Genomic DNA, 488,110 nt, shown 5'->3' on the forward strand with positions numbered 1-488,110 from the left:
TTGTATGAACATAAAAAGATTTAACAACTAAGTTTCACAGACATATGACTGAAATGGAATAATGTGTCCCTGAACAAAGGGGGGTCAAAATCAAAAGTAACAGTCAATATCTGGTGTGGCCACCAGCTGCATTAAGATTTGCCAGTTTTTGGCAAATCTTACCAGATTTGCCAGTTTTTGCTGTGTGATATTTCCCCACTCTTCCACCAAGACACTTGCAAGTTCCCGGACATTTCTGGGGGGAATGGCCCTAGCCCTCACCCTCTGATCCAGCAGGTCCCAGATGTGCTACATGGGATTGAGATCCCTTAAGATCTTCGCTGGCCATGGCAGAACACTGACATTCCTCTCTTGCAGAAAATCACTCACAGAACGACTAGTATGGCTGGTGGCATTTTCATGCTGGAGGGTCATGTCAGGAAGAGCCTACAGGAAGGGTACCACATGAGGGAGGAGGATGTCTTCCCTGTAACGCACAGTGATGAGATTGCCAGCAATGAAAAAAAAAAGCTCAGTCTGATGATGCTGTGACACACCGCCCCAGACCATGACGGACACTCCACCTCCAAAATCGATCCCGCTCCAGAGTACAAGCCTCTGTGTAATGCTCATTCCTTCGATGATAAACATCCGACCATCACCCCTGGTTAGACAAAACCGCAACTCGTCAGTGAAGAGCACTGTTTGCCAGTCCTGTCTGGTCCAGCGAAGGTGGGTTTGTGCCCATAGGTGACTTTGTAGCTGGTGATGTCTGGAAAGGACCTGCTTTACAACAGGCCTACAAGCTCTCAGTCCAGCTTCTCTCAGCCTATTGCGGACAGTCTGAACACTGATGGAGGGATTGCGTATTCCTGGTGTAACTCGGTTGGCAGTTTTTGTTGCCATCCTGTACCTGTCCCACAGGTGTGATATTTGGATGTTCCGATACTGTGCAGGTGTTGTCACACGTGGTCTGCCACTGCGAGGACGATCAGCTGTCCTTCCTGTCTCCCTGTATTGCTGTCTTAGGCGTCTCACAGTATGGATATTGCGATTTATTGCCCTGTCAACATCTGCAGTCCTCATGCCTCCATGCTGCACATTCACGCAGATGAGCAGGGACCCTGGGCATCTTTCTTTTGGTGTTTTTCAGAGTCAGTAGAAACGTCTCTTTAGTGTCCTAAATTTTTATAACTGTGACCTTAATTGCCTACCGTCTGTAAGCTGTTAGTGTCTTAACGACCGTTCCACAGTTCCGATAGAAGAACGAGATGTTGTGTCGATTGCAGTGACACAAGGGGTCTCTTCTGAGAGCCTTGTGTACCTCAGAACTTAAGAAATGGGCAATGTCAAGTTGACAGACAGAATTTGCATGCCCCATCCCCAGACAAACGGGTATAATGGGGAGCTGGCATGCGACTGTCAGACAGGTTTTCACTGAAGAGCAATACAGTGCAAGGTTACGGCGCATTACAGTGGTAGGGATAGTGGCATGGCAAGGGGAACACAACGTCTTTCCATCAGTGAACAGAGGTTATATCAGTAACCATGATGTTCCCCTTCTGTCACTCACTCAAAGTTGTGTTGATTGTAGTGATACAAGGGGTCCCACTTCAAAACGCCATGCACTACCTGTGTTACGTGACTGCCAAGCCAGGTGCAAGCAGGCTGTTGCGTGCTAGAAGCAGCTGGGTCGGCTGCACGTAACCCTCCCCAATGCCCCCACTAAAAGGTGTCATATACCGCTCTTAGGTTCCCAGTACCCGTACGGGAACAGGCGACATGATTTGTACGGGAGACAGCCAGCCAGCTGCGGCCTTTTCTCACTCTATCTTTCTCGTCATAGAGTTAAAAAGCGGCTGGGGCTACCTTAAGGCGTCTTTTCCCGTTCCTATTCTTTCTTCTTGGGGGGAGGTAACTTGTGGCTAATACACATGGGGGGCGGGGACTGCCCAAGGAAGACGTGGGTCCTGCCAGAAGGGGGACCGTACAGCGGAAAATACATCACAGGGAGTTGCCTGAAGCGGGAACTATGCCTGTGGAGCCCAAGCCCAACACGGAGCACCCGACTCGTGGTGGGTCTGGCGGCGAATTCCTCCGCTGAATCTGCGGCCAGAGGGCTAGGGAGGAAGAGCATCCAGGAAGTGAGAGCTTACTGGTTAACCTGGGAGAGAAGGCACACTGGATCAGCTTGGTGAGGAGCGCAAGGTGTAAGCAGAACACCCGGTTGGCTGTTCCGTATTAACGAGTTCTACCAGCTCGGACCTGAAAAAACATGGGACAAGACTGACTCAACCCTGAGGTTGTTGGACCTAGCAAAGTTGTTTAGTGTTGCCCAGCCCATCACTCTGCAGATGTCTGCTATGGTTGGGAGCGGTGCCTGGAGCCGAGGTACTAATCATCAAGCTGCAAGGGTTGGGGGGAGGACAGAGGGTTACAGTGCAACCCAACCCAACGCTCATCCCAAGCGCAGATGGAAGCAAACAAGCATGCTGGGCAGCGGGTGGTTCGTGGGGCTGTGCCTGGCGAAACTGAGCCCGCTGCCATCCCCTGGAGAGAGCTTCCACTCTGGTAGCCATTTTTGCACACCGTTCTCCTGTTGATGGGTCGTCTCTCGGCTCTCATGGTCTAGTATTTTCCAGATTCTTGAAGGGTGTAAAACATCTTAATCCTGCAGGAACTCCCCTTTCCCCTTTGTGGGACTTACCTCTGATATCGAAGTTTATTTATCTACCTTCTTTTGAGCCATTAAAAGAGGCAAACCTTAAGTGAATGTCTTTAAAAGTGACTTTACTCCTGTCCATTGCTTCTGCCAAGAGGGTTAGTGAGCTTAATGGATTTTCCTTGAGTCAGTTCTGCATGAGATGGAAGCTGGTGGGCACGGTGTGTGCTCTTGAACCAGTTTATTAATCAGTCCATTGAGGGTTTTTTTCAGACCACCAGCAGTTGAGTCCGATGATGAAGGCTTGTTTCTTTCCTTGTGTCCTGTGCGAGCTTTGAGGTGTTATGCAGAGGCTAATGGGTAGTGAAGACAATCTTCTCAGTTGCTTGTCTTTTATGGTGGTGTTAAATAAAAAGTTGTCATGGTGGGTTGTGGAGGTCATTGCCATGGCATAAAAGAAGGCTCAGCAACCCTTGTTTGTGACAGTTACTTGCCATTCCACCAAGGCTGTTTCCTCTGTGGGCTGCCTTCAGGGGTGTTTTCTTCATTGACACCTGTGCTGTGGCCACTTGGTCTAATCCTTGTATTTTTGTAAGATTTTACAACATGAGAGTTTGGCTGTTCTCCAGCAATAAACCCTACTTTTTCAGTTGTGTTTACTCCTTGTGAATTTGTTGGTATTGGTTATCCACTAATGTAACACTGTCTCTAGCATTTAGGAGGAATGAAACCAAATGCTGGTTATATATGTAACCGTGGTTCTGTGAATTCCAGATGACCACCAGAGTTCCCTGCCTCTTGGAGTGTGTGAGAAGACGTTCCAAGACTGGGTGCCGAGCAGCAGTGGCTTATATTTCCCTCTGCTCGGCTAACGTCACTGTCAAAGACCTGTCTGGCTGGTGCTGCAATTATCACAGAACTCACAGAACCATGGTCCCATATGTTACCAGTTATTACTTTTGTGTGTTTAAATGTAGAAAGAGCATTCAAATACACAGTTTATACAGCAAACAAGCAAGAACTGATTATGTGTATCATATTTCCTTGAGGAATTCCTAACAATTCAATAACATGATTCTCTTTCAGATTTTTTTTAAGAATACATTTAAAATACAATTCATACAGACACTTGAATGCACCTCTTATATGATACAATTGTTTTCAGTTTCTAAATGACAATTTGTTTAGAAATTTCTGTAGGCCATAAGATTAAAAAAGACTTGTAAAAAAAGTCAGTTAGCCTAATCCTTTTTTTTTTTAAATAGTGGTTAATTAGTTTTAAAATATTATAATTTTACATTTGTCTGCTAAATCAGAGTCACTTTGCGCTAACCAACACACCCAATACATTCTTTTATATTGAGATACCTACCTCTGCCGCTCTACCATAGGAGAGAATAACAGTCAACTCACGTGTTATGACAGTAATTCACTGTTTGCAGATACCATACAAATGAACAGGGAGAACTACATGTCGCAAAATTGTCTGTGACTTGCCTGGAATATGAGTGGCCTGCGGCAACTTCAGCCGCTGTTGACTCAGGAGAGAGATGACGGGCGAGTTGCGACATGCGACGAGTGAGAACGCCGCTCTGGCGATTTATATATGCTACTGTAACTACGACGCGTCTGAACACCTGCTGTAGGGGGACTCCTGCCTGTAGAAAACAAGCCAGTGCTGAAGCGGTCTCATATGCATCAACCCAAATGGCGCGACCGTCACTGAGGATGCCATATAACCCAGGAGCTTCTAAAATTGTTTCAGTGGGACCGCTGTGCCCGGTCTGAACGCAGGCAGTTCAGCACCGACTGCGCACGCCCGCTTGTGAGGCGCGCTGTCATTGAGACTTAATCTAACTTACGAGAGCTTGCTCTTTTCCCAGTTGTGGTTCCCACAGGTCCCTGTGTGCACAGAGCAACTGTTGAGCTGCCTCTGCGACTTTCATGAAGATGTGAAGGGACAGGGACAGACCGAAGCAGGAGGATCTTGCACTGATACACCTGGCCGTCAAAAGCAAATCGTAGAAAGGGTCTGTGATGGGGTAATATTGAGATGTGAAAGAATGCATCCTTCAGGTCTATCGCCATGAACCAATCTTGAGAAGGGTTACGATCTCCACAAGCAGGGTGGACTGCAACGAGGTGAAGCAGATGCCGCTGAAGCTGGGCGAGCACCTGGCAAACTGAATCGCAGAGCCGAGTCAGATGGTCCTTGACAGCAACTTCGGGCAAGGGACAAGGGAATCTAAGGGGACGATCATGTGTGACGTACCTGGAGGTGAGGTCTCGCAGTGGGGGAGCAGGCATCGTCACATCGGGGAGCGTTGCTTAACCTGAGGTGGTTGTGCTGAGGAGAAGCTCGAATCACTTACCTTGCTCCGCATACCCGGCCTGGGGTGGGTAGGCGACTGAGGAGGAGGTTCTGTAGAGATGACCTCTAGACTCATCACCACCTGCTGGCCTGAGGTACGAGTGTGGTGCAGTTGGTCACGTGAAGGCGGAAGGTTCGCGTTCATGGGGGCCTCACTGCAAGTGCTCGGTGTCTGATCACCATGAGAACGGCAGTTGTGGGCACTGGCTAAGTGACCCAGGGAGTGAGGAAACTGCATCCTTTGTGACAACGTGGTTACCACAGCCCGTTGGGGGTGTGGCAAACAAAGTAAATGAAACAAAAGATTCTCCACCCAGCCCTCTACCGGGGGATGAATTGGTCTGGATACCAGCTCCGTGGCAGACGTCTCTCTCCCTGGTTGCCCGTCTCAGGAGCGCATGGGAGCCTTCTGGGTCCGGGAAGTGGTTTGTGAGACGGGGGGCATCTACTTCCTGTGGGGAGCTCTACGCTGGGGCTGAGAGCTGGGCTCGGGCTGGGGCGGAGCTGCCTGGGGATTCAGGGGAATGCCCTCGGCGAGCAGACGGAACGCGGGATCTTGAGCCGCGGTGGGCAAGATGTGTTGAATGGCCTCCATCTGTTTCTTCACTGCTGAGAACTGCTGGGCAAAGTTCTCAACGGTGTCACCTAATAGGCCGATCTGGGAGTGGTGGTGTTGAGAAATAGAGCCTTGTCAAAGTCCCGCATCTCGTCAAAATTCAGCCACAGGTTGCGTTCCTGGACCTATAGGGTGGCCATCGCCTGTCCGAGTGCACATAAAGTGACCTTTGTGGCCTGGAGGCGAGGTTGGTCACTGAGCTCATTTCTTGCAGCATATCAGGATCAGGACTACCCAGATGCAGATCTTTTGATGCCTTGGCCTGGTGTACTTGCGGGGCGGAAGCAGCCTGTCCAGCGGCGTTGTAGGCCTTGGAGGGGAGTGACAGTCGATCCTGCCAGGTGGCTGCGTTTTGTGGGCACAGGTGCCCCGCAACTGCCTTATACACCTATAGGAGTTCCGTGTACCTTTGGACCGCCCCGCCATCAAGGGTAGTGAGAGTGGACGAGCGAGGAAGTCGGTATAGGGCAGTGAAAGGTGCCCTCCATGACTTCGTCAGCTCATCATGCACCTCTGGGAAGAAAGGCTGTGAGCAGCGCCCCAAACCCAGGAACCAATCGTCTAGCCACGATATCTGAGGGGAGGATGGAGGGTTCCAGTCCAGCATGACACTCGCAGCAGCCCGGGTAAGCATAGTGGACAGCTCGGCATTGGCCTCAGACTGGGCCGGCACACCCGAAGGCGCTAGCCCAGTCGAGTCCTCAGCGTCGGAGTCCACCAAGATGCTCTCCGATGCAGCGGCGAAACTCTCATCCAGCTCGGGGGCTCCGATAGAGACATCAGACTGGCCGGTCTCATCTCGGAACCGGATGGGGGCAAACGTGCGTGCTGGGGAACGGGTGGTCCGCAGGGATCATTTAAATTCCCAAAATCACCTCCAGAGCCAGCCGAGCCAGCCCTATACCCGTGGGTAGAAGGTACAATGCGGGGGGCGGCTAGAGTGGCTTTCCCCCGGAAGAAGGAAAGCCGCAACTGCAACGTTGCCATGGTCATGTACTCGCAATGACAGAAGGGGAACATATTTTTCATATAGTAAAATGTGTGGGTTGTTTTTTTATTTTTTATAATGATTAAGATGTATAGCCTACACTCATTGGCATTCAAAGTGTATGAATCAATCAATAAATAAAAAATTATGTAAAGTCTTTTCAAAAACATAAAACCAACATATGGAAATGCAAAGATTACCTTTCTAAGAACTTTGCACACGTGTTTTAAATGTATGCATTTTCTGCACCACTATAGCTTCACCAAACAGAATTGCAAAAATAATGAGTGTTTTCAAACAGGTTTCCCGAACACTACCTTTGTACCTTTGTACTAGCATAGGTCAAAAAACTAGATTTTAAGATTTATTCTTTTTAGCATCTCTGATATTCTTATTTGTTAAATCATGTTGATATACACACAACAGCCTCTCAACAGTCATTAATAAGTTGAATCACTTAATCCTCTGAAGTCTTGCTACATCCTCATGCTTTAAACTGATGGAAAGAAATATTGTCTGTTTACTGTATGTCTGCTATTTCCCAATAGGCTGTAATTATGTGACTTCCGAGATTAATATCTAATGATCTTCTCAGAGTCATATGTCTTGAGCGCCTGCAGCGTCCTCTCATCAGTCAGTTGATCAAGCTTCATATACAGTAACCATATTACTTACACTGACTTCAACACAACTTTTAGGATTACACTGGGCAGGTGAGTACATATTGTGCAAAGGGAATCATGTCAGCACTTATGAGAAGCTATTTTTAAGACACTGAACAACAAGTTGCTCCCAATGGCAGGCTAGTGCATTGCATGGCAGCTCTCCTGTCATTGGTGTGTGTGAGTGTGTGTGAATGGGTGAATGAGACGCAGTGTAAAGTGCTATGCAGAACCGCTAAGGTCAAAAGGTGTTATATAAGTGCAGACCATTTACCATTTAAGCTCAGTATTAGCCATGTGCATTCTGAAAATATTAGCATAGCTGATTCCCAGCATGGGAGGCTGGTGTGCTGGTGTCCCCAACAGGCTGCTTAACTGCCTTAAAGGAATAGTTCATTCAAAAATGTAAAGTTGGTCATAATTTACAACACTTGATGTTGTTCCAAACATGTATTCTGTTATTTTTCCACACGAAAGTAGATATAGCTCAAAAAAGGAATACAAAATAATAATAATTATTTAAAAACCTTTAAAGTGGTCTTTACAACTTGTGAGTCTTCTGCTCAAAATCTCCTCAACTGAAGCTCTGAAATCTCATTAATTAAACATCACCAGGTTTAACTTAATTGACGATAAAAGGATTGGTGCTCCATTTGTCATAACGAAATGCAGCATGTCAGTTCAAATATTTGGGATAGAGAATTACTTTTCAGAGCTGCAGTACGAATTATATTACGTGTTTTTTGTTATTAATCAATAAGAACAGACACTGTATGGAAAACATGTTTGAAGATTCTTAAAAAAAACTCTCTATTCTCTATCTCTGTTCTATTCCACACAAAAACATAACAGCATACATGTTCGTAATTGAGCCACCACCATGCTGTCTGAAGCATGGTGCCACATGAAATTAGCTATGTCTGGAGATCAGAAGATGCTTAAAAATCAATTAAAGAGTTTAGTCCTCACCTAAACCATCGAAGAACCACCAACTCACCTAATATGAAAGACTTTCAAGGACCCCTGCAGCATTATGTGGTAGAGAAGGCACCAAAACCTAACCAGTGTTTAACCGTATGCCCTCTACACTGTGATTTGCTCAATCACAAGGGACAGGACCACCGAAGTGAAATAACCCCACTCCTGTTTAAATGCACGTACTCCTGTTTATTCTTGAACAGTTTGGGCTGAGACTTCCTGAAACTTAAATGCCTTGTTTCTAGTGTGCCCACTGTAAAGTTGCTTTGAGAAAAGAGAGCTTCATGATGGTCCTAGGGTCTCTGAGATGTTCCTCTCTGATTTCTTTTTTTTTAATGTCAAATAAGGACAATAGGAAACCAAATTGGGGCAGAGCACACCAAGTCTTTGTTAATCAAAAAAAGTGATGTTGATTCCACAGTGTCCATTGGTCCATTGTAGTTAGGTAGAGTCTGTGGTTACTTCTCTTGTCTCTGCATTTTGTCTCTCCATGTTGCTACTCACCCTCATGTTGATATGACCCTGTATTAGTATGTTCTGTAAAACGCAAATGGAGAAATATTAAGAACGTACCAGCCACTCTTTTTAATGTAATGAACGTGAATGGGGACTCGGGCTGCCAAGCTCTGAAATGTAAAAAAAAAAGTCATAACCGTAATGGATACAACTTGTGCACTATATTCCAATTCTGAAACCATATGTTGTATTTATATGTGGAACAGACCAAAATTTGAGCCATTATTTACAGATAATCTGTGTTAAATTAATAAGATATCATGAATGCCAAACCACGTTGGTTCTTGGCGTCAAATGACTGATCACGACACGGACACAAGTTTCAATATATGTGGCTGCAAATAAGATTTGAGTGCAGCACATCATTAGTGAATAACGGCTTGAAATTCAGTCTGTTCCTCACACAAAGCTATCGAATGGCTTCAGAAGAAATGGAATTTGGCGAACATGTCACATGGACTACTATTTAGGTAATTTTTGGAGCTCGGCAGTATAGATTACATACACTTTCCTTGTAAAGGAAAAGCCGATTTAACATTCTGCCCAACATCTACTTTTGTGTTTCACGGAAGAAAGAAAACAATACAGGGTTGGGGCGACATGAGGGTGAGGAAATTATGACAGAATTTTCATTTTTGCGTGAACTGGATAGTTTACCCAAAAATGAAAATGATTTCATCATTTACTCACCCTCATGCCATCTGCAGAACACAAATGAAGATGCCTGAAAGAAAAATATCTCAGCTCTGTAGGTCCATACTATACAAGTGAATGGTGGCCAGAACTTTGAAGGTCCAAAATGCACATAATAGCAGGATAAAAGTTATCCATATGACTCCAGTGGTTAAATCCATATCTTCAGAAGTGATATGAAAGATGTGTGTGAGAAACAGATCAATATTTAAGTTATTTTTTACTATGAATTTTCCTCCCTGCCCAGAAGGTGTCGATATGCACAAAGAATTAAAACTGCCAAAAACAAAAGATGAAGAAAGTGAAAGTGGAGATGTATAGTTAAGAAGGACTTAACGGTGTTGTAAGTGATTTTTTTCATGGAAAAGTATGCAAAATATTTACAGATTTTAATTAAATAAGTGTCCTGAGATGAATGAATGAACATTACATTTATATAGCGCTTTTCTGACACTACACTCAAAGCTCTTTACACAGTGAACAGAGACTCTCCTCAACCACCACCAGTGTGCAGCATCCACCTGGATGATGCGATGGCAGCCAAAGTGTGCCAGTATGCTCACAACGCACCAGCTATTGGTGGAGAGGAGTGAGTAGAGTGATACAGCCAATTAATGGATGGGGATTATTAGGAAGCTATGATTGATAAGGGCCAATGGGGCAAATTTGGGCAGGACACCGGGGTTACACTCCTACTCATTTCGAGAAGTGTCCTGGGATTTTTTTTAATGACCACAGAGTCAGGACCACGGTTTAACATCTCATCCGAAGGACAGCTATTTGATATCTTGCCTGTGTCTGTGATAGCTGTAGACTTTGTAAACAGCAAACAAAAATGTGTCTGCAAACCACAAACATTGACACTTTTCACCTGTCATCATTTTGCTTGTTCTAATAGTGTTGTATTTGAAGCGGATCATAGAGGCTATGATTCATAATCTTTTTCGGTTGAGGGCGCTATTTTGCCACTGTTGAAATTGACAGCCACTTGAACAAACAATGCTGCTTTTTTTTTATCAGGTTGGTCTAAAAATTATCTTTGGAGGGTGTGGCTAATCCAAAAACTCAGTCACGTGAAAGCTTCAGAAAACTAAAATTGCTTACAGCACCTTTAAATATTGATCTGTTTCTCATCCACACCTCTCATATAGCTTCAGAAGACCTGGATTTAAGCACTGGAGTCTTATGTTTTACTTGTATGATGCCTTTATGTGCTTTTTGGACCTTCAAAGTTTTGGTACACATGTACTTGCATTGTATGGCCCTACAGAGCAGAGATATTCTTCTATATATTGGTGTGTTCAGCAGAAGAACAAATGTCATACACTTTTGGGATGCCATGAGGTTGAATAAATAATGAGCGAATTTACATTTTAAGAACTATAACTTTAATAGTCACCATTATGATATAGTGAGAGCTGTTTGAGGAAAGACCCTGGTCATCTTTCAGTGTACATTTTGTACAGACTCAATTTTGTGGCAACCTGATTAAAACTTTGTACATTTGTACTGTATAAACGTTGTTTATCAACAGAATTGCTGTAGAGATGCAGTGTGTACAATTAATGTTTTTAACAGTCTTTTTGGTGAGTGAAATCCTGTTTTAATACACATATGGTCTTGTAAAATATCAAGTTAATCCCTAGGGAAATGATAGAATTATATCCACATTCAATGGTCAAAAAGACTAATTCCTGCCCTGGAGTTCCATAATAAACAGGGTGCTGGGAGGAGAACAGCATTCATTACATGCGCAGATGTTTTACTTTAATTCATAAAACATTCATTATTCATTCACATTATTCATCTGTCGTGAAGAAAGTGCTGTCTGGTATTTAGATGTCTGGTTAATGACAGTGTAACATGGCCATAAACAGTTCCATAACATCTGAATTGCAGCAATCTATCACTCATGTTGAATTATAGGCAGAGGAGCATCCAGTAAACCTGAAAGTAAAGCGAGCCAATCACTCCCACAGTGGAAAGAATGACGGGTCGGGCTGAAAGACACATGGCCAAATGACTACCTCCTTCAGCACAGCCCTTTTCAAGTGTGTGTGTGTGTGTGTGTGTGTGTGTTGGTGAATGTGGGAGGGGGTTTGATAGGTGAAATACAGAACGTTCCCATGACCTGAGCATTCAGAGCATCCTGAAGCGTTTGCTCTTGGATTTCAAGGGCTGTGCTGTGGTCTGTGTGTGTAAAATTGCTGAGGAAACTTGGCAGCCTTTATATAATGTTTTGGATTTGGCTACTTCCTTTATTTGATGTTAAATGAGGAATGGCTAATTACCTGTTTATAAAGATTGTGCATTCGTGATACCTGCTGATGCAAGACCGTGAGTTTTTGCATTTATGTGGCCACTGACACGTTTCATTCCAGTCTCTGTTTACAGAAGTTCTCGCCATGTTTTTAAGAACTAAATTTGACTAGAAAACATTACAATCAATTTGAAATTTCTTCCTTTTCCATCAGTTTTTTTTCTTCATACTAAATGTCCCATTTGAAATTGAAGTCCATTTGATGCTGCTAGTGCTTTTAGTTTTCATGCAGTCTGCTTTAACTATTTATATTTGATTCTGATTGGTCAGATGTGCCATTCTGGGGTCAAACTTGTTGTTTTAAGACTGCTGTCCCAAGCAAACTATTTCCTACATAGCTGTGCTATTTCATGTCTCTTGTATCACTTTGTGGTCTCGTTCTCACAAAACAAAATAATTTAATCTCATACCAACATTTCATGTCCATTTTTTTAACTTTTTTGGTAAGTAGCCTTGTGTGACAAGGAGGAGGGCGTGACCAGGCAGTGATGGACTACAGATGGACTACAGCTAATTCAGCTGATCAGCAGAAGAGAGAGATAAGAAGCAGCTGGAGATGCCGGTTCGAGAGAGAGAAACACATGACTGCGTTGCATGTGTGTGTCTGTGTCCTTATGTTTTATGTTGTTTTAAATTCATTTATGCATTAAAAGTTGATGTTGATTTTTCAGCCGATTCTGACCTCCTCCTTGCCCAACCTTTTACAGTTACAGTGGTGCCGAAACCTGGGAAGGAGGAGGGATGAGCTACTGCGGAGTCCTCGCCGCTGCCATCCGCCAGAGGAGCACCCGCGGCAGTTTGCCTGGGGAAACAGGGTTCGCTGCCGGCCTTCGAGAGTCGGGGGAATAGCGGCCGTTTGCCGAGAAGGGGAGGATCGGTTTTGTCGGCCAGGGGCCGGAGGAATCACTGTCGTCCGCCGGGGGAGGAGCAAGCTGGTGTCCACCAGAGGGCAGAGGAGCGGTTGAGGACTGGGCAACAGCCCGTCCGTGAGCCGGCAAGCAAGTTCTTCTCTCTCTTCTCTCTCTCTCTCCATTTGTGTGTCTCCGCTCACCCTTTCCATTTCCCCACGCCTCCCCTTGTCTCTCCCCCCAGGTTCACATGAGGCAGGGTGGGCCACTGGCTAACAGAACGGCCAGAAGGGCAGCGTCTCCCCCCCAGAGATGGGGTGGTTAGTCAAACCGGTGGCGCCCCGGCATCAGGCAGGGGAGGAGTGTGACAAGGAGGAGGATGTGGACAGGCCGTAATGGTGCATGACAGGCGCTGAATCAGCTGTTCAGCGGGAGAGCGAGATAAGGGGAAGCTGGAGACACTGGTTCAAGTGAGAGAGAGAGACGCACACAGCCACATTGCATGTGTGTCTGTGTCCTTATGTTTGATGTTGATTTAAGTTCATTTATGCATTAAAAGTTTTTGTTGATTGTTCAGCCGCTTCCCGCCTCTTCCTTGCCCGACCTTTTATAGTTACACCTTGTAATAAGCAGGAAAATGTACAGTCAGCTGGTCATAATCACTAAATAAACCCCTTCAGGGTGATACAAGACCGCTGTAACACTTAGGACATTTCCTTCTTGTGTCTCTGTTCCTGGTTGCTTCCTTGATTGCCATTCCAGCTGTGTCTTGTTACCCTTGTTAGTTCTTGTGCATATATTGCCCTGGTGTTCTCTCTGTCTTTGTCAGTTGTTAACCTTTCATGGATTTAACGGTTTGTTCTGTTGTCGAGTTTTTTATGTTTTCATTAAATAGCCTACACATAGATCCTACTCATGCCTTGTTCCTTCAAACGTTACAACCAATCTCTGTCAGGGATTCTTTTATTGATTTATTTATTTTTGTTAATGACTGGCTAAATGTCCATTATCCCTTACATGGTCTCCTCAAAACTGCCAGCATGTATAATGTAATTTTGAATGACTATAAATATGAGATGGTTTCTCCATTAGATTACACAACATTGTCAACACAACATTTAATAAAAGTGTGCCAGACCATTTAGATGAAAAACAAAACATCTGAGAAAATATCAAATTTGTTTTTGGCCGGGGAAACTGATCAGCTATAAGGATGATCGTCATGCCAAGTATTACTCCTTGCAGTGTATTTTTGACCAGAAGACAATCTCACAAGTTCTCTAAAACGATAACCTTCCTGTGACATCACTATTTCATCGTAATCAAACCCAAATCTAAACTCAGAAAAAAAGAAACATCCCTTTTTCAGGACACTGTATTTTAAAGATAATTTTGTAAAAATCCAAATAACTTTACAGATCTTTATTGTAAAGGGTTTAAACAATGTTTCCCATGCTTGTTCAATGAACCATAAACAATTAATGAACATGCACCTATAGAACGGTCGTTAAGACACTAACAGCTTACAGACGGTAGGAAATTAAGGTCACAGTTATAAAAATTTAGGACACTAAAGAGAGCTGTCTACTGACTCTGAAAAACACCAAAAGAAAGATGCCCAGGGTCCCTGCTCTTCTGCGTGAATGTGCCTTATGCATGCTGCATGGAGGCATGAGGACTGTAGATGTGGCCAGGGCAACAAATTGCAATGTCCGTACTGTGAGACACCTAAGACAGCACTACAGGGAGACAGTATGGACAGCTGATCATCCTCAAAGTGGCAGACCATGTGTAACAACATCTGCACAGTATCGGTACATCTGAATATCACACCTGCAGAACAGGTACAGGATGGCAACAACAACTCCCACCGAGGCCTGTACTCTGGAGCGGGATCGATTTGGAGGTGGAGAGTCCGTCATGGTCTGGGGCGGTGTGTCACAGCATCATCGGACTGAGTTTGTTGTTATTGCAGGCAATCTCAATGCTGTGCATTACAGGGAAGACATCCTCCTCCCTCAAGTGGTAACCTTCCTGCAGACTCATCCTGACATGACCCTCCAGTTATTCCATTTCTGTTTGTCACAAGTCTGTGAAACTTGTTCAGTTTATTTCTTAGTTGTTGAATCTTTTTATGTTCCTACAAATATTTACACATGTTAAGTTTGCTGAAAATAAAAGTTGAAAGTGAGAGGACGTTAATTTGCTGAGTTTCATATTCAATCCTTCCCACTAATTTAACTCCCTAGTTCCATTTTCATTGACATATAAATTTAGATTCATGCTGGCATGAATTGTTAAAACACTGCAAATTTAGCAAATTAAGTGAGTTGGACAGCCCAAGTGTTTGCATGCTTGGATCTTGCATGAGCACTGCTCCTGTCATGGAGTTCATTACCCAGCCTGTGTAATGACAAACAGATGCCTCTGTTTGCTTCTTTGTAGCATGCACAGTAATGATACCAAATCGATATTACTCCAGTTAACCACAGAGGCCCATTGTGAGATTCCTTTTGGAGACATGGATTCTCTTTCCAATGTCTGCAAACAAATTGGTCTTGTTCTTATAAACATGAGTGGAGGAGTTTATTTTGAAATCTTAGATAGCATGTGAAATCTGGATTCATAAAAAGATTAGTCACCAGGCCTTAATGAGGATTCTTGTAACTGATTTTTCCAAAATATTAATTTGCCAGAAATGTTGTCAGGGCTGTACATTTTTACATTTTAATTTAATTAATGACATGATATGCCGATTAATGAACCGAATATATTGCATAAAAATTTGCTGAAATAGGCCCCCCAAAAAGATAATTTAATATATAATAATCTGAATAATTACCAACAGTAAACAGCAATCCATTTTGCAGTTCATCAGTCTCTCCAAAGTAGACTTGGGATGTTCTCAAATAATGCGTTCTGATGCATGTGTACAAATGCTTTTTGTGTTTTTTCCCTATTTTCAGCATTTCAAGCCATAAACGCTGCATTTTAGGACTATGTTTAAAACTTTGAAAAAGACTCTTGGATAGGATTGCCTAATATGAAACATTACAATTTCTATCCATCTTCACTTTCAATAAACACTTTTTGCCAAAAGAACAAAGCTGCAATCAATGGAGAAAGACAATATTTTTCTGTCAAGCTTTTTTTTCCCAATACTTAGGCTTAATTAAGCCTTATCCAGTTTTAAAGCTACTTGAACCGGCTTTCCGTTAACAATTCAGATCATCAGTTTGTAGACGTATATGACTGTTAAAAATGTTTTATGAATCAATTTAAAAAAAAAACTTCTAGTGCCACTGTTAGTACAAGTTTTTTGACTGTTTTAAGCAACCATGCATTATAATGGGTTTTTAATGGAGAGAAAATGCTTAACATGAAATGTTGTATATCTCCTTAGATGCAGTGTCCATCACAAGGGAAATGTAAGAAAATCACATTAACCATTTTAACTAAACCTTTACTGTATTGTACTTTTGTACTTAAGGGCTGTTGTTTTTCTCATTGTCATTTAGCTGAGTCTATATGTTTAATGCTATATGTTAGTACATACATGCCATACATTTTTTTTTTTTTAAAGAAAAGATGTTTTGGAAATTAAACCAGTATGATGTAGGAATATTTTTAGGGGAAGTTGTGATTTGACCTTTTAGAACAGTTTACCAAAATTACAATTTAATTTTACAGCCAAGTGTCTATAAATAAACCAGATTTTGATGAAGACAAATTTGGAGCATCATTTTTGATTGATTATATTTTACAGGTAATTTCCTCAGATCATTTAACTTTATAAATGCAAACTTTGTTAAAACTTCAGGATTGTCATGTAAAGGGTCACTTGGTTATGTGTCAAAAACTACTCTTCAGTATACACTTGGAATTATTTGCACTAATTGGGGGTCCACTAGTTGGCAACACTTTATTTTAGGCTTTAAGCGCTACATGCGTAACCAGCATTATGAATTGGCCAGTGCTGTAACAATGCGCTATGTAGCGCAAACATTTTTCTAAATATCAGAAAATTAATACTTATCTAGCATGAAGAATTGACAACAAAGCAACTAAGGGTATAATACTTCAATATACTCATTATACATATTATTTCATAAATGTATTTCATGTGTTTGCAAGGTCTTAGGCCCTATAAGTTGATACATTTATCATGCACATCACCCCTGGTGGCACTCCTGGTTATTATGGTGATCCTGGCAGCCCTACTCTTGAGGCATTGAGGAAAACATTGGCTTCCTTTACTGGAGCAAATAACTATTTCATTGTTTGGGACATATTGAAATAATCTTTTTTTTCTTTGAGGCAGATGACTCATACATCATTAGGTTTCTCCCAACTTTTTTCTTGTTGTGGTTGGTTAAAAAGCTTTCGTTTTAGGTGTGTATCTCATCAGGGACCGCATCATTGAAGGATACTTGAATGTTTTTGTTCGAAAGTTCACCTAAAAATGGCAATTATATCATCATTGACTCACCCTCACCCAGGTCAAAGTCCCTTTCAAGTTAAGTCAGTCTAATCAGCAGTCATCTTTGAAATGCTCCTGGGCAGCTATTTTCTATGGATACAAGCAGTATGAAAGTACAGCTCCTATCTACTTGAATGGGGAAAGATCGAAATCTCTAAAAAGGTTGGTCAAAATTACGATCAAAGAACATATTTCAATTCCGCAGTTAAATCTGACAACAATGGTATAATAAGTACTGCTTCTTTAGCTCAGATCACGTGAAAAAAAACACAACTTTTCAAGCCATGGGTTCCCTCTGGATTTTCCTATGGGTTTTTATAATGGCAGTTTTGGAATATAAAGTCTGTAGTAAACATTACTTGAAGATACGTGGATGTTTTGTTCTACAACATAAAGGGTTAGTTCACCCAAAAATTAAAATAATCTCATGATTTTCTCACCTTTAAGCCATCCCAGATATGTATGATTTCTTCATCCTTCTTCATCAGAACCTAAGTGAAGATTTTTATAAGCACATTTCATCTCTTTTCGCCCATACAATGCAAATAATGAGGTGCCATTTTTGGACGGTCCAAAAGGCATATTTCTGCAGCATAAAAGTTATGCATGCGACTCCAGTCGATCAATGAATGTGTTCTGAAGCACATGGTTGGTGTAAGAAACAAATCGATCTTTAAAACCTTTTTAACTTTAAATCATTGCTTCTGCCCAGCGCTGTATTGCTGTTTGAAATGACCTAACTCTTGTGTGAGTTCCTCTGTTGTACATAAAGCGCACTCTTCCAACTTCTCGCGTGAACGCACCATTGTGCTTACATTACTGATGCATCGACTGCTGGCAATAGGTGATTTTTTTAAAGGTTCAGTTTTAATTATAAATACATTTTTTACACAAACCTATCAATTTGCTTCTGAATATATTAATTGATCGACTGGAGTCATGTGGATTACTTTTATGCTGCCTAACTTAGCTCAGGTGTAAGTGTCCTTACCGCTTCCCTCTCTCCGGATGGGCATTTGACCCCCCAGCCACACTGCCTTTTTACTTTTATTAAAGATTGTGAGATGACGTCAGACTTAGTTGATATGCAAAGTCCCATGTCCTCAGTATTTGCAGGGAACCCCTTTTCAATATTTTGCACAAAAATTTGACCGACTAACTCATTGCTCCTCTCTACAGCCTCTTAAATGTTTGTATCCCCAGGATACAAAAATCTTTTTCATGTTAATTTTACACAGTCATACCTCAAACGTGAAATTTAAAGCTGCATTGAGGCAACATTCTTTAATAAAAAGTCTCGTTTACCCCAGACTTTATAATACTAATAAACCCAAAACTGACATTATAAAAACACATTCCAGAGTGAACCCATGGCAAATAAGCCTTACGGATTTGCCTACAAATTGACGTCATGGCTGAATAGCTTTATTTAGTGTTCCAAGTGCTCCATCTCTGAATAAATAGTCTCTGCCTAGGTCCATATGACTTTCTTTCTCCTGTGAAACACAAATGGAGGAATTTTTCACAGTGTCGGTGATTCTGTTTTCCATATGTATCTAAAACCATGCATTAGCTTTGTGTGAGGAAAAGACCAAAAGTTAAGCCATTATTTGAGGAAAATCTCACCCTTCACTGTGGCTTTAAAATTTTATTAACATACTCAAATATGGTGTTGTGACATGCAAAAACAATGGGTTTGGTAATGTCTCATTGACATCAAACCTGGCAAAATGTGTCTTCAGGCAGCACATTTGAATATTCATATTCGTGAATGAGATTTGAGAGCTATGTCAGAGATTTTCAGCAAATAACGACTAAAATATCTCACAAAGTTATCATATGGCTTCAGAAAATATAGAACATAGCGGTTGATTTGTGTGGACAACTTTTATGATTTTTTTTTTTTAACAGCCCCTTTTCACTATTCACTTAATTGTATAAATAGAGCATCATTAACATTCTGCATAACAAGATCCACAGAAGAAAGAATGCCATATGAATTTGGAACAACATAAGGGTGAGTAAATCATTGCAAACATTAAATTTTTTAGTGAATTGTTCAGAGCAGGACATCAGTTTGCACATCAGTTGAAACTATCTAGTTCTCATACAGATGTTGTTCCTTTAAGACTTTTCAAGGAAGTTATTAGGACCTTCAGGAGTTAAAAACTACGATTGTTCAACCACTTACGAAGAAACCTCCATTAGACCCTTCGATTACAAATAACTACAGACTAATCTCAAAATTACCTTTTGTCTCTAAAATAACAGAGAAAGCAGTATAGCTAAACAATTGTTGGATGTAGTGAAGAATAACAATATTTTTGAGAAATTTCAGTCAGGTTTTAGAGAAAATCACAGTGCAGAAACTGCCCTTCTAAAGGCTGTCCAATGACTAATTGATGGCGGAGGACACTGGAGAGTGCTCCGTTTTAGTGTTGCTTGATTTAACTGCAGCGTTTGATACAGCGGATCATTCAGTTTTAATTGATACATTAAAAAGATGGGTGGGAATATCTGGGGTGGCTTTAGACTGGTTTGTTTCCTACTTGACAAATAGGACATTTGTAGTGTCTGCTGGAGATGAGATGTGGTGTTCCGCAAGGATCCCTGTTTAAGCCAATATTGTTTTCACTATATATGCTACTGCTTGGTTCTGTGATTTGAAAATACAACATTAATTAGTTATGCAGATGACCTGCAATTTTATTTGTCATTGAATCCCAATGATGAATCCCAATGACTAATCTTAATGTTCTTTAAGCGTGTAAAGTAGATGTAAAAATTGTATGGTCAGTAATTTCCTTCTGTTAAATACTGATAAAACAGAGATTGTTATAATCAGCCATGATTCTAAAAAAAAAGTCAGATTGAGTCAGCACTTAATCAGGTGGTCCCAAATATTCAGTAGGTGGTGAGAAATTTGGGAGTCTATTTTGATACAAATTTACGTACATTTTGAATACCATGTCAGGAAGTAAGTTCAGTCTTGTTTTTATCAGTTAAGTAACATTTTCAAGGTGAGAAATGTCTTGAGTTTCAAGGATACAGAGAAGCACATATGCTTTTATTTCGTCTCACTTTGATTATTGTAAAGCCCTTTTATCAGTGTTAAATCAACACACTTTAGCATGGCTACAATCAGTGCAAAATGCTGCAGCTAGACCTTTAACACGAACAAGGTGTTTTAATCATTTTATTCCAGATTTAGCTTCTTTGCATCGGTTACCAATTCATTTTAGGGTTGATTTTAAGATTTTATTAATTACATATAAGGCACATGGGTTGGCACCTGAATATTTAGCAGAACTTTTACGACCTTATGAAACAGATAGATATTTATTCTTAGATATTTTTGTCATGAACTGTTGGATGTTCCAAGATCCAGATGCAAAACTAAAGGTGATAGAGTATTTGTAGGGAAAGCTACACGATTATGGAACAGCCTGCCCAGGGATATCTGCAGATCTGCAGAATCTGACTGTTTTTAGGTCTTGTTTTAAAACTCATTTGTATAGACTTGCTTTTATTACTATGTGAATGTGTTGTTTTAAAGCATATGTTGCTTTTTACTGGGTTTTACTGTGTGTGCTTTTGATTTTATGTTTTGTGAAGCACCTTGTGCTTAATCGCTAAAAGGTGCTATACAAATAAAATTATTATTTGTATTAACTATTTCTTTAAAGTTTTAACCGCAGTTGTTTATAACTTTCAACAAATGTAAATCAAACAGAGCCAGCAAAACACTGCAATTAACCTGCAAGTCTATTATGTTCTAACTAGAATATGTGCACCTTTTCCCCTGTATAATGCTTGTGCAATGCATCACATCTAATATTACCTGGTACATGCAGTTTTTGCCTTGACTTTTCAAACAATTCTTACAGTTATTCTCTTACGGGTTCTTTGATGGAGGCCAGATCTTACACAATAGTAAGTAATACTGTAAGAACGAAACTTAGAAGTGTGCCACGCTGTATACAAAGATGCACCTTATCATACACAGGTTTCCAAATGTTGGTCTGACATTTAAAAGAGATAACATCAAACCTGACATGCAACTTGCACTGAGTCAAAAAGTTTATTCTGCCCTAGTTAATTTAAAGAAGAGAAAAGGTCAAAACTAAAAATATGGTAACAGTTTAAAATAGTATTGTATATATTAATATTAGTTTATGCTTTATTAACATGAACAAAAAATGATCAATTTCCTTTTCAACATTTATTTATCTTGGCTAATGTTAATTTATGCACACTAATATATTTCTAACATTAAAAGTTATGTATGTTAACTTAACACATTAGTGAACCAATCTAACAATAAACAATACTTATTTTTTTTAGAACATTTATTAATCTTACAGTCTGATGTACTGTAGTCAGATGTATATAGTCACATTAAATAATATTTTTGACTTGAATAAAACCAGTTTGTTTTAGATTACAGTGATTGTTGTCAGTTGACAATCTTTATGATGTGTGTCCATGTGAGTGGGTGTGAATGTTTCTGGGAATGTTTGTCTGCATGTGTGTGGTCAGTCATAATACAGTTTTATATTTGCATGTATCTTTACTAATTTTGCAGAGATCTGGTGGAATGGGAAGATTCAGAAAATCTTTTACCAGTGCATAACCCAAGTTTGTGGTCAGTTTCTATGTAAGCAAGTTTTCAAATGGGTTTGTGCAACTGGCATGTTTTGCAGCTGCGCACTCCATCCTTTCTCCTGTCCTCTTCTCATGGCAGTGGGGAGAGAAATCAGGACCATATGAATGGTATTCCACCTTGTCTTCAGTCTGGGTGTATTGCCGGTGATTTGGGAAGTCTGGAGGCTTTACTGATTTAAGTCTTTATTTCACATTTCCTGGCTTAACCCAGCCTGAGTCATATAGTTTAAAAAGAGACAAGGACTTGATGAATTGGAAATGGCATTGCGCAAATACAGCCAACACTAAAATAAACAATGTGAGCTCAATGTGATGTTAATGAATTAACATGATCATGTGGCGTGTATGGTGGAGGAAATCTGTCAACCTGTCATACCTGCGAGTATGTGATGGAGGGTGCTTGAATCCTTTACCATGTGCTTCTCTGCAGTACTGTGTTACACGCATGAGGGTGAGAAATATTAATTTCACTGCGCAGAGGAGGCCCAGGCCTTCCTAAGTTTATTGTGGAATCTGACAGAAATGGGTGTCGACTCATTTAACAAAGATTGTCTTCCTGCCACTCTAAACATGGTATATATATCCCTGATAAGGAAAAAAAAAAAAAAACACCTGATGAATGTGGCTCTTACAGGCCTGTGAGTCTTATAAATGTGGACTGTAAGATACTGTCTAAGCTGTTAGTAAAGAGACTGGAATCGTACCTGCCTCAGCTAATAAATTCTGATCAGACAGGCTATATTCAACATAGATTGTCATACTCCAATGTCAGAAGACTGCTTAATGAAGTACAGTTTGCCTAAATATCCAAAACACAGGTCCTTGCCATTTCTTTAGATGCTGAAAAGGCATTTGACCATGTCGAGAGGGGATACATGTTTGAAGTTTTGGACAAATTTACATTTGGAGAAGAATTTGTGAAATGGATAAAAACTATTTACTGCTATCTAGCTGCTTGTGTCATAACTAATGGCCTCCGTTCTCCACCTTTTTCATTGGGACGAGACACGAGACAGGGGTGTACTCTATCCCCACTCCTAATTGCTTTAATACTTGAACGATATACACAACATCAGCTTAGGTCAGTCAGTTCATAAGATCACACTATATGCTGATGCTCTTTTAATTCTTGCAAATTCCCAGCAGTTCTAAACAGTATTAACTAATTTAGCGCAATATCATGGTATAAAGTAAATTACAATAAATCTGAAGCAATGCCACTTGTAGACACTGACAGTATTGGCTCTCTTTCTAATTGTATTTTAGATGGGTCTACACAGGTCTTACATATCTTGGAATTTGGGTTTCACCAGATACAGTGCATCTGGAAAGTAAATTCAATATTTTTCTCAAAATTCTACAAACAATACCTCATAATGACTACATGAAAGAAGTTTGTTTGAAATCTTTGCAAATTTATTAAAAATAAAAAATTTTGGAGTCCACCTGTGGTAAATTCAGTTGATTGGACATGATTTGGAAAGGCACACACCTGTCTATATAAGGTCCCACAGTTAACAGTGCATGTCAGAGCACAAACCAAGCCATGAAGTCCAAGGAAATGTCTGTACCTCCGAGACAGAATTTTATCGAGGCACATATGTGGGGAAGGGTACAGAAACATTTCTGCAGCATTGAAGGTCCCAATGAGCACAGTGGCCTGAAGTTTGGAACCTCCAGGACTCTTCGTAGAGCTGGCCGCCCGGCCAAACTGAGCGATCGGGGGAGAAGGGCCTTAGTCATGGAGGTGACCAAGAACCCGATGGTCACTCTGACTGAGCTCCAGCGTTTCTCTGTGGAGAGAGGAGAACCTTCCAGAAGAGCAACCATCTCTGCAGCACTGCACCAATCAGGCCTGTATGGTAGAGTGGCCAGATGGAAGCCACTCCTCAGTAAAAGCCGCCTGGAATTTGCCAAAAGGCACCTGAAGGACTCTTAGACCATGAGAAACAAAATTCTCTGGTCTGATGAAACAAATATTGAACTCTTTGGCCTGAATAGCAAGCGTCGCATCCAATACAATGTACAATACTGTTCGAGTTTGGAAAGAGATGATGAAGTTTGCAGGGAGAAGGGGCTTACCCTCCGATCTGATACCATTAACTCAAAATAAAGACTTCCTCCCAGGGGCTCAAAAATCAATATTTCATCCATGGCATGAAAAGGGGGCTAAAGTGATTGGCGACCTATACTAGGACAATATATTGATGTTAATTATTCAGCTCAAGGAGCAATTTCAGCTTGAAAGTGCTCAATTCTGGGGATATCTCCAGATTCAGCATTTTATTAACTCCATATCTACAAAGATCCACTCAGTTATTCCTGTTTATAGCGACATAAACCTCTTTCTTCTTAAACTGAAGGATACACAGCACCTTATTTCAAATGTGTACTCTCTTTTATACTCATAGGAATCTGGTGGTATTGATCATATTATCCGTACATGGGAAAAGGATCTTAATGATGAGTACATCGAGGATGATTGAGAAGCAGTAGTTAAATCTGTTAGAATTTTTTTACTTGTAATAGATTGGCAGAGACTCAATTCTTAGCAAAATGGATAAGGATCTTTCTCCTATATGTATTTAATGCCAAAGTGAAATCGGCACTTATATGCATTGTTTTTTACTCTGTCCTGCCATTGCAAAGTTCTGGGATAATGTGGCATGAAAAATGGGGAAAAAAATGTAAAACTCCATTTGTCAAAGATCTGGAGATCTTCTTACTCAGTATTCCCCCAAAACAGATCACTGTCACAGCTAGACAGTTTTTACTCTGTGACAAGCTACTGCTTCTTACAAGAAAATGTATCATAAACCAATGGATTCAAGTTAGGCTCCCATCGCTTAGTCTCTGGTATCAAAAGATATTTAAAGTGTTGCCTCTGGAAAAGTTAACGGCCATTATAAGAGGAGATGTCACCATTTTTTAGCAGACATGGCTGCCAGTATTGGAAAATTTAGTCTGTGGGATATAGTATTTAAGGGAATGTACATGTTTGAATGAGCACACTTTTTCATTAGCCCCCAGGCTATAATTTCTGTTTCACAAGAGGTGACTCTAACTTTCAGACTTGTTGGATATTTAAAAGTTCTATATGGTATATTACACTTTGTATGTTGATGCTTTTTGTGAGGTATTTTTTTTTTATTATTATTTTGCTTTTTGTTATTACATGTATTTGTGTATGTACAGGTGAAACTCGAAAAATTAGAATATCGTGCAAAAGTTCATTAATTTCAGTAATTCAACTTAAAAGGTGAAACTAATATATTATATAGACTCATTACAAGCAAAGTAAGATATTTCAAGCCTTTAGTTGATATAATTTTTATGATTATGGCTTACAGCTTATGAAAACCCCAAATTCAGAATCTCAGAAAATTAGAATATTGTGAAAAGGTTCAGTATTGTAGGCTCAAAGTGTCACACTCTAATCAGATAATTAATCCAAAACACCTGCAAAGGGTTCCTGAGCCTTTAAATGGTCTCTCAGTCTGGTTCAGTTGAATTCACAATCATGGGGAAGACTGCTGACCTGACAGTTGTGCAGAAAACCATCATTGACACCCTCCACAAGGAGGGAAAGCCTCAAAAGGTAATTGCAAAAGAAGTTGGATGTTCTCAAAGTGCTGTATCAAAGCACATTAATAGAAAGTTAAGTGGAAGGGAAAAGTGTGGAAGAAAAAGGTGCACAAGCAGCAGGGATGACCGTAGCCTGGAGAGGATTGTCAGGAAAAGGCCATTCAAATGTGTGGGGAGCTTCACAAGGAGTGGACTGAGGCTTCAAATGTCGTATTCCTCCTGTCAAGCCGCTCCTGAACAACAAACAACGTCAGAAGCGTCTTACCTGGGCTAAAGAAAAAAGAACTGGTCTGTTGCTCAGTGGTCCAAAGTCCTCTTTTCTGATGAGAGCAAATTTTGCATCTCATTTGGAAACCAAGGTCCCAGAGTTTGGAGGAAGAATGGAGAGGCACACAATCCAAGATGCTTGAAGTCCAGTGTGAAGTTTCCACAGTCTGTGTTGGTTTGGGGAGCCATGTCATCGGCTGGTGTTGGTCCACTGTGCTTTATTAAGTCCAGAGTCAACGCAGCTGTCTACCGGGACATTTTAGAGCACTTCATGCTTCCTTCAGCAGACAAGCTTTATGGAGATGCTGACTTCATGTTCCAGCAGGACTTGGCACCTGCCCACACTGCCAAAAGTACCAAAACCTGGTTCAATGACCATGGTATTACTGTGCTTGATTGGCCAGCAAACTCGCTTGACCTGAACCCCATAGAGAATCTATGGGGCATTGCCAAGAGAAAGATGAGAGACATGAGACCAAACAATGCAGAAGAGCTGAAGGCCGCTATTGAAGCATCTTGGTCTTCCATAACACCTCAGCAGTGCCACAGGCTGATAGCATCCATGCCACGCCGCATTGAGGCAGTAATTAATGCAAAAGGGGCCCAAACCAAGTACTGAGTACATATGCATGATTATAATTTTCAGAGGGCCGACATTTCTGTATTTTTATTGATTTCATGTAATATTTTAATTTTCTGAGATTCTGAATTTGGGGTTTTCATAAGCTGTAAGCCATAATCATAAAAATTATATCAAATAAAGGCTTGAAATATCTTACTTTGCTTGTAATGAGTCTATATAATATATTAGTTTCACCTTTTAAGTTGAATTACTGAAATTAATGAACTTTTGCACGATATTCTAATTTTTCGAGTTTCACCTGTATGTATATGGGATGTATATGTGAAGTGATGTATAAACATATTCCGTGTTCTTAAGTGAAACTCATTAAAAAATATGTTGGGGGAAAAAAACATTAAATGGTTACAAATCCAGGAATTGCTTTACCTTAATATCTAACTCATCACAAAAGGTTTAGATCACTACATACAATATGAGTCAGCAGGGTATTCCCTAACCACAACACATCTTGTGTGATACTCAATTCTTTCTGATAAGAGAGGACAGTACCCTGTTTGTACTGTATTCACTGTCGAGATGATTTGGGCATTACAAGTCAATACTATTTTAAACAAGACCATCAATTCAAGTCTTTACAGAAACAGAACTATCCATTATGATGTTTCAAAGACAAATGTATCGCTATGCTACCAAAGTGTCCATTTCCATCACCCTTGTATTTTCAAAAACCACAATGCATTAAATGTTGAGTGCTGTGCACTAACACTCTGAGGTCCTCTCAAATTAATCTGTTAACTTCAGAAATACATAATGAAACACTGTTTTGTTTTGATTCCCCTAGTTCAGAGTTGGAGGCTGAAACAATCCCCATTAATGGGTGTTTTTTATTTTAACAAACATGGACATTGTCTCAACCACAGCTAGCGTAATTCACCCATCTGCATGACAATACCACAAAGAAAGGAAAAAGCAAACATTTACTTTAGCTGTCACATCCAGAGAGGAGCCAGTTGACGCTGGGAACTGCCTGTACTAAGTCCTTGTTGAGGCTATATAAAAATTGTTGAATCACATGTAAACTATGAATGCTGTGTGAATGCCTAAAAAGGTGGAAACTTTGGTACCGCTCTGAATGAAATCTATTGTGAAACTCTTTATAGCATTATGATTAATATCTTTAAAAACCATTTTGCATAGCATCATAGGAACACAAATATCATTATAAAGCAAACATGAACAAAAGTGACGAGTTTCTTTGCATTCAGACCTAAATTTCATTTTTGTGAATTTTAGCCCTGACCAGGTCTCAGACAACTTTCCATTCATGCTATTGGTTTTAATTCAGACCACTTACCACAAATAACCATAAGAATTACCATGGTTAATCTATAGTAAAACCATGGTTTCTATATGGATACAGTATACTTTATTAAAACCATGGTTTCTGCCAAAAAAGTAAAAGCCTAACAGTAATTATTACTGCAAAAATACTATCATAAAACCATAGTTAAACTATGATATTTGTATAGCAAAACCATAACCACAAAATTATGATTTTTGTTTTACTGGAGTTTTCATTTTCCTGTATTATTACTATGGTTATATGGATAAAAAATGGTTACTGTAGTAAAAACCGTGGTAAATTTAGTGCTAGAGCATGTAAAACCTATTGCAATGGTATGCAAAACTATTTCAGAAACAAAAAAAAACGCCCTGTCCTTTAATTCTGCATTCCATTCAACTTGGAAAGTTGGATTTTACAACTTCCTACTAGGAAAAGTGCAATGTAATGACACTTACAGGCGGAATTCCAACTTTGAAACTCGTGCAAAAACTTTCAACGCCGATATGCAGGTGTCAGCACCCTGGGAGGTATTCACCTTTTTCCCGGGGGTCTTACTGAGGAAACGAATGTGGGTGGGAATTCCCTGACTGCAGTCATTTTAGACCCGTTTTACAATTAGTAATTAGACACGTTTGGGATGATCTGATCATAAATTGTCAGCGCTAAATATAGTTGTAAACGAGGTGCCAAATATTTTGTGATTGGATCACAAAAAACATACAGATGTATTAAAAAAAAAACACATTGCATTTAATGTTTAAAATGGTGTCCTGATGTGTCCCGGACAGCAGCAAAGCACCACCTCTCACCGATCAATCACCTACCGAACACAAGTTTAAACTTACGTGTGGATTTAAAAGGAAATAACATCCCATCGGACAACTTGAAAAAGCAATTACATACCCAAGGATGAGACCGTCACACCTCTTCCTCAGTGTAACTGTCTGATTTGAACATGCAGGGTGACAAGCACACACATCTGAAGCTGAATTAACACAGGTGCTCCACTAATACAATCAATATTTTTGCTTGAAATGTTGCGTTTGTTCTTAGATTAAATCTCAACCGCATGGGAGAAACAGCGAGCTGGTTTTGTTTGTGCTTACTTTTTCTGTATGACCTTTTTTGCGGTTTATTATCGTTAAGTAACACACTGATATAGTGATTGATGTATGTCCTCGTAAAATCATATGCTCTCCTCAAAATCCCAACAACACGATGAAAGAATGAATGGATGTACACCGCAACAGCCGTGTTAACTTGACAACGGAATTAACGCCCATATTTCTCGCTAAGCATCACGGGGTGTAGGAAAAAGGTGGATACAAAGTACGTCATAAACATTCAGGTTTATTAAATAATATTGATAACTCAGTCCAAGTTCCTACATTAAATATTAAAACTTGTTTAATAAATGTTTGCAAAGACAGGTGTTCAAAACATGGTAAATTATACTTTTTCGATAATCGTAAATATACACCTGTAGCACAAATGCTAGCGTTGCAGCATTGTTTATCAATTGGGTTGCTAGGAGACGTCAACAGTGACAGACAATCCCATAGATATCTATATGTAGAAACCTTAGTAGCAGCATATTGGATAGGTCAAATTACAGTCTGCAAAAGTCTTTTGGCTTTTCCAGCCAACTTTCAGATTATCTGATTTTCCATAAACTTTGAACAATTTGATATAAAAATGTCTGACTTCACTTCTAAAAAAAGATTTTTTTTTCTCACAAAAATCTGCAAATAAAATCCCCTGCAAATGAATATATCATGGCAAACATACTGAAAATTAGCACCCAGTCAGTCAATACATTACATGATGAAGTGTTTCCACACAAAAGCAGGTTATGCAGTGGTCTGAAGCTTCTTCTTCAATCAATTACATTCAAACAGCTCTCTTGTTGAAAGTTCCAAGATGACGCCGCGGATGATGTATGCAAACCAGCTGAATCGGGCATCTTTGTACGTTTATGTATTGTCAAACCCCTGCTAAGCTAACCAAGTAGGTATAGCTGCAGGCCGGAGACCTCCAAATGGGGGTGGGATCTCCAAATATAGTTGGGGTTACGCTAAAATGGTTATGGTTAGGGAAAGTGTTAGGGGCTCCCTATACCTTTAATGGTGATTTGGAGCTCACAACCCTTTTTGGAGCTATGCCTCTAGCTCAAACCTGGGCAGCTTACAGCCCGCGGGCCAGATCCAGCCCTCCACATGGTTTAATGTGGCCCGCAGATCATTTATCCCAAACACGTTTTTCTTTTTATTGGATATTTCAGTTATCTTGCATTGGCCTAATGTGCCTCCAAAAGCATTTAACTTGTTCATAGTTGCAGGATAAGGTACGCAACACCACCAATTTGAGATTTATACTTGCACAAATTGGAAATATTACGCCTAATGTTATACATATTTTGTGCAATCTGGCACTCATGCATGAGAGTGTGCTCTCGTCCAACCATTGACGAGACCTGCATCATGAAACTTTTAGCTTGTAAGCGGGTAATGTTTTGAGAATAAAATAAGTAAACTTCCCCGCTTTGCATAAAACATTGAAAGTTCTATAATTTTCGATAATTTTTTTACAAATTAAAATGGACCCTCGATGTAGTGTGTTCAATTGAATAATAATTGAATATGGAAGCAGAGATGGTCAAATAAATAATTTATAATAAGCTCAGCCTTTATTTGGTTTTTTGTAATGCCTTATAGAAAAGTATCTACTTTTGTAGAGCAATACAATACTTTAGGCAATTGCAGAATATTCCCATTAGTCACATATACACATCAGAAAATGTAGTACAAAACTATTTCTGGGCTTAAAAGATACAAAGACCAAATCAATGCAGAACATTATATCTCAGAAGGAATACAATGTGGCCCCCTATGCACTACTTAAAGCCAGATGAGGCCCCTTTACCAAAATAGTTGCCCACCCCTGCTCTAGCTTTACCCTTCTCAAGCTAATGGGAGTGTTACAGATTTATTTCCTTATATGTCATCTTCCAAGCATCTGGTAATGGAATGCCTTCATGGTCGGAGATCTGAGATATCAAGTAGGAAGATCCCACATTCGACTTGAATAGAACAAAGCATAAGGGGCTCCGTAGTTCTCAATTCAGTTTCCTTTAAAGAGGGAGTGCTCGCATATAAGACAAAATTCTTGCAAACAACTCACAGAACCTAGAAACAAACCCACATTAATTTATCAAATGGAAATTTGTACTTTTTTAGAAAAGTATCTTTATTAGTCAGAATGGTATAAATAAACAGAACTTTTGCTTACATATGAAAAAAAAAAATCTAAAAGACTTAAGGTTTGTGATTTAAAACAGGAGTGGAACAATATATTCTGCTCTTATTTGCACACAGAATTGTCAGATGAGTTATACTTAAATAAAAAAAAAAAAAAAGTTTCTTTAGTGAGAAACCAATCAACTTAAGCTTTAAAACAGGAGCCCTGTGCTTGGAAAAAAGCGCATCTATAACTGACCAAGTCAATGCCCTTCGTTCAAAAAAACTCTTAAAGAATGGAGAAAAAGGCATTTATACAATTATATACACTGTACAAAACTTTACAATAGACAGAACATTCAACAAATGTTCTATCATCATGGAAAATAAATAAATACACTTAGTGCATTAATGAAAACAAAAACTCTTAAATTAGAGCGTACCAAACTCAGTGTGGTTCTACGCATTGCTTAAACAATTTTGGATCGTGCACCAAATCAAAGACAGTCCAGCTGTCTTGATTTATGTTCCATGTTTGTGTGATGGGAAGATATAGATAAGCAGTGACATTTTTCCATCAGTACATAATCTTTATGAGTGCCAGGAAATGCCTTTCCATATTAAGCATTCTTTTCAAATTTCCTTGTCATACATGAATCCTGCATAATAATTTCTCATAATAAGTTTAGTGAAGTTAATTGTAGATCTACCATCCAAAATATCTAGGGGAGACCTGGGCATGGACTATTTTCACCAGAGAGTCCATAGTTTTTTTTTTAGGACAGTTTTATTTTCTTAGGTTTTTATATTGTGTTCCAAGTTCAGTGTAAAGGTAAAACTAGGGATGCACCGATACCAATTTTTTTTTTATTTTTAAGGCTGTACATTTTGGTACACATTATACAGATACCATCTATTTAGCAGCACTGGGCTTTTTTTCCAGGCACTGTATAGTGACTGATGATAAGTGGTTGACCAATATGGGGGTTTTCAATACCTATACCGATAACCAATGAGCGGCATTGCCGATATAATGGCGATAAATAAAGTGGCCCGAAAAGTATTTAGTAATAGTAATTACTACAATGAAATGAAGAAAAGTTAGTTCTGAGAAAATATCCAGCATTTTTTGTTTGTAGATGCCACTATTTTGTTATCTAATGCAATGACATTCATACAGTTGAAAGCATGGCTTAAGGGTCAAAATATAAGGGCCACTGAACATAGGCTAATATGATTTAACTACAACAACTGAGATGAACATACATGCTGAAATAATAATGTTTTACACAGTATATACTCTAAATTAAATATCTTACAACAAGTTGCACATTATCTACTCGCAGCGCTGTTGTAGTTTTTGGAAATTCTTGGCCAAGCAGGCACGTTAGTAGCAGTGCCAATAATCACAAAATGGATTAATATCGGCCTAGCCGATATATATATATCACTATTGATGATTAAGGACAGTGCGTTTATTATGTTGAGTAAATAGCAGAGTACAAAAGCATACAATCTAAATACATTTTTGATTCATGTACAATGAATTGGGGAGAAAAGAACGACCAAGTGAGCCTTGAGGCATTGCAGTGTCGGAAAGGCAACATATTTTGTTTTTATTTGACCCGATTTCCTACTAGACAAATTGTGGCACTGATATACCTCCATACTGTTGACATTTTGTGTTCAGCTGCTTGTATTACTTTGCATGGCAACATTTATTCAATTAATGTTGTGCATGTATTTTGTGCTACCTGATATTAGTATAAGAGCATTTTAAGAGCAACATAAAATCCAACTTGATCTACTTTCTTAATAAATAATTAAAACAACAACTTTGTTATTTGGTTGATCTCACCAGTCCCATTAGACACCTCGCCTCCAACCACCTGACTCCATTCCGCTTCTGTAACTCACTTCTCACAATTCAACCAATTCCCCAATGGACAAAACCAAGGCCCACCCTACATTGTTATCATTCAATATCCTGTTTCACTTGGAAATATGTGCGAATGTGGAAGTAAAATGGGTTGCGTATAGCATTGGACAGATACCAGTATCGGTGTGGGTGCACCCCTACAAAAACCACTGAAGTATTTTTGGAAACATCTAAAACCTATTAAATGCACCTAGGCTTGAGTCCACTCTAAGTCTTCAAGTTCTGGTACTTAAGAGCTTCAATGGCATGCCTGATTAGTTATGATGTCTAATGTGCTCCTAAATGATGTACAATGTAATAAATTTGGAACAAAAATTCAAAAGTCAGTGATCAATAGCAGAAGTGCTCAGTGGTTCATGTTCACTTTGAAAAAGTTTGTAAGGTTGTAAAATGTGCATAAACATGTTCAGTAGCAAAAACAATCCAAGTCACTCACTTATCTTAAAAGTACCAAAATATGTCCCCTCGGCTTCTCGATCCAGAAGCCATGAATTGGATACATTGACATAGAGACCATCACCCTTATTTAACTGAATACCTCTGCCCTGCTCCACACAGTACATGTTGTAGCTCGTGGTATTCCACTGCAAGGTGCCACCGCTTTTTGTAAACAGTATCGGTCTGATTGTAGACTGGGTGTGCTTCTCATGGTAAATGTATTGTACCAACTGCACATTGCTGACATCCTCTTTGTTGAAGTCATGCACCTCAGAATATCGAAAGCAGGTCTTGGCATATACATAATAATAGCCAGGCTCATCCACTAGAATTCGTCCATTACGGTATGTAATCTTCTTCAGAGTCCCTTGATTTTCTGCCCAGAGGATGGTTACAGGACTTGGATCTTCTGCAAAAGCACCAGTTGCACGGTTAGAATACACAGGTATATTTAAGTATGTGTAACCTTAAAGGGAGAGTAAATTTGGTCAACTCACCCATATACAGTATAGTTCCAAACCCAAAAGACCCATTTCATCTCTTGAGCACAAAATGTCTGTCAACATTCACTTTAATTGCATATTTTTTCCATGCAATGGTGACTGAGGTTAACATTCAGCCTAATAACTCACTTTTGTGCTCCACAGAAAAAAGAAAGTCATATGGATTTGGAACCACATGAGTGTGAATAAATGATGACAGTTTTCATTATTTGGGTCAGTTGTCCCTTAATAATCAGTTTAGTTATCTATTTGTTTTGTTTTTTTAACCTGCCACTCTAAAGGATCTAAAGATACTTGGGAGTTTCTGGTCCAAAAGTCAGAATTAATTAAATTCATAATGAAAAATACTGCAGTTAGATTTTTTTTTTTTTTTTTTAAGAGACTCTATTTGCACTTCAACAAAAAACAAACATAATAATAAAAAAATAAAAAAAACAGGCTTACTGCTTGAATAGTCATTGGCAGTCCTGATAGGAAGATGAGCCGATGGCATGCGTGTATCCTTTTTTCGACATCTGTCCTTCTTCTCCTTCATACTTTTGAGGGGATCTGCTATTAATGTTTCACTGTGCATTTCCTGACAAAAATCAACCAAACACATTCAGGTTTAAGATCTTTGATTTTCTAATGAATGCACAATGTGCAAACAGTTTAATGAATCAATTCCTGTCCACAATGCACAGCACTCAATGGTCATGCAGACTCCAATACGAGAGCAAATATATGTGCACACCAAGCACTGACTGGATCTAACAACATATTGACAAAGTCATGAGAAGAACTGCTATTTTAACAGTAGGCACAATGCAAAAAATTTAAATCAACAAGCAATTTGTTTATCTACACTGTGACAAGGAGGACTGCGTGGCCGGAACTTGAGGGAACGTATGTGCGTTAAAATCTTTGTTGACTGTTCAGCTGGTTCCCGCCTTCTCCTTGCCCACTTTAACTGTTACATCAACTTATTGTGAAAGTGCTGCATGACTTGATACAATCACAGCCAATCACACCATATTTGATGCTTAATGTAAAATTATGAGGAGCAGAATTTTGGGCCTAATTAGATTTCACAGTGGGTGAAACTACACAGTGTGACACCACAGAAATAGAAACAAGGCTTGTCATTTGTTGTGGCTGGTTAGGACATGTAAAGGTATGCATTCCTTCTACCTGACTCACTACCTACATAGGGAACCCAACCGAGATGGAGGTCATAAGTGCCTACTTAGTCAGCAATAATTAGGGATGCACCGATACCACTTTTTCTCTTCTGATCCGATTGAGATATCGGAAATTTCAGTTTCGGCCGATACCAGTATTTATTTATTTTTTTGCATAATCAGTTTAGAATATCTTCACATTATTGTGTGGAACTAATTGGGAAAACTCTTTAATATGTAAAATACATACAACTTTAACTACACATTATTTCAATATAATGTATAGCTTATTAAAAAACACTTTATTATTAACTAGTATACTGGATAATGTAGCAGCAAAATTAACAGTAATTCCAGTCTTCAGTAGAAAAGAAACCAGTTTTACTTTTGCCTTTTTTCTTTATTTTTTCCCTAAAAAATATTTCAGCTTGCATCTGGACTTTAAAGGATTCAGATCTCTTTTTTATTAAATTTATTTGTAAGACATCAATCCACTTTTCATTCACAAAGTTATTTTTTGGAACCCATTCAACTTAAATATTATTATAAATTATAAAGAATTCTAATGATGACAATAATAATAATAATTTGCTATTAATATTATTATTATTGACTTTTAATTTTAGATACAACAGTAACATATTTAAATTGTGCCATTTTAAACTCTCACGCTTTTATTTTGACATTCTGAACTCTGCAGGAAGTCCTGTATGTGTCTGTTTGTAGGCAAGTTCACAGTAGTTCAATTTGCTTCTTATTAAAATTCTGGTCAAATGCACCTCCGGTGCCATTCTAAATGCATATTATAAGTGAGCCGAACTATTGAGCATCTACATCCGAGATGCTGTTCTTGAGTAGCGCTCAAATCTTCAAGTGTCTTTGAATAAAATGCAAGAGTCATATGAACTACTTTAATGGCGTTTTTATTGTTCTTTTATGTCATTTTTGGAGCTTGACAGTAACGAACATGACAACTAACACACAGTATCAGATTTGGATCGGGCTCGTCGGACCGATACACGATCCGTCTAAAAGCTTCAGTATCAGAGACGATACCGCTACAGGCTATAACACAGGCCATACAAATATCACTACACACTGGTGACTTGAGTTATTGCTACTGTAAGCTAACACTGCCAGACCCTAACAGGCATGAAAAGATATTGCACACACAGATACATGGAGTAAAACATTACTTTAAAAAAAAAAAAAAAGACTGTGTAAATTGAACAATGTCCATGTACAAGAACAGCAGTTTCTTAGTTAATAAACTAAACCTCGATATGAAACTTGTTTCAAAACAAGATTTATCAATTACTGTAAATAAATGTAACGGTTCAGGAGTATCCAAACAATTGCCATCGTCAACCATCTTCACGTTATAGGTCACTGTCACTGAATTTAGGCATTTGGTTAGTTACATTGAACTTGGTCTCATGATTCTGCCAATAGGTGCTATGGTTGTTATTAACCTCTAAAGTTACAGAAAGTAGACTTGAGCCCACTGTTCTTGTACGAGGACACCATGTCAAAGTCATGTACAGAATAAAAGAATGCAACTCATTTAACTTTTGTTTTGTTTTGTGCAGAGTTTTCCATGAACAATTAAACTGTGTGCAGTAGAGGGTTAAACACAGTTTTATTTGTGTGTTATCTACACCTCAAGCTATATATACAGTGAGGAAAATAAGTATTTGAACACCCTGCTATTTTGCAAGTTCTCCCACTTAGAAATCATGGAGGGGTCTGAAATAGTCATCGTAGGTGCATGTCCACTTTGAGAGACATAATCTAAAAAAAAAATCCAGAAATCACAATGTATGATTTTTTAACTATTTATTTGTATGATACAGCTGCAAATAAGTATTTGAACACCTGAGAAAATCAATGTTAATATTTGGTACAGTAGCCTTTGTTTGCAATTACAGAGGTCAAACGTTTCCTGTAGTTTTTCACCAGGTTTGCACACACTGCAGGAGGGATTTTGGCCCACTCCTCCACACAGATCTTCTCTAGATCAGTCAGGTTTCTGGGCTGTCGCTGAGAAACATGGAGTTTGAGCTCCCTCCAAAGACTCTCTATTGGGTTTAGGTCTGGAGACTGGCTAGGCCACGCCAGAACCTTGATATGCTTCTTACAGAGCCACTCCTTGGTTATCCTGGCTGTGTGCTTCGGGTCATTGTCATGTTGGAAGACCCAGCCTCGACCCATCTTCAATGCTCTTTGTGAGGGAAGGAGGTTGTTCCCCAAAATCTCGCAATTCATGGCCCCGGTCATCCTCTCCTTAATACAGTGCAGTCGCCCTGTCCCATGTGCAGAAAAACACCCCCAAAGCATGATGCTACCACCCCCATGCTTCACAGTAGGGATGGTGTTCTTGGGATGGTACTCATCATTCTTCTTCCTCCAAACACGGTTAGTGGAATTATGACCAAAAAGTTCTATTTTGGTCTCATCTGATCACATGACTTTCTCCCATGACTCCTCTGGATCATCCAAATGGTCATTGGCAAACTTAAGACGGGCCTTGACATGTGCTGGTTTAAGCAGGGGAACCTTCCGTGCCATGCATGATTTCAAACCATGACGTCTTGGTGTATTACCAACAGTAACCTTGGAAACGGTGGTCCCAGCTCTTTTCAGGTCATTGACCAGCTCCTCCCGTGTAGTTCTGGGCTGATTTCTCACCTTTCTTAGGATCATTGAGACCCCACGAGGTGAGATCTTGCATGGAGCCCCAGTCCGAGGGAGATTGACAGTCATGTTTAGCTTCTTCCATTTTCTAATGATTGCTCCAACATTGGACCTTTTTTCACCAAGCTGCTTGGCAATTTCCCGTAGCCCTTTCCAGCCTTGTGGAGGTGTACAATTTTGTCTCTAGTGTCTTTGGACAGCTCTTTGGTCTTGGCCATGTTAGTAGTTGGATTCTTACTGATTGTATGGGGTGGACAGGTGTCTTTATGCAGCTAACGACCTCAAACAGGTGCATCTAATTTAGGATAATAAATGGAGTGGAGGTGGACATTTTAAAGGCAGACTAACAGGTCTTTGAGGGTCAGAATTCTAGCTGATAGACAGGTGTTCAAATACTTATTTGCAGCTGTATCATACAAATAAATAGTTAAAAAATCATATATTGTGATTTCTGGATTTTTTATTTTTATTATGTCTCTCACAGTGGACATGCACCTACGATGACAATTTCAGACCCCTCCACGATTTCCAAGTGGGAGAACTTGCAAAATAGCAGGGTGTTCAAATACTTATTTTCCTCACTGTATATACTAATTTATGCAGATTGTGAGGTGACCTTAAAATGGTGCCAACAATCCAGCAAATCAGGAAGTAAATCAAGTTCTTGAATACACTTCCTTAAGCATTGTGCAATCTAATCTGATCTGTGGTTGAATATGTCATCATCTTATATATTATACCACATTATGTAAGTGTGGTGCTTTGGGGCCACAAGTAATAACTATATGAAATATAGTACTAAATATTGAAATTCTATTATATCCAGCTACATGTATTTGTCCAAGAAGTATGACTGCCATTAAACAGCAAATACTTTCTATGGGGCCTTGAGTGAGCATTAGGTTCTGAATGTTATTCATATGCACGGACCTTAAGAGTTTTAGTAGACCACAAACAAAGTACACGCCAGTTTATACAAGCTCTCAAACTGGACTGCATTGAAGCAACAAAAACGATAGAGGGTCATAAGATATCTTTAAACACTTGCTTTTCTCACGTGTACATTTCCAGGAAAATAAGCTGTCCCAGGGGGGAAACAGTACACGTATGACCTGGAAAAGCTTCATAAAGTCCAGATCATGACTAGAAATTTATTACAGTAAGCATTATAGCCATAATGTAACAACTGGGCCCCCAATACCCAAACAGACAGAATGCTAATGCAAATACTCTTCATAAGAATTAAAGACCCCAAAAAATGGCTTGGAGTGTAAATTATTAGTCTTCTTTCTGCATTTCTTATTGAAACAGGAAGCCGATCTTCATTTAGCTTTTTTTGTAACATTTCCGTAGACAAAATAACTGACAATATCTGATCTCTAATCTTTTTTCCAAACCACAGCTAATAATTCCATTCATTAAGAGGAAAATCCAATGAACACAGATCTCTTTAAATTCTAAAGTGAAATAATCACATGCATCCACACAAAACATATACAGACTTTCAAGCAGGTCATTCATTAATAATAGAAGCAAATTCGGTGTGTTCATTAAACACCATTTTACAATCGTTCTCAGGTCACTGGAAATGCAAGAGTATTGTAGTTTACTGGTGTGTGCAAATAGGAGGAAATATAATACTAATGAGAGCTTGGAATGTTGATTGTCAAATATAAATTTGCTCGAAGGATTCTTTGACACTAAAAGGAAGACTGTAACAACTACTGTAAAAACAGCAGAATGTAACATTACACTCCTTTACTCCTTAACATTTTGGCTGGATTATGTTTTGAATAAAAAGTGATTTAGCAATATTCACATAATTATAAGTGACTACAAGTATCATTGTATCATTGAAAAGTTGTCAAATAAATCCAGGTCTAAGCATTTAATTTTGCATCTTTTAAAAGCTTCAAAAACTCAAAAGGTGTCATGTTAATTAAGAGTGGACTCAGTAATGTTTTATTTAGGTTGCACTGGCCGATATGGCAGTCGTCCTGGACTTATACTGACACAGCATCATGCAATAGCAATAGATTTCTGTTAGCGATGATGCCAATGTAAAAATGCACTATTCGTGGTCAACAAAGATTAATTTTTTTCCCTGGGACAAAAATGTCCAATAACAGAAGGGTTAACAAATTAAGGCTACGTTCACATTAATCTGGAATATTTGAAAACTGCATTTTCGTCCATGCTGAAAGATAAGATAACTCTTAATTTTCGCTGGACAAAAATGGCATCTCAGTGTGAAAAGTAATAGAAAAAGATGCACTTTCAAATTAAAACGTATTAGTGTGGACGTAGCCTCAATGTATGGTCTGAAATGCATTTGTCCTCGTGTTCAGTCACTGGACAGCAATTCCAAATAAACTTTCCATCGCCTTTTAAGAAATGCAGTCTGAAGAAGCATTTATCAAAGTGAATGGCAGGCACGACAATGCCGCTACAACATGCGCCGCCATCTTGATTGTTTTGGGTTGAATGGATCACATGACTGTGTCACATGACAACAAATACATAATTGTTTTCAGATATCTCAGTGTTCCCTGCCTACACTAAAACATGAAGACGCTGTTTTCTAAATGTATCCATTTGGGAGAGCATTTTCAAAATGTTTTCACTGGACAAAAACGCTGTCTCAGTGTGGACGGAATGCCAAAAATTTGAAAAATATGTGTTTTAAAACGAAAACGTTTTAGTGGACGTGGGCTTAAAGTAAGTATTATTTGGATGGTCATGTGATCTCAACATGGTAACCCCCAGATGTTACGGACTCAAGCAGTGCTGCGGATTAATTTTTGTAATGTAGGATGGCAGAGGAACCGTCATTTATATTCATGAGGAAAACACTACCTGATTGGTCAGAGAAACAATAACATTAACACTACCCCTAAGCCTAAACCTTAAAGTATTTCCCTACCATCCCACGATTTAGAAATCAACAATGTTTTGACAGCACCACAGTGTATATACACTTTGAGGTTTTCGTACTTTAATATTGAGAAAATTACACACTTTAGAACCTTTCTGCAGCTGATGTTCTGTGTTTAACCCAAGTGCACAAACATCATAAAAACAGGCATATCTTTTTAAGTTTATAGTCTTACCTCATTAGGACTCTGCTGGGCTGAGGCAAGGTCGACCTATAAAAAACAACAAACAAGGTCAAATTACACAGTTGTATCCAGCTGGCTTTTAAATGGCTATTAACTAACAGATATCACTGCATGCTTTTTAATGAACTAACAGGAAAGCATCATTATTTACATAAAGTTATTTAACTGTGCTTGATACACTGAAAGACCAAAGGGATTAAAGGCCATTTAGATGTTCAACAAGAAAAGGGCAACTAATGTAACACATCATACATCCTGGTTTTTCTCTTTAGCTGTCTTGACCAGTGTACTTCTTCAATGTGGGTGGTACATCACACGGGGTTTACATGAGCTGCATATTACATACTTCAGCTATAAATGACTAATAAGCAGGCCCACGTGGAATCTGTGCCCGCTGAAAGTTATTCAGATATGGAAAGCATGTTATTCATATCGTAAAATTAGACACATCCCCAACTCCTTGCATTTTAGCTAATAAAAAAAACTGGCTAATTAAATAATACTTGAAACAACACATTTTTTTTCTACAATTTTACAATCTTTAAAGACATTCCGAAGAATACCAAAGACAAACACAGAAAATTCAGAAAAGTTCTGAATGCAATTTCCCTGCTATTATGCCACCAACCTGATTTCTGAAAATTAAATAAAGTGTCTCATATTGTAATCTGCATTTTACATGTTAAAATGAATGCTTAAAGCACTCATCTAAAACTATTTCAGATGACTCGCCGCAGGTGCATAATTATGATGCAAGGTGATACACTGCAAAAACCTCTTTCCGGAAAAATGTAAATGTGAACCTCATCTCAGAAGTAACAAAAGATGGAATCTCGTTCACAGAGAGAAAGGCAGAGGTAATGTGAAATATGTGATATCAATGTGAATGTAAGTGATTGAATTCCATTCACTATAGCCTAAAAGAAATGTAGAAGCTTTTCACAAAAGTTTGTTGAAGTCAGGCGTTTTATTATCATATATGGTTTGGTTTGGTTCAGTCGATGATTTTCTCTCTGCATCAATTTCTGAGGACAACACAAACCTTGCGCCAAACACAGCTGACAGTCATCTTTTTCCCTCTCTTGCATCTGTTTCTTTGGCTCTCCACCAGCACACAAGAAGCCACCGACATACACCGCTGTGTTTGGGCCAAAGCCTCACAAAACAAGATGTCATAATATCCTGCACAGCATACAAACTACAGGAGAGAGTGAAAGAGATCTGGGCATGACAACATGTGTGGGTGTTTCTCAGCATCCCATTCTCCCAGCTCTGTCAAACATTTAAGTTTGAGACCACCGGATGAGCAAATGAAGTCAGGGTGAAAGGTTAAATTTGACATGACCAGCACTCTTGCCAAACACACTTGACTGAATTTGTTTCTCATGATCTTACAAACATTTTGATGCAAAGGCTTGTGCTTGAATGCTGAAATGTTATTTATAGAGACATATCGAGTCAATTGTATCTATGTGTTAATTTATTTTCTAAACCTTTTATTTATTTATTTTTAATGAATATGTTAGACAATGATGGATAAACCGCCAAGCAGTGTCCAACATACATGTGCTCCTTGAATAATGTTTAAAAAGCGTTCCATATGGTACCTCATAAAGTACATTTGAGAGAATGACCAGAGTGTGCAGAGCTGCAATCTAGACATAAAACTACTACTTTGAAGATGCTAAAACACAGGATCCTTTTTTCTTTCTTTCTTTCTTTCTTTATTATTCATTACACAAATCCCATTGGCTACTTCAATTTATGTTATTAAAAACTTTGTTGACTTTGGATAAAACTAATCCAATGGGGGGAGTTTCTATCTACATTTCTTGAAAACATAAAAAGGAAAATTGGTGCTGCACCCACACTATCCATTAAGCTTAGCATTGCCAACAACCAACATCTCTAAGATCAGCAGTTATCTGAAGGACTAGACCGATACTATGTATTCCCAGAGACAACACATAAAGCACAGTCTTAAAATACAAAACGTAAATAATCAGCTAATAAAAAAAAAGTTACACGGGTCTACTCACGAGACAACATCAATCTCACATAAAGATATCATCTATGCGCGCGTGCAGGGGAGTAATGTACCTATTTCTTTCTGTCCTGCCATAGGTGATGCAACAACTAAGTAAATCAAGAACAAGCCTCAGTGATACTTTTATGTTACTGTTTTTGTTTAGAGTGAAAAGGGACAGGGGTTCGAATCACTACCACAGATACAACTTTCAAAAGTCCAGCGTGATCACCATGCATTTTTACTCTATGGAAAATATCGACTTAGACATTTGTGACTCAAAAGTCACGAGTTTTGAGCGCCATGAGGGATGGATGACAAAATTTTCATTTTAAAGCAAATAATCTGCGGAAATTTGCTTTAAACAAGCAAATTTAAACACTGAAGGATTTTACCCACAGTGTTTTATACAACCACTACCTACAGTAATCATGCAATTACTAAAGATATAAATACACTTCATTCTGCAATCATCCACTTGGCTTAAATCACTGACGGGTAGCCTATGATGCTTCTCCGAGCGCGCGCTGCAAATCTGATGTCAAAAGCAATGTCGCAAGCGCTTGATATTCACAACAGGTTAAAAGAAACCATGCAATCAAAGATAGATCAAACTGAGCGAAACTTCAGTTTTCTGCACTTAAGTTATGAAAGTGTCTTTAAAAGTTTTATACTGAAAGATCAAATCTATGTAACATGACGTTAAAGGCGCTTGTTTCCCCCTGGTGCATTCAGGCTTCGTTTCCATGCTGTGCAGCTTAGTTTTCTTTCGATTTTCTTACCTCTCGGAGATAACCGGTTAAGTGCAACAAAATCGCCACACTCGACGCGACTTGCAGAAGTCCCATGACAGTGAGCGTGGCGAATATGAGCGCTCTGTGAGTGGAGCCCGTGTGCGAGACACGCGCCGGAGCCTCTTCCATATCGATATGATTCCGCAGATACGCGCGATAATCATTAGCTGCCATGAGCGCTCGATCACGGCACAAACCTGTTCTCAGTGGGAGGACTCGAGAAATGATCAAGGATTCATATAAACATGTGGGTGGGCAATACAGTTGGCTTTGGAGACAGCCAATCAGATAATAGACAGGGGATGATTTATCTTTTTTCATGCTTCCTTTTCTTCCTTTCTTTTTTTCGTTCAGTTCAGTTCAGAACAGGTTGCTTGAGAACAGTAAGTTGTCTTATCGTTGCCTGAAGAGATTTCCACATTATAACTGTAAAAGCTCAATCTAGTAAACTACCTACCTAGACACATGCCTAGTGAGCTTCCTACCTAGACTGCATTTTGTGGTGTCTTATCTAGTGACCTGCATACCCAGACAGACAAAAATTCTGTTGAACTAGTCAGCATTTTTGGGTGTCACGTCTAGTGAGCTGCCTATCTAGACACATAAAAACCTAGTGAGCTGCATACGGAGACAGCATTTGTGGGTGGTGTATACCTAGTGAGCTGCCTTGATCACATTTTTGTATGTCATATCTACTGTAGTGTGCTGGACAGATGAAAACCGATTGAGCTGCCTAACTAGATAGATAAAAACCTAGTGAGCTGCCAACAGAGACAGCATTTTTGGATGTTATACCTAGTGAGCTGCCTACCTAGACTGCATTTTTGGTGTCATCTCTAGTGACATGCATACCCAGACAAACAAAAAACCTGTTGAGCTGCCTAACTAGTCAGCATTTTTGGCAGTCATGTCTAGTGAGCTGCCTACCTAGACCTATAAAAACCTAGTGAGCTGCTTGCAGAGCCAGTATTTTTGGGTGGTGTATAGCTTGTGAGCTGCATACCTAGACCACATTTTGGTCATATCTACTGTAGTGTGCTGCCCACCTAGACAGGTAAACGCATAGTCAGCTGCCTATAGAAACAGCATTCTTAAGAGCTGCTTTCTTAAGCAGCTTTTTTGGTGGTATATCTAGTGACCTTATTACCCAGACAAAAATTCTAGTGAGCTCCCTAACCAGTCAGCATTTTTGGGTGTCACGTCTAGTGAGCTGCATACCTAGACATATAAAAACCTAGTGAGCTGCTTTCAGACACAACATTTTTGGGAGTTATACCAAGTGAGCTTCCTACCTAGACATTTTTGGATGTCATATCTACTGTAGCGTGCTGCCCACCTAGACATTTAAAAACCTAAGCTGCTTACAGAGACAGCATTTTTTTCTCCCCTTTTTCTCCCCAATTTGGAATGCTCAATTCCCAATGCACTCTAAGTCCTCATGGTGGTGTAGTGGCTCACCTCAATCTGCGTGGCGGAGGACAAGTCTCAATTGCCTCCGCGTCTGAGACAGTCAATCTGTGCATCTTATCACATGGCTTATTGTGCGTGTTACCGCAGAGACATAGCGCATGAAGATGTTACCCCATGTGACTCTACCTTCCCTAGCAACCGAGCCAATTTGGTTGCTTAGGAGACCTGTCTGGAGTCACTCAGTACACCCTGGGATTCTAATTTACGAACTCCAGGTGTAGTAGTCAGTGTCTTTACTCGCTGAGCTACCCAGGCCCCACAAGACCACATTTTTGTGTGTTATACCCAGTGAGCTTCCTACCTAGACTGCATTTTTGGGTGTCATATCTACTGCAGTGAGCTGCCCACATAGAAAGATAACATCCTAGTGAGCTGCCTACAGAAACAAAGCATTTTTTGGATGTTATACCCAGTGAGCTTCCTACCTAGACTGCATTTTTGGGTGTCATATCTACTGCAGTGAGCTGCCCACATAGAAAGATAACATCCTAGTGAGCTGCCTACAGAAACAAAGCATTATTTGGATGTTATACCCAGTGAGCTTCCTACCTAGACTGCATTTTTGGGTGTCATATCTACTGCAGTGAGCTGCCCACATAGAAAGAAAACATCCTAGTGAGCTGCCTACAGAAACAAAGCATTTTTTGATGTTATACCCAGTGAGCAGTTTTTTTTGGTGTCATATCTAGTGACCCACATACCCATACAAAAATCCCAGTGATCTGCTTAACTAGTCAGCATTTTTAGGTGTCACATCTAGTGAGCAGACAGAAAAACAAACCTAGAGTGCTGCCTATCTAGAAAGCATTTTAATGTGTCATACATAGCTGCCTACCTAGACAGATAAAAACCTAGTGAGTTGCCCAGAGAAACAGCATTTTTGGATGTCACACCTAGTGAGCAGACAGAAAAACAAACCTAGTGTGCTGCCTATCTAGAAAGCATTTTAATGTTTCACACATAGCTGCCTACCTAGACAACATTTTTGGAATGTAGTGAGCTGCCTTCCTAGCCAGAAAATACCTAGTGAGTTGAGCTCCCTGCCCAGGGCATCATACAGTAGTTTGTAAGGGAAAAAAAATAAAATGACACTCAGTTTGTAAATATCTGGTATCCATTCCTGAAGAGGACGAGTGATTCACTGATCCTCTTAACCTTTTAACAAATTGAAAGTCTTTTTATTTTTTTTTGCCAAGTTCAAGTGATGTCATGAGGAACAGCTTTCAAAACTAAGGTGGCTTTTCTATGCAACACTGATTTTGAGTGACTTCTGTGTAACTTGTGTCCACTTGAAGTTTTGGTAAAGCAGATTCTTGCAGAAGATGATCAGGTCACCAGCATTCTCATTCCGAAATTAGAGCAAGGCTAGACAAGCCTGAGTTGAGCACACTCTGTGACCTCGTGAACTTGGCTTGCCTCGCAGTGGCTGTCATCCCACAGCACGCCACGCTTACTCAAAAGTCATTAATATACCGTGAGAACCCTTGTTTTGCAGTGGGTTTCTCGTGCCTGCAGCTATTTTCCACAGAATGCAGGCGCTGGGGCTGTGGCAGGAAGGTTTGGGTGGTATTTATACCCTTTTGTTTTGCCATGTGAGCTGTTCTTGCTCAAGCCAGAAGGTAGTTGAATAAGGCGAACCCAGCACTCCATCAGAATATGACAGCCGGCCAAAACCAGGCAGTGTTGAGAGCAAAGCAGCCGAAACCACTGGCAGGCACTTTTCCTCTATGCTGAGCAGGCCTCGGTAGGTTATTAATAGTTCTCCTGTAAGCGTGGTACTGTACACACAGGATGAGAGTGAGCACCACGCCAGAATCCTTCCCAAGTTCCACAGACTGTGGAGTCACCATGAGGATTTTTTTTCTGCCTGTAGACTCCATGTGGCTATCCAAAATGGTTTCAAGCCAACCACTTTCTTTGCATAAATTTCATGATATTTCAGCACTCATGGAGAGGCAGGAGGTTGATTTGTAATATTAGCACTACCACAGAATCCTGCACTTGTGAGATTGAATCCTCTGCCCATGGAAATTAATATACTTTTAGCCTGTTAGATTGCTTATAAACACAGTGACAGCACTGCGGTTATCAATAGTTTTAATCTGTGATTAAGGAAATAGCTTTATTCGAGCAGAACTAAAAAAGCCATAACATTTTAGAATGCAAAACTGGGACATGAAAGAGTGCAGTGTTGTCTTTTCCTTCTCCGCCACATCCTGTGTGGTTAGTCATCCAAGAACACACGAAGAATGCCCGCCTCTTCCCCTTCTTTCCTTTCTTGCTTTCTTTTAAACACCAAAACACAAGAGGTCTTGAGAAGGGCACTAAGCTTGGTAATGCTGAATGAGATTATAGCGATAGATAAGTTTACATACACCCTTATCTCAGACGTCAATGGACTGTCCAAAAACCATCTGATGCATATTGCAAATAACAATAGGATGAGGTTCTTGAAAACAGCCAGGTCCAATCTGATTGGCTGGCTTTTATGCAATTTTCATGAATTTCTGGTGCACAGGTTCTTGTAAAGTTTCCAGTCTGGTGCAAAGAGTGCTTCTAAGGGGATTTGACAAAGTTTGCGAGGTTCAGAGCATTAAGCCTTAGAAATGTAAGTGTAGTTCTATCAGGAAGATCTCAAGATTCATTTCCAGGCATCTCATCCAATCACAAAACAGACAATACAGACGTGTTATAAGCCCATTCAGCTGTCTCTCATTGGTTGTATAATTCCGTTGTTTTCACCCCCCTCCACCCCATCAACACCAGTTTAGGTCCCATCCTTGGTGGGGGTAAGCTCCGCTCCCCAGCCATCATCGCTTCCGGCAAGATCCATCTAACGGTTCAAGCAAGTATCCAATCACTGAACAGTATGACAGGGTTTACGCTGAATGATATAAGTATTTCTATGTTCGTATTAATCCCAATAATCCTGAGTCTTTTCTGATAGAAATATATTCATGGTTTTTGTTTTAGGCACTTAGCAGCAAGCACACAAGGTTTAGCTTGACACCATAAATGTAGGTCTGATGGCTGTGGTTCTTGGCCAGAATAAAATGCACCAGACATCATGCTGGTAGCCAGAACTCTGGCCATGCAAGGACAAGCAGGAGTATGTGGTATTGACAAAGCACTGATTTGAAAAGATCACTTGCGAAATAAATGTTATGCCAAAGATATTTAGGCTCCATGCAAATACTCAGTTACACTTTATGAGTAGTTTCCCTATTTGGAGTACAATGCAGATTATTTGACCAGGCATTAATGGTTTGTGGGACAAAGACTGGTGTGATGCCAGAGAAATCACTCCACACTACTGTTTTTAAGATCATTCTAGGAATAATAATGTCTCATATTGCCTCCAGGATTGCTAAGAATCATTATATTGTGCCTGCAAGCACAATGATCAGGTTTACCATTCTTTGCAGTGGAGGAGATTAAGGCCATCATAAAGTCTTTTTTATATATATATTATCTATTTTTATGTAATATTATATACTACAAGAGCTTGTTTATCTGCTCTCAAGGAACTGGTTGAGGTCATAGTCTACATTAGTGAACTTGGGGAGAACCTGATTAATTATTTTGGGAAATAAATTGACATTTACATTTACTCATTTAGCAGATACTTTCATGTAAAGTGACTAAAATGAGGAATGCTGCAATACAAAGTTTCAAAATTGCTCAGAAATGTACTCGCTAGAACAGAGGTGAAAATGAGATGTGATGAAACAACAGTCCAAGCATAGCTAAAGAATATTCACTCACTTAGCACTTTATTAGGAGCCCTATGGACCTAATAAAGTGCCTTATGTGGTCTTCTGCTGTTTTACCCATCTACCTTAAATGTCGATGTGTTGTGCATTCTGAGATGCTATTCTGCTCACCACAATTGTACAGAGTGGTTATCTGAGTTACCGTAGCCTTTCTATCGAACCAGTCTGGTCATTCTCCATTGACCTCTCTTATCAACAAGGCATTTCCATTTACAGAACTGTAGCTCACTGGATGTTTTTTTGTTTTTGTTTTTTTTTTTGTTGGTACCATACTGAGTCAACTCTTGAGACTGTTGTGTGTGAAAATCCCAGGAGATCAGCAGTTACAGAAATACTCAAACTAGCCCGTCTGGCACCAATAATAATTCCATGGTCAAAATCCCTGAGATCAAATTTTTTTCCCCATTCTGATGGTTGATGTGAACATTAAGTGAAGCACCTGACCCATATCTGCCTGATTTTATGCACTGCACTGCTGCCACACGATTGGCTGATTAGATAATTGCATGAATAAGTAGGTGTACAGGTCTTTCTAATAAAGTGCCCAGTGAGTGTATATTTTTATGTTTCCTTTAGAAAAGGCTTTGCATTTAGAAAGTGCATAAACAATTCAAATGTTCATAGAAGAGACCAACATTTCTTAAAGGTGGCGAGGGATTTGCCTGTTCAAGCAGGGTTGGGAAGATCATTACACCATCAGTATGATCATACAGGATGTCGACATGTGCTACTGAATGTTCTGGTACCCTGACATCGACCCCATGCTGCAAAGCTCCATCTCCCATGACATATTTGCATCACTTCAGTGTGTTTACCTTTACCTACAGCACTACTGATAGGGTATTGCATCAGCAGCCTCAGCGACAAGGGTTCTAGTCCCATCGAAACCAAGAAGTAATCATGTTCACTTAATTAATTATGAGTGTGATTCTGAGGTTATATTTTCCCTATACCTAAAATATGTATTCCTTTTGATGTATTGCATCTTTACAACAACAAAAAAATACAACTCCCTTTTGTGGACACTGGACATTTCACCTGTAAACTGGAACTTGGGTGGGGTGGGGCCCTTGCTATCGATCGCCTGGCCATAAGGTGTCTAAAACGTAATTTTATTTTTATTTATTTCTTGTTTATAGAGCTGTTGCAAAATAAATCAATATACCACTCGCAATCATCCTGAATCGCAGCCATGCTTATATTCAAAACAACAGCACTCTTGCTTGTGGAATTTTCCTTTAATATAATTCCGGTGGTGTTTTCTGAATCACTATGGGGTGATGATTTTAAAATTAACATTGTGGAATTGGGTAGTGGTAGCTTGCCCAGTCTCTAATTATCCAAAGATAAATTGTCACTGGCTCCTCAGCGAGTGCACAGCCACATCCACGACTCCTCAATGCACTACCATTTATCCACAAGACCGACACATGAAGTATGTCATCAGTTTAGCACTGAATTCCTGCCTCTTCCCCCACTCTCCACAAAAAGCTTACTGCTTGTCTTTCTGCTTGTTAAGGCCTAATTCGAGTAGCCACAGCGCTGCCCATGTCAAGCCGCCGACAGTCTTTTTCCCTGCCTGTTACTCAAAGTGAAAATAGCTTGAGTTTCCAGTTGGCAAAGAGACCCTCCCCTACAGACCAAGGTACTACCACAGTTAAGGTACTATAACTTGCAGATGCTGCAACATGGAATGTCTCAGTTGTTATTTACTTAAATTGTTGGAGAAATGATTCACACTCGGTGATTAGGAAAGACTCCCAATTCATTAGAACCCCCCCCAATCAAATGTGTTATTCTCGCCATATCATTACCATGTAAATACGGTACTTCTCTTTTGTGATAAAGTTTATGATGGCTACAGCAAAGATGATGTCACAGAGGGGAATACACAATTGTTTTTCATATTGTAACATGCAGCACATGAGTCAGGGATGACATCATCACGAGACAGGAAGCAGATGATTCAAAGTAGAGCAACAACATTGACATTATGATGTCAGACATTCTGATTCGAGTGGTGTCTGCAACACTTTACAACCTGTATAAATTTGCCTCCTCTCACCCACACGTGATTAATGTGTTTTTCTGTCATGTTAATAAAAACATTCTCAATCATGGTAAACACGAAGTCCTCTCCACAGCAATATGTTGTCTTCTGTCTGAAAGGTCACTTTCTCATGTAGAACCCTCTTTGGTGCTTGAGTAAACACTGATATTTTGAGATGACTCAGCTGCTCTTTGAGTGAATAAGAGGTCTTTATGTCTTTCTGAAGCTGAAGCTCTCCCAACCGTTTCACTTGGGACTGTGGGAGACCCATGTACCACCCACCCGAGAGTTCTCTTGCAGCCCACAAACACAACAGAAACCACTGCCATGTGCGTCGTCGTGTTGTCTGAGACACCATGGATACAGCCACTCGATACTCTGTGCTGTGAGGTAAAACAATGGCCTGCGGTTACAAATGGAAATTAACTGCTGATAGATTCAGGAGTGATGGGCATAGAGTGTTACCCCACAGCAGTCCTGCCGAGCCTTTGACATCCCGCCCTCTCCTTTCATGAAAGGTGCTGGGTGACGACTGTAGTGCGATGGTCAAACGTCATCCAGTTCATGTTCTGAAATACCAAAACAAATTGGGTGGTTGTTGGAATCTCCTCAAGACTGGAATCACTATCCCTCATTCCACATTATGTTGACAAAGCCAACCTTTAAAGGTGAAGTGTGGAATTTCTGTGACATTAGCATCACCAAACAGAATTCCAAAAATAATCAGTTTTCAGTTTTCCTGAATACTCCCTGTGTCTTCAGTTGGTTGGACAAACAGATAACCCCACCCCAAATTCACACTATTGATTGAGCCAATGTTGTTGTTTCAGGCTGGTGGGGATGCTTAAAAAAAAATTGGCTGGCTAGTATCACCCCCTTAGCCCCTGCTGGTAAATACTAGAACTACACCATTATGAAGGCAAAAGCAAAAACTGATGGCTATCTATGGGATCAAAATCCCGTCAAAAGTATTGTGGTCACGGATTCAAAAATAATATGCATGAATCAAAATAATAAGCGTGAATCAAAAAATAAAAAGTGCAGATAAAAAAATACACGCAAAAATACATTAAAAATGTTTTTCTTATATAGTTATATTACTTTTTTTTGTGCTCTCGTCCCTATTGGTCCACTAGTTCTTGCTTAACAGCTCCTCCTCCAGCCAATCATTCGAAGAGAGGAGGTGATGTCACTCCAATGCCACTCTGACGGCTGCTGCTCAATCGCAGGATGGTAGATGAAGATGGATAACCGTCAGTTGGCAAATCCTGGACAGTCACATGTAATTGAATATAACTATATTATTTGTGTTTGATAGATATGCTGCTTGTGTCTGTTTTGAGTATTTTCTGACAGCTCTAGGAAACAATGTGTTGTCCGAGTAGGCCATTATCATAGTCCTTTAACACATGTATCGAGTAATGCTAGTTAGGAGATTCTTTATTTTAGAAATTATTTAAGACTTTCTTGTTTGTAGGTTATTGGCTGCACATATATATATATATATATATATATATATATATATATATATATATATATATATATATATATATATATATAAACATGTGTGGATGTTTGATGCATGTTTTTACAAATACTGTAAAAACAATACAGCATAAACTCTGCCAGTTGGTGCTGAGACTGATTGACATCACTCCTGCAGAGATCGGACAAATTCAGGACAATCTCACAATCATTCGGACCAACCAAATTATAAACACAGAAAAAGACAAAAACGTCACCAATTGGACAAACACCATTGAATGTAGATAATGTTTAATTCAGTTTATATAGTTAATCAGCTAAAGTTAATTTGAAACATAATTAATCATAATCATTTTTATTATCTGTTTTTCTTTAATGACTTTCAATGTTTTTCCTTTTATATTTGTTTGATCAAATGCTAATTCAATTGTTCTAAACTATTTTATATGTTGTTTTAAAAAAGCTTTGGCAATACAAAATGTACTTTTGTCATGCCAATAAAGCAAATTGAATTGAATTGTGAGAGTGAGAGTGTGAGAGTGAGAGTGAGAGTGAGTGTGAGTGTGAGAGTGTGCGAGTGTGCGTGAGCGTGAGAGCGTGAGTGTGAGCGTGTGAGAGTGAGCGTGTGAGAGTGAGTGTGAGAGTGTGCGAGTGCGAGTGCGTGAGCGTGAGAGCGTGAGTGTGAGCGTGTGAGTGTGAGAGTGAGAGTGTGAGTGTGAGCGTGTGAGAGTGAGCGTGTGAGAGTGAGTGTGAGAGTGTGCGAGTGCGAGTGTGAGCGTGAGAGCGTGAGTGTGAGCGTGTGAGTGTGAGAGTGTGAGAGTGAGAGTGAGCGTGTGAGTGTGAGCGTGTGAGAGTGAGTGTGAGTGTGTGAGAGTGAGAGTGAGTGTGTGAGTGTGAGTGTGAGTGTGAGTGTGAGTGTGAGTGTGAGAGTGAGAGTGAGAGTGAGTGTGAGTGTGAGTGTGAGAGTGTGAGTGTGAGTGTGAGAGTGCGAGAGCGAGAGCGAAAAAAATTGAAAATTGAAAAAAAATTGAATTGAGAGTGAGAGAGAGTTTTATATTAAACTATTATTTATATCGTCAAGCCGGTTCTCGCCTCTTCCTTTCCATTAATCCCTTTAAACTTGTGCCGAAACCCAGGAGGGATGCTCAGTCCTCGATATTCATACTACTCGAATGCACACCTAAAATAACGCACTGTTTTACCAGCCGAGAAGTGCATCCATCAAATACAGGACATACTGTGACAATACAGGGTTAAGTCTTTTTTTCTCATTTTTTGTTTTTATTATTACTTTTCAATATTTCATTTTATTAATGTAGATGTTTTACTAGTTATTTACTGATGTTTTGAATGGCTTTTAAAACAGATTTCTTTCTCCAGTTTTTATAAACCTCCCTGGCTAGAAGCACATTTTTGATAGCGTCACCGTTTTTCATTTTAAAAATATTCTACACCCACTTGTCATCAGGATTTTAGTGATAAATCACGAAAGCTTGACCATTGCCTTGGACTGCATGCTAATTATTGTGTGCCAGCCCGTAGCCAAATGTGATTTGTCAAAATCTATTAAGAAAACATACATCTGGTGTTGGTAGTGATGGAAACTGAAAGCGTTCCAACCATGTGTGGTTAAGCAAAGATTTATTTTCAACAAAATATCCATTAAGTCTTTTATTGGGGAGACAAAATAGAAAACAATGTGAATGAGGTAGGTGGAGATCATTTACAGTACCATATGTCATGACTGCCATAGTTGCTTCTCCTTGTCTACAATGGATTCATCCAGCAACACAAGCGTTTTGTTAGGGTTGGGAAGGAAGTGATACCATAGCCTGAGCTGAATCATGGCAGACCCAAAGGGGGGATTCCAGTCTAAGACTAAGCCTGTCTGATGTCAGACCACACCAGTTGGGATGTGAGGCAACATAATAAAGCCAGTGGGTCTCTGCTTGTGTTGGCTCAGCACTGCTGAGAGCCACCTTGTCTAATGTGTGAGGGTTGGGTGAGGATGACAGCACAGACAGCTCTTTCATCGATGTGTTAATGAGCGCTTCATTGAATCTGCTCTATTGTAAGATTTGCTGCCATTTTGCATTCTTTCGTCTGCATGTCATTACTAAGCCTGAAATTAGTCTGAACCTCATCGCCATCTAACAAACATCTAACTGTTCTTAAAGGGGTCATGACATGGTTTTTTTTATTGTATTATTATGTTCCCTTAGGTGCAATTATAGTATTAATATATTTTTTTTTAAGAAAAACTTTTAAAATCTAGTGATTTATGACCTTTTCCCACCCTGTTTCTCATCCTCTGATTCAAACAGTCTGTTTTGGGGGCGTTTTCCATTTAAGACTTCAGTGTTAACGCCCACTGTTATGATTGGCTAACGTCAGTGCCTATGTATCAATTATTGACGCTCCCAGCCAGAACAATATGCAAGTAAACTAAGTAAAAACACTGTGATTATTCATAATGAATGAAATTGCGCTTTAAAAAGTAGTTTAAAGTTTAAAATAGATTACTTACAGTTTGCGTCGTCGTTGTTCCCAGAATAGTCGGCACGGACTTATCTTTGAGCAACAGTTTTCTGGCAAAGCCAGCATCATATTGAGATTTGTTCTCAAAACAGTCATCCTTAAAATGTACAGAACAAACGCTTAAGTTAACACTGCCGTGACTGGAACGTCCGCAAAAAATAAACTGCATCCATTTTTCCCTGGCGTCTGGATCTTTCGGCAGCTTATTCAGAGGTTTTGTTTGACCACAGCCAGGAACAGCACATCTGTGTGGCATCGTAATTTTCCTGTGCACAAGTAGTCTCTGTCAGAGCTCGCTGTCCATCGACTGAACACTTGTGAGGCGCACGGCGATACTGAAATGAGCGTAGTTGTCTTGCGCTTAAAGCGTAGTTATCTTGTGCTGGAGGCGGTCATATGCAAACGCTGTTACGTCACTTCTAACCGACACGTCACTTCTAACCATGAATCCAGAACGAGCTGTATTTTGAGCTTGATTAAATAAATGATTCGTTTAGAATGGGGAGGACGTCTTAAAATATTAAACTTGCAGGACGTTTTAATGATACAAAGACCTCTTATATACCAAAAGATCAAGGCAAATTTGGTTTCTCATGTCATGACCCCTTTAAAGATCTGGAGGACATCTTATTTTAAAGCTGTAATTAGAGTAAAGAGTGGCAGTGCAGGGCGAAAAACTACATTACAAAACTAAAGTGTGTAATTTTTGCACCACCAAATGAAATTGATTGGGCAGCTCAAACATACAGATAATTTTTTGATAAAGCCAAAATGACACAGTGTTTACACTTTCCAGGGAAATCAACCTGCAAGTGCCTTATTTATACTTGCCTCTGCATAATAAAATGTAACATAGGAATAAACAAACAAAAAAAAACTAAGATTTGGTTATAAAATTGTTTTCCTTGTGGTCCACATATAAAGTAAGATGTTTTTATCATTTTGTTTTTATAACCATTTTCCACCTCTTTGACTATTATAATTAAACCGGCCATTTCTTTCCCTAAGACTTTTATGTCTGAAGCTCAGAGTTCACTTCATTTTTGGCGTGAACGCTTAGCGTCTGCGTACAGTGAAATGGGAGTCTTTCAATGTACTTCAATGTACTTCAATTGACTGTGTGCGCATACACAGGTTTATGCCGCATGCACACTACCACTGCAATGAGAGAATGGACTATTTAACTTCAAGAGTTTAAACCCATATAGATGTCTTCATATTCCTTTAGACTTGAGTTGTACAAATACCTCCTGACCTCACACAAGCATCCATGAAATGCACATTCACCGTTTTTGTTTCTAAATTCGTCTCCTGTGGTTTAGCAGTGATTACATCATCTAGCAATTCTTCGTGACAGAAACTTTGAGTGTTGCCACCTAGTGGACCCCCTAATTAGTGCAAATAATAATAAGCGCATGTACATACTGCGCGTTCAGACTACAGGTTAGAAAAATCAGTTCCATATGCGTTTAGTGCTTGAGGATTTTGCTGATGACGAAATTTGCATCACGCGTCCTACATCCACTTTTCAGCGGCCTACTGTTTGCGTCTGACCAAAGTATACTTTGGGATTTAGTCTCTTTACAGGTGAAATGAGAGACAGCACTGTGTTGCACTACAAATCCTGAGCTGCAGGGTTTGCTATCAAGACCAATATATTTATTAAACACTTTTTTGCCAAGCCTGCATTATATTATGATAAGTTTAAAAAGCAGTCGGAAATGTTACTCAAACATTTAAGATAAAGGTTTGAGAGCCTTTCCCACATGTAAATCTTTTCATTACACTGTCCTAACCAGGTGAAAAGTTTTAAACAAGCAATTTATTTATCCACACTAAACACAAAATTGTTGCACAATGTGACACCATTACAGAAAATCAGGACACATTTGATGTTCTGTTATAAAAAGATGGATTTTAACCTATGAGAATTCACAGTGGGCGGAGCTACCCAAAAAAACACTGTAGTGATGGGAAGATCGGATCAATTTACTGAATTTAATCTTTGAGTCTTGTTCAGCAAAATGAACAAATCTTTAATCAAGTCATTTCGTTCATTTGAGCAGAATTAAATTAAAATGTTACATGTTCAAAAGACAAATCCTCCCCAACATGTCTACTTATGCAAACTTTGATTATAGTCCCAATAAGGAAAAACTGATTATGCAGCCAAGGACAAATTATGAGAAACAGAAAGATTAGTTCACCTATGGAATCTTCTTGAACGAGTCGTTCGTTCTTTTGTCACGTGACAGCCATATGTGCATAGCTTATACGGCTGTCACGTGACAAAAGAACGAACAACTCGGACCGAAAGAATTGGAAGGTTAACTAATAATTTCTGTTTCCTGTACAGCGTAGAGTCACATAAAATATTAGTTTAAAATGAACAAATCGTTCATGGACGACCCATCTCGACAACACAGCAGAAATAGAAACAAAACAATCAACAAAATGTTCTGTGGCTTTAATGCAGCTGGTTTGGACTCAAGCTATCACTTGTTGCTTTTTTTTTGTTTCGTTAATGTGTAGATGTGGCCGGACATATGTTCAAATATACTCATCTGACATCAGAAAGTTGACCTTTTTCTTTCACTGGAGAGTTCTTAAAGCATATTTTTATGGTACACTACACTCGGTTATCTCAAAAGATCAAAGAAAATGCAATTCCTCATGACATGACCCCTTTAATGCTCGGTCACATTTACCTTTACACAGCAATATTCAGGTGAAGGATTCATGGGTGGATCTTAAGCAAGTGTGAAACAAAAAAAAACCTACCACTTTTTGTACTGCACTTGAGAAAGTTAAGTTATAAATAACTAAAATAATTTCCTCATCCATTGTGAAAACTCAGCGTGGCTATGTACGAATCACTACCCACACGGAGGTCACTGCCAAACCAAAAACGTCCTATAGGTCAATGCTACAAATTTGAATTTAAAGTTCACCAAACGTACAAATTTGTGTAGTAAAATTCATCCCCACTGGACGTCAATCAGGCGAAATTCCTGATCGCGTGGATTCCAATACACTCTCTGTGTGTGTGTGTTGAATTTCACCATGAAAAGGTAAATTTGACAGTAAATAAGCACAATCCACAATTCAAATGAAAAAGCTTTATTACCCACAGCTTTTTACAGTGTACAGGTGTAGTGCATTAAGCTTTAATGCGTAAACTACTCAGCAACTTCACTGGGGGGGACTGACAGTGTATTCACCATTGCAACTTATACTAACATAACTTATTAAATATCTTATTTGGCAAGATTTTACAACTGGGCAGGAAGAAAATAGAGAAGTCAGTGCGTTTCATTTGCCCACTACACTAAGAGATACAGTATGGAGGAACACTGCACAAGTAACAAAATATTCATCTGTTTAGTATGGCATGTACTCTGCATTATACAAGTAGCTTTCGATAACACAAAATAGCAACAGATAATTTGTGAAAGATAGGAATGTACACAAAATTAAGGTGTATAATAAGTACACAAGGGCAGACCATCTACAGCATTAATGATTACAATACTGCAAGAGCACATATGCATATACAATCCTACTTAGCATGAGGCAGCGTGGATGTTACGGCATGGCTGTGCCAACTTCTTTTCATTTATTCATTCACCCAAGCCTTAAGGAACCCATTTTCTTATATGTAAAAGGATAGGTCACCCAAAGAGACCCTTATGTCATTCCAAACCCATATGCCCCCCTCCCCTTGAAACACAGAGATGTTAATGCTTACAGCCCTAATCAACATTCACTTTCATTGTATGGAGAGAAAACAAAATGCAAAGAAAGTGAAAGGTGAGTCATATGGAAGTATGAAAGTCAAATGATTTTGGAACGACATAAGGGCTAGTTAATGATGACAGAAAGGATAAAGTAAAGGATTCCTTTAACTTCGCTTTCTTCTCCCACATTATGGTTTTGGTGATATGTACTACCACATTCATATAGGAAAATGACCAACTAAACACAGTGTATGGCAATTGTTTGTCAAATATTTAAAAATAATGTAAACAATACTGCGTAAGTGTAGATCCAAACATATTTGGCAGCTCCGACGTTGCATAACAGCATGAATACAAAAATGCATTTGCATTTTTTCCACTGTAACGAATCACTGGTAGTGTGATCATATATGTTGTTGGCTGTATTTAAACCATGCACAAGAGAATGAGTCGGCATTGAAAATACCATGAAGAGGACATCCATGCACACATAAAGAGAAATGCATAAAGCATGGACTGAAATAACATCATGCATGCAACAGTCCAAAACTATTAAATAATCCACAAAATAGAACAATGTCCAACTTAAACTGTAACCTTTCTGAATGGTATCTGAGAAGAATCATGAACATACAATTTAAAGGAACACTTTAAGTAAATAATTAATCATTTTTCTTTTTAGGGTGAATTATTCCTTTAAGCACAAAACTATTGATTAGGGCTTGATAGTTGTCTGTGCCCAACATCTACTAGCCTTTGGCGATCTATTCTAATATTGAAGCATTGCAATAATTAAGACATTTTTTAGGTCTAGACAAAGATATAGGGAATGGCCTGTCCAACCATTCCTCAGTAAAGTGCAATATTTACGTGTAGTGCATACTAAAGGGCAGGCAGTGAGTCAGAGCAGGGTCAGCATGGAAGAGACTTTTGATGAGTCCCGGCTGCCGTGTAAAACAGCACCAGATGGTGTGTCGTTCAGATATACTCACTGCAGATATGGCCTTATATGCACTACTAGCGTGTCACAGTTACTCACTCCAATGTGTGGACAATACCATGAGGCAACTAGAGGAAATTCCCCTCTCTAGATCCTTTTAAATGCTTACAAGGGATTTCCTCAATTACATGTTCTGTAATCTTTTTAGTAGCTTCTCAATGTCGGCTTTAAAGTATATTTGTGTTTTTTAGTAACTAAGCAACAAAAATAACTTCTATAGTGATCTAAAACATGTTTGTTGTGGGGGATTTTAATTTATGGTCACTGGGCCATGTACACTCAAAGTGCAGTGTTTGGTGAATCAAATTTACTTTATTAGCATATTTACCGAACAAATGTATGCCGAATCACTTTAAGCCATTATGAATTTACAGTATTTAACAGGATATTTTTTTATTCTTAAAAAAATGATGGCATTACTATCCTGAAATAATGATTGGAAAAAAACTTGTGACGCATAAAAGGGGAATGTTTCTTTAAACAGCAAAATATTTGTGTCTCTCTCTCCAATTACTGTGAGATAAATCAATTGAATTATATTTTTAAACTGTTATGACTGGTATCCAAATGTTGTTGCCAGAAATGTACGCAACAGGGCAAATACAATAATAAAATAATAATTGTCATAATTGCTCTTTGGTGTGTGTGTGTGTAATGGAATACCCTCCAGAAACATGGAAAAGTGGTGGATTGCTGGGCTGGGCCCTTCGACATGTGGAAACATCACCACAAAAGAAAGGTATGAAGGTGACATAAGCTTTCCTGCAGCAATGGGGATTCCCTCACAAAACACCAACTCATCTGTCTTTTGTGTACACTACAGTGGGGTGTGAAAGCAAAACACGTGGGTAGGAATCAGCAATGGTGCACCAAACGTGTGATATGTAGTCTAATCTTAAATAAAACAACATGACAACAAAAAGAGAGGTGAAAGTAAGAAAAAAGTACTTTAAGAATCCTGGGATGCAATACACATACTTGAACGAACTGCCCTTAGATTACTTTAGTTGTTTGGATGGCGCCCCCTGGGAGGCCACCGGTGCATAAGCAATACGCAACAAACACATTCCACTGGCGATGGCTGTAAGGTTGGCAGATACATTGCAGATCACTGTAAAAGTGACAGGAAACTTCATCGTTTTAATGGCTGACAGATGTCAGCAGTGTGTGATTGTGATTTATGCCTGTTCTAAAAGCCACTGGAAGAGGCTCTTGTGGCTTTGCCGCACGTCTCCATTCTCAGGGTCTTCCTCAGTGCGGCATTCTTCAAAGTATCTCAGCAGAGCCTGCAGGAGCTCCCCGACCCTGAACTCTCTCTCCCTTAGCCTTTGAGCCACGGCTGGAAGCTGGAGACAGACATAAAAACAGACATAAAACGAAGCTACAAATTTGAAACTGAAATATCATGATAAGATACTATTAGGGCTGGGCAATACATCAAGAAACTGATATTTTTAAGCTTTTAAAAATGTTCTATTTATATTCTGTATTTTCTCTGGAATGGCTAAAAGGGATAGTCCACCCAAAACTGAAAATTCTCTCACCATTTACTCAACCTCATGCCATCCCAGGTGTGTATGACACAAATGAAGATTCTTAGAAGAATATTTCTGCTCTGTAGGTCCAATGCAAGAGAATGGTGACTAGACCTTTCAAGCTCTAAAAAGAACATAATGTCAGCATAAATGTAATCCATACGACTCCAGCGGTTTAATCCATGTCTTCAGAAGCAATCTAATCGGTTTTGGGTGAGAACAGACCAACCAACTCCTTTTCACTGTACAATTTGCCATTGAAGTCTCTAGGCACGATCATGATTTCAAGCTGACTTACAGTTCTGAAGACATGGATTTCACTACAGGAGACTTTTAGATTACTTTTATGCAGCTTCTACAGTGTGTTTTTTTGGAGCTTCAAATCTTTGGTCTCCATTCAATTGCATTGTATGGACATACAGAGCATACAGCTCAGTCAGGGGAGTTGCAAGACAAGGTGAGATTGTGAAACTAGGCTAATAATATTGTCTTAAAGATTCCAAATGGCCAAATAAACACACCACTGAATCAATGCGATATTTATGATGTTGCTTAATTTTATCACCTGCAAAATCATTTCAACTGCTCTGAGGTGGCCTAAACTGTAAACTGTTTGAAATGACACCATTCTTATGATAACAATATGGTTGTATATCATAATATTCATATATAGGTTATTTATTTTTGACTACTTGTAATCTTGAAAAATGACTGTAATCTTCTTTAACGTCATGAGACCCGTGTGACTCTTATGTGCATTTTCCATTTCTCTTTTTGATTTGTAACTAGTAGAACCTAATAAATAAGCCAAAAAAATTATAATTTCTAGAGCAAAGAATTTTCTTCAAAATGTACAATGGCAGCCAACAATTTAGAAAAATTTACAGGTTTTGCTGTTTCAGAAGGAAATTGATCCTTTAATTCACCAAAGTGGCATTCAGCTGATCACAAAGTAAAGTCAGGACATTACTAATGTAAAAAAAACAGCACCATCAATATTTGAAAGGTCATTTTTGATCATATCTAGACAGGCCCCATTTCCATCAGCCATCACTCTAACACCGTATCTTTGAGAAATAATGCTAAATGTCTAATTTGGTACTAGAAAATCACTTGCCATTATATCAAACACATTTGAAAGCTATTTGATTCATTAAATGAAGCTTAACATTGTCTTTGTGTTTGTTTTTGAGTTGCCGCAGTATGCAATAGACTGGCATGTCTTAAGGTCAACATTAGGTAAAAAATGGCAAAAAAAGAAACAGCTTTCTCTAGAAACAAAGTCTATACAATGCTTGAAATTGCCAAATAACTTTCATACAAAGGTGTACACAACAGTCTTCAAAGACAAAGGACAACCGGCAACTCTAACAAGGACAGAAAGAGATGTTGAAGGCCAGATGTACAACTAAACAAGAGGATAAGCACATCAGAGTCTAGTTTAAGAAACAGACGCCTCACATGTCCTCAGCTGGCAGCTTCATTGAATTATACACGCTCAACACCAGTTTCATGTACAACAGTAAAGAGGAGACTCAGGGGTGCAGGCCTTATGGGAAGAATTGCAAAGAAAAAGACACTTTTGAAATAGAAAAACAACAAGAAAAGGATAGATTGGGCAAAGAAACACAGATATTGGACAACAGATAATTGAAAAAGAGTGTTATGGATCTTAACCCCATTGAGCTTTTGTGGGATCAGCTAGACTGTAAGATGCGTGAGAAGTGCCCCGACAAGATAAGAGTAAAATCTGTCCATTATTCCAAACTTTTGGCCGCCAGTGTATGTACACATATGTGGACAGTTAGACTATGTTGTGAAATTTAAATAACACTAAGCTGGGGGCCTGGAGTTTGCTAGTGGGGAGCTGGAGTTTGCTAGTTTGAATCCCAGGGCGTGCTGAGTGACTCCAGCTAGGTTTCCTAAGCAACCAAATTGGCCCGGTTGCTAGGGAGGGTAGAGTCAGATGGGGTAACCTTCTCGTGGTCACTATAATGTGGTTGTTCTCGGTGGGGCGTGTGGTGAGTTGAGCGCGGATGCCGTGGTTGATGGCATGAAACCATCACACACGCTATGTCTCCATGGCAATGTGTTCAACAATCCACATGATAAAATGCGCGGGTTGACGGTCTCAGATGAGGAGGCAGCTGTCAAGAGATCTGACACTCAATCGTGAGGGTGTAAGCTCCCTTAACCGCTGATGTTGTTTCACAATGCGCAGCCACTAGCAGTGAAAAAACTATACAAATTTGTGTATTTGACTCCTATTCCGAGTCAGATCATTACCATGTGTTTGTGCTTGTAACAGAAACCTTGTTAGTCAAATGGTTATATTAATATTTTCCAGGACATTTAGGAATTTTTCAAATTTTCCATGAATTTTCCATGACTGGAAAACTGCATTGCAAAATTCCAGGTTTTCCAGGATGCGTGGTAACCCTATATAATGGATTTTTTTATTGTGTTATGGTACTGACAGCAGTATTGGCGACAGTGATTATTTGTAAAAATAAATAAAAAATTAAAATCTAATTGCACACATTAACACAAAATGTAAGGAAAGCATGATATTTTAAAGTTATTAGGAAAAAGTGCCAAGCAGAATTATAAATACATTTAGTATAGAGGGTAAATTAAAAAGTCTGGGTAGGGTAACAGCCCAAAATGGTAAAATTCTTGCAAATAATCCACCCCTTAAAACTGAAATATTTGAAAAAGAAATTTGAGGACAGAAAAGTTACCCTTATTGAAGAATCACACACTTTGTGAATTATTATAATGATAACACGCTGATTACTATGAGAAAATTCTGACCTGCTGGAGCTCTTGGGCAGAGTATTGGTTCAGCTTCATTAAAGGCAGATCAGCAATAGAGGCGGCTATCCACTGGAGCACTGCTGTCAGCTGGGGGTCCAGAGTCCGGACCCTCACATCCGTACTCACTACCAACAGAGCTCTTTCCGCCTGCCCATGTTCCTTTTCCACTCGCACTGCTCCTTCATGGAGAAAAAACACACAATTGAATCCATACATACACACAAACCACAAACACCACAATCACAGTAAATTGCTTACTTCAGCAAAGCAGTTTCCCATGCTCGCTCTGTAAACTGGACCAGACACATAACTGTGCCTGAGCTCATCTGTTGACTCACATGGAGCCACTCTGACAGTCAGGGGACTCAGGGACGTCAATAAATAGCAATGTGGCTTTGATGGGGGCCCGCCAAAGGTTCTCAACCAAGTAAGACCACTTGAAATGAGTGGCAGCACAAATATAAGGGTTGATATTAGTCTACAGTTGAGGATTTATTACCAGTTGAGGTTTGAACAACAGACAAAAAAACAAAGGGTGGGACTCTTTAGGCACCTCACGATTCTATTTGATTGGGGTTCGGGGCGTCACAATCTGATTCCAAAATTATTCTAAATCCATCTAAATTTTTCAGCAGCAGTCAGTGTAGGGGCATGTTGCCAAAGTACAGTTGAAGTAGGAATTTACATACACCTTAGCCAAATACATTTAAACTCAGTTTTTCACAATTCCTGACATTTAATCAGAGAAAACATTCCCTGTCTTACGTCAGTTAGGCTCACTACTTTATTTTAAGAATGTGAAATTTCAGAATAATAGTAGAGAGAATTATTTATTTCAGCTTTTATTTCTTTCATCACATTCCCAATGGGTCAGAATTTTACATACACTTTGTTAGTATTTGGTAGCATTGCCTTTAAATTGTTTAACTTGGGTCAAATGTTTTGGGTAGCCTTCCACAAGCTTCTCACAATAAGTTGCTGAAATGTTGGCCCATTCCTCCAGACAGAACTGGTGTTAAAGTGACCATGCTTTAAATTCCTGGCTGATGTCTTGAGATGTTGCTTCAATACATCCACATAATTTTCCTTCCTCATGATGCCGTTTATTTTGTGAAGTGCACCAGTCCCTCCTGCAGCAAAGCATCCCCACAACATGATGCTGCCAACCCCATGCTTCACGGTTGGGATGGTGTTTTTTATGAACAAAATAACAATGGTCATTATGCCCAAACAGTTCAGTTTTTGTTTCATTACACCAGAGGACATTTCTCCAAAAAGATCCTTGTCCTCATTTGCACTTGCAAATTGTAGTCTGGCCTATTTTTTTTTTTTTTTTGTGGTTTTGGAGCAATGGCTTCTTCCTTGCTGAGCAGCCTTCGAGGTTATGTCGATATAAGACTTGTTTACTGTGGATATAGATACTCGTCTACCTGTTTCCTCCAGCATCTTCACAAGGACCATTGCTGTTGTTCTGGGATTGATTTGCACTTGTCGCAACAAACTACATTAATCTCTAGGAGACAGAATGCGTCTTGTTTGTACAGATTATCGTGGTACCTTCAGGCATTTGGAAATTACTCCCAAGGATGAGCCAGACTTGTGGAGGTCCACAATTTTCAAATTATGTCAAGAAAAGAGGAACTGAGTTAGGAGGTAGGCCTTAAAATACAACCACAGGTACACATTTAATTCAGTACACCTCCTATCAGAAGCTAATTGGCTAATTGTCTAAAGGCTTAACATAATTTTCTGGAATTTTCCCAGCTGCTTAAAGGCACTGTTACCTTGGTGTATGTAAACTTCTGACCCACTGGAATTGTGATATAGTCAATTAAAAGTGAAACAATCTGTCTGTAAACAATTGCGGATGTACAAAGTAGATGTCCTAAACGACTTGCCAAAACTATAGTTTGCTAATATTAAATCTATGGAGTGGTTAAACTTGTTTTTTTGATGACTTCAACCTAAGTACTTGTAAACATCTGACTTCAACTGTAAGTGTAAAAACTCCACATGAAAGCCAAACTAAAGTACTGTATGTCTGACCTGCCAACAGAAGTAGGAAAAAGCTGGTCTTATAAACAAGTATCTAAAAGAAATGGCTCATCAGAGCCTCCTTAATCCATGTTGTTGTCAACCAGCATGCATCTTGTTTTGTGGCTGCCCATGAGAATGATCAACTTTCAAGCTTTGAAAGCTGTGAAAACTGTGTATGGCGATTGTGATTCCTATATAAATACATATTCCCTTTAAATATGGAGCTCATAACACAAAATGTTGCTTGGTTGTTTTCTTTAAGATGGTGTATAATAAAGATCAGACTTTGTTTTCTTGATGTCTGTTACATTTATCTGAAGGCTCCCTTGTATGTTTGCACAATGTCAGCGCAACTTTTCATGGTTTACTATGCCATTGGAGATTCCCATCATGCAATCTGTATCAGTTTTGTCCTACGAATGCTTTACAATAACCATAATTAATAATACATTATTATTAAATACTTATATATTAAATACTGATTATATACACTCACCTAAATGATTATTAGGAACACCATACTAATACTGTGTTTGACCCCCTTTCGCCTTCAGAACTGCCTTAATTCTACGTGGCATTGATTCAACAAGGTGCTGAAAGCATTCTTTAGAAATGTTGGCCCATATTGATAGGATAGCATCTTGCAGTTGATGGAGATTTGTGGGATGCACATCCAGGGCACGAAGCTCCCGTTCCACCACATCCCAAAGATGCTCTATTGGGTTGAGATCTGGTGACTGTGGGGGCCATTTTAGTACAGTGAACTCATTGTCATGTTCAAGAAACCAATTTGAAATGATTCGAGCTTTGTGGCATGCTGCATTATCCTGCTGGAAGTAGCCATCAAAGGATGGGTACATGGTGGCCATAAAGGGATGGACATGGTCAGAAACAATGCTCAGGTAGGCTGTGGCATTTAAGCGATGCCCAATTGGCACTAAGGGGCCTAAAGTGTGCCAAGAAAACATCCCCCACACCATTACACCACCACCACCAGCCTGCACAGTGGTAACAAGGATTGATGGATCCATGTTCTCATTCTGTTTACGCCAAATTCTGACTCTACCATCTGAATGTCTCAACAGAAATCGAGACTCATCAGACCAGGCAACATTTTTCCAGTCTTCAACTGTCCAATTTTGGTGAGCTCTTGCAAATTGTAGGCTCTTTTTCCTATTTGTAGTGGAGATGAGTGGTACCCGGTGGGGTCTTCTGCTGTTGTAGCCCATCCGCCTCAAGGTTGTGCGTGTTGTGGCTTCACAAATGCTTTGCTGCATACCTCGGTTGTAACGAGTGGTTATTTCAGGCAAAGTTGCTCTTCTATCAGCTTGAATCAGTCGGCCCATTCTCCTCTGACCTCTAGCATCAACAAGGCATTATCGCCCACAGGACTGCTGCATACTGGATGTTTTTCCCTTTTCACACCATTCTTTGTAAACCCTAGAAATGGTTGTGCGTGAAAATCCCAGTAACTGAGCAAATTGTGAAATACTCAGACCGGCTCGTCTGGCACCAACAACCATGCCACGCTCAAAATTGCTTAAATCACCTTTCTTTCCCATTCTGACATTCAGTTTGGAGTTCAGAAGATTGTCTTGACCAGGACCACACCCCTAAATGCATTGAAGCAACTGCCATGTGATTGGTTGATTAGATAATTGCATTAATGAGAAATTGAAAAGGTGTTCCTAATAATCCTTTAGGTGAGTGTATATTGTGGATTGATCAAGATTCGTTTGAATACAGAATTTGTGTTTTCCCCACCCCTAATGAAAATTAGTTCTTGTTATTTACCACCCGAATCATCCTTGGCCTCTGCTTCCTTTTCTTCAGTGTAGTCACTACAGGATGAAAAATATTACAGATGTAAGAGAATGTTACTGACTGACTGAAGGGAAATATACCACAAACCACAGGCAACAATCTCCCCAACCCAACACTTCCTACACACACAAATCTACCAACACATACACAAAGATTTCATTGACTAATCCCATTAATGTCAACCACAGAATGAAGAAAAAATGGGATATTTGTTCCATAGTCATGTTAAAAGGTAAATCTCACAAATTCACAGAGACACATTTTCAGCACTTGCATATCATCATGCAGTAATTAGAGCAAGCCCATGCTGGCTATACAATGCCTCCTTCCATAGACAAACCTGTCTGGAGAGAAGGAAAAATGTTCTTCATAAACCTCGCCTTCTAAACCCAGACTGCTCCAGCTACTGCTGTTTCCATTACTGCTGGGGGAGAGAAGAGAGGAAGACACACTACAATATAATATACTGTAAATCTAGTATACCTACCTTGAGCAAATACATAGAGGTAATCTTTACTAGAGGTACACGAGAGGTCTCTCATATATATATATATACACAGTGCATCCAGAAAGTATTCACAGCACTTTTGTTATGTTACAGCCTTATTCCAAAATTTATTGAATTCATTATTTTCCTCAAAATTCTACAAACAATACCCCATAGTTACAATGTGAAAGAAGTTTGTTTGAAATCTTTGCAAATTTAGCCTTTGGCACCAATTAAAGCCTCAAGTCTTTTTGTGTATGATGCAAAAAGCTTGGCACACCTATTTTTGGGCAGTTTCTCCCATTCTTCTTGCTGGACCTCTCAAGCTCCATCAGGTTGGATAGGGAGCGTCGGTGCACAGCCATTTTCAGGTCTCTCCAGAGATGTTCAATCGGGTTCAAGTCTGGCCTCTGGCTGGGCCACTCAAGGACATTCACAGAGTTGTTCCGTAGCCACTCCTTTGTTACCTAGGCTGCGTGCTTAGGGTCGTGTCCTGATGGAAGATGAACCTTCACCCCAGTCTGAGGTGCAGAGTGCTCTGGAGCAGGTTTTCATCAAGGATGTCTCTGTACATTGCTTCATTCATCTTTCCCTCAATCCTGACTAGTCTCCCAGTTCCTGCCACTGAAAAACATCCCCACAGCATGATGCTGCCACCACCATGCTTCACTGTAGGGATGGTATTGGCCAGGTGATGAGTGGTGCCTGGTTTCCTCCAGACATGCACTTGCCATTCAGGCCAAAGAGATCAATCTTTGTTTCATCAGACCAGAGAATTTTGCTTCTCATGGTCAGAGAGTCCTTCAAGTGCCTTTTGGCAAACTCAGGGCGGGCTATCATGTGCCTTTTACTGAGGAGTGGCTTCCGTCTGGACACTCTACCATACAGGCCTGATTGGTGCAGTGCTGCAGAGATGGTTGTTCTTCTGGAAGGTTCTCCTCTCTCCACAGAGAAATGCTGGAGCTCTGTCAGAGTGACCATCGGGTTCTTGGTCACCTCCCTGACTAAGGCCCTTTTCCCCCGATCGCTCAGTTTGGCTGGGCTGCCAGCTCTAGGAAGAGTCCTGGTGGTTCCAAACAACTTCCATCTACGGATGATGGAGGCCACTGTCCTCATTGGGACCTTCAATGCTGCAGAAAGTTTTCTGTACCCTTCCCCAGATCTGTGCCTCGAGTTATTTTGAGGGGACAGCAAATTTACACTGTAATACAAGCTGTACACTCACTACTTTACATTGCAGTAAAGTGTTATTTCTTCAGTGTTGTCACATGAAAAGATATAATCAAATATTTTTAAAATATGAGGGTGTACTCACTTTTGTGAGATACTGTGTATATATATATATATATATATATATATATATATATATATATATATATATATATAGTATCTCACAAAAGTGAGTACACCCCTCACATTTTTAAAATATTTGATTATCTAATTAGCCAATCGTGTGGCAGCAGTGTAACGTATACAATCATACAGATATGGGTCAGGAGCTTCAGTTAATGTTCACATCAACCATCAGATTGGGGAAAAAATGTGATCTCAATGATTTCGACCGTGGCATGATTGTTGGTGCCAGATGAGCTGGTTTGAGTATTTCTGTAACTGCTGATCACCTGAGATTTTCACACACAACAGTCTCTAGAGTGTAATGAGAATGGTGCAAAAAACAACAACCAGCAAGCAGCAGTTCTGTGGATGGAAGCACCACAGCCTCTCACTCATTGAGAGAGGTCAATGGAGAATGGTTTGAGCTGACAGAAAGGCTATGGTAACTCAGATAACAACTCTGTACAATTGTAGTGAGCAGAATACCACACTGGGTTCCTATCAGCAAAGAACAGAAAACTGAGGCTGCAGTGGGCCTACCATTTGTGTACCTCAGCAGAAATCCAGATTTGTCAGACCAGGCAATATTTTCCAATCGTCTACTGTCCAATTTTGGAGAGCCTGTCCCCACTGCAGCTACAGTTTCCTGTTCCAAGCTGAAAGTAGTGGTACTCGGAGGGTTCTTCTGCTGCTGTAGCCCATCCGCCTCAATGTTTGAGGTGTTGAACGTTAAGAACTGCATAGCACTGTTGTAATGTGTGTTTATTTGGGTAAATGTCACCTTCCTGTCTGCTTGGACCAGTCTGGCAAATCTCCTCTGACCTCTGTCAAGCCATTTCTGTTCATAAAACTGCCGTGCGCTGGATGTTTTTAGTACCATTCTCTTTACATTCTATAAACTGTTGTGTGTGAAAATCCCAGGAGATCAGAATTTCAGAAATACTCAAACCAGCCCATCTGGCACCAACAATCATGCCATGGTTGAAATCACAGAGATGATATTTTTCCTCACTCTGATGGTTGATGTGAACATTAACTGAAGCTCCTGACCCATGTCTGCATGATTGTATGCATTCCACTGCTGCCACATGATTGGATGATTAGATAATCACATGAATAAGTAGATGTATAGGTGTACCTAATAAATTGGCCAATGAGTGTATATCATACATACTGTATGTCTTGATATTTGTTTTCATCAGTGTTTTGCCTGAAATGTTGCTTTTGTTTCATCAGGGAAACAATCATTTCAACCAAACAGACATTGCACATGCAAACAATCAAAGTCTGAATCAGAGTTTTGAATTGATTAATTCAAAAGGAACATTTAACTTTTACTTTATTTACTGAATTAACTTACAGGAACTGAATCAAGCTAGCCTCATGCTGTGCTTTTATACTGCTGTTAAAGTCATTAAAACACATCTTTACACTTTGATCCTCACAAGTTGTGAGAGAATGAAAGTAGTCTTAATGACCAAATAAAAACTGCATTAAAATAACTGCAATATTCTCCTTGTATATTCCTGGCAAAATCATTGCAAATATATTGTGAATATTTAATATATCTCATCCAGCCTTAATAAGAAGTCTACTACGTAGACCTAACTTATCTATGCACTGAGGATTTTTGAATTGATTATACAAGAAACACTGCCTCAAGCTGACAACTACACCATTCAAAATATTGTGATACCTTCATGGTATTTCTGGCTGTCCAAAACAATGGTTCTCATACATTCTAAATTGTAGCATCTAGGGAGATATTAAAATGTTGATCTAATTTGCTCCCATTAAGACACTATAGCCAAAAACAATTAAAAACAATGAATGCCTTTGAAAGACAAGACGGTATTAGTCAGTTATCATCTTCTGAGGCCAAAAACAGTTAGATTTTATTGAGAGTGAAAAACAAAACCCCTTAATTCCAATCTGGAAACCACCCTAGGTATTCCCCAGCAAATTTGGACAATGGTGATATAACTGGCATCTTTGACTTCAAAGAGATCATTAAACAGTTTTTGTACCAAAGAAAGAAAACAATAAAACTTTTTTACAGTAATAATGTGTCATAGGCTTCCCCAATCCAAAACTGATAAAACTTAGACCAAACATGAGAATTCAGACAAAACATATGTTGGGGGGTGAAGACCCTGCATATGTAAAAAAAAAAAAAATGGACAAAACAATTTGAAAACAAACTTTTAGAAAGTCTAACATTTGACACTGACTTATTTCGATAACTTTATTGAACACAAATCACTTCTCTTCATATTCCTTTGATGGTTTGCAAAAGTAAAACTATTGCAAATGCAGTCAATCCTTTGTAAATCCACCAAATTGTGCTTTTTAGAATGGTTACAGCCACATGCTTGTGAAAGGTGCAGTTTGACAGAAATAAGAGAGATTTGAATGGGAGTGTGGTATTAATCAAACAGTAATGCTTTCACAAAAATGTTAAAATGAACTGCTCAGTATCTATAGCTTGTGCATTGTGTATATCTTGTGGTGGGACCTATTTACCTGTCACTTAGATGGTGAAAGCTGCTGGTCTCATCAGGGTGTTCTTCTTCAAAGCTCAAATTGGACCAGCTACCAAGACTGTCATCACCAACACTCAAACTCAGCTGCTGACTCACGGTTGATTCTGTCACACTGACAACCTCCCTCCTAGAAGTACTGAAACATAGAAAGTCCAATCACAACAATACACTGACAAAATTATTTTTTTCAAAATCCAGTAAACCCCTTTATTCTTGTGTAACTGATGAGCAATTTTATGGTATAGACTTATTTGGAAAAGTTGTGTCATTTTACCCAAGGTTGACACTTTGGCTGACGTTGGATAATGCGGATGTCACAATCTCTGTGGTGAGGCTTTCTGCAAAGCTTGCGCCATCGTGACCAATCCCACTGTCTGCATTCAGGCTGGTGCAGCTCAGTTCCTTTTTCGCTTTCTCAATAGCACTGGACACCATTTCCTCAGCAAAAGCAGCTCTCTTATCCAAATCAATGTGAATTCTTGGAATTTCTAGCCCACTCACTGCATCGGAATCCTGTTGCCTCCTTTTTTTCAGTCCCTGGAAACTGCGAACACCATCTCTACTGCAAAACAGGCAATCTCGACCTTGGCAGTATCGGCAGGCTTGGTACGCCTTAGCCAGCTTTTCTGTGAAAGAATTAGGCTCTAGTGCCCTTCTGTCCCTAGCAGCCTGAATACATCCCGGGCCCAGTGTCATTTCCAAAGTGTCATCGACAATTTTCCTGGCATAATGTTCAATCACTTGCATGATATTGTTGTTGCATTTGCCGTCATTCAGGCTGCCAGTGCTATGATACAGCCTGTTAGTCTCTGTGTAAGGTAAAAGAGAGCATGAAAATGTACTTTTCATAAAATTTTCAGGTAAGTCCTCAACGTTGGATTTCCTGTAGAGGCAAGAATCAGTGAGAGATTTTGGCAGTCTAATTGATGACATTTGAAGCTTTCTTGTAACATCACAAGTGATTTTGTAGGCCAGTGACTCGGCAAAGTTCACAAGTTCTATATATTCATTACTGCTAATATCTTGACTGTTTTGACAAGCACATGGCAGAGATTCACAAGAGGATCCATCTTTTCCATGAGTAAGTACAGATGATTTAGATATGGGGATTTGAGGAGCCTCGTGGCTACGATCATTGTGTAGACACCTAGAGGAGTGAAACCTCAAAGGGGATCTCTGATTTATTTTTCGTGCCGCATGAGCAAGGCCTGATTTTATTGATCGATAGGCCAAACGAGTGGCATACTGATCCAGTATAAGCTCTCGGTTGCCTCCCTCTTTCTTCAGGACTTTAATAAGGTATCCTTCATATTCATCAGTGACACTTTCACAGCTTGGATACTCTGATGACATCTTACTGGAACCGCCACAATGAGAGCTATGGACTGATGCCTGGACATCACCAGACCATTGATGAGCCAAGCTTCCCAGAAGAGAGTCCTTGTAATCTACACCCTGAAGTTTGTCTGCAGAGCTTGCAGATCCTCTTTTAATTGTTATGTGACGACAGTTGGTTGAACTCATCATCCTCTTAACATCATCGATGACTTCTCCAGCAACTTCTCCAGCGTACGTCCAAAAATAATTCAACGTCTGCTCTGAGAACTGTGCGCTATGCATGGCAACACTGCCTTTGCTCTCATCACCCTCAGGCCTTTTTACCTCTCCAAAGCTTAGTGTGTCCATCTCAGTTGCCATGGAAACCATGTGGCATGCTAAACGCTCGGCATAATGGAGTGCACCCCTCTCATTCACTCTGTTCCTGACATTAGGGCTCAGCTCCACCTGTAAGTTTCTGGAGTGAAGGCCATCTTCCTGGTCCTCCTCCTCATCTTCATTGCTACCAGCTTCTTCAGAAAGAGACCTAATGAGCTTTAGCATAAAATCTGCTTTGTCTGAAACTGAACCAGCTTCTTTGGAGTCAGTGGCAGCTGGGTAAAATGGGGTGGGTGGAGGGGTTGCAGGAGAGAATTCTTTTGCAAGTTTACCTTTGAGCTTTTTGGAGAAATGTCTGATCTGTTTCTCACTGTGCTCTTCCGATGGTTGCTGAGGGCTTGAGGGTGGAGTGCTTGGGGTTTCCACTGATTTTGTTCCATAGTTACTGCTAAAGATCTCCTCTGCACCCACCTTTCTACCATAACAGGAGGCAATTTCAAAACTGGGCACTTCTAATGTGTCCCTTCTCATGGCATGATGTACTTCTGAAGTGTGTTTGGAGACTGGATGTATACTTCTGGAGGTAAGGTCACAAGCACCCTTTGACACCAAGTGAAAGGGTGCTCTCTGAGCTTGTGAACTCCAAGATGATGCATCATGTGATTTAACCATTCCATGGCTTGGAGAGGATATATGCGCAGCTATAGATTTGCTCAGAAAGTCTGTACAATCCTCCACTTTTTTCTTCACTTTTGTTGAAGAATGCATGAGATCGAATGCCTCACCTACTATGGTTTCTACCATATTGCCAGAGAAGTTCTGAAAAGTTTTGCCAATTGAAGGTTTGCCAGAATCATTTTCAGTGGATGGATTGCTAACTATTTCCTCAAAATTAATATCCTGTTTTTTTGCAGAACCTGGCAATGATTCAGTCAGAGTTACTGAAGAAGTATCTGAGGTCGAGTTTGAAGCATCCCCTTTGCAACAAATTATTCTTTTAGGGCTGGTCTGGCATATGTGACCAATACTGGATATATACAGAGAAGGTTCCTTTGAGTTTCGTACATGAGATATGACCTGGCCAGCCACAGGTACTGAAACACAACTGGCCATACCTGACACACAATACAAGGCTTTCTTTACTGTGCAACCATCCTGCTCTTGGTTTCCAGCCTCTTCTAGAGCCTGAGATCCAGGATAACTGGTCTGGGCACTGCAGGTCTTTGTGATTAAAGAAGTATCTTCAGCACTTACATAGCATACGTTATCCACTGACACGCTGATGGCTGCTTGTGTAGTGAAAGTCACGTCAGCTTGTGAGAGCTCTATAAAAGCCTCTTGGAGAACTGACTCTGACAGGTCAGAAGCATAGGAAGAAACCACTTCTTCCTCTTGTTCAAAAGACCAGTCGCTTGGTGTAAGAGGTGTAGAGGGATGTGAAAATTGGCAAACCTCCATAATTCCTTCAAACACTAATTCCTCAGCAAGGTCCGCTGCAAATCGAGTGACAGTGTTGTTGAAAATCTGCTTTTTCACAAACAGAAAGTCTTTGAGGGCTCCAGAAACGGCTTCCCCTACAAGGAAACTGGCCAGTCCATTTATGGCACGCTCTTTTAGGACATATGCATGGCGCATGCCTATCTCATGAAAGGCCATTTGAAATACTGAAGAAGTCAGCCTTGCAGCCAAATGGCAAAGTGTAGTGGTACAGGAGGACACTCCTTTCTGCAAGTCCTTTAAGGCACTTCCAAGGCTTATTTCGACCAAGTCTGTAGCAAACTTCTGAATCCCATCCTTCAGAGACTGTGATTGGGATTTGGTGATGGTGACTGTCTCCTGAATGTCTGACAGCTTCATCAGATACCCATTAGTGTTTTTGAACTCCTTGTGACACACACAGCTCAAGTTCTTATTAATGTTAAAATCAACAGGGGAGGAGTATCCACACACAGATCCGAGGATTTCTCTCGACAGGTTATTGGCAAAGTCAGAGTACGTTTTGTAAAGGGAACAAAGGTCCTGTGGTTTACGTAATTCAGAGCTATCACCATCAGCTTTCCAAAAATACTCCAAGGACCCTCCTTCTCCCAGGGGGCTAAATGCTGATGAACGAACTGGACTGAAGAGCGGCACGCTTTCCTCACAAGGAGTCCTTACCAGCCGTGGGGAATCTGGTGCATCGGAGAGAATACTGTATGGTGATCCTGGCTTGAGTGGAGTCGGTTTCTTGACATTGGCTGGGAGAGTTCTATGATCAAATTTGTGAGGGTTCATTGCTGGGTTGTCAATATACTTTTTCTCTACTTGACCAGGGAGGGGCTGTTCTTTCAGGACCTTGATGTTGGAATCAAAACAATGCTCGAGTTCATCAAACTGATCAAAGCTGTCGAAAAATTCACTGACTTCTGAGTCAGAGTCTTCCACACCCTCTTTTAAAATGGGGACCTTGGGAATGTCAAGTTTTGCTTTAAGACTTTTCTGATATCCAACTTCATCCAGAAATATAATAGGGCTGGGACTGGAGCAGTCTGAGTCATCTGACTCTGTGAGGGATGGGGAGGTAGCAAGTCCCTTTGGTGGGCTACTAGGTGTGTACAAGGTCTCTGAATCCTCAGGCCATATGGACTTCAGGACAGAGTCTGCCACTTTTGCAGTGGACTTTTGCTTGCACACTGAATTTTTGTGTATGGAACTTATTATGATGCGAGATCCTGATAAGTCTTTTAAATGAGAGGGGGCAGTCTGGGAGGCAACGTCTCTGAGGTTCTGCTGGCTATTGGCACCTGAAAAGTCAGAAAACAGTGAAAAAAGCAGCGCTAGCAGTTGTACATGCTCACAGCTTTTTCTCTTAAAGCTTTTATGGTAACTAATTTGGTCACTAGCTATTTAGTAAATGGTTCTTTTTCAAAATAGCTAAAAGGACATTTTGTTCACAGATCATCCTACTTGAGAAACCTGGGGTTAAATAATGACAACAAGATATACTAGTAATTATTCAAATATGTATATGCCATAAAAGTAGGTTTGTAGAGTAACCAATGACTAATCACCTGTAACCTCCTCTTCAAGATGCTCAAAAGCAGTAACAAAGTCCTCTTCAATAGAAGACACAGACTGATTTGTGTCATCATCCTCAGCTTGACATGATTCTAATGTGCCCCTCTGCAGAACCTGTAACTCCAGGGCATATCTTATCCCAGCAGTGTATCGAGCCAACAACCCCAGCAAGGTGCAAACACTAACCTGAGGAGTAGGGCTATGCCTCAATATACACAAGGCTCTTAAACAGCTGACCTGAGTTTGAAAAAAAAAAAAAAGATATTAATATCAATGAATTAATAAATCAACTGTTGGAATGACATGATAAAAGCCTCTTACACAACTCTCTATTTGGTTTTGATTAGTTAATCATGGCATTCTGTGTTCAAATTTGTTTGTATAGTGATCTCTAAATTGTATACAGTAATTGACAGTTGTCACAGAAAACTAATATAAGATAAAGATAAAGATTCAACTTTATTGTCATTGTGCAGAGTACAGGTACAGAGCCAATGAAATGCAGTTGTTTTTGCATATCCCAACTAAGCTGGGGTCAGAGCGCAGGGTCAGCCATGAAACAGCGCCCCTGGAGCAGATAGGGTCAAGGGCCTTGCTCAAGGCCCCAACAGTGGTATCTTGACGGTGGTTACTGACCCAGAGCCTTAACCGCTGAGCCACCACTGGCCCCCACATAACCTACATAGCTGTGCTACTGTCTCTTTTTATTACTCCGCCGTCTATTTCTTCTTACTGTACATATTAACGTAGTTTTAAAAAACTTGAATCAATATTTTATGTCCATTTATTTATACATTTGGTAAGCAGCCATGTAATAAGCAGGATGTACAAATAACATAATATAAATTATAAAAAAAAGAACACTTTGCATCAAGGTCGTGATCACCCCATCAAAGATTATTTTGCAAAAACTACCAGCTGATTATGTATTATCCTGTACTTACATCCTGTGTAGTCAAGATATATTGTTATGATATACAAAGCTGCTCAGGAAGAATGAACATGATTCACAAAAGGTCTGCAAATTGTCAAGCCCTGAACCGATATAATTCCCTGACGTGTGTAAATACACATGCAATATCTTGTTATGTCTGAAAAACGCTTGTGGTTTGATGTAATGTTCAATCATAGTACAACTTAATTTAATTTCAATCGCAGCATTCCACAAGATTAGTTCTGCTCAAGCCCAATTTCACAAAGAATGTACACCCAGGCAAACAATGAAGGACACCTGATACCAAAATAATGAGAGCATAAACACACCCCAAACAGAACTTACACATACTCAAGTATAATACACAGAAAATGCACTAAATACCTGGGAAACACTGTCTTTTCTCTCAAAGGGTCTTTTGGGATCTTTAAGGAGCAGAATCTCTTCATCTTTAAGTGTATGCACATGAAGTGATCTAAGCAACTCCATCATCTCAGTGGAAAGAGATTTTAGAGCCTGTGAGCAACAGAAAGCAAGGTATATGAATCACACCATGGTAAAACATGTAACATGACATACAAAATACAGTCTATTACTAGCATATTTCAAACACATATTGATGAGCCCTGCATGGACAAATTTCATATACTGTTCAAAAAACATGGCATACAAAGTACTTGCCTGTAGAGTGAAATTCTCCCCCTCGGTGTGACTAGGTAAGCATACATAATGTATCTAGAGGGTAGAACACCACAATGCCATGTATTAACATTACATGCATATATATATTAAATATTCTGCAGTGCTACATTCAAATGAAAATATTTTGAAAACATTATAAAGCAATATGGATGAATAGCATTTTAGTATAGAGAAAATCAGCCATACTGCAAATGCAAATTGCAGTTTCTTTCAAATGTAACAATTCAGGCAAACCACATGACATGCAGATATATCTGTAATACAGTGAGATGAAACTGTCCCAGTTGACTCTAACCACTATCTTATAACCTTATCTGCTGTCATGCGGCTTTCAAAATCACTTAGCTCAAAAAGAGGTCACAGAACATTTAAACAGACACATATTTAAGGTCAATTATTTAATTAACTGTTAAAAATACTTCCTAATTTAACACTTTGCAATTACATGCATGCACAAATGCACTTCCACGGAATTCTGAAATGCAAAAAGTATCACATTGCAGTTTTGTTCTTTCTCATTTATGCTGATGTGTGTGCTCCTTACTTCTGAAAGACACTGTGGTTCTTTATTATGCAGCTCCATGACCACATTGCACAGCTCTTTCTTGTGTTTCAACAGGCTCTTCAGGCATGGGTTCGAGCCCTCACGGATGGTCTGCTCAAACAAACAAAGCTTGTGGGAAATTGCAAGAGCATCAGAAGAGAATGCAACCAAAATCAGCAAATGAATCCCACCTTAGTTACTGTAAGTACTCATTCAAAGAACAATGGTAGACCAGTGGCTCACAACTGGTGGGCTGTGGCCCAAAAATGGGTTGTAGGTGTTTTGATATAGCCGCGGACAGCAGGGAAAAAACAATGCTAAATGCAAATAATTAACCACAACTCCCCAAAAAAAACGTTTCCCATATCTTTTGTGGTTGATTAGTGTCCAATGAAACTATATCATTATGCAAATGTGACTGTGACTTGGTAGAAGCTAGCCAAATTAGACAGATGCCAACATGGACAAGTTGTGTGACATGCCCTCATCCTTGAAAGCCATGAAAATAACAACACAAAGTTAAAAAATCAAAAACATCACCCAGACTACATTAAATAGAGGTTCACATTCAACGAGGATAAACATAATCTGAGCCAACCACAATGTGTTTTGTATTGTGAATTATTGACCAGTGAGAGCATGAAACCAAAGAAATTCAATTTTGTACAATAATTTAGATTCTGTTTCTGGAGGCCACTTGATCTCCAATGTAGATTTGGGTCCTGAAACGAGGATAGTTGAGAGCCACTGTGGTAGACAAGCTCATACCTCTTTCCTCATGGTGGCACGGCTCTTCAGTGGGACCCCTTTGATCCGTGCGCAGGCATCCATGATGTTGGAGGACTGGACGGGAGGCAATCTCCTCCTTAAGGTAAAAAGAGTGGGTTGAAATATTTTAATGTAATTTTAATATTCCAAAAAACTTTTTCCCATTCATTTTTGCCATAGGGATTTCATAAAGTGCTTCATAAAAGGGTTATGTGCCATGAACAAACTAACAAGCTCTGCGGTGAATCAAAACCTTTGATTTGAAGCAGAAAAGTATTTAAAAATCAGACAAAAATAAGGCAAAGGTACTAAACTGTTCACTTAATATCTTTCAAGAGGTAATAGACTACAATTCCATGTAGCACTGTGAATGACATAATCAAAATAAAACAATGAAAAAATATATAGTAAACCTATTGATTTAAAGTTGTTGATTAAAAGTATGGAAACAATGCATTTAAATGTTATTGTAAAATATTTTAATATATGCAAAATTACACACAGTTTGAGAATGTAGGTAGACCAATTCACAGAGTGTCATGTAAGTGGGCGGTCGCGGCAGAGCTCTATTTGTTTGCCGTGATTCTTTGGTGGATCTTTCTCTTCAATATTCATGGGTAGTGCGTTCAAGTCATGTCGGAATGATCATGTTTACAAGTTGAGCGCACAAGAATGGCACCACAAAGTCATAATTACCAGTGGGAAAATCTGGATTTTCTTTAAGCCCTGACTTTCCAAGTTGGGGGCATATCGATTAAAGAATTGTGGCGGAAGCAAATTGATATTAGTAAAAAAATCCTTTTATTTCTGGATTTTGGCAAATTTAAATATATTTTTGTTGTGTTAATGAAGAATAGCGATAAAGTTTGACAGAAAATAAGAGTGATTTAGCTGGTTTATGGGGCAACTGGTGTGTACAACATTTCCCATCATTATACGTGGTGGTAAGAGTGCTAAAATAGATAGATAACGCATCAATTACAGACCTAATGTGAGCCTTTGTTGCATTGCTGCCAAAAAGCTTTTTCCATTAAAAAAAAAAAAATGTTCAAAGAACCTTATTCATTTTCCTATTAAAGGAAACCTGTTCCATGCAATTAAATGAAATAATTTTTTTTTCTAATGAATTTGAATAAATCTTGGTGTATGAACTTCACATCTACTAAGACCCCATTCCAACCTGGTATGAAGATGGATTTTGGGTAATCTGATCACAGCCCTAAATACAGGTCTAAACAGGGTCTAAAAAGATTTGTGTTCAAATCACAAAAAACCACATACGAATGTAGTAAAAAATACGTGGCCAGATCGAATTTTAGGTGTAAACTCGAATCTATCCTGTATGCATCCTGGCAGCAGTGAAGCACAACCCCTCACCTGTCAAACAACCGCTGCTCTAAAACAGGAGTTTACACTTTACAAGAGGCTTTAAAATGAAATAACCGTCTGTTCAGAAAATTTTAAAAAGCGGATACATTCACGATCATGAGAGCTTCACGGATCTTCTTTGGTGCGTCTGATGTAGGGTATTACATCAGACGCACCAAAGAAGATCCGTCTGATGTAGGGTATTACATCAAAAATTTAGAGATGTGGATGGGGTCAGTTAAAATTGGTATTTTGCACCCATTTTACCATCATAATATGTAGGATAATTTGCACGCATGCTAAATTTAGGAGGGAATTCAGGGTCTCGAAATATGTGAGCTATGAACTAAATTAAACTGTCCTTATTAGATAATTAAATGTACACCGGAATTAGTCGTGTTCGATAACCATTATAAATGAGATAAATTACAAATAATTAGATTATTTGTCTTAATAGATTCTTCACCATTGAAAACATAATACAACATCTAATTCTATCAGCTCACAATTTCCACTGTAAGGAATTAGCTTTAATAAGTGAATTATGATTAATTCACTTATTGGAGTGATATTATTCTCATGGCTTATTGAAAATTATATCACACGTATTTAGATATAGCTTAGAAGCGAAATCTTTCAGAAACAGGGATGAGATTATTTATCAGAATAAACCACAGCCAAGTCGTCTTTATTCAAACTTTATTACTATTCTAAACATAAATCGAATCTAACATATATATACATGAGTTCCCTTGGATCTCATATGGGAGGACCTGGCCGTCAGAAGAGTGACCAGACGAAGCACGCACAGGCCGAAGAAGAGTAAGCAAGGGCAGCTGGAGAGAGCGAGTTCTTCCTGTTTGGAACTATTTGAACTGAAATTGGCCGCATCCCCCAAAGGTGTCCTGCATCAATCCAAAGTGACTTTTCAGAGTCGCATGGTCAACTGGGCTGTCTTTTCCGACAGTTGAGTTATGGTCCTTTGTTTCAGACTCTTAAAAATGTCCCACTCAAAAATAGTGCATATTTAATCATGCGCTTTTATATCTTGAGAATGGTACAAGAGGCATGATATTCATTGTCATCAGATTTTTCTTCATACACAAACAAATGTTTACATACTAAACATGACATTTTTTTATGGATGTTATACGTGTAGGTAATAAAACATGAAAATCCCTGGTTACAAAATCATATTGGTTTTACACATTGTATTTTATCAAGTTAAACCTTAAAGCTTATTTGACAGCTTTTTTACAAGCAAACAAAAAGATCTTCAGGAGGCAATTATCACCTTTACATAAACCTTCTGGAGTAACCCCTATAAACATAGAGGAAAAATCCATCTATTTTAAAGCCTAAGATCCTGTACATTAATTGTCCGCCTTTACCCAAAAAGGTTGAATATGTGGACAAAACCAAAAAATGTGGGCTGAGTCGACTTGCAATAAACCACACTCCCTCCAGCAAGGGTGCTGAATCCCAGTGAACTTAGATTTCTGCTTTGGCGTTATAAAAAATCTAATCAAACTCTTCCAACCAAAATCCTTCTAGGTCAGTGAGTGAGTAGTGGAACACTATGCAACCATACTTCCTCATGTCTTTTTCCTATCGCTGTTTAATATAGTCAATTACATTTTTATTCATTGAGGAGATAGCATTGTATAATTTACCTATTACCCTGTAACAATGTTAAGGCGGAAGCGGGGACTGGCTTTACAAACAAATAGACATTTAATTACTCTTTTCTGCGAGGTCGGTGTGGTGCACAGGTGGAAGTCTCTGCCCAGACGGCGCTTGGCTCTGCCCTGCTCACCACATAATCCCATCATACAAACTCAGGTCAGGGATTTCTCCAGCATTTGACCTACCACCACCCAATTTCTAGGGAGGGAGCATCGACGGGTCACACCGGTCTCTGGATCTGACCAGTACATGCCTGGGAGGGAGGAACAGGGCGAAAGAGAGGAGAAAAAGAAGAGGGGGCGGGAATAACCAAAGGGAGAGAGAAAGCAGAGAGAGGAGAGAGACACAGGCTCGCCGGCCCCTGACACGCCGTCGACTGGCCCTCAGTTCGCTGTTGTGCTTCCGTCTGCGACACCTCAGCCGTTCCTTCCGGTTGCCAGTTGATGCAGTGCTCCAGCGCCACCAGATCGAGCACTCCCTCGGCGTCGCAATCCTCAGTCAGCGGCGAGGACTCCTTGGATGGTGCATCCTTCCTCCTTACTAGGTTTCGGCACCAGTGTAACAATTAAGAAGGTATGGAGGAAGCTGGGACCGGCTTGACGAACACATAGACATTTAATGACACTTTTCAGTGTATAAGAAAACAAAAACACGCACTCCTTTTCAGCCAGCTGCATCAAATCATAAAAACATTCAGACACGCGGACAAGCTTGCTTGTTTTTAACAAACCCAGTTTGGTCCATGTTCCTCGTTGACTTGTACCATTCTGGTGGGAATCCATCAGTACCTGCCGATTTACCAGAATTAAGGGCTGAAATTGCCTTATCTATTTCCTCACTTGAAATCTCAGATGCAAGTTCATCATTATGTTCTTTGCCTTAGGAGTGGAGATCTAATGAATTTAAAAACTGTTCCATTTTTTTGTCCATTAGCTTTCTATGGTTGAGTATATAGTGATTTATAATGTTTCAAATTATTTCTGGATACCCTCCAGCTTAGTTGTTATTGTATTTGATGTAGAGTCCTTGTATTTGACTTAAGTTGGATCTGCTTCATAGAACCTTTGCTTCATAAATCTTATTTTCTTTTCAACCTCCTCACTATAATTTTTTTACATTTTCTCATTTGCATAAGGATGGATGGATCTTTAGTAGAGCTATGACACAGTTCCAACTCCTTCAGTTTAACTTCTAGATCAAGGGTGCCTGACCAGTCGATCGCAGACTGCTTCCCAGTTGACAGTGAGAGTAAACTGCACTCTGGAATACCCTCTCTCTCTCTCTCTCTTCACCATTCCCACATGACAAATATTTAAAATATGAACTATTAAAAATGACAGCGACAAAATCAGGAGTTAAATTCGATAATTAAATTTGAAGCCTGTGCACAAAAGCTACGATGCAGATTTCCTGGCTAAATCAGCTCTACGCACCCGAAAAGTCTGGCAATTGAAGGGGCAGTTAGCAGCACAGCAGTCCATTTTTACCAGGCCAAACACCAAGGGTAAGGCAAAACACAAGAAGTCTTCAAGGACGGTGAAGTTGTGAAAGAAGCATTCGTTGAGGCTGCAGACACACTATTTGGTGACTTTAAGAATAAAAGTGATATCATAGCTGCCATTAAGGATGTCCAATTATCCTGTGGCACTGTTACTTGGCGATGCGAGGGAATGGCAGAGGATGTCGAGGAGCAGTTGAGGAAGGATATTGAACAGAGTGAATGTTTTTCTCTTCAATTCGACGAGTCGAATTATGTCATGGATGTGGCTCATCTATGTGTTTTCATCAGAATGGTTTTTGGAGACATGGGTGCAAAAGAAGAGCTACTCACCATTTTGCCATTGAAAGGACACACTAGAGGCAAATATATTTTCCAAGCTTTCATGGAATTTTTTAACAAGACCCAATTGCCCCTCTTCAAACTCATCTCTATCACATCTGATGGTGCTCTAGCAATGGTGGGCTGTACTAGAGTGTTCATTGCATTGTGCAGAGTGAATATTTCCCAGACTTCCTTAATTACCACTGTATAATCCACCAGCAGGCATTGTGTGGTAAGGTTTTAAACATGATGGATGTTGCAATGAAGATTGTGTGTTCCATTCAGGAGTCTACAGAGAAGGTTATTCCATGCTCATTTGGAGGAGACAGGTGCGGTGGAGGAGAACGTCTCGGGTTACATGTGTAACCCTTGTTCCCTGAAAAAAGCGGAACGAGATGCTGCGCTTTGCTAAGCGCTTTTGGGAACAATCCTGCATTGTGACCAGCTGTGAATATGTTTGTAACACGTCAATGAACATTGACCGGAATTTATAGCCTCGGCTGGTGAGATCATTGGATGCACCTGTGGCCAGGCTATAAATAGATGCATCACCAGCGTGTCGTCAGATATCTTTTTCTGAAGAGCAGTCCTGGGACGCACTGGGGCTGTCCGGACCCCTACGGATGTGAAGTGTACTCACAAGAAAGCGAGAGGTCTCAGACATGAGCTTGAGATGTCAACTTGAGGACGTAAGAGCCCGGAGTAGCATAAACATCTAAACCATAAAATTTGACGAATGTGTGCGGAGAGGACCGGCCTGCCGCATCACGAACTTGTTCAGGCATGAGCCTGCCATAAAAACTGATGAATGTGCGTGGAGAGGACCAGCCTGCCGCATCACAAACCTGCAGCAGAGGGACCCCTCTAGCCAAGGCTTTAGAGGAGGCGACCCCTCTGGTGGAGTGAGCCCTGACACCTACTGGCGAAGCTTGACTGCGTTCCTCATTGGCCAGGGCAATAGCATCCCTCACCTAATGTGGCATAGTCTGCTTGGTAGCGGCCGCCCCCCTGTTGCGGCCCCCATAGCAGACAAATAATTGCCCTGACTTACGCCACTGGCTAGTGCGGTGGACATAAGTCTGAAGGGCACAGACTGGGCAGAGTCCGTGAAGTCTTTCCTGCTCCGGCGTTAAAAACGGCGGGGAGCAGAAGGCTTCCAGAGTGACAGGATGTAGTGTCGAAAAAGGAACCTTAGGAAGGTAGTCAGGATGAGGATGCAGAATAGCTTTGGCCATACCTGGGGCAAATTCTAAACAGGCTGGCACAACAGACAGAGCCTGTAGATCCCCAATCCTCTTAAGAGAGGTAATCGCCATACGAAAGACCATCCTGAGAGTCAGAAGTCTGTCAGACGCTGAATCTAGAGGTTCAAAGGGGGTCTCAACCCTTCAGGGGCCAAACATGAAGTTTCCACAATTCGGGCCAGGGATGAAATATCGTCCCCTGCGCCTGAGACAGAAGGTCCCTCCTGTCTGGAATCGCCCAAGGCGAGCCGTCGAGGAGAGATATTAGCTCCAAGAACCATACCCTGTTCGGCCAGCGCAGCGCTATCAGTAAGAGGCAAGACCCTTGCTGGCGAACTCTGGCCAAGACTCCTGGGAGCAGAGAAACCGGGGAAAAACGCATAAAGACGCATTCAGGGCCATGTATGCACCATCACGTCCAGACCCAGGGGGGGCTGGGTGACTCAGGGACAAGTAGAGGAGACATTGCGCTGTTCATCGAGGCGAAGAGGTCCTCTTCTACCCTGTAAAATCTCACCCAGATTTGTTCCACTACCTAGGGGTGGAGTTTCCACTCACCCGTCGGTATTTTCTGTCTGGACAGTAAATCTGCTCCCACATACAGGCATCCAGGGATATGAACTGCCCTGAGTGACAGGGGCTTGCCCTGGGCCCCAAGGAGAATCTGACGTGAACGTGGACCTCCTTGATGGTTTATGTAAGAGACTACCGCTGTATTGCCAACCCGCACCAAGACATGGTAGCCTCTGGAGGAAGTATTTCAGGGCCAGAAATAACGCCATCAACTCGAGAAAGTTACTGTGACATCCGAGCTGACGACCCTCCCATCCCCTTGAGCTGGACAACCACTTAAGACCGCTACCCAGCCAGTCAGGGAGGCGTCTGTCGTTAGCAGCCTGCAACGACAAGACGCACCTAGAGTGGGACCCAAGGTAAGAAACCGGGGTCTGAACCACATAGCAAGGGAACAAAGCACGTGGCGAGTAACCCTTATTAGCCCTAGGGGACTGGCCCTTGGATGAAATCCCCTGGCTTTTAGCCACAGCTGAAACGGTCTCATATGGAGAAGGCCCAAAGGGATCACCATGGACGCAGATGCCATGAGACCTAGTATTTGTTGACACTGGTGAACAGTGCAACCTTGATCTAGCCTGAGTTTGCTCAGGGTGTTCTGAAGGGAAGTGATACGAGTGGGAGACAACTGTGCCCGCATCGTGATCGAATTCCATATAATCCCCAGATAGGCAATTCCCCAGGTGGGAGAGAGAACGCTCTTTGGGATAAGTCTCAGACCCGGAGAAACCAGATGAGCTAAGACAATATCCCTGTGCTGAACTGCCAGTTCTTGGAGCTGCGCTAAGATCAGCCAGTCATCTAAGTAATTCAGAATGCGGATGCCCCAGAGTCGCGAAGGAGCCAGTGCTGCATCCATGCATTTCGTGAATATGCGGGGTGATAGGGCTAGGCCGAATGGAAGAACCCGATACTGGAAGGATTTATCCCCGAAAGCGAACCTCAGGAACGTCATGTGCTGTGGCAGAATTCCAATATGGAAATATCGATTGTGATCAGCCAATCGGAATGTTGGATCTGAGACACGACCGTCTTGACAGTTAGCATCTTGAACTTGAACACCCTGACCGAGCGGTTCAAGCCTCAAAGATCTAAAATCGGACACAACACCCCCCCTTCTTGGGGACCAGGAAGTATCTGCTGTAATAGCCTGACTCTTCTCTGGAAGGGGAACACGTTCATGGCCTCTTTGACCAAGAGATTTTGCAGCTCTTTCCACAGTAGACGTGTCTGCTCTGGTTTCACGGTAGTGGGAACCACGCCGTTGAAACGCGGAGGGCGGCGAGCAAATTGAATTCTGTAGCCTCTTTCTACTGTGTTCAGAACCCAAATAGAAATGCCTGGCAGAAGTTCCCACGCTGCCAGGTTCTCTGAGATGGGTATCAATTTCGATACTTCCTGTTGAGGGGATGTCGAGTGTTCTGCGTCCTGGATAAAGGCAGGAAGCAACGGTACACCAAACTCTTTGTTGGAAGCCTCTGTCACCCAAAACACCACGAAGTGGATGGTACACGCGCCCCGTCCCGAGAGGAACCACCCTCACAAGGCTGGGTACAAGACCGTCAGGGTTTCTTTCTTTTAGAAATCATGACCCTGAGGTCCTGCTTTGGGGGCTGCTTAGGGCAACAAGCCTGTCCCCAGTCTTTACGAGGGGGAGCACGACTCGCCACGCTCTGCCTAGCACAGTCGGGGCAGGACTGGGTGGCCGACGGCCCCGCACCCCTGAGTGTGGTGAGGAAAAAACTGCCCGAAGGCTTCCTCGTGGCTTTTCGCCTCCTGGAATCTGGAGGTTAACCATATTCATGGCATCTCCGAAGAGACCAGGAGGCGAAACCGGGGCATCGAGTAGGAAAACTCTGTCCTTATCCTTGATGCCCAAAAAGTTAAGCCATAAATGCCTCTCCATGTTGACAAAAGTGGACATAGACCGACCAATGGCACGGGCTGTCTACTTGGTCGCAAGGAGAGATAAATCTGTAGCCTGACGAAGTTCAGAAAAGGCTTCTTCGTCGAACGTTGCATCCGCACTCAGGTCTTTCAGTAGGTCAGCCTGGTACGCCTGTAACACGGCCATGATGTGCAGCGCAGCACCAGCCTGACCTGCCGCTTGATAAGCCCTCCCCACTAGCATGGATGTAGTCCTGCATGGCTTAGTGGGGAGAGCGGTTTTCTTGGGTGATGATGCCGAACCCGGTGAGAGATAGCCCGCAAGCGTCCCTTCGACCGGCGGCATCATTGAATACCCCCGTGTCTCAGCACCCACGATAGTAGAGTATAAAGACGTTGAGGGTATGTGAACAGGGAAGTATACGTGTTCCTCCATGATTGAGAAAGCTCGTCATGGAGGTCATCAAAGAAAGGAAGGGACTAATATAGTGTTCCCTTAGTTTTTAAAAAAATTATTATATTAGCTTTGTTTTGGCCACCAGACAGAAATCTGTCTTATAGTTTGGAGCGTTTGGGGGGTCTCTTGTTCGCATGGCCAGTCTAGCTGTAGTCTGGCCACAGCCCGAGTAACCACCTCGAGTAATTACTCAGCCGCTTTATTATTATGCATGAAATGTACAGAGGTTCAACGCCCCCCTCGTGAAACGAAGAGGTGCCGAGGCGCGCTTCAGCTTACGAGAAGGATCAGTAGGATCTGGGGAGAGAGCGAGCGATAGGGACGGACCCATCTCTCGCTCCTCAGCCAGATATATACGAGAGCCCCACGATGAAAGAGTGGGTGCTGACTCCCGGAAGTAAGCTGTAGGCAGCAAAGCATTTCAGCCGAAAGTAGGTTGCAATGCGCGCACTCGCCCTGCCCCAACGCGAGAGCAGCATGCTCTTCCCCCAAACAAACAAAACAAAATTGACGCGTGTCCCTGACAGTCATAGAATGTTGACAGGGAAACATGCATCGTTTGCTTTGCTTCTCTGACATTTTCCCACCTTTTTCTTTTCTATTTTATATATATATATATATATATATATATATATATATATATATATAGAAAGAGGTAAAGGAGAAAAGGTTCACTGCGCACTGCCTAACAAATTCTAAATCCTAGCAGAGGAAAGAAAGTTTCTGACAGGCTTGTGAAACACACAGCACAGTATGCTCTGAAGAAAACGGATCTGACGACATGCTGGTGACGCGTCTATTTATAGCCTGGCCACAGGTGCATCTAATGATCTCACCAGCCGAGGCTATAAATTCCGGTCAATGTTCATTGACGTATTACACACATATTCACAGCTGGTCACAATGCAGGATTGTTCCCAAAAGCGCTTAGCAAAGCGCAGCATCATAGTGAAGCTTTTTGTAAAGGGAACACACAGACCTGTTGCTGCACATGGATGTTAGATGGCTGAGTAGAGGTAAATTTTTTGCGAGATTCTCAGAGTTGTTGCATGAAATAAAAGCTTTTCTGAAGCTTCAAAAAATGCAGAATATGCCCAGTTAGAGGACTACCAGTGGCTATTGGATTTAGCGTTCCTGACCGATCTCACTGACCTGCTGAATGATTTTAATTTAGAGCTGCAGGGTAAATATAAACATGTAACCAACATGATCAGTTCAGTGAACACATTTAAAAGCAAGCTACAACTGCTGTCAAGTAGGCTGCAACACAATGACCTGTGGAACTTTCCTCACATGCAGGCAAAACTTCAGAGTCAGGGCCAACACTTTGTGCAGCTTGACAGTGCACGTTATGAGGAGCAAGTTCAGAGCATCTTGTTCGAATTTCAGAGGCGCTATACAGACTTCATCCCTCGAGCCTGTTGCCAGCTATCTGTGTTTTCCATTTGGCCCAAGTATTGATGTGGATTGTATTGCCTCCAAAACCGTATCAATGTTCCACTTGGATAGCTCTACTGTTGAGAATGAGATTCTCACACTGCAAAATGACATTGAGATCAAATCCAGGGCAACACCTGGCATGAATGGAGAGTTCTGGAACTTACTGCCTGAACAAAAGTATCACAACCTCACAAGATGTGCTTTCAACTTGACTGCACTTTTCGGATCAACCTATTTGTGTGTGTGCGCTTCCTCTCACATGAAAATCATCAAGTCAAAGTACAGATCTACAATGACTGATGACCACCTTGTGGCCTGCTTAAAGGGCACCTATTATGTCATTTAAAATGTTCCTAATATTGTTTTGGGAGTCCCAAACAACAGTTTTACATGCATGCAATGACAAAAAAACACTTTTGTTGACTTATAATATGCATTTATGTTTACCTGATTTGCTCACCGACTCCCAAATGATTCGTTCAAAGACTAATTTTTCCAAACCCCTCCTTTGCATGACGCTAATCTGCGGTGATTGGTCAGATGACCCAGTCAGTAGTGATTGGTATACTCTGTGCAGAGATTGTCGGAAACAGAACGCCAATCACCGCTTTGTAGTAAAAAATCAAAATCAGAGAAGGAATTTGAGTTGATTTATGTTAGCGATCATAGCCCAAAGTTCGGTGGTAAACACCCAATCAGTTATTGTTTGCGTTAGCCCAACGCATAAACATATTGGTAAAGCACTGCATTACTACAAGTTATTGCTCTATTCTTTATGACAACTCCAATAACATTGACAAACATTTCACATATTTCAAAAAAATTGACATTGGAGACCTAGAAGCTGTGCTGAGCGTAACTTACACAACACACACATATACTTATTAAGCATGCTAAAAAACACATAAAAGCTACAATTATTAATAATACTTACAGGTTGTGATTCGGAGGAGGAAGCTGATCCAAATAAACTTGGTACTGAACCTTCCTTCAGTATCAACCGCTCATGAATCCACACTTGAAAGCATTCATGTTCGTAAAGCAATCGTCATTAAAATGACGTGAACACAGCACAAGGTTCGGGCTATACTTGTGTGGTATAGTTGTAAATATAAACTCTAGCCACTGATTCTTCACATGCTCGTCCCTGGGCAGTGAAAAAAAGGTCACGTTTGATATGCACTTCAGAACACAGCGTCTTGTTGTCGACATGATGTTTTCAAGTTTTCCCTGGTGTCTGCGCGCAATGAGTGGGCACGGCCAATTTGATAATTTTTCGTCTAGACGTCACAACAAAAAGGAAAATGACTCGTTGGAAAAAACGATTCATTACATTGACTCAGAGTCGACTCCTACTTTTGAGAGACAATAACTTTTTTTACGGTGAACTTTCATAAATAAAACTTTGCAGGATGTTTTTGTTCACTTAAATCTATGTTACACACTACATGAAAAGTAATTTTCAAAATTCCATAATAGGTGCCCTTTAAGGCTTGTGACCAGCTCCTACTGCCCTGACTGTGAGAAACTGGCTGCGTCCTCCCAGTGCCAAAGGTCCCACTAAGGTAGAGAAATAACTTTATTGTCACTTTTCTAACTAGAACTAGGTTATGTTTTATTATATCTGGATTAGGCCTTGTTTGTTTTGTGCATATTAAATATGTAGAAACGCTATGAGTAGCGAATGTGGCTTTCTGTTTGGACTGGTAGATCTTGGCACACTGCCAAATTTAAAAGTAGATCTTGGTTCAAAAAAGGTTGGGCAATGGGCACCCCTGTTCTAGATCAGGCTGTTTGTTTTTTTAGCTTTTTGCTTTTTTTGTAGAGCTGTTTGAGCTAAGATTTTTTACCCCATACGACAATACAACCAGGCTCACTTCTCCATTGTCATTGTGCTCTTAAAATTCTTTAAAGGTTTTCTACCATTCTAACTACCTTTTACTAAAAGATGTCTACCACTTTGTCCTTAATTTCAGAGGTTAATTCGAAACGTATTCAATTTGGTATTAAGATTGCAACTCTCCTTTTCTTACCTGCTTTATATGAAGAATAGAAAGTGTTATGAAAACCCAGATTTTCTTTTGTTTTTCATGTTCAGCATTGGATAAGTGAGTTTCATGCCAGAATGCTAAATTAGTTTTCTTCTTCAATTTAGCTACCAACTTGCTCCTTGTAATTCAGCACTTTTCGTACCACTGTCCTTAAGATGAATCACTTATGATGTATTATTCCTCTTTTGTAAGTAACTGTGGATAAAAGCATCTGCCAAATGAATAAATGTAAATGTTTTAATGGGACTATTCATGGATAGAATATTATAAAACTGAAATGACAGCTTTCTTTTCTCGACGACCTGAAACATCCAAAATCCAGACCTCAAGTAACAGCATAGATAAGCAGCAACAAATGAACACCAAAAACTATTATACAGTCCTGAGCTGTATTGACCTAACATCAAAACTGGACTTACTACCAAGAGGAAACACTATCTCCTCTAGCGACAGTGAGGGGTAATGGCTACAAAGTGGGGCCCCTCGATCACAAACAAAATGAGAAAAAACAACTAAAACAAACCGGGGGATACCCCAAAAAAAGATTTGAAGCACACAGTTAATGCTGCTTGTATCGGCCCTTTGATACAACAAAAAGTTTTTAAGACGTCATTTAAACACTATACCTACCATTTTCAGTTTGTACACTCCCTCATGTTAGGAGAAGGATTATTAGATAATTTTCCATAGCCACGATTCCCACCTGCAAGCCATTATTGAACTAACAGTTCAGACTTTTTTAAGCGGCAGGAGGATTAAACAAGAATCAGTTCTCTTCTTCCATATCCTCTCAATTCCTCTTTTGAAATTCTCTGAGTTTCTCCCAAATGCCTTCTTGAAAGTTGGGTGTACTCCCAACTCAGCACTTAGGGATTGCAATCCACAGAAGAAGCCCGCTGAGGTTCTCCTACGTGACGCATGCGGATTACTCGCATAAATTAGACCCACCATCAAGCCTTGCTTGGCCTCTGCTGCTTCTGAGGCATTGTTATAAGTGAAGGTGCCTGAGTCCAGGGGTGAAAATTTCATCAAAATGTTGGGGGAACAATAAACATAACAATTCACAAGAGCAATTTTTGAAGGGGACACCAAGGGGTTTTTTGTTGTTGCCCCGTTTGCATTTGTATTATTTTATTTATTAAACAATTATTTTAAGAATATATCATTATATTATTTACAATACACATATTTTAATGATATTTTAGGGGGGGACAACCCTCCGCGATTTCCGCCTATGCCCGAGTCGAGATGTACACACATCTTAGTAAGCGGAGTTTGGAAGCTGATTTTAAGCACACTCTTGATTGGAGCATATTCCTCTCTCTTCTGTTGCACCTCCTCAGTGTAATCATGATCAAAATACTTTTTCTTGCTTTTCTTGCACAAGAAATGTACTCTTTATTCTCTCCTTCATTGTAAACTGTAGGAACCGGACCATAATTGAACGTGGAGATACACCCACTGGGGCCAATGCTCGATGAGCCCTTTCAATACATTGATCTTTTCCCTGGTTCAAACACATCAAATCACCCAGTTCTGTTTTAAGTCCTCTATGAACTGGTGCATGGAGGTGCCCTCTGCATTTTCAGGAACACCAGATATTCGGATATTATTGCAGCGAGAGCAGCAATAATTTCGGTAGTCAACTCATCAAGCTGTTCTTTTAAATCCTGTCAAAAATGTGCTTGAAATTCAGAAAATAATTTTTTCCTTTCTGACTTCAAGTCGTACATCCCTTTGGCCATGACTTCACTCACCATTTTGCAGATAGAGCTGAGTGCGGCTACCATGCCCCCATCCTCCTCAGAGTCGCACTCCCCTTAAACCATCTTAGCTAGTGAGAACACTTGCTTCCTTTTCAGCTTCTTTCTCTTTAGCACCACCAAACCCTGACCTCACTTTCCTATTTTTGTCCCCGTTCATTTTCCTTTCAGTTTACCTCCGACTTAGAGAACTAACATACTTGAATTTCGGGGATCAATTTGGCCGACATCAGAGTTGTGTCTTATGCTGCCATTCTGTGTCACGTGCCATCGGAAGTCCCCACATGCTTTTACTCTGACTTGCTACCTTGCTTCCGAATCAGTTAATGGCTTAAATGACATGTTTTGAATGAATGGAACTCTTAAGGAAACTGGTCTCTGAACAGTTTGAAAAGCAACTTATTTTCATCCTACCTCCATTTACAGCCTTTCCTGGTTTTTGATGCTGCCTTGAAGTTGCACTCACATGCTTGTGCAGATCCAGCGAGAGCAGCAGCAATCTCCTGACAGTTTAAAAGGCCTGGATCGCCTACTTGGATTGTCACAGATGGACCGTCATGATTTGTGAATCAGAGGAACTTTTTATCCTGAAGTTTTGATTCTGGCTGATAGAACGCATGCTTCAGAGGAAGATATTTGATGAGCACGCGACGGGAAGAAAACGCTGGATTTTTGTGAGGTAAACAAGATATCTGCATATTTGCAGAGGGTATATAATAGAAGTTCTATTGATATTTTGCCTTTTAACATTAGAAATGTTATAGGGAACTGCTTAGGAGAGATTGTTAGAATACGTGCTTCAGAGGAAGATTTATGAGCGCTCAACAGGATGCTGGATCTGCTCAAGTTGTGTTAGGTTGGTTTATTATATCGGTTTAAAGGAGGTATGCACATATTTGACAATATATGATATTAGTTTCATTGATATTTGACTTTTTATCATTAGACAAGTTAAAAGTTACAGGGAACTGTTGAAGAGAGGGAGAAGGAAACAGGCGAGCACTTTAACATTGTTAGCTCAAACTGCCATGGCTCGGATATGAGGACCGTTTAAATGACACTGTGTTACACACCGGACTTTTATTGTAATAACACGATTGCACATAACAACAAAGTGAACCGTGACTGGTCATTTAAATGTCTCTGTCTCTTCACATCCAAGAAGGCGATTTTGGCACCATCAAGAAAAAAAACAGCCAAACAGGAAAATTTATCGGCAGATGCCGATATTTAAAAAAAGTCAGAATATCGAACACTAATAATCACTAGGGCTGGGTACTGATACAGATTTCCTGATTTGTTTTGATTCTGATTCACAAGCTCTCGATTTGATTTGATTCAAATCTGATTGATTCATATGGGTATATTTCAGTTATAATGTCCTTTTTGCTTAAGTATGCAATAAGTTCTCTCCCAGCTAATGCTGGTAATTATAAATGGGACATTCTAACTAGATACATTATGAAAATATAATTGTTACTAATTATATTTTATTAGTTTTTCATCATTTTGGTCACATTTAGGCTTTTTAAAAATCGAACAAATCCCTGTATTCAATCAATAAACTGTTATAATGTTTAGGTATTTACATTGATTTGTTAAACACATGCTAAAACCGGTACTTCTGTAAAACTGGCATTTCTGTAAATAGTGTCTGTAAATGCACATATTAACGAGAGAGAGGACTCGAATGGATTTATCTCATCTGTCCTACTCATGATTAGAATTCAATTATAATTTTTTGTCGTTTTTGACTAACAAACTAACTGTAGAGAACAGAAAAAGTGTATTAAAAGGGACATTATTCAGTGACAAATGGGTTTCGTGGATTTCATTTTTGGACACACATTACACAGAACAACTTTTACTCTCTACACGCAGCGAAAGGATCTGCTGCTGCTGCTGAATACTCAAACTCAGTACTAAACAATTACTAGTGAATGAAATCTGAACATTTACTAGCCAGTTGCAATATATAAATTTTAGTCACATAGCGCGAAATTTGGTTGCTAATGCGAATGATTTTATCATATAATGATGTATGACAATATCGAGATCGTACAAACGAAGATCATGGTGCATCGGAAAATCTATATTTTTAGTTACTCTAAAACTTGTTAATAATAATGTTTTTTTATCAGGAAAAATTAAATGCAGTATATAGAAAATAGTAATTAATGTGCTCTTTATCTTATACATTTTTGAACCATAAAGATTTTTGGAATCTTAAAAAATTATTTATTATTTAGAATCATTACCAAAGACACAAGTTTATTTTGAGAACATTTTAGTCACATATTTAGAAATTATGAAGCCCCGCGTAACTGGCCTTACATTGTCTCTGTTGCAGTTTGACCTTGTATATGGATGCGTCTGTAAAAAGTATTTTATTACAATTATTCAAATGTAAATTTCATTATATTCTCATAGCTGTAATACATTTACTGCACATTTTACCATTTATTTCTTATTCTCAACAGTGATCCTCCTTAGATTCTCATTTCTGTAATACAGTTATTATAAAAAAAATGTTATATTTTTTAAATAACTGGATTAAATAAAAGCCTTACATCAAAGCCTAATTCATATGCGCTCATTCATCATGATAAATGTACATAACAAGAAATGATTTGTGATTCTTTCCAAAGAACTTTTGAAAGTAACCTGCACTAATTTTCTCTTAATCACATGTTCATGTAGTAGACTATGGATGGGGGAAAAAATCAGTTAATTTCAACTGGCCCGAAGCATTTACAAAGAATTGTACACATTTAACCCTTGTCTCCTCAGTACAGATCTTCTTTCTGACTAAAAGAGTGTTCACACATGAATGCTGAAATAGGTCGGACTTTGATGCATTTCAGCATGAATGTGTGTGGGTGGGGACAGCAGAGGTAAACAATACTTCTAAGAATTCAGCACACATAAAGGGAAAGTTCACGCCAAGTCTAAACCCCAGAGGCGTATTTCAATAAAGAGGAAAAAAACATTAGATCATGTTGATACTTCCTAATGTTATGAGAGCTGACTGTCAACTAATCTTCAAATAAAAAAAATGACATTAGTCATTTTGGGGGTCTCAGAGACTTAAAATCAAATAAAAAAAATAAATCAAAATGGCCAAAAAGAAGCAAAACTGAATAACATTCACATTTCTGAATGCATTCTGTAGTTTGTGATACAATAGACATCTTCAATAATGTCTGTCTTCTGAAAGATACGTCAGAAGGACAGCTTAAAAGATTTTAAACGGAAATTAAAGGATTGTTTTAGGTTCCTATTTTTATATTTACACTTAAAGCATTGTGGTCTCTGGGCCCCCAAACATAAAGAGCATAGAGTCAATCTCAACAGAAATTGAGGGTTAACATGACATTGTGATGGTGTTGGCTGCTGCATGTGATCTACTGAGTATTAGAAGGGTCAAATGATTTCCTGAAGTCAACAGATGTTATTTTGAAAAGGGGAGTGGCAGTGAATTACTGTGCAAGCTCATAACCTGACTACTGATGGCATCATTCTTTGATTTCAATATGTATTGTACATGCATTACTATCTTCACTGCCTTCAAACGTCTCACACCACAAAATTAGTGCATCACAAATCATACAGCAATGACAGCCTCAGATTGCCATGACAACGCCATTTGACTATGATAACATCCGTTTACAATGTGTGTACCATATCACTGCTTCACAGTTCATTTCCAGACATGTATATTGTACACTGGTGCTCATTTGTCATTATACGTTCATTAAAAAAAAAAAAAAAAAAAAAGTTACACACGGCTGCCTCAATTCCTCCAGTGCAGAGTGAAATATTGAATACACACACGCCTTAAAGGAATAACACAGGTGAAAATCGTAATAATATGTTTATATGTGTAGCTGATGCTAAAGGCTGATGATGTCATGACAGACGCAGCTGGTTCGCGCAATAGCATCAGGCCTGAGTAGATCATAAAATCACACATTATCCGCAGCTGTCAAACCATTCGATGGGGTTTTAACTGTTCTGTGATATGTGATGTGTGGTGTCAACTTGCATTTAAATGAGCATGTCCGCGGCGCATCTCACCTTGTATTGTCAGAGCCGTGCGGTGGGCTGCTAGCTGCAGTGACGTCCGTTCAGCTCATGAAAACAAGACGAGCAGGCGAGATTCATCAAATACCGACCGCAGTTTACGAGCAAGTAGAGAGCAGAGTCACTGATGCAAGTAACTACTGGGCCTAAACTACATGATTTGATATGCAAAGTATATTACAACGTTGCAGGATTTGTATAAGAATTAGATTACCTTGATTGTAACATTTAAAAATATAATATTTTTATTTTATTGTCAGCATTTTTGTATTGTAACATTTGAAATGCAGAGAGCAACACTATTCTAAAGGAAACATTTTCATCTGATGTATGAATCACACAAATGCTCCGTTTAACCCCCCTCCTCTTAAAATTATGTTTTTATGAGAGTTTCACATCAGTCCATTGTAGTGGACACTGTGCATTTACATACCTCGGTTCTTTAGTGACCCCAGACCTCATTCCACCCACTGTACCTCATCCATTATTTTTATTTTTTATTCCCACACCTCTTTAATATTCCTCAACCTTTCTCTTCTGAGTGGTGTGATAAAAAGAAAATCGCAAAATTGCAATAAATTACATTTTTTTTTTTTAACAGCTTGATTACCAAAGTGAGTAGGTTCATTAAATAGTGTCTGGATTTATTTTGTGCTTCCAAAAATCATATTTTTATGATTACTTCGTATACGTTTACTATCACAGGATGTATATTTATTTGTTTATTACAAGACAAATGAGTACTAAATTCATACAAATGACTACTATATCATATTATACACATTTACATTTATGCATTTGGCAGATGCTTTTATCCAAAGCGACTTACAGTGTACTTATTACAGGAACAGTCCCCCCGGAGCAACCTGAGTTAAGTGCCTTGCTCAAGGACACAATGGTGGCAGCCATGGGGATCGAACCAGCAACCTTCTGAACAGTTCTGATTAACAATTATGTGCTTTTGCCCACTACGCCACCACCACTCCATACATAAGTTACTTAATAATAGTAATCCACTACAAATTACTAATTATGTCACTAAAATTGTTACTTTACTAATTACTTAATTGAAAAGTAATCATAATAATAACTTTACATTTAAGTCATTTTCTAAAACACTTTTTCACTTAAAAATTTAAACTAATGTCCTCACATTTCTCTTCCACAATGACTTGTTACGGGACCATAATTCATGTATTTTACATAAGTAATATATTAGAAATAAGCATATCCTTATATTGTACTTAAAAGTAATGAAATTAATTGAAAAAAGTGACTGTAATGCTGATTTAAATTATTTAAAATGTAATGCATTACACACATTTTATGACTAAAAGTAATTAGATTACAGTAACTAATTACTTGGAAATTAGATTACACACAACACTGATTATACATGCTATTTCTTACTTAATTTGGTGCTGATGTTTCAGTGACTGACTTGATTTACATTTGACATTGCTATATGACGAAGAAGCAACATGGAATTAAATTATAGCAAGTACAACACATGGACAGTATGATATGACTATTGTCATATGGGTGTACACCTGAAATAATATAGGTTGTGTGTCTATTTAGACTCAATTAGTGCCTGAGAAAATACTTATGTGTAGCTCAATATTTGTTTGACAGCCAGTTGTTTAATGAAATTTAAGTGTGGAAGTAATGTATCCTTTTCTATATTTTTTGCATCATCTTTATATGAGAAATAATCAAAATACACTTTGCAAAAGTTTTCAGTTAACATAAATTAAGCTAAAATTAAACCACAAGAGCAGAATAAGCTGCTATCAACTGCTATTTAACAGGTAGCCTGGTATGTGATGCTTCTTTTATAGCTGTCAAATGAACATCTCTTATATGCGTCATCTGACATGTGGTACTGTACAGTACATACTCATTACCTAAACAACTTTATATTCAGAGCAAAACAGTTTACTGTGCAGACCTTCCTGATCTGAGTAGTCTCTGGGCTGAATTCAATGACTATCACACAAATACACTTCTATGTGTGTTATTATTATTTTTATGATATTGTTGCTGACCTAAACCAAATTCCTAAAACAATATTAAACAATAACAGTCTGTTATTCCATTATCTATGCTGGTAGTTATTGTGTTGTGTGTTCATTTCAATTCATATTTTATTTAATGTACACACAAATTCAAACACATAAGTAAAATACCCAATAAATAACTGTAATATTCTGTGTATGCATTCAGTTTTATTGAAGGAAGATATCAACTGGAAGCATTTTACCACCTCTAAATGTACATCAAAATTGAAACATTTATTTAATCAAGATACAAAAATACACATCTCAGTGACCTCCAAATTGTAATAAATAGTTAACCATGCATCTACGATAAAAAGGCACAGAAAACAGTCACTTAGTAGTCATAAAAATTACCTACTTAGCAAAAAATCATCCAGATATCAATATAAGTAACTACTGTAACATTATATTCCAATAGTGAAAACACATACACATCAGTTGTTTAACCTTAATAAATATGCAAATATTGTAAATATACCTATAGTATACATGTAGTCTTAAAAATTAAACTGTGCCATTGTAAAGACAATGTAAACAAATGAAACTCACATTGCACTTTTCTTAAATGGATAGAAATCATGTCAAAGACATGTTACCTTGCTCTACAAATTCATCAAATAATTCGATTTGTTTGAAAAGTCAGGCAGTTTACAGCTTTATGTTCTCCATTATCAATAAGCCAAAAGCCCACGTTCACCCATAGACAAAAACACTCAACACTTGGTCGCTTGAGAACTCACTGAGGTTCAGGTATTCATGGATTGTGTGCAGATGTATTCACTGTGATGTGAGAGGAAGACTGCACTTGTGTGATTTAAGTCTAATGAAAACAAACCAACTATACAGAGGCACCATATACAAGGTCAAACTGCAACAGAGACAATGTAAAGCCAGTTACGTGGGGCTTCAGGGGGCTTCATAATGTCTAAATCTGTGCCTAATGTGTTCCCAAAATAAACTTGTGTCTTTGGTAATGATTCTGACTAGCTAGAGGAAATTACCTTTCGCAATGGGACTTTTCAGCCACTTGAAAATGCATATCTCTGCATTCAGTCGCATTTCACAATGCATGGAGAAAATATGTTAACATTATTTTCAAGATGATATCATGCAGCATTTGATTGTCTGGTTTTTCAAATGTTGTATTATCGATGGATAGGCCCTGGCGGCATTTTTTAGGCTATTTTTAGGTGAAATCTGGAATTCTGTAGAACAGATTTAAACATAGAAAAATGTGTTCAACCAGTGTAATCTCATTAATATTCATAGGAAGTCTTATGTATTTCTAGCATGAGTACATTTACATGTACAATATTGACGTATTGACAGCATCTAATCCAATGCAGTACATTGTCGTTTATTGGCTACTTTTTGCCACTTATATATAGACAGTATATACTGTATAATATTATATTGTAACAAAAATGATGTCAATGTACATTTTTCTGCCTGATCATTTTTTTTAGGTTTAGGGTTAAGGTTAGGGTTAAGGGATTAAAGAGTAAAAATACTACTAATATATTTATAATATAAAGAATGTGTTAATATGTTGCATTTTTAAAGATGTAAATATGTAAAAAAAAAAAAAACAAACAAAACAAAAAAAAATTTTATGTTGTTTTCATGGAAAGCTATGTAAAAAATGTTCCTACTCCCTGAAAAATAATTAGATATTTCACCGGTCTCTGTAACAGCACTAGACTCTGTAAACAGCAAACAAAAATGTGCCTGCGGGCAGCAGTCTCTGAAGCTTTAACCTGTCATTCATTTAGGAAGTTATCCTAGTGTTGTTGTTGCAGTGAATTAATGAGGTTTAATGTAATTTTGCCATGTTGCTCATAACAGTTGTCAGTTAAAGGTGCTATTTTGCCGCTATTATTTTTAACAACCATTTCTGCACGATGTTGGTCTCAATAAAACTAATTTGGAATCTTTGGAGTGAGGGGTTTTGGCGAGAGGGACGTGGATAATCCAACGGCTCAGTCTAGTGGAAGTAGAACAGCTATAATCGCTTACAGCACCTTTAAAGGGATAGTTCACCCAAAACTAAAACTTCAGTCATTGTTTACTCACCCCTTTGTTGTTATAACTCTATATGACTTTCTTTTTCTGAACACAAAGTGAGAAATTGTGAAAAAAAATTTGTGTTCAGTGATGTCATACAATAACAGTTGTGGCCACCTCTTCAAGCTTCAAAAGAACACAAAAGTATAATTCAGAAGTCTAATAAATTATTCCATAAGACTTATGATTGTCATGAAAGCACACAAGTTTTGGTTCGAAACAAATTGAAATCTAATGTATTGTTTAGTTAAAATGTTCACTGGCCTTTGATATCCTGTGCGTTCATTATAAGGCAAGAGCGCAACTGTTCACGCAGCCCCCTCGTGTCATTGGGGCGTTCAAGCGAAAAATTATTTTGTACTGACAAAAAGAACACAACACAGCTGCACACAAAACAGAGACAGAACTTACTAAACATGTCTGAAGAGTTTGCAGTCCAAGAATAGATGCATTTCTATGTCCAGCATGATTCTTTTGTAAATTTTTGGAACGCCGCCAGTTCACAGCAGACAGAGTTACCTGCGCGATGCCAAAAATTGAAAAAAGTGATCGACAGCATGCACCATCGCTCATCACTGCTGGCTAGGATAAAAACTCTCATTATCATAGAAAATATACCTTTTAGCATGTGTAGTTTGCCATCAGGTTAAGACATGGAGGGACTGTGGCTGTCTGTAGACTCCTCTATGTTTCTGTTTGATTTCCAAGTAAGTAAAATAAGGCTGGCCATAGAAATGCATCAAATGTTTAGTAAGTTGTGTTCTCTGGTTTGTGTGCATTCGATTTGATTTAGTGAAAATGTTCACTGACCGTTGATCTCCTGTGCACGTTCATGATAGGGTACGAGAGCAACAGTTCATGCAGCCCCCACGTGACATTGGTGTGTTCAAGCTAAAACTCATTTTTTTTTATTTAAGAATAGTTTTGCCACAGTGATAGTGACAAAAGAACACAATACAGCTTTGTTTCTCATCAAACATTATCGTATGCTTTCATAACAATCATGAGTCTCATGGAATAATGTATTAGACTTCCGAATTATACTTTTGTATACTTTTTGTATACTTTCCTTATGAAACTTGAAGAAGTGTTTACTATAAACTGTTATTGTATGACATCACTGAGCACAATTCTTTTCACAATTTCTCCCTTTGTATTCAGAAATAGAAAGAAAGTCATATGGAGTAAACAATGACTAAATGTTCATTTTTGGGTGAACTAATCCTTTACGTTTTAGATGCTGTCAATATTTCCATACTGTACGTAATTAACTTCAATCCATTTTTCTGCTTTTTGTGGAATTCAGTCAAACCTAAATTAACTAATGTAAATGGATGAAGGGAGGGAGGGACATTAAGTTGATAATTAAACAACAATAAACAGATAACATAGCTTGTGGAACAAAAAGCAGACTACAATATCCTTGGCGCTGATGTGCCCTCATTATGCACACTATTTAAATGATTGATTAATGAACTACTGTCATATAAGTCTTACTAGTCCCATTGCTTGATGATAATGAACTAAACTCTAAATGAACTCTTTGAATGTGTATTATCCTTTTCAAAAACATGCTGCGTTTTTTTCTTCAAAATTCCACCCAAAAAAAAACAAACCCATCCCGCTAGGCTTGTGCTCAGTCTCCATATTTGTTTTAATTCTTTCTTCAGGTAAATTATGGGTGGAATTACATATCTTGGTTGGAAACAACACATATTTTCCAAAGTATTTTCTCTTTCTCTCTCTCTCTCTCTCTCTCTCTCTTTCTCTCTCTCAACTAATCCTTTGATGTTATCTAACACCCTCTAGAGGAAAATTATAATATAGCATAAACTGAAGTCTACTGTTATGAGTCCCAGATGCACTGTCGACTGGCTTGGCTAATTTATAACGAGGTGTAGCGCAAAGCTCAAAATCCCCCATTTTACAGAAAAAAAAAAGAGGCACAAAAGTTTAATAATCGGTATGAGGCAACATCCAGCCGTCTAGCAAATTATCCTGGAAGCACAGTTAAACAGGATTAACAATTTGCTTATGGAAGATTTATGAATTTTGGAGAGAACATGTCATGAATTGTCTGTCCACAAGTCCACCTTTTTTAGATTTCCATGAAAAAACCTCACATAATAAAGCTTCATCAAGAAGAAATGTATAAAAATAAATACAATATTGCACTTTCCATAGAGTACAACAGCACTTAACGTGTAAAGGCGAATACTTAACTTAGAATTCTCAAAGGTGTTATGGTGCTCTATACACAGTTCAATGTGTAATCTGATAATAGCATGTAAGCATTCTACTATACAAAGGCTTTAATCATAAGAGGAGTTAACAGTTTAGACTCTTCGATATATATATACAGTGCATATATTAACGAGCAAACATCTCTTATACCCTGTAATGCCATCAAACAAAAGTCGATGTAGGTATCCTATCAAATTTGCTCATGATTCCTGGATCACAAATCAACAATATGTAATGTTGCAGGTCAACTGCAATTTCTTATTCAAAACTCTATTTCCTATTGAAACTAATGTATAACAATATCTTGAAGTTATAAGTTTCATTGAGAGGATATAGAGACTGTGGGGATATTTTAAAGGCGTGTTTTTCCAAACGACTTTTAAGGGATTTCAAAAGCTAGATTTTCAGTGGAATTTTACAAATCATAATTGAATACAATTCTTTCCTATGTGTGTTCCACAGAAGAAAGTCATATGGGTTTGGAACAACATTAGGTTGAGTAAATTATGACAGAATTGTACTTTTTCAGTGAATCTTTGTAGTGTCCTTTTTATTTAAAAATTTTATTTTATAATTTAATTTTTTTTTATTTGGGGGGCATTTAAAATGCTCTCACTTATTAGGCGAACTAAAAAAAAATGTCACTGCAAAAACTTGGAGACATTCACTTTGGTACTTATTTCACCGAGATGTCGACTTACCATAAATCCTAATATAAGGTTAAAAACATTTCTTACAAATAAAGCTCATTTTACAATAAATATGGCACATGACACTGCTTTTTGACACAAAGTTTCCATGCAGATAGATAAATAGATATAAATCAGCAGTCTAATTTGACCAAAGGGATGTTTCAGTAGTAACAAATGGCATTCTACTAAATTCATATAAAACTTGTTCAAGTGTTAGTTTGTACAATAAAAAACAAGATGCTGATCATGCATTAAAATAGCTATACAAATATAGCAAGCATACCCATGCATCAGAATTTCACTGTCGAGGAAAACCCCTTGTTGACCTTTCTTGGATTCCATAAGCATTCTACGATGATTGCCGTTTGATTGCAATACTTCAGCAGTCTTTTTCCCGTCTCTGTAAAATGTAAACAGTGCTGTCGAAAGCAGAATATTGCTGACACATCACATCACCCTCCTATTGTTGCCATATACCGCAAGGCAAAGAGCCAGTAAGCTATTCAGAGGCCTTACTTCTCTCGGGGAAAACGTTTTATGGAAGTCCTGTTTGCTACTTCATTTTGAATCTTTTAAAGAGGCCAAAGGTTTCCTGTACAATAAGAATTGCATACCTGATTGTGCCATTGACGCGATAAGTGAGGAATGGCTTTTCTATCTAAAACCAATACAAATTTTCGGACACAATCCTTGTCGTTTTGTCACCAGCGTTTGCTCTAAAACAAACATTCCTAGATTTTCTATAAGCTATCCTATATAAAGGACAGAAAGCCCTCTATTCACAATACCAAAGCACTTTCATAATGTACACCAGAGCTCCCTTTCAACTCCTCGTTCACAAACATAATACGCGTTGACGTCTCAAAGGTCTGCCATCGAACTCTTGGCCAAGTCCTTAGTTCCCTGGAGGATTCTCTTCATGTGACCCACCTTCGAGATCCCCAGATCCTATGGGAATGCGCAAACAAAAGTGCACTCTTAACAAATTTAAAGAGGTCAAACCTGTCTGAAAAAAGAGCAATTCAATTTAGTGCACACTGTAAATATTAATAAAAACAATTAGGATTAAAATGAAGACAAATTAAGTTTAACTGACAGCATTTATGGCATAAAGTTTCTTTCCACAAAAAATAGTTTTGACTCATCCCTCCTTTAAAAAAAAAAAAAGGCAAAATCAAGGTTATGTTGAGGCACTTACAATGGAAGTGAATGGGGCCAATATTTGGAGGGTTTAAAGACAGAAATGTGAAGTTTATAATTTTATAAAAGCACTTACATTTATTCTTCTGTTAAAACCTGTGTATTATTTGAGCTGCAACGTTGTTTAAATCATCATTTTTACAGTCATTTTAGGGTTTGTTGACATTACGTAGTCATGGCAACATAGTTGTAAAATTGGCTATAACTTAACACAGAAAAGGTTAGTAAGTGATTTGATCACACTAAAAGCATGTTAACACACATATTGTTTATGTTTTGTGGCTATAATTTTGAAATAGTGAGAATATTAATGTTTACGGATTGACCCCCATTCACTTCCATTGTAAATGTACCAATGTAACCCAGATTTTTGCTTTTTTAAAAAAGGAAGAATGAGTCAAAATAAATGTTTGTGCTAATCAACATTATGACACAAATGCCGTTGATTGAGCTTAACTTGTATTGAACATGGAATATTCCTTTAAGGTCACTATAAAGATATATGTTTATGTATCATTTATGTTTTATAATCTACAACCATTGAAGCAACATTTTTGATACAACTGCACCAAAGTATGTTTTCATGAACTTGGTGTATTCAGAGTTTTAGTGCAAGTAAAGTCTGAAATATTCCATGATAGAATAGAATTGTATTGAGAAAGGATTTTTTAATAAACATTATTAGCATTAATAAGCATTATTAACAGTAATGAAATATCAATGATACTTTAAAAACAAAAATGCAATCGATACCTTGAAAAATGAATCTTAAAAATAACTGGCCAAGGAAAATATTTCTTAAGTAGGCTAATATTTGTTTTAAAAATATAATAAATATAAAAAATAGCCTATGTACACATGTTATTTGGAGTCCTGCATATGTGTTGTGCAGTATTAAACTAAGAGATTAATCAGTTAATTGATTGTTGATTTAAATGACACTTTATTATGGAAATTCATGAAAACTGACATCACAAGTTTGGCATCTCACCAAATTATAATTAAAATACATGAGCAGTGAGATCTAGTGGCATCCTAAATGACAGCCATTGGGTTTAGTGCTGTACTATAGCACAAACTAGCGATCGACCACTATAAATCAATCAGGCCGATTAACAGTTGATAATTGGCCATTTTGATATTATAGGCAGTTGGTTGTGTCTGACTGGCTGGGTTAAACTGTAAACTGCATCAAATCAATTGAGACGGCAAATATCCCATTATGTCAAAGTACTGCTCAATTGGAGCTTAAATGTTTGAGACTTGACTGGTTTATCATTAAAACACATAGTCCTATTTATTTCCTAAATTGCTATGTTTTCAATATATCTTTTGAGGACAACCCTTTAGACAAAATGAAGTTAAAGTATTAGTTCACCCAAAAATGAGAATTCTCTCATGATGTACTCACCTTTAAGCCATCCCAGATGTTTATGTCTTTCCTTCCTCAGCAGAACCGAAATTAAGATTTTTATAAGCACATTTCACATTTTTATAAGCACATTAATTGATCGACTGGAAAGAATCCAGTCGATCAATTAAAGTCTTCTGAAGCAAACCGATAAGTTTGTGTAAGAAACAAATAAATAATTTAAACCTTTTTAACTTTAAATCATTGCTTCTGCCCAGCGCTGTATTGCTGTTTGAAATGACCTAACTCTCGCGAGACGTTCGTTCCTCTGTTGTATACAAAGCGCACGCTTCCGACTTCTCGCGTGAACACGCCATTATGCTTATGTCACTGATGCGTCGACTGCTGGCAATAGGTGATTTTTTTAAAGTTCAGTTTTAGTTATCTATTTTTTGTTTTACACAAACCTATCAATTTGCTTCTGAAGACATTAATTGATCGACTGGAGTCATGTGGATTACTTTTATGCTGCCTAAATATGCCTTTTGAACCATCAAACAGCCAGCAGACTGATGGCACCTGTTTGAGCTGAAATGGGCTTATTAAATTCTTAATTTCAGTTCTGCTGAAGAAGGAAAGTCATACACATCTGGGATGGCTTGAAGTTGAGTAAATCATGAGAGAATTTTCATTTTTGGTTGAACTAATACTTTAAACCATATAAACGGTAAGGACATTTGAAATGGGGGGACATAACAGAGGCATAAAAATGGCACAGTCCAAGGAATAAACATTCATTACAAACCCATTGTGTAATTCTTTAAATTGTGTGTTGAACAAGGATGTTGAATGTGTTATGATTTCCTGATTTTAATTTGTATATACTTCCAACAAGTGCAAATTACTATAGCAGAACTATAGAAGATATTACAAATAAAAAAATAATTCTTTACAAGGGCATATTTGGACCTTCATTTCTGACTCTGCCCCAAAAGTATTTTAATACCAGCTGTAAACAGGGCCTGATTTGCTCAAAGCTTTCATCAAATCACACACTGCAAAAATTATTTGTCTTGTTTTCCAGTAAAAGTCTCTAAATATCCTTTGAACAAGATTTTTCTTTTCTTGAACAAGACAATTATTTGAAAAGCCAAATTGTGTATAAAACTTGTTTTCAGAGAACATATCTTTATAAGTTACATAAGAAAATAAATTATTACAATAAAATAATTTTTCTTCCCGATTGCAATATTCTCTTTTTCTTGTTTCAAGACAAACAAAACAATCAAACAAAATCTTTATGAGATATACACTTAAAGGAATATTCTGGGTTCACTACAAGTTAAACTCAATCGACTGCATTTGTGGCATAATGTTGATTACCACAAAAAGTTATCATGACTTATCCCTTGTCTTTAAAAAAAGGAGGCACTTACAATGGAAATGAATGAGGCCAATCTGTAAACAGTAAACGTTTTAAAAGTATAGTCACAAGATGCAAACAATATTTGTGTTAACATGATTTTAAGTTAACATGATCCAACCTTTAAAATTGGCCCATTTCACTTCCATTGTAATGGTCCCCCTGTAACCTTGATTTTTGCTTTTTTTTTTTTTAAAGAAAAGGAGGAACGAGACAAAAAATTATTTTGTGGTAATCAACATTATGCCACAAATGCTGTCGATTGAGCTTAACTTGTATTGAACCCGGAATATTCCTTAAAAAAAAAAAAAAAAATCGCCAATGGGGTAAACCTAACTTCATAAATTTAATTCAAGATATATTCTCAGAAACCAAGTCTTATCTTACACAATTTTGCTTCTCAGTTAAATTTACCTTGATTTAAGCATGTTTAGATCATTTTACTGGAAAACAAGACAAAAATACTGATAAAGAAACTCACACATGGTGCACACAAACATTTGTCGATGTACTCATGAGCAACACAAACAAAGGCATATCAGTGTGGAGCTGCCTATCAAACCGTGTGTCGCAACACACTGCAGGTGCATTCATTCATCTGCCTTCACTGTGTGCCTCTGGAGCCCATTTGCATCTTTTAAGCCTTGCTGACTTAAGCAAACATACAGTACATTTAGACTCTACTCTATATGCGTCAGGAACATTTAGTTGTGTAATATCCAAATGACACTTGCACAGAGGAAGCCAAGCAGAGCAGTGCAGCACAAAATAGCAAACAGGGTGACAGTTAAGAATACAGAGAGATAGAGAGAGAGAGAGAGAGAGAGAGAGAGAGAGAGAGAATGAGCACATGAGCAAGATTCGGTTGTTTGAAGGGACATCGTGAGGCACAGAAAGGGGTTGAGTGTATACCTTGAGGTCTCTCCTCTCCAGGTGCAGGAGCTCGGAGCCGCGGATGTCATGGCGGATGAAGGTGTCTTTGTACTCCCCCAAGCTGAGCTGCTCCAACCAGGCGGCCACCTCCTCAGTACCCCACCTCTGAACTACACAAGTCAAGAGCAAGAAGCCCCCTTGAGTGTCCATAACCCCGTAAACTCGCAGGACACAAGCAAACAGGGTCACGCCGAAAGGAGAAACAAATGAAAAACAACCACAAAAGGAAAAGGGACCAATTCAAACAAAGAAAAGTGAAGACAGAGAAGTGGTGGCAGCAGCTGGCAAAGAGAGGGTTAAACAGGTTTGGTTTGGCACAGGTCTCTGGTCATTGGCAAACCCAGAGCGTTTCTAGCATGCATGTTATCACAGTGGGACATCAACCGGCATCCCATGAAGAGCAAACACAGAGACAGGAGATAGAGGAGGAGAGGGGAATGGGAGGCTGAAGCCTGTGCAACCTAATGCTCTAACGTCCTGGGCTGTGACTCGTTTCTGCTGGCTGATTCCCAGCCCGAAGCCTCAAACAGCTAATGACCTGCTTCAGATTTGAGATAGCATAGTACAGTGGGTATCCGTTCAGAATAGTCTTTCTACCGCCGCGATCACTGCATGAATGGGTCATTAGCAGCTCTAACCCATTAAGGGGGGCTACAACCATAGAACTGCAACAGGCCAGAGCTGAATGCCTCAGAGTTCTTTCTCCCTATTTAACAACCATTTAGTTGGAGGCGGTAAGGGCAAGTTGTGCTTGTTTTGCCAACCACCATAAAAAAGAAAGAAGAAAAGAAGAACAACAAAGTTAAAAACACCACAACATTTATGTTCTGGCTAAACATTGTAATGGAGATGATTAACCATATTTTATTTGGTCTACCACAAAAACTTCAGTATAAATGACAACTGGTACAAAACTCGGCTGCACGGATTATTTCACAAACTTCTAACTCTGCCCATATAACTCCTATTCTTCAACAACTTCACTGGCTCCCTGTTAAACTTCGTATTGATTACAAGATTCTGTTATTGACCTTCAAGGCTCTTCATAGCCTAGCACCTTCCTATCTTCTAGATCTTATTCAAATATATTCTCCTACCCGCACTCTTAGATCCTGTTCCTCTCTCTCTCTCTTGTGATACCTTCTGTTCGTCTGACTTCTATGTGGTCCAAATCCTTTAGCAGAGCTGCTCCACGACTCTGGAACTCTTTACCGCCAGATATCCCTAATTGTGATCGTCTTTCCACTTTCAAGTCCCTCCTCAAAACCCACCTTTTTAACGTAGGTTACTACAAATAACTCTTATTAACCAATGTTGCCCTGGAGTAATTATTTTTCTGAGTGCCTATTTGCTTTCAGATGTAACCCCAATAGCCTATTGGCAACATAGAAATACACGACAAAGTGCGTTGAGAGTCTCCAATGGCGTGGAGTGTAACTTCGGCCTGGATGACCAGGGTTCGGTTCTACATTTGGTGTATTTTTTTCCCCATTATGTTTCTTGACTCCACTCTTCATTTTTTATTTCTCCCCTTTTCTTCCCAATTTGGAATGCCCAATTCCCAATGCGCTCTAAGTCCTCGTGGTGGCGTAGTGACTCGCCTCAATCCGGGTGGCAGAGGACAAATCTCAGTTGCCCCCTGTCTGAGACCATCAATCCGTGCATCTTATCAAATGGCTTGTTGATTGCCTTAATGTGGAGACATAGTGTGTGAGGAGGCTTCAAGTAAAATATAATATAAAGATAGTTGTATTATAGTAATATTGTAATACCCATGATTTTTTTTGGCAGAAAACAGATTTGATTACATTAACAATGGTTTTACTACAGAAATATGGTATATACAGAAGTATGGTGATTAATTTTGTGGTTACAATTATTTTACTAGAACATACCATGGTGATACTATGGTAATTTTATCTGGAGAGGAATCTTATCAGGACAGAACCGTGTTCCAATCGGTTTAGTGCATCATATAGGACTTTTGAACCCTTTTAACACTTTTAATCGAGACAATTTCAAGAAAATTTTCTCAACAGACATACGCTTTAAACACCCAGAGATTCAGTGATTCACACCTTCTGGGATCTAGTCAATCTGACAAAACCATCATATAATACACAGCTATCATCGAGTCCATCCTCACATCCTCCATCACTATCTGGTACGCTGCTACTACTGCTAAGGACAAGGGCAGACTGCAGCGTGTCATCGGGTCTGCAGAGAAGGTGATTGGCTGCAATCTGCCGCCGCTCCAGGACCTGTACGCCTCCAGGACCCTGAAGCGTGCTGCAAAGATTGTGGCTGATCTCTCTCACCCAGGCCACAATCTCTTTGAGTCACTCCCCTCTGGCAGAAGGCTGAGGTCCATCAGGACAAAAACCTCACACCACAAGAACAGTTTCTTCCCATCCGCCACTTCCCTTATCAACAAGGCCACTCTCCACACTCCACCTCTGACTCTACATTCCACTGTACTACTCTGCTCTCTTTTATTTGATTCCTGCTTTTAATTGATACTGTGTGAACATATTTATATTTATATTGCTTATATTTTAATTCTTGTTTAATATATTTAGAGATTGTGTGACACACACCTACAACACCAAAACAAATTCCTTGTATGCATAAAAAACTTACTTGGCAATAAAGTTTTTTTCTGATTCTGATATTGTGAATATGAAGCAAGAGTTAAAGTCATATTGTGAACGTGAAGCACGAATTAACATCCTATTGTGAACGTGAAACACGAGTTAACATCATATTGTGAACGTGAGGCACGAGTTAACGTTATAGTGTGAACGTGAAGCACGAGTTAACGTCATATTGTGAACGTGAAGCGCAAAATAACATCAATATGTGAACGTGAAGTGCGAGTAAACATCATCTTGTGAACGTGAAGCACGAGTTAACATTATATTGTCAACGTGAAGCACGAGTTAACGTCATATTGTGAAAGTGAAGCACGAGTTAACATCATATTGTGAACGTGAAGCACGAGTTAACGTCATATTGTGAACGTGATGCACGAGTTAACGTCATAGTGTGAACGTGAAGCACGAGTTAACGTCATATTGTGAACGTGATGCACGAGTTAACGTCATAGTGTGAACGTGAAGCAAAAAATGACGTCATATTGTAAACATGAAGCGCAAGTTAACATCATAATGTGAACGTGAAGCGCAAGTTAACATCATATTGTGAACGTGAAGTGCGAGTAAGCGTCATATTGTGAATGTGACGCGCGAGTTTAAGTCATATTGTCAACATGAAGAACAAGTTACCGTCATATTGTGAACATGAAGCACGAAGTTAACATCATATTGTGAACGTGAAGCGCGAGTTAACGTCATATTGTGAACGTGAAGCACGAGATAACATCATATTGTGAACGTGAAGAACGAGTTAACGTCATATTGTGAACGTGAAGCACGAGTTAACGTCATATAGTGAACGTGAAGAACGAGTTAACGTCATATTGTGAACGTGAAGCATGAGTTAACGTCATATTGTGAACGTGAAGTGCAAATTAACGTCATATTGTGAACGTGAAGCGCGAGTTAAGTCATATTGTCAATGTGAAGAACGAGTTAACATCATATCGTGAAGGTGAAGCACGAGTTAACGTCATATTGTAAACGTGAAGCACGAGTTAACGTCATATTGTGAACATGAAGCATGAGTTAACGTCATATTGTCAATGTGAAGAACGAGTTAACATCATATTGTGAAGGTGAAGCACGAGTTAACGACTTGAATATCGTTAACTATCTAACCAGAAATTACACACTACAGCTTTAAAGGGATAGTTCACCCAAAAAGGAAAAGTTTCTCATCAGTTACTCACCCCCATGCTATCCCTGATGTGTATGACTTTCTTTCTTCTGCAGAACACAAACAAAGATCTTTTGAAGGATATATCATCTCTATAGGTCTATTCCATGCAAGTGAATGGTGGCCAAAACTTTGAAGCTCCAAATATCATATAAAGGCAGCTAAAAGTACTCCATAGGACTCCAGTGGTTTAATCTATATCTTCAGAAGTGATATGATAAGTGTGGGTGAGAAACAGATCAATATTTAAGTCCTTTTTTTACTATAAGTTCTCCTGTCCAGTAGGTGGCGATATGCATGAAGAATGTGAATCTGCAAAAATAAAAGAAAAAGGTGAAAGTGGAGATTTAAATTTGAAAAGGACATATTGTACACATATTGATCTGATTCTCACCCACACACCTATCATATTACTTCTGATGATATAGATTAAACCACTGGAGTTTTATGGATTACTTTTATGCTGACTTTATGTACCTTTTTGAGCTTCAAAATGTTGATACCTTTTCACTTGCATTGTATGGACCTACAGAGCTGAAATACTTGTTTGTGTTCAGCAGAAGAAAGAAAGACTTACAAATCTGGGATGGCATGAAGGTGAGTAAATGATGAGAGAATGTTTGTTATTGGGTGAACCATCCCATTAAGTGTGTAGATATGCGAATATGAAAAGAAAAAAACAATATCTAAAAATCTGATGGATTACTGTTAGTTATGCAAGAAATTTCCATGAAAACAGTGGAGAGAGCCAGTTTTGCCAAATCAGTTTTGCTGTACATTTGGTTGCCAAAAAATAGAACTAGAAAGTAAGTCCCCAATTTTGGTGCTAAATTACTCTACTCTTATCCTAGCTTAATGTGCAAAGACCAAGTAAGTAAAGGGGGTCGCACACTGAATGTGTCTGGAGGATGTCATGGCCTGTTCCAAACAACTGTTTTCTATAAATGTTTGCACATGGCCCCCACCTATGACTCCTGAGGCTGCTCAAAATTCTGCAGCGCCGCAGAGCGCAATTCAACTTGTGTTCCATTAAATTTGACACAAATCATTAACAAAGTATAAAATGATTTACTTTATGTAAATAATGATATATATTGTATCTTTCATAGAGCTATCACAATGTATTTTAGTTACAAGAATGTGTTTTGTAGTTTGACAGTCTGAATGAAACCTATTTAAGGCTACATACCGTATCGAGAAATTTCATAGTAATGTCATTTCTAATCGTTAATTTTGTGCAGTTGCTCAGGTTTCATACACTAACCTGCAAACTCATCAACATCACATTTTCCATTCTCTAAAGAAGTACAAAAACCTTTGTGTATGTTAACTAGATTAACAAATATACTTGCAATGCAACAATGTGTCCTGCGTGCGATATCTGTGCCTTGTCATACCCGCTTCTTGTCTGTTGTGCAACCGGCGTAAGCCATGGACCTTAGTCAAGGTAAACATATCTTATTTTTAACATATCTAGTTATTGAGGTTTTGCTGATACAGTATATTATGGTGGTTTCAGACAAAATCCGCCTGTAAACCGCACTTAATGACAGAATGAACTGTGGTCGGTCAGATTACATGTCAGATAGGTCCTTCCTAAATAGGCAGTTGCAATGTAGACCAGACTATATATCGAACATTCTGGCTCAACCAATGGTGTGAATTTGGGGAGGGACTTACTTTAATAAGCTGTTTGCCCAAACAATGGAATGTAAGGGGTCGGAAGGGGAAGTGGAAATGTATTTATTTTTGCAATCCCGTTCAATGCCACTAGCAATGCACCCTTCACATTTAAGCATTATAATTAAACTAGGAAAACAGTAGCACATCTGTAATATAAAAGTGTTTGGGTCTTCAGTTGTGGGACTGTTGTTGTTCTTCTGTGTGGGAAACCTTGGTTTGTGCCTGCTGTTCATATGTAGACACATGGACTGTTTCTGACTCACAGGACAACATCATGACCAGAGAAGGGCAGGGGTGCTCATGGATGGTTGGGTTTGACATTACAGAACAGAGAGAACTCCCAAAGGATGTAGATGCTGTATGGAATTCTATGTGTCACTGCCCTGATGAGCTTCAGAGATCTGACATCACTTGTCAACAATCATGAACAATCGTGTTTTTACAGAAAAAAAGAAGAGCTCAGTCTCCTTGTCCTACTCTTCTGCATTTCTGTCCCCATATCAATCAAACCATAAAACAAGATAAAACTAAAACAATTCTGAGGCATCCGTGATTTTATTCTACCTAGATATTTGAATATATGTTAGGACAAACCCACACACTCTTACCTGACTGTGGGCTGGATTTCTTGGGGAATTTCTCCTTCTTGAACTTTGGTACTATACGAAACATGCCACTCCGACTATTTCTCTTTCCGTATTCCAGTGAATGGTCCTATTTGAAACAAACTTACCATCAGTGTTATTATTACATGACTCTATTCGATAACATAATATGTATATCTAGTATAGCTGGGCAATTTATTGAATATTCATGATATAGTCATGATTTTGCTGGTAATTTATAAATTACCGATAAGCAACATTGGCTACGTTTACATGTACACCAATACTCTGATTATTGCAATGATCAGACTATAAGGAATCATTTGATTAAGATGTTTACATGATTTAGGCCAACCAATTCAATCCTGTTTACATGCTACTTGCCATTACTCCATTGCTGTGAAATGGGAAGTTTTATTGCTTTTTTATAAATTTATATTTATTACAAAAAAAAACTTGTTGCAAATGTATCTTTTAATACAGCTTTAAGAGTCTTTTTGAACGATTAGTCAGTCAAAAAACCTCTTCATAAGAGGTTCTTATTAATAGAAACTCTTCATAAGAGTACTTTTTCTAGTACACTGGTTGCTCTGTCAGTTCTGATTAACAAAAAATAATCGGTTCATAACAGCCATTTGTGTCTGAATCGGAATACACGGATGTTTTTATAATTTACATATATATATATAATTTTAATGCAATTCAAAATGCTATATATTTTTTTTTAAATGCTACAAAAATGACCATTTTTACATTTGTAGCATGTTTTCCCAAATGGAATTTTAATATCATATGCTCAAATAGCAACTATTATTTTAAGTGTATTATGCCCGGGACATGTGTCGTGTTTAATGAAGCGTGCAAAACTCCACACAATCAGTTTCTGTGCAAGGATGTGCACTCGAGTCGAGCGAGTACCTCCTGAAAATTCCGATTTGCCAATTGTAGACATAGGAAGTGGGGGAAAACATTAGTGAAGTTTCAGGAAGTAAAAACATTTTTAAATAAAAAATAAAACAGATACTGGATTAATTGCATTATATTTTTAACATGTTAAAGGTTCACTCAGTAATTTTTCCCCTCATTTAAAAAGCTTTATTTCTAAAGAAATTGTGAACAATCATATGAGATGAAGAGATCAGTTACTTAACTTTATAAAAGTATATAAAATAATTATATATAACATAAAAGTTATTTTATTCTTCATGGGGCATGGGCGCCTCATGGGCTAACCATGTTAGCATCGCAAGGCCAGCTGAATACTACTTACTTGTTAGCATCAGCCATGTTAGCATCACATGACCAGCTGAATACTACTTACTTAATCTCAGTCACTGCCCTTTTACTGGACACTTTCATTCATGGATAAAATGTATCCAATTTACTGTGCATAGTTAATATCTACAGTGGTAACTGAAAACTTTACAGTGTTTGAATGATGCAGCATCTGAGCCACTAGGTGTCAGTGTATGCCAATGTAAGCCACTTCAACATACTTAAAAAAACGTACTGAGTGCACCTTTAAACACTCAAATATTAATTGCAGAAATTCTCGTGCTTAAGTTCCCAACCCTATTTTTCATTTCATTCTCATTTTTAATTACTTCATATATTTTACTTAACCTTTTATATACTTAGTAACAGTGACTGTTTGGTAAATATAATGGAAAAATTCATTCAATTTGAAGGGATATTTTATTTTTTGTTACAAAAATTTGTTACAGTTCTCTTTTCTGTAAGATGTGCTCACCTCCTCATCATTAGGCTGTACGATGTGATAGAGCCAGGGGATCTCAGCCAGCTTGCCCAATTCCACCTCAACACTTTGCAGTGCACTGGACAGCAGCTCTTCATGTGGAGAATCCAGTTGCTGCAGAGAGAAACTCAAAGCTTAGAGTGCTCTATCAAAGCCAACCCTGCTGAAAAGACAAGCTAAGACCAGAATACATTTCAAAGGTTTATGTTGGTGGAATAGCCTAGCCAAACTTAGCTGGTGAAGCTGGTTACCCAGCATGGTCATTCAGGTAGACTAAGGTAGTCTTGCTGGCTAGTCAAGAACCCAGAGGAAAATGGTATTGCTTGGAAGTTGCTCTTTCATAGCTCAAGAGAGATTTAAGTTATGTTTCATTTAATATACATTAAGTTTCTTCAAAAATGTCATAGGATAAAAAAAAAATTACAAATATAATAGAAACAAATTAGATAATGTATATTGACATAGAGTAAGAGTATGAACCTATAAGTTAATGTGGATACTGGATAACATAGACTATTTGGTCTTGGAAGAATTTGATGAGAAATGCTTGAGTTCCTATTAAAATCCCTGGTATCTTGGCGAAGATGCCAAGTAGTTTAAGCACAGTTGGAGATTGCTGAGAAGCTTTCTTCTGAAACTCAAGAAAATTCAAATGTTACTCAGGGGAGCAACAAGTCTCCATTTGCTCTTAATTTAATCTCAGTGCTGACCAGGAGAAAGAATGGGGATGTTCGACCAAAAACAGATTAGAACTAAAAATATCTCATTTGTGAAATGTCTTTCACAATCCAAAATTCAGCATATAATGTGACCAACCATGCACAGCATGCTGGTTGTTTCAACAGGGATAGCATCAGGCACATTTACTTTCTTCAAAAGGTGAAAATAAATGGACTGAAGCATTGAATCGAGATAATTTTCACAGCAAACTCACCAATGGCACCCGCCCTACTAGCAGAGACTCAGTCTCATTGTGCAGGGCCTTCACATTGCTGGCAACCTCGATGGCAGTGTTTCTTGTCAGGCTCTGAGGAGAACAGATGGTCTGAATAATCCGTCATATATTAAACATCAGATCTTAAATCAACAGTCATAGGCAAATCATAGGTATGAGAATTCATCCATGACCAACCAGAGCTTTAAGCCTACATCCAGAATATGAGACATGAAATCAAAACTAGAGTTTTTTGGCTTTTAATCTATTTTATGTCTACTAGCTTTGAGGTAATTTATGATAGTGTACAGTACACATAAAAGTTGACAAAATGATCTTTTAGAAGACATACATTTTTTTCAGGATGACTCATCTTGCATTCACAAGCATACATATTTTTGTCCAACAAAATGCTCTCTAGAATAAGAATGTCCCTCAAACATTTGGCTATTTAAAAAGGCCTTTAATGTGCCCCAACCAACCATCCTGTTTTAACAAGAAAAAACATAACGAAACACAGTAAAGAAAACTGGATTTGCAAAGCCATTTCATTGGGTCTTTATTGTGAGGACTATTTACACCTAATCCAAATCTTTAGCACACAAAAGCAAACTCTGTGAACTCCTTTCACACAGAGTCGGATATATTGTACTGTGACCTATTCAGAGGCTATCCTGTTGAAAAGGCCAACAACAGACCAGTCTTTTCTGCAGGCTAGGTGTGTAGTACAAAGAATAAATTCAGATATCCAAACTTTTTTTCAGAGAGTGGTGAAAATTGGGCACCAGACTCAAATCAGTGAATAGATTTGGTGTGAAAAGCTTCAATAGCATCAGAATAGGTATGATAGCAATCTCACCTCAGGAAACTTAGGGTGTGTTTTATTGATGGCATGGGAGGAGGCGTTGACGGCATGGGCAAGCTCCTGCTCAAGAAGTTGGTAGTTCTCAGCAGCCTCACAAATCCTGGTAATGAGATCTTCAGCGGCTCGCGCACACATCTGGATGAGCGTGGCCTCCTCTTCTGTAGCCAGATCCACAGACTGCTGAGGATACAGGTGCGGCCTCAGCGGAGGCTTGTCGTACTTCAGTTTATCCTCCCAAGACTTCAACGTGTTTTCAAAAGCCTTTTTTGAAAAATAAAGACAAGACTCATTGAAAGGGCAATGAGATTATTTAGCAAGGACACCTACACTTATACTTAATGGCACAAACAGTCCAGTGGTGAAAAATCTGGGCTGGTCACCTAAAGTTTGCAGGTTTGAACATCCCATGGGGGGATCTTTGATGAAAATGAGACGTAAATCAGAGCTTCTGTTTTCCATACAATGAAAGCAGATTGTGGATTATACACTCAAGTTCGAATGGGAATCGTAAGGAATTTAACCATTCATCTACTTAACAAGCAATCATTTACACTGAAGTACAACATGACATAAAAGTAACAGTTCCAGAGACAGGTGTGTTATGTAGTCTAATGTTATAGTTCAGGCTTGTGAGACTACAACAGTTCTTATTTTATTAGAATTTAAACATTCATAACTTGCACATCAAACCACCCAACTGATGTATACGTGTTTTTGATTCACTAAAAAGTAAGGCTCATAAGTGTAATTTGTTTGGGAATCGGACTATACTTGCTGATTCAAAATATCTTGCTCAATAGAGTAATTTGTTTGAGAGAACGACTTTCCAGAAAGGTTTATGCGCTGTAGATTCAAAAGAACCTGATCATGAGAGTCATTTGTTCGGGATTTGGACAATACCGGAAGCGCTGAATGTTTTGCACTATAGATTCAAAAGAACCGGATTATTAGAACCAGAGTCAATCATTCAGGAATCAGACTATACTGGAAGCACCATATGTTTCGTGCTGTAGATCCAAAAGAACTGACTCATTAGATTCAATCAATCAGGAATCAGACTATACCAGAAGTGCAGTATGTTTTGCGCTGTAGATCCAAAAGAACTACCTCATTAGAGAAATTTGTTCAGAAATCAGATGATACTGGAAGCGCTGTATGTCTCCTTTTGTAGATTAAAAAGAACTGGATAATTAGAGTAATTCATTTTGGAATCAGACTATACAAGAAGCACTGTATGTTTCGCGCTGTAGATTCATTACCAAATCATTAGAGTCGTTTGGAAATCAGACTATACCAGAAGAGCCATATGTTTTGCGCTGTAGATTAAAAAGAACCAGCTCATTAGAGTCATTCTTTTAGAGATGGACTAACCGGAAACAATGTATTTTCCGTGCTGTAGATTCAAACGAGTTTCATTAGAGTTATTCGTTCAGGAATCAGAGTTTACCGGAAGCACCATATGTTTCAAAAGAACCGGATTATTACAGTAATTTGTTCGAGAATCAGACTATACCAGAAGCGCTGTATGTTTTGCGTTGTAGATTAAAAAAAGCTGGCTCATAATAATAATTTGTTCGTGAATGAAAATAAACTGGCAGCACTGAGTTTCACGCAGTAGATTCAGTAGGGGGCAGCGCTGCTGCTGCACTTAGTTGCAGGAAACAATGTCAGAGTATTTTATAATACAGCGTTTTTACATTACACGTAGAGGAACCGATGATGGAAACGAAAGTCATGAAAACCATATGGTTCCAGAATTTTTCTTCTTAATTCTGAACAAAAACTGGTCCTCTGAAACCAACCCTACAGTCAAGCTCCAAAGAGACAAACGAATCACCATAAAAGCAGTCCAAATGACATTTATATTACAAGTCATTTAAAGCTATATGGTAGCTTTGTGTGAGGAACAGACCAAAATCTTATGTCATCATTGACTGATATTCTCCTTTGCTGGAGCTCAAAATCTCATTTTTGCTTCTGTTTAATTGAAAAACTGCACCTTGAGACACACTCCATCAGGTTTTACGTTACTGACACCAAACGCCATTGGTTCTAGCATTTCTCATGACCAGTCGAGTCGTGGCTAGTTTGAAAACGCACAAATACAAATAAGATTTGAGATTGATGAGAGAGGGGAAGAATATCAGTGAACAACAACTTTAACTTTGTTCTTTTCAACACACAATGCTATTGTATGATTTTTGGACTTACGTCATATAGACTACGTTTATGGTGTTTTGGTCCATTTGGAGCTTGGCAGGATAAATGGATAAAATAGGATTCCTAAGTAGGATTGTACTTCCCATGTATGGAAAACAGAAGCTCAGACATTCTGCTTAAGATCTCCTTTTGTGTTCCAAAGAAAATAATACTGCATTGGAATGACATAATGGTGAGTAAATGACACATTTTGGGGGTAAACATTCCTTTAACTATTCATGTGGTGATAAATATTGACTGTGTTCTAGAAACACTTACCCTGTCTCTTGTCAGCATCTGAGCGCGATTCTTGTGTTGAATCTTGATGACTCCAGGAGGTTGAATCCAGGCCTCTCCATCCACCTGCACAGGCACTCCTTCATCTCCTAAAATGGTGATCTTCACCGTACGACACTGGCAGGGTTGAGGTAATGTTAAGATTAGACTTTAAATTAGGTTGGCTGGATTTAGACTATACATTCTATAACCAGAAACCACACATGAGAATAATTTGTGTAAGTCGTGTTTACCTGTGCAATACGGTGATGCTGCAGTTTAATCACCCTTGAAACAGCCATTTGCATACTACCAAACACAGCTACCACTTCCAAGATTTTATCATCAAATGAAGGGGCACAAAATATCTGCAAAAAAAAAAAAGCAATAAAAAGCACAAAAAAAAGAAATTATTTGCATTCTACTTGTTTACACTTTCTTATCCAATCCCAGATTAGTAGGTTTATTCCCCCAAAGGTTTAAACAGTATGGCACTTGTAACATTTATATTCAATTAACTTGAAAATACTGAAAAAAAACACTTAGTGGACTTGAATGAAGTTTTTGGACTGTGTCCTCTGAATGTCTTCTCTAAGACAGACATCTATAGCATTCTGCCCTAATGTAACAAGATCTTAAAAACAGTGTCCAGAGGTAACCTCTTTCTGAGGCTATAGATAGAAGAGAGAATGAGACCATGTAAACTAAAACAAACCAGCTGCCAAAAGGCCACTTGTTGTGAACAAAGAGCCGTGTCACACCAAGTTCAAAAGGTTTGTTCTGCGCCAGCTGCTTGTTAAGCAACATTAGTCACCACAGGGATTACTCATCTTTAAACTCTTATTTACTCTTTATTAAAAAACAAAAATGTATATGATGTCTCACATTTCAACTTTTTAAGATGAAGTGTGTCATTTCTGTGCCACTTGTCGCTTCAAATGGAACTGCAAAAAATGATGATTTTCAAACAGTTTTCCTGAAACAGATAGTACGGCATAAAACTCACACGAATGGTTGAGATAATGTTGATGGTTGATGTTGGTCTGGTCGCTCAAACACTGAGTTACATTGAGTAATGTTTGTATACCGTCACAGAGCAACAGTGCTGAAACTTTTCTGAGAAATCAAACTACAAATGGCTTACCTATAATTGTCTATAAGTTTTATATTGAACTGGGACATAAGACTTTAACATTAAAGATAATAATAATAACAATTTTATTTATACAGCACCATTTAGTGATTAAGCACAAGGTGCTTCACAAAACATAAAATCAAAAACACACACAGTAAAACCCAACATATTCACATAGTAATAAAAGCTATTTCTTCACTTAAAAAACAGTCACATTTTCGGCAGATCTCATATCCCTGGGCAAACAGTTCCATAATATTGGGGCCTTCATTACAAACACTCCATCACCTTTAGTTTTGCATTTAGATCTTGGAACATCCAACTGTTCATGACAAGAATATCTAAGAAGTCTATCTGTTTCATAATGTCTTAAAACCCATGCAATGCCTTATATGTAATTAATAAAATCTTAAAATCAACCCTAAAATGAATTGGTAATTGCACTGATTGTAGCCCTGTGTTGATTTAACACTGATAAAAGGGCTTTATAATAATCAAAGTGAGACGAATTAAAAGCATATGAGCTTCTCTGTATCCTTGAAACTCAAGCCATTTCTCACCTTGGAAATGTTACTTAACTGATAAAAACAAGATTGAACTAAATTCCTGACACGGTATTCAAAATATAAATTAGTATCAAAATAGACTCCCAAATTTCTCATCACTTACTGAATATTTGGGACCACCTGATTAAGTACTGACTCAATCTGACTTTTTTTTAAATCATGGCTGATTATACAACCTCTGTTTTATCAGTATTTAACAGAAGGAAATTACTGACCATACAATTTTTATATCTACTATACACACTTGAAGAACATTAAGATTAGTCACATCATTGGGATTCAATGACAAATACAATTGCTGGTCATCTGCATAGCAATGAATATTAATGTTGTATTTTCAAATCACAGAACCAAGCAGTAGCATACTGTATATAGTGAAAACTATATTGGCCCTAACAGGGATCCTTGCAGAACACCACAAATCATTTTTGAAGAGGAGGACTTCTCATCACCAACAGACACTACAAATTTCCTATTTGGCAAGTAGGAAACGAACCAGACTAAAGCCACCAAAAATAACACATATCAGCACTAACAGCACAGAGTCAGGTTTGAAAATGCCATTTAAAGAAAAAAATCATGGGTCGTTACCCCCAGCATAATCAGAGACACTTACATCATCCTCTTTGGTCCCGCCCCAGAAGTTTGTTCCCCCAGCATAGCTGGGGATGTTGAGCACGGCGATTCCCTGGAGACTGGGGAGTGGGATGTACTGCCCATCACACTGCAGAATCAATCACAAAACCATAAACCATGAGCAGGGCAAGTGGTCATCAGCCAACGAAACCATTTGACCCCTAGTATTTCAAAATAAATGAAAAGAGGTCCAGTTCCAGCAGCTATTATTTATAAATCAGTAAATAAACTAGCAGTGATTTTTGGCACTTTCTCCAAATAGGTTACAAACTGTCCAATTACATATTTTAAAGCAATAAAACTAGGGCTGTGAATTGCTTTAAATAATTTCACTATTTTCACGATTAATCATGGTAAATTAAAACAAAGATTAAAATATATTCACTTTATACTTTGTTTCAAAGAACTTGCAAGAGCTTAGTTAGTCATTATTCATTTTAATTGTTTAAATATGTACATGTTAAAATGCTGAGGTTTTCTTTTGCTGATTGATTTAGGAATAAATCTTTGATACAAATATATGTATACATGCCATAAAATCGGTGGACATGCTGTAATTAAAGGTTGGGCAAAATCTTATGCCGTTTTCCAGTGAACTGTTTTTTAATAATAGGATCAAATGGTCAGATTCAATTAATATCAAACTTTATTGGCAAGAGTAATATGAGTGAACATTGCCAATGCATTATTAGACACTCTACATACAGCTATAAAACATAATGAATGCTGAAGTTTAAATTGCTGAAGTTTAAAATCTCAAAAATATTATTTTCTCAGCTACTCCAGCCAGATCTTCTAAGCAAACAAATTGGCCCGGTTACTAGGGAGGGTAAAATCACATAGGGTAACCTCCTCCTGGTCATGATTAGTAGTTCTTGCTCTTAATGTGGTGCATGGTAAGTTGTTCTTGGATTGCGGAGAGTAGCATGAGTCTCCACATGCCGAGTATTGAGGTGTCATGCACAACGAGACATGTGAGCCACTGTCTCAGAAGCGGAGGCAATTGAGACTTGTCCTCCACCACCTGGATTGGGGTGAGTAACCCCACCACCAAGAGGACCAACTAAGTAGTGGGTATTTACTTTTTTTAAAAACATATATTATTTTCTCTTTCTGCCGTTCAGTCTCTACAAGTAAGCTATACATGGCTGCTGCTTGCTGAATAGCCAGGTCCTTCTCAGTCTCTTTCGCACACACGCTGGGTCTCACTCGGGTGGTTTAGCATTTGAAAGTGTTTCAGAAGAATGCGACTGAGCATTTTCGGGTGATTCTAATAGAAACAGCTCGTGTTTATTATGCCTGTGACATGCATCATGCGTAATAAGCGTGCAGTGCTCCACACAATCAGTTTCTGTATAGGATATGCAGTCAAGTCGAGCATGTACCTCCTGAAAATTCATATATGCCAATTTTAGCAACAGGTAGTAGGGAAAAACATTCATGAAGTTTCACTGCAGAAATGAACGTGTTACATTTCCCAGCCCTAAATAAAACACATATATATCTTTTTCAGAGTGAACATTATTAGATATGTTGTATCCTACATTGTGTCCCATCAATTTATTGTTTTAAGAGTTTCAAGCCCTGCTTTGTGTCCCATCAGTAGAAAGTGCCTTTAATTAACAGTGTTGTCAGTGACTACTCACCTCCAACTGAACTTTCTGCTCTAAGTTCTTATAGGTCCGTTGCAGAAGCTCTTTGGTTCCCAGAACTCCATACCACATCATGTTCTTAGTGCGACTTCTGGATGGTCAAATAAATACTAGTCAACCAGTTAATGTTAAGGTAAATGTTATGGTAAATGTTAATGGCATGTTGCTGACAGCCCTTTTATGATCATATGGAAGAAGATATTGCGCTACCTGCACTTCTCTGGGTGCTCCTCACGCTTGTTGTTGAACTCCAATGAGATCTTTGCATCTAACCCAATGCCAAAGTAGTTATTCATCACACACTTCTCCAAATAGCCCTCTCTGTTGGAGAAAGAACAGGTGTGAGTATTGTGAACCCCTTTAAATATGAGCTTTAAGAAGAAAAATAAAACAGATGATCTTACAATGAGTCCAGGTCAGGATCTATGAAGGGTGTGGCACCAAACGGATCTATGTTGGCAAGCAGCATCTTACTGATGATGGAGCTTCCAGCTATAGAGGCAGCAAGACCTGCCCGGAGCCCTGAACACCAACCAAAGGATGAATGTGAGATTTCAAGACACTTAAACCAGGTGTGATGAGGAGGTGGGCATTGCTGGGCTGTAACGATGGACGCAATGTTATGTTTAAGTTCATTAATGTAATTAAAGTTTATGTTGACTGTTCTGCCGGTTCCCTCCTCCTCCTTGCTCATCCTTCACACGTTACATTGGTGCTGTAACCTGGGAAAGAGGAGTGATGCACTGTTGGCAAGCCGGTATGGTACTGTGGTACTGGAGCGGTTTCCCAGGAGACGGAGAAGCCACTGCCGTCCGCTCGTTGCCGGCCGCCTGGAGCGGAGGAGCTGCTGACATCTGCCGGGAGGTGGAGGAGCCTGCTGCCGTCCACCAGGAGGCAATGTCCAGTGCCACTGGCCAGTGTCGCAGAGGACCGCTTCCCAGCTGGCCGAGGACCAGGCGACAGTGTGTCTGGGGACCGGCAAGCCACTTTTCACACTCTCTCTCCTCTCTCTCTCTCTTGTTCTGTCTCTCCCACTTGCTCTTTCTCTCTCCTCGCTCCCTACCCTCGTCTCTCTGTTTCCAAGGAAGCGGGGAAGGCCGGCCGGAGGAAGGAATGCCAAATGAGCAATACTTCCCTCCAGAAAGGAAGGGGGGAGTAAATCAGGCTGGAAGTCTCCCTGGCCTGAATCTGGCAATGGAGGAGTGTAACGAGGAGGACAGCATGGCGGGCCGTGATGACGCACGCCTGGACCTGAGTTGAATAATCAGCGGGAGAGAGATAAGGAGAGGCCTGGACACCAATTTGAGAGAGAGAGAGACACAAGAGCTGTGTGTTTCTTCTGTTTGTTTTGATCTAAGGCACTTTATTTTATGTTTAAGTTCAGTTGTACCATTAAAAGTTTATGTTAATAGTCCACTTGGTTCCCGCCTCCTCCTTGCCCATTCTGTGAATACGTTACACCAAGTTTTACTGCTTTTAATCCATGTCTTTTAGCTTTGAGGCCATCTATAAGCTGGTGTACTTCTTAAAGTTGACAAAAATAGCTTTTAGCAGATATATGCATTTAAAACTTAAGGAAGCCCTGAACTGGCAAGGTGAAAAAATCACTAAGTCATTTTTTTTAGGTGCCCTGTTTTTCTCTGAAATAATTTTTTTTTAAATATATGTAACCTGAGGTTCATTTAATTGTGGGATTTCATGTATTAGAATACCATCTAAAATTATATATGTTTTTTCTTCATTAACATTTGCAAAACATACTTGTTATTGTATTATACTATAACTATTAATCTATAACTAAACAGTCACCTTGTAAGCATAACATTTCATGTTAACTGATAGTGGCACCTAGATGCCGAGGTTGGTACCACATGCTAATTGTTAGCTAGCAAGAAAAAGAAAACATTTAGAAATAAATTCAAAGAGAAAAAATCATAGAGAAAAAATAATTAAGAGAAAAAAGATTTTCTGAAAAAAAAAATCAAAGAGGAAAAAAATAATCAGAGAGAGAAAAAAGATTCAGAGGGGAATTTTTTTTTTTCAGAAAACGAAATTGCAGCACATAGGCTCAGGAAGGCACCAAGAGATTCTCCAAAATAATTTAGATTCTCCAAGATAATTTTTTTGGTCCTTGCGGTTGAGGGCTTCCGTAAAAACCCAGCTTCCTGTTTCAATACAAAATACATCAACACAGGAAGGAAACCTGCAATCATTGAACCATTACATGAGCTCTTCAACAAGTTTTCCATGTTTAAGTGGTCACATGGGGTAATGCCATATGGTCTTACCGGGACAGATGATGCGTGTGTTGAGGACAGGCAGGTTCTCTTTGCTTGTAGTGAAGGGTGTGATGGAGAAAGAGCCACAGGATTGCGTGCTGCGACTGACACGTCTCTCTGGTGGTGAGCATGGTGACTTAACCACTGGAGATGCAGAAACATCAAAACATGATGTCATATGAGAAACACATGCATTCATCACAGCAACAGTCTCCATTAGCTGCAAAATCTAATGCTGTGTTGTAAACAGAAATATTCCTGCATGTATGTCAGAAGTGTCATTTTAGGTCACAGCCTGGATTGGACTAAACGTAACATTCTGTAGGCCAATTTTTTATTTGTTAAGCCCTGGTGTACCGATAGAGAGAGCACATGTGCGATACCTACTCTTCTGGAGCAAAATAAAGTCCTGAATTAACTTGTGTTAAAGCAAAAGGGAGCATGTTATTTACTAATTTTATTCAACAGTGGCCTTTAGATTATACACTCAATAACACTTTATAAGGAACACCTGTACACCTACTTATTCATGAAATTATCTAATCAGCCAATCATGTGGCAGCAGTGCCATAAATAAAATCATGCAGATAAGGGTCAGGAGCTTCAGTTAATGTTCACATCAACCATCAGAATGGGGAAAAATGTGATCCCATTGATTTGGACCATGGCCTGATTGTTGGTGCCAGATGGGCTGGTTTGAGTATTTTTGTAACTGCTTATCTCCTGGGGTTTTCACAACAGTTTTAGTTTTATGAATCGAAACTAGATTGTATGTAGGTATGAGTGTGTGTTTGTGTATGTATGTACAAATATAAAATGTATATATTGTTTACTGTGATGATTGAAATGTGTTGTTGTTGTTGTAATGTAATTTTTTAGAATGGAACCCAGGAAGACTAGCTGATGGCACAGACTTTCAGCTAATGGGATCCTAAAAATAAACAAAAAAAAAATAAACAGTCTCTAGAGTGTAAAGAGAATGGTGCCAAAAACATCCAGTGAGCTGCAATTCTGTGGCTGCAAAACACTTTACTCCTACAGGTTTTTCCTGTACTTGTTGCCATTATTTTAATGAATGAAAATGGAACTGTGTTGCTCTTGAACAGTTGTGTCAGCCACATATCCAGTTTCAGATGTCAAATCACAAAACCGTGCATATAGGCAAGAGTCGAATGCCAAACGTAAATTCTGCAAAAAAAAAAAAGGTTTTAGAAATTTAAGATGCAAGCTTTACATGCAACACAACTAATGTAAAACAAAAGAGTTAAAAGACCTGATGTAACTACAAATTTTATATTATGAATATATCATACTATAATAATAATTTCTTATCATAATAAGCAATTATTCTTTTTTTTACATTATTTGATTATATGTTATATGTTCCCCCAAATAACTATGGCCCATGTGTTTGACAACCCTGATAAAATCTTTAAAAATATATATATATTTAACAAGACCAATCCACTTCAAGAGATATTCAGCAGAGTGTAAGCCACATGAACAAAGCATAGAGCATGAAAGGCACCTAACAGCTGTGAGATGATGGAGATTTTTGGGTGAGATCAGAAGCCCCTGCGGTACTGAACCAACTGAGAGAATAAAAGCAGCCTTTCATGCCCCACTGCAAACACGAGCACAGAGCAGGCCTCTGTGTAAACAGGAAGTACCACTGTCCAGCATACAAAGATTTGAGAGAAATATATCACAGGGATCCTCTGGGAGACCTACAAAAACATTTGCAGCTATAAACTCTCATGCTTACAGTCTGTACAAAGTGCAATTATGAAGGAAATCACTGCCCTTCTGAAGGAAAAATATTGAGTTTATTATAAAGAAAAAAAAGAAAAAAAAAAGCTTGTTCCCTACTTTATATGACTCTGGATTTATAAAACAATAAATACACATAAGATATAGAGCAATGTGTTTTTATTTGGCTATTGTGCTCCAGAAAATTAACCTTACATTTGTCAATCGAGTTTTTAAATTTAATTCAACTGATGGTTATTATGACTATCAAATCACTAGAGGGCAGCACTAACCCTTTCAAACACGAAGGGAGTCGGATAAAGAGTAATTCTCATAGATAATAGCATACTACCATACTACTTTTACAACTGCTGCAGTATATAGTATGTATACTACGCACAGGATGTACATCTCTGTAGTATGATATGTACGTAAAAGTTAAGACATTTTTACACAAAATTGGATTAGAAAGCAATTTAACCATTTTCATGTCTAATATAACTGAATGCCACTTGCTGAATTAAACATGCAACAAACTGATATCATAGGACAGACAGAGTGTGGTCATTTAATGTAGCAGGTACTTTTTAAAATGTGTAACATTGCATTATGCACTCTGTTTAACAGAACAAATCATTATGTAGTAAAAAGCATGCTCTGCACAGTTTTCAGTAAGTAGTAAACTAATATTCCATTCCATAAAGCCTGAAAACTAACTGATATCTTACTGTATCTGCCCTTTGTAATACACAAGATCACAATACCAAATCATAGTAGAATGAAAACCGTATCCACCTAATTTCTCAGCTAAACCAGGGCACTGCCATTATCAACCTTGAATGTGCACCACTTCCGGTATCAGCCACTTCTAGCTATTTTAGCTGTACAAAAATACTGTCATGCTGCTTTATATTACAGACTGTCTATAAATGTCAACATATCATTATCATTAATTAAGATTTTCATAAACTCATTGGTTTTGAGCGCATACAGTTTTACAGTTTATCACATTTTGCCATTGTTTTATCACACACTGTTGCACTGGCAGAATTAATGAAATCAGGCGGTGACACAGACAGTCCTCCGCGCCATCTGTCACGTCTCCACAAACTTTACACAAACTTTAGAGAGAAGAAAGCTGCCGGGAAAATGCAGCTTCAACTTCCTTTGCACAAAAACTGCATCTTGTCTCATCTTGGAAAAATAATAAATGCATTTTACTCTGAGAGCATTCTCTCTTTCTTAGCGGTGTATAGTAAACAGACACACAGGTCAGCATTCAGCATGACTTAAGAAACATCGCCTTTGGAAATAAACAAAGGCAGTTTTTTTACACCTAAAGAAATGAATCGTATTCCAGAAAAATATATTTAAAATCATGTACCCATGAAGACTCCACTCATATCAGTTGGTTGCCCTGTCAAAATCACATGAACAGATTTATACTACTCATCCCAGCAACTCCCTTATTCTTGGATACTGTCATTTGCTAAATAAAAGTATCACAAATATGCCTGTTAATAGGGTGTTTCTACAGTGGACTTTGTGAGTGAAAATCTTTGTGAAACACCACATCAGCACAGAAATGTGTAAGTATATAATCCAGTGAAACCTTTAATTGACTAGAATATAAAAGTGTGCACTTACAGGGCAGCGCTTCCAGTTCTTTTGTGTCCTCATCCTTCTCATTGTCTTTGTTTTCGTCCTCACTGTCTTTCCTGTAATCTGTAGGAGACTGCAGCTCTTGCTCCTCTGTGTGAGAGTTCTGCTCATCCACGACTACATGACACAGAGAAACACACAGGATTCACATTCATATACTAGAAACAGCTGATTTATTGAATATTCACAATATATTCAACGATTTTGCTGGCGATATAAAAGTCTGAATGTTTTTTTAGAAGGACAGAAGATCGAGAAGTTAAAATGCAGGTTCAAATCTTTTAGATGTCTTCCATTTTATGACGGAATTGAATTTCAAATGAGTCTTAAAGGTGAAGTGTGCAATTTCTGCACCACTAGTGTCATCAAACAGATTTTAAAAATGAATGACTGTTTTCAAACAATCCCTCATCTACTATTGCTCGGAAAACAGTGCCACCCCAGACTCATATTGGGATCCACAATCAAGCAGAGTAATGTTTTGATAGCAACACAGTGTTTACACTTTTCAAGGAAATCAATATACAAAATGGCTTACAGTTGTCCACTCAGTATATTAAGCTGGCATTGGCAAAAGTATTTTATGGAGAAAAAAAATGACACACTTTAGCTTTAACTTGTAAATGTTAGTGTAAAACTTGTACTTATTTTTTAAACATTATATTAGGTTGACTGGGCTTATGTGATTCGTACTTCTCTCTGCCTGCTCAATTATCTGTCTGAGGGCTTTCTTCAAGCTGTTGGCTCTCAACACCAGCTGATCATGGGGTCTGAAGAGCTTATGAGCAGAGCCCTTCTCTGTCTCATTCTCCTTCAGCTCTGTTAAAGACTCCTCACTTAGATCCTCCTCTTCCTCCAGCTCTTCCTCCTCCACCTCCTCCTCGACGATGGGTGGAGTGGTGAGGGCGGAGGGGGTCAGGGCCTGGGCCTCCAAATTCAGCGTCTGCAGGAGTAAATCCATCTTCTCGTTCAGAATCGCACACTGCAGACAGAGAACAGAGGATTAAGCCCCGTTCACACCGCCAGCGACATCGCGCGAGACAGTGACACCATCCCATTCATTTCCAAGGAGAGCACAGCAACTTCCGGCAACACAAGCTGTCACGAACTTTGGTGACTGAGAGTGCCGTAGGGAGCGACAATTTGAGAAACTTTAACTTTATGCAATTGAGTTTGATTCATATATTGATATAACGTTCGTCTTGTTTAATGATATGATGCATTAAGCATCATTTTGAGCCGATTCTCAGCAAGTAACCGGTTGAGTCGGTTCACAACATTGAACTGAATTGAACTTTAGTTCTGGGTTGATGATGCAAGACGAACAGCTGAAGTGAATACTGGCTACGCAGCACATCGAACTATCCGACTCAAAACGAACCAAATGAGCCAATCCCACTGACTGTCAAAGTTTGCTGAGGATTACAGAAGACTTGCTATGTATTGAGATAATAATGGCAGTAGCTGAATAAAACATTTCTAGTTGTATTTGTATTTTTTTAATTAGACTTAAAGAATTCCGTGGCTAACTGTGATGGACATTTTCATTAACTAAATGCAGATGACTAGTAGCCTGACACCGAGTTTGAAATTAACTAGTTGGATTCATACAGCCAGGCGGCTCTTACAAGTTACCAGACCGTTATTGAACCAAAGAACCTGTTTAAAATGAATGAGTTGGATTCATATAAGCAAGCGGCTCTTACGAGTTACCAGACCGTTTATTGAACCAAAGAACCCCTTAGAAATGAACGAGTTGGATTCATACAGACAGGCGGCTCTTACGAGATATAAGACTGGTTATTGAACCAAAGAACCTGTTCGATATGAACGAGATGGATTCATACAGGCAGGTGGCTCTTACGATTTACCAGACCGTTTATTGAACCAAAGACCCTGTTCAAAATCAACGAGTTGGATTCATACAAGCAGGCAGCTCTTATGAGTTACCAGACCGTTTATTGAACCAAAGAACCCTTTCGAAATGAACGAGTTGGATTCATACAGGCAGGCGGCACTTACGAGTTACCAGACCGGTTATTGAACCAAAGAACCCGTTCGTGCTAGAGACGTCATTACATGATGATATAAAAGAACTGCTGAATCGGTTTTTGAACAAGTTCATGGAAACAAACTGTACTAAAGAACCGGTTTGCAGAAATGACTCAGACTTCCCATCACTATAGTCCACCAATAACGTTACAGTGGCGGCAGCAGTAGGAATGCCCACCAGCAACACAGATCGCAAAATCTAGCAGCATGCAGCGTGCGGTGTGAACGGAGCTTTAGTGATGTGCCTAGGGCAGGGTCAGAAATTATTATAAAAGGCAAAAATGCCCCATAAATTCTACATGTTCAGTTTTTCAGTTTTTATTTGGAATATCGAACACATTTCTTCATATTCTATTATAGGACTTGGTTTGAAAATTGTAGCATAAAACATAAGATTTAATTATTCAGATAGAGAATGCATGTTAAAAAGTGTCATTATTTTTTCTATGATTAGAAAAAATTTGCCCTAATAACGGTAAACTAGAGAGGTAAAGTTTGTTGAGACAAACTTTGATGTTGGCTTTTAAACTACAATACATTTAAACTACAGTATTTTTAAAGGTTTGATGGCTATACAGAAATTACAGTAAAATAAACTAAACTGTCATATAGATCATCATAAGCATGGATGCATGGATGGATGGATGGATGGATGGATGGATGGATGGATGGATGGATGGATGGATGGATGGATGGATGGATGGATGGATGGATGGATGGATGGATGGATGGATGGATGGATGGATGGATGGATGGATGGATGGATGGATGGATGGATGGATGGATGGATGGATTTCCAGTCAAAATAAATATACTGTGATATATATATACTGTTCCTGTGATTTTAAATGACTCATACAGTGATACATACAGACCCACCCCTAGCTGTGCCATGCTCTCATTCTTTCTTTAATTCACTATGAAGGAAACTTATGGCAGAATAATGGAAATATCTGAGAGAAACTAGATATTGACCTCAACTATAATTGGGAAAAACAAGACTGTTAATCGTTGCTAAAATAATTGAATAACATGTCTCTGCAGCCATAATTAAAAAATACAAATGTGTAAATATAATGGGGTCAGACAGCACAGACTCACATTGAGGGTCAGAGCTTCAGCTTCTTCTGTGCTGTCAGTGCTTGTCTCATAACACTTCCCCACTTTAGCTACAAACTCCTTCACTGTCTCACACAAGACCCTGCAGGAGAAAAGAGGACAAATGTCTTTAGTGCTGTTTCTGTTTTTGTTTTTTGATACTTTTGGTGGTAGTGTTAGTGGAATAACTGTCTGGTGTGAAAGGACTCACTTAGCTGAAGATATGACCACTGAGTGCTGATCTGAGTTCAGGATCTTTGTGAGATGAGCAGCAACTGAATTCTCATAAGAAGAGATCTGAAACTAAAACACATACATATCACATGGCATGTTCACATTATGGATGGGAATAAAAGGGGAGTAATATCAGAGTATAAATGAACCAACCAGTACCTGGCCTTCTACCTCCTCAGGTGTGGTGGGGCAGCTGTGTTTGGGAGGTATTTTAATCTCATATGTCATTATACTCCACCTGTAAACAGCAGAGGGCAGCTGTAGCTTTAGACAATGCTACACATACAGTATTATATGAATGACCTGCTTATAATCATATGCTAATATGCACTCTTTACCTGTCCAGCATCTTGGTGCTGGCTCGCTCCAGCTTCTCCAGTATCTGAGGGAGTTGAGTGTCGTCATCACATGACGGGCCCCAACCGAGCACCCGTGCCAGGTCGTTCCCAGTGCCCAGCGGCAGCACACCCAGCTGGCACTGTCAACCAGAGAGAGAGTGTACTCTGATCACATGAGAAATCCTCATTGACATCTGTTCAAAGAGATGCTCTAGCACTGTGTCTTAATGTGTGTTAAAACGACAAGCAATAGTGACCCATGAAGTATTTGGAGCATTTGTGATTGTGTCATGTGGCACAGCATTTTCATGTTCAGTGTGGAAAGAAACAAAATGCACAGTGTTTTACTGGGATTTTCAGTCACCTGTTTGTGAAGATTAAGTTTATCGATTTCAGACAGGACCCAACCAACGCTTCCATCTCCACCACATACAAGAATTCGGAAGTTATCGAACTTCTGGAACAATCGAAGGCTTAAATAGAAAAAGATACAATTGAACAGAAATGTCACAAAGAAATAAAATAAGGGTAAAATGAGAGATCATATTTTGTATTCACAAAGTAAAAACAACAAAACAAGCAAAATACATTGATTTGCTTAAATAGATCCCACTTTGAGACCTGTTCTTACCCCAAGTGAGGTCCACCATTGACCAGGTCAAAGACCTGGGCGGGATTGAGCAGCTGTTTGAAGCGACGCAGGAATTTCACACCTTGGTTATCGCCACTTTTAGAGTTGACAAACACAAGCAGTGGACTAGCGCATGATGGAGGACAGCTGGCCTTCCAGAAACCTGTCACCAAAAAATATTGAAAAGGATTATAATCTTTTTTATATTTTACATTACCTTTATACTTTTATCAAAAGAAACCGAGAGCACATTTATCAAATAGTATATGCGCTTACAGCAAAGGCAGAATTTTAAAAAGGCATAATAGGTGGACTAATTATATTGCCTTCTAAGACACCTCATTTGATTGAATTAAATGGTAAAAACAGTTTTATTATAAAAATTAAGTTATTACAATAAATTACAATAAATTGTAAAAATCGATTTATTGGAAAACTGGCAATATGTATTTTTTATGCTTATTAGAGTAACGTTTAGTTAGCTTAGCAACATGCTAATGGCAAACTCCAACTCAACTCAAGTGTCCTGCATGTGTTACGTGAGAAAGCAATATTTGCTGGAGTTGCTCCCAATATAGAACAACCTAAATCGGTCATTTATGAGGTTTCATTACAACAAGGATACTGTTTTAGAAGTCAGCTGCCTATCTAGGCAGAAGACAACAAGGCAGCTTACTAGGCAGTGTTAATCTTGTAACAATTACTAACAAAATGTTCATTGATACAGGGGTTTTTAATTTTGTCAACGATAATGCAGATAAGATGAAAAAAAAAACATTATGATGGTAATCGGTTTTATTTACAGAAAAAATACTGTTGAAAAATAATAGTGCAATACGTCAAAGCACTTACACTTGTATATACAGTATATATTTGTATATATTTTGTATTTGAATGTATTCTTTCTAGATTTTTCTTTCTTTAAAAATATATATATATATATATATATATATATATATATATATATATATATATATATATATGTATTTATTTTTTTAAGAAAGAAAAAAATTCCCGCTTGAGCTAACATTATATGCTATTGTTTCAGGAGCTCTGGTTTTCGGTAATCTTATTTTTAAACATATTAATCTTTAATATGTTTACAACATGTTTAAATAATTGTAAGTAGTTTATCCATTTCTAAAATTATTTGAATATTAGGTAAAAGTTAGGTCTGTTACTGTTTGGTACATGTTTTTGTATTTTGCACATTATCGTCAACTAAATGTTATTTTCATCGGTTAAAATTCTATCAGTACAATATGACACGATGCACTTCTATAACGGTGTGGTTTGTTTCAGCTACTAAGTCAGACTTCAGAAGACTTCAAAGGACCACTCTTGACCCCATTCACCCAGCACACTTCCTCTTCGAAACTGTTGCCCTCTGGCCGGCGCTATAGAGCACCTGAACAACCAGGCAAAGGAACAGTTTTTTGCCTCAGGCCATCCACCTCATGAACAGTTACAACTACCCCCAAATACTTTACTTTTTATCAATACAACCATGTGCAATATTAAATACATCCATTCCTACTTACATCCATATTTCATTTATATTTTTTAACATATCATACCTCTTCTTTAATACATTACATCACCTGCACATAACAGTATATCTGGATATAAAATATTCGAACAACATTAAAGCTCTATTGTATATTTCTCTTTTTATTTATCTGTTATATTTAATTTTTTACGTCACTATATGTATATATGTTTAAATGTTTGTATGTACATATATATGGTTGCATTCTCTTTGCACTTGAAGCTTCTGTCATCATGACAAATATCTTATGTGTGTAAGCATACTTGGCAATAAAGCTCATTCTGATTCTGAAATATTGACTAAATTTAAATCATATTTTCGTCAGAATTATGACTATAAAAAACTGTGAAAATTAACACCGTCACATAACTTTAGAATAGAGGTTTTATCTGTTCATGCCTTCCCTGGGAATTGAACAAATAAATAAAACCTTGCTTTGTTAGTGCAATGCTCTAGTAGTTGAGCTACAGGAACTACAATGGCCAATACCAGCAAATGCACTCTAAAAAAAGATAATGGTGAGATTTTTCGTTGAGTCCATGTTGCTTAGGAACAGTTTTTGACAAGACTGAATCACAGAGAAAGGAGTGAAAAAGAAACACAAACCATCTAACATGTTTTAATTGGAGATGATGTGTACTATAGTGTGTAAATACTCCTGCACTATGACTTTGTCTTCATTAGAGTCCAACTGAGTGAAGAGCTGTCATCAAATGTGATCACGTGCATGCATGCAGCATGTGCAGTAAACAGTCACTGAACAGGTCAGTAGCTGCAAGCAGTAACCTGTAGTGTTTACGAGATTCACCATATGCACAATTTAATTGTTCACATTTCTGTCTCTCATTGTATGAACACTTTTCTTCACGTGCACATGCATACACAATTCATCTCTGTGGACCTGTATGCGTCTGTGTGTATTGCTTTATGCTCATGTAAATGGCTGTAAGCATGCATGATTGTAAGTGCAGCTGACAGTTGCCCTCAAGCAAGGGTTTTTGTGTGTTCTCCATGTGGCTGCAAGCAGACACTAATGTGTGGGTGGATGTCTTTCATTAGACCCCTTTGGGTTGATCAGAAGCCCTTCTCCCCTTTCCCTTTCTCTCGTGTAGGCAGGCTGAGGCAGATTTAGTCACGAATCTCCGGCACGTGCAAAAGGAAGCCCTCAGCCAAATAAGATGCAGTGCTCTCCGCCACATAGCGCTGAGGCAGAGGGAATCCTTACACGTGAGGAACTGAGAGGACTTTGCCCATCACATTCTCACACATTCTTTCTCCTCTCATCCCACTGTCTAATGCTTTAGCAGCTTAATCTGTGGCTCTAATTCATTTATTCAACCAGCACTACTTTCATATATTTTAAAGTGCCAATTAATGGAACCACAAAGCAATCCAAAAATATATCGGAGCCATCGATTTTCATGACATTTCTGCCTGGCCGCAACTAATCTGATATGTGGTCCTCTAATTAAAGGTAGAGGGGCTTTAAGGTCCTCATCAAAAGTGGATGTCCTCAGCACTCACAAAGGTCTGGAAAGCTGCCTTGCTGCAATGTCTCAGATTTGCCAAGATACCAAAGACTGCAATTTAAAGTCAGAGATTTCAGTATGAACTCAAACATTTCCCATCAAATGATTACAAGGCCAAATTATCTGAGCTGTGCTACGCACTGTAATGTTTAATGCGTTGGTTCATGTATTCCATGTCTTTTATTTTGAATAGTTTAGTTCCTGTATCCCTTGTTATGTGATTCCTGTTTCCCTCCATGTTCTTGTGTCTTGTTTTCTTTGGTTTACTGTCTTGTTACTCATTATCAGTTCTAGTTTGTCATTGGTTTAAGTTTATTAGTCTTGTTATAGTTCTGTCTGTTCATTGGTTGTTTTGTTACACATGTCTGTGTATTTAAGCCCTCATGTTTATCATTGTCCCTTGTCAAGTATTGGATGAGTCAGTTTCAAGCCAAGTCTGTGCCACGTTTATGTTAAGTAATTTATGCTTTGGTTTGTACTCACGTTTGGATTACTGCACTTTGTAAATAAACTCCACTTGGGTTCCCTTTATGTGATCGTCGTTAGCCATCGCCAGCACAACGCTGCATTCACATTAGGCCTTACTCATTAAACATGAGCAGAACAAATGTTTTAGAACATGGTGGTTCATCAATCAGTTAATGGACAGCTTAGACCAGTTTGAAACCAACTACCATGTACCAAAACACAGCTACCATCTTAAGCTGGATTTTCAAGCCAAGTTTTCAAGACATATTTTCTTTTCAATCTTCTAGCATTGTTGAGCACAAGTTGGATCTAAATAGCTTCCATATAATGGCAATAATGGAAATGTGCAATTTCTTGGAAATATTTAAGGGCAGTTTCCCTGGTGACATATGCTCCAAGACAGGCTGACTTGAGCAAACAGGGAAGGTATGAATCCTCAGCAGCAGGTTAATAATGCAGACAGGGTACGGGGGATGGGCGAGTGTTACTGTTTGCTCTCCTTTTGAATTTTCCGAGCCCATGATCCACCAGAAGCTGTTCTGTTTACATGTGCCGGGACAAACGCTGTGGGGGAAAGTGACTTTCCACATGCCAGAGAGATAGAGAGTGAAAATGAATGAACATTACTGCAGCGTGTTTCTCAAGGGGAGAGAACACATCCTCTATATGTGATTAAATTTCACGAGGTCAAAGGTGTAATGGAAAAGATATTGCTCTTCATGCAAGCAGGGAATTAGCAAAGATAATAAGCTCCATCTACAGCAGTCCTCCACCTGTGCTCCTCTGACCACTTCACATAAACACATGCATTAATAAACATACAAAATATCCAGAGTAGGTAGGAACGGAATCATGCATACGCACTCAAGCAGGCAATCATCCATCCTTAGCAACCCTCATCATTTAGAAATTGACATTTGATGCATTATGAAAACATCCTGCAACTTTTTAAACTCAAATCTCCCCTAGTCCAACAGATCATCTTTTCGAATGATCCCATTGTTAGGGATGTAGGTTTATTATTAAATATTATTTTAGGCTTATTAAAAACTATATTCAACCCAACAGCAAACCCACAGAACAGTAAATTGCTGTTGCTCATTTCACATGCAAGGGGGCGACATAGAAGTCTTAAAGGCACAGCAACCAAAAACGGCCCATTAGAGAGGTTCAGTTATAAAATAAAATAATTTTACAGTAAAATTAGTGCAATTTGAGTAACACTTAAATGTTTTTCTAACAGGAATAACTAAAACGTGTGTGCAATCTTAATCAACTCTCAGTAAAAGAAACATTTGTAACAAAACAATTCACAAGGTAGGAACCTAATAATGAAAATTAGGGGTCACGATTGTGAAACTTGGCTGACAATTAATTGTCAAACAAATAATTGTGATTATGACTATGATTACTGTTTTAGGACTTAATTAATTGTCTGTTTTAGGTGTTTCATAAATGTGATGATTAATTACCATTCAAACTCACTATGTGTGCTTCATGCACACAACAAAGTCATTTATACAAATTTAGCTTGGGTCATATAATAAAATAAGGTTATATGATTTCCTTTTCAGGCTTCAAAAACGTATGAATGACAGTCAAATAAAATTATAAAATAATTAAAATAATATTTTAATTATCAAAATATGTCAAAATAATTATATATATCTCTCTTATTTGTACGATTTACTTTTGATCCATTGGACTTTCAATGTTTTGTTTTCTTTTGCAACCCAGCTAACCTGTATATCTATTATATTATATTATATTATGCAATAGTAAAATATTTCTGCCTTAAATTCTTCACTTTCACACATTTTAAGGCTCTCTGGTTAACTCACAAGCCCTTATTTCTCATGAAGGAAGACTTTGAGATTCTGTTTCTTGCATTTTATCATCTCCACAGAAATAGAGCAGGGAATCTCCTCTGTCTCACTGCATGTTATTAACACTGCGTGAATAAACCCACAATGACCACGAATATTTACATTACATACGTAAAGTGAAACTGGAGCGCTTTGCGTTAACAAAACGAATCTGTTTATACCTTGTTTATATTTTCGCGGGAGTTTTGCGCAGGCCTCTGTAGACGACGTGCACATCAGAGCGCTTGAGAAGTGGTTCATCTTCACACACTCTCAAGAGAGCTGCTCTTGTGACGTCTGCAGTTCCCTGAGATGTTTGGAATTCAAGTGAATGAGACACAAGTGCTTTTTCCTCCACGCTCACTGATGAGTGAAATGTAAAAATTTACTTGCCAGAGGCTAATAATAGACGTTTTTGGTCGCATAGTGCGACCAATTTACTCGCAATGTAGAGGGCTGCATGGCCGTCAAAGTAAACAGAAAATATAATACGGCCAAATAACAAAATTAGATGACGCATGGTGTAAAGTTACGTTAGCAGCAGTGCAGAAATTTCTTTTAACATGGGGGCGATGAGGAAACATTTAGAAAATATATTTTAAGTGACTACTACTAACAGAAACACGTGTTGTAATACTATATCATGTTTGGGTGGGTAGGGACAAAAAGTAAACAGGACATGACAAGCGCTCTGGGATGCTTTCGCTTCAAGTGTTCGTTCATGGCGGTTGTACGGCTGTGATATGCCATTTCCAATTTGCATATCTTACACAGCACCACATCGTTGGGTCCATGCTTAAACTGGGTGATGCATTTTAATTATTCCATTACGACAAACCGACGCATGTTATGAAAATCGAAGTATTTCTGTAATCGATGACGTCAATTACGTCGATGAATTATCCCAGCCGTAAAAAATTGTAAGTGGACTTCTGGGGAAAAAATTTTATGATTAAAATATGTATGTGTGTGTAATGGTGGCGGGCCCAAATAACAGATTAAACTTTGAAATTTAAATAGTTTCAAAATAATTTGGGTGCCAGATAGGTCCAAGCCTGTCAACTTGTAGAATTTAAACCCTACAGAATAGCTCACAAAAAACTACCAGTTACATATACCAAACAAAAAATATCAAACAAGTGTTGTCTCTCGGAGGCTTGATTAGCCTGATAATGGACCGGGTGTGTATAATCACGACCCGGCCCCACCCTCCGCCCTGCCACATACAACTCTTTGGTGAGCAGCCATTTTCTTTTCTTGATCTTTGACTTTTTCCATTTCAGATTGAATTTCCTTGACATCTGAAGTCAGCTTGTCAATTTGACTAATACACTGATTAAACTCAGTAGATAGTTGCTCATTATCTTTTTGAAGGTTCTTTTTTATGGCTCTAATGTCCCTCTGAAGTTCTATCTGGAGCTGTTCCACCATGAAGCGGACTTCAAAAATCAAGGTTGACAACTTTTTGTAGATCCTCAGATATCATCACTTTCATGGCCTTAAGTAATTGATCTGAATCTGCCTCTCCCTGGTGTTTCAATGTAGTTAACACGGTGAGAATTTGATGTTGGTTGGCTTCCATCTTGGCAGTAAGTCTGAGAGTTGCCTTTCATTGTTGAAAGTTGTAGCCACATGTGTATACAGTATAAAGTACTATATAAGCCCTCAAATGGCTCTTGCTCATATATTGCATTAGATAAATAGTTACATGCGTGAACTTAGATTTTCAATAGGATTATCAATCATGAAATCTTTTGAAAAGTAAAACCTTGGATAGTTCAACAAATTATTTTAGCATTTCTTAAAAACAAAAACTGTAACTAAAGAATCTTACCATCTGAGTCAATGCTGTTGAGGGCAGTAGGGGGGATGATGGACACTTTGCACTGGCCCAGGGGACATTTGCGCGGGTAGAGCTCCATGCATGCCGTGTGCACCTGTCAAAGCACAGATGGCTCTTAGACATCACAATCTATCTGAAATCAAATAGTCATGAGGGATTCAGGGATATGTAGTCCTTACCATGGCCTTGCACCACAGACAACGCCAGTCCTGCAAGCGCAGCACGCTGCCACACGTTTTGTCACAAACGGCACACTTGGCACTGACCGGTAGGTTGCCTTCCAACCACTGGTGTGGCATCGCAATCTACAGGAATGAAGTATAACAAACATGTTTATTACTTTTAGGGATGTGCAAAACTACATATTTTCAAAATCAACTAGCCGGTCAGATGCCCTGTATAATTAAGATGGTTTCAGTTTCACATGACCTCGATCAGATGAATTTCTTAAAAACAGCTAGGCAAAGTGCAACGGAATTCAGGGGTCGTGAGATGTGCTTTTAAGATGACAACCTTTAATTTACCACGCCATCTTACAAACGCAATGCTCCCGGTGGGACTCTTAAACAATGACATAATAGCCAAAGATGTTTGTCTAAATGTGTATGGTTGTTGTGGTACATTAAAGGCCATGGATTTATCCCTTATATTGTGTTCTGTTCAAAACTGACCTATTTACTTTTTTTTTTTGCTGAAAACAGAAGTTTATTTGATTCAGTTGGAAAAAAAAAAATCCATGACTTTGTTCAAACAGGGCATCTGTACACATATATTTTTTGAAGATAATTTTCATAAAATGTTATTGGTTTTATTTCACTTTAGGGCTGCAACTAACGATTATTTTTTATAATCGAATAATCTAACAATTATGAGAACGATTATTCGACTATTCAGGCAATTATTGCAACGATTAATCATTAGCTCTTAACCGATTATTCAGCTTGTGTCCTGACATAAAAGGTTGTATTAAACGTGCTTACAAACAATAAAGAGGACAGAATCATATTTTAAATGTACCTCTAAATGACATTCACTGAATTAAAGGGAAAAAACTACTTTAATTAATTAAAAATATCACTGCATAAAATCCTATTGTTATCAAGTGTTTTTGTGTTGTTTTCCATTTAAATTTGTCTAAAAATCCTTATAACGAGATGCATTAGAAGCAACATATAAGATATTTAGACTTGCTTTAAGAGGATGTATCTTAAATATAAGTGTATTTTGATGTATATTTTTTCACTTGTTCATACTTCTGCCAGTGCAGTAAAGAAAACATAAAATAACTGATCTATTGTCACACATTATACAAACATTATGTGCATATATACAGTGAAATTATTTTTTCACATATCCCAGCTAAGCTGGGGTCAGAGTGCAGGGTCAGCCATGATAAAGCACCCCTGGAGCAGATAGGGTCAAGGGCCTTGCTCAAGGGCCCAACAGTGGTATTTTGGCAGTGCCAAGGCTTGAACCCCCAACGTTCTGTTCAGTAACCCTGAGCCTCAACCACTCAGCCACCACTACTTACAATATACTCATATTCAACATAAATGCTCTAAAAGGAAGTCTAAATATATTATATGTTGCTTCTCAGGTAAATGTATATTGTTTTAAGGTTTAGGTATTTAGTATTTAGGTCCGATATTTTAAAATATTAACATTAATTAAATATTATATTAAAAAAGAATTCTTCTGCAGTATAGCTGCTAAAGTAAATGTACATAAGGAGTTGTATATATTTATATTGGAAAACAAACCAAAAAAAGACACTTGATTTCGATCCATCTTAAACTCACAAAAAACAAACACTTTTCTTTATAGAGCTGCGTATCGCTGATTTTCTTCAAACATAAGATACACGCAGTGACACTCATATTATAATTCACTATATCGTGAGCAATCACTATAAATTAATCAAGCTGCAGCAAGCGACTCATATAAGCGGCTCTGACCGCACAGACAAATGGCAGTTTCGGAGTTTGCGCTTATTTATACAGCCCACTTCTGTATTATATAAACTTTAATAAAAGACGCTTTAAATACAGTATATAATAGCGCAGCGTTTCCTTTTTAGACAGTCTGACAGGCAAGTTTTGCTCAAGCGGAACACCAGGTACGGCTCCGCTTTATTTCACGACAACACTGCTTCTGTATTTACTTATTTAGCATTTTTGTATTATAATACTCTGCGATCTACATCACCTTAATCTGTTTGGAAAGTTTGGAGTGTGTCTAGATTGTGAGCTTCTTACTCTCCTCAATCAAGTGCGAGCTGAAGTGCTGCTCTCCCACTTCATTTTTAGCATTTCAAAAGATCTCATGTTGTGTTAAATGAAATCAGACGACTATTTGACAATAATTTTATTTTATTGTCGATAATGTTGACTAATCATTTCAGACCGATTTCACTTTGTTACATCTGTAGTGTCCCTGGTCTAAAGTCAACAGTCCATTGGAAATGAATAGATAAAACTATAAAATACAGAAAAATTAAGTGTTCAGGAGCATCCCAATCTTTTAGATGAGCACATACAGAATGTGGATTTGTGCATACTCAAAGTCCTCGGACATGTGCACACACACACACACACACACACACACACACACACACACACACACACACACACACACACACACACACCCTTTTGTGCATCAACTTCCATGTACACTCTTTGAGGAACATTTAAAAATCTACTTATTATGTTGTTATATTATGTACTACTTGTTATATTATGTTGTGTTTGGGCTTGTTTGAATCGGGATAGTCTGTTGTAAGTTACGATATGTCATTGTCTATGTTATATGTATGTTTCAGGAAGTAATAAGAAAAAACATGACAAAAAGACACTTCTGTGTATTATATTTATGTGTGTCAGTGGGAATTTCATAATTACTAATACCAGTATACTAGTATAGCAGATTGGCCTCTGAGTGAAACATATTTGCTCATTGCATTTTACTAATTGAGACCTTTCCAACAACATATAACACATGGCTCATCTTTTTTATGTTTTTACCAACTCTGAATATAATTTTTGAAATTACAAATTAGCAAATTATGAGTACAAACAGTTCTGTAATTTGTCAGCAAATTAAAAAGCATTATTTAAGAATTGCTAGGATCAGCTATATACACATTGTAAATTCCAGATTCTAAGCTTTAAAATGACACCTATTTTGTTTAGATCAAGCAAGTGGTTATTAATTTATTACATTACAGTAAACTCGCTATTTAGCTAGTTGGCTATTGTACAACTAGTCGATTAGTTGACTGTTGTGATCCATCCCTGATCATTTGTTAGGTCCAACTCTGGTCTGCTTTTACAGTTTTCTCTTTACAACATTTTCCTTTCACCTCTCTCAATGATAACAGCATTTTTGATTGTAGCTCACAGCTCTTGTTGAATGTTAAAAAGATAGCCCAAGGCTGTGGTCTTAAAATGCTCACCCCATCCTCGTCCTCAATGATGTCCTTCCCGATAGAGGCCAACGTTGTCCATTTGCAGTTGTTGGTGGCCCTGACGGCACACCTTTTGTGAGCCTTGAATTTACACACTGCAAAAGAGAAATTTGCAAATGGTTTATGAGTCTGGCCAGCAATAACCTTGAGCAGTTTCAATAATGGTAATCAAGTGTATTCATTCTCACAGAAGAAATATGAGATGATAAAAGACATCTGGAAATTGTGTCCTGAGTCAAGTCAAAATGAATCAGCATAATATATATATATATATATATATATATATATATATACACACACTGAAGGGGAGCATTAAATACTGTAACGGATGTGGAAGTAGGAGAAGGCAGACGAAGGTTGAGGATCCAAATGCAGTTATCTTTATTTATTAAACAAACACAAAGGAAAACCCACGATGGGGAAACAAACATAAAACTAGAAAACACAGGAACTAGAAACACGGGAACACAGGCTTGGGAGGAACATCCAACCACATTCAAACAATCAACCAACGACTGACAGAGACTGAACAAACAGACAGGGTTTAAATACAAGAATCTGGGACAAAGGGGCCAATGAACAAACAGAACACAAACTAGATGACAAGGTGATTAACAGAAACCAAAGGCAAATTAACAAGGGCAGGCGAAAACAATGAACAGTGAACGTGAGGGAAAACAAGACTGTGGAGCTACAAAAGGGACAAAAATGGTAAACAAAAGGGCAACAGTGGAACAAGACAGGGTATACATAACAGAGCCCCCCCTCAAAGGATCGGCTTCCAGACGATCCTAAAAAGACAAAAGACAAAAAACCCACAAAGAACAAAATGATGGCACCGGGGGCAGACAGGCAGACCAGGGGGGCACAAGAGCAAGGAGGCAGTCCAAGGGGCACAGAGGGCAGGAAGGAAGTCCAAGGGGGGGCACAGAGAGCAGGAAGGAAGTCCAAGGGGGGGCCACGAGGGGAAATGAGACAGTCCACGGGGGCACAAAGGGAGATGAGACAGTCCATGGGGGCACAACGGGCAATTAGGCAGTCCACGGGGGCACAAAGGGACAGGTTTAGATGGCCCGGGGGCTGGCCATAAGGCAAGGATAGGTTCAGGAGGCCTGGGAGCTGGCCACAGGGCAGGGACAGGTTCAGGAGGTCTGGGAGCTGACCTCAGGGCAAGGACGGGCTCAGGTGTCCTGGGAGCTGGCCACAGGGCAAGGATAGGTTCAGGAGGCCTGGGAGCTGGCCACAGGGCAGGGACAGGTTCAGGAGGCCTGGGAGTTGACCATGGGATGTGGGTAGGCTTGGGGGACCTGGGTGGTGGCCGCAGGATAGGGACCGGCGGAGCCACGTGAGGCGGAGCCAAGGAGGACTTCGGAGGCGGAGCCGTAGAAGACTCGGGAGGCGGCGCCGAAGGAGGCGTAGGCAGGACCGTGGGGGGCTTAGGAGCGGAGCCGAGGGAGGCCCAGGAGGCGGATCCGAGGAAGGTGGCGCCGTAAGAGGCTCTAGAGGCGGAGGCCCGGAAGGCTCAGGAGGTGGAGCCAATGGAGGTGGCGCCGTGGGAGGCTCTAGAGGCGGAGGCCTGGAAGGCTCCGGAGGCGGAGCCGAAGGAGGCTCAGGAGACGGAACTGAGGAAGGCTCAGGAGGCGGAGCTGAGGGTGGTGGTGCCGTAGGAGGCTTTAGGGGCGAGGACCTGGAAGGTTCTGGAGTCTCTGGGGGCAGAGTCGTAGGAGGCTCGGGAGGCAGAGCCGTAGGAGGCAGAGCCATAGGAGGCCCGGGAGGCTCTGAGGGCGGAGCCGTCGGAGGCTCGGGTGGGCCGAGAGGCGGAGTCATAGGAGGCCTAGGAGGTGGAGCCGTAGGAGGCTCGGGAGTCTCGAGGGGCGGAGCCCTGGAAGGCTCGAGAGACTTGAGGGGCGGAGCCCTGGGAGGCTCGAGAGGCTTGAGGGGCGGAGCCCTAGAAGGCTCGAGAGGCTTGAGAGGTGGAGCTCTGGGAAGCTCGAGAGGCGGAGCCCTGGAAGGCTCGAGAGGCTTGAGAGGCGGAGCCCTAGGAAGCTCGAGAGGAGGAGCCCGGGGAAGCTCGGGAGGAGTTCTGGGAGGCTCGAGAGGAGCCCTGGAAGACTCGGTAGGCGGAGCTCTGGAAAGCTCAGGAAGCTCGGAAGGCAGAGCTCTGGAAAGCTCAGGAAGCTCGGAAGGCAGAGCTCTGGAAAGCTCAGGAAGCTCGGAAGGCAGAGCTCTGGAAAGCTCAGGAAGCTCGGAAGGCAGAGCCCTGGAAAGCTCAGGAAGCTTGGAAGGCAGAGCTCTGGAAAGCTCAGGAAGCTCGGAAGGCAGAGCTCTGGAAAGCTCGGAAGGAGGAGCCCTGGGAGGCTCGAGGTGTGCTGGCTCTTGGACGGTCATGGCTACTGGTGCCGGCTCTTGGACGAGCACGGCTGCTGGCGCCGGCTCTTGGACGGTCGAGGCTACAGGCGCCGGCTCTTGGACGGTCGAGGCTACAGGCGCCGGCTCTTGGACGGTCGAGGCTACAGGCGCCGGCTCTTGGACGGTCGAGGCTACAGGCGCCGGCTCTTGGACGGTCGAGGCTACAGGCGCCGGCTCTTGGACGGTCGAGGCTACAGGCGCCGGCTCTTGGACGGTCGAGGCTACAGGCGCCGGCTCAGGGACGGTCGAGGCTACAGGCGCCGGCTCAGGGACGGTCGAGGCTACAGGCGCCGGCTCAGGGACGGTCGAGGCGACAGGCGCCGGCTCAGGGACGGTCGAGGCGACAGGCGCCGGCTCAGGGACGGTCGAGGCGACAGGCGCCGGCTCACTGACCTCTGAGGCGCCGGCTCACTGACCTCTGAGGCGACGGCTCACTGACCTCTGAGGCGACGGCTCACTGACCTCTGAGGCGACGGCTCACTGACCTCTGAGGCGACGGCTCACTGACCTCTGAGGCGACAGGCACTGGCTGGGTGACCATGGTATTCGCTGGCTTGGGCTCGCTGACCGTGGCTGACGAGGGCTCTGGCTCGCTGACCGTGGCTGACGAGGGCTCTGGCTCGCTGACCGGGGCAGGCGTGGGCTCAGGCTCGCAGACCGGGGCAGGCGTGGGCTCAGGCTCGCAGACCGGGGCAGGCGTGGGCTCAGGCTCGCAGACCGGGGCAGGCGTGGACCGGAAGGCGGACGCCTGTCTTCTCCTCCTTCGAGCGGACGAAGTTGGCCGTGCTGGCTCGTTGACAGCGACAGGCGTGGGGGTTTGCTCTCTGACCGGAGGGGCTGGCGTGACAGGAAGCGCTAGGGACGACTGGAGAGTCACCGCCATGGGTGGAGAGGTAGGGTCCTCCTCAACGATGCCCACGGTGAACAGTGAGCCGCAGACCAGCAACGTTGCCTCCAGGAAGTCGCAGAGAGTCCAGCAGCGCGTTGCCTGTTGCAACCGCTCCTTCAGTGAAGCGTTTAAATTGCCCCTGAAGAAGACCACCAAGGCTGAGTCCGGGAAGTCTGAGATCTTTGCCAGGTTCAGGAAGTCGCGGATGTGGTCTTCTATAGGGCGGTCTTCTTGCTTTAAGCAGAGCAGGTGGTAGTTAGCTCGCTGAACCGCTGGATCCATTGTTGGGTCAGTCGTTCTGTAACGGATGTGGAAGTAGGAGAAGGCAGACGAAGGTTGAGGATCCAAATGCAGTTATCTTTATTTATTAAACAAACGCAAAGGAAATCCCACGATGGGGAAACAAACATAAAACTAGAAAACACAGGAACTAGAAACTCGGGAACACATGCTTGGGAGGAACATCCAACCACATTCAAACAATCAAACAATGACTGACAGAGACTGAACAAACAGACAGGGTTTAAATACAAGAATCTGGGATAAAGGGGCCAATGAACAAACAGAACACAAACTAGATGACAAGGTGATTAACAGAAACCAAAGGCAAATTAACAAGGGCAGGTGAAAACAATGAACAGTGAACGTGAGAGAAAACAAGATTGTGGAGCTACAAAAGGGACAAAAGTGAAAACTAAGGAGTATAAAAGTGACAAAAATGGCAAACAAAAGGGCAACAGTGGAACAAGACAGGGTATACATAACAAATACGTACTTGGAAAGTGCAGAAACAGTTTTTTTTAACAGTCTAATAACACGTTCCTATGGAACTAACAAGCACAGATCCACCCAGGTGCTCTACTGTCCAGTGTGGGTGAGGTCCAATAAGCTAGTGGCTGACAGTTCTGCACTAATTTTCTCTATTAAATTGCACTGCAAGTTTAATCAGATTAGTTATGTTCATCTGGCCATTTCCAGAAGGAGAATTAAGTGGCTGATTGATTGGTTTGCTGGCTTCCTCCTCTACAAAGTATGCCTCAGCACATTATCATAGCCACCTCCATTCCTACAATTATAAAATCCCTCAGCCATCAGGGCCGGTCAACACATTAGGTGACCGCCTAGGGCGGCATTGCTTCAGGGGCACTGATCTACCGAGCCAGGTTCAGCACGTGTTCAATCTGTGACAAAAGAAATGTGCCCTGTGCGTTCCGATAACTTGTTGTGGCGCCCTCCACAGAACATATAAACTGTGTGTTAAATGCCTTACTACCATACTACTCTAACTGTTTCTGTTATATTTGTGTATGGCAAAACCAGTGAGAGTATTATGGATAGTATGCCATTGTAAACACGGCAATAGACATACGAGTGCAGGGTTCGTGAACTGGTGCGATACCCGATGCGTGAGATAATCACTCTTGAGTCGATTCTTCTCAATTAATTTGTCTAACGTGTGGGCTGAATCATTTGAAGTGATTTGTCACGCAGTAAAACAGTAACGGGATGCATTAGAAGACAAAGAACAAAACTATTGCTGAATTAAGTGGATATTTACTTACAATTAATTGAAACAAAACCTGCAGCTGCATTCAATCCTTTGCCAGTGATGAAGAAGGTTATGCAGGTTATGCAGCCTATGATCTACTGCAGGTAAAGACATTTTCTAAATAAAGTTGTATCAAAATACTAACATTACATGAAAGCGCTTTAAAGTACCATAAAATTACCAATCCAATACCATGTTTATTGGACATGTTCCTTGGAGTAGCCTACCATATAGATACCATGAAATATTATAAAAATATCAAAGTTTTACCATATTGTACCATCAATGTACCGTAAAACTGCCAAAGTAGGCTTTTAAGAAAGGTAACTTTGATAAACTTCATATTGTGCTTTGTAATGCGACAGGCTGTCAATATGTTTTTAGTCCATAGCTTCATTAATGCTGCACATTATATATAGGCTACTAAAGAAAATGCTCAAATGATGCTCTTAAAATTGCCAAAAATGAATGCTTTGGTGCTGTTTTTGCCAAATAAACAAACAAACAAATAAATAAATGAACTCCCAGGGATCATGAACCCACAACACCCTACAGCATCATGGTACAATGGATTGTGACTCCCCAGTAATGATGAAAGCCGACAAATGCCCCTGCTGTGAAACAACTGTACAGTATGATATAGATCTTTAGGGCAGTGCGCCTTTGCTTTTTTTCTTCAAGTTTATTTTTATATATAGTGATACGCAGTAATGAGGGGGGAGGGGGGTGTCCTAGAGCTTGGATTTTTTTTTTTTAAGAAACTGAATAATGAAGCTAGTATTCTTCCTGACATCTCTTTTTGTGTTCCACAGAAGAAAGAAAGTCAAAAGGGTTTTAACAGTATGAGAGTTGATGATGTCAAAATGTTCATTTTGGAGTGAATTATCCCTTTAGAAAGAACCGCTGTATAGTTTATTTGTTTGTGAATTTGAATACTGGGGTTGTGCTTCATTCATCGAGTCAGACATCGCTAGCAGGAAACACAGTTAGGCTACATTCCTAACGTCATAGTTTTCTGAAGTATGCGGTTATAGAGAGTGTTATAGAGAGCCATTCCAGTATATATGAGAGGCTTAATCATACTAAAACAATGAGTTTTCAACTGCAAACGTCCATTCGCATCTGTAGAAGAATGCTGATATTCCAGAAACTTTAACAGAATCAAACAACAAAAATCTGAATTCTCCACCGGTGGCCATGGTACAAGGTTCACATCCTAGAGAGAGCCTCAAATCCAGTTAAATGAGCCAATCTCAGTATCTGAGCACATTATGCCTCCACTCTGCCATATGCTGTTGGGCTTCTAATGTCTTACAGGATTACACAGATTTGTGGTGACACGGCTAATCATGGCAGCGCTGCGACACATCCGTGCCCGTTAAGTGCAGCCAAGGCCAGCCAACCAGGATGCCACAGACTTTCCACCAGAGAGTGTTTCCTCTGTTCCGGGAAAGGAAGCTTAACACTCGTGGTATGTCGGACGCTGGGAATTTCCACTTTCTGCAATGGCGTCTCTCAATTATGAATGAGGAGACACATCTATTGAGACAAGAGTATCGGATGGCAGACAAGAGACAGCATCATCTCCAGGGATTCATAACGCTAATCAGGCTCTCTCGTTGGCTCTGCACTCACCTTGTAATCAAAGCTGGTCTACTCAGACCATTTCACATGGGTCTGAAAACAAATCATCTATCAATCACTCTAATGTCATTTTCAGGGCTGTTAGCAAACCATTTACAGAAAATGTTGTAATGTTGAGTGAACACAAGACTGTTTATGACATGCTGCTAATGGACAGGATGTCTACGTCAAATTAGAGAGTGAGAAATATCGAGTTTGCCTCTTTTGTTGGGGCCTATGTCTGACATCAATCCTTATTGATTGGCTGGTGCAGGAAATCAAAGTGAAATATAAGCAGTGTTGAGCGTTCTAAATTTCAAGTCTCTCAACTTGGGGAAGTGTTTCCTCTAAACCCTGGCCTTTGTAACCCCTGCTATAAAGTTAAAATGAAGTGTGTGATTTCTGCCCCACAAGCATCACAAAATGAAAAATTGCATTATTGTTAAATAAATCTTCCTGTTTGTCAATAAGTGAAAAATAGTTAAATAAATAAGAAGATACAAACTTCTAAAGTAGGGCTTAAAGGCAGTGATATTCACAATGTAGCACTGCCATATAGCTTCAATAAAATAAAAACATAAAAGCAAATTCATTAACTAACATCCTTCCGCTAGAAGATCCAGTCCAGAAGAAGGTCAGTCCAGTCTGCAGACTCCATTTCCCAGCAAGCAATGCAGCCTCCAAACATGGCCGCCCCGGACTCCAATTCCCACAACACAATGCAATGCTCTCAAGAGCCAGACTTCTGATTACACACACACCTGCATACAATTACAAACACCCTTTATAAGAAACTTTTAGCCACACTTGGCACTTGACAAAGCATATGCTCTATTTCTTGTGTCGTAGACTTTACTAAGCCTGTATGTTCTCTGCCTGATATTTATTGTTTTTTGAGTTTAAGTATCTTTGCCTCTGATATTTTGTTTGCAGATCGCCTGACCCTTGCCTGTTCCTGTATAGATTTTTGCACTAAGTTTCTGTGGATTGTTTGTCAGTCTTCATTAAAGTCACCTAACCTGCACTTGCAGCTGTCTCAGTAGTTGTCTCTGAAAGAATACTTCGCCCAGAACATGGATGCAGCAGTTTGCCTCATGCAGTTACGCCAGGGAAACTATTCCATAGAGAAATATGTGGAATACTTCACCTTGCTGGCCAGAGTGCAGGATTTTAATGATGTGGCTTTGAAGGACCTTTTTCATTTGTGTGTAAATGAGCCTTTATATTCTATGCTACCGGTATGTGGAATTTCTTGGACTCTGGAACAGTACATTGATTTTGCCCTGTGTCTGAGTGGTACACCCTTTACTGTGGAAGTAGCTGATGAGGGACTCAGAACTCCCACAAAGGCTGCCTCATCTGAGTCATATGCCACGGTCCAAGAACCAGCGCCAACGAGCCAGCATTGCAAGCCTCATCCATCCCGGAGCTGGTGTTTCAAGCCTCGGCCGCCATATCTGACTTGTCATGCCATGTTACCACACCTGCTAATCCTACCTCATCATGCCATGTTGCCACGTCTGCATCATACCATGTTGCCACCCCTGCCATGTCTAGTCAAGAGGCCCTGACTTGCTATGTTGCCACATCTACCTCGTCATGCCTGTATCCACGTCTGGTTCATGCTATGCTGTCCCACCGGCTATGCCAAGCTGCTATTCCTGCCATGCCTAGTCAAGCAGCCTGCCGTGTCAAGTCGGCACACCTATCCCATCATACTAAGTCGCCATGACCCCTGAGCCTGCCATGGCTTCATCCCCTGAGACTTCCTTGGCTCCACCCTCTGAGCTGCTCCCTCCTGAACCATCCTGTGGATGTATTTTAAGGCTTACCTTTAAACTCAGTGCCTCTTTTCTTTTTTCATCCAAGACCTCAGCCAAGAAAATAATTGTGGGCCTTCTCAAGTCTGGTTCATACATGGGAGTTTCTAAATGCTGAAGGTACCATGTTCATCTGTACAAACAATAGTACACAAGTATAAATACCATGGGACCATGCAGCCATCATACCGCTCAGGAAGGAGAGCATCCTGTCTCATAGAGGTGAACATAGTTTGGTACGAAAAGTGCAATCAATCCCAGAACAACAGCAAAGAACCTTGGGAAAATTCTGGAGGAAACAGGTAGACAAGTATCTATATCCACAGTAAAACAAGTCTTATACTGACATAACCTGAAAGGTTGCCACTGCTCCAAAACCACCAAAATAAGCCAGACTACAGTTGCGGCATCATGTTGCGGGGGTGCTTTGCAGCAGGAGGGACTGGTGCACTTCACAAAGTAGATGGCATCATGAGGAAGGAAAATGATGTGGATGTATTGAAGCAACATCTCAAGATATCAGCCAGGAAGTTAAAGCTCGGTAGCAAATAGGTCTTCCTAAAAGCCAATTACCCCAAGCAAAGTTGTGGCAAAATGGCTTAAGGACAACAAAGTCAAAGCATTGGAGTGGTCATCACAAAGCCCTGACCTCAAGCCGATAGAACATTTGTGGGCAGAACTGAAAAAGCATGTGTGAGAAAGGAGGCCTCCAAACCTGACTCAGTTACGCCAGTTCTGTCTGTAGGAATGGGTTAAAATTCCAGCAAATTATTGTGAGAAGCTTGTGGAAGCCTACCAAAAATGTTTGACCCAAGTTAAACCATTTAAAGGCAATTCTACCAAATACTAACAAAGTGCGTGTAAACTTCTGACCTACTGGGAATGTGATGAAAGAAATAATAGCTGAAATATATAATTATCTCTATTATTATTCTGACATTTCACATTCTTAAAATAGTGATCCTAATTGACCTAAGAACATGTTTTCTACGATTAAATGTAAGGAATTGTTAAAAATGTAGTTTAAATGTATTTGGCTAAGGTGTATGTAAACTTCTGACTAGAGGTCGACCGATATTGTTTTTTTCAGGTCGATGCCGATCTTTTGAAATCCAGGTCGGCCGATGGCCGATTATTGCTGCCGATTTATTTTGGCTGATATTTGGCCGATATGTGCTTGTTTTTAACCTTTTATTTGAAAGATAAAATGTAACACAAATAATTACTTAAGATAGACAAAATTTCTCAACAAATACATTTATTGAACACTTGACCAATCTGCACTTGTAGAAATTAAAAATGTATAATGTAAAAACATATTGTATAAATTATGTATAACAAATATATTAAATAAACAAAGCAGGTGTTACGAACTGCTCCGAGACACGAAGGTTGAGATCCAAATGCAGCTTTAATTAAGGGGCAATCCAGACACGTATTCCAATATTCAGAGCATCCAAGAGAAGCACAGGCATAACTAGGGATGGGTATCATTAAGGTTTTAATGGTATTACTATCTTACCGATACCGATACTTCTTAACAGTTCTTTTTGTTTTATATATATATATATATATATATATATATATATATATATATATATATATATATATATATATATATATATATATTACACAAAGATAAACGTTGTATAGGCACAGTGATTTAATTTCAGGAAGGTCTACTAACATTACTGTTCAGGTGTGGTCTAAAAAGAAATCTAATAAAGTAATCAATTGTAAAATAACACTGCATAGTTTATCATAGATAGATTAATGCAGCTTAATGCTCATTAATGCAGAAGTTATTCATTCAAGAGCTGTAAGTGATTTTCTCTTTGCCTTTTGTTGTTTGATTCGCAGTAATGGCTCAATCGTCAGCATGTTCATTAGACCGCTTCCCCTTTAAGACTGAGTCTAATAGACTCTTGATGCGCCATATTTTCTCTCAACTATTTCCATAACTACGTCCATTTAAGACATAAACTGTGTTTATTTAAGTGAATCTCCAAGCCGGTCGTTTTGACATATTTTTTTGTATATTTGATCGTTTAGACGCGCACATGAAACCCAAAGTAGCCTATAGTTTGCTTGTCTCTTTGCGGTGTGATTCGGAGCGCGCGCCGCCTTGGGAACGGTATCTCTTGCGCTCTTTTTATTATTAAACGCATCCCGCAATTTAGCAACAGTAGCTAGACTGCATTTTACAACAATCACCGATCGTGCTGATTCTGACGTTAAGTTTGAGTTTTAGGTAGAAATGTCAGTGCACCGCTGTGAAGGGAAGGAAGTTGTGCTAGACAGAATGCGGCTTATGTATAAATATTCTTTTTATAATCTTTGGAAGGAAATCTAAAATAAAATGAGACTAATATCACAGATCTAAACCAGGCTACGTTTGAATGTTTAGTTCTGTCCTCCGTCGTCACTCATTATGCAGCTGGGTCTCATGTTGTGCTCGCTGTGTCACCGCGTCAGTGAGATCTCTCTCCCTCTCCCTCTCTGACTGCGAATAGCTAAATTGCATCACAGGCAAATGGTTTCATATTATTATACATAGAAATGGCTGGCGAGATAAAATAACTTTCTCTTTATAGCAATAATAAATGTATTTTCTTAATTTATCCAGTACCGACAGCAGAACCGATAACGTCCGAGCTTACCAAAGCCAGTCCTTCAATAGCCTATAGTGCGTTGGTATATTTTTTATTACTTATTTCTCTGCATTGAGTGACAACCCTCTCAAATAAGACACACAAACAGAACAAATAAAAGTCTCAGATTCACTGTCTGTAATTGCAAAATTCTTGCTTGCTTATTGTGACATGATAGCAACCCTTGTGGTGTGATAATGCAACTTCAACTACGCTATCAATATCCAAAGTAGCCGAACGCCATGTCGCCTATCGCGTTTGTCGCGTTTTTTCTTGAAGTTGGCAGTAACATATCAAAAGTTTTTAATTAAATATAAAGAAGTTATACAAATGTAATCCTTATTGTTTTCTCCAAGGAACTTAGCTCTTTCCTTGAGGCCTGCTCACTCTACTGGAAAATGACTCTAGGGGCAGTGTGCGTCGAACACGTGTTCCACAACAACACTAGGCTGCCCACAGATGCGCCTGCCTAATAATCGGCTTGATATACTTGGATATTGGCCGATGCCGATTATGTAAAAAAATGCAAAATAATCGGCCGATTAATCGGCCGACCTCTACTTCTGACTTCAAATGTTGTGCCTTTAAAAGTAGCTTCTCAAGGCACTTTACACAGTAAAAATACAAGCATATAACAATACAAAGCATAAAAAACAAATATAGTTTATAAATAACAATTGTTAGTATGAACATAATTATTACAATAATAATAATGAAAAATAAACCATGACCCCATAAAACGGCTACAACTGTGATTGTCAGTGACATAATTTGATTTTCTACTGTATTTTCACAGTTTACGTGCATACACCCACAGATAGCGCACACTCCCACACACTCCCACTTGTGCTTCGTCTTATGGGGGAGATGTTGCATCATAGCTGTCATGTTGTGTATTTTAGCACAGCAGGAATGCTGTATTGAACAATTATCATCAGGACCAGAGCTATCTGACTGAATAATCTATCTAATTCACGATCTCTAAATAGTTAACTCTAACTGCATTGTCTGAAAGCTAATACACCACATACAAAGAACTCACTCTAAAGCACAAATCGGCTCTCAGCCTTGAAGATGATAATGAGAGGTTTGTTGAAAAAAAAAATGAGATCAGCTTTCCACAGTAACACATACAGTAATTAATACTCAGGAGTGAGTCTGCTTGCTGGAACAACAGCTTTAGAAAGTGCTACCTAATTATCGCTCAGTAGATCACTACGACCACAGGCACAACCACACAAATCTCCTTGTGCCTAATGCAGCATTCCCCCATAAGACTTCCAGACATCTTGAAATGTTTTGGTGGAAAATCAACATGATGATGAAGATTATAATATTCACAATCCAGTCTGAGTTTAAGTGTTTCTCATTAAAACTGAGGTGCGAGTGGTACTCATTTTTTTATTTTTTTTTTACAATTTTTTACTTACTGTTATGTGAGAGCCAATGACATTAGAGTTTAATGAGCACTATCTGTATCTCTGAAAGTAATTAGCACTCTCTTTCTACATGATGTCACAACATTAGCATGCATAATGCATGATCCTAGAGATGGTATTTTTAGTGTAAGTGTTTAAACCTGCCAGCATATTGTTTTGAGGTGTTTAATCTGGCGGTAGATAATAAACAACAAGTCCAACCTTTTTTAAACAGCAATATTTTATGTTCAAATGTATAAGGACATTTTTATGTGTAATATCTGGTAATCATTTCTGTTTTCCACCATTTTTAATCACCTTTTATTGTTTTTGCAGTCAACATGAAATTATAATTTACCTATTTTAAATGTACAATATTGGTCTTCCTGTGCATGATCCAGTAGTGTGTGTTATTCCAAGTAACACTGATGTTTGTCTCCATAATCTTTTAACAAAATGTAATAAATTGACATGGCATAAAAAACAATTTTGAATCATCCCTCCTTTACTTAAAAGAAAGCAAAAATCTGGGTTACAGTGAGACACTTACAATGGAAGTGAATGGGGGTCAATGAGTAAATGTTAAAATATAGCCACAGGACATAAACAATATGCATGTAAACATGATTTTAATGTGATGAAATTGCTTACTAACCTTTTCTGTAGCAAGTTATATCCAAACTAACAACTTCGTTGTCATGTCGACGTAATGTCGTAAACCCTAAAACTCCAAAACGACTGTAAAAATGACAATTTAAATGGAATTTAACAGAAGAATGAATGTAAGGGCTTTTATAAAATTCTAAACTTCAAATTTCTGCCTTCCAAAAATTTATCTTTCCGGAATATTCCTTTAACTACCTTCTAGAATGTAAGGTCCACATTTCACAGTTTAATCCATTTCCGATGGATAACACAAAGCCCCGTCCAACACATATTTCAGAGTTTTACTCAGAAATGCATCAGATTATGAAAGTAAAAATGGTGGCGAACGTTTTTCACGTTGACTTTAAATTGTCCTGTGGTGTGACAAATTAATTTTTAAGTACTGTACAAAAATTCTACGTAGTCTCTCAATTAATATATGGTCATAAAACCTGCATGTATAATAATGCACAGGGCTTAGCTGTTCAGAGGTGGGAATCACCAGGGATCCTTCCATTATAATCCTGCTATTATAATTGGGTTTTATTAATCCGTCTTTGACAGCAGTATGTGAGACTTTCACGACATTGCTGCCAATAGCACATTTCATATCATGCTTGTTCTTTCCTAAAATACTGTAAAACCAAGGGATCAGGGTTTGGCTAGATAGCATAGCCCTGTTAATCCTAATTAATACAATAGAAGAAGCCGAATTTGTTTCTCCTGAATGCTCTAAAGTGCTGCATTTATACTACAGGCGGCATCATTTTTTTAATTAGTTAATTGATTTTAATAAAATGATAACAATTTTGATTCGAGAAAAAAAAACTTTATATGCTGATTTGCTGAAAAAGGCCCCCCAAATCAAAAGTAGTCAATACATAATTATTAAATAATAATAAATAATCATGTTTAAATAAATATAATATATCTTATAATATAGATAACTAAAATGCATTACTGTGGCAGACAAGAAAACCATTGATTAGACAATACAATGGCTTTCGAAGGCAATACATCACATCACAATTACAACATTTTTAAATTCGTCAATCTGAGGTACATTTATTATAAGGGCTTTTCTAAAGATGCATCTACGTATGTACACATGTGTCAGTCACTTTGATTTGGTCGTGTTATAAGGAATCTGTGTCAATTTAAACTTAATTTGAAAATTCGAGACACCTGCATTCAAAGTTATACCCCGTCCAGCTGTGTTTGAATGCAATGTCTGCTGTGTCTCGATTTGCCTACTTATCTACGTATCTACTTTTTTAGCTACTTTTGAGTGTGTATCAAAAAAGTATTGAGAGTCATAAAATTGTCATAAGTCATAAAATTGCATCTTGAAACCACAGACCTCTTGGTCGCTTGGTGCATCCTGCGACCACACCAACCTGTCAATCATCCTGTTACAGTTGTAATGACATTCACGTTCTTCATTTCATATTTACTACCATTTATTAATTTTTTATTTAATTTAAGCTACCTCACAATGATTCGTAATGTGTTGGAGAGAAGAAGCAGCGTGGCGTTGAAGATCGCACGTCTTTTCGTGCTAAGATCCGCTGATGTTTGATGCATGTAGAAATGTGTTCTGCAAATTCTAGGCAAAGGGTGGCTACTGTGAAGATGCTAAAATATAACACAGTTTTGATTTATTTGGGATTTTGTTTAGTCACAACATAATTCCCATAGTTCCATTTATGTTATTCCATAGTTTTGATGACTTTACTATTATTCTAAAATGTGAAAAAACAAAAAAAATGAGTAAGTGACCCTAAACTTTTGAACGGTAGTGTAAAATATTAAATAAATGTATTAACAATGTGATCTTATGATTCATAATCAACTTAAGTAAAACATTATTTGTGTCTAGCATATCCGGAAAGTTATTACCAATTCAGAAAGACAGGACATGTTAGGGAACAGTAGAAACATCACCAAACAAAAACGCTGGTAAATTTTGTCATAATTTTTAAGCAAATTAAAAAAGCCCACTAAGCATAAATGTGCCTTTAGATCCTGCTGGTATATATCGAAACACCGTTCTAATGTCAAAAATTGTCTTTCACCATTGATGTAAATTCAAAAGTTGCCATGTTTTCTGAAGAAATGTAAGCGCAGCGTAGTTCTAGTGGGAAGACTAGCAGCTGTTCATCATCACACCATTAGCTGGTTAATCCCTAGCCAATCACATGTAAGCCATTGCTTTATAAGTCTGCTCACAATCTATCACATTGCTGCTTCAGTATGCTAACACGGCAACCTCCACCACCCCACCACCACCAGTTGAGCCCTGTCCCGCACGGGGGTAGGCTCCTCGTCCCTGCCTCCTATCTCCGGCAGGATATGACGAGTACAACTCCCTCGGACCGCCAGACGGGTCCTACGCCAAAGAGAGACATTACTTTTCTGTTTTACATTCATCAAATAAATGGCATCTTAAACCACACTTAAGCCAGCGTGTCTTCCCGATAGAAATAAATGTATTTGCAAGCAACATATAAATGGCTAATATTTAATTATATTGTAATTATTTTACCAGTGTCCAATTTTAAAAAGGGGTCTTAACTTAACATGAACTTAACGTATATTTTATCCTGACTGCTTCCTGTGACGTAAAGTAGGGTCTGGGTGTGATTCAATGTTATGCAGAGTTGAGTACCAATGAGCAAAAATGGCAGATTCCAAATGCCAGTCGAGCTGACATTGAGATGAATGGCAATGCTAAGAGATTTTTCCAGGTATTATATTAGACCTAATTTTTTAAAACAAACATGAACCCAAACAACCAATCAGAATGTAGACAGGGTATCTTAATGATTACTTTAGCCATGAGGATCTTTTATACCTCTATGAGAGTTACTTGGGTTCAAGCGCATTGTATTACAAGGACCTAATACAACAAATTCTTGAAATGCAAAATGAAAACAATTAAAAGAGAGATTCTTGGCATCAGTGTATCAATTTATTATCTTGCTAAAAGAGTATAACAATGCTTTTTCATATAGATTTTTCCGTCACCTCAATTAGCTGTATTTCTGCTCTAAGTAGCTCTGACAGTCAAAGCCACACTAATACAGCACTGAATGGCTCAAAGCCACCCTGACCACCCTTGACAGCTTTGATAAAAAATGACACCTTTGGGGAAGGACAGCAGAGAGCTGAGCAATGGAGCTTCTTAATTAAAGTGGGATTATGAGACATGGATTTGAGACACATAGGCAGAGGGGCAGACAGGGCACCTACCTTCACAGGAGAGGCCATGAGAGGTGACCCCTGAGAGGCTGTCCCGACAGACGTTACAGAAGGTGGGGCGAGCATGGGAGCAGGCATACCAGTTGTGCATCCCTGAGAAATGTTCCACATTAAACTGTGCCGTCTAGCAAAGGAGAAGTTAAGACAAATTGGCAGCGCCAGGATAAGACTTTTTCAGTGCCCCTTAAAAAAGCCACTTCAAACAGAGGGCTAGAAAACGTTTTTATGCTTACACACACACACATGCATGCACACACATACAGCAGTCCGCCAGCCGCCGCATGCAACACGAGGACTGCCACATGTACATTAACCTGAGGCAGTGATAGAAATTAATGTTTTTCACCCTCAGGAATTGATTTCCAGGGACATTGTTTACATTTATACTTTTTCCCTAATTAAAACACACAGCATGTACAATTATGTCAAATAGTTTAATTAATTTGTAAAAATCTGGAGAATTATGGATATTACATACTAGAATACATTTTAAATATTTGTCCGTTCCCTACGGTAGACACACAACTCTCTACTGTCTAGTGTGATGGTAGATTTTAACATACACTATTACATGTTTTAAAGTTGTTGGGAATTTTTCTTCATATTCAGTGTTTTCAAAGCTGATTTGAGTTTTTTGTTTACACGTTTAATAGCACTCACTTCTGAGATAGAACAAATCTGACTTCTACAGCGTCTGTATTTGCATTCAAATATATTACAATGCAAAAGATATTTTTTTTGGGTAACCAAAGAAATTGCTTCGGTGATAACCTCTAAATTAACTGGTTTTGTTCAACTCTTTTTTTCAATTATTTACCATAACTAATTCAACCAGACTACATTAGGTTACACCAACAAAAGTCATTTAAAGGGTTAAATCAAGTAGAAATAGATTCTTAAGGAACCAATTTTAAAGTTACCACTTTTTACAGTGTACACTCACTGAAAAAAATGTTCTTTGTGTGGTAAATAATTGTTTTGATTCAAGTCAAAAATATAATTTAACATCACTGAATCAACCTGAACCATTTTGTTACATCAAGTAAAAATAGCTCCTCAAGGTAGAAATTAGGGATGCACTGATGTATCCACTGTCGATATTTATCGGCCAATTAATGATCAAATTAAAACCATCTGCATATTGGTAATAAGCATGAAATCACAGATATAAAAACTGATGGTTCATTTATAATTACTTAGTAACACACTTTGTAAAAACTCTGTGAATTCAAATACACAGTCCAGATATAATAATATCTAGAAGGGTTGGCACTCCTAAGAACATGTCATGTTTAATTTTTATTAACGTTAATTACATTAATGCGAAAAAGTGACATAAACAGACTTGACTGTTGTGAAAGCGACACTATAGGCTACATGATGAGGGTAACCATCTAAAACGCTTTGAAACCGGCAGATTTTGGCTTTTGAGATACCGGAAATTATTACGTTAGATATATTAAAAGATATATTTTAGAAATTAGAACAGTAAAAAAACGTTTGTACCTCTATTTACATTTTTTAAGCATTCCTAAGTAAAAATGTGATCTGATGACATAATAAGTGTAATAATAAAGTGGCAATATATTAGTATCGTTATAGGCCTATAGGTTTTTCTTTTGGTGTAGATATGACTAAATATTCTGAAATATATTGCTTTAAATGTTAGAAAACATAACAGCATTGTGTTGGCATTTTAAACATCTAAGGCATTTCCAATGACAATTTTGCCCCAAGCTTTGGTTAATGTCTGACCCTGGCCTCAGGTCTGGAAATTGCAACCCTCTAGCACACAACACCACACCACCGAATATCAAGTTTCTCCTCATAAAAACCACACTTCCAGTAATCATGCTTCCCATTGGTATGAACATCTACTTGTGGCCAACTGATGCAACAGGACAATGATTTAATAGGACCGATTGCATTTGACGGGCCTTGAATCAAAAAGATTGATTAGGGAGCACTGCGCCCCTAGTCGGGTTCTGGAGGAGCACTGGAGTTCTGGGTGTGGTATTGCAGAACACGGGGGCTGAGAGTCTTATATAAATCTCTTGCTCCTCATCTCACAGCAAAGTGAGTGTGCAGTCAACACTTAGTCAAGCAATGGCACATTATGCACATTCATTTATCATTATGCTGTTTGAATGTAGTGTTTCAGATGTTTAAAGCATGCACACAAATTTATACAATAGGGAAATTCCCTCCTTCCAGAACTACTAAATTAAATAGATTGCATGATATTAATGACAGGTCAGTATAGGAGCTGGATTTGAACATCCAAAACAGAGCATTGAAAGCAGTCCCATGCACTTACATTTGGCTTTTTAGAGTCAGTGAATTGTACAAATGCAAAGACAGGACACAGCACTAACCAATTTAAAAAAGTATATTTCAGTATTTTTTTTAAAGCAACACAGCGAGAAGACATCAGAAAAAACTGTTAAGAAGCTGGATTTGAACATCTAAAGCATATAGCGTGTACATAGGTCCTGAGTGAAAACAGTTAATGGGGAGAGCTGATTCTATGACATGCAGATTTAGCTGATAATTCATTGAGGAACTATTGATAAGCATGCAAACATTCAAAATGACTTTAAATGTTTCTACAGCACCAGAGTTCAGAATGCAACTCACAACACTGTGCTCTTACCTCGTAATGCTCTCTGGACTGAACAGATTTCAATGAGCTGATCCAGTCCTCCATTTCTTTCCTGTTCTCAGCACACAGGATGAGCCTTCGGAACGGTGTAATTACCTACAGGGAGATACAGATCCAGGGAGATGAGTGCAAAGCGTCTCACTCTCTTGCCTGACGGATTGCAACTGACGATGTGTCCCCCCCTCCCGCTCTTTAAGACGAAGCCCAGGACAAGCCCCCCTCCTCCTCCTCTTTAACTGCCACCTCCACCCCTCAGGTCTTCTCCTCTCCTCTTGTTTTGGAAGCTTGAGCAAGATTTGGGCTGACAAGCAGTGTGCCTCGGAAAATGCTAAAAGCCTATTTCATAACAGAGGCAGCCTCTGCACCAGTCAAAGTCTGCGCTTTTAATACTCCTATTATTATGAACTCCACACGGCGCTAGTGCCGCCGCGGAGGCGCTTGGCTGCCCAACAACTGTTTACACTGCAACACGCGTGGTGAAGCAGGTGATACCGTCCTCAGGGAATTAAAGCTCACCACCTGCACCGAAACAACACTGCAGCAAAGATTCCATCAAATCTTATTCTGATGCTGTCAGTTCTTGTCAGGTTGTCAAATTACAGTAGGTTTAAAGGTGTGAGAGCCAAGATTAGGTGTCTTGATTAGATATGCAGTGATTTAGGCTGTGTCTGAATATACACTTTCCTACCATCTATGCTAAAAACTGTATGCCAGTGGAACAGGGTGTCCGAATCCACGGTATTCATAAAAGACCAAGCAAATAATAAGGGGATGACCTACTACAATCTAAGAGATTCTGAAGTGTGTATCCACTGGACTCTTAACAATTTCACAGTCAGATATGACCAAATTGTCCCACCTAATCATTGATACACTTGTTAAAAAAGTTTCATTTAAACCATGCTCAGTAGTCTAACACTGCTCGTCGTTTGAGATAGCAAATCAAATCAAAGAAGGTGGGACCCTACCTCTACCTGATTACTCCAGCGTGACACATCAACAAGATAAGCAGTTCAGATTAAGAGTGTTAGTGCCATGTAAGATTTAATTTCCAACTAAACATGTGATATTTGCCCACTATAGACTGACTCCCCTTTTGGCGAAATTCACCATTTTGAATTGAATTAACGTCGTTATCTGGCTTGCATTTGAGGTTGCCTTTTAGAAAATTCACTTGACATTGTCTTAGAAAATGATCCATAAAACTCATCGTAGTGTTATCATCCTCAGAACTTAACTAAAACATATTAAGACTTGTGGCTTTGAGTCCAATGTGTTTTTGGCTTGTTGCAAGGACAGTGTCGATTTGACATTTATTTTTTCTCCACCAATTTGAAATGCCCAATTCCCAATATGCTCTAGGTCCTCGTGGTGGCATAGTGACTTGCTTCAATCCGGGTGGCAGAGGACGAATCTCAGCTGCCTCCGTGTCTGAGACCGTCAATCTGTGCATCATATCACGTGGCTTGTTGAGCACATTACCACAGAGACCTAGTGCATGTGGAGGCTGCACACTATTCTTCGCGGCATCCACGCACAACTCTCCACACTCTGTCCCACCGAGAGCGAGAATCACACATTATAGTGACCACGTGGAGGTTAACCCATGTGACTGCACCCTCCCTAGCAACCGGGCCAGTTGGTTGCTTTGGAAGCCTGACTGGAGTCACTCAGCACACCCTGGATTCGAACTCACGACTCCAGGTGTAGTAGTCAGCATCTTTACTCGCTGAGCTACCCTGGCCCCCAGTGTCATATATTTTTAATGAAAATACGTTTTGCAATTTTATTTAGGGTATGTCCATGTCTGGTCTGTGCTGCAAAAATGAGCCACTAGTTAAAGGAGTAGTTCACCTAAAAAAAAAATGCATTATGTTATTTACTTACCCTTATGTTATTCCAACCCATATGCTGTTATTTTTTTTCTTGGAAAACAAGATATTTTACGCAGCTTTATATAGCATAGAACAACAGTTTTTAGTGATCAGGAGCTGTAAAAGCACTATAAAAGGTGCCATATAAAGACTCTATAAAAGTAGTCCGTCCAACCTGTGTGCAGTAAATCTTCTGAGGCCATACAGCAGCTTTATGTAATCGAATGGAGTACTTTTGTGTTATTTTAAATGGTCTGTAACTAGGGTTTGCCTAGTTGGCTTCTACATTTTTCTCTACATGTTGACATGGAGAGGTGTGGTTACCAACAAACATCATTATCAATTTTACACACTGGCACACTGGTTGCTGCTGCATGAGGCTGGCATGTTGTGATGCGGGGAGTGAAGCCCCCCTGCCGTATGCTCATGAGGTGGATTACATAGGGAATGCGCTGAAGAGATGCACTGAGAGCGCAGCTGGACAGACACACTAACAAAAGCTGCGGTGTTAAGAGAGAATTACAAAATCAACTTTGATAGAAGCAGGACTGGTCTGTATAACTAAAACAGTTAAATCTCATTATTTGTTAGCATTTTGACAATTTGATTTACAATATATCGTTATATTTATGAATTTGCTTTGAAATGGCTTAAAAGGGTTGTTGTTGTTTTTTCAATCAGAGAACCATCATTATAACAAAAAAGTCATCACTGGCAACTTGTTTCAAAATTCAGCAAAAATCAAGTTGCAAATAATCAAGCCATGTTTTCCCACAATGGTTTACATTAAATAAATACAACGAAGAATGATTTTCATAATCAATAATTTTCAGTTAAATGCACCAATATAACATACATAGTCCTAAACAGCAATATATACCTATACATATATTTTTAATAAAACACCGTAATAAAAGACTTCCGTAAACAAGAAAAAAATTTTTTTACAGTGTATTGTGATATTTCAACATATCGTCCAGCCCTAGAAAGAAGCTATATGATGTTAACATGGTGGCTCATTATGTTTGTCATTTGGACAGCGGATGAAGACTGCTCTGTTCACGGCTTGTTATTTTTCTCTTTTCACAGTAATGTTGCTTCTGAATGTTTCAACCAGAATGTCCTGCTTTCAGGGTAATATTCACCCACTAACATCTACTACCTCATTAGTGGCTTCTCTCTCCACTTCAGCAACTTCCTTTGCCATTTGATGAGAAATCATAAAGCTGCAAAGTACAAGCACTTAAAGGGAATGTTCTGGGTTCAATACAAATGAATTTCTATCAACAGCATTTGTGCCATAATGTTGATTACCACAGAAAGTAATTACACCTCGTCCTTTAAAAGCGAAACAGTGGTTACATTAAGGCACTTACATTGGAAGTCTATGGGACAACCGGGCATGCATTCTGGAGGGTTTAAAAGCAAAAATATGACGCTTGTATTTTTGTTAAATATGTTTGTGCTATTATTTTAGTAGAACTTTAGCAACAGGTATCATGAACTACAGTAACAATGAAAAAAAACATTTGCAGAATTTATTAGTTTGGTTAGTGTTGATTTATCAAAATACTGTTGTTCATTTTTTGTTAATATTAGATCATAATGTATTAAATAATGTTTAAATATAGAACTTTTAATTTTAAAAAAATTTGACTGAGACTCATTGTCATTAGGCCAAATTCTTTTTGGCTTCCACGGAAGAAAGAAGGTCATACAGGTTTGAAACAACAGGAGAGTACATTACAGAATAAAAAAAAAAAAAAAAAAAAGGTGAACTATCCCTTTAAGTGCAAAATAAGCTTTCTGTCAAAACTGTCATCATGTTTTAAATAACCCCCTTCAAAGGTGCTGGAAGCAATTTCAGACGTTCCACTTCCACAAGATTGAGCAGTTGAATAAGCCACGGCCCTCTCTCACTTTATTGATGCAGAAACGTTTTTTAAAAACAACAGCAACAAAATAGCGCACTCAAATGACAACTGTTATGAACAACGTGGCTTAAAAATTGCAGTAAGCCTCAATAATTCACTGCAACTACAACACTATCAGAACCTGCGGCCTGCGTACACATTTTTGTTTGCTGTTTACAGAGTTTAGTGCTGTCATAGAGACCAGTGAGATATCTTACAACACTTATTTCAATAATATCTTTCAGGGAGTAGGACAAATTATTCAAAAAATTATATGAATAAATCGATTACATCACCTTTAAGGTGACTCTTTTCGTCAACCAGATAAGGTCATTTCAAGCATAGACTGTCTTTGGCAACTGTCCGGTGATCTGAGGAACCTCATAGTGGGATTCTTCAACAGAAAGTAGATGGAATCTCGTATGCCTCCTTCGTAAATACCATCCTGTGCCAGTGTACAGAGCAGATGCTATCTAAGGCTCCAGTTGTCCTTTACTACGTTGTAAATGACAAGTGGTCTGCAAGGCATGTTTAGCAGAGCTATGAAGCCCTGCTTTGGCGTACTGATGCACAGCTTCATGTTTATTTATATGTTCACCATAGATACTGCAGATCTAAACAGAAAGTACAAGACACTCGGTTAAACTGCGTATCTTCTACGAAAACAAATACCTAAGTCACACTGTCCAGGCTGTGCAGTCAAATGCTTAAAGTAATAGTTCACCCAAAATATGAAAATTCTGTCATCATAATTTCATTCCAAACCTGTGTGAATTATTCTTCTGTGAAACTTACAGTAAATAGAAATATTTTTATGAATATACTGGTAGCACTTTTCCATATAATAAGAATGAATGGGGACTGGAGTTTACAAACTTCAAAAAGGAGGTAAAAGCACCATAAAAGTATTGTAAAAGTACCATAATAGTATTGTAAAAGCAGTCAATATGATTTGTGAGCTATATATCAAGGTTCGGAAGCCATATGAAAGCTTTGTGTGATGAACAGACAAGATATGTAAGTCCTTATGCTCAGAAAATCTTGATATCCACCATAGCTCTCCTTAGCACTTTCATGAGTGAAGTAGTGATGTAGATTCCGAAGAATTGTTCAGATGGTTTTGTGAACTGGATCAACCGTTTCATTTAAGATTCAAGATTCAACTAAAAAGAATTAAAACTAGTGTCAAGATTTTCAGTGAATAAAGACTTAAATGATAAAATGTTCTCAATAAATGCTATTGTATGGCTACAGAAGACTTGGAATAAAGCACACAAGTCATACAGTATACTTTTGCAATATTTTTAATAGTGCTTTTGCATGCTTTTAAAGCTTGAAAGCTCAAGTCCCCACTCATTATAGTAGCATTGAAAAAAGCAAACCATCCCTTTAAACTGCAGAAAGTACTGCAGGACTTTTATTATTTCCTTATTTGTAAAGCTATTTGTTTCATTTTTGTTGCCAAAAACAAAAAACATACACCTATCAATTTCCATGCAAAGCCATGATGCAGTAATCACATTAGCGTTCATCTTGCTCGCTTACACAATCAAGCTCGGGCGACTCCCAGTGCATTCCTGCCAACTACTCACTTTAAAAGCCTCTTTAACTGCTCCCAATGTAGACATGGCAACTTCACTGAGTGATTTCTCTTGTATCCGTTGCTGCAGTTCATCATTACATTACAATGAGTTTAACACAGTGGGGCTAAGAAAAGACCACACAACGAGACTTGCTCAATGTCAAATAGGGTTGTCAAGAAATCAGGATTCAATACCAATACAAGTGAAACCCCAACAAAAACTAATATGCCACTGAACACACTCATTCTTTGTAAAAGTTTTCAATCAAGTAAACACTGCTTCAAGTAATTATTCAAGTAAACAGACTACTAAGAACAAAAATATTAGGAGCAGTAGTTCTTCCTTCAATATTTTCATTTGATTAATATTGATAACATCCCTATGCACAGATCAGATAATTTGATATAAATTAAAGTTTCATATAGTCTGATTACTTAATACATAACCGACCTTGTTTACATTAATATCTCAGCAAGACATATTTATTTTTACCAATAAATATCACGTTCACAGGACAATATGTAGGTCCTTTTTACAAAAAATCTCCGCTTTCACTTTCACATTCTTCTTCTTTTGTTTTTGGCGATTCACATTATTTGTGCATATCGCCACCTACTGGTCATGGAGGAATCATAGATTTATATAATAAAAAGAATGTAAATATTGATCTGTTTCTCACCCAAACCTATCATATCACTTCTGAAGTTATTAATTGAATTGCTGGAGATTAATTTTATGCTGCATTTATGTGCTTTTTGGAGCTTCAAATGTTTGCTCACCATTCACTTGTATTGTATGGACCTACAGAGCTGAAATATTCTTCTAAAATCTTTGTTTGTGTTCAGCAGAAGAAATAAAGTCATACACATCTGGGATGGCAGAAGGGTGAGTAAATGCGAGAATTTACAGTTTTGGGTGAACTATTCTTTTAATTATGGAAACTGCTCCAAAAGCTTCTCAGCATCAACAATGTAGGCCTATCTATTTCTGCTAATTGTTCTTGGTCTTAATTCAATAACAACTGTTACAAAGACAAAAACCTGTCAAAATGTTTTGTTAAAAATATTTAATTGAATCAAGCTGACTGTAACCTTAGGTTACACCAACAAAAGGTCATTTGTAAGGGTCCGGTCAGGTTGGAACAGCACATTTTCATTTAATACAGTGTACTTGGAACTAATTAAAAAAGGATTAAACAATAATTCTCTAAGAAACAAATAAAACTCAAAATTCCCATTTTCATGTTTTCAAGATTTCAATTTTCTAGTTTTTTATTTTAGTTCAGTTTCATGGATTCTTATATGATCCCATTAGTATTGGTCTAAAATTATAATGAGAATTTCAAAAGCAAACAATTAGCATTCCTAGGAGTTACTCACAAAAATAAATAAATAAATGAAATCCATTACATTTATTGTAATCTTTTAAGAATTCTCTTGAAGCTTCTAGAGCTGTAATACATTAGCATCCACTGATATCTACAATGTTGGAAAAAAAATCAAAACTGGATTTAAAAAAAAAAAAACATATCTATTTTTTAAGTCAAGTGAGAGAATACAAGTATCCAAAGGGCACAAAATAAGTCATAAGTTGTCGGATGAGGTAATCCACCATAAATCCTAGCCATTTACTGTTTACTGCCATATACAGCATATTTAGCTGTCTGACCCCCATTAAATGTCTTATAAAACTCATATTCCTCTAAATTCTGATTGGATGAGCCACATTCAAAGCTGCTATAAAATGCACAACACCTATGACCGTATAGTCAATATAACTGTGCCAAGTTGCTATGCGTATTGTTAACTGTAAACAGTCTACAGTTAGGCTAACAAACTATAATATTTGGCTTCGCATTGTGCCTAAGAACACTGCTTACCAATGGAAAAATCACTGTAACGCACAGCCTCTCATGGCTTAATACTTTAATGACCACCTGCTCCATCAAGGTTAACTACACTCAATACAGAATCAATCTTCTTGGTCAAATTGCACTGCTACACAGTGTTTTCATATTGCAGGAAAGACTTATTGTGTTTAATTAAGCACTCTCTCTATGTAGACCTTGACGTCTGCATTATTTCACATTAGTGGGCCTGCGTATTCCCTCTGGACAAAATTGATTATTATTTCATTAGATCAAGCTCATTCTTTTTAGGGACTTTAATCTCAGATGTGTCATGCCCATTTTTCTTATGGAAGATAATTAGGCGCGTATCAACAAAGTCATTTTATAATATTATTTCCAATATCAATCTATCGTTTTATCATGTAGAATTTATTATGATTTTTCCTGTATTGATCTGGTCTGCGCTACCTGATTCTAAAAAGTAATAAATTATTAAATAGTTTAAGACAATGTAGAACGTCATGGATATAACACTACCAGGTAAACAGATTCATTTTTAGCATTAAAAAAAGAACCCGTCGAAATGATACTGCCACATTATTCTCAATTCACACTTTTCTACGCAGATAAACACAAGCTTTTGGGATACCATGCATCAATGAATTGTGCACAATAATATCAGGAGCATGCATTACAAAAGTAAGTAGGGTCAATTTTTATTTCATGTTATCTTTAATTCATAAAAAATCTGAGATCACATTGGAAATTTGAGATTTTTTAAATTTTTTATTTAATCTTGGAAATAAGTACGTTTTTAACATTTAAAATTCTGTCCTATTTCTAAGTAGCTTATAAAATGTAAAAAATATATAATAAAATGGCAATGTTACCACCTTTGTACAAAAGATCAGATTTTCTTGCTTCAATTGAAGCACACAAGATGCTCCGTGGAACATTATCAAATAATTTTTAGATAACATGCATCATTTTTGCACAAACCTTTGGAGTGCATGCCAATCCGAGTGCATAAGAATCGCCGACATATTGTACCAAACACTAAAATGTATTTTTTTTTTTTTTTTCAAAAAGAAATTTCTCAAATTGTTAAATCGGATAATTTACAAATTTCTAATGAAAAATGCTCCATTAAATCAGAATATATTGTAAAACAGAATATAGTTGTCTGAGACTTTTGGACACCACTGTACATCCAGTACATAGAATGTAATTTAATCAGTTTTAATGTGACATTAAGACTTTTCGAAATGCCTCCGCCAATTTTGTACCAGCTCATCATTTGAAATGCATCAGTCTGCACCATTAAAACTTAGAGCCATAAATACAAAATGACAAATCCATGTCTTAGCAGCTCCCTAAAAGCTCTAGCTGATGCCAATCGAGTATAATGGAATCTTTCTCCCGGGAGCTGCAGTCAAAGAGCTCTTGCTGCTAGAATTCACGCTTCGCCTCCGTCACGTGTACGTTAAGATGCAGCACTCTGCCGGTCTTGAAATAATAATTGGAAACAAAGCAGACAATGTCATTGTCAAGGAAAAAAGACTAACAGAGAGGTCATCCATAATCTAAAGCAAGTTTCCATCCCCTAGGCAGAGAAAACCACGGATGTAAAGCAACGCTGTAAAACACACACACATGAACTCACAACTGCACAACTGCCTCTGTAATCGTGAGCTGATGTGCTCTCTGTGCCTGTCTGTGTGTGTATATATTTAAGCCTGTTTCTCAGAGGCTCCCCTGAAAAACCCTCGACCGCTTAAGAAACAGCCCACCGAAGACACACACATGCAATGTCACACGTAATGCTACACTGAGCATTTCCACATGGCAAACATGCACATGTACACAAGTGAAAATCTTTAAGATGTATGACAAAGAACAGTTTCTGCATACCAAGTGGGCATTTAAAAAAAGTGTACTGCTAAACGCTGAATGCCATGCTCCATTACATTTGCACTCTACCAGGACCACTGACCAATTCAAGCAGAAGCGAGTCATTATAAAGAGAGAATAGAGTCGGCTAGTGCTCACCTCGTCCCCGTCATGCCTCATCACATGCTCTCTCCTAATGTAACTAACGTTCCCCCTTCGCTCTGAATGTCGCCCTTCAAAGGGAGGCGTTTGCTGAGTGACATCACTCCGAGGATTTCCTTTGGTTCTGTAGACAGATCACTTCTCCCTCTCTTTCCCAGATACACACAGCACTGAGTGCTATTTTTAGCAACAGAAAAAAAAACACAGCCGACTACAAAGCAGTAGGTTGCTACACTGTGAAAAATGCAGCAAAAATGGAGACCAAATTGGCTATGCATTATAAAAAAGGAGCCTGGAAAGAAAAATCCCAAAGATCTCTTTCAATTCTGGAGTGTTTCTCCTATACAGCAATGAGATTAAATTTGCTTGGGTCTCCAGCTTCTCCAATTTTTCTCCTGAGAAAAAGACCCTTGTAATCTGAAATGGTCTTCTCTACAGACTTTTCCTAAAACTGTGCTTGGGTTTCCCAAGATACTAAAGCCTTCAATCAAAAGTCAAAGATTTCAATATGAACTCAAAGGAAAATTCTTCCAAGAACCAATTATTTGAACTCATTTTATATTTGGATATCAACAGTTGTCTCATTTGTTTCTCTTTCTATTTTTTTTAAGGGATTTTAAGAGAAATATCAGAGACAGAGACCTTTTTTTTATGTATTTTTTTGCTTAATACAATTGGAATAAAATTAATTGACTTTGTTTACCGATGGTATCTGAAAACACCAAAAAATGTGGACCATTTTCTTTACATTTTATTGTTTGTTGGTTTTTCACTTTGTTACACCTGTTGTGTTCCTGGTCCAAAATGACTGGCCTTTGGAAATAAATGGCCAGGTGTGGAGCGGAGCGGGGCGGGGCCGGGCTAGAATGTCGCACGCCCGGTCCCCATTCGGCCTGATGGCGCGCGCGAGGGATAATGGCGGACGGTGACGACGGTTCGAGAGAGAGAGAATTACGGGCATGTACATCATGTGTATGTTTATGTTTGTGCTTTTGTTTTGAGTTTAATTAAATTATTATTTATATTGACAAGCCGGTTCTCGCCTCCTCCTTGCCCATCTTAACCCCCTTACACCAGGGTTCCAAAAAGAGAAAGAAATTAGTATTCAGAAACCTGTCCAACCATCTGATGAGCACTAATGTGCATGTGTACTTGCACACATAGGGCCTCATTCATTAAACTTTCGTAATTATATAAGTTCATTTGGAGTAATTTGCGTGTAATATGGTCTTCCCGAAAATAGGGTGTGTGTGCACATCATTCACAATTATCATAATCCACACCCATGAAAATGCCATATAAAGAAGGCACCAGACTCACGATTAAAAGTAATGAAATCTTTTTTATGAATGAATTGCATTCACATCGTAAAATGTGGATTTAGCAAGCACAATAGCTTCTCAAAAAAGTGACTTACTGTCATTGCACGTTTTTGCTGTCATATGACACTCTTTTGTGAATCAAACAATTCAAGACGTCAATAAAAATTGTTTGACATGAGTGAACATTTTTTCAGTCAGTGCCAGGAGGAGGATGTCCACCACCATTAACCTTCTCTGGTTCAGTTCACAGTGCATCGCCAGCATCATTTGTGAAACTTCTCAGATACATCATGAGTGATATACTACTAACTGAAAGAATATTCAGAGAAATTAAAAGAATGCCTAAAGAAGATATTTGACCGAATATCTGTAAGATATTATAGTTTTGCAAGCTATACGACGTTGTATGTGTACGCACCTGCCCGCTGTGTTTATTTATGGATTTAACAACATTAGGATTGACCATACATTATCAACTGAATGCTCGATGCTTATACAAAATTATGAAACTTAAATTATAGAGCTCATATCAAAGTAAAACAATGTCCAACCAGTCATGTACATTTTTTCAAGAAAACTCGAGCACTTCTGCTGGAGAAATGACAAAGCAGAGTTGGGGAAAATATGTGACTTTGAAAAAAATTATTTAAGCAGTAAAGAAACATTTGTAAATAAGTATAGGCTATGGTTTAAAAGAAAAACATAGCTTTTTTCTTTTTTTTTACTAATTAATGTTGGTTTTTTAAGGTTAATTTCACTCATTTGATTGTTAGTTACTGTTTTCATTACTTGTTTAATTTCACTTCTATCAAAACATATCATTACAGTTTGTCTGAAAGAGCACAACATGTCCGGATGTCTTACGCACTATTTAAATGTGGTCATGAGTAGGTGTAAATGTTTGTTCGTACCAATTCGTTCTGGTCTTGTTTCAAGAATGAGGCCCATAGATTCCTCGGACATGTGTACACACTTATACACACATGCACAAACACAAAACCTTTGGTTTCCTAGACAAGCTCTGAAGTTTTGTTTGATTCTGACATGATGAATGCAGCAAAGGACACGGGAACACAAGGAGTTGTAGCTAATGAGGAAGACAGTGCAAGGGTTAAATAAAACTGAGAACTCAATTTAGTCTCCTGAGACATGAAATGGTAATCTATAAGCAACAGAATTAGCTTCGAGCAACAGAAAAAGCTACAAGAACCTCTGGAGAACATTTAAAAGAACAATTAGCAAGCTCCCACAGAGAATTCAATTAAAAGGTGAAGTGTGTAGTTTTCCATTAAATTCGACCGAAATCATTACCAAGGAACAGACATTATTGACTTCAGCCCAGGCTAGAAGTTACATCATGTATAGGCAATTTTTCAGTAACAAGTATGTCTTTTTGTGGTTTGACAGCTCGAATAAGACTCAAGGCTGCATATAAAGAAATTGCACAATAAATGTCACCTTTTTAAATCTTTCAGTTTGCACAATGGCAACATATTTTTGACCTGCAAACCCAACGACATTCAAATTTAAATTACGTTTAAATGTGCAAAATTACTGTAGGCATCATATGTTTTGAAGGATCAGAAATGTTCTGTTTTTACTCAAATCTGCAGATCTCCTGAAAAAAATGTCATCAGAAAAATAATTTATGCGCTTAAAAATAAAGTTGTTGTTTTTTTATGTGGTAACATAAATTTACTGGTTTATTCAAGTCAGAAATATTATTTAACACCTCTCAATCAACCTGAATACATTAGGTTACACCAACAAAGCACATTTTAAGGGTAAGATCCAGTAGAAACAGGTCCTTAAGGTAACATGTGCACACAGCAAAAATATTTTTTCAAGACATGCATTTAAAAACAAAAATATTAAAACGTGATTTATATACTTGATTGCAAGTCTTGTTTTGTGAGAAATATAATCAAATTTAGTGACATTTATGCTTAAAACAAACAAACAAAAAAAAAACTGTTTGCCAATGGGGTAAGAAAAATAAACTTAATTTAAAGGGAAAACAGGTTTATTTGGCTCACCCCATTGGCAGATTTTTTTCTTGTTTTAATCTAAGGCTATGTTCAGACGTGGTTCGGATTTTTCTCAAATCAGATTTTTTCAGGCACTAATAATTACACGTGGTGAAATCAGATTTGCGCATTAAGACATAACCAACATATCTGCATGGGTTGCTATGGTAATGACATAGGCGTACCCACGTGACGATGCTTTCAAAACAGATGCGGGGAAAATGGAGGCGCATCATCTCACTCTACAAATAAGCACCCTGTCCAGTCGTGGTGCAAAACACGTCGAAATCGGTGACTGCAGAACGGAACATCACAATATTTACCAGTCTCCTCCATCGCTGAGTTTTTCTTGTGCGACGGAGGAGACTGGTAAATATTTTGATGTTCCGTGCTGCAGTCTCCGATTTTTGACATCATCTTTGTGTGTCGTGTTAAGAGTAACGCAAAAGACCATTTGAAATCTGCAGCCAGAGTGTCCGGACTGAGACGCATCTGATAAAATCAGATTTCAATCGCGTTTGAAACCACCTCCCTATGTGGTTTGAATCAGATTCTGAAAAATCGAATTTCATGTGGTGTTTTGCTGTCCAGACTATCAAAAAACACATCTGGACATGCAAAAAATCTGATTTTTAGTGGCAGACTGAACAAAGCTTAAAATTCACAAAATTTTGTCAGATTTATCTTAAATCAGTGCACGTTTTACAGTGGGATTATTTTTATAAGTATAATGAGCATCCGTTGTATTTTCTGGCAGTGTAAGATTTCTTTAAGCGGAAAAGCGTCTCTTAAACAAGGCGGAGTGTGGCAGCTCGCACGTGCGTTGCACACAGTCCACATGAGTCTGCTCACCCATTCCACTGTTAAACAATATGCCAAATCATCCAAAACATGCTCAGTGGAGCAGTAAGATCTGGGTTGCTAAAAATAACCACACGTTCTCCTCTGAGCTTTCTTTGTCCTCCGCTTTCTATTTATAGCCATGCCTGGGGAGACAGCATGCAGTTTATAGAAAGACAGGAGCACAATGACTGCTCCTCGGCAGGTTTAATCTCAGCTGACAACTTCAGTTTGTTTACATGTTCTCACAAACACACATTCGCTCATTTCAGACTCTAGCTTGGAAAAGCACAACAACATTATTACTATGAATTTTACTAAACTGTAAAAAGAAATTGTCACTTCACCTAAAAAATGTGCTTTTTGTGGTAACATATAAATTAACTGGTTTAATTCAAGTCAAAACATATTATTTAACACGACCAATTAGTTTGCAGCAGCAAAAGTAAGGTTACTGTTAATCGAGTAGAAAAAGATCTTTAAGCTAACAATTGCATGTTCCCATTTTTTTCAGTGTGTAATTTAGGTAATAATTGGTTTGCACATTTAAGAGTTGTGTGTGATTTCTTAGTTTCAAATATTAAAGGGATATTTCACTCAAAATAAAAAAAATTCTGCCATCATTTACTCACTCTCATGTTGCTTCCTTGGAACACAAATTTCATTGCATTTTAGTTTTTTCCATTAAATGAAAGTGAATGGTGACTGAGATTAAATGCCCCGACATACTTCATATGAAATCGAAGAGCAAACAGGTGTGACATCATTTAGACAAAATCTGGCAAAAAATAATCTGTTTTTGCATTCGCTTCGGTGGTTCGTAACAGCTAGTCTGGGCGAAATTTTAGGAAATATTTTTACCGACTGCTAAATACCTTCTTACTGCCATTGGTCCACATTATCAGAAGGTGCATCCTAGAGCTCCACCTACCTTGAGGCAGCTAATTCTGTTTATGTTGTTCAGTCAATCAAGATCAGTCAACATGAACACACCAGCATGCTGTTATTAGAGAGCTGGTGCAAATGTACCTACATCTGTACGATCGTTCTCATAGAGACATTTTAGAAGAACAAGTTGTGCAATTTTGTTGTTGTTGTTCAATTAGACTATAAAAGGAATCATATCTACTCAAATACTAGGAAGTGCCCATTCACATGAGTGAAGGGGCACTCATGTGCCATCTGCAGTGAAATCCATTTACACATCTGCCCAAAGTAAAGATGATTTTTGATTAGATATCATTCTTTTGTTTTTATTCTGCACATTAACACATTTACACACTCATCTTTGTAGTAGTATCAGTGTCATCATAAATTACAATAACAGAGTGTAATCAGCGCATATTATGGCTGCGTAGTTTGTTGGCACATCATGAATTCACAATGTAAACAATACAAATTACAACTATTCTACTGCATATATATATTACTTTTAAATCATCATCTAGTGGGTAAAACAGCTTATTTTACTGACCTCATGTGAATTCTACTCCTAGAATGAGGCATAAATTCATTAACACAGTTTAATGTCACATTAGTTAATGTTTTACTGAGCGTCCTCGTCTTAAAATGTACTTTTAAACACCTCCTACAGCGGTGTGGCAGATGTCTGAATGTTTGTATACAGTATACCATTGCTCGGCAGTTTCAAACTTACTTTAACCACTGAACGAAGAATGCAGAATAACTTCTCCGGAAGTATATCAGAGCCTTAACTTTCTCCCTAACATCTTTTGTTCTACACAGAAGATATAAAGTAATTTAGGTTTGGAACGACGTGAGGGTGAGTAAATGAAAAGTGAATTTAAATCTGATCAGTTAACCTAAACATGTGCTTCATATGGTAAACAAGTTAACTGGTTTAATAAAAATATGTTTGAGAAGGCAATTCATGGCAGGTTTAAAGTAATTGTTGGCAAAAGCTGCATGTCAAATAACCGATCGAAGTGTTGCATGTTTAAAAATAAAGTGTGTAAAGTGAGGAAAATAACACAGGGTTGGAACAACACAACATGAATAAATGATGACAAAATGTTCACTTTTAAGTTGGGAGGAGCTTGTTCATCTAGGCCTGCCAATCATATCCCAAGAACATACAAGCGGCTGTCCCGCTCGCACTGGTGATCCTCCTGCCCCTATCCACATTATATTTCATAACGCCTATCCCAAATATTATTTCAAAATTGTCTTTCTATATCTTGTTTTAGTCAGATAGCCCAATCCTGTGCTCAAGCCCCTCCGTTATGGACAGAGCGGGAAATACCTTTACCTTCATGTGCTCCAGGACGATATAACCCAGTGAAGTTGTGAACTGTGATTTATATAAAGACAGCTGGGTGAATCCCAAACTAAGCATCTGTTGTATTTTCCCCTTTGTTGATGTTGTAATCCATCCAAATGTCCTCTTACCGTAAAACTGTTGTTGACATTCTTTGTGCTTGATTCGGCGACACTGGCATCTGAAAGATCCACCTCATCGAAAATGAGAGACTGTGAACAGGAAGACAGAGAAGAACGGTAAACATGGGTGATTACAGTGCCAAAACAGCACACTAACAAATATTTTTCTTAATCAGGATTCAAACAAAAAGTCCTTAAAAAGCAAAATTGCCTAAAACTTTTTTTCAAAGAATATATCTTGAATCAAGTTTATTTTTCTTCATTTTACCCCTTGACAAATTGATATTTCTTGTTTAAGCATTAAACTTTTTGTTAGATTTATGCCAATGAGGTGAGAAAAAATAAATTTAAAGAGATAGTTCACCCAACAATTAAAAATCGCTCATCATTTACTCACCCTCATGCCATGCCAGATGTGTATGAATTTCTTTCTTCTGCTGAACACAAATTCATATTTATAAAAGAATATGCAGCTATGCAACTGATTGGTGACCAAAACTTTGAAGCTCCAAAAAGCACATAAAGTCAGCATAAAAGTAATCCATAAGACTCCAGTGGTTTAATCCATCTCTTCAGAAGTGATCCAATTGGTTTGGGGTAAGAACAGACCAAAATGTAACTCCTCATTCACTGTACATCTTGTCATTGCAGTCTCTAGGCACGATCATGATTTAAAGCTCACTTGCACTTCTTAGCGCCTGAAGCTTGTGCAAAGGAAATGGAAATCATGATCACTAAGCAGACTTCAGATGTCAAGATTTATGGTGTAAAAGGAGTTACATTTTGGTGTGTTCTCATCCAAAATCAATTAGATCACTTCAGAAGACATGGATTAAAACACTGGAGTCTTACTGATTAACTTTATGCTCCATTTCTGTGCTTTTTGGAGCTTCAAAGTTTTGGTCACCATTCACTTGCACTGTATGGACCTCCTGAGCTTAAATATTCTTTTAAAAATATGAATTTGTGTTCAGCAGAAGAAGAAAGTCATACACATCTGGGATGACATGAGGGTGAGTAAATTATGAAATAATTGTTTTATTTTGGGGTGAACTATCCCTTTAAATTAAGATATATTCTCTGAAAACTTTAAAAGATGTTTAGATACTTTTACAAGACAAATTGCTGATTAAGAAAATGATTTTTTTTGCAGTGCATTTGCTTTTATTTACATCAAAGGAGATGAAAAGGAACACCTTATGCACACTATTTTCAATTGAAATGACAGAAAAATGAGCTTATTGAGATATTCCTTATCCTATGCGTTGATGTACATTATATGGATCACAAAATTAATTGCAGACATTGGGTGCATTATGTCCCTCCTCCTACTATCAATTCAGAGAGAAGGACCCTAAGGCTTGAGTCGTGATGCCGTTCACATAAGTGATCGGTGAAAGATCCCTTTCAGGAGAACTAGAAAACACATCAAGGCGACTAAACACTTTGCAAAGACATAACATGACCCATCCTGCTCTGTGATTTCACATTACTCCAGGTTTCTCGTGTAAATAGCATAAAGCAGTCCTTTCCACTGATATTCTGCATATCCTGCATAAATATAGCGATCTCAATATAAATGGAATAGCAAAATCTCTACTGGTTGACATTCAATATTTCTTCTGCCACATGGTATATACTGTACGTCATACCACTCAGCCCAAGTCATAATTATTTCCATGTATTAAATGAATTACAATAAGACGGATTATAAGGATTAAAACAGAAAAAAGCTTCCCAAGACCTTTCCATTTAGTTTCAATATAATAAATAAAGGTGACCAGGTTATGGTACTTAATCTGTTACTAGGTTAAATAAATGATGGCTGTCAGTGTGACATCATGTTTATGATCTGCAGACATGGCTGGTGTACAGCATTAAGTGCAGGCCCCTGAGCTGGGTTTGCGGATTCTGTCACAGAGCAGAGTTTCATGCAAATACAAGCACAACCCCCCTTATTTGAGAACTTAGGGCCACCAACTACCCCGTTTCTGCCTGTGAGGTCTCTGCCAAAACTGTCAGCTCTCTTTGTCACCCACACGCTTGTGCCACTCTTGAATTTAATTTAGGAGCTATGCAGAAATAGCTTGCATCACAATATGGCAGCTCCAAAGCTACAGACTATCCAACCAAATGTGTTTTAAATAGACACATGATAACAATCTGAATACATCGAGTATGTACATGGATCTGAGCATAGCTGAGTCAAATCTGTTTTTCACAGGACTAAGAGACATGAATTTGGTTATAATTTAGTTTTGAGAAAATTTGTAGTTACTGCGTTTTGTCTTTGCACAGCAGTATAATACTCTTCTTCATCAGCAGTGACTCATAATTATTCATGAGACTCCATGGCCATATCCTACGAGAATGCACTGTTACATAAAAGATTGCAAAAGTCTGGTTTGGGAAACAAAAATTTCCATAGGCAAACTGATTTTTAAAAAAACTTAAAAACTTTCAAAAACACCCAAATTGGAATATTCTCTCATCATTTACTCACCCTCATGCCATCCCAGATGCGGATGACTTTCTTTCTTCTGCTGAACACCAATGAAGATTTTCAGAAGAATATTTCAGCTCTGTAGGTCCATACAATGCAAGTGAATGGTGGCCAGAACTTTGAAGCAACAAAAAGCACATATAGGCCACATCAAAGTAATCCATATGACTCCAGTGGTTAAATCCATGTCTTCTGAACTTATATGATTGGTGTGGGTGAGAAACAGTTAAATTTGAAGTCCTTTTTTACTATAAATCTCCACTTTCACCAGCTCTTCTATGCATGTTCACGAGAGGTCTTCTTTTGTTTTGTTTTTAGTCGATTTTCCATTTTTTGTGCATATTGCCACCTACTGTGCTGTTGTGCAAATATGATTTATTTATTAATTTCCTTTCCTTTATCCCTCCATTTCTTTCTCTCTCCTCCCTGCTTAATTGCTTAATTATTAATCTGATCCAATCATATCACTTCTGAAAACATATATTAAACCACTGGTGTCGTATGGATTAGTTTTATGCTGCCTTTATGTGCTTTTTGGAACTTCAAATTTTTGGTCACCATTCACTTGCATTGTGAGGACTAACAGAGCTGAGATATTCTCCTAAAAATCTTCATTTGTGTTCTGCAGAAGAAAGAACGTCATACACATCTGGGATGGCACGAGGGTGAGTAAATTATGAGATCATTTTCATTTTTGGATGAACAATTACTTTAGTTGATAGTATATGCTCTTGTTAAAGCTATCAGTTTGGGTTATTACAACGTCATAAAAAACCCCCCAAAAAAACATGTGAGGCATGTTTAAAGTTTGTAATGGTGTGACCCATATCGGAGCTGGATTGTTTGGTGTATGGCTTAGAACTCTTTTATGAATGATTTTATTAAATCTTTATTGAAAAATAATTATGGGAAAAATACTTCCAAAACCAAAACGACTGAAAAAGTGGACATGCACAGTTGCGCTCCATTACTGCTTTAAACAGTAAGTAAATACCATACAGAAACATGAATCACTAGTGTTAGTTTGCATGGTTCATGTTGACAGAGAAATAGTTTTTCCATTAATGATCAACACCTTTGAATTGTTTGAGTGCAACAACCTTTTATTACGTGAGAGTTTCTAGATTTATGGAGATGTAGACAAGGTCACTTAAGACATGGTCTGACACTGATAGTCTCAGTATCACACACCTTCCATCCATCCTTACTCTTAGGCCACATCTATACTAATCAGTTTTCATTTGAAAACTCCGTTTTCAGTTTTGCAATGATCACGTTTACAAGCCACACATCATTTCAGGGGAAAGCAAGTACACTATAAAACATACCCCTTTATACACACCAATTAAAAATATCGACTACTGTCTACTGCCCCACGTCTGCGTATATGCTCTCAAGTGCATCGGGGGAATCCCGGAGTTTTAAATAAGAGGGAAACCTCACTATTGCAGTGCAATTCAACTGCAGATCAAGATTGAAAATTAAGAAAACAACTCTGGTAAATCTGGAAGTAAAGTAAGGAAACAGAAAATAAAATAGCAAAAATAATAGCTTCCAGGGATCCCTTGTTTGTTATTTATACAAGTGTCACAGAGAAATAACGTTGCTGTGGAGAAAGTTGCTTACTGACCAGGCCACATGTATACTGGAGTAAAGAGAAAGCTTTGAACACAATGCATGTAAACGGTAACGCCGCTATCCGGACTTTCTGGTGTCCATGTAAACTAGCTCAATGTCATTGTTTTCCAAAGTATGTGTTTATGGAAAGCGTTTTCAAATTTTTCCATGGTGGTTGGAGGAAACCACTCGTTCCAGTGGGAATGAGAGGCATAATTTTTTTAAACGGAAATCATTAGTGTGGAGTTAGCTTCAGTGTGTTAAACGAATAGTTCACCCAAAAATGAAAATTCTATCAATATTTACTCACTCTGGTGTTGCTCTAAACCCATATGACTTTATTTCTTCCATGGAACACAAAAGAATAAAACTAATTTAAGTATTCACAAGGCTTTTTCCAATATAATGAATGTAAATTGAGACTTGGCTGTAAAAAAAAAAAACATAAACCAAAGTAAATGTTGTCGTTATGACTCACATTGCACAATATTCCATGTCTTCTCAAGACGTATGATCGATTTGTGTGACAGATTTCTATTCACTGCCATCACAATTCACTTTCATTGTATTGCAAAAAGCTGAAGACTTTCAAAAAAACTCTCTGTGTGTCCATGGAAGAATAATTCATATGGGTTTGGAGCGACATTAGGGTGAGTAAATGATGAACAGAATTTTCATTTTTGGATGAACTTGAACTCTTATAACTCATTTAACAGAACAAATCACTTTCATTTGTGAATCAACATTGCAGATAATAGGCAATAGGCAAAATAATTTTTTTAGGCAAAATAGGCAAAATAATTTATCATTGCAAAGATAAAAAGGCAAAAGCACATTCATATAAAGTGCATTTGATACTTTCAACACCGATAAAGTAAAAAAAAAAAACAGACTGCAGAACTTGAGGAAATAAAAAAGACCTTCCACTGTCTACAACCTTCACAACTAATGTATTAGCATTGTTCAACACTGTGGTGAAAACTGACCCACACTGAATTGGGGAATTTCATGACACTTTAAGCATCCACTCTTCCTCTCCTATTTTGTTTAAACCATGGAATCAATGTCTGAATGCCATCCTTAACCACAAGAAGTGCTACTGAATGGGTGGAGAACATATGAATGGAGGCTAACACACTCAATGGAAGGCTCGCTTTATGGCACACAGAAACATACTGGTGGAAGCGCTGGTAAAGCATCTCCCATCAGACATGGACAATGAAATACAAGGCATGTCTCCGGGACACTCCATCCTCCTCTTCATATACCTAAACAGACAAGCAGATGCAGCAATGATGTGATGTTGCTTCAGCTCCACGACAGCAAAACTGTTCTCGCCCACTGCAGTTCCCAATTCATGCCCAATGAGGAGAACAGACACCTCAAGCAATGCCAGGCAGGCTGATGGGAAGTCGCTAATGTCATTGATGAAGGCTTTATAGATAAAGAGAGGTGGGCGTCTGCTGCCACCAAAACAGTCGCTGCTGTTGCTGACCCGAATTGCCACCAGGCCTTCTGCTGATCCACTGGCACCAAGAGAGGTCGGCGAATGACGTGCTCGGGTCCAGCAGACGGAAAGGACCCTCCAGCACACGCGGCTACGAGAGACCCGATATTGCCAGCGGGCCAAAACGCCACCCGCCTGCCATAGTGCAACCACACACACATAGAGTGATAAGACAGTAGAGATCGGCCAACATTGTTCCTTTACGGTTGATACAAATTCCAGTTATGTTTAAATGTCAATAGCTGATATGCAATTTTTATTTTGTTTTTAAGTCTATTTTTTTTTAAATATAATAATAATAATTACTAAATAATAAAAAATAAAATCAATTTTCTTATCTTTATGCAAAGTTGTTTTGATATTGTTTTAGGGTATGCCATTATATAATATCAACATTTTTGTTTCCATTTAAATGTCACAGTAATTTCTGGCATTTCTACTGGATTTTGTGTTTCAGAGTTTCAACTTGAATTTCGTCATCAGTAATTAAAGTAGTTCACCCAAAAATGAAAATTCTCTCATCGTTTACTCTCACTTTTGCCATCCCAGATGAAGCTTTGAAGCTCCAGAAAGCACATAAAGTTAGCATATAAGTAATCCATAAGACTCCAGTGGTTTAATCCATGTCTTCACAAGCGATCTAATTGATTTTGGATGAGAACACACCAAAATGTAACTCCTTATTCATAGTATATCTTGTCATTGCAGCCTCTTGGCATGATCATGATTTCAAGCTTGATACATCCGCAAAGTGCTAGATGGCACTAGGAAGTGTAATCAAGCTTGAAATCGTAATTGCCAAGGAGACTGCTGATGTCAAGATTTATGGTAGAAAAGGATTTATATTTTGGTCTGTTTTGACCCAAACCCGATTGGATCGCTTCAGAACACATTAAACCACTGGAGTCTGATGGATCGCTTTTATGCTGCCTTTTTGTGCTTTTTGGAGCTTCGAAGTTTTGGTCACCATTCACTTGCATGTATGGACCTAAAGAGCTGAAATATTCTTCTAAAAATCTTTTTTTGTGTTCAGCAGAAGAAAGAAAGTCATACACATCTGGGATGGCATGAGGGTGAGTAAAAAATGAGAATATTTTCATTTTTGGGTGAACTATCACTTTAAATTCAAATACATCAATAGAGTGCAATAAACTTTTCACTGTAGGTTGTCACTGTTGCACCACTTTAATTTTACTTAATGTAAAGAACTAGCTCACCTAAAAATTACAATTCTGTATTCATTTACTCACCCTTGTGTTGTTCCAAGTTAATTTTACTTTATTTTGTCCACGCAACACAAAAGGAGGCAGCATGTTAGAGACTGACAGCCTAAATCACCATTAACTTTCACTGCACAAAAAAAAAAAGATGCAATGAAAGTGAATGGTGCCTGAGACTAACATTCTGCTTAACATCCAATTTTGTGTTCCACAAAAGAAAAAAGAAGTCAAACGGGTTTGAAACACCATGAGGGTGAGTACATTATGACAGAATTTTATTAACTATCCCTATAAGGCGATTGCACATAAGTTTTGAATTTTAGTGTGTTGAAATATTAAATTGAAGGATAAGCCTGTATGGTAATAAACTTACCTTGGCATCCTTGGCATAGTAGAGTGTCCGTCCTCGCAATTTGAAATAGCGCTTTTTCCAGCGCTGGAAGGAGCTGGTCTGTTTGAGAAGTAGCCCTTCCTTCACGCTCGTCTGTAGAAACACAGACAAGTCATACAGAAAGTTAGGAAATATTCACACAGCACTGAGCACTGAGCACAGAACTAACCACGACTATTCCCACACCAAGTGAGCTGCCTTCCAAGACAGGATTTTTAGGCATCATAGGTGCACCCCTGATGCGAAGGCTTTTCGAAACAATATTATGCTGCACTGTCATACTTGTTTTGCCAAATACTAAGGCCGAATTACATGTACTTTACAGATGGGGGGGCATATAAGATATACATTCATTTAAGTAATATATATTATGGCTGACGGTTTAACGTGTTAATTTAGAGCAATTAATTTGATAAAAAACGAAACGCAATTAATCATGTCCCCGGACCGTAATAAGGAATATTCCTACCATATGAGCAATTCAAGCTTGAAGTACCACCTGTTTTCTGTAGGAGGCAGTAAGAGAAACTCCAGCTCTACAGAGAACAAACCAAACTCAGGCTTGCTAGAAACTATAATTATTTAATCATTCAATTTTTTATTATTGTTATTTGTGGTCCATCCTCTGCAAATAATTGTATATGTGATTTATTGCAATTAATTTTATTACAAATTTTAATCACAGTTAGGATGCTGTCTTAGAAGATAGCTGACTTTGTAGACAGTTAGGTTGCTTACTAGGTCTTTTAATTTAGGCTCTGTTCTGAAACCTATTGAGCAGTCTATGTATTGTAGGCAATGGCATCATAGGCACACTCTAGTTTCTCCCAAAAGGTATATAGCATGATTATAATGCCTTCAAAGATACCTTTTTTAGGCCAAATTCAAAGACAGCATCGTGTGTATACTTTGTGGAAAAGACAGTCCCATATTGCAGAGAGTAATGCTGATAATACATACAGTATAATACATTATATGCTTAAAAGTATTTGATTTTTTAAATGTTAAAGGGGTCACAAAGTACTCTTTTATTATTATTATTTTCCCTAGGGTGCACTTATAAATTTTGTTTCACCAAAACAGTCATAGGGCTCTATTTTCGTGAGTGCGCGAAGCACAGCGTAACGCAATATGACAGTGTGCTATTCATGCTAATTTTGTGTATAACCGTGGGTGGTTGTGTTTGCGCTACTGTGGGTGCAGGCGTATTTACTGAGGGTGTATTGTATGTAAATGAAGTGGCACAAAGCACAGTTAGCTATTTTCCTAAGAATTTGGTCGTTGTGCTAAGACGTTTCAATACCACATATTAACTCAGCGTACAGTCCAAATTCAGTTCCTGCATTTGCAATTTGGAGATTTCATGAGCAGGTGGTAATAAATTCTGAAAGTAAAGACCATCAAATTATATCCCTTCAATCGTTGTTGAAGCCATTTGTTGAAACAAAAAATTATGAGATTTGTGTTAAACTTGCTAGAGGTCCTAAAACTGATTTTGCAGACCAAATCGTAAGGCCTAGAGACATGAAACTTTGGGGAAAGGTAGTACTCATGGATTCGCCCCGATCAGCCAAAGGGAGGGACTACAGTGAACCAAAAAAAAATTATGATAATAATTAAAGAACTATTCCTAGGTCGTTCTGCTGATCTGAACCAAACTAGTTCAGAGTGCCAATATGAAAAATTATCAAAGGAAATTTTAAATTTCGATTCATCATCAAACGGTAAGACAAAACTTGCATGGGTGTGGCCACTTTTACTAAAATGGTTATGACTCATGAACGGAATGATATATGATACACATATGAGGACATTCTGAGGACACACACACACACACACAAATTGTGCCCCTCTGCCTCTTGGTGGTGCTATAATAATTCAAAACTTTAAAAAGGCTCTAACTATGGAACCCTTGGTCCAATCAACTTAAAATTTTGCATGCTGTGTTTTTTCTGAGGTGCCATCAAGGTTTTTGAGAAACATGGCCGCCATCAACACGTCAACTTTTAGCACTTTTTAGATAGGGTTAGAAAAGTCAGATCAGAACAAAACGTGGTAGGCCTATTTGTCTCTTGTCCCAAAAAAATTGGCCACCGGGAGGCACTATCAGGTTTTTCATGCATGTAATTCATTGTATATACCGCTTTGTTTCACCCAGACATACGTTATTCATACCATATGATAGATTTCCTCATTCTGAACAACTTTGCCTCAAGAAGCATTGGTGTCTATCAAATCGTTTGTTAAAAAAAAACCTGTTCAGAACCAAACCAGTGAAGAGAGATTCTCTGAAGTCCCAATACCAATAATTATTCAAAAACAGTTTGAACTTTTGATTAATCGTTGCAACAGTACGCCAAAACGTTCAAAGTGGCCGTGGCCACATTTACTTAAATGGTTATAACGCTTGAACGGAATGAGATTTTATGAAGGACGTCGATCTGAGGACACTCCTCTGCCTCTTGGTGGCGCTATAAAAGTCATGAATGTAAAAAATGCCATATGTCTGTGTTACCTAACATGATGGTTCTGAAAAATGAAGGCACTTTATCGTTGTTTTAGTTGCTAATCCATCCATCCATCCATCTTCAACCGCTTATCCGAAGTCGGGTCGCGGGGGCAGCTGCTCCAGCAGGGGGCCCCAAACTTCCCTATCCCGAGCCACATTAACCAACACTGACTGGGGGACCCCGAGGCGTTCCCAGGCCAGTGTGGAGATGTAATCTCTCCACCTAGTCCTGGGTCTTCCCCGAGGCCTCCTCCCAGCTGGACGTGCCTGAAACACCTCCCTAGGGAGGCGGCCAGGGGGCATCCTTACCAGATGCCCAAACCACCTCAACTGACTCCTTTCAACGCAAAGGAGCAGCGGCTTGGCCTGTCTAATTATTACTTAATATTGATTTCATAAAGAACCTTAATAGCTTTAACGCTGTTAATTGCTGTTTGCAGCTATATATCTATTATTTGTATTGTTACGTTTATATGTATTATTATTCGTGTATATGTACAATTTTATTTATGATTTCATTTTGACTAGTAATTTTCCACCAGTTGTTGTAGAGTGATTTTTATGTCAATGCAAAAGGGGCAGACGGAACAAATAGCAAAAATTAAACAAATTTTTTTGTGTTTCAATAAATTAATTTAATAAGAAGTGAAATGTGCCGATACAATCACTGTTTATACTAGCCATGATTTGTGTGTCAGTAGATGAAAATTATTCATATTAATTACTTAAAGCTACACTATGTAACTTTTGGCCCTCAAGTGGTTAAAAAATAAAACTGCATGCATCTTGCGAAAGAAAATATTTTTGGTTGTGTTTCGGCTCTGCTCCTCTGCGTTGTTGAATGTGGTTCAAGGCACCTGTGTACACATGAATACTGGACATCTTATCAGAGCGAATGGACAAATAAATAACGAAAGAAAGGAAAAGACAAAAACATGTCCAAAAACTTGTCATCTGAGCAGGTATGTGCTATATATTATGCTGTTTTTTTACTGATTGGAAAAATTGATGTTTTGAAATAAATGATTTTACAAATGTTAGGCAATGATCGTTAACATTAGACATAACGATTGCTAGTTGTAAAGTTTTTATAACTGCAGGAAATTCTGGCCAAATAGATCACAGTAGTAACTCTAAACTCTAAAATTTATAGATTGTAACTTTTGCCAACCAGTGTTCAACCTAATTTCAAACTCCCATGTCCTTGGCAAGCCAAGTCCTATACTAAAGGATTTATTTATACTTATTTTCTTTATAAAGAAAAATACACACGTGTGCTAGCAAGTGAAATGTTCTGTACCGATTACAGTATAATTATTGTATTTAACTAATCACACACAGATGTGTGTGCGTGTGTGTGTGTGTGTGTGTGTGTGTGATTACACAACTATACATAAACAATATAATTAAAATATCATACATGTTGAGTAACAGAAAGTCTTCTCAGGGTCACTTTTAAATTCTTTCAAATCTCAGAGTTGTAAACCTCTGAAAAGCCAAGCCGATGTTGATTCAGGTTTTACTCTGTCGCTTTCCCTTTTTGCTTGTAGTATCTGCTCTGTTCTGATTCCCTGGAGGTTTGCCATTTTGAATGATCCATGGTCAATTTTTCACGTTTGTTGTGACAACACTTTCAGCTTCATGCTTCTCCCACACCATACATGCGCTAGAGTAGCCAGAGCTTATTTTTTCTGTGTATGGATATGATGTCAACACGCATGTGCGAATGACAGCTCTAAAATATAAATCATTATTCTAGGTTTATTGGGTAAAGACATGGTTTGGAAGATGGATTTTAGTTGCACTCTCTCATTAATAATATATATATATTTTTTTTTAACAAAACATTTATTTAATAGCATTATCATCCAAATTCTGACGAGAATCATATTTTCCATGCGTATAAAAGAGGATGTCACTGTCATAGAAATATGCCTGAGATTCATCAAAGAAGCAGTTAATGCACAGAGGAATGTCATTTTCAGTTCTTCTAATTCACTGCATACAGTCCATTTACACTACCAACGTCTTATGAATGTGCAGTCTTTGTTTAAATCAATGGTCCTTAAGGGAATGGACTATATAACATGATGCACATCATCAAAAACTATATTTCAGGGTTTACACCTAACATACATTCAACATATTGAAAGTAATTGTCGCATTTTAGAAGGTGACGAGGGAGAGTCACATGATTGGCAGTTGTAAAAATCATACAAATTCGTACGATTTCATACGATTTAGACAACTTGTACAAATGCGTACAATTTCTCAGTGAGACTGTGTTGCCTATGTCCGTTTACAGACAAGATGGGTCACTTTTCTCTTGCAGTCAGCGGCAGCAGTGGAATGGAGCAGAACGAGATGCATTTTTTGAAGTTCAACTTCCACTCTTAAAACATGGCGGCCATTGCCAGAAATGCATCAAAACAGTCAAAGACGACCATATAGTACATGTTTACATAGACCAACAATTAGAAATACCACAAGAATGCATCCAGGACACGTTTATGCTCAAAATAGCAAGATACAGCACAGCATAATGAAACAGAATGAGGTTGCCGTATAACTTATAACTTCACACAGCGTACTTTAAAGGCAGAACACTGACAATGGTCAGACATCTGAACAGTGCATGTTTTAAAAAAAATAAAATAGAAATGTATAAAAACTCCCGATGGGCACAAGAAGGTGTCCTGTGTAAGTCCTCTTTGGTGTGCAGGAATAGTAGGCTTATCTGTCCTACTCTCTCTTCAGCTTACCAACAGAGCACAGTAGGCGAGCCAAAGGTGCGATGTTGTAAAAGTAGGATCTTTCTTTGGAGGCAGTCATGCATTAATAAAGGCCCCTGTGTGACATAGAAAAGTCGTGAAAATAGAGAGTGAGATGTTTTTGTAGCTTGGTTTCATTAAATGCTCTTTTTGCATTGGGGAGGAAGTTTTGAGTTCTGAAACTTGCTGTATGTTTTCACAGAACTATTAACTCGTAAATGTCAAAAGTTAAGGAAAATGTTATTTCTCATGTCATGACCCCTATAAAATTGAATTAAAAATGTACTATTTTACCCAATATTTGTGTGAGCGATGCATTTTTAGGCCTGTTAGAGTGTTATGTTGTTAGCTTAGCTACATGCTAATGGGACTCTCTAAACTGACAACAGTAAATCGATACCTTCAAAGATATAGCTCCGCCCCAGAATAATGTCATTGAATGAGCTGGTTGAGATGGTCAAACAAAGGACCAAGTGTATACAATTTTGAGGAAATTATCATGCCAATGGCTTCATTGTTGACTCTGCATAATAACCTGTGATAGGATAAAGTATTTTTATGTCCAAACAAAACTTTAACAAAACTACAACATAAAAAATATTTTCTCTTCATATCAGAGCATGTTTCACTTTCAAACTGCCTTTAACTCTGATCAAATGGATTTTTCCTCCCCTTTCCTGGCTAGAGCTGACATGGTAACAAAATACTCCTCTGTCTCACTAGCTAGACAAGTAAACTAAATCTTTAAATGTGCAGTGTTCCTAGATACACACTATCTAATTATATTACAGTTATCTAAACAATGTTGTAGTGAACCCATTAAAGCAAGAGTGTGTGAGACATATTATAAGGAAGCAGAATGTGAAAGTTGATATCAGCTCTGGACGTGTGCACAGTGAGGGTCTGCCCAGCAGAAGAAGCAACAGGAAACTTTGCCAAGATAAAGTGCTCTCCAGCACCAATTTCATGCTTGGGAGGGGACACACAAGGCACATGGCAGAGAAAAAAGGAAGCCCATTACTCAAAGATGCTGTCCTGTATGAATGACATAAACACAAATTCACAATCCAGAGAACAGGCTTGAGTTTACAGGCTCGCAGGAGACCGCTACTTTGTAAAGGGATAGTTTACCCCAAAATTGTAATTCTTTCATTATTTGCTCAACCACATTTAGTTCCAAACCAATATGACTTTCTATCCTCAGTGGAAAAAAATGATAAATGCTCAAGTACAAAAAGAATAAAAAATCCTGTGCCTGGTTGCATAAGACACCATAAGTTTTTCCCTTAAGTATAACACTTAAAGTGTGATTTTTCCCTTACCTAAGGAAATGACAGGACATTGCATATAATCCCTTAGACACTTCTCTCTGCAACGGGAAACCGGTAACGGATTTACTACAGTGAGCAAGATTTTAAAGAAATAAAATTATACTGTTACCATGGATACGACATGTCCCAACCTACTTTTAGAAGATCGGAAATGTCCTGATCAATATTTGGGCAATTTTACAACATAGAAATTACATTATACTATGTTTTTATTTTCATTTAAATGACTATTAAACTTTCTCAGAATCATTATTAATGTGTAAATTATTGTCCACCCTCTTCTGAAGCAGTGAATACATGCACGAGGGGAGTGTTGTCATGTGACAACTGTTACTTTTCTCATCACTTTTCAGGCTGCACCAATCGTTTGTGATTACTGTATAAAGATTTTTTTTTAAACTAATTTCTGGAGAAAACACAGGCGGATTTTCCATTAAATCACCCTCCAGCTTGTTGGCAAATTCTCATATTATGTGATGTTCAAATATGTACTCCAGCAATAGTTTTTCTATCATGAAAAAAATCACCTTGACCTACTGTAATCTTCAATTGGTTCTATAAACTAAGCCATTTTGTTTTTAAGAAACCATTTAACTCTTAACGTAACCTTAAGGTTTACTTAGAAAAATGGAACTTAAGGGCTCTATGCAACACATAATGTGTTTTAAGGGCTTTCTTAAGTAAAAAATAAATACTTAAGGGAAACAGAAAGGGATTATGACAGTTTACTTATAAAACCACTTAACACTAAATGGTTATTTTCTGCAACTCCCTCAAATTTAAGGGAAACTTTAGGGTGTTCTTAAAGGAAAATTACAATTAAGGTTCTATTTGCAACTGGGCACTGGCCTCTCATTTCCACATAATAAAAGTGAAAGGGGACTGAAGTTGTCAAGTGACAAAATTACAAACCAGATGTGTGAAATTGAAGAAATAACGACATCATTATGAAATAAATATTTTGTAGTAGTAGTAGTAATTAGAGATGCACCGATCGATCGGCCAGGGACCGGAATCAGCCGATTTTCCGCATGCTCGGCCCGAACCGGTTACCGGCCGGTCAGCCTCATGTCTTTCCGATTCCTAGCCGGTCCGTTTTGTTGCCAGCGGCGCAGGCAATAACGTCACAGCCGCATGTAAACATGTCATTGGCATGGAAGATCTTCACTGTGAGTGAAGAACAGATAAAGTTCGAAATGTGTATTAATTGTAAGGCTAAAGTAAACCGTGGGGGAACCACCACAATAACATTCGGAACAACAAACCTAATTAGACATTTAAAACACCATCACCCAGCTGAAAATGCCCATTTTAAAAAAGAAGCTAAAAAGTGAAAGCGGCTAAAGCTAGTCAGAGCTCTGAGCCAGCCACAAGTCAGCAGCCTCTCCCATCTTTCCTTGGTATGAGCAGCGAAAAGACCAACGCAATTATGAGGAAAATTATGGAATTATGGAGTTGAGGACAGAGGGTTCAGAAATGTGATAAATTTCTTCGATACACGAGTTGTTTAATCTCGTGTCATGTCACACACGCAGCCTGTTATCGGTCAACATTTGGGTACACAAATCCGGGAGGGGAAGGGGGGTGCTGGATGGCAGAGGCAGGCTAAATACTATACAAATTGTGCTGCTGTGATTTATTGTGCTGAGTAACGTAATTTTTCCCACCGTGTCCGATATTAAAATCAGTGCGACACACATTGCAAAAGGCGTGGGCATTGTCGGTATGGCTTCGGGATATGAAATTAAATTCTAACGTTCAGCTGTTGTTAAATTTACATGTATATTTAGTTTTTTTCACCGGAGCACCACCTGAGTCTTCTCCTTCCATCTACCAGTGATGCTTGATTCAACATCCCGCATCTACTGCCTGCACAGATATCAACAGAGCAACTGGGTTGTAGGTTGCCAGGTTGAGGTCACAAATTATTTGTAATTTGTATGATCTGTCTGTCGATTGTGTGAGTAGGATGCGTTTGATACAAGATCTGGCTGAGCGTATTGGACACTTCAGTTTTGTTAAAATTGCAATCGGTGCATCTCTAGTAGTAATAGATAATAATATAGTAATAATTAATAATAGTAACAATAATTATAACTCTGTTATTTCAAAAATAACAAAAATACATTTTGCTTTGGATTATGCTCTGAGGATCTTAGTATATGCACTTATTTTTTATTTATTTAAGTTTTACTAAAAAATAATATTAAAATTTTCTTACATTTGTTATGAATTAATTGAATAGACACCCTTTTGATGATAAAATGCAAATACATTTTAAAACATGGAATTCAGAAAAACTCTGCATTTGGAAAAAATTTAACTTAAATAATTGATTCTCCTTACATTTTTGTGTTCCTGACACAAAGCTATCTTATTCCTTCAGAAGACTTTGACTATAATGCACAAGTCTTATGGACTACTTTTAAGATACTTTTATTGTGCTTTTAAGGCTTGACAGCCCAACTCCCCATTCACTTTCATTAAATGGAAAAGGGCAGCCAGTACATTCTACAAAGTTTCTCCTTTTTTGTTCCAGGGAAGACAGTCATTTAGGTTTAAAAAGGAAAGTAATTTATGATATAATTAGATTAAAAAAAAAAATGGTGAACTATAGGGCTAAGTAAAAATAAAGATTTTATAATGCATAGCAGTCTTCATTTGAACGATCTTGATTCTTAAATAATACGATCTGTTACTCTATGCTGCAACCCTATATATTGCAAGTAAATCACTAATATATGTGACTTAATTTTCCACTATGCAACTAAGAATGTCTGGGATTAGCCAATGGATGGTAAATATAATTATTACTGGTCAATGATTGAGTAGTATAGTGGGGAAGAAGTTCAGCACCGAGATCCTTTCAATCATTCCATGTAATGTGTGTCCAAAGACGAGATCCACACAGTCAATTTGTCATTGAATAATGCCTCTGTTAAAACCCTTTCTGTTCTTTACAGTGAGTTTTTGAACAACAACAACTACAACAAAAAACATTTAATACTAATTTCACATACCACGGATGCAGTAACTTCTGGTTACACAAACCAGATAAAGGGAAGCAAAAGATAGATAATTAACCATCACAAACTACCAAATATTAGACATCAACTTCATTTTCACATAGATTGAATCAAACCTGAGATCTACACCTTCAGTCTGAGCTTGTATGCAAACTACAGTATACTCAAGATAAAGAAAACATCATACATTTTGCAGGGCCAGAAAACTAACAGTCATCAGTGAAAGTGACACCCCAGACAGCAGCATATGCGAAATATCCATGCAGGTGAGCAAAAGCGATAGGATGGAGGTCTTTTAACATGGCGGGGCAAGAGGAATAAAACTAAAAAGAGATGGGGGCCGACACAGAGGGTCATCCTTTCAGCCAGTCGCATAGGCTGCACTGTCAGTCTACATCATTCCGGACCCTACCAACAACAAAACACGGCCATAGACATGCAAACAGTCACACTCCATCCTGTCCATTCATCTACAAATACAGGAACATGGAAGGCAAAAAAAACAAACATAACTCCACAGGCATATAGGGGAGGATGGCTATTTATAGCAGAAGAAATATACTCTCTGAGGGGAAAATTACAAACAGAGATGCAAGCTTCATTCTGACATCCTGGTGCACAGCTGTGTCAACTTAAACAGCGAATCCATCCACTAGCATACTCAGTAACACTACATAGATGTTAAATAACCCCCTTTACTCAACTAAAAAACTGAACTCACTCTGTCGTTTGCTAAATACCTCACAAAAAAAGAGGCTGTTGAACAATAAATAATGATCCAAAACACCACTATAGAAATGGAGCAAACATACAGTAACATAAAACTCACTGCTGTAGAATCTAATGAAGGTATACTTAAAAGCTTCATGAAATGCATTATTTTAAATAATTGTATTATCTTCCCTGAACTCCACTGAAAATGTTAATAAAATGTATTATTGACAAAACAGTGAACATTTTGTAATATCTAATAATTTTTCATCCTGTCTCTGGCCCTCTGTCTAAAACGCTCGGATTTGGCCTTATAGTCTCCTTTAAGCTTCAATGTAAATGCCCACTGTTATGATTGGCTAACATCATACAGCCCCTCAAAAACAGCCATTTTTGAAACTCTGCCAGAGAGAATGAACATGCTCCACAATCATATGAACCACAAACTGGTTCACAAACAATCCACACTGATATGAGCAGAAACTCATGAGCACATAGATAGTCCATGGTGAAATGATGCACACACATAGGCGCACTTGAGGAGCACATCACCAGAACCACATCAAAACGGTCAAAGACGTTCATCTAATCTAATGTATGTTTACTACATATGCGATTTATTTAAAAACTTGCGATTAATGCTTTTACAGCATAAACCAGCATAAACACTTGTTGGGAGGGTGGAACCATTTGTAATGAGTCTGCCTGGGGTCATAACAGTGACGCACACTTCACAACAGCGCTTCCCTGTCAGTGATAAAAGGATGGAGAAAGGAGCTCTTAGCTCATTATATGATGTAAAAAAAACAAGCCCATGGATTTATGATGGAAATCAAGTATTTTCAGCACATTTTAATTACCATTGAAGCATGTGAAGTCTTAACTATCACTCCTTTCCAGTGGAGTTCAAAGCCGCCTTGGATGCTGGCATTGACGCTATGATGCCAATCATGATTGCAGCTTCACTTTATTAAGTCATTTTGTTCACTGACATATGTCACCCAGCGTTTTCTAAAAGTGGCCTCAAAGTCTGGGTTTACATTTGCTCTCACACTCTTCACTTCCTAAACATGCAAGACTGACTGTATTTGTGGGCACAAAGCTGGAATAGCAGATTACTGCAGAATATGAGTCAAGGCATGAACATGGTTGGTGAACTTGCATCTTAAGACTTCAGTTCAGCTCATTTCTTTTAAGCTAAATATGGAGTTCACACTCATGTTGCCACATCAAATGGATGCGTGGGTTTCCAATCCAATTTCACCACCACTTTTCTCATGAGTCACTTTGGTAAGACAGTGCCAGCCAAGAATACAAATATAAATATAATGTAAAAAGTAGTGCTGACTGGTTTTCCTTTCTCTCTCCCTCACCCAGAAAACACAAAGGCTACATTCTATCCTATTCTATTATACTACAGGGCCTTAATATTTAAGATATATTCTGATGCTGGACTCGTGTTGGGCAATTTGTTCTTCCCAATTTGTGTTGAATTTAGCCACACCCCCTTACATACTGTTGCTAACTCTGTCAAGCTCGCCAGCTAGTGCTTGATCTGCCACTGGCAAAAAAAAAAGAGAAGTTAATTATCTCAGAAGCTATCTCATAATATATGTACAAACTATGCATTTATGAATTCAAAAGCCAAAGGTGTGACCAGTACTGTGAAATTGAGCAGAACAATATTATTAGTAATATTAAATATTAAAACATAGTAATATTATGTTTTAATATTGTATGTCCCTCCCTATGTAGGACATTTCCAGAGCATGTTTGAGCCATCTTTTCATACATAAACTAATCAACACTATTCTAACTACACTATACCATGCCATTTAACATGACACTCTACTAGGCAATACTAAACTATACTATAGCATCCTGTACTACACTACACTATACTACAGTATTAGACCTTAGTTCACCCAAAAATGAAATAGTTTACCCAAAAATGACCATTCTCTCATCATTTTACCATACTCACACTTATGATGTCTCAAACTCATTTGACTTTCTTTTTGCTGTGGAACAGAAACAAAGATATTTTGATGGAGATATGATATGGTTAGATCCATATAATGCAAGTCAATGGGGTCCAACACAGCATAAAAGTATTGCATATGACTTGAGGGGTTTAATCCATGTCTTCTGAAGTGATACGATCGGTTTTAAATGAGAAATGTAACAAGTGTACAGTGCTCTGCATATGTGTCAAGTGCAAGGAATTGTAATTAGGGCCCAAGCACTGCAAGTGCTTTGTAGCGACCCCTTTAAAAAGCACATGTAAGACGATGTCACCACAATTGGTATATATATAGTTCTCATCAAGCCGGACAACTTTCATAATTCCAGTTATTAGCTCCACCCAACAAGAAGTCAGCCATTTTTGATTTTTTGAATATTGCAGTTTCTGAACTTTTAAATACTCCTCCTAGTGGATTCATGAGACCATCAACACATTTAGGCAATTTCATGCTAAGAAGTAGAATATGCTACATTGAGAACAGATTTTTTATATATATCAAATTGCGTTGGCATGGCAATGCATTAAATTAATGGCTAAAAATGGGAAACAGGAAGTGTCTCAAATCTTCTGCGTGCATTGTGTGATTTAGATAAAAATGTAGTTGTATGTTTTTTCTTGGGGACTAATAACATGGATGTGGCTATTGTGGCATAGTGCCATCAACTGGCAGCAGGAGGTGTGGCACTTACAACAGACTTTTGTAAGTTGTAGTCAAACAGAAATGGTGGAATATATCTATTACTAATTGTACAATTAGGGTCCAAGTTTACATTAATGTTGAATTGTTGCTGTGTCCAACTTGCATTGTTTTCCAAAAGCAAATGGGTGGACATGGACCCATAGTGCTTGGGCCCATCATTGCTGCTCACAGCTACAATTGAGCTCGAAATCATGATCGTGACTAAGAGACTACAGGTGTCAAAATTTACATTGATAAAGGAGCTACATTTTGGTCTTTTTCGAACCCAATTTTTTTTATTGGTTCAGAAGACATGGATTAAGCCACTTGAGGGGTATGGATTACCTTTAAGCAACATTTTTCAAGCTTGAAAATGTTGGACCCCACTGACTTGCATTGAATTTCTATAAATACATAATTCATCTATTCAAATATTTTCACTTGTATTCCAAAAAAGAAAGAAAGAGTTTGAGATGGCATAAGGTTGAGTAAGTAATGAGAGAATTATTCTTTTTTGGATGAACTATTACTTTAATAATTCTGACTGAGGAAAGGACTATTTCAGTGTGTTCTATATTAATAAAAAACTTTTTACAGAACGTGTTAAGTTTTCTTTTCTGATTACGTAAATTAAAGTTTTAAGTATCTATATTTCCTTTTCTTGTCTTCAGTTCCAATTCTGTTGCCAAGTGGGATAAGAAGTGGTCTATTAATAGAATGTTTCTTCATGAAACTGTAAGAGGGAGAATGGCTCAGTTCCAGACACAAATGACTAACCACACTGCGGTATACTGTACACCCACACATCTCTCAACACACACACACACACACACACACACACACACATGGTTACATGCTCTTACACCAGACACCAGTAAGCACCTCAACCACGACTCACTGTAACCATACACTGCACCATGACACACACACACACACACACACACACACACACACACACACACACACACACACACACACAACACATTATTGTTATTTGATGTATTGTTGTGTCAATGCAGTTCATAATAATTTTAATACTAAAAAAAAATTATAAATAATGTTTGATTGTAAGTACTTTTTTTTGTTCTTTTGTATGATAAGCAATCGTGGTACTGTGCTGTACAATCGCCACTTGAATCTGGGTCCTAAAGGAAAACGAACCACAGTTTTACTATATGCCGAACAGATCCTCAATGAATGTCATCTTGCACACTCTTTACAGACTTTAAAGGTCAGTCTGAGTCGGTGCTGGAAGAGAAGCACTTCACCTCTCCTGCGGGGTGTGCTGACCTTGTAAAAGATGCTTTCAGCAACACGTGTTCCTTTCAGATGGGCTCAAAAATGAACTGAGTAACCCCTCCAAACACCTACAATAATACAAGGCTAAAAACACACTCACTTCTTCATTCAGCATCTTTTCGAGGTCAATGAGGGAAGGGCTCCTGACAACATGTCCTAAACAAGCACAACACACAAGCGTTGGGCCTGGTTAGGACATACGTAAAGATTGTACTCTATTAACGGTCAAATGGTTCTCTGAAATTTATTTGAGGTCTAATTCAGTGTCTTGAAAGTATTCATTACTGAAAAATGGTTACTACACATCTCCTTTGAGGATTCATAGAGGCAGGCACAGAAATGTAAAAAGAGCAGAATTAGACTGAATGGATTACCATTGATACAGTTTGTATTCTCTTTTTTCCAATCGGTGTAGCATACATTTAATGGCCTGTATCATGATGACTGCTTATTTTCTTAAGGCTGGGAGAGTAACCAACTAAATGAGGCAGAAATGGAAAAACACATCTTGTGGCATGACAGGATAATTGCAGGGCCTCTCTTTCTCTACCAGGGACTTATATTCTAGAGATGAACCAATCAGGTAACTGGATTGGTATCGTCTATGATATTGATTGTGTATCGGTCCGACGAACCCCATCCAAATCCGATACTGTGCATTAGTCATGGTTGTTACAGTCATGCCGTTCAAATACGGCATAAAGAAAACATAAAAGCGCCAATAAAGTAGTCCATATGACTTGTGCACTTTATTTAAAGTCTCTTGAAGACATACAATAGCTTTGTGAATATCAAAAGGCTGTGCTTCAGTAAATATGCGGTGCTCTTTTGTGTCACACTCACATAGCATGTGCGGGCTGACATCGTGTTATTTTCAGAACTCAGAGTGGCACGCAAAATGTGAGCGCTCCATATGCACTATATCTCAGATGTAGAGGCTCGGTAGTTTGGTTCGCTTATAACATGCATTAAGATCAAAACGGGATGGGCAATTCACTAGATCTTGAATGAAAAGCATTAGTGGTCAACCATTATATCGGCAAGGCTGTTAAATTAGCCGATATTTTCATTTTTAGATAAATTTTTCCATTTGGCCGGATTAGTTTCTTTAGCCATGACAGCACCGAGAATTGCCTGCTTGCATGTGAAGGAGCCGTCTGAGACATGTAAGTGACCAATCACAGATCACTTTGTTATTACATGCCATTATGTTACTACAACAATAGGCCGGTGTGCAACACAGTCTCAATTAAACGGTCCGTATATCAGAGCCGCGACAGACACGAGACCAACTTCAAAATAAAAGCACATCATGTGATCTATGAGTAAATGTGAAATTCAGTGTGCACTGTATGTACAATTAGTCTGATTCTATATTTTGTTCTGTTAAACTAAAAGCCTGAGGGTTTTAAATGTAAGAAATTACAACTAAAATACATTTCTATTGTTTAATAAAATTCTGGATATTGGCATTGACCATTAAAAACACATATCGGTCAAACACTAAAAAGCATATTAAACTACTGTGAACAAGCCCACACACAGACACTTTAAGGTCACGTCTTCCTGGATTGTTACGTCAAAATAAAAGTTAAGAAATTACAACTGAAATACATTACCCAAGTAATATATATATTTTTTATATGTATTATTATTATTATTATTATTATTATTATTATTATTCATTATGATAATGAGTATTATTATTGTAATTATTATTACATATTACAATAATATTTAAGTTGACTGGGTTCCAAAAAAATAACTGTGTGTTCGAAAAGTGAAACTAAAATAAACTAAAGTCTGATACAACCTGAAAAATGTATAAGGCGAACTATCTTTTCTACAGAAGACTTTCACTGAAATTACTGTTAAATTTGCTGCTGCATCATCCAGTAGACAGACTAATAGGCCACACATTTTTTATGGAATCTTTTTTTGTTTCCCCTATTTTATAATAAAATAATTTGTAGTTAAATGTTTTTGTTTATTTACATTAGAAATGCTCCAATCAGGATTATTACAGCCAATACCAATTACTGAACTTTTAGTCACCTTATTGCCCTATACCGATTATTTCACCTTTATCAGGATCTCTGTCATAACTGGCTATATGTAAGCTTTCAGCACACTGTCACTATTAAAAGTGCAATCAGTAATTCTTATCCAATACACTTCAAATTCTGCTATTTGGCTGAAAAAAGGCTGTTGACAAGTCCATCCAGTTCTCTCTGGTGACCTTTGACGAGCATGTCCTGTTCCCCGTGGGCATTGGCGAGCCTCTCCAGATGCCTGTGGCCATCGACGACCCTGTTCAGTCCCCTGCGACCGTCAACGCTTCTATCCAGTCCCCAGCAGCTGTCGACCAGCCTTTTGCTCAGTCAAGTGGCCAGCATCTGTCAGACACAATCAACCAGTCTGTTGCTCAGTACAGTGGCCAGCACCCATCAGAAATCAGTGTCTTGCTCAGTCTGTTCAGTTCCCAGTGGGTACCACTCACTCAGTCCTGTCTCCAGCGGTCGTAGAAACAGTCTGACCCAGTCCTGTCCCCAATGACTACTGACCTGTCTGTTCAGCCCTGTGAGGTCCCTGCCCAATCTGACCAGCCCTCTGTGCTCCTCACTCAGTCTGACCCAGTCCTGTCCCCAGCAGTCGTTGACCTGTCTGACCCAGTCCTGTCCCCAACGACTATCGGCTAGTCTGTCCAGTCCTCTGTGGTCGCCACTGACCTCACCAGGTACTCAGCGGCTCAGAGTTTGCCTTGGTCTCCAGTTTCTCCAGTACCACCATGGCCTTCTATTCCACCTACTAACTGGCCCATCCATCCCATTCCTGTTTCCCTGTTGGTCCTAGTTATTGTCTGTATTCTGGTTTATGTTTAGTTTGTTTTCTCTTCCTCGTGATAGTTTTGTGTTGCCTGTTTGTTTTCAGCTGCTTTGGATCCTTTTTCCTGCTAACATACTGTGACAACAACACAATGCCAGTATTACCCACACTCTGCAATGTCTTGACAGTGCTGCTGATGACTTAAAAGGAGGTGCATCTTTTTTTAAATGAGCGATCGGTTTATGAGATTGGCCAAATTATAGATCACAGATAATACATGATTATCGTCCATAACTGATCAGTATATATATATATTTACATTTATGCATTTAGCAGATGCTTTTATCCAAAGCGACTTACAGTGCCCTTATTACAGGGACAATCCGCCCGGAGCAACCTGGAGTTAAGTGCCTTGCTCAAGGACACAATAGTGGTGGTTGTGGGGATCGAACCATCAACCTTCTGCTTACCAGTTCAATGCACGCTTTAGTCCACTATGCCACCACCACTCCACATATACAGTATATATATATATATGTAAAATGTAGTAGTGACCAGTGGACACATGATTCTAATAGGATTGTTCAATAATTAACTCCTTAAACTGCATTTATGTACATTTCATCAACATTCAATAGCATGAACATGAATGAACGTGAGTTTCATCACCTTACTGTTGGAAAGGCAAGCGTAATTAGTAATACAAGTGTGATTCTGCTTAACGATTCTGGTTAACAAATTTTAACCATTCTTTTAGCACTTTTGAGGAATTTTATCATATCTTACCACCTTTATTTTTATTTTTATCTGACACTATGTCAGCCTTTTTGACTAGTTGTTTTTGAAAAGTGAAAACCTGACAAATGCAATGTTTTTACAGAAATAAGCTACAGTACATTTGAAACACTTTGGAAAATATGTACAATGCCTAGTGTTAATGTTTGCAGGAACAGTGAAATAAAAACAAATAATCATTACTCTTGACGTCTGGAGCATTTTTATTGTTACCACAGTACAGGAGTCATTTTTCAATCCACAATTACATTTGTAACCACAGTTTGACTGATTCTTAGTTTAGGTGAACTGTGCCAGGACTGTAAACTTTAAATAAGTTTAGACTCTAAATAATGATTGGATGAGCTGCGTACAAAGCCATCAAAAAATGCAGATAAACTCACACCTATGACTACACATTCTACATTAATGTGCCACATTGCTATTTTACTTTGCAACCGTAAACAGCCAACAGTTAGGCTAAAGAACAATATTACTAGGGATGTGCTGAATGAATGACTAATATCACTGACATTTAAATGAAGTTGACTAGTATAAAAAGAGACCAACCTTCAGAAAACAGTCAAATAAAATGTGTTTATTTGACTCATTTAAAATACATAATGTATTCCAAATCCGAATCAAAATTTCACATTATGATATTCCATTATGATCATTGTACATTAAATATTGAACATGACACAAATTCACTGAATCAATGTTAGCGAAAATTTAACATGCATATTTATTGAAAACAACTGAATGAATAATGCAGGACCAATAGAACAACCCAGCCTGTTCTAAACAGAATTCACTACATAAAAGTTACTAACAAATTAAAAGAGTCTGGACATTGTTAAATAATAAACATGTAGACTAAGCCAAATCTATGAGAGAGAAACAAATGCACAGAAAAGTTGTGCGTATTTCACGACGTGCAGTCGGGCATTAGCCATTGATCTAATATGACAGCTGTTTGGTTAAAAACGTTAAACAATAACAGTTACGATGTAAAAAAGAAAAGCAGCAATAGGATAAAAAAATTGGCTCATGATGTATCCTACAATAAACCTAATGTATTCTAAGCATGACCTGCATACAGAATAAAATATATGTTATAAGATAGTAGTAACCATTTAAGCAGTTGGCACTTTCTGTCATTTTCTAGGCTAATTATTCAAAATCATTAATTTTTTGATGAGGAAAATTAACACGTCAACATGGTCCGGTGAAAGACGGGACTTGACTCATCTGAGCCGGCTATTCTGCGCTTGAAAAAGCTTGCACAGTGGAAAAATAACATACAAGCATGCACAGATTTAAGAATACTAAAATGTGAAAACATCCATAGGTACTTTCAAACATTTGGAAATCCGTTCCTGCACCACTACCGAATTGATTTCAGAACTACTTTGCTGAGTTTGCTTGTCTAGGAGAGGACATTTTCCTGCGCGCTCAGCGAGAGAGAGAGTTTAATTTAAGTGCAGCCTCTGTAAAAATATAAAGCCAAACGTAAATGTGTAAAAATGTTGATCAGTTCAATTGGGTGAAATATTGTCAAATGTCACAACTTGTCCACCATCTCCTACTCTGGAGTCAGCTGCGTGCCACTCATATCCCGGGCAGCCTCAACACAACAGCGGACGTGCTGTCAAGACAGGCCTCGCTCAGCGGAGAGTGGAGGCTCCACCCCCAGGTGGTCCAGCTGATTTGGGAATGATTCAGCAAAGCACAGGTAGACCTGTTCGCTTCCCAGGAGAACTCCCACTGCCTGGTCTGGTACTACTTGTCGGAGGCTTCCCTCGTGATAGACGCGCTAGCATACAGCTGGCCCTGGGGGCCGTAAATACGCATTTCCCCTAGTGAGCCTACTTACACAGGTGCTGTGCAAGGTCAGGGAGGACAAAGAACAGGACCTCATAATGGCCCCTTACTGGCCCATACGGACTTGGTTCTCAGGCCTTACGCTCCTGGCGACAGCACCTCCCTGGCATGTTCCTCAGAGGAAGGACCTCTGGAATCTCCACGTCTGGCCCTCGGATGGGTTGCGGAAGATCTAAAAGTGTCCTACCACCTGCTATCGTAGGCACAATCAACCAAGCCAGAGCTATCTCTACCAGGCAGCTCTATGCCCTAAAGTGGTGTCTGGATGCAGCTGGTGCTCTCAGGTCAGTGCTCTTATTTCTGCACAGGAGGTTGGAAGTCCCCTCCACCTTGAAGTTGTTGTAGCCACTATACCGGCCCACTGCGATGCAGTGGATTTTAAGCCCTTGAGGGAGCATGACCTGGTCATCAGGTCCCTTAAGAGGCACCCGGAGGCTGAATCCTCTCAGGCCATGCCTGTTCCCCTCACGGGGTCTCTCTTCGCCCCCTGTGAGCCCTCAGGAGAACCCTCTTTGAGCCGCTAGACTCAGTCAAGCTGTGTGCCTTGCTCTGAAGATGGCCCTCGTGATTCCGCTCACTTCCGTCAAGAGTGTCGGGGGACCTGCAAGTAACCACTGCCAGCGACACTTGCCTGGAGCCCTGGGCTACGTGCCTATGGTTTCTTTGGGCCCCCTTCAGGGCCAGACTGTGAACCTGCAAGCAACCGCCCCAGGAGGAGGCACACTGAGCCTTATCGTTGCCGTGTCCGGTGTGTACTTTGCGCACCTATTTTGGACCGCACACAGAGCTATAGATGATTCCGAGCAGCTCTTTGTTTGCTGTGGTGGACAGAGGAAAAGGACGCTGTCCCCAACAGACGTTTGTCCACGAGGTCATCAATGCCCTTGCACCGGCCTATTAGACCGAGGCTGTGCCCACCCCCTTGCAGGTTCGAGCATGCTCTATGAGGAGCATGGCTTTCTCGTGAGCACTGGCCAATGACGCCTCTCTAGCAGACATGGGCAGAGCAGCAGGCTGGGCAACACCCAATACCTTTGCGAGATCAAATCGGTCCTGGCCCTTGTTTCTTCAGGTCTGAGCATGTAGAACTCGGTAAAACTCGAGAGCTTGCTCCCGGGAGATAGTTTTGACTGAATACAACTGCAGCGTTGATTAATAGCCAATGAGAGAACAAGAAACGGGGCACGGGAAGTTTCAGTGTAAGGAGTCCTGATGTACCTGCAACAGAACATTAACTAGCATGGCTACGGTATCAAGAAAGTCTCATTGGACCGAAGAAATGGAGGAAAAATGTGTGGAACATTGGCAGCAGCACCAGTGCCTATTTGATGTTTCATCTGAACTGTACCACAACCGGGTGGAGAAAGAGAAGTGTTGGAGAGAAATTGCCAATTTTCTTGGACAGTCAGGTTAGCAAAAAGGTCGATTTTTCAGTAGGAGGTACTTTTTCATATTGTAACCAATAAAATATATGATTAAAAACATACACATCATATTCTGAAATGCATAACACATGATTGTGCATTTGTTTTCATATTACTTCTTGCATGCACTCTCTTGTGCAGGCAGGCAGAGTCGTCTGGGATTCGTCAATAGTGAAATGTTTTGTAATGTTTTCACACCTGTCGCCAATTCCTCGTGTAATTTGAAAACTCTATGACTTCCATGACAAGACAGACAGTTGTGTAATATGAACGTTACCACAATCTGACATCTTTTAAAGTCATGCAGTGTGTAGGAGGCATTATGTAGTGTGTAGGAGGCATTAGGGAGGTACGTTTTACTCATTAAAACATCCATTAAATTTCCAACTTAGAAACCTCCTCTGATTACAACATAATTTCACTTGCTTTTTGGCGCCCTCTGCTGGACATTTCACAGGGAAACTGCAGACAAATGTGTAATACAGCATGTAATTTTGGTTTGTGAAATGTTGCCATTGTCAATAAAATGTCATGATATAAGGCTGGAAATATTTTCTCTACAAAGTACACAAGGTCTACAGGGCATTTTGTGGCAAAGGCACCACATGCAATATACTGTAAGTTGGACGGGCAAACCTTTTCACTGTTGCTCGTCACCCTCAGGCATCTGCTTGTCACCCTCAGGCACTGCAGTTTCCAACTGTAGTGACCAAGATGATCCCATTATCAAACTACTGCCGCCACAAATGGCAGAAAATACAGTCAAATTAATGACAAAACAAGAACATTTAGCTTAACAATTATCTAAATATCTGATCATTCTATGTTGAGATCAAATTCATTCCTGCTGGCGAAAACAGAAGTTGTGGTTAAGATCAGACTAAGTAAGATAAATGAGAGCTCTTCCTTTGGCCATCTGAAATCTTCAAAGCCTTGGTTTATATGACATGGCATGTGTGGTGACAGATGGTTCTGCTGTATTTAGAGGCCAGATGTATTTTAGTCACAAATTTAGTGTAAATTATCAAGTCAACAAGTCACTTCAGAGATTATGCTATTTTTTTTTCTGTGGAACACAAAATCAGACCTTTGTTTGTGTCTTTAAGCAGCTCTTTTGCATTTCGTGAACTGTTTTCCTATAAAAGGACAAAAAAATATTGAAAGTGAAATAGTTTTTCTCTGAACAACTCTCAAATCAAATATGGTGCCAAGTTTTACAGTAAAGTGAAGTGAAGTCGGGTCACAAGACACACGAGAACCAATGACGTTTGATAATCCAGTTGACGTCAAACCAGATGTTATGCATCAAAAGGCACCTTATTTATTTTCAAATCTACAGCAGAGTGTAAGATTATGAGTGGAAAACAATAAAAAGTTCAGTGTGTTCCTCACTAGTGAAGTCAAAAGTACTGTAACAATAAAAGGTTCAGGTTGGGCAGATAAAGGAGGAAGCTGCAACCAGTTTCCACAGTTCAAGTGAGTCCGTTTTATTCACAAATAAACAGTCCGCTGTTCAGCTTCACACTACCCAAGACTCTCCCTCAGGGAACAGACACGAAGACTCTGGTCGGTCTGTCTCTTTCCTATCTCTGTGAACTGGCCGTCTTTTATCTCCTCCGTTTCTCACTGTGAGCATAGAGATGGTAATTAGTCACAATTCATCTCAGGTGGATGTCCGTACCGCATTCTCTCACCCCAGACGGGCGCACGACCACGCCTTCACCTCCACATATCGGTACTTTGATACCAAGTCGAAATAATAATAAAAAAGATGGAACGATATCAGTGTTTCTGTAGTACTTATAGTACCGAATACTGACTCAATTCGGCCCCTGTGTGCTGTCTGACTGACACCTGGCTCCTTTTAAATGCTCACACGCTCATTTAAGCGCATGTTCCTTTTACAAAGAAATGGACAGTTAATCAAATAAAATTGTGATATGTTCTAGTGTGATTATTAAATAAATATAAGCTCAAAACACCACATTTTATGAGCTTTGCACGCTAAACTTATTGTATGACAGAGCCCTCATTAAAGGTGAAGCGCGCAGCACCTGCAGACTATGTATTTTTTATATAATTAAATTGCAGCATTTTGCGCTTCAATAATCACACTGGGTCATACAGCTAAAGTCTTCTATGGAGGTGTGAAACTACCGGAAATAACACAGAATAAAAGTTTGACGAATAAAATATAAGAAATTGCGACAAAATTATATTACTATTGTGTTTATTTAAATGTATTTTATTATTATTATTGAATCTATATCTCATAAGCAAAAGTGCTGTTGTACTGAATAGAAATTTTCATCAATATTTTAATGTATAATGTGATGCTCTGTTGTGCAGCACTTTCTTTGACAAATATAATTGTCACATTCCTATTCCTCACACAGTTATCATGTGGCTTTCTTTTTGAGCCGCTTTCTTTTTGGACTTTGATCACTTTATGGAAAAGAGCTGCATGAAGCTGCATTCTCATCTTGTGTTCCACAAAAAATAAAAGCAAATATGTTTGGAACAGCATGATGGTGAGTAAATAATTACAGAATTTTCATCTGTCATATCATATTTGTTTGAATAGAGTTATCACGAACAGGTCACTCCATTCTGCAAAGTTAAAAATACCACTTTCACAGAAACTTTGCGGCACAGCTTAAACTGGTCCAGCAATTACACCTTGTCAGTTGTTGGCACATAATTTTCTCATCTCTAATGACACAGAGTCATTGTGTACAGATGAGCCAGAGCACAAGGTAACAATTACACTGGTCAGGGCGGTCAGACATGGGGAGTGGCTGACAGACAGTGAAACGTTGCTATACAGTTGGAGAGGGGGAGGTGTGGGGACATCATTAAAACCCCTTTTCAAAGCTGTCTAGTACCCCCACACACTCTTCCATCCCCCTCTCCCCACACACTGCCTGCCTTCTTTATAGACAGCTAATGACTACGAATACCACCTTGTTTCCTCCAAAGAGTGTTTGGTGATATCTCCATGTACCAAATCATTTTACAAGTAGCCCCATTATGAGCGTCTATTGAAAGATTGAATGCTGGTATGATGGGCTGGGTGAGTAGGTCATTCACAAAACAAACCAGTCAATCAGTCACTGTTAAACAAGGTAATTTGAGACAGGAAATACAAAAAGAGCCAAATTACAATGAAAATACGATTTTCTACTTAATATGGGAAAGAATATGTCTTTCTTTATAATGGTTTACTTACTGAAGTCTTGTGAACAAATAAAATGTCCAATGTAGAATCTCCAACAGTGTTCGGCATTACAAGGCTTTAAGAATTTAATTTAACTACTACATCACCGTCATTAGATCTTTCAGCTCATGTATATAAATGTAAAACATATACGATCTTACACCAATTATGCTTAATAAGCCGACAATGTGTGTGGTCATGTAACCATGGCTCTGTATGTAAACACCTTTACAAGCGTTCTAACTGGCTTATCCAATTTGCCAATTTGTGCACATGACTGTTTATGTTTTGATGGCAAAAGCAGAGAATAATCATATTGTTTCAAGTTTCCTGTAAACACAGTTCTCTTGTGCTGTCGGACTTCTGAATAATCTAATTTTGTCTAGTTGTACCAAAAGTGTGCTATCACGTGTCTGGATATACAGTATACCGGGTTATAACACTCTTCCCTATCATTTGATCAAGTTTACGACTTTTTCAAATAGTGCTGGGTAGTGTTCAGTAGTCATTACCGATGTCAGTGAAATTTCATGGTTCTCGATACCAATTTCAATACCACAGAAATAATGTGATAATGCGCTATTGAACAATAAATAAATGAAAAGATATGCATGTTACCTTTTAAAATAACATTTTCTTTTAAGCAGGGCCCTACTGAAATCTGTTTTATTTTTTCCCAAAATGCTTTGTTCCTTTTGTTTTTTAATTATTTTTCCAGAATTCCATGTTTTAAAGTCTCATTTCATTATCAAAATGGTGTCCAATCAAACATGTTACTTTAAACTTTTAACAAGTAAAAAATAGAACAATTACTTATCAACATACCATTGCATTTTTTAACAAACATTTTTTCAGTACAAAAGCACTCTTACTTTTGATATATTGCTTAATTTTTATCATTATTACAATAATTATTTATTATTTATTATTATTATTATTATTTAACTGTAGAAATAATAATAATAATTATTATTATTATTATTTCTACAGCGAGAATTACATTTTACTATACAATTTATTTGGCCATTTCTTCAATTTCAGGCATTTACCTTTTATTATGAATCGTGCTTTTATTTTGACTTGTATTTTCGGTGGAAATTTATCTTCTCCAGATAAACAGTTCACTACATGGTCCAGTGTGATCGTTAAAGTGCAAATACCATGATTTAATTATAGAAAATATATCAAAATAATGTGTCAGAGTGGATTAGTGCTCTATTCTGTCACCTCTCAAACAATGCAAATTATTCTCATTGTCTATGGAGTTTCCAGTGTATGAGGGGTCTGCTTCACACATTCATTTAAAGCTAATGCAGCTCATACAGACTAAGATTGCAGCATTTTGCTGTTTAATAATCATACTAGAACATATCACAATTTTAATTTGATTAGTTGTGCATTTCATTGTAAAACCGTTCAAATAAATGTTCAAATAAGCATGTGAGCATTTGAAAGCAGTCGTGTGTCAGTGAGACAGTGTGCGGGTACTGGATAGAGTCGGTGCTCGGTACTACAGGTACTGTAAAACGTCGTGGTTACTGTTGTAACCTCCGTTCCCCGAGGGAATGAACGAGACGTTGTGTCGAATGAAGTGACACAAGGGGTCTTCCTGGGATGCCAAACGTACATCTGAACCTGAGAAAAGGCCAATGTCAAGTTGGCAGACAGAATTTGCATGCCCCACCCCGGACATACGGTTATAAAGGGAAGCGGGGCAGTGAGTGCCAGTCAGGATTTTGCACTGAGGAGGTGAAAATAAGGTAAGGCCGTTTACAGTGGTAGGTCTAGTGCTGTGGCAGTAGGTACACAACGTCTCATTCCTTCCCATGGGGAACGGAGGTTACAACAGTAACCATAATTTTCCCCTTCTGTCACTCACTCGACGTTGTGTCGAATGAAGTGACACAAGGGGTCTCATCTAAAAATGCCAAACACTGACCGTGTTATATGAACTGTCGAGACTGTGTCAGCTGCAAGTAGCCCTCCCCAACACCCCAAAGAGATGCCACATACAGACCTTAGGTTCCCCGCACCCCTGAGGGGGGGAAATGGTGCTACATGACTAGCATGGGAGCAAGCCTGGCAGCCGCAGCCTTCTCTCTCACTATGTCTCTCACATAGGACGTGAAGCGGCAGGGCTATCTTAACGCTATGAAATGCATCTGGGAAGGTGGTCTTTCCCAGTCCTATTCTTTCAAGAGGAAAAGACCCTGCGGACGCCACATCCTGCCCAGTCTAGGGGGAGGTAACATGTGCCGGCCAGAAGGCTAGGGATGAGAACATCTAGGGTGCGACGCTTAGTGGCTAACCTGGGATAGAAGGCGCAATGGATCAACTTGGTGAAGGGCGCTGTGTGCAAGCGGAACATCCGGTCGGTTGTGCCGCGTTACCGAGTTCTACCGGCTCGGTCCTGACAAAACAAGACCGACTCAAACCTTAGATTGCAAAATCTGGCAAAGGTATTGGGTGTTGCCCAGCCCACTGCTCTGCAGATGTCTACTAAGGAAGTGCCATGGGACAGTGCCCATGAGGATGCCACACTTCTCATAGAGTGTGCTCGAACCCGCAAGGGGACGGGCACGGCCTGGGTGAGATAAGCTAAGGAAATAGCATCAACAACCCAGTGAGCTAACCTCTGTTTGGAGACGGCATTCCCTTTCCGCCATCCGCTGAAGCAGACAAAGTGCTGCTCAGAACATCTAGAGCTCTGTGTGCGGTCCAAATAGATACGCAAAGCACGTACCGGACACAGCAATGAGAAGGTTGGGTCTGCCTCCTCCTGGGGCAGCTTGCTTGCTGGTGAGAATGTGCCGGACCGAACTCCAAGCAAGTGTCACTGACAGAGAACACTTGCAGGTCCCTAACCCTCTTGATGGTGGCTAACGCAATCAGGAGGGCTGTCTTCAGGGATAGGGCCTTAAGTTCAACTGAATCAAGCGGCTCAAAGGGGGGTCTCTGAAGAGGACCACTGAGAGATCCCAGGAGGGGAAAAGGTTAGGCCGGGAGGATTTAGTATCTGGGCGCCTTTCAGGAACCTGATAATCAAGTCATGCTCACCTAGGGACTTGCCATCTACTGAGTCGAGGTGTGCTGCGATAGCAGCTACATACACCTTCAAGGTGGAGGGGGACAGCCTCCCCTCCAGCCTCTTCTGCAGGAATGAAAGCACTGACCAAACTGCGCACCTCTGCGGGTCTTCGGCTCGAGAAGAACACCAATTCGTGAACAAGCATCACTTTAGGGCTGACTATAAGTTGACTGGTGGAGGGAGCTCTGGCTTGGTTGATTGTTTCTAAGACTGCAGGTGGTAGATCCACTAGATCTTCCGCATACCGTCCAGGGGCCAGACGTGGAGGTTCCAGAGGTCTGGGTGCGGGTGCCAGAGGGTGCCCCGTCCCTGAGAAAGAAGGTCCTTCCTCAGAGGAATTTTCTAGGGAGGTGCTGTCGCGAGGAGTGTAAGATCCGAGAACCAGGTCCGGGTGGGGCTGTAAGGGGCCACCAGGATGACCTGTTCCTTGTCCTCCCTGATCTTGCACAGCAAGAGAAATGCATACTTGCGCAGCCCCCGGGGCCAGCTGTGTGCCAGTGCGTCTGTCCCGAGAGGAGCTCCTGTCAGGGAGTACCAGAGCGGGCAGTGGGAGTTGTCCTGGGAGGCAAAGAGATCTATCTGTGCCATGCCGAATCGGTCCCAGATCAGCTGGACCACCTGGGGGTGGAGCCTCCACTCTCCGCTGGGCGAAACCTGCCGCGACAGCACGTCTGCCGTCGTGTTGCGGTTGCCAGGGATGTGAGAGGCGCGCAGCGACCTGGAATTGTTATAGAGGAACCGCTGTGCCGGGCTCGAAGAGAGCGCTCGTTGGTGAGGCGTGCTGTCATTGAGACTGAGTCTAACTCCATGCCGAGAAAAGAGATGCTCTGAACTGGGGCGAGCTTGCTTTTTTTCCCAGTTGACCTGAAGCCCTAGATGGCTTAGGTGCCTGAGCACCTGGTCCCTGTGAGTGCATAATAACTCTTGAGAAAGTGCCAGGATGAGCCAGTCATCGAGGTAGTTGAGTATGCGGATGCCCTCTTCTCTTAGCGGGGCAAGAGCTGCCTCTGCAACCTTCCTGAAGATGCGAGGGGGCATTTTAACCGTAGGGAGGTGTTGGTGTCGATTCAAGATGGAGGTGTCGAAGTACACGTCCTTCAGGCCTACAGCCGTGAACCAATCTAACTGTAAAATGCAGGTACTATGAATGTTTTGTCATACTCCACCAGACCTGTTGAGGGCAGTACAAAGTCTTGATATCTATAGGAGATCTGCTCTTAAGTACATATGGAAAAAAGTTACGATGAAAGTCATAATGGGATAACAAATTCATGTTTTAACCATAGGATAGTTCTTAATGGTCAACTAGTGTGTCACAACATTAGTGATGGCAGAAACAAAGCTTTTCGAAACTTCGAGTCAATTGAACCAATTGCTTTGGAAAATGATTCATTGTTTTGAAGTGCTTGAAACACCACATGCTGAGGACATCTGCAGGTCACAGGTATGTAAATGCAATGAGAAGACGAGTCAAAAGCAGATACAATGACACAATATACTGGAAATTATGAACTGCCATATATTATGAACTGTCATATACTTATCATAGTTTTCTATAATATCCTGGAATAAACAGATCTACATTTTTGGAGAACATTTAGACCTTCATATATAAGTTGGCTTTTTATTATTACTGTTTCATAATTATTTTAAATACCAAACAATTTATTTGATTTTATATTATAAAACAACCCTTTGTTGTATAAATTAATCATATGGATAGAGATGGCTATTTTAAATCATTTTAAAATTTTGAGGGATGATCTTGTCTCCCACGATGTATGAGTGCACATAGCTTTGTTGGTTTTTCATTGCCATACATGTGCACTCAATGGCTGCATCCGAAACCAGGAAAATGCTGCCTCTGGAGGCAGTATAAGGAGGTAGGAAGGGATCAATGCATGTCCGAATCCAATGTTTGTGTCAAATCCTGTCAACTGAGATACCTTCATCCGATACATTTTTGAAGGCAGCATAGATGTATTCTTTGCTGCAAATGAAATCCCACAATCCTGTGTGCACGGATCCACAGTGGTTAAGCTGAAGAAAACAAATGCTGGCTGAAGAGGCAGTTGATAGCCAATTTGTGTCTAAATGTAAATTTTTATTCACTTTTTCCAACTTTTAATTCCATTTCTAGCAAGAAAGTAGTTATTCAATTTACACTTGGTTATCGCCAAAACTCTTGATTTTGTTTTAGATTATTAGTCCATTGTGGTTCGGTTGGACTTAATGAAGCAGACGTGTTAACTTTAGTGGACACCAGATGGCATTAATCAGTTGCTGGTATCCTCGCAACAATGTGACATTACGCTGCCTGCGTAGCCTGTCTGAAACCAGTTCCTGGAGGTACCTTCATATGTAAATACTGTCTGTTCAGTCATTGACTGATAGGGAAGTGAGGCAACAAGAAATCTACCTTTGGTTTCGGATGCAGCCAATGTATCAGTTCAGTCTTGAGTGAAATCCCACCCCCTCTTGTCTTGTTTTGTTATCAGTTTATCAGTTACACCTGCCTTCCTTTGTTACCCTCCTTATTTGCTTCCCTATTTATTTCCCTGTTGAGCTCTGTCCTGTGCTGGTTCATTCCTCTTGTCTTGTGTTTCCTGGTCAGTCTGGTTTGTGTCAGCTGGTACTAGTTTGTTTCCTTTTCTCAGTTTTTCCCTCTTAAGGGTAATTTAATTTCTCTGCTGTGTTTGGCTTAGACTGGGCCTTTTGTGTTATTTGCCAAGTTTTTTGTATTTTATTTTCTCCCTAATAAGGGAATTTTGGTTTATATGACTGTCTGAATCTGGGTTTATTCACATATCATGATATATCTGTCCTTCCGATCCACCATCCCCTTTGAAATCAATGCATTTGCAGCTTGCTCTGATGCAGCATTAACTCTAGTGTGCAAGTCCCCTTAGTCCCATTTGCAGATACCATACAAAGAATGGGGAGGGCTTGTTTTCAAAATGTGATTCAAGCTTAAAAGACATTGTGACAGGGCAGAGGGCAGGGCCGGGGTGTGATGCTACAAACCTGGCCCCTTATCAGGCTAATCAAGCCTCAGAGAGGGATAAAGGCAGACTGGAAACTGCAGTGGGACAGAGAGAGAGAGATTTACAGCCAGCTGTCTGACACCTTTGTGTGTTTGTCTTTTTGTTTAGATCTTCATTAAACTATTATTTGTATTGTCAAGCCAGTTCTTGCCTCATCCTTTCCATTAATCCCTTTACAGACATATCAGGTTATATATACATCAAAGTTAAAATGTGATTTGACCTTACAGGGCAAATCCATCTACTGAAAATTATGCCTTAGTAAAACCTTGGTATTTCAGGTTGGTTTAATTCAGTTATATTCAGCATCTTGAACACTTTCTTTCCTTTCAACAAAACCAGTTAATTAAGACGTTACCACATGAAGTACATTTTCTAAGTTGATCTAACAAAAACTTTTTTTCAGTGTGGTTTCTTTAACACATCCATGTGTGATTAGAATTAGATTAATTGTTTTTAATAAACTGACTGTAATCAACTGACTGTAAAAAACAGAAAAAGTATTAAGGAAACATTATTCAGTGACATATGGATTGAGTGGAGGTCATCTTTGGACACACAGAATGAATGACACCAAACTTTTACTTTCAACATGCAGTGAAAATACCTCTGTACTAATGACTTCTTCTCCACTATACTGCTCAATCACTGGTGAGTGAAACATGAACATTTACTAGCCAGTGGCTGACCTTAGACATTTTTAATTACTTAGCATGAGATTTGGTTGCAATTGCAAGTGATTTACTTACATTATAGAGGGTTGCCACATAGAGTGAAACATCGTTCTTGGGATTTAAGAATTGATATTGTTCAAAGGATGATCGCGATGCATCGTAAAAGCCCTATTTTCAAACCATTGTTTTAGCACAATGATTGATGAAGGTGGTTCTTTGCTGCTGTCCAGGATGCATAAGGACGCTTCTGGACGTGTCTAAGGACGTGTCTGATGATTTCTGACTACCTCCGAACGTAATTTGGGTGATGGGATCACAAAGTTTAGACCCTGTTTAAACCTGTATTTAGACCCGAACTTCCAGTGCCAGCCAAGCCAACCTCGTACCCGTAGGTAGAAGGCCTGGCGGGTGGGGGGCTGGAGTGACTTTCCCCCAGAAGAAGGAAAGCTGCGACCGCAAAGTTGCCATGGTCATGTCCTCACAATGAGAACATAAACATCCATGAACGCTGCCTCAACGTGATTGCTGCCCAGACATGTGAGGTAACACTTGTGGCCGTCGGAGGCAGAAAGATAACGACCACATCCAGGAATCACAGAAAGACAGAAAGGCATCTTTAAAAAGACGCATCTTTAAAAAGACGTTCAAGTCAATGTGCATGCTCTAATAGAGGAAATATACTCTTTTGCAGGAATATATACATTTTTAGCTCTGTCGAAGCGCCCAGGGGCGTACTCTGCACTGATCGTGCAGAAGGAGAGAAAGACACTGGAATGCGCAATATAGGTGAATGGACCTGACACACAATTGCTCGGCTTCAAAGAAAAAATCTAAATGAGTGGTTGCGAGCCAGTTCCTCTTACACCCGTATTTCCAGGGGAGTGGCATGCAAATCCATTCGCTAGTTCTTACTGGCCTTTTCTCAAAGATCAGAGGTGTTTGGGGCTCCCAAGAGCGACCCCTAGTGTCACTACACAGACACAACTTCGAGTGAGTGACAGAAGGGGAACCCCAGTTCAGGGTGAAGTAAATAGGACAGAAATATATTAATTTATCTTTAACAAATCTTATCCTGAAAATAATAATAATTCAGTATTATATTATAATAATAAACTTGACTGGGTTCCACAGTAATAGTTTAGTACTACGCCATGTTCATTCACAAATAATATATTTTTAGTAAAAATATATGAAGGCAAAGAAGATTTTATTAAGCTTCAATATATGACTGTATGTTAAATATAAGTATAAATGTATAAATCAATGGAAATTATTACATTTACTCTCCCTTGTGTTAATTTAGTGAAAAACTGTGCGAAACATGCCTTCATCATTTTTAAATAGATTTTTATTCAATACCTTTGAAATATTAATTCTACTTGCTACAATGGCTGTTAAGATTAAATGATGGTTCCTCTGATAAAAAAAAACCACACTTGTATGCTATTTCGGAGCAAAAACAGAATTATCAAGATATATATCGAATATCATCAATTTGCCTGAAAATATAGATATATCAATTAGGGATGCACCGATGCCACTTTTTCTCTTCCGATCCGATTCCAATATTGGAAATCTCAGATACTGATCCCAAGCCGATACCAGTGTTGTTGTTTTTTGCATAATCAGTTTGGAATATCTTCACATTATTGTGTGGAACTAATTGGGTGTGCTCTTTAATATGTAAAGAAATACAAACCTCTAACTACACATTATTTCAATATAATGTATAGCTTATTAAGAAACACTTTATTATTAACTAGTATACTGGATAATGTAGCAGCAAAATTAACAGTAATTCCAGTCTTAAAGTACTTAAACCAGTATTTTCTTTTTCCTTTTTTTCTTTTTCTTTTTCCAAAAATGTTTCAACTTTCATCAATCCATTTTCCATTCACACAATTATTTTTTGGAACCCATTCAACTTAAATATTGTTATAAATTGTAAACAAATGCTAATGATTACAATAATAATAATAAATTGTTATTCATTTTATTATTATTAATGACTTTTAATTTTAAATACAACAGTAACATATTTAAGTTAAGCCCTCACGCTTTTATTTTGACATTCTGAACTCGGCAGGAAGTCCTGTATGTGTCTGTTTGTAGGCAAGTTCACAGTAGTTCAATTTGCTTCTTATTCAAATTCTGGTGAAATACACCTCCGGTGCCGTTCTAAATGCATATTATAAGTGAACTGAACTATTGAGCATATACATCTGAGATGCTGTTCTTAAGTAGCGCTCAAATATTAAGGCTAAAAATAGCCGCGAGTGCATCACCAGCCTATGCGTGCGTGAGGTTGTGTAAATGGAGCAGCACCATTCACTAACGCGCTGGCGCTGTGCATACTATATATTTACTAATTAAACACAGGCTTTTGTGATTCACAGAGCTATCGCACAGCTTAAAGTGTCTTTGAATAAAATGCATCTTTTTATTTTTTTATTTGCTCTTACCTGCAGGACCATAACAACTAAGGGGAAAGTTTTCATAATGTATTATTATATTTATTAAAATATATATATTTTTTAAATAACATGTTTATTATTATTATTATTATTATTATTATTATTATTATTATTAACATACTCAACAAAATACTTTTTCCAATCTCGGTTTAAAGTGAATAGTCAAGGAAACTTTGTCCATAAATCAGACATCAATCTTGTAACCAATGCGATATATTACAATATTTCACTGTGCCAAAAGGTTGTGATGGACATGAAGGTCATTGTCAGCCTACGCATCACTTGAGCTCTAAACACAATATCTGCTCTGTTCTGCTCAGTTAAACTGTGTCATGTAATGCATCTAGTTATCATAAATTACATCAGTCAATATGAAATAGGAGAATAGATGCCTAAGACTTACATTATTGTGGTTAAGAAGTCATAAAATAACAGAACAGTCAAGCTTTTTGTGCATGATGATTTCACAGGATTCACCATGTTCAACTGATAAATATGAATCACTATATTTCTGGAAGGGATGTGTAACTATGTTTAGTATCTTAATAATTTCTCATTGCACCTAAAGCATCAGTGTGCATTATTCTAAAGAAAGAAAATATTTGCAATAATAACTTTCTCACCTCCAATAATATAAAATATGATTCAATGCATCAAATCCTAATGGAAAAAATCATGTTTTGCAACATATTCTGTTTTACTTGGATATAAGATATGGGGCCCTATTTTATGAGTACTAGCACTAAGAGCAGCACTATACAATAAGTCATAAGCGCAAGATAAGTGTGCAAGGCCATGAAGTTTTGGTATTTCTGTGTAAACATACGCTAAGTCTTGGCGCAAGTGGGTTTGGCGAAATCTCCTTCGGTCTTTCTGTCTTCTTGCTACGGACCTTTTTTGCTTCTTTGGCAGAACAACTACTGAATTTCCTGTTGTCTCTGTTTCTAAAGCACGAAAAATAAATGTTTCATTGTGTTATTTTCACTCTTCGCATCACCAAACAGCACTGCGCTAAGCATAGACATGCGGATCTACATGCGTGGCAGCCAATTAGTGCAAGGATTTTCTTCTTCGACATTTAGTGAAACACAGTGGACCATGTCATTTGAACATGGCAAAACATATTGAAGGGGGTGACCCGCATGCACCATGAATAATAAAAACACTTTTTATAGAAAACTATTATGAGTACAGTCTTTATCTCAAGTGAGTGTACACCATTCAGATCACTCTTCAAAAAAACACAATTCATTCATTAAACTTTTTAAATTAGCCCCAAATTATTGAATGCACTTTTAATTAAAATAATGAAGTCGTAAAACAGAATCTAATGTAATCACCTCTCTAAATCCAAAAATGTAATCCTCTGCAACTTCTTCCACCGGCCTCTTTTGCAGTGCCTTAAAAATCACTCTATGACAACAAGTGGAAAATACCAATACAAAATAGATCACAAATACAACTGTAAATATAAACATAATAATAATAACTTAAAAATAAACCTTGGCCTAACCATAGTTTAACAAAAATGTCATATATTTTTGTTTCATAAAACTGCTACAATGGAGATTGTCATAATTTGATGTTTCACTATATTTTCACAGTTTGGACATGAACTTTATTACCACCTGCTGGTGGAATCTCAAATCTGGAAATTCAGGAAATGAAATTGTACTTCGCGCTGCAAAGAGACATGCTTTTGAGACATCTTAGCGCAATGACCCATTTCTCAGAAAAATAGCTAATTGCACATTAAGCCACTTTATTAACATACAATACACCCACAGTTTGCGCACATACACCCACAGAGAGGGCAAACCCTCTCATACACACCCACTTCTGCTTTGCACTGGCGTGAAAATTGTGCTTACAATTATTGGATTAAATTGGATAAGACTTTGTGCATAGCGTTGTCCTTTGCAAGCTCATGAAAATAGAGCCCATATTAATACTGGTATATGTTTCATCTTGTCTGTAAACTCTAAATAAGCTGCAGCAGAGGGCAGGGTAGCTGCTGTCACCTCCTGGTGTTTGCATGTGTGTGAAGGAATGGGAATGCTCTGAGATGCTGGTATGTGTGAAGCATCTGGTACACAATATTCTCTATTGATGTCTGTGGGGAAATGAGAGGTTCAGATGCTCTGATACACATGAGCTCTTCCAATAAAGTACAAGGCATCAGCCCACAGAGCTTCACAGAGCCCTGTACAGACACTCAGAGACACAGGCCATGTCATTACATTCCACTTTGTCCTGTATATAGTGGTCTACAATTACATATATGTGTAGTGAGCTCAGCTCGAACATGTTTGAAGTCATTTTTCAATCAAAACAACTTCGAGTCATCTTGTAAAATATTTACTATATCTTAATACATATAGAAAAAATCATAAATAAATATATATATTATTTTGGACACTTAATACAAATAATTTCAGCAATTGCCAGAAATTGACTAACGTATCTAAACATTTATTAATTTATAATAAGAGGCAATACCTTTGAATTATCATGAGAATTGTGCATTTATGAGGGCATAAATGTACTTACTAAATCTATAACTAAAATATAGATTTTCCCAAGCATCACAATCTTTGTTTGAACGATCTCTATATCGATTCTTAATTCCCAAGATAGATCGATCATTCACTTTATGTGGCATCCCTCTATAATGCAAGAAAAACTCATGCTATATGACTTAAAATGTCTAAGATTAACCACTGACTTGTAAATGTTCAGAATTCACTCTCCAGTGATTGAATAGTACAGTGGAGAAGTTATTAGCACTGAGACATTTTACATGTGTTGAGAGTAAAATTTGTAAGTCGTTCTGTGTGTTCAAAATCGAGAACCACAGACCCATAGGGCGGCTGTGGCTCAGGTGGTTGAGCGGGTCGGCTGCCAAATCGCAGGGTTGGTGGTTCGATTCCTGGCCCACGACTCCACATGCCGAAGTGTCCTTGGGCAAGACACTGAACCCCAAGTTGCTCCCAATGGCAGGCTAGCGCCTTGCGTGGCAGCTCTGCCACCATTGGTGTATGAGTGTGTATGAGAATGGGTGATTGGGACACATTGTAAAGCGCTTTGGTAACCTCTAAGGTTTAAAAAAAAGCGCTATATAAGTGCAGACCATATGTCATTGAATAATGTCTCTTTTAATACCCTTTCTGTTTTTTTAGTCAAGTGTTGATTAAAAACAAACAATATATATATATATATATATATATATATATATATATATATATATATATATATATATATATATATATTTAATTCTAATCACACATGGATGCTGCGAAAGAAACCACGCACGTCTTCTCTCATTAATATGCATGCACACCCTCTCGTTATGTGCTCACTGCTGATGCTTCTATTCTTAAAGAGACAGTACCGATTTACCGCGTGTTCTTCATATTAACGCAAATACTTGTAAACGGTACAAATTCTGCAAGTAAACAGAAACATGTAAGAAAAATATATATGCAACATAATATATACAATTTAAAGACACTGATGGAATAGAATGAATTTGAACATTCACAAAAGCTAAAATGTGATCAATTTAATTAAAAACTAATCATAAAATCTAATTTGTAAAATATATATTTTCAAATTGTACCTAGAAGGGTTGTCTAGAAGATTCCTTAATAATTAAGGTTATAAGCTGAGAGAGAATTTCTTTCATATGTAAGCAAAATGGACATTGTAACAGAAATGTTCCCATAATCGATGTTGAATCGAATCTAATCGAGATCGAATCGAATCAAGAGCTTGAGTCAAATCCGGAAATCTGTTTTAATACACAGCCCTAATATTCTATCATATACTTCAATTTAATTGAACTGAAATCCATTCTGCTAACTAAAAGATAAAATAAAACACTGCTAGAATACATTTTAAATAAGTGTCTGTATGTTACATTACACAGCTATCTACTGTCTGTGGGTAGCTGTATACATATGGTAGATTTGAATGTTATCACTTTTTCAAGTTTTGAAGTTGTTGGGGTGTTTTCTTCACACGGAGTATTTTCATAGATAAGTTTAGTTTTTTTTTTATAAAAAAATATTTTTTTTTACATTATCTGACAGCTACAGGCCACTAGTGTCTGCAGAGGCACTCTAACTAAAAGCTTAAAATAGAATACTATGAATTATATCAAATGTGAGGTAACTTTTTTTGCTCCCACATTATAAATATCTGGACTAGAGTATTATTATTATTATTTATTTATTTTTTTTATTATTTCTGTGGCATTTTTGTCTGAAGCCCTGTTTAATATCTGACCCTCATCTAAGCCCCCCAAAAAACACCTTGTTGCATAATTTTTTAAACTTCCAATTCTGTCAATTTGTTAAACTGGTTTCACATACAGGCAGGCTGTTGTGTACAAAATCTAGCTGGAAAAACAGAGCAATTCCTACAGAAACCATAACCCTAACAATACATGAAATAGCACAGTTTGTTTGTTGTTGTTGTTGTTTTGTTGTTGTTTAACTTTTGAAAATAACCACTCATTTATTTTGATATCATGAGGTTTTACTCCAAGCACTCTGCTCCCTCAGGCAATTAACTTGATGAAGATGGAGTGCGTAGTTACTAGCATCAACTAATCTTGGTTGGAAAAATGTCAGTGCACTCCAACACTAGTAGATCCACATCATCTGGAGTGATCTATCCCTCTGTTATTGTGACACCACAACAAGCATGAATATCTGTTGCGAACAACATTTTGTACAGAGATATTTCAACAGATTAAACCCTCGTCTTCTTGAAAGTCCTCTAATAATATGCGCACATATAATAAACATACTGTACATTAAGTGAAAAACCAAATCATAGATGGTGGGCATGGTGAGAGAAATGTAAATGATTTAAAAAAAATATATAGTCATATTTCATTCAATACTACAAATTATCATAGTCCAGTGTAATTAACAGTGGATTATTTTACTCAATATTTGCACAATGTATTTGAATGCTTATTACAGTATTACACTGTTCACTTAACAACATGCTAAACTATTAGAATCCATTGCGAGTGAAGTCTCCCACGATAAGCGTTTTTTATTTTTATTTAGCACCTTGAGTTGCTGTCAAATCGGTCACATTACTTATAAGGTTCTATGACGGTTAAGATGCCTTTTAAGCCAGCTGCCAATCTAGGCAGTAGTTAGCGAGGTAGCTCACTAGGTTTTAAACAGAGCTCTGGTGTGTTTTTCTTTGTGTGATTAAAGTATATAAGTGAGAGAGAGTGGCCACAGTGCAAGCAGGACACATGATGGGATGCAAGGTTAAGCAAACAATAAGGTGGAACAGCAGTGAGCACCTGCATGCTCCATTAGCACTGATCTGCACACATCACAGCCCACTGCCCAAAAGAAAACACAGTACCTACCAGCTAACTGTCTTTCACACATCCCCCTCTCTGTCACCCCCATGCCTGTACCATACTGAGATGTATGTTCCTGCACTTCACGTTGAGACTGCAGATGGTCTGATTATAAGCTGAAAAGGGTTACCAGGGCAAAGGGAGCGGGGAGTCAGGAATTGGCTGGTTAGCATCAACCATGTGGAACTACTCAATGTGGTTCCAAAAAACATGTTTCCCCTTTGCTGGTCATTCAAAAAACTGTTGCCAATGACGAGTGATCAGTCACATGAAACAGTGCCGGAACTGACATTGAAAGGTAGAGACTCCACTCATTCCGTAAACATTTAATACACAAATTACATCACATTGTGCCCTAGTGTGATTATTAAACCACAAAGGCTGCGATTAAATTAGGTAAATATAGAGTTTGAATGTGCTGCACTCTTCAAAGTGAATGTGTGGAGCCAATGTTGTGCCGACATAAAGAAACAAAGTGCTCAAATATTTTAGATGTTTTCAACATACGTGAAAACACCATAATGAGCATCAAGTGCTCTGGTTTTAGCAGATGACAGCGAGCTAATTCAATATGTAGCGCACAGCATTTCCAGACTACATATATATTTAATGAAATAGCAGCCTTTTGCGGTTTAATAATCACAATGGGTCAAATAGCAACCTGCTTTTCCAGAGGTGAGAAGCTACCGTCAAAAACATACAGAAACGGAAAGAGCTTAACTCCAAAATAAAAGCTCAATTTAAATGGAAAATGTATGACAAAAATATATCACTACTGTATAGTCATGTAATATTCACTGTAAAACTACTACTAATTTTAATACTACTACTAATAATAATAATAAATAATTAGTAATTGTATTATATTTAAGCAATATCTCACATCTGTGGTGCTCTGTTATGCAGCACTTTATTTGACACAAATTAATATATATATATATATATATATATATATATATATATATATATATATATATATATATATATATATATATATATATATATATATATATATATATATATATATACACATACATAAAATGTAAAAAATAGTTTTTTGGATTGTGTTGAGAGGTTCTGTATAAAAGCACTCAATTTGATAAACATATTACAATATTATGTTGAAAATTAAGTGTTTTAATGAATACATTTATTTAGACACCATTTTGATTAAAGAAATTGAAATAAACTGTTGATATGGAGTTCAGAAAAAAAAAACACCAAAAAAAAAAAAAAGGTATCTAGTATCAGCAAAAATTTAAAAAAGAAAGTATTGGTACTCATACTGCTCAAAAAAAATGGTATCGGGACATCGCTACTGATAATGATATCTCTAGAGTAGGGTGACCAACATAAACACCAGTGAAGAGTCTGGACACATTTGACAGAATTTTTATATATATATATATATATATATATATATATATATTCCTGAATTATTGGCCGAGCCATTGTATCAGTCTCTCACTAGTACTTTCAAACCTTAACTGAATGCATTAACTAATGACAACAGAAATTATGTTTCTAAAAGAAACTTGTAAATTGAGCCTTTATTTTCACGTGCTGTGGTTTAAACTGTTAGATCATTAGCATCACAAAAGATCGGCCCCTTCCACATACAGAACAGGCAGCCTCTAAATATAGCCTTTTTAAATAACGCAACGGGGGTGGAGAGCAGCACTCAATAATTAAGTGTGTTTGTTCTGGTCAGAAAATAGGAACTTTTCACAGTTCTTTTCACAGAGTTCACATGGTTAAAGTGAGCAAAGGTGACTGAGGTGTCGTCTTGCCAAGTGAGTCAGGAGAGCAGAATCAAGAGGCTTCAATTACCATTCTTTACCTTACCCATTAAAGACTACAATAGCATTTAATGGGTTTACGAGGGCTTGGAAATTTTAAAATGCGTGTTGAAATCAGCCCCATCTTGATACATGAAAACAACACCATACCTTTAAATTAAAAATGACAAATGCCATATATTTAAAACCATTCATTTTACACTACAAAAATCTTGAAAAAGCTAAACAGACAGGCCAAAGAGCTTTATTAAAGTATCAATTTTATGGGTATTAAAATGATGAGTGATCAAGGAAACCAAAAGACTGATGAATCTCAAAAAATGACTTAATTAGAAAAGAAAAGAATGTCTGCAATCCACATGAACTGATTTTTCAACAAGTGGCCCTAAATACATATCAACAGGTTGAAGACTTTGTTTTACTGAGTTGCATTTACTGCATTATCAATATGAGAACTGTATTATGGCACAAGCAATGCAACACTCCGAATCAATTTGCAATCCTTCCAGATGTTTGAAGCTAGAAAAGATCAGTGTTTGAGCTCTCAGATCTCTAGCATGTGTGCTGGTCTACAGTAGCAGCTACTTCTACTGGCCTTGATTTGAACAGCAAAATACATCGGCTTCAAATATGTTACAGCAGTTCTTACCTTGCTTCGTATTTGCCCGGAGGTTGACACTTTCCTGATGAGTTTCTGAGGCCCTTCATGTTCTCCCTCGCTGTCGGAGGACTCATCCACCACTGACCCCGAGACCCCAACAGCCCCCATACCGGAATGTTGAAGCCCTGATGCGGTCGCCGCTGGTTTCTCTGGCTCCTGCGGGGAAGAGCAGTCAGATTACTGCGGGTTATGAACACGCTCAGCCACTGAGATGTGAGAAGTGGACAGCGGCTGGAAAGCGGCTTTTTTGGCCATTATGCTTTTGCTGTTTTCTGCCCAAACGTGCACCTCGATAATTTGTAAATGAGCTGCTGTAAAACTTTACTGCCTGGGCACTGTGCATTTTCTTTATTTTAAAACTGAGGATTTAAGCGGCAGTTATTTGTAGGTAGATGGAGGGCTGAGACACTCGGATTGGGAAGGAATCTCTGTAGCTAACCCTAGCGGCGGATGGGCATTTTAGAAACTATGGTGAAGGGAGGATCCAGCAACAGATGTTTCTCTGCCTGATACAGTACAAACCCACAAACCTGGCTGAGCATCAAAACCTATTGAGCTGCCAACCTAGACAGCATTTCTGGGCATCATTGGCATGTTCCAAGTTAGCTTGGAAATTGGTGCCTAGGTAGCTCAGTTGGTTTGAAGACAGCAACATACTGTATCAAACACGTCCTTTCAACATAGACTACAATGTTTTTAAGGCCAATGACTCAGTTTACTACACAGATTGGGCGAAATAATAATAGCACTATAATAAAAAACTTTTTTTTAAATGTCAATGTTATAAAGTTAACATTTATTAAAGATAAAATTAATTAATACAAAATAGCAGCCTTTACACAACAAACACATAATTCCCAACATTAATGTAAGGTTTCTATTATTATTATTATTATTACTACTATTATTATTATTGGGGAACCAACTCCTAACAATCCAAAAACATTCCTTTTAGGTTTTATGTTTTTAGAGCCATAAACTATCATGCAGGTTTTAAAAAAGATATATTTGTAATCATTATTAATTGGCTATCATTATATTTATTCACACCAGCGCACAAATTTAATCCATGCACAATAATAAAATACATTCAAAATTTAGTTAAAACATTCAGTTAACAGATTAAAATAACCACTCTCGGGGTAAAAAACAAACAAACACTGATCATCTCTGTAGAGCAGTTTCGTTTATCTGGGATTTTGTGGCATAAAGAAAAATAGATCTTAACTAATAAAATCCATTGATTTTATCTGCTTCCAAATATTTACTTAAAAAAAAAATCCTTTAAATTGACAGTAAAAATACCCGCAGCTGCATGTGTTTCCTAGAAATTTGGCGTAAAGAATAAGGTGAACATGTTTCTGGCTTTAGGGCAGGGGTACTCGATAGGCAGACTCCGGTCCGGATCTGGACCGAAGGACACTTCAATCCAGACCAAGATCTAAATCTTTGTGCTAGTTATCTGACACCTGGCTTGACTAAGTGATTATGTAAGCATATGTGTATAAGCATGCACAGTGGGAATAGAGTGAAATATTTCTCTCTAGAGCGGGAGTAAAGCACGTCCAGCGCTTATTCCTGTTCTCTGTGTGACATGAGGCGCCGCATAAAGCCTGATTTACTGTACGTAGTTTCAGATGCAGTTATTTTCACAATAGTAGCAGAGAAAGCACTACAGATACTGCCATCTTTTGCTTAATCACAAAAATTAAGCCAAAGTGAAACTATCTTAATCTGTCTGATATGTGATTCAGACCATTCAGCTCAGCCAGGTCTGTGTCAGGACGTTTCTGTCTAAATTTATCTTTATTAATCAGCATGTTAGGAGCCTTTTTAATATTAAAAAACAGATTTTTGTTCTAATTTTGTGAAAACTAATCTGAGATGTCATCATGGCATGGATGGCAAGGAAAGCCTATTTATACATTAATTAAGCTTAATGCTTCACTGTTGTTGTGTAAATTGTTTGTTTTTTTGTTTGTAGATTCTCACTTTGAGGAAAATATATAAAATGGTCAATTCAGACTTCTTTTACACGTTTATACATGTTCTCTCAGGGGACGCCTCTGAACCCCCATATAGTAGTTTTATCTTTCAAAATGCCTCCTATATCCCATACACATACTATATATTCTGAATGTAAAAACATTTCAACACAAAAACTGGACTGCTGTCATTGTCACGAACCCCGCTCCCTCGCTCCATCCCCTCGAGCTTCCACGCTCGTTCCGCCCCCTCGAGCTCCCACGCTCGTTCCGCCCCCTCGAGCTCCCACGCTCGTTCCACCCCCTCGAGCTTTTCACGCTCTTTTTGCTCGCTCGAGCCCTCACGCCCACTTTGCTCCTACTCGCTCACATGATCGTAGGCAATCTCCCTTCCTCGAGTTTCTCACGTGTTTCCAATCCCCCAGAACATTATGACCACCTGCACTCGCGTCATCTGCACTCCTGCACATTAGTTTCACCTGCACTCGTCTCATCACCTGTCATGGTTTACACCTGCACTTGCCCCTATATATATCACTACCCTTTCGTCTCACGGTTGTTGGTTATTGTATTTAGTTTCCGTGTCTTTGCCCCGCTAGTCTCGTCTAGTTTTGATCACCTCTTGAACTCCTCTTGATTACCCCCTTAGCTTGCCAGCTCCTCGTTCCCCTAGTACCCCTGTCTACTCCCTTTGTTAGTTTACCCGCCTCTCAATCCTGTTTACCCCGGCTTTGACCCTCGCTCCCCTCGACTACTCTCCCGGATTTGCCCCCTTTACTCTCTTTGATTCCCCGGCTTTTGACCCTACGCTTCCCTCGACAACTCTTCACTGGATTTGCCCGTTTGTACTTTTGCCTGCTTTTATTGTTAACAATAAAAGCAGTTTTTTGACTTACATTGTGACTGTCTCATCTTGTGTGTGTGTGTCCGGGTTACAGTCATTCAGATTCAAAACGAACCGTTGATCTTATCTTTTAATATTCATATCCAAGTGCCTTCGACTGATGAAGTCTTGATCAAATATTTTAATCCTTGGTAGAAGATCCCACAGACCCCACTACTTTACCTATCTCTGTGCCCCCAATGTCCTCATCCCTGCCCAGTTTTGTAGAGACTATTTTGACTGTTTAGGATTTATTTTTTATTTCTTTACAAAGTAAGCTACTATTGCTATCAACGTGACAAGTTATAAAAACTATTCAAAAATGTATATTATATAGCTAATTTCATAGCCAGATGACTACTGACACCATGCAAGCTAAACATTATCCGGACCTTTGCTGAGAAGGAAGCATTTACATGTTTTCATTGATTATGGTATAAATACTGGGGGGGTTGTACTTGCCCATCTCCCCAGGATCTACGCCCCTGATTAAATAATAATTTTTTTAAATAACTCAGAACACCACAATGTTCAGTTAAAGGCTATTAAAAATAAGAAATGGAACAATTCCCATAAAACATAATGAAATGTGATGGGTCATGCATGGACTTCTGTGAACACTCAATTTTTTAATTGTAATTTTAACAAAATATTACCGTAAGAAGTACATGCATATTCATACAATATACAATTTTACCATTAATTATAGGGTAAAATCATACTTTTAACATATGAAACAGATTGTGTACACTCTGCAATGTTTACAGTGTATTCAACCTTCCAGTCTCTTCAAAAACCAATTCACAACTCTATGTGGATAGGACACAGCACCAAACAACACATTTCCAAATATAATTGTACTTCCACTAAGGATGCACCATATAATTGCACAGCGCTCCCATTCAATGTTAAACGAATTACTAAGAGTAGCTCATTTAACTGTGGCATAATAATACATCATGTAAAATAAACTGTACTCTTAAAAAGCCTGACCGACTCAATGGAACAAGAAAGAAAATGTAATTGATTAGTTTGTTACATTTGATAGCCTATTACTAACCGATTCCGTTCTAAAAGTTGATCCGAGTTAGTAGAGGAATGTAAAGTCTAATCAACTCAACAGAAGGGAGAAAATGATCCCTCGCGTGTCAATGTATCGATCTTTCTCACATCGCGATCTGCCACGATAAAACCAAGCGCTTACTGCCCTCTCACATCAGCGATCATCTCTATCTGTGATTATGAAAGAGTCTTTTTTATGTTTAACCGAACAGAAAAATGTGAAACACTGACCAGTTCTTCCCAGGCAGGGCTGCGAGTATATTGGCACTCATCTTCCATATTCTCCTAGTCCCTGTGGTCGGGATCTCTCCGCACTCGTTTTCAATTAAAACGACTTTTAAATCGTGCAATCGGACATATGGTTTCGGGCTTTTACAATGAGAGTTATTTCCCTTTCTCCACTCCTCCTCCCTACTCTACGAGGGTCTTCCAGAGGCTGAGCCTCCTTCTCTCCACGTGATAAATGTCAAACCCCTATAAGGAATTGAAGCCCGTAACCATGATGTCATCGAACCTGTTTATCACTCATAATCCCACATTATATGATTTTTAAATAATCTCTATGGACCCTTCCTCTATTTACAAACCAAACTGTGATGTTTTGACATTTTTGTAGTTCAGAAATGTTACATTTGCAATTGTACACTTTAAAAGCAACATGATGTTACAAATAGCTTACATGCTATTAGTGCATGCATGACGTTTTATTTTGTAAGATGAAACAACAATTTAGTTTTTCAATTACAATTAGCTCAAGGACAGATTTTGGAGGACCATTTGTTGCATGTGTGAGTAAATTACTAAAAAATAATCCACTACAAATGACTACTTTCTGAAATTGTAATCAGACTACACTTCTATACAACACAATTTATATAGCACTTTTCTCAAACTGCTTTACATAGTATAGGGGGAATCTCCTCAACCACCACCGGTGTGCAGCATCCACCTGGATGATGCAACAGCAGCCATAGTGCACCAGACCCCCCCCCCACACACCCACACACCCACACACAATTGGTGGAGAGGAGATGGTAGATTGATGTAGCCAATTCAGGGATGGAGATTATTAGGAGGCCATGATAGATAGGGGCCAATGGGGGAATTTGGCTACATCAATCTAGGACACCAGGGGTTAAACCCCTACTCTTTACAAGAAGTGCCACTGGGGATTTTTTTTTAATGACCACAGAAAGTCAGGACCTCAGTTTAACGTCCCATCCGAAAGACAGTGGGGTTTTTTTTTTTACAGTATAGTGTCCCCGTCACTATACTGGGGCATTAGGACCCTCACAGACCGTAGGTCCTGCTGGCCTCCCTGATACCACTTCCAGCAGCAACCTGGTTTTTCCCCAGGAGGTCTCCCATCCAGGTACTGGCCAGGCTCAACCCTGCTTAGCTTTAGTGGGCAACCAGGTAACAGCTGCAGGGTGATATGGCACTGGCTTCTCAACTGTCACAGAAACACAAACAAACAAACGTGCATATGAAAAACATAACCCTCAAAAAAACTCCCCCATATATCATATAGCCTACCAATTTATATTCTTCTACTCAAATGCACAAGAATTAAATAAGAATTAACAAGAAAGAAACAAGAAATTAGGTCCGAATTTAAGTAATACAGAAGTAATCTAAAATCAATCACTTTAAATTAACTTAAAATGTAATCCAATAGTTTACATTACGGACTACAATTTAACTCATGTTATACAGAAGTGCTCTGTTAGCGGAATCCATATCATTCCCAATTCCTCCCCAATTTGGAATGCCCAATTCCAAATGCACTCTAAATCCTCGCGGTGGCGTAGTGACTCAGTTGCCTCTGCATCTGAGACTGTCAATCCGTGCATTTTATCACATGGCTTGTTGAGCACATTACCGTGGAGACTAGGCATCCATGCACAACTCATCACGTGCCACACCGAGAGCGAGAACCACACATTATAGCAACCTCGAGGAGGTTACCCCATGTGACTCTACCCTTCCTAGCAACCGGGCCAATTTGGTTGCTTAGGAGACTGGCTGGAGTCACTCAGCACACCCTGGATTTGGACTCACAACTCCAGGGGTGGAAGTCAGCGTACTCGCTGAGCTACTCAGGCCCCCCATACCCTGATAGCACACAAACATTACCCAGACGCCTATTTGATGTCTGTGTTTACATCTAGAAGACATAATCTTTAGGTTGTTTGCTCATCTGCAATACGTCTATAAGACGTTTCCTCTGGGATGTCATTAAGACATTCAGAAGATGTCTTTGAGATGTTTATGATTTATAATGTTTGCAAATCTCATATTTTCAAGATGTTTAGTGGATGTTATTTAGATTGTGATGCTTTATGACCACAGAGAGTCAGGAACTTGGTTTACTGTCTCATCCGAATGACAAAACCTTTTTTACAGTATAGTGTCACAATCAATAGTCAACCATGTACCACAACGAACTAGTATACAACATCAAAGCTGCAAGAAGGTGTTCAGAAGGCACAGTAAGTGCTGAGGATATGCCAGGAACAGATGACATTTCTAATTTCTTCATTTATTTCACATTGTGGCAATAACCAGTGACACACATTCAAGTGCAGATCATCTATAGTGGCTTGTTTCCAGGTGACCTAAAAACACACACACAGGTGAGTAAAACACACACACACACACACACACACACACACACACAAACAGCCACACAGGGCTTAGATTTGACTTGAATATTGTGGGGGTTGCAGCATGAAGCATCTACATGTTTCCGTTGATCATGATATAAGGGGGGAGTTTTTAGGTTACAAACTGGTAAGTACAAGAGCATTATTCTATAAATGTGGTTTATACACACACACACACACACACACACACACACACACACACTATCACGCACGCACACACACACACACACACACACACACACACACACACACACACACACAGACACACACACACACACACACACACACACACATGTTGGTGCAGATATCCTTATGAAGACTATCAATAAACATAATTATTTGTATACTGTACGAAATATAGATTCTATCCCCTGGCCTAAACATAACCCTCAAAAAAACTCCCCCATATATCATATAGCCTACCAATTTATATTCTTCTACTCAAATGCACAAGAATTAAATAAGAATTAACAAGAAAGAAACAAGAAATTAGGTCCGAATTTAAGTAATACAGAAGTAATCTAAAATCAATCACTTTAAAATGTAATCCAAGAGTTTACATTACGGACTACAATTTAACTCATGTTATACAGAAGTGCTCTGTTAGCGGAATCCATATCACGCACGGCATCTGGTTCCACACGGAAGATTTATAAAACGGACAGATTCTGTCCTTCACTGAATGCACTCCGTCTGGAGATGTCTAGTGCCTTGCATAAACACACATGACATGAGCATGAAGAAATAACAGTAGATGTATAATAGTATAACCTTTAGAACTTGAATTAAACCGCTCATCTCAAAGATTCAGGATGCATTCGCGTATGTTATTGAAAGGAACAGCAGCAGCTGTCGCTGCGAGGAGAATTCGTTATATTTTGGGACCTGTGATGTCAAAAGAAGGTTGGAAGTGCAGCGCTCATGAGGTCAAACTCCTTAACACCTCCTCAGGTACTCAGTATGTTTATTAGCTAAATAAACTTCTCCTTGATTTTATATCCTGTGCTTCAGCAGGTGTGGAGGTTAACATGTCACTCAAGTGGCGTAGTATTACTTTGTGATTCACTGACAGGTCCAAAGTACACCATCAAATTCATATCTTATAGTCCCTAATTTTTTATGCTTTGGGGGTTTAGATACACTACCAGTCAAATGTTTGGACACACTTGACTTAAGTTTGACTGTTTCTTGTGATCTTGATATAATTTGTAAATACAGATCAATGTTTTTTTTTTTTTTTTTTTAAATATTAAGCTACTTTTAATAACTAGAATATAAAATTGTTTTGATTTAAAATTTATTTACAATATAATTTCCATACTTCATTATTGTTATTTCATAGTGATACAAATACTAAGCTGATATTAGGAAAATAGTAACAATTTACATTGAGTAGATTTGTCCAAACATTTGTGTGGCTGAGAACTTAAACAAGCTTCTATGACAATTTCCTTATTTACATGTTAAAATAATATGCTCTACTGACAAGGGAGGGTTGTAAATAAGCTTCATTTACAGTGTATATTTGTTTCATGTTTTGCTATTTAATCTGTCTTTTTTTTTTTTCTCCATAGGTGACACAGTAAAACTAGGCAATATCACGTATCACCTCAAAACCCCCAGAAATCCAGAACTTGTGCCCGTAAATCATAGTATGTGCTAGTTATGAACATTTGTTGTTATTGATTATAGTGAAATCATAGATTTAAATGGCTGGTGTTGTCCCATTTAAGACATATTGTTTTGTGTTCCTGTGTATGTGTGCAATGGCATAATACAATAACTGTTTGTATAATAAAATAATTAAAGTCGTTTTTGCATGCAACAATACAAATAGGCAGACAATGCAATGCTACAATGTAATACAATACACGTGTACACAAATGTTTTGTGCTCTGCATGCACATATTGTATAAAGTGTCCCAAAAATGTATTTAGGCACTTTAGCTACACTTATAAATGCATTAATTGCATTAAATAACAAAAAATAAAAAATAATCAAACCATGTGACATTTATTGATACATTATTACTTAAAATGTAATCCAAGAGTTTACATTATGGACTACATTTTAACTCATGAATTTCAGAATGGGTAGCTCAGAGAGTAAAGCTAGGGAGGGTATAGTCACATGAGGTAACCTCCTCGTGGTCACTATAATGTGGTTCGCTCTCGGTGGGGTGAGTGGTGCGTGGATGCCGCGGAGAATAGGGTGAGCCTCCACACGCGCTACATGATAAGATTTGCGGATTGATGGTCTCAGACATGGAGGCAACTGAGAGTCACTATGCCACCACAAGGACTTAAGAGTGCATTGGGAATTGGGTATTCCAAATTAGGGAGAAAATTAAAAAGAAAAAGAAAGATTGCTGAGGCACACTTTTCACACAAGACATTTCACAAAAATACATTTGTTTAAAACTATGCAAACCACAGATATACTATTCAAAATGAAGACAAAAAGCATTCTGGTTGTATTTCTGGAAACTTTCTGGTTGTTAAATATTATTGGAACTTGTGATGAACTACACCTGTGTTTGTTTTAGGATTTTATTGATAAAGCAAATAAACAATACTAATAATCACTCCACTGGCCACACATTTAATTATTTTAATTGTAGAATTAAAATACAAGTGCACAAAAATCAATTAATTTGAGTGGAAATCATGCCAAGTATTAAGCAAACTCTTTTATTTAGTTTGATGCTTGGTACAATACATTGTTAGCATTTTACAATAATTAATTTTCTCTGGCAGTGATGGAGTCTTTGCCACAAACTATCACCCAGCACCTTCGCTGGATAATGCAAAAGGACCTGCTTGGACAGGATGTGTTCCTCATTGGCCCTCCTGGACCTCTGCGGCGTTCAATTGCAATGCAGTACCTGGTAATTTCAAACATTACCACTCCCAACCACATACTTACACAGCATGACACATTAAGTCTCACCAATACCTGATGAATTGCAAAGCAGTGCAGTCTGTGAGGATTTCACATGAACTACCCTAAACTATATCCTTCTTGTTTGTTAGGAGTTAACAAAGCGAGAAGTGGAATATGTTGCTCTGTCCAGAGACACTACAGAGACTGACCTCAAACAGCGCAGAGAGATTCGCTCTGGGACAGCCTTTTATATAGACCAGGCAAGTTGACATCTTTCACTATAATTAGTGCTCACCTCACCATTGTTTAAAATATAATATTTCCATAATCAAGACCACCAGCTTCACAATACTACCCCCCAATGTTAAAACCAAATCTACACCCTTGCTTAGTTCTGAGCAACAGTGTTGCATAATGACCGCTAAACCAGTGGTTTTTAACTGGTTTTGTTTCAGGAACCAGATTATATTTTACATTGGACATCAAGTGGCAACATGTCTCTTTCTTTTCACAAAATAACTTGAATCAATGTGTTGTGTCATTTTTTATTTATTTACAGTATTATTAAGAGTTGCCTTCAGGGCAATACAAGAGAGCTGACTGTATTGCATCTCTTATTTATTGTATTAAATTGATGGGTCAGTTACAAATAAGGGTGTCAAAGATAATGGTGGTGCAACCAACATGCAGAAAGTCATTTTGATGTCATGATGTCAAACAGGATCTTATATCACAAAGAGGACTCTAAACCCTCATGACCCTGCAGACCCTCATGACTGTCTGTCAAGGTCAGTAAGTTTCCTAAAATATCAGATTGTTAGACCTTTTTCTGACAAGTCAAGTTAAGTTCAGGTTGCATAATGTGGTGCAACTACCAAAAAAATGATGCATATTAATTAAAAAGTGCTGAATGATAATGAAAATGTGTTTCTAAATAATGAGTAACTGGACACTAACATTTATTCAAGATACATGATAAGTAACTTTTTATTGGTGGTTGGACCATCTGACATTCTAAAAGTTAAATTAAAACTTTTGTTGAAAAACCATCATGAATACAAATGTACTCTTAATTTCTAAGAATCTGGCACATGCATTCCAAAGTAGATTTTTGTAAAAGATTTTACCTTTTAATTATCTTGAGGCCTTTTCCACCATCGGGCCAGCCTGTGCTCGATGTGAAACTGCACCTACAGTGGGTACGGAAAGTATTCAGACCCCCTTACATTTTTCACTCTTTGTTATATTGCAGCCATTTGCTAAAATCATTTAAGTTCATTTTTTTTCCTCATTATTGTACACACAGCACCCCATATTGACAGAAAAACACAGAATTGTTGACATTTTTGCACATTTATTAAAAAAGAAAAACTGAAATATCACATGGTCCTAAGTATTCAGACCCTTTGCTGTGACACTCATATATTTAACTCAGGTGCTGTCCATTTCTTCTGATCATCCTTGAGATGGTTCTACACCTTCAATTGAGTCCAGCTGTGTTTGATTATACTGACTGGACTTGATTAGGAAAGCCACACACCTTTCTATATAAGACCTTACAGCTCACAGTGCATGTCAGAGCAAATGAGAATCATGAGGTCAAAGGAACTGCCTGAAGAGCTCAGAGACAGAATTGTGGCAAGGCAAAGATCTGGCCAAGGTTACAAAAAAAATTCTGCTGCCCTTAAGGTTCATAAGAGCACAGTGGCCTCCATAATCCTTAAATGGAAGACGTTTGGGACGACCAGAACCCTTCCTAGAGCTGGCCGTCTAGCCAAAATGAGCTATAGGGGGAGAAGAGCCATGGTGAGAGAGGTAAAGAAGAACCCAAAGATCACTGTGGCTGAGCTCCAGAGATGCAGTCGGGAGATGGAAGAAAGTTGTAGTAAGTCAACCATCACTGCAGCCATCCACCAGTCGGGGCTTTATGACAGAGTGGCCCGACGGAAGCCTCTCCTCAGTGCAAGACACATGAAAGCCTGCATGGAGTTTGATAAAAAACACCTGAAGGACTCCAAGATGGTGATAAATAAGATTCTCTGGTCTGATGAGACCAAGATAGAACTTTTTGGCCTTAATTCTAAGCGGTATGTGTGGAGAAAACCAGGCACTGCTCATCACCTGTCCAATACAGTCTCAACAGTGAAGCATGGTGGTGGCAGCATCATGCTGTGGGGGTGTTTTTCAGCTGCAGGGACAGGACGACTGTGGCCAAGTACAGGGATATCCTGGACGAAAACCTTCTCCAGAGTGCTCTGGACCTCAGACTGGGCCGAAGGTTCACCTTCAAACAAGACAATGACCCTAAGCACACCGCTAAAATAACGAAGGAGTGGCTTCACAACAACTCCGTGACTGTTCTTGAATGGCCCAGCCAGAGCCCTGACTTAAACCCAATTGAGCATCTCTGGAGAGACCTGAAAATGGCTGTCCACCAACGTTTACCATCCAACCTGACAGAACTGGAGAGGATCTGCAAGGAGGAATGGCAGAGGATACCCAAATCCAGATGTGAAAAACTTGTTGCATCTTTCCCAAAAAGACTCATGGCTGTATTAGATCAAAAGGGTGCTTCTACTAAATACTGAACAAAGGGTCTGAATACTTAGGACCATGTGATCTTTCAGTTTTTCTTTTTTAATAAATGTGCAAAAATGTCAACAATTCTGTGTTTTTCTGTCAATATGGGGTGCTGTGTGTACAATAATGAGGAAAAAAAATGAACTTAAATGATTTTAGCAAATGGCTGCAATATAACAAAGAGTGAAAAATGTAAGGGGGTCTGAAAACTTTCCGTACCCACTGTATCTGTGCTGATCAGTGGTGGTATAAACACTAGCCACCCCACTGCCCCCATAATAATAGTTAATATTTAACGCAGAATAACATTACATATATATTCAGAATAATGTACACTGGGTGACAAAATGTGGAATAATGGACAGATTTTGCTCTTATGGAAAGAAATTGGTAATTTTATTCACCACAGTGGCATTCAACTGATCACAATGTCTAGTCAGGACATTAATAATGTGAAAAATTACTATTACAATTTGAAAATTTGCCTATAGTTAACTATCATTTGCTGAGGGGTTGTGTATGCCACCTGACATAAACACACAGAAAGGTAAAAAGTTCCTAGATTAGCTAAAAAGGAAATGTATTGACAAAATATTATATGAGTAATATAATGATATATTATATTAGTTTTAATGAGCTTGCTAGCGTATTGTACCACCCTGACAAAAAAGGCGTGTAGAAAAATAAAGTACTAGTTAAAACATCATCCTAAAATCGTAAAAATATAGCAAACAAACAGCTTTTTTATTTAATTTTATTAACCTCACCATAGTGAACTTTGACAGATACCTTAAAACAAATGAGTTACTTGGTCATTGACTAATTGACAATCGTGAGTCGCCACTTACTAAAGCCATTCCACCAGCAGTTTCTTTTTTTTGTTTGTAATTAATTTTTTTTATTGATTCATATATACATGACAAAGAAAAACCAAACACATATACAAGGAATCGACATTTTACATTCAAACTCCACTAATGCAATCCCACCCTGACCCCCAACGAACACCCCTGTGTCCCACATAATAACACACACACACACAACCTAAAACAAAAAAGTGTAATAATAATAAACATGCATAATTAAACTAAACTACACTTTCCTCATTCCCTCCCCGAGAGTCCCTCAAAAAAATATATAATGCCCCATTTTTAACAAATAAGTCCTTGAAGCCTTCTTCTTACCACTTTCTCAAATGCAGCCACCCTTCCCATTTCCACACAACACTCCGAAAAAGAGGGCGCTCCATCCAACTTCCAACCCCTTAAAATTATTTGCCTGCCGATCATGAGACTGGTCAGAACCCAATTTTGAATGTGATTATCTCCCAAATTTATGACCGCCCCATCACCCAAAATTCAGTCTCGGACAAAGTCAAATTTGAGTACTCAAAACGTCACGCATATAACTCTGAACTTTCAACCAAAATTCTTGAATGTTAGCACACCCCCAAAAAACATGGATTGTGTCTCCATCTTCTGATTGGCATCGCCAGCAGGTGGGTGTGTCTTTAATACCAAACCAATATAATCTAGAGGGGGTCCAATTGAATCTACGTAAAATCTTGAATTGCATAAGGCGAACCCTTGCATCTCTATAGATGTAGACTTGAATTTGTTTTAATTCTAGCCCTCCTTCAATACCAAGTTTAAATCTTTCTTCCATAATTTCTTAATGGAAGTTAAAGCTCTGTCCCCCAGACTCTGAATTAACAGGGAGTAATACACTGATGCCTCATGACCTTTTCCAAAAGCAGTTATCACCTCTCCCAGAGTATCTGCCGCATTAGGGGGGGTGTGAGCTACTTCCACAAATATTACAAAGGAGGTGGCGCAGCTGTAAATACCTAAAGAACTGAGATCTGGGAATCTAAAAGTGCTGAACCAGATTTTCAAAGGATCTCAGCACTCTCATATAGGTCACCGACCTTATTCACCTCCCTCACAATCCACTCTGTCCAGCAGAAAGGGGACCTTTCAATACATAATTTAGGGTTCAGCCATATGCTCGATGCAACATTTAAATAAATGTCTGAATTAAACACTCTGGACACTTTTGTCCATACCGAGTGCAAATGCGGGATGTGACTTAATTACTCCGGTAAGTTTAATAGAAAGGCTTTTTAATGGCAAAATAGGGGCAAGAATTTCCTGTTCAATACAAAACCAGGGAGGGGCTCTCTCAGGTGGGAGCAGCCAATGAGCCAAATGTCTGAGACCGAATACATAATAATAAAACAAAATCTTGGGTAGGCCTAGCCCACCTTTGTCAATCGGCCTGTGTAACTTGTTAAAATGTAATCTGGGATATTTACCATTCCATATGAAGGACTTCGCTATGCTATCAAATTGCTTGAAATAAGACAGAAGGACATCTATAGGGAGAAATTGTAACAAGTAGTTACATTTTAGAATGAAATTAATTTTAATAACATTAACCTTCACAATCATAGATAAATGTAATGAAGCCCATCTGCCCACATCGCTCAAAAACCTTTTTAATTATGGGGTCAAAATTAACTTTAACTAAATCAGACAAATATGCTGGAAATAAAATGCCAAAATATTAATGCCCTGTTTGGGCCACTGGAAGACACCCAACTGAAAAGCCAGCAGTATGCTGTCAGAGGCAAAACTTTGGATTTAGACCAGTTGACTCTGTATCATGAGAACTTAGAAAGGGAATGAATAATTCTGTGGAGGCAAGGCATAGATTATGTAGGGTTGAATGCAAAAAACTAAATATCATCTGGGTAAAGCAAAAGCTTATGTGCCATTCCTCCCGCCACCACACCTGGAAAATCATCTATGCTTCTTATCGCGGCTGCTAATGGTTCCAAGGCAAGACAGAACAATAATGGGGAAAGAGGACAACCCTACTAGTTACCCCTATCCAAAATTAATCCATTTGTTTGTACCACTGCTACCGGGAGTCTATAAAGTAACTTAATCCAGCCAATAAAAGTATTCCCAAATCCATATATTTCCAAAATCTTAAAAAGATAATCCCATTCTACCGTATCAAATGCCTTTTCGGCATCAAGTGAGATGGCCACGACCAGAGTCTGACCATTCACCATTGACCACATGAAATTGATGAAACGCTTAATGTTATCAGAAGAGTTACATCCCAAATAAACCCAACCTGATCTATATGTATAAGAGATGTCATAACTTAATCAGTTTGCCAGAATCTTTGACAATATTTTAACGTCCGGCTGGATCAATGAATTGTACGGTAACTCTTACACTCGCTTAGATCTTTGTCTTTTTTAAGAATCAGACTGATCCAGGCTTGTGAAAGTTTTCCATTCTTTAATGACTCCGTATAAACTTCTTACAAAAGTGGAGCCAGTTCTGTAACGTAAGATCTAAAAAACTCGGCAGCAAAGCCATCTGGCCCCGGAGCCTTGCCTGTAGGCAAGGCCTTAATAACTCGCAAAGCTCCTCCAATGTTATCTCAGAATCAAGAGAATTGTTTTCCTCAGTCTTCAGTTTAGGGAGTTCTAATAGTTCCACAAAATTTCTAATATCTTCATCAGTAGACAAGGACATGGAACTATAGAGATCATGATAGAATTATCTAAAAGCGTTATTAAAATCACTGGCCGAGGTAAATATTTTACCCCCAGCAGATTTCACTGATGGAATGGTAGAAAAAGATTCCCTCTGATTTATATAAGCTTCCCTGCTTTGTCTCCTGACTCAAAGTATGACTGTCTTGCCCTGAATAGCCAAAACTCCACCTTCCAAGACAAAATAGTATTATATCTGTATTTCAGTCGGGTCAATTCTCAGAGGCCATCAGACACCATTCGGCACTTCAGCTCTGCCTCGAACTTTTAATATTTCCTTCCAACTCCACAAGTTCTCTTGCTTTGGATTTTTTGATGAATGAGGCATACTGTATGATCCGACCCCTAAGAACTGCCTTAAGTGCCTCCCCAAGCCATGCCCACAGAAGATACTGAGGACCAGTTGGTCTCCATATAAACATTGATTTCAGCCTTTAACATTTGTTGGAAATCAAGATTTCGCAAAAGTGGTTCATTAAAGCGCAAACTATATGATTTATTTTTCTCTGTATGTTGCAACACATCTAGACTCACCAGGGCGTGATCTGACACTAAGATGTTTTCAATTGAGCTGTCAACAACAGTTGATATGAGGGACTTTGATATAAAAAAAAAAAATCGATCATGTGTAAATATTAGCCAAAATCAACCTTTGCCCCTAAATTTCTGTTCAAACAATAATGACTCTTCCTAATCTATCTTTAATCTGTTTGAGACATTTGAATTGTAGATGTTTATTTATCAACATAATCACTCCCCTGCTCTTACTTTCTTGTAGAAACTCTATTTCATATATCTTACGCTTAAGAAAAGAAATAACCTTCCTTCTTTTTATGGGATGCCCCAGCCCATTCACATTCCACGTGTACAGAGACAGTCCACTCATATTAACATTTTGACAGATTAGAAAAAATAGATTGTGTATCAAAATCAAGATTATAAAAACCACGTTCCCCATTAGTGCAACAATCAAAAACAGAACTAAACAAACCGAAAAAAGAAAAACGTGCACATTAACCCCGCACACGACAGTGCATCCATCCCTCAAAACTCAAAAATTCCATGTACGCCTACAAGAGCCCCCTCTACAACTTTGCCATTGAATTGCTCAAGTCCGGTGCTTCTGTAAAAATGTTGTGAGTCAAAATGACATAATAGAAAATACTTTGTAGAACAAACTCCAGCCAATAGGCAGAATAAACACTAAGAACGTGTAAGATTCATTCACAGAACTGTCTCGAAGGTGTGTAGCAGAACCAGCACACACAAAAAAAAAGCTGTTCAGTTTCTTCAGGCAATAAAATGAGTGCTCAGTGATGACTTAATCCTTCCATTGTCCTGCAAAAAATATTCCACAAAACAATCTCCAGCCAATTTTTTGCTTTCCGGTTCCTCGGACGGTTAAGTGTATATTTAACGAGTCAAGTTTATTTGGAGGCCACATAAGAAACACACCATGACTTCCTTAGTCTATTAACTTTATAAAAGACATCGCTTGTTGTGGGCATGTAGATATTTTGTGGCCATCCTTAGTATCCATTCACAATCTGGCCGGGAACTTCAGTGTAAAAGCGATCTACTGTAAATGCAAAGGTTTCTTGAAGGATTGTTATTCCACAAAACAAACTCCAGCCATTGGTGGAACCAATACAAACAGAAACAAAAAATGGTGGCTTCTTCGGACAGCAAAATGTATGTACAGTGAGACTCTGGGCCACATTAGAAACACCAAATGGTTTACTCACCCCATTGTTTCTATGTAGGACAATGTTTGCTATTAGTATCAATTCACAATCTGGCCCGGGAACTTCAGTGTAAAAGCAATCTTCTGTTGATGTAAGAAAATGCGTTCCACTTCTATCTTGGTCGCTAGCAGATTAGCAGCTAATTCCCTCTCTGATGACGCCAGATAATCAAAAATAATTTTGTTTCCATCACCGTAATCGATCTACGTTGTACAGCGAGATCAGCAAAAACTTTTGTCAGCATCACAGACACGCTCGCCAGTTGATGCTGGATTTCTCCCGCTGCACTATCCATACTGAGTCCCTGGTCTGCATGCCTGTCAGAGGTTTCAGCTTGAAAAAAGAGTTTAAAAGAGTGTCTTTTAAAGTCTCCAGAGCCCAAGTATTCTAAATTCTTTGCGATGTTGACTTCAAAGAACAGATATGTAGCAGGGTGTATCGAATCTCACCATATTATAACATAAAAATACTAGCAAAGTGCGCAGAGCTCGCCATTTACACGTTCACTCCTCGCATGGCGTCACGTGACTCCTCCACCAGCATGGTTTCTTTTTCCAATCAGGGCCGAACTGAGCTAAAGGGTAAATGCTACTGGAACTATTCCCCACTGTGTTCAGAACTGTTTGGCCCTATCTTGGAAAAGAGGCCTTGGACACCCTAACACTCATGGATGCATTTAATTCACTTTTGGGAACAAAACTCTCATGGCTGTACTTGTGCTATAGGGAATCATACAGATCAACAAAGAGACCACCCGTTACTAAGTCTAGTGGTAAATGGGTGTGAATTCCTGCCGGACCAGGAAAATATTGCTTTTTTCTTCTGAATTCCGAATGATCAATTAAATTCACTTGTCTTACCAGGCTTTTAATTACCATCCACAGCACTTCTGTTCTGCTCATTTGTTTAATGAAACACTTGGATGGTAAGTTTCAGTGAGGAAATGGGGACATGTTACCATGAACCGTCTTTGAAGCTGTTCTGTTGAAGTGGGGTCTTAACCTTTGGGATCAGAGTCATTAGGCACATTGCACCTAATTTTAAAGATTTTTATTATGAATTGTGCCTTTAGAAGATGATGAGAAGATTTAGAAGATCAATTAGCCTTTTGCCTGAATTCAGTCTAAGCTATTATGCTAGGATTGGCTGTCTGGAATGATGGATAGGCAGCGGGCTTGAGCTGCTTGTTTAAAAGGTGGGATGTGTGTGGGGGCTTGGTGTTAAACTAGAGCATCTCACTGCTCTCTTGGGCCCTGCGCTCATTTTCAGACCTATATAACAAGCTTTGTGTGTCAGGCAAAATTACTTCCTGTTCAGTGTTTATTGTGTGAATGAGAAATGTTTTTGTCAGAATGACCATCTATGCATAGAGGTTTTCTCTATCTGGCTGCATGTGTGTTTGAATCAGTAAGGCATGTGGGCTGTACTATATTGTAAATATAGTCTCCGCTAAAGGATGTTGTGTCTGTGCATCATTTCTGCAACCCCTTCATTCATGACTATGCTCAAATTTAAGCGATGATATATGTTGTAATGTTCGTAAAAAGTAAAAATAAAAAAAACCTTACTCCAATAATGTGTTTCTTCAATAGATTGACTTTTCAGAACTGTTTGTATCTAGTATTACCCAGACCTCAGATTAAAATGGATATTCTGAATAAGATGTTCACATGACCCAATATTCTGATTAATACAGGCATATGCCATCTATATTATTTGGATTTTTAGAAACTGTAATTTTGTCTTAATTGGGTTATGGAAATCAGGTTAATGGGTTTACATGAAGCATACATTTTTTTATAATATGAAGAAAATTCTGATTTATACAGGCATATGCAATGCTTGCAATGGAAGTGAATGGGTTCAATCCATAAACGTTAAAATACTCACTGTTTCAAAAGTATAGCCACAAGATGTAAACAATATGCATTTTAACATGATTATAGTGTGATAAAATCGCTTATTAATGTAATTTTATAACTTCGTTGCCTTTATGATGTAATATCAACTAACCCTAAAATGTATAAATTACGATATAAACAACTTTATAGCTCAAAAAATACTTTTTAACAAGTACTTAAACATTTTAATGTACTTTACAAGCTTTTATAAAATTATAAGCTTCACATTTCTGACTCTCTTCAAAAATTGGCCCAATTCACTTCCATTGTAAGTGCCTCATTTGACAATTTTAAGAAAAGTAGGTGCTGACTGTGCTGAGTAACTCCAGCCAGGTCTCCTAAGCAACCAAATTGGCCCGGTTGCTAGGGAGGGTAGAGTCACACAGGGTAACCTCCTTGTGGTTGCGATTAAGTGGTTCTCACTCTCAATGGGGTGCATGGTAAGTTGTGTGTGGATTGCGGAGAGTAGCATGAGCTTCCACATGCTGTGAGTCTCCGCGGTGTCATGCGCAGCAAGCCACGTGATAAAATGCACGGACTGACTGTCTCCGAAGCGGAGGCAACTGAGACTTGTCCTCCGCCACTCGGATTGAGTTGAGTAACCAAGCCACCATGAGGACCTACTAAGTAGTGGGAATTGGGCATTCCAAAATTGAAAAAAAAAAAGAAAAGTAGGGAAGAGTCAATTTTTTTTTTTGTGGTAATCAACATTGTTACAAATGCTGTAAATTAAACATAAAATGAATTGAACACTGAATATTCCTTTAATGTGTTTACATGACATTTGATTATCAGAATATAACCAAATTCTGATAAACATCAGAATATTAATGTGCAGGTCAGATGGCTCTTTCCTCCTTTGCTTTTAGTCTCTTGGCATGATTCGAGAAGCATGAGGTCAAGCAGTTCAAGAAGAATTTAATTCGGCCATTTACAATTTGCTGACACATTGACAAATGCACTGGTGTGTGGTTTTAACTAGTCTCTCTAGTCTGCGTCACAAACATTTCTAGAAATTATGTGATTATAGTATCCAGAATAGAAATGGGTCTTCAGCTAAATTTGGACCATCTGGCAACATATTTATAGGCCCTGTTCCCACACAATCAGTCATTTATTTACATGTTAACCTAATTATATGGCCACTTGTTTTGTGGTCACCGGAGTAGCCCCAGATTTCCTGCCTTTGACGTCAATGCTGTTTGATACTTGTAGACATATGTTTGAATGACTGTATCTTCATAACAGACAAGATTTGGAAATTCAGCCCACAACTGGGGCAGGATCTAAAATAACAGTGTTCTTCTAGAATAGAAGTGAACAGATCTTTGCAGTGGGGGAAGAAACAAATGAATGCTTTCTTAAAAACAGTGCGGATGGGAATTCCAATCCGATGAGACAGAAAGGTGGCCTCTGGTTCTTCAGTGTTTCAAGGCACTCCTACTTAATACTATGCTAATTTGTTAATTAATATTAATGACATAACAGACAGCGGCAGGTGTTTTGGCTGCACTGCAATGTCTAATACACAGATCCCAATTTATTTAGAAGTAGCCATCATCCTAGTGCTGTTCTACTTGCTGCAAGGTGACTCTATATTTCAGTGTGTTCTGTCCCTCTCTGTCTTTCAGTGCGCCGTCCGAGCTGCTACTGAGGGTCGGATTCTGGTCTTAGAGGGACTGGAGAAGGCAGAGAGGAATGTGTTGCCAGTTCTCAATAACCTGCTGGAGAATCGAGAGATGCAGCTGGAAGACGGACGCTTTCTCATGTCAGCACAGCGCTTTGATAAACTGCTGGAGGTATACAGTATCTGCAGCCTACTCTATAGATCCATAATCAGACTGAACAGTCAGAGCTCTGTCAAAGGCACTTCTTTAACTGATGCTTTATCATAGAGATGTTGACAAAATATTTTAATAGCTTACTAATAACATTAACATTGTTTTTTCTAATAAAGTTACCTGCCAACTGCCAATTTTTAATCCGTTTTTCAGACATGTAGCTTATTGTATTTGTTCTGAAACGGGGGCTAAAATTGTTTTCTTCATGGTTTGGTTTGCTTTCACAAGGCAACAACTCAAAATGGATCAAAACTGTTAATAAAAGTTTCATGTGAGCAAACTGTCTACTCACTAGTTAGAATGTTTAAGCTCTTGTAACAGAATAAGAATGGGCAAGGAGGAGGTGGGTTCCGGCTGGACAATCAAAAGTTTAATCAGAAACTCAACATGAAACAAAACATAAACATAACACACATGCAAAGTGGACGCATGCATCTTTTTCTAACTGGTGTCTCCAGCTCCTCTTTGTCTCGCTCTCCCGCTGATCACCTGATTCAGTGCTGACTGTGCAGCATCACAGCCCGACCACGCCCTCCTTCTCATCACAATCCTCCCCCTGCTCGATTCCGGCCTGGGCGCCACCGGAGTGACCTGCTCGCTCCTCCCCTGGCGACGGAAGTGAGCCCTCCGGCTCTGGCGGACGGAACCGCTCTTCCCCTTCTTCAACAGACGGCAGTGGTTCCCCTGGCTCTCGGCGGCCGGCAGCGACCCCTCCGTCCCCAGGCTGATGGACGCTGCTGCTCCCCTGGTGGATTGCAGCAGATTGAGCATTCTGTGATGTGCCCTTTGAGTCATCTTGGCTGAATGGCCACTTCTAGGGAGAGTAGCCACAGAAATAAATAATCTCCATTTGTAGAAAATGTGTCTAACTGTGGACAGATGAATATTAAAGCTCTTAGAGATAACTTTGTAACCCTTTCCAGCTTTATGCAAATCAACAATTCTTGATCATAGGTCTTCTGAGATCTCTTTTTTGCGATGCATGATCCACGTCAGCAGATGCTTCTTGTAAATAGCAAATTCTTTTTACAAGTCAAAGTAGCTCTAACCCACAACTCCAATCTCATTTCATTAATTGGATGCCAGGTTTGCCAACTCCTTACTCTAATTAGCTTTTGTTGACGTCATTACCCTAGGGTTCACATACAATTTCCAACCTACGCAGTGAATGTTTGAATGATGTATTCAATATGTACAAAAACAGTACAATAATTTGTGTGTTATTAGTTAAAACAGATTGTGTTTGCTCATTATTATTACTTAGATGAGATCAAACCAGTTTTTAAGACAAATCTATACATAAATGCAGATAATTACAAAGGGTTCACATACTTTTTCTTGCCACTGTAACCTTGTTAATAGCTCAATAATTATAATATTATAAAAGATTAAAATTATTCTCTTTGGTAGAGTAAAACCTATTTATCATGGGCTTGTGTTGTATTTGTCTGAAAGGAGCACAGCAAAGAAGAGCTGGATGCATGGAAGATAGTTCGGGTGAGTGAGGATTTTCGGGTCATTGCTCTCGGTCTGCCCGTCCCACGATACAAAGGAAACCCGCTGGATCCGCCGCTCCGATCTCGCTTTCAGGCCAGAGACATCTACTATCTTCCCTTCAAGGTGCCTCCAGACAAACTGAAGCAACATCTTTAACAAGTGAAGAGTGTATTGATAAATGTGTTATGTCAAATGTATCTAACATCTAACAATCTGTTTTTTGAAGGACCAGCTAGAGCATCTGTATAAAATTGGACCAAATGTGCCAGCTGAAAGGTACGACAGTTTTCAAAGATGGATTTTCATTGGTCAGATGCAGACTGCATGCTCAAATGTATTTTTTTCTTCTTAGGGTGTCCCAGCTCTTGTCTTTTGCCACTACTCTTTGCTCTCAAGAGTCTGCCAGCATAAGCCTGCCTGACTTCCCTGTAGACAATCTCCCATCTGTTCTCACAGTTCTGGTGAGTTACAGATTGAATGAGATTTTCATTCACTGTAAAGAGAATCTAGTATCGTTTATTCAGTGTAGCGATTGTTAAAGACCAATTGTACCTGTTGCAGAACCTGTTCCCAATGCTGTCAGCACAGCAGCTGGTCCAGAGGCTTTACCCGTACGAGGCCATGCTGGGAAAAGAGGGCCGCACAGCAGTGGAGGGGGTACTCAGTGTAAGGACCCCACTCATCCTATCTCTTTCTTTTTATAAAGTCATAAAGGGGTGGCAATTCCTTATATTTTTCAGCCTTTTGAAAAATTCTATAATATATCTCACTACTTTATGTATTTGCTCTGAAATGGTTTAAACTGTGATACAATAAAATACAGTAATTAAAAATAATCAAGGCATGTTTCCATTAAATATTTGATCAGTGTTGAACTGAAATAGATGATTTAATTTGATTCACGGAAATAAATTCTTAAGCCATTTTTGCTAATAGTTTAAACCAAAAACAGCGTTTAAACATCTCTGTTTTAAAGCTCTCATAATCCTGAATCAGCAAAACTATTGTGAATGTGTCATGAATATTCACTATACTCTTTCTTCTCAGAGGTTTGAGTTGACTGATGGTAGCAAGAAGCCTTCTATGACGGCAGTGATGAATGTTGAGCCTGTAATTGGAGATCACCCAGGACAGGCAGCGGTCACCGTCAGCATCGCTGACCACAGCATCACCTTTCAGGTGAGGACACAGCGAATTTGGCAAAAATAATTCTGCTTTAGATTAATATCTCATTAAAACAGATTTATTACAGTTTTAACCAGGGTTCAAAATTAGCTTTTTGTACATTTACATTTTGTGAATTAAAAAAAATTTAGCAGCCATAAATATTTCTTACTGTCCATGAAATTGTATTTTGTTTGATTTTCATTCAAAGAATGTATTTTTGTCCTTATGTCAGTGATATAATTGTTTTTCAGCTGTATTACTTTCAAACATTCAGTTCATTGTGTCTTTCGTAGTATATTAGATGAGCTTATCTCCATCTCTGTGTAACAAAATGTGATGACACACCATGAAAAGCATAAAAACTATCATAAAAGTAGTCCATGTGACTTGTGAAGGTATACGATACAACTGGAAATTTCAGTAAGAAAGAAAATCATTTTTCAGTAAAAATCGTAATGTCTGTTGTTCATGTCGCATGCTCACGGAAGTTCTCGAATTAACGTGCGAGCCACTGCAAACAAGCTTCACTCTTAGCGCTCATGAACTGTTCCTTAACATATTACAATGAGGCAAAAGTTGTGTTAGTTGCGACAAATGTTTTCGCTAGTGGTTTGTATGTCTTTATTTTGTATCACACGTATCACAACACCGCGAGGGTCAAACAATAGAGCATAACAGTGTTGACCTACTTTTTGAGCTGTCTGGGATCCGGTATTATTTTTCCCATTAATTACTTCCATAGACTTTTCGTCAAATTCTCAATTTAAAAAACAAAACAAAATGTATTAACACATTTTTATTTTAGTTTTTTATTGATTCCATACAACAACTTAAACAGACATAACAGAAAATGTGGAATCAAATAATATACAATTATAACCCAGTTTTTTAGAATGCTAGCCCACACTCCCTCCTCCAATACCAAGTTTAAATCTTTCTCCCATAATCTCTTGAGAGAAACCGAAGCTCCGTCCCCAGACTCTGAATTAGCAGGAAGTAATACACTGATGCCTCATGACCTTTTCCAAAAGCAGTAATCACCTCTCCCAGAGTATCTGCCTCTTTAGGTTGCTTTATGCTACTCCCAAAAATAGAACAGAGCAGGTGGCGCAGCTGTAAATACCTATAGAACTAAGATCTGGGAATCCCAAAATGTAGAACGATATTTTCAAAGGATCTCAACACTCCACATAAGTCACTTAGAGTATTAACCTCCCTCACAATCCACACTGTCCAGCAGAAAGGGGACTTATTAATACATAATTTTGGGTTCAGCCATAAGCTCGAGGCAACATTTAAATAAATGTCCAAAATAAACACTTTCGTCCATACAGAGTGCAAATGCGAGATAACGGGGTGTAATTTAACTTCTCCGGTTAGTTTGATAGAAAGGCTTTGGAATGGCAAAATATGGGCAAGAACATTCTGTTCAATACAAAACCATGGAGGGGCTCTCTAATGTGGGAACAACCAATGAGCCAAATGACTGAGACCGAAAGCATAATAATAAAACTAAATCTTTGGTAGGCCTAGCCCACCTATGTCCATCTGCCTATGTAACTTTCTGAAATGTAATCTGGGACGTTTACCATTCAAAATGAAGGACTTCTCTATGCTACCAAATTGCTTGAAATAATAGTGGGGGACATCTATAGGGAGTGATCGTAGCATGTAGTTGAATTTTGGAATACAATTCATTTTAATAACATTAACCTTCCCAGTCATAGATAAATGTAATGAATCCCACCTGCCCACAACGCTTGAAAATTAACTCTAACTAAATCATACAAATTTGCTGGGAATAAAATACCCAAATACTAAATGCCCTGTTTGGGCCACTGGAAGGCACCTGGCTGAAAAGCCGTTACTGGGCAGTATGCTGTCAGAGCCAAAGCTTCAGATTTAGACTAATTCACTCTGTATTCTGAGAATATAGAAAAGGAATAAATAATTCTGTGGAGGCAAGGTATAGATCTTGTAGGGTTGGAGGCAAATAATAAAATATAATCTGCGTAAAGCAAAAGTTTATGCGCCACACCTCCCGCCACCACCCCTGGAAAATCATCTTCCTTTCTTATCACGGCTGCTAATGGTTCCAGGGCAAGACTGAACAATAAGGGGGACAGAGGGCAAACCTGCCAGGTGGCCCTATCCAGAGTAAAATAATATGAAATTAATCCATTAATTTGAACCGCCGCTACTGGGTGTCTATAAACTAACTTTTTATATCATGAGGGGTGCCAGCATCTTGCAACATCCCTTCAGGATCTATTTAAATGCCCTGATCATCGATGTTAGGTGCATAAATATTAGCCAAAATAAGAATTTGTTCCTGAATTTTAGCTAAAACAATAATGACTCTTCCTAATTTATCTTTACTCTGTTTGAGACATTTGAATTGTAGATGTATAGTTATCAGCGTAATGACTCCCCTGCTCTTACTCGAGCCAGCACTAAATAAATCATGCCCACCCTATATCTTCCCAAATTTTTCAGCTTCCTGCAGAGAAAGATGCATTTCTTGAAGAAACATTATATCATATTTCTTATGCTTAAGAAGATAAATAACCTTCCTTCTTTTTATGGGATGCCCCAACCCATTCACATTTCACGTGGAGAGCGACAATCCACTCATATTAACATTTGATATTTTGACATATAAGTAAAAATAAATTGTGTGTCAAAAACAAAATGATAAAGGCCATATTCCAGCATTATTGCAACAATCAAACCCTGAACTTCCCCAGAATGAAACAAACAGAAAAAAGAAAAATTTGCGCATTAACCCCATGCACGACAGTGCCAACTGGTGTCCATCCCTCTAAACATAAACAGTCCATATATGCCTACGAGGACCGCGGACTGCTCAAGTCCAGTGTTTCTATACAAATTTTGTGAGACAGAATTAGCCGGCAAAAGATAATCTATAAAACAAACTCCAGCCAATAGTCTGTATTTAAATACAAACAATAGAATTTTAAAATCAATTCTAAATTTACCAGGAAGCCAGTGCAATGAAATGAAGATGTGCTCAAATTTGTATTTCCCCTTAAGGAGCCTGGTCGCAGCGTTTTGAACAAGCTGCTGTTGTAAAATAGATGAATGAGGGGCACCAATGTAAAGCGAGTAACAGTAATCCAGGCAAGAAGCAACAAAAGCATGGATCACTGTTTCGAGCTTGCTTAATGTCAAGAATGGCTTAAACTTAGATAACAAACAAAGATGATAAAAACATGATTTTACCACAGCGCTTATCTGCTTATCAAATTTATGGTTGCTGTCAAACAGAACACTCAAGTTCCACGGTCCTGTAAGGTTAGAGTGAGTCTAGGTCAAAAGGATGATTTCAGTTTACTCTCATTCAGCTAAGCCATAATTTGAGCTAAACAGTCTGATATGGGCTGTAAGGCATGTTTGTTGTCATGCTTTAAAGGGAGATACATTTTGGGTGTCATCAGCGTAGAGATGAAAGGACATTCCTTATCTGTTAAAAATGGAGCCCAGAGGAAGCATATACAGAAAAAATTAATGGCCAAGAACTGAGCCCTGTGGAAACCCACAACTTAGATGAACATCAGAGGAAGAGTGATGTCTATGATGGACAGCAAACGTCTTATTAGTTAGGTATGATCGAAACCACTGCAACACTCTGCCCCGAAGGCCCACACATGACTCCAGTCGAGATAGAAGAATATTGAGATCAACCAAATCAGAGGCAGAGCTAAGATCTAACAGGTCCAGAGCCATAGATTTCCCAGAATCAGTGGTGGGAAAGATGTCATTCGAAACTCGTAAGAAAGCAGATTCGGTACTTTGATGAGCTTTAAAATTGGAATATTTCAAGAATAGAGTTATCAGACAAAAAAGACTATAGTTGAATTAATACCACTTTCTTCTTTTTTAAGATAAGGTGACCAGTAGCATATTTAAGGCAATCTGGTACAGTTCCAGTATGGAGACTGGAGATCAACTATGGAGATTAGTTGATGACACAAAAGTCCAGGGCCGATAACGTCAATGATTTGTTTAAGGAAGCATGGGGGAATAACATCCTGAGGACACATAGTAGGCTTCAAATATGGACCCCCTTGAAAACGAGATGGTGTATCTCAAGGGTTTATTCCTAATAAAATAATTTTCAACAAATGTTCAACAATTTAATTAAGAGTATGCAGATTAATGGGCTGCATACTCCACTACATAAGCATGTAGTGGAGCATTGTGGGGCATGTACAAGGTGTACACAGAAGGAAACATCCGAGATCTTATACCAGTTATCTTATCATCAAAAAAAACTCAAAAAGCCCTCACAAAGAGATACAGATGTCTCAGGGAAAAGATTTACAGTGGGGTTGAGAACAGTCTCTATGGTGGAGAAAAGATTTTTGGGTCTGAGACTATTTTTTGTAATTAGCTCTGAAAGCTATTTGGACTTAGTGGCCCTCTGAAAAGAAAAAAGAGAGTCTCTCAGGATTTCTTATGAGACCTGTAATCTGTCCTTTTCCCATTTACGTTCCGCCCTTCTACAGACCTGTCTGAGGGAACGAGTAGTGTCATTATGCCAATGTACTGGATTAGGTTTGTTTTTTGCCTTTTATAGGGCAATAGAGTTACAAATATTGGTGCAAGTACAGTTGAAAAAGCTTAGATGTTCATCAGCATCTAAGTGGTGTAATGAAGATTCCATGTGCTGTGAAGTGCATACTTCTAAATAAGCCCACTAAACAAAGTCAAATGAGTCAATTAGGTTTAAAAACTCTTTTGGTAGTGGCTTAGAGTCACAGCATAAATTAATATTAAAATCCCCCAAAATTAAAATGCTATCATGAATGGTGAAAATTTCCCTGACAAACTTAGCAAATTCATTAAGAAAATTATTATTTTGTTGAGGACGATGCACCACGGCAAACACAATAGGATTAACCAAAGCATTTTGAAACAGTTGCACTTTGAAGCTGCAGTAGGCACCTGTGGGTAAGGTGCGACAATGCGACAATGATACAAGTTTTTAAAAACTGTCACTAGTCGCCCAAAACAAATTACAATCCTGTTGCACCAGCTCAGTAAACAGACTTAACTTGCCAGTCTTAATCCATATTTCAGTGACACATAAAAAAATCTAAATTTTTATTTACCAATGAATGAGCGTTGGTTAGAGCCATCTAAAGTAGCGATGAATCACTCTCAAGCTGTGTTGCTCGGCACACCGGTCGAAGTTTCAGGGGATTCACTCCGCCTCTGTGGATGTAAAGAGAAAGGCAACAGGGAGGCATACAAAAGGAACTGGGAGTAACAGGTCGCAGCCACCAATGTGGTACATCCAGTGAATGCCAAGATGCACAGCATCCATGAATCATCTTAGACCCAACACGGAAGGAGGAAGGCTGCGTAGCAGACACCAGTAATATGGCAGATTTCATTTGGGCGGCAGTGCCCACCCCACTTACAGCGTTTCCTCCGGGGAAGATCAACTGGACGCCAACACAGGTATGCGGGGGAGGTATGTTTGGAAGGGCGGGGGTAGAGACGTGATCCACTAATTTCACTCTTGGCCAAATCAACAACCATACTACGGTTATGGCCTGTTATATCAAGCAGATTCGGAATTAACCCTTCCAGGAATTTTACCATATCCTGACCCTCTTCCGCCTCAGGAATACGGACACTGTTCCACCGACTACGGTTCTCCATATCCTCCAACTTCTCCCAGATTTGCTCCAATTCCAACTTGGTCGCTAGCGGATTAGCAGATAATTCTGTCTCTGATGACTCCAGATAATCGATCCATTTCTCGACATCCCCCGCTCTTGTAACCACCTCAGAGAATTTAGTCTCCATGGCAGTGATAGATTGATTTATCACTGCAAGATCCTCTAAGTCAGCAACGACCTTCGTCAGCATTGCCGATCTGTTCAACATCTCTCACCACATTTCCCGCACTTCTCTGACTAAATCGACTCCCTGGCTCGGGTTCCTGCTCGGCGGCATCAGCTTGAGCACGTAAGTGTCTTTTAATGTCTCCAGAGCTCGAGGATTTTGTATTCATTGACATATTGTCCTCCTAGAACATCATTACAGCCTTTGTTTTAAGGCAAAAAAGTATTTGAAAATCTGACAAAAGAAGACAACGGTAGAAGTCTGTGTACTTACGTCTTTCATGAGGGCGTGGACTACAATCCCATGAAGCATTGCAAATGATGTAATCAAATATGAAACTATGGAAATATATGAAACTATTGATTTTTGGTTGTTGATTACAGTAAGTATAGAAACAATATAGTTTATGTTTAATGAGAACTATTCCTATTTACACAAATATATAAGAAGTTTGAGAGTGCAGGGAGACCGACTCATTTACATCATTCAGAGTGCAACATGGAAGTGGAGAGTCGCTTCCGGTCTTATTTCGCAGGCATTGTTGTCCGCAGTTCTCTGATTGGTGAAGCTTTCTCTGCTGGACCATGGGTAATGTAGTTGAGTGTTCCCCAACCACAGTGCTGGGACACAAATTCCTCAAAAAATACATAAAAAATTATAATAATCGGGGGTCAGGTCCCGCTTGATTTATTACATCAGTAGTCAATCACGTGCTTTGCAACTGCAATCCTACCGAGTCAGATCACTTGATTGGTTACAGCTATGGCCAATTGCACGCTTCGCTACAGCAGCATGTGCACTGTGAATCTGTGTCTGACAGGAATGGAGCTTGAACTCTGAAGAAGACTTCTCATTTGTAAACAAGCTTTTTTAAGTGTTTTCCAAACACGTTTTTGGTTCACAAATAATGTATTTGAGAGTGCAAAGCAACAAGAAATATTTAAAAACTGTCCAAATTTTTGAAAAGATATTGAATAATTTATTTGACTTAAATATTACCTTAGGTTTCCCAAGTATCAGATACCCCAGTTATTGAAGTAATTAAATTCACCAAGAAAAAACTAAGAACTAAACATAAACAAGTCCTTTTATTACTTTCTGCTCTCAAAGCAACTGCCACGTTTTCAATGTTTATTCAGCACATCTCCCACTTTCTTATGTGGCAAACTCGTAAAATCGCCCCTCCTTGACGCTTTCTGCAACACTTGTCATGTGGAGGCCAATGTTCCGCTTGACGATGCCGTTCAATGTGCCACCTCGACTCGACTCAACTCATGTGAAATGTGCTTTACAATGACTAAAGAACATTAGTAAAACTCAAAATTATTATTATTAGGCTATTGTTTGACTCTTTTCTGATAAAAGACATTCTCAGCAGTTTAAATCTGTAGGAAAATGATACCGTAGAGCTGCTTTGTATTTATAATTCTTAAACATTCTAATGAGGTCAGTAGATTTGTAGTCATGCAGGTTTTAATAAAGGAGAAGGTAAGGACGATATTGAAACTCACAGTTATTAGACTATTATTGTTGTCTTTTTGGATGAAAAATAATGCTCAAACGAAGGAAGATTATAGATCTGTTTTGTTCTTTTAATGCTTAAACACTACAGTCTCTTGGTAGATTTCAGTCGTGAACATTTCAAAATGATTCAATGACTTGCTCATACCGCCTAGTGACATCTCCAGAAGTGGTCACTGAACTAATCAGTTAATAAAATGTAACAAATTTGTGACACAGAGCAAGCCACCAAAATACTCTTTATTTTTGCAGCTAATTTTGCAAAATTGTACAGTTAATTTTCTTTACTTGAATTATTAAAATTGCTAGAATTGGTTCTTTTAACTAATTCTTAAAAAGATTTCCCCTTAAAAAACTTACGTGAACTAGTGATGCTCTCACTTTTTTGCCCCTCATGAGTTTGCTTTCTTTAATTTGCTGTGGTATTGCAAGAATTAATTTGCAAGAACATAACTGAAAAAATTAATAAATACAAAAATGTGCTTCTTTTCTAATTTGTATTGCGTGACTTGATTGTGATGTGGTATTTTTTATTTGTAAAAAGTGTGCCGTGGCAGAAAAAAGGTTGGGAAACACTGATGTATTTGTTCAACAGGAATTCCTCTATTAAATATGATTGAAATAATGTAGACGGATTGCTTCAACAGAAGTAAATAACATGTCTTTAAAGATTTACAAGTTAGCATTAAAAATCAGTTAGTCTATGGAAGAAATTAATGTGATTTTTTTTCTCTATTGTTTTTGCAGTTCGACTTGAACCATATAATGCTGCTGTTTCTAATACAGACAATTTCTTACTTTCATTTGGCTCTTGACAAAGTGTTCAGTTTGGATCCAGGTTTTAACCAAATTTATGTAAAACCCCAGGGTCTTCTACAAGACTCTGTAGTTGAGAACTAACATCACAAGCACACTTTGAAGATAATGCTTGTTTGGAAATGTGAGTGAACCAAACTACTTCTTCACTCTAAAGCAAATGCTGTGTTTTCTTCACAGGTTCCTTCAGGAACAAGGCCGATTCGCCCACCCAACAGCAGCCCTGCATTCATTGGCACCCCCACCCATGACCGCCTGCTGGCTGAGATGATGCAGTCCCACCTCGTCAAAGACATTTGTCTGATCGGAGCCAAGGTACACAGGCAGTTTCCTGCAGCAACCCTCTTGAAGCACTTTGAATTAGAAAGTTGATGTGTGTTGAACAAGAACAATAGCTAAATTTTCCATACTGTCTATTAAGGTAATGCAGGAAGATCACCAGGCCCATCTAATGTGTGCGTCAGGGATTGTGTTCTTGTTAGATGTTCTGAGGTGCCGTTAGATTAGATTAACTAATCAATGTAAATCATATTCTATCTTAGTAATAGTACATTGGGATTTGCTAATGCTATTTGTTGTTGTTTTTTCAGGGTTGTGGCAAGTCTGTGATCGCACGAGAGTTCGCTGAAATGCTGGGCTACAGCATTGAACCAATTATGCTGTATCAGGTAATGTCAAAACTATATTGACAGATAAGTGAAGATATGAAAAGTGTAACATTGGTACCTGTGCTAAGAAGACAAATTGGGAACATTTTTAAAGGTATATCCCAGGTTAATTTAAAGATCAGGTGCTGCCTGTTACCACAGAAAATAATACTTTTGTTTGTGAAAACAAACCAAAAATACACTTTTTTTTTTTGATTTAAGCATTTTAATTTCAAAACAAAATTCCATCAAATTGAATTGTCCAATGTTTAACAAAGTTAAATAAATACAACTTTAAATATTTAGTTTAGTTATTTAGTTTAGTTTTAAAAATGTTATTTTATGAAAGATTACTCATATAAATTTGATGGAATTGTATTATGAAATTGAAATGCGTAAATCTTAAAATAATTTATTTGAGTGTGTTATGTACTTATAGTGGAAGTCTATAGGGTAAGCGTACAATTGTTGCTCCATAGACTTTTATAAGTGCATTTCTGTACACATGTTTTTAGTGGAAGTTTAAGACATTAATGAAGTACAATAATTTTTTAAATAGCACCATGAAAAAAATAAAACATTTAACCATGCTCTCTGACCCACCAAACCACAGTTAAGAGTAGCATGCAGTACAGAATAAGATGCAATTCACATACTGTAGGGCCAAATCCGCCCATTCGAAATATTCAGTGAGGTGTCAGTTGTCTTAGGGGCTGTTCACACCGAACGCGTTTTGTGTCTGATCATGCTGTTTTTCAATTGTTTTCCTATGGAAACTTGCGCTAGAGGGAGATGGTACCACGTCTCGATTTTTTACATTTACTTGTGCAGGAGTGCCGCATTTTTAAATGCTTTCAGAGGTTGCTTTACAAATAATCATTATCCATAATTTAGACTAAATGGAAAGATTAAAGAAATACATTAATGGATTACTTAACAAGCATGAGTTTGGAGAAACAGAAAAGTTCTATTCATTAATTTGGTCAAGAAAACATTCAATTTGAAAAATCAAAAGTTAAAATCATTGCATCTATAACAGACTTTACTGTTATTGTTCAATAACATTTTTATTATCAATTTGATTTACTTTCTCAGTTATGGACACATTTTAAAGCATTTTGCAGGTTATCTTTTTATATTTGTGCTGTGATGTTTTATTTACATAGTGAACAAATATTCTAGGCCTACATTAACACAATATCTGATAGCAGGTTTTCGTTAACAAACTTTTCTGGCTGGGCCCTCATGCCCCAAAGATTATGGCCCTCTTGCCAATTAAGTTGAATAGCCCTGTGTTTTGTGTTAAAAGCAGAATGCAGATTCCAAGACAGGTTTTTTTTAAAGCTAAGCTACTTTTAACTTTACGTGGTATATTAACAACACTGCACTCTTGTTCCACGACACTTGAAAAATTAGATGCAAAGGCAAAGATGGTCCGTGTGATGCATGTGTACATAGACCAACAGTTAAAAAATATTGCAAATAGAATATTAGACCGCATCCCCAGACAGATGGACAAACTCGATTACAAAATGGATTGATGTAGAATGTAGGCAGGTGAAAAATATATGTTTAATGATACAGAAATGTAACAAATATATTGACTTTTAAAGACACTTTTTGAGTGATTAGGTTTAAGGGGAGAGCTCAGTGTTGTCCGGGACATCAGCACACAGAGCCAGAGGTTACACACCACAGGTGTCACGCTTCTCCTTGTGTTTTCTATCATTAGTGTTCGGTGTTTTTAATATCTGTGATTCTAGTAAGACCACACTACTTTTTTTTTTGGTACTTAAATCCTTAAATAGACATGCTCTTCTATGGGATCTTGGGTGTCTTCTATTTTAGGATTAGAGTCATGCTCTGTCCTTGATCTCCCCCAGTATCATTAACTGCACTGGCCTATTTCTGCTGTCGGAACACAACGGCTCTGTCTAGAACCTTATGAGCTGCCTGCAATAAGCAGCATTTCAAATTGGAATTCCAAACGAAGGCTGATCCAATAGGAAGATATTTCGATAATTTGTACGATTGTGGCCAGTTACTAAGACAGCATTGCCTGTATCATGCTCGAAGAAGGCAATCTCAGAATGCATTGCAACAAGCTCATCCATCCAAGATGGTAGATGATCTGAGAAAGTTGTTGAATATAAATATGCTTGTAATTCATACAGTATCAAAAAAATAGTTGAATCTCATTAGAAATTGACTATTTTTTGCAATATTTGTGTGTGTTTTTGGCTTATTAAAGTGTGTATTTTAGTATCATTAGCATCTGGATCTGATCACAGTGTTTTTTTGTTTTGCTACACCTCAAACCGTCTGTGAAGAGACACTCAGAGTGTGTGTCTGTGTGTTAGTTCTGGAATGCCGGGAATTCTGTTGGCTCAACTCGGACAGAACAGGAAAAGGAAACTGCCTGTGCATCACGCTTCAGTTATTTTTGCCTGTTGAGAGCGAGAGGTTACAGCGTATGGGGAAAAGAGGAATTGTGTAGCATGCTTCATCATGTTATCACACTGAAGCCCTTTTATGAAATCGTATGGGCTGTGGATCATACTTGATGATATGTAGTGCTTTTAGTTGTGGACTTTTGTGGAAAAAAATATCTACATCACGGACCACAATAAGAATCCTGGCACTCGGCTTTGCCAAGCAATAATGTTTTGTGTCTCGTGTTTCTGTTGAAATGATATTTTGGTCTCCCTGTGTCGATGCACCTTAAGATAACAGTTCAAATTGTCCTTGCCTTAAAAGTGAGAATTTGCCTTATCCAACCTGATAACCAATGCTAGTGGCAACCTGAGACAACTGATTGTATTTTTAATGGGCAAGCAATTAAATTATTAGTGTACGATAACAAAAATAAACAGATATGTTAGTGTAACGTTGTTCAATGGAAAGGAGGTGGCGAGAACCGGCTTGACAATATAAATTATAAATTAACACACACATGACGGACATGTCCGTAAACAAACTCTCTCTCCCGCACAATCCTCCGCAGTCAGCCTTTATCCCTCTCGGAGGCTTTATTATCCTGATAAGTGACCGGGTGTGTAGAATCACGACCCGGCCCCGCCCTCCCCCCTGCCACATTCCTCTCTCGTTCTCTCAGGCAGGGAACCCCCGCCCTCCCTCCCCACTTTCCCTGGGGGAGGGCGTGCCCGAAGCCCCGTCTGCTGGCAGGTCATCCCCGTCCACCTGGACGAGGGAGGGGACAAGGGGGAGGGAAACAGAAATAATAAAAATGGGGGGGTACTTCCTGTAACAGTGTAGTACCCCCCAAAAAAACACTGTAAACTTTAAACGAGAGGGAAAAGGCCAAGGCAAAGTGGCAGTGAGCGCGAGAGAGATGAAAAAAAAAACACTTACTCGCCAGTTCTCTGATACGCCGTAGCTTGTTCCTCGGCCAATCCTCCACCCTCTAACGGATGACAGCCGCGCCTCTCCGGGCGGATCGGAGGCAGTCCTCCAGCCCCTGGCGGACGGAACGCCCCGCCGCGTTCTTGGGGAACAGAAGGGGTCTCCCTCGCCCCTGGGAGCAGTTCTCCCTCTCCAGGCGGTCGGCAGCGAGCCCCTCCCCGCTCGCGGTCGGCGGTCTCAGACCCCACCGCGTTTCAGCGGCTGGTAGGGGACTCCTCCGCCCCTTCCCAGGTTAGGAGCCCCAGGTTAGGAGCCCCTTCTCCCCTCGTGGTCGGTGGCCGTCCTCCACTTCCAGGCGGCAGGCTCCTCATCCCCCGGCAGATGGCCGTGGCTGCTCTGTTGGGGTGGACGGTAGTGGCGAGAACTCTACTACGGCGTATCCCTCCTCCTTCCCGGATTTCGTCACCAGTGTAACGTAGTTCGATGGAAAGGAGGAGGTGAAATTCAGCTTGACAATATAAATTATAGTTTAATATAAAACTGAAATAAAAGACAAACACACACACATGACGGACATGTCCGTAAACGATCTCTCTCTCTCCCGCACAATCCTCCGCAGTTGGCCTTTATCCCTCTTGGTGGCTTGATTAGCCTGATAAGGGCCCGGGTGTATAGAATCACAACCTGGCCCCGCCCTCCGCCCTGCCACACTTAGTATTTGTTTTATACATTGAATGCCATTTGACATATGGTAATATCTGACTCTGCTTGAGATTAGTGGTCGACAGATCTGTGTTTCAACAGCTGATGCAGATGGCAATATCATAGAGAGCTGAGTGGCTTCTGGACGATATATATATATTGTTAGATAATTTTGTCATCCAATGTATTTAATTTATTTTGTTGATCTGCAATCCCCGTCTCGATGCGGCTCAGCTGAGGGAAGACAGAAATGACACAGACACCCAATGCTATCAAATCCTTCTTCAAAGTTTATTGTTCAGCACTTCGTTATATGGTCCAGAAAAAACACATTCCACTAGTTCTTTACCTTATATGGGGGTGACTTACATGTCTGAGCTACGTGTGAAATGTGAGAGTAGAGACAGGAAACACATTCCTATAGAAAACCTCCTTTGAACAAGAAGCAGCTGCAGTTACCCCAACAAAAGAAGTTTAAAAGAGGCCTTCATTATTCCACATTGCCCACTTTGATCCTGAAAGGATCATGTAGCCTTCTCAACCAACTTCAGTATTAGGTATATGCATATAATGGAGCATGGTGATATATTATGCCTGTTTATCATCGCATTCAACGTTTGCATTAGTAATTGTAGCAAACATGGGCCAAAACATATGTAGAACATATGTAGAATGCATACAGCAATCGATATAATGGAAGACATCCAGGGCGCGAACCACACAAACACATTGAAAAATTTCCCCATATTCCCTGATCTCCGGTGTTATCAGCTAATACTTTATTCAACTTATCCATTTCCTTTCATACCTTCATGAATTCACCATCATCATCAATGTAACCCGGGATGTATGTACAGCATTTGTCACCAAACATTTTACATACTCCTCCATCTTTAGCCAAGAGGTAATCCAAACATTTAATACCTCTTGGCTGTCCAACACTATCTAGATATACTTCAGGGTCACTTGAAATATCACCTTCTAGGTACCTTCGTTTCCGGGTGTTTACCCGTACCTTCCCAACAGAAACATCTTCCTGTAACATTACCATAAAACATAAACCATCATATATTATTTCTAGGAATTGGAATTACACATGTGACTCCTTGCTGTTGTGTTAATACTGAATGGTCATAGGCAAGCACGACCACCTGCCAAATGCAGAGTGTCAGTAGGAATGTCTTCATGTTGACTGTTCCGGGTCCCTCCTCAGGTCCTCCTAATTCGCAGATTCCCGGTTGGGCACTGGCGCTGCGTGTTCAGCTCCTCCAGTGCTTTCACCATTCACCTTGAATCAGAAAGGCCCTCCTCTGGAGCAAGCATCACACGGCTTGTGTGGATCCACTTTGGTTGGAGGTCAGTTAGCACCCCTGTTCTGGTCACTGGCAGTACAGTAGTTGGGCCCACTTTGGTTCACCTAAATTCGTTGGTTTCAGACACTTCACCAGAACCTGCTGATTTGGAACAAATGGATGAGTAGGGTTTTCTGCAGGCAGAGGGAGAGAGAGAGAGATATCATCATTTATGCTATTTAATATTTGAATGAGGACACCTCCTTGTCACCTCTGGAGAGAAAGCCAGCACGGCCTTTGACCCAAGGGGTCGGGAAAGGCCTACCCATTAGTATTTCAAATGGAGAGAATTTAACAACAGAGGATGGTGACATTCTGAGTTCAGTCAACACAGCCTGTAGAACATCAACCCATGTTCTTCCGGTTTCGGTGCAGGCTTTGTTCAATTATTCTTTTAATGGTCAATTTCAACCACTCCTGCTGACTGTGGGTGGTAGGGTATGTTGAAATGCCAATTTACGTTCAATTCCTTTGCGAGTAGTTGCATAACTTCTGGACGTGAACGGAGTGCCATTGTCACTCTCAATAATGGTTGGAATGCCGAATCTTGGTATTATTTATTTTGCCAGAATTTTTACCACTGTTTTAGCATTTTCCCTCACACACGGGAATGCTTCTGTCCACTTAGAAAAACGGTCCATGATTACGAGAAATAATTTATTATTCTTGCATGGCAGCATATGTGTAAAATCTATTTGCAGGTGTTGGAACGGCAATTCCGGGTGCGTTAATGAGTCGTGCTTTGTAGACTTGTGTCTGTTATTCTGTGCGCTCATTAGACATGAGTCCAGGATTAATTTTACTGCACTTCGTACCCCACTTATGCAATATGTGTATAACTTTTTCTTTTGAAACATGCAAGATACCGTGATAATGTCGACAGAGTATTACTATTGCGGTTTTGAGCAGAGCCAGATGCCCTTGTTCATCCCTTAACAAATTATTCCGGTCTGGTTTCACTTCATTTGAGGCCCAATATTGAATATCAGATTCAGATGAATTTGCCTGCAACAGTTTTATGTCAATGTCTCTTACCAGAGTTGATTGTATCATGGAAACTATCTCTTCAGCTCGATTCAGATCTGGGCTTACCACAACTTCCTTCGCAGCCCACTTTGACAATTTATTTCCCCTCGCCTCTTCCAGTTCCCCTATCATGTGTCCCGCAACTTTTATTACGGCCAATTTGGCAGGCAACTGTGCTGCTCTCAATAATTCTGAAACCAGGTTATGATGTGATAAGCATACCCCATACCCCATAAGGATACTTCGAGTCTGTGTATATATTGATTGATTTACCTTTAGCCAATTGGCATGCTCTGATCAACGCAAACAACTCAGCAGCTTGTGCAGATTTATATGGGAGTGAATAACCTTCAATAATTCGATTCGGAAGTTCTGTTACAGCATAACCACACCAGTATACGGAATCATTTGGCTTGGAACAGGACCCATCAACATACCAATGGTCCCCCTCCTCCAAGGCGGATAATGAAACATCCAGCCTGCAGGAATTACATGTTTTTAGCCGATCGAAGCAATCATGTGTGTCGTTGGAAAATTCACCTTGAGTCAGCAATTTGTGTAATGATAATGTCGGGCCATGTACAGTGGAAGTTGGTTTAATGGTCAGATTAGCAGTAGCCAATAAAATAGCTTCATACCCCGATCGACGTTGTGCCGTCATGTGTTGTGTTGTAATGTTGTGCATGATAGTTCCTACCTGGTGGGAGGTGTGGACAACTAATGGATGTGAGAGTACAATGCATTCTGCATGTTGTACCATCAATGCCGCAGCAGCCACTGCTCACAAATATGCAGGGAGGACTCTGGCGACTGCATCTAAAGTTTTTGACAAGTACACCACTGGTCTATATGTTCCGCTATGGGACTGAGCTAGGATCGCTGCTGCTGTGCTTGCTGCCTCGTGCACGTACAGATGAAAGGGGTCATCATAATTCGGAAAGCCTAGCGCAGATGGAGAGCTGAGGCTGTTTCTTAGATGTTTAAAAACCATGTCTATTTCAGCAGTCCACTCTATAGGTTCTTCAGCATTTGAGAGTGTTGCTTCTCTCAGTATTTTGTCATATAACGAGAAGTTTGGCACCCATGCTCAACAGTAGTTCACTAAACCCAAGAAGCTTTGCATTTGAGTTTTTGTTTTAGGGCATTTGAAGGTAGTAATTGTCTTCACTCTGTCCTTGGAGAGACGTACTGTTCCTTTTTGTAGTCATGACCCAGATAGTTAACATTCGGTTTCACCCATTGCAGCTTTTCTTTTGATGCCTTGAAGCCAGCCTTCGCTAATACATTGCACACAATAGTTGAAGCGGCTGTGCAAACTCAATGTCCTAACCGGACACCAGAATGTTGTCAGCATATTGCTGTAGACAGGTCTGTGGTGTCAGCTTGGTATCTTTGAGAGTAGCGTGTACTACAGCTGAGAACACAGTAGGCGAGTCTCGAAATCCTTGAGGCATTCGGGTTCAAGTGTACTGTTGGCCTCCATAAGTGAATGCGAACAGGGGTTGCGTAACTGGTGCAACTGGCACACTGAAGAAGGCAGAACATAAATCAATAACAGTAAAATGAGTGTGGTCTGCTGGAATTGAGTTAATGATAGTGTACACATCTGGTACCACAAGTGACAATGGAATAATTAAATCATTAATTTTCCTCATATCTTGTGTTAAACGCCATGTACCATTAGCTTTCTTTACTGGATTAATTGGTGTGTTGTATGATGAGTGAGTAGGATTTAAAATACCTTGTGACAGGCATTGCTGTATTATTAGGCCAATGCCTTGTTATTTTTCTTTGGAAAGTGGATACTGTTTGCAGTATACTGGTAAGTTAGAGCAGAGTTTGGCAACATATGGTCTTACGTCAATAAGGCCCGCCTCATCTTTGTGGGCAGCCCATAGCACTGGGTCGACGTTGAGCATTTCCTGTTTCGCAAAAAAGTTCTCCGCAATGCTTGTATACACGGACTGACAATATACTGAAGAAAACTGTAATTGTAGTGAGTTAGAATCAAAAGTTATTTTTGCCTCAATTTTATGCATCAGATCATGACCCAGTAGGCAGAACGGAGAGTCAGGCAAAATCACCAAATCATGCATTTTAAACAAGTTTGTGTTATCAGGAGATGTTACGGGTAATTTTGGGGATGCCATTAATTCCCACAGAGTTTAGAGTGTGTCCCGTAATAGAGCCCTCATAGCAATGCGCTGTTAATTAACTTTTAGATGCGCCCGTATCGATGATAATGGTATGCGGTTTATATATGGTAATTCTTTGCATATAGCCAGCATCTCTGACAATGCTAGTGAAACGATTTGATATCCGTCTGGGAACTTGATAAAAGGAAATGCAGATGTTGTACCTTCGCTCGTATATTTCTTTGAATCTGAATCGAATACGGCCACAGCGAATGAGTTTTTTATGAATTGTGTTAAATCGGGATACAACAGTGCGCATGGTGTCGTTGGGAGGTTAAGGGTTAAAGCTTTGTTCACGACAATATCATATTTAGGCGGTTGTTCCGACACAGAGACTGCTGCTTGCATTTGATTAGCTTCTTTTCGTTCAGGACCTTTGTCCAGGAATGGTTTCATCTTCTTCCATACCTTGTTTTACTCTTTCATGTATTTATAATCCCACTGAGGGTCCCCCCACCCTTTTTTAACCATATATTTTGATTCGGTCATGAATCGTTCAATAAATGAGCCATCTCTAGGATATGGATCTAATTGTATTTTTCCTTCTGACCATCCGGCCAGATTACTTGTATAAGGTTCAGTATTGAAACCCTGATTATTGCAAAACATCCACTGTTTTGGAGTTTCGTTAGATAACGGGCAACTTATTTCCTGTCCCATAATGTCACCCTTTTAATAATACTACAATAAAATTCCCGATCGACACTGTTTATGCAGAACAATAATGCAGATCAAAATCTCTCCGTCTTTTCCTTAGGACAACTTCCGACCTTTTCTTATTCATCCCAGAATAAGGATACCCTTTAAACTACTGCTGCGGTCTTGGGGTTTTCCCTATTTATAATAGAGCAAAACATTCTTACCTATTTATAATAGGGCAAAATCATCCCTCTGAAATATCGAGCCAAATTAAACTATGTTTAATTCAATCTATCATCAGACAGGTTAATACTTGATAATTAAATCAGTCTTACCTGTCTGGAGAGATCCCGGACGAGCCCCCAAACTGTTAGATAATTTTGTCATCCAAGGTATTTAATTTATTTTGTCGATCTACAAAAGAAAGAAATGACACACATACCCAATGCTATTAAATCCTTCTTCAAAGTTTATTGTTCAGCACTTCGATATATGGTCCAGAAAAAACACATTCCACTGGACCCCACCAATGAAATAGTTATTTACCATATATTGGGTGACATACATGTCTGAGCTACGTGTGAAATGTGAGAGTACAGACAGGAAACACATTCCTATAGAAAACCTCCTTTGAACAAGGAGCAGCTGCAGTTACCCCAACAAAAGAAGTTTAAAAGAGGCCTTCATTATTCCACACATACATACAGGTGAAACTCGAAAAATTAGAATATCGTGCAGAAGTTCATTAATTTCAGTAATTCAACTTAAAAGGTGAAACTAATATATTATATAGACTCATTACAAGCAAAGTAAGATATTTCAAGCCTTTATTTTATATAATTTTGATGATTATGGCTTACAGCTTATGAAAACCCCAAATTCAGAATCTCAGAAAATTAGAATATTGTGAAAAGGTTCAGTATTGTAGGCTCAAAGTGTCACACTCTAATCAGCTAAACACCTGCAAAGGGTTCCTGAGCCTTTAAATGGTCTCTCAGTCTGGTTCAGTTGAATTCACAATCATGGGGAAGACTGCTGACCTGACAGTTGTGCAGAAAACCATCATTGACACCCTCCACAAGGAGGGAAAGCCTCAAAAGGTAATTGCAAAAGAAGTTGGATGTTCTCAAATTGCTGTATCAAAGCACATTAATAGAAAGTTAAGTGGAAGGGAAAAGTGTGGAAGAAAAAGGTGCACAAGCAGCAGGGATGACCGTAGCCTGGAGAGGATTGTCAGGAAAAGGCCATTCAAATGTGTGGGGAGCTTCACAAGGAGTGGACTGAGGCTTCAAATGTCAGTATTCCTCTTGTCAAGCAGCTCCTGAACAACAAACAACATCAGAAGCGTCTTACCTGGGCTAAAGAAAAAAAGAACTGGTCTGTTGCTCAGTGGTCCAAAGTCCTCTTTTCTGATGAGAGCAAATTTTGCATCTCATTTGGAAACCAAGGTCCCAGAGTCTGGAGGAAGAATGGAGAGGCACACAATCCAAGATGCTTGAAGTCCAGTGTGAAGTTTCCACAGTCTGTGTTGGTTTGGGGAGCCATGTCATCGGCTGGTGTTGGTCCACTGTGCTTTATTAAGTCCAGAGTCAACGCATGGCCGTCTACCGGGACATTTTAGAGCACTTCATGCTTCCTTCAGCAGACAAGCTTTATGGAGATGCTGACTTCATTTTCCAGCAGGACTTGGCACCTGCCCACACTGCCAAAAGTACCAAAACCTGGTTCAATGACCATGGTATTACTGTGCTTGATTGGCCAGCAAACTCGCCTGACCTGAACCCCATAGAGAATCTATGGGGCATTACTAAGAGAAAGATGAGAGACATGAGACCAAACAATGCAGAAGAGCTGAAGGCCGCTATTGAAGCATCTTGGTCTTCCATAACACCTCAGCAGTGCCACAGGCTGATAGCATCCATGCCACGCTGCATTGAGGCAGTAATTAATGCAAAAGGGGCCCAAACAAAGTACTGAGTACATATGCATGATTATACTTTTCAGAGGGCCGACATTTCTGTATTTAAAATCCTTTTTTTATTGATTTCATGTAATATTCTAATTTTCTGAGATTCTGAATTTGGGGTTTTCATAAGCTGTAAGCCATAATCATCAAAATTATATCAAATAAAGGCTTGAAATATCTTACTTTGCTTGTAATGAGTCTATATAATATATTAGTTTCACCTTTTAAGTTGAATTACTGAAATTAATGAACTTTTGCACGATATTCTAATTTTTCGAGTTTCACCTGTATATATAGTCAAATTTCAGCACTTTCAAAATGTGCGATTAACAACAAAAAATTATCGTGATTAAAAATGTTTATCAACTGACAGCACTAATATTGAATCTATATTAAATACTTTATATCTTTATTTATATATATAAATATATATATAAAGTATTTAATATAGATTCAATATGGATTTATTTCCATCTTACGAAAGAAAACTAAACAAAATGTAACAATATAATGCTTTCTTAACATTTTCCAAACAAAGCCTTCCACAGTATAAAGATAGAAATGCACAAATATATCACCAATTCAAGTAACATTAAACATTTCCCAAATTCTAAGTTGGAGTTTGACTAATTGAAAAAAAGTTGCCCCCACATAGGCTGCATATGCATTGCTATGGAACACCTGTACACCTACTTATTGGTGTGATTATCTAATCAGACAATTGTGTGACAACAGTGCAGTGCATAAAATTATGCAGATAAGGTCAGGAGCTTCAGTTAATGTTCACATCAACCATCAGAATGGGGGAAAATGTGATCTCAGTGATTTGGACCATGGTATGATTGTTGGTGCCGGACGGGCTGGTTAGAGTATTTCTGTATCTGCTGATCTCCTGGGATTTTCACACAAAACGGTTTCTAGAGTTTACTCAAAATGGTGCCAAAAACCGAAAGCATCTAGTGAGCAGCAGTTCTGTGGACAGAAATGCCTTGTTGATGAGAGAGGTCAACGGAGAGTAGCAGGAGTGGTTCGAGTTGACAGAAAGGCTACGGTAACTCAGATAACCCCTCTTTACAATTGTATTAACCAGAATAGCATCTCAGAACTACACAACACGTCGAACCTTGAGGCAGATGGGCTACAACAGCAGAAGACCATTGGGCAATTTATTAGGACCATAGAGTTTCTAATAAAATGCTCGGTGAGTGTACACTTTTGCAAAGGCAAAGCGCAGTAACTAATCTATAGTTATTATGCCTAAAATTGGGTCTGTATGATCTGTCCTGTGACAGTCAGGATTGGTTCATGCTCAGAGAAAGTGGAATTGGATATTATTTTAGAATCTACATTTGGTTGGACAATCAAAACATTTTGAATCCATTTTCTCAGTTTTAGTGTTGGCATTGTTTCTGCTTTTTGGCTTTGTAGGGCAGTTTAGGCCAATATAAATCTTTCACTATTTTAGATCATGGTACGTTCCTTTTGATTTAAACATAAGTCACAAAACACTGCTCAAAATCTACTCTGGCATTTATGCAGAGGAACAAGTACAATGTTCTGGAATGGCCATCCCATTCCCCAGACCTGAATATCATTGAAAATCTGTGGGGTGATTTGAAGCGGGCTGTCCATGCTCGCCAACCATCAAACCTAACTGAACTGGAGATGTTTTGCAAGGAGGAATGTTTACAGGCTATAGGAAGCGTCTAGAGGCTGTTATTTCTGCTAAAGGAGGCTCAGCTAAATATTGATGTGATATTTCTGTTGGGGTGCCCAAATTTATGCACCTGTCTAATTTCATTTTGATGTATATTGCACATTTTCTGTTCATCCAATAAACCTAATTTCACTACTGAAATATTACTGTGTCCTTCAGTTATTTGATAGATCAAAATGAAATTGCTGATCCAAACTAGTGTTGTCACGATACTAGAATTTCTAACTTCGATACGATACCTTGAAAAATATCGATATTCGATACCATTTTCGATACCACAGAGAAAAAAACTGCCACAATATTAAGAGGGTAGAACTGTCTAGAACATGACAATGAGGTATATTTTACATGAACAAAATGTCCTGAGGTATTGCACTTGTTCAAAAGCCTCTCAGATTGCCATACATTCAAAAACCAATAAAGTGCAAGTAAATAAAAGTGCAATCTTTTGTATTTCCAAGTCAAATCAAATCCAATCTCAATGTCAACAAAAGATACTTAAACGTCAAGGGGGTTGACTAGCTTTCATAAGGTCTCTCGCTCTCTCCCTCTCTGCCGTGCACGCGCTATGTATGCTGTGTGCTGCGCTATCTATGTTATGCGTGCAGTATGTTCTGTCTCGCATGTGCTTATAGATTCGGGAGATTTGAACTAAATTGCGGGCATCAGGGAGAAGCTATCAATATGGGGAGACTCCGGAACTTCCGGGAGACTTGGGATGTCTGGCTTCATACAAAAATATTTCCAGATAGCACTCCTGCTGTGTTCTTTATCAAACAAAACTGGTCGTGAGCGCGCATGCACTCGCCATCTTTACATTCACTTCACTTTTGCTATTTAACCAGAGCAAATGAGAGGAGTCGCGAGTGTGTGTGGTGTTTGTCAAGCGCCTTTGGAGAGAAGTGAAAGTGACAGCTCGGCTAGTATCGATACTTAGGGAAATTAGTATTGGTACCGTTCAGATATTTCAGTATCGATATTTATCGAAATATCGATATTTTTGACAACACTAATCCAAACAACCAATTATTTATAAATGAAAATCATGGAAATTGTCAGGGGTGCGTAAACTTTTGCATACGACGGTATATATATTGGTTTTGGATAGACAAGATTGACAAATGATGATCAATAATACTCTTATGGCTAAAATGTTTACAGTGTTCAGTGACTAAAATATCAATATGACTAAATGTTACTAAAATATTACTAAAATATAAATAGGATAAGGTTGACTAAATATGATAAAAACTAAAAAGGACATTTGACACAGGATTAAGACTATGATTAAATAAAAAAAAACAGCTGACAAAATTAACACTTAGTATTCAGTTGCCTCGTCATTAGGAGTGTATTAATGCAAAGCCAACATTTACGTGTTTTTAACGTCACTTTTTTTTATCAGTATGTTACCACCTCCGTCTCGTATTTAGCCAGGAAAAACCCTGGTTATATGGCGATATTTTGGCTTTAAGATAACAACACTGAGCAGAGAGGTACTGTGCAAAATTTAAGTTGCTACATCACGTGGAAACACGACAAATTTATATCAGCACCTGAAACAGCACAGAGAAAAGTAGAAAAGTGAGATTTCAGAAAATGATCCACACACTGGACAAGAGCTACCAGTTATAAGTATGACTTTTTAGAAAGAGGATTTGGAAATACCAGTTGTCATATAAAAAAAAAAAACAACAGTTTTAGTGGTTGAGTGAACCACACTTTTATATCCAGTTTCCTTTTCAAAAGAGTTTATACAAAGTACATGTTACATCCTGCTTAAATGTCCCTGTTTGTTTGGACAATCTTATTTTTGTGAAAATGTTTATATTGTTATTTATTGTACTATTTTATTTAGGTGTAATATTGAGAAAATAACAAGTTTGCAGTAATGCAAAGATGTTATTATTTAATTTTGTAAAAATATTATTTTAATTTGAAAACACTGAACATTTCATAGTGGTTTTTGTTGCTAGTTTGTATGTTTGAGTTGAGAAATACACATTTCAGCATTATCAGTAATCTATTTGTGCATTTTCCTTGATAACCAAGCAAGTTGACTCATGATACCATTTGTTTATTATATCGCAATTGCATATCGCAATATTAACCTCAATCATCGCAATATGACATTTTCCCCAAATCGTGCAGCCCTAGTTCAGACACAGCCCATACACTTACCCATCAATTTAGAGCCCTTTAGTGTGTATACAGTGAGAACGGCTCACCTCTGTCTGGCTCTCTCTTCCTTTCACCCACAGTGAAGCACTAAAGCACTGTGTTTCCTTGCCCACGCATGCCTCTGTTGTCCTTACACCCTTCCTCCCTCTGTCAGTACACCACAGGATACTCAGAATGACATCCATTGCCTCTGTGTATGTGTGTAGGATATGACAGCGCGGGACCTTCTCCAGCAGCGGTACACCCTGCCTAATGGAGACACAGCATGGAGGGCGTCCCCGCTGGTCACTGCCGCTCAGGAGGGAAAGCTGGTGCTGCTGGACGGCATCCACCGTGTCAACCTCGGCACTCTAGCTGTGCTATCCAGGTCAGGCTCAGTGCATACTGCACTTTACTGTGCTTATCCTCTATCGTGGTGACATCTCTTCATAAAGGCCTATTCACACAGAATTTTCAATATAAAATACATGCATAACATTTGTTTCTCCACATTTTTATTTTTGGGTTGAACTAGACTACCCTTACTTAACCCTGAAGAGAGATCCACCAATCAGAGAAATCGCCATTGCCTCTGAAACTAGATACATTAGCATTATGACTGCTACAGTTTGACAATGTTACAATAAATATTAAGTATATTGTAGTTTATACTTGTAATTAACCTTATTGTAAAGTGTTACCATGTATTCTCTGAAAACTTATATTCTTATAAGTCTTATATACTTTTGCTTCTAAAGTACATTTATCTTGTTTTAAAGGTTTTCTGTTGTTTTACTGGAAAACAACAAAACTATTGATTTAAGAAACAGTTTGTTTTGTGTGCAGTGGCAACTCTATGAACAGACCTTAAACAGGTCAAACCCGCTGTTGCTGTGAAAATACCAGCAATGGTGTCTGTGGTAGTGATTTTCACTTTCGAGCAGACTGCTGGTCATGGCTCTCATTGCTGTAGTGCTTGATTTGCTTTGTCATTAATCTGTCCTGTCTACTGTCTCAGGTTGCTGCATGACAGAGAGTTGGCTCTGTACGACGGGACTCGGCTACTGAGGTTGGACCGTTACCAAACTCTAAAAGAGGAATTACAGTTCACTGACCAGCAGCTACAAGACAGGTAATGGTCTGATCAGTCACTTAAAACCCCAACTAACCCTATCCCAGTGCTGTGGTTTCACTTTTTCCAAGTTGGCCTAATTGCAAGTATTTTTGGCAGTTATAAATATTTGCTTAAAAAGCCTTAACCCTCTGGGGTCGACAGACGCGCCGGCACGTCCTGCTGGATTACAGCGGAAACAACATAAAATACTCCATCATTTTGGGACATACAGATAAGTGTAAGACATCATTAGAGACTATAAAGTGTCTACTTTTATTTGTGTACACTCACAATAACAACAAAAACTTGTGCTTTTGTAAAACAAAGAAAATAAAAAGGGTGAGCTTTCAGCTGTCTGTGTGTTTGCGAGCATATTTCTGAAACACGTAAAAAAAATGAACTGCAACTCTGCGAATACTTATCACACAAACATGAAACATATGTCTAAAGAAAGCTTACAATGTCTACTTTTAAATAAAACAATTCAAATTTAAAACAAATATTCTCCTGCAATGTAATCTGTATGAAACAAAGTGATGTACATTTTCTCCTGGCTCAGCTAATTATCCCTAATGTGATCACACTCACAGGCAGAGGGCGCTATTCATAGGCTATTGTTCTGAGACGATCAATGCAAATGGTAAACGCCCCCAACTGTGCCTTTAAAACATGAAGTTCATTCACTTTTCTGCGCGTTTAGAAGATGGCATGATACACAGGTTAGGAAAAGTCCACATTTTCCTCAGAAGAGCGGGACTCCGATGAATGTTAGCATTTTGAAGAGAGACTTGATCCAGCCGAGGATACAATTTCAGATGAGTAAGTCATTTAGTTTTACTTACATATTAGTTGACATGCTATTTTATATAAACATGTACATATTTTACTAGTGGGACTGTTTCCAGATTGCCAGCCAGGATTCAGAGTATTGAAATTTGAAATATGTCCTAATAGGCAAGTTTTAGTTACATTTAAATGCTGTTTCAGCTAAAGCAGGCATTTAAATTGTATGCTGTATGATATAAATATGATATGTAATATGATATAAAAATATAATGATGAATATGACAAAAATAAATATGAATGTTTAGAATATATTTTAACTAGTTAATATGCTGCCTCGCCATCAATGATGCTTGTGCTTGCTAATAAGTGTTAGGGTGTAAATGTGTCAAATGTGATGTAAATAACAGTGGTGGTGGTGTAGTGGGCTAAAGCACTAAACTGTTAAGCAGAAGGTTGTCGCAGTATTGATGCTGAAAATTCAGCATTCAGCTTTGATCACAAGTTGCATTTTACAATATATTTAATTAGAAAACTGTTCTTTTAAATTGTAAAACGAGTTCACAATATCACTGTTTTACTGTATTTTGGATCAAATAATTGCAGCCTTGTTGAGAAGAGACTTCTTTTAAATGGTTGTGTAGGTCTAAAATTAAGTAAAGTCTTTATGTATAGAAAATGTATAGTCATATTACTTCTTTTAACTTAAAACTTGATTTTGAACATTAAGTCTCCTCACATTCATTCTCTTTCTGTCACAATCCTCATTGATGGCCCAGGGGAGGGGTCTTTGTCTCCTCAGGTGTGAATTACAATCAATATTCATGATAGTTCACATCTCCTCACATATGACCTTTCAAACACTAAAAGTGTCTTACAAAAGTTAAACTAAATAGACTAAATGTTTTTGTTTGAATGAGTGATCAGGATGGTTTTCACATAATTTTGTAGCAAAAACTCTAGGGTACAAGATCCAGTTCTAAAAGTCTTGTGGAAAAATTATTATTATGTGTTATATGGCCTTATTTCAATGACTTCGAATTTTAGTATTTTCAAAAACCACGCATAAACTTTATTTTCTCAAAAATACAAACATCTACACACATGTTGCTCACATGTTATTGTAGTCCAGATTGTGCTGAATTCAGTGTTATCAGACTTTAGCCATTAATATGTTTTTAAGCAACTGAAAAAAGCAGGGTGACTAAATGATTATAGAAGTCCCATTTTTGAGTGAACTATTCCTTAAAATTCTGTAACTGCAAAAATTGACAGCTCTACGTCCCAGTAAAAATAGCATTTACGAACTTGGAGCTGTTGCTGAGGTGAATGTTAGATGTAGCCAAATGCTGTGTGTCGGCAATGTGCCATGATCAAGTTACAGAACCGGAAGCTTGTGCTAATCAACACCTGTATGAGTGCTGAGCTCACACGGGTGTCTCTTGGAAGATATGTGCCAATTCATAACAGCCCATTCCTTTTCCTTAACCATCTTTTAAAATTGATATGATAATTTTTTTTTCCTATATTCATCCTAACTGCACTTTGTGAAATTTGTGTGCATATTGTGGGTGATTATTTTGAGTGATACTCCTATCCATTCTTAGTATGCAGAGACAACTATGAGTAAGCCATTTCTAGCCTGACACAGAAACAATTGGCTCAAACATTTGCATGAATTTGGGGCAGGACTATCTGTTGAACTAATTGTAGCATTTAAACATTAATAATTTAATATAAGATAATTTTCCACTCTATCTCTGGCCCTCTGTCTGAAATGCTTGGTTTTGGCATAAGCACCTCCTTCAAACTTTTAACTCAATCTGAAGAGAATGAACAAGCTCCACAACATTATAAATCTAAATTTCAGGGTTTACACACAATGTTCATCCAACAGATTGCATCCGCATAAATTAAACTGTTCATCTCAAGCACAACTGTTAACACTCACACCCTGTCTAGACCGGAAACAAGTGTCATTTCACTTAAAAAGCATTAGAACCCATTGTAATCAGTGATGCTGTCTACCATGGAAGCGTCCGTTGCGATTTGTCGCGTTTTGCTGACAGTTCCATTTTGCGCTACACAAGCTGGTGATACTACTGCCAATAACACAAATAAATGGTTTAGAATGTATTGACATGCCCAGTGTAAACAGTGTCAAGCTGCTGTGTCTTGTCAATGGACGTGCCCAGTGTAAACAGGATGTCAGGATGTTTTTAACAACCCCATCCTTCAATTACAGTTCCTTTGCAAAGCTTGAATCGTTTTATGACTGGGTTACAAGCAATCCACGCTGAAATACGCTGAAGACACATCCACATCCAGTATCATCCTGCATTGAAATGCACATTGCTGGAAATGCATCTATACGGTCAAAGACGTCCATTCAGCGCATGTTATCATACACCAACAATTAAAAATAGCGCAGATGGGTGAAAGGACGCGTCCATGATGTGTTTGTGCTCAAAACAGCAAGAGGCAGCAGCTGAATGACAGAGAATAGTTTCTCCTCTTCAGAGTTGTAACGTGACACCACGTCTTTTAAAAGTGGCCCGAGATATGTATCAAGTGGTCAAAGACGTCTATCTGTGAATGTTTAAATACGTTTGATGTTCAGGAATAGTGAGGCCACAGTAGGTCCTGCTCTCTCTCTCTGAGAATCAACTGAGCACCAGTGGCCAAGGGTGCGATGATTTTAAGTAGACGTTAATGCTTTTAAGCTGTAGATTTGGCCATGAATTAAAGTACGTAGGGTAGTTGCTAAAATAGAGAATGAGGCATATTTGCAGCTTGGTTTCAATAAATGCTTTTATTGTATTTGGGATTAAGTTTTGAGTTCTGAAATTTACAGTATGTAGAAAGTTATTTACACCAAGAACTCTTATATGTCAAAATATCAAGGAATGTTTGATTCATCATGACATGACCCCTTTAAAATACTGTATATTCAATACTGAAAATATATATTTTTTTAAATTTGATACTAAACTGACTATTTTACCCAAGATGTGTGTGCATTATGCGTATTTATACTCAGAGTATCACGTCGTTCCTTTCGCATCACCTATATTGAAATCAGTTGCTAGACGAGTCTCCCGTGCGCAGTATGGAGCGTTATTTGAATGACGCGTGGAGCTGCCACCTTTGTAGTGTGTTCTAAATCGCTCTCTTATGAGGTTCCATTTCAGTTAGGATGCTGCCATTGAAGACAGTTGTCTATGTAGGCAGGAGACAGCAAGACAATCCCTATGTTTTGAAACTCTGTCTCAGACTAACAATTAAACTAACAGTTTGGAAACTGGTTAAATTTATTATACTTATTACTTATTATAGTATAAATGCCTATTTGCTGTGAATGGGTTTAAGAGAGATAACTAAGAAGTTGCTAGATTTGATTTTCTTAATTTAAAGATTTTTTGTTGACATTTGAAATAATCTCATCATTTGACAACAGGCTTCTTAGGGTGCTGAATGTAATAAGAAATTATTTACTAAACATTTTCCATTGTCATTCTTCCTCAAAAATACTCATTAGTATAATTTTTAATGTTTGAAGTCGTGAATTGGATTTAAGTGAAATCAAAATCTGAAACAGAAATGTTAAATTTCTTACATTAGTTGTTAAACATGCCTTCCTTTTTATATAGATTTTTACTTAATGCCTCTGAAATATTGAATTGGCTACAATGGCTGTTTAGATGAAATTATGGTTCTTTTGAGCCATTACAGAGCAAATACTAAATTATCGAGATATATATATGGGATATCATCAGTAGGCTGAAAAATATCAAGATATTATTTTTTAAGCCATATCGCCTAGCCCTAGTTGTTAATAGAAATGTTAAATGGAATCAGAATTCATCACAATCACTAAAATCTTTATGTGGAATTGGAACCAGAAACTTTTTCTTCTAATTCCTTACCTTAGTAGTTGTTAATAGAAACTTTAATTGGATTTGGAATCTGAACCATAATCGTTAAAAATTGTTATGTTGAATTGGAATCAGAACCAGAAACGTTAAATTCTTTATGTTAGTAGTTGTTGTAAGAAATGTCATGTGGAATCAGAATTAAAGCCACAACCATTAAATTTGTTACATGGACTCAGAATCGAAATCAGAAACTTTTATTCCTTATGTTAGTAGTTGTTAATAGAAATGTTAAGTGGAATCAGAAGTTGAAGTACAATCGCTAAAATTGTGATATGGAATCGGAACCAGAAGCAGAAACTTTAAATTTCTTGCGTGAGTAGTTGTTAATAAAAAATTATGTGCAATCGGAATCAGTACCACAATCATCAAATCGGTAACGTGGATTTTGGAATCAGAACCAAAAACATAAAATTCCTTTCATTAGTAGATGTTATAAGAAATTATATGTGGAATCGGAATCAGAGCCACAATCGTTTAGGCTAAATTATTATATGGAATTGGAACCAGAAACATTAGAGATGCTGTAAGCAATTTTAGAAAGAGACCAAATTAGCTTTATTGAGACCAACACGAGCAGATGCGGTTGTGAAAAACAACAGAAGCAAAATAGCACCCTCAACTGACAACTTTAATGAACAACATGGCATAAAAATGGTAGTAAGCCTCAATAATTCACTGCAACTACAATACTATGAGTACATGCAAAATGATTGACAGGCAGAAAGCATCAGAGACCGCGGGCTGCATACACTTTATTTGTTTGCTGTTTACAAAGTCTAGAGCTGTCAAAGAGACTGGTGAGATATCTCATAACACTTATTTCATTAATATCTTTCAGGGAGTATGAAAAATGTTTGAGTACCCTTCCATGAAAAAATCGCTTACAGCACCTTTAAATTCCTTATGTTTGTAGTTGTTCATAGAAATGTTAAGTGGAATCGGAAACAGAGCCACAATCATGAAAATAGTCTAGTGGAATTGGAAATGGAACCAGAAATGTTACATTCCTAATGGTAGTAGTTGTTATAAGAAACATTGTGGAATCAGAATCAAAGCCACGATCATTAAAATCATTAGATGGAATTGGAATCGGAACCATTTGTAAGTATTTTAATATAAAAGTGAAGTGGAACATAATCAGTGACAGACTTGTTAAAATAGTTAAATGGAATTAGAATTGGAACCAGAAATGTTAAATTCCTTGCATTAGTAGTTGCTAATAGAACCATTAAGTAACCAGAATGGTGAAATTCCGTATGTTTATAGATATTAAAGAAACCAGAATTTAATTAAAAAGTCAAATCTGAATCAGAATTCCTCACAAATCAGTGCTGTTGGACGTATATTTGGAGCCACACCTTGACGGGTAGGAAGTATGTCTGTGGTGGCACGTCTGAGGTTGAAATAAAGCCACTTCCTCTTCCTGTGTTTCCAGCCAATGTCTCAGGCTGCACTTTTGCTCTCTTCATGTGGTTTCAATGCTGCTCTTAATTAGCCAGCCCCTGTTCCTGTCTGCCTCAGACTCCTCACTATACAGCCTATTAATGACACCTATAAAAGTCTCACTTCACTTGGCTCTGTGGCAAGGGGTCATGTCTTTGATCTTCATAGTGATCTTCACTATGCTTGAGAGCAGAATATGGGTGCCTTCACATTAAATGGTGTCTGCTCGTACTATTCTTAATATCCAGGATTCTTTCTCTGCCTTTGACGTATTGCCTGTTCCATTGTGTAACGCCTACTTGCAAGAACAATTTAACCACCACAAAACATGATCTTTCTCTAATTGTTTTACCAAAAATTTACATTATGACATGATTTACCCTAACGTCATTCCAAACCTATATGACTTTCTTAATATAGAGTTTTCAATCGTTATTTTTGGGTAGACGATTCCTTCAATGTTGTTTGTGTTAATGAGTTTGAACATTGAGCTTCAGTGTTATGGGTAAAGATGATAATTAAATGCACCTGTGTATGATTATTGCTACATTCAGTAATGCTGGATAAATGTAAGAAAGGGGGCTTGGAGGACTTGGAATGTATGCAGGTGTTGCTAGGCAACAGGAGAGAGTTGATCTGATGAAGATCTAAAATGGTGTGATAATGAAGTATCTCTATCCTCTCTGTGTGTCAGTGGGTGTGTCTATGCATTTCATGGAGGGGGCTTCATTGTTTAGAAATAAACATAACTATCTAGTGGGATTAGGTGAAGATGCAGAAAGTATATGAGCTATATGTCAGCGATACAGCATCAGCTGTGCCAGAAATCAGCGAGAGCATGGATCTTGACATGGGTGTATCCGATTCAATTTGAAAGATCAATGGACTGGCTTCACCTCCCCTCATTCTCATATAGTCATCAGTGATCTGGTGCCTTTGGTTATGCCACCTGAAATATATCATTATCATAATACAAAGACTGACAGTCGCTTTGACTGTAATCCTGTTTTCAGGTCACCGGATTATACTCTTTGTCCATTGCCTCTGTATTCTGTTAGAAAACTAATTTGCTGTGTTCAGAATGGCTAACTAACTTACTACTTACTAAATACTGCACAGTAAACACTGAGTGGGAGAATTCACAAAGAATGAACTGCGCACTGTGAAAGCACTGTTTTGCATGCACTGTCTGCGCTGGTTTAGTACCCAATTTCCTAAAGGAATTACGCAGAACAAGCAATGGTGCAAACACAGACACAAAATCTGTGCTGAACACATTTTGCACCCTGCAATTCTGATTTTGTGGACCGATTCAGAGCTGTCTGATGATGCAGACCAACCTGATCTGTCTCACTTTGCCGGGACTGTACAGCTTCAATGACTATCCTGATCCACACACCTGAATCATCTCTTAAACATGCTGAAAGTGTGCTGGACCACACTGCACATATGAATTACTGCTGTCATGATCAATAGAAAATGTACATGAGCATCTCTTTCCTCGGGAGGTAATAGCATGATGTCAGTAGCACAGGGCAATTTTTAGGAAGCGCAATCAATAATTAACCTAATTTACATTGAAAGGAGGCATGTGTGAAATGACATACACTTAATTTAAATAATAAAGTTCCAGTGATATTTCAGTGCTTTAAGGAATAGTTCATAATGAAGGAATTTTGCACACTGCTACATGTTCCCATGTAATTTTAAAGATTAAAAAGACAATATTTTGACTACTAAGTTCTTCGTCAGGCTTAGTAAGAATAGTTCACCCAAAAATAAATTTCTCTCATTATTTACACACCTTCTTGCCATCCCAGATGTGTATGACTCTCTTCTGCTGTACACAAACTATTGATTTTTCGAAGAATATTTCAGCTCTGTAGGTCCATACAAAGCAAGTGAATGTTGACCAAAAATCACATAATTGCAGCATAACAGTAATCCATATGACCCCAGTGGTTAAATCTTACATCAGCAGCAATTTGATTGGTGTGGATGAGAAACAGAACAATATTTCAATAATTTTTTACTATAAATCTTTACTTGCACTTTCACATTCTGAAAGTGAAAGTGGAGATTTATAATAGAAAAAGACTTAAATATGATTATATTTTTCATGATTATATTTTTCATCCACACCCATCAATGTTCTGAAGTCGTATGGATTACTTTTATGCTGCCTTTATGTGATTTTTGGAGCTTGAAAGGTCTGGTCACCATTCATTTGCATTGTATGGACCCACAGAGCTGAAATATTCTTCTAATAATTGTCATTTGTGTACAGCAGAAGAAATCATACACATCTGGGATGGCATGATGGTGAGTAAATGATAAAAAAAAATAATAATTTGGGTGAACTATCCCTTTAATGTGCCGACTTAAACTAGTTTGAAATACAAGACACAAAAGTGCTGCAACAGTAGTGAACATGTCCCTGTGTGACAAAAAAAAGCCAGAGACAGTGCTTTTGAGAATGTATTTTCTCATCACCAGGTAAGTTAAGAGAAATATGTAGGGCGAATTTGCAGCTACAGTAAAAACCTGTGTTTAAGCATTATTGGAATTGGTCACCCATGCTGAAAATTCTGTCATCATTTACTCATCCTCATATAATTTTAAACCTGTTTGACTTTCTTTTAAAATTGTTTTGAAGAATATCCTGACTCTAAAATATATTCTCCTTGTAATGAAAGTGATTGGGGATGGCCATCAAGCACAAAAGCTACCATAAAGCACTATAAAAGTTCTATATCATGTTATATTCTATATCATGCTATAATATAAAAATGTAATTGTCCAATCTATTCTTCAAAATATCTTGTTCCAAGATAAAAAGTTTATGGTTTCCAAGCTACATGAGTGTGAGTGATTGATGGCAGGTTTTTTTTAGGTATACTATCCTTTAAAATAGCTTTCTGAAGTTTTTGGACTATTACTCCATTATGGTTGGAGCTTGTAGATGAATCCGCAAAGAGGCTGTGCTTGATGGAAATAAATAACCAGTTACTCTTTCCAACTGTCTGGTTTCCACCTCCACAGATCCATTTTCCCCATCCACCCTTCATTCCGTGTCATCGCTCTAGCAGAGCCCCCACAGGTCAGCAGCACCACGCAGCAGTGGCTTGGCCCGGAGATTCTCACAATGTTTCTCTTTCACAATATCAAACCACTGGCCAAGGCTGAGGAGATGGCTGTTCTACAGGGCATGGTCAGTCACACTGCCTTCAGACTTATCTTGGATGCCTAATTCAATAATGTGTTTTAGGGGCGGGCGGTATGACCAAAATCTTATATCAGGGTATATGTAATATTATATAATGGGAAAGATGTATTTTATAAAGTTATTTTTGTTTGAATTTCAATGACATACTGTATATATAACCGTTAACAAACTTTGCATAATCCGGTAATTTAAATACTTCAGTAATTCAAATTTTGTCATCTTTTACGGTAACACTTCACAATAAGGTTGTATTTGTTAATATTAGTTAATGCATTAGGTATCATGAACTGACAGCAAACAATGTATTTTTACATAATTTATTAATCTTTGTTATTGTTTATTTATAAAAATACAATTGTTCATCGATGGTTCATGATAGTTCAGAATGCATTTACTAGCACACAATGTTTAATTTAATAAAATATATTAATATACAGTACTGTGCAAAAGTTTTAGGCACTTGTGAAAAATAATGCATAGTATGTCTTCAAAAATATGACATAAATAGGTTTTATTTATCACATAATATCATACAAAGTCCAGTAAACATAAAAAAGCTAAATCAATATTTGGTGTAACCACCTTTGCCTTCAAAACAGCACCAATTCTCCTAGGTACACCTGGACACCGTTTTTCTTGGTTGTTGGCAGATTCTTCTTGGAGAATTTGCAACACTTCTTCAATCTATTTCAGCTGTCTCAATTGCTTCTGTCTCTTTATGTAATCTCAGACTGACATGATGTTCGGGGGGTCTTAAGACCTTTGCACAGTTCTGTATGTTAAAATGAACTAACCAAGATTAATGAGAGCTTTACAAGTTAACTATTGTTATTAACATTTTACAAATACAACCTAATAGTAAAGTTTTACCTCATTTATTTACGCTCATGTTATAAATGTGGAACATATGAGATGTTAGGCAGAAAGACAGCCTCAGTCACCATTCACTTTCTTGGCATATTTTTGTCTCCATATAATGAAAGTGAATGCTGACTTAAAACTTGTGTTCAACACAAGAACAAAAGTCAAAGGGTTTTGGAACAGCATGAGACTGAGTCAATTATGACAGAATTTTCATTTTTTTGGTGAACTACCCCTTTAAGGTTAGGATACATTATTTTTTACTACACACCACAGCCAAGCTAAACAAAACTCTCAGAATATAATAATTATTTCCCAGAAAGTGGGAAATGATAAAAATGTCTAAATGTAAGGGGGACATGCCCCCGAATTTATTTATTCTCATGCTCCATGTTCTAGATTTATACTGAGCCTGCTTTAATGTACTCCGTGTGTTTTTACAGGTCCCAAATGTTCCCAGTGAGGCCGTGGAGCAGCTGCTACACTTGACTCACAGCCTGAGAAAATCCAATGATCCAACGGTGAGCTTTCTAATGTTAGATCCCTGAAACTTTCAAAGAACAAAAGCAGAGGCCGGATTTCATTCCGTCACAGTGGTCAAAGAGCAGACTTGAATAGGGAGATTCTTCACATACTGTACCTTACAAGAAACTTTGTACCAAGTTTATGTAAGTTTATACCATCTGTTTCTGTTTATATAGTCCAACATATTACTCCTTGCTTAGAAAATGCTTACTCAGATGTTTATTTGTGATTTTTTATTTTATTTAGTTTTGTCCCAGAAACCCTAAATTTGCATTTGTACAAGAGCACATCAGTGACTGCCCACTTTTTCAGCAGTCTTGGTCACTGCTAAGTTATTTTGCTTCAATCTCCATGGTAACAACTGGGACTGCAAGATTCTGACAAAAATCATACTTGTCGATTATTGCTCTTGATATTGTAAATGTGATTTTTAATGTCGATTAAAATATTAAATTACAATGACATCGCAAAGTAGGCAACAACAAGGTTCTCCATATTAGCAGATTTTAATGGTGGATATGAGCTGCGCTCAAGTTTTTTTTAAACATATTTTATGCATTAAATATTGTAATAATGTTTGTTAATGATTTGTTAATGACAAAACCAGTGTTTACTTGATTCAATATGCCTGTGTGACAAGTAACAGGTTGATAAATACACCTCCTCATACATTTAACACACCTCTAAAGCCTGAGAAAGGTGGCATAAAATCAAAAACTAACATCAGACATGCAATATGTGTCTGTACTGCTTAAATTATTGGTTCATGTACAGTTATTAACATGACATATTCAATATTCAAAATTATTATTATTAACAGCCGATTTAAATTTAAATCACTAACTGAATGTAGTTAATTACTACATTCAGTTAACGCTGTGGTGGCGAGACTAACCATTCATCCCCTTAGATCTTCAATGGCGATCTTGTTCACGTAAAATCGGTGATAATTTTTGGCCTCAGTGGTTGCATTTTTGGGAATTAAAAAATCTAAATTTTAAATCTACCAATAGCAGCTTTGGGACAAATGGGTCTCATTATCAGATGCAATAATAATGATGGTTATTCTTGAAACACGCCATTCATGCCATATTCTTTATGTTGGCTACACCTCCAAAACAAACTAAGAACAGTTCAGCCAAAGTACTTTATTGTTATACAAATCAAAGTCACATTGACCTACATATTAATGACAAAACTAAACTGTTATTAAATTGTTTAATAAATTGTACACAGAAATCGAGATAAACTGTCTCATTACAATGACTGCAGTCACTCAGTTACTGCAGGTTTATAAACAGTTCTGCACTCACAAAAGCACTCATTAAAAACAAAGAGTCTATTCAGCACAACAAATCAGTTATTTACACCGCGTCTATGCCCTGATTAGAACGGGAGCGTTTTAGTTTTGTCGGATTGCTCGTTTGCATTGTATTTGTTTTTTAGTTTTTTTTTTTCTCCCCAATTTGGAATGCCCAATTCCCAATGCACTCCAAGTCCTGTTGGTGATGTAGTGACTCGCCTTAATCCAGATGGCGGAGGACGAAACGAGAGAGCGAACCACACATTATAGCAACCAAGGAGAGGTTACCCCATGTGACTCTACCCTCCCTAGCAACCGAGCCAATTTGGTTGCTTAGGAGACCTGGCTGGAGTCACTCAGCACACCCTGGATTCAAATTTGTGACTCCAGGAGTGGTAGTCAGCGTCTTTACTCGCTGAGCTACCCAGGCCCCCTCATTTGCGGTGTATTTAACATCTACGTTGCAAGTAAGCGGCACAACATGCAGTGAATCCAATATAGTTCTAAAGTGCATTTCGCGTTTGTTCTACAGCTTCTTTTCGAGTGTCAGGTGATGTTTCATCAGTATTAATTTGCGTGTTCCACCTGCGAACAGTGGTGAAAAATAAGGCAAATATCTGGGCATTAAAACTTGCAGATTAGGATCAGTTGTCATTACTGATAGGTAACAGAGGACTAATTTAAGCATCTCTGATTGGCCATTGCCGTTTCATTGCTCAACGGACATGTCTGTGATTGGTTAGAATACTTGAACGCTGCTAAAACACATTGTAAATAGAAACCATTGACACATCACTTGCAGACTCGATATGTAATCGTAATCGGGATTAGTTTTTCGGTTAATTGTGCAGCCCTAGCAACAGTGATTGGTGCTATCGCTTAATATCAGAGCTAGTTGTGTCTTGTAGTTCAAAATCAATTCTTCAGTTGAAATTGATTGAAATTGTGACTTGCGTAACACTACCGTTTTATCTTCAGATTGGCAGCTGCCACTAATAGATCAGGTACCCTGCTTTGGCTGTGCCAACACTGTCATGGCAAACTCCAACACCATACATATTCACTCAGAAACACTCTGAGGGATCACCGCTTTAAGTTATCATGCTGTTTTAGAGATTAATCAAAATTGGAGTGTCCTAAATTGTCTTTTATATGTATATGAATATTTCCATTCTAATTATGTGAGGTAAAATACAAATTGTGTTTTTGTGTTATATCAAGGCTCTGTCCCTTGCGTCTTCATTGTCCACCAGGCAGCTGTTGAGAATCTGTCGGCGTCTTTCTCAATATCCACAGGAAAGTGTCTCTCACGCTGTCAACAAAGCCTGTCTGTCCAGGTAGACCAATGCAAACACATTCATAGAAGACTCAATGTGTGTTATTTCTGCACCACCAAACAAAATGGCAAAATTAATGATTGTTTTCAAATTGGTTTTCTGAATACTCTCTCCATCTTCCATTGGTAAGAAAAAGAAAAAAAACAGATAATCCTGCCCGAGCTAATGTTGCTATTTTGAGCAGGTTAGGATTCTTAAATAAACAGGGCCTTTTTGCCCCAAAAGCATCTTATGCCTAAATCGATCTTATAATCCAACATACGATTCTTCTTAGTTTTGCGGCCCATTTCCAAAAAGCATTGTAACTTAAGTAGTACTTGAAAATGCTCATAGATTTACGAGTGTTATAGAGTAATCCTACAGCGCTAAGAGCATCATAATCACATAGACTCATGCAGACACCTGCAGGACAATAACAAAATTACACATCATACAATTTAAATACCAATAGCTACACTTTATGCTGAGACTTTAATATCAAGATATAAAGTGCATCCGGAAAGTATTCACAGCGCTTCACTTTTTCCACATTTTGTTATGTTACAGCCTTATTCCAAAATTGATTAAATTCACAGTTTTTCTCAAAATTCTACAAACAATACCCCATAATGACAACGTGAAATAAGTTCGTTTAAAATCTTTGCAAATGTATTAAAAATAAAAAACGAAAAAAATCACATGTACATAAGTATTCACAGCCTTTGCCATGACACTCAAAATTGACCCCAGGTGCATCCTGTCTCCACTGATCATCCTTGAGATGTTTCTACAACTTGATTGGAGTCCACCTGTGGTAAATTCAGTTGATTGGACATGATTTGGAAAGGCACACACCTGTCTATATAAGGTCCCACAGTTAACAGTGCATGTCAGAGCACAAACCAAGCTATGAAGTCCAAGGAATTGTCTGTAGACCTCCGAGGCAGGATTGTATCGAGGCACAGATCTGGGGAAGGGTAAAAAACAATTTCTGCAGCATTGAAGGTCCCTATGAGCACAGTCCACCAGGAACCACCAGGACTCTTCCTAGAGCTGGCCGCCCGGCCAAACTGAGCGATCAGGGGGGAAATGGCCTTAGTCAGGGAGGTGACCAAGAACCCGATGGTCCAGCATTTCTCTGTGGAGAGAGGAGAACCTTCCAGAAGAACAACCATCTCTGCAGCACTCCACCAATCAGGCCTGTATGATAGAGTGGCCAGACGGAAGCCACTTCTTAGTAAAAGGCACATGACAGCCCGCCTGGAGTTTGCCAAAAGGCACCTGAAGGACTCTCAGACCATGAACAAAATTCTCTGGTCTGATGAAACAAAGATTGGCCTAAATGGCAAGCGTCATGTCTGGAGGAAACCAGGCACCGCTCATCACTTGGCCAATACCATCCCTACAGTGAAGCATGGTGGTGGCAGCATCATTCTGTGGGGATGTTTTTCAGTGGCAGGAACTGGGAGACTAGTCAGGATCGAGGGAAAGATGAATGCAGCAATGTACAGAGACATCCTTGATGAAAACCTGCTCAAGAGCACTCTGGACCTCAGACTTTGGCAAAGGTTCATCTTCCAACAGGACAACGACCCTAAGCATACAGCCAAGATAACAAAGGAGTGTCTACGGGACAAATCTGTTAATGTCCTTGAGTGGCCCAGCCAGAGCTCAGACTTGAACCCGAATGAACATCTCTGGAGAGATCTGAAAATGGCTGTGCACCGGCGCTCCCCACCCAACCTGATGGTGTTTGAGAGCTCCTGCAAAGAAGAATGGGAGAAACTACCCAAAAATAAGTGTGCCAAGCTTGTAGCATCATACACAAAAAGACTTGAGGCTGTAAATGGTGACAAAGCTGCTTCAACAAAGAATTGAGCAAAGGCTGTGAATACTTATGTACATGTGATTTTTTTTTCCCGTTTTTTATTTGTAATAAATTTGCAAAGATTTCAAACAAACTTCTTTCACGTTGTCATTATGGGGTATTGTTTGTAGAATTTTGAGAAAAATAATTAATTTAATCCATTTTGGAATAAGGCTGTAACATAACAAAATGTGGAAAAAGTGAAGTGCTGTGAATAATTTCCGGATGCACTGTATGTGTTTTATGTATTTTTATTTTAACAAACAAGACTAATAATAATAAAATGCATAAAATAGATAGTCTAAATGTATGCATAGATTAATTATTAAACAACAAAATTATTTGTGTGGACTAGTTGGACTAGTTGGTTACAACAAAGTGGTGGCATGATTGATGCAGACAACTGTATAAATTAAGATTAGAGAGAAAAAAAATGTATTAAATTGCTGCCGTGCTTGAAAATCGGCCGTATATGTTTGCTCATCATACTACATTTACATTTATTCATTTGGCAGATGCTTTTATGGTTGTCTCCCGTTGTCTCTGACACCAAAGTTGCTCTCACCAGCACTAAAAAATGTGTGGCACTGCACATGCAGCATTGCTGTCACTGTTATCACTTTTGGGAGTAAAGAGCAGACCTCCACTTTATTAGTGAATGTCCTAAAGCGCATCTTCTAAACGTCTCCTTATTTTGCGCTGGATGATAACACAGTGAACCTCGTAATATTTAACAAATGCTTGTAAATAGCAGGATCATACACGGGGCCTCAACTGTATTCACTAAATCTGGAAGCTTTCATATCAAGAGTAATTTATCATGAAATATTACACATGCACACCTGATTATGGAAGCAGATTGTGTAAAAGAAAAAGATCGTTCTGCACAAATTATTGTAAACCAATATGTAAATATGTAGTTACTTAGGTTGAATATTCAAGAAAATATTTTTAAACAAATGTTAGAGGTAAATTACAAATTATTGTAAATTTTCGCATAAATATAATAAGTTACAATGATGAAAATCACTATACAGTCACATTTCAGCACTGTCACACGGATGGCGACTGTCTTAAGTAGCTCTTAAAGCACATCCTCGTACGTTCACGTTAAGTGCAGTTTTGCGAAATGTATGTAGAAAATACAAAATGTCCGTGTAAAATTGCTTGTAGAATACACTCTTAACCACTAAGATCGATCGTTATTGGGAAACGGGCCCCAGGTCAATGTTTTGATAGCACCACAGTGTTTTACGCTTTTGGGGGAAATACATTTTACAAATGGATCTTTTATAGTCTCTGGAAAGCATTTTAACATTACAAAATGTGCTTAACCTTTAATGCCTATTTACTTCAAGTACAATGTGACTGAGCAACATCAAAAAAAGTATTTGCAATCTTTTTCTTTTTTTGTGCTAAAACTATTCAAGGCAAGTTAAATATTAAATTTTTCATTCTCATGTTCAACATTATATACATTTAAAATGTAACCTTGGATTTAGAAAAATGCTGGATCATCGCAGTACAATATTTCAGGTTTGTTTAATTGAGTTCATAGAGATTTATTGCGTGCTGAATTTTCTGGTTTGGACAGTCGAATAGTCATTACTTTTGCAGTTCTGTTTGGTGCAGCTAGTGGCAGAGAAATCACTCAATTCACTTTCAAATGCTTCTTGATTTAATGCTTGATTACTTATTGATTAAAAGTTGATTTGGAAAGCATGAACACATTCTCTTGGATTTGTAGGTTCCTCCCCAGCCTTGCTCGCTTGTCTCTTCAGAAGAGTCTGGTGAACGTCTCAATAGAGGAGCAGCCTGACACAGCAGCAGAACAAAACCACCAATACACTTGTGAGTTTCAAGACTACCAGCACATGATACACTGCTCACATGACATGATCCTCAGTAATTTTAGTCTGCCCTGATATTTTTGTCCAATTTTCCCCCACTATCAGTACAAGAAGTAATAGATTTCAGGTGCATTGTGTGGTGTCTGAAAAGTGTAGATGGGTATAAATAGACTGTTTTTGTGATGAAAAGAATCTGTATCCTCAGGAGGTGGTCAGTGACATGGCTGAATAGGCAATCTTTCTGTCCGGTGAAATCTCTTTCTCTAACTCGCTCTTTTTCTTTCCATTTCTACCCTCACCTTTTTAGGCACTGTAAAAGATGGACTTCTAACCATTGGGAACATTTCAGCTCCTGTGTACACTGCTGATGAGAAGATGAAGGTCCCAGATGTGCTCTTTTATGAGAATGTTCAGGTGAGCTCATTTTCTGACCATTAGAGCTGGTAAAATATTTGTCTTCTCTGCAGCCTACAGTCTAGAGCAGGGATTCGGCAATCTTAGACATGCACACAAGCATTGCCAGCATTGGAGAGGTATTCGCTGACACCAAAGCAATGGCCCCTTTTCAAATTTCGAATTGGACTTCTATAGCGGTGAATGGGAGACCATAGAAAATATAATTTTTGCATTCACATTTGCTTTAACAGCAAAAGATCAAACTAAATTCAAAAATCAACTTATACGTTTCCACTACTTTCCAATAGAGGAAAAAAAATAGAGAGAGATGGATTACGGCAGTCAGAAAGAGAGGATGTACAAATTTACCATCACTCACTCAGCAGCTATATCTGAAACCTCATCACAGCAGTGCTGACCAGGGTTTCCCCCCCTTATTTATAGATACCAGGGTTTTATAACACAAAGTAATAGGCTTGGGATCGATTCCTTTTTCACACATAGATAATCAGAAGATTTTCCTTATGATTATCAATATACAGTGCATTCAGAATGTATTCGGATCCCTTAATTGTTTCACATTTTGTGATGTTGCAGCCTTATGCTGCACAGCGATTTATAGTCTAGGCCCAGGAACATTTACCTTTTAATACCTTACAATATCAACACCCACAAATGAGTTTACCAACATAAATAAATCCGTGTTCATCAATATCTTGTGGGTTATAGCAAAATAAATAAATATGACAATTAAGAATTTCATATCCATGAACAATTCTTATGAAGGACATTTGTTTTGATGAGACACGCCATTTACAAAAACCCTGGGGAAGGGAAAAAATAGGTAAAAAGTTCTTCATGCTCCAAAGTTAAAGGGAAAAAAGGACCTGAAAAATCCTATATGAACCAAGACAAATCTCCAGGCACGATCAGTGTAGTAGTCTTTAGTTCATGCGTATTTCAACCAATAATAGTTAGACAAATTATTGATTTTTTTTACAGATTATTACAAAAACAATATTATTCTCTTACCATATCACCTGCTGAATTACTGGGCCCAGCCAATCAGTTCAAAACAATAAAGTGCTTCTGTAGTGCGGCAGTCAAACCACCATATTTTCGCAACAATAAAATAAATGAACCGGCAACTCGAGCGCCAAATATAAATAAATTATATCCCTACAAAATACCCTCCCTATAAACGAAACAACACTGAGTATCATTGTTTAAACTGCAATACTGCAATTTAATTTAAAGAATGAAAGAAACATCCATGCCCGTCACTGAAGCAATGCTAACCGACTGCGTGATCTGCTCTCTCCACCACGGATTTACAAGCACTCAGATTGGCTAATTCAATTGATTGGAAATTATTTGGAAAGGCCCACAACTGTCTGTATAAAGTCTCACATCTGAAAATCATATCAGAGCAAAAGCCAAGCCATGATGTCAAATGAAGTGCCTGCAGAGCTCAGAGATAGGATTGTGTCGAGGCACAGATCTGGGGATGGCTACAAAAAATTTTAGCTTCATTGAAGGTTCCCAAAAACACAGTGGCCTCCATAATTCTTAATTGGAAGTTGGAACAACCAGGACTCTTCCTAATGCTGGCTGCCCATCCAACCTTACCAATCGGTTGAGAAGGTCCTTGGTAAGAGAGGTTGAATTTAGTTTATTTTATTAGTTTAGTTTTTACATTTACATTTATGCATTTGGCAGACGCTTTTATCCAAAGTGAGTTACAGAGCCCTTATTACAGGGACAATCCCCCCCGGAGCAACCTGGAATTAAGTGCCTTGCTCAAGGACACAATTGTGGTGGCTGTGGGGCCTTCTGCTTACCAGTTCGGTGCTTTAGCCCACTACGCCACCACCATTCCTCCTTTTAAAGTTGAAAGAAACTGTGCCACTCAACTAAAACAAATGATCTGTGCAATTCACTGGACAACTAACCTGTCACATGAGGAAACTGCCTGCTCTGTGCTTTCCATTGAGCCTACTTGTGCACATGGCAATGATGTGCTTTTGCTGCTTTTTGCTCTCAGAATAATGCTTTACTTGCTCTATCATTTCATTTACACAATTTACACAAACTGTACAAGAGAAATGTACTGTCAGCCAGTCATTATTGCAAAATTAACCCCAACAGGATAGTCAGAGGCTGTCACGAAGCATATTCGACCACAAAATGTAGCAATTGACCAGTCAACCAATCAAGAGCCATGTAGCAAATTATAATAAATTGTTTCAGCATGGCATACACAGTTCTTAACATTCCATACACAATAGCAGTGACACTCAAACTTATAGTCATGTCAAAAAGGTTGTCCACCTCTGGCCTAGAGGGAGTGCAGGGCTTCACTGGCTCATGCTGATATTATCACAGGTCCGACAGTGAAGATAAGATAACTCTTTCCGTCTCTTTCTTTCTGTCTAAGACTTTAAATCTACAGGCTCTTTTGCTCAAAGGTCAGATCTCAGAGACTGGCCACAAAGGAGCATTGCCAGAGAACACATGCACATCCACACTAAGTATAGCCGCATATTGCCAGGTCCACAGTGAAATGGGGTGTAATATAATTTTATTGATAGGGAATTGAAGGTCTTCTCATTGAGGCATTTTCAGTATCCAGTTAATTAACCAATGTCAAGTTAAGCCTTAAAGGATTATTCACCCAGAAATGAAAATGAATTACTTTCCTTCTTCTTCAGAACACAAAATGAGATGTAAGCCGGTATACAAGTCTCAATCACCATTCACTTTCATTGCATTTTTTTCCATACAATGAAAGTGAATGGTGACGAAGTCTGTCAAATTAAAATCTAAATTAGAATGCTTAAATGAGCATTTGAATTTTGGATGTGTGCCAAGCACTGATGCTGACTTGCATTCTTGCACTAAAACAGGCACAGTGAAATGAATAAAATAGAACGCTGGTGTCCCAAGACTTTCCAGAATTTCCTTTTGAATCGACACAGCATCTAAAAAATGCAATGTTACTGCACGAGACTCTGAAAAAACAGCCAGACATGACGCAACAGTCAAAGACATCTGTCTAGCACATTTTTACATAGATAAAGACTGATGCATTCGGATTGAACAGCCACCAGAGGTGGAGGTTTTTGCCAGGCTTGCTTTTTATCAGCGATTCACTGCATGATAATTCTATACGTACATACAACTGTATTTAATGAAAAACACTGTGGTAGTGCCAGTATTATGAAGCTGGAGTCTGGTATTATGTGCAACATAGAACCATCTATTGAAGCGTTTCTTTTCTCGTTTGACTTTTTTCTCAATATTGGAAAATGTGAACTGGTCAATCGTAATTTTTTTAACAGCTAAATATTTTCTTTGCAAAAAGCAATCGCTATAACATGGCGCTGATTGGTTTATATTGATATGTTGTGCCCTCTTGTGGACATTGATTTTATGAAATAATGTATTTAAAATTAGAATATAATTCAAATTTTTGAAATATTTCAGTGAAAATTTCAAAAATTGGTTTCTTAGCCCTGTTGACAGCCCTAATGGTGACCACGGCTCTCTAATATCTAATTTTGTGTTCAACGGAATAAAGAAAGTATCACAGGTTTATAACAACATGAAGGTGAGTAAATGATGACACAAACATTTTTTTTTGGCGAACCATTGCTTTAAGCGTTATATCATGTAATAATGTTAATGTTATAGATTAAATATAAATTTTTGCCAATAGTAAAATTCGAAATTACAGCATGAATGGCATTAGGTCTCTTGCTAGAGCTGCTGAAATATGTAGTCGCCTTCATGTGAGCAGAAAACGAGGGATGACCCATATACTCCACCCTCACTACCATCTGTCCCTCCCTTCAGAGGCCCAGAAAGAGGTGGAGGAAAATAAAGTTCCTCTTGTCCTACTTTTCTCTGACCTGCTTTTTTGCCTTTCGAGGACTAGAAGGAGAAGTGTAGTAGTCCACTGTGGCGGAAATGAGGACACGTCCCCCCGATAAGGCAAACTCTTGTATTTGTGCACATCTATTGTGTGGTATAATGTGCCTGTGCAGTAAACAGCATCATCCTTATGTGTCCAGTGTAATTGAAAAAGCACTTTGTGCCTTTGCAACCTTGTAAACAGACATATTCCTGTCGTAAGCAGACCAGAAGTCAATTTCTGCTCACAACACACATTATATTACCTTTTCAATATAATTGACACAGTGTTTGTGTGCTACAGGAGAAACTGAATATAAATCAGACCACAAGACATATAGTACAGTGGGGTCCAAAACTTGGTGTAAATATTGCGGTAGTTTCTTGGTGAAATCAACACAAGAGGTGCTACAACAACAATTACTTTAATTCCCTTAAAACATGCAAATCACAAGTAAAACTGCAGATTATCAGTTCATGAAAATATTTTTACTATAGTGGATGACTTGTACATTTGTAACATTTGCCCATCATAATCGACTACATTTACAAGCTTGTTCAAGCAAGAGCAAATTGCGCAGTAACTCAACTGAAGAACTGGTGAACAACTCCAGCAGAGCAAGTGAGACAAAAATGTCATTAGCACCACTTTTGCTTTTTCCAACACTATACGTTTAAGGTTTAGGGTAGTTAGGTCAGTTTTGTTGTTTTTAAAACTCGATAGAGTAACCTTAAACTCATCTGTTTGAGAGAAAATATTTAACTCTCTTTTAGCACCACTCAGTGGACATTTCACCTCGGAACTGCTGCGATACGTGTGATAAACCATGTAATATCATTTTGCAAAAATGTCGCCATGGTCATGAGATCAGGCTTGAAAATGCTTCTAATTTCCAATCTTTTCTAATGTCATGTAAAATGTTTCATTACAAATTATTTTATCACTGTAACAATTTCAATGAAAGTCACAAAAAAGTTATTGGTATTTCGTCACCATGAGCTCTAATAGTTTGTTAAAAACCTCAAGATCCAAATGATTCCAGCATGAGTTAAAGAATATGTTGATATAATAACTCTTTTGTGATAAAGGGATAATTAAAGTATTATAACATAGAAAAAATGACTTGCATATAAAAAAACGTAAATTAGTGCTGTCAGTCAATTAAATTTTTAATCACGATTAATCGCATAATTTTTTGTTAGTTAATCGCAGGTTTTGAAAGTGCTTAAATTTGACTAAACATACTTCTTTTCCCGTTCAAAATGCAATTATTTCTTTCAAAACAAAATAATATGTATTAACGATATAATTCTTTGTTAACATTTTCCAAACAAATCCTTCCACAGTATAAAGATAGAAATGCACTAAAATTGCACCAATTCAAGTAACATTAAAAATTTCCCAAGTCTAAGTGGGTGCATATTCATTGCAATAGGCATTAAATCTCTTAAACTCTCATCCTTAGCAATATTAATCAGCTGGCAGACCGTGGCTATACGCTTTGTTACAGCAATCGTTAAGCCACATTTATGATTGGTGTCAGCACCAGCGTCAAGCGCTGCTTTGAAATCCACATTCTGCATCTTGGTGATAGTTAAGACTTGGTGTGCCTCTGTTCTGATTGTAAAATGCACTTTGTTTGCTGTTCTGATTGTAAAATGCACTTTATTTGTTCATTCACAGCACATGATGGTAATGCAGGACATGCTGAAGGACTTCCTGTTGGGGGAACACCTGCTTCTGGTGGGGAACCAGGTAATTGAGGATTCCCTTGGCTATCACTGCAGTCTGCAGAGAGTTCTGTCTACTCCATTAATGAGATGTACAGTAAACTTGCCCAGAGCAGTGGTGTCACTCCATGAAACACATCTGTGCTTGTAAAGTATCTGCACACCAACTAAAGGACAGATTGAACAAGAACTCAGTTTGCCCTACAGCACCCAGGCGCTTGCCTACTCTCTGTATTCAACACCTGAGGGTGTTCTGGATTTGTGTATTGAAAGAGAGTGGGCGTGCAGACCGCTGTCACTTTAGTTAAGAGAAGTTGATTGATTGAAGCATAAACATGTGCTGGAGATACAACTGAAATACCACTGGAAATAGTAGACATGTGAATAAATTCTTTCTTGTTTTTATATTTTAAATGGCAATAATTTACTCACCCTCTTGCATCATGCTGTGAATAATCCCTCACCCAAAGCCATCATATCGCTTCAGAAGGCATGGATTAAACAACTCAAGTCCACAAAAAAAACACATCACACATCCATCAAAATGTCTTTGTTCATGTTCAGCAAAAAGAAAGAAAGTTATATGATGTGATGGCATGAATGTGTGTAAATGATGAGAGAATTTTCAGTTTTGGCTGAACTATCCCTTTAAAATCAACATAAAGCCCCACTTCTGTAATATGACTTACTTTTTATTATTAACCAAAAATGATAAAATTGAAATGCTTTATATTTTGGATAATGTTAACATGTTCCCAGTTGAAAAGTGAGCAGCTCAAGCAGACTATTTATTTATTTAGTTAAATCACAGCCCTGTGCGGTTTAATAATCGCACAAGGTCATAGCGTGATTCTGATTTTATTTAGATGAATTGTGCAGCCCTACTCTATAGTCCAAGTCTTTTGAAGCCATAAAAAAAACCTGGCACTGCAACACATCTAAAGATGACATTTTTAATTGAACACAAGCACCAATGAGATATGAGAGCTCCAGTGAAGGCGAAGATTATCCGTGATCAGCACATTCAATTTCAGTCTGTCCCACATACAAAGCTATCATATGGCTTAAAAGACTTGGAATATAGAGTCTTACTGAATACTTTTATGATACTTTTATTCTTGGCAGCATAAATCACTATTTTCTCTCATCTTATTTTGCATTTCATGGAAGGAAGAAAATAAAATAGGGAGCAGAATGACTCTATGATGCGTAAATGATGACAAAATATTTCTATTTTTAACTTGTTCTTACTTTGTTCACAGGGTGTTGGGAAAAACAAAATCGTTGATCGATTCCTGCATCTCATGAACAGACCCAGAGAATATCTTCAGCTTCATAGGTAAAAAAAAAATTCCCTTGTTTTCTCCTGAAATAATGCTGTTACATGGGCTCACCGGGGATGACCCATATCACACTGACATCATGTTTTCTTGAGTGTGCAAAGAGCTTTTTGTTGTTAGTGAATAATTAAGTAATTTAACCTTTCCGCTTGTACAACATGAATGGAACAGGAAAAGACAGGGCACTTTCATTTACAGCTCTCTTTGTTTATCAGAAAGATAAACATGTGGTCAAAGGATCATAGGAGTGTTTTACATTAGAAGGTGATCCTTCTTTTTGCAGACTCACTGAGGGCCTGAAATGAAATAAAGGTCTCCTCTCTGAGGCCCGAGTACACTATTTTAATCCCTGATAAATTAGGACACGTGTCATCAGAGGAAACTGCAAGTTGTACTTTTGCCTTTGAAATATTGCTATTAAAGGAATAGTGCACCTAAAAATTATTTTTGTCATCGTTTACTCACTCTTATGTTGTTATTTTTCTTCTTTGAAGCACACAAGGACGTGTTACGCATAATGTTCAAGCTAGTTTTAACCTTGCACGGAAAATGGATGGTGATTTATACTGCCAAGCTCTAAAACTGACAAAAAGCACCATAAAAGTAACTTAGAAGTAGTCAATATTTTTTGTGTGCTTTATATACCAAACATGGAGCTGTTTGTCACAGTGATAAATAGCCAGTCAGTTGGCCATTGGATATTCCATCTGATATTCCATCTGATATATTGGTTGGTAGGAAAGGTATAAGATGCCTATAACTCTGTTTACACATTAACAGAAAACCTAGAAATAACATTGAATTTTTCAGCTGTGATTTACAAGTTGTTCCAAACCTGTATGACTTTCATCTGTGGAGCATAAAAAGGCAGGAAGTTAGTCTCAGTCACCATTACTTTAATTGTTTCAAGAAAAAAGATGCAGTGAAAGTGAATAATAATTGAGGTTCCCCTTCTGTCGCTCTCTCCACGTTGTGTCAGAGAAGCGACACTAGGGGTCTCTCTTGAGCGCCGATATTCACCTCTGAGCTATGAAAAAAGGCCAATGAGAGTTGGCAACCAGTATTTGCATGTCCCGCCCCCGGACATACGGGTATTTAAGCGGCGCAAATACGGGAGTTCATTCAGAAAATTTCTTCGGAGCCGATGGTTGGGTTCTGCAACTGCTGCATATTACACACCGAGTACCTGTCATCCCTCTGCTGCATAACTGTTGGATTCCACGGCGCACAACAGCGGCTTTCTCCTGTTTGCACGGATTTAAAAACTGTCATGAGTTTTTTCCCTAAAAGAGTGATTTTATTTAAAAGAGTAATTTCCTCTAAAAGAGCAAAACACAGCGGCGTTGAACGTCCTTTTAAGGACGCGTCTTTATAAAGATGCCCTTCCGCCCCTGTGTTGTTTCTGGATGTGGTAGAGTGCTCTCCGCTTCCGACGGCCACAGGCACTGTCTTGTGTGTCTGGGTAGCGATCACACCGAGGCTGCGTTTGTGGATGGTTCATGTTCTCACTACGAGAACATGACCATGACAACGTTGCGGTCGCGGCTTGCTTACAACCATGAGCAAGCCACTCCAGCCGCCCCCCCGTATTGCTCCTTCTTCCCACGGGATTGAGGATGATGCGGCTGGCGATTTGGGGATGGCTGCGGGTGCAGCTCCGCCGGGTACGCTCCCTCGGACCACCCGCGCCCCAGCACGCTCGTTGATTCCCATCTGTGCTCGAGGCGGCGGCGACTCGCCTCACAGCCAGTCAGCCGACCCTCTTGCGATGGAAGCCGATGAGCTCGCCCGCGACATCGGGGCGCGGCATCTGATGCAGAGGACTCCCCTGGGCTGCCGCCTCGGGCTCGCGCGCCCAGGCTGAGGCTGATGCACAGATGTCCGACATGCTTTCCCAGGCAGCCAACAGCGTGGGCTTGGATTGGAACCCTCCATCCTCCCCACAGCCATCACGGCTGGATGACTGGTTCCTGGGGTCTGCGCGCCGCTCACATCCTCGCCCCGGTTCCGTTTTTCCGGAAGTGCATGACGAGCTGGCGTCTTCGTGGAGAGCACCCCTCTCCACTCGTCACACCGCCACAGGCTCGTCCGCCCTCGCCACCCTCGGCGGCGGAGCGCCACGCAGTACGCGGCGATTCCCCAGGTGGATAGGGCGGTTGCGATCCATCTATGCCCCGGTACCCCTACCACCTGGCGAGGTCGCCCCGTACTCCCTTCCCGGACCTGTAGAGCAACCTCCTCGCTGACAGCGAAGGCCTACAGCGCCACCGGACGCGCCACTTAGCCCTGCATGCCATGGCTCTCCTGCAGGTCCACCAAGCCAAGGCATTTCGCAACATGCACGGGGGTGGCCCTGATCCCGAAACGCTGCAGGAACTGCGCTCAGCGACCGACCTCGCCCTGAGAGCGACGAAGATCACAGCGCAAGCGCTCGGGCAGGCGATGGCCACGCTAGTGGTCCAGGAACGTCAACTGTGGCTGAACATGGTCGAGATGCGTGAAGCCGACAAGACTCACTTCCTCAACGCCCCTGTCTCCCAGTTCGGCCTCTTCGGCGACACCGTCGAGGACTTTGCCCAGCAGTTCTCCACGGTAAAGAAGCAGACGGAGGCCATCTCTCACATCATGCCTCGCCGCAAGCCTGCCGCCACGGCCCATGCCCCGTCTGCTTGCCGAGGGCGTCCTCCCGCGGCCAGAAGACAAGCTCCTGCTCCGCCTCAACCCGGGTCCAGCTCTCAGCCCCAGCGTCGAGCAAACCGCGGGAAGCGCACGCCCCTGTCTCACGGACCCCCTCGAGGACCCGGAAGGCTCCCAGGAGCTCCTGAGACAACGCACCCAGAGTCCAAGAAGTTAGCTCGGAGGTGGTAAGACCGCTCCGTCCCCGGTGGAGGTCCGGGAGGAGAATCCTTTGTTTTTTCATTTGCCGCACCCTTAGCGGGGCTGCGGTACCAAATTCTCAATAAAAGAGCTATTTCCTTTGTCTCTGGGGCATATGGCCCTCAAATGCCATTCTCACGGCACTCTGCTTTCAGGCCTCAACAGTCCCGGCTCCATGGGCGCGGTGTCCCGCCTTCAGCCCCACGACTGTTCCCCGGCCGGCGGTTCAGGCGAGTCCAGAGGGCGCCAGCATCAGACCTCCTCCTCAGTCACGAACCCGCCCCTGCGGGTGCGCGGAGCAAGGTAAGTGCTTTGAGTTTATTCTCAGCACCAGAGCCTCGGGGCGCCACGTTGCCTCCCGGCGCCACGTTACCTGTTCCGCACCGCTCGCGAAGCCCGCCGGATGCGTCCAAAAACCCGTCCCTTTGGTGCCCCTAGCACGGAGTTTAGAGCGTGGCTTTCGCTGCCCAACCCGTCACGCTGGCTGCACCGGACCATTCGACTTCGGTTACGCAATTCAGTTTGCCAGGTCTCCGCCCCCTTCGTGGGCGTACATTTTTCCGCAGTACACGGCCAACATGCCCATTCCCTGCGCGAAGAAATCGCCTCCCTTCTATTAAAGGACGCGATAGAGCCTGTCCCTCCAACCGAAACGGAGAAGGGTTTCTACAGCCCTTACTTTGTTGTACCCAAGAAAGGCGGCGGCTTACAACCGATCTTGGACCTGCGAGTTTTCAATCGGACCTTGTCCAAACTCCCGTTCAAAATGCTCACCCAGAAACAAATTCTATCTGGCGTCCGGCATCTAGATTGGTTCGCAGCGATAGACCTGAAGGACGCGTACTTCCACGTCTCAATTTGCCCTCGACATCGACCCTTCCTACGGTTCGCGTTCGACGGTCAGGCGTATCAGTACAAAGTCCTCCCCTTCGGCCTGTCTCTGTCCTCTCACTTCTTCACGAAAGTCGCAGAGGCAGCTCTTGCACCGCTCCGAGTAGCCGGCATACGCATACTCAATTACCTCGACGACTGGCTCATACTGGCTCACTCTCGAGAGTTACTATGCGCACACAGAGACCAGGTGCTCAGGCACCTCAGCCGTTTGGGGCTTCAGGTCAACTGGGAAAAGAGCAAGCTCTCCCCGGTCCAGAGCATCTCTTTTCTCGGTCTGGAGTTAGACTCAGTCTCAATGACAGCACGTCTCTCCAACGAGCATGCTCAGTCAGTGCTGAAATGCCTCGCTTCCTTCAAGCCAGGCGCCGTGGTCCCGCTAAAGCGTTTCCAACAGCTCCTGGGGCATATGGCATCCTCCGCGGCGGCGCGCTGGGGTTGATGCATATGAGACCACTTCAGCACTGGCTCCGGACTCGAGTCCGAGGCGAGCATGGCGCCGCGGCACGCTGCAACGTAAAGTTACCTCTGCCTGCCGCCAGACCTTCAAACCCTGGACAGACCTTTGCTTTCTAAGGGCTGGAGTACCCTTGCAGCAGGTGTCCCGACGCGTTCTGGTCACGACCGGCGCCTCCAAATTGGGTTGGGCGCCGTGTGCAATGGTAGCGCAGCCGCAGGCGGTGGAACCGAGGCCCGCTGCGCTGGCACATCAACTGCCTAGAGCTGCTGGCTGTTTTTCTGGCCCTGCAGAAGTTTCTTCCGTTAATTCGGCACAAACACGTCTTAGTCAGGACAGACAGCACCACGGTCGTAGCCTACATAAACCGCCAAGGCGGAGTACGCTCCCTCCACATGTCACAGCTCGCCCGTTGTCTCCTCCTATGGAGTCAGCAGCGATTTGGAGTCACTGCGCGCCACTCACATCCCCGGCAACCTCAATGTGATGGCGGACGCGCTGTCAAGACAAAGCTTGCGCGGCGGAGAGTGGAGACTCCACCCCCAGTCGGTCCAGCTGATTTGGGACCGGTTCGGCAAGGCCCAGGTAGACCTGTTTGCCTCCCAAGAAACCTCCCACTGCCCGCTCTGGTATGCCCGGACAGAGGCTCCCCTCGGGGCAGATGCGCTGGCACACAGCTGGCCCACGGGGCTGCGCAAGTACGCATTTCCCCTAGTGAGCCTTCTTGCACAGGTGCTATGCAAGGTCAGGGAGGACGAGGAGCAAGTCACTCTGGTAGCCCCCTACTGGCCTACCCGGACTTGGTTTTCGGACCTCACACTCCTCACGACAGTCCCTCCCTGGCGAATTCCCCTGAGGAAGGACCTTCTTTCTCAGGGACGGGGCACGCTCTGGCACTCGCACCCAGACCTCTGGAACCTCCACGTCTGGCCCCTGGGCCGGGATCGCGGAAGATCTAGCCGGTCTACCATCTGCCATCGTAGATATAATCAATCAAGCCAGAGCCCCTCTACCAGGCATCTTTACGCCCTAAAGTGGCGTCTGTTCAGTGGACTGGTGTTCTTTCCGAGCCGAAGACCACGCAGAAGTGTGCAGTTAGGTCAGTGCTCGTGTTTCTTCAGGAGAGGCTGGAGAGGAGGCTGTCCCCCTCCACCCTCAAGGTGTATGTCGCCGCTATCGCGGCTCACCACAACACGGTAGACGGAAAGTCTCTTGGTAAGCACGACTTAATCGTCAGGTTCCTAAAAGGTGCCCGGAGGATAGCTCCCTCCCGGCCTAACCTGTTCCCCTCCTGGGATCTCTCGGTCATCCTTACGGGACTCCACAGACCCCCCTTCGAGCCGCTTGTCTCAGTTGGACTCAGGGCCCTCTCTCTCAAGACCGCCCTGCTGATCGCGTTCGCTTCCATCAAGAGGGTCGGGGACCTGCATGCGTTCTCTGTTAGCGACACTTGCCTGGAGTTCGGTCCGGCAGACACGTTCGTGATCCTAAGACCGCGACCGGGCTATGTGCCCAAGGTTCCTACCACACCCTTCAGGGATCAGGTAGTGAACCTGCAAGCGCTGCCCCGGGAGGAGGCAGATCCAGCCCTTTCACTGCTGTGTCCAGTACGTGCCTTACGTATCTACCTGGACCGCTCACAGAGCACTAGACGCTCTGAGCAGCTCTTCGTCTGCTTTGGGGGACAGCAGAAAGGGAATGCTGTCTCCAAGCAGAGACTACGCCCACTGGGTTGTCGATGCCATTTCCCTGGCTTATCACACCCAGGCCGTGCCCCCCTTTGCGGGTCCGAGCCCACTCCACCAGGAGTGTTGCGTCCTCATGGGCACTGGCTAGGGGCACTGCCCTAGCAGACATTTGTAGAGCAGCGGGCTGGGCAACACCGAACACTTTCGCGAGATTCTACAATCTCTGAGTTGAGTCAGTATCGTCCCGTGTTCTCTCAGGTACCGAGCCCGTAGAACTCGTTGGCACGCCCACGATCTGACCGGGTGAATCGCTTGCATCTAGCGCCCTTCCCCCTAACCAGGGGAAACAGTGCACCTTCATTCCCAGGAGATCTCAGGTTTGGGACACTGGTTGATTCCTCCCTAGCCCTTGTGGGTCGCAGTTCAGCGGAGGAACTCGCTGACCCAAGCCACTGCGGGTACCGCAAGCTACCCTGCACTGGTATAGGTGCTCCACAGGTAAGGCCTCCTTCGGACTCCCCCTGTGTGTAACGCCACGGTTCTGTCCCCTCTGGCGAGTGGACTCCCGTACTTCCCTTAGGCAGTCACGGCTGCCTCGGTTGCCGTGCTGTATGTTCCCCACTCTATAGGCTGGATCCATCACCGCACTGACTTTTCCACATAGGCCCTAAGTCAGGCCTCTGATGGTTTTTCCACTTAAACTTGCCTCCCCTCTCGGGTAGGCGTGGCCTCCGCAGGGTCTTCTCCGCCCTGAATAAGGGCTAAGACCCCCTTCCCTCAATGCGTGTAAGGGCCCCGGCCTAAGTTGCTCTATGCGAGAAACATAGAGAGAAAAGAGGCCCGGCCAGGCTTGGCCCGTTCCCAGGTTGGCGGCCAGCACCTTGTTCCCCCCTCCAGGGTAACGATAAGGAATCCTGATGGCTTAAATGGGGCATTGGGGAAGGGTACGTGCAGCCTGATACAGTTGGTCGTCCTGCACGTAAGAATACCTGCTCGCTCCTGTATCAGCAGTTCACGTACACGGCTCAGCGCGTGGCGCTTTTATAAGTGGACCCCTACTGTCGCTTCTCTGACACAACGTGGAGAGAGCGACAGAAGGGGAACGTCTAGGTTACGTATGTAACCTCCGTTCCCTGATGGAGGGAACGAGACGTTGTGTCTCCCCTGCCACGTCGCTGAGCCGAGCCACTGTTGTGGCCGGACCATTTCCGGCTCCTCAGAAAAATCCTGAATGAACTCCCGTATTTGCGCCCTTAAATACCCGTATGTCCGGGGCGGGACATGCAAATACTGGTTGCCAACTCTCATTGGCCTTTTTTCATAGTTCAGAGGTGAATATCGGTGCTCAAGAGAGACCCCTAGTGTCGCTTCTCTGACACAACGTCTCGTTCCCTCCATCAGGGAACGGAGGTTACATACGTAACCTAGACGTTTTCAGGCCCTAACATTCTGCCTAACAGAATGTAAGAGATACAGTTAGATTTCACTGTATCTAACCCAACTATGCAGTATATTGGTTAATGTAATCTTAAAAGTTTCTTCATGAAGTTAAACCAAAGTCAAACTTTTATGCATTGTGGCCTGGTTAGCAATTATGGATATCTTAAATTAGAGCAAAGCAATCACGTTAAGGAATCTCCCACAGACACAAGTCTCGCATGTCAAATATACACAAGAACTAGAGAGCGCTCTGTCTATCTAGCTCAATTTAGGTAAATTTACATTATATGTAGGAACCATACATTTGAATCTAATGGATGAATGATCTCAGCCACTAGAGATATTAGCTGTGATTTAACAGTAAACAGCATCACCATTTACATGCATGAGGTATCATGATGAAAACAGTCTAAAGCTGTGAACTGATTCTCCTACAGAGATACTACAGTCCAGACGTTAACCCTGCAGCCCTCTGTTAGAGATGGAGTAATTGTTTATGAAGACTCTCCACTGGTCAGTATTCCCCTCTGACATCATAGCTCTCTCCCAAAACCCAGTCAGCTGCTTATGTAGGCAACATTTTAAGGCTGATGTGTGTTAATGTAAATAACATTGCTTTGTGCTTTTGATCATTTCAACCAGCCCGACACAGCAACATTGGCTTGATCAATGGTGTGTGTTTGGGCTAGGACTTACTTTTTTTACAAATAATAGAAGACTGAGTTTCTTTGTTTTATGTTTGAAAAATGATTCTTATTGCAATTCCATTTGGTGACGCTATGGCACGTAAATTTCACACTTCAGTTTTAAAGGGATAGTTCATCCAAAAATGACAATCCTCTCAGCATTTACTCACCCTCATGCCATCCCAGAAGTGTATGACTTTCTTTATTCTGTTGAACACAAACGTAGATTTTTAGAAGAATATCTCAGCTCTGTTGGTTCATACAATGCAAGTGAATGGTTGCCAGGACTTTAAAGGTCCTAAAAGCATAAAAAAGCAGCATAAAAGTAATCCATACAACTCCGTTGGTTAAATCATATATTTGGAAGCAATATATGGCGTTGAAGAGAAAAAGATCAATGTCTTTTTACTATAATTTCTCCTCCCTGCCAAGTAGGTGGCATTATGCATGGAGAATGCGAATGGGCAAAAAAAAAGTAGAAGAAAGTGGAGATTGATCGTAAAAGTCAAATTACTTTTTAACGCTAACTTATAAACCTTAGAAGGTATATGCATTTATTGAAGCCAACAGTCCACGTTATTTCAACATAATTGTTTAGAAATCATGTTTTATAGTGGAATAAATGCTGATGAATGCAATACCTGAAGAGAAACCCGCCGCCACCAAAGCGCACTGTGTATGATGCAATCAAGTAGGTCTCCCTACTTTCTCAAATTGCATATGTATTTTATATATATATATATATATATATATATATATATATATATATATATATATATATATATATATATATATATGTATTTGTAAATTTTCTAATATTTTGCATTAAAATTTAAATATATTTTTTCTATACTAATCAACCATTTTAAATTAATAGTTTTATATTTTCCCATCGTTTTTAATTTGACTATATCTTACGCAATGTTTCATTGAATTAGTTTATTCCGTCAAGAAAGACGGTAAGTACACAGTCTTGTAACTTTGTCTTTTTGTCTGATTTTTTTTAACACTTTCTTACTTCAGATCAAAGTTTGAAATGGTGTGATTTGCCACAGAGCTGGTTGGTTTGGTTCATGGCTTTGAACTCTTTATGAAGGATTTTGTGAGAAGTCTATGGAAAAAAATAATTGAGAAAAGTAATGGGAGTGGGCAGAGCTTTTTTGGTGCACTTTATTGGCTGTGATTCTCTGATTGGTGAATCTTCTCTTTAGGATCATGGGTAGTGTAGTTCTTCACCAGAAACTCAGCTAATAAAAATGTGTTTTTTTATTGAAATTTAATTGATTCCAACTTACAACCTCTGACCTCACGATACCGCTGTCTTAAAAGGTTTATATGTCACTAATAATCAATTCACCTATTGAAAACGTTATTAGGATTTTTACTTCTGGAACAAAACTGCTTTTATTGTTAACCCTTTGTAAGCTCACCCTCCTTGTTTACTGTTGCTCATCTAGCAAGCTTTTTAAAAAATTTATTTAGAAATGAATTGGAGATTTCCGTGAACAGAGCTAATTTCGGTCAACTTTGCCCATAAAGTGGTAAAGAATTAAATAAATCTTCTTAGTAGTCTTACATAGGCTGAAATTAAGTGCGGAAAAGGATTAAATGTCCGCACAGTGATACTACCTATCTGAGTTTTATTTCAAACATTGCAACATTGCCTGAGGGAGACCTAAATGATCAAACTAAATAAAACTTGTATACCAAATTTGGGTTTGATGTGCACGTTTCTGTAATTCCTCCACTTGAATGAAGTGTGACATTCAAAACATCTTTTATCTGCTGTTTTCTTTAAAGATATTGTTAATTTACGGATTAATGTGATACATTTCTCTGATAATGTTGTTGATGACAACAACTATTAAGGTATGGTCACACTTTCTGTTATGCCCATATTTATAGTGAATTATGAAGGCATTGTAAAGGCATTATACTGAATTCATAATGTCTCATAATAGACCATATAATAAGATGCACAAACATTAAAAGTTTATTGAATAGAGTCCAGTATAGAAAGTTTTTTTATTATTATTATTCATGGTTGTTTACAGTTGTGATCCACATGACATATTTAGAGTTTCGGATATATTTTAACTTTGTAGCTTTACAAGTGTTTTTCATAATAGCTGAAAATGTACATTGAATGTGTGTTATTTTGTATTTCGTGCATGTGTAATGTATATAACTTCCAGCATGACTTGTAATGTCTTATAACCTCTTAAAATATCTTATGGATGTTTATAAGAAGACATTGCTTTTGTCACTTTAATTAAAGCATACCTATTATATATTATAACTTCTGCAGATCAAATTTTATGTTGCTTGTTTTATTATGCATTGTACTCTAAGGTATAACTATGAATAGGTCATTATTATAATATATTATAATTGTTGTTACTATTATTTATGAGAAGTTATAACATATTATAATATGTATTATGAGATATTATTGATGCATTATAATGCCTTTACAATGCATTATAAATATGGGCAGGGTCGGGAGGGTTACTTTTGAAATGTATTCCACTACAGATTACAGAATACATGCTGTAAAATGTAATTTGTAACGTATTCCGTTATTTTACTCAAGATCAGTAACGTATTACGAATACTTTGGATTACTTCTTGAGCACTGGTAAATTGTATCACTTGTTTTGACTATAAATACTCAGTACAGTACAGTAAGACAAAATACACATGTTAAAAATACATTCTCTGAAAAAACAAAATATTTTATGCAGTGTTGTTTCTAAAACAAGATAAATCTAATTGATCTTGTTTTAAGGATTTTTAGATGTTTTTACAGAAAAACAATACAAAAATTATTATCAAGAATACAATTTTTGCCCTAATATCAAAGGTCTTACTTGGAAAAAAAAGAAATGATGATCAAATGTGAATTTTCTTTTCTTCTTCCCAATTTGGAATGCCCAATTCCCAATGCGTTCTAAGTACTTGTGGTGGCGTAGTGACTCGCCTCAATCCAGGTGGCGGAGGAGGAATCTCAGTTGCCTCCGCGTCTGAGACAATCCGCATATCTTTTCACTTGGCTTGTTGAGTGCAGTACTGCGGAGACATAGCTCGTGTGGAGGCTTCACGCTATTCTAAGCGGCATCCACACACAACTCGCCAAGCGCCCCACCGAGATCGAGAACCACATTATAGTGACCACAAGGAGGTTACCCCATGTGATTCTACCCTCCCTAGCAACCGGCCAATTTTGTTTACTCGCTGAGCTCCCCAAGCCCCCAACATGAATTTACTTGATAAAAAAAAATATGATCGTGCCTGGTAACATGTGCATGTATAATGGTTAGAAATAGCATTTTAGCTTAGCGTAAAGCTGACAATTTACACAAGGTTTATTTCTTCTGCTCCAAACTTCGAACTTCTCTGTCTGTTCGTATGAATGTAACACATCATAAGAAAGTGTTTCACCACTGTTCAAAAGCACTTTGGATCACATAATTTACACGTATAAATTTTTCCATCTGAAAGGACTAAATATTAAATTAAACAAATGACAATAAAATGCAAAGTAATCTCTTCAGTAATCAAAATGTTTGTATTTTAAATACGTAATCCTGTTACATGTATTCCGTTACTCCCCAACCCTGAATATGGGCTTCATAGAAAGTTACCTTGGTCACATATGATGTTCCATTTCAGTTAAGATGAGTAGACATGCTCATTAGGTAAGCAGTAGAGAGCAATGCAGCTAACTGGGTTTTTCTGTGCACACCTCCATCACTTATCAGGATTTGTGTATGTGTAAGCAAGATTCACCACCTCAGTGGTTCTGTCCGTCCTGTGATCTCCTAAAAACCAGCTGTGTGAAGTATAAACTTTGCATAGTGATATTTATACATCTATCAGCAGATGGTCCAGACCACTGCTCCAGCTAGGACAAACACATTGCCAGCTAACACCCGGAGGACGCAGATGAGGGAAGCAGCGTTAAAAATTAATGAATGACCTCAAGGACAGTGTGATATAAGCCACTATGTTGCTTGTTTCTGAAGTCTATGTGTTTTGTTAGCATGATGGTGCCATTTAGACATGTTGTTTGTGAAGCAGGGTCACAGGTGTTCTCTACAAATGGCTTTTAATGATGTTCCTGCTCAATACAAGGTAGAGAAAGATGAAAAGCAGGTTGTGACTCTGAGTTTTGCCCCTCAATTAGCACCCAGCGGCAGCTCTCAGGGTATTAATAGCCTTGAGGCTTTGAAGCCCCTTCTGATGCCTTATCTGATATCAATGCTTCAAAAGGGGCTTGCATTTTGCAGATGCAACAGATAAAAGCAATAAGAAAACACCCCTTGTTCTCCGCAAACCCCCTTTCAGTTCTGGGTATACGTAAAAGTGTTAATGTCACCTACTTGTCAAAGGTAATGAAAACAAGCTGAATACAAATTCAATATTCTTATACAGTGCATCCGGAAAGTAATCGCAGAGCTTCACTTTTTCCACATTTTATTATTTTACAGCCTTATTCCAAAATTCATTAAATTCATTATTTTCCTCAAAACTCTACAAACAATACCTCATAATGACAACGTAAAAGAAGATTGTTTGAAATCTTTGCAAATGTATTACAAATAAAAAAAAAAAAGTATTCGCATCCTTTGCTCAGTACTTTGTTGAAGCACCTTTGGCACCATTTACAGCCTCAGGTCTTTTTGTGTATGATGCTACAAGCTTGGCACACCTATTTTTGGACAGTTTCTCTTTCTTCTTTGCAGGACCTTCTCATTCTTCTTTGCAGGACCTCTCAATCTCCATCAGGTTGGATGGGGAGCGTCGGTGTACAGCCATTTTCAGATCTCTTCAGAGATGTTCACTCGGGTTCAAGTCTAGTCTCTGGCTGGGCCACTCAATGACATTCACAGAGTTGTCCCGTAGCCGCTCTTTTGTTATCTTGGCTGTGTGTTTAGGGTCATTGTCCTGTTGGAAGATGAACCTTCACCCCATTCTGAGGTCCAGAGTGCTCTGGAGCAGGTTTTCATCAAGGATGTCTCTGTGCATTGCTACATTCATCTTTCTCTCGATCCTGACTAGTCTACCAGTTCCTGCCGCTGAAAAACATCCCCACAGCATGATGCTGCCACCACCATGCTTCACTGTAGGGATGGTATAAGCCAGGTGATGAGCGGTGCCTGATTTCCTCCAGACATGATGCTTGCCATTCAGGTCAATTTTTGTTTTATCAGACCAGAGAATTTAGTTTCTCATGGTCTGAGAGTCCTTCAGGTGCTTTTTGGCAAACCCCAGGCGGGCTGTCATGTGCCTTTTACCGTTGAGTGGCTTCCATCTGGCCACTCTACCATACAGGCCTGATTGGTGGAGTGCTGCAGAGATGGTTGTTCTTCTGGAAGGTTCTCCTCTCTCCACAGAGAAACGCTGGAGCTCTGTCAAAGTGACCATCGGGTTCTTGGTCACCTCCCTGACTAAGGCCATTCTCCCCCGATCGCTCAGTTTGGCCGGGCGGCCAGCTCTAGGAAGAGTCCTGGTGGTTCCAAACTTCTTCCATTTACGGATGATGGAGGGGACTGTGCTCATTGAGACCTTTAATGCTGCAGACATTTTACTGTACCCTTCTCCAGATCTGTGCCTTGATACAATCCTGTCTCAGAGGTCTACAGTCAATTCCTTGGACTTCATGGCTTGGTTTGTGCTCTGACATGCACTGTTAACTGTAGGACCTTATATAGACAGGTGTGTGCCTTTCCAAATCATGTCCAATCAACTGAATTTACCACAGGTGGACTCCAATCAAGTTGTAGAAACATCTCAAGGATGATCAGTGGAGACAGGATGCACCTGAGCTCAATTTTGAGTGTCAGGGCAAAGGCTGTGAATACTTATGTACATGTGATTTTTGTTTTGTTTTTAAGATTTCAAACAAACTTCTTTCACTTTGTCATTATGGTGTATTGTTTGTAGAATTTTGAGGAAAATATCGTGACAACTTTGTGTCTGGCCACTTTGCTGAGGACAACATCCTTCGTTTAGAATGAGGGTGTTCTCCAAATAGGTAGCGCAGCATTTGCTTTGTGTGACGTTGCCCATATGAAGGGCGTAAGCAAACTGCTACACTACAACTCCACCTTGCCCCAGTAAGATTTCCTTCTATGCAGCATATTGCTTCTTAGCCAGCTGGAATCCCTCAGTGAAAGCACTCATGGTGTCACCAAATAGTCCCTGCTGTGATACCAGAGCATCGAGCAGAAAGGCCTTGTCACGTAAGAATGCTGCACTGGAGACATGCACTCTTGCGGAGTATGCAGAATGCCATGTCTTTACCAATTGTGTGTGCAGCTCTGGAAAGAGCAGCACTGGACTACGGGACTCAGAGTCGTGCCAACTCAGTAAAAACTATTCATTGTGTCGAGAAGCTCTGGCACATCAGGCATGGGCCATTAGAGCTTGAGCTTCTGGACTGTGACCGAGTGAGAACCTTTAACAACTCCACATTGCAAGCCTTCCTCGCTTGGATTTCCATCCAGCAGGGGTAAACTCCAGATGTATAAACGTTGCATACGCACAAAATGGGCATTGAATTGTGCGTACGCAATTTCCCACAAACATACCAAAAAATAAACTTGCCATAAATATGTGTGCACCGTCCGGACACTCTTCACTGTGCGTACACACTTTTTTACTGTTGTGTGTGAATTGGCATCTTCAGCTGGACAAATAATGAACTGAACAGCCGTGAAAATCCCAGGAGATCAGCAGTTACAGAAACACTCAAACCAGCCCATCTGGCACCAACAATCATCCATGTGATTATCTAATCATCCAATCGTGTGGTAGAAGTGCAATGCGTAAAATCATGCAGACATGAGTCAGGAGCTTCAGTTAATGTTCACATCAACCATCAGAATGGGGAAAAAATGTGATCTCACTGATTTGGACAGTGTCATGATCGTTGGTGCCTGATGGGCTGGTTTGAGTGTTTCTTTAACTGCTGATCACCTGGGATTTTCATGCACAACAGTCTTTAGAATTTACTCAGAATGGTGTCAAAAACAAAAAACATCCAGTGAGCAGCAGTTCTGTGGACAGAAAATCGTTGTTGATGAGAGAGGTCAACAGAGAATGGCCAGACTGGTTCAAACTGACAAAGTCTACGATAACTCAGATAACCGCTCTTTACAATAGTGGTGAGATTGCTGGTTTGCACTGTTTTGCCGGCACGAGGGGGACCTACACAATATTAGGCAGGTGGTTTTAATGTTGTGGCTGATTGGTGTATGGTTATTTTGGGGAGGAGATGGTGTGGGGAATCAATCTTCCGCTAGCTGGGATTTATAAAGGGAACTATGTGTGGTTTTATACATTTGAGGGGTTTTTGGTGCAACGCAAAATTTGACTTTTGTGCATATGCACACATTTAGGAAGAAATCTATGCAGAGTTTTATACATGATGCCCCCAGTCTCATCTTTAGGGGCCTCCAGCGAAATAACATTACTATCATAATTTCTGCCAAACGTTGATCGGATCATGGGCACCAATAGTGGGGCGCAGATCGTAATTGGCAAACCAAACAAGCAAAGCTGCTTGAAATGGAGGCGAGACGGGAGGCCTGACCCGGCAAAAAATCATCCTCAAAAGCTCTGCGCTCTACATCCCGTCCTCACTTGCCTTCCTTACTCAGAAAGATAGCAAGCCAATAGTGAAGTGTCTTGAGTTTCATGGGCTCACAGTGATTGCAGTCTGTCTCTGTCGGAAAGAGAGATGTATCACTCACATTGAAGGACATTTACGTCATCCTGAAAAAGACATTGTTTAGAAAAAGTTTTTTTGGTTTATTTTCTTGAAGAAACGAATAGATCTACAATTTGCAATGCACGGAAGTGCAAAGGATATGCTGATCATTGGAAGCACAACAGGAATCGCTGTTCAGGTGTGCAAACTCGGACAACAAAGTGATGAGTTGTGCTTTGGAGAGTATAAGAGATGAAATCATGACCCTGAAGAGAACATTCTGTGCTCCAGTTTATATGCTTGCGATGACGCGCAAATAAGGGGCGCAGTGCCGAGCCCCATCTGCCAGTGAGATTACCATAATTCCATACGGGCTTCAGAGATCATCACTCCTGGGAGAAGTTTGCATTACACCAGCTGCTGTTATAGTGTTGTAGTGAATAACTTGAAAGGGAACTAATACTGTAAATTGTAGTTTCATAAATATTTGTCCTTGGAGAAGTTGTGTTATTTTTAAAATAATATCTGATGTTTCTTAACTTCTACAGTCAGTGTCTCCTGTGTTTCATGTTTTATGTTTAATAAAACATGAGGCGTGAGACTAAGGTCCAATGAGATTTCAGTGTGGGTGGGACTAGCCAGTGTGGCGTCGCAGAAATAGACACCAAGTAATTGATAAAATTATGAGTCGCTTATAACTGTCACGACTTTGTCACAACATGCCGACAAGATATAACAAGGATAAGGTATAACAGTTAAATCCTTACCAGCCAAAGGCAACAGAAAAGCTTGGGAACTAAAATGCAAAAACAGGTCATTCAGAAATTGTTATGGTTATGGCGTCACAACCATGAGTGCATAAACATACAGTTACAACACCTACAGTTCTCATGTGCAAAGAGCCAATCAGAACAGAGGTCCTTTACATGTAGAAGTCCTAAAGGTACAGCAACAGTCTGTTTAATTCTAATGTTCAGATAGGAAATACATAAAAGCTTGACTAACAGATAAAGTGGACTTCAAATCAAACTCTACAGAAGTGAGGATATCACCCTTTAATGGAATAAAAATGGAGTCATCTGTGCTTATGTGTGTATTGATTTGAAGGTGAAAGCTGTGAAGATGGGAAACATCCTTGTTATAGATGAAGCTGACAAAGCTCCCACAAATGTGACATGTATTCTGAAGACACTGGTGGAGAGTGGAGAGATGATCCTGGCTGACGGAAGAAGAATAGTGTCAGGTGAAACAAGCAGAGAGCATGCAACATATTCCATATCATAGAATCATCACTGACAGTCTAAAAAACACAGGGATTTTTTATGTTTTCCACAGATTTATTGGATGCAGCAGGAAGGCCTAATGCCATTCCCATGCATCCAGACTTTCGTATGATTGTTTTAGCTAACCGACCTGGTTTTCCTTTCCTGGGAAATGACTTCTTTGGAGCACTTGGTAAGACTTCTATAGACTTAGATTTAGATTTATCAATGTACTTTATTGATCCCTAAAAGGAGAATTTATTGCAAACATCAGAATTATACACACAGCACCAAATATTACCTGGAGCACACTGTCCTCGATCATTTTTACTAAGGCTGTTAATTTAATATGCTTATTTATGACTTATAGAGTGAATGTGGCATTATGGGTTAAAGCACTGAACTGGTAAGCAGAAGGTTGCCGGTTCAATCCCTACAGTCACCACCATTATGTCCTTGAGAAAGGCATTTATCTCTAGGTTGTTCCTGGGGTATTGTACGTGTAATAACTGCACTGTCACTTTTGGAAAAAAAGCGTCTGCCAAATGCATTATAAAAAATTACTCGCTCCACAATAACAGAGAGCAGGCAGTACAGAATGACTAAGGGCTATTTAAACAGTAGACTTTCGTGTGTTCAAAGTGCAACCAAGTGTAAGTGAATGTGGAAGTCTCAAGACATGCTTTAATAAGTCTTAAAAATGCAGTGCTTATGCTGTGAAACACTGAAGAGGGGAAAGAAGCCCTGCCTCAGACAGATTGACAAACTCAATTGCAAAATTCATTGATCGCATGACTCAATAATGTCTTTAAATTATCTTCATATCTTTTTCTCAGCAAATATTTATCAGAGATTTTTTTTGTGATATATATATGATGAATTAATCAGTGTATCATGTAATTAATTTGATAAAAATTAATATAAATTGACAGCCCTATTTATCATATTATTACAATTACAAGCATTTTGTTCATATTTTAGTTTTTTTTCTAATACTCAGTTCATGATTCACTCTGTCAGGGGACATATTTAGCTGCCATGCAGTGGACAACCCCAAACCTCAGCAGGAGTTTACCATGCTGAAGCAATATGGGCCAGACGTTCCTGATGCTATTCTCCAGAAACTGGTGGCTGCCTTCGGAGAGCTCAGGTCCATGGCAGACCAAGGAACCATCACATACCCGTACTCTACACGAGAAGTGGTCAACATCGTCAAACACCTGCAGGTACTTGTCAAGTGTGCTGTCTCACCCTCAGACAGCACACCCATGGTCCACCCACACTCAGTTCACTGACCATCTGATGCATATTGCACATAAAACTGGTAAGCGTTTCTGCAATTTACAAGCTCCAGTCAGATTGGCCATCTGCAGTGCAGCCTCTTGGAGTCAGGTGAAAAGTATTTTATCAGTCTGTCGGGAAACTAAATTGTGTTACACGTACCAGTATTGTGAGCGCTTTTGGGAAGAAATTATCACTGATTTGACAAAGTTTGGCAGTTTATTGGTATTACATTTCTAAAATATTTGTTTTTGTTTGAGACAATTTGTAGCAAGTAAACTAGATTTTAAAGGAATGTTCCGGATTCAATACAAGTTAAGCTCAATCGACAGCATTTGTGCCATAATGTTGATTACGCTTAATGTTGATTATCAAATTTTTTTATTTTGACTCGTCTCTCCGTTTCTTAAAAAAAAGCAAACATCGGGGTTACAGTGAGGCACCTACAATGGAAGTGAATGGGGCCAATCAGTAAACATTAAAATACTCACTGTTTCAAAAGTACTGCCACAAGACGTAAACAATATGCATGTTAACATGATTTTAGTGTGATAAAATCACTTAACTTAATGTAAATTATAGCCAATTTTACATCTTTGTTGCCATGACGACTTGATGCCATCAATTCTAAAACCCTTAAGCAACTGTAAGACCAACAATTTAAATAATTAACAGCTATGATATGTAAGTGAATTTAAGTGCTTTTATAAATTTATAAGCTTCACACTTTTGCTTAAAGCCTCCAAAATTGGCCCCATTCACTTTCATTGTGCCTCACTGTAACCTCGATTTAAAAAAAAAAAAATGTTATACCCTATAAGCTCTGAGGGTGTTTTTACATTTACATTTACATTTATGCATTTGGCAGACGCTTTTATCCAAAGCGACTCACAGTGCAATTATTACAGGGACAATCCCCCCGGAGCAACCTGGAGTTAAGTGCCTTGCTCAAGGACACAATGGTGGTGGCCATGGGGTTAGAACCTGTGACCTTCTGATCACCAGCCCTGTGCTTTAGCCACTACGCCACCACCACTCCTTTTTAAAGATTTCCTCCCAAAAAAAAAAAGAAGGAAAAAAAAAGGAGGGTGTGTTTGGTATCATTGTTAAGAAAATGTTTCCAGTTTTTTTAAATGGTAGATTATGGTACATTCTGAGACTCTCAGCTTAAGAAACAGCTGGGGAATTTTTTTTTATCCTAAAATGTACTTTTTTCATATTTTTCTTATTTGACATTATATATCTCTGGGTGTAAATAAGGTGGCTGTGAAAAACTGCTTTTGTTTTATTTCCAGTCTTGTAAACTGTATTGGAGAACTGTATTTGTGTTAATACGAGAAAGCAATCAAAAGTTGTAGCATTACAAGTATAATTTATCATAGTGTCCAAAAACGTCTCCATGCGTCCTAAAGCCTCTTCAAATAAATAAAACATAATAAGTGTACATAAAAAAACGAATTACACATGCAAACACAACAATGACTAAAGGTATGCATAGCATGAAGAATGAGTTTTCACAGAATGAGTGCCTTTTGACTCTTACTTACATTACATGACTGAATTTAATAGCATATCTAACTGAATTTACATGGCGCCATCTCCTGGTGGCCATATGTAACATTGTGCTTTGTGTGGATTATCTAATGATCTATGCATCCGATTACCTTGTGTGTGGGCTCATTTGAAAGAGAATCACCTCCTCTAAATAATGTGATATTGTATGTTCAGTTTATTTTCCGTGAAGTTATAAGAGAAAACACAGCATACAAGCAACACCAACATAATTGTCATAATAACCTGAACAGTGCATATTGCTTTATAAATTATCAAAAAGGAACATTTCTGATTTGTCTGCAAATTTCAAAGCACTTGTTCTGTTTTGGTCGTAATGCCTACATGCATTGTAAAGTATAGCGTCTAAGCTTTCATTCGATAGCTATTCTGTGTTGTAATCAACATTGTGCCATAAATGTTGTCAATTAACTGAACTTGTATTGAACCCAGAATATTCCTTTAACAAGCAGATCTGTATATTCCACATTTTTCTGTCTGTGAAATAATTAGTACTTATTTCATTTGGAAGGACAGAAATTCTGATCACAAAGTCTACACAATGTTGTACAAAGGCAAAACACAGTAAAACGTCTGTACACATTTTGTCAAAATTTAGTTTCTATATTGTGTCTCTAGACTAGAATCTTTCCTGTGAAGGATACATTTGACTCATCTCTACTCGGATTCAGAGAAAACTAAATATCGCAATAGCTTCAAAATCCACACTTCTGTTTTTCTCTTTGGTTTTGCAATTTGCGTTTGTAGTGCAGTGTTATTATGATATCATCTATATCAGGTAAACCAGCTCCTATACAAGACCACTCATCAGGCAATACACTCTGCACCCAATCCCCACGGTACATCAAACCTTGGTCTGAGGGTGTTCCCCATTTTAATAATTCAGATTTTTGTGTGTATGTCTTCGCTGATGAACTGGGTTATGTTTAATAGATGAGAGCGAGTGACCCCATCTCTGAGTGCAAAGGTGCCTTTAGAGAGAGAGAGATACCACGTCTCTTCACTCAACCCACTCACAGACTGATCTGACACATACAGGCCACACTGCCATTCTGGGCAACCTGTCTCTGGGGTTTAACTCTGCTCACAGACACACAAATTACGAGTCATCTCCTCTGTCTCTGCTTCTCATACCGCTCTTAGGAGTGAGAGAGATACAGATCGTTGGATGTAATTCATCTGTCATGTTGGATAAGGAATCAGTTTTTAGACTCATCTGCCCCCCCCCAAGCATCAAGGGAAGCAAGCAGCAATCAGTGGGCTAGACTGCCTGTGAAAAGTTAATGCACATTTGTCTGAATGTATGTTTCTCGTGATCTTTTGATCTTAAGGCCTATGCTGAAATGATTGAAATTAGTTTTGTTTCAAATCTAAAATTTTTTTTTTTTTTTTTGGGTGAATGAAAAGCTGCCAACATGTGTCCAGCATACATGGGGAACTCCTTTAATATTGTTTAAATAACATTCCATATGTCACCTCATGGAGTTGGTTGAGAGAGTGTGCAGAGCTTTAATCTAAATTATGGCTATTTTGAAGAAGCTAAATTATGAGATATTTTTGAGTTGTTTTAACTGGTAGTGCAAGTGTTATAAGCACATACAGTAGGCCTACCTCCATACAGAAAATATAGTAAGCAGTTTCCTCTTTTTCCTCTGTAATATTAAAAGGGACTGAATGAACAGCTCAGAGCCTTGGCGTCGCTGTTAATTGAGCTATGATGCTCATGTGGGCGGCAAGAGTTTAGAGCTGCGTTCCGATTCTCAGGGTCCCTACGCAGCTTTCACTGCTTCCTACTGACTGAGCACGGGATATCTGTTGAAGTTCACTTCATTTGTCAAAATGTGTTCATTTGGAATAACCTGCAGCGTCATCAAAACACAGACAATGCTTGTCGCGCAGATTACAATTTCATGTAAATGACATAGTACTTGTAGAAATGCATATAAATTACTTCCATATACAGTATAATAATGTACTGTATGTAATACATCAACATGTATTCTTATAAAATATACGTTTTTATATATTTACATATATTTCTCCAGACTCGTAACCTGCGTGTAAAATGACCGTTGCTCTTTAATATAAAAATAAATGTTTCGTAATTTTATAACATTTGTGACATTTGTTTGCAGTTTTGTGTGTTGTGTTTTTTGTTTATGTTGTTTCATTTTATGTTGTGTTTTGTATGTTGTTTTGTGTGTTTTGTTTTATGTTGTGTGTTTTGTTTCATTTTGTGTTGTATTTTTCTATGTTGTTTTGCGTGTTGTGTTTTTTGTTTTATGTTGTTTTGTGCTTTGTATGTTGCGTGTTGTTTTATGTTATGTTTTTTGTTTTATGTTGTTTTGAGTTTTGTTCTGTTTTGTGTTTTTTGTTTTATGTTGTTTTGTGTTTTATGTTGTTTCGTTTTGTGTTCTGTATGTTGTGTGTTTTTTGTTTTATGTTGTTTTGTGTTTTATGTTGTTTCGTTTTGTGTTCTGTATGTTGTGTGTTTTTTGTTTTATGTTGTTTTGTGTTGTATTTTTCTGTTTTGTTTTATGTGTTGTGTGTGCGGTTTTGTTGTGTATTGTTTTGTGTTTTTCTATTTTGTTTTGTGTGTTGTGTTGTTTACAGTCACTTTGGTTAAAAGCATCTGCCAAATGTGTACATTTTAATGTAACTTTTTAATTACTTGGTAGGCCTAGTTCTTCGTATAAGTGTGAGATGTGTTAATTTTGTCAGTGGTACAGTGACTTTTTCTTTGGTGCACAAGTGGACCCAGACAGGGGACATGGGTGATTTCTGCTGAAGCGTTTTAGGCAAACACTTTTATTTTCCTGCAATAATCATGCAACTTAATTATCAAAGAAAATGTTTTGTTACATTCAAATTCAAATACACTTGGTTTCAAATAAAATATCTAAGACCATACAGTATGTGCATCAAGGCTCATCTTGTCAGGAGCATGTGCATTAAACCATAGGCCACAACTCCTTCACACAGTCTAGTATTAGCTCAGCTCTATCTGGGTTACACAGGAACCTCTGATCAATAACAGCAATTGGTAAGGAATGGGTCCTCGCTAATCAGGCCTGCCATGCCTCCTGCCTACCTTTTACAACACACATGCAGATAATGTGAAAAAGACTTGTTTGAGTGGATCGTCCATCACTGCCAAAAGCATCTTAATCAACACATGTAACTGCTCCTCACTCATGGGAGATCACAATAAATGAAGTGTAATGTACAGGTCAGCTGGGTCAGAAGAAACTGATTTTGTTTTCACAGTTGCCTGCACAATCACTCATGTTATAGACTCTACATTGAACATTTACTTGAGTCATGTAGCTGGTAGCCTATTGAATCTGAGTTGATCGAATGTCATTTCACATTGATAAATGTGGGTGACTGTTCTTTCAGGAAAACTGCCTGCTTTACAACTAGCTTTTATTAGCATCTTTTAAACTGGTGTTTTGGTATAATGATGAGTCCTTCTGCAAGTGCCGGATTTGTTGATCAGTCTCAGGCTTGTGTTTGTGGATAGCATGTTCTTTTCTGGGCCAGGACTGATAAAGGTCGGCAAATGAGCTGCAATACTGTGAGACTTTAATCAAACTCATCGGTCACCATAGTAACAGAAATGCATCTTAGATTTAGATACATTAATCACTATTAAAGCCAGCAGAGCCAGTGGTGACAACAGCAAATCCTTCCCACTGCTCTAACACACTATTTTTGCCTGGATTCACCACAGAACTCAGTTGCAAATGCTTTTTAAATTCCAATTCAAGTCCAGCATTTCATTAAAGTAGCACACAGGATGCAACATTGAAATATTTAATATATTTCAGATTTAAAATGTAAGAAAGCAGAAGTGAAATGAAACTAAATAAAAAAAAGCTTTGTAGAACTGCTGTACAGTAAGTGTACATTTCATGTTTCAGTGTGACTATCCTAAACATTTTATTATAAACACAACATATGTGGTATTTACAGAAACATTATATATTCAAATAATGCCACCTATAAATTAATTAAATACAATTTTCAATAGTTCATTACATTTATTAAATCATTTTATGGACCATGGTAGAACAAAACTCCCCAGAATGTTCTAATTAACCCCAAATTCTGATGTCAATATTTATGTATTGTATTACATATTATTAAAATTTATTATAAAGTTATCAGAAAACAATATGACTAGTTGTATGCAAAATTAAAATGTATGACTGTGTTAATTGTTTTGACAGTATTGAACTACTAAAAATAAACTCAGCGAAAAGAAACGTCCCCTTTTCTGGACACTGTATTTTAAAGATAATTTGGTAAAAATCCAAATAACTTTACAGATCTTAATTTTAAATGGCTTAAACAATGTTTCCCATGCTTGTTCAATGAACTATAAACAATTAATGAACATGCACCTGTGGAACGGTTGTTAAGACACTTACAGCTTACAGATGAAGACATTGAATTAATGTCACAGCTATAAAAACTTTAAAGGACTTTAAAGAGACATTTCTACTGACTCTGAAAAACACCAAAAGAAAGATGCCTAGGGTCCCTGCTCATCTGCGTGACACTGTGACCACACCAGATACTGTCTGTTACTTACCACCACATTAGGGACACATTCCATTTCTGATAGTTTTTATGTTCATACAAATATATACACATGTTAATTTTGCTGGGGGAAAAAAAGCAGTTGAAAGTGAGAGGACGTTTCTTTTTTGCTGAGTTTATGTAATTATTTAATTTTTGTCTCTTGTGTTGCACTAAAGAAATTCCTCTGTTAAGTGACTGTTCAATTTCCTTGACATGCAATTCTGTAAATTCCTCTTCCTGTCAGTCCAATTCAAATTCCACTTCAACATCTTGTGGGTTGGGGCCAATTCAAATTTCATTTCCAACTCATGAGTTAAGGGAAGCATACTACTAAGTTCTGCATTTTTTCCCAACCCTTCTCTCTGGAATTTGATTTAATAATATTAATATTACCTACAGTTTGCCCTACTCACTGTCTTATTTGTAATGATGGAAAATTAAGATCAGAAATCTTTTAAATTTAGGTTATGTAGTATAATGACTAAATGCTTTTTGTCTTACCCTCATTTTTTTCCAGAAATTTCCAGACGAGGGACTGGCCAACGTGGTGAGGAATGTGTTTGACTTTGACTCCTATAACAAGGACATGCGAGAGGTTCTGATCACAGCTCTGCACAAGCACGGCATTCCGATCGGTGCCAAACCCACCAGTGTGCACCTGGCTAAGGAGTAAGAGCTCAGCTCTACCTTTACTGTCTATGAACGCTCCAATACATCATAGACAACCTTGTGAAAGTTATCTAACTGATACAAATAAAGAATACCTCTAGAGAGGACCTGCCCTATGGTCCTCAATAGCGCACACTTGAACTCATTGTGAAGTCTGCAATTTCTGGACCACTAGTGGCACTCAATAGAATTGCAAAACTTATTAGCAATTTTCAAATGGTCCCCCTCTCTGCATTGGTCAGACAAACAGGTCTCAAACTCAGAGCATTGGTTGACCCAATGTTGTTAGTATGTCTCATTCGGACCACTCAAACAATTAGATTGCTGGTAGTGGATCAGAAATAACACACTTTACCTTTAACTAATGCGTTTAATTCATAAGCTGCTAATTTCACTAAAGATACAAAAGACAAACCCCAAACATACATGAATGAAAGATCAAACTTACACAGAACACAAAGTGGGTTCTTAAGGTCTGAGACCATATTACAAATCTGATATTCAAAATGTAATTTAAACCTGGGAATAAATAACATTTTAGAACTTTAAAAATATAACAACTCCTTTGTGCGAAAGGTCAGAATTCCTTGCTTACATTGAAGCACACAAGATGCTCTTTGGAACCATCTCAAATCATGCTGGATAACATGGATCATCAGGTTTTGCACAAACCTGAGTGCATGCTATCACTAAAACAAAAGGGGGACATGACAAATACTAAGAAATTCTGAATTGTTCATTTTTCGACTAATCTTTTCTATGTGCTATATATGATTTGTTAGGATTTTTTTTATTTAAATTTGTAATTACATTCAAAACTAAAACATAAGCATTTTTACTAGTGATATCAGTCTTTTGGACCCAAATGTATTCAAAAACAATAATAGATTTTTTTCCCCAATTTGGTACGCCCAATACCCAGTGCGCTCTAGGTCCTCGTGGTGGCGTAGTGACTCACTTCAATCAGGGTGGCTTGTTGAGCACGTTACCACGGAGACCTAGTGCATGTGGAGGCTCACAATATTCTCTGTGGCATCCACACACAACTCACCACACGCCACCGAGAGCAAGAACCACATTATAGCGACCACAAGGAGGTTACCCCAATGTAACTCTACCCACCCTAGCAACCGGGCCAATTGGTTGCTTGGGAAGCCTGACTGGAGTCACTCAGTACGCCCTGGATTTGAAATCACGACTCCAGGTGTGGTAGTCAGCGTCTTTACTTGCTGAGCTACCCAGGCTCCCCTTTCGTTGTCATTGTAAAACATCTAGCCTTATTATTATTTTATTTGTATTTTTTTACATTTATGAAGTGCCAGATTTCAGCATTATATAATGAAAAATAATCTCTCTTTCAGTAAAGATTATTTAATTTGCTTAGTATTGTAATTGATTCACTTTCAATAAAGGAAATATTTGTTTCTTCCGTCTCATATTTGTCTTATCTCACTTGTTCATGAGTGCAAATTTTCTGATGTCTGGCATCAAAACCTTAAATCTAGACATTTTTTAATGTTTTGAAGAAACAAATATTTCACTTTGATCTTTCACAGATTCTCTGAAAGATGATTTTCAAAAGAATGAAATTGAAAACTACACCGATGAGTTAAACCATTATGAACACTCAGGTGAAGCAAATGGCATTGATAATCTCCTAACTAGGCCACGTGTCAAGGATTGTGTAGAGTAGATGGTAAGTGTAATCAGTTCTCGTAGTCAATATGTTAACAAGGACCAAATTGTCAGAGCATCTCCGAAACGGCAAGGCTTGTGGGGTGCTGTCTGTCAGCGGTGGTGAGTACCTACTGACAGTGGTCCGAGGAGGGACAAACCAGCTCATCGATGCACAAGGTCAATGAAGGCTATCTCGTCTGGTCTGAACTGACAGAAGGTCTACTGTGGCCTGTCACAGTACATTTAATGATGGTTAAGGGAAGAATGTCACAACACACAGTGCATTGCACCCTACTGTGTATGGGGCTGCTTATACTCAGATTGGTCAGCTTGCTCATGATGACCCCTGTCCACCGTCGAAAGTGCCTACAATGGGCACGTGAGTGTGGGAACTGGACCTGGAAGAATGTTGCCTGGTCCGATGAGTCCATTTTCTTTTACATCACGTGGACAGCTGTCGTTTACCTGGGGAAGAGTTGGCACCAGGATGCACTGTGGGAAGCCGTTGGAGGGAGTGTGATGCTCTGAGCAATGTTCTGCAAGGAAACCCTGGGTCCGGCCATTTATGTGGACATCAATTTGACATGTGCCACCTACCTAAACATCATTGCAGACCAGGTACACCCCTTCATGGCAATGTTATTCCATGATGTCACTGACCTCTTTCAGCAGGATAATGCGCCCTGCCACACTGCACACATTGTTTGGTAATCCACTGGTTTGAGGAACATGATGAAGAGTTCAAGGTGTTGCTCTTGCCTCCAAATTCTCCAGATCTCAATCCGATTGAGCATTTGCGGGATGTGCTGGACCAACATGCCCAATCCACGGTGTCTTCACCTCACAACATACATGATTGAAGGATATGCTGCTAATGTCTTGGTTCCTGATACCACAGGACACCTTCAGGAGTCTTGTAGAGACCATGCCTCAGCAGGTCGGCGCTGATTTGGTGGCACGTGGAGGACCAACAATATATACATATTTAAAAAATGTATTATCTCTTCATAGAAGTGTTTTATTGCTAGTAAATTATGTTAATGTTTCTTTTATATGTCACCTGATTGAATTGCAGTAGTTGTGTAATGTTTCCTCTGCATGGAAATAGTAAGTGCGGAATAATCAGATGAGTACGGTAACTATAACCTACTTAAATGCCAATGAAGTTCAGCCTCACTACAAATAAAGCAATCTGACCTCAGAACTAGGGCAAATACACTACCATTCAAAATTTTGGACACCTTTGACTGATTTTTTGTGTCTCATAAACACATAAAGCCTTGTGCTAAAATGCTTCAAATGAGTTTTGTAGACAAATAGAAATGACTGTATGCCAATGTATACATTTCTTTACAGAATTAAAAATGTTTTTTGAGAGCTATCTAGACAAAGGGTGACTACTTTAAAGAAGCTCAAGGTAGTTTAGATTTGTTTAACATTTATTTTGGTTACTACATAATTCCTGAATGTTATTTTACAGTTTTGATGACTTTGTTATTGTACTAAAATATGTCCTGTAGCTGTGTCCAAACTTTTGACTGATAAAATGTCCTTAAAACAGATACTAACATTTTTAAGTTGTTTTAGATTATAGTGTTGATTGAATGATTGATTGACAGTGAGGTTTAAACATCACTTAAGTGTCTCATATTGAACAAGTGTTTGAAGTTGTTGTGCATTTCTTTATGTTAAATTACTTTCTCCTAATTAGTGAGCCATTTGTAGTGAGCCTTTTCCTCAAAAGGTTTAAACACTCTGGCACTATCAAAACATTGCTCTGTTTGTTTTAGCAACAAGCCCAACTTAGCAAAATTTGTTCAACCAATGCCGTGAGTGTGGCTGGGACTTATCGTTTCGACATTTACTGTACAAAGCTTTTGTTATTCTGTTTTGTGCTGCTGGTGATGCACAAATTACATACTCCACCTTTAAAAATGTAGAGAATTAGTTCGTTTTTTTTCACTGAAATAAAGCCAAATACCCCATTCCCTCTTCCCAGGTTGCCATTGCCAGACTATAAGATGGCAGGGTACTGGACCATCAATCAGGGTGGCAATGCACGCCGAAAGCTGCTGTGTCCAACAGAGTCCCATCGCATAGAAATCAAGGTATTATGAACCTCTTATTGCCCATGCATGCTACCTCTGCTCCAATTAAACAATATTTCAAAGTCTTTATAAGCAAACTACACTCTGACAGTACTGTGATATGTGTGGTGCTGCTCAGGGCCCAGTGTTTCTGCGAGTTCAGAGTTATCCCTCTGAGAGACACGAATCCAGAGCTATGAGCTTCACGGAGGAACGGGCTCACTGGCAGATCCCCATGAACGAGGTTAACATCGTCTGTGATGTCACCACTGCTAACGGTAGGCCAGGACTAGAGCGTTAAAGGCAAAGTTCACCCCCAAAAAAACTAAATTCTATCATCATTCACTCACCCTCAAGTTGTTGGGCAGTATTTTTTTATCTGAACCCAAAAAAGATGCTAGAGCTTTTTGGAATTGTATCAAAGAGTAACAATTTTTGGTTGGTTAGGGTTAGTTCACAGCTCACACGGTGCTGTTTTAGGACCTCAGACTATTAAAAATTTAGTACACAAGTCATACAGACTCATATTATTAGACTTTTATGGTGTTTATTTAGAGATTGACAGACATGGTCACTGTGAAGTGTTGTTGTATGGAAAAGAGTAGCGTGAACATTCTTCAAAAGTTCACCAATTTGTGTTTCACCAGAAACATCAGTTTGTCAGTTTGGAATGACATTAGAGTGATTACTGTAAATAATGACAGATATTTACTTTGGAGGTGAACTATTCCTTTAATACCTATTCCTATTAAATTATGTTACATTCATCTTGAATGCTAAAACAGAAAGTTATTTATTTATTTTTTATTTCCCCCATAGATTCAATTTATGTTGCCACGTGTAACCCTGTATCACTGTATGCAATGAAGGAGAAAGGGGGCTCAGTACAGTGCATTGAGCTCAATGACATCTTCCCTCATACCATCAGTGGAGTTTGGCAGCCCTTCGTCTCTGTGGCAGCACTGGGCAGCCCGCTGCAGGACCAGGTGGTGCTGCACGAAGAACAGGTGTGTGTGTGTGTGTGTGTGTGTGTGTGTGTGTGTGTGTGTGTGTGTGTGTGTGTGTGTGTGTGTGTGTGTGTGTGTGTGTGTGGCGCGTGTGTGTGTGTGTGTGAGACCTGTAACCCATCTGAGCATAGAAACAGAAGATTATAAATATATTTTCATTAAACCCGAAGGGGAAAAACTGTTTCTGATAATAGTGGATAGAACTAGTAAATGGGCAGAGATCAAAACAAGTTGGAGTTGTGAGCTAATAGATTTACTGTAGTCTTTGGAAATGTGTTGTCTGAGCCATGATACCATTTGAAGTTAATGTTTCATAAAAAGTGTTTTACAGTCCCTTAAGGTAGACAAAAGCATTTGTTGTTTTCCACTGTACTTTAATGGATGTTTTTGTAACTATTTTAGAGGCTTTGTTTTATCCCTGGTTGAAATTTAAAGGGCCACATTGTGCACTTTCATAGGATTTAGATTTTTCCCTGACATTTACTTATCGTTTTTATCGTTTTCATTTACTTTAAGGTTTCTTGTACCAAGAACAGATCTAATTTAGCATTACACCACCAATTTCTACCCTCTCTCGAACCATTAAAATTAAACAGACTCAACTTTTATTTTATTGTCAAGATTAAGAAAGACGTTTTTGGCACTGTACCTTTATCCTCGTGAGGCCATGCATACACATGGCTTGGCTATACACATCACATTATTTTATTTCATTATGACCAATTGATTTCAGTTCAAGAAGTTCTGAGCTGTCATTAAAGGGTTAAACTTTGGACATACAGTGTCATGTGACAAAACAACATGGCGCCGATCACAGCGGTGTTTATTAATTATGTTTTTACATCGAAACCCATTTTTTTTGCATGTATATTAGGTGCTACTAGTTACAAATCAAAATGGAAATTGTTAAGGCACACCGAGAATTGATAGTCATGCTCGGGTCTGAGGAGGTGATGTGTGTAATTTTTGAATTTTTTATATCTTAATATGCAGAAAAATTATAAGATATAATTCGTAGATTCCGGACCAGCCTGACACAGCAACATTGGATCAACTAATAGCTTTCATTTGGGAAAGGACAATCTATTTGGGTGACCAATAAAAAAAGATCCCAAACCAGTTTGAAAATAATCATTATTTTTGCAAAAGACGCTAAAGGCGCAGAAGTTATGCGCTTCTGTGGTTTTTGCTACTGTACCTTCAGTTTTGGGTAGCAATGGACTACATATAATCTGGATTATATAATCAGATTACAAAAACAAGTACTTGTAATGACATAGATAACATTACAATAAACGTGTAAGTAGATTACAGTTACAGTTGTTTCTCAGGGAATGACAAATAGCAAATTGCTATTTGATTTCATGTTTACTAATGTTTAATGAAACGAGAGTAAATTGGTAATTAAGTATTTGAATACACTTAAAATTTATGATTTATCAAAACATGCACTAATCCAAAAATAATCATATTACATTACATAATCTAAAAAAATTACATAACTGGTTACAATTTTTGTTGTGTAATTTGTAATCTGCGCCAGATTGCATAAGTAATCTACTCAACATTAAGACTTCTGTATGTAAATTACCTCTGTTATGATTGGTGAACAGTTGAGTAACAGCATGGTTGTCTAGACGGAGCAAGTAGCTAAATACTGACTAGGCTTTGATATGTTGATGTGCTCATGATGACATAACTAATTTTTGCAGAATTTTGTGGTCTGGGTTCCCTGGGTAGAGAGCTTTGCTTTGTGTGCATTCGAGTATGTCTACGAGGACAATTCTGTTTTCCGAGATATTTCGCCTTTAATGGCCATATTTACAGGTATTCCATATCCCTTTTCATTATTTTACTTTCCTAATAAGGTACCAAACCAAAGAACAAGAACCAAATAGGAAGGGATTTCACATTTACAAAATACAGCTGTTGCATATTAGAGTTGAGCATGGTGGAAACCTTAAAACACCTCTGTGTAACAGTGGAAAAATGTGGCATGGTGAACATGATTACTTATTGCTAATAAAAATCTAAAAATACACAATTCCAGACATAACTGGGGGTTGTCTAGGGGTTGTGGCTCTCCCAGTGCAGAAAAAGTTAAGGCTGAACAGTGCGCCTCATGACTATAACAGTCCATCTCAGCCAAAACAACCATCTTTCTAGAAGTGATGCAAGCCATCTATAAATAATACAGACAGTACGAGTGTGTGCAAGTCTGGGCATAAGAAAGTCATCATGCCGCAGATTAATTGGTGAGGGCCTGTACCTCCTCACAAACCTTACCTATAAAAGTCAACTTTTATTTTATTGTAAGATGCATTGTCAATGAAGGCTGGAATTACCAAAGTGTCCACAATGTACCGTAGCTCTGTTCCAAAATTAGTTTGAATATGTGTCTAGCCTTATTTATTTCACCAGACACAGCAGAGAAAAAAAACGGCCCATTTAATTAAAAGGGTGAGAGACTGGGTGGAAAACGGCGATGTTAAACTACATTATGCCTGTCCTTGGCACATAAAACCTTTACTTATATTATAAGGGGACTAAGGGGAAAAAAGAAAATGATTTGACCTTAACAAAAATGTAGTTAGGTGGACATCCCTGTCTCTGTTCTATAGGGTAACACAGTTCTGCATCTGGACTTGGTTACTGGTGCTGTCAGGAGACTGGTTCTGTCTCAGGACAAAGAGGAGGAACCGGTGCGTAAGACTTCAAACTGGTGGAGCAATAAAGAGAGTCAGGTAAAAGCCGTGCCATTATCTGTTATTAACTATTATGTCATACAAACACATCGCATTATCTTTAAAATTATCTTCAGCTTTTGCATTGTTGTCATTAGCCAGGATACAAAATGTGCAAGGAGTTCGCCCACAAGAACTGGCTTCTGTTCTACAAGGAAAATGGGTAGGTTTCATTTTCCATCCTATATGAGGCATGTCACTCCTACGCTTTGTTCCAAAATCTAGTGAGCTATCTACGTAAGCAGTATCAGGCATCATAGCTGCACTCCCAACATGAAGACTGTTCCAAGGCAGCTGCATATGTAGGCAGTTGGCAGCTCATTAGGATCTGAAACAGAGTTCTAGTGTTCTGTTCAGGCATGGTGTAATGATTTCCACTCTGCTGTACTTGGACAGGAGTCAGCTGGATGTTGTTGATGTTCTAGAAGGTCAGGTTCACACCATCTCCCTCCCCATCAACCTCAAGGCTGTGTTCCTGGTTGCTGAAGACCGTTGGTTACTTATTGAGAGCAAGACTGACAGGTGCCAAAGAACTTCATTCTACAGTTTCACAATGTCATATCTTAAAAGGATAGTTCACCCAAAATTACATTTCTGTCTTCATTTATTGACCCTCATCTTGTTTTTGAAGACTGTACAGATTGCTCTTTTACATGCTGTTGGAATGATTGGGAACTGGAGCTTTCATGCTTTGAATAGGATTCAGTTATCATAAAAGGTCACAAAAATCATATAACTTGTGTGCTGTATTCCAAATCTTTTGAAGCCATATAACAGCTTTGTTTGAGGAATAGATGAAACTTTAAGTTGCTATTTACGGTTTATCTTGCTATCCAGTGAGCTGTAAAGTTGAGAACCCTTACAACCGGATCACGAGTCAGTGAGTTGAATATCTGAGAACCGTGAGTAAATCATTCAGAGGTAATTTTTCTGTACAAATACATAACTGCTTAACCACCATACTACGATGCATTGTTGGAGAAACGAACTGGCTAGTCACGACTGTTTTCCGAAACATAGTAACTATGTCACACATCGTTCAAACCACGTTGTTTCAACAATATTGAGCTGATGTTAATGACATTACGCAGGAGGTGGAGTTAAAATGTTTGCGGATATTAAATTAATTTACACGTAATCCAGAAAGCTGTTTAATGTACAATAGCTGCAGAAGATACGAAAGCGGTGTTCACTGTGTAATGTGACAGATAGTGGGGTTTCCCTTTATATTAGACTTTGGGGTTCCCCCGACGCACTTGAAAACATACACACATGCGGAATCATTAAAAACATACAAGAACTTCACTCATGCATTAACATGGATACATAAGCCATGTTCTCTGACAGAATCCATTTGCTTTAAAGCACTATCTCTAAACAGCCTTTAATCCCTTAAACAGCTGCATTCATATTTACATGACATTGGAATTAGCCGTTTTCTTAAGTGCATGTAAACGTTGTCAAATTCTTAAGAAAATTAAAGTTATTTTTGATATATGAAATAAAAGATATAGAAGCATTAGCAAAGAGAAATGATGTCCACACAGTAAACTAACTGGGAACTCTGCTTCTAACCACAGGAAAAGAGCTGTAGTTTCAACCTCACAACTTTGTAATGCCGTTTGCAAATGTTCGTTGGAACTTTGGTTTTGGGAAACACCAAATTGTTGATGAGCAGCTGCCCAATGAGAACCTGAGTTCTGCCCTGTGACAGAAAATCGTCTCTCCCAACCGCATCCTCTGTGACACAAACACATATGCTAATGTTATTGTGGGCTTCCCTGATCTCATGGTGGGTAACAATTTTGATATATTAGTCATGAATGCCATGGAGAGCTAGGGCAGATGTTAAGATTTAAATAAAGATTTCCTTCTGCTCCACAGCAATCATGTGGCTTTAGAACACTTGGAATATAGCGCATGAGTCGTATGGACTACTTTTATGATACGTTTATAGTGATTTTGCATCCTCCAAGTTCCAATCCCTATTTATTGAAATTGCATGTACATTCTTCAAAAGTTCTCAGTGCAAGAAAGTAAGTCATATGGGTTTGGAAAGGCATAAGGGTTAGTAAATGATGACAGAATTAAATTTTATGGTGAAATATCCCTTTGAAGGGGTCCATATATATATATATATATATATATATATATATATATATATATATATATATATATATATATACACACACATGATGAGCCAAACCATAATGACTACTCACAGGTGAAGCAAATAACATAGATCATCATCTAACAAGGCCACATGTCAAGGTCTGGGTAGATTAGATGTAAGCGAACAATCAGTTCTCGTAGTCAACGTGTTGAATGTAGGAGAAATGGGCAGGAGTAAAAGACGTGAGTGACTTTGACAAGGGCCAACTTGTTGCCAGACATGCCTTCTGTTCCTTCCAGTCAGCAGTGGTGAGTATCTACCAACAGTGGTCTGAGCAGGGACAAGCCACAAACCTGCGGCAGGATATTGGGTGCCCAAGACTCATCGAGGCGCAAGGGCATCGAAGGCTATTCTGTCAGGTCCGAACTAACAGAAGGTCTACAGTGGCACAAAATTTGAATGATGGTTATCGGAGGAATGTGTCACAACACACCGTGCATCACACCTTGCTGCGTATGAGGTTGCATAGCCACAGACTGGTATAAGTTCCATGTTGGCCCCTGTCCACCATCGCAAGTGCCTACAATGGGCACACAACCATCGGAACTGGACCTTGGAGCAGTGGAAGAAGGTCGCCTGGTCTGATGAGTTCCGTTTTCTTTTACATTACGTGGATGGCCGTTTACATGTGCGCCGTTTACCTTGGGAAGTGATGGTGCCAGGTCGCACTTTGGGAAGACGACAAGCTGGTGGAGGCAGTGTGATGCTCTGGGCAATGTTCTGCTGGGAAAACCAGGATCCGGCCATTCATGTGGATGTCAATTTGACACATGCTACCTACCTAAACATCGTTTTAGACCAGGTACACCCCTTCATGGCAATGTTATTCTCTGACGACAGTGGCCTCTTTCAGCAGGATAATACATCCTACCACACTGCACACATTGTTCGGGAATGGTTTGAGGAACATAGTTCAAGGTGTTGCCCTGGCCTCCAAATTCCCCAGATCTCAATCCGATTGAGCATCTGCGGGATGTGCTGGACCAACAATTACGATCCATGGTGTCTCCACCTCCATCCATGGCAACTTACAGGACATTTGTAGTATCTGCTTATGTCTTGGTGCCAGATACCACAGGACACCTTTGGGGGTCTTGTAGAATCCATGCCTCGGTGGGTTGGCTCTGTTTTGGCAGCACGCGGAGGACCAACAGCATTTTAGGCCATGGTCGTAATGTTTTGGCTCATCAGTCTGAGCAATGTGTGGGAACTATATATATAGATTACACACAATGCTCAGACTTTGAAAAGGGTGTTTTCCTTTTAGAGTTATATAAGATAATTTGCATTAACCAATGTTACTTTGACGTCTTAAACTAAACCTGCTACCATCTTATGCAGAAAGTTCCTGTTGACAAAGCCTATGCACATGGGCTCAGAGGAGACAGGAGTGTGCCAGCTGCACACCATCACTGAAGATGCAGTTAACACCGGCTTTGGCACCAACTCGGGTAAAGAATCCCTCTAGCTTGAATATTTCAATGTACCCTGCTTCTTACCCAGTTATCTTCTAAGTACTTGTTGCTTTTTTGGCCACAACATCCAATCAGAAGTGAATCTGCATAAAATCTGACTTGGTATTGAGTTCAGGACTTGGTATTATGTCTAGGGGCGAGAATATCATAGGGAGTTGGGTTGGTGGACTCTTTTGACTTGGGTCTGTTAGCAACCACCTAGGAACACCATAAGAACCGCAAAGGAATGTGCTAGCAACCACTGAGAACGCCTTAGGATCGTGTTGGCAACTTTAGAATAAGTAAGCACCACTCACTGTTTGTTTTTGAATGCCTGAAATAGCAAGAGAAATGTATTGCTTAGCCTTTGTTTTTAAAGGCCATGGAATGTTGTTTATGGAAGATCAACATCTTCACAACACTATCTCTTGATGAACTACCCCATGTCATTTCTTCAGCGCTGAGGTTATGTGCCATTTCACCATCCAATGCATCAGTTTGTGATGCGTGAAGAGCAGAAAGAACCTTCATAACTCATTGTATCAGTTATTGAGATTAATGCCAGTGTCATACAGATAGACTAATGTCAGTACTTAGTGGGCATCATACATCTAAAGTGTCAGACACGCTTCAGTTTGCTCTGAAAAATGAGCGTGTTTTTGATGACATCAGAAGGATTGAGGTCTTAATCAAATCGAGCTTGGCAGGGTGTCACTAGAAGATCTAACGACCAATTAAATTGGAGTATAAAGATGTCATAAATGTAGAGTCATGGTAGAAATGCTTTGAACCCTTTTATGAGTTTAGCAGTGAAGGACACATTATCATCTCTATGTGAGGTCATTTTTGAGGGACGCTCTGAATACGTGTCCCACAACTTTACCTGTCTTTAGTTTTGAAAATAGCAACATTTCCACTTTATTAATCAGAGATAATAACTAGAATGTTCTGAACACAAATGTACAATTTCTTTTTGGTTTATTTCATAATGACATTATATTTACACTCAACTTCACTTAACTTCATATAGTTTAAAATGTGTATTAAAGAAATATAATTATGCATATTTATTAGAAACATTACTACTATGTCCTGACAGAAGGAAGATCTTTTGTGTCAACACCATCAGATATTTCTGAAAACATTTACAAAATTAGGAAATATCAAAGTCGACCTTAATCTTTCCATATTTCAACTGTGATGAGTTCAAGGTCTCATATGCTCTGGTGAGTTTTATTGGGTTTTCTGTTTTATGCTTCGAAATAATTATGCGTATATTTTCATAACCATGAAATGTGACCTGCTCCAACATTTTGAGTCACTTTGACTCAGAAACACATTCTGAGTTTTATGCACTAACGTAAAAGGGTGTAGTCAACATTTCATTTATTATATCTCGACAACAGTTTGGATTAGAAACGTAATAACAATTAAACTATTAATGTAATTAATCGCATATATCAATATTTGCTAAGAAAGGCCCCAAAATAATATAATTTTTAATAATTTTATATATAATCATTTAAATAATTGTAAATATTATATGATGTATACATAGATCAGAGGCTGCTCTTTTTGAATGGATGTTAATGGAGGAGACTCTTCAGTAATCTGAATCAGGGCCATTTCTATCTATAAGTGGTATAAGCAGCCGATTATGTATAATGTTATGTATAGCCGAGTGATGGTGTGGACTGAAAAGCACAAATTTGTCTCCGTACTCAAGAACCAGTGTCTTGTCCTGTGCTTCAGGTATGGAAGCCACTGCTCCTCAGGAGGTCTCAAGTGAGCAGCTGCCCAATGAGAACCTGAGTTCTGCCCTGGGACAGAAAATCGTCTCTCCCAACCGCATCCTCTGTGACGCAAACACCTATGCTAATGTTATTGTGGGCTTCCCTGATCTCATGGTGGGTAACAATTTTGATATGTTAGTCATTCTTTCAGTACCCTGTAGTATCATGTGTCACATCTATGGGTAGATTCTATAACATGTTTTGTATTGTTTCCCCACAGTCCCCAAATGAAGTGTACACCTTTAAGAGACAGTCACCCATAACAGAGGGGCGGGGACCTGATATGTTTTTTGGGTCAAGTAAACGAACAGGGCCTGCAAAGAGAGTTAACTGTGTCTGTCTATTAAGTGTCAATCAAGTGGTCCGAGCACTTTCCCCAACACAAGTACCGCTGTCTGATATTTTCCCTAAAGGTAAAGCGTTGAAGCATTCATGCTGTTTATCTTATACAAATATACATTGGCCTCAAAAAGTATTTGTACACTTACACCACACTTAAAAATTTGTGAATATTTGTATTACATAATAATATATAAAAACAAGTACCATTTATGTTAAAGAAATATAGCACAAATGATTGTTTAGGTTTCAAATGATAAAACAATACATATATTGTTCAATAGGTATTTGGACACTTCTGGTTATCAAACATTGTGATGTATAGTTAGTCCATAGTTATTGTGATAACTTACAGCTGTGGTTACTTTGCTAGGACAACTGTGTGAACTTGTGGAAAGTGACTTCACACATTCACTAAAAAAATCCCCTTGACACCAGTTGGTGTCATTACAGCAATGGCTAAGGAACGTGAAAAGCTGTGGCCCAAGTGACGCACTACACACTACTTATACAAGATACACTATGCAATCAGCCATGTAGTGTATATATTTTCAGTACTATTATCCTAAATGGAACACTTTTTTTTAATATACTGAAGCATTTACCATTTCACAGCTGACGGAAGTAACGTTTCAAACTCATACGATTGCGCTTGTTAGCTTTAGCGCATTAGCTAACCTCAGTTCAACACACTTGTATCTCAAACAATGTACATGTTCACACAACGTGGGTCTATAGTAAAGCATTCAACTCACATTTGTAAAGGGTTGTCTTCACTGAAGTTTTGCTAGTTGCTACATTCTTCATTATTTACAATTGTTTTGTCAGACAAGCAACATGGCCTGGTAACTCTGCCTACGCTACATACGGCAAACCGTGAGCGCTGAGTGCAGGAAGTAGGGATGGGCGATACCACTTATTTCCTTTTTGATCCGATACCAATCATTTCAAATCCAATATCGTCGATACCAATACCGATACTTCTATAAAAACTGATTTGTTTGCGAGGTAATTTAAAATATAATTTTTTGTCGTTATTTTATTTAATTATTTTACATTTGTGAGTCCAAACAGAAAATTCTTGGTTAACCATGGTTTTACTACAGGCACACAGGGGGTTTCTATTACAGCTGCTAACAGAGAGACAGTAAATCTGTCATCTTCTCCCATCTCCTGTCTTAACCCACCACTCTCTATTTTTTGTATTCTTCTGGAAAGTCATTCAGATGAAATAGTGGATTTTTTCTTTTGCTCTTGGAGCAAATGGGTAAGTGAAATTATTATTTGCTGTGGTCTCCCATTCACTCCCATTCATCGCTGTTGAAGCGTTTAAATGCTTGTGCATCAGACCCTAGAAATGCCCCACCCCTTACTGAAATGGAAAATATTATTGGTTAGCATATATCCAATCACGTCTGAAATGAACGCTCTGATTGGTCGATCTGTTTAGTCGTACTGTCTGTCAATTCACTCAATGGTGCTGCGGTATCACGTTAGTAGATTGAAAAAGTTCCAGGTCAAAAGACTTCTTGTTGTTCTGGCGGCCATACGTATTATCACTTGTTTTAGGTGGGCATGCGCAAAATCCTAAAAAAGATAGGTGGACAAGCAGGTTCTCTGATTTTCTATCATTACCTCTACAAGGCACTGATCCCTCTTTTTTTTTTCTCCCCTTTTCTCCCCAATTTGGCATGCCCAATTCCCAATTCGCTCTAGGTCCTCATGGTGGTGTACTGACTCAATCCGGGTGGTGGAGGATGAATCTCAGTTGCATCTGAGACCGTCAACCCACGTATCTTATCACGTGGCTTGTTGAGCGCGTTACCGCAGAGACCTAGCGCATGTGGAGGCTCACGCTTTTCTCTGCGGCATCCACGCACAACTCACCACGCACCCCACGAGAGCGAGAACCACATTATATCGACCACGAGGAGGTTACGCCAGTGCGACTCCAGGTGTGGTAGTCAGCGTCTTTACTTGCTGAGCTACCCAGGCCCCCGGCACTGATACCTCTTGATTGAAAGAGCCTTGTGATGGCACAAGTGCTTGTCTGCTTGTGTCTTTCAGCATGCATGTTAAGTTGAGTGGAAGAAGAAATAGTTCCCATCCTGCACAAGTATTTGCTAATATAGCCTAATCCTTTTTATTTAACTTTGAAGCTTATGATTATTGTTCATGTTCATGTAACCAAATAATAATATCCCTATATTTTTAAGTGTGAGTTAAGTGTTACATTTTTTAATACTTTTGGGACCACTGTATGTGATATATGTGAAATCGTCAAACTCTTTAGTTATGATAATGGTGGTATGGATTCACCAACAGATATCACACCACCCATGACCGCTGCTTATCTGGAAGTGACTGACCTGAATTCTAAGAAACTCAAATACATTCCTGTCCCAAGGTACAGCATCAGACTCTTTCATAAAAAACTGCAGCTCTGCAGCTCCCTCTTCTGTTCAGTTGAATAGCTGATATGGTTTACTTTACCTAAGAGTGGTAGAGCTTTTAAAATATGTTGAACATTTCTGTTTCATGTGTCATAAATTTGATATGAATTTTGGTGTGAGGGATTTGAAAATGTTCCACTGGGTCTGAGCAGTGTCTATTGTACTGTTGTCTGCAGGAGCAGCTCCATGTCTCCCTACACTGTGTGGATCTCAAAGGTGTCAGACACAGATGTAGTGATGGCTCCTCTGGGCTCTGGTGGGGTGGTGACTGTGGACATGGGAGGTTATGTCAGGCTGTGGGAAACAGGACTTGACAACCTGCAGCGCTCTTTGATGGACTGGAGGAACATGATTGGAGCGGAGGATGGCAGGCCTTTACAGGTACTGTAGGTGCTTTGAGACCATGTTAAGAACATGTCTGGGTCATATTTCACCTCCAAATCATAATATATATATATATACCATTTTTAAAAAACATTTTTTTAAGAAAATGAAACTTATTTTAGGACAATTAAGATTTTTTTGCATTGTGACATTATTTGAAAGACGATGAAGAAAATGTCCCTTCTATTCTTACTACTATATATATATATATATATATATAGTTTGGAATAATTTTCAGATTTTGCTGTTTCGAAAGGAAATTAGTACTTTAATTCACCAAAGTGGCATTCAGCTGATCAAAAGTAAAGTCAGGACATTACTGATGTAAAAAACAGTACCATCACTATTTTAAAAAAGTAATTTTTTATCAAACCTAGACAGGCCCCATTTCCAGCAGCCATCACTCCAACACCATATCCTTGAGTAATCATGCTAAATTGCTAATTTGGTTCTAGAAAATCACTTGCCATTATATCAAACACAGATGAAAGCTATTTGGTTGATTAAATTAAGCTTAATATTGTCTTTGTGTTTGTTTTTTAGTTACCACAGTATGCAATAGACTGGCATGTCTTAAGTTCAATATTAGGTCAAAAATGGCAAAAAAGAAACAGCTTTCTTTAGAAACTCACCTGTCATTTAACCGATAGCTAGAATGCCAAGGATCTGCAAAGCTGTCATTGCTGCACATGGAGGATTTTTTTGATGAGAACTCTTTGAAGTTCAGAAAATGTATATTGTAATTGTAATTTTTCACATCATTAATGTGATGACTATACATTGTGATCAGTTGAATGCCACTTTGGTGAATAAAAGTAGACATTTCTTTACATAAGCACAAAATCTGTCCATTGATCCAAACTTTTGGCCACCTGTGCACATATATTTTTATGCATTATTAATTGAGTATTAGTAATAGAATTTTAAAATTGATTTATAATAAATCATTCTCTTATCCATAATGCAGAGTCAACTCTAAAAAGCCATTTATTGGTTGATTTCACCTAAAAGTGAAATGCTGTTGCTCTATGATCCTTCCAAACCATTGTTCTGCTTGTTTGAGCATCCTGACTGCCCGTCCCAGCAACATTGGCTCAAACAATGGCGTGAGTTTGGGGTGGGACTATCTGTTTGTACAACCAATGGAAATGGGCAGAATTTTCTCAAATCTGTTTGAAAGTCATGATTATTTTAGCAATTCCGCATAGTGATATTAGTGGTGCAGAAATGACAGACTTTAGCTTTAATGTGCTCTCAGTAATTTTTATCCCCATTAAAAAAGTTGAACTCGTAATGACATGAATTTTAATTTTGCAATATATGTAGAAAATCATGAGCACTCACATTAAAATGAAGACTTTAGTCATATCAGTAACCTTATAAAAGGTGTTTTATTCTACACGGAGAGGCTCCACACATGGGGGCTGCCATGTTAGAATCACATGACCAGCTGAATACTAATCTCTTAATCTCAGTAACCCTCCTGTTATTTGACACTTTCACTCACTGATTAAAGTAATCATGGCTGACTGTGAATACTGAATTTCTCAATGACATCTGAAACTGAAAACTGTTGATTTTAAATGATGCTCCATCCAAGCTGCTATGTGTCAGTGTAAGTCCAAGATGACACAAAGACAAAAGTTACTGAGTGCACCTTTAAGGATTTTTACATCATTGCAGTACAGTATTTGTTGTATCTTTGCTGGTGTAAATTAAAAAAATCATTGTATTACAGGATTTTTTTTGTGTAATGCATTATAATAGCACTATACTACAGTACTGTGGATCACCTTTAAGAATATTTGGCATTACATGAAAGCCCATTACAGTTATGAGAAATTGGGCGGATAATGTGTTTAATTGTAATTAAAATAGAGTCATAAGGCAAAACATTATTAAAGGCCCATATTAAAAGTTAATGTCCCAGCTTAAAAATGTAAAGTCCTATTCAGGTGAGATTAGTTTTCCAGACATAGGTCTGTTAAGTAATAGTTACTGTGTGTATCTGGAATGTTTACTGTCAATTTGCACAGGATGTCTGTAGAAATTGCTGAGATGGGCGTGTCTTCATCATTTCAACGTCGTGATGCCGAAACTGACTTCTCTGTCAAAAAAACAAAAGTTATTAAATATTATCGTTATAGGTCATTTAGGAGATGCATATGCTAGGATAGGCTAGCTACTGCAGAATAAATCTTACCTTAAGTTGCCGCAATCCTGCATTTTCTTGGTGTTTTCATATTGCATCTTCGGGCTCTGCACCTCCACACAATACCAGCACACTTCAGGTACAAGGTCAATAAAAATAAATAAATAAAATATCATCCAAGGGTGACTCCATACTAAAAAAATAGTGTGGAAAAACCAGGAAAACTCATTTCTCACTGGAGATTGGGCAATATTTAACCTTGCACCAGTTTTCACAGAATTAGTATAACCTGGGTTATTTTGACCAGGTGTTTTATAGAAGGTAAAAACACTGTAACCTTTACCAGCGTGGACGATCCGGAAAAAAAAATCGCATTTATTACCGATATGACAGATTCGCACAGTATTAACGGTGCACTCAGTAACTTTTGTCTTTGTGTCATCTTTGATTTAAACTGACATCTAGTGGCTTGGATGCAGCATCATTTAAAATCAATAATTTTCAGTTTCAGATGCCATTGTAGAAATTCAGTATTCACAGTCAACCATGATTACTTTAATCAATGGGTGAAAGTGTCCGATAACAAGATGGATACTGAGATGAAGCGAGTAATATTCAGCTGGTCATGTGACTCTAACATGGCAGCACCCATGTGCGGACCCTCTCCATGTAGAATAAAACAGCTTTTATAAGGTTACTGATATGACTGGAGTCTTCATTTTAATGTGAGTGGCCATTATTTCCTACATATATTGCAAAATTACAATTCATGTCTTTAGGAGTTAAACTTTGGAGTGCACCTTTAAAATTATTAGAATTTTTTAAAAGAAGCTCTAGTTATTATTACATTACCCCAAATCCCCTTATAAAATGAATACCATCAGAATACTGTTGGTTTTAATCCATGTATAGGTCAAAAAAGTGTCAAAACTGTTTTTAACATTGCTGTGTTGTTTGAGCATCTGGACCAACCCAACACTGCAGCACTGACTCAATTACCTTAAAGAAATGTGTTTTACATGCACATTACACTGTAATGTGTTGTATGATCTACTGAAACTAACAGTATCTTACTTGCAAACACATATTGGCCTATGGTAGTTTTAAACTTGCAGTTCTGTATCTTACCATGTGGTGGCAGGGTTACAACAGAAATGTGCTAGTATTTATTCAGGTATCAAGTATCTGCAGTAATTTTACCACTTACTCTCAGTGATCATACAATACTCTTGAGACAAAATGTCTTTGAAGTTTAAATTGACCGATTGCAGCAGTCTGTTCTGTCCACGTTTAGCTTTGAGATGTTTTTGCCTCTCAGAAGCTTGTTTGGTTATACTTGCTGCTATCGTTCAGCATTGTGAATAGGCGGCTCCTTCATGGCAGTGGTCCAGTGCTCCTCTCTGTGACTCACTGATAATCGCTGTAGTGATGTGAGCTGCTCAATGTATTCAGTCAAAGGACACAAGGACATACTGTGGTGAGAGCTAACCTATATCAGAGCTCTACTGTTCACAGGAGGAGAGTTCATATGAATACCCTCATTGCACAAAGGATGAGAGAAGATTCATTCAGTGCAAGAGATCTGTGCATTCTAACACACTTATGTTCCTTTGAAACATGAGAATCATGTACATACATGTACTACCTTTTTAGATTGATACGCATGTACTTATAATGTACATTTGATAAATGTTATTAATAGGTTTAGGTGAAATGACAAACACTGTTATCGTTATCACTATAGAGCTCACACATATCCTGTTCTCTGTATGAAAGAGGTAAACAAAGAGTCCCTTAACCAGGTCATTCCTCGCCTCACTGGTTCTCTTTGAGCACATCTAATAGGCTCATAACTCCAGTCTCCTTATTTTTACATCAAATATTTGCCCAAATGGCTGCGCTCTCAACTTTTCACTGGAGTTCTTTGTGTAGCATGTGTAAGTTTGTTCAGTTGAATATTACCCATTGGGTAGTTTGCTCAGTGTAGGCCCTACTGAAGAAGAGAGATAGCTTTAAAAAAACAACAAGAAAAGAAAAGCAGGACTAGAGCTGATACCATCTCAATACTAAAACTGAGATGAAGGTTTATCGTGGAGCTCAAGACTCTGCTATTATGCTCTTGGCCTGGGGTTCCTTAACGGTTACAGACTGATCAAAAACAGCCCTCCACCCACCATTCAAGAAATAATTCACCTAGATATAAAAAATTGTGTCTTCATTAACTCCAGAGGGTTAATTCTATGATATAGGAATTGATATTTTAAATGATATTTTTGAGCACAGCATAGATATATAATGATAATTCTCCCATCCCAAACTCATATACATTTCTTCTGTGGATCACAAAGATAATTTAATGGATATATGATGTCTGTTTGTCAATATAAAATGAAAGTCAATGGGGTCAACACTTTCAAGCTCCAAAAAGGACATAAATGTAATCCAGATGGCTGAAGAGGATTAATCCATGTCTTCTGACGGCAATCTTATCGGTTTTGAGTGAGAACAGACCAGTAATTTGAAGCTTAGCGTGATTTGAATCATGATCATGATTTGAAGCTCAAATACATTTAAAGGGGAAAAGGTGTTACATTTTGGTATCTAACCCAACATGGATTGTGCCAGTTTAGAAGACATGGATGATAAATTAATTATAATTTTTGGGTGAACTATTCCTTTAAAGACCTTTTAAAGAAAACGACTCGGTTACTAACGTAACCTCGGTTCCCTGGGAGGAGGGAACGACTATTGCGTAAGTAGCTTACGCTATGGGAAAACTCAGTTTCTCGAGAAATATTGAAGTCTTTATGTAAAACGCATTGCAGCTGCACAGCAGACAGTGATGAGCGAGGCAGCTCGGTCATTGGCTGTGCTGCGGCAACTGCTCGAACCAGTGACGGGCGACTTAGAACGCGCGACCAATGGGGGCGCGTCCCGCATTCGCGGCTCAGAGCCTGCTGAAATTAGCATATGAGGGCTATATAATGAACGTCCCGTCATGCCAGTTCTTTTAGGTTCAATCGACTGAACCGAACTGACCAAGCACAGACACGGCAGCTTACGCAATAGTCGTTCCCTCCTCTCAGGGAACCGAGGTTACGTTAGTAACCGAAGTCGTTCCCTATCGAGAGGTCTCTCCTATTGTGTAAGTAGCTTACGCTATGGGAACACCATGTAAAACGCCGTGCGTGCTGACTTCAGCTCTGTAAAGCCAGAGGCAGGTGCCTGAGCCTTAAAGCAAAGTGATATTCCACGAGCCGGCCAGCGGCGAAGCTATATAGTGGGGTATGACAGGGCCCTTGCCTTCAAGGTGGGGCTCCTTGTACAAACACAAGCACATATCTCATGTACTGAGCTTTTGTGTACTGGTACGCATAATAAACCCTCTAAGTCGGTCAGAGACGGACCTTATAAGGGAGGAGATGATGCCCAGCATATACATACTCCAGTTCATTCCACAGTCAGACTGATAGAATGTTGGAATGCAGTGAGGGGACCTGTAGGTTATAAAACCTGATAAATGTCGAAGGCAAGGCCCAGCCTGCCGCCGCACAAATATCTTCAATGGGTATCCCACTCGACCATGCCCACGAGGAGGCCATGCTCCTCGTAGAGTGAGCTCTGACCCTTGGCTCCATAAGCTAGCGCTATAGCATCCACTATCCAGCGCGATATTCGTTGCTTTGAGACAGCGAGACCCTTAGTTCGGCCGCCAAAGCATACGAATAATTGTTCCGTCTGTCTGAACAGGGCAGAACGTTCCAAATATACTCTGAGCGCCCTGACCGGGCAGAGTAAATTTGCATCACCTTCGTCTGCTGAGGACGATAGCGCTACCAGAGATATCACCTGTGCTCTGAAGGGTGTAGAGAGCACCTTAGGAATATACCCGTGCTTTGGCCTAAGGACAACTCTGCAGTCGTTAGGTCCAAATTCCAGGCAAGCAGCGCTTGATGATAGCGCGTGCAGGTCGCCCACTCTTTTAACTGAAGCGAGTGCCAGCAAGAGCGTGGTTTTGAGCGAGAGCTGCTTGAGGTGCACGGTTCGGAGAGGTTCGAACGGGGCACCTTTGAGTCGCCCAGGACCGTGGCCAGGTCCCAGATCGGCACCGAAGGTGGGCGAGGAGGGTTCATCCTCCTAGGCCTCTTAGGAAACGAACGATCAGATCGTTTTTCCTAATGAATGTCCTTTATCAGGATTGTGTGACGCCGCTATGGCAGCCACATAGACTTTGAGCGTGGAGGGTGTGCGGCCCGCCTCCAGCAGCTCCTGCAAAAGGCGAGTACACTTGGTATCTCGCACGTTTTGGGGTTCAAGCTCTTGGTATCACACCAGTCACTGAACACTTTCCACTTTTGGGCATACAAGCGCCTCAGTAATGGTTCTCAGAACTCCACTGGGGAGGTTCTCGGGAACCCGTTGAGGGGCCATGCATGGAGGGCCCACAGATCGGGGCGGGGATGAAGAATCATCCCGCTGGCCTGTCCGAGGAGGTCTTGCCTCAGCGGAATCGGCCATGGGGCAGATTGCATCATCTGTACCAGCTCTGGAAACCACGTCTGGTTTTTCCAGAGTGGGGCTACAAGGAGCACTGCACATTTCACCTCCCTGATCCGACTGATGACCTGAGGCAGCATCGCGATCGGGGGAAAAGCATACAAGAGGCGGCTTGGCCAAACTTGGGCGAGCGCGTCCGTGCTTTCTGAGAAGAAGAGAGGGCAGTGCGCGTTTTCCTTGGAGGCGAAGAGGTCGACCTCTGCCTCGCCAAAGGTTCGCCATAACCACTGAACCGTCAGAGGGTGGAGAGACCATTCTCCTGGGAGAACTTTGTCTCTGGATAGCATGTCCGCTCCTTGGTTCAGGACGCCTGGCACGTGCGCTGCCCTTAGCGAGCGCAGGTGGTGTTGTGACCATAGGATGAGCTCCTGGCCATAGAGTGCAGGGAGCTCGACCTGAGTCCACCTTGGCGATTAATATACTGAAACTACCGTCATGTTGCCCGCTCGGACCAGGACGTGTTCGCTTTGCAGGTACGGAAGCAGGGCTCTGAGAGCCAAGGGGACCGCTTTCATTTCCAGACAGTTTATGTGTAGGCGCTTTTCCGGGTTTGACCAAAAGCCGGAAACAGGCCTGCCCTCGTAAAGGGCCCCCCATCCTATTTTGGAGGCATCTGTCGTGATCATTTTTCTCCGCGTATTCACGCCCAGACTCACGCCGGTTTGATACCAGTTTATGGCTTTCCAGGGCGTCAGGGCTTTTATACAGCCGTGATTCGCTCTGATCAAAAAGTGGCCCGAGCGCCACGCGTGAGTGGGGACACGGCTCTTGAGCCAGCGCTGGAGAGGACGCATGTGCAACAATCTTAGCTGGAGTACAGCTGATGCCGAGGCCATGAGACCGAGCATTCTCTGAAATCGTTTGACGGGGGCGTGCACGCCCGTTCTGAACGATGTTGCAAGGCGTCGAATAGAGAGCGCGCGCTCTGATGAGAGGCGTGCTGTCATCTGCACTGAGTCTAGCACTATTCCCAGAAAAGAAATATTCTGGCTGGGGGATAACACGCTCTTTGCAAAATTTATTCTCAGACCCAGGCATTGTAAATGGCTGATAGTCCAAGATCGGTGTGTCATTAACTGAACCTCTGATTGTGCTATGATTAGCCAATCGTCAAGGTAATTCAGTATCCGCACTCCCCGCTGTCTCAGGGGGGAAAGTGCCGCGTCCATACATTTCGTGAATGTACGGGGGCCAATGATAGGTCGAATGGTAGTACTGTGTACTGGTATGACTGTCCCTCGAAATTGAATCTCAGAAAGGGCCTGTGGTGAGGCGCTATCGGGATGTGAAAGTAAGCGTCTTTCAAATCCACTGATAGAAACCAATCCCGGGCGAATTTGCGCGAGGATATGTTTGGTTGTTAACATTCTGAACGAGCGAATCATTAACGCTTTGTTCAGATGTCTGAGATCCAGGATGGGGCTGAAGGCCACCGTCCTTTTTGGGACGAGAAAATAGCGGCTGTAAAAACCACGCCAGCTCAAAGAGGGAGGAACAGTTTCTATAGCCCTTCTCTATCAGTTTGAGCACCTCGGTGCGTAGAACATGTGACACATCTTTCCTCACTTTCGTCTCGACCACTGCTGAAAAGCGGGGTGGTCTGCGAGCGAATTGAAGTGAGTATCCGTGTTTTATTATGTTCAAAACCCATTTCGGCATGTCAGGGATTTTTTCCCAGGCTTCTGCTCGCACAGATATGGGCTGAATGCCTGCTGGGTGCGTGTCGCAGTGACGTATGGGCCCCGCCGGCAAATCGCTTTGTGCTAACACAGAATCTACGGCTCTCAGAGGCGCAGGTGGACGCTGAGCAGCCGTATAGAGTGCCAAGTGCTGTGGTGCGTGTGAGAGTACAGGCACATGCGCTATTTCCGAAATGCTCACAGCATGAGTCGAAGAGGTGCTTGAAACTGTATGAACAGTGTTTTGAAGTGGGGGTGCATTCATCATTATGGGCACGCGCGCCACATTCATAAAGCTTTCCGCATTTAGCGGGGAGTTTCTTAGCTCGCGCATTGCATCTGTGATGTTTGCGGCATAGCTGTTTGAAACTGTGTGGGTAGCTGTGTGTAGGGGTGCGTGCAATACGGCAGGCACACACGCTACACTTATAGCACTTCCCATTTTTACTGGGGAAGTGTTTATAACTGTGGGAACAGTGCTTGTGTGTAGTGGTGCATACATGACAATAGGCACACGATCTACATCTTTGAGACATCCAGCCTGAGCTGGGGAGGTGTTTGGCACTGTTTGGACAGTATTGATATGTGGGAATGCGCACTTTAGTGTGGACATGTGAACCCTTAGTGAAACAGGCAGAAAATGACTCTTTTGGTGATTTCTGTGTGTCGCTGTGAAAACGCCGTGAAAACGCCGTTTGATTGCAGGTGAGCGAGTTTTATGACTGGCCCATTGACTGCTGTATAGACATTTCCAGCCGCCTGTAAGGGGACTGGGTAATTTTTTAAATGTTTGCGAGGGAGCGGTCCGGCATTTGCGAGACGCGTACTCCCTCTCTTTCTTCCTGCTGCTAGGAAGACTTACAAGGCTCTGTGTTCAGGGTGATTCTGGGTCGAGGGCCTCGTTGCTCCTGCGGCTTTCTTCGGCCAGCGGAACGCGAGCGGCGTCGAGCGTCCTTTTCAGGTCTGCTCTTCGGCTGGGAGACGGGCGGCTCTGCCCTGGTTCGCTGCTGGGGCGGTTTTTGAGATGAGCTGGAGCGCTTAGGCAGGAAGTGATGCATAGCTTGCGAATCCTTCCGCGCCTCAGTGAAGCGCTCCGTGAAATCTCTCACCGTAGGTCCGAACAGGCCGCTCGGAGTGACAGGTGCGGCAAGGAAGGGTGCCTTATCCGCGTCCTTCATCTCCGTTAGCGTTAGCCACAGATGGCGCTCAAGGACGATCAAATTAGCCATGGCCCGGCCAATGGATTGGGCGGTGGCCTTTGTGGCTCGCAGAGCTACGTCCGTAGCACTGCGCAGGTCCTTAAAGCGTCGGGTTCAGGTCCAGACTCGTCCATAGAGCGGAGAAGTTTGGCCTGAAACACTTGTAGAACCGCCATCGAATGCAGCGCTGACGCAGCTTGACCGGCGGCGGCGTATGCGTGACCGGTGAGAGCTGATGTGGTTCTGCACGGCTTTGATGGGTGAGAAGCTCTGGCCTTCCATCCAGCGGTGGAGGGTGGGCATAGATGGTTGGCCACAGTCTCCTCTAGGGGCGGAGTTGCCTCGTAGCCTCTTTCTCTCACGCCGTCCACTGAGGAGAGCAAAGAAGAGAAAGAAGGCTTTAGGCGAGCCGAGTGCGGGGCTTTCCACAACTTTGTGAGCTCGCCGTGCACCTCAGGGAAGAAAGGAGAGGGTCTCTGTCGGGGGGCCTGCCGGCGCCCCTGCAGGAACCACTCATCCAGCCGGCTGCGGGCGGGTTCTTCCGGAGAAGACCAGTCGAGCCCGAGGTCTTCCACGGCCTTAGACAGGATACGGACGATCTCCGAGGCTGGTGCCCGGCTCAGTGTCCGCTGATGCCGATGGCGCTGGGTCGAACGAGCCCGGCCAGTCGCCGGATGCAGCGTCAAGAGAGAGGCTGTCATTCTTTCCGTCGTCGTCCCCTGATGTGCCGAACGAGGCGAGACCCACCACTTTGTTGGAGGGGTGCAGGTCCACTCGCGAAATGGACCGGGCGGCGGGAGACATCTGGTAGTGGTGATGCCCGCGGGGACTGAGCCGGCGTGACATCACCGGAGTCGGGTGCTCTGGCAGCCTCTGTGAGCGGCGCTTTTCTTGCGCTGCTCGAACAGAGGTGGCAGCACGGGCAGCCAGCTCGCTGGCGGTGAACGGCAAAGCGAGTCGCACTCGGCGAGGCCCAGGAGTCGCATTCAGGGCATCCGCCCTGAATGAGTGCAGCTTCTGCGTGGTCCAGACCCAGGCAGCGTGTGCAGATGGTGTGCCGATCTCCGTCGGAAAGAGGGCCTCTGCACGAGGCGCAGGCTGAAGGCATTTGAAACAACGCCTGGAAAATAAGTCTTTTACTCTTAAAAGCGTTGCAGGGGCGAACGCTTGTTCAGTAAAGGATATGCGATGCGCGCCGGATGGCGTAGCAGAAGGCTTCGAAGGCGGCTGAAGATGACGGCGTCCTCTCAGCAGTCCCGCTGTAAGCTTGTCCACGGCGGCGAAAGACTCCAAAAATCCGGAGGATCCAGCGAAGAGAAGGTCTTCGCTGAAGGAGATTAAATCTAAAAGAACTGGCATGACGGGACGTTCATTATATAGCCCTCATATGCTAATTTCAGCAAGCTCTGAGCGCGCGAATGCAGGACGCGCCCCATTGATCGCGCGTTCTAAGTCGCCCGTCACTGGTTCGAAGCAGTTGCCGCAGCACAGCCAATGACCGAGCTGCCTCGGCTCATCACTGTCTGCTGTGCAGCTGTAATGCGTTTTACATAAAGACTTCAATATTTCTCGAGAAACGGAGTTTTCCCATAGCGTAAGCTACTTACGCAATAGGAGAGACCTCTCGATAGGGAACTCAATTTGTTGTTGTTTTTTTTGTGGTTATTTAGTATTATAAAATAAATAGCCTATTTTTTTATTTTAAAAATCATGTTCTTTTAATACCGCCTCAACTTTTTTTTTGTTTACCTCTGACACCCTCATGTCATTTTGACACTGTATTATTTCCCTTTCTGTGAAACACAGAATTATATGTTTGGCATGATGTCCGAGCTTCTGTTTTCCATATAATAAAAGTGAATGGTGATACTATAAAAAATAAGCACTATAAAAGTATAAAGCATTATACTCCAAGTCTCCTGATACCATAAAATAGCTATCTATGGGTGAGAAACAAATCGAAATGTAAGTCGTTATTTATTGATAATCTTCATTTGAGCTCACACATCTTATTTGCACTAGTGTTCAATTAAAAAAATGGTGCATTTGGACATGTTACGCCAGGTTTGACATAATTTACACCACATGCCATTGATTCTCGTATTATGACATGTTCAAAAATATGACCTCTACTAAGATTTGAGAAAAGAGATGTTCTGAAATTCTGCATATCTAATTTTATATTTCATGAAAGACAGACAGAATGATGACAGAATTGTATTTTTTGGGTGAATTTTCCTTTCTGTCTACTCACCACACACACACAAACAAATACACTTTCTCCACATCTTCACCTCTTCCCCCGCTCCACACCCACTCAGCCCCACAGTGCTGGCAGGCCATGTTGAAGCAGCTGTATTCTGGCTCTGTGGGTAAATGCATAGTGGGATCCAGTGTGGGTTTAGTCAAGCAGGACATCCTGGATTAGAAGAGCAACACTGACCTTCACACACATATGCTAATGCCTGATTTTGTTTGCTGTTGCACTCAGTGGCGTAGATTCCGGGAGGGTAACCCCCCAATAATCAAAACAAGAAAGCCCCCACCCCCCACACACACACACACACATTATTTATACCATGATCAATGGAATCATGTAAATGTAACTTGCACATGAAAGTTTTCACCCTGTGGACTGGAAAACCAGAGTATTATGGAATGAATTACCTCTACCTACTAGTAGACTCTTAGGGGGAAATTCACTAAGAAGGAATTGCATCCTGCGCTGGTTATTTGCACATGTTGTTTAGCCCCCAAGATTGCAGGTGGTTAGTAAATAAGATCTTGCATTGAAATACCACATGCAAAAGTGGCACAACTGTTAAATTGAGACATTGGGAACACTGGGCATTATCAAAAAATATTTGTGCCCCCTGATAGTGTCATTTCTGATAGTACTTTAATTTGGCTGAATGAAGGTCATTCTGTCAAAAAGACCTCATCTGCAAGACAATATCCTGATGTTGAGTTATTGTCGTGAGAGGGTTTCACACTGAGAACCCAGCTACAAATAAATGAAACTTCAGTCAATCAGTGCACTCATTGTGTAATGGGAAACATCTCCCAAACTTTTTGAAAGAGTCTATTAAGACTTTCATACTGAGCTGTCACTCATCCTACCCCAATGTCTGAGAAAAGTACATCACTACTTTCCATAATTAGATGCTCTGAAATAGAGCCAACTTCTGTTTTTTCCACTATTAGCTCAGAGATCTAGAATTTTGTTTTTGTCCCTGAACAATGTGTTAAATCCATGGACTATATACAGCATACACACACACATAAATATATCAAATTCAAAAAAAGTACTTTATTGGTTTAATTGCTTTACAAACAATATTGCCATTGTATCAATACACAAAGAAAAAGTAACTGAAAAAATAAAGCTCCAGTAATGGTTATAAAAAATAACATACAATAAACATCAACAAAACATTAAAGGTAAAGTGTGTAATTTTTGTTGATGTTAAAATTATTTCTTAACTCTTAGTTGAGTATGCTGAGATCTAAAAAGTAAAAGTAAGCCATATAAGTTGATTTTCCCAAAAAGTGTAAACATTGGATCTGTATTATAATCTAATTCCTCTGTTTGTTTGAGCTTCCCAACCAGCCCAACACAGCAACCTTGATGCAACCAATGCCATGAGTTTTTGGCGGAACTGTGTGTTTCCTACTAATGGAAGACAGGGGGAGTGTTTGAGAAACCTTTTTTAAAACAGTCATTGTATAAACAGAAATTATAAACCTCAACTTTGATAAATATTACAATTACTCTATTCTATACTCTATATAATACTGCATATCTATTCTTCTCCAGTAGCACTTGCATTTGATGGAATTCGTTTTGAAAGGTTTTCAAAGTACAGTGGCAAGAACAATTATCTAAACCCTTTTTAAATCCCTGCATTTATGTATATATTTGTCTTAAAATCTGGTTTGACCTTCATCTAATTTACAATAATAAAGAAACACAATCCATTTTAACTAATAAGACACAAATTATTTTAGTGTTCTTGTACATAATGAATACATCATTCAAACATTCACAGTGTAGGTTGTAAAAATGATGTGAACCCCTAGTTGAAACCCTCAACTAATTTGCTAATTTGAGTCAGGAGTTGGCAAACCTGGCATCCAATAAATGAAGCGAGATTGGAAGTATGGGTTAGAGCTACTTTGACTTCTAAAAAGCTCTCAAACATTTTTTGAGCATACTATTCACAAGAACCATCTGCTGACACAATGAAGGAAGTCACTGCTTCAACAAAAATATTGCTTCATGCCTGAATACCATGACACACTACAACTCTACTGAGAAAATGTTTTGTGGACTGATGAAACTATGGTTGAATTGTTTGGGAAGAACTTGCTCACAAGTATTGCGTAAAAAGGGCACCACATACCAACATGAGGACAGTGGAGGGAGCATCTTGGTCAGAGGGAAAAATTAATTCCCAAGTTTATCAAGATATCCTTCAGTATAATGTCTGGGTAGCTGTGCGCCAGCTGAAGCTCAGTAGAAGTTGGGTGATGCAGCAGTACAATGACCATAACCATGAAGTAAATCTAAAAAAAAAAAAAAATAGAAAATACACTTTTTGGGGTGGCCCTGTCAGAGCCCAGACCTCAACCCAATAGAGATGCTGTGGAATGACCTCAAGAGAGCTGTTCACACAAGAATGTGATGAGCTGAAGCAGTTCTGATTGGAAGGATTGCCCAAAATTCCTTCTGAACTTTGTGCAGGTCTTATCTGCTGTTAATGGAATGCTTGTTTGAGGTTACTGCTCAAAAGAAGGATCGTTCAGTTATTAAATTCATGGGTTCACTTACTTTTTCCACATCACTGTGAATGTTTAATGTGATGTGATCAATAAAGACATGAAAGATTATAATTGTTTGTGTGTTGTTAGTGTAAGCACATTGTGTCACATTGTGACTGATGAATATGAGATCACATTTTATGGCCAAGTTTCAATGGGTTTGCACATTTTTTCTCGTTCGTACTTTTGAAATTTAGCGCAGTAAATGAGGAAATCTGCATATAGTGGTTTTTACTGCACTAATGCACATGGAGACCTTTCATTTATTGATATGAACATTTTATTTGGCATGCTATGTATGAGGTTCTGTCCACTAGATTGGATATACAGTGCATCCGGAAAGTATTCACAGCGCTTCACTTTTTCCACATTTTGTTATGTTACAGCCTTATTCCAAAATGAATTAAATTCATTATTTTCCTCAAAATTCTACAAACAATACCCCATAATGACAACATGAAAGAAGTTTGTATGTAATCTTTGCAAATTTATTAAAAAGTAAAAACGAAAAAATTCACATGTACATAAGTATTCACAGCCTTTGCCATGACACTCAAAATTGAGCTCAGGTGCATCCTGTCTCCACTGATCATCCTTGAGATGTTTCTACAACTTGATTGGAGTCCACCTGTGGTAAATTCAGTTGATTGGACATTATTTGGAAAAGCACACACCTGTCTATATAAGGTCACACAGTTAACAGTGCATGTCAGAGCACAAACCAAGCCAAGGAATTGTCTGTAGACCTCCGAGACAGGATTGTGTCGAGGCACAGATAAGGGGAAGGGTACAGAAAATATTCGGCAGCATTAAAGGTCCCAATGAAGCACTGTGAATACTTTCCGGATGCACTGTACATAATTCTGACCCCTCATGACCATCTGCATGCCACGGTTGCAGCATGACATGTGCACCTGGCAGCATTGGGACAGTACAGTCGCGTGGAATGCCTAACCCTTATGTCAGCTCACCTCACTCATATTCCCTACTCCATACATGTCCACCAGTATGTATATATTTATACAGTGATCCGTGTCAGATGTGTTTGAGAGCGTCAGTAGTGATGCAGGATAAAGATATGAGGTGTGTCAAATGGGAAATGAGTGGATGCTTTGACTCACCCCTTACAGATTCTTTCACAGACACACATCACTAAGAAAAGATACACTCATGATGAGAAAAAGACCCACTGCAACTTTAAAAAGTATGATCTAATGCTGTCTGAAACCTGAGACAGATCCTGGTCTTTAAAGACTATTTATTTATATAGCTCATGGGACTACTTAAGAGTCATTCCCAATGACAAAGCGACCTCGGGTCATTTATTTTCAATTCGAGTTGCCGATTTCTGGTGTCATGAGTGACAGCAGCCATTAGAATGAGCAGTGAAGCAATGCAGCAATTACCAGTGGGAATGCTGAAAAGCTCCATTTATTCAAACTAAGCTGCAAAAATAGGTCATTTAGGAATCGTCAATGTTTTAACATCACAGCAATCACATTAACATAAGACCGCCCACGTTCACATATCAACACCTATTCAGTATTTCGCAACTTCAGCAACCCTGATAAACAATGTGAAATAAGTCCAGTAGTTTTCTTGTACTCGATGTGGTTTTCTGCTGTTGTAGCCCATCTGCCTCAGGTTATATGAATGTATACACTATATATATATATATATATATATATATATATATATATATATATATATATATATATATATAAAGTGTTCAATGTTAACTACCCACATCCAGAACTCTTGATCTAAGTTCACCATATAAGGAGTGTGGTATATGCATGCATGTTTGTGTGAGGTGTGACAAATATTGCAGCTAGTCATGTGATCAGGTTTCACCTCATGATGACGCAGGTGTCTCTGTGTCATTGCTGTTGCATAGCTCATCTCTGTGACACAGACAGTGTCATCACCTGTCAATCCCCTGATCTGACCAGGCAGAATCTGACCTGGAATACCAGTCTTTTAAGTAGCCTGAGGAATTTACGCACCTCAGTAAATGGCATAGTTTTCTTTGCAATAACTGCTTGAATTTACAAGAGGATTTTAGTGCTGCTCAATCTCTGATATTTAATGGGAAAATGATCTTCTAGGGACTTCTTCCTCTCCAGGGGCCATAGTCACAAAAATCTTAAGAAATAAATAAGTAAATAAATAATGATAATAAGTTTAAAGAATATTTGTAAGTGCAAGTCATGAAGAACATTCATAAGAACATTCTTAAGAAAGACAACACACCGCTCAATGCCAGCGTCGAGCACCTATTTGACCTCCACGTGGAAAGCGTTGCAGTTAATGTTACAGAATGGTGATTTTATTAGTTTGAAAAGAACAAAAAGAAAATAAACCCCCACTGTTGTGATATATATACTCTTACTGTGATATAAAATTACTTTATAGTGATATGAGGTTTTGTTCATTCTGCCCACCCCTGGTTTCACCCCAGGTTGTTGTTGTTGTTTTTGTTGTTGTGAAACTGTAGGATGTGTAAAGCAGCATTGTCAACCAATAAGTCCATGTATAAACTTGGCACTGATGTAATTAAGGGGTTTGCAGGTTTGGTTGGCCTCCTTTGGTCAGCAGCTGGTACAGTGTGTCTCGCTGCATTGTCTTACTTTCTGTGTGGACTGGTAAACCTCAGCAACCAGGTCGGGACATTATAATTTTAGGGAAACAACCTCAAAACTCAGGCATTCCTCTCACTTCCAGCCCGGGCTCCTGCTCTGCCCACTGGGCTGCTAGATTGGGCAGCGTGGCACTGTCCCAATAAGATGTCAAACACTTCTGTCTGGAGACGAACACATCAAAACTTTTAAGGACATTGGCCATGTCCAAAACTGAAGGCAGATGCCTTGTTGCCCAAACAGCATTGACTTGTACCTGGAAGGAAACTGGTTTCAGACCAGCTTCCTAGGCACCATAACTGGGCCTAGGACAATTTCAAGTGAGCTTAGAGATAACCAAGAAAATACTTTTAATGACTACAATCCTTAGGTCTTGGTAGAGATTGAATGATGTGTTAAATATAGTGATAATCGATATATATAATTACATTAACTAATTGGCCAATTTTTAGCTGTTTTGAGATTATCTGTTACAGTGTCCATTTAGCTGATTAAATGAAGTGTCTGGTTCAAACTTGTCAATGGCCTTGTCAATGAAAAATGTCTGTTTTAATTTTGTGTAGATCTCATTTGCAGTCATTAAATGTAGTATGCATATATCAGCATATACAATATACATCACCCTGCATTGTAGATATAGTATACTGTAAGTATACTGGAGTAGTATAGTTTAAATAGTGTCATATAATGCAAACATTGGATTTGTAACACAGCTTTTCAGATTTTGGAAGCAGTTATTGAAATCACACAAAGCCAAAGAAAAATGTTAAATTGTCACACATGTCCATATTATTGATTATATTGTAATTTCTTGCAATTACAACATCAAAACTCTTATGAAGGAACTTCCCTGGAGGATTAGAAGGCAGTAGTATCATGTCCTATATCAGATGATCAGAGCAGTAAGAGTGATCATGTGTCAGATTTGCACAATCATGATGTCAGCTTGAAACAATCTCACACATTTATTGATGAAGTGTAATCTAATAAACCAGACAGCTTCAGGCGCTTGGAATCATTCCATCCACTTGAGATCACTTCCTTTTCAGTTTATGCCATGGGTTGTGATTTTTATTGGTCATGTGATCTTCAAAATTATCCTAGTGACTGCAGGATTCTGGTGGGATCTTAAAGGGATAGTTCACCCAAAAATTAAAATTACCTCATCATTTACCATTCCAGATGTGTACGACTTTCTTTCTTCTGCAGAAAACAAACATAGATTTTTAGAAGAATATCTGTGTTCTGTAGGTCTATATAATGCAAGTGAATGGTGACCTTACCTTTAAAGCTCCAAAAAGCACATAAAAGCAGCATATATGTACTCCATAAGACTCCAGTGTTTAAATACCTGTTTTCTGAAGTGATATGATAGGTTTGGGTGAGAAACAGATAAATATTTAAGTCCTTTTTTTCCATAAATCTCCACTTTTAATTTCACATTCTGAAAGTGAAAGTGGAGATTTGTAATAAAATAAGGATTTAAATATTGATCTGTTTCTCACCCAAAGTGATTGCATTTCTTTAGAAGACATATATTTAACCACCAGAGTCATATGGATTACTTTTATGCTGCCTTTGTGCTTTTTGGAGCTTCAAAGTTCCGGTCACCATTCACTTGCGTTGTAAGGACCAACAGAGCTGAGATATTCTTCTAAAAATATTAATTTGTGGTCTTCAGAAGAAAGAAATTCATACACATCTAGGATGGCATGAGGGTGAGTAATTGATGAGAGAATGTTCATTTTTAGGTGAACTATCCATTTATGGGAGGGAAATGGACTATGAAAGTACAATTGCAGGTCTATTGCTTAATTTTACTTAAACATGCGTGAGTATAGGTGCTAGCTGTAATGTATCTTTAAATTAAACTAGATAAAGGGCTTAATTTAGAGGCATGCTCCACTTCTTTAGTTAGCAATGATGACCCAATTGTTTTGGAGTGTTCCATAATTTGATGCTCATCTGCACACTGTGGCCCCAAAAAATATCTGGACACTTAAGCAACACTCAAACGATATTATGTATGTCATTAGATGACAAAATATAATCCATTCCATCTATTTTAAAGAAAGATAGCACAAGTATAGTGTAGCATTGTGTACATATGTAAATATGTTCTTTTATCATAAGATTTCCCCATTCAAGTAGATAGAAGCTGCCCTGGCATGACCGGAAAAAGCCTCCCGAGAGTGTTACAAACATGGCCGACAGTGGACAGACTTGCTAGACTTTGGTAGTAAAGTAGTAAACTTTGGTAGACTTTTCTGCATACCATTTCATAAAATAACAGCACATTTAAAGGCCTTCTGTGTTTGTGTTTGTTTTCATTAAAAATGTTGACGGTTTGAGTTTGAATTAATAAGCATTTAAACATTCCGTCAATTTAAGTCTATTGGATATTTTGATATTTGATCATCTGCAATGCAAAATCCGTAACTCAGATCGTTTAGAAAAGACATAGCACACTATTTCAGAACAGTCTGAAGATCTGTACCAAGTTTGGTGTATGTAGCTTGCAAGCTCTAGGAAATGTTTTGGTGTAGGGATTTTGAAAAAAGTGGATGAAAAAGTCTTTGTAGGTAATAGGACGTAGGGATCATCACTTTTGAATGTTATGTTTTCTGCTTTGTGTTATGTTCAACATCTGGGTTCAATATAGTTTGTACTATATTTGTATAGTTTTTCTCAGAGCATGCTCATAACAGCGAGGCCAGCTGCGGTACGATTGACACATTTACATGCTTGATGGAACGATCTACAATCTCATTATCTACAGTAAGTCTGTTAGTTTGATTTCGTAAAAACTGGACTGGTATGATTGCGTTTACATGACATTTTAAAAAGACTAATTATTGCTTTAGTCTGACTGAAATCAGACTTTTAAAGTGCATGTAAACACATTCATTAGCTGGGTTTCCATCCACATATTTGTATGTGCATTTTGGGATATCATATAAACTGCTAGTTGGAAACACCAAGATGTGACACACGCATTCTCCCAGAACTGTGTTACAATCCCAGACATGAGACGAAGTTCTTTACGCTGTTTTTTGTGTGCTCTAAACCGCAATATTTTATTAATAAAAGAGTGGCTAAATAGTGGCTAAAATTTCTCAGGAATTTACTACTTTGTTCTTTTGAACACATGCGGCTTTATTCACATATTGCTTTTGCAAGATTATGTTTTTTCGCATGAGTTAAATTCACAACCTGGATAGAAACTTAGCTATTGTTCTCCAGACTGCTTCAGTGATATCTGTGGAGTCATGTGATTTTGCATATGTGAGTTGGAGGCTGATGAAGCTGTCTCATATTTATGCTGTTAAATCCTGGCAAATCTGATGCCACGTTGCACACACGCAAATCTGATGCCACGTTGCACACACACAAATCTCCTTATCATAAACACAACTGTCACTGATCTTCCATACAGATGGGAAACAACTGTTCTTTTTCCCACCATACTGTCCCTGCACCACCCCTCCCTCAAACTAAACACAGGAAATGCAACCGTTTGACCGAGTTTGTAGTGTACATGTCCTAAACCATTTGTTATGTGGCAGTTTTTTGTCACCAGTCCTAAGACCCATTCTGCTGGTATGGCATTTCTGTGCATGTCCTTGCCAAACGTTGTTAATCTCTGAGACAAGTTCATCCTGAGCATCTGTAAGCCCTCTCTCTCTAATACACATATGTATACACATTACACATACACAAACTTAGACACATTGTCACATGCTATCCGTCGTTAAATGTGAAAGTGCATGACCCCATATCAGGTGTGTGTAGTGGTCAAATGGGTTTTGCAGATAATCTTTCACTCACAGAGTTGCTCCACTGTTTCTTAACATCCTGTACAAAAACAGTAATCACACTCATGAACACTGACTCAGACACATGGTGTCGACACCAGACTCTGAGTTAGAATAGCAATCTGTTTGGAATTATGATTTTCTTTGAATATTTAGCTTGAAGGATTGTTTTAATTTTTTATTACATTTTTTTTAACTAATCCTTCATTGAGATTATCTTTCTGGATTATTTAGATGGGAAGGCTAATAGACATATATTTAAAGTTGAGGATTATATAGTTTACACACAAATGAAAATTCTGTCATCATTTACTCACCCTCCTGTCATTATAAACCTGTATGACCTTCTGTCCTCTGTGAAGTTTAAAAGGAGATATTTAGCAGAAGGTTTATACTGCTCTTTTACATACAATGGACCCATGGCTCTCTTTGTTTAAACAAATATTGCAATATTCTATTACATCATCAACCCCACTGCCAAGGGATCTGTGAATATTTTTGCTTTATTTGTTTTTGCTTTAAAAATGATGTAAAACAAATGTTGCACCTGTGTTCTTATCGAATTTGTGTTTGTATTAGGTTTTGTTAATGCAGTTAATGCTGCTTAAAGTAAATGAAACGGAACTCAATTTTAGGTTTAAGGTGAACGTGTTTTTGTATTATTTAATCTTTGTTTCTTAAATACAAAAATGTGCAGTGTATACAGTATATAAAGTGAACATGCAGAGTTGCGTTAACATTGAATGTCAAGCACGAACTGCTCTTTGGAAATAAAGCGAACTAAACTCCCCTGAGATGTCTAAGATCATTTGCAGCATTCTCATAGACAAGATGACTAAAAAAAGAAAAGAAAGTGATAACTCTCCATGCATGTGTTCCATGAGATAGCCTCCGCCATTAATCTCTGAACAAATAGTGAATCAGACACGTGCATCAACGGCTTTTATTTCATCTGTTCTTCAGAATATAATAAAATATTTTTTTGGAGCCATGTCATTGTGTCTAGCAGCATTTCTTGTCATGTGCCACTCCGAGCTTCTTACAGGTCACCTACTACAGTGGTGGGTGGATGAGCAAATTTACCCGCAACTGCGTATGAAACACCTGCATTTGCTGGATGGTGGGTGCTAATTTCATGCCCTAGGCTACTATTTAATATATTTGGTGACTTCCCAGCTCCATGATTTTGTAATTTCTTGATATTGTCAATCATTGTTGAGTCGTGGTGGTGGTGTAGTGTGCTAAAGCATAGAAGGCTAAAGCATAGAACTGGTAAGCAGAAGGTTGCCAGTTCAAATCTGCACAGCCACCACCATTGTGTCCTGGGGGATTGTCCCTATAATAAGTGCACTGTAAGTTGCTTTGGATAAAAGCATCTGCCAAATGCATAAATGTAATTGTCTATCGTCAATTACATTTAGCATCGCGTTTGGCAGCGGGATATTTGTCAGATATCATTGATATCTGATTGCATTGTCATGTCACCCAGCCCAAAATATAGACTACTTTTATTGTCCTTTTTTGTCCCTTTTGGAGCTTGACAGCTCCTGGTGGTCACTATATACTTTCATTGTATGAAAAAGAGTTGTTTGAAAATTCTGTTCCACTGAAAAAAGAAGTCACATTGGTTTGGAAAGACATTAGGGTGAATGACAGAATTAAAATTTTTGCAGTTAAGGTTATTTCCCTCTTGACCATTGAAGCGGTCTGTTTACTTTAAGAGTTACTTTCTATATGACTCAACAAAAGTTTTTTTTCTTTTAGTGTTCCTTTTTAGTTTAGAAGTGAAAGGGAAGTGTCAAAAACTCACTAACATCATGTTCAGTGACCTTATGCGAACTTGCCTGGTCAAAGTGTGCATGATCGTTACATAATGGGGATTGCCCTTTATCTTAAAAGTGAAAATTCTGTCATGATTCACTCACCCAAACCTATACGACTTTATTTCTTCAGTGAACGCAAAAGGAGATGTTAGGCAGAATGCCAAAACCTTTTTCCATAGAATGAATATTAATGGTGACTAAAGGTGACATTCTCCCTCTCATCTCCTCCTAAATGATGACAGAATTTTTTATTTTTGGGTGAACTATCCCTTTAATAAGATTGAAAAGAGTGATCTGGATATGTCTGGCTCTCACAGTCCAACATTAAAAGAGCCCAACTGTGCTGATGTCTATTCCAAAGACACAATCGCTCTTCAAAGTCCTACTCTGAAAACGATATGAAGCATTCATAGGTTCTAGCAGCTCTGTTCAAACTGCAGGGGCTGTGCAGAGTGTATGGAGTGTATGGAGGTCATGAGAAAGCCAAAACCTTCTGCGTGTGTGCATGGGTATTAAAGAGAGGCCCAGTGCCTTATTATATTAATGGACTGTGTGAAGAAAGATCAGAGAAGAGCAAGAGAATGCCACTACATAGATAAATAGGCCTGTTTTAGACCACCACTCCACATCAGGACTGTATGATATCACTATCACTAGTGTAATAAAAGCACCTTTTTTGTTGTTGTATGAACTGTATTCTGCTGCAGATGGTGTTTGCTCTGTAGAGTATCTGCAGCTCTAGATAGAGCCGGGATGTATACCACTAATTTGACAAGATGATTTCTGAATTCAGGTCAAATATGTAGACAGAGATAAGGTGTAGTAAGTATCCGTTGTGTTTGTTTCAGATCACCATTCAGAGAGACAGTGGGCTAGACGTTAGCTCCCCAAAACATGGCAAGATTGACCTCAGAAACGCTCCTCATGTAGGGGGGAACCAGTGGGCTGGGGGCACAGGTACGTGACACGCTGTTGAATCATGGCACAATCAACTCTATCAAAGTTATAAGGTGACAAGAGCTTGTCTAAGTCATACCTCACCACACAATCTAAAGAAATAATTTTTACAAGCAATTACATTTTTTTCAGTTTCATTCAGCCAACATAGTTGGGTTAGGTCAAATCCATTTAATATAGTAGTTTTAAATCAAAGGTTTGCCAATTTAATAATGTTTAATTTCATTCATTTTCTTATGTTGGTCCAACTTAATTTATTTTATTAATCATTAGGATATGCCAGGTGAGCAAGTGTAAGGACAGCGAAACCATTGCACTGTCAATTTGATAACAGCTGCTAAGCAGCACTAGATTCAAACCTCACTTGAAAGTGTAAGTCCATCCTCAACATAAGCACAGGCGCCAATCTTCACTACAGTGGTAACCCCCAAATATCCAGCATAACAGACTCTTTTAAAATACAAAAATAACAGAACATTAACCTCCTGAGACCCGAGCATGACTGCTGTGGGCATTTTCCATTTGATTTGTTGCCCCTAAAAAACATTTTAAAAAGTTTTAGACCAAATAGATTTCCAAAATATGTATGTCCTCATATGTGGACAGCAGGACTAAGTAGTGAAATGTTATATAATGCCAAGCTATAGAAATTCAGATTTTTTTAATCAAATTGTTTATTATGTTTTCAGTAGTGTTGGTTATTCTTGTATTTGAGACATTACAGACATTACATCAGAAATTAGCATAATTAATTTGTATTCAAAATAATGGCCAACATCATCCAATCAATGCCAACCATGTTAAAATAAAATTGTACATTATAAATTCAAAATCTGCTATGTACTGATTACCGTTGTCCCATGTCTTCCAAACATCATCTGCAGTCTGAAACTGAACTTTAAATACGAAGTTTGGATTGCCCTAGCTATAGGATGCTCGCTTTTTCCCTATTTAGTAAATGCCTTAACCTCCAGTGTCCTGTCTGTCTGCACTGGTCTCAGAACAGTTTGCACCTTATTTTCATCCTAACTCATCCTATTTTTTAACTTTCATCCTATACAGCCTCTGAAAGCAACATTTTCCAGATTTTGGATTTATCCATTGATTCTCGGTGTGATAATGCACATTGAATTGGATATTTTAAAAGAAACTGAGCGTACAGTCCACAAATGTGGTCATTCTGTTTAACAGCATGCCATTTTGCAATAAATCGCTCAAATTTAAAAAGTGGCACATTGGATGATAAATGATAGAGACTCTTATCATTTAACTCAAACAGGTTTCAATGTAAAAACTTAATAAGGTTTCTTACCAGATGTAGTTTTGTTGGTGTTTCTTCCAAAGACAAACTCAGCTATGATCAACACCATGTTGTTTGGTCACATGACTCCTTACTTCAAAAGTTTAACGCTTTACTGACAGCACTTAGTATACTGAACTCAAATCACTTGGTTTAAATTAAATTAAATGATTCTTTGCTTGTAGCTAAGCCAAAATACAATGTCCCCGCATGTGGACTTGTGGTCGCACAAGGTTAAACATTAACAAATCTCCTCCTATTCTCCTCTTGTTAAAATGTAAATAACACTTAATTTCAATATTTGTTTACCCCATCCAGTCCCATGCAAAGCATGCTAGGAAGTGGAAATCCCCTGCCCAGTTTCATCAATGCTACAAAAAGTTTTCGTGTAGTCCCTACTGAAATGGATTAAGTAAACTTCAGTTTTACAAATTTAATTGGATATAACACAATGAAATTACGTTTTGTTGTTTTAGTTCATTTTAATTAAGTAAACTGAACAACCTGTAAATATTTATTTTTATTTTATTAAAAATATTTTGTTAAGTGTATAGAAGCATTACAATTTTACTATATTTATGTCAATAAAGCACATTTCTCTGCCAGTTGTCATTAACATAAAGCCAAAAAAACATGAAAATAATTTTATTTAAATTGTAAAGTATTTATGCATCATATATAGTATTTGTTGTACTGTGACATGTTTTTATGAGATTCACCCATATATCCAGTCCTCTTCAGTGACACTTTTTTTTTCTCCTATCACGTGGCTGACTGTGCATGACACCGTGGAGACTCACAGCATGTGGAGACTCATGCTACTCTCTGCGATCCACGCACAACTTACCACACGCCCCATTGAGAGCAAGAACCCCTAATCACGACCCTGAGGAGGTTACCCCATGTGATTCTACCCTCCCTAGTAACCGGACCAATTTGGTTGCTTAGGAGACCTGGCTGGAGTCACTCAGCACACCCTGGATTTGAACTTGCGTCTCTAGAGGTGGTAGTCAGCGTCAATACTCGCTGAGTTACCCAGGCCCCCTCTTCAGTCACTTCTTAACTAAACCACAACCATAAACAAAGGCATTTCCTATAAATAAACTTTTTCTGCATTGTCACTTCTGCACTCCTTTAACTACTTGTGAAATTTTCCATTGCAATACTGCAAATGTTGATGACTCTTGTATAGTACATTTTTAAGTCACTTCAGATAAAAGCTTTTGCTAAATTATTAAATGTAAATGAAAATTAATCTCTAACAAAACAAAGAAAAAGAGTTTATAAAGAAATGTCCTCCTTAATGAAAGTTTATATCCTTTATCATACTTTAGTTCTGAAAGGATAGTTCATGGGATAGATGTCATTCTAAAACCATAAGTTTTATTTCTTACTTGAAACATAAAAAGAGATGTAAGGCAGAATGTTAGCCTCAGTCACCATTTACCATCATTGTATGGCAAAGTAATGCAAAGAAATTGAATGGTGACTGAGGCTGCCAGTCCCTAACATCTCAGTACATAACCGTACCTCACATTTCCTTTATGTTTTATGGAAGAAAGAAAGTAATTAAAGTTTGGAGTAAATGATGACATCATTTTCATCTTTGGGTGAAATATTCCTTAAAGTCTTCACGTATCATGTTAATATGGCTAGTTCTTTCCTATTACTAAAAAACATCCGAAAATCTTTTAATTAATTGTGCCTTTATGTTCATGTAGGTGGCAGAGATACAGCAGGTCTTGGGGGAAAGGGAGGCCCCTACCGTCTGGACGCCGGACACAAAGTTTACCAGATCTCCCAGGTGGAAAAAGACGGCGTGCCAGACGAAGTAAAGAGAGCGGCACGGGATATGGCGGAGAAAGCTTTCAAGCAGAGGTACATTCATCTGTCTGCCTCTCATTCATCACACTCTCTCTCACACCCTCATTTCAAACACTCACAGATTTCTCCAAAAACACCTACACTTGACCCTGACTGACCTTTACCCTTTACCCTGTGCACTGTTAATCTTTTCAAATATTTCATTGTGAAGCTCAGGGGGGTGTGTGGGTGTGTGTGGGTGGGTGTAGGTGTGTGTGTGTGTGTGTGTGTGTGTGTGTGTGTGTGTGTGTGTTTGTGGGTGGGTGTGGTTGATAATACAGGTACGCAAAGGCTCTATTTCAAAACCTTGTAATCTTCCTATGTAGGCAACATTAAAGGCACGCTTCCAGTGTGAAGGCTGTTTCAAAAGATGATTGTGCTTCTTTCTATGCTGCCTTTTTTAGGTAAATTCTAATGCAGCATCACATGTATCCTTCACAGAGAATCCAAGAATGTATCTCGACAAGCTCTAAAAAAAAAATCCATCCTAGATGGCAGACAGAGCAAGAGTTGATGATAAATATCCTTATATTTTATTTAATACCAAAAATAACGATAAAAAAGTATTCAATTGAATATAAAATGATCTATTTAACCCAATATTTGTGTGTGCTACCGTAGGCCTATGTATTTTTAGTAGTGCTTGCTTTAGCAAGACGCCACCATTACTATTGCTCTGACCGTCGTTTAGGGATTTTTCGAAATCTCAAATCCAATTCTTCTTCTGTACAAAACTTTGGCAAGGAACACGTAAAACAGCAGGCTCCAGATCACAGAATGGACACTACGGAGCCACAGAGGTCTTCAACTGGCCCAGCTATCTCAAATATGTACCTCATGAATGCTTCGATTCATGAGGCTGTGTGTGTACTGTATGTGTGTACAGAGCCTTATGAAGCAACATGAGAGTGAATCATCATGAAGGAGGCCTCTGTTCTATCCAGTGCACTGCATCAAGTTTCCTCTGCCCTCTATCATGCATCATGTCCAATTTTCACACACTATCCATGCTACTACACTCCTATAAGCGTCTAAAGAAGGTGCTAGATTTGCATTTTCTGAAGAAAATATCAGTTCTTGCAAGGCAGTCTTTGTTTTCTATTGGCTGTACACAGGATGCTACATGCATAAATGGTTAAATGTGTGCAAAGTAGACAAGACTGATCACTATGCAGTATTAAATTAGATGTAAAAAAGTTCAGTATGCAAATTCATTATACAATTAATTATGCAAATATTACATCGACACTGTCAGATTAGATTTTAAATCAAGGGGTGATTTTCAAACTGTAAACCTAAAAGCGTTTGTGTTTATATATATATATATATATATATATATATATATATATATATATATATATATATATATATATAGATTGCACACCTAAATTATAAAATATATAAAAAATATTTTATAAAGTTTTAATGTAGTCTCTATATTAAATGATTCAGGCGTTTAATACTTAAAACAAAGCATTCTGTTGCTCTGTTGTATTTGCTACCTTGAAATATTTTTCCCTCAGATGGCCTTTGTGTTTTCACATTGGTGTATTCTGCATGCTGTCTGTCACGTTTGCAGTAATTTAATCTCAGTAGAGATGGGTTATGTCAGGTGTTTCCACAGGAAGTGGGATTTTGTCTGTCTTATTCAAAAATGTGTTTGTTTCATACTCCAACAACCCACATGCCATTTCTTTGTGAGCATTACTTTGATGTGCTATGATGGAGGAAATTCTGTAAAATAACATTTTTCAGTCTTAGACAGGAATGTAATTAGTTGTTGAACAATTCTTTCGTTTTGCTGCATTGTTTGTGTTATTCAATAATAAATCTACACTGATAAAGTTCATATTAATTTTAAAATTCGTTAATAAATGTATGATATTCAACCCTACTATTGTCTAATGAAAATGCACCCTCCTATTTTCCTTTAAGGCATGCTTGAACCGCATTAAAAACGTTTAAAAAATGCTTGATTAGTGTATAACAGCACTAAAGACCTCCCTTAATGAAAATCTGTTTTAATGTGGTCCCAAAATATATAATAATAGGGGAACAAAGTGAAATATATGGAATATTAACGGAGTAACATAATTTTTAAAGACTTTTTTTAAATTGGAAAATAAATGTAAAAACTTAACATAAATTGTCAAAGGATGTCGTGTAATGTTTTAAAAAAATATATAACTTTCAGCATTTTATAATATATAAAACAATCAAAAGCAATTTCTGATTTATTCTGCTTATAGAAAATCAAGTGTACATTTTAGAGTTACAATTTCCATACATCTCTATTTCACAAATTATACTCTATTGCCTTTTCCAGCAGTTTAAATGAGCCCACTTTGCAACCGTGTTACAGCACAGCAGTGTTGCAGCGTTGCAGCGCAGCAGCATTGCAGCGCAGCAGCATTGCATCGTAGCAGTGTTGCAGCGCAGAAGCGTTGCATCGTAGCAGTGTGACAGCTCAGAAGCGTTGCATCGTAGCAGTGATGCAGCGCAGTAGCGTTACAGTGCAGAATCGTTGCATCGTAGCAGCGTTGCATCGTAGCAGCGTTACAGCGCAGAAGCGTTACAGCGCAGAAGCGTTGCAGCCTAACGGTGTTGCAACGCTGCAGTGTTAAAACTATGCTGTATTTAGAACACCTTCTTTATCTGTCCAGGGTCAAAAATTACCCTATGACAATAGGAACATTAAATTATAGACATATCTAAATTTAAGTTAAATGAGTGATGTGTGGCAATGAGGCAAAGTGGCAATAGTGAAAATCTAGACGCCTGAAGTGTGATCATGAGTTCTATGAGACAAGCTTGTTCAGCTGTGAACAAGCTTCTCTCATGCTCGCAATATTCTTGAAACATGTCATTTTTGTTCCGCATTAGACAGAGGGTCCTATTTTATGAGTGCTTGTGCAAAGCACAGTGCTGTGTCTTAAGTCGTGCATGTAAAGTCACTAAGTTAAGTTTTGTTTTTTTTGTACAAGCATGTGCTAAGTCTAGGTGCATGTGCTAAGTCTAGGATCAAAATTGCATGCGCAAAGTGCTAATGGACTTTGTCAAGTGCAATTTAATTCTGAGGTTCTTCTCCAGTTATTTTATAGTTCATTACCTGTCATGCACCAGTGATATAAACAAAGACAGCACATTCATAAAATTGGTAGTGTAAATGGACTGTATGCAATTAATTAAAAGAATAGAATTATGGAGTTATGTTAAGGCACATTTCTGACAATGACATGCTCTTTTTATAAGCATTGGAAAATGTGGTACTTGTCAGGATTTGGATTTATGCTCTGTTAAATTATACAAAATGTACGTTGTTTTAATCATTTTCATCTGCTGACACAAAAATCACGGCTAGTATTAACAATGATTGTATTGCAATGCACTTCACTTCTACCATTCGAGTTTAATTAAAAAATATTTAATTCAGGAGTTAAACTTTTAAAAACAAATCTACTCTCAGCCAAAGGATTCACACTCTTACTGATCATGCTTAGTGTTTTAGCGTTGTGAAAGTGTGATCATAGGAGTTCATTATGCAATTTAGTGAAGCAGAACACTTGCTTCCATGTACTCTCACTGCCTCGATTTCTCCCTCCTCTCCCACTGCTGCATGGCCACGCTGGCCACTTCTTGCTCCGGTCTGTGGACAAGTTTGGAATTTAGAAGAAAATAGTAGCAGTCTGTCCTCTCTCCAATAACACTGCGCAAAGAATGTGAGCTTCAGAGGCCAAGCAGGAAACCCACAGCATGTGCGTGAAAGAGAGACAAAAGCAAAGCAGGAGGAAAGGCAATGATGATATCATGAGTAAGAAAGTGCTTTTTAAACAAGTGATCTTTTACACCTTCTGATAGCAAAAACCATTAAGCAGCACTTTTTTGTGGCTGTTTCTAGACATGTTTTGTCCAGGTGGCACTGGAAAGGAGGAAGGTCATTTCTTTTGAAAAGAAACAGTGTGTAACAGTTTTTGGAGATAAGGGTTTAGATCACACTGTCTGGTCTGGTCTGATCTCATGTCTGATAGAGCACACCTGAGGTCTATGGAGCACTACAGTCTAGACACACTTCACACTCTGATTCCTCTGAATAACATCAAACACCTCTCACACACACATATTTCTCGTGTGTGCTCTACCTGGGTGTTTAGGAGTGGGATTAACCATTGAATCAGTTTAGGGATTATTGGCTTCACCCCACCTGGACAACAGAACCCACCTGCTCAGGGCTGGGTAATTCTCACGAAATCTCTCCAGAACATGCCCAGGACATATTTAACCAAGAAATCAGAAATCTATTTTTTTAGGCAGAGACAACTATAAATAAGACTTGTGTAGGTTGATTCCTTTAAAAAAAATTATACTATGGCTCTGTGGCAGTATTAAAATATTTAAAGCTAAATTGTCATTAAATTGAAACTGAAATGTGTCATTTCCGCACCACTAAACAAAATAAACAGTATTCCTGAATAATCCACCTGTCAACTGTTGATCAAACATTTACATTTATGCATTTGGCAGATGCTTTTATCCAAAGCCACTTACAGAGCCCTTATCACAGGGACAATCCCCCTGGAGCAACCTGGAGTTAAGTGCCTTGCTCAAGGACACAATGGTGGTGGCTGTGGGGATCGAACTGACAACCTTCTGCTTAACAGTTATGTGCTTTAGCCCACTACACCACCACCACTCCATACAAACATCAAACAAACTCATACCATTGGTTAAGTTAGTGTTGATATGTTTGGTGGTTGAGACGTTCAAACAAACAGAGCAGTATAGTGCCACTGAGCCGCAATGTTTACAGTTTTTAAGGAAATCAACCTACTAATGTCTTCGACTACGTTCACATTAATCCAGATACATTTAAAAATGACATTTTCATTTTCAAAAGGCTCTCCATCCACACTGCCGTTTTCAAAGCATTTACCAAACTCTTAAATCCCATTACTGTGCATGTGAAAAATCACCATTCCATGTATGGTCTGAAATGCAATTGTCCTCATGTACAGTCGCCAAACAGCAATACCGAGTATACTTCCTGTCGCCTTTGAAGGAATGCATTGTGAAGTTTGTATAAAGTAACATTTATCTTTAACAACGGTATCGAAGTGAATAGCAGGCACAACAATGGCGCTACAACATGTGCCGCCATCTTGATTGTTTTGGGTTAAATGGATCACGTGACTGCGACACATGTCAAAAAATACGTCATCGTTTTAAGATATCTCCATTTCCCCTGTTTACACTACAATGCAAAGACAGCATTTTCAAATGTATCCACTTGGGAGAGCATTTTCGAAAATCTCCGTCTCAGTGTACATGGAAGACCAAACATATTAGTGTGGACATGACCTTGTAGTTCTCTCTGCATGTTAAACTGGAATAGAAAATATTCTAACACTGAAGAAGTTACACGATTCAGCTTTAATGTCTCAATGCCAAAAAACTTGATAGACTTCATTTTTTTTATGCAAAATTTCATATTTTTTGATTTTGGGGTAAAATGGACTTGCAAGATTTCTAGCCTCCATCCCTTGTACAACCACATTGACAAGGCTGACTCGGGTTTGAGCACCTGGTATTGCATGTGTGTGGGTGCTGGTCGTGGAGCTGTAGGGACTTGCCTGTAGAGCAATGTTTATCCAACTCCTACGCTCAAGTGTGCACCATTGTCTCTCTTGACAGTTGCACTTAATGTGTGACTTAACAGAACCTTTGTTGAATCAGTGTCATCTCAAATCCGTTTTTTAAAAGAAATCTTGAGGTCAAACCCCAGAACCTTTCACCTTCCTTTAAGGCTTACTTAAAATTCTTTACAATGGTTTAAATTTGCAAGGCAAAATTGTATATCAAACTACATTTTTAAATTTTCTGATGAAAATGTGAGTGGGTCTAGCCTAAAACTCACTGCTGTGATGCTAGGGTGTTCTGGTTGTTTCTAGGTGGTTTCTTACTGGTCAAAACAGTAAAAAAAAACACCACCAAGTTTATGACATTCTGATCTCTAGATATGGTTCAGAAGCTTCCTTCATCATAAATCTGAGGGATTTTTTTTTGCCTGTTTTATTGTCCGCCAAGAGAAAGTTTAAACTATGACTGCTTAAAGTAACAGCACACCTCTCTTCAACAAGCTGCACGATTTGAGCTATCATGTCATGTCTGTAACACTAACTGTGCGTGCCAAATTTTTGGGGTTTGTTCAAATCCCTAAGTATGAACAAATATAATAGTGATGCTTGCCTTAACAAACACAACTAATTAGTGTTACTTGTGGATTATATGTTTTTATGCATGTTGATCGTAAATGCTGCAGATTGTGTTTGCTTGTCAAATGTGTTTTTTGTTTTTTTTGTTTGTTTTCAGGCTCAAGGAGATTGACATGAGTGAGTACGACGCCTCCACATACGACCGTTTCTCAGGAGCAGTCAGACGACAAGTCCAGTCACTCCGCATCATTCTGGATAGCCTGCAGGTAAACAAGCCCACTAATCCCATTCCGTGGGTGTTAAATGGATAGGTCAGCCAAAAATTACAATTCTGTCACAGTTTACCTATTCTTATCGAATCCATTCATCAATCAAACCCGTATGACTTTCTTTCTTATGCAGAACACAAAAAGGGAGATGTTTAACAGTGCACTCAGTAACTTTTGTCTTTGTGTCATCTTGGATTTACACTGACACCTAGCGGCTTGGATGCAGCAGCATTTAAAACCAAAAGTTTTCAGTTTCAGATGTCATAGTAGAAATTCAGTATTCATAATCAGACATGATTACTTTTATCAGTGAGTGAAAGTGTCAAATAAACTTTAATCTTTAAAATTAACTTTCACACAGCAAGATTCAGCAGACTAAATTCAGTCATTTCGATGGAAATCCGAGCGATCGTGAATTTCACTTGATGGATTCCAGATGGAATTTCCACTTGTGAATTTCACGTGGATTCACCACTTTTAGGCGGTTGCTTGGTTTGACAGTGACCTCTTTGTGGGCGGTGCTTCATATACAGCTACACTGAATATTCACATTGGACAAGGATATAATTTTTGTTTCTTTTTAACTTAAGTCTCCACCCACGCCCACTTCGCCCGTGGAATTTCACCCAGGAAAGGTAAATATGACTATGCCTTTAGTGGACTGAAGCTATCATATTGTTTTCTGCTTTATGCACTAGAGGTTGCAGCATCTAGTCAATTTGCTCTGCCACTTGACACTTTGGGTCAGTGTTTACTAGTCGTGGATCATATGATGCCAGTTGCTCTTGTTCTATATTTGGAATTATGTGTAAGTGAAAATAAAGTGAACTTGAACATGCAGAGCATGTTAGAAGTGAATGACACCAACATTGCAGACATCTGAGATGGTTTCAGTTTATTTGGACTGTTTCTATTCAAGACAGTATTCTTGCAAATGGAGGTTGTTGAGTGACTAGTTGATAACTGACCACCCTGGCACAACCCTAATGCAGACAAGAATGCATAACCAGTGCATTGCAAGTGCGGCATCCCATTTTATCACTTATTGAGCACCTTATTCAGAACACTATGGTCCTAATAAAGTGCCTGACTTGGTCTATTTCTGTTGTTGCCAATTCTTCTCAAGATGTGTTGTGTGTTCTGAGATGCTTTTCTGCTCACTACAATTGTACAGAGTGGTTATCTGAGTTACCGTAGCCTCTCTGTCATCTCCAGCCAGGCTGTCCATTCTCCGTTGACCTCTCTCATCAACAAGGTGTTTCCATCTGCAGAACAGAACTTTTAAGTTCCTAATAAAGTGCTCAGTGAGTGTGCATAATGCTTGTTCTTTCGTTATTGTAGCAGTAGCAATCCTGTAAGGGGGCGTTAGATTAACCTTCAAACGTCAATCGCCTGGTTTCTATTTCTATGTTGCAATTGGTCGGCCCACCCACAGTGAAATTGGTCTAAAAGCTTGCTCATTTAAATAAAGTAAACATTAGTCATTTACATTAAGTGAACATGGGTCCGGTGACTATTTTTCTGCATGGCTAAAAAAAATTTGTTGTTGTGCAAGCCGCACTGTGCACATGCACACATGGACATGCAACTCAACTGAACTCACTTTTATTTTCATTATACCATTACACAAGTGAAATTATGTGTGAAAATGTTATGTGCATGTTCCAGACATTGCAGCCATACATGTATGTACAGTAAGTATAAGGACACTCAACAGAATAACAATGTACAGAATAACAATATAATAGTGTACAGAATAAAAATATACAGAATGACAATTAGCAATATACAGAATAACAATTTAACACTATACAGAATACCAATATAACACTACAGAATAACAACACACAGATGTTTACACAGTTTACATGTAACACAATACACATTACACAAGATACAAACTGAACAGTTAGAGGCAACTGCACTGAATTTAATTAAGAACAGTATATATATTGTTGTATGTAATGTGCAGTGATGTGTGGCATATACTATTGTGTTGCCATTCATTCTCAGATGTGTGTGAAGGGGTAGATATTAATAATAATAGATGTGATGTACAACAATCAGCCATAACATTAAAACCACCTGCCTAATATTGTGTAGGTCACCCTGTGCCTCAAAAACAGCACCAACCTAAATTTCAGAATAGCATTCTGAGATGCCATTCTTCTCACCACAATTGTACAGAGCGGTTATCTGAGTTTCCGTAGACTTTGTCAGTTTGAACTGGTCTGGCCATTCTCTGTTGACCTCTCTCATCAACAAGGGATTTCTGATGGGCCTGGGTAGCTCAGTGGTAAAGATGCTGGCTACCACCCCTGGAGTTCGCTAGTAGTTGAATCCCAGAGTTTGCTGAGTGACTCCAGCCAGGTCTCCTAAGCAACCAAATTGGCCGGGGTGCTAGGGAGGAAAGAGCCACTATAATGGGGTTCGTTCTCTGTGTGACACGTGGTGAGTTGAGCGTGGATGCAGCGGTGGATGGCGTGAAGCCGTCTCCGTTGTGTGCCGTGTCTCTGTTTCATTGCGCTCAACAAGCCACGTGATAAGATGCGCGGGTTGACGGTCTCAGACGCAGAGGCAGCTGGGATTCGTCCTCCGCCACCCGGACCACGTGACCACGAGGACTTAAAAGCACATTGGGAATTGGGCATTCCAAATTAGGTGAAAAAGGGGAAAAACTGAAAAAAAACAAGGGAGTTCCATCCACAGAACTGCCACTCACTGGATGTTTTTTTGTTTTTGACACCATTTGTTGAAAATTCTAGAGAATGTTGTGCATGAAAATCCCAAGAGATCAGCAGTTACAGAATTACTCAAACCAGCCCGTCTGGCATCAAAAATTATCCATGCAATTATCTAATAAGCCAAGCATGTGGCAGCAGTGCAATGCATAAAATCATGCAGATACAGGTCAGGAGCTTCAGTTGTGGCATGATTGTTTGTGCCAGACAGTCTGGTTTGAGTATTTCTGTAACTTCTGATCTCCTGGATTTTCACACAGTATGCACACATATATACTATACATATTGAGTCCAGTCAAATCCAATGAATTTAGTGTTAAGGTCCTAGGGTATGGTGTTGTTAGCAATTCAGCAGTCTGATGGCCTAGGGGGAAAAACAGTCCCGCAGCCTACTGGTGCTCTTATGCTGTGGTACCGTCTGCCAGATGGTAGCAGTGAGAGCAGTCCGTGGCTTGGATGACTGGAGTCTCTGATGATCCTCTGTGTTTTCCTTATACATCGCCTGGTATAGATGTCCCGGAGGGATGGAAGCAGACCTCCAATGATGTGCTAGGATGTTTGTACTACCCACTGCAGCACTTTGTGGTTGAAAGCAGAACTGTTCCCATACCTGATGGTGATTCAGCCAGTCAGAATGCTCTCCACAGTGCACATGTAGAACAAACTTAGGATGTTGTGACTCATCCCAAACTTCCTCAGGAAAGACTTCGTTCTCAGGAAGAAGAGCCTTCATCACTACGGCCTCTGTGTGGGCGGACAATGTGAAGTCGTCGGATGTGAACTTGTGAATTTGAAGCTGCAGACCCTCTCCACCGGTGCTCTGTCGATAGAGATAGGGCTGTGTTCTTTGTCCAGTCTCCTGTATTCCACCACAAGCTCCTTGGTCTTGTTGACGTTTAGAGAGAGATTGTTCTGCTGGCACCAGCGTGTAAGGGAACACACCTCTCTGTAGGCTGTCTCGTCGTCATCTGTGATCAGGCCTACCACTGTCGTGTCATCTGCATACTTGATGATGATGTTGGAGCAGTGTGTAGACACACAGTTGTGGGTGTAGAGAGAGTACAGAAGTGGGCTGAGAATGCAGCCCTGTGGAGCTCTAGTATTGAGGGTCAGCTGCCTGACAGGGAGTCCAGGATCCAGCTGCACAGTGAGCTGATCAAGCCTAGAGCCCGGAGCTTAACTCAGCTTGGAGGGCACTATGGTGTTGAATGCTGAACTGTAGTCCACAAACAACATTCTCTCACATATGAGTTCCTTTTGTCCAGGTGGGAGAGAGCAGTATGTAAAGTGAAATCAATGGCATCATCAGTGGAGCATTGCCACGGTAAGCAAACTGTAGTGGATCCAGAGAGGTAGGCAGCAAAGAGTAAATGTGATCTCTGATTAGTCTCTCAAAGTATTTGCTGATTATGGGAGTCAGAGCAATAGGACGGCAGTCATTTAAGCTGGTGATTTTAGTTTGATTCGGTACAGGCACAATGGTGGACGTTTTGAAGCATGTGGGGAACTATAGACAGGGAGAGAGAGAGAGGTTGAAAATGTCTGTGAAAACACCTGCTAGTTGGCCTGCGCATGTTCTGAGGACTCCGGACCAGCAGCCTTGCGAATGTTCACCAATTTGAAAGTTCAGGTTACATCTGCTACATAGACAGTAAATGAACCAACCTCTGCTGTGTCGGCCTGCATGCAACCATGGTTTTCCTTAAGTTTCTCAGCCAACTCACAAAAGAGCCTTCCGGTGACTTCAAGAGATCATGTGCATAATTATTATTATTATGATGCTCCCTGACCTTTGATTGGTCTGTCGATATGGGCCCTGGGGGTCATCATTCTATATAGAAGGATGTCCGGTAGCTCGTTTGATCTTTTGTGTTTGCGTGTGGGTGGAGAGCACTGGAACATGGGTGGAGTTTCTCCAAAAGTGCTGATTGAAGACCAGCTTAATTTCCTCATCCATGTTCAACAGAACGAGTGGTGGCAGCTTCATCTGATCTAAGATCTGTGGCTGGTTTTTGCTAAGTGCTCTTGGGGATTCCCTTCACTATGTGAACAGAGTGCTGGCTCCAGCCAAAGGGAGGATCAGATTCCTCTTTGGCAGCCTCCATGAGGAGCTCTGCTCAAAGACAGATGTGTTTATGTAAAAACATGGTGACAAGGATTATCCCTTCATTCTCTCGGTCATAGTGCAGTTCTCTAAAGCAGTGCTATCTGCTTTCATCTACAACGGCATTATAAATAGAGATGGCGGCTCCATTGGCATGTGTGTGTGGTTCAGGTGAACACATTGGCATCGTTCTGACAGGTCGTGTCCTGGGAAGTAATTAAACTCTGCATCACCCTGAGCATGTGTTTTTCAATTTTTCTTTCTTGTTTTAAGCATAAACCCCACAATTTTTTTTTATTTCTCTGTTAAAAAAAAATAAAGACTTGACATTCTGCTTCTCAAGTTATTTAATCTTGTTTTGAATCGAATGTATTATTTAGTGAAACTGTTGACTGATCATTGATCTCCTGTGTGCATTCATGACAGGGCACAGGAGCAACAGTTCTCACAGCCCCTCCTCGTGAGATAGGGCATTCAAGAAAAATAAAAAAATAATTATCTAAAAACAGGTCCGCCTTAGATTAGATTTTGGCTTGTTTCTCACCAAATATTGTTGGATGCTTTCAGAACAATCATGAGTCTCGTGGAATAATTCATTAGACTTATGAAATTTTATACTTTTGTGTCCTTTTAAAGCTTGAAGAGGTGGTCACCATAAACTACCATTGTACTGTATGACATCTCTGAGCACAAAATGTTTTAACAATTTCTACTTTTGTGTTAAGAAAAAGAAAAGTCATATGGGGTTATAACAACAAAGGGGTGAGTAAACAATTATTGAATTTTAATTTTTTTGGTGAACTTTGTTTTGGTGAATATTTTAATAATTAACAAATCCCTGATTATCAATGTGGTGTCCGACTTACGAACACTCTGTCGAGGAAAAACACTACTGACAACATCTCCTCAGTCTTCAAAGGAATGTATATGTGAGCTGTAAAAAGTGAGCAAAACAGCAAATTTGGACCCACGCCTTTTGTCTGTAGTCACTCCTCATAATGGCATATGGCTTTCTACAGCTGACTCTTCCAAACATGTTGTACACATGCACATTCACACACATACCTTAAAGATAAGTGTTTGCAGCAGGACAGCTTTCTAGGGTTATTGTTGTGTAATATTGTTCATACTTTCAGGTTTTAAAAACCCTAAGGCCAGAAAGTATGCAAATGCAGACACTAATGCCTGGCCAGTACATTTCAAGCAATGGTCTCGTCGTACATATGTAATATTTGTTCTTGCTTTACTGTGGTGATAACAAACTTCTGGACTCAAGGTAAAGGTTTAAACCAGATTATTCATGTAACTCCTTATAATCATACAATTTGCTCAGTAGAATTCTGAGAAACTGTTGCTCTGCCATGACAGTAGATGACCTGAATAAAGAATATTGACTTTAGAAAACACATCAAAGTTAACTTTTGACAGCATGAAGACACTGAATTGAATTGCTTTAGATATTTAAATGAGTGCTCAAAACTTAGGCCATGCCACTAATACATTATGGGTTGAAAATTCTGTTTTCCAAAGTATGTGATAATAGAGAGCATTCATGTTCCATGCAAAATAATTGCATTTTAAACTGAAAATGTGTTAGTGTGGATGTGGCTTAAGAGTAAGCCATGTAAATGAAAGCTTCAATGTGTTATGTTTGTTTGTGTGCAGTTTATGGGATTATGCAGTCAATTGCGTTATCGTTCAGCTCTGAAGTCAGTAGAAACCTGGGCTGGTTCTGAAAAAGATTCAGTTCCCCTGACCAAGCACTGGCTTCAGCACTTTTTTGCTGAAAAGGGGCATCTTTGGCATCTTTTTTTTTGCATAGCCTTGAGATATGACACCGAAAAGACCTGATGATATCATTCAATCAGTAAATCCCTGGAGTGTGGTGATTTCAACAGCTTGCTGATGACTCTGTGGCTTATTACAGTGGGAATTTACACTTTTGTCTGTCTCAGTCACCCATCTCAGAGACATTTGCAAGTGTATACAATGCTTTCCTTTTTACCAGGATGCCAATTATGTACGACGTTAGTTTTTGTCAGTAATTCTGTGTGTACTTAAGTGTACTTGCATGCCTCTATTTGTGTACGTGCTTTGGTTCATGTGTGTGTGTGTGTGTGTGTGTGTGTGTGTGTGTGTGTGGAGTGATGTGAAGTAAGGTGAAGTGTTCGTTCATTGTTCTTCACAGAGACCCGACACATTCACTCATAATGAGAGCCACATGTGGAAGTGCCTCCATTGGTCTTTGTTTATATTTGGATCTATGTCAAGGACCCGCTGGGGGTCTTGGTCACTTCTGTGAATTACATGATGTAGCTCAGAATTATATTGTTGGAAGATATTGTTTCTACATAGTCACGTATTACAAGTTAGTTATCGTTATTACCTTTAAATATTAAGTATGGAACAAAGGCTGGTATACAGTGGCAAGAAAAATTATGTTAACCCTTTAATATTACCTGCATGTATGTATGTATGTATTTGGCTTAAAATATGGTTTGATCTTTATCTAAGTTACAAGAATGAGCAAACACAATCTGTTTTAACTCATAACACAAATTATTGTATTGTTCTTGTACATATTGAACATATTATTAAAACATTCACTGTGTAGGTTGGGAAAAGTATGTGAACCCATATGCTAATGACATCAACATAAGCTAATTAGAGTCAGGAGTTGGCAAACTTGGCATCCAATTAATGAAACAAGATTGGGGGTGGGGGAATTACAGCTTCTTTGACTTGTAAAAAGTACTCACAAATTTTGAGTTTGCTATTCACAAGAAGCATCTGCTTATGTGGACCATGCCTTGCAGAAAAGATCTCAGAAACCAACGATGCTTTGCATAAAGATGGAAAGTGTTACAGAGTTACCTCGAAGAGCTAAGATATTCATCTGTCCACAGTTAGACAAATTGTCTATAAGTGGAGATGTTTAAGTACTGTGGCTACTCTCCTTAGAAGTGGCCGTCCAGCCAAAATTATTCAAAGAGCACACCACATAATGCTCAGTGACCTAAAGAATAACTCTAGAGTGACAGCTGAAGACTTGAAGGAATCAATGGAACTGTTTAACATCATGAAGGAAGCCGCTGCTTTCCAACAAAAATATTTCTGTGTGCCTGAATTTTTCCAAATGATTTTTCTATAAACAATTTGTGGATTGATGAAACTAAGGTTGAATTGTGTGGGAAGAACATGCAGCATTACGTATGGTTTAAAAAGAGCACCGCATACCAACATGAAATCATCTTCCCAATGATGAAGTATGGTGAAGGTAGCATCATAATTTTGGGCTGCTTTGATGCTATGGGGCCTGGAATGCTTGCCATCATCGAGGGAAAAACTAATTCCCAAGTTCATCACAAAATCCTACAGGATAATGTCAGGGTGGCTGTGTGCCAGCTGAAGCTCAGAAGAGGTTGGGTGATGCAGTAGGACAATGACCCTAAACATCAGAATAAATACACTACACAATGGCTTAAAAAAAAAGAAAATCCATATTTTGGAGTGGCCCAGTCAGAGCCTAGACCTCAACCCCCAATAGTGATGCTGTGGAATGACCTTGAGAGCCATTCACACCAGAAATCCTAAGAATTTGGATGAGCTGAAGCAGTTCTGTAAGGAAGGATTGTCCAAAATTCCTTCTGAAAGATGTGCAGGTCTAATCTGCTGTTAATGGAAATGCTTTGTTGAGGTTACTGCTGCCAAAGACGGATCGACCGGTTATGAAATCCAAGGGTTCACTTACTTTTTCCACAACACTGTGAATGTTTAATGGGATGCGTTCAAGGAACGCATGAAAGATTATAATTGTTTATATGTTGTTAGCTTAAGCATATTGTGTTTGTCTATACTTGTGACTTTGATGAAGATGAGATCACATTTTATGACCAATTAATGGAGAAAACCAGCTAATTCTAAAGGGTGCACATACTTTTTCTTGCCACTGTATACCATGTGACGATAAAAAGTGTTCTTTTGTCCATTTATCAACTATTTTAAAAATGGCTTTCAATTTCATCCTATCAAAATTCAGAGTCAGAAATCATATATTGGTAGTTTTTTTTAGTCTTTTGTTTTTTATTTTAGTGTTACTTAATGTAAAGGCTTTTCTTTTTTTAATTTTTTTTTGCGACTTATTTAATTATTTGTTAAGATGAATATTCTTATTTTTTTAAGTCCCAAATAAATATAGAAAATAATCAAATAAGATTAAGTTACTGGATGTTCTAAAAATAGGCATTAACACATGGTTATTTATTATGTAATCTATTTTTTGTTTTATTTATAGCAAAAAAAACAACAAAAAAAAAAAAGAGTATATTGTGAGATATGCCATTACCATGATATAAAATGTCCATAGGTAATGCAAGCGTTTGAATGGGATATAAGATTTTAATTATAGCACACCTACTTTATATAAAACCCTTCAGTTTTGATCTTCAGTATTGCAGATGATTGTTTTGCAAAAGTATATAATTTTCTTTGTGTTTCAGGCTAAAGGGAAGGAAAGGCAGTGGCTGAGGAATCAGGCTCTTGGTGATCTGGATGATGCGAAGATCATTGACGGTCTGACCGGAGAGAAAGCTATTTATAAACGCAGAGCAGAGCTGGAACCTGAGGTGAGAGAGTAACACTCAGAAAAACAGAAAAATCCACTGAGCATGTTCAAAGAAATATTGAAATAAAAAATAATATTGGCAACATTTAAACAAATGTATCTGGTTTAAGCACTAATTAATTTCTCTATCTATTGGTATCGGGTATCTAAAGCATTCCATTTATTATTTTGTTAATTAAACATGATTATATACACTAGCAAAAAAGTATCATCATAATAATGCCATGCATTATTTGACATGTGGCAATACCTTGACATTCTTATTAATGCATTATCAAAAATGTGGGTACACTTTACTGAATTTATGTTTTTCATTATTGTCATTAAAAAACCTTTTGATCCAAAGGTATATTCTTAAAGGAATAGTTCAGCCCAAAATAACGTTCAAGAGTAATTTTTAAGAAGTCTTCACTGGGTTTGTTTGCCATAATCCAAGTGTGACTGTTTTGTCAAGCTCCAAAATAGAAAATTCTGTAACACTTTTACAATAAGGTTCCAGTTATTGACATTATTTAACAACATAAGTTAACATTAACTAACAATGCACAATACTTTTACAGCACTTATTAATTTGTTTAATATTCATTTCAGCATATACTAATAAATTCTTAAAATCAAAAGGTTTATATGTTAACAATAGTTATTACACGCCTTCGCGTCAGGGTCCTGATCACCTTGTCTCAATACCATGCACTGCATTCCAAGTCTTCTGAAGCAAACTTTGTTAAATGAACCAAACCCAATTAAGTCATAATTCACTCTCAAATCAAATCATTAATAAAGCACCTAAATTAAATATAACAGCTACTTCAATAACATCAAACCTCATTAAAACATTCCATAAAATATAGGAATATAATGCATATTTAAAAAAATGTACACCTGGTATTAAGATGTGATTTTGGCAATCTGATCCTAAGATTTCAGGTGAGACATGTCACTGTTAACACCTGGTCATTATATGCATCTCTTTTGATCACTAGTGTTCGCATTTTAAGGAGAGGTTGTCTGAATTCATGAATATAAACGTCAAGCAATGTGTCAGTGTATGACTGCATAATAATAAAGCCCAAAAAAGTTAAAGAACAAAAAGAAAGCATAAAGAAAATGGTGCAGTTTAAGTGCAAACATAACGATTAGAACAGAAATATCAGTTATTGTTTGTAAGGAGTTCAATGGAAAGGAGGAGGCGAGAACTGGCTTGGCGATACAAATAATATTTTAATGAATAACTTAAACCAAACAAAGACAAACACACACACATGACGGACATGTCCGTAAACTATCTCTCGTCGCACCACCGTCTGCCATCGGCCTTTATCCCTCTCGGAGGCTTAATTAGCCTGATAAGGGACCGGGTGTGTATAATCACAACCCGGCTCCGCCCTGTCACATTCGTCCCTCGTTCTCTCAGGCTGGGGAGCCCCCGGCCTGACGTATATCCCCCCGCCCCCCTCTTTTCCTGGGGGAGGGCGTGCTTTAAGCCTGGTCTCCCGGCAGGTCATCCCCATCTACCTGGACGAGGGAGGGGACAAGGGGAGGGAAACAGAAATGATTTAAATGGGGGGTACTTCCTGTAACAGTGTAGTACCCCCCCCAAAAAACACAAAAATTTAAACGAGAGGGAAAAGGCCAACGCAGAGCGGCAGTGAGAGAGAGAGAAGAGAGAGAGATGAAAAAAAAAAAACTACTCGCCGGTTCTCCGATACGCCGTCCCATGGTCCTTGATCACTTCTCCACCCTCTCAGGCGGACGACAGCCGCTTCTTCTCGGGTGGACCGGAGTCAGACTCACGACCCCCGGCGGTCAGAACGCCCCTCCGCGTTTCTGGGGGATGGCAGGACACTCCTCCGCCCCTGGCAGCTGCTCCAGGCGGTCAGGGAGTCCAGTCCCCACTCGCCTTGCGGACGGCGGCCGTTCACCGCGTCCGGGTGGTCGGTCTACTCCCTCCTCCGGTGGATGGCAGCGGCGCTCCCCTGGGTGGACGGCAGTGTCGAGGACTCCACGACAGGCATCCCTCCTCCTTCCCGGGCTTCGGCACCAGTGTAAAGCAGTTAATGGAAAGGAGGCGAGAACTGGCTTGACGATACAAATAATATTTTAATTAATTACTTAAACCAAAAGACAAACACACACACACGACTGACATGTCTCTCTCTCGTCACACCACCGTCTGCCATCGGCCTTTATCCCTCTCGGAGGCTTAATTAGTCTGATAAGGGACCAGGTGTGTATAATCACGACCCGGCCCCGCCCTCTGCCCTGCCACATTGTTGTAAAGTACGTGTATTAATTGAGCTTCACATGTGTGTGCTTCTCATCTGTGTCACTGCATGCTGATATTTGACACACTGAAGAATTTCCATAAAGTTCTTGTGCATGTATATAGATACGTACTTTTAAGTTTTCCGATTAGAGGGCAAAGATTTAAACTCTTGTTTAAGCGCAGCAGTTGATATACAGGTGAGCAGCTGGCACATTCGACCGCATGAGCTCAGTGTGGTCAGATGCATTTTCTAACAAATTCAGCCACCTTCGAATGTAGTTATAGTGGACAAATCTTAAAACATTTTGGACCCCTTTCACAGTTAGTGTCATCCCATAAGTGGATCACCCAAAATGCATTTTAATAGCAGGTGTAAATGGGGCCTCTGTTCCAACTGTTTCTTCAAAATAATCTTACTACTGGTATCAGTTAAACTGTATTATAGCAGACAGCAGGGAAAGATGGGCATGTTATATTTACTGTTTTACCATAGTAATGACTGCTTTCTAGATTGACTGTCAGAGTGTGGTGCCACAATACATGTGGCTCCTGTATAAGCCATTAGAAACCTCTTTGAAAACATTTCTCTATAAAACCCTTCAGAAGAAGAGCCTGGGCAAATACAAGGCTGCAATTAAGAGAACCGCATAGTGAATGTATTAAAATCATTTTCTTAAAAAAATATAGTATGTCAGTCTGGTCCCAAGTGTGGATGACTTATGTATTTTTCTTTTGGTCTGGTTGCAGCTTGGGTCTCCTCAGCAGAAGCCGAAGCGTTTACGTGTGCTTGCAGACGTCTCTGGCAGCATGTACCGTTTTAACGGTGTGGACGGGCGTCTGGAGCGCTCCATGGAGGCTGTGTGTATGGTGATGGAGGCGCTCGAAAGCTATGAGCACAAGTTTAAAGTAAGATGTTGACAATCAGTCATTGGCTCTAAATGTCCATTTTGCTTACATAGAAGCAAAGCTAATGCTGTTAATTATACAGGGGACCTTCTTATTTGGTACATAACAAAATGTTTATTTTACAAATTGTATTTTATCATTTGGTTTTCATAATTTTGGTCACATTCTAGCTTTTTAAATATGTACAAATTCCAAGATTTTAATTTTTAAAATGTGAGTGGTGCTTGCCATGGCAGGCCTCATCACCACAGCGTCCCACCAACTGCCACAAGTTAAAAAAAGGCCACCCCCATGTCTGTATGATGTTCTGGTGCAGAGATATTGGTGTTGTTTTGTGGTTGTTAGGGTGTTCCATCTGGTTGCTAGGCAGTTGCCAGGATGATAGTAAAAATGCTTAATAGCCAACCCTGAAGTCTATATGACATTCTGAGCCGAAGATATCAATTTTCAAAAGAGCAATTTTGATATGAAGTCAATGGGGTTGGTTTCTAGGGTGCTCTGGATGGTTGCTAGGGCATGGCTAGGAAGTTCCTAAGGTTATATACAAAGTCTGCTTGCTAGCCCGAGTATAGCCTGCCTCCATGTCTCTATGTCTTTCTGAACTGGTGATATTATCCTACAAATTTTCCGTCAATGTAAAGTCTGTGGGATTTTTTTGTGGGATTTTTCACCCGCCGCGAAAACATGGTACGCCCAATCTCTTAATAAAGTCATATCACACGTCTCCTCAATAAGGCACTTGTCTTGACACCTCATTCGTGGGTGTACGACAAACGGTGTGGGACGAGTTAGATGCCAAAATTGTGTACAGAAGAATAAGTATGAGTTAATAATAGTTATGCTTTGCATATTGTATATGTATGTTTTACTACATGTTTATTCTTTACATGCATAATTTTTTACTATTTACAAGTATTCACATCGACCATTTTACCCAATATTTGTTTGTTCTATGCTATCGTTATGCTTATTATCTTGATGCGTATTGTGTTGTTATCTTAGCAACATGCTAAAGTCAATCTCTACAGAGATCAATTGTGAGTCATGTCATGTGCTTTGTGAACCGTTGATTTTATACTCAAGCAAATTCACACATCTGTGAATCTAATCTTGATGATCATCCCATGCTTCAGTAGAACACAGAGTTCTTAACATAGATGCGACATCATCTAGCAAGATCTTTTCACCACAAACACTTACATAACTAAATAAACCCAGCAATTGATTCACAATAAACCATCTCCAAGGTAACACACTATGGAAACAGCCCTTCTGTTTACTTCCTCAAAGGGTGAAAATGGTCTGATGAGTAATGGGGCTATCCCCATGACACATACTGACACACTGTAATGGAGGTTGCCATGGAAAAGGAATGATGGAATAGGATTATGTGAAATATGCCCAGAAGCTGCCACATAGTCTGTGCAGAGCAGTTGTAGAGATGGTCATGCTGGTTAAGGTTGATTAGTGGTTAGCAGCTCTCAGGGAGGCCTCTCTCTTTCTCACTTTTACTTGATGTCTCTGTCTCTCTCCATCTCTCTCTTTCTTTCTCTCTCTCTCTCTCTCTCTCTCTCTGTACTGCTTGGCTGAGCTGCAGATGCTCTGGCAGCAGTGAATCACGGCTCTTGTTGGGGCTGCTTGCAGATTTGCAGCAGCCACACAAAAGATGATTTGTATACTCCATCCTGTGCTATCTGTGGGAGGAGAGCAGCAGAAGATATGCAGTCGTGTGGGTCAATGGCGGACATTCTACTGCTCTCCTCTGATGTGCACCAACCTTTTCAATGTGTGGGGTCAGCTCTAGGGATGGGTGATATATTGAATATTTACTCAATATATTGACAATACAAAATCACTGAATATCATGAATGTTGTGATGATTTAAACCCTTTCTATTTGGCCATTGAATGTGAAATGTTAAAAAAAAAAAAAGACTATCAGCAGAAAGTCTGGCCCACATTACTGCTTTTTATGACCACAAACTACCATCTTAGACAACATATGGCTGTCAGGCTGACATGTTTTTTATTTTTTTTTCAAATCATTTTTATGGTTAAATCTATAATTAGACATATCTCTACCGATAAACTGGTAGAAATCTACAATCTGTATTAATTATGGATTATCGTCTCTATCGCAGTTACTTGAAATGTGCAGCTCATTCTATTCAGGTAACACGTACGCGGTACACATACTGTCAGAGAAATGGAGATTCTGAGACTGGCACTGACCAGTTTCACTGGCATGCACTTTAAATTTAATGAAATTCATTTCACATTCTAAATATACTTATCATCTGACACTCAACTGTGTTTCACGTGATTTTCATGCGCACTATCTCTGGGTCATGCAAGTGCACGCGAGTCCAGTAGGCTTAAGCTGCGTTCACACTGCCACTGACACGCAGCAACAAAAGGACCTCATCTCATTAATTTTCAATGAGAGCTGGCAACTTACAGCAACACGAGCAACTGCGACCGTTGGCAACCGGATGTGGGTGTGTCCAGCGACGTGACAAAGTTGAGAAATTGTTCACTTTATGCAAATGAAGAGCGACTTTCAGAAGTGACAGCAAATACGAGAGAAGATGGTAGAGCTCACTTAATCCTAATATTTTAATAATAAAATTAATGGTTAAGAAACAGTGCTGTTTAGACTCTCCATACACACCACTAGCAACCTAACTGTCAGCCTCTGGCGACATGCATCGACAAAGTAGCTGGCAGTGTGAACGCAGCTTTACTAATTATACTCCAGAGACAGGAGAAGGCAGAGCGGGCAGATTTGCACTCAATCCGGTTTCTCTCTATCACAGTAGAAAAAACCCCCATAAATGACCCATTTGATTTCCTATTGAGTTTTTTTTTTACCTTAAAGTGCAATGGAGGAAGTCAAACATCTCAAACAGCTAGAGAGCCCAAAAATCTAACCACCACTGATGAGGAAAACAGATTAAACACTGTCATGTGGCAACAGTTATGTGTCATGCAGGTTGTTTAAGCTTCACATCATCACCCTTAATAAAATTCTATTCGAATGATGTTAGATATTAGGAAGCAAACCGACCATGTCTGCTTTCAGATATTCAAATATTCTCTACAGAGATGACTTAAATCATTAAGAGCCTTATGAATTGTTTTTTTTTTTATGTGGGATTATTTCCATTGTTGCATTGCTTTGAGAAGATATTGAGTTCATTGAGGAAACTTAATAATATTAATAATAATAATATTAGTCAACAATATCAGATTGAAATGTGGCATAATGTGATATTTAGCTTTATGATTAGGTTAATTTAAAACAAAATTGACTATGACTTTTACTATGTGTGTAAAGTTCCAAATGAAGGGAAAATTATATAAGAGCAAGTACTTTTCATTTATAAATTTAATTCAGTGACTGGATTATACAAAAATAGGCATTACAATATGGTTATTTAATATATAAACCTATTTTTAAAATGTAATTATCGATTTAAAAAATATATATAATTATATTGTTATAAATATCATTATAATATAAAATTTAAGGATGCACAATATATTGGTGGCCAAATTGTTATCAGCCAATATATGAAAGCCGATAAATCAGAGGTCGGCAAACTATGGCACGCATGCCAACATTGGCATGTGGGAGGGGTAATCACTGGCACTCCAGTAATGGTGAGAGAAGAGTAGACTATTTATATAAATTCCGCAACTGCATTCCAATGTACATCTTGATGTAATCTTTCCTCAAGATCACACAGTGTGTTGTCATGAGCTTAATGGGAGGCTAAACAAAAAGTTCAAATGTGATGAGACTGCAGTGGACTCAACAGACTCCATTCACCATTCATACATTACGAGCCTGCAGCTCTTCACTTTCGGTTAAACGTGCTCGCTTTGCTTCGGTCTGGCTGTCACGGGAGCTCTCGTAGGCATACATGGACTGTTTGAATTTAGAGTGATGGATGGGTTTAATGTGCATGTTTTTCTTTTTCCTGATTGTTTGGTTTGGGGGAAAGTTTGGGGTTTGATTGTTGCACTAATGTTGGAATGTGGTCTTTATCATTTTATTTTTGACACACAATCTATTTTTTCTAATATGTCAAAATGTCAAATGTTAATATGCGTGAATTGTCTCTCTCCACGCAGAATGTGAATGGGTTGGGGCACCCCATAAAAAGAAGGGAAGTTATTTCTTAAATGTAAGAAATATGCTGTAGCGTTTCTTCAAGAAACATCTTTCCCCGCAGGAAGATGGGAAATTTGGGAAGATATGGGGTGGACATTTTTTCTTTAGTGCTGGCTGAAGAAAGAGCTGGGGAGTCATTACACTGATAAGTATTTTACAACGTTTATGTTGTTTGTTGGCTTCTTATCATGAATAAACTCTCCCGCTGCTATGTGCGTGGGTTTGTGAAAGAATTTTGGGATCGTAGTTTCATTCGGGCACAAATAGTCATGTGTTTGATGCACCTGGTCTGCAAACAGTCATGTTTGTGCACTTGACATTAGTGTATGCACTTAACTTGCATCTTTGTTTCTACACGTCTCTGGCGTGCGCCAATGCTCGCCATGATTTAAGCTGAACTCAGAATCGATTCTGATTCTTTCGAGAATCGATTCAGAATTGTTTGAGTATGAATCGCGATGCATTACTGAAATAATTTTTTCCCCCACGCTTTCCTAATACGTGGGGTGACCTATATGAGAGTAGAGTGTTGAGATCCTTTGAACATTTGGTTCAACATTTTGGGATCCCCAGATCTCAGTTCTTTAGGTATTTACAACTGCACCATCTGCCCTGCACTAGTTTAGGGAGTAGCTCACACACCCCTAAAGTGGCAGATACTATGGAACTGCTGGTTACTGCTTTTGGAAAAGGTCATGAGGCATGATTGTATTACTCCCTGCTAATTCAGAGTCTGGTGGACGGAGCTTTAACTTCTATCAAGAGATTATGTGAGAAAGATTTAAACTTGGTATTGAAGGAGGGAGTGTGGGCTAGGATTCAAAAAAATATGTCAAGTCTGCATCTAGAGATTCAAGGGTGCGCCTTATGCAATTCAAGATTTTACATAGATTCTATTGAGCCCTCTCTAGATTGTATAGGCTTGGTCTTAAAGACACAACCACCTGTTGGCGATGCCAATCAGAAGATGGAGACACAACCCTTGCTTTGTGGGGGTGTGTTAAGATCCAAGAATTTTGGTTGAAAGTTCAGAGTTTTGTGTGTGACGTGTTGGGCAATCGGGTTTCATTTTGCCACACAGTCTGTATTTTAGGCGATGGGGCAGTCATCAAAATAGGGGATAAACACTCAAACAGTTTGGTTCTAACCAGTGTTATGACAGACAGATTGTAGGGGATTGATGTCGGCTGGAGCACCCTAATTTCGGGAGTGCGGAGATGTGGAGGGTGGCAGCTTTCGAGGAGGTGTCATCTAGAAGTCAATAGACTTTAAATAAAAAATGTTGGCCATAGGAATGTACATTTTCTATATTTAACTGGCTAAAATAAGGCTGAGCCTTTTGTTTTTGTAATCAGGCACACAGACTGTTGATTAAGGAGCACAGAATGAATTATTGGTTATCGTATCGGCCAAAAGTTCCATATTGGTGCATCCCTAATAAAATGAGGGGGATGCAGACAGCTTTCATGGTTGTGTGCTGTCTCCGTGTTTATATCCTGGTCTCCCAATGAACTCGCTTAGATGCACTCTAAAAATGGAATAGGCTTTCTGTGGACCCCCACACCTGGCCCCTCTCAAGCACAGGCCCAGGATAAAATGTCCAGTTGTACCCCCTTATCGGCGGCCCTGGTCCTCTCTATAATACAGATGCGACCAGCCAAAAAGCATGTTATACTGTAGACCTATTGGTTTCTTTATTGGAAAATAATGACTTTCAGTAGAATCAATTGTTTCATATTTTGCAAAGACTGTTGTGTGAAAACAAGATTATATTATGGAACTTCCTTTGATTGACTAAGTATTCATGAATGCAACTCAAAATGACAACAACCATCTATGTCCAGCATCTGTGCCGTCCAGCTTGAATTTAATCATTTAACTTTTTTTATCTCATCCTTTTATATTTTTTATAGTTTGTACACTTGACTGAATATATGTTTTTCATGATCTTAAAAAAACGTTTATCTTATTACTTTGTGATAAAATGTTTTAAATTAGTTTTGTAGACAAATATCAATTGTGCCTGCATAAACCTTTTTGTCAAAACTAAAATTTGAATTAGAACAAGTTGAAATGGATGGTTACAGAAATGCATCCTAGATATCATCTCATGAAGTTGGTTTGAGAGTTTGTTCAGAGTGTGTAGAGCTGTAATCTAGACTACTTTGAATAATCTAAAATATAAAATAGTTTTGATTTGTTTAACATTTTTGTTAATTAAATCATTTAAATACTTCCATTTTACACAGTTCAATGACTGACTAGTATTCTAAAATGTAGACAAAAAGCAATTATAAAGAATAAGTAGGGTGTGTCCAAATTTTTGATTCAGATTTGGACTGTATAATGAACAAAATTACTCAAAGGTGCACTTCTAATAATATTTTCTTCAAGTGTGTTTATTTCAGCATTGGGCATATCATTGTTTGTCTGCTTGTTATTTTCCTGGCGGCATTGGCTAACCCCTCTCCTCTTTCCTGTTATTTTTCCTTTGTAGTATGACATTATAGGACACTCAGGAGACGGTTTTGACATAGAACTGGTCAGATGTGACAAAGTACCCAAGAACAACAAGGAGAGGCTGAAGGTTTTGAAGGTAAAGAACTGAGCCTTGTTCCTCTGCTGCAGGAGTGACCTCATTTCATCTTTTTGTTTTGAAATCTATGCTCTTATGAATTAGATTCTGCTGACATAATAGCAGTATTTCTCCCAACATTCCATCTATTGTCTTATGTGACCACGTCAGGAAAAAATCCAAGAATAAATTCTCAGACATATGACTTCAGGGATTGGGTGACTGAGATGGACTGATGCACAATTGCAGCCTGATTGGGACCTTTAAAATGAACAATCTCCTTTCTTTTCAAAGCAAGATGCTACTAGTTGCATTTCAGCTCTGGTGTTTGTTACCAGTTGTTTGATCAGGACCATAGTGTCCCAGAGACAGTGTATGGAGGACAAGACAGACCACTTAATGGTATACCTCGAGGATGCTTTATTTGCTTTATCAGCTGTACCAGCTGTACTTGCATGCCTATTGAGCACAACAGTTGGGTTCTGAAAGTAAAAATACCATTACATTTCTCAATTTGAGTCATTCTCCCTATACAGTCTGAAACTACTTATATATTTTCATATATTTCAAGATTATGCAATAAACTTCAAATATATTTGGATCTGGTTGGTTTGACTTTTTAAATGCCTGTGGGGAAAATGAATAGGAAGAGTAGGCCACTGAAAAATTGGGTCACTTGCCTTAAAACGACTTTGATAATATGCCCTGAAAACAAAATGTTTAGCATATGTCTACATGTCCATACGTACTGAACATATACAGTATGTGTCTATATAGTGCATGTAGTACTAAACGAGTGAGACTGTAGGTTCTCTCAGGCAGCTGAATATGCATTAAAACCTCTTCTTTATATGTATTCCACTTTCCTAGACCATGCATGCCCACTCTCAGTTCTGTATGAGCGGAGACTACACACTGGAGGGCACCGAACACGCCGTAAAGGAACTGGCACTTGAAGAAGCTGATGAGCATTTTGTCATTGTGTTGAGTGATGCCAACCTGGAGCGCTACGGTATCAGTCCCGATCGATTCGCACGTGCCCTCACAAGTAACCCGCAGGTCAATGCCTTTGCCGTCTTTATTGGTTCCCTAGGAGACCAGGCAGACAGGTGAGTTTAGTGTCCCACAGCAGGCTGACTCAGTCTGCCACTAACTCTTCCAGTCATGTGTTAAACATTAGTGTGCTAGGTTAAATGTTAAGCCTGGATTAGAGCCATGGGGTTGTGTCACCAGTAGCATTTTAGGAAACTTGAAATGGCAGTACAAAAAAAACACATTGAGATCCCTAAGTTTGGTTTTGTGCTCCATGTAGCTGTGTTTTGAATGCAAGAACATGTCCACATGTTGTGGTCTTTAAAAATGATCAATAAACCCAATATTAAAGAACCAATATTCAAGTGGAAAAGTGTCAATTTCTGATTAAAATATCGGTCTATCTCTAAAAGTCAGTATGATAGATCGGGTTTGGAAACTAAATTGCATTTGCGTGCAGTGTGAACGAAGCCCAAATGTCCCTCTTAAACAAAAATATAGCCCATTTCAGTGTTGATTGCTGTTCAAAGTTTAAAATGTTTAGGAGACCACAGTAAAGCATAATGACTTAGAAATGTAATTAGCATTCCTTTTCTGCAGCCATATCATCTTTGCAGTGGCATGTATAATCGGCATGCCCCTTAAGTTTTATGGTTCATATAAAAAAAGACTCAATAGGCTTATGTACGGCTCTCTTTGGTGTATTGTTTGCATTATTTGCTGGATTTTGTGGGTCTTGACTCACAGAGGGCACATAAGGCACCACTGTGTTGGTAAAATACACAAGTCTTTTCATGACCACCGTGATTTAAAAAGCAATCGGCTCTGAACATGTGCCTTCTTTAAAGGGGACAAAATGACAGTAATGAATGATTAGTGAGGAGGGAGGGGCAGCAGTTGAGTGAAAGGAGATGGGCGGCACTTTGCTTTCAGCTCTTCTTAACCAACAGGCTTTTCCCAAGACCCTGTATCTTATCAGAGCCTCACCGTGAATGACAGCCATTGTCTACAGTAGGAACTTACTAGGAAAAGCTCATTTGCATTGCTAATGTTTGATGTGGGGTCGTGGGGGCTCTTTTCTCTCTTTTTGAAATACAGGCTCCAGAAAACTTTGCCGGCTGGACGTTCTTTTGTCGCCATGGACACCAAGCAGATCCCTCAAATCCTTCAGCAGATTTTCAAATCCACCATGCTGTCTAGTGCCTGATAGAACTCCAGCAGTAGGGTGATTCTCAAGAAACATGCCTGTCACTGGCAAACCAGTGGTGATCACTGAATCCAGTGGTAACTGGGGGAATCTCGCAAAAAGACGTACAGGTCACATTTCACTTTAAAATCAAAAGAAAAATTAATTAAATCTTACATTCGGTAAATTAATTGTTTGTAGGACTTTTTGCATTCTGACATTGATTTACTGACCATATTAGCACGTTTTTACCCCAAATTCTCATTACCATATCCATCGGTGGATCTTTTGATTTTGGTTTGTGTGAATGGATCTTCTGTTTCTGAAACAAAGAGATTCCATTATAATCTTTACCAACAATCCCAGAGACCAGTCTGCCCTCAATACACCTTCAGTCACAATTCACAAGAGCCACAGCTTTGTGTGGATGGGTATCTCTCATATAAATCTATTGTAGTTTTATGTGTCAAGAGCCAAGTGTATGAGACTAGAATATTTGTACATGAAGTGTGCAATGATAGATGATGTTTAAACATAGCGCCCTCTCAGGCGAGTGCATTTGTTTGATTGTATGCTTAATAGGGCTGGGCAATACAGATAAATTATATCTTAATTTTTTGGTGATATATAATATAAATCTCAATATGTATGTATTTGCTCAGAAAAGGTTTCATAGCTTGTTGTTGTTGGGGTATATTTTCAGTCAGAGGAAGCAAAATGTCAACCAAACAGCCATTGTAACCAAGTAGATTCAGAATGTTTGATGCAAGAATTAAAATATAATAAAAATCTATGTAAAAATAATCAATGCATATTTTCCACACTGTTGTTACTGTTTAATCATTTTCCTTTACATGCAACAATATATAAAATAAAATACATATACACAGAATACGTATATACAGTAATAAACAGCAATATTTACCTATATATATATATATATAATGTATATATGGAGTGCTGTCAGTCGCTAGAAATTTTTATCGCATGAGTTAATTGCAATTAATCACTGATTTGAGTTCAGAAAATGTACTCTATACAGTGCTGTGGAAAAGTATTTGCCCCATCCTGATTTATTCTGTTTTTGTGTATTTTTCATGATAAATTGTTTTAGATCTTCAAATGAGAGATAACATAAAACAAAGGCACCCTGAGTAAAATACAGTTTCAAATATGAATATTTTATTTTCTTTCATTGAAGCAAAAATTGTTATCCAACACCTATATCACCTATGTAAAAAACGAACTTCCCCCTTCAACTTCTAGGTTTGTTTCACCTTTAGCTGCAACATCTGCAACCAAACATTTCCAATAACTGGAGACAAGTCTTTCACAAAACTGGCCCACTCTTCTTTGCAGAACTGCTTTAGTTCAGCCACATTGGGGGGGTTTTCGACCATAAACTGCCCTTTTAAGGTCCTGCAACAGCATCTAATTTGAAAAAGTCAGGACTTTGACTAGGCCACTCCAAAACTTTCATTTAGTTTCTTTTGAGCCATTCAGAGGCGGACTTACTCCTATGCTTTGGATAATTGTCTTACTGCATAATCCAGTTGTGCTTGAGCTTCAACTCACGGACTGATGACCAGACATTCTCCTTTAGGATTTTTTGGTCGAGATTTTTTGGTTTCCCTCAATTATTGCAAGTCGCCCTGGCCTTGAAGCAACAAAGTATCCCCTCATCATCACACTACCACCTCCATGCTTGATCGTAGGTATGATGTTCTTTTTGTGGAATTCTGTGTTTGATTTATGCATTATGTTCCACTTTCCACTTTCGACTCATCAGTCCACACAACATTCTCCCAAAAGGTTTGAGGATCATCAAGGTGTATTTTGGCAAAATCCATACAAGCCTTAATGTTCTTCTGGGTTAGCAGTGGTTTTCGCCTCATCACTCTTCCATGGATGCCATTTTTGTCCATTGTCTTTCTGATAGTGGAGTCATGAACTGTGACATTTATTGATGCGAGAGAGCCCTGCAATTCCTTGGATGTTGTCCTTGATTTTTTTGTGACACTTTTGTGTATCCTGGATTTAGTCATCACTGTGCTCTTGGAGGAATTATGGAAGGTCGGCCACTTCTGGGAAGGTTCACTACTGTGCCAAGTTTTCTCACTGTGGTTCTTTGGAGTCCCAGAGCCTTGGAAATAGCTTTGTAACCCTTCACAGACTGATGTATTTTAATCAACTTTTCCTCATCATTTCTGGGATTTCTTTCAATCTTGGCAGTGTGCTACTGAGTGAGACCTCTTAGCCAACTTCGTGCTGCAGAAAAAGTTATATTTAGGTGTTGATTTGATTGAACAGGGCTGGCAGTAATCAGGCCTGGATGTGTCTAGTCCAGCTGAACCCCATTATGAATGCAGTGTCATGGGATTTAGTAACTAGTAAGACTTTTTCACACAGGCCCAGTTGGATTTGGATAACGTATTTGCTTCAATAAAAGACATTATCATTTAAAAACTGTATTTTGTGTTTACTCAGATTGCCTTTGTTTTATATTAGATTTTGTTAAATTTAAAAAAAGAAATGTAGTATGAAATATACACAAAAACAAAAGAAATCAGGATGGGGGCAAACACTTTTCCACAGCACTGTATATACAGTATTTTTTTCCTGTCAAAATGTATTTCGATCCTTATATAACAATATGTAACAATAATGTTTTATTGACATTTTCCAAACAATGTCTTTTACAGTACAATATAAAGATAGAAATGCACTAAAATAGCACCAGTACAAGTTTTAACTCCACATGAAAAGCGCTGCGGAGAATGGCTGAGTTGAAATGGCATACGACTCATACTTCTTCTGCTATATCTATGCATGGCAGAAACAGTAGCAGTAGCTAGGATGTTAGTATGCCATTCCAAATACGGTCTGAAAGGTCAGCGGAAACGGCAGTTGAATCCGGACATATTGCAAAGGTTACACCCTATTCCAACCAGTGTTTAGAAATTAAATGTAAGAATCTAATGTGAAAACTGGTAAATGTATTAATTGCTTAAAAAACATGCGTGTTAAAAATTTTAAATGTAACGTGCGTTAATGAAAAATACCATGTGGCGAGTTTTGATTCATTAAAAAGGAATGTCTGAATTTATTCTTAGAATTTAATTGAACATATACCACTTCTAACTGCATTTTGGAACTGAAGTTTAAATCAGAGTCACTACTAAAACATTTGTATCAACACTTGTATACTTGTGAGTTGCAAGACAATTAAGAATATCAAAACTAGTTTGATGACGTGAAAAGTAATGACCAAATAAAAAGTGCATTAAAATTATTGCGGTATTCACAATACTGCTTACATTTTCGCAAGCAAATGCATTGAAATCACCCAGCCAAATAGTTGTAAAGACTGTATAATTAGAACACAAGACGTGTCTGAGTGTAACCTGCTGATTTGTTTGTAAACCGTTATCTCTTGTTATGTTTGTTGCGATTTTCCCAGTGTCCTACTAAATGTGTGCACACATCATGTAACTTATGGGAGAGATGAGACAGAAGCGATAGAGAAAGAGATTTAGCCACCCACCACCACGGCCTTCTTTACCAAAGGCTTCCTCATAAATATCTTTCCATCCTGAGAAACCAGAACCTCAAGAGCAATTCAACACCACATTCCTCAGCCATACCATTACACACTCATCACACTTTAACCAAATGATTGCAAATGAAGATATATTCCTTATCTCTGACATACTTGACACTTCACTGTGCTGGCACAGAAAAAGTCATTTTAAAGGAATAGTTCACCCAAAAATTTTAATTATGTTGTTATTTATTCACCATCATGTTGCTCCAAACCCATGTGCTGTTATTTTTTCTATGGAGCACCAAAAAAAAAAAAAAAAATGTTTTAAAGAATATTCACACAGCTCTTTTCTATAGTTAGTCTGTCGAGCTCCAAAAGGACAAAAAGCACCATAAAAGTAGTCAATATGACTGGAAGTCTTCTGAAACCATACAATTGCTTGCATCAGTAACTTTAAATGTCACTGGTTCTCAAGTGTCCGATGACGAACATCATGACGTCAAACCTGTGCCATATGAGCCATATTTCTTTAAGCTGCTGTTCAGGGGAAGGTTTCCAGTGATTTATGACTTAAATTTCAGTCTCTCCCTAACACAAAGCTATCATATGCTTCAGAGGACTTAAAATATAGCACACGAGTTGTATGGACTACTTTTATAATGCCTCTTTTTCCTTTTAGGAGCATCGAAAAACATTTCCTCCAATTCTCCTTTTGTGTTCCCAAAAAACAACAGTATAGGGATTGGAAGCAAATATTTGAGCAAGTAAACAATGACAGAAATTCCATTTTTAGGTGAACTTGTCCATTAATGGAAAAACAACAACTCAAGGAAATAAAAAAAATTAAATATGCCAGAAAAGGTTCATTTTTAGGACACAAAGATGTGGATATTTTTACAGCAGAAGATTATGGCCTTCTGTGTATCCTGTGTGAGTGAGCTTGAGGGAGATGTTTTTTTTTTCTTGACTTCCTCTCATATTTGACCTCTGTACCAGGCCAATGTTAGCAGTGCTGAGTTTGAAATGTTGTCCACCTGACAGTATGCGCTTCTTCACTGCTTATGCAAACCCCCCAGCCCCATTGAGATGCATGTTTTCCAAGTACTCATCTATGTCAATAGTACAGTCTTTTTCATTCCTGTCCTGCTGGACATGTTGACGCCCAGCCCTGCCACCATACCCCTTACACTGAGCTGAGGAATCCAGTTACCCAACACTTTCGAGGTGTTGCTGAGGAGAAAGCAGGGCTGTAATTAGAATCTGGCAAGCTTCATGAGTTGAGCTTTGGAGAGCCAGCAGGTAGCAAGAGCACAAGGGAGTTGAACTGGCCTTCCAAAATATTCTGTATCATCTAAAATCTTTACTCTGTTCCAAAAACTTGTGGGCTGCATATGTAGAGAGTAGGCACAAAGTCTGTTCCAAAAGGTTGATACTTTAATTTGGCCCACTTCAATAAAGCATTGCATGTATCCTTCTCAGAGAATGCAATCTGTAATGCATTGTGATGAGTTCAGTATAAAAAATGGCAAACAAAATGAGAAAAATGTTGATTCTAAAAACAATTCATTCAATACCAAAATATTAAAATAGCACGTTGTTAGCTTAGCAACATGCTAACAACAAACTCTATTTAAATAAATTACATATTTGCTTTACGTGAAGAGTGCTATTGTGTGCAACAGCGTCTGACCACTTTTCGGCCCTTTTGATTCTGGAGGTATTTTTCACAGCCTGATCTCACAGTGAAATCGGAAAGAGTAGATCGATTTTTGTTTTGCCAAAATCGGTTTACGTTGACCAAAATTTCGAATCACTACCCCCATTGGCCAAAGCTGTAAGTGTTTTAGGGCATATGGATACACGTGAGCTCCATTTATGTCGAGGAGAGGTCACCAAATGCTAGTAGTGAAGCAAGTTGTTTTCAGCTTTACAGGACATTATACAATAAAGAGAAAAGCATATATTTATAGATTTAATCCCCATACCCAAACCTTACCTTAACCATTAGTGGAGTAAAAAAGTAATGTTAGAGGGAAAATTGAAACATCGGAATCATGCTCATCATTGATTATTCAAACGTGGTTACTGCCTGGCTTTGAACCCTAGTCTCCCACGCAGCTGATGCAACGCGCTGCCAATTGCGCCTGGTGGAAAGGTAAACGCTCGTCGGCACACTGTCACTGATCCTAGGGTACCAAAACAATTGGAAACATCATGCGACTTCACGTGTGATCATGTTGACCTTTCACACATGCTAACAGGTTAATTACAGGAAAATTGTTGGGTTATCTTTACTGGTACCGCATGTGCTGTTCACACATACCATCAAAATGAACATTTATAGGTACTAATATTACAACATTGCATTAAGGGAAATTGTCAGAGCAAAATTTATCAGTATTTTCAAAAGGGTCATGTTCACACATTGCAAAATTTGCAGTACATTTTCTGGAAAACGCTGTAGGTGGGAAAGGGGCTATTGCTTCCACAGGGATTCCATAAAATCCTTAAAAGAAAGAGTTCCAAGCCATGAACCAAATATTTGATTTGAAACAAAAAAAGTATTTGAATACATAACTTGAGATGATCCACAGTGCCTTCAAGGGCAAATCCTCAGTGTGTGAACATGCATATATGCACATAGTGTTGACTTGGCCAAGTCTGTGGTAGCCAGAAAACATTTGTGCTGCCTCACGTACTGCACTTGAGTGGCATGCCAAGACTACACCATAACGTGTCATTGTGAGTAAATGAATCATCACACTTCAGTCAACCACACAGGCCTTGACTCTGTACTCTGTTCTAATTGTATTTTAAACTGCTGAGATATCTTGTAAAAACTATGTAATGACTAACAATTACAGCCATTAAATTAAGTGTAGCAGTGAGGATAGTTTTGAAGTTGTTAATTGTTGCTGAATGTGTATATTATCATTGTCTTCCATTTAACTTTTGATGTTTGATCTTAAATTGTGTGATGAACACATGTAAAAAGATTAAATAAACTATAACATTATATATTTGTCTGGAACATGTTTGAAAAGTTCTGCTGCTGACTGGTTCTTTAAAAACTGGAGCAACTCACCTCTTGGATGTTTGCAATAAAAATTACATGCTGTTATTTTACTCTACTCAGCCCTCCATTATCTCTGAGGCCTTGCTATGTTAATAAACTGAGGAAATAAGAAGAAAGCAGTATAGACAGTATTATTCCTAAACAGCTGAAGAACTAATTATATAGGTGTATAATGAGGAAAACATTTTGAAAAATATTAAATATTGTGTTGTTCCTGGCTGTGTGTAGTTTCTGACACTGCATATTCTTCTGTAGGATTCCAGAATTAGAAACATGTTGCTAAAGTAACATGGTCCCTAAACATTTTAGTCTGACTTCAAATTTTAGAATCTGTCATGTGTGAGAACAGCAAAGCGCTGTATTTACTTATTGACCTACATTGACCTTAGGGAGGGAAATACATTTTTAAATTAATACTTAAAAAATGTATTTCCCTCCTTAAGGTCAATGTAGGTCAAATAACCTTTTAACATGTTTTAATGTATTAGTCATTTCTTATTTTTATTAGATTAAGCAGACCATTGCAGAAATACCCTTAGTCTGAACCATACAATCAATTCAGTGCTAAAGCAGTTGGACATATCAGCATTTTATATTTAGGCTGTTAATGATTTCCATTTTTCAAGTTTGCCCATAGACTGCATCTAAAGGTGATGAATTAACTTTTAGCACACCTGCTTGTGCCATTTTTATCTTCTGTATTGAAACAATAGCCAGATTAAATGTCTAGACTGCTCCCGAGTGTGCTGATAGATGTTTATTTCCTCTATGATATGTCAGTGCAGCGATAGATGCTGGAGCTTTGTTCAAGCAATGACATGAAGTATTTCTTTCTTTCATGTATCTCAGGCTCCTCAAGCTGATGTCAAACATCCACACAACAAAATATCTGTGCAATAAATAACCACCTTTAAGTGTTAACAATGTTTGTGATGTCACATGTTTTGTGTTTTTCACAGCAGAAAACAGTCATTTTGAAACAAAAACTACAATGAGTGTGATCTCTGATGTTTGATCCACCAATTAATCTTTTAACATACAACACATTATTTTCTTCAGGCACTTTTTTTTTTGTATTATCCCTGCTGAAAAAATAAAAGCTTAAACCAGCTTAAGATGGTTTGCTGATCTTTACTGGTCTAGCTCATTTCTAAGCTGGTCTAACTGTCTTCAGGACGGCCAAGCTGGTCTCCAGATGATCTCCGAGCCTGGCCAAGCTGGTCTAACTGGTCTTCAAGCCCAACCAAGGGTGCCTTTAGCTGGTCTCCCAGGTTGGTCTAGCTGGTCTTCTGCTGGTCAAGCTTGTCTCCCTACCTGGTCTAACTGGTTTTCAGTCCTGGCCAAGCTGTTCAATAGCAGGTATAGTTTATCTCCTACCTGTTCAAAGCTGGTCTTTATCTAGTCTCCAAGCCTGGCCAAGCTGGTCTTCAACTGGTCTAACTAGTCTTCTAGCCTGTCCAAGCTAGTCTTAAACTAGTCTTCACATGGCCTCTGGGCCTGATCAAGCTGGTCTAACTGGTCTCTAAACCCAGCCAAACTTGTCTTTAGCTTGATACAATTGGTTTCCAAACCTGTCCAAGCTGGTCTTAAACTGGTCTCCATGCCTGGCCATGCAGCTCGGACTGTTCTACAAGTGGCCAATCTGGCCTTCAGCTGGTCTCTGAGCCAGATCAATCTGGTTTTAAGCTGGTCTATCTCATCTCCAAGCCTGGCCAAACTAGTCTTAGCAGGTTGGCCAAGCTAGTCTTTTTCTAGTCAAGCTGGCCTCCCAGCTTGGCCCAGCTTGTCTAACTGGTATCCAAGTCTGTCCAAGCTGGTGTTTATTTGGTTTCGCAGGCTGGCTAAGCTGGTCTAGTGAAGCTGGTCTAACTGGTCGCCACGCCTGTCCAGGCTGGCCAAGTTGGTCTTCTGCTGGTCAAACTGATCTCCTAACCTGGCCAAGCTGGTCTTTAGTAGGTATAGCTGATCCCCTAACTTGTTCCAAGCTGGACTTGAGCTGGTTTCCAAGCCTAGTCAAGCTGGTTTTCAACTGGTAAAGCTCATCTCTATGCCTGGCAAAGCTAGTCTTTAGCAGGTATAGCAGATTTCCTAACCTGTTCCAAGCTGGTCTTTAGCTGGTCTTCAGGCCTCGGCCAAGCTGTTTTTCAGCTGGTGTAGCTGGTTTCTAAGCCTGTAAAAACTTTTCTTTAGCTGATTTAGCTGGTCTTGCAGGCTGTTCAATGTAGTCTTCTGCTAGTCAAGCTGGTCTCCCAGGCTGGGCAAGCTGGCCTAACTGGTATCCAAGCCTTGCCAAACTGGTCTTTAGCTGGTATTTTAGGCTGGCCAAGCTGGTCTTCTTCTAGTCAAGCTGGTCTTACTGTTCTCCAAGCCTGGCCAAGTTGGTCTTCTGCTGGTCTCCAAGCTGTTTGAACTGGTCTCCAAGCTGTTCGAACTGGTCTCCAAGCCTGGCCAAGCAAATTTTTAGCTGGTTTAGCCAGTCAACCAGCTGGTCTTTAAGCCTGGCCATCTGAGAAGTCACCAAAACCCCTCTTAAACTAGCAAACTAGACAAGGATAACCAGGCTGGTTTAAGTTTTTTTTTTTTTTTTTCAAAAGGTTAAAGAAGTATTGGCATTGATAAGGATGCCTTGGATAGGAGTGTGGGCTGATCTAAGCTGAATTTGCAGTGACACAGTTTAATACACTGTAATAGTTGTGTAATGACCTGTTACAGGGTTATAGTAGAACTCATCACACGAGTGATTGTCTGCACTCCCTTATGCCTTGAGGAATGTGACTGCTGAATGAACACTGTGTTCTATTTACACAAATCACACTTTACACACAGACATGTGCAAACGTGCTTGTCCCCTTTGTTTTGCAGTATTTTGATGAGGCTAGTCAAGCTCAGCCTGTACTAACAAACTTCCTGATGCTGCTGATACTGGACAGAGTGATGGAAAGAGGAAGTAGCTAATTAGCAGTCCCAGACAGAATCTACTGTAAACCTTTATAACTCTGTAGAACTGTAGGGCTGGTCATTCATAAAGAGCTGCATAAAGATTCCTCAAAAGTTCTCCTTCTATATTCCATGGAAAAATAAAAGTTTGACGTGACATGAGAATGAATAAACGATGACAGTATTTTTATTTTGGGATTAACTATTCCTTTTAGTATGAGGCCTTTGTTTTACGTAACAGTCTGTCATTTTCTCACAATTTTTTTTCCATTATCAGACAATGGGGATTCTTAGGAAAGGGTCATGTAAGAGGGGAATTTCCATTATAATGTATAGGAGGCCAGATGTCTGGGAATAGGGGAGATGTGTCAGTGCTGACTTTATCTATTATGTCTATTTGTGTGTGTGTGTGTGTGTGTGTGTGTGTGTGTGTGTGTGTGTGTGTGTGTGATCAGGGGTGTTGCAGGCACTGGAAGAGCCATGGAATGGAGCCATGGCCACAGGTGCTCATAATGTGGGCTATAAACTGTCATTACTACCTAATCATAATCTGCCAACAGGAGAATAACATTTCTATTATGATCAGACCCTCTGATCAAATACACACCTTAAAATGTCTTTGGTACTAAGTCCTATCAGTCAGTTTTTAATCTTGCATAGCAGGACATTTGTTTGTTGTTGTTTAGGGGTGGGTTAATCCAACAGACTCGTATGACAAAACATCACTTTATTGCCTATACCGCTCATTTCTGAGCATTCAATTGGTTTACCCAAGGCTACATTTTTATATTAAATTATATCAAATTTCTGTCATAATTTACTCATTGCTTATTGCTCATAATTCTTTTCTGTGGGACACAAAGTGACTTTCAGAATGTCAGAGTTGCAGCAAAAATAAATAAATAAATAAATAAATGAGACCAGCACCATAAAACGTATCATAAAAATAATATATGCTCTTTGTACGCTGTTCTTGGATCTTCCGATTCCATGTGTGATGGCTTTGTGTGAGTAACAGATCCAAATTTAAATCTATGCAGCAATTAGCATCCCCATCTACCGTTACAGTAAGATCCTGACCCACAGTCGTTAAACATTCAAAATTGCTGCCTCAACAAGCATTAGGACAGCTTTGATGTCAAAAGCCATTGGCTCTCGTGTGTCATGTGACTGATTGCGACATTCTAATGTTTTGATGTATATTTTGGAGTTGATGCATCTGCCTGAATGGGGAGGAAGATTATCAGCATTTAAATTACGAGTCATTTTTGGAATAAATTATTGTGACTGTATTTATCTGCTTGTTACATTTCTATTATTGTTGGTTGGTTGTATAATAGTTCTATTATTGGCTAGGTTTAGGCATAGGGGTAAACATGAAAAAATATCTATATTGTCCATAGTTTTTCTGACCAACCACTGGGCGCTGCATTATGATTCTGATTGCCGCTGGACAGATTTCTGGTTCTGTTCTCCATAAGAAGCTAGGTAAAAACTACCAAAACGTGCGATGCAAAGAACATACTTTTTAAATGTTAGTTGGAGTAAAAATGAGTTCAGTCTCAGATTGTAGTTGTTGGCTGTCATAACAACTCTTGAGTAGTTTCTTTTGACGGGTGTGGCACTTTCAAAAGATGGTTATTGTAACTTGTAAAGTATCGGCACTATGGAGCCACGTGCTTTTTAGGCAACTTTTTATGGATTTAAGATACTAAACATCAGATCAACCACAAAGAACATTCACCGATACATGTGTAAATCTTGCCATTCAGGAAAATGTGAAAATCAGACAAAAAGACAAAGGTACTGTACTTACCATCTTTCATGAGGGCATGAACTACAATCCCATGAAGTGCTGCAAATAACATAATTTAATAAAAAAAAAAAAATTATAGAAATATGTAAAACTATTGATTTCAGGTTGTTAAATACCTAAAGTTTAGTATTGAAACAATATATTTAAAGTTTACTGCAGAGTATTCAGATATATACAAATATTGGCCGCAGTTCTCTGATTGGTGGATCTCTCTCGGCTGGATCATGGGTAGTTGTTCACCAGGAATTCCAATTTTAAAACAATGAAGTTGAAATAATGGCTTCTACAAAGGCATTTACCATCAATGAACAACTTTGGGGCTCATGGTAGATCAGTCTGTGAAGGTTTATAAGTTAATAAATCAGTTTTTAAGGGATTTTTACTTTGACTTGTGCTGTCATGTTTTGGTGTTATTTTTGCAAATATTTTTTTTTTTTTAATAATAATCCCTTGGGAGCATCCCTACAAAATAATACTACACTTCTTTACTTGATCAGTTTGTTGTGCTTCACCTCTGGCTGTGACTTGTTCTCAATATAGCACAGCCTCTCATACATTATTGCCTCAAATGTTTGGTAATTTCATTGAAAGCAATGAGTCATTAGTTTTGTGAGTCTGTTTTTTAACTGTTTTTCATCACTCTTCCAATCCAAGTCCATGTAGGAATGCCATTCTCTTTGGTCTCAAGACTGGATCTGTCCTGTCTAGCCCCATGAACATTCAGGGCCCAACTGACCCCATCCATTAAGTCCTACAAGGGGTCAGTGTCAAGCTATGATGGATGAGATCAGTTGTTCGATCTGTCTCGCTTTAGTGTGTTTTTCAATTCGGTACTAGTAGTGAGAGATAGTAGATTCCAGCCCAACAATTCCCACTCTAAACTGTGGCTTTACTCTGCCAAAAACATTGCATCTTCCACAAGGCATTATAGTGTTACATAGGATGCAAATGTGTCCAGATGTCTTGGACTGAATTTAACTTTGTCTCTAAATCTTCTTAGCAACATTCCATCAGCCTTGTGTGTTTTTGTCATTTACTTTTTGTTCTGAAAGTGACTGTTAAAGGGAAAGATAACCTAAAATAAATGTATGTCATTATTTATTCACTTTTTTCCATACAACAAGAGTTCATAGTGACCACGTCTTACAACCTCCAAAAAGACAAAAAGCACCACAAAAGAAGTCCATACGACTTGTGCACTATATTCTAAGTCTTCCTAAGGAATGTGAGATATTTATGTGAGGAACAAACCAAAATGTATGTCATTACTCACTGAAAATGTTCAAGACATCAAAGAATATTAAGAATATCTCCTTTTGTGTCCACAGAAGAAAGAAATTCAAATGGGTCTGGTACAAAATGAGGTTGCAAAAATAATGAGAGAACTTTCATTTTTGGGTGAACTGATCCTTTAAAGGTATTTGCTTATATCTTAAGTTATCACATAAATGAAAGTGCTGTGTTTTATTTATTCATCATAATGAATTCTGTCATCTCTCCTCTTTTTGTGGTCTTTCATCACTGTATTATATCAGATGGGTGTGACTTGCTGTGTTTGGAAGACATGTTGTACTCTACAGTGTGTGAGGGATGCTGATTAGTTTAGCATAATGTGAATTGCCTGTATGTGTGTCTCTTTTACACACACCCATGCAGCCAGCTGGCTCAGGCTGACTGGCTCCTCTCATATTCCCAGTTCAGAGTTCCAGACTCTGTCTACAGCTGCATACCAGCCTTTCTCTGCAGCCAAATTTAAATAAAGGGGATCTGACAGCACTCAACATACTATCTTCTGTGACAACTCTTTTACTCCAAAAGGAACTTGCACCAATAATGTGGCATAGTTCTGAATGGTTACCATGGTAGCTTACATGTTCAAAAACTGGAAATGCCATGGTACATTTTTGAAAGTGATTAGTCTAATGGCTTATTAGTTTAAATTAAAAGTATACTGGCTTTGGCTGAGTTGCATGCACCCCCTCTGTCCACGGCTCTGGTCTGATGCACTATTTTTATTTATTTTACAGCTGAATTGATGTATGTCAGTTGAAGTAACTGGGTTTGCCTAGTAACATCCGCCACCACAAATTTTCCCTAAATGATTGCCTTTCTCCAAGGAGAAAATTTATTATGCATTCTGCTAGTTTGTTCTTACTATCTTTGTTACTATCTTTCACTACAAGACACACTCACACACACTCTGTCGTCATGCATTCCTCACCCACTTGTGTGTCATGACCCTTGACCTGGAATAACTCATTAACCTAAGTACAATATTTTGCAGAATGTACACATTTTACCTCCCACCATAATTGTAGTACTTGGTACCATGCAGTTGGTGAAATCAATAGGCCTATATTATGTTCGTTCAATGAATTGTATGAATTATCATCCGTTTATGATTCACCATGAATTATTAAGCATTTCTGTTTTATTGGAATCTGAGGGCAAATATTTATTAATGTTAAATGGGCAGCAAAACACAGTTCTCTGAATGTAGGCCTTTCATACAGTGTAAAAGGCCTTGTTAGTCTTGGTGTTTTAGTGTGTATAACTATGCAAAAACTTGCAGTCTGGAACATTCTGGTTTGCTTGTTTTGAATATAGATGTAAGATGCACTTATCTTAATCATGCACAGTAAGACCAGGAACATTACAGTAAATTTAGGGTGGATTTGGATTTTATGTTGACTCGAAGTGTGTTTTAACCTCATACGACCCTGCATGCACATGCATGGACGTTGTATTTTGGCTTCGCTTTACGCAACTGTAAAGTGATTTAAGGGAAAGGAGGCGGCGAGAACCGGCTTGACAATATAAATAATATTTTTAATAAATGAACTAAAACCAAAAGACACAAACACACACATAGGACAGACAGCTGCCCGTAAATGTTCTCTCTCTGTCGCCCCACAATCCGCACTCAGCCTTTATCCCTCTCAGAGGCTTGATTAGCATGATAAGGGACCGGGTGTGTAAAATCACGACCCGGCCCCGCCCCCCGCCCTGTCACAAGAAATCTCTTTAAGGATTTTCATTGAAACCTGTTTGGGTGTAAAGTGTAGCATCTCTAGTTTAGTTTGATATGCCACTTTAAAACATGAATACATTTTTCGTGCGTCAGCACGCTGATAAACATGATGTCCAGATATGTGGATTTTGGGACATTATCAAAAGTTAAAAAAACATGTTCGTTCTTTCATGAAACAACTTTCAACATTAACACATCTGTGGGTCATTTCACTTCATTTTAATATAAGTACTGTTATATTTAATTTCGTCATCACTGTAATAATCAATACAGTTCTATTCATTAATATTAGTTAATGCATTCCTATATTTACTGTGCATTATCACACTGAGATTAATGGGTTCATCTAAAAGATGATAAATGTTGCTCTCAGAGGCTTTATATGGTGTTAGGATAAAAATAAGTTGCATTTCGAACTATTCTAAGACCAGTGCAGACAGGCAGCACACTGGAGGTTATGTCATTCACTAAATAGGGGGCAAGGAGAGGATCTTATAGCTCTCTATGCAGCTACATTCATTCCTAAAATCCAACCAAAAGTTCAGTTTCATGTTTGACAGACATGGGACAATGATCATCAGTACATAGATTCAGAATTTATAATGTATAATTATATTTTAACATGGTTGGCAGTGATTGGATGATGCTGGACATTACTCTGAATCAGAATTAATTATGCTAATTTCTGATGTAATGTCTCAAAATCATGAATAAACAACACTCCAGGAAACATCATAAACAATTTGATAAAAAAAAAAAAAAACAATACCTTAGTCCCTCTGTCCACATATGTCCTTGTTTATTAGGTACTAGTTACAAATCAAAAAGGGAAATGGAAAATGCACATATCAGTCACACATACTCTTTAACTTCCATGATGTCTCAGGAAGTTAAAGAGATTTCAGCATGATGTTGGAGTTTGTATCCAATTATTTAAGGATAAACCAAGTGTGGAAATTTGGCTGTTTGCATTATATGTTTCAAAAAAGCTCTACTGCCTTGCCCATACAGTTTCCAATTTGCCTAGAGTAAATATAACACGAGTGACTCCTTATTTACTCTAGTGATACCAACTATAATAAAGTGTGCATGTCCTGAGTAACTTTATTTTTGGCTGGAAAACACTGGTCCCATGTTAATGCTGGACTGCACGCTCTGGATGCCTAGAGTTCATGTTGCACAGATCACAGCATCATATGATGAACAAAGACATCTTACTATCTTACTATATATTTCAAATGTTGACTGCTGCTCCAGTTCTGAAAATGACTTTGCTGAATGAGCCAGTTGAGATATTGATGACAACAGGGACACCATGTCCCCGCCATATGTAGAATTGGCTGGACTATATTATGCTACATTTTCTTTTACGCAGAAATATAAAACTGATCGTGTTTACATGCAGATTTAAATTCTGATTATTATCGGAATGTTGTCATATTAGAATTATGTACAGTATGCATCATTTAACCAATAGTCTGACTTCTAGAAATCCTAATAAGACAGTTGGCATATGTCTGTATTGGATATGTCTACCTTATTGAAAATATCCGTTCTAGTGTGGATAAGATAAGTAAACATAGCACAATCAACGTGTTTTCAAACGAAAACATATTTGCGTGGACTTAGCCTAAGTATATTCGGGATATGCTGATTACATAAAGGAATATTCCAGTAACTGTGAAGCATTCCTTTTTTGGAATAAAGAATATGCATCTAAATTGAAAAATGTTGTTCATGTAACATTGTTTTTAAAAAATCTGTAGACACACTTCAAAGTTGAAGTGCTGATATTTTTGCATCTTTTTTAATTCTCTTGATTTCAATACTCATATGTCACAGTACCATCATTGTTTTTTCCCTGTAGCTGCCTCCAAGGCATCAGGGTATCATCTCAGTTTAGCTGTCTGTTCTTTGAAGTTCAAATCACTACTGCATTAATAATCCTCCATCCACCTTGTGTACATGCGTCGTCATTTGTGTGGTGGAAAACAATTATGCGCAGCTCATAAATCTGGGCGAGTTGGAACAGGTTGTGTGGCAGAGGTAAAACCACAGGGAAACATTGAGCATCTGTCTCTTTAGTTTGAGAAGAGCCAGCACTCTGCATGGCTGTTATTCACTGCATGGCTGTGGACAGTAATTAGACAAGGTCATTTTCCTCCCACCCCTGCAGGCTCTGTGCAGATGTTGTAGCCTTGGGAATCCCGACACAGACAGCGACTGAACAAAGACCTTTGATGTAAGTCTCCAATGTGACTTAAGCGCATGTTTTATATTATTATAATGTAAAGGTATAATATTGGGGGGTTTTTTCAGCCTGACAGAGCAACATTGGCTCAACCAATGGTATGAGTTAAGAAAGCCAGCAGCAGATGGGGAAAGTATATATTTATATAAAATATATATATATTATGTCTTAATATTAGATGCTGGCATCACTAGTGGCATAAAATAAAATAAACTTATTTCTTAATATTAGCTGTTTTGTAACCAACAAAACATGTTCAGTTTAGTGATGCTAGTGGCATAAAATAAGATGTGTATATATATATATATATATATATATATATACATATGGTTTGCACATTGAAAGACATGTCACTGCCTGGAGTGAAAGTTGCTATCTAATGAGTGGGTATTGACAGATGATCATTCACAAGATCACAGTGCCTCAGGCTACAGGACTGCCGGTCTCTGAATCACCCTCTTTTAATCCTGCACTCACATTTAAGTTAATAAAACTTTAGTCTCGGTCCAGTTACTCAGCGCATGTTATGAGTTTGCTCTGGTGTAGAGGTACAATCAACATGACTGGTGTCACTATTACTTTCGCTGATACTTAGGCAACATATTTTTGAAACTTTCTACAAAGTGATCAGACTCTAAATAATGAAGACAAAAAAAATCGGACTAAAATCAAGATGATTTTTTACCTGGCATACCATATAATTGGGGGTGGGGGTCCTTCACATCGAAGGAGTGATCCGGAGCCATAGGGAACAAAATATCAAAGAGACTTGGAGGTGGGCTCTTTTGACTTGAGTGAGTTAGCAACCACTCAGAACACCCTAGTTACCACATAGCAATAAGCTATTTAGAACACCTTAGCAACAACATGGTAGCATCCACAACACCTTAGCATTGTGGCAGTGTGTTTTACATGAGCAATCACCATTTATACTTAAAATCTTCTTTCAGAAAGCTGTGTGAAGTGTTTGGTTTTAGAAGTTTTATATCTTCAATCTTAAATGTTTGCTTTATTTGGCTTATATTCTCAAATTAGTAAGTTTTATGCTTAAAACAAGAAACAAAATATTTTTACATGCCAATTTGGCAAAAACAATTCAAGAAATCTTTCAAGTCGTATTATTTTACCTAAACATGTTTAAACATTTTTACTGGAAAATGAGTGTGGGGAGGGCGGGGCCAGGCTGTGACTAAACACGCCCAGCTCCCAATTGGGCTAATCAGCCGAGGAGAGGGATAAGTGCAGCGGGACGCGACAGTTCGGGAGAGAGAGAACCACATGCAGCTTCCATGTGTGGGCTATTGTTTTTGTGTCTTTTTGTTTCAGTTCTTATTAAAATATTATGTTTATTGTTCAGCCAGTTCCCGCCTCCTCCTTTCCCATTTGAACCCTTGTTACAATGAGATTACACAATAACAAAGATGAATAATTTTATTAATAAAATATTATTATATTATATGTAACATATTTGGCTTGCTGGGTGTTACATTCTTTCTACATATATCACTTATCTGATAGAAAACAAGAACAACAACTACAGAACCATATGGAGTAAAAGCTTAAAAGAAGTATTTGAGCTGTGAATGTTGTGAAAATGCAGTGTCCAGTAAAGATGTGGTCGGAGTAAACAGATACTCTTTTACCCTTAAGGCTTCAGGGATAGTCACACACTTGTCAAAATGACAAAGTGTTGATTCCAAATGAAACACACACCCGCCCACCTCCACAACATGACCAAGGAGGAAGAGAAAATAAAGTGATAGGGAGTGAGAGATGGGGGGGGTGGGGGGTCCTCATCGTGTCCCTCCGTAATTCAAATGTTTCTGCCCAAAATGATTGCATGGTTTTGATTGCAAAATAAAAATTGGTGAACTATGTTTGTTTAAATTTTACTGTGGTTAAGATTTCATATTTTAATGTATCAACATATGCAGAAGTTGCCCAAACCAGCCTATAAAATGTACTGAGTTTGTGGTTTAAAAATACAAATAGTTATCTCTAATTTACTCTACCTCATGTTGTTTCAAATCCCTATTATTCTCTTTCTTTTGTGGAACAAAAGACAAAATAGAGGTGTTCGACAAAAAGCATGCAAGGTTGAAATAGTCTGAGGGTAAATAATGACAGAATTGAAATTTTAGGGTAAACTATTACTCTAAAATCAGCTATCGTGGTGCATGGAGATTGAAACCATGCTGGAGAAAATAGCAATCTGCAGGAGACAGCTTGTCTCTCATGACTGCTAAATTGAGCTCCTCTATGTCATTGGCAGACCCCTGCCTAATATTCATTCATAAGCTCTCAAAGTGGCCTTTCTTTTCTCCGTTGGCAGCCAGTGGCCTGCTACAAGCAGATAAGTGAGCTGTGCTGAGAGATCCAAGAAGAATGAATAGGAACAATTTGCTTAGCACTATGGATTATAGTGAGACAATCTTTCCCTCTCTCTTAATCTTTCACTAGGGGCCTCATTCCCTCCCAGCATTACTACAGCCATGCCTATGAATGCTGTTTGCATTATTCTAATAGAATAGTTCATTCTAAAATACAAAAAATTATTTTCTAACTTGTTGTTATTTTCTCACTTGCATGTGACTCTACAACCATGTAGTTATCACCATTCACTTCCATTGTAAGTGCCTCACTGTAACCCAGATTTTTCCTTTTTTAAATAAATGGAGGGACAAGTCGAAAAAAAATTATTATGGTAATCAACATTATGCCAAAAATGCTGTCTTTAATGGTTCCTTTATAATGTTTATTTTTTTTGTAAGTCGAGAGAGTTGGTCACAATTAACTGTTATTGTGTGGATAAGAGCTGTGTGAGGGTAAATAATGTAAATAATGACATAACTTTTGGTTTGGGTGAACTATGCCTTCCCATGTTGTTTCGCACACACACTCACAATCCAGATTCTGCAATCGTATCAGTATAATAAAAAACTAATTTAATGTAGTTTGCATTGTTAGCTTTTTGACATTATGGTTCCCAAAAACAAGCAATGACCTGAATTTTATCTCTTTCATTTACAGAATTCATGTGACCTCTCTGTTTATCTTCTGAATGAACAGAGCAATGATGCACTGATTACAAAACAATCATAATATGTCGACCTGATAACCTGTTATTTTTAGCTTTAAAGCTTAAAGTTAGTTCAACCAAAAAGGAAACTTCTGTTATCATTTATTCACCCTCATGTAGTTTCAAACCCATATGACTTTCTTTTTTTTCACAGTGAAATCAAAATAACAGTAGGTTGACTTATCGTCAGCTAAAATCAGTCTGCAATTACCGAAAATCAAAACACTGCCCCCAGTGGCCAAAGCGAGAAGTGTTATTGGGCATATGACCCTCGTGAGCACCATTTTCCTTTTGAAATCGCCAAAAGCACATTTTTTTCAGCTGTACAGGCTGAAATACAGTGAAGAGGAATGTTTATTTTATAAACTACTCCACAAACTAAACCTAACCATCCATGGAGTAAAAATGTTATGTTAGAGGGAACCTCTGAATCGTGTTCATTACTGATTAAGCAAATGCAATTACTTCTTAGTATCCAGGAAAACTTTTGAAATTGTGATCCATGCTTTTACTTCTTCACGCTTGGATTACTGCAATTCTCTGTACTCTGGCCTGCACCAATCAGCTCTATTCCACCTGCAGATTGTCCAAAATGCTGCTGCACGACTTTTAACAGGCAGTCATAAACATGAACACATCACTCCCTTCCTTGTTCTCAGATTTTTTGGAAGAACCAAGGTCCGACAAGATCACCAATGATGACATCCATTCAATAATGAGGTTGATGTGCAAGAGCACTGCACAAGGCACCAAATACCCAAATATTCTGTGAAACACCAAAGAAAGTGTTAGGTAGATATTCAAGAGAAAAATCTGAGCAGAAGGCTTGAGCAAAAGTCTTGTCCAGGCCCTATTACTCTTAAATAGACCTGAAATAGGATTCCAGTTGGTATGAGGATATTTCAGCTTACCTTTAAACACCCGGCAGCAGATGGACAACCGACAGATAACAATGGAGGAGTTGTTGTCTGATTTATGACAAACCATCTGTATTTCACACCCACAACTGTATTTCCCTACTAGCATTAGTATTATAATGAGGACCCATGGCAAAACAAATTGTTCTGTAGTGCTAAAATCAGCTTCTGGGTTGGGACTATTCGCATTTTAGTGAAAGGATGTGCTTAACCTTCATAGAATGTTGATCGTCAACCTCAGAAGGCCAAACTAAATTCATATATCAGCTGTTTTATTTTACATTTATTTTATACAAGGTTTGGAGTTTTCGCAACTCTCTTGCTAAAATGCGATACATGTATTAATACAGTTTAAAACCCTGATTTGAATGGCAAAATGGTTAACAGAGCCTAAATTTAACTTCATTGAGGTTACATAGTTTGGGACCAAAGTTTGCAGTTACTGTTGAACTTATTTTTAACATATATTTTTGATTTCCACTACATAGACTTATCAAATCTGAGTCCAAACTTTTTTTGTGTTTAGATAGCAAATGGAGGAAAAGTCGCCAAGTCTTGTACTGCTCAGATTAAGTAAACAATTTTTATTACACAGGAAAAAAGTGATTTTGGTGAAAAATTATCAACCAGTATAGGAAAATAACCATACAATATATTAAAGAAAACATATTTCTAAGATATTTTTTTGTATAACATCGGTAACATGGTTTATGGGGCCTGGTGAATGCAGTCAATAATCAGTCATGTCTAAAAACAATTGTATAATTGAATAATGGAATGAGATTATATATTTTACATGTTTTATGTGACATTTTATATGATTAAAACTTAATACTTGTCACGCCATGTCAATTTTATGTCAGATTTAGTTTTATATAACATAACTAATTGTTATTTTTCTAATGAACGTGACATTTGTGCCTTTACTGCTTAAAATTTTTTAATGGGGCTCCAATTTGTACCATATTAATGGAAAGTGCCATTTAAGATCTTGTGTTATCCATTCCATTCATCCATTAGATCCTTTAAAGCAGACCATTCCGACTATTTTTATTTTCTTTAGCGGGGAGTTTTTATCCCTGAATCATTTAGACAAGTATGTTCCATTGAGCTCCAGCGGTCTTCTAGAGATTACGTCATACCAGATTAAGCACTATTTTCTGCTGTTAAACTGTTCAAAGAGAGAAATTCACTGTCAGGCTTTCCTCTCTCCATTCTCCCTCTGGAACCCCAGTGTCTTTTTGGGTGACCTTTGACCTGGGCTCTTTTTGCAGTGTGTTTGGGTGAAAGGTGGCTGGTGACTCAGAGGTCAGGGGAAGGCCAGACACAATGGTGGAGCAGAGTTTGAGAAGAAGAGTGCACAGCCTGGGAGTTCCATTACTTTAAATAAATGTGCCTCGCCTGCCCGGGGGGCTACATACCACTTTCACACAGCCCGGCATCTGAGTTCTGCGTATGCGAGTAAGGGTTATAGATTGATAGTGTTTGGGTTCTTCTGAATTCCTTTGTCCATGCAATACTTGAACAGCAAAGTCTTTGCATTCTGGTAGATTCATTTGTGAATTCCATTTTTCTTAGCAGAGACCTCAAATGAATGAGTCCATTTTAAATATGATGTGAGAGCTCATCCTCATCTCGTTTTGTGTGATGGGAGTATGCCACCTCCTCAGACATCAGATCCTGCTCCGCTTGTGGTCAACCAACCAAACATCACATTTAGAAAAGAGCTAGCTAAACAGAAATGCTTCCCAGCTAAATAACCAAATTGATTTAAAGGGATAGTTCACCCAAAAATGAACATTTTGAGATGAAAACTCATTCTCAATTAAGAAAGTCATGAGGGTTTAGAACAACATGAGGGCGAGTAAATCATGGCGGAACTCTCCTACACTGTTTATATGATGTTACTGTGGTCAATGCACTGTAGCTAAAAGGTGTTAGTCAGGGTAGACGGCATATTTAATTTTTTTGTGAATGAAATGAGCACTGGGGTAGATTACGAGGGATAGAGTATAATCAAAATGACCAAGTACAGCAAGTTTGTTCTGTTGGCAAATATCTTGAATGTCTTGTTGTCATTCGTTCAGATGAAACGTTACAAATATATCATGCCAAAACATTTTCAGTTGACAAAATTCCCCAGGAAAGCATAGTTTATCATAATTAGACGTGCTCTAGAAAATTTAGATATAAAAATCCATTGAATGGACTGAACCTCTATCCTGCACAGCCTCTTTTTCAATAGGCCTTCAGTCTGCGTGTTGTCACATTCGGCTCCAAATAGTATCGTAATCAAAGATCCGGCTATAGCTCTGTCTATGGATGATCGCTAGTTTTTATATATAAATCACTAACTATCTAAGTTAACTAACTAAGATGCACTTGCTACTTCCAGAGGATTAATGTGCTCTACTAAAGTCCGAAGAGAAGCATTTAAGCCTTTTATTGTAATTTTTTTTACTATTGCAGCATGTTAATCTACCTTTTGTATTTTCAATATAATACAGTTGTAGACACAGTGACATTTACATCTCTATTTTATTTAATCTATATTGTGTTTGGTTGCCAGTGAATGCTTCCCCAATCGTCACACTCAAACAACTAGGCTATAACTCCATGTTTACACCAGTTAAATCTAGTTATTTTCTGTAATCGGACTCTGGGATGGAAATGTTTCTTTATTTGAACATTATTAAATGGATCTTATAACATACCTGATTATATTAAAAACGTAAGTACAGTACATGAAAGAAATGTGATCATTATCATTCCTCATACTCTGTACAATCTATACTTGGAATATAAGTTGTTGATTGAAGTTATTTGTGACAAACTGTATACCCCTGTCTTGTTCTAATGTTCTTTAAAGGGATAGTTCACTCAAAAATCAAAAATCTGTCATAATTTACTCACCTCAGATGTGTATGACTTTCTTTCTTCTGCTGAACACAAACAAAGATTTGTAGAAGAATATATCAGCTCTGTTGGTCTATACAATGCAGGTGAATTGTGGCCAGAACTTTGTCCAAAAAGCACATAAAGGCAACATAAAATTAATCCACATGACTCTAGTGGTTAAATCCATGTCTTCTAAAGCTATATGATAGTGTGGCTGAGAAATAGATCAATATATAAGTCATTTTTACCATAAATCTCCACATTCACTTTCTACTTCTTTTGTTTTTGGCGATTCACATTCGTTGTGCATTTCGCCACCTACTGGACAGGGAGGAGAATTTATTAGAAGATTGTGTAGAAGGGCACTCCCCATATGTGTCACCTTAGTGATGCAATGTCTTGTTCCCCTCGTCTCAGGGAATGAGGGGAACTTCAATGTCTTGTTTATATCAGTGTGTGTTAGACAACCACAAAATATGGTAAAGACCATCCCCTCGTTTCTTACATATCCCCATCAATAAAAAAACAGTGTCTCCGATAGAGCCGTTCGGGTTTGCAGCCCCTTATGATGCCAAAAGGGGAAAGGTACCACCTACGGCTGGCAAAGAGATCTGCCCAAGTAGCTTAGATCCACTAAAACCTGAGCGAGCGGCGCACAGTCCGCCATATTTATCTCCTCGCTAGTGCCACTTGTGCTAACTCGGACTGCTTCATCAACGATGGTCAACTCACGGCTGGATTTGCTTCAAAGCTAAGGATCAAGGACGGATTGATACCAACTCTCCGTGACCCAACTTCAGATTTGCAAGTCGTAAGTTTCGCACTTTATACTTTTTAATGTTTGCAATTTGGCTTTCTGGATTGGCTTGTTTGCACGTTGCAAGAAAAACGCTTGTTGGAAAAACGTAGCAACCAGTCCCTAACTACCTTATTCATAATAATGAAGCTGTAGCTCTTTTTTGGTTATGATATAAACTGATTGGTGTCCTCCACAGTCCTGCTTGAGTGGTCATGCACTGAAGATTTTCCATGTAATAAAACCAGTCATTATTTCAAAAACGATTATGAAATAGTAGTTGTATTTTCGACAACTATTGCTGTTTTTCAAGTTTCATAACTCAACCTTTGTTATGCACAATACAGTAAGATGATTGACTGTGTGTTCTCCATGTTATTTATAATTGTTTAACTGTTTAAGTTCTCCTGCATTGTTGTCACCTGGGTATCCATGGCACCAGCAGGAAAGTTACAGCTCACTTCCAGAAAGGGGAGTGGGGAGCAGCAGCTCCTTTGCATTTAAAGCTACAGACACTAAAACAGCTTGTTTGGAACAGGGCTACAAAACAGGGATATAAAGGCATGGTAGAATAAATGATCTGTGAAGTATTTTGAGCTGAAACTTGACAGACGCCTACTGGGGACACCTGAGACTTATATTACATTGTGGAAAAAGGGGTATAATATGTCCCCTTTAACACATTTTACCATGCTCAAATCAATTCTGCAGAATTCCACAGATTCTGTTTTGGCCTGTTAATAAAATCTGTCATAGATAGTCAATGATCAATGATTATTTCCAGTCTTATTGTTCACAAATTCAGTATTTGGGTAAAAATGCCAATCTTGCAGATCTTTGAAATGTGGATCACCGTGAAACTAAAGCATTTTTTATAAGTTGCTCCAGATAAGAGCATCGGCCAAGTGCCCTACATGTGCACATACTTGTGAGAGAACAATTTGACAGGCCTGTCAATTACGAACATGAATGTTTAAAATACATTTCTTGTGTTTACAGAAACCGTCCTTCCAAGTGCATGCTTTCACTGACATTTCATCAGTGAAATTCTCTCATTCTGTCAAAGTTGACTTACTGCCAAAAGCAGCATGTCATGCATGGGTTCGTTCAAGGTAAACTGTAACTCGTGTTTGCTTCCACCTGCTGTCCATTTTCCATTTCCATTTTGACTTAAAGCATAAATTCATGGAGGAATTTTCTGTTTTAACAGTTTCATGTCTAATCTACCTGATTACACTGAGAGAGTCTCACAATCCCACAGTAGCTTCATGGATCTCAACTTGTAAAGACCACCAGCGTGAATTTCTATTTTTGGTCCAGGCTCATTTTTGGTGGTTAGTGCTGGTCTAGCGGATCGACCATAGTCATGCTGTTGACAGCAAAACTTAGCGGGGGAAGCATTCTGCTGAAGCATTAACCAAGGGAGTGTTGCTGGTTAAGCTACATAAGAAGCCTTTTGCCAGCTTAACCAGCTAAGTTTTGCCTGTGAACTTCCTGTCATTTCAATTCAAATTCCAATTCAATGTCCTGAAGGGTGCAAACCAGACCTGCAATTCACTTCTCCCACTTTCCCACACTTCCAGAACACTGCCCACACAGCAAGAGCTGCCAAGAGGTGCCCGCTGTCTGCTGCCAACTGGAAGTTGTGTTTTATAAATTAATGGAGATAAGCTGTTGTGTCAGCACATCTAGCAAGCACTCGCTGGTGATGAGGACATGAGAGTGTCTGTCCAGAACAATGAAGACAGGTGTACAACAGCTGCTGTAAACCTGCAGCATGTGCCAAAAGTACTAGAGAAACAACAAGGGGAACTTCCGTTTCATGCAGACAGATGCTCTAAGGGGATGAGATGGCCATGCAGATTTGGTATTATTGTGCAAGCATGAATTCCCTGTTAATTGCCAGGCATATTTCTAGTGACAGTGACACGCTCCTTTTATACACATGGAGAATCTACAGTTAACCCAAACTGTCATGATGTGGATTTAATTATAGAAAATCTAAGTATTATTAATGATATTCATCTGACACAAGTCATGGCTAGAATTAAAAGTGATTTTATCGGAACAGACTTCTACCAGTCGATTTAGATTTTGAAAATTAAAATGTATTTAAAAATGAATAAATTCAACCAAAAATATTTCTTAATTGAAATTACACTTCAAACTAAACAAAAATATAATCAAAATAATGGTGGTAAAAAAAAAAAAAATCATACCAAATCCAAACATTATACTTGCAGTGACTTAAAAATCACTCTATGACAGCAGCCGGAAATATTACCACCTGCTGACAATTGGATAAGATGTATCGCTCGGTCGTAGAGCGTGTCACTGCGCTTTGTGCGCTCATGAAAATAGAACTCATTATATAATAGCTCCATTAGTACTGTGATGTTGTGTCTTCACTCCACAGAGCATTAAGTGTTCAGAGTTAATTATCCAAGATCTGTAGTGTCAACCAAGGAGGTGATGAATAAAATAAAATACCTGGAGAGAGCTGTCCATTAGCATTTCCATTAATCTCAATGGCAGTTGCTTTGCTGGCACATGCAACCCCAAAAATATGTGACCTGCTTTCTGTCATCTTTGCTCAGCTCTGGAAACGTTTTTGAATCACCTGAGCTGCACATGTAATGTGACCAATTACCCTGGAGTCACACGAAAATTACGTCCTGACAGAGCTGGCTTGTGGCACCACAAGAGCGTGCACAGTCCCAAGTCCATTTCACAGTTTTAAGACGTCCTCCAAAAAAGAAAAGGGTACTGGTGACACATTGATTACAATATAATGAAATATTTGTGATATGTTGCATGCAAAGGAAATATTTTGTCATGATACATAGTTGGAGAATGGAGTAATTATGCCAAAACTAACAAGCTGAACTCTGATCCCTTGATGTCAACTGACAAATCTTTTTACCTGCTTACAGAGGTAATGTGTCATGACCCTGTGTATTTCAAAGGGTCTCTGTATTTCAAATTGAACAGTCATAAAAGCAGATAATATAGTTTTAAAAAGCTTTTTATCAGACCTCCCTAACATTGATCCTGTGGCGACAGAAAGATTGGTGAAGGGTTTAAAACAGTGCTTGAAGTGGGCGGGTACGCAGTACCTGCACTTCTATAATTTAGCCTAGAATTCCAGCAGTTTCTCTTCTTCCAGCAGGACAACTTCACAGAGTCTCCCGGTATGATGTAATGACTTTATTTCATGTAAGTTATTGATTTGATGCGGCCCGCCAATCACTTTTATCTGACCTTCCAAATTATTTTTGCTAAAATCATGGTAAACATCCGAACGCTCTCTGAGCAAAACTCAGTGGTGAGTTTAACAACACTCAACACGTGCAGCAGCATCGGTGCTCGTCAAGCTATCTAAGGTCCAGTGCAGGAGGAGCATGCGTGTTTAAGATTGTCTGGACATAGCTCAGTTTAATGCTTCTCCAAAATATGAACCAGTAACATTTGGGTGAGCACATTTTCAGCTTCTCCACTTCCTGGTGGACAACAGGGCTCCTCCACCTTCTGTCGAACCGCACCAGTACCACCGGACCATACCTCCATTACGGGTGAGGGCTCTCCAACAGCGCATCCCTCCTACTTCCCTTGTTTCAGAACCACACATGATGGGTAAGGAGGAGGCGGGAACCAGCTGAGCATTCAACGTAAAACATTATCAAACAAATGAACAAAACACAACATAAAACTGATTTCCAACATGGCACACACACACATACAAGACTGCTGCGTGCATCTCTCTCTCTCCCAGCTGATTGGGCTGATTCAGCAGCAGTCGTCCATCATTATGTTCCGGCCACACCCTCCTCATCGTCATATTCGGTAAGCACGGACCAATTTCTGCAAAAAACTTTCGACCTACTGTAGCCGAATTCACTGTACGATCACAGCCAATCAGATCATATTTGAAGTTTAATGTACATATTTAATGTAATCTTTTCCTGTTGCTCATCATAAATGGTTAGGACACACACTGACAACATGTTAAATTGTTGCATGTTGCAAATTCGCTGTACTGTTAATTTCTAGTAGGCATTTCTAAATGACTGCTGTATCTAAATGTTTCATCCAGCAGATCATGTTAGCTCTCCACCATTACTCCTCCGGGTGGTAGTCACAAAATTGCTTCTCATTTGAATATACTGTAATTGTTCTGCCCTCAGTTGTTGCATCGCCAATGGTCGCAGTCGCTTGTGTTGCCAAAAATCTGCAAATCTAAACTACATTTATTGTCTGTTGCTTTATCAAGTCACGCCAGGTTAAAGAAATATTCCAGGTTCAATATAGTTTAGCTCAATCTACAGCATTTGTGGCATAAAGTTGATAACTTCAAAAATTATTTTGACTCGTTCCCCATTTATTTTACAGTGAGGCCCTTAAAGTGGAAGTCAATGGGGCCAATCCATAAACTTTAAAACACTTGCGGTTTAAAAAGTATAGCCACAAGAAGTAAACATTATACGTGTAGAAATTATTTTAATGTGATAAGTTCAGAGATTAACTTTACAAAGATAAGTTTAGTAGTTTGCTTTGGCAATATTGTATTGTTTACATTCATGCCAATAAAGCCCCATTGAATTGAATTGAATAGTAAGTGATTTTATCACACTGAAATCATCTTAACATGTATAATGTTAATGTTCTGTAGCTATACTTTTAAAACAATGTGTATTTTAATGGTTATGGCCTGGCCCCATTCACTTCTATTATAAATACCTTACTGTAATCATGATTAAAAAAAAAAAAAAAGTACAAATAAACAAGGGATGAGTCTAAATTATTTTTGTAAACATTCCTTCAAGACATAGTGTACTAAACCTGTTGATGCTTTTTCATGCATGACATCATGACATAACACAAAGAAACATTCATTTCCAACTTTAATCTCTTGAGGACATTCGTTGTATTAAATACATTATCACTTTTCCAGTTTTTCCAAATAATTAAGAATGTATGCTTATTAATTCTTTAAGGTTTATGCTCATGTTAAGTTCATGATTTGAAACTCAATTATTAATTAAATATTTGATAAAGAAAAGGCTTCTTATAGCCAGGTGACAGAGAACAATATTTACATGAAATACAAAAATATATATTTATATATTCACAAACTGTATTGCAGATAAATTTACATAACCAACTCTATAAAATTACAAATATAATTCTGTAAAAAGCTATTTAAATAATCTTACAGCTCAAGTTTTTCAGAGAGCACAGCCATTATTGTGAAATGCATTTATGTTCTTTCTGTGTGTTTATGGGAGCAAGTGTCCAATAGGTGCTATTAAATGACTCGATCGTCATTCCGTATGTTAAAACATGACCATTTCTTCTCCATCTACACAGCAGTTCAGGCTTGTCAGGTGCTGTCTGGCCGTCTTCTCATGACAGAGCTACAATGCAGTGGGCCCCAGTCATCTCGTCTCCAAACTCACATGCCTGAAGAAAGAGGCAAGCAGGAGGCATAGTTAGTACATTTTGGGGTCCTCGGGTGTCAAGACTATTCTCAGTGCGGGGGTAGGTGGGATCCTCTTTTATTGGACAGCCTCTCAATAAATACTGCAGCCCATTAAGCATGTGTTTCATTAGCAGTCTCAGTGTATAAACAAAATACAATTTAGTAGCTTGCATGACACCACGGAGAAATGTTTAAAGGGGTCATATCTTGAGCAATCAAATTTCTCTTGAACTTTTGAGATTGAAGAGTTTATGAAACCTTGTACTGTTTTTTTTGCTTGTGTATAGCACTACCAATAATTTATACAAATATAAGAGATAAAAGATTTTTTTATTTAGTTCTGCCCTTCACAAGATGATATCTGATGAAACATATGAACGCACACAACCAGACTGTCACCAGTGGTGACTAGATTTAAAATTATTGTATCAATCATTTATTTTTGGTCGTATTTGCGATCATTTTAGTCGCAGTCTGGAGCCCTGACAGCACTCATCTTATTTCTCACTCAAAGAGGGCATTTATTTAGTTTAAGTCTTAAAGACATAGCAGAAAAAAAGCTGCCTATTTAATTGAAAAAAAAGAGGGAGGAAAATGGTCATAAAAACTAAATTATAACCGTTTTGGCTCAAAAAAACCTTTACTATGATTATAAGTGGACCTCAGGGGGAATTTTTTTTTAAGATGTCATGGCCTCTCTCTCTCTCAGTGGCAGGTAACATAAGTTTTACTCAGCCTCTGGCTGTTACAGAACTAGTTTGAATCATTGTAGGTACACACAGATGCTGCATACCTTTCTCTTTGGGGCAAGTTACAGCACTCTAGGCTGTAAAAGGAGCGTTCCAAAACAAATCAACCTACCCATGTGATTGAAACAATACTTGGTACATTTCATCTGTTGATACAAGTTTTCTCCCATGGTCTCAAAGTATAATGCCTAAGAAGTAACTTCATTTAGAAAATTGCTTTTAATTGCAAAATATTTTCAGTGAAGAACTACCCTACCCATAATTCCGAAGAGAGATCCAACAAAGCTGCTGCTACCATGGAAACAGAACTCATGGGAAGAGTTCAACAGCTACCACATATTGCCATGAAGTATTATTGTGATCGACTGATGTAATTGAATCTGCCTCCCTATACTCTCAAACAACTCACATACATGTATTTGTAAATATCAGAATAATTGTTTTTATACTTATCAGTATGATCAATGACTATAAGTCAATAGTTTCTTATTAGGGTTGTCGATTTAACACATCAATTCAGAGCGATTAATTATATAAAAAATTATGCGTTTAAAAAATTAACACAATTAATCACGTCCTTGGACTGTAATTAGGAATATTCCTTCCATATAAGCAATTCAATGCATGGAGCACCACCTGTTTTCTCCAGGGGGCAGTAAGCAAAACTCCAGCTGTATAGGCAAAGCACAGCTTATTCAAACAGAGAACAAACCACACTTACCAAGAACAGACGTGTGGGCGGATGCTGAGCATGTGTGAATTAAGCAAAAAATAATTGCCAAACAGTCTCTTTTTAATGCTGCACATACTCTGGCAGAGTGAATTTGAAACACTGCACTAAAATGATAGCCTTGTCCATTGTGTATCCACTTAGCTGTGTCTGAAGCACCGCCCACTCAGAGGACACTGTCAAACCAAGCAACGCCCTATTGGTCAACACAGGGAAAATTTGCTGCAAAGTTCACCAAACTTGAACTCCGCGTGAAATCCGTAAGGGGAAATTCTTCGCCACCAGAAGTCCATTGTGCGAAATTCAAATCGCACAGATTATGCCTGTAATTTCGCCCTGGACATTTTGCCCTGGAAAGGTATGTGTGACTAAACCTTTAGAGCTGGTTGGTTTGATTCATGTCTCTGAAATCTTTAAAGTATTTCTCAATTTTAGAATTACATTTTTTTTTTTAAATCGCTATAGTGAAAATGACTGAAAAAATATGTTCGGAACCAAGGCTGCTGAAAAAGTACACAGCCACCGTTGCTCTCTATTGGTCCATGACTGATAATCGTCAATGTAAATAAATCATGCATAAACCAACACGACCACAAAACAAAGCCCCATTGTCTTTAAATTAACATAATTTAGCACTTACTTGCTAATGTTCTGTCAAGGTCTGCAATGAAGTCCTCTAATTCTTTAGTGTCTCCAAGTTTAGCTGAAAGGAACAATATACAGTTGATCAACACAGACAGTAAAGCAAACAAACCTAAAACTGACTGATTAGAGTTATATATGTAGTAAAAATAATACTTTTAACTCACGTTTAGGAGAGACTAAGGGACTATTTGATGTGGGAGAGAAGACAGTGGGAGAGTTGAGCTTCTCATCACTAAAGCTGAAACTGTTTCTGTTCAAGGACCCTGCACCTGATACATAAAGATAATAAAAATGAGTCAGAAATGACAAACTGATGCTTTCTGTATGCATCTGCCCCATCTAAATTCAAGAAACATATAGAAACCAATTTTTTCAACAATTAAGCCTAAATCATGTTAATAGTTTTGCATAGTATTCATTAATTTCAGTGTACGAATTTAAAGACATTTTCATTTAATTTTGAGTCACACTTGATCACACTTGGTCCAGTGTAAAATCTGAGTGCTGAAGTGAAACCAATTGAGAATCTCTAGCACACAGGCTTGTCAAACATGGGCACTGACCCATAACCAGAGAGGGTAGGGGGTATGGGGGGGGATTAATTTGCACTAGCAGAGAAGGTTGGGTTTGTAATCAATGCATTCTCTAATAACAGCCTCTCACTTTCCACTCACTCATTAGCACACTTTCAAAGATATTTTAACCGTGACCCGCCCTCAAGCAGGTTAATTTAAAATCAAAGTCCTGGGCCAGTTTGTCACACTCAATCTTAAAAAAACTGTATGTTTACACATTCTTAGCCCTGCACTCAGTAAAAGGGAGAGCGGGCGTCCCATTACACAGTAGCTCAACTTTTCCGCCACCTCAGTCATTAGATCCTCCTGTCTCTGGGCTTCAGCACATCAGCCGGTGAAATGTGTAAGCAAAAAATCAAGTACAGCAGTCCTCTCAACTGACACTGCATGCTTTAGAGATCACTGGTTCTTAAATAGAGGGTTGCAACCCAAAAATAGAAAATAATAGTTTTGAGATTTGAAAATTCAGCAAATCAATGTCAGCATTCAATTTGTGTATTGTGTATAATAATGCATAGTGAATGTACTATTATGTTTATATTGCCAATAAAGCTTGATATGAATTTAATCTGACCATTTGATCCTATTATTAAAAAAGTCCACTGGAAAACGGCAGAAGATTTTGTCCTACTTTTAATTACAGAATGCCCACTGATATTATGGCATGTAAACATGTACTTGTATTAAAGATATATACTCTTAAAAATGTAGTTATGAAGTTGTTTGAAATATATTCTTAAATAAATGTACTTTATACTTTGTCTCAAATAACTTCAATGTTTGTTTTAATGTTCCATGTACCATGATTAATCAGGATTAATTAGTTAAAGATTTTTAATCAGTTCACAGCCCCAAGATAATTGCCCATCCTACTCTGTATATATCGTTGTTGTTCATAAACCCATATCTTGAACTGACACTTGTCTTAGGTCTTAATATCTGTCATAAAACCCATAACAAAAAAGGAAAACTAAAACAGGTCATAAACAAATGTTTGACAAATCTTCCAATTCCCCTAAAGGAAGAACATTTATTATTTCTTGTTTTTAGGGTCTTTTAAAAAGACAAGTTGGCATTTATTTACACACAAAGCTGTTCTTTGTGCTTGTGTGAGACATGAGATTAGATAAGATTATGTAGGCTGCAGTGTAACTTCTTAAACTGAGTTTTAAGATGTCACGCAGAGTGAGATAATGATTCAGGGCACATGCGTGTCTATCTGGAATAATATCACGTCAAATTCACTTTAGAAGGTTACTCACTCTCGGAGTCGCTGATTCCGCTGTCGCTGACGCTCGCGCTGCTCCGTCTCTTCACTGTTTTCAAGTGTTCATCATATCTGAAGTGTCTCTTCTCCACTGGAGACGTGAAATCCTCAATGACAGCGTCGAATTCACATAACACGGCATTAAGGTCGACATCATCCTCAAAATATGCTAGAAATGCAATATTGAATGCAAACAAATGAAAGAAATTGAATTTCAACTAATTAAAGCTGCAGTATGTTTAGAGTGTATATTTACCAGACAGAGTCCTAGGCTACTAAATGCATTTAATCGTTTAAACTTTAACGGTAAATTAAGACAATTTAAAAACTTACATTTGCTCTGTGACTTGATCTTTGGAGACTTCATCTTCGATGGGTAGTCTTTTAGTGTCCAATATAAGAAACGTACTCCTTATTTCTCACTTCTCACTACGTGGGCTCTCGGCTTCTGTGCCTGCACACTGCGGTGCAGTTGTGTTATATACTGCCCGGCTGTGAGTTGGGGCGGTGACTGATGGAGGCGGGTGGGACGTGGGAAACGCGTCGCCAAAGAGACGCTCTCGTCTGTTCCATCTATTGGCGTCATTCCCCTTGAAGTATGTGTTTGTAAACAGCTACTATGACTACTTTATTTTTAAACATATCTCCGTCTTTGCCGCCCTCCCATTTGTGATGACTTCACTTATTGCAATGTTTTTATCTGCAATCTAGCAATTAATGTTTCAGAATATATATATATATATATATATATATATATATATATATATATATATATATATATATATATATATATATATATATAGCCCGTGTAATGCCATTAGTAGGTGTAAAAAAAAAAGAAGACGAAAAAAAGAACAATGTTCCACATATGCAGTTCTGCTCAAAAGTTTAATAAAATGGTAAACACTGGCAGCCAAAAGTTTAGAATAATATTCTGATTTTGATGTTTCGGAAGGATATAATTATATCCTTTTCACGCTATTAATGCCCTAACTATACTTTGTGATCCACTTAAAATAAAAGTACCAATTTCTCTCCATAAGAGCTAAATCTGTACATTATTCCAAACTTTTGGCACCAGTGTGTGTATGTAGGTCATGACCTAGGAATGCTGGTTTTTATATTTCATCAAATAAAAAAATATCTTTGACCCTGCTTGATTACAATTATTATTATTTATTACAATTAATATTAAAATAATGACTTTCTGTTGTACATATTATATATATATAGGCCTATATATATATATATATATATATATATATATATATATATATATATATATATATATATATATATATATATATATTTACCATGAGAAAATAACAGAATTTGTCACATTTGTCTTTTTTCTAGTGTGAAACATTTTACAGATTCTGCAATGCGTATGTAAATGTATTAATGCAAACTCATTATGTATACAGTATACTTAGCTATACTTTAAAATTATCATTATAATATAAAGGAGAATCTAAAAACTTTTCCCCCTAAACACCGTTTTACTTTGAGTATCACTGATATATCGGTTAATGTGGTTGTCATGTCTGTCAATATTCACAGAATCGTGACTCAGAAATGGTCCAGACATGTTTGTACGGACATCTGGTGGTGACTTAATGTAATTGCACCCATATATTCTTTAACATGGCCATCAGCACTTTAAATGTAAGAGTTTGCTTATAAATATTTTACCATCAGCCTAAATATTACATGGGGATTTTTTTGCACTGGCAACACGCAGGCAATTTTGCAACAGGCCAAAAATGAGAAGACTTTTGAAAATAAATGTTTAATCACATACAAGCAAAACCCTGCTTGATGTTATTTTTAGTTGGGGTGTGGAATTTATCTCTTTAAAAAGCATTCTACACACCTTAGGTGTTTGGGCTAAAAGGTAGACACATGGTAAAACAAGGCATGTGTTTGCAGCTGCACTTGCCTGCTGATTTTAGGGTTTAAGTGCACATGGAAGGTGTCAAATACGACACTTACTGGCTGAGAGGCTGAGATCAGTTTAGTTCACAAAATAAAATAAAATCGAGTTTGCTGAATGATGTTGTAAATAACCAAATATGGTTTACTAATGTGGTTATAGTCTGAGGATTATTATTATTCTGAGGATTTCGTCTACTATATATCTTAAGTTTAAGAAAGGATTTTGAGGGTTCACACGTCTTTCACTTTTCTAGTCAGTCATGATTACTGAATAAAGTTTTTCAAATCGTATATTGTTTTTTTTTACATTTTATTTATATTTGAAAGAGATTGCTTGTCTATTCATTTAGTCAATACATTTAAGATTTATACATTTTCATGACTTTTCCAGGCCTAGAAATTATAATTTTTATACTTTCCAGGTTTTTCATGACCTTGGAACACTTGTTTTTTTTTCATCAAATAAAAAAATCTCTTTGACCATGCTTGATTACAATTGTAAATATATATTAAAAAAATAATGACTTTCTGTTGTACATTTTATTTGGTTTCAAAGTTAAATAACCTTTTACAACAATTGAACACACATTCCAGAGTCAGTTCAAACTATTTACACAATGACAACAAGTTTCTCTCGAGTACAACAATTTTTTTGTGATTTCAAATCATCAAGACAATCTTTAGACATGACACAATCTTATCAATTTAAAGACCAATTCAGTCAGTTTTCAAAATGCTATTGCCTACAAAAAAGGTTGTCATAATCCACGCACAAAAAATATGTTCCTGTCAAATCTAGTCTTTAAGACATGTTGATGATTTATTTTTACCTTATCTGCATAAGACACCAAACATCATTAAATACCAATATGAAATGTGTCATTATGATTTGTTTTATATATTTATCATGTAGTTTTTCCTTGTTTTGAAACCTTTCCTTGATTTGTTTCAGATAAGTGCTTAAAAGGATAGTTCACCCAAAAGTTAATATTCTCTAATCATTTACTAACCCTCATGCCAAACCAGATCAATATTTAAGTCCTTGGTGATTTGCTTTCTTTGTGCATATCGCCACCTACTGGGCAGTGAGGAGAATTTAAGGTAAAAAAAAGGCCTTAAATATTGATCTGTTTCTAACCCACACCTATCAAATCACTTCTGAAGATATTGATTTAACCACTGGTGTTGTATGGATTACTTTTATGCTGCCTAGGTGTCATTTTTAGAGCTTCAAAGTTATGGCCACCATACACTTGCATTGTATGGATCTACAGAGCTGAAATATTCTTCTAAAAATCTTTGTTTGTGTTCAGCAGAAGAAAGTCATAAACATCTTTGGGTGAGTAAATGATTAGAGAATTTACATTTTTGGGTGAACTATCCATTTAAAACACAGCCCTGAAAGTGGCGCCCATTAGTGTCCATATTAGAATCAGTAATAGCATTAGCTTTTCAGTTACAGTCTTTAGTTTGAGTCAGCATGCAAAAATTATTTTCTAAAGATGAGACGTACCATTTCTACTTTACAGAGAAAAAGTACCCATAGCCTCAAATATTCAATGTTAATTAATATTCCATACCTGTATGGAAAGATTTAACATTGCAGAATGCTCATTGTTGTGGTGCATAGTAATGAGGTGCCAAAGTGTTTTTTCTGATCAGCATAAATGCCCTAGATTGCCTTTAAAAATGTAATCATAGCAACCTACCGGAATTGTCAATTTATATTCTAAACCATATCATACAGGAACAACATGCTAAGTTAATACAGACGGATAATGTTAAAACATGTCCAATAGAGTGAGGTCTTCATGTCATTGTAGATGGAGACAGTTGACAATGGCCTTTAATTATAAGATGCTATAATACAATGTATTATATGGAGGTCCATCTGATACATGAAATGTCATCTGCTTTAAAAAATGCGGTTTAACACAACAAAAATGGCCAAAGTCTGCTTGATCCCCATTTCATGCTTCCAAAGACATTTGTAAACTGCATGTAGACACCAACACATCTCCCTCTCACTTTTCAAGGGACTCCCTGTTATTTAGCAATAACAGGGAGTCTTCACCTCCTGGTCACCAGAGAGCTGTAAGAAGCTGCTCTCACTGGGCTGTTTCAGTCTCAGCGGCTTCTGATTCTTCAGCCTGTAGGCCAAGGTGAGGAAAATGGCATCTACATGCTCTTTTTCTCCAGGGTCCCTTGCAGATGTCTCAAATAAGGGAAAGTTGTAGCTATCAGCAAGTCGCTGAGCAAAGAAAGTGGACACCTCTCTTCTTCCTCTTAAGTCACATTTGTTCCCAACTAGGATATGGGGTGCCATGGCAGGGACTGAGTGACGGCCACACTCCTCAATCCATTCTGGCAGGCTTTCAAATGAAGCCAGACTGGTCACATCATACACAAAGATGATGGCATGGACGTTGCGGTAGTAATGCTCCACCATACTCTTCCTGAAGCGCTCCTGTCCTGCTGTGTCCCATATCTGCAACTGAGAAAGTGGATGTGATTTGCATTATCAAAGACATTAAAAAGTAATATGGGAGGTCAGGGTTAGTTGTCAAATGTGCTATATATCTCAGTATCTAAAAGGTTTAGAGTAAAACGTCCAATTACCCCCCCCACCCCCCCCCAAAAAAAAGATTCTAGTTTGTATAGTTTTGTCTCTTCATTTCAAACACCTATAGTTCAATACTGTGTTCATTTAAATAATTGTAGATAAATCTATCCACCAAACTAAAATTCCAATATCATCATATTTTTGTATTAACTGTTGGGTAAATAAGTGAACACAATAAAACCACACTTGCATACATTCAGGCTAGGGTCAACTGTATATAAATTACAGCACGATACATTTTACGTTTTTGCCGTTTCATATAATAGTTTTGTAGTAGTCAGTTTTCACATTATAATGGGGATAAAGTCAACATGTATTTGTAAATGTAAATGAACAGTGTCTATTTTTTCCTCACCTATAAGGATGGGAATGTTTAATAGTTTATTGATGTTCTATGTATACGTACAGTCAGGTCCATAAATATTGGGACATCGACACAATTATAATCCTTTTGGCTCTATACACCACCACAATGGATTTAAAATGAAACGAACAATATGTGCTTTAACTGCAGACTTTCAGCTTTAATTTGAGGGTATTTACATCCAAATCAGGTGAACGGTGTAGGAATTACAACAGTTTGTATATGTGCCTCCCACTTTTTAAGGGACCAAAAGTAATGGGACAGATTAACAATCAAAAATCAAACTTTCACTTTTTAATACTTGGTTGCAAATCCTTTGCAGTCAATTACAGCCTGAAGTCTGGAACGCATAGACATCACCAGATGCTGGGTTTCATCCCTGGTGATGCTCTGCCAGGCCTCTACTGCAACTGTCTTCAGTTCCTGCTTGTTCTTGGGGAATTTTCCCTTCAGTTTTGTCTTCAGCAAGTGAAATGCATGCTCAATCGGATTCAGGTCAGGTGATTGACTTGGCCATTGCATAACATTCCACTTCTTTCCCTTAAAAAACTCTTTGGTTGCATTCGCAGTATGCTTCGGGTCATTGTCCATCTGTACTGTGAAGTGCCGTCCAATGAGTTCTGAAGCATTTGGCTGAATATGAGCAGATAATATTGCCCGAAACACTTCAGAATTCATCCTGCTGCTTTTGTCAGCAGTCACATCATCAATACATACAAGAGAACCAGTTCCATTGGCAGCCATACATGCCCACGCCATGACACTACCACCACCATGCTTCACTGAATGAGGTGGTATGCTTTGGATCATGAGCAGTTCCTTTCCTTCTCCATACTCTTCTCTTCCCATCACTCTGGTACAAGTTGATCTTTGTCTCATCTGTCCATAGGATGTTGTTCCAGAACTGTGAAGGCTTTTTTAGATGTTGCTTGGCAAACTCTAATCTGGCCTTCCTGTTTTTGAGGCTCACCAATGGTTTACATCTTGTGGTGAACCCTCTGTATTCACTCTGGTGAAGTCTTCTCTTGATTGTTGACTTTGACACACATACACCAACCTCCTGGAGAGTGTTCTTGATCTGGCCAACTGTTGTGAAGTTTTCTCCACCAGGGAAAGAATTCTTCGGTCATCCACCACAGTTGTTTTCCGTGGTCTTCCGGGTCTTTTGGTGTTGCTGAGCTCACCGGTGCGTTCTTTCTTTTTAAGAATGTTCCAAACAGTTGATTTGGCCACACCTAATGTTTTTGCTATCTCTCTGATGGGTTTGTTTTGATTTTTCAGCCTAATGATGGCTTGCTTCACTGACAGTGACAGCTATCTTTGGATCTCATATTGAGAGTTGACAGCAACAGATTCCAAATGCAAATAGCACACTTGAAATGAACTCTGGACCTTTTATCTGCTCCTTGTAAATGGGATAATGAGGGAATAACACACACCTGGCCATGGAACAGCTGAGCAGCCAATTGTCCCATTACATTTGGTCCCTTAAAAAGTGGGAGGCACATATACAAACTGTTGTAATTCCTACACCGTTCACCTGATTTGGATGTAAATACCCTCAAATTAAAGCTGAAAGTCTGCAGTTAAAGCACATCTTGTTCGTTTCATTTCAAATCCATTGTGGTGGTGTATAGAGCCAAAAAGATTATAATTGTGTCGATGTCCCAATATTTATGGACCTGACTGTATATATGTATATATATATATATATATATATATATATATATATATACACATATATACACATACATACACATATACATATACACACACGTGAATCATATATATTATGAATAAATATTTACTATACTATCATATAATAATCTATATATGTAGATTATTCCAAACTTTGGCTGCCAGTGTATGTGTGTATATATATTATATATATATATATATATATATATATATATATATATATATATATATATATATATATACATACATACACACACACACACACACACACACACACACACACACACACACACACACAGACAAAAGTTTGGAATAATCTACAGATTTTAGTGTTTCAGAAGGAAATTGGTACTTTAATTCATCAAAGTGGCATTCAACTGATCACAAAGTATAATCAGGACATTACTGATTGTAAAAAACAGGCCCCATTTCCAGCAGCCATCACTCCATCACCTTATCCTTGAGTAATCATGCTAAATTGCTCATTTGGTATTCAAAAATCACTTGCCATTATATCAAACACAGATGAAAGCTATTTGGTTCATTAAATGAAGCTTAACATTGTCTTTGTGTTTATTTTTGAGTTGCAACAGTATGCAATAGACTGGCATGTCTTAAGGTCAATATTAGGTAAAAAATGGCAAAACAAGAAACAGCTTTCTCTAGAAACTTGTCAGTCAATCATTGTTTTGAGGAATGTACTATGCTTGAAGTCTATGCTTTTGAGTCTATACAATGCTTGAAATTTCAAAAAACTTAAACTGGCTCTAACAAGGACAGATAGAGAAGTGGAAGGACAGATAGAGATATGGAAGGACAGATGTACAACTAAATAAGAGGATAAGTACATCAGAGTCTCTAGTTTGAGAAATAGACGCTCACATGTCCTCAGCTGACAGCTTCACTGAATTCTACCCACTCAACACCAGTTCTGTTTCATTCCTACTGACCGCCAGAGGCAGTATAAACACTACTGGATTATCGCAGCGCCAGCCACATAGGTCGAGAGAATATACCAACAAAGTCACATAGTGACGTATGCTGAGCCCTGGGGGTTATAAACCACAGCCGCTCAGCACTCTGCCTCTTTCACTTTCTCGCCTGGTTGAGATAGGTTGTTTACCTAAGTAATATATTGTGCTGTCAAGTGCAGCTTACAAGAGCAGCGAGATATTGTCCTCACAAGCTGTGTCAGTACGCATCTACACCACTTCAACGGATTTGAAGTGTTTTTAGCCGCATTTTGGTGAGTTTCATTCCTTTTCGTCGGTAACACTCTGTGCCCCTCGGTGCTATCTGGTGGCTGGTGTTTTCCGCGCTATAAGTTAACGCTCTCCCGTTGACATTTTCATCATTCATTCAGCTGTTCTGAACTTTTTTCCTCGAACTTATGTGATACTCTGCGCCCCTTGGTTCAATCCATCAGCCATTTTTGATATTTATTTATCTTTTTCAAGAGATATTTCTTGACATTACCTGTCTGTTTACCCGCAGGAATTATATAATTATTATTTTCCTGTATTCTGCTTCGTTACGATCATTCTGCTTGAATTAAACCTTACGCTTCTATCCGAAGGTGTTATTAGTGAGTAACTATGGCTCACAGCTCGATTGCCACTGGTTTCCCACTGACTTGTAAGCTGTGCCCTAATAATCTCCTCCCGGACGACGGTCATAACATCTGCCCTTCGTGTTTGGGTGTTCAACATCTGAGAGAGGCTCTCACGGACCCGTGTCTGCACTGCAGTCTTTTACCTATGTCGGACCCCAATTCAACGGTGAAACTCGGGCAGTTGGATGTAGCCCCTTCTCGCACTCAGAAGCGCAGGGCATCTAAGAGGAGGGCCACATCGCGGAGTGATGAACATCCGTGTGTGGAGGAAAATTCATTCTCTAATACGGTTTCTGTACTTTCTTCAGTGATGGCGGAGCTAAAACGCCTGCTTCACTTGCTTCAGCCTGTCACATCTGCTACACCTGTGAAGATGACACAGGAGGATGAGAATGTTCTGAATCGTGGCTTGATTCCCCTCGTTTTTCACATCATTCTGACTTGGATGTGTTTTCTACAATTGCTTCTGATTCTTTTTTCATGATCATGGGAATGCTGTGGATGTTGCGGCGCAACCATCATCTCAGGATGTTTTCACTGGTTTTCCAGCAACGGAGGGGTCGAGTGGGGGGTCAGTTCAGTCATCTGGACAGGCCCAGTCCTCTTCTGATGATACTTTGGCTGTGCTTCGAATGGTTCTTGCTTGTCTAGAACTTGATGAGTCACCTGTCTAATCTGCCCAAACCAATGTCTTTTTCAGGCAGGCCACAACGGTGACTTCTTTTGCCATGCCACCATGTAAAGATTTTCAAATGCCCTCACTGGTTCTGGTCCGCCTCAACGGCGCTCAAAGATTGCTCGGACGTTAGCATCTATGGCTGAAGCAGATTCCATCGGGGTGAGTCGTGCTCCAGAAATAAAGCAGCCTGTTACAGCTTTGGTGGTGTCTCCTGACGAGGCTCTACGAGGGAATGGTCGATGTCCCAGTGTGCAATGTGGTCGCACAGATTAATTACAAATAAAGGCATACGAGTCTGTTGCTTACATAACTCATGCAGAAAACACAATCTGTCAGTTACTACTTGCTGCTACCAGTATGCTAGAACCAGCAAATGTTGATCCCTCAATTTCACAGTTTCTGCAAACGGATCTTTTGGCAACGGGCCATGTAACCCGCGAGCTGGGTAGTCTTGCAGCCATGCTTCTGGCAGCCCGCCGCCAAGTGTGGCTTGCCCAAGCACGGCAACCTGAGGACTGCAAGACAACCTTGAGAGATCTTCCATTCGTTCTCGGGCATCTTTTTGGTCCTAATGTTCCGGAGCTGTTGGAAAAGAGGGTAAAGCTGTCTGAGGCCACTCGTCAACTGACGCAGGTACAGCGCAACCCTACCTTTAGGATGCCAGCAGTTCAGACCCGACATCGCTATGCCACACCAGAGCAATATTTCCGCCAGCGCGCTACACCGCAGTCACAGCCCCTCAAAGGCCTCGGGCTACTGAGAATGCTAGAGTTTTTCGGCCACCTCATCGACATTTGCCAGGAGGGCCCCGTCAGCGCCCGCCTGCACGACCACTAAAAGTCGCACACATACAGCCTGAGACACTCAGGCCGGCGGTCGATCGTTTTTCAATAGAACCGATAGAGTACTGGAGGACCCACACAGCAGACCCTTGGGTTTTGACGACTCCGAGCAGGGGATATACCCTACAGTTTCGACGCCAACCTCCCAGATTTTCAAGAATCGTTCCTACGGTTGTCAAAAATGCAGTTTGATCAATGGCCCTCTCTCTGGAAATTCATTCACTGTTACAGAAGGGAGCCATAGAAAAAATTAATCCCCTCGTTCAGGAAGAGGGGTTCAATTCAACATATTTTCTTGTTCCGAAGAAGAACGGTGTTTTCCGCCCAATTCTCGATTTGAGGCATCTGAATTTGTTCCTGAAGGTCCTTCCTTTTCGAATGCTGCACACAGCAGACGTTCTTCGGTCTGTGGCAGCAGACGATTGGTTTGTAAGTGTCGACCTGAAAGATGCATACTTTCACATCCAACTTTCCAATTGCTGTTCATCACAGAAAGTTTCTGCGTTTCATTTTCCTGAATCAAGCCTACCAGTTCAACCTTTCAGTCTTTCCCTTGCTCCTCGTGTCTTCACATGGTGTGTGAGCGCAGCTCTGTCTCCTCTTTGGATGAGAGATATGCGTATTATGCCTTAGCTGGACGATTGGCTTCTTTGTGCCCCCACAAAACAGCAGACTGTGCAAGACTCCAGACTGCTTTTGAGACATGTGCAGAAGTTGGGTTTTTCTGTGAACGAGAAAAAGAGCTGTCTGAATCCAACACAGACCACTATGTTCATAGGAATAACCCTGAATTCCCGCCTAATGTCTGCCTCCCTGTCTCAAGTACGTGTGACGAACATTCTACAACTCTTGGCCCGCTTTCACCCGGGTGTGTCTTTACAGTACCAGGTAATGGGTGTTAAGGATGTTAACTGCTGCTACAGTGGTGATTCCACTAGGTTTACTCCACCTCAGGCCACTTCAGTTGTGGAACAACAGTTTGCAACTAGATCCCACCAGACATCGCCATCGACGGATTGTAATTTCTCACCGTTGCTTACGGGCCTTGAGGTGGTGGATGCAGGTGGAGTTGTTGAAGACAGGAGTGCCCCTGGGTATTGTTCCTTCTCGACGGGAGTTGGTCACGACCGATTCTTCCCTCACAGGGTGGGGGGGCAACATGGAACCAGAGGTATATTTGCGGGCGCTGGACACCGACCCAGACCACAGAACATATCAACCTTCTGGAACTACGTGCAGTGTTCATGGCTTTAAAGTATTGCATGCCAGTCCTGGCAGGCCGCCATGTTCTCGTTTGGCCTGACAATACCTCAACAGTGTTCCATCTAAACCACCAGGGCGGCACACAATCCTGCAGGTCTCTACAGCTTACGCACGCGATCCTGACATGGTGCCAGCCGCGACTCGCTTCACTGAGGACAGCTCATATTTCAGGAGCAGCAACCAGACAGCAGATGCTCTTTCCAGGGATTGGGTACATCCAGGAGAATGGAGACTTCATCCAGATGTTGTGCAGGAGATCTGGCTACGATTTGGAAGAGCAGATTTCTTGCCAGAGTTCTTGGTCACTCGGAATGCGCGAGAAAGGCGTACCGAGGCAGAGTGCTTTATAACCCCCAGGGCTCAGCATACGTCACTATGTGACTTTGTTGGTATATTCTCTCGACCTATCTGGCTGGTGCTGCAATAATCCAGTAGTGTTTATACTGCCTCTGGCGGTCACAGTTACATGTGTAACTAACGTTTCATGTACAACAGTAAAGAGAAGACTCACGGGTGCAGGCCTTAAGGGAAGAATTGCAAAGAAAAAGCCACTTTTGAAACAGTAAAAGAAAAGGTTAGAGTGGGCTGCCAGTGTGTGTGTCAAAATTAAATATATCCATAAACATACAAGAAATATTCACCAGAGTAATAAAAGTAGGCTATAATACATATTATATAGCAAAACAACGAATGCCTATTTGTATCTTGTGTCATATTTCATAAATCAGCATGCAATAATCGTTTTAATTTTTCAGTTATAATTTCATTATAATTAGTTTTTAATTATGTATTAATATTTATATAAAAACATTATATTATTACTTTTAACAATATCACAAATTGTTTAAAAAAAATTAAAAAAAATCTTTACACTTTTGTTTGTGCACCACTGAGTGGACTTTTATTTTTCAAAACAACAATAATACAGACTAGATCCATTGTGCAGAAATATAAATAAATAATATGTAGTCATTAACGGTAAACGTTCTATTTACAGCTTAAGGAGCAGTAAAAAAATAATAATAATAATAAACTTAGCTGTACTGATTATCCTCGTCTGTGTTTTTACCTTTATGTTTTCCCCATCAAGTTGCAGGGTCTTTTCTCTAAAATCCACTCCGATTGTTGCCTCGGGATTATCGAGAAATTCACCACCGCAAAACCTGTAAGTAAGGCATGTCTTTCCAACATTTGAATCCCCGATGACGATTATTTTAAACACCCTTGCCTGAGGACTGTCATATTCTTGAAACGAGTCATTTGCAAGACTGTCTCTACTTGAATAAACAGTCGCGAATTCATTCGTGGTCTTTTCTATTGCCATAGTTCTACTGCCTACAAAATAACGCGAGAGCATAAGACCTTAACGTGAACTCCCGCAACCAACCAAAAGCCTTGTAAATATGCTTTAGTTATTCCTTACAACAATGTGTAAAACTGAAAAAGATTGAACATAACAATACGTTTTTAAACAGACTTATTAATTAGGGCCAAACCTATAAATTAGCTAGGCTACAGGAAGATCATTTTAATTTTATTAGACTATGACATGAAGACAACAATAATAAGAAATTAAAATAAGAAACACACAAAAACACAAACATGCCAAACTAGGTGGGGTACGAGGATAAAGCCAAGCCTTTCTACCAAAACCTAAACAGCAATAAAAACCTCCAGCACTTACCTTAAACACAATACACTATGCATGGCCACATTTTGTTGATTCATGATTTCATTAATGAAATATCCCTAAACTAACATACCTTCATAACTGTATCTCAAAGACATAGGGTAGACTGAGTACACTAGTAACACATTTTGCTTTTTCCTGTACTGCACAAATACAGAGCACAATAAACATGCCATTTGTTCACATAAGATACCTTTATCTGTCTACTAACAAAATAAATGCTTTTGTTGCAACTATTCCCATACAGTTGTAACACTATGCCTGAACAGTTGTAAATGTGCTAAATAAGACATATGGATAATTTAAGTGAATGATACTGACACATTTTATACTCTGTGATTGTTTTCAAATATGTCTAATGCTTGCAAATGTATCATTTCTAACGCATCATCTGGAAATACTCTCTTTGGCTCCCTGTTGCATGCACATACATGCAAACAAACCACAGTACTCATTTACAATCCCACTGTATGTTTGGACTACTTTACAAAATCATTTAAACTGCATAATTATATCTATCTATCTGAATGCATTAATTTGTTTTTGCTTATTTATCTAAGCTTTCTGACTTCTACAATTCTGATCAATACTAACAAAACTCTAGAAAGAGCATTGGCAACCATGTAGCGGGTACAGTTGTAACACCATGTTACATCTGTCCCCCACTGATCACCTTGCATGTTTGCCTGATTTTCTCAGTGACCTTACATCCTAGGATGTCCTAAAATACATTAATTGAAGGTAGACAAATCAATAATTACAACAAGCAAATTGTCCTTTCATGGTCATTCAGAAATAATGATTTATTCAAAGGAAATTGTAAGAAAAAAAATAACACGACAAAGTTTTGTCCCCCATTATGTTCTTAACATTTTCTACACAGAGAGAGGATGCTAATATGAATATGCATACTGAAAATGAAAGTTCAAACTTGCATTAGAAGGGAAATATTAACAGTGTTTCAAATGTTTGCGATCTCATCCTACTTCCACTGTTCATTGACTAAAAAGATAATAATAGGTGTTGTAATGAAAATTCTAAGGGATGTGGAAATATCCAAAGTGGTTGAAATAAAAAGAAAATGGTACACCCTTTGCTGGTAGTTATTTTGACAAACTATACTTATTTATGAGGGCAATATGTCTAAAAACTGTATGCATATAATGACAAAATTTGGACATCCATAATAGCCCCAACAGAAGCCTTTTTCCCCACACTTATATACCCCCAACTTTATATTATATTTAATCAAAACATACTATTGATGCTCCATCAACATTCACGAAAACGTCCTATTTTCTCCTGATCATTGTACACTTTGGGAACAGAAATTGGGGGCCTTTAGCTCCTTTTTACCCAGTGTAAGATTCAAACATACTACTGTTCTTTATTTGTGACTGGCAAAGTGAAAATACTAACAATTCTTTGTGCCAATTTATAATCCTGAGACAATGTATAATTCACTTGCCTATTTTTACAAAGGCACGCCTTCGTTTAATAATACTTGAATAGCATGAATTTCAAGTAGATTTTGGCCTGGTTGTTTTGGGGTGAACCACTATTTGCCAGGCTAATAATTTCAAAAATCAAAAAATTTCAAATGAAAATGATATCATCAGCATAACAATATGATTAAGGAATTTAATATGAAGCAAGGAAATCTGACCTGTAGCAAAGGTGCTTGTGGTTTATAAATAACGCAGGATCTTTCTTTATTCTCCCTCTCCCCTTTTCTCCCCAATTTGGAATGCCCAATTCCCAATATGCTCTAGGTCTTCATGGTGGCGTAGTGACTCGCCTTAATCCGGGTGGAGGAGGACAAACTCAGTTGCCTCCTCGTCTGAGACAGTCAATCCATGCATCTGATCACGTGGCTTATTGAGCGCATTACTGTGGATACATTGTGCATGTGGAGGCTTCACGCTATTCTCCGTGGCATCCACACACAAATCACCACGTGCCCCACCGAGAGCGAGAGCCACATAATGACCACAATTAGGTTACCCCATGTGACTACCCTCCCGAGCAACCTGGCCAATTTGGTTGCTTAGGAGACCTGGCTGGAGTCACTCAGCACACCCTGGATTCGAACTCACGCCTGGATGGTAGTCGGCGTCTTTACTAGCTGAGCTACCCAGCCCCCCAATAACACAGAATCTTAAATATTTCTAATTTTACGTAATCACCTTTGTTTTCTTTTTTCAAAATACTGAAATTTTATTTACAATTTTAAATACATAATAAAATCAAAATTCCAAAGTAGTCCTAGACTTTTGGACCCCACTGTATATCTCAAAATACTTTGCAGCATTTGTGACATTTGACACAGCTTACACTTTGAGAAACACACTGACTACCAGTTCTCATCTGAAAACGAGCTTGAGCTGCCAGAGTCAGAGTCTGCATCAGTCAATCCATCAAAGTCCCAGTCAGCACTGGAGCCACTGTCATCATCCTCTTCAGAGATGAAATTCTGACCAGAACCCAGACATGCAGTATACACCCTGCTGGAGAGACTTATTAACCCAAACAAGGATCCAAACATGGTGGCCACATTTTGCCAAGTGTCCCGAGAGGGGTCATATTCATGTACAACAAGCCTATTTTTGTTGTGATGAACTATTGCAATCGTTAGTAGAAGCAGTTTGTTATTGTGTTGCACGACTTGGTAGTTGAGAGCACTGCTATCAATTGGAATGTCTCCAATGCGCCTCCATTCTCCATGAGCTGGGTTGTATGCTTTTACCACAGGGATGTCACACAGGCAGATGATCTGCTCCTGAAAGACACAGGCTTTGTGGAGTTTACTGCGTTTGAGAGAGCCCTGCTGGAGCCAGTGGTTTTTCTTGGGCTCATAGCTGAGCATCCTCCTCTTATTCACCACATAAAATCGCTCATTGACTGTCACAACCTGCATCTTCCCCAATGAGTGAGGCAAAGGGGCCACCAAAATCCACTGGTTTCTTTGAATGCTGTAGCACTCTACTTCCTTGAGCCTGGCATCTGAAACTGGATTTCTGCCACCCAGAATGTAAAGGTGCCCATTGAGATAGCCGATGTACGAGTGCATTCGTCCAATCAGTCTTTCTGCCAGCTCCTGCCAGCTATTTAACATTGGGTTGTACACCCAGAAGTGCTTTGACAGGTGCGAGGCCAGATACAAATGGTTTTCTGGTGTGCTACAGACCAAAAACGTCTCCATAGGAGAGTGTTTGAAGTTCTGATTGTTTAGGTTAATGACCGGGGAAGCCATTGAGTAGATTTCCTCAGTGTAGGGATCGTAGCACATGAAAGGTTCATTTGGCCTTCCGAAGAAGAGGACCATTTCTTTCGCACTCTTCCCGATTCTTTGTTTGGTGTCATTTACACCCATTGAAATCATTACGCTTTGTTCACCAAAGACCCTATCGAACACATTAGAAAGATATTTCTTTATAAAAGGGTTTGATTTAAGGCTTTCGAGATAACCCCTGTCTTTTTCTGAAAACAAAGACCACCGAACACATCTAAGGACCTGCAGTGCATCTTCAGCATCTGCATGCAAATTATTCTCAATCCACTGTATAGCGAAAGAACACACTTTCCTTTCACAGTCCACATCGAGAGAATCCAGATTGAGGATCTCTTTTATTTGCCTCAGGTCCAGCTCACAAAGCTCCTTTACATTGGCAATAAGTTGGACAAAGTTCTTTGCAATGAATGCTTGAGACTTGCTCTTCAGCTCCAGATTGTCAAAGGCGTCAGCAAACTTCAAAATCCCTGCACAGTTAGAAAGGTCCAGCCTTCTCGCCATGAAATTAGCACAAACCTGCCGTATATACTCCAACTGAAGCATATTAGCAGCTGCATAGAGCCTTTGCACATTGCCTTCTGTGATTGTCACTTTGCCGGTGTAGCAGTAATCGATGATGACAGCCATGGAGTCTGCGTCGACATCATGAATGGTTATTTTTCTCTGCGTACTCTCATACAATCCTCCTGTAAACATGCTCTTAAAATAAGGGCTCGCAGCTGCCAGTATATTGCGGTTGCACTGGAAAAATGTACCCGCTGCAACAGGAGAGGAAACACTTTGGTCCACCGACTCCCGTTCAGCTTCTACTTCGATAGTCACGTCGACTAATAATTGCGAGTCGTAGAATAATTTCAGCCCTTTCATCAAACTTAAAGCGTGATTCGAGTCCTCGAGCTCCTCCGGACCATCGAAAAAGTTCACTGAAGCCATGTTGCGCCAAAAGACATTCACCACACGGCGTTTTCTCTGTTCAAACGCAACTAATTCCCGTTAGTTCGCCGTAACACCGGCATCAAATCTCCCATCGCGTCTCGTGAAAACAACAAGCCGTAAGCTTGCAGGCACTGCTTATTTATTGCCTAAAAGTGCAACCATGTTTCATGGATGAAAACGCGTTCCTTTTTCGCTGTGCAAATTTTTTCAGAGCATCGTTTGGGAAATGATCAGCAGCAGTGATGTCCGTATCATTAGAAGCGTCAGCGTTGCAGGTCGCACTCAAACATGCTTTCAGCGCGAGCTGCAACATAATGCGCTGATTGGTCGCACTGGTAGCGACGCAAAATCTAGTGCGCTGCCTACCAAGACAGCATTTTTGGGCATGCGCCCTCAGGCCCCCAAATGTGCGCTTTAAGTTGGCAGCCCACTTAGTTTTGAGACCCAGGCATTCTCAGTGCTCTGTATTAAGTTTGGTTGACCTGCTGAAGCATGGGAATACATGGGAAATATGTGCTAATATGGAAGCACATTTCCGCCACATTGAGGGAAAAAAAGCATAATTTTGTAAGTCACAACACAAGTATGAGTTACTAAGTCATATTTACGAAATAAAACGTCTTTATTATTCGATTTAAAGTTCTACATTTGAGATGTAAAGTCATAATTACGAGATGTTAGGAAAATTCCAGATTCAGAGTAAAAGATATTTGATTAATTCATATTTGACATAAATGTCATAATTATGAGATACTTATCTAATACTTTATCTAATAATGTCACAGTTATGATATATGATCTCATAATTATGAATAAGGAGCCGTTTACGTGACAAAGTTTTCAACTAAAAACTGAAAATGTTTATACCTTTTGGCTGTGCGTTTACACGAAAACTGCATTTTGAGGACTTTTGAAAACGATGCCGTTATCATCTACGTGTAAACCTACAAAAACACGAATTTGTGAAAACGAAGATGTCATGCGCACGTGTATTACGTGTTCAGTCTATAGGCATGAACTTCGGAAAAACTTCGTCCTTACTTCCAGGGCGAACAGACAAATATGAGATCACCAGTTGGAGTCCTTAAAAAGGTGGCGGGCTTTATAGTCCAGGGTCACTTGTAGTAATAAAGCAACCTCCAGACAAAATTGCTCAATGCAACGCTCTCAACAGTCTGTGAAAGATTGCTTATGTGTGCAGGTGCGTAGTGTTTCTTTACAAAATTACATAGCCAACTACTGTCCTGGCATGCATAATACAGTGTTTTAAGTCGTTTTAGCAGATCCGTGTGAACGGTGATATTTTTGACAACGTTGTCAGACCTTTTCGCGGAACTTTTCAAAAATGCAAAGGAATAACTTTTCCGTTTTTAGTACATCATTGACGTGTAAACGTACCATTAGTATCCATAGGTGTCATTTGTGGATGGGACAGGTGGAACATGTCCCTACCAATTTTTTGCATTGGCCAATTTTGTCCCTACCAATTCTTTTAATATATTTCATCAGGTAAAGCCCAAAGTATACTTAAATTTTGATGTGAATGCTCAGCGTCTGTGTACAGTCGAACGCTAGCTTTTCAAAGTATACAAGAGATTAGATCCAAAAGATGTCTTTATAGTCCTTCAGATTTGAGTTAAACACACGCAGGTATGTCCTGACCTCACAATCACGCTTTTAATGTGCACGTCTACTGTTGTTCCTTTGTTTACCATTGTCTCCTGTTGTTTACTGATGATTACATCTTCTTGTGCTTTTTCGTGACAGAAATGGCTCAAATGTGAGTTTTGCCACTTCGTGGACCTGCTTCTGCATGCTCAAAGACACATTGTCAGTGCTCAAGCACTCTGCTGATGATGAAATTTGCATCACGCATCCTGTCTTGGTTTATAACAATACAAAATTATACTAGGGGCAGATTGGAACTGGGAACTCCTTGAACTAGACATGAAAACTTTGCCACCAGACCAATCAGTCACAGATGTAACAAATTGTTGATCCGTGTATTTATCCACATACTAACAAAATCCCAGGACTAACATTTGCAAATATATTGATAAAGTTTTCAAATAATTCTGTAAAATATTTATTGGAGCACTTAAATTAGCCATCAAGAGTAGCTATTTATCAAAACAGTAAAAGATCATTTGAAATGATCTGTGCATAACCTAATTAGTATTCATGAGTTTCGTGACGCCACAACCAGAACCCCCTCCCACCCCCAAACTGTTCCCACCACTTTTTAAAACAAAGTGATACTCACGTAAGCATTTCATTATCATGAATTCTCATAAATATGACTTAATATCTCATAATAAAGCATTACCAAAGCACTTTTTCATGTGGTGGAAACGGGCTTCCATATGTTATAGTTATTAAGAATATAAATTCAGTTATATTTATTTCAAGGTAGAAATTCTGTCAAGTTGACATACGGTAGACTGATGTATTGCAATATGTGACCATGATTATTTTTTATAATTTATTATTATTATCAGTTAAAATGCTCAGGTAGTATTTATTAACATTTTAAATATGATGTTTGGTCGAAATAGAGAAGACAGTTGTAAGTTATTTAGGAAATCAATTTGAGGAGATTTAACAGATTTAAGGGGATTAGGGTCAATATGGCAGCACTGAAGTTTGGCCTGAATACATTGTGAGCTAGTGGTTACAATGTAGACTTGGACAGATATATTTATGGCTTTGTCACATGAGTAAACGCAATATGAATATCCTGTGTACCATCTATAAGAATTTTTAATAAATGATAGTAGTGAATTGAATCAGTTTGACACATGTAATTGATAACAGGTAAAATGGTTTGTGAGGTGTGTCTATTTAAAAAATAATAATAATAAAATAAGGTATTTTTTATATTCTTGTATGCACAGTGGGGTCCAAATCTCTGAGACCACACTGAAAATATTTATTTTATTTATTACAGGAAGAATGGTGTCTATTTGAAAAAAAAAAAAAAGAATTATATATAGTGAATATTCTTGTACATACAGTGGGGTCCAAAAGAGCAATTTTTTTAAATTAAAGCATGGAAATAAACAGAACATTTTGAAATTCAAAATAAAATGTATGATGCAACATAAAGAAGAAATTTTGCACTATTTCTAGGTCACTCATCAAATGTAAGTAGCCTACATTTGAGACATTGACCATGTTAGCTCTTTTGTACAAAAGGTCAGATTTCCTGATTTTCACAAAAGATTCTCTTTGGAACATTCTCAAATCATGCTGGATAACTTGAATAAGCTTCTGGAGACCATGCCAGCTTGTGTGTATTAAAGCAAAAGATGATTATACCAAATACCAAGAAATTCTCAAATTCATGAAAATTTGTAAGTAAATGTTTTTCTGATCATATAATATGTTATGCAAAAAATTTATTAAATTAGTCAAGAAGGCAATAAAGAAGAACTTTCATTAGTGTTCTCAAACTTTTGGACCCCATTCTATCGCTCATTATCGTCTTTGCCAAATGGCCTTAGTTATAATTGCAATTAAGCACATTTATCCTGCTCAAGGCATCTTTGTTGTCAATGGTCTTATGAACTGTAATGATGAAGGGGAAAGCAGAGGGAAGTTCCACCCTGCGGCTGAGTTTCTGGTGGCCCCAGTGCAGGCAGCGCAGTTTCTCAGCCAGGTCACGACGGCCTGCTCGCTCTAGACCATCCTGCAACAGCTTGGTTTTGTTTGGTTTGTCCCATGAGCGCTCATACCTATCCATCAAAAAACATAAATGATTTGGAGTGCCACTTTTTAAAGGTAATATTATCATCACAACTCAGCCAAAGTGAATATAAAGATAGACCAATATATTGGTAAAGTGGTCAATTAAGTAATAGTGTGGATGATTAGTTTGAAGTGGTCATCAAATGGTCAACAGCCATGTCAATGCAAATTTTCTTTTGTGAGGAAATATTGTGTGAAATAAATTTTTCATTTAAGCAATTATGTGAACATCTTGCTATCATTAAATTATATATATTGACAATGCAAAGGCCACTCTGCTTTCTAAATATCGTTATCGGCCATTAAAATATCAGTTAACCACTAGTGACAACTGTACCATTTATTGGTTGTAGTTGCAGTTACATATGTTATTTGTTTTACACAAAGCATGTTATAAATGCAGTTTGCCAATGAAAAGGATAAACAACAGCCTCCAATTGCTATGGTCACGTGTTAATAATTAATTATATGTTATGTTATTAAGTTATTATTACACCTTTTTTATGCTTATGGAACTGGAGGTCTATGACAGTGTGAGAATATGCTCTACGTTAACTGCTTGAGACTTGGGATTTCTAGATTTCCTTATTTTACTGACCAGCTACAATGGCATAAACACACTTGCATCATATAATCCAACACAATAATAACAATAAAAAACAGTTAAGACAGTATAAGATTAAATTCACGTACCATGATTCCAGCATTCTCTGAGCCTGAACCCTCTTCTCTTTGGATGTAGCATGAAACTGTCTGACTTCATTCCTGGTGAATCCCAGTTCAAATGCCAGAACGGTCCACTCAAAGCCTAACTGCTTAGCGATCTCCTGCACAGATTTCATATTGATCACAGCATCCTAAAGGACAAAGTACAACATGCAGGGATAAACAAAACATTCAGACATTTAGTGACAAAACAATGTATTTATTTAAACCATTTATTTCAGAGATGACTCACCTCTTGAGCCTTGTTTGGCATTTTGTCTACATACAAAAGGATTGAAGTTGTTGACTGATTCCGTAAGTAAGTAGCACAAGCTACAATGCAAAGAGAGTCAATACAGTACCAAGATGTATTTTCTTGTAACAGGTTTAGATAAATATTCAAGTTTTAATTTAATTCTCAGTCCAAATACTTCACGTTGTTGCATATACTGTAGAGGTTAAAACAATTAGAGTGCATGGTCCATGGTTGTCATAGAGACTGTCCAACACAAATGTGCCTGGTTAAAAATTAAAGACTTCACATAGTTTGCTCACCAGGTTTTACATTAATGTACAGTATATTCTTTAAAAAAAAAAAAACATAGTTCACAGCTGAGCATTGGACTATTAACCATTTTATTGGGCCATAAACCATTAAGATGGGTTTAAATTTTGCATTTATGATGTATTGCTTATTATGTGGTGTTTTGGTTATTCATGCTTTGGTAAAAGTCTGTTACAAGGATTTTCCAGCTACAGTGTGAAATTAACATTTATAGTGTTTTAATGCTGTCCAATCAACTTGTATATTTCAGTTCCCTTTTACTGACGACATCTACTCCAGGTCGAAAGCATTTCCTAGCAAAGTTCAAAAGCCTTTATTGTAACATTGGCAACATTTCCTTCCATCATAAATCTGTTCATCATAAAAGACAAACAATGTTACCATTTAATGTGCAAATGTCTTATCCACAGTGCTCTACATTATGAGCATCATGTAAACATACAATCTAGAAAGGTTGCACTTGTACTTTTGTAAATTACTATTCGTGTAACATTTAGACTGCTTTTACAAATGCATTAGTCCCTTGTATAATTCTCAGTAGCAAGCCTTTAATCACTTCCTTTTCTTCTTGCAAAATAATTTTCAACATAATAAAAGTAATGTAACATTTCTGGTACTACTCTGGCACAATGGGTTTCTAATGTAACAATGCAATTCAACAATAAAAGTGCTATGTGGTAGACAGCAAATTACTTTTGCCTATAAATCCTAATGTCTTTTTTTAATTAATAATATAATTTGATGATTTGTTTCAGTTGTTAAAAAAATTGTGCTGCAGTAAGAGAAATGATTTCCATGTTAACAATTGTATGCATAATGCCAGGATTTTAGTCAACGGGCATATTGCAATGATCATGTATTGCATTCCTTAACAGTTCTTTTGAACTTTATATCACTTTGATATTGTTTTTTTTTCCATTTGAGGTCTACAAGCAAAAGGTTAACCCAGCCAGCTGGGTTGAAACATGTTTGGGACAGATTGCACAGCAGGGTTTCCTCAGGTTAATAGCAGCCATCTCTCCAACTTCCCTCACGCAGAGCGCTCAGAGCAGATACACTCTTCGGAGGTGTCAGTAAACTGCATGAAAGAGGCTTGTGTGATTAATGACAAAATGTATATAACCTGAGTGTCACATAAAAACATAAAATATAAAGTAATTAAAAAATAATTATAATTTAATGTTGCGCTGACCGATTTGAGAGTGGACTTGGAATTTATACCAGGGTTTCTGCAGGTTTTATGAACTTAATTTTAAGACTTATTTTAAAACCAACTAAAGAAAATTTAAGGAATCAATGTGTGTGTGTGGGGAGTGGGGTGGTGGGGGTTCCTTAATTTTTTTTAAAATGAGGGATCATAAAAATTGCATTTTTCTTGACATAAAACTTAAGAAGTTAAGAAGTTTACATTCCCTTGGTATCTTATATAGTGTATTACTTTCTCGATGATCAAAGACTGTTTGTGTAATAATTGTTCATGAATCACTGCTTTGTCCTGAGCAGTGAAAACGTCCACTTTTTTGAAGAAAAAACCCAACTACAGTCAAATTATTTCGTTTCTCAGCATTTAAGTTCTTCCCAAAAGTGGCTATATATGAGGTCCAGATTTTGACAAATGAGAGACTAATACACAACTATTACAAAAGGTGTAAACAATTATTGATTGGTAAGAAGGCAACATAAGAACCAAGGGGTGTAATTTTTTGAACTGTATGATTTGAGTATATAAGAGTACACTTTGTGTTATGTAGCCTTTGAAGGGCAGAACTACATAAAAATATATAATCTCTTATAGGCTAATTTTATACATTCTGAAAGGGGTGTGGAAACTTATAAAAACAAAAGGGTTATGCAAACTTCTGCACTTAACTGTATAGGCTATATATTTTGCAAAAATGTACAAATTCCATGTAGCCTATCCTATCCATATGATGTCATATTGCATGTGTAATTATTAAATGACTTCACAAAAATTCAAAATACAACCCCCACATCTGAACATATAAGTGCTTGTACTACGTGAAAAGTGCAGTATAGCTGTCTAAATGTGACATTGTCTGATTTACCTCTGTACTCGTGGGGAAATGAACATTACAAAAAAATACTTGCTTACATATTCACATGCTGTACGAAGAAATAGATTGGCTTATTTCAGCTTGTTGTTGAAAACATATTTTTTATTGGTGCATTTCTACTTGTGCTGAATGACAGGATGACAAAAAGAGTTCGCCAGGTGTATGACGTCATTGTCATGGTCTCCAGATACATTTCAGCAGATTTGCAGTAAGACTAGAATGAAAGTATCATCAAAGACAATAGTGAGAAGGAAAATGTGTACTGTACATCGAATGTAAGTAGAAAAAACGGAATGTCTGGTCACCCTACTTAAACGCAACAAGAAAACAATCCCGCAATGAGAAAACAATCCCTCAAACTAAATTAAAGATGTGTTGCTTCGATTTAAGACCTTTTAAGGCCTTATTTTGCATAAGGGCAAATTAAGAATTTTAAGACCCGCAGAAACCCTGTTATACTGACACCTAATGGTGTGGATGCAACATCGCAAACCTTTTCGGTCTGCCATTAAAATGACCAAGGGGGATTATTTGGATAAAGGGAGTAGTGGAAATTTAAACAGATTTTTTAAATGTGCTATTCATTTCTTTATTTAAAAAAGTTCAGGTTTATATACTTCTGCTTCAGTGAATATAAAATTTGCCAAGTTAAAGATTAACAATAAATAACCCATTCTTTGGATTTAATAAGTAAAACAAAAAACAGCAATGAAATATCCAAACAGTGAAATGGTAAATTTGAAAAAGTGGAGAGGAGAGAGAATTGTGAATGATTACCTGCGTACTGGTTGGGCAATTTTACTGCGTGAGGCCCCACTTGTCCCGACGAAGGAAGCCGGTCGAGGTAGAGCACTACGACTCATGGAGGAGGGGGTGCTGGGTTTACTGGGCAGAGGGATGCTACTGCTGGGAATACAGTTTAGACTAACAGAAGAAGGCATTGTGGTGGCACTCTGTATTGTAGGGCTCACATAAGCTGTGGCTTTCAGAGTTGGCCGTGTTGTCAGAGAGAAGCTGCCCAGACTTTGAACACGCTGCTGTAGCTGACCAGGAGAAGGAACTGCAATTGAAAAGAAAGAAATAAGCTTTGATCTGGGACATTAATGAGGGCCATGACAAAGTGTATTATATACGGCAATTTGCAAAAAACCAACATAATCACACAGGAAATTGACATGTTGTTAACGAATGTTCATGTTCCCTTAAATCGAACCCATTCTGCCGAATTATAGACAACTGCCAATCCCTATTATACATTTTTATATCAATAGAAGAGTAAAAATTTCCCTTTAGCGCTACTGATAGCGTAAACACACGAGCAACCTCTGAGATACGGGTTCTGGTCCCATGGAAACCAGGAAGTAACTGTGTTCACATAAACAAGCTTTTAATGTGAGCACGAGTCAAAGGTTGAATTTTCAATCTAAAATGGAATTCTTACTCCACTGATGGTTAGTTTTAGGGTTGGGGTTTGGGTTAGGTTGTATGGTTAGTAAAATATGCATTCCTGTTGACTGCATAACACGATTTACAAGTAAAAATACAATTTGCTTTTGGCGCCACCCGTGTACATTTCACTGGAGCTCACACGTGGCTATACGTTCAACAACACTTCCAGCTTCGGCCACTAGGGGCAGTGATTTGAATTTCAGTAAGCATAGCCTGATTTCATGACCATAACTTCGACATACGGTCGCTGAATTCACAGTGAGATCAGTCTGTAACAACACAATTTTCATCACGTTTAATGTAATGTTTTGATGGTGCTAGACTTACTTGCAGACTGTATCTTGGTGAGACCATTGTGGGAATCAAAACTCTGACTGTTTCGCAGTAAGGACAATGATGAGGAAGATGTGGCAATGTGACCAGTCGGAGCAGAAAAATTAGGCACATTAAGTACGCTGGGAATGCTGGGAGCTCGAAGTAGGTTTGGCATGCTCCTTCGTAGCTTATCTGACAAGAAAGAAAACATCAGTTGTTAAAACCTGCAATCTAAAATAGTAATATTAGTTGGTGTATATATGAAAAATATTTATAAAATCATCCACATAATAAAACGTATAATTATTATTGTCTTGCCAAATAGTACACCATTACTGCTACAGACATTGACTCTAAACATTAATTGTGACATTTCTGTGGTGATTGTCCTTACTTTTTATGAAATAAAGGTTATTTTAAGGGTTTAAGCAGTGTTGCCAGATATTGGGTATTTGTTTTAATATATAATAATAAAATCAATAACTGTGCAGGAAGTAACTAACATAAAATAGTGATGCTATACTAGCTTCATATTTAAGTAGTGTTACAAAACGGTAGATTACTGGTTTTGAAAAATGTTTTTGCATGTACAGTTTACAGCTGAATAGTTCATCAAAAAATACAATTTCTCTCATTATTTACTCACCCTCATGCCATCCCAGATGTATATGACTTACTTTGTTCTGCTGAACACAAATTAAGATTTTAAGAAGAATATTTCAGCTCTGTAGGTCCATACAATGCAAATGAATGGTGGCCAGAACGTTGAAGGTCAAAAAAGCACATAAAGGCCACATAAAAGTAATCCATAAGACTCCAGTGGTAAAATACATGTCTTCAGAAGAGATATGATAGGTGTGGGTGAGAAACAGGTCAATGATGAGTCAATAAAGTCCTTTTTTATTATAAATTCTCCTCCCTGCCAAGTATGTGGTGATATGCACAAAGAATGTGAATCGCCAAAAACAAAAGAAGAAGAATATGAGATATCGAGATTTATAGTAAAAACTGACTTAAATATTGACCCACACCTATCATATCACTTCTGAAGATATGGATTTAACCAATGGAGTCGTGCAGATTATTTTATGCTGCCTTTCTGTGCTTCAAAATGTGGCCACCTTTACTTGCATTGTAAGGACCTAAAGAGCTGAGATATTCTTCTAAAAATTATGTTTGCATTCAGCAGAAGAAAGATAGTCATACACATATGAATCATCGCACATCTAAAGAAAACTATCAAATATGTTTGCATGTCCATTCTCACTCTTTCCCTTTTCTCTCATAGGAAGCATCGGGATGTCTGATTAAATTCTTTTGTTTTAGTTCATTTAAAAGAACCAGTTCAAAAAACAATCCGCTGATTAATTTGAGTCCTTGAGTTTTAATCACTTTCAGTAAATTCTGCTCTCTTGCTCTCTCTCTCTCTTTCTCTTGCTTTCACAATTCTATATTGCAGATGGATCCCACAACATTACCAATGAAGCATTTACTGTAAAATCAGACAAATTGGCTGCAAAGATTTTCTACCACTTATCAGTATGTTTTCAGTCTACAAATACAGCCTAGGTCATCTGACCTGTGTTGGCTCTGTAACTCTGGGGTTCTGCTGTGTTGTGGCTGGGGATGTGGAGCTGCTGATAGGACAGGTTGTTAAGGTACTGAGGGGTGGAGGGGCTGAGCCGACAGTCTTTTGCGCTGGAGAGGTTCAGTGAGTGGGACACGCTGCGCTGCATGGAGGCTGTGCGGAACAGTCGTGGCTGTGGAGCGGACAGCTGATCATACGCTTCCTCTTCCTCTAGCTCAGCCTCACTTCTTATGCCTCTGCGCACACCTGTGTGTACCGAAAAACTGGCACTACGGCGCGTTGCTGTGGCTGCTGTGGTTGCATACTCCTGCCGTAGACCTAAACACACACATACATACAGTATATGTCAACGTGTTTCTATGAATTTCCAAAAAAATAGTTTTAGCTCCAAGAAGCACTTTTAGTTCTCCAATGTAGCAAAATCTAATCTACATCAGTGGTGTAATTGACCCAAGAATGGGTTGCAGGTCTGTTCTGATCAGGTCACTAACAGCAGGGAGAAAACAAAGCTAAATGCTACTAACAAAATACTAATATTCCAATTATGTTTGAAATATTAAAACCATATAACTGTGCTTAGTTATTGACATATATTTTGTTGTTGATGTGAAAGAATGTGCGTCCAATCAAAGTCTTTGGTATTTTGGTGCAAATTAATCTGTCACTTGGTAATAATGCCAATATTAATACATTATTTCGCCAAGTGTGTATATCACACTACTACTATGTCACGTTACTAATAATGCTTATTGTTGGGTCTTTTCCAGTTCATGGTAACATATGTTTGATTTTAAGGGCAATATCCAGGACAATTTGGGTTGGGAAGCAAAACCAGTTGGGAACCACTGTCTAAATCTAAGGTGTTGATGGTCTCAAAACACACACCACTATGTGATTCTGCTGTCCACATTTACAACATGCAAAGTTAATACTGTGAAGCTAAAATACACTATTGAGTAATTGCACTGAAGTAGACATACTCTCCTCCTGCAGTCGGGCCATGACCTCCACATCAGTCATGTCCTGAATCTTATAGCTCATAGAGATAGAGTCGTCCTCCAGTTCAGAGACGCACAGCTCACTGTCAATGGAGGACTGAGGACTGACAGGCTGCGGCCGAGGACTATTACCTGAAAAAGAGAAATGGAAAGTTCAATCTGAATATACGAATTCACAATAAACAATATACATACTCTTGTAACTTACGCACTCTGAACAATAAATATAGTCAGTGAACAAAATTCACTGTAACAATAATAAATACAAGCCTGAATAGATGAGTAAACATGTATCACACTATTTTTCAGACAGCACATGAAGTGGCATGTGTGGCTTGTGGTGCGTTTTGGGAGATGGTAGTGAGGCTTACTGTGTTGTGCCTTGTGATAGAGGAATGTGGGAGATCTCTCAGTGAGGCTTGAGCAGTTCCTCCCTGTGAGAGACTGATGCTGGTTTGGTGAAGATGGATCTGAGTGAGAAGAGAGATTATACAACACTCACAATGAGGAAAGTATTAAGAGGAGAGTAAAAGGGTCTATGCAGCCACACTGAATTGATGTCTCGAGCTCTGTTTTAAAAACCTAGTGAGCTGCTTCCCTGCCATCTGCTTATATACCATTCAAGGCTGCATACTTACTGAAATCGATTCAGAACGCTATAAATAGGCTGCAATTTTGCCACCACACAATTAGTGCTCCTTATGAAAATTTGGGATTCTAGGCAATTGATTTAAATAGAATCAATAGTTTGATGTTAGGTTGTTTTGCTAAAAAATTCAAATACAAATTTGGCCTAAACGAGGTATCATTGGATAATTTGATTAGCTTGATTTTGCTGCCTACTGAGGAAGCACATGTTTTGGGGCATCTATTAAGCTGCCAATACCAGTTGCCATTAACACTGACAAAGCATCTAATGCATTTAAAGCTATCCGACTCATCCAACCAGGACCATATGTAGACCTTCTGTGACAGAGTATCATAATCAAAAGCTTTGGCTCATAGAACATATGCTGCAATGGTCTTTTCCAGACTCCATGTGGTCATAAACTAATCAATAATGTCTCAAGTTTCACAAAGTTTGAAAAAAAGCTGATCGAAGAAATGATACCTGATGCCTGAAAAAAAAAATAAATCTGCTTTCTCAACTATCCTTGTACTATGTTACGTTCTTTTGACTGTCTTGGCATATTTCAACAAAAGACTATAGATCTAGATTATACACTTATAATACACAGTTATAAACAATGTAACTTATTAACCTGCCCAGAACTACACAACCACACTGAATATTTACAATAGACAAGAAAGAGTTTCTTCTTAACTTACTGTAAGTCTAAAGTGTATAAAGTGCAGCAATAAAAAGAGGCTGCTTGACAATATATTTTTGCTGGTTTCACACACGCTCGACGTCCGCCCATGCCATCTTCACCCACAGAATTTCACCATGAAAAAGTATGTGTGACTTTGGATTTAGACTGGCTGAGGCAGATGCGTTACCTGTTTGCTCAGTTAGTGCAGGTTTAGTAAAGGGTTTAGAACAGCTGCTTAAAGAAGAGACTCCTTCTACAGGACAGTAAGGAATGCTTGAAGACACACAGCCTGAGAGGACCCCTCTCCATCTTTTGGCTAATGGGAAAAGGGAAGTGTAATTACCAAATAAACACCATGCACACAACATCATTAATACAATATTAGTATGGTTAGAGGATATATTCAGAAATATATTTATAAACAGGGCTAATGTGAATAAATGCTTAAATTGAAGCTCCATTTGGGTCTTCAAGTAAAGTGTGCATTTTTAAAGATGAGGCTGAATTCCTAAAACCTCAGTTTAATAGAATATTCTGGCTTCAATACAAGTTAAGATCAATTAACAGCATTTGTGGTATAATATTGATTACCACAAAAATGTTTTTAGACGTGCCTCTCCTTTTATTTTTAAAAAAAAAAGCAAAAATCGAGTTTACAGTGGGAAACATACAATGGAAGTGAATGGGGGTCAATCTGTAAACATTAAAACACTCACTATTTCAAAAATATTGCCACAAGACAAACAATATGTGTTAACATGATTTTAGTGTGATAAAATCACTTACTAACCTTTTCTATGTAAAGTTATAGCCAATTTTACAACTACGTTGCCATGAAGATGTAACGTCAACAAACCCTAAAACGACTGTAAAAATGATTATTTAAACAACATTACAGCTCAAATAATACATGAGTTTTAACAGAAGAATTAATGTATGTGCTTTTATAAAATTATAAGCTTCACATTCCTGTCTTTAAACCCTCCACAAATTGGCCCCATTCACTTCCATTGTAAGTGCCCCACTGTAATCTCAATTTTGGCTTTTTTCTTTACAAAAAATCAACATTATGCCACAAATGCTGTCGATTGAGCTTAACTTGTATTGAACCTGGAATATTCCTTTAAATCTACCCAAAGCCATGTTTAATACTAGAATGTTTAAGATGATTTCATCTTCAACTCTTAAATGGACCCCAAATACTGTGCTTTATACAGTTAAAATACCCTTTATACAGTTAAAATTGTGAAAATGGGTTGAATTTGTGTTATTGGTAATCAAACAGAGCACGGTACTTTTGCGAACCTCAACAATTAGCCTTTCCAAGAGTGCACAAAAAAGCATTCATGATAGCCCCAAAAAAACAAAGGTTTTCAGAGGCTGCCGGAACAAAGTGGCATTCATGTCCCCATTTGCACAGAACCAACCTCACTGAATCTGCCCTTTCAAAAGAACAGAGAGCTTGACACTCCACAACACACATCTCTATTTTCCCCCTTATACATCATTTATGTAGGACTGATCCGAAGGAATAATTAATACAAAAATATTCCCAATGTCCTGGACAAATATATCTGCACTAGTCAAGAAGCTTTGCTGCTCAAAGATAAGTGCAGATTCTACAGAGCGCTTTATATAGAAATTGTTTCTATGGTTACCATTCTCTCTGGCACAGAACTGAACATCTAAAGTGCAGAATACATGCAGCTATTTATTCACCCTGTATTGCCACCAAAACACAGCAATTCTAACTTTCAAATTATTCAAGGTCTTAATTTGTGCAATGGTGTTGCTCACAAGCTTATCTTAAGGGTACATTGCCCTCCACGTTGTTCAGGGAAGCTTTTCGAGAAAAGTACATTCCACCTAGAATCCATTCCAAAAACTTCAGACAGCCTTGTGAATGGATAATGCACATTTTTAAAATATTTTTTGTGAGTTTGCAAATTTTTGGAGTTAATGTTGTGAAGTGTAAAATCACTGTTCATTTAAAGTGTGTACTTTCTGTGCCACTAATGGCACCAGTGGTATGCTTACTTTTTTCCCAGGGCTGTTTGCATATGACGACTTCTAAGGATCAATATTTGCATATACCCTTGGTATACCCACTTGTTTTGCTGCTTGAGAAGTCCATAATCTATTGTTGGGTTGGTTTTCCTTTAACTATATTGGGTGCTGTTTTGTGAAACTCAAGATTATTTGTTGTATTATTTGATTATTTGTAATTGGTGCATTATCACTTGAACTCTACCTTTCCCTGCCCCTGACAACCGCTGTTGCCGCCATCATCGACTGAGGGAATTTATGACAGTAAGTGTGTGTGTGGGGCAGGGGGGTCAACCTCACAATGAAGCAGTATCAGGTAAAATTAATTAACAAAATATGTCAAACATCCTGTAAAATAAGGAATCGTCCCATAATTAAGGGGAAAATTGATATAATATAATCCATACACGATGCCGTTTGTCCCATATTTTAGCGTCACACAACCAAAAGGCTGAGAATGCTTCACAAATCGAGAGAAATTGACCTGAAGCACATGCACCTTTCACGTGAGTTGTGTGAGATATCGACTGTTGCTTTACACGGACGCTACACTTGACAGAAACAGCCGGTGGAAAGATCAGTGACATCTTCTGTCGTGTTTTCTGTCAGAATCAAGATCATTTTTCAAAAACATATAGCATTCGAGTGCATGTTAATTGTTTCCCACCACTGGGATTTTAAAACACCAGTAATCGCACCTATTCATGACAAGCCATTACATTTTATTTCATATGTTAGAGCTTGTTCTGGAAGAGAGAGACAGAGAGAGAGAGAGAGGTAAGAAAAACTGCATTACTGCGTTTATTCAAAATAAACGTACAGCAGTACAGGTTTAGTTAAACACTTAACATGATTTTCCCTAATGATAAACACTATTTGCTGCCGAAGCAACGACAATGATCCAATGAGAATTAGTTTTTATTTTAATTATAAAGTTTAGTAGGGGACGTTCACACTGAACAGGTTTTTATTTCCGTCTGAGCTGTTGTTCAATGTAAAGCAGTGTCTCGCTCAGGAACGCCTGTAAATATTGGTAATTCCTACAATTCTGTGTTATTTAAGTCCCCAGTAAAAGTGTGTGTGTGTGTTATTTATATTGTTCAATTTCACCCGATTACATTTTGATTGGCTTGTTAAAAAGAATAAAGTCTTTTTATAATGTTACACACTTCTGTGGGCTTAAAAGTTAAATTTTAAATAACTAAAATAATTTTCTTTTGCACTGTGTCACTTCCTCATGTCCCAAAATCTGCACATCAAACATCTTTGTCAAAAATAAATGCTAAATCAATGGATTTATATTTTTTCCACACATACAGTTTAGAAATTAGTGTTACATTCTCTCACTAACATGTATTCATTTATGGTAAATGTGTAATTTTAACACTAATAGTGGAGTTTTTTTGTGTGTCCCTTGATTTATTGCACACACCGTTATGTCATAACGGTGACCTTTCATTGAAGATATATGATAGGAAATGACATCACACATACTAGAGGTGTACATCATCCATTCTGCAAAATTACATTTGAGTTATTGAAGTTTATATCACTACTGTTTTATTTATGTTTTCCTTTATTTTGCCGTGTTAGTCATATGTGGTCAAGCATAATATGACCACCCTATTATGGGAAGATATATGGGAAATTTATATAATTTTTACATTTCAATATACAGTTTTATGTTAACAGAAATAAAATTGCAAAATATGTTTCCTAGATATCAATCACAGACCATGTAGTGGCTCATTTATCCACTGAATGTCCACCCTGTTATTGTCCACACTGATGCTGTCCATTTAACTGGATGGACATCTGAATTTTTTAGTCATTAATTTGACCAATAAGACTAATAAAATCTTTAATATGTCCCTGTATTGATGAAACATGAAGAAACTTGTAAAAGTATGTTTTATTTTGTTTAAGTTTCAAAGCCGATTCCGAATTGTAGGAATGACCCGTTTACGATATGTACAGATTTGCAGTTCCACCGCTCTCTTTACGCAGACTTCACCTTTAAATTCAGTAATTCTGTGTAGATTTAATTTGCTATTATTAAATTATATAATACATGTTGGCATTATATCAGTCATCAGCCACCCTGCTCCTTATAAATAGGTACCTTGGTCCAGTTTGTAACACAATGAACGTTTGGCTAATTCCACCTCTGGTCTGGGGTTGTCCAGCACATGTCTACACCACTGAAGAGAGCTGATGAGAAGATGAGGAAACAGCTTGGCTTTTGGAGACACATACAACCTGGTGACATAAAACAGAAACTTAATTTAAAAACAAAAACAAAATAATCATCTTTGCAAACAGTTATTTTTGTATTATTTTTTGGATGCCCACTGTACTGTACCATTATATAAATGTATATATGCATGTTAGTTTAACTTATTAAGATTTGGAACAATGCTTAAATCATGAGATCAGGTGAAATATCAGTTTACTTCACAAAATGACCACTGGCTGCTTTATTTCAATCAATGTAAAACCCAAAAAGGCCCATTTTGCAAGAGGAAATTATAAATGATGGACAACATTTTTATTCAGGATGTGAATGATGTTTAATTGAGAGGAAAATGTATGTGAAATACATTTTCAGTTATTATTCAAAGTAATTTCCTTCTCTTCTCTGACAGACTTGAAGATGCATAACAGACGTAAGGTTTATGGTATGAAGATTAAACAGTGAGTAAAGTATCAGCCAATAAATGTCAGAGGTTATGTTATTTTTGAAACCATTTTTCTTTCTTTCTTTGAATGCACAAGAATGTTGTATACAAGAGGTAAGTAATCTAATGTCCCATCACAAAGAGAGAATGGACAGATTTGTTTTTGCTTTTATTTCTTCCTGTAGTGCATAGAATACTTTAAAAAAAATCTATGGAACAATTGAAACAGAACTGTAAAAGATGAGCGTGCCTTGTTTGTCTTACAAGCAAAAGACAAATTGGCTCAATAATTGTTTTTTGCATTTTTCACATGTATGGCATATTTTCACAAGATATAGTAAGCCAAACTGTTCACTAGATTTCAGACATGACTAATCTAACAATGGACCTGGACAAATAGTCTACTTCCAATTCTATTATTGTGACATTTCTAGAAACTGAACTGAATTTAAGTTTACAACACTGAAAATAAATCCTTATTGGGATGGATCACGCCACTGTAATGTTATGCTGGATAAATAACGGGTCATTTGAATACAGATCTGAAACAGCATCAGTACCAGTTATAATCTGAATCTCCATCGATGGGAAGAACAACATTCAGGTCAAGAATTTCAAGCTCATCCAGTACAGTACCATCATCCACATCAACATCATTTACTGACTGCGGAAGGAAATATGGATAGTGCTCATCTGATGTGCATAGTCCAAAAGACGGAGAACACGGGAGGGTCGGTATTCGGGGTGAAACGCAACCATTCCCGGTGTAAAATGGACTGGCGTCTGGGCCAGCCGGACCTCCAAAACAGGCCGAAGATGGTGATGATAACAGACGGGCACTGGAGGTGCAATTGTTCGTAGCGTTCGCTCTTGTCCTGAGCTGTTCGTTTTGCCTTTCCAATTTTCGGACGAGTTCTTTAAGCTTTTTCACCTCCAGCTCTGCGCTCATTAGATTACTGTTGCCATTTACGTCCGCCATCATTTGGGGGTTGTATAATAGTCCGTCCATTGAAGAATAAAAGTATATAAACTGTAGTAAGATGGTGGCGGTGTTGTTTACCCTGTATGCCCACGCTTGCACTCCTTTCACTCGGGTTACATGCTTCATTCAGATGCTGATGTGCTGCTCATGCCAGTCTCTGTCTCCTCCCCCTCGGTTCAAAACACAACATCACCACTGCACACATTACGAGACGAGAACCAGTAACAATACAACAGCTTTCGCCATTCCTTTATCATATTGAGATACAAACTTTTCATAATATATACCTGTGAAATGGAGTGTCTAATACATCTGATGCATTTACATCACAAAGAACAAAAGTCTATATTTGTATAATTCTGAACAAGATTATAATAATTCCATGCCTTTCATGCCTGCAATTATGTATTTTTTTTTAGAGAGCTACACATCTGCCCATTACAAAAAAGTAATTGTAATTTATTTACTGGATGCATCACCTCTTTGCTAAGCAGTGCTGTTTGTTCTGGATATCAGCACAGCTGTGATTCGTCCGCAGGCCAATAGCACAATTGGGAGTGTAATGTTGCTTTTATAAAACTGTTCAACGAAAAGTAAATAATAACAAACAACTTAGGTTTCTGACAAAATTGGCCAGTAAGTTTGTCTCCACCAGCATAGTTCCAAAGAAGCCAAAGAATCACACAAACTCACTCTCTTCAATGCTCTCAGAGGCCGGTTTACGATTTCTAAGGCCCCAAGCAACGACCAACCCGGGGCCCCATTTAAAAAACAAATTGTTTAAAAGATTACATAAAATGTATTATAATTTTAAATGTAACCTATCAGTCATTGTAGCCAAGTAGCCTACATTCAAAATGATTAATGAAATAAAAAACTAGTTAAAGATAAGTAATGCATGTCTAGTTTTTCCACAATACAGTGATTAAAAAAGCAATATTTACCTACATATATTTTTACAAGTGTTTTGTGCACAACCATTTCACCCAGTGACATTTTGAAATTCAGTTATTTAGTAATATTATAACCCAACAATTTTTTATTGTTGTCCAGTTTGTCATTATTATATGATATAGTTTTATTATTATCATCACGTTGAGAATTTGTCGTATAAAATAATAAAATATTTCTGTTTTATTTACTTTAGTTTCACCTTTTTTTAAGCATCATAGGCAACCTTCATAACAGTATTGTAACAGTAAACATACAAGGCACGGCGGTCCCTCAGCACACTAGAGTAGATGTGGAAGAAATTGTCATTTATCAAGCGCTGAAACTTTGCTTGGTGCAGTCATCTTTTTGCAAACTGAACTTAAGTATTTGTGACACCTGCACTAAAAACAATCTAGATGCAGTGTGACGAATAACACGTCTCGATATGCATTTTTGAAACCTGAAATTCTTCTTAGATAGACACAGTGTCTTGAAATGCTGAAGAAACAGCAAGACGTCAAGGGCATTTGTCGGCCAGCATGTTTAAATAGGAAAACAATGAAAAAACATGTATCTATGAAGTGAGACTGCGTGAAACAAGTTCATATCATCGATTTTTCTTTCATAAATTAGCCAACAAACCCAAACCCTAAGTCCTACTTGAAAAACTGACATGAACCGAGCGGCTTCGTGAGACAGAGGATTTGCACGTTGGCCCAGAACAAAGCGTCACCCCTCAAGCGTTTTTTGCTGAGCTTTCTGACCGACGTCCGTGGACACATGCAATTGTGTGGTTTGTGTGGTGGTTAACAGTTGCTGTCTCTGTCCTTCTCTGCATATCGCTGCCCCCTTCGGCATATCACAGGGCTGTTTTGTGGCCCGTTCTGCATAACACGCTGGCCCATTTCAGCTTATCGCGGCCGGCCCATCGGGAAAAGTCCCGGTTCTCCCGATGGCCAGTCCGCCCCTGGCCTCTGCTCTAGATTAAACAAGTGGCCTTTCATTTGCAAACAAATGAACAGTATACACAGTTTTATTGAGAAACACAAATGTAAACAAACACAGACACATATGCAACGCGGCCACATGCGTCTCTCTCGTGAACCTGTGTCTCCGGCTGCCTTTTATCTTGCTCTCCCACTCCATCAAAGCCCAGCCACACCCTCCTCCTCATCACAGTTGGGCCTCAGGAGGAGATTATAGTAAGAAGACATCATTATAGCTCATAATGTAAAACAATGACACATTTATAATGACAGAGCATGCTGCATATATACAAATAAATATAAGTATTAGTTCCCACTTTAAATACTTATATCTTATAAAAGATATTTGTCAGTATTTTCAAAGCTCTTTGTTTTTTTATTGTTGTGGGCATGAAAAAGCCTGTTGTATGATATTTGATAAAAGACATTTCAACTTGATTTTTCCATAAAATCCTATACAGAATTTTAACCAAGTTTCTTCAATTCAACCAATACTCATTTTAAAATATAAGAAATAATATGAAAGTTTTTCAGCAAAGTCAGCAAAGGTATAGATTTAACTATTGGAGTCAGTCATATGGATTACTTTTATGCTGCCTTTTTTGTGCTTTTGAAATTTAAAGGTGCGATATTTAAAAATGTTCATGTAATATTCGCCTTTTTTGACAATGTGTGAACGGCTTGAAACGCAACTTTAAAAATGATCCCTTAAAGGGGTCATGACATGAGAAACCAAATTTGCCTTGATCTTTTGGCATATAAGAGGTCTTTGTATCATTAAAACGTCCTGCAAGTTTAATATTTTAAGACGTCCTCCCCATTCTAAACGAATCATTTATTTAATCAAGCTCAAAATACAGCTCGTTCTGGATTCATGGTTAGAAGTGACGTGACGGTTAGAAGTGACGCACCAGCGTTTGCATATGACCGCCTCCAGCACAAGATAACTACGCTTTAAGCGCCAAGACAACTACGCCATTTCAGATCGCCGTGCGCCTCACAAGTGTTCAGTCGATGGACAGCGAGCTCTGACAGAGACTACTTGTGCACAGGAAAATTACGATGCCACACAGATGTGCTGTTCCTGGCTGTGGTCAAACAAAACCTCTGAATAAGCTGCCGAAAGATCCAGACGTCAGGGAAAAATGGATGCAGTTTATTTTTTGCGGACGCCCCAGTCACGGCAGTGTTAACTTAAGCGCTTGTTCTGTACATTTTAAGGATGACTGTTTTGAGAACAAATCTCAATATGATGCTGGCTTTGCCAGAAAACTGTTGCTCAAAGATAAGTCCGTGCCGACTATTCTGGGAACAACGACGACGCAAACTGTAAGTAATCTATTTTAAACTTTAAACTACTTTTTAAAGCGCAATTTCATTCATTATGAATAATCACAGTGTTTTTACTTAGTTTACTTGCATATTGTTCTGGCTGGGGGCGTCAATAATTGATACATAGGCACTGACGTTAGCCAATCATAACAGTGGGCGTTAACACTGAAGTCTTAAATGGAAAACCCCCCAAAACAGACTGTTTGAATCAGAGGATGAGAAACAGGGTGGGAAAAGGTCATAAATCACTAGATTTTAAAAGTTTTTCTTAAAAAAAATATATATTAATACTATAATTGCACCTAAGGGAACATAATAATACAATAAAAAAACCCATGTCATGACCCCTTTAAGTTGCATATTCATTAATACCTGCAGACTGATTTTCATTGCGAAGGGAGCGGGTCGTTTTTGCCGGGAATATCCAAAGGATGTGACGATTGTGCGCGCTCCCGAGAGCCTTGCCTCAGTGGCTCTCTTCCGCTATTCAACAGCAACAATAGGCGCTGTTTTTAAACAGTTTTTCTATGTAAACACACACTGGACGGATGTCTTTGATTATTGCGCTGCGCCACAACTCAACACCGTCACATTTTTAAGACACTGCATTAAGTTTAAAATAATTTCAATATATATGCATATCGAGACAGGTGTTCTGTTTCGCTGTTGCGCTGCATCAAGCTTTTCAGCGCTGGTGTCACAAATCATCATTCTGATGAAGTTCAGGTGGCAAAGAGGACTTAATGTGACTGTTACACATGATTCCAGATTGTTTTTCACCTGGCAAATTTTCAGCGGTTGATAAACAGTGAGACAATTTTTTTTCCCCCCCTTTTGCTCTGGTGTGCAGACAATAATTACACACGTTTTGTAAATCATATCTAAATAATTTCAAATCAAAGCATCCCGAAAAGGTTTATAAGCCGTATTCACTGCCTCATTGAAAGCTGCCCGAAGCATTTTCCATTTATTAAGAATAACCCTACTATGTTGCAGGCAGTGACACAGAGATGTTCGACTTTAATGTGATTTTATCATTTGAAGAGCTATTGTGCTATTTAGTCTCACTGTGCACTTTATTCAATGTTAATCATAGGAGATCCATGCACCTGTGAGACGCAGATTCCCATGAGCGCGCATTCGAGTGCATGTGCAAACGCTGCTAGTCCAGCACGCATTCGGCCAAATTGTATTTCACATAATAACTGACATTTACATGGATTTATAACAGATATCTCAAAATAAATAAATAAATTATTTTAACTCGGGGCCCTTTGAGTTTAGAGTCCCCTGTGCAATGGCCCAACCGATCCGTCTTTGTGTGTGAAGAACAGGGGTTCGGGATGTTTAATGGATAGACTTTAATTTAAAGACACTGATGAAAGCCGGAGTGGCAATCGGGAAAATTTTTATTTACGTATGTTTCACATATAAAGTTAAATGTTTTATAATAAAGTGTCTGAGCTTGTTGAGAGCATATTTCTGACAATCTGGCATGCTTTATTCTATAAATACTTCCTTTAATTACAACTCAAGCATAAAAGCTGAGTTTCAAAGGAATTGCATAACAGAATCAACCTAACAATACTCTGGAATGACATTCAACAAGATCCAAAAAAAATAAAAATAATAATAATCTTAAAACAGCACTTTGGAAAAATAACAAATGTTTTCATTAAACCTTTATTAATATTACACTAGTGCCCAAAAAAATTAGAACAAATCAACTCACTAATTATTTATTATCATGCTTGACCTTATAAAGAAAAGTATTTTCCTTTTTTAGGAAATATAATTATTTTGGTAGTTAGATGAGATACACATCACCAAACAAATTATAGCTATTAATGCACTTAATTAACAAGACCACCACCAAAACTGTTAAATGTAATGTAGATGGCCCCGGTACACATTAAAACCATAAGAAATGACTGGTATAGCCTTTCTAAATATTTGGCATATCTTTTTCTATTATTTCACTTCATTAATGGTCAGCGTAGTTTCAGCGATGCCACTTGCCTGTAAAACAAACATATTTGTTAATTTAGAAACTATATTGATTACACTGTTTCAAATTGCTGATGAGCATAGTCTTACCCTTGGTGACACCAAAACAGCTTTCACAGTGAATGGAGCGACGGTAGACCCACAAGCTGTCTCCTGCCTTTAGGTTTCCAAGGGAAGTATTGCATACCTCACACTAAACAGACAGTCAGTCAAGATACAATATAGAAAATACAGACCAATACTTTTTCATTTGTTTCAATACTAATGTTTATAAAATATGTTAATTATTTGATGATTTGAAACATTGATATATATATATATATACACTGTGTATATACTTATTAATAACTGTTATTATAAAGTGTTACCACATTTCAAAGAGTTTGAAAAAGTAACTAACCTTAAAACAACTTGCATGACAGGATATGTTCATGTCATCCAGTATCATCTTTTCTGCATTGTACATGTTTTTACGACAGTATGTACAAAGGTCTCTCTCACTGACTGTCCTACAACAAAGTGTCATGCATTTTACATGTGCACTACATGTTGCATTGAACTCAGTGCTGGCATTATTAATAATTACCTCTCAGGTGATGTGTACACTGTTGTAGTGGTTTTTGATGTAAGACTGTCAGAAAGGTAATCAGTAGGCCTGAAAAACACACATAACGCAAGCCTAAAAATCTTGTAAAATCTATTTAGCAACAGTTACATGTATTGTAGCTTTTTACTACTTAAAGGAATAGTTCACCCAAAAATGCAATTTCTGTGGAATACAAAAGGTAATTAATTTAAAGAATTTGTAAGCCCCTTTTTTCCAAACAATGAGAGAGAAAAAAGACTGGGGCTGTCAAGCTACAAAATGACAAAAATGCACCATAAAAACACCCAAAAAGTAGTAAATATGACTAGAACACTATATTCCAAGTCTTCTGAAGCCTTACAGTAGCTTTTGTGCAAGACCAAAATTATTAACTAAACATCTTTCTCTCCACTGGTTCTAAAATAAAAAATGGCTCCATTCACATCAATGAAGTCTGGTCACGAGATATGCAAGAACCAATGGTGTATGTTTCAATGGTATCATGCACCGTTTTTGTCGTCCATACTTTTTTGTAGTCCATTTTCAGATTTTGATTTAAATTTAAACGTACATTTTGGTTTGTTCCTCACACAATGAAATGTTATGCCTATAGAGGACTTGTTTGTTGTTTGGAAAATTTAGATTTAGTTTTTTTGTCATTTTGAATCTTGACAGCCCCAGTCACCATTTACTTGTATTATATGGAATATATAGGATATTCTTGAATGGAATAATATATAACAAAGGATATACTAAAATATATTTTAAAAAAATTCACCTTTTGTATTCCATGGTATAGAGAAAGTCATACAGGTTTGTATCACATGAGCATGCAAAAATAATTATACAATTTATTTGGTGAACTACTGCTTTGACATTGAAAAATGCATCTGGATATCTGGGTACTGAACCTGTTCTCTGTGTATGATGTTCTGGTGAAAGTAGGACTTGAGACACTACTCCACTCATGTCTATGCATTTAAAATAAGACAGAGACGTGTAATAAATAACAAATAATGTGTCAGACAAAGATGCTGAAATGAGAAGATTTCTCCTACCTGTCGTTTGTGGAGTAAACTGTTCTGGTGGTTTCGGAGACAGTTGTATCTTCACGACTGCGAGAACGATAGAATTCCATTATAAAAAAGCACCACTTCACCTTGAGAGGTAAGCTCTAATAGAAAGTTGCAAGCTTCCGACAGTCTAAATAAGTTACTCTGTTGGTCGTAAGACTGGTTGAACAACCCTAAAGTTCAAGGTAAATGTCAAACTCGCCACCAATGCATACACACCTTATAAATATGCAACATACCTGCTGTCTTTGTTTGTATAGGTTGTCTTGATTGATGTTGGTATGAGAGTGTCAAATAGTTGATCCTCAGTGCTGTGGAAAATCATTTAATCATTGAGTTCCCTTCTCGTAATTTAATGAAAGCATTTTGCTGGGATTATACACTTAATAAATGTGTTTATTGAAGTAAAAAATATTATTTAATGTAACTGAATGAACCTGCATTAAAGTAATATTTAAGGTTTAGATCATGTAGAAATAGATCCTTAAGGAATAGCTCACCAAAAAATAAAAATTCTGACATAATTTACTCACATCATCATTTACTACTAAAAGGAAGGATGAAAGCCTGAGTCACCATTCAGTTTCTTTGAATGGAAAAAATAGATGTAATAAATGTGAACAGTGACTAAGACTCTTTTGAATTACACAGAGAAAAAGAAAAGTTATAAAGGTTTGGAACAACATTAGGGTGAATAAATTATGGCAGAATTTTCATACTGGTGAACAACCCACCTCTTAAATTTTGCGGACCCACCGACTGCTCCAGGAGGGGGGTCACAAAAAAGTTTACGCTTAAAACATTTAAGTCTCCAAATACATAAGGCAAGCATGGGGTATCGTTTGAAAGCTTACATTCTGAACTTTTCAGAAATATCATTAATTTCTGCATTTATGTTAGATACAATAGCAAAATAAGGCCTGGAATCATTCACGTCGCAAATCAGCGACACCTAGAGGTCATGTGGTAAATATAATTTATATGAATTTAAAAGTCTTTCAAATTTCACGTAAATAGACAAATCATATGTCAAATGAAAGCTCTCAATCTCAGGAATGTGACTTTATTTTGTTGCACTTATAACACAGTTTTTCAGATTTTCAAAAGAATCACAAAGTGAAATATGATTTCTGTGAGATATCAAATACAAACATCTCTTTTATGCACTAATCATTTTGCGCTGCAATCCCAAAATAGCTAAAAACTTTATATCTGCTTTTACTTTAGGCAGTTTTCTAAGAGGAGCCATTTTTGTTACTTGTTTGTGAGCTTGCTTGCGTGAATAATACAATGCTACATCTTAGATATAAAATATGAGGTCCAGCAGGAAAAACATGCTAAACAAATCATCAGAATTATACTGTACGTTATCGACTACTGATGATAAAATGTATATTCATCATTGCAAAGGGGAGCTTTTAGTCCACTCAGAGGCCAAGATATTTGATAAAACAATGGGAGTGGTGCGTGAACTGAAAATTAAACTGAATGTCTATGGACAAGCGAATCTGTGAAGCCTAAAATGCATTAAAGCGCCACCTACATTTCAGATCGGCAATTTGTGATGGAAGACGATAGATGATAAATAATTTTCAAGTACTTGCTCCCATCTAGTAGAATAAAATAAGACTATTTGGAGTGGGATGGAGTGAACAGAACCAGAATTACATGCTTACAAATTTATGAATAATAGGAGTCTTTTTTTGTTGTTGTTGCGGCAATTAGTCCACAGTATGTGTAAATGGGGAGCTTTTAAATTCGAGTGTGGAAAAATAGCTAACGGCAGCCCAAAAAGTTGAAGAGGTGGAACAAATTGCATGTTACCACTTTTTAAATAGAGGCTACTGGCATACTGATGCTAAGATTGTGTTGGCAATAAACTTTCAAGTTCCCACCTCTTTGTGGATTGGATAGAGTAGGATTTTGTTGTAGCAGGTGAAACTTCCTCCTTGGTGTAAGTTTTGATGCTGTTAATGAAATTATTAAGAGGTCAAGAAATTAGACACAATTTATTCAGGTTATAGTCAGCAATCCATACCAAGACTGTGGCTACAGTACCTTGTGGTGGTTTTGACAGGTGAGCTTGGCCTAGACAAAAAACATAATTGATTTCATTTACATAAACACACACAAAATAAAGTAAAAAAATTAAGTTGTGAGAGGTTTTTAAAATTATACAATCAATAACACTCACACATCAATGGTTTCCTTTGATGATTTCACAGTAATGACTTCAGTCTTGTAGTCACTTGAGGGACAGTTAACATACATGTGCAGTCAACAATATTTTGGACTCTTAATGTAAATACATTGGTTGCACTACATTATTTTCTGCAATAATTATTAGATTTTACTAGATTAGACATTGAATCTAAGTGAAATGTTTGGCAGTCATGGTACATTGCCCATAATTATCATCATAGATTTCTACAGATTTCCTATATCCTTTATTACATATATATATATATATATATATATATATATATATATATATATATATATATATATATATATATATATATATATATATATATATACTGAGGCTGTGAAGCTTAAAAATGACAAACAAGCACAGTAATTGGCATTAAACTAAGCCACATTTTATGCTAATGTAAATTTCACCACAATTAAATTCATACAATATGTCAAATCTAAATGTAAAAGAGTCATACATGCTGTCAGGTTTGGTGTAGGTTGTCTTTATTGATGAAGGTATCAGAGTGTCAAACAGTTGATCCTCAGTGCTGTGGAAAAGCATCAAGTCAATGATTTGCCTTCTATAATAATAACTAAAAACATTTGCTGGGATTGTACAATGTAGTGGCAAACTGAATAATCATTCAAATTCCCACCTCTTTGTGGAGCGGACAGAGTAGGTTGTTGTTTTAGTTGGTGAAACTTCCTCCTTGTTGGTGTATGTTTTGATGCTGGAAATGAAATTGGTAAGAGGTTCAGAGAGTACAGTCACAAGTAGTGACTGTAAGTTAGTCAGTAATCCAAAAGCAGTATAGTAATTGGTTACTGTACCTTGTGGTGTTCTTGACAGGCGACTTTGGTCTAGACAAAAAGGATTACTGGTTAAGTTATATATATTTATACATTATGTGTGTGTGTGCGTGTGTGTGTGTGTGTGTGTGTGCATGCGTGTTTGTGTGTTATTTATAAGATAATTTTGAATATATTATATCAGCGGTTCTCAACTCATTGTGCTTCAGGACACAGATTTTACCTTGCACATTGAGTCGTGAATGGCATCCCAACACAATAATATAATATTTTTTTTTAAATGGCATTAAAATCAAACATCAAAGTTATAAATATAATCATGAAATGCATAGGCCCAATGATATGCAAAATTCTTTGAAAAAGAAAATTGGCAATTATGTAATTGCATATACAACAGCACTGCTGATCTGTTGAGACAAACCAGTTGAGAACCACTGGGTTAAATTATACTGTACATTTTATAACACTCACACATCAATGGTTTCCTTTGATGACTTCACAGTTATGACTTCAGTCTTGTAGTCACTTCAGGGGCAGACAAAATACGTGCAATGAGACATACATTTCAGACTCTAAATTCATCCATTTCATCTTTGGTGGCACTAAATTATTTTCTGCAATAATTATTAGATTTTTCAGGTTTAGAGTATTAGTTGTGGGAATTTAGAATATACTGGCATGCTGATGCTGAGATTGTGTTGGGAATAATCTTTCAAGTTCCCACCTTTTTGTAGATTGGATAGAGCGAGATGTTGTTTTAGCTGGTGAAACTTCCTCCTTGGTGTAAGTTTTGACACTAGAAATTAAGTTGTTAAGAGGTTAAGTGAGTAGCCACACATTTTCATGGTATAGTAAGCATCCGTAAGCAAGATAGATGTAGTTTTTGTACCTTGTGGTGGTCTTGACAGGGGAGGTTGGTCTAGGCAGAAAGCATGATTGATTTAATGTTCATATCACAATGAACAATCTGACACAATCACAACTATTGAATTATGAGATAATTTTGAATAGGTTATATTACACTGCAAATGTTCTTAATCAGTATGTTTGTCTTGTTTTCCAGTGAAAACATCCTTAAAACAAAAAATACATTTACATGAGAAGAAATTGAATAATTAAAAAATACAAATATGTATTAAATTAAGTTTTATTTTCTTACCCCACTGGCAAAATTGTGTTTTATGTTTTAACCCTGTAAACTATATGGACCTGCCGGTGGGTCCAAAAGGGGGTACTATGTCGCAAAAAAGTTTACGCTTAAAACATTTAAAGGCGTAGAATCTGAACTTTTCAGCTAATATCATCATTGCATTTATGTGACACAAAATAAAAAAATAAGGCCTGAAAACATTCATGTCACAGTTTAGCAACCCCTAAAGGTAATGGGGTAGAAATATAAATATTCATATAAACTTTGTTCACATAGCACTGAAATAGACAAGTCAAATGTCTATCAAATGAAAGCTCACACTTTCAGGAATGTGACTATATAGCTTATTCTGTTGCACTTATACCACAGTTTGAAATATTTTCAAAAGAATCACAAACTTGGATCTTTTATGCTTTGATCACTGCTGCTGTAAGACCGAAGTAGCCAAACATTTTATAACTGCTCTTACCTTGGGCAGTTTTCTAAAAGATTTGCTATTTTTTACTTGTCTGTGAGCTTGCTTGGCTGTAAAATCCAATGTTATATATTAGATGTCCAGAAATAAATATGCCATCCAGCAGGAAAAGCATGCTAAACCATCATTAATTTTTTTTTTTTACTATTGATAATGAAATATTATATATCATCACAAAGGGAAGGGATCTCAGCTTTCTAATCACACCTGAAATGAGCTTCTAGTCCACTCAGAGGCCAAGATATTCAATGAAACAATGAGTGTGGTACATTAACTAAACAAATAGACTGAATGTCTATGGATGAGCACAAGCACATCTGTGACTGCTAAAATGTGTTAGAGGGTTAACTACATTTCAGATCTGTATATTGTGAAACACAGTCACAATTTTCTACTGCTTGCTCCCATCTAGTGGAATAAAATAAGACTTTTCAAAGCGAGATAGTGTGAAAAGAACCAAAGTTTTGTATGAAGTTTGGACACACGCAAAAAAAAAAGATAAAAAAAACAATTATTTTTATTATAAGATTATAAACACAGACAATATACTTAATGAATAATTAAAGTGGTTTAAATTGCGCTAATTAAATGACAAATGAAATGAGGTTTATGCTTAAACCTATATATATATATATATATATATTAAGTTTATTTTTCTTGCTCTATTGACAGAGAATATATATATATATATATATATATATATATATATATATATATATATATATATATATATATATATATATATATTCTCTGTCAATAGAGCAAGAAAAATAAACTTAATTCAACATATATTCTCTGAAAACAAGTTTTCCTTCTGAAGTTTATCTTGTTTTAAGAATGTTTAGTTTTATGACAAACCAAAACACCGGTTAAGAAATGTTTTTTTTTTTGTAGTTTATACATTCTATAACACTCACCCATCAATGGTGTCCTTTGATGACTTTACTGTAATGACTTCAGTCTTGTAGTCACTTGAGAGGAGAGAATACATATGTTCAGTGAATAACATTTCCATTATGTTGGCTGTTTAACTTTGTAGGTCTCAGCAAGAATATATTTGAAAATAGTAAATAGTTTGATTTACCCAGAACTCTTCTTTAAATTTGACTGATCTCGTTCACTGAACATTGCAGCCCTGCTTTTCACTACATCTTTACTGAAAATGAAAAAACAAGACAACAGTTTAGGACAGTTGCAATAATTATTGAATTTGACATTTGAAATATGCCTTGTGATGCTTGTGCTTGGTGCAGAATGTTTAGAGATATATCAGACATGATATTGATATGATATCCATTCAGTATCTCACCTGGTTGTAGTGACAGTTGTCTCAGTTATCTTTGTTCCATCTTTGACTGTTGTAGTTGTAGTGCTGAAAGAGATGTAAAGTTATTTGTAAAAACTGGTCTTCTTTCATTCAGTAATTCAACAGTTATTTAATCAGGTGAGTCATTACCTTGTCTTGGGCTCAGTTTTCACTGTTGTTTTAGTTCCAGTGGTTCTGTAGGGTTGGGTTGGTAAGAGAATTGAGCTCTTAAAATGTTTTAAATTCCAAACATTGTTTTGTCTTGCAAACTTGATCTCTAAGACAATTTGTAACATTGACCATGTGTAATTTACAATGTAAAATATATTACATTGACCAAACACTGCAAAAACATTGCACACAAAATGCTCTTTGTAACATTCTCTAATCATGGCATAACATGGATTATCATGTCTTCCACAAAAGTGTGGACTATATTAAAGCAAAACACAGACATAAGGGAATGCTGAAATTCAAGACCGTTTCTAGCTGTAAACTGTACAAGTGGCCACTTAGGGCCCGAGCCACCAGGGAGCCCTGCAAAGCAAGGTCGTATTTTTAATTAATTAATTGTATCATTTCAAATTTGTGTATATAGTTATTTGTTATTTATAGTTGTTTATTGTTAATTTGTATAGTTGTTTATTGGTAATTTAATGGTGATTTTTTGTTTTGTTTTGTGTATTTAATATATTCCAATTTTAAGTTAATATTTTCAAAATTGAATATACTCCTCCTCAAGGAGGGAGGGGCCCTGCTGAAATTCATGCATTTTTTATTGAACTTTTCATTCAAATTGTTAAAATTATACATTTGTAAATAAAATTAAATAGAATTAGAGAGATCAAAAATGGATGCATTTCTATTAATGGTCTCAGACTTTGGACCCCACTAGGCCTCAGTTAAATAATTGTCAAATAATGTCTAAAAATAGTGCAAACATTTTTTAAATAAGGTCAAGGTCAAGGTTTCTTTAAATAAGTAATCTGTGACTGATGTACCTGCTTTCATTCAGCTTGTCCTGGCTCCCACCAAATCTACACATTGAAAAACAGTTATGTATTACTGGAAACTATTTCTTCCAATGCTCCATAGTAATGTTTTTTTTTTTATGGAACAATCTGATGTTTTCAACCTATGGTAACTAATGATATAAACATGGAAGTACAGCAGAACTGTACTGTACTCATTACCTTTTACTTAGAGCTTGGACAGAAGAAACTGATGAAGAGGTGGTGGTGGTGGTGGTGGTGGTTTTGCTCTCGTTTTTGCTAGTTTTGCTATCTGCAGGGCTTTAGTACAAAAAAAAAAAAAAAGAAAAATATCTATATATTTTATATGAATGTATAAAGATTTAACAAACAAATAAGTGCATATCCTGGCAATATGTGAAATCTGCAGAAAAGTGTGTTTTAAAGAACTACCTGATAAGGTTTTCGTTGGACTTGTAACGAGTCAGAACAGTTTTGCCAAAATTTGACTCACGTCTGTTGAAAGAAATGTAAAACAAGACAAAAATTCAGCTTGTCAGTTGTTTAGTCTGTCAGACTTAAATTCATATAAAATACTTATAACCATTACAGTCATATTAGGCTAGATGTCAAACAAGTTGTGTCTGTCTGGCTTGCACTTGACAATTGATGAAACTCACTCGACTGGCTCTTCTTCATTCACATTGGTCTTGATCCAGCTGTTGTCCTTCAGCAGCGATGTCTTCTTTTTGCTGTCTTCCACTACTTTAGTGGTACTGCTGCTCCCAGTCGAAACTGTATTCCGTTCCAAACACACAAGCAAGCATGTAAATAACTGATGCATACAGTAATATTGTATTGCATCATATTACAGAGAAGAACATTTATTTTCTTTATTATATGTGAGCAGACGTGGTAGCCCTGTGTTTGGTTATTGACTGTTCTTTATTTATTTAATGGAGAAATCAATATTTAGCTCTCTATTTAGGAACAATAGGCTGTGAAGAGGGAACACTTTACAATAAGGTTGTTTGCGTTAACATTACTTAATACAATTGTTAACTTTAACTAACATTGAACAATACTTTTACAGCATCCATTAATCTTAGTTGTAATATTAGTGTCTACACATACCAATACATTTTTAATATTAAACATTGCATATGATAACATTAGGTTTATTAAGTCTGAATATATTTCACTAAACTAGAACAGTGTCCATTCATAACAAAGATGATCAGTGGGTTCTTATAATATATTTTCTCACCTGTTTGACCATATGACCTTCCGGTGAAAGACATGGTTTTTGCTATGAGGAAATTGATGTACATATTATTTTTATTTTAGTGGATACAGAGTAGTCAGGCATCCTAAAGAAGTACTATCCACAAGATGGTGCCGTTAAACAAGATGTCAGAAATGTACTTGTACTGTGACAATGCAGTTTGCAACTGTGAGAAATATTAAATTTTACATACAGTTTATTCTAAAAGTGCAGTTTGGTGTAGTGCTGTCCTTTAGAGTTATTTAACTTCATACATTCCTGAATACACCCAAAACTAGTCAGTCTCGATCCCTTTAAAGGCACACCCTGTTCAAACACCTGCCAACTGAACCATGGCAACTTTCTCTTGCTTGTAAAGAAATGCTATGTCAGAAGTACCGCTGTCTGTCTGTCTGTCTGTCTATAAATTTAAGCCATTCTTCTTTAATCAGTTGTATTTTTCCTAAGTGCAGATTTATGTGCACTGAGAAGTACTGAGGAGAATTCAATGTGCCATTTGGGTAACTGAGGTTCCAGTCATGATTACATTTATATAAGATGTGCTATACCACAATTTACACAATTCAATTAATACAAATTAAATTAATCACAGATGAGTTAAGTTTATTGTAACTAGTACATATTACTTAATTAACTACAGTTTACTTGAGACAAATAAGTATGTTTACTTAGAAAAAGCATGCAATTCAGTTGCCTTAGAAAATCTAAACGAGGTCAATGAATTTGAATTTACAGGACAAGGAGTTGTAAAATAAAGTAAATTTATTTCAAGAAAAGTAAATAAAAACATTTAAAAAAAAAGTGAGACCATAAGATTTTACCATAATGCTATGTCAGATGTACAGATGTCTGTCTGTCTATCCACCCATCCATCCATCTATCTATCCATCTATCCGTCTATCTGTCTGTCTGTCTGTCTCTCTCTCTCTTTCTCTCTTTCTCTCTCTGTCTGTCTGTCTGTCTGCCTGTCTGTCTATCTATCTATCTATTTTTTTTTTGTCCTGCGTGCCATTCTGTCATGTCTGTTTATTGCAGAAGAAAACTATAGTTGTTCATTTTATGCATGTAAACAAATTCATAATTAAAAAAGATAGTCAGAGACAATGTCATGCCCTTCAATCTCATCTTGTCATTGGAAACTAAAGCTTTAGTAGCATGTACTGAAGCTGTACAACAATAAATACACTGAACATAAAATAGAATTAGTTATATACACTGTATACAGTCATACAGAACATCAAGATCACAAGTGAATCATTTAAAATGAACAACACACAGTGACATAAATGGTAACCTGTATAACTTCATGTATGGTGAAATAAACTTTGACTACTACTACAGTAACATGACAACTTTGATTTAAAAACAACGATATACCAAAATATGAACAAATAATATAATAATAATAATGATATTTTATTTTAATAACAGAATAGACATATAGATAATATGTATAGTCTGTATGTGAAGAAATAGACATACCTTGGCGTTTCAGGTGTGTGAGATGTGATTAAATGTAGAACGAGAATAACATATAGTTTACCGAGCGTCCCTTCTTACATATTTGACCTGGGTAGGGAAGGGAAGGTTAGCAAAAGGTGTGGCTTCATATGACACACACATGGGAGCAACTGGACCTGAACTGTAAGCTTGGTGAACACCATACTGTAGCTTTGTCAATGCAGTTTTTTTTGTTTGTAGTTTCAGTGGGGGAGTGTCCTTATGAGGACTTTCTCAACAGTCAAGAATGATGAAAAGGCAGTAAGTAACTGTCATTTGTAATTGCCACGAATGCCATTTGAACACATCACATGCCATTTGTCTGGATTAGGAAAGTATGTGCACTGAGATGGCAAGATAAGATGAAAAGAAAAAACATCAATAAAAATTGTTGGAGTTGCTCTCTATGTCTAAAAGTTCAAAAGTCTGAGGTGCCTTACTGTAGTTTTTTATTGCTGATAATATTTTGCATTCATGTGGCATGTTAGGTTTGAACTTTATTCTGGGTGGGTGAAGACAACCTCTCTCATCGTGAAAGGTAATCTGTCCGACAGCAAATATAACAAGTATTTCTGTGGGGTGTGACACTGCATGTGGTTAATGTTCTTCATCATGCCCTCCTTCAATAGTTCTAAAGTGAGTATTATGCACAACTAATAATATTAATAATAATAAATAAACAAAAATGTTCACACACACAAAACTTGACACTTGAGTGAAAATCTTTTGTTTTGCTATTGCTATTACACAAAACACATACAATGTTGAGGTTTGAATGAGCATTTATACCAAAATGTCAGTATTTTTTGCTTATAGGTCTTAAAAACAATTGAGACAGACAGACAGGCAGGCAGGCAGGCAGGCAGGCAGATAGACAGATGACTGCGGAGGTGCGTGCGCTGCTGAGGACCCGAGACTCCGCCTTCAGAGCAGGCGACAAGGCTGCCCTAAGAACAGCGAGGGCCAAACTGTCTCGGGCCATCAGAGAGGCAAATCGCGCACACGCCCAGAGAATCCACAGTCACTTCCAGGACAGCGGCGACACGCGGCGCATGTGGCAGGACATCCAGGCCATCACCAACTACAGGACAACATTAGTTGTCTGTGACAAAGATGCCTCCCTTCCAGATGCGCTGAACGACTTCTACGCTAGGTTTGAAGCACAGAACGACGTGGTGGCGAGGAAGACCACCCCTCCTCCCAATGACCAGGTGTCTGTCTTACCACGGCTGATGATAGGAAAACTCTTCATAGAGTCAACCCACGGAAGGCTGCTGGACCAGACAACATTCCTGGCAGAGTGCTCAGAGGATGTACAGACCAGCTGGCAGATGTTCTTATCGACATCTTCAACATCTCTCTGAGCAGCGCCGTCGTTCCAACGCGCTTCAAGGTCACCACCATCGTCCCCATGCCAAAGAAGTCTTCAGTGTCCTGCCTCAATGACTACCGTCCTGTCGCACTCACACCCATCATCATGAAGTGCTTCGAGAGGCTCGTCATGAGGCACATTAAGACCCAGCTGCCCCCCTCACTAGACCCACTGCAGTTTGCGTATCGTCCAAACCGTTCAACAGACAACTCCATCGCCACCACCCTCCCTCTGGCCCTCACCCACCTAGATAAAAAGGACTCATACATTCAAATGCTGTTCATAGACTTCAGCTCAGCATTCAACACATTAATTCCTCAGCACCTGATTGGAAAGCTGAACCTGCAGGGCCTGGACACCTCCCTCTGCAACTGGATCCTGGACTTCCTGACTCAGTCAGTCCGGATCGGGAACAGCATCTCCACCACCACCACACTGAGCACTGGGGCCCCCCAGGGCTGTGTGCTCAGTCCACTGCTGTTCACTCTGCTGACTCACGACTGTGCAGCAATGCACAGCTCGAACCACATCATTAAGTTTGCCGATGACATGACCGTGGTGGGTCTCATTAGCAAGAACGATGAGTCAGCATACAGAGAGGAGGTGCAGCTGCTAACGGAGTGGTGTAGAGTCAACAACCTGTCTCTGAATGTGGACAAAACAAAAGAGATGGTTGTTGACCATTAGGAGAGCACAGAGAGACCGCTCTCCGCTGAACATCGACGGCTCCTCTGTGGAGATCGTCAAGAGCACCAAATTCCTTGGTGTTCATCTGGTGGAGAAACTCACCTGGTCCCTCAACACCAGCTCTA

The 488,110-nt window shown here is 38.8% G+C and overlaps 10 protein-coding genes across 13 annotated transcripts; 1 reads left to right on the forward strand and 9 right to left on the reverse strand.

The window, feature by feature from the left end:
* Window positions 1–30,248: 30,248 nt before the first annotated feature.
* On the reverse strand, window positions 30,249–43,659 carry tnfsf11 (TNF superfamily member 11). Its single transcript, XM_052142826.1, has 4 exons — window positions 43,456–43,659; window positions 40,639–40,674; window positions 34,119–34,251; window positions 30,249–33,580 (listed from the first exon to the last, which is right to left on the reverse strand). The coding sequence occupies exons 1-4, from the start codon at window positions 43,639–43,641 to the stop codon at window positions 33,162–33,164; spliced, it is 774 nt and encodes a 257-aa protein (XP_051998786.1). The 5' UTR covers window positions 43,642–43,659; the 3' UTR covers window positions 30,249–33,161.
* Window positions 43,660–57,887: 14,228 nt separating this feature from the next.
* On the reverse strand, window positions 57,888–98,176 carry akap11 (A kinase (PRKA) anchor protein 11). 2 transcript variants are annotated; one of them, XM_052142526.1, is made up of 12 exons: window positions 98,128–98,176; window positions 79,760–79,856; window positions 78,992–79,102; window positions 78,427–78,480; window positions 78,130–78,261; window positions 76,805–77,048; window positions 72,373–76,537; window positions 72,079–72,234; window positions 68,074–68,157; window positions 67,704–67,750; window positions 63,870–64,051; window positions 57,888–60,866 (listed from the first exon to the last, which is right to left on the reverse strand). In XM_052142526.1, the coding sequence occupies exons 2-12, from the start codon at window positions 79,820–79,822 to the stop codon at window positions 60,699–60,701; spliced, it is 5,406 nt and encodes a 1,801-aa protein (XP_051998486.1). In that variant the 5' UTR covers window positions 79,823–79,856; window positions 98,128–98,176; the 3' UTR covers window positions 57,888–60,698. The 2 variants fall into 2 exon arrangements, with proteins under 2 accessions (XP_051998486.1, XP_051998487.1); XM_052142527.1 differs by lacking the exons at window positions 67,704–67,750; window positions 68,074–68,157 and having other exon boundaries at window positions 60,720–60,866.
* A 6,925-nt stretch (window positions 98,177–105,101) lies between these two features.
* LOC127655345 (diacylglycerol kinase eta-like) lies at window positions 105,102–234,887 on the reverse strand. Its single transcript, XM_052143110.1, has 31 exons — window positions 234,797–234,887; window positions 230,624–230,791; window positions 189,009–189,119; window positions 187,404–187,550; window positions 181,798–181,878; window positions 165,920–166,024; window positions 163,258–163,390; window positions 146,990–147,096; window positions 143,718–143,843; window positions 143,530–143,632; window positions 136,285–136,447; window positions 136,018–136,126; window positions 135,654–135,793; window positions 135,475–135,553; window positions 135,293–135,384; window positions 135,085–135,184; window positions 132,625–132,913; window positions 131,917–132,048; window positions 128,530–128,664; window positions 126,646–126,763; window positions 126,452–126,562; window positions 126,236–126,332; window positions 124,570–124,677; window positions 122,507–122,620; window positions 122,256–122,390; window positions 119,772–120,038; window positions 118,913–119,005; window positions 117,973–118,092; window positions 116,226–116,331; window positions 110,080–110,210; window positions 105,102–106,141 (listed from the first exon to the last, which is right to left on the reverse strand). Exons 1-31 carry the CDS (start codon window positions 234,842–234,844, stop codon window positions 106,055–106,057), a joined length of 3,855 nt encoding a protein of 1,284 aa, XP_051999070.1. The 5' UTR covers window positions 234,845–234,887; the 3' UTR covers window positions 105,102–106,054.
* Window positions 234,888–237,933: 3,046 nt separating this feature from the next.
* Window positions 237,934–400,945, forward strand: vwa8 (von Willebrand factor A domain containing 8). The gene is made up of 45 exons (XM_052143089.1): window positions 237,934–238,182; window positions 238,806–238,883; window positions 239,989–240,119; window positions 240,265–240,375; window positions 251,547–251,714; window positions 253,212–253,376; window positions 253,480–253,529; window positions 253,606–253,714; window positions 253,815–253,919; window positions 254,301–254,432; window positions 262,815–262,949; window positions 263,225–263,302; window positions 278,629–278,789; window positions 279,420–279,533; window positions 288,719–288,887; window positions 290,207–290,284; window positions 292,813–292,928; window positions 296,522–296,625; window positions 296,932–297,038; window positions 302,617–302,688; window positions 303,926–304,002; window positions 311,794–311,869; window positions 320,864–320,999; window positions 321,092–321,211; window positions 322,039–322,244; window positions 328,976–329,127; window positions 332,804–332,912; window positions 333,031–333,169; window positions 333,711–333,898; window positions 336,520–336,642; window positions 336,741–336,805; window positions 337,039–337,164; window positions 340,157–340,266; window positions 342,022–342,176; window positions 342,283–342,475; window positions 344,727–344,808; window positions 345,031–345,235; window positions 368,772–368,880; window positions 371,902–372,058; window positions 378,410–378,518; window positions 387,866–387,991; window positions 391,004–391,162; window positions 397,836–397,934; window positions 398,784–399,022; window positions 400,044–400,945. Exons 1-45 carry the CDS (start codon window positions 238,044–238,046, stop codon window positions 400,150–400,152), a joined length of 5,691 nt encoding a protein of 1,896 aa, XP_051999049.1. The 5' UTR covers window positions 237,934–238,043; the 3' UTR covers window positions 400,153–400,945.
* Window positions 400,946–428,985: 28,040 nt separating this feature from the next.
* Window positions 428,986–434,376, reverse strand: LOC127654972 (regulator of cell cycle RGCC-like). Its single transcript, XM_052142551.1, has 5 exons — window positions 434,255–434,376; window positions 433,917–434,090; window positions 432,244–432,348; window positions 432,075–432,137; window positions 428,986–429,936 (listed from the first exon to the last, which is right to left on the reverse strand). The coding sequence occupies exons 1-5, from the start codon at window positions 434,286–434,288 to the stop codon at window positions 429,929–429,931; spliced, it is 384 nt and encodes a 127-aa protein (XP_051998511.1). The 5' UTR covers window positions 434,289–434,376; the 3' UTR covers window positions 428,986–429,928.
* Window positions 434,377–436,261: 1,885 nt separating this feature from the next.
* LOC127654706 (ras-related protein Rab-33B-like) lies at window positions 436,262–446,261 on the reverse strand. The gene is made up of 2 exons (XM_052141996.1): window positions 446,007–446,261; window positions 436,262–438,350 (listed from the first exon to the last, which is right to left on the reverse strand). The coding sequence occupies exons 1-2, from the start codon at window positions 446,259–446,261 to the stop codon at window positions 437,907–437,909; spliced, it is 699 nt and encodes a 232-aa protein (XP_051997956.1). The 3' UTR covers window positions 436,262–437,906.
* Window positions 446,262–447,528: 1,267 nt separating this feature from the next.
* LOC127654705 (kelch repeat and BTB domain-containing protein 7-like) lies at window positions 447,529–451,084 on the reverse strand. The gene has a single exon (XM_052141995.1). The coding sequence runs from the start codon at window positions 450,850–450,852 to the stop codon at window positions 448,981–448,983; it is 1,872 nt and encodes a 623-aa protein (XP_051997955.1). The 5' UTR covers window positions 450,853–451,084; the 3' UTR covers window positions 447,529–448,980.
* A 2,520-nt stretch (window positions 451,085–453,604) lies between these two features.
* LOC127655213 (p53-induced death domain-containing protein 1-like) lies at window positions 453,605–455,791 on the reverse strand. The gene is made up of 3 exons (XM_052142887.1): window positions 455,561–455,791; window positions 455,296–455,459; window positions 453,605–454,589 (listed from the first exon to the last, which is right to left on the reverse strand). The coding sequence occupies exons 1-3, from the start codon at window positions 455,579–455,581 to the stop codon at window positions 454,355–454,357; spliced, it is 420 nt and encodes a 139-aa protein (XP_051998847.1). The 5' UTR covers window positions 455,582–455,791; the 3' UTR covers window positions 453,605–454,354.
* Window positions 455,792–455,987: 196 nt separating this feature from the next.
* On the reverse strand, window positions 455,988–469,425 carry LOC127655212 (SLAIN motif-containing protein 1-like). 2 transcript variants are annotated; one of them, XM_052142885.1, is made up of 9 exons: window positions 468,895–469,425; window positions 467,779–467,915; window positions 463,798–463,926; window positions 462,669–462,767; window positions 462,280–462,429; window positions 461,291–461,617; window positions 459,724–459,903; window positions 458,725–459,007; window positions 455,988–456,950 (listed from the first exon to the last, which is right to left on the reverse strand). In XM_052142885.1, exons 1-9 carry the CDS (start codon window positions 469,341–469,343, stop codon window positions 456,875–456,877), a joined length of 1,830 nt encoding a protein of 609 aa, XP_051998845.1. In that variant the 5' UTR covers window positions 469,344–469,425; the 3' UTR covers window positions 455,988–456,874. The 2 variants fall into 2 exon arrangements, with proteins under 2 accessions (XP_051998845.1, XP_051998846.1); XM_052142886.1 differs by lacking the exon at window positions 463,798–463,926.
* A 4,533-nt stretch (window positions 469,426–473,958) lies between these two features.
* Window positions 473,959–486,060, reverse strand: LOC127654698 (sciellin-like). 2 transcript variants are annotated; one of them, XM_052141978.1, is made up of 26 exons: window positions 485,909–486,058; window positions 484,409–484,450; window positions 483,822–483,936; window positions 483,595–483,657; window positions 483,364–483,462; window positions 483,172–483,207; window positions 482,321–482,365; window positions 482,174–482,236; window positions 481,949–482,020; window positions 481,782–481,835; window positions 480,129–480,158; window positions 479,964–480,035; window positions 479,711–479,764; window positions 479,261–479,290; window positions 479,086–479,160; window positions 478,906–478,977; window positions 478,428–478,481; window positions 478,292–478,321; window positions 478,129–478,200; window positions 476,473–476,544; window positions 476,219–476,275; window positions 476,072–476,131; window positions 475,161–475,229; window positions 474,975–475,083; window positions 474,665–474,767; window positions 473,959–474,586 (listed from the first exon to the last, which is right to left on the reverse strand). In XM_052141978.1, exons 2-26 carry the CDS (start codon window positions 484,440–484,442, stop codon window positions 474,570–474,572), a joined length of 1,557 nt encoding a protein of 518 aa, XP_051997938.1. In that variant the 5' UTR covers window positions 484,443–484,450; window positions 485,909–486,058; the 3' UTR covers window positions 473,959–474,569. The 2 variants fall into 2 exon arrangements, with proteins under 2 accessions (XP_051997938.1, XP_051997939.1); XM_052141979.1 differs by lacking the exons at window positions 478,428–478,481; window positions 478,906–478,977; window positions 479,086–479,160; window positions 479,261–479,290 and having other exon boundaries at window positions 485,909–486,060.
* Between the last annotated feature and the right edge of the window lie 2,050 nt (window positions 486,061–488,110).

Source organism: Xyrauchen texanus, chromosome 14 (assembly GCF_025860055.1).
Source record: "Xyrauchen texanus isolate HMW12.3.18 chromosome 14, RBS_HiC_50CHRs, whole genome shotgun sequence".
In the NCBI taxonomy this organism is placed as follows: Eukaryota; Metazoa; Chordata; class Actinopteri; order Cypriniformes; family Catostomidae; genus Xyrauchen; species Xyrauchen texanus.

Excerpts from the sequence above, each read along its gene's own strand:
- LOC127655213 (XM_052142887.1), bottom strand. The coding sequence starts at position 455,581 with ATGCCAAACAAGGCTCAAGAG. Across the intron at positions 455,460-455,560 it reads TGCCAAACAAGGCTCAAGAG|GATGCTGTGATCAATATGAA; the intron begins GTGAGTCATCTC and ends TTTGTCCTTTAG. Across the intron at positions 454,590-455,295 it reads CAGAGAATGCTGGAATCATG|GTATGAGCGCTCATGGGACA; the intron begins GTACGTGAATTT and ends TTTGATGGATAG.
- vwa8 (XM_052143089.1), top strand. The coding sequence starts at position 238,044 with ATGCATTCGCGTATGTTATTGAAAGGAACAGCAGCAGCTGTCGCTGCG. Across the intron at positions 336,643-336,740 it reads GGAGCAATAAAGAGAGTCAG|CCAGGATACAAAATGTGCAA; the intron begins GTAAAAGCCGTG and ends TGTTGTCATTAG. Across the intron at positions 397,935-398,783 it reads AGAGGCTGAAGGTTTTGAAG|ACCATGCATGCCCACTCTCA; the intron begins GTAAAGAACTGA and ends CCACTTTCCTAG.
- akap11 (XM_052142526.1), bottom strand. The coding sequence starts at position 79,822 with ATGGATGCCTGCGCACGGATCAAAGGGGTCCCACTGAAGAGCCGTGCC. Across the intron at positions 78,262-78,426 it reads GGGAGAATTTCACTCTACAG|GCTCTAAAATCTCTTTCCAC; the intron begins GCAAGTACTTTG and ends TGTTGCTCACAG. Across the intron at positions 72,235-72,372 it reads AGCCAAAGTGTCAACCTTGG|TACTTCTAGGAGGGAGGTTG; the intron begins GTAAAATGACAC and ends TCTATGTTTCAG.
- LOC127654705 (XM_052141995.1), bottom strand. The coding sequence starts at position 450,852 with ATGGCTTCAGTGAACTTTTTCGATGGTCCGGAGGAGCTCGAGGACTCG.
- tnfsf11 (XM_052142826.1), bottom strand. The coding sequence starts at position 43,641 with ATGGCAGCTAATGATTATCGCGCGTATCTGCGGAATCATATCGATATG. Across the intron at positions 40,675-43,455 it reads TAACCGGTTATCTCCGAGAG|GTCGACCTTGCCTCAGCCCA; the intron begins GTAAGAAAATCG and ends TGTTTTTTATAG. Across the intron at positions 33,581-34,118 it reads TGCCAATGACTATTCAAGCA|AAGATCCAAGTCCTGTAACC; the intron begins GTAAGCCTGTTT and ends GTGCTTTTGCAG.
- LOC127655212 (XM_052142885.1), bottom strand. The coding sequence starts at position 469,343 with ATGGACGGACTATTATACAACCCCCAAATGATGGCGGACGTAAATGGC. Across the intron at positions 461,618-462,279 it reads GGCCCGACTGCAGGAGGAGA|GTCTACGGCAGGAGTATGCA; the intron begins GTATGTCTACTT and ends GTGTGTGTTTAG. Across the intron at positions 456,951-458,724 it reads ATTGCCCAACCAGTACGCAG|TTTACTGACACCTCCGAAGA; the intron begins GTAATCATTCAC and ends TCTTTCATGCAG.
- LOC127655345 (XM_052143110.1), bottom strand. The coding sequence starts at position 234,844 with ATGGAAGATGAGTGCCAATATACTCGCAGCCCTGCCTGGGAAGAACTG. Across the intron at positions 126,563-126,645 it reads GATCCTGACCTGGACTCATT|AGAGGGCTATTTGGAGAAGT; the intron begins GTAAGATCATCT and ends TTTCTCCAACAG. Across the intron at positions 124,678-126,235 it reads AGCAGAAAGTTCAGTTGGAG|TGTGATGGGCAGTACATCCC; the intron begins GTGAGTAGTCAC and ends TTGATTCTGCAG.
- LOC127654972 (XM_052142551.1), bottom strand. The coding sequence starts at position 434,288 with ATGAAGTCTCCAAAGATCAAGTCACAGAGCAAAT. Across the intron at positions 434,091-434,254 it reads GATCAAGTCACAGAGCAAAT|CATATTTTGAGGATGATGTC; the intron begins GTAAGTTTTTAA and ends TTGCATTTCTAG. Across the intron at positions 432,138-432,243 it reads TCCCTTAGTCTCTCCTAAAC|CTAAACTTGGAGACACTAAA; the intron begins GTGAGTTAAAAG and ends TGTTCCTTTCAG.
- LOC127654706 (XM_052141996.1), bottom strand. The coding sequence starts at position 446,261 with ATGGCAATAGAAAAGACCACGAATGAATTCGCGACTGTTTATTCAAGT. Across the intron at positions 438,351-446,006 it reads TTGATGGGGAAAACATAAAG|TTGCAGATATGGGACACAGC; the intron begins GTAAAAACACAG and ends CCACTTTCTCAG.
- LOC127654698 (XM_052141978.1), bottom strand. The coding sequence starts at position 484,442 with ATGTCTTTCACCGGAAGGTCATATGGTCAAACAG. Across the intron at positions 483,937-484,408 it reads AAGGTCATATGGTCAAACAG|TTTCGACTGGGAGCAGCAGT; the intron begins GTGAGAAAATAT and ends AACGGAATACAG. Across the intron at positions 478,201-478,291 it reads CCTGTCAAAACCACCACAAG|CATCAAAACTTACACCAAGG; the intron begins GTACTGTAGCCA and ends TTTCATTAACAG.